A 576,716-nucleotide genomic window follows, 5' to 3' on the forward strand; every position below is an offset into this window, starting at 1 on the left:
AAAAAATTTCTGGCATTAGTTCAATAATTATATATGTCTCTACTGTATTTTCATATTAATAGCAATTTCTTTTGAACAGATTTCTCATTTGGGAGTTATTCTAATTATCTTCTGTTAAAAAGGAAGTCTTTATGTACTTTTTGAAATAATAATTAATCTTCGTCCATATAATTAACTATAGCTCTCATGTAAAAGAGAGAAATAAATTTACCATTGAAATTTTGCTTACTTTTTCTATAAGAAAAGCCATAAAAATATTTCATTTTTTTCCAAAAAGAGTACAGGTCATTAGAACCACCTACTCATTATGTGATGTAGAACAAAGTGAATACAAAACATAAATTTTGCCTTTTTTTTTTTTTTTTTTTTGGTTTCTATCCTTTGAGAATTTAAACCGTTTTTTGAATCATTGTTCCTGATTCTCATCACTTTAGAAAATGTTTTGGACAAATAATTTTGCCATTTTCATTTATCATTTTTTCCCCTCACTTAGTTGCCCATTGTGGCACTCATTATTTTTTAAACTTTTTTTTTTTTTTTTTTTTTAATTTTTAAACTTGGAGATAATTAGAGAGGCACATGTAGTTGCAAGAAATGACACAACCAAATCTTGTGCACATTTTACACAATTTCTCAAGGATAACATCTTGGGGTCTGTAGTACCATCTCACCTAGAATTTTGAGAGGGATAAAGGCAAAATCCAGAACATCTGTATCCTCAGGAGGTCCCTCATGGGGCCCTTTTACAGCCACACCCAATTTCCTCTTACCCACAACTTCTCCCTCCCTTTAACTCCTGGCCATGGTCTTCCATCTTCCTAATTTTAGCATTTGGAAAATTTTCTATAAATGGAATAATATCATTTTTAACTTTTTGGAATTTGCTATTCCCACTCGGTATAAGTCCAGGTTGTTGTATGCATCAGTGGTTTGTACCTTTCTCTTGCTAAGTCATATTTCATGGTAAACTGTAACACAATTCATGTAATTATTCACTTGTTGAAGGATATCTGGGTTGTTCCCAGTGTTTGGCTCTTTTCACTAAAGTCCACAATAAAGTTCCACTCCATTTCCATTCTTTTTCTGATAGTTTTTATCATGAATGAGAGTGAGTTTTGTAAACATCAATCGATCATGTGACTTGTTTTGACATTTTGTATTATATTGATTAAGCTTCAAATAATGAAACAATTTTTCATTCCTGAAATAAATACCACTGGTTGTGGTGTATGATGCTTTCTATTTACTGCTGAGTCCTATTTGCTTGTATTTTGGTAAGAACTTTTGCATCTATATTTGGATGGGTATGGCCTCTAGTATTAATCATTTTAGTTCTGTCTCAAGACAAAATTAATAAGTTTCTCTAACGATTACTCTGATTTCATTTCTAAGATTGATAATTTATGTCTTCTCTCTTTTTTGTCAGTTTCACTAGAGGTTTGTTTACTTTATGGATCTTTTGAAAAACTAGCTTTTTGTTTCACTGATTTTTCTCTATTGTCTTCTGTCTTCACTGCCATTGATTTCTGTCCTTTATTTCCTTTCTTCTCCCAGATTTGGGTTTATTTTATTCTTTCTCTAGTTTTTTGGTGTGGAAGCTTCTACTATTGATTTGAGACTTTTACTCATTTCTAATGAATGCATTTAATGGTATAATTTGTCTTCTCAGCACTATTTTAGCTGTGTCCTGAAAATTCACTCAGTTCAATGCATTTTAGAAAATTTTTCTTGAGACTTCCTCTTTGAACCACATATTATGCGTAAGTGCCTAGTATCATCTTCCAAATATTTGAATTTATCTTAATTTTTTTTAAAGATTTTATTTATTTATTCATGAGAATACACACAGAGAGAGAGAGAGAGAGAGAGAGAGAGGTAGAGACACAGGCAGAGGGAGAAGCAGGCTCCATGCAGGGAGCCTGATATGGGACTCGATCCCAGGTGTCCAGGATCATGCCCTGAGCTGTAGGCAACGCTAAACCGCTGAGCCACCGGGGCTGCCCAATTTATCTTAATTTTTGCATAGACTTTTGTTTTCTTTTTTCTATTTATTTATTTATTTATTCATTTATTTATGATAGTCACAGAGAGAGAGAGAGAGAGAGAGAGAGAGAGAGAGGCAGAGACACAGGCAGAGGGAGAAGCAGGCTCCATGCACCGGGAGGCCAATGTGGGATTCGATCCCGAGTCTCCAGGATCGCGCCCTGGGCCAAAGGCAGGCGCAAAACTGCTGCGCCACCCAGGGATCCCTGCATAGACTTTTGTATGATACTATTGCAACAAAGAAACTGTGTGATTTCAAAATACACTGCGTCACCTCAAGTCTTTTAAAACTTTCAAGGTTTGTTTCATGTTGCAAGATAGGGCTTGCCCTAGGATATGTCTCATGGGCACTTGAAAAAGGTGTGTATTCTGGTGTCCTTGGGTGGAGCGTTCTATAAATATCAATTACATCCCGCTGGTTGGTGGTGTTACTGAGGTTTTCCTATATCTTATGATATTCTGATCCATTTTTTCTATCATTTGTTGATAGTCAAGGTTGATAGTCATGGTTGAAAGCCTTGAGGATATTAAATCAGCATATTCACTGGTCTTACATTTCATCAACGTCACTTTGAATAAAGTTTAGAAAGCTTACTTCCTTTTTATGTCCCTTTACCCTACTCCATTTGTGATACAGTTTCCTGAGCTATTACCACTACTGAAATTTAAAACCAAAGGATGGTGCTATAATTTCTGCGTCCACCATCCAATATCAATTAGACAACTCAAGACAGAGAGCAAAATTTATTATATTTACCTATATTTTTGATTCTTGTGTTCTTTCTCCCTCCTGGTAGTCAGGATTCCTTCTTATATCACTCCTGTTTTGAGAAATTCTTTTAGCCCTTCTTTTAGGTAGGTCTGCTGATGACAAATTCTTTTGGTTTTCTTTCTACCTAACAATGTCTTAGTTTCCCCTTCATTCTTGAAGGATATTCTTACTGGATATAGGATCCTGTATTTACACGTGTTTTCTTTCAACACTTGAAAAACACTTCCTTTTGGACTCCATGGTTTTGGATAAGAAACTCCCTGTCATTTAAGTTAGATTTCCCCTATAGAGTGTTTCTCTCTTCCTGCTATTAAGATACATTCTTTGTCTTTAGTTTTGGAAGTTTGATTTGGTTGTATTTTGGTGTGGGTTTCTAAGCATTTATACTCAATGAGATTTGTTTATTTTCTTGAATCTCCTAGTTAATGTGTTTTGCCAGAGTTGATAGGTTTTCAGCCATTATTTCTTCAAGCGCTTTTTCAGTCTCACCCTTTTACATCTCCTTGTAGAACTCCAATGACAGGGATATTAGATTTCTGTTACACTCACACAGGTCCCTGAAGCTTTATTCATTTTGTTTTCATAGTCTGTTTTCTCTCTGTTGTTAAAACTGGATAATTTCTAATGGTCTTTTTTTTTTTAAATTCACTGATTCCTATGCTCCCCGTAATCTACTGCTGAATCCATCCATTGAATTTTTTTATGTCTTATTTTTCAGTTCTGAAAGTCCTCTGATTCTTCTGTATATCTTGTGTTTCTATGCTGAAACTCTATTTTTTCATTTGTTTCAAGTGTGTTAACAAATGCTCATTGAAGCATTTTATGATGGATGCTTTAAAATATTTGTCATATTTCTAACATCTCTGTCTTTTTGCTGTTGACATCTTTTAATTGTCTTTTTGTTTTTCATTCAGTCTGATCTTCTTGGTTCCTGGTATACTGAATGATTTTTTATTAAAACTTGGACATTTTTCATATTATGTCATGGAGTTCTGAATTTTATTTAAGCTTTTTTTTAGCTGGCTACTTCTGACTCTGTTCCAACAAGAATCAGAGTGTGGTCTCATTACTCTCAGGTAGGAGTAGAAGCCCAACTTACTCCATTGATCTTTGGAGAAGGGGGGTGCTCTTCTTTACTGATGGGTGAGGATGGGAACTTTCACTCCCCAGCAAGTATTTACAGATTTGCCACTGGCTGAGAAGAGTAGGTATGATGTGTTGCTGTTCCTCATATCACTTCCACTGATGCCACAGAAGACAATGGTAAAAGTCCTGACTTCATACTATTCTCACTGGATATGGGGACCCCCCCCCCCCATAATATTCCAGTGGGAAAGGGAAAAGTTGCCTTATAACTTCTGGGTGAAAGTGAGAGTGCAGGCACCTGTTCTCTGCCATGGTTTCTGCTGATACTGGCAGTAAATGGGGAGGGGTTTGTTATCATCTAATCAATTGGTGCTCAGTTTCCTACTCAGGGTACATGGTTCCCTACAAGCCTTTTCTGACACCACCCCTTGGTGGTTTGGGTGCCTCATTAGAGTCTGGTGAGTGTTGATATCTAGGCTGCTCATACAGCCTTTAGGTATGAGCCACTGGTGTGAGTGGGATTGTGGCTACATTTTTTTTGTTCCTATAATGTTTGGTGGGAGTACAGCCATTATCCAAAAATTTCTATCTCTTTATGCTGTTCCTTCCATGGTCTTTTGGTTAGAGAAATCAGTCTTTTGTTCCTTTTTAAAGTGCCTACTTCTTTTGAAATTTCCAGTTTGCTAGCTCCTCCAGCTCCAATGCTGATATAAGAGGCACAAAGAAATTCAGGAAACCCACCACTGTGTCTCAAGTTTCCAAGGTTCCTAGCTGATATATATATTTTTTTCCAGCCTTTTTGTTCTATGTAGTGGTATAAATAGAAAAAAGTGCATCTATTCCTTGTTCCCAGATTTAGAAATCCCTCATAATATTTTAAGATAGACGAGATATATTCCACTCTCAATATTTGCTAACTTAATAAAAAATAAAACTTAAAATGTCTGTCTGAGGCATACATATGGGTGTGTTTGCTCTCATTTCATATTTAAGCCTATGGACATATCATTAGCAAGTTAATATCAGAGCTAGAAGAAGGTGCTGAGTATCTTCTCTCCTTGGGTTGTGTCTTATAGCAACAGCTTATAAAATGTTAATTCTTTAAAAAAGCATGTATAAAAATATAAGCTCTATTAGGTCAGATACCTAAATTGTCTGTCTGCTTCTAAATATCTACTATCAAAAACAGTTCCGGAAACATGTTAGAAATTCAACAAATAGTTGTCGAATGAGTGAAGAAAGTGTGCTAGGTACTGCATTAAGCATTTTATATGTATTATCTCATTTATTGATTGACTGATTTTTAAAGATTTTATTTATTTGAGAGAGAGAGCACGAGCGCTTGGGGAAGGAAAGGGGCAGAGGGAGAGGGAGAAGCATACTCCTGGCTGAGGGGGCCTGACTCAGGGCTCGATTCCAGGACCCTGAGGTCATGACCTGAGCTGAAGGCAGGTGCTTAAGCAACTGAGCCGCCCAGGTACCCCATGTTATCTCATTTAACCCCCCTAAAGTGGTATCAGATGTCTCCATTTTAAAATTCAGGAAACAAAGGTTTAGATAGGTACAAATAACTTGAACCAAGTCACAACCATAAGTAGTGGAACAAGGTTCAAATCTTTGTCTACTACAAAATCTGTGCTCCTTCTATTAGTCCCAAACCGCTTCTCACAGAGAGAAAGAGATGAAAGAAAGGTCCTTGATTTTGTACAATGTTCCCCTTTAAAATTTCCCTGCTCCTCATATCTGGGAGAGATTGGCCTACCACCAAATCACAGGAGCAGACACCATGGAAAGATCTCGGCTATTTTCAGAAAACAAAGATAACAAACAAAACCCTAATAAACAAACAATATCCCAGAAACAGGTTGAGGCAAAGTAACTACTGCAGCAGGTACAGTGGAAAGGCTGCAAGAAGACAAGGAGAGATCAAGAAAGGAAACATAGGGCATGGATAATTTACTATCTGCGTCACAAAGTAAGGGTCAGGGCCCCTGAGCCTGAGGAACTCACATGGTTTTATGACTTACCTAGGGTCTCTATGGAATGGTCATCATTAAGTCACTTATCCTAGAAACAATTTTTCAGGGTTTAATGTTCTCTTAATTGTATTCAACTCTGTCATCCCCTCCCCTCTTTTTATGACAGCTACGCGGATCAGTGAGATGTCACTAATATGGTCTTGCATGGATGTGTGCATGATGAAGGTGGGAACCAGAGAGCTAAGTGAAGTTTATCTAGGTCACCTGTCATTTCTTACGTCCAAAACCTCACCAAAGTGTCCAGCCGCCCATGTAGCAGCTGGATCTGACTCCAGAGTCAATCAGTGTTTGGCGTCAACTAATGCAATTCTTTAAGTGCAGCTTACGTGAGTTCATATTGTTCCACTAGTGACAGACAAAAACATATTTTCTGCCAATGGTAAAACATTTGAGGTGACCTGGGTCACAGATAAAAGATACTTTCCTGTTCAGTGGTTACATTCTCAAGATAGCATTAATCTCGCAAACAAAATCACTAATTGGATTAATCATTTATTCTGGAAGAGGCAGCAAAATTTAGGGCATCCCACTAAAACATTAGATCTAAAAGATGAATGTTTGCAATATGTGCTTTAAGAAGTTGTCCTTTATGATTTATTTGCCTTCCAGTGCTTATGAATAACGCAGGACAAATTGTTTTCCATGTGATTTAAAAATCATTGGTATGCAAATAGGCTATGATCTGAATTTAGCCAAGCAAAATGAGGTTATGCTCATTAATCAAAGTAGATTGTTTAAATTTGGCAAAGAGATTGAAACTGGAGTTAGTCTTGACACTGTGAGGATTTTTAGTGCCATATTTCGTATTTATCCTTTCCCTTAATTATAGGCAATGCAAACAATTATGCCTTTATATTTCCTTGGCCCGATTATACTCAAAGACCTAATTTCCCACCATTCTCACCCTCATTTTTCGGCTTTAGTCACCCCGTCTCCTTATTGTTGGCAAATACACCATGCATACTTTCACCCCTGTGCCTTTGCACTGCTGTTCTTTCTGATGGTATATTTTCTCCCAGATACTCATAGGGTCAGCTCCCTTCAGGTCTCTGCTCAAATGTCCACAGATGAGCCAAGACTTTCCTGAGCACCATTTATAAAATAATGAGCCCCACTTTCACTGCCTGATCTCCGTAACCTCTCTTACATTGCTCTATCTTGTTCTACGGACTTTGTGACACGCTCTGTATTCATTGGCATATTTATTTATACTCCCTTCCCATGTGCTACTTACCTATTGCCTAGCATATTACTCCAAAATGACGTCTTAAGAAAACAATAAGCATCATTGTTTTGTTCCTGAATCTGAAGGTTGACTGGGGTTACTGCTGAGTTTTCTGTCAGAATCTGACACGGGTACATGGTGGCTGGGGCTCAGAGTCATGCATGCCCTGCACCTGAAGACTGAAACACCCTGGGGCTGGAGCAAGCCGTGTCCAGCCACCCCCTGTGACCGTGTGTGCTCTCCCCTGCAGGACGGTGTTAGCACGGCCAAGGGGCCTACGTGGAGGCTCAGGACTCCAAAGCAAGTGAGGAGAGAAGTTACTTTGCCTCTTACAATTTTGTCTTCAACGTCACACAGTGTGTAAGTCCTGCAGATTTGTATTCACAAATCCCTGGCCAGTTTCCAATGGAAGGGAAATCCATGCAGCTCCTGATGCAGGTGTGGCAAGGATCGGTGAGAGAAGCAGGAATCAGAAATACTGCTATAGTCAATTCTGGAGAAGATAAGCAACCAACCGTGTCCCTTTAGAAAGTAATATTTACATGGTAGGTCCCTGCTATATCCACAGTCATTATTTTCTGAATGACTAAAGAAATAAAGGAATGAAAGGAAAACCTAAATAACATGGGCAAAAATCCATTGTACGTGACCATTGTATCCAGTGTTTAATAACAACTAGAGGATGTTGTTATTGCTATGTAAAAGTCCATTATTATGTGCTTAAAAGGTGCTGGAATTTTTTTAAATTCCTTTTAAGTAGAATTCTCTATTAAACATATTTTTTTTTCTGTATTATCACAACATAGATTAATCAAATTCAGGATGAGCCAGACATTTCTAGTTGGAAGTGGATATTTCCACTTCAACTTGATTTTATGAATGATTTTAGGACTTGAATAGACTGCACAGAGAATATGCCACAACTTTTTGTAGCCAGTTACTTTAATTTGTTACTCCTTCTTATAGAAGGCCCAAGAACATTTCATAATCGCATACTAGGAGATAAGATCCATTATATGAGAATCTCAGCTGTTATGCCTCAGAATTATGTATTTAAGTGTTTAGTACAACCCAAAGCACATAAAAAGTGAATAGGTGAAAATTATTACCAAGTTTACAGGTATAAATTGAAGAAATTTTAAAAGTCTTGAATTTCAAAATGAATCATTACGTTAATAAATAAATTCATTATATACTATCTCAGTTTGCAGTAGTCTTATTACAGATAATCTGCTATTTGAGAAAAAAAAATTCAGGTACAGGCTATTCTTTTCAGAATGTATTGCTATAATCCTTTGTGTTTTTTAAATTTTATTTTGTATTTTGCTCCACAATATTATCTCTATCTTGTAATTGCTTAATTAAATTCTTTTTAAAATGCTTTTTAATATAGAATGCATTTTCTTTTGAAGTACTTACTGTTTCTTATTATTGATATGTTTTAATCAAGTTGGTTTCTTTCAGTCAATAAGTCAGTAAGTGGTATAATCCATCTGAGGTGTAAATGTGATCACTAATCAGGATCTGGATGTGTAATGCATTCCTCGGTCTGATTGTGTTTAGTGTATGAGAACATCTGGTGAATTAAGAACCTGTCAAATGAGATTTACTGGTACACGTACCTGCCTTTTACATAGACAAGAGATTTTGATTTCTCTGACACTCCCTTCAAATACCAAAGACTAAACTTGGAAGAGATGATTATGCAAACAAAGAAGTGTCACCCATGAAGTACTCTAACATAGGTGTTATATCATACTGTACTTTACCTGTACTTTTATATCATACTGTACTTTACCTTTTAAGGAAGAGTCCATTAATTGGCCTAAGAAAATTGAGGGGGAAAATTGCCAAAAAGATCAGAAAATGGGAAACATGCACTTTTGCTTCCAGCACTTTTTTTTTTATTGGTGTTCAATTTACCAAAATACAGAATAACCCCCAGTGCCCGTCACCCAATCACTCCCACCCCCCGCCCACCTCCCCTTCTACCACCACTAGTTCGTTTCCCAGAGTTAGCAGTCTTTACGTTCTGTCTCCCTTTCTGATATTTCCCACACATTTCTTCTCCCTTCCCTTATATTCCCTTTCACTATTATTTATATTCCCCAAATGAATGAGAACATATAATGTTTGTCCTTCTCCGACTGACTTACTTCACTCAGCATAATATCCTCCAGTTCCATCCACATTGAAGCAAATGGTGGGTATTTGTCATTTCTAATAGCTGAGTAATATTCCATTGTATACATAAACCACATCTTCTTTATCCATTCATCTTTCGTTGGACACCGAGGCTCCTTCCACAGTTTGGCTATTGTGGACATTGCTGCTATAAACATTGGGGTGCAGGTGTCCCGGCATTTCATTGCATCTCTATCTTTGGGGTAAATCCTCAACAGTGCAATTGCTGGGTCATAGGGCAGGTCTATTTTTAACTCTTTGAGGAACCTCCACACAGTTTTCCAGAGTGGCTGCACCAGTTCACATTCCCACCAACAGTGCAAGAGGGTTCCCTTTTCTCCGCATCCTCTCCAACATTTGTGGTTTCCTGCCTTGTTAATTTGACCCATTCTCACTGGTGTGAGGTGGGATCTCATTGTGGTTTTGATTTGTATTTCCCTGATGGCAAGTGATGCAGAGCATTTTCTCATATGCATGTTGGCCATGTCTATGTCTTCCTCTGTGAGATTTCTGTTCATGTCTTTTGCCCATTTCATGATTGGATTGTTTGTTTCTTTGGTGTTGAGTTTAATAAGTTCTTTATAGATCTTGGAAACTAGCCCTTTATCTGATATATCATTTGCAAATATCTTCTCCCATTCTGTAGGTTGTCTTTTAGTTTTGTTGACTTTATCCTTTGCTGTGCAAAAGCTTCTTATCTTGATGAAGTCCCAATAGTTCATTTTTGCTTTTGTTTCTTTTGCCTTCGTGGATGTATCTTGCAAGAAGTTACTGTGGCCGAGTTCAAAAAGGGTGTTGCCTGTGTTCTTCTCTAGGATTTTGTTGGAATCTTGTCTCACATTTAGATCTTTCATCCATTTTGAGTTTATCTTTGTGTCTGGTGAAAGAGAGTGGTCTAGTTTCATTCTTCTGCATGTGGATGTCCAATTTTCCCAGCACCATTTATTGAAGAGACTGTCTTTCTTCCAATGGATAGTCTTTCCTCCTTTATCGAATATCAGCACTTTTTTTTAAATAAAAAATTGAGTATAATCAGAACAATCTACAGAAAAGCATGGTAACTGACAAATGAAAATAGTAACTTCAGTTTATTGAAAATGAAAGAGATACAGGATATTTTGTGGGAACTTTAGTCCCCTTTTCAAAAATTCTGATTTTTTTTCTTATACTTACTTTTAAATTTATTTTTTAAATATGACATACCTAAATGTGTGTAGCCTGTGAGCACATATATACATGTGTGTCTAACTGTAGCATACAGGGAATATAAAGTCATAAAAAAAAAGGTACATGAAGAATAAAGAATTTACTCTTGGTTATATGAAATTAACTGGCTATGTGGTCGTAGGTGAGTCCTCTGAACTTTTGAGATTGATTTTAGGAGAGAGTATTACCTGTGATGATTTCCTCATAAGGTAAATTAGTTTCAAATTTAAAAAAGAAGGAAAGGAATCCTTTCAGAAGCACAAGAAATCAATTAACTACCCGTTTCAAAATAGAGTAGAATAACATCTTAAAAAGGTTTAGGTTACAAATTCCCATAGAGCCAAAATTGCTCTTGAAAATGGCTCTAGTTAATTTTGGCTTGTTCATGGTCAACATTTTAGTTCTGGAAAAATAATTTGAAAAGTTAAAAGCTACAGATTTAAATACAGAGATGTTTCTCTCTTTCCAATCTCTCTTTTTCATCCCTTTCCCTATTTTCCCCTTCTTCTCTCCATCTCTCTGTCCCTGTTTACAATTATTTTTACAGAGCTGTTACTACATCCGTGTGAACTAAATGGATGTGTGCTAAGACTCTATTCCCTCACAAATAAACATAACAGCGTCATTACACCGGACAGAACATGATTTCAACTGATGATGATGTAGGTGGTTGGGTCTGCCTGCTGCAGTGCATGAGAGTTCATCACTAGGAGAATCAATTTCCCAGTACTTGGTGCTGTTTAAATTGGGGGGGGGGATATCCCCATATTTCATGCTTTTCTGTTATATGAATTTTGGCCAAAGAGAGTCTGAACATATTGTACAGACATTACTTATGCCTGATTGATTTTCAACATATCTGTCTTTGTTTTAAAAACTATTTTGTCTAACTTGCTCCCCCTACCCCTTCATCTTGTTATTTCTTTTAACAACTGGCAGCTCAATTTTCTCATGGCCCCTGTTAGTAGTTTCAGCAAACAGTGCAATCAATTAAAATGTCTTTGGCAAGCCAACTAAGGTTAAAATCCTTTTACGGCTAATGGCTTATTTAAGAACCTTTCCTTGACACTTAAGGTATATAATTCAACATAATGTACAAAGTTCAATAATGAGATTAGCTGGTTATCCTGCACAATCGGATAACAACTTGATTGTTGGGTTTAAGTATAATTGGCATGTGATGAACTTGACTACAAGAAAGATATGAGCAACCAAAAGCTTGTCAGGATGTAAATGAGGGCGTCTGTTAGGGGAAATTATAACTAAAATATTTATGGTGATTTATGGATTACAAATATGTTCTATATCATTAATTCCTATTATAGAACTGCCTAATAAGGTATTATTTGTGCCATTTATAGATGAGGAAAGTGGGATTCAGGAAAGCTAATTATTGAGCCCAAGGTCATACTTTAAAGTGCCAAAACTAGAGCATCAAGTAATTCTTCTAGTGGGAAGCCTGTATACTGATGATTTCTTAGGAAATATATTGAATATGTATACAATATAGATCAAATAAAATATGGAATATATAGTGCATAAAAAATACTAAGCATATACATACAGAGAGAGAAAATGAGAGAGAGAGGCAGAGAAAAAGCAATATTCTGTACTATGGTGGTAAAATTCAAGTGTGTTAGGTTCATATGGCCAGTGACAAAATCCTAGTTCCATTATTTCCTACTTATATAAACTACCATGAGCCTGAGTTACTCCAGATTAAACAGGAAGAGTAGGAATTATTATTGTGATAATTGAGAGACATTTAGAGAAAAGCATTTAACATTGTGTTTGGCGCATAGTAAACAATAAATAGTAACAGTGACAGAAAGGAGAAGGAGGAGAAAATATCAGAATTTAGCCTCTGTTGAAAAGTTTGAAAATTAGTATTTTGTCAGATCGATACTTCTGATACAGTGTCTAGAAAATAAAAGAATATCTACAAATAACATGTTTTGAAAGATATCAGAAGGTGTGATATCAACAAGGATGAGAGGAGTGAAAAATACACAGAGGGAAAGTCCTTCCCGAATGATCTGACAGTCATTGCTATCCCCTAGGATTATGCTACACCACAGAAAATTGGGTTAACCTAGGGACATGGACCCTCCTGAGATTAAAAAAAAAAAAGAATCTAAGGGAGCTTTTGACAGTTCCAAATGCTGGTGTCCTGGAGCAGAATCTAACAGAACTCAAGCCCATGGCCATCTTTCCTGATACAACATTATTGAGAGTTGTTTCTACATGGGAGGGTAAGGGTGTTGTGGTGGTGATGGTGGTGGTTAGAAGTTTGGTTTGTGAGCTTCTAAAACCCTGAATGAACCCTTCTGCCATCTCTGAACACTTGGGAAACAAATTGCACTAGAGTCAGGGAACTTCCCTCAACTACATGGACAGTCTCCAGGTCAAGGCATTTACCAGATATTGAAGTTACAGGGTCAAGAAGCAAAGATACTAAAACAAAACAGAACAGAACACCCTCCAATAAACAACCTATCCGTCAGTCAAATGCCTAGGAGGGCTGTGTACGCACAAGGGGGAGGCACCAGAATCAATGAGGGCTTACTATGTTGCAGTCCATACTTTGATTGGCTTGAGGTGATCAGTTGATCACCTAATCTGCTGAACAGAAGAAAAATGGAATTGTTTCTAGTGGGAGAAGTAGGGGAATAACATCCATAATCTCTAGAATTTTTTTAGACATTATGTGACTTAGAATAAAAAAAAAAATCAAAAGACATGAAAAAAGAAGAAATATGCCAGACAAGGGAAAAAAATGATAAAAAAGAAACTCAAATAATCTGATATTGAAATTAGCTGTTAAAGACTTTAATATAACTATTAAACATAGATTTTAAAAATACAAGAAAAAAGATAAAACAAATAAATAATGGACAATTTCTAAAACATTACAGTGTACATAGTTAAAATGGTATTGTAGAGATTTTTTTAAAATATATAATATTTGAAATTAGAAATTCATTGTTTGGATTTAACAGCAGAATGGACATGGAAAAAATAAGATTAATAAACTTGAATATAGAGCAATAGAAAATATTCAAACTCAAGCAAAAATAGAAAAAAAAAGGAAAATGAACAAAGGTAATTATTAGAGTTCCAGGTACTCTAATCATAAGTCAAATAATAAGGCATATGTGTAATTGGAGCCCCAGTTGGAGAAAGCAGAGAGATAACCAGATAAATGCAAAATTGCAAGATATAATATTTGTGATTATTTTAAAAAGTTAATGAAAGATAACCCCAGCAATCAAGAAATTTATTGAACTTCTGTACAATAAAGTACAGAAAACTGTACATTATAGATGCAGACACACACCATAGATAATTTGCTCAAATCAGAGAGAAAAAAAATAGACAAATTAGATGTTGAAAGTAGCATATTATATTCCTCAAAGGAGTAATAAAAACATTGATTATTGTCTTTTAAATGGAAACCACGAAATTCAGAAGGATACAGAATAGCATTTTCAATGTTCTGTGGGGAAAAATCTTGCCAAACTAGAATTCAAAATTGAGAGACACAAGGGGTGCTGGGGTGGCTCAGTTGTCTGGATGACTGACTCTTGATCTCAGCTCAGGTCTCGATCTCGGGGTCAGGCCCTGCTTTGGGCTCCATGCTGGGTATGGAGCTTACTTAAAAAAAAAAAATTGAGAGACATAAAAAATGATACCAAATGGAAGCATGAAACTGTAAAAAGTGAAAACTGCAGGAAATGATAAGCATATACAAAAATTTTTTAAATAAATTAACCTGCAATAATAATAATAATGCTGTCTTCTAATATTTATAACATAGTTACAGCTAAAATACATAATACCAATAACAAAGCAATCAGAAGAAGCTTAAACTTCTTAGTTCAAAAAAGAAATACTTTAACATATATGGTAAGAAGTGAAGAATGCATAACGTAACCCCAATATTGACACTAAAAAAATAATATAAAAAAGGTTTACCTAAAAAGCTAAAGAGGACATAAAGAAGGTAGGGAAAAAGGAATAAGGGATCAAAGAATGGATGAGACAAATGACAGAAGTGTAAACAAATTTAAATATATCTGTAATTACATTAAATGAATATGAGTTGAACCCTCCATTCAAAAGACGGAGATTGGGATCCCTGGGTGGTGCAGCGGTTTAGCACCTGCCTTTGGCCCAGGGCGTGATCCTGGAGACCTGGGATCGAATCCCACGTCGGGCTCCCGGTGCATGGAGCCTGCTTCTCCCTCTGCCTGTGTCTCTGCCTCTCTCCCTCTCACTGTGTGCCAATCATAAATAAATAAAAATTAAAAAAAAAAGACGGAGATTATCCGTCCAGATTAAAAAAAGAGAAGATAGGAATATTTTCTGTTCAAATTGGATATACTTTATATAAAAGGAAATAAGTAGAATGAATTAGAGCAGTAATCAAAAGAGAGAAGTTATATCTATATCTATATTAATATTAGGCAAATTAGATTTTAAGGCTAGATGTTTTATGAGAGATATAGAGAAATATTTCATAATTACAACAGATCAGTCCAAATGAAGGACACAACAGTTCAAAGTGTGAGCACCTAAAGAAAAAACTGATTGAACTCAAAAAAACATTCACATTTATAAATCTCGTTGAAAGCACTAATACATGTCTTTCAATATCTGTGCAAGAAACAAACAAAACAAGTCAGAATATTTGAGTTTTTAAAGTCATTGTATACAAATCATGATTTAATATATCCACTACAAGTTAATCAAACCTGAATGTCCTTTACCTAAGTATCAAAGTATCAAATATTTAGAAATAAAATTAAATAAACAAAAGTGCAAGACTTTTACAATGAAAGTTATGAAACATCAAGAAATGTTAAGACAATTAAATGTGCAAATATACTGTATTTATGAATTAGAAGACTCCATCTTTTAAAGGTGTCAATTTTCTCCGACATGATTTATACATTCAAATATAATGCCTTTCATAATTCAGTAGCTTCTGTTTTGTAAGCTTTGATTTGGTGTGAAACTTGATAAACTGTCTTAAAAGTTTAAATGAACATTAACTGTGAATATCTAATTCAATACCATATAAAACAATATAGGAGAATATCTTCTCCACTTTGAGGTAGGCAGGCGTGTGAAACTAGCCATGAAAATGTGCTCACTGCAGAAACCGGAGAAATGTATTAGATTACATTAAAATTTTGTTTCTTAGAAAACACCATTAAAATAGTGAATAACGAAGTCAGAGAATGGAAATAACATAATTATATAATTTAGTATTTATATGCATATATAAATATCTAAGGCATATGCTTTATGCATATTTTAGTAGATACAATTTATATAGAGTGAATAAATATTTTAGAGCATATGCTGTATATATTTAATACATACATTTTAGTATTTATAAACATAATATATAATTAAATTATATATAGAATTCTCACTTTATATGAATAATTTCCAGCAACAAGTGCATATACAATTTAACATTGAATGACAAAAATAAAGAATCTGATAGAAAAATAAATTACAGATACTTTAGAAAGAAAAATATTTACATAGGCAAAATATTTGACAAAGCACTTGGCATTATTAATCATCAGAGAAATAAAAATTAAAACTTCAATGAGATTCCACCACAACTCCCATAATGGTTAAATTTAAAAATACAGGTTCTGGGACGCCTGGGTGGCTCAGTGCTTGAGCGTCTGCCTTGGGCTCAGGTCATGATCCTGGGGTCCTGGGATCCTAGCATCAAGTCCTGCATCCTGCTTCTCCCTCTGCCTATGTCTCTGCCTCTCTCTGTGTGTTTCTCATGAGTAAATAAAGAAAATCTAAAAAAAAAAAAAAAAAAGTGCAGATACTAATATTGTCTTTTTTAAGTGAGCCAGTTGGAACTCTTAACACGACCACTTTGTATTTCTCTTGGTTGGATACTAAATGTTACAGCATTCCTGTCCTGTGTCCCAGCAGTTTCAGGTTTAGGCCTATATCCAGTGGGAACACATGCAGATGCTCATTAAAAACAACGTATAAGAGTGCTCACATCATTTTTTTGTTATAGCTCCAAACTGAAAGCAATTGAAATATGCATTAAGTAGACAAAGGGTAGGGGCACCTGAGTGGCTCAGGTGGTGGGCATCTGCCTGCCTCTGGGGTCATGAATCCAAGGTCCTGGCGTTGAGACCCATATCGGGCTCCTCGCTGGACAGGGAACCTACTTCTCCCTCTCCCTTGCTTTCTCTGTCAAATAAATAAATAAAATCTTAAAAAAAAAAAAAAAAGGTTAGAAAGGGTAAATAAGTTATGCTATATCCACAGAAAGCAATGCTACCTAGTAATGGGATTGAGCAACTGCGCCTGTGATGCCCATGGATCTCATAAGCCTAAGGTCAAGCCAGACCTGAAAGGGTAGATGCTCTATGATCTCATTTAAAGAAAGTTCAAAAACAAGCCAAACTCATTGTGTTGTGAGTCATAACAGTTTTAGCCCTTCCATAAGGAAAGTAGTGATGAAACGGATGAGGTGACTCTGCGATGCTGTTCAAGATTTGATTTCTTGAAACTACTACTAGTATTTTTGTGTGTTCAACAAAGATGTGAAAATTTATCAAGTTATATATACTTGTCATTTGTCTGTTTTTCTCTGTAGTTTGCAAATGATGGGATAAATTTTGGAATAAAGTAAAGAAAGGGAGGCATAGGCAGATGTGAAGAATATTTAGGGGCAAATATACTAGGCTTTATCACTGTCAGCAAGTGGATGAGTTTGAAAGCAGTATTCTCGGTATATCCCATGTGTCCTGACACCCATTGAGCCAGTGAATCTCACTGAGTTATAGGGCATAGGAAAGAAAATAGATTATGATGGACTCTGGAAAAATTGGCCATTGCCTTCAAGTCTTCTAGAAGGAAATGTCAGGTTTTACTGGGTATAATGGTATTTGGGTATGCTATGTATGAAAGAAGTTATTGTAGGTGATCAAAATAAATGAAAGATTATCTACTAGTGGGGGTTTTCTGCATAATACGGGAAGAAATCTTATTGGAAGATAGCATAAAAATTATGGTTTCTCTGTTTACAAACTAAGTTTGATAAAGCCATATGACATGTCTATTTTAATTTTAGTTTTATTCAACATGTCTATTTTTAGATAAGTAACCTCTCTATGTAGAATGGGTGGGTCTGTTCAGACTGTGTGTATGATCCTTTCTAACTTTGAAGCTTATAATTCTCACACATTTCAGCCTGTCTTACTACTAACAGTCCAGCCATAGCCAATTCCTTCATTAATTCAGCAAGCCATACCTCCCAACAGATTTTCACATTCCTGTATGATTTGGCATTTTGTCCTCCTCCAAAAATGCTAATTTAAAATAATTTTCCTTCTAACAAAACCTTAATTGATATCAATGTTATTTGTTTTCCTCGAATACGTACGCATCTATTTCCATTCCATGAACCAACAAACTGTTGCTTTAAAGGTCTGCTCTATCTACCAGAAAATTCCCATTTATGTAGTTCTGAAAGGGCAAGTGATTGAGAGGAAATTAATTTTTTCTTAGCTGCAGGCATTTTCCAGTAGCATAATGGCCATTAGTATTCCTATTGGCAAATATTTCATTATATTCTGATGGTGTTAAAAACCATTTTGCCTGAGGTAAAAAAAGAAAAATCCTTAAATAAAATCTAGAATTTCTATTATGCTTTACATTTCATAATGTGTTGTCATGTATTTTGTTATGTCATTCTCATAGGGATGCTATGCCATAGGGACAGACTATATGAAGAATACTTGTGCCCTAGGCCAGTGACTAACTAATAATTTGATCTTCTTCCTTACTCATATTCTTTATATTTCAAATTAAATTTTAATTATGCAAGTAATGCATGAATATCTCCATCATAAAACATTAAAATATTATTAATAAGACTAAAATTTCTTTTGATAATTAACATTAATTTTGCCCTTTTAATGAGAAATGGGCATATTTATGAGTTCAATGTACGCTTTTAGGCTTTTCAGAGCAAATAGGTAAACATTTGTATCCATAAAATATATATTTGGGGCTGTGTTTCTCTATATATGCATATACACACAGTATCTACAGGTACTTTTTAGCAATTTCTTTTGCTTTTTGTTAGGCAGTGTTTAGTAATTTGTTTTTCTTCCAGAATAGTACTTACTTTCAACTGCATTATTCATTTTTAGTATTGTATAATATTGTATAGTATGGACATGTAAAAGTTTATCTAGTTATTCTTTAAATGCATGTATATATTTAGGTTGTCCTAATTTCTGCTACTGAAATCAATGAGTATTCTTTATATATTTCCCTTGGTGCAGGTATAAGTGTTTCTCTTGGTAGGTCTTGAGAACTTAATGATTTGTATAAAAATTTAGTTTTTATACACATCTCATATATTTTTTTCCCTTTTTTTTGCAAGGTTGTCTCTGCAAATAGCATATTGTGATTACTTTTCAGCTTCTTCTTGATTCTGTCTTTTCATAGAGAAATTTCAAGTAAACTTTTATTTACTTTAATTAGAGTTATTGACTTGTGTGAACCTATAGTTTCTCTATTATTTTTTTTCCTGTTATATCTCAAGTTCCCTATCCTTCTTACTCTTTGTTATTGTGATACATGTTTTTTTGTTTGTTTCATTTATCTTATCCTATGCTGTAAAGTTATGCCTCTACTTCTATACTAATTGTTTCTCTCATACTTTTATTATCCCTATTTAGAGCTGCTTTTGTAATAAATTATAAAGTTATCACTGTTAACTTTGTGAATTCACAGCATTTTCTATTCCCCAAAATTATTTTCTAGCAAACTTTTATTTTGTGTATAAAAGATGAGCACCAAAGAGACTTCTAATGACAACTTACACTGACTGTATAACTGAAAAAGCACAGAATGAGAAACACATTTTTGGATCTCTCTCACACACATACACACACTCAATCTTGATTTCTTAGAAAACAGAGCCAGAGGCAAAAATTAACAAGTTAGTATTACACTGGGGATGTAATCTCCAGCAAGCATGAGTAAAAGATAAAGAAAAGTGAAGTGAGGAAGGTAGAAGAACAAACACAAGATGGTGCATTTCACAGCAAGCCATAGCTTTGCCTTAAAATACATTTTGTTGCTCAGTTACATGGGACAAATCCAAGAAGGCCAAATGGAAACCCTTGTGTCTGGAAACAGTCAACCAGGGGAGGAGAGGGAGCAATCTATTCACTGAATCTTTCCTGCTTTCCTTATGTCCTTGGTCAAAATCTTCTCTTTAGGGCATTAGTGCCCCATATGCCTGTTTGATTTCACCTGGCCAATTCTCTAAGAAATCACCAGGGAAATCCAACTTCCTTGGGCATAATCCAGACACTGTGCAAGCATAGAGATCACTTCTTGTCAGTTGGCACCAAACAAAGGGTCCTTCAGTCTGTGGTGTTGATAACAGTGGTGGGTCTCAGAGCTTTACAGCTCTGGGAATAGCATGGACCTTCTGCTAGAGCTACTCTGGCCAAGAAGCAAGGCAAATGGCCAATGTCCTGGGGAGACATGGTTGAATATATCTAGAATAGCAGATAAACTAGATTCAACATACATTCACAAAATATTCAAAACCAGAATAAGGGGAAAATACTAACAAGAATAGTGAAAAATGGATTTAACATATATACTCTTTAATATATGAGTGCAGAATGAAGAAACAGAGTTGAAAACTTGGTAGTTATTGCCAGCAATCACTAGAGTTTTGTATTTCACTTTAACAGTGACTATCTTTTAAAATTTATTGAAGCAATACAAAATTTAAGAACCAAAATGGAAAGAATAAATGAATGGATGAAGATATTATATATATCCTATGATTGTTAACTACCAACAGAAAATGAAATCACCGGCAACAAAAGTAGATTTCTAGAAGTAATCAGTGGGGGAAAGGTGTTTGGAATGTTCTGAAAAAAAAAAAAAAAAAAGAAAATGAAAAACAAATTGTTTAGATGGTTATCTATCATGGCCAAAAAGAGAGCAGAAGAATCTTGAGTAGGTATGCCCTGAATGAATGTCAATTGCCCTCACAAATGGAGTTAGTTATTACATAGAACAGTAAATTAATATAAGGTAAAGTTCTGAAAGGGAAAATCTATAATATCCACACAAATAGTGAAAAGAACTAGGGAAGTTTCCTATTCCTTCTGCTTTTTTTGCAAATAAAAGACTTAAATAAGTGTTTTCCTGTACAATGTTGAGAAAGAGAAGGAAGGAAAATCTACTTTAAACTGTTGGAACATAATTGTAAGAGAGTTTCACCCTGAAAACTCATACGAAAGGATATTTCAGACAATACTTTTTAATTAATAAACTATATTTTTAGAGCAGGGTTATGACAATACTGAGTGAAAAACACAGTATCCATACACCTCATGTTCCCTTATGTGCCCGATGTGGGGACATGGTTTTCAGTTTATATGGGTAATTACCAAGAAGTATGATTGTTGAATCCTATGGTAAGGGTAGGTTTAATTTTGAAAGAAATTGCCAAACTATTATCCAAAATGTCTGACCTGTTTTTGCATTTCCACATCCTCATCAGCATTTGGTGTTGTCTGTGTTCTTGATTTTGGCCATTCTGATAGGTGTGTCATGATATCTATTGTTTTAATTTACATTTCCCTAGTGGTATATGATATGGAGCATCTTTTCATATGTGTATTTGCTATCTGTGTATCTTAGTTGTGTGTCCACTTGTCATGAACTTATTTTTTTAATTGGGTTGTTTGTTATCTTATTGTTGAGTTTTAGGAGTTCTTTAAATATTTTGGAAAACAGTCCTTCGTCAGAGGTGTCTTTGCAAATATTTAAGTCTGTGGCTTGTCTCCTCACACTTATGACATTGTCTTTTGTAGAGCAAAAGTCTTTAATTTTAATAAAGTCCTGCTAAACAATACTTTTAGCAAAACATTTTAGAAGACTTGTCACCAAAATAACAAAAACTTACCGTATTGCAATAAAACAGAAGCAGTGTTTGACTATAAGAAGAAAGAACAGGGCAGCCCCGGTGGCTCAGCAGTTTAGCGCTGCCTAGGGCCCAGGGTGTGATCCTGGAGACCCGGGATCAAGTCCCATGTCGGGCTCCCTGCATGGAGCCTGCTCCTCCCTCTGCCTGTGTCTCTGCCTCTCTCTCTCTCTGTGTGTGTCTCATGAGTAAATAAATAAAATCTTAAAAAAAAAAAAAAAAAAAGAAGAAGAAAGAACAGCTTAAAAAATAAATACAAAAGGGGTGCTCAGTCCATTAGGCATCAGACTCTTGATTTCAGCTCAGGTCGTGATCTCAGGACCCTGAGATCCAGTCCCATGTCAAGCTTTGCACTCAGCAGGAAGTAGCTTCAGATTCTTTCCGTTTGCTCCTCCTGTGCTCAAACATGCATGCACGTATATGTGCTCTCTCTCAAATAAATGAACACAATCTTTAAAAAAAAATTTTTAAGTCAACCAATAAAAAATAAAATAAAATAAAATAAAATAAAATAAAATAAAATAAAATAAAATAAAATAAATAAAATAAAATAAAATAAAATAAAATAAAATAAAATAAAATAAAAATATAAGTGGTTGAGTGCAATGAGTCAATTAATTACCAGTACTCCCGTTCCAGGCAGAAAATACAAAACTAGGTTAGTCTTAGACTTCTATACTTCTCTGAATCATTCAATGTTAGAAAACACGATTTTGAAAGTGAAAAGACATAATATTACCCATTTTAGTTTGACTCCTTGTCACAACTGAATACCTTAATTTATTTCAATTATGGAAGTACATGCAAAAGACCAATTCCCTAAATTGAGACTTCAGTTTTTCTCACGATGGAAATTAGTTTTACCATTTTTATTTAGTATGTTCATTGTCAGATTACAGGTATTTGCTTTTCACATAGAATAAACCGCTCATGAAGTGAGAGTGAACTACAAAGGCTCACAGCTCAAACACAAGCATTTTAGGAACTGTTTTGTATTTAAACTTTTGACTAAGAATAATGTGATTCACTTGCTTGTTGTGCTGTTCTGGGAAGTTCACTTTCCATTATAAACCAAAAGACATCAAAACAGTTTTGTCAACAAACTTCTGGATTGCATAACTCCCCCCAACCCCCCAACTCCAACTTCAACTGCACTTTGGCTTAAGGCTACTTTAAAAAGAGAACAGTAAACCATTGGAAAGGGAGGAGGAAATCTCCAAACATTGGTTTTAATTTCTTACAAAAAATATGTTGTTGATTAAAGAATTCAATTCACTCTGATGAGAACGTGATCTGTACCAGAACCAACCTCCCCGTCTTTTTTCTACTATGTCAAAAGTCCAAAGTAGGCCATAAGCTAAAGATAGTTAAGTAGAACTTTGGGACTGTTCAAGCACATGCATTTTATTTGCAAGTTAAGTTAGCACAGGTCAACAAAGCTGATAGGCACCTTCGCATGGCGGCAAGAGAGATAAAGCTCTGTACCAATGTCAGTTGTGTTTATTACAGCCATTCACTAGAGAATAACTCATAAAATAGCATCTGAATATTTTGAATGAAGCTAACAAGCAAAAATTTAGACTTTGTTGTTATATATTCACCCACTTTGTACGATTACAGAGCAAGCAAAGGAGACATCATTCATGCATACTGTGGAAGCTATGAAAGCTTGTATGTGCATTTCCCTATGAGGAGACACATACATTTTCCATAAACATTCATCAACCTAACATTTTACCAACTTAACTATAGTAGAGTATGATTCATATTTCTTCTGTATCCCATTAGAATGAGATTGTAAGGCCAGTTTTCCTTTTAGTAATATTTTTTTCTCTCAAATGTATTTGTATTGTCTTTGGGGATTTATGGGACAAAGGAAAAATCACATGTTCATCCTGATTTTCTAACTCATTAGATGCTTACTTTATAATATAGTCTTTTATTTGGGGAGTAAACTATAAAACAGCCAGCCAATTAGATTTGCATACTAGGGAGTCAAGGAGAGTGGCAAATATGACAAGTAGCCTAGAAATTCATGGCATAGAATTGTGTGACTAGAATCAAACTGTGTATACATTTGCTTTCCAAGCCAGAAATTCAACTTTATGCCAGATGAGGATAATTCTTTATATCCCTAAAGTCCTGCACTATGAGTATGAGTGTAGAGAAATGGACCTAGTCTCTTGCATTAAGCTATCAGAAAAGATCAATCTGGGAAGGGTTTTAGGGCCAGCATGGAATTCTCTGTTAACCCAGATGTTTTTTTTAGCCCAGATTTTTAAAAATCAGGTAAAAACTCCTCAAACTGCAGATTGCATGTAGAAACTATTAAGGACAGGTTCCTTTTTATTCTTTAGCGGGTTTCTCTGTAAAAGAAGGGAAGAACTGATCTTGTTATTCAATAGAATAGTGATTCTCATGATATATGATGCTTTTCATTATCACCATTCCCCTGAGGCTAAATCTGCATAGGTTCATTAACTAAAAAGTCTTTGCTTAATATTCTTTATTCTACATCTCACAGTACAATTATTATTTCCCGTATCGAAATGTATTTGAAAGTCACAGTTAGGGATCCCTGGGTGGCGCAGCGGGTTAGCGCCTGCTTTTGGCCCAGGGCATAATCCTGGAGACCCGGGATCGAATCCCACGTCGGGCTCCCGGTGCATGGAGCCTGCTTCTCCCTCTGCCTGTGTCTCTGCTTCTCTCTCTCTCTCTCTCTCTCTTTCTCTCTCTCTTTCTATCATAAATAATAAATAAATTAAAAAAAAAAAAGAAAGTCACAGTTATCCGTGAAATGTTCGACAGTTCTGGTACAAAATTGAAAGTAGAGTATAGGATAGCCCCAGATTGTTAGAATCAATAGTAAAATGGGTTAGATTTTATAGTTCCCTTGAGAGTTTCTCAATTCTTGCACTCTTTTGACAGCTGAAGGGGCTGCAACTAGTTTTATTGTGTTAGTTAGTTTATGAGAGAGGGGCTACATGGTAGCACAGAGAGAGATAGGCCCCCCACCACTTGCCCAGCCTAACCACATAACCATGTTTGCCCAAGGCATTGCAAGCAGAAGAGCTCTGGCAATGATGGGGTCACTGTACGGCCACCCTGTCAAGACATGTCTTTGTCTTCCCTGCCAAACAGATAAGCAAATCCTAGGATTTTCCTATATAGAAATTTGGGAGCCACCGCTGGAAGGGAGCCTAAGGCTTTTTTATTATAATCATTTAGGAATGGTTAGTACATAGTTTATTAGATTTTCTTTTGAAAACCAATTCTGCACATTGTAGTATGAAACTTGTAAATAGCTTTATTAAAAAATAACTAAATTTTCAAATTTTAATTGTATCACCTATAGTTTTAAAATATTTTTTTCTTTCTGATACCAACTTGTCATTTTGTGATTCTTGTGAAACAGACACCCACCTATAGCAAATATATTCAGAGTTTTATCACAGACTTTTGTGAAAAAAGTTGATTCAAGGTAAAAAAAAAAGGAGCAAAGCAATACTAATACAATACTAATTTACATTGCATATTCATTCCTTTGACCCAAAGTCTGTGTTCTATAAAGTCTACTTTTAATTAAATATTGAGCAATGGGCCATGATAACTTGCAAAACTGTTTTAGAAAGAGACATAGAGAGGGATCAGATAGGCTAATTCTGTTAGAATTCTTATAAATGAAGTCAGATCATGATGTTGATATTCTTTCCATTTTATATAATTTTTTAAAAAATTATCAAGTATTTTATATTTATAATTTTGTTTTCAAAGCAAAAATTTACATAATTTTTATTTAAAACTGTTCCCTATATTGATGTGTATAAGCTTTATTTAGAAAGTACTTTACTATTATCATTATTATTATTTATTGAAGACTGATGAACATACAGGGTTATGTTACAGAAAGTACTTTTGATAACAGAATGTGTCAAAGAATTTTATTTGCCTATAGTAAATTTTCAGACTGTGAATCTCGGAAAAATACCAGTAAACTCTTGATATTTTCAAACTGAACCAGAGATAGCTTGTCAACTATACACTTACCAACATATTCTGTGAGTATAAACACAGTTGATATTTAAACCAGAAGAAGGTGGACATTTTTTTTTAAGATTCTGTTTATTTATTTGAAAAAGAGAGACAGAGATAGCAACAGAGATAGTAAGAGAGAGCATGAGCATGGAGGAGACGGAGAGAGTACTGAGCCACACATGGGTCGGGGGAAATGAGGTTGGATTCCAGGACCCTGGAATCATGACCTGAGCTGAAGGCAATTGCTTAACTGATTGAGCCACTCAGGCGCCCGAGGGTGGTCATTTTTTAATTTAGTTAGAAGCAAGTCTCTTCATGGTGACTGGAGACACTGGCGAAAGTTCCTCTTCCACCACCCCTCCAAAAAAGGGAAAAATTTGATGATAACCTCTTGCATAATGACCACTAAAAGAAAATGCTTATTGGTATATGCCATAATAATTTTGATTATAGAACTTACCCAGAGAGAGGTTCTATCTAAGGTTACCAACTTTCTATATTATGATAATGATACTATCAAGAATAATGATATAAATAACAGTCATTATTTCTTGAGTTCTTACAATGTGCTAAGTATTATATTAAGTGATTAATGTGCATCGTCTCAACCAATACTGAGAATAACCCCATAAAGTAAGTACTGCTAGCATTTCTGCACCACTGAGGGGAAACAAGACCTTCGAAGTTAAACATTTTATCTTGACCACCCTGATAGAATGTCTTGTGGCCAGAACTTAAATCCAAATGGCTCTGTCTCAAGATGTGCTTGCTCTTTACCACCATCATTTTTTTCTTTTCTGCAAAGATAATTTTATACTTCCCAAAGTGAAGATTAGCCAAATCTAAAGATAGTTTTGATAGATTAACATTCTAATATGCATCTTTATCTCTACTAATGTTCTTTCCCACAGAAATTTTATGAGTAACTGTAATTTGGCTGAGTTGAAGATGACATTTAGTTTCCTGGGTCTTAGACACCATCACCCCCTGGAGTCTCTAACCAGGCACATCTGATTTTATATATTTAGTAAATATTGAAAGAATTTTGTATTTATTGTGGAATGTTGGTCCTAACCCAGAGACATAAAAATGGAAACCTCAACTTGGAATTTTATAAAATCCTGTGAGAATGAACTTGAGTTTATTCACAATTAAGGTTTGGGCATACTCAAACTCTCCTGATGGACTAAAAACCCTTATATGGGGTCAGAGAATAGAAAAGAAAATTGGGGTCTTGAAACAAGCCAAAAACAAACTTGCTAGAGAGAGTGAAACTGAACAGCAAGGTTCATATTTGAAGGGATTCATGCAATCAGGTGAACTAGGAGGCTGTGCATCACACTCCATTGGAATCATCTAAGGAAATTTTTAAAAATATAGGTTATTGGGTTTCACTGCCAGTTACTCTAAGTTAGTAAACAAGAAGAGAAATAGAAAATCTGGGGATCTCTGGGGAGCTCAGCGGTTTAGCACCTGTCATTGGCTCAGGGTGTGATCCTGAAGTCCCAGGATCAAGTCCCGCATTGGGCTCCCTGCATGGAGCCTGCTTCTCCCTCTGCCTGTGTCTCTGCTACCGCCCCCCGTGTCTCTCATGAATAAATAAATAAATATAATCTTAAAATAATAGAAAATCTGTATCTTTTAAACATCTCATGAAGTCATTCTGATTCACAACCAAGGTTAAGAACTGCTGGCATAAAGAAGTAGGTTCATAAAGTGTGCAAGAGCTCTGCTATGATAAATCCCTCTGAAAGAGCTTGTCTCAGGAGGCATAAGAAGTTTCTCTGTTGACCTGAGCAAAGAAAGAGGACCTAGATGAACAGTCTAGAAGAGGTCTGCAGCTCCAGAGAGGCAGCGGATGGGCCCAAAGACTTGGTAGCAGTGAGGGCAGAAAACCAACAGTATCTATGGCTCAGAAAAACAGTGAAAGCAATGCTAGAAAGCGGTCTCTATTAAGGAGGCAAGGGACTCTTACCATCTTGTTTATTAATTATGCCTAGTATCTAGATTCATATTTTACTCATAGGAGAGGCTCAATCAGTAAATGTGACATAAAGGAGTAAGTAACACTAGGGCCAAAGACTTAAAATGTTACAAGCATCACAGAATACCAAGTGATAACCAAAGAACCCGTATTTTATTTACTCATACATGTCTCTCCAGATACCTAGATGATTGATGAAGGAGATACCAAGAACAAAAAAGGACTTTTTTTTGTTTGTTAATCATGCAAGTGAAACACAATGCATTTAACATATCATATATTTATATTCACAGATGTGACAAGGGGACAGTTAGAGTTCAAATAGAACTTTTTGATATGTATTCCTTCCTTTCTTTGAGATCTGGTCTAAACCACCTGGCAGATGGGAACTCTAGGCAATTGTAGCTAATGGCTAGACTGTCTTCACCTACTTGGGTTAATTCAGCTTAAACCTGAGATTATTAAAATTCAAATGTTTCTGAAATATGGTCTCAATCGACTGGTTCCTTAGAGAAATAATATACTTGCCAGTGTAATCACAGAGTCCCAAAGTCCTGGTAGGAACTTAATACTACCTATTACGACAAGGATGGAGCAGCTGCTCTGTCTCCATTCATCTTTAGCAACCCAAGCTAAAGGGAAATAAAATATAAGCTCCAATCTAAGTTACACTTTCATATCTTATATACGTATTATGCTCAATACATATATTGAGTATAATCTAAAACTTGAGGCAAAATATCAAGGGCATTCTTACTTCTACCCTGAGGAAAATCACATCAATTCATTTATTTCAAACCAAGTAAGATCTGGTTATTGTTTCCCCACTAACCTGTAGGCAAAGTTTCTCAAGAGAAGTTTGCAAATTCTTCATTTTGGTACTGAACTTTCTGCTTCTTTTAAACATATGCCTTAATTAGTCAAGGACATTAAAAAGTTTCTCTAATCACCAGGGCATATAGAAAGTAAATTGTTTATTAATTAATGCAAATATGTAGACCTCATAGTTTTTTTTTTTATTTATTCCCTTCACTTTTAGTTTGTATTGTTAGATGTGACTGCTTTTACAATATCTTGCTATAATTAACCAGATGGTACACTGTCCAAAAGTAACATTTCCAGTCTACAAGGTAATTCTAGGACAGTATTTGCTATTTTTTTTGTTTGTTTGTTTGTTTGAATTTTATTTATTTATTGAAGAGAGCATCAGCAGGGGAGGTGGGTGCAGAGGGAGAAGCAGCTTCCCCTGGAACAGGAAGCCTGATGAGCAACTCAACTTGATCCCAGGACCCATTTTAAAATTAAAAATGAAACAAAACATTTGAGCAAGATGATATATTTGGATCTGTGATTGACAGCTTTTCTGATATGAGTAGAAATTATTTGGCTTCAAATGTAAAAACAAATACCAAATACAAATTTCTTCTAATTTAAAAATACTTGCGCATATCATATCATTGTTCTTCTCATCTTTCAGATATTCCCCATACTGTGCAAGATATTTTTACCCAGTGAAACTCAGTCATCCCAGGCAGAAACTCTGTGAGGCTAGTCCCATTTTTTCAACATGGTATTTATTACACAGGTACAGAAATTTTTGGCTCTATCTAATTAGGTTTAACTGTCATATTGCAGAAAGTGAGACAAATGCTGGACTCAGGTATTCAAAGTATAAAATCATTGTCAGGCACTTAAGCTCACCTAAAAGAAAATTTTTTATTTGATTTTAAGTTAATGTAATGATTATTCTGACAAAAATAATTTAGTCCAAAAGATGATGATCTCTTTTTGATTTGGATGATGTTCTTCATTTGTTTTAATGTCTAGGAGCCATCTTTCAGATTTAAAAGTTTTGAGTGCAACACTTGTCTTATAAAGCCAAATGTTAGGAATAATTAACAGGATTTGGCATGAAAATAAATGGTTCTAAATATAAAATCATACTTTCAAAATGTTATAACAATCTAGAGAAAAGAGGTTTTTTTTTTTTTATGACAGAAGGAGAGAGAGAGAGGCAGAGACACAGGCAGAGAGAGAAGCAGGCTCCATGCACCGAGAGCCCGACGCAGGATTCGATCCTGGGTTCCCAGGATCGCACCCTGGGCCAAAGGCAGGCGCCAAACTGCTGCGCCACCCAGGGATCCCGAGAAAAGAGGTTTTATTTATTTTTTTAATAAATCATGTGAGATTGTCTTCTTACATGGAAAAAAAGTGAAATTAGATCTCTCGCTCATACTAGTCATAAAACTGCAAAAATAAATTCTGGATTGATTAAAGCCTTCAATGTAAGCCAAAAGTATTAGAATGAAATATTTAATATCTTTATGGATACTTTAAAATGCTACTAAAATACTATTAGTCCAGCAGGTCCATAAGCCTCTCTGTGTGGTATGATATGATTAATTCTGGTTAAGTTTAGTAAAATCTTTAACAACATTGCAGTCTTAAAAATTTAATTTAGAAAAAAAAATATTTAATTTAGAGAGACTCATAAAGTTAGGGAGAGGGTTGAGTGCTGAGCAAGATGCAGTCATCTTTTAAATTACCTGTTACTACCAAAGGAGTGCATTATCAGGTGCAAACAAGGAAAATGAGGCAAAAAAAGATACACCTCAAACTGATTCTTTCCTCATTGTCATGTTCCAAACTGACAGAAATAATTACAAACAGCTGTTAACCAGCAAGTCAATAGGATATTCTATTAAGTTATTTTGAGGGTATCTGTTTTGTGATAATGTAAGATATTAAACTGATATAACCTCAACTAGTGAATTTCAAGGTAGAAATCACGGTTTGGCAATCTGAAAGCAAAGTGTTCAAAGGCTAGATGCTGGAAACAAAGCCAGTGTGGACATGGATTCCCATGTGGTGTTACTTGACAGGTCCTACAGAGTTCTCCTGGCTCAATGTCTATTCCCCGTTGACATGTCTGTCAGTTGAGAGAAAATGTTATTGGTATGAAACTTGGAGCTGTGGGGGAAGAGGCAAAGAAATTTAGAGACAATAGCAGTGAGTGGCTGAAAATGTGTTAAAACAGGTGCTGAATCCATAATTTGTTTTTTTTTTTTTCACACTTTGTGTAAAGTCACCTAGGAAAAGAAGAGAAAACAATATACTGAAAAGAAAGTAAATCAACAATATCGATTATCTAAGTTACGGAGAATTCTAGGAACTTGGTGACCTATGGGAATTTTCCTTTATTTTACTCCCAAATACAATGAGTTTTCCTTTCCAGACAAGTGAGATGAGGATTTTTCTCCCTCCAGGATGGGAGCTCCTCCATGGGAAGGCCAGGGATCTCTGCAGAGACCTAGATATGACTGGAGGCAAGGTCACCATCAGAGTTGTGTAAGTGAGCTGGGTTTCTTTTTTCTTTTTTTTTTAAAGGATTTTATTTATTTATTAATGAGAGAGAGAGAGAGAGAGAGAGGCAGAGACACAGGCAGAGGGAGAAGCAGGCTCCATGCAGGGAGCCCGATGTGGAACTCGATCCCGGGTCTCCAGGATCACGCCCTAGGCTGAAGGCAGCGCTAAACCGCTGAGCCACCTGGGCTGCCCTGAGCTGGGTTTCTTCAGCCCATAAGTGGCCACACAGGAGCTAAAGGGGGGAAGTAAATTGTCCCTTACCCTAAAACTGGGCAAGTATAAGCAATAAGGTCAAGGCCCTGCATTAGTGGTGTGGTAACCTGCCACATACATCCACCACTTATAACATGGCAGATGCTCATTGGAATGCCAACAGCTAGCTTTAGTGACATGACAAGGATAATTGACATCCCCTTTGAAGGATTCAGACCCCAAAGAAAAACACTGAGTCAAAACAAACAAAATATATATTTAGCAAATAGAGATGGGAGTAGGGGTGACAGATAACAATCTGAATAAGAAAAATATATATGAGTTCTTAGGAAATTGAGAAGGTGAAGTCCAAAGACGACTTCAAAGATAAATAAATAAACCACTTTCCTAAAAATAACCCAGTAACTCTATTGAGGGGAAGAATAGTAAATATTCAAACCCAAATTAGTGGTTGGAAAATGAAATGCAAATAATAGCTCAGATCCAAGAGCAAAATTACAAAATCATGGGGAGATGACCAGAGGTTGGAGAACATAGTCAAGTGAAATTGTAGAAGCTTTATGAAGTGAAATACAAACTGATAATGGAAAGATAAGAATTTAGCAATTAGAAGACAATTTTCCTGAATTGAAGAACTAAATAAAGACATAGCAGAGAAAAAGCTCAGTGAATTCAACGATCACACTGAGGAGAAAAAGCACACAAAACCAAGCATTTCCTGGTAAAACCTCTGAACTCTAAGAATCAAGAAAAAATAAATCTCATAAATTCAACTGAAAGAACAAGATGCCTTCAAAGAAAAAAATTATGTTACCATCAGACTTACCTGCAACCTTGACACTAGAAAAAAGTAAAATGGCATCTATATGGTGCTGAGCTGAAAATACACCTGCACAAAAGCATTGCACTTTGCTAAATTATCATTTGGCAAATTTATTTAATGATAATCAGAAATCCAGAGAGTTTATTACCCATGGTGATCTTCTGAGGAAAAGAGTCAAGAAAAGTCTGTGTCATTCAGAGTTCTTATTATCAATAATAGGATATATTCTGAATTCATAAGCAGAAAAATAATTTGTTAAAGGGTTTTAGATGGTTCACAGAATTTCTGGGAAGTCCAGATTGTCAGGATTACTCTAGAAAAAGATAAGAGGATAAGTCCCATTCACCATCCTGTAAATTGTGTCTAGAAATGCATAGAAACACCTGCATGAAAATATAGTAGCTAGTGAGAAAGGCCACCTCTGAGAAGGAAAGAGAATGGGAATAAAATGTAAATGGTTATATTTCACCCTATAAACTTAGAATATTGGAATATTTTATAATCAAAATATTTTCAAATATTGTATTATATCAATGTAGGATAGAGGAGAAAATTCTCCTCTAAATTTTCAAAAAGAGAAAGTAAAAGATAAAAACCACTGGAAAGTTAGACACTCACTTTGCCTTTTGATATTCACAGCTTTTAGTTCAGTTAGAGCGTGGAATTCTCAGCAAGGCGTTCAACTTAGCCTAATAAAGCAAGATGCTATTGGTAGATTTGATCAGTGAATTAAAACATTGTGTATACTTGAAAGATAAGAAATTAAATGTGATGTGGGCCTAACTTGACTCTTTTTTTACTCACTCAGATCTAAATAAACAATTACATTTTTGTAATGGAAAGTACATGCACTAGTATGCCAAGGTCATCACAACTTAATTGCCTCAGATTTCCATCAATGATTTATCAAATATAAATATCCTTCAGGAATAAATATATAAAAGCCATAGCTTTGTGTGTAAACTACATTTTGTGATTTGTATAGAAAATATATCACCAGCCACCTTGTGAAATGTGTGTACCTGTGAAGGCAAGAACCAAAATGCATTACTTATTATGCAGAACTGATAGAGATAATAAAAAGTAGCAGAAATGTAAATGCATTATATTTTAGAATTAATTCAATGATTTGTCAGTACTTAGTTTTGCTAATCTTTCAATGAAAGTGTTCTTAAAAGTGCAATGTGATTTTTTTAGTGAATGTTTAAAAAGACTTTAAAATTCCACAAAATGATAATATCAGCTTTCTTTATTGGTGGACAGAGTAGATCACCTTAGAGGAGAACTTGCTTATTCAGGAAACAGTGGTTGCAATGACCCCACATATTTACATATGTAAATATAAACCAAATAAGAAGCCATTGTATCTGGAAAGTTCTGAAAGAGGGCCTGAAATCTGTCCCAGAGCTGCCTGGAGTGCAGAGCTGATCTGTAGGTAGAAAATGGACATATTTGAATCGGAACAAAAACATCTTCTGAAAGGAAAGAGATTGGGACCATAACCATTTTTTTTTTTTTTTTGGAGGTTTAATATTATTAACATCTCTCTGTTAGAATGCCATTGACCTAATTGATGTTGACTAGAAAGAATTTTTTTAAAAATTCACCAGGAGAAAGAGAATCCTTTTGTTGCTAACTCAGGCTCACCATCAGGGCTGACATTTTAAATGAAAGGTCCAGTTCTAGAACATATCTGGCTAGAGCTGGCAGTGTTTTTGGAATTAATGTCAGTGGTATAGGAGTGTGAGTTGTGCCTGTGAGAACGGACTGAAAAAGCTCTTACATGGAAATCCAATACCAACACTGGTGGAGGGAACTGGTTCACCAAAGATGGGGCCCTTGCTATGAAAAAGTATTTATTATAATAGGTGGGAGTAGCGTCCAACCACAACATCATATATGATAAGGCCAAAAGCAAAAGTGCCAGTGGCTGGTCAGCTTGGGCTGCCATAACAAACACCATAGGCAGGGTGGCTTAAACCATAGAAATTTATTTTCTCACAGTTCCAGTGGCTGGAAGTCTGAGGTCAAGGTGACAGTACAACTGGGTTTTGGTGAGAGCCCTTTTCCTGGCTTGTAGTTGGCCACCTTCCTGCAGATGGCCTCTTCCTTTCTGTGTCCTCATGTGGCAGAGAAAGAAAGACTACAAGCTCTCTGGTACATAAGGGCACTAATTCCATCATGAAGCCCTACCCTCATCTAAACTTAATTATCCCCCAAAGGCTCCCTCTCCAAATACCATCATATTGGGAGTTAGTGCCTCAACATAAATAAATTTTGGGAGAGACTCAGTTCAGTCTGTAACAACTAGGACCTTAGCAAATTTTTGCTTATTTTTCCATCTGTATTTTGCAATAAGAAAGGCCTCAATATTGAATAAATCCCTGGTTTTAATGGAATGATGGAGGTTTTAGTCTTCTGACTGATCGGAAGAATGGGTTTTCAAGAAATTAATTAAAATTAAAAGAAGTGTAAACAACCCTTTGACAATTCCCAGAATGGCTGTATGAGAAGTTCCCTGGACCCGTCTCCCAGCAGAACAACAATAAATGGACATGAATTAGAAAACAACAACCAGCTAAAATTTTGGAATTTTTCCCATGAGCAAAAAAAAAATGCATAAAGACATTTTATTCAGGACGCCTGGATGGCTCTGGGGTTGAGTGGCTGCCTTTGGCTCAGGTTGTGTTCCCAAGGTCGGAACAAATGAAATTTCTATTGTGTTTAATCAGTGAGATTTTGTAAATTGTTATTACAACATACCTCATCCTAACCTGACTGCCACAGACACTGTTAAATGAATTATAAATATAAGAAAATCAGATTTTAAAATTTAGATGTAGTTTATTAGAATCAGTTTGAGCATGTTTGAGTGATTATATATTTCAAAATGAATAAAGGACATTTTATTTACTTTTTAAGTGTTTTTTATTACATTCTTCATTTTTTCTCATACAAAAATTGACAAAAGAGATGGAAGTCCTCTTTTAAGCAGTGTCATCAGTATCTCTGTGGCTCCCACATCAAAGACAGAGATGGAAGACGTACACTGTTCCATAGATGCTTTAGCCTGACAAACAGAAATTTTGCTAATGAAGGTAAATTTGTCAGTAAATGTATGAGTAATTTGTGGCACACTTATACTGGGAAAGACTTGAAAAGAGTACAATAAAAAGTTGCAGTTTAGATGTAGGAAAACCACAGGCCTTCATTTGTACCTCTAATAACGAAGGTGCAAAGAGGTGAGACAGTTACCTTAAACTAGGCAGAAAACTGCCCCGAAAGTGTTGCCAAAATGGTGCTGTTAAAATTAATCACCGGATGAAGCCAGGCCGCAGCAACATGACAGGGAAAGAACCGAGGTAATAACCACACCAGAAGCCCTCTCTTCTCTTCTTTAAATGTACCACCATGGTCATCTGTTGACAGAATTTGAATAGAAGTCCAAGGTCAAGGGAGATCTTTGTGGTGGTCTATGTGGGTCATCCTCTCAGGGTGCAGAGTGGGGCACAGAAGGGTAAGCATGGATCTGCAGAAATGCAGGGAAAAACTAAAGCTCTTGTGACTAACATTTCACTGTCACAGGGGTTGTAGGACACAGCAAGTACATGTTGACTCTTCTGGTCACACTCAATCTTTAACTTGAATCAGAATCAGCTAGAGGACTATAACCAGGTGAGTGGGCTTCCGTCCAGGGTTCTTATTTGCAGTGGGGCCCAAGAATGTGCATTTCTATGCAATTGGAGCCACGCTTGGAGAACCACTGAGTTTTTGAATCCTTACTCTGCTTTTCAGTAGCTTGGAACCATGACTAATCCCCCAGTTTCTCTGATGTTCAAAAATTTACCTACTCATATATTAAAACTCATTAAATATTAAATAATTTATCAATTTGTTGAGGAGAATGTTTGTGTTTGTCCAGAATGACTTTGTACACATTACTGTGAAATTGCATGAGAAAATCCCTAGTACATTGTTTGGTACTTGATAAATATGAATATACAGTACTTTTTCTTTTTCTTTTAAGATTTTATTTATTTATTCATGAGACACACTGAGAGAGGCAGAGACACAGGCAAAGGGAGAAGTGGGCTCCCTGTGGGGAGCCCGATCACGATTCGGTCCCAGGACCCTGGAATCATGACCTAAGCCAAAGTCAGATGCTCAGCCAAGGAGCCATCCAGGTGCCCCTTCAGTACTTGCTTTCATGCTAATATGTTTTAAGTAAACAAATTAATCAAACCAGAAATAATTTAAAGCCAGTGGAAATATATAGAAAGCTATAATATGTAACATTCTAAAGTAATGATAAAGATATCATTTTATTTATTAGTCTTGATTAAATTATTTGTGTATATAAGTCTTATCAAAGGCAGCAAATCTATACATGATAGCTATATGATATTTTGTGCCTATTGAGTCTGTATGAATATGCTGCCATCATATTTTCATTATTTCTTAATGAATGACTCGTGCTTTACTTGAAGGCAAATGGTAAATGAAATTAATAGATGTTTGCTACCACGATACATGCAGGAGCCTTTGAGACCAAATGTATGACATGCCCCTTATTCATCCAGTAACAGAGGAAAATCTGGAATGGGTAATGCTGTTTTAACCCAAAGTAGGTCCAGCTTCTCTCTGTCTTCATGTTTGCTGTTCTTCTCAAGTCCTGAGGTCACTTTCTGCAGCAGGTAACATGGGCCCATTCACCCATCACTCCCCTCCACAGGCTCTAGTGTATGTGCCCCAGCCAGGGAAATACCTGGAAACCAGAGGACTTGTTTTATTTTTTAAAATTTTGTTTTAAAGATTTTATTTATTTGACAAACAGAGAGAGAGAGAATGTGGCAGACAGGCAGAGGGAGAGGGAGAAGTAGGCTCCCAGCTGATTAGGGAGCCCGATGTGAGGGCTCGATTCCAGGACCTTGGGGTCATGACCTGACCTGAAGGCAGGTGTTTGACCAACAGAGACACCCAGGTGCCCCCAAGAGCTTGTTTTTTGTTTTGTTTTGCTTTGTTTTTAAAGATTATTTATTTATTTATTCAGATAGAGAGAGAGAGATTGAGAGAGAGAGGCAGAGACTCAGGCAGAGGGAGAAGCAGGCTCCAGGGAGCCCAACGTGGGACTTGATCCTGGGTCTCCAGGATCACACTGAGGGCCGCAGGTGGCCCCAAACTGCTGCCCCCCAAGAGCTTGTTTTAAAATGAATTAAACATATTCTGTCTCACAGATGATTACAAGCCCTAGGGCTCAGAATTTTAAGTTGGAAGAGATGAACTTATGATATATTTACTTACAAACTTAAGATTATTCTCAGATGATAAGGCCTCAAGTAAGGACTGCCACGTAAGAGATATACATTTTTATTATATGATTTGATTATACTGTTTATAATTATTTCATAATTTTCTATTACTATTATTTGCTTAAATATTAGAACATTTAAATTAGCACAGCAGCTATTTCTGGCTTCCCACCTTTATTTCTTTCTGCCTTTAAAAATCTCTGCATACAAGTCCCAAATACTGCGGGACTCTGGCTGTCTTTTTTTTTTTTTTTTTTTGCCAAACACATATCCAGTTCCTAAAATGATAGTTCTCAACACTGGATACTGAATGGAATTTGCTGGATGTCACTTGGCTGCTATTTATAATCACTTGCTTTCTAAGCTGATATTTTGATATAATGGGTCCAGGTTGGGGCCTAGTCCTCAGTGGTTGAACATTCTTGGCTGCTTTGAGGTACAGTCATGATTGAGAATGAGTTACCTAGGCTAATGCCCAATACAAAGTATATGTTCAATAAGTATTTATAAATAAATGAAGAAAATACATAAATACTGAATATGTATTAAATGTCAGCTCTAGGATAGCTTCAGTGAAACATTAGTATGAAAGTCCCTGCCTTTAAGGCACCCTTGGTGATGTAGAGCATTTGCACTGCAAAATCATAATCAGTCTCCCGCGCAATGTGGCATAGACTCGGTAGTAATCATAATCATCCCGTTCACCAACACGCCTTCTCCTCCCCCTGTGCTCTCCAAGCTGAAGACAGCCGCACCACATGCTCTCTCATCCTTTCCAGAATCTGTTGGATCATCCTAAATACCACTCTTCCTTCATTCTCATATCAAATTGATCCCCAGGTCTTATGTTTTTGGCTTCCCTTGTAATGTTAGAGGGTCTTTGTTTTTCTTTCCCTTTCTTCACACCACCATTGCTGTAGGTGTACTCTGATTTGAATCAGCATGGGTCTCCCAGCTTCCAGTATGGAACCCCTGTAAACCATTCTCAAATTGCTCTAAAGCACAAAACTGGACATATCAGTCAAAGGACTGGCTTGAAATCCCTCAACACCTCCTCATTTTGTTCAGAATAAAATCTATATCCTTACATTTTATAGGACCCAAGAGTATGGGCTGCCCCTAACTCCACAATCTAATTCTAATTAGTTATGTCTTGTGCCTTGAATCTATCACTCTCTCTCTCCCTCTCTCTGGATTAGGTTTTATTATTTCCTTTGCTTATAAAGCTTATCTTCTCTTCTATCTCAACCTCATTTTGCTAATTGTTCTTCCTCCTTCAGTACTTATCTGAGACTCCACATCTTCTGAGAGTCCTTCACTGATCACCAAAGAATATTTGTTTAAAAACATTTGAATACATAACACAAATGATCCTTATATTTAAATATCTCCTATCTTCCTGGAGCACAATTTTACGTAGGAGCAAGACTAGGAGAACATCTCTAGTTTGATTATGCACTTGTACTCAAAATGAGAGTGAGAGGTATTTTTAAATCTTGTTTAAGGGTTCCAGTGAAATAGGGACCTTCTGAGGTTACTTGAGATCTCTGGAGTACATTTCTGAACCTCTGCACTTAAATAATGGCTTCATGGCCTCTGATACACTTATAAGCCCACATTTCTAGGTCCCATAGTCCCCCTGAATTCTGGCAACACAGGGTACACATGTTACCCTGTCCATTTCCTAGATCTTACAGCAATGGGTTTTCATAAGATCTTAACCACTATCATTTGATTCTGTTCACAAGGTGTATTTTTGCACTTTCTCCACAGTGTTAAAGACATCAGTAGAAAGGACTGCTTTCCTGATAAAGATGTACATCAATGAAACAATAATCACATGTAGTCAGACAGCAAGGAAATAGAAATCAGTATTTATCAGTATCGACCATGTAACAGCATTATGCTGTCTGCTTTGCAGATTTTATCTTTTCTCGAATTCTTTAAGATATATGAACTTTTCTCCATCTTATACATGATGACATAGTTAAGAGCTGAAGAAACCTTGGGATTCAAACTCAGACATGTCAACTTTAGAGCCTATGCTTTGACCATTAAGCGTTCTGCTTCATAAGACAATTTTAATGCATAAGAAATCTTGCTGCTTCTTTCTGTCTATCATATAAGATACATAAGAAGCTTACCGATTTTAAGCTTTTGAACATTAAGGAGTTGGATTTAAAAAGGACCACCGGTGGGAAATCTAGTGATACTGAGGCAAATAGAAATTAGATACACATTAATATTTCCATATTATGAACAAAGCTAAATCTTATAATTTTTAACTTCTCTGTTCTTACGAACAGAGATGAACAGGAAGCTGAAGGCTCAAGCGAACATTTTGGTTACAAGCTTACATCCTTTGAGGTCAATAACACTGTAATTAATCTAACTTGGGCTTCCTCTATAGACCTTCTTTTATCATAAATAAAGATAATTCAACGTTCGTAATAAAGATTAATAGTATCAGCTAATCTGCAGGAAAAGAACAAGTTTAAATCTAGTTGGTTGCCTGGAAAAATTTTAAATTTTAAGTTATGTCCATAAATGTATTTCAATAGGACAGCATTATGAGTTGAATTGTGCCCCCCACAATAAGATATGCTGAAGTCCTAGCCCCCAGTACCACAGAATGTAACATTATTTGTAAATAGGGTTGTGATTATAATCAGCTATAAATAGTTAAGATGAGATCATGAACCAGGGTGGGCCCCTAGTCACATATAACTGGTATCCTCATTAGGAGATTGGCATGTGAAGACAGACACGCAGGAGGAATGCCATGTGAAGATGGAGGCAGAGATTGGATGATGAATCTATAGACTAAGGAATTTCCAGGATTGATGGTTCTCAGTGGAGGACAGAGGCAGGGACAGGTTTGTTTTCAGAGTCTTCAGAAGGAACCAACCATGCTGACACATTGATTTTGGACTTCTAGCCTCCAGAACCATGAGAGAATAAATTTTCACTGTTTCAAGCCATTCAGGTAGTGGTGCCTTGTTAGGGTAGCCCTAGGAAAGTATTACAAGGAGCTTTTCTGCATTGGATTAATGTTTCTTTAAAATTTTACAAATAATACAAATATGCTCCAAGTAGTTGCTAGAATTTGCATAATCCTCAGGTATGTACTCTTGGCCAGGACTGAACCTCTCTAGGGTTATCAAAGTATAATCATTAGCTAATATACATGGCTATTCAGTAGCTGAAATATAATACTCACCAGTAAAGAAAATGTGCTATTTTAGTTTTTTTTCAAGTACTTTCCCTAATTTAAATCATGACTATAACACCATTCTACCAAAATTAGTTTAGTTCCATTTTACCAAGGTAAAAACAGAAGCATCAGTGAGCTTTTTAATATTACAAAACCAGTAATTGAAGTGTTTGATTTAAATTCCATCTTCTTTCCACAATGTATTTGTTAGCATCACCTTGCTCACTAAACTTGAAACAGAATGTCTCATAATAAGTGTAACTTCATTCATTACTACAGACTGAGGAAATAGCATATTATAAAGTACTTCAATAGAACATCTCTTCTCAACCATGAAAAGAAAAAACAAATTAAAATAATGGACTGTAAGACTTATGAAATTATATTGAGGTTGGACACTTGTTTGTTTATAATATATACTTTAAAAATATATCTTCATTTGAAATTTTGAACCAGTTGAATAAATAAAAACAAAAAGGCAGCATACAGATTGAGAGAAAATATTTTCAACATATATATTATGAGGTTAATATCCAAAATATATAAGGAACTTATATAATTCCACATCAAAAAACAAAGAACCATACTAAATAGTGGACCAAGGACCTAAATAGACATTTTTCAAAAGAAGACACTCAAGTGGTGAACAAGTATATAAATAGATACTCAATATCCCAAATTATGGAAATACTCATCAAAGCCACAGTGAAATATCACATCGTGCCTGCTAGAATGGCAATTATCAAGAAAAAAAAAGTTAGGTATGGAGAAAAGAGAACACTTGTATAACGGTTGGTGGGAATGTAAATTTTAACAGTCATTATGGAAATAGTATGGAGGTTTCTCAAGAAAACTAAAAATAAAATTACCATATGATTCAGCAATCCCTCTTCTGGTATATACCAAAGGAAGTGAAATCAGTACCTCAGAGAGATAATCTGTGCTCTCAAGTTCGTTGCAGCATTATTCGCAATAGTCAAGATAAGGAAACAACTAAGTATTTGTCAACAAATAAATGGATAAAATGCTATATGTACATCAATAATATTATAGTATTTAATAATCAACAATATTATACATATATTATGTTATGTATATAATATTATTGAGCCTAAAAAAGGAGATCTTGTCATTTGCAGCAACATGAATAGAACCTGGAAGACATTATGATAAGTGAAATAAGCCAGACCAGAAAGAGAAAAAGAAAAACAAGCACACGATCTCACTTACATGTGGAATCTAAAAAAGTTGAATGCGTAGGATCAGAGGGTAGAGCAGTGCTTGCCAGGAATGGGGAAGTGGAAGAAATGGGGTTATGGTGGTCAAAGGTACAGAGTTGCAGTTATGGAGGGTAAATAAGTCCAGGGAGCTAATTTACAGCAGGATGGCTATAGTTAATAACACCGTATTGCAATTTGCTGAGAGAGTAGATTTCTGGCGCTCCTATTACACACATAAAAGTGGTAACTGTGCAAGGGGAATATATGTTAATTAGCTTAACCGTGGTAGTCGTTTCACTACATGTATGTCTATACCACACATCATGTTGTGCACCCTAAATGCATTTAATTTGTATTTAGAAAATAAAATGAAAAGGATGCAAATCAACTCCTAAAAGTCCAGAATCAAACTATTACTATAAAAGAATTAAACTGAAGGGGATATCAATATTTGGGGTTTCTAAAATAAATCTTTAACGTTATATCTGAACATTGAAGGGGACATCCTCTCCACGTCTGTGCTCTCCGATGCAGACTGCATGCTCTCACACCCTCTGTGATGCACAAGACACACTTGCTCCCAATCGCCCTTGCTTGCCTTCCACATCTAACTGGATTAGCTCCACCTTCTTGCCAACAACCTCAGTCCACTTGACCTATCATCTTACTGTCCCGTTCCCTTGTGACTGTACCCAAGTTATTTGTCATTGCTGGGGTAAATCATAAACCTTTACAGTTCTGGGGTATAAAACAATGGCCTATAGGTATGGTAGGGTCAGATTCCAGCTCTGCCACTTAGTAGCTTATAACATTGGCCAATTTACTTAATTTCTTTATTCTCAAATTCTTCATCCATGAAATGAGGACAATAATACTAAAGCCGCAGTGACAATTAGATGAATTAATATTGTAAAATGCCTCAAACAGTGCCTGGTTCATATGAATGCTTTACGAGCATGATCTATTAGTGTTATTATTGGTGTAATAAGACCGTATGGTTTTAATAGTCAACTCTATTTTCAATACAAACTGTCAATCCTATTGTGATTCACATGGCAGCCCTCTCTCTCTATTCTTAGAGAGGTTAACAAAATCTTTGACCTCATCATTTTCCTTTTGCCCTACTCTTTAACACATGGTCTTGCCTCCTACTATTATAATTGATCTGAAAGGCTCTCTCTCAAATTATGCCACCAAATTTACAAATGGACCTGTGTTTCCATCTATTTTTTATATATTCCTTCTCTTGTAATACCAAAAGTGCCCAGTATATTATTTGAAGTTTATTGTTTAAAATTTTCCACCTGTGCTCTGGATTCTATCCTCGTCTCCTTAGAGGCTTTTCTCTATGAATCAATTTTCTCTCTGTCTCTTCTTTATATCTCCAATGTCTCCTACACTAGTGACTCTTGCCCATCAGTATTTAAACATATTCAAGATCCCTGTAAGTTACATGAAAAGTGAAAGCAAAATCAAACAAAAGGAATTAAAAACAATTAACAATCTCCTCATTACCATTTTCTCCAACAATCACACTTTTTTTCTTTCCATCACAGGAAATTTCTTGAAAAAGTCATCTATGCTTCCTCTTATGGTTCCTGACTTCCAAACTGATCTGAGTATCAAATGAAATAACATGTATAAAGTCTCATACAAATTCCTGAAATATATTAGGTTTTTAATAAAAGTTAAGTATTATTGCTATTATGCCCTAAATGGTGATTGAGCTTATTTTAATATATTTGTTTGAGAGAGAGAGAGAGAGCATGAGTTGGGGGGGGGGAGCAGAAGGAGAGGGGGAAGCAGATGCCACCCCTTGAGCAGGAGCCTAACATGGGGCTCCATCCCAGGACCCTGGGATCAGGACTTGAGCTGAAGGCAGATGCTTAGCTGACAGCCACCCCTGAGCCCTGATGATCTTTCTATTTCACTAAGAAAATACAAGCAACCTGGAAAGAAATTTCATCAGCTCCCATAACCACATCTACCCTTGTTATTGTCCATGTCTTCTATTCTAGCAAATGAACTGTGTGTTTTAGGCAAGCGCAACCTCTTAATCTGTGCTCTGAATTTTATCTGTCACTTATTTCAAGACATTGCCCCATCATTTCTTCCTTTTCTTTCCTCCACTATTCATTATTTTTTCTTTTTTAAAATTTTTATCTACATACAAAAATGCCAAATTCCTTCCTACTCCCACCATATTGCCAGCCTTCCTTCTACAGCAACACTGTTAAAATGAGCATTCTCCAACTTGATTCTTCTCAGTCAACCTTGAATCCATCCTTATCATATTTACACTCACAATCACTCCTAAATTACAGAGGTCTCCCCCCTTAACTAGATTTCACTTTTGACATTTCAATTACCTGTAGTCAGTGGTGATCCAGAAGCAAATGATCCTCCTTCTGTGCTCTGAATTTTATCTGTCTGACTTAGTAGTAGAACATCAGTGGAAGCCTTAACACCATGTTGCAATGTGTATGTTGTTCACCTCATTTCACTTCATCACTCAGGCACTTTTTTACCTCCTATCATCACAAGAAGGTGAATATAGTTTGATATGACATTTTGAGAGAGAGAAAAAAGAGACTACATTTACATAACTTTGGAGCATATTGTTATAACTATTCTATTTTATTACTAGTTATGGTGGTTAATCTCTTATTGTGCCTAATTCATGAATTAAATTTTATGTCAGGTATGCATGTATAGGTAAAAATAGAATATATATGGGGTTCTGTGCTATCTGTGGTTTCAGGCACTTATTGAGGGTCTTGGAACCTATCCCCCATGGATGAGGGAGGACTGCTATCCTTTTGTTGAATCATATTAGTGCTATGTTCTAAAGCTAATGGCCAACCCTCCTTCTTCATCTTGACTTCTCAGAAGCATTTTTTCCGAATTAATCACTTTCTTCCCAAGTGTTTTCTTTTATTGGCTTATGAGATAGTAGTCTCCTGGTGTTTCTGCAGAATCCTCCCTATCCTTCTCAGTGTCATTTGTTGACTTTTCTCATTTCTCTTATCTCTAAACTTAAGAGTACTCTAAGTTCAGTCCTTGTGTGGACATCTCGTCTTTTATATCTACAGTCACTTTGCGGATAATCTCATCTGGGTGTGGTACTTTAAGCCCCAACTCTATGGTGACAGTGCCCATGTTTGTACCTTAATTTATATCTTCAGCCCAGACTTCTTCAAATGCTAGATGTTTTTTTCTGGGATACTAATAGGTACTTTGCACTTTGTACATCCAAGTCTGAGCTCTGTTACTACCCTTCAAACTCAGATACAGGTTTTTAAATTCCAGCTAGGGGCAACTCTATTCTCTAGTTCCTCAGTCAGAAATACAAGAGTCATTTGTGAGTCATCTCTTTTTCATATTATGTTTTCCTATAAATATGGCTGTTTAAATCTTTAAAACATCAAAATTTGACGATTTTTCAACTGTCTCCAATTGCTACCATCACAACAAAAGCCACTGTTATTTCTTGCAAGCATGGAAGGCCAAAGCAGAGTTGTTTAATGAATAGTGCAGAGGGTTTGGTTGAGGGACCAAAGAGCCTGAGAGTAGGGTCCTTCCCTGACTGAAGGGACTGTGCTTCCCTAGAAGCCCAGGTCTCACCTCCCCACTGCCCCCACCCCCAAAACCAGCTCCTCTGGTGGTAAGGAGCTGGTGTTCTCAGAGAAGCCTTGGCACATATGCTCCTAAACTCAGACTGATGTTTCTACCATGACTATCCACTCTATACAAAATTGTTCTAATGTTTGAAATCTAAATAAATGGGATAGCAGAGGACAGAGCATGGAGAACATGCAGGCAATTGGTGACTTAACAAGAGTAGTTTAAATGGTAAAAATCTGATTGGAGAAGGATTAAAAAGAACGAAGGATTTCATTTTCCTGTAGGTTTGAAACTTCTTCACTGAAACCTGTTTCTTACTCACACTGGGTATGTCTGTCCTCAATCACCTACCTACCTGCCTGGCTATTCTATATTACCAAAACTATATCCTAATTTCCCTGCCTCCCAAATACCCTCTCCCTCAAACCAGCCTCAACCTATTACAGAGATTAAAACCTAAAGTTCCTAAAATGATCCACAAGGCTTTTTAGGGTTAAGGTTAGGTTAGGGTTAGGGTTAAGCTCTTAGATATGGCCCTTTTCACCTCATTTCCGACTGCTCTCCCCCTGGCTCACTCCACTCCAACTCCATTGGCCTCCCTTTGTTCACAGAGCCAGTCTAATACACTTCTGCTTCAGGGTTTTTGCCCTTGAGGTTTTCTCTACCTGGGATGCTCAGCGCCCTGAAATCCCAATGGGCTATTCCTTCATGTCCTTAGTTGCCATGCCATCTTCTTAGTGAGTGCCCAACCCAGAACCTATCTAAACTGCAATTTTTCTATCGGTGATGTGTTCTACCTAGGGTCCTTCCCATATTATTTTCTTCTTAGAAAGAATAATTAATAAGATTTTATATTATCTTTATCAGGTTATTTGCTTCTCCTACTGTAATGTAACTGTGAAATAGGGATTTTGGTTTGTTTTATTCACCAATGTACTTATAGACATAGGTGTCAATAAATATTGGTTGAGTGTATGAACATCCTTATGAAGACTGAAGCCAAATTATAGTGAGTTGAAGAATATTAGAAGATTTCAACAGAGCTGAGAAACTTGGACTCTCTCAGTTTCCCCTGAACACCCTGTAGAAGCAAAATCAGATTTTCTCCCAGTCTGAGGAAACCAGATACTAATTTTTAAAAACTCTTAATTATTTATCCTTGGAGGTATCTCCTCCAATCCATTTTGGGGAAGCTTTTCACTGTATTTTTAAAAAGGGGAGGATGGAATACAAAGTTGTTTTAGGTGAAATGTATTGCTATGTGTGGAATTACTTGGAATTTAGGATTTAAAATGTTAGTTCCAGCCCCTAGGATGAACCTCAATGGTTTGATTTGTTGGATAAGGAAATCCTGTACTCAACAATGGCCTAGAGTCAAGTTAAGGTGCCAGAACTTTCCTGACAAACTATATAGAGAAAGCAGTCCAAAGGGTTAGGAAATGGGAATATTGGAGCAAATGTATTATATTTATCTTGATCACTCTTCCCTAACAATATGAACTTTTTTTTTTTTTTTTTTTTTTTTTTACAATATGAACTTTTTTTTTTTTTTTTACAATATGAACTTTTTACTAACTATCCTGGTGGAGAGGAATTAGCAAGCTCCTCCATGCTTTAATTAGATAAGTGTATGCCAGAGGACAAGCCGTGAGCCCTGAGAAGTTTCAGAGGCTCCCACATTAGTGATTTCCTCTAGTGTTGGTGGAATGTTGGGGTGATTCTTCTAAAGTGAAAGATAACTTAGTATATTTTATATTGCTGTTGAGGAAGAAAGAAGCCAAATTCAGTGCTTTGTGGTTTTGCTAAATTTTGTATTGTCTGCTCTGTCTCATTTACCAGTAAATCCATTATGCTGTCAGTGCTGAGTGGAACCCAGAGCAAGAGAAGACTCTTAGCATACCCAGTCTGAAATGTAAGCCGCTCTGCCACCTGTACCTAATGACGTGGCATAATTAATAAAGAACAATAACAACAATAAAAAATCATGAAGGAAATCTGTGTGGCAGATACAGATGCTAAATGCAGCCTCTGGCAAGCCCCAACTTTGGAATAAGCTTAGAACCCATACCTCCTCCTTCAATCATATACTGAGCCTAGCATACCCATAAAACTATGATGATAGTAGATTAACCAAAGCATCTCACTGCGAAATGAATGGAAATGGCACATGAGAGACCAAACTATCAATGGTCTAGATTGCGCAAGTAATTAGCACAAGCAGATGGCTCAAATTAGCAAATACCTACTCTTACAGCTTCACCACTTCTTCCTCGATTCATACATAGGAACTCAAGGGAAGTTCCTTAGAACCAGTTAACTGAAAGGGAAAAAAAGAATAGGCCTGCTTTACAGATGAGTGTGCACGGTAGCAGGTACCACTAGGAAGTACACAGTTGCTACATTACAGCCCAACTTGGGGCTATAGAAGACAATAGTAAGGAGAAATCTTTTCTTAATCAAATGTCAAGCAGTATATCTAGTTATTAACACATAAATAAATATTTGTTTATTTAAAGAAAAATTGGGTGTGGTATGGATCTATAGTAATTCTTGGATAGTGGCTAGATCTTGTCTTGCTTGTAACAAAAAAATAAAATTGGAATACTTATGACGAGGAGGATCAGGAAAGATATGAATGGGCATCACAGAATGAGCAAAGAGGGAAAGAAATCACGTACCATGTAAGTACCTTCTAGAAGCACCTACTTCAGAGACTCCATAATCGGGTAGACAAAATGGGCCATACTGTTGATGTCGATCAGACTCCTTGTCCAAATAGTCCACTGTCTCCTCAATGGGCCACGTACAAAGAAGAGACACGGGCTAGACCTTGGCTCAAAACACATAGGCTTTCCCTCATTAAGGCTGGTCTGGCTGCCACCTGCCCAACCTTCCAATAGGTGTTACAGTTAGATTAGTTTTTACCCCTTCTCTTGGATGGAAGGCAGTCATTCATCTTCGTGAGAATATATGTACATATTCCAAGTATGAACCTGCCTTCCTGTCCGGAACACTTGTGCCAGAACATCCATTAGTGGATTTTACATAATGCTTTATTTATGGCCTTGTTATCACACACATCATTGGCTGCAAACAAAGAACTCATTTTAAAGTGAAAGAAACATAACAGTGGGCTCATGTGCGAGGGATTCATTGGCTTACTATGAACTTATGAGAAAAAAGAATTTGATAAAAAAGAAAAAAAGAATTTGATAGAATAGTGTGATGGCCTATGGAAGATTCAGTTACTCCCCATAGTTATAACGCTGTCCAATGTATGGTTCCAGTTTCTTCAGTTAGAATGTACATGTCTGGGAACCAAGCTCAACAGAGGCCCCTTTCACTGATATAGTTAATAATCCATCTCTTGAACATTTGCTGCTCACCTCTCCAGCCTGGCTTTGGTAGGTTTGCAGATACCAGAGGCCAAAGGAAGTGTGCCTATACCAAGGAACACGATCATGGTTCTGTTAATTAGGTAACTGAGGCTACACCAGGCCTTTTGAGACACCTGTGATGCTGAAACAGATGTAAAGAATAAGATCAGTCCACTGGCCAAAGTGCTTATCCCTAATTATGAAGGGAAAATTGGTCTTCTACTCTACCACAGGGGCAAAGGGGACTCGTCCAGAGAAGTCACTGAAGTATCTCTTATTAATCCCTTATCTGGTTACAATCATCAGTGAGAAACTGCATCAGCCCAATGGCAGATCCGGCGAGGGCTTGGGTACTATAATAATACATATTGGGATCATTCTGCCAAGTAGTGATGCTGTCAGAAGGCAGGAAGAGACGGTCTCAGAGAGTAAAAATATAGAACAATTGGTGTAAGAAGAAAGGTTTAATTATCTGTGTTAAGCTTAATGACCAGGTACACAGTTGGGCACTGATGGCTCTAACTTAACCATCCTCTGCTACCTTTTCTGAAAAGTAAAGGTGATGGTTAATGTTATAATAGTGTTTGAGATTATCTGTGGGAAACAGGCCCGCTGTATCATAAATAGATCTAAGAAAAGAGGCTGTTAATATATGATCCTGACAAACGCATCCCATGGGGTGACAAAGGGAAGTTTCTGCCTATAGAAGAACAGTAAGTCCTGAACGCAGGATGGAACCAGCCGGAACACCAGAGTAGACTGTTCATCATACTTGAAACTTCCTCGTACACCCTGTATGGGAGGGATGTTTGTTAGAAGTTATTTTCAGCCTGCCTCTTTGTACTACCAGACTTACCTAATGTAGAGGTCTGTCCTTCCAACATGTAGGATTAAGCAATGCACCTAATAAAAGCAGCAGCCTTTATGAGCTCAGGATCTTTGTGGCTTCGCGTTGGTCCCCTGATCCCCATGCCATTTTGTGTCTCTCTCGTCTTTTATTCAGTTCCTGAACCTTCCAAGCTGGACTTAGGAGCAACATTATCCTTTAATGAGAGAATGTCTCTCTGGTCTGAGAAATTTTTCCTTCTAGTAAATACCTGGAATGAATAAAAATTGGCAAGAGGAGTAGAATATACTTTAGAGTCTACATTTTCTCTCCTCCACTTTCAGGTCTACTCTCCACACTCTGCTACCTACATATAGTGTTAGATGCTAGCTCTTATAGGTCAACCATTCCTTGTTAACTTCTGGCTTTTACTTGGATTTGGCCAATGCAACTACCAATAGGCAATATTGGAAGTTGGTGGAAAAAGAAGTTGGGCTGCATTTCCAATAAATCCAAATGATTGATTGTTTCTACAAGTAGAGCTCCTATTGAGTAACCCTAGGCCTGACTGAGATCTCATTTTTTTTCTTTTTGCTTTTTTATAATGTGGATAATAAAGATTACCACAGTTACAAGTCCAGAGTGCCTCAATATCCTTCCCCCCCCCTTTATACTGGCATATGTTTAAGAAGCTTAATCATCAGATTAACTTCAAAATCCTACACAAATAGGTCTTCTGTTTCCAGTAGACTGTGACTAACATACCTAGTTGCCTCAGAGAAGGAAGAACAGATTTCTTCTGCTTGCAAAGGATTTCAGGGAAATTTGGGGCTTAATGGTTCTAAGGCTTGCTTGGGTGCCTACACTCAGATATGCTCACCCAGTACTGCAGTCTTACTCCTTCTCCAACAATACCCTTACTTCTATGTAACACATATAACAATTATGTGTTCACCTTAGATTTCAGCCCTGATTAACAGCAATGTCTTCCCTGAAGCTTGAAGTGGACTTTCTTAAATCTAGATTGGAAGCTTTCTTTTTGCTCCCTGTATTTTGAATGGAGACATCAAAGATCTGACTTGTTTTGCCTATAAGCTTTCTCATGTCAGCAGAAGTGGTGATTCTACCTTGCATCATTATTTCTATGGTGAATGGTCGAGCGGAGTTACACCTCCTATTTTAAAGTCTTGCTTCTGACTGGCATTCCAAGTAACCACAGGCATAATCATAATACTCCTGCAAATCACTGATTAACAATATCCCATTTAAACAGGTGCATCATTAATCTCAGAAGTTCAACTTGAGGATTTTTGTCTTGGGTCTACCTCTGGTCCCAAGAACTATATTGGTTAATTCAAACCAGTTATAAAAGTGCTACTGTGAATATTTAAACAAATATAATCAATTCAAGGAATCTGTTACATAGACAATAAAAAAAGAGAACCCAAGATGAGCAACAACAGGAATCTTTTACCATGGCTTGGAGAGACCAGCAAAGGACGTATTGTTTCCAGAGCCAAAGAATCTAGATCCTCACTAGAACATGGAACCAATGAGGCCAGTCTAGTAGAAGGAGCTGTGTCAGAGATGCCTCTGGGCCCTGCTAGTCCTTCTCTTTGGCCAAATTAAGCCTATATGAGGCCATTGGTAAGACTAACATCACACAGATTTCAAGAAAATGTAGCCTGGATGGGTCAGTGTTTTTTGATACTCAGCCAAGCGGGGGAAAGAGGGAATGTATCTGAGGTCCAATGAGCCAAGGGGTAGCAGAATGTTCATAGACTGAATTCAGGTGCTCTTGAGACTTAAGGGCTCACTTCCTAAAATTTGTCAGTCTACTATGGAACCAGGTCTTAGCCTGAATATTTGACTTGCTTTTTCTTTCTTGATGTAATTTAACTTTTATTCAGCATGGGTTTGTAGAAAGCAAAGGTAGCAACCCCAACCAACTCATGTAAATATAATATTTATTACTTTTAAAATGAAAGAAAAACCATTAAAACAGGAAAATAGGCATCACTCAACCAAAGAAATAATTTCTACCATTTCTAGAGTGTACACTAAGGCCCTCCATAAGGATTTCCACTTCCATTAGTTTAGTCCTTGAGAGTCTAAATTCCAACCTAAAAATTCCAGTCAAAAGAGAGAGTTTAGAGCTCATTCTCTCTTGGGTAGATGATACGTGGTCATAAATGACTCTATTGGTCATTTTTTAGGTATATAAAACCAGACACCTAACACTCAATACAGCCATAACTCAGTCCAAACATGCGATGTTCTTTCAATCAATTTCTAACAAACAATAGATTACTTAATAGCCCTTAGATAAAAGTCACAGAGTTGCTGTCATTGTGGTCTTGGTTTGTGGGGTCAAGCAAGCATCATCAGAAACAGAGAATGAGATTACACTTGTCATCAGAAGAGCAGGACAATTGTGTTTTATCCGTTGTTAAAACAACTTCCCATTATCTTTTTTGACTAATAATCAAGGTCTCCTTTTCTTTTCTTTTCTTTTTTTCTTTTCTTTTGTTTTCTTTTCTTTTCTTTTTAAAAAGATTTTATTAATTTTACATGAGAGACACAGAGACACAGGCAGAGGGAGAAGCAGGTTCACTGTTGGGAGCATGATGCAGGACTCGATCCGGAATCCCAGGATCATGACCTCTCCTGAAGGCAGACGCTCAACCACTGAGCCACTCAGGTGTCCCAAGGTCTTTTTTCTGGTAAATAAGACATCTTTATGTCAGAACTCTGAATGTGACCTTGTTACCTATGAATCAAAATGTTAGATGTTAAAGATGGTGTATGTTTTTTTTTTTAAATTGATAGACTGCTGTATGAGGCAATGGTAAGAGTGAAATTTGAGCAGCCTTGGAGGCATCCTGCTGATGGTTATCTTAAGCTGCAAGATTTAATTTATTTTATATGAATGCAAATGACATATGCCTTCCCTCTTCAAGAAAAAAAGCCCCTATATTGTAACTGGTGAATACTCACAAATGTAATCCATAACTGTCTTGAGATAGATCCCAGTGCTATGAGGGGACTCTTCATTCTGGAGCCATGGGCTGGATTTCTCCTGCACTGTCTTCAATGAGAATGTACTGCTCATTCTTTTCTCATAATATTCTTTTCTAGCCAGAAGTCAGTTTCTGTTATCGTTTTCTTCTTTTATCTCTGTAATTTCAATTCTACTCTTAGTCAAATATATCTTCTATTGCTTATACATGTTGCTTATAATACACATTTGTGTTACGTATAATTACTTGCAATTACTTAATTACTATGACTATTGCTTATATATTAAGAACTATAACATTCTTATGTAGACTCTTCATATTTATAGCTTTTGTTTTTTATATGTGTATCTACATTTATCAACTTTTAAACTTAAAATTAAAGTGTTCCTTCTTTCTGCTTCCTTCTTTTTTCCACAGCTCCTTGCTCACACCTTTAACTCTAAATAACCTCACATTCTGTTTACATATCTATTTTCCCACCATTCTTAGTGGGTGAAGATAAGAATTTCTTATTGGTGTTTTGGTTGAGAGTGCCTCCCAGAGCCCACACAGAGAAGAACTCAACAATTATTCAATTCGATGGATGAATGACTGTAAGAATAAATGTAGTGCTTGTGTGTATGGCAGCATTTTGCTGCTAGACAGAAAATGCCAACTTCTATATCCAATCCATATTAAGATCCATTTTAAGCAATTAGTGTGCAGGTGGACTAATTTTCAACTAAAGATAGGATGGCAATTGTCTTATAATAAACTAGAAAACTCCCCTCTTAAGTTTATGTAAGTCCACCTTGCATGTATTTTGAGATTCACATAAATAGAGAACAAATGTATTTTGTGACCATTATTTCATCAATGAGTAACTGTGCTCAAAACAGTAGATGCTTTGTAAATGTTTGTGGGATTATTTAATATATAAACAAATATCTTTAAGAAATAATGGCCCATACTTTTTGTACAGATGACAAAAACAGAGTAAATAGAGCAACAGATAATAGTAGGCAAAAAAAACTCTAAAATATATTTAAATTTTTTTTCTCAAAGATTATAATAATAAGGATAATAGTTAATTCTTTTAAGCATTTTTGTGGGCCAGAGACAATGATAAAAACTTTATATGGATTGTATATTTAGCCCCTCAAAAAGCATTTAGGATAAAGAATCTCCATTTTAAGTTAATATGAAACACAGAGACTGAATAAATTTCCCAAAATCTTATATCTTATAGCTAGCCTTGTCTTTCAGTATTTAAATCTATGTAATTTAACTGACCATATACTTTTTTAATTAAAGATTTATTTATTTAGGGGGGAGGGCAGGGCAGATGCAAGGGAGAGAGAGATTCCCCATACAGAGCCCAACCTGGAGCTCCATCCCAGGACCCCAAGATCATGACCCAAGCCAAAATCAAGAGGTGCTCAACCAACTGAGCCACCCAGACCCCCTTCCACTGACCATAATCTTTCACCATGATGCTGTGTTAACTCTCCAACCACAACATGAACTTAATATTTTGAATGTATGCTAATGTACTACACGCAAAACACAGATCTGTGTACTTGTGTTAACAAGGTGAGCCAAGTTGAAGATGTTCTTTCCTTTTCTTTGCCATACGTCTATCATGCCCTGAAATAAATTCGGCTATTCCACTATTCCGGAATACATTCTGCATGAAAGCAGTGTGCGCCTCCAGCAGACCTGCTGCTGGAAAGTATGTAACACATGTAACAGATTTAGCCAAACCTGGGACACAAAATGGATCCTCTCTTCAAAACTTGTCCATCATTTTAAAGATTTGTTTATTTTTTTTCCCAAGGAAAACTACTAGATTGTTTTGTGGCTTTTATTTTCCATAAAGAATCGCAGTTTCATTTCAGCTCACAGTTATGCTACATAATTTAAAATTATTAAAAATCATTAATACATGTAATAAATACAGATTTTAAGGGGATTTGACTGTGATACACTAGTAAGTCGACAAGTAGCACTTAATATATATAGAGAGATATAGAGATAGAGACACAGGCAGAGGGAGAAGCAGGCTCCATGCAGAGAGCCTGATGTGGGACTCCATCCCAGGACCCCGGGGTCATGCCCTGAGTCAAAGGCAGATGCTCAACCACCGAGCCCCCAGGTACCCCAAGTTACATTATTTTTTAAATAATATGTAGCTATAGTGATAGCTTCAATCTATAACGGATCATAGTTTGAATGTGCCTCAATGAGAATAATAAATTTGTCAATTGTCCATGTTTTATTTAATGCTACTTATTCTTTCATTTTTGGATGTGAAATTATATATTTGATTCTCTTTTCTTCTATTTTTTTACTGTAGAAGACTATAGGATTTCAGAAATGCATAATGAGCAGATTTTAGCTTGAGCTTGTTTGTCTATTTAGGAAATACACATCTTCTTTTAATTTACAGGAAGAGGGCAGATCCGGTGGCTCAGCGGTTTAGCGCCGCCTTTGGCCCAGGGCCTGATCCTGGAGACCCGGGATCGAGTCCCACGTCAGGCTCCCAGTGTGGGGCCCACTTCTCCCTCTGCTTGTGTCTCTGCCTCTCTCTCTCTCTCTCTCTCTCTCTCTCTTTGTGTCTCATGAATAAATAAATAAAATCTTTTAAAAAAATTAATTACAGGAAGAAACCATGCTTCCTCTTAACTCAGGAACATATTACAGAGCCAGGTATTCTGGGGAAGGGATAAAATTTAAGTATATTTCTTAAAAAGCACTAAAATCATGGCAGAGGAAGGTAAGTGTCCACATTCTTAGCAAATTGCTTGTAAATCCAAAAGTTATATACTGTGTTTCGAAATATCCTGTTACAGACTCACCACATTTACTGCAGCATTTATATAAGGAGCTCCTCCCACGATTCACTTGCTCACTGATGAGGGGAGTTGTGTTGTCTCAACTGGGACTATAATTGGCACTTACTCTTCTCTCAGCCTTTCAGAATATTAGCATTTCTTTTCAGGAAGTTCTTAAACTCAGGGGAACTAAATGAGGGCAGGAGGATCTTTCAAGTCAGTGAGATCACCCATCAAGTACAAACCCATTCACATTCTCAACATTTATTTGAATAGAAACAAGAAGCTCCTGCACTACAGAATTGTAGAAATTTTAATAATTTCTTTGCATATTTGTTTCTTGTTTCACATATAGTTATGAGTCAATTTGCAACATTTTTCTAAGAAATTCTTTCTGCCTAGAAATCCATCTGACTGTAACAATGAATAATAGTTTTCTTATCCATACATAAACTATATTTATAAATCATTTTAATGATATAATAACAAAAATTGCATTTTAACTGGAATTTCTTAGATATTCATTCTTTCTTTCCTTCTTTCTTTCTTTCTTTCTTTCTTTCTTTCTTTCTTTCTTTCTTCCTTCCTTTTTTTTTTTTTTTAAATTTTTATTTATTTATGATAGTCACAGAGAGAGAGAGAGAGAGAGGCAGAGGGAGAAGCAGGCTCCATGCACCGGGAGCCCGACGTGGGATTCAATCCCGGGTCTCCAGGATCGCGCCCTGGGCCAAAGGCAGGCGCTAAACCGCTGTGCCACCCAGCGTTCCCCTCTTCCTTCCTTCTTTCCTTCCTTCCTTCCTTCCTTCCTTCCTTCCTTCCTTCCTTCCTTCCTTTCTTTCTTTTTTAAAGATTTCTTATTTTATTTATTTGAGGTAAAGTGAGAGAGACAGAACATGAGTGGGGGCAGAGGAAGAGGGAGAACAGATTCCCTGCCAAGCAGGGAGCCTGACATGGGGCTCAATCCCAGGACCCTGGAACCATGATCTGAGTAGAAGGCAGATGCTCCATTTACTGAGCCACCCAAGTGCCCCAATTTGTGATTTTTTATTGATAATTTTTTCTCAAAATAAACTCTAACAATGGATAATAATAACAAAACTGTTTATTGAACATTTAGGTGCCAGACACTACGCTAAACACTTTATACATATTACCTCTCAGTTCTGATATTTATTTCATATGGTAGTATAATTATTCTCATTATACTAATAAAGAAATTGAAACTCAAAAAGCTGAACAATATTTTCAATAACTTATTTCCAAAAAGGTATTGGGTAGAGTTTAAATCTGGGTCACTTTGGCTCAAATATCTAATGTTCCAGCCTGCATCCTGTTTTATAAATGAGAATGTATTTCTCCAAGGTTAGTGTTGGTCAAATGAAATGAAATATATTCTGAAAAGTAATTTTTGAATTTTTAAAAATATATCTGGTACAGAGGATTTTTAGAGTGGTGAAAATATTCTGTATGTTATATAATGATGGTTATATGTCATCGGGCATCCATCCAAACCTATAGAGTATATAACACCAAGAGTAAACCCCAAGGATAAACTATGTATTTGGGGTGATTATGATGTTCACATGTGCTAAAAATGTATCATTCTGGTGAGTGATGTTGATAATGGGGATGCTATGTATGTGTAAGGGCAGGGAGCATATGGGACACCACTTTCTCCATTTTAAACGTTGTGAATCTACAACTACCCTTAAAAAACAAAAACAAAAACAAAATTCTCTCTCACTCTCCCTTCCTCAGCTCAGTGTGTGTACGTGTGTGTGTACTTCACTAAATACCCATATAGTTGTTTTGAGTATTCCATTTTAATCCACTGATTACATAAGGTCAGCATTACATCCCATCTTTCACTCTTGATTTTACTGATTTAGGTCTTCTCTCTTTTTTATTTTTCATCAATTAAGTTTTAACAAGAAGCAACTTTTGGCTCATTGATTTCCTTTTTTCCCCCTCTTTTTTATTTCATTAATTTCTGCTCTAAAATTTATTATTTTCTTCCTTCTTGTTTGGGGTTTAGTTTGGTCTTCATTTTCTAGTTTCTTAAGGTAGAAGTTTACATTACTTATTTAAAATCTTTTTTTTTGTTTTTTTTTCTTGTTTTGTTGTTGATCCTTAATTTAACTCTGTTGTGATCAGAAAACAAACTTTGTATGCTTTTAATTCTTTTCACTTTATTGAGAATTGTTCTATAGCCTAGCATATGTTTTATCCCAAAGAATATCCATGTAAACTTGAAAAGAATGAATACTTTCTGAAAGCATTGAAGATTAGACTAAGGAAGTTGGAGGTAAATTACAGAAAGTCTTTGCTGTTTATTTAATTTTTTGAGAAGGTGCATTGGGCAGTGATGTTTTTGAATTGTATTTTAGGATAATAATTAGTGGAATAAAGTGATGAAGGAGGTTAAGGGTCATATATGTAATTGTTGGAAGAAACCATCATTGTCAGAGTTTATCTATTTTCAATCCAACATAAGTGCCATCTCTTGAAGAATACATTGCATGGAGAAGCTAGAACATGCATATACCAGAATCCTCTTTTATATATACAGTTCCCAATTTTGGTAATGAGAGGACCCTGCACATGATTTGAACAGCAGAAGAAAGGGGAAAGCTATTTTCCTCAAGATAGAATTGCAGCCAGAAGAATGTGAAGATGTGAAGTTCATAGCAGGCCACTAAGAAGCTCATAGTAACCACTCACTTCTCTGCTGCAGAATGAGACGGTACAAACTATTTTAGAGATTTGTGAGAATGCGGCAGCTCTCTTCCAAGCTTTTGAGAATCATTTTTGTGCTTCAGGCTAGGAAAGTCAATATTTTCTTCCCTAACCTTCAGTGGCAGCAACCTTACTTCTGGCTTTGGTTCCTTGCATCTTCATTCCACAAACATTTCCCAATAATCATGTAAGCCCCTAGTAATGCATTAAAACTTATACCTTTATATTGGGTTGCTTTTCTTTTTCCTGACTTAACGCTGACTGATGCAGTTTCCGTGCTATAAGTCTAAAGTAATAGAATCTATAAGATGGGACTCTGAAACTAGTTTTGTAATTCTATTGGATTTTAATTTAGTAATAGCTTCATTGTCAATGAAAAATGGAAATTGAAACACTAATAGTCCTTAGAACACAGTTGTGAAACAATGAATTAAATCATCACAGATAATCAAATACCTAAATAAGACAAACATTAGGAGACTATAGCAATACAGTATAATGGAGGGGAAAAAATACAAGATCTGTGAAATGGCCTGGCATCTTTTAAATGTACTGGAAAACTTGAAGATAGAAAATAGACTCATTGCTTTTAATTTCCAATTCAAGGCCAAGGCTCTGAAATAATTTATTTATTATAGTCTCAGGGCCAACATTTGTGAATACAAATCTCAAAGTCTGACCTTCTTGTGGATAGCTAAATTATTTTAAGAGCAAATCAGCCTATAGTCTTGTCAGTTCTTTACTGTTAAAAATTAGGGCATTGATTAGGAATAAGTAGAATCTTGAGACTAGGAAAGGAATTTTTGGATATATGTTGATGAATCTGAATACCTTCCATGTTGTCATGGGTTAGTGTGTCTGGCTCAAATTTATGCAGTACCTAAGAATGTGATTCTCTTTGGCAATAGGTTTATTGAAAGTATAATTCATTAAGATAAGTTCACTACGATGGCCCATATTCAATATGACTGGTGTGTACATTAAAAACAGGACATTTAAAAAAATATAAAAAAATAAATAAAAAATAAATAAAAAAAAAAAAACCCAGGACATTTACACATAAACACGACTTGGACATACAGAGAATGACATGTGAGCATGAGTGGAAATCAGAATGAGACATCTACAGTCCAATAAATGTCAAAGATGTTCAGGAAACCCCCAGAAATTAAGACAGGCATGGGACAGATTTACCCTTATAGCCTTTGGAAGGAACCAACCCCGCTGACACCTTGATGTGGAATTTCTAGCCTCCAAAACTGTAAGGCAATAAACTTATGTTTTTTACTCACTCAGTTTATAGTAATTGGTTATGGTAACCCTCACAAACTAATGCCAATACTATCCCCCAGTAAGCCTACTTTCGTTGAACTAGTAGCCTTGTTCTCCGATTGAGGATTTTAGCTTTCTCTTTATAGAACTGAAGGAAGTACCTTCATCATTAAAAAAAAAAAAATCGTTTTTAGGCCAAGAATTACAATGAAAGATACCACCATTGAAATTAGTATCCTGAATCCAATGGGGATAGTAGAAGCTCAGAGAAAGAAAGGACAATTCAGTAGTTCCCCATCAGACACAGGATGGGCATTGTTACTATAATGAGTAGCAAGAATAAAATAATAATGAAAATGGTTTTCCTCATAGAAACATTTGTGGTACTTTATTGATTATTATGACCAGTACTGATGTATGTGCATCTATTACATTTTTGCCTTAATTCTTCAACAGTGATCCTAACAGTCAATTGTAAAGGTAACCCTCTCAACAACACTTCAAACATTACATTTGGATGTTCAACATTTTCGTGTTTTCTTTGTCTAGAAGGAGAAACGGCCAGAGATGCAGATCTATGTTATTTCATGGAAACAGGCTAACAGTTTGGCTGAATGGTTAAGAGATTTGAAAGAAAAAAACACTGCTTGATAAGAAGTTCCAGGAAAGAAGTGTTTGGATGGAACTTTCATAAGAGCATAAATTGGATATTCACCAACTAGCTGCACATGAGTCTGACTAATCAGGTGGATAAGAGCATCTATATTATGTATGTGAGTCTGCCAGTTTCCCAGCCACCCCGGGCTTTGCTCAGATGGGAATGTTTTCATCAGTGGAAATAACAGAGGTACAATAGAGTAGGAAGATCAGATGGTCATCCATCTTTAGTCACATTCATCATTCTCATCATGGACAAAAATCAATAGTCAAAGAAAAGGCTTACTCTCCTGGCTAGGATAACTGACCACACAGGGGTGCAAATATATAATGAGGGTCTATATAGAGGTTCTCATGTCCTGTAGTAAAAGTTAAAGCAAAGTATGGCAACTGAATCCAGGTTGGACCATTAATAACACATCCTTCATGAACAAAGGCTCGGATCACCCCGCCAGGTGAAAGCACCCTGATACACTAAGATGCTAGCTGAGAGCAAAGTGAACATGAATTGTTAGTGGAAGAAAGAAATTAAATATCATCCGTGACCATGTATCTACTTACATACATGTGCTTGTTTAGTTGTTTAGTACATATGCTACATTTACTTGTTTGGGATATGTAATGTTATGCACATAAACTATTTTGGAGTTTATCTTCATCTCCGTCAATCCTTATGCTTAATATAAATGCATGAGTATTATTTAGCCCTCTATTTCAATGTTTTATTTATGGATAACTAGATCTTCACAGAGCCATATCTGGATAGTTTTGTGACTGATCAGAACCCCATGCTGAGATCTATGAGGTGGGTGTATCAGACTTTCTGTCTCTCCTTTCAAGGAGAGAGCAAGCATCTCTTCAGTCATGTGGGAAAGCCTGAAGCTTATTCAAAAGTAAAAGGTGGAAAAACAATGTTCACTGAAGACAAATTGTCAAATTACCAACTTTCAACTTGACGTCATCATTGTTCCCTTCCAGGTCTCTACTGTATCGTTGGGAAAATCATTGCCCAGACGTTTTCCTTGTTGGATTAAAGGCTAGTTCGCTAATGAGAGGGACCTAATCCAAGATATGAAAGGCCAAAAGCAGGAGAAATCAAAGGTATCCAAATGCATGGGGGATGTGAAATCCTCACTGGCTTCCCACTGCCCACTGAGCACCCTGAGTTTGGCTGCTGTCGACCATGATGAAAGGCGCACACCTCATGGAGTTTCTTGAAAATCAGAGAAGCTTTCTGGCAAGCCTTTGAGACCAGCATAGTTTGATGCTCTAAACTGAACTTTTCAACATACACTTTCTGAACATTTAGTAGCAGCTTATCTGATCTTTAATGTGCATTTCACTGACTTCCACTCTACCAGTTTTTACAGCAATGATCTAAATCCATGTTGAACAACTTATATTTCAATTGCATAGAGTGGCTTCTCTTTTCCTGGCCGTGTTCTGAATGATACAGTGATTATGGTCTGACTCAGAGAAATAGGTATGAAAAAATATGGATTTTCATTTTATGTAAACTATATAGTCTGTTTTATTATTGGCTTAGGAGATCGACAGTATCTGATGAATTACAAATTCATCATACTTCCTTATGTTGTCCACTTGAGAAGCATACTTACAATGTTTGAGCAACATTCATAGGATTTATGAAAAAAATCCCTGAGGTTTCCCAAGAAGAGAATGCTGTGACCCACATAATTGTTGTTGGAGAACCTACTTATATGTATAAATCTCAAGTCTTTCATTCTGTGCAGCAGATTAGCAAGATCAATGTCAGATCTTCTTTTTCTTTTTAAAATTGGCACTATAACATTTTCCCAAAAATGTTATTAACATTGTATTTTATTGTAATAACCTAACTTTTTTTGCACAGCCTCTCATCAACTATTGTAGACCTAAACTTAGGAAATTTGGGCAGAAAAATGGGTTCGATTTTTAGCACATTCAGGGCATGAGCAATGTGAAGTAGGAAAATATCTACATTTTCTCAATTGCCATCACTGTTGCTTGCTATTAAATATTTTATTAAATGTATTATTATATAATTGTTAATATTACTGTAAGCTAATAATTTTAAGTTTGTTTAGAGCCAATATGTATTTTGAAATCAGATCCCAGCTTTCAAAGTTAATCATAACTTAAGTTGCTGAGGTACAACAAAAAAAATATTCAGAATAAATATAAAAGAAGGGAATAAAGACCTCAGGATGAAATAAGCATTTACACCAATATACTGCAAGTAGATTGCTTGGAGGACTGCTTGAGCAAACTCATTTACAATATGATTTAGAAAATTGAGTCATAAAATGAGATAGGACAACAAAAATTGCAAAATATGGGAGAATGTAGACAGCAGGAAAAAAAGCTTAAATTTGAAATTTTCTCAGTATTGGTTTTAAAAGTCTATTTTGTTCCCAAAAATATTTTATCTTAATGTTAATATGATTTTTGTTGGTTTTTGTCAGCATGTTATAGGTTATAGACAGAATCTAGTCCAGGGGATGTGGCCGTTACTTTAAATATCATAAGTCATAAGAAAGAAATTTAATGTACTAAACCTGATTATATAAATTGGTAGGTCAGTAACAAATTGGGGAGGAAAATGGTAAATTATAGTAACAATAATTTCAACAGTTTATTAGAAACCCTCCAAAGAACAATAAATATCAAAGACATGGTCTTATTAATGACTATGACACAATAATCTAATTTAAAATAATTGAATTATTAGGGTCAATTGAAGCCTGTGTGATAAACTACACTTCATACATCAAAGTCCATTAGTAACTAAGTCAGTCATAACGCCTTCAAACAAATGATTCACATCAAAGAATTTGACTGGAAATCAAAGATATAAGATGCAGTAAAGCTTAGCAATGATTCAAAATTTCTAATGTAATCAGAAACTAACTCTTTCTAATGTAATCAGAAACTAACTCTTTCATCTTATTTTTAAGATTTATTTATTTATTTATTTATTTATTTATTTATGAGAAATACAGAGAGAGAGGCAGAGACACACGCAGAGGGAGAAGCAGGCTCCCTGCAAGGAGCTGATGTGGGACTCATCCGGGGTCTCCAGGATCACACCCTAGGCTGCAGGTGGCGCTAAACCGCTGCGCAACCGGGGCTGCCCCTAACTCTTAATACATAATTGCTGCTACTAAATATAAGCTGCTTAGAGGGAAATGAGTAATAAATAATATATATTTATAGATCTCTAGCTATCTGTCTCTTCTGGGTGTTGTTTGGGATGCTAATCACTATCATGTTTTAAAACAAATATAAATAAACCTTGAAGAGCCAAGTTCTGGAGATGGAGGGTGGCGATGATTGTGTAGAGGCCGAGAAAATTAAGGCCATTTCACTTTAAGTTCAGCGTTAGCACAATTTAGCCATCCCAGGCCCCTTGGAATAAGAGCTGAGATTTACATTACTTCAGTTACGGGAAGAAAACAGCTTACAGCTTCACGCCCTAGAAAGCCCCATATTAGAATAAGAACAGAGCCCAAGCCAAGGGCAGGAAGCCCCTATTAGAATGAGAACAGAGCCCAAGCCAGTGGCAGGAAGCCCCTATTAGAATGAGAACAGAGCTCAATGCCCTTGAAGGCCCCAAATCAAAATGTAAACAGAACTTGAGGAATTGCTCCAGCCCTTCAGGAGGTCCCCGAGACCAGCCCTTAAAACTAAGTTGAAACCCACCTCGGGGTCCACGTCCCTGCTCCAGCTTGTAAATCAACCCTCCTGTGGGTTTGCATCGGTGTCGGCTCCTTGGTGGTTTCTTGGATACATAATCTTGGGCACAACAGATTGCTCAGAATGTCAATGTACTTAATGCCACCGAGCTAAACAAACATTTTTGAAACAGTAAATTTTACGTTAGATATAATTTATCACAATTTTAAATAATACATTGCCCCTACTTTCAAAAAGTGTGTAATCTGTTCTGGAAACCTGGCGAGGAGAGAGCAATAAAGGACTATGATGTTAGTCACAATATAAAACAGCACCTGACATAAGGTCAAAACCTGGTATAGAATTCAGTTTTGCCTGCCCGATTACACCTGTGCCCCATTCTTAATCTTGGCCCAGCGGGGTGGATCAGGGGCATCTGGAACCTCCAGTTAGTTTGCGTCCAGTGTTGTGAAACGGCGTGCTTGGTGTGTGCGGTTCCTTCGGTTGTGTTATCATGGCATGAAAAGTTCGGGAGGCATTGTGGCTAGGTTCTCTGAGTTTAGAGAAACCACATAAATAAGACATTTGAAAAAGTTCATAAATTATGAGTGTAGTCTTCACAGATGTTGTCATTGTACAAATTGCTGGAGAAAACAAAGGAGAAAGTATGAGGCATGTGCAGGAAGTCATGAGTAACTCAGCTTGGTTTACTCTAAGGAAACAGTGAAAGACTTGGAAAATGGGTTGAGGAAAGCTCTGGGAATGACAGGTGGGAGAGTAGATAAAACGGAGGTATTGCACGTTTAGTCTCGGTTTTTGAGCTTTATTTCCTTCATAAATAATCAGATAATACATAAAATCATATTTAGCAATTGATGATAAATCTCTTAGGTACTAACAGGGATAAAAAGTATTGTGATATTTAAATGAATGTAAGCAAAGAATGTAAGCAAAATAGAGGAATGATTTTTTTAAATGTATATGTGTTGAGCTTCAACATGTATAAATCTTTGACAGTTGAAGAAAAATATTTGGTCTCTGAGACCAAAATAATGAAAGAATACTGTGTATATTTGAGCAATTACTTCGAATTGTAACCCCGTTCTCTGTAATAATGTCTATTTCTATAATACAGTTGCAAATAATGGAGAGGAGAGAATCTTAAAGAAGACATCTGACACAGTATGTGCTTTCCATTCAATAAACAGTTTTCATCATTTCTTCTGTAATTGTCTCACTTTGCTGGAATATCAACCTAATGAAATGGATGGTGACTAAGAGGAGACCATTTCTTTGCTAACCTGACCCAGTGTTTAATCACAATTTTTTGCGATATATTGCGATTTAAAAAATCTCTACCATCTTCTGAGACCACCCTGACTTGATAATTGGAGGTCCATGTACCTTATTATCGTACGTCATTCAAGTGTCATGATTGGAGTAGTCTGTGAATTATATGAAAAATGTTAAGTCTCAAGACATCGTGTATGATTTATGGTGATTGTTTTCTTCTCAATTTAACTAGATTCTCTAGGGAGCTGAAAAAGTATCAGTCATCAAATTACCTCAGGCCTCTGAAACAGAAGCAGGAGAATTGTGAGTCCCCTGTAACTGGCAAAGGCCACTTCCTCCCTAGTGAAGATATTTCAAAACTGGTCCTGGCAAAGTAAATATTTGTGAATGTCCTTGAATTTTGTAGGGTTCACCTACTTCAGTCTTGAATAATAAAAATAATGTAGGAGGCTTAGGCAAGTGGATTCACAATGAAATTATCTCTATCACGGTTACTATCAAGTTTATTTTCTCTAAAAATAGTGTCGATAATTTGAAAACCTATTCATACCTGCTAAAGTTTTTTTTTTCTTTTTTTCTTTGTTAGCTCTCAATAATCTCTCCTTTGTCCTAGAAATATCCTGATCTTAAGTAGAAACCAATTTAGTCATAATTAATTGAGAGTTCACTGTACAATAATATAAGGCACTATAAGACATTTAAGAGGTAACACTGTCCCTGATGTTTTGAAATGAATAGTTTGAAAACAGTAAATACCTCTCTCTATATAAATATATATATAGATATATATATCTATATATCTATATATATATTTTGGAAAATGACACAAACATTTTAAGATACAAGTAGGTTTATTTTCCATGATTTTTGGGTAATTGTTTTTACAATGACACTAACTGACCTTGGAACATTACTATACTTACTTAGTCATTGCTAAATTTCTATATTAAATCTGACATATTTGCTAGGCTTTCCCACATGACATTATTTCTACCTTCCATATAGGATTTTCATGTTGCATAATTATCTATTAATAAATGTCTATATAAAATGAGTTCCTTGAAGCAGGCACTTCCTCTGCCTTTTTCAATTTTCAATCTGTAAGAAATAATACAATATTCTTTTTCTGTTAAAAATTAATTGGATATTAAATGAGTAAGTGAATGAATGAGTGAAGCAAAACATTTTAGGATACCAATTCAGGTCAAGCATACTTATGGAAATTTGGATTTTGAAAGTACCTTAAATATACACTAAATCAAATACAAAATTACTATTTTTCAAGAAAGTATTGTGTGCTTGGGAAATCCAAGGGATAGTAATAAGTCACTAAGAACAATAGTGGTCTTCAGTAATATGGCCGGGAATAAAAAGTAATCATAAAAATCAATAGTTTTCAATTTATAAGCAACGATTAAAATCCCTTTTACATTAGTAACAGAAATGATAATACTAAATAGTAAATGTATCAAAAATTGTTTAACAGCTGGTTGATGGAAATAAATAAGTATACTATGAAAAGATCTGATATAACATTTTAATAATTTCCCAAGCATAGAATATTCTTGAATAGGATGCTTCAATATTCAAGACATGCTGGATCTCCTTGCATTAATGATGGCAATCATGAACACTCATACCAAAATATATTTTGTCTCTTATTTTCTTCTGAGCATGTAATAAAATTGATTTTCTACTTACTTGAAGTTAAACTTGGCCATGTGACTTGCTTTGGCCAATACAAAATGAGAAGTCATTTGTGTCACTTTCAAGAAGGAGCTTTAAGTGCCAGGTGATAATATTCTTTTTAGATTAGATTTTATTTATTTATTCTTGAGATAGAGAGAGAGAAAGAGAGAAAGGGAGAGTGCATGGCAGAGACACAGGCTCCATGCAGGGAGCCCGACGTGGGACTCGATCCTGGGGCTCCAGGATGGCGCCCTGGACTGAAGACGGAGCTAAACCCCTGAGCTACCCGGACTGCCCGGCAGTTGATAATTTAACATGTTTCTATTACTGCATTTTTCTACAGGATTTAGGGTAACAAATTTTGAGATAAAGCTTCTGTTAACCTGGGTTGCTGAGTAGCCATTATGAGAACTACCTGCTGCCCCTGCTGAATTATTATGAATGAATGGTAGGCCCAAGAAATACAATTTTTTGTGTGTTTTTTCTTTGTGTTTGTGAAATGTAGTGACTACCTCAGAAATTTGGAAATATACTAAACTATGGAATATTAATCTACAACAGAGATCAGCAAACTTTTTCTGTATAGGTCCAGATATTAAATACTTCTGGTATTATGCAATCATAGCTGTAAAACGTCTGAAAAATAAAAGTAATTGGACAAAACTAGCTCAAATCATTATTAGATATATTTGAAATGCCATGATAGGTATTGATCCATGAATGGATAGTCCAACATATATACAAAAATATATCATATAAAAAAAGAATATATCATATAATAAAGGTGTCACTACATATCAATGAAGATGGATTGATCGATATTTTAATTTTAACACGTTAATATTTAACGATATTTTAATCGATAGTCCAACATACATAAAAAAATATATCATATAAAAAAAGAATATATCATATAATAAAGGTGTCACTACATATCAATGAAGAGAAGATGGATTAATCGATATTTTAACACCTGAGCAGCCTTCTAAGTAATATTTAGATCTATATCTGACTCCTTATAACAAACAATTTTTATGGACTAATGTTTAAGTCTTCTGAAAAATGAACCCTAACGCACTCAAAGAAAACACAGGAGAGTGTTTTATACAATTGGGATGTAGAGGTAGAATCGTTTAATATGCTGCCAAGTCCAAATTAAGTTAATATTAAGTTAATAACAAAAGTATAAATAAATAACATAAAAGACCAGGAAGTTTTGGAAACATTTTTGTAACAATTATCATAGTCCAATTCTTATTTACTTAACACATTAACTTTTCCTACAAACTGATATGAAAAAGATCAACAACTTATTAACTAAACGGTATAGGTCATGAAAACAAGGTACTGGAAAAAAATATAAATGCATTTTTTAAATGTAAAGAGGTGCCCAATGTCATTTGTGTTAAGACAAATGAAAAGGAAGTACATTTTGTGAAAGTTTAAATTGTACACGTTTTTGTGTGGGACAATGTAAATATCTGTGTGGAAATAAATAAATAAATAAATAAATAAATAAATAAATAAATAAATAAATATCTGTGTGGGACAATTCCCTATCATAATTTAAAATGCAAATTCTTTTGAACTTGGAAATTTCATGTTTAAGAATTTATCCTACATATATTCTAATGTATTTAGATATAATCAATAGATATTTTCAAATTCATCTCAGAACAAGAATGAAAACACCCATATGATTACTAGTCTAACATTATTCTACATATATTAAAAGAAGCTCTATGTAGCTAAAATGAGAAGTAAGATAGTGTCTCAAGCACCAATATGGAATTATCTGTTAGGGGAAAGGGAATTTTAGAAAAGTCCATGGAGCATACTGCCAATTAGTAAAATGCTTGCACACAGAATATCCCTAGAGCAATATACAAGAGACTGGTAACGGAAGTAATCAGGGAATGGGCCTATGACCTAGGGAGGGGTAGAGGGAGGGTAGAGATATAGCTTATACATCTTTTTTCTTTTTATAGGATTTTATTTATTTATTCATGAGAGACACAGAGAGAGAGGCAGAGACACAGGCAGAGGGAGAAGCAGGCTCCCCACAGGGAGCCCGATGTGGGACTCAATTCCTGGACCTGAGCTGAAGACAGACACTCAACCACTGAGCCACCCAGGTGGCCCTATAGCTTATACATTTTTGTAACCAGTAAGATTTGTTATTATAGTCATGCTTTATCTACTGGGAGTGAATTATCTTAACTGCTATTACAAACTTTCATATTATGAAGACTTTTTCTACAACATGCTATAATTGTCTACCCAATTGTGTTAAATACTTCCAGTGATAAGAATTAACTAATGATGTTTTAGATATCTCCAAATTTAATAACTCAAATGATGTTTTGTTTTGAAACAAATATGCATTCCTGTATCTACTAATTCTTGATCCTTGTTCTCCTTCTTGAAACTACGTGAATCCAGTTTAACCTCTCTCCTTTGGATGTTTGCAAAATGCCTTTCTCTGTTCCTAAGTCTATACTTCTTAGGTATATGATCTCAGTCCCTCAAGGCATTGTTGATATGATATGATTTTTAGTTCTTACATCATTTTCACTACCACTAATTTAGTTCTTATTTACTAGTATTCTCTTAAAAATCTGTCAAAATTATTTGACTAATTAAGAGCACAGAGGTTCAAACATTTCTGCTCCCTTGATAGTGACACAACATTTTGATTACTGTCATTTAATATTAAGTATTTTTGTCACAATATTCTATTAGCTTATATTTATTTTTTGATGAGTTATAATTGATTGTGTGTGTGTGTGTGTGTGTGTGTGTGTTTGGTAGTGTGACCATCTATGATGCTGTCTTAGCTCTTCTTACCAAAGTAGACAAAGATTTCTTCATCTCTACTCTACCCTAGAGGGAGATTTCTGGTTTATGAAAACTTCCTTCCAAGAACCTGGATCAGTCTTTAAGTCTGTTTTACTACTAGTCCTCCTCCTCCTACTACTACTAATTTTCTTCAAAAGATTAGCTCCAGAATTCTCGTCATCAAAGAGCCTAGAGACAACCATATAAATGGAATCAATACATAGATGGTCTCAGATTCCTGGCAAGGGTCATAAATAAAGTTTCTATGTGATTTTGGTACATTTAATAGAAGGGGCAGGATAAAACAGAACTATTCTATTTCCTAAATATGCATGCTAAATGTTGACCTTGAACTTAACATTAAAATTTACAAGTGGTCTGTCCCAGAATTCTGTCCTTGTCTGATAGAAATGGCAATAATGAGTGAGTTTATTATATTTTATAGAGTATATGGTACCTGTTATTGCCATTTAAAAAAAAAATTAAGACTTTATTTATTTGAGAGGAGGGGGAGAGGGAGAGAACACAAGCAGGGAGAGGCAGAGGGAGAAGGAGAAGCAGGCTCCTCATCGAGCAGGGAACCCGACATGGGGCTCTGTCCTGGGACTCCAGGATCACAACCTGGGCTGAAGGCAGACACTTGGCTGACTGACCCACCCAGGCCCCTGTTATTGCCATCTAAAACACTCTAATAATAGGTGAAGCCACGCATTTAGAAATTTAACACATTTTCAGTTATTTGTTTTGATGCCTTACTCTGTATGACTGATCATTAACAACGGATTTCCTGCAATTAACTAGCCCCTTTGCTGTTGGTTCTGTTTCAACAGGCATTAGGTCATATCAAATATTCAAAATAGTTGGGTTAAGCATCTCATACCCATTTCAAAATATTATCTACAACTGTTTAACATAGAAAGTAAACAAATAACAACATGTCTTGATTTTCATTTCAGTTATAGCTTTCTATTTCTTATCAGACATTAAAAATTGCTAAGAGATATTCAGCATTCGTATTTTCCAATGTCCTCCAGACAGGCCTTTATCATTTCTCTAACTAAATGCTAACTATCTTGACGGGAGCCACTAAATCCTTGCTCCACTGAAACAAAAACAACACTGCAGAGCTTGATGTAACATGCCTCTCCTGCTGAGTCCCCATCGGTCCAGGTGTTAAAAATTGGACACTTTTTTTTTCTACCCTTGATATATGAAAACAAAACCAGAAGGAAGCTTGTCGAGGAAACTGTGTTTTAAACAGTAGTAGCTCAATCTGTTGATTTACAGGCTACTGATTTACAAGCTGTGAATGAATTGAAGCCTTCAGCAACAGGAAGCTGTGCCATTGGGAAACCCTAGAGCTCCAGGGGGAGCCAGGGTCCTGCTTGACCGCTAAGAGGAAAACTCACTCCAGGAGCCCCCTGTAATCAGAGTCGTTAACCAGAAGGAAATGTCTTCAGTGCTCTTACATGGCTTTTAATCAGACACACTGACAGAGAGCCTTTGATCAACACATTTGCACCATGAGGTTAACTAAGGGTTCAGTGTGTCCGCATAGATTTCACAGTCAGCTCCAAACGTCCACAACCAACAGAGACACCATTCAAACCTGATCCTCTTGCTGGCCTCCTCTCTGTCCTCTCAACCTCCGGGGTCTGTTGTGGGGATTAATGAACTACATTTTTTGAGCATCTTGCCATCTCTGAACTAGAACTGAGAGGCAAGCGTGAGGCGTCGTTGCAGAGGCCTGCTTGTTCCTCCTTTGATATCTGCACACGTCTTAATTGAAACCTTAAACAGTGGCACCAGCCTGCTGCCCTTTAAGAACACAGAAGTGGAGAGAAAGGAACCTCAGGGAGGAATTATCTCACAGACAGAGATCACTGGTGGGTGAAATGGCCCCGGCTGAGTTATTTTTCATTTGCCAGCTTGGTTGGTATCCAGAATCCGTGACTTGAAATGAAACTACCCTGTAGTCACAGAGCAGAGAAACAAAGTTGGTGCACAAGTGCCAGAGGAAACGGCTCACACGGTGCCTCCCAAGGATGCTGAGGAGACAATTACATATTTTTCTATCACTTTAATTCCCCGTGGAAGGGTCCATGTGTTAGCAGGCAAGATGGATGAACTCTGTCTCACTGTAGGGAAAAAGAAATTGCTGGTTCTGCATTGATCCTGACGTTGGGAGGTGTGGATAAGCTGAAACTATCTTTGAGTATTGATTAAAGCAACACATTACAGCATGGAAGTTAAATTCTGCACTTTTACATATTCATTACCGATCAAGTATAAGCATAAACAGTCACGAAATTGTGCGAAACTACAGTTGTGGTTAGGTTTAAAATACTCAGAAATAACATGAGTAAAAAACAAAACAAAACAAAAACCCTAAGAGCTTCCTTTCATTTAGCTGTTGACATAGGATTGACCATACGGATCCAAGTGCTACCAAGAAAAACAAAGGCAATTGTTAGAAAGACATAGGTGTTCTTTTATCTTAAGTATTCACATCTACAATTTTAAGACGTAAATATAAATCTCAAAATACAACTAAGTTTACGGTGCTTAAATCACTTGGTTTTTATTTTTAAACACCCAGGAAATTGAAGAATCACCTTTCATGCTCTACTTACTGACCTGTAAAAGAGAATATGGAAAAAATCATTGAGGCAAAATAAGAGATAAGTGGCTATAGTTATTTTTTGATATATTACCTTGAAACTTACAAAGTTATTAGAGTTTACTGAAAAATATTTTCCTTGCCTTCTTTCAAATTAGCTAATATTTTTTCCAATTTGGAGAAGCAATTAATATCTTTAGCTCCCAGACATCAACGTTTACCTCAAATGGAGTCAAATTCACTTAGTGTTTGTGAATCTATATGTTGTAATTTTTACAAGTTAAATATAATTTAAAGCAAGTAAACGTTAAAGCTTTTCTCTGTAGAAATCACTTATTATTTATTTATCTATTTATCTATTTATTTTGCTTAGGTCTAATTTCAGGAGGAGTCAATTTAGAAATCATGATAAAACATAACATTTTTCTAATTTATCAACTGCGATGCTTTAACGCATTTTAGCAAAGTTCTAACAGCACTAACATAATGGCAAATAAGTTAGGAATTGGTTTAAGACTTTGAATTGCACCAAGAGATCACTGGGTGTCCTTTGAATAAAATAATGAGAATTGCATAACTGATATTCTGGAATTATTTGAATCTATAGAGGTGTCTACCTGTGATACATAGAGGTTAACTTGAAAAAAACCAAAGTAATGCAACTGTTTCCTGGAATTATGTTACATAGCCACGTAAATGATTTTTGCTCATGGCAATGCAAATGGATTTGTGCAAAAAGGTCTAGAGTTCTTATTTGAATTGATTTTAACAGCTTGCTATTTCCTTCATTAATTAGTGGATTAAATAAAATCTTTGAAGACTCTTCATTTCATATTAGTATGATAGTCACAATTTACCCGGTCTGAATATTATACTTAAACAGGCATGAGGCAGAAAAAGGAGCTCTTTTAATTAAAATAAAAGCTAGCTTATTTTAATTTTCCATTATAATAACATTATTACAAAAATTAATGTGAGATCTGATGGTTAAAAATATCTTCTTAAAGTGTGTAAAATTCTAGAATATCTATTGAGGAGGAATGTTTTTATTTTGCTCATTGGAGTTTCTCGAGAACCTATAACAGTGTTGTGTGCATTCAGTATACGTTGTTCCACATGGAGCAAAATATAACGAATGGAAACAGAGAATATAACAAAATCTAACAGGAAGGACTATGTGTAAATACCAAAGGAAAGGCAGAAATCTTATTCCTCCTTCTCCACATAAAAATTGACTCTAAGTAATGCCAAATTCCATATCACAGTATATCCCCCAAAGGGTGGGAATAGAACTGTTAAAATTATAATCTAACATCGCAAGGGACATTTTTCTATTTGTTTTTGTTTTCTTTCCTCTAAGTTTTAAGAAACCAACATGAAAAACTGGCTAATTTGAAAATACAAATATATTGGGGTCTGTCCCAAGGACTGGAAGCAATGGTTGTGAAGCATTTCTCAATATTAAGCTTAGGTGTTTATTCTAAACATAAAAATTTAACAAAATAAAACATTCTCTGTAATTAATCTTTTGCAATAGAATTATATCATTTTTCCCTTTCACACAACCTGTGAAAAATAAATGAGAGTGAGGGATTCCATTTTGCAAACTTTAAGTCAATTCTTCACTAGTTTAAGAAATTTTATGATATGCCTTGTGCAATTTTTTGTGTCTCTTCTATTTGGGTTTTATGAAATTCTTGGAATTATAGGCTTAAAGTCTTTTCAAATGTGGACATTTTTCAGTCATTTTTTTCCAAATATTTCTCCTCATAGGATTTTTAAATTGAATTTGTCCCCATAGCTCATTGATATGATTTACATTATTTTTCAATGTTTTATTTTTATGTTTTATTAAGTAGATTTTATTATTAAGTCTTCAAGTTCACTAACTTTTTTTCTGTAGCAGTTTATCTGCTCTGGATATCCTTCAGTGTATTTTTCATCTGAGACTTTATTTTTTTTTTATCTCTAGCAAGTTCATGAGGCTCTTTTTAAATATTAACATGATTAGGTTTTTAATTTCTTAAACATATACTTTATCATAGCAATTTTAATGCCTGTCTGATCTAGCATCTCCATCATTCTAAGTTCAGTTCTACTGGTTGAATTAATTTTGTTGTATGAGTTGTATCCTTCTGACTTCTTTACATGACTAGTAATTTTTTATTGGATTCCAGATACTGTAAAATTTCATTTGTACATACTAAATTTAGGGGGGGTATCCCTTTAAATATTTTTAATCTTTCTTTTAAGACATAGTTGATTTATGTGGCTACAATTTGATTCTTCTGAAGCTGGTTCTGTAAGCTCAAGGCAGAATCAGTATAGTCCTTAGTCTAGGCTACTTTGGCCCCAATACAGAGGCAATGAATTTCTGAGTACTTTACCTGATGGCCCTTCTAACCCTTGAATATATGATCTATTTCCAGCCCTCCATGACCTCAGTAGTTATTCTGTCTCCTTTCTGCAGGCTCATGTAGGTTTTTCACATGGTGGTCAGTACTCCCCTGATGATTCAAGGAGAATCGGTTCCACATCTCCAGAGTACTCTAATTCTTTTTCTTTTCTTTTTTTTTTTTAATTATTGATGCTCCATCTCCTTAAATGTTCAACTCTATCTCTGCTAGTTGGGCAATTGTAGGGTGTATTTTTCTTCCTCCCAGATGAATTCCCTGTGCTGCCTAATATCTAATATCTGAAAACCATTGCTTCATTTATGTTGTTCAGGGTCTTAATTGCGTAAGGCTGGAGAATAAGTGTGATTCCTCTTACTCCATCATGGCTGGAACCATAAATCTGTTCTGTGGTTCAATTAAACTGAGTCTTCCCTAGTTTGGGGACTATTTTTTAATATCTTGAACTTTCCATGACTGCCATTGTCTAATATCTGGACTGGATACTAAAAACAATATTTGATGCCAGGCAAGAATGAAGAGCTACGCAGGTAACCACCAAGGACCTGAAGCGGACCTTAACATATGTATAACCCCATGTCATGAAGTGTAAGTCATTTGGTCTCTTTAAAAAGAAAGCATAGTAATCCCCGGGGTATGTACATTGGAAAGAGCCTGTAAATAAAATTTCACTCCTACAGTGCAGCGATGGTTAGAAGCTGGGATCTTACTTTTAGGAAGGAGGTCTGATTTTCATTGTCTATTGAGAAAGAGTGGAAAACGTTGGATAATCTTCAAAATATTAAAGTATTCAGAGTAAAGACGTCTAACATTATGCTAGCAATAATGAATGACTATATAGTCCTTTTGAGGACACACATTAAGTAAATGGCAGATTTGAACTCTAGTGCATAAAGAAAATGTCTTTTCTCTTTTAAATCTCACATTTGTCTATTGTATACAATAAAAAGGAAGGAAGGAAGGGAGGAAGGGAGGGAGGGAGGGAGGGAGGGAGGGAGGGAGGGAGGGAGGAAGGAAGGAAGGAGAAAGGAAGGAAAGAAAGAAGGAAGGAAGGAAGAAAGAGTAAACGAAGAAAATGAGAAAGAGAAAAAAGAGGAAATAAAAGAAAGCAATACAAAACAAAACAATGCACCCTGATTTTTCCATTGAGTAAGAGTAGTAAGAGGCCAGCAAGGAACTGGGTTTTAGAAGAGTGGTAGGGAGAATGTGGTAGGTGAAAGGGAGGAATTTGTGTTTGTTTTTCCTTTCCTATTTTAAAGGCGTTTAGGAAAAGTATAATAGGTAACATAGTTTGCAGTATCTTAAGTGCTGATGAAATAGGCCACAATGAACATTTGCACAGGTTGTTCAGTGCACACTTTTAGTTGTGCCTTCTCATTATAGCTTATAACCTCAACCAGCAGTAGTGATATCACTTCAGGGAGCTTGTTAGAAATATGGAATTGCAGGTCCCACTCCAGACCTACCAACTCAGAATCTGCATTTTAACAAGATACCAGGTTGATTTGTATGCTTGTGACATTTGAAAAGTGTGCACGTGTGTAATGGCTTGGAGTTGGGAGGTACATGCTTGCCTAACAGTAGGGATCTGTCTGTGGGAACCCAGGCTGTTAAAAGGTCTCCTCCTGATGAGCAAGATGACTTGCAGAACTTGGTTGAGGCCTCTGGATCACTAGCCATAGGTTTGTTTTTTTTAATAGAATGCACAGAAACCCTAAAGAATGTACTCTCCTCCCTTGTTTCTTTCCCTCTCTTTTTCGAAATACTGCTATATTGGGGGGGGGAGGGGAGAACAAACCATAGTTCTCTCTCTCCTTTGCCATTCACACAGAACATTTCACTTCTAAGACTTTGGGTCACAAAACCTGTGGGTTTTTTTCCCACACCAAGCAATTCTTCACCATGCCAGCTTAGTGTTGCACAATTTAACTCAATTGTGACACTATCTGGAGAAAGCATCAGTCCTACAGGTTAAAGTCTCAGTTTCACAGGACCCCCTTCAGATGCTAATCATGAGTAACAGGTCCCCAGGTTACCCACAACTTCTGTCTGACTGGCTACCAGTCAGAGGTTCCCACAATCCCCGCCACTGGTTTAATTTATTAGAGTAGCTCACAGAACTCAGGAAAACACTTATTTACATTTACCAATTTATTAAGGAATATGGTAAAAGATAGAGATGAACAGCCAGATGAAGAGATACACAGATCTGGGAGGGTCCTGAGAGCAGACACTTCTGTCCCCATGGAGCTGGGTTATGTCTCCCGATCTCCTTCCTGATACAGGAGTGTGTTTGCCCACCTGAAGGCTCCCCGAACCTATACTATTGGGATTTTTGTAGAGGCTTTATCACGTAGGTATGATAGCACACTAACTTCATCCTCAGCCTTTCTTTCTTCTCAAGGAAAGGGGACTGGGACTGGGCATTCCAAGCTTGGTCTTTGCCATGACGGGTCATCGAGGAGCCATCAAGAGTCATCTCATTAGAGCAACCTAAGAAATTACAAGAGCTTCAGGATTCCTGTGCCAGGGACCAGGGGCGAGATCCACGTATACACTTCCCGCTGTCCTGCGCCTCTCCTCTGGCTTCCACCGGCCAGCCTGAGCTTCAAGGTGAAGGAGAAACTGCTGCAACTCCCTCACGCCAGTCAGAGGGTATCATGTGCAGTGTCTCCTCCCTCTACTATCTGTGCCCCGTAGGCCTCAATGTGAAGCAGCGGCTTAGCTTAGCTTCCAAAGGGGCGTTCACTGACGTGCCCGGATAATCCTCAGGAAGGTAGCGTGCTATCAAAGGAATACGCAATTTGTGTCGCATAGACATATGCTATTCATGTCTTTTCTCTTTTAAATCTCACGTTCTGAAATAATTATATTGCGGGCAGTTGGCCAATTTCAGTAGAGATAAAACTAGATTGGATATATTAGCTGCTGGCTACGTAAGAGCGGGAGCCTGCCCGCCTAACCTGTTGTCCGCTGCTGTCTGGTGCTCCCAGCGCTTCCTGGGCAAGCGACGGGCCCGCACTGCTGTCAGGCTGCCAGGTTGCTAAGTGGTCACTTAGGTCAGCAAGCCAAACTGCAGACAATAACCAAGACTTTATTCATTTCTGAGACAGTGTAAGTAACAGGCAAATCTAGGCACCAGCTCTGCAATGCCTTCCCCCCCACAGAACAGCCCCGGACGTGGGTCAAGTACATCAGCACAAGCAGGGGCGTCTTTTCACTGACATCAACAAAGGGCTCCTGTCACGTGTGGCCCCGCAAGGCTGGGGGGTGGCGGGGAGAGGAGGAAGTGCCAGGGGCAGAGGGGAGTCCTGGGGAGAGAAAGGTGCGGTCGGCGGCGGCCAATAACGAGGCCTCCAGGGGGAGGAGGAGGAAGGCGAGCCCCTGCTGCAGCCCCCGTGGAACCGCACCCCGGCCACGCCCTGAGCCCGGGGTCGGGGGGCAGCTCCCCAGCCCGAAGCCCCCCAGGCACACCTTGTCATGGCCTCCAGCCACACACAGAACATACTGGCGCCCTCTGGCCCGGGCCCGACGCCCCGCCCACAGCCTGAGAAGCCAAAGCCAAGATGCTCACTTGGAGCGGAGTTTTACTGCTTATATTTGGAAATACTCAAAACTGGTTAGAATTCTCACGAGATGGTAGCTAAGAACTCATATGCTCCGTATGAATACCAAACAAATTACAATTTTTAAAAACAGAATCAAATGAGTTTGAAACAATGGTCATGACCCTCTCAGTAATCTGATGAAAAAAATGAAGGTAGAATTTCAAGGATCAACACTGGTTTGTAAGTATCATTATACTGGGATAAGAATAAGCCTTTAAGTTTTTATTAGAATGCTGTAAAACCCTGGAACATACAGCATAGTCAGTAAATAGCTGACCACATTAATTTTTCTGCAGTATTTAGATGGCTACCGAGAAGGGTATGAATGGACTCTTAGGAGCTACATTTCAAATCTTATGTTGAAATAGGGAAACTCTTCTGGAGAGTAAAGACATGAGAGCATTTTTCTCCAGGTTCCCAGATCACCAGAATATCTGTAGGTCTGGGAAATGGGCTACAAAATTGGGAAAAACCATAGAAGGTTCTCAACCGATGATTAAGAGGATAATTTATAAGAAATTGCAAATGTTTTCCAGAAAGATATGTCTACACTACGGGGGAAAATACAATTTGGTTATTAGTTAGTGAAAATTTTTGAAGCTTAACATAGTAACAGCTGTCAAAGATGTGCCAATAGCTGACCAAATCTATTAAAGTTCATTCATGTTCTCATAGTGCAATATAGCTCAGTGCAGTTTCCACATTTCCAAAAAGACAGAGCTAATAATGTCTGTCTGTTATTGTGTTATTGTGTAATCTAATTGACAGTTGTTACGATAGTTAGGACTAGAGGCTTTGCTCCAGGTACTTAACAGATAAGAAATTAGATCCCAGAATGTGGATCAAGCATGTTTTTGAAGAGCATAATGTAGTTGTTACTCCTCACATTGAAACTGATGTAAGAAGTAAATGAAATTTGTATAAGAAAAATAAAGTAGCTTAAAGTAAAAAATTCATGCCAATTGCACGCCTTTTTCATTCCAGGAAGAGGAAAGCACCTAAGATGGTAAGTCTTCAGAAAGGAATCTCTTCATGGACACACTTCTAATTTCTAACATGAGTCTTTTCTGTTTGTATTTATGCCATGAGAACATTTCTCCAAGTCTAAGACACTTGGCCTCAAGAAACACCCAGAAAGTTCTCAGCAGAACAATTAGAACTGGTTGCTAATTCAAGCCCCTGGGAATAGTCCAGGGGGAGCAAATTAAGAAGTTCAAGGCCAGGGAAGCTTAGGCTCTCTAAATCATGTCTCTCCTGCGATATATACACTAGGGTGAGTTTTACCTTGTCTCTATTTACTTTCTTTCTACTGGTTGGAAACATTTCCCGAAACAAAACAGTTTAGATCCATAATAAAAATGAAATGTTTGTTTCTAACTGCCTGAATAGATGGCACAGTTGGTGGTGCTGCATACTCTTTCACAGTACTTAACTGACCCAGGCAATCATAACAAGATAGCTATGGATTTCTCTAAGGGCCAATATTCTGGTTACATCAAGAGGAGCTTTGAGATGACTGTAGCTGGTAATGAGAAATTAGAATATTGATGAAGACTTTTCTAGTTTTAAGTTGCAGGGAAAAGGAGAAGGGGGTTATTTATATTTTTTATCCCAAATATAAATGATAAGTATCCATCTTATGCTCAAAGAAAAAATGTATGTATTACCTAAATAGTGGTGAGTAATCTAAATGTGTCAGACTCTGGGCTAGGAAATGTAGAAGAAACAGAAATTGACTTTTCCTTCCTGAACTTTCTATTTAATAAGGGAAATAAGACACATATATAAATATAGCAAAGATGATAACAGATGGCAGTATTGCAAACAGAAAATTGTTAAAGTTGAATTCCAACAGAGGAATCAATAAAATCTAAATACTAATAAAATGTATTTTGTGGATGGAAAAAGAGGCAACCTAGGATGCCTGGGTGGCTCAGTGGTTGAGTGGCTGCTTTGGGCTCAGGTTGTGATCCTGGGGTCCTGGGATCAAGTCCCACATTTGTCTTCCTGCAGGGAGCCTCCTTCTCCCTTTGCTTGGGCTTCCGCCTCTCTCTGTGTGTCTCATGAATAAATAAATAAAATCTTTAAAAAAAAAAGAAAAAGACAATCCAATTTCATGCATAATTGAGAGAATTGTAAATAAAGATTTTATGTGTATGGTGTAGTGTATAGGACTTTTGAGGCTTTAATATGGTAATATATGTGGTAAATTTACAAAAAGTATATGCAGTTCAATTTTGGATATCTTGAATTTGCTCTCCTATACAGACTCTGAGGGAATATGTCCAGAACACATATGAAAATATGAGACTATGACTCACTGGGATTTGAACTGCATACACAGATTTGTTGTTCAACCACAAAGAGGTGTTAGTTGACACCATGACTTTGGAAAGGAGAAGATGTACGAGCCAGGTAAGATACTGAGAGATCAACACTATCTGAAGAGTCCGGAAAGAAATGTAAATCTGAGAAGTCAGATATGTAGAGAGAACTAGTGAAGGACTAACCTTGTGAAACCAAAGAGAATAAATCTGTAATGGAGTGGCATCCACATTTGGATGACACAAAAATCAAGGGAAGTAAGGACTTGGAGAAGGCTAGTGAATTTAGAGATTGGGCAACACCGATTTAAAGTTCTGGCAAACTGTTACAGACAACACACAGGGGATACATTAAATAATGACTATGAAAAAATGAAAACTAAACAAGCTTTTTCTCAAATTATGAATAGCTAAAGAAGGACTAGCTATTTGATGCCACCTTGAAGATAACAAACAAGACATATGCAAAATAGGTTTATTTGTGCAAAGATTAACTTATCTATAAAGAAGAAAGGTTTAATGGAGAGGAGATAAAAACCAAGACCAATAATTCTGTATGAAGGATGAGCCTGAAGGAGTGGTTGATGGTAAAAGAAAAAAAAAAAGGAACTGGTTTCCTATGAAGAGGGTATTGTAGCCTTCTCTCTCTCTCTCCTTTTTTTTTTTTTTTTTAACTTTTTGATTTTTTTCCACAGGGGGAGGAAACTTGATAGAACATATCTTACCAGACAGTTTCTCTTCTTTTCAGTGGTCTGCTCTCCTGTCACTGGCATCTGGTTTTATAGGTCTTGTAGCATTTGTGCTTACCTTTGAAGCATTGGGTATGCTTTTATCATATCTACAGAAGTAATTTCCTTTAAAATACTACAAAATCATTCTGAGCACTTTGATTTGGCTGATTGTGGCACTCCTTTCTTTAAGAGGTAATTCAATTCTGGAATTCGGTCTTCTGGAAATATAGTTCCACTTGTATTTACTTTATGATGAAGATATTAATTCAGACAGCATGCCATTTACCTTGAGCAAATAACATCCCTTCACAATGGAATTTTCCCTCACATTTATTAAAAGTGGATAATTACCTCGTCTTCATTCCATTTTCAAATTTATATATTGAAAAATAATAAAAAGAGAGGAATGCATGGAATGACAAATGATATAGATTAATAAGAAATCAGTAAGAACCAAACCTTATGTATTTTTAAATCGACCTTTATTTTACTTTGAATAAAAAATGTTTTCTTAAAGTAGATGTACAGAATATAACATCAAATATCATGCTCATGACCACTAGTCTGTAATTATCTCAAATTGATCACACACACATAAACACACACACACAAGGCCATAGGAATTTTTAAAATTTAATATGTCTGCTATTATTGTGAAGCTATCTTGAAGCCATATTTGCTGGTCCAGTCCTAAAATCCACGTCCCAACAATTGGGTTAGGTTTCAGAATATGTTCTCCTAAGTCAATTACAGGAAGTTATTGCTCTGTCTTTAATCAGAGTTGTTGGTCTAATAGTCCTAGCGTGGACTTTGTTCTAGATATTTCATTTCCAACAAGAAATGGGCTCCTGGGTGGCTCAATCAGTTCAGTGCCTGCCTTTGGCTCAGGTTCTGACCTTGGAGTCCTGGGATCGAGCCCCTACATCAGGCCCTTTGCTCAGCAAGGAGTCTGTTTCTCCCTCTCCCTCTGTCCCTCCTCCACTCATGATCTCTTGTGTTCTGTCTTAATCTCTCTGTCTCTCAAGTAAATAAATAAAATTAAGAATGGGACCATAGCTTACTCTTGTTCCCTGATGCATTAGAAGACAATGTAACTTACTTTACCATTGTTTGCCTACTCGCTGAAAAATTTCACTCTGGTCTATGGTACCATTTATCTGACTAAACTTAAAGTTGAAAAGTGCCATCCCCTACAATGCTCTCCTGTTACTTATGCTAATAAAAATATGCTTCCAGTTTGATTCATCTCGTAGCATTTATCCAGCTTTAACTGCATGAGCAGGAATATTCTCTCTAGCATTCCCCAACTGCCAGTAAATCTGTAATGCCCCCCACCCTCAGAAAAGGCCTACAGTTCAAATTTTAATACTTAAAAAAAAATCCATGTAATTTGTTTTGTTTTTTTCATTTTAATTAGTTTCAGAGGTAGAATTCAGTGATTCATTAGTTGTACGTAACACCCAGTGCTCATTACACCAAGTGCCTTCCTTCATGCTTGTCACCCAGTTATCCCCATCTCCCACCTACCTCCTCTCCACCAACCCTCAGTTTGTTTCCTTGAGTTCAGCATCTCTTATGGTTTGATTCCCTCTCAATTTGCATCTTATTTTATTTTTCCTTCCCCTCCCCTACGTTCATCCCTTTGTTTCTTAAATTCCACACATGAGTGAGAGCAAATGGTACTTGTCTTTCTTTCTCTTACTGACTTGTTTCATTTAGCATAACACTGTCTAGTTCTATCCATGTCATTGCAAATGGCAAGATTTCATTCTTTTTGATGGCTGAGTAATATTCCATTATTTTCTTTATCCATCATCTGTTGATGGACATCTGGGCTCTTTCCGCAGTTTGGCTATTGTGGACATTGCTGCTATAAACATTGGTGTTCAGGTGTCCCAGCATTTCACTGCATCTGTATCTTTGGGGTAAATCCCCAGCAGTGCAATTGCTGGGTCTTACCGTAGCTCTAGTTTTAACTCTGTGAGGAACCTCCACCCAGTTTTCCAGAGTAGCTGCACCAGTTCACATTCCCACCAACACTGCAGAGGGTTCCCCTTTCTCCACATCCTCTCCAACATCTGTTGTTTCCTGTCTTGTTAATTTTCACCATTCTCACTGGTGTGAGGTGGGATCTCATTGTGGTTTTGATTTGTATTTCCCTGATGGCAAGAGATGCGGAGCATTTTCTCATGTGCTTGTTGACCATGTCTATGTCTTTGGTGAGATTTCTGTTCATGTCTTTTGCCCATTTCATGATTGGATTGTTTGTTTCTTTGCTGTTGAGTTTAATAAATTCTTTAAAGATCTTGGATACTAGCCCTTTATCTGATAGGTCATTGGCAAATACCTTCTCTCATTCTCTAGGTTGTCTTTTAGTTTTGTTGACTGTTTCTTTTGCTGTGAAGAAGCTTTTTATCTGATGAAGTCCCCATAGTTCATTTTTGCTTCTTTCCCTTGCCTTTGGAGACATGTCTAGCAAGAAATTGCTGTGGCTGAGATCAAAGAGAGTACTGCCTGTGTTCTCCTCCGGGATTTTGATGGATTCCTGTCTCACATTTAGGTCTTTCATCCACTCTGAGTTTATTTTTGTGTGTGGTGTAAGAAAGTGGTCCAGTTTCATTCTTCTGTATGTGGCTGTGCAATTTTCCCAGCACCATTTGTTGAAGATACTGTCTTTTAACAGAATAGAGAACCGAGAGTAGACCCACAACTCTATGGCCAACTAATCTTTGACAAAGCAGAAAGACTATCCAATGGAAAAAAAAAATCCATGTAATTTGAAAGTAGAAAAAACTAATGGTTTATGATTAAGGAAATATTTTAAGCTAATTTTTATAACACACTTCTTCAGAATTACTGATACAACACCCAACTTTGCTGAAGGCACTGTAGTACTGAGATTGCTTTGTATATAGATTAGGTAGTGCAGGGTTAGAAGGGGGGCAGAGAGTGGGGAGGAGATGCTTCAGAGCAGCATCCCAAGAAATCAAAGATCCTAATTTAGAAAGAAGGAGAAAATCACCTCCAAAACCACTAAACCAGAAACACACACACATGCGCGCACGCACGCACACACACACACGAACCATGCTTTACATGAAGAAAATTATATGAACAGAGTTAATAAGCAAACATTGACTAATACATACTTGACCCAAGACCCTAAACGCATGAACTGTAGACTGCTGCTATTTAAAAATTCAGATTTCTTAGCAGACAGATCAGGGATTTGTATTTTTACAAGATCTCCATGTGATTATCTGTGCATGATTATTCTGTACACCAAAGTTAGAAGACCAAATGTTAGAGAATGGAAAAGAAATAAAAATTAATGTAGTGATAAAGATGATAAAATAGCTTTATCTTTATGATACATTAATATCAAAAAAAGTATCAGTGAAATGATAAATAAGACCAACATTCCAAGGTTCTAGCTTTTTACAAGTAAGCAAGGTCATCATGGTAAAAATGGTGAGCTAAGAAATGGAATACTTAAATGTGTCTATTTTCAAATAAAAGGGTTACAATATATCAAATTTGACTACTGAAATGTCAAAAATAAAGCAGATTTATGATTATTGAGGAAGGTCTAAATATATACATATAGATACATAGGAAGGTAAGTTGACAGGTAAAGAGAGAAAGAGAGGAAAGGATATGGTCTCGTTTTTCCCAAATACAACAACAAAGGGGTAAAGCACACAATTGCACAGGAAAAGAAAAGGGACTGATTAATGAAAACCAATTAGGTTTAAGAAGTTTCTATTTTTTAAGAAGTTTCCTATGTTTTAGAAACACCAGAACTCTTCTGGTGAAGATCAAATGTCCGTTCCTCATAAAAAAGACCAATCTTTTCCTGTGTACTAACCTCATTGTCTGACAGATGTCAGATATTATAACATCGTTGTCATTGTGCATGTTTACATATAACTCAAGAACCAAAACATAAATAAACAAGTGCGACCACTGTGTGAGCCCCAGTACAAGAGTGATTCTGGCTTCAGCTTAGAGATTGGAAACAGATGTAAACATTAGTAATTATGCATGTTTTGGGCTTCCCTTCAAGCACAGAAACAGTTGCTTTAGAAATTGTGGGTGGAGCTGGCTCAACACAAACATTATTTGTCTTTCTGAAGTGGAGAATGAGAGATTAGAGTAAACGCAAGCACATTAATCATGAAATGAAGGTTTTTAGGAAGGGTACTTATTTGTGAACTTCTGGTGTCATCCCAAAATGAGAGTTTTAAAACTTGTTCAAGTTATTTTCCTATGTTTATAAATGAATATATCATAAGGTATATGCTATGGTATAACATCTGGATAATATAAGGTATCATATCTGAACGTGTAACATGTATAATAGATGCCGGATCATTATGGAGGGCCTTTGCTCTTTCCCACTGCCACATCTTGGCCATTCCAGGAAAATGGTATTTGGGCTTCATTTTCTGACATACAGATATGGCATTGGAAAAACAGTACCAGGTTACCCCCCCAGTAACGGTCGTTAACATGCATGCTAAAGTCAACATCCGTTTTCCGTTTTCTTGTTTGGAATTGGACTGCAATCTTTAGGTGATCATGCTACTCCTGGCCAGCTAACCACATTTCCCAGCCTCTCTTGTAGCTAAATATGATGAGGTTCTGGACAATTTCATGTAAGTGAACATAGATCTGATGCCCAGGAGGTCTCCTTAAATGAACGTCCTCCTTTCTTCACCCATGTGTAAATGAAGTCCCTTCAAGAACAGAAGTCACATGTGAAGATGGTGGTGGACATAGGTCATAGGTGGGAACCAGCGACTTAAAACACTGAGTGAGACCAGCGAAGATGCCACAGCAGCTTTGATGGCCTACCATCAGAATTCTATCATGTGATAGACAAATGAGCTTCTATCTTATTTCAACTGCTATTTAACGTTTGTTTATTTGTTTATTCTCAACCGAACAAAATTCTATACACAATACAGTTTCTTTTTTTTTTTTAATTTTTTTAATTTTTATTTATTTATGATAGTCACAGAGAGAGAGAGAGGCAGAGACACAGGCAGAGGGAGAAGCAGGCTCCATGCACCGGGAGCCTGACGTGGGATTCGATCCCGGGTCTCCAGGATCGCGCCCTGGGCCAAAGGCAGGCGCTAAACCACTGCGCCACCCAGGGATCCCCACAATACAGTTTCAATTCAACCAGCCTGTATGGTATGTTTACTGTGGGCCAGGGGCTGTTCTCCTACTTGAGGCTGCAATGGTGAATGAGAATGGACATGTTTAGCCAACAGTCTGGTGCAGGGGTCAGCCAACTACAATCCCTGGGGCAAATCTCCCCACTCACTGATTTGGTAAACAAGATGTCATTGAAACCATGATTTTTATCATCTATTGCTGCTTTTCCACAGCAATTATGGACGTGAGTAACTATGACAGAGACCTCACGACCCACCACGCCTGCAATACTTACTATCTGGTGCTTTACAGAAAGAGTTCAACAAACCTGGTCTGGTAGGAGACAGACAAGCAAATAGACACTTACAACGTGTAGTATATTTTATGAGAAGGCCCTAGATGCTAGATAAAGGGCTCTGAATAACCTGGACTGGAGAGACCAGGAATACTTCCCAGAGATGGTGAAGTTGAGAATTAGCAGGGTTAGTAGGAGTGAGGTTGAACTTAGCAGGGTAAGTAGGGGTGAACCAGATGAGTGACTCAGTGAGAGCATTCTAAGTTGAGGAAACTATACAAGCTCAAAACCCAAAAGTGACAAGTGCTGTCAAATGGAATGAATATTGAAAAGTTCTCCCATACAAAATGGAAGAATAAAGCCAAACTTAGAAGTGCTTACAGAGGAAGCCACGAAGGATCCAGGATTCATCTCAGTAGAGCTTAGAAAAATTATAGTCATGATTTACTTGTCAGTGTGAATTTTACCAGGTATTTGCATCTTAAACTTTATTGTCTCTGATTTTAATTTAAAACAGAGGCATAATTTATTTTGGGAATGCAGTTAAATTAGATGCAAAGTGTATGAGAGAGTGTCAAGGAGAGAGAGCAGGTGCAGAACTTGCCCTTGAACCAACCTTGCCTAAGAGGCCAAAATTAAGCATGAATAACAAGCACTTGGGTTCCTTGCTGAATTACAGACCCCGAGATCCCCAACCTAGAGACTATGATTCAACGATCTGGGATTGGGTTCAGAAATTGGGATTTTAAACAAGTAAAAAAGGAATTCAATTAAACTGATCCAGAAGTGATTCTGCAAAATGCTGCTTTAGGGCAGACCCATACCTCAGAACCTTCTGGAACATTTGAAAAACTTAGAATCTTGAGTGAAATCCTGATCCGTGAATATAAACCTGAGAGTGCTGCACTTGAATCTATGCTTTAATAAGCTTTCCAGTTGATTCTGTTGTGTAATACAGTTTCTAAAGACATTTCTATACTTCTGGGTCTGTTGCACAAATTCATAAGCATTTCTGACAGTCACTGCACAGGGAAGAGAAGCAAGGAGCAGTGTCTCCAAGCCAGTACAGCAATGATGTGGACACGTACCAGCTGCCAACTCATGTCTCTTGACTGTTTTCTGTTCTTTCCCACCGTATGTGTCTTGGATCTCCCATCCTATTCCCGAGCCATTCCCGCCGTCCCAGCTCCACATAAAGAGGAAAATAGTCAATATGAGGCTGTGAACAGTCAGTTTTATTCAAGAACTGCTTTCTTTGCTCTAAGTTCTCGAGTCACTGTCCTTCCATTCCCAAATGTTGACTAATATGCTTTGATAACATCCCAGGTGCCTCTGGAACATTGCTTCTTAAAAAGCACCTTCGCATGCATTATCCCATTTGATCCTGAAAGACTTCGCAAAAGGCTCTTGCACTAGAGGTATGGGGTAGAGCATTCGCTTTCCAAATGAGGAAGGGAGTAGGAAACACTGGCATGCCTATAGCTGGTCAGAAGAGAAGCCCAGGTTCAAACCAAAATATTCTACAGCTTGAATATTTATGCATATTTAAGATAGTAGAAGAATGACCTGTTAAGAAATGACGCAGAGTAGATGTAAAACGCACACGCACACACACACACACACACACACGTGTACACAGTCACACAAGGTTACAACAGCTATTTTGAGAAGAGGTTCTTTCTTATTTATTCCCAATCCTGCAGTCTCCCTAGCTATCAGTGAAGAATAGATGAGGTTCTGGAAAATCTCAGTTAACTCTCTCCGCTACTGGGATCTGCTCTAAATTATGTCCTCAAACCTAACAGCGAGCGGCCTGTCCTCTGTCACATAACATCGGACACGGTGTGGGGTCTCTATACCCCCATCAGTCTTGTCTTCTGATTGTCCCGATGAGTAAGGCAAGTTCTTCTCATGTATAGCTCATTTTTCAGTTGAGAAAAGAGAAACTGTTCTAGATATTTCAAGCAGAGAAAAGAGCACATAAAGAGAACTGGATTTAAAACTCTCATAAAGATACTGGAAGGGCTGGGGGAACACATGTGAAAGATGAGATTTAACGTAAGCAAATCAAACTCCTGACCTTCTGGACGTCCACAGGTGCCAACATGCAGGAGCTGACGCTGGGTGCTACTGCTGCTCCACCTGCTGGACCAGGGCCATTTACCCACTGGAGGCACCTCCACGAGCTGGGGTCGGGAGGGAGCCGACCGCCACTGTGGGGACCACCGATGGGCCTATAGAACCAGAAACAAGCTACTTTCCATCCTCCTCTTCCTTCTGATCTCGAGCCAGAGATCAGGTTCTTGGCAGAACCTAAATGGAAACCAGCTGACAGGGACTTGGGGAAAGCAATTTTCCGGTTCTAGCTTCATGTGATAAAAAGATGAGCACAGAAGGACAGTTAAGAAGGTTAGTGCCAACAGAAAATGGATGGCAAAAAAAAAAAAAAAAAAAAAAGAAAATGGATGGCAGTACCTGGTCCATCAAGAAGATTAAAATACCTTATATCTCATCTATTGAAAAGAATAAAGATGTAAAATAATAGCATTTGTAGCAAATAGGAATGTATTTAGTTAAAAAGCTGTATTGTAAGTCTTGTGAAGAATAGCTGAATTCTCTACATTATTACATGCTCCATTAAAATATGGTCAAAGAATTCCATGAGCACAATGACCTAAAACATTTTTAAAAGTCATAAAAATCAATGTTAATTTTTTAAAACTTGCTTTTGTTTACATAAAAAATTTTAAAAAGAATAAAAATATATTGTGCACTACATGTATAGATGTGTATATAAAATATGAATATAGACTTATTATTATAACTAAATTCAAACATCTTCCTGGATGTATATCTGAATATCGTATCTTACATGTTATATGTGTTTATATATAATACATATGTACATCTCCAGAAAGAGGTTTGAATTTAGTAATAATTTGGAATTTCAGTTGCGGGTGAAATTTTATTGGCCCAAAGACAAGAAATATTTTTAGAACAGAACAGTACAGGATTCTGGGTATCCATTTCATGCACTGATTTGCACAGTCTACAAAATTTGAAACTGCTTAAAATCAAACCTATATGAACACGAAGGAGACATTTTACAGTCTTGATGTGAAATGAGAATCTCCTTCAAGTATCATGTACAGCTCTTTCTCTCCAGTTACATTTACCTAAGAGATTTTCAGTTGTAGTCACTAGGTAGCTCAGCTTTGCACTTTAGCAATGACTTTGCACTCTTTTCCTTGGACTCTGTTTGGTCACAAGAATAGACTCGATCAGAAGGTAATTTTGGAGTCATCATCCTACACAGTTCCCATCACATCTTAAATTGTCACCTGGCTCTTTTCAGACATTTTTGAAAATAGCTATGATGAGGAAAATAGAAGTGCAGCCTAGCAAACATTATGTTATGTCTCAATTAAATTTGGCTAATAGTGCTCCCTTTTTTTTTACATGAGGTAATGCTGTGAAAATATGTCCTAAGAAAACTTTTTTCCTGGTAGACAATATGGTTATACACTCGAATAAATAGAAACAGGAAGATGCTTAAGAAACACATGTTTAGCCAATTTCCCCTTCTAGGCTTTGATAAAATCAGCAAGGCGAAATAACAAGTTAAAATATACTGGAGATCTCCAATTCTCATGATAATGTAGATGACATTTATTATGCATTTGTTTCAGACCAAAATGATGCTTCACCAAATATTTTGGCCCCTTCAAAAGACTAATCATGGAGGGTTCAGAGGGTATGTGGGAACTTCCTGTACTTTCTGCTCAATTTTTCTGTAAACTGAAAATATATGGTAAACTTTGGGTGTGAACAAAAGGAAGAAAAGACACATGTGTGACTGGTGATGGAACATGCCAGACATCTGTGATTTTTGAATATGAACGTTATCAGAATCACCTGGAGGACATGTGCAATAGATTACTGCATTCAGCCTCCAGAGTTTCTGGGCACTATTTTATAAATTATGGAGGTATAATAAGTTTTGAATCATTTGATAATTGTTAATGCTTTACTTAATTTTTAAATATCGTTTGAAGTACTATAGGGAAGGTGACATAAAGCCATTATTTTATAAACATATTTAGGAGGAACTGTTTGTAGTTAATTCTAAATATATAGGAAATGTTATTTCTTTTGGGATTTTGTATTTGTTAGTTAAGACAGTAGTATTAAAATGTTAGGGCAGGGATGTCTGGGTGGCTCAGTCAGTTAAGTGTCTGCCTTTGGGGCAGCCCCGGTGGCTCAGCGGTTTAGCGCCTGCCTTCAGCCAAGGGCATGATCCTGGAGACCCGGGATCGAGTCCCATGTCAGGCTCCCTGCATGGAGCCTGCTTCTGTCTCTGCCTCTCTCTCTCTCTCTCTCTCTCTCTGTGTGTGTGTCTGTCATGAATAAATAAATAAAATCTTAAAAAAAAAAAAAAAGTGTCTGCCTTTGGCTCAGGTTGTGATTCCAGGGTCCTGGGATAGAGCCCCTATTTTTCCCTCTCCTACTCCCTTTGCTTATGCTCTCTCTCTCTCTCCAATAAATAAATAAAATCTTTAAAAATTTTTTTAAAATAAAATGTTTCAAGAAAATATCCTCATAGTTCTTGGTAAGTTAATTATTATACAAAGTATAATAGAAGTGATAGCTCCATGAGCAAACACACAAATGTTTAGTCATCTGAAACATTCTAAATTTTCCCCAGTATTTTGGAAAACATTCACACTTCTTTTTTTTTTTTTAATTTTTATTTATTTATGATAGTCACAGAGAGAGAGAGAGAGAGGCAGAGACATAGGCAGAGGGAGAGGCAGGCTCCACGCACCAGGAGCCCGATGTGGGATTCAATCCCGGGTCTCCAGGATCGCGCCCTGGGCCAAGGGCAGGCGCTAAACCGCTGCACCACCCAGGGATCCCAACATTCACACTTCTATTGCTGTTCTGACTTAATGAGTCAACCCAACAGAAGAAGACAATTAAGGTACAAATTTCAGCTCCATGAAATAGAGATATAGGCTGATAAAAACCTCTGTCACTGTCATCTACATAGAACTACCCAATTCCACCAATCCTCTTAATCCAGTTTCTCACATGCACAAGAATGGATGATTCCTTGAATTATGTTACTTATGAAACTTTGTCCTGTCCCCTTATTGCCCATGGCAACCGATACTTCCAGCTTTGTTCTTTTTGCCTAAGCTTATCTATTTGGGGTCTTTTGTGATTTGAGTTGAATTCTAGGATTTTTTTTTTTCTTTGGAAAATGTAATTGGGTGTTTGATAGAAATTGCATTGAATCTACACATTCCCGTGGGTAACATTTATTATTTTCCATTTTCCACGAATCAATGAGAAGTGGATAATGTGGTCCAGATCCATTAGATTTTCCTTGGGATCCCTCACTTGTCTGTGTTCAGCTGGTTGGTTCCTGTTGAGGAACTGTGTTGTCCTTCCTGTGGTCTCTGATCTTCCAAATGGTCATCCTGGATGTGTTGTTCATGATGGTACAGATTTCCATGAAACAATGGAAGTGCTTAAGTCTCCTCGAGCTCTGAGAATGGATGTGTCGTATGAATACTTCCATCATAGTCTATTGGCCAAAGCGAGTCAGGGATCAGGGAAATAGAGTCCACTTCTTGACTGGAAAACTTGTAATGTTACAATGCAAAAGGTATGCATAGAGACAGAAGAGATGAATTCAGCCATTTTTTGTGTGTGTGTGGTCAATTTACCACAGTATTTTTCTCCAAATACAGGCAAAAATCACAAACATAAGTTCAGAATAAATCATCAAGTGAATTGTGAAGTAGATGAGACATATCTGAATTTCAAAATGACATTAAACCAGATAATTTCTGTAATACATGTGGAAAAGATGGTGGCACGCAGCTCTGGGTTGAGGCAGCAGTTAGATCGATTTGTAATAAGATAAATGGCCATCTCCAAACATATTTATTTATAGAAAAGTGTCAAAGAGACATGTTCAGTGACAGAACATAAGGCTTTCTTCCCAGTCAGGTTCTATGTAACACTTACCACCATTTATAAATGACTTGTATAAAAACATGATCCTCCAAATAGAAAATGACATGAATCTGGAAGGAAGAGATAGTATTCTGGATGACAGTATTAGCGCCCAAAAAGACCTTGACAGGATGAAATGGGGATCAAATTAAATGTGGCAAGTTTTAACATAGATAAATTTAAGGCATAGCCATAAAGTTGAAATCTCAAAATGTCCAATTATACACTGGTTTAGCTGGATAAGCATCTTAAGGGCTTTAGTGAACAGCTGCCCTAATAATAATCAACAGTGTATGCAATTTACATAAAACATCTGTGAATATAGGTCACATTAGTATATGAACTATGTATATTCTAGAATAAAGTAATACTCTTCTCCTCCAAACCTCAAGACTTACTTTGACTTCACTCTACAATTATGCTGTTGAATATAATAGTGATAATTATTTTTAGCACTAATTTTGATTCTGAGTTTCAGTTAATTCTCAGTGCCATTTGAAAATCAACTCCTCTGGGCATCTAAATTCTCATCAATTAGTAAAAGAGCCCTAAAAATGGTAATATTCTGAGTCAAATAGCAGATATTGTAAGTATCACAGCTTCTGATTATAAAGTAATAAAATTAGAAATTAATAGCAGAGTTTATTCATATTTTAGAAACCAAAATAAGAAAAACATATCTAGGTTTTGTACTATTAATAGAGAGATTAAATGTTAAAAGATTCAATGACTCACTAACTTTAATCGCAATTATATATTACATAAAAAATGATGACATAGGGCCAAGTGTAGACTCAGAGGAAAATATACAGAAAGGTATTATTTTAAATTTAAAAGGAAAGGGTAGACTTCTGCCTTCAGCTTAAGATGTGGAAAGCCGAAATAGGGATCCCTAGGTGGCGCAGCGGTTTGGCGCCTGCCTTCGGCCTAGGGCGCGATCCTGGAGACCCGGGATCGAATCCCACATCGGGCTCCCAGTGCATGGAGCCTGCTTCTCCCTCTGCCTGTGTCTCTGCCTCTCTCTCTCTCTCTGTGACTATCATAAATAAATAAAAATTAAAAAAAAAAAAAGAAAGAAAGCCGAAATAATGTAAATCCTACCCTGAGAAAAAGGAAAATTCATTATACTTTAGAAAATCATTACTTTTCCTGAATCCAGTGGATCAGTGAAATCTTAGGGCAGCCACTTTACAGACTTCTGAACACTGGAATATCAATAGGGTCATTGAGAAATTATCCTCAACCCTTGAGTGAAAAAGCTTTGAACCCCTAAAACCCAGGGAACACAGGGCATGCCTAACATTGAGGCTGGAGGACAACTAAAAAAACCCCGACCCTCAGTAGAATGTAGCAAACACCAAGTATCATGCAACAGCAATTTATTGCTTAATGAAAGACAAGAACATAGGTGAATCTTTGACGGGGCACACTCATAAAGGGAAAATCTAAAGATGCCAGTGAAGGAAACTTTGAGGAAAACATTCTGGCCAGGCTCACAAGTATGAGAAATTCTAAAGGATTCTGGAGCCAGTGGTAACCATGACAACACTAAAACTCAAACCCAGCTCAACTCTGAATCAGATTGACCCAACCCTAAAACTGACAGCCAAGACAAAGTCTGGTGTAGGATTTACCATAGTAATTGCTCTATATGCCCTTAAAAACAATGTCTATGCTAGGTATGAAACATTCACTATGGCAAGTCATATTCCAGGCTTAAAAAAACTAAACTTCAACAATTAAAACAACTGAAATCAAACAAAGTTGACTAAAGTAGAGTTTGATTAGACATCCATAATCAGGATATCTGAAACATCCTCAAATATTTGTAAATAAAACAGCACACTTCTCTATATTCCATGGGTTACTAAGGGAGTAAAAAGAGAAAATTGAAAATGTTTTGTATGGATTGACAATAAAACACTACATATCAAAATTGTGATGCCCTAATAAATAAATAGTTAAAGGAAAATTTATGGAAAAGACACAAATATTAGAAAATAAGAATTATCTTAAGTCAATGATCTATAAATTCATTTTAAGAAACAAATATAACAAGAATAAATTAACCCAAAGTAAGGAGAAGAAATGAGATAAATATAAGAGCAGAGATAAATTAATTTTAAATAAGCAGTAAAATATGAATGTAACCAAAAGATTGTTCTTTGAAAGGAGCAATAAAATTGACAAATATTTAGCCTGACTATCCAAGAAAAAAAGGAGAGAAGAAGCAAATTACCAACAACAATAATGAAAAAAGGGATAATATTAAAATCCAAGAATGATGAAGAAACAACCTAAATGACCCTGCTTGTAAATTTATCTTTAGTTTAAAAATCTTTTCACATGTTTAGGTTCTGGTTTGGTGTAAGAAGTTTAGAAGTCACCATGACATCCTAACAAGTAGTAAAAGCTAAATAGAGGAAAAATGAACAACTATTCTTGGATCCATAAGCTAGGAAATAAGGAACAAGAAATATAGAGAAAGGGAAAATATATAATTATTTAATGCATTATTTTATAAAGAGGAAAATCTAAAGATAACAATTATAGGAAAATAAAAAATAAATTTGAAATATATAGAAAATTTATAGACAGAATATAATTTGAGAGAAAGATTAGTATATAGACTAAAATATATTTATTTTTAAAACTAGACAAACCATAGGCAAATCAAAAAATGAAAGCAAACAAATTCATTTTGGAAAAGGTGATATGAAAAAAGAAACAAACATACTCAATTATAATTAAATTAAACAGAAGATAGCAATGAAATTAATGATTTATTTGTCAAGTAAAACTTTCAAAATTAGATGAGCAAAAATTTAAAAGAGATAAATTAGATAAATTATTATATAGATAAATTAGATAAATTGTCATGAAAAATCGGAGATCTACTAAATATCTCTTGATCTCAGGTAGTTTTATTAGCAATTGATCCCAAGCTTCCAAATGAGAGAAAAATAGTTCTCTAATATTCACGGTTCTTCAACACAGAAAGTGGAAAGAGTAAACTAAAAGAATAAATCCAAAGCCTAGCTCTTTTTCTAAAAGTCTAAAATCTAAACATTTTAAAATTTAAGCCAGAATTAAAAGAGTAAGTAAATACAAATAAGTAATTGGAAACCACCTACTCTGGAGTCCTTTTTATCTTCCCAAACTCTTATTTTGTGTTCATTCTAATTCTTCAGAAACATGTTCCACACACACACACACAGGGTCAGAGCACATCCCCAGGACCAACCCATCATTAGTCCCGTCGGCTGGACACAGTGACAGGTGGAATTTAAGCAAGAACTGTAGGGACCTTCCCTGTTACATGGAGGCTGTGGGTGGACAGGCCTTCTCTCTCTGGGGTTGCTTGCTTGCCTGGGAGGATGTGAGGCTCATCACCTCCATGGCCATCGCGGAGGCTTCCTGACTCCAAGGTGTTGAAGGAGACCAGTGCGCACAGAGCCCAGCAGTAGAAGGAGACAGAGCTGCTGAGCCTCCCCAACCAGCCTCAGGCTGCTCTAGCCAACGTAGGTGTTCTTACCGGTTCTTGCTTTTGCTTATATTAGTTTAAAATTTCCTCCTACGCTTTTTCAGTTGGAAGGGGGCCACTCCGACCTACATATCAACAATAAGGAAATACTTCTTAAACTCTGAATGTAACTTTACACTTAGATTAAAATTCACATTGAATATACGTTTCCATTTGCATTACGTAAAACATTGAAATAGGAATAGAGTTTGCAGACTCAAGGGATGTTTTCTGTATTTCTCAACTTTTCTATTGTTTTAAATTTGAATGTCTTTTTTTAAATATTAAAAGATAGGAAAACATAAAATCATGCACAGAATGCTATCTTTCATAACTGCTGGAAGTACATAATTTAATTTTTAAATCTATCAACATCTGCAAGAAATCAGACTGCACTTTATAATTTGATTTTAATTTTTAATTTCATCTTTTTTTTTTTCCAAAGGCTAGTCAGGGCAATAGTGAGAAGAGGTGAAAGAACAAAAAGTTTGATCTATAACTGACTGTGAAAAATCAATTGTAATAACTCACTATGTCTCAACCAGTTCAAACTATACTATGTCTTATTTTGTGTGTATGTGTGAATTATCTTTCGATTACAACTATTTTTTTTAATCATTATACTAACTTATTTCCTAATGTACTCTGGGCTTTAGTATGACAACTTAAAGGGTTATGGTCTCAACTCTTCTAATATTAATTATTGCTGTATTTGTTTTCATCTCATTTACTCTGTTTTCAGGAATAGGGCTGCTAATTTTATATGATCTAGCATGATTTTTGGATTTTTCCTAAAAGTTATCATCTAGTGCATTACTCAATGGCCCATTGTGTGGGTAAAAATACCCAAAAATTTTAGGTAGTTTTTTCTTAATTTAAGTTTTTTTGTTGAAGTACATTTTGACATTAGCATCTTATCAATGAAATATCCTTCCTTTTTTTTTTTTTATTGGTGTTCAATTTACCAACATACAGAATAACCCCCAGTGCCCGTCACCCAATCACTCCCACCCCCCGCCCTCCTCCCCTTCTACCACCCCTAGTTCGTTTCCCAGAGTTAGCAGTCTTTACGTTATGTCTCCCTTTCTGATATTCCCACACATTTCTTCTCCCTTCCCTTATATTCCCTTTCACTATTATTTATATTCCCCACATGAATGAGAACATATAATGTTTGTCCTTCTCCGACTGACTTACTTCACTCAGCTATCCTTCCTAACATTAGAAATTTACTGTCACTCTAAATCCTCTCTACCTTTAATCTATTACCAGGCAGGGAAGCCATGCTTTTGCTTTTTTTCTGTCTTGATTTTATTTAATTTTAAACATCTTTAAAGTGCACAAATATGAAATCATAAGTCTTTTCTCACTGTGGATATTATTTAATTTGTAAATTCTTTAGTCATCATTTTAGTTTACTCAGTGCTTTAGTTATTTTCAAAAATTTCCATAACAAAAGATTCAAAAATGTAATATTGATAAACAAATTGCGCCCAGTAGAGAGTCACACAAAACAGAGATGAACTAAAAATTACCAATTTCATCATCAAGAAATGATTGCTTTTCAGGTATTTGCAAATCTCGTCTATCTGTATATGCATTGTAATAGACATATAAAGTTAACAAATGTATATGCTTTCTTTTTTTAAAGATTTCTTTATTTTGAGAGAGAGAGAGAGTGAGAGCAGGTCCGGGGCGGGCCAGAGGGAGAGAATCTTCCAGCAGCTCCTGCGAGCACAGAGCCAGCTCCCACACATGAGACCATGACCTGAGCCTCACTGACTGAGCCACCCGGTGCCGCAATTTACCTGGGTTCTTTAGTCATTCGTATACGCTTCAAATCCATCTTCACTTCCATGCGGTTCTATAATCATAAATAAGATATGTAGAAACAACTGTTTTGCATCGTGTCTTAACTTCAGGGTAAACAATATGCAATGCAAGCCAGTTTATTCAAATAGAGAAAAGCTTCTGTTTAATGCACTTTTCATTCATAACTGATGACATTAGAGGCTGAGTTTGCTCTGGGGACATTTGACGAAGAGCAAGCTTACGCTGCGTATTATGTCTGGCAAACCCGAGTAACGTCTTCCCTGTGGATTCAGCACCTTTATTGGCCTGCAATTATTTCAGAAAAACAGAGGTGTTTGGTCCAATCCCCATGAGGAATTTTATAGATTTGGCTTTTTTTCTAAAGCCTTCCAATCTAAGGGCACCGACAGTTGGTCCCCCCGCGGTGCCACCCTGAGACACAGCCGCTCCCAGCCCCCGGCCCTGAGGGTTCTGGGCTGTGCTCTTCTGTCCCTGCCCTTCTCACAGGACGTTGCCATAAACTCACAGTTGGCAGCTGCGTACGGGCGGTGGCTCTGCCCCATGCGTGCCCCCACATAGCCACAGCCGGCCTCGGTGTCCTGTGGCCTGCGGCTGACCAGCAGCACAGCGGCTTGACAGCGGTGTGCGTGGGGCCCCGGCTCCTGGAAAATGGGAGGACGGGGAGCTGAGTCTGGGCTGCCTGCTGGGTGATTTGACACCAGCTGGCTTTTCTTAATAATGGGAAATGTAAACCACAAATTGGAGGCAGCGAACATAGTGATCAAAAATGTGATTTTTATAAAAAGCACTATTGTCATTATCTCACGGTTTGGCTTCTTCAGGAGGACCACACAAGTTTCACAGAAAGACCATTGTGAGAATCAATAGCCAATTGTGTGCGGCGCAGCACAGATATCATGCAAGGTTTTGGATCAGACCATTTTTCTCTTTTTTTCCAAGTTGAAGAAGTGTGCTAACTCAGTGTGATTCGGCTTGCTCCGCTCCTCTCACATCTTCCAAGGGCCTTGAAGGGCTCTAAGGTCATAGTAAAATGGGAAGGATAACATTTCTGCTATCTAACACAAGTGGGGATTTCTGCAAGAAATTATAAGGATGAAAAAATGTCTAATGAATTTTAAACACGTACATAGGCATTACGTAGTGATCGTGAGTCAAAACCCCACCTTACTGGGTATTTTGTTACTGTGTTTCTTGATTCTGTATTATTTTAATCATTTATCCCTCCTGTGCCCAAATATACAGCCATAAAATTGTGTCTATTTTTGTGGGCTTTTAGTGTTTTCCAAGAAAATTAATGATATTAGGAATTGAAGGCACTATTCGAATATTTTCCTTTCTTTTAAGATTGATTGATTGATTGATTGATTGATTGATTCAACAGAGAGAGAGAGAGAAAGTGGGGAAGTGGAAGAGAGAGAGGGAGAAACAGACTCCTGCCTGAGCAGGGTGCCCAGTGAAGGGGTTATCCCAGGACCCTGAGATCACGACCTGAGCTGAAGTCAAGAGTCAGACACTTAACCAACTGAGGCACCCAGGAGCCCCTGGAATATTTTGTACACCTATGGAAACGTGTCTTCATTGGTACTAGTTATTAGTTAGAATTGTGCCTTTAACATTGTGGAAACTGTCAGCAAAATATTTCATTTCTCAAGGATATCGATAGTCAATATTGGGTTGTCGCTTCAATAAGTATATTCTTACCAAAATCGTAGGATGAATCTTTGTGTCTGTAAATCTTGCCTTATTTTTATATTAGTGTTTAATCAGGAACTTTATGATATAATGTTTATGTTTAGCTTAACAAAAACCTAAATCTATTCTGAGCATCTTGCTGAGTTGGTCCTATGTCTACATGGAGTGATATTATAGATGGGGGAGGGTCCTATAATCAGAAACCTTCTTCCTGGGATCCCTGGGTGGCGCAGCGGTCTGGTGCCTGCCTTTGGCCCAGGGTGCGATCCTGGAGACCCGGGATCGAATCCCACATCAGGCTCCCGGTGCATGGAGCCTGCTTTTCCCTCTGCCTGTGTCTCTGCCTCTCTCTCTCTCTCTGTGACTATCATGAATAAATAAATAAAATCTTTAAAAAAAAAAAAAAAAAAAAAAAAAGAAACCTTCTTCCTCTATAACTACATTCTTTGGAAATTATTAGTTTAGGTTAAGTGCCCTCTAGAAGAAGGAGCGCTGTGAGTCATTACTAATCTTTCCAGTTTATTCTGAGAGTGGATTTTGATGGGGGTAAAAATGGAGAATATACAAATCCTGCCTCACTCCCCACTACTCCCCACCTCATTGCTGGGGCAGGTAAGTGGACCATAGTATGCCCAAGTTTAAGGAAATAGACTAAGTTAGAATCCTTCGGCAGTTATTGATAGATGTCATGATGCTTTATAATGGAGTATGAACTAGAGAGGGAGAAACCGAACAGGAAATCAAGGATGTCAAAATCTGTCGTATAATAACTGTTTTTTCAGTTTCAACTAGTTTGTCTTTCACCACAGGCAGCTTTAAATAATAACCTTGCTGATTTCCAAGGAACAAAATTAACAAACAGAAGATAATGTCAGCCTGATAAAAATATTCCCACATAACAATTGTGTCCTTCAGTTCGAGTTTTCTTTTTGCTGTTAACTCCAGTCAAATACAGCCAGACTTACTGTTCTTACTAAATATTTCCTTTTTTGAAATAGCTTTAGAATCCAATGTTTTCTCCAGATTACTTAGTGAAGATAAAGTGCAGATTTGTTGGTCTTATTTAAAGTGAAATTTAATGTTATATGAACGTATTTTCACCATGTCAAATCAACTCAGTCTGTAAGAGCAAACTCTGACAACTGAAAAGGTTTTTCTGAATCTTGTTTACACTCACAATTGAGTGATAAAACTATCAGATTAGAAAAGGAAAAAAAAAATGTTTGCAAACAATTCCAAGCTAGAAAGGGAAATAGATTTTTTATTTAATTGTAGTATCGTGAACTCCATAATGGAAGAAGACACGCTAAAAAAAGCTCTTAAATCCAATTAAGATAATTAAATGTTCACACAATTTTATTAACCATTAGCTTAAAAAAAAAAAAAATGACTGCCTAACCAAAGTTAGGAAACTAGGAGAGTAGGCTTCAAATATTCTCTCTTAAGATGCCCGAAAGTCACTCCTGTGTAGTATGTAATCAAACACATTGTGTCTTGTTCCTTCATTATAATTGTTTCAGAAATGTTTAAAGTCTGCTTATTACATGATTTAACATAGCATGACCTTCCTTGACCACCCAATGCTCCATGTTCTCACCTTGCTATTACTCCTTTCACACGTACCATTAGCTTCCTTATATTGCTAATTATAATCTAGAGGATTCATATCTTAACTATTGAATTGTACTGAGAGTCTTTCAAGGCCAAGAGAACTGCAGTGTCCTCTCGCTCCACAACACATGGTGTGTTTTCCCCTCCGTGATTGATATTGAAAAACACTTATTATTGGAAATACTAGAAGAGACAGTAACAAAGTTGAGAGTTTAAGGAGGTTTGTTTGCAGAGCAAATCATCATTAATGGGTCTGTTTAAAAACTGGATTCAACCTTGATGGAAAAATATCTGGAACCAAACACAGAACACCATCACCAGTTTGCTTCCTATGAGTTGTGAGCAATTTATTTCTTCCAAAGACTTATATTTTCATGATGATAAAAAATAATTACACCTATTTTAGTTAAATATTAGTATAATAACTACACTCTGCAATAAACTGGAAGAGGATGTACTCTAAGAACTTTATAGAGCACAGTTGATATCATAGGCCAAACCATAAAAGAAGAAATCAAGTAGAGATGAGAGGCTGTATAATGGGGCCAGTTGTATGTACAAATAATTCAGCCTGTAAACAAAATCTGTCTCTGCAGAAATATCTGCAAATCAAGGAAATGACTTCTCTCTGAACCAAGAAAGGATACTTCCTTCAGAAAAGGAATCATCCTGGCAAATATATGATCAACAAGAAATGTATCCTGTGTTAGTGTGGTTGTGGTAGAGAAAAAAAAATGCAGCAGCATGTGGCAGACAAAGCATCGAGGAAGAAGTGTGAAGTTAAGCATCTTTGACAATTATTGGGCCAGTTCTCCCATTAAAAGAGTTAAAAATCAAAAAATTTTTTTTATTTGGCAAACTGCTGCTAAATGTCTACAAGTTTTGGGAAGCCTTGGAATTATAAGAAAATCAACGGTGAATTCAAATCAAATGTGCACCACAGAACTCTAATCAAAGAGGTGTTCGGTCGGAGAGGTCTTTCTGTCCAGTTAATCCAGGAAAGCGTATGATGTATTCCTGTCTTGGAAAGGAGAGTACATTGGCATGTGAATGAATATCTGTGAATCAAAGCTGGAAAACACAAATCCAAGTATTCATACGTATACAACTCTGGCTAATTTTATTTAACTCCAAATGAAACCTTTCTGTGATCTGACGTCAGAACTGGTATTCCACTAGCAAGCTGTGGAAGAGTAGTACGTTGGTTTGTTTTTTTCTGGAACAGGTGAAAAACGTCCTGAGTGATTGTAGTGGTGTTTGATGGTGACCCAAGATTGCCGAGTGCGTCTCTATTGTCGTGACATGTGTTTGATTTCAAAACATCTTTCTCTAGACCTGGGATGATCTTTCCAAATCTAATGCCATGGTAATGTAAACTAAGATTTATGCTTAATAGATTGAACAGAAAGCTTTATAAACGCAATTAGTGTCTTTAAAAACTATTTTATGGAGCACCTGAGTGGTGCAGTCCCTTAAGAGCCCGACTGGACTCTTGGTTTCAGCTTAGGTTGTGACCTCAGGATCCTGATCTCCAGGTCGGGGGATGGAGCCCCAGGCTCTGTGCTCCAAGTCGAGGCTGCTTAAGTTTCTCTCTCCCTCTGCCCCTCCTCCTTTCTTTCTCTCTCTTTGTCTCTCAAAAATAAATAAGTGACTTTTTCAGAAAAAGGGCACCTAAGTGGCTCAGTTGGTTAAGCGATTGAGTCCCAGGTTTTGGGATTCAGTCCCTCACTGGGCTTCCTGTTCAGTGGGGAGCCTGCTTCTTCCTCTGCCCTCCCTCCCATGAGTACTCTCTCTCTCTCTCTCTCTCAAAAAAAAAAAAGTCTTTAAAAAATATATCTTACATGGGAATCTATATTCAAAAGAATACCACAATCCCAAGCATCACTTGCCACAGGATGGGAATAGTTATGATAAGAAGTACCCTGTTTTGAAGGGATTGCTGCATGCCAGGCAGCAAGAATTTCCTCTTAACAACTGAGAATCCATTTTTTTTTTTATGTTAGTGGCAAAATTACTACATATTTGAGTCTGCACATGTCGGACTCCAAAAGATATGTAAATTTTAAGCTTATTACCCTGGAAGGAAAATAATAATCTCTAGGACACAAACCTTTTACATGTTAATGTAAAAAGTGTCATGAAATGGTGCACTAGGATTTCCATGAGCAGAGGAGAGGAAAGAGGTAATCTTGGAGAGTTGTGCCAGGTAATGCTCAGAATATGATTGCCACAAATTAGCTAATAAAAAATCTGAACTTTTAAAGAAATCTGTGAATAGCTGTAAGATAGGCTTTCTCTCCTTTCACTCATCAAAGAAACAGAGCTTAAATTTGTACCATGGAGTCACCAGAACATCTTCCCAGCAGTTTTTAGATGTTCATTACCCCTCCTCCCTGCTGTTCCTGCAGCCTGGACTTAAGGACGGGAGAGTAAAACGGAGCCCCTCTCTAGGGGCTCAGCGTGGCCCAGGTGGCGCCACACTTCTGAGTCTGCTCCGTGCCCACTGGGAGTGAGGAGTGGCAGGTGGGGAGGTGACCGGGTGGCCGGTAGACCAGCGATGAGCTGTGGGGCCCAGGGGTAAAATATATGTGAATAAATGTGAAATATCTGGAAGTTAGCTTATCTAGAAATCCGTGACTTCTAAAATGTTTGTGTTTCCTTAGTAAGATATAACAGGTGATTTCTCCTGATCTTTTATCTCCACATGAAGTCAAAGATCATCCTAAAGACTGTTGCGATTGCCCCATCCAGGCAAAAAGATCATCAACAGATAAGAGATGATTCATCAAAGATAGATAATTATCCCCAAATACTCAAAAAAGTGAATTTATTATGCCTACCTGAAATTAGAGGCACTCATACAGCTTGGGAGAGTTTATTTTACAAGAAGGTAATAAATGGACATCTTTTTTTTTTTTTTTTGCATTTTTTTAGGAAATTAAATTTTTTATTTTGGTAGAGAAGTACTCATCCTCACTTTCGAGGTCATCTAGGTGATAATAAATATTCAAAGAAGTCTATTTGCTTTGACCAGAAGTCTTCCTTAGCGTCTTTTGAACTGTAAATGTCGAGGGTCTGCTGGTTTCCCACTTGCTGGCCCTTCCTCTAGATAGGACCTGACAATCTCAGAGCCATTTGCTTGCTGTGGAGACAGGTTCTGAATCTGGCCTGACTTGCCAGGCAGGAGGAGGTGAGGGTGACGGACACCAGTCTGCGAGGAGCAGCCGTGTGAGTGACCAGCCTTGCTGGGGGGCCGGCCCCCAGGGAACGCACAGCACTCACCCCGCCCCGACCTTCACCTGCACCCCAGCAGACATCTAGGTGCACAGGTGTGAGTCCCGGTCCCGCAGCAGGACAACCGCACATGCCTGCCTCTATCCAATACTGACCCATCAAAACCAACTCACCACACGTTTTGTCGTCAACTCAAAACTTCTGAAATACTTTTACCAAGAGTCTATTTTACTTTCAGCAATAGCACACACGTTCTACTTGAAATAACAAGCATAATGAGAGCAAAGAGTGTGTCAAACTACATGAGAGAACAAGAGAGGCCTTACAGTGGCTTGTGGGCCGCAAGATATAAAGGGAAATTGTGGAGACATATGTGAGGGAAACAGACGACAGGTTCAAAGGAAATAGATGACCGACCACCTAGCAATTGTTTGAGGCGTTGCACTTACTCAGAATTTGCCTAGTGTGAGAGGACAGACAGGTGGACATCGTTCTGCAGCAGCCAAACCCGTTCATCTTTAAGGCAAGGGTATGATTGTATCCCAGCCAGAAAAAGCCTCGGGTGTGCACCTTCGCACTTCCCGTGTGCCCAGCATGTTTGACGCAGGAGCGAGGCTGGGGACCAGGCCCCCGGGAGGCGGGTTCCAGGTCCCGACCGAGTGTGGCCACAGCAGCGAATGGGCCGCGAGCCTCGGCCCCCAGGCTGGCTAGGGGCTGGCTGGGGGCTGGCTGCGGGCCGCTGGGGGCTGGTTGCAGGCTGGCTGCAGGCTGGCTGCAGGCTGGCTGCGGGATGGCTGGGCCCCCAGCGAGGCGCTATCTGAGCTCTGCAGACACAAGATACCACTTACTGGTTCTGTGAAGATTCACTGAGTGTCTGCGATGCACCGGTTGCTACTTCCTGCCATGGGAAACGAGTCATAAACACAGGACGGGGGGGGGGGGGGGGGCCGCCAGTGTTAAAGGGAGAATTCAAGGTCACCTTAGTTGCAATCTGGGATGGGTGTCTCCATTCTCCATTCCTTCCGAAGGCAGCTTTTTTTTTTTTTTTAATTTTTATTTATTTATGATAGTCACAGAGAGAGAGAGAGAGAGGCAGAGACACAGGCAGAGGGAGAAGCAGGCTCCATGCACCGGGAGCCCGATGTGGGATTTGATCCTGGGTCTCCAGGATCGCGCCCTAGGCCAAAGGCAGGCGCCAAACCGCTGCGCCACCCAGGGATCAGATAAGTAAGGATCCCACTTTGTGCTTCTCTCACCTGGCTGCACACTTGCTTCTGCTCATTTTCTTTGTAAATGCAACGTTCCCAGACCATGGGAGGGGGAATGGAGAGGAACAAACAAGAAGACCTAGAAATTTGGTTTCCTGTTTCACATTAATTAACCTTCTGACCTTAAGTAAATTAGTTAATTTTTTTCTGAGCCTACGTCTCCTGGAATAATTCATAGAATTTTACACAAGAGATAAAATGAAGCCCCATTTCTGGGATTCAGTACTGTAAATTGAATAAAGACAGAACAGTCACAGACTGTTCTGTGAGTTTCCGCCTGAACCTTATCATCCAGGGGAAAATGTTCCAGTTACAGTTTAGGCACAGCAATCTCCACCGCGTGTGTATTAGCTCTTTGCCCCACACTTGTCTTTTCATTTCTTATTTCTTCAGATCTACTTTTCTAAGTAGGGGATATATATTCAATGTAAAGGAAAATGAAAACTAAAAAATATTTTTTTTCGTGGAAAAAAAATCATACTGAAAATACATATGTAGGTATAGGTATAGTGATGTAAAATACCTATGGGGCCTTGTGGTTTACAGTCCTGTTGTAAAATCTCCCTTTTATGTTGTCTCAAAGGAGCCAACTCAAGAATGCAGACGTAGGGATCCTGTGGTGAAATGCAATCGAATCATGGCTAATGGGGAAATGAACAATCTGTCTTTTGAAGAACGGCGAGAAAACTTGAGATTTTCTCCATCTTCATAAAATGGTTTTATTTATAATCCTCCTTTTTAACATACATACATGCACGCACACACATCTCCTCCTTCTACCTGAGTCAGTTTGCAGAAAGAGTTGAGCTGAGTATTCTGATGTGTAATCCTTGCACATGGGAGTGGTCATCTCAGCCAAAAAAGAAAAAGAAAAAAAGAAAAAGAGAGAAGATGAATCTATTCCACCCGAAGAAAAGTTCAAGAGTTCCTGTTGTTTAACAAATAATCAAATGAAGCTATAACGAGTATCGCTGCTTTCTATAGCTTTAAACTGAATGGAGGCATGCCCTTCCCCCCAAAGAATTGTTAGCTGTTTGCAATACATCTCCTGGTTAACACTTTACACCTTAATATCTAAACCATTATTTTCTTCCTGGCTCAGCAGGAAATTCTGTCTGTCATTAAATCAGTGACCCCTCATGTTTATGACCCGCAATAACTGCAGGAGCCTGACTTAGGTGTGGGGTAAAACCTGTCTAATTAGCATCAGTCTACACATTAGCATATGTTGATAATGGCCTTTCATGGGTTATATCGTTTTGGCATCAGCGATGGATAACAGAACCTAGAGTAGTTCTTCTTTATTATTTTATCTTCTTGCTATAACTTCCTAAGCATTTTTTGTCTTGTCTTTTTCCCCCCCTTTTTTACAATGTATTTCCAGAATTACTCTCAGTATCGTGAACTTTAGGTGCCTCGTTCTTGCTTTCTGAAGAGGGACCACGGGCAGTACTAAGCTTAAATGTGTTAACATCTTTAGATCATCAAACCTCTTGCCTCTCTACGCTACAATTCTATCTGTTGCTTTAGATCTGCTTCAACATCCATAATTCATTGCTCAAGATACAGGAAACTGACTGAGGGCTGTATGAAATCCAACTATTGTAGATAGAAGGAAAACAGGTAAAGGAGAAAAGAAAAGAACAATAGGAAAGATTGTAAAAGAAATGAACTATTCCTATCAAAATGATCTAGCAGTTATTTAAACAAGGTCAATTCATCTTAAAATCTACAAGGATATTTCCTGGATTCAAATTTCTAAGAAATTCTATTCTTCTATTTTGAGGTCAAAAATTAAATACTGGGCTTCTATTACTACAGTAAGTGATAAGTGCTGGTAATGTTCCTTTTGTGCAATTGAAAGTAGCTTCCACTTTTTTTTCTTCAATACCAAGCTGTATAAATATTTTTCAGCAGCCATCTTATATGATGTTAAAATAATATAGGATGCAGGTGACCTTATTTGTAATCTCTTAAAAACATAATTTTGAACTAATATATAAATAAAACATTTGTACTTAATTGTTCATTGCATGAGCAGTTTTGAGTGGATGGCATAAATTGACTTGAAAAATAATGAGTGGTGTGGGAAGTCTATTATATTCAGAATTCTATCTTACATATTTTTGATTCTGTGTTCCACAATAATTTTCATCATAATTTAATGTATTTTAGGTTTTAACTCATTTGCAGCATTTATTTTATTTCCCTTTCTATTTACATGGTCTTTAATATATATGACTTTTTTTTCACTTTGCATCAAGTTTGGTCTAGAATCTAAAATAGAGTCAATAAAATTGTTCAGTATGTAATTGATTTGCTTTGTGGCCTTGATTTCGCTATTGTGCGATCTACCATAAAATAATACATTTGGGCACCTCTTTCCTTCTTTATTATCATTCCTTTGAAACTTCTGGCTGGAGAAGAAAAAAGCTAATAGTGTTTAAGAAGACTATATTTTTCCCCCTAATTTTCCTAAAGGATAATAGGTGACAGTGTTGAAATGCATAATGTAACACATGATTTGAAAGTCTATTTTTAAATAATCGCCCACCAACAGTGCAAGAGTGTTCCCCTTTCTCCACATCCTCTACAACATTTGTTGTTTCCTGTCTTGTTAATTTTCACCATTTTCACTGGTGTGAGGTGGGATCTCATGGTGGTTTTGATTTGTATTTCCCTGATGGCCAGTGATGCGGAGCATTTTTCTCATGTGTCTGTTGGCCATCTGGATGTCTTCTGTGGAGAAATGTCTGTTGATGTCTTCTGCCCATTTCTTGACTGGATTATTTATTTTTTTTTGGGTGTTGAGTTTGATTAAGTTCTTTATAGATCTTGGATACTAGCCCTTTATCTGATATGCCATTTGCAAATATCTTCTCCCATTCCATAGGTTGCCTTTTAGTTTTTTCCACTTTCCTTTGCTGTGCAGAAGCTTTTTATCTTGATGAAGTCCCAGTAGTTCATTTTTGCTTTTCTTCCCTTGCCTTTGGAGATGTATCGAGCAAGAAATTGCTGTGGCTGAAATCAAAGGGGTTGCTGTTGTATTCTCCTCTGGGATTTTGGTGGATTTCTGCTTGCATTTAGATTTGTCATCCATTTTGAGTTTATCTTTGTGTATGGTGTAAGAGAATGGTCTAGCTTCATCCTTCCTCATGTGGCCATCCAGTTTTCCCAACACCATTTGTTGAAGAGACTATCTTTTTTCCCATCGGATCTTCTTTCCTGCTTTGTCGAAGATGAGTTGACCAGTAAGTTGAGGGTCCATTTCTGCGTTGAGCTTCTCTTCTACCATACAACTGGCAAACACCCCACTCTTATGCCTCCATGTAATAATGACATGGCTTAATTCAGTGTTGTACTTTTTGACCTCTCCCAAGTGCCTTAGTTGAAATTAACCAGTGTAAATCTCACAGCTCTTATTTGTGATCATTCCTACTAATTTTTTCCAAGCCGTGTGACACTTTGAACATCTTCTGCTTAAAACTATGATTTCACAGTCATCAGAGGGTTCTATTTCTTTTCCTTAGTCTCTATGTACTGCTTCTGTTTCCTAAGTTACTCTTCAGTGATTGTTTGAAATGTGCCACATGATTCATATTTTTTATCTCTCTGCTCTTCATTTATTTTCTTGCTTGGACATTTCATATCTTCTAATGACTTTAGTCATAAATTCCAGTAAAATGATTTCTAAGTTTACCGAAACTGGTTCAACCCTATAAAAATGTTTTCAATGGAATGTGTGATCACTGTCTCAAACTCATGTTGATCGAATACATCAAGATTTTCCTAGACCTGGTTCTCCTCCAAACAGCTTCATTTTCTTTTAGACTAGCCAACATTTTCCAAGTTTTCACACTCACATTCTTGTAATCCTTCCTGACACTTTTTCGAATCTACTTAATTATTGCATTCAGTAAATTCTTCCACTTCATGTCACCTTCATTTTTCCTCTTCTTTCCATTCCCACTGTTATTAACACCTTCCAGTCCAAGCTATCCTTGTTATATGGCTAATTTAATATTCTCCTTAGCTATCTTCTTGCCCCCTTGAATAGTTGCCCCTAGATACTATTGCTTTCCAAAGTATTAGTTTGCTTCAATCACTTTTTGCAAAAAATTTGTCAAAAGTTTCACCATTCCTATTATGTAAAATAAGATTGAATTTATTCAAATTTGTGAATTTGTTTCTTTTATCTTTATTTTATTAAAGTTATGTGCAGCCATATTCAAGAAAATTGTTCTAATCCTATTTATTTTTTTAATCTAAAAATGTATTGTCTCAAAATTTTATATTTTTCTACTTACAAAAAAGATCTATGATTTACTCATTTGTATCTGACCATGCTATTTGCATAACTGTATCTATATTCATATCTGAAGCCTTTGCCACAAGAGTAACGTGTATAATTCCTTTTCATGTCTTTTCATACACTAGTCTTAAAGGGCAATTTAAATTCCTTTTTACCTTCTTTAAAATCCAGCAGAAATGAGTCTTCACTCATCTTAATTCTCTGGCTTTAAAATAGAGAAATTCAATTTGTCACTTACCACTAATTAATATCATTCTTTTTCTCCTCCTTCTTCCCCTCCCCTTTCTCCTTCCCCTCTTCCCTCTTCCCTCCTCCACCCATCCTTTTTCTTCTTTTTCTTCTTCCCCTTCCCCTTCTTCTTATTCTTCTAGTTCTTCTTCCTCTTCTTCTCCTCCTCCTCCTCCTTCTTCTCCCTCTTCTCCTCCTCCTTCACCTTGTCTCCTCTTCTTCTACCACCCTCTCCTCCTCTTTCTTCTTCTTCTCCTGTTCTCTTTCTCTTCTTCTTCCTCCTTCTCCTTCTTCTTATCCTCTTGTTTTTATTTCTTCTCTTTCATCTTCCTCCTCCATTGAGGAAGCATTGAGTTTCCAAGTGAAGCTTAAGCACCTTGGAGGCAGAAAAACAGTTATATATTCCTTGTCACAACAATTTCTTAAAATATTCTCTATTGTTAATGAAGAAAACAATAAATGAAGAGAGAAAAAATAGAGAAAAGAGGATACTATCCTCAATTTATTCAATAAATATTTTAATGAATTCTTCTTTAAAGGCCCTAAACTAGATCAAAGTAAAACTCAGAAAGCTGGTAATATACGTATATTTCACTTTTAATCTTTGTTAAGTTTATTAATATTTGCTTCTTGCATTTCATTTTTTAAACCTTTACATAGACCTTATATTGAACGTATCTGATCTGGGTCTTGGAAGCAAGATTTTAAACAGTTTTTTTTTTGTTTGTTTTTTTTAATTCTAAAATTTAGAATCAATGTTTTTAAGCAGTTTTGGGGCATGTTCCTTTTTTTCTTTAGTTTGACTACAGTTAGGTATGAGCTATAAATAATTTGTATACAACATCCTGGGATCTAGCCTTGCATTGGGCTCTCTGCTGAGGAGGGAGTCTGCTGACCCCTCTACTGCTTGTTCCTCCTCACCACTGTGTGCTCTCTTTCTCTCTTGCTTGTTCTTGCTCTGCTGTCTCTCTCAAATAAGCAAATAAAAGCTTTAAAAATAAATAAATAAAATACAAATCAATGGGAAGTTTATCACCACGATGCAGATAAAATGTATAAATGTAATCTATAATGAAAATGAGTCCAATTTTTGTCAGTGACCTTTGTTTGCATTTATACTGATTTCCATCACAATTTTATTTTATTTTTTTTTCATCACAATTTTAAAGAAAACGTCTTTCAGATTATTTTTTATCCAGTCATAATTATAACAAACCAAAATTTTGAAACTTAGTTTTAAATCATTTAAGTATGTTTAATGAGTTGTTACAATCAATATTTCAAAGCATATATTTGTGATAAATTAAAGCTTGAAGTTTTACTTGTACTCTATTATAATTATTAGCTGAAATTCTATGTAAAGTCTCTTTCAAATAAAGCAAGCAAACAAACAAGCAAACAGTAATCCATATTTTATGAGGATTTTACTTGAACTTCAGGGTAATTAAGAATAAATTGCAATATAAGCTCTTTTTAACAAACTGGACCTAACAGTAATTCTCTCTTCTGACTGTCACTTTATGTTTAAATTGTGTTTAAAGCACATCATGGTGTTCTGAATCTATGCATTAGATCAAAGCTAAGCTCTTTCAAAATAAATCAGCTAATTTCAACATCAAATGTGTTTCTAGGATGAAAGTAAAACTTCCAGTTTTAAGCTATCAAGGAACACTTAAGTACTATGTTTCTAATCAGCATAATATCATAGAATTCTAGATATGAGTGAACCTTGGAGATATCTATTTCAACCCCCCTCACTTTACATAGAAGCAATATTCACAGAGATTAAAATGCAGCTTGCCCAAAGTCTCACAACATTTATGATAAAGAGTCTGATAATCAGGTGTTTGGGCTCCTAGTTTAATTCTCTTTCCCTTATAATCTTTTTTTGGAGTGGACAGCAAGAATCTCTTCTATATCCCACTGGGATAAAATGGAAGCCTCTTTGAGAGTTCCTTGCATGGTAGTCGAACTGAGGACAGATATAGTAGTTAAAATAAGCCACTATTTAATAAAAGATAATAAAAGATCTTGAATAAACATTTTACTAAGTTTGTGAATTTTATCAGGAGGTAAGTATTAAATGAATGTTCTTGTGTTTCCTTTTCCAGAAGAGAAGAAAGTGATTTGACAGTATAGTTAGTAATTCCCTACTGTGAGCCTTATTTCTGTTTATCTTCTCTTTTAAAGAATGTACTTTATATAAACTAGCTATCTAATTCATATATCTTAAGTATAAGTGATCTTGTCAGTGCAATGGAAACTAAGCACATACAGGAATGAAATTTATCTCAGAATTTAACAAAAAGCGTAGAAGAGAAAGGATAAGTTGCTAAGTTAGTCATCTCTTTTTTCATGTCCTGTGTGATAATGCTAGAACAGTGGAAAGGGATCTCTAAGGGAAATGATATTAAACTCAAAATTAATGACTCAACATTAACCCGTAAATGCAGATAAGTATTTTTAAAAGTTTTCAATCAGCAATAATCGTGTCTCAGATAAACCTCGTTGGCTATCATGCTGTCACTGTGCAAAGCTGATACATACATTTAAAAAGCATAATGTAGATCTCTTAGTTTAATATTATGGCATTTTTCTAAGACCCTAATATAGGTGAGTGGAGATTACAAAAATTAGGATTATGACAAGATGTTGATCAATACTCGTAGGAGAAGACTACATGAATAAAATTTGCATTTTTGTACCTCCAGTAGGTTGGTTGACAATGCCATTTTGTTGCCCTACAAGATTACAGACCAAACCAGTAATAGTCAGCTGCTTTGAGGAGATTGGGAGTGATGATGAAAGCAGATATCAACTTTACACGGACAGTTTTAAATTTTGTATTAGAAAGAGTGTATTCATTATTAGACTTTTAATTGAAAAAAAGCTTTAAACTAAGATTCTAAAGTGACAAACATGATTTAGCTTGGGTAGCTGAAAGTAAATAAGACATCAAAATAATGTGCAAAGTTATCAATATTTACAGAGGTATGGATAAATGATTCCCTATCATCACTCAGATTACATCTCTAGGAGTTATTACAATCAACATGGCAGACTGGACAGCAGTCTTTAAAGATGATCGTGTACTTGAGCATGGTTGCAGGGTAAAATAAATTGCTTATGGAAGCTGGAATCCTCTTCTTTGGAAGTCCTTAAAAATATTCTCATAAGTTTGAGGCCCATAAAAACAAGTATGAGGACTATGTGATTATGTAATAGTATACACTATAAATTCATGGTCATTTCTAACAATTTCCTTTACAGTATTTCATATTTAAAAATCAACTGGCAAACACCTCCTGAGCCAGCATGAAGATCCTGTCATACAGCCTCCCCAAGCAATTTTATGAGACCCCTCTTCTGAGGTTGGTAGGGATGAACCAGATGTCCAACTCCAGCTCCTTTCGATCAGGGAGCATGTGCTTGAGGCCTAAGGAGAATTAAAGTTAAATTCATTGGTTATCACCTATGCGACATGAGTTGTATGACCATTTTATGTTTTCCAAGATAACTTGATCATTGTTTTTCTTGCCTAATTCTTCTCTTATATTCTTCAAAACTCAACATAAATCCCTTAATATATTAAAATATAATAAAATGCATGTTTATTCACAAAGAACATAGAGCTGCAGTACAAAATGGCAACACAATAATTAATCCAACTTTCAATGAAGAAACAGGAAAAATAAACTTTATGCTAATACTGTTTTTAAATTGAAGATTAAAAGTCCATCCAAATTGGTCATCCTTTCCCAAATGAGATTTTGATCAAGCCCAGTGATATTTCCCTTTCTACTTGAGTGCAGCTGTAAACAGGTCTCCAAATCCAGGGAAAAGCCTGACTCCACAAACCCACCCACACAGTTTTGTAAACATTCAGGATTCTACATGTGGTATCACTCAGTTATTAAATGGAAGTCTGTTCTTTCATTGTATCCCTGTCATTGTGCAGATTTCTCCAGTTCAGTGTAATGCATCATCTTGGATTAGACGAGCAACAAACTCTTCTGTTTTCAACTGCAAAAATATAACGGATGAAAGAATTTACCAAAATAAGAATTTGGGGGCTTGAGAACCCTCTTTCAGAACATCTTCTGGGACACATCAACCAACAGCAGCATGTAGCACAGCTTTTGGTAGGCATCCATATTTCCATTTCAGAGGCAGCCTCGTCCTAGGAACAGCTGCAGGGTAGAAGGAAGAAACACACACAGAAACCAACATTTACCTAATTTTACGTAGTCCATGCTAGGAGAAAAATACGTTCTGTTGGTGTGTGTCTACAAACTCTAAGGAATGACTGCGCCTCTTTTAAGCGATAAAAACTTGTGAGGCTATGAAAGCATACTTCTAGACTCGGAGCATTTTGATCAAATATCATTTCAACCTCAGACACACGCCGACGTTATGCGTTGCCCTCGGTACGCCCTCTTCATTTTATGTCTTGGCAAAACAAAGCTCCGCTACCGAGGACTTATTTCTCAGGCCTCCGAGGTAATTCTCTAGGTAATCGAGATGTCACTTGAGTTTTCAGCGCTCAGATCTGACATGTGAAACTCCCCAGACACAAGGTCTGCACAGTTTTATCAAGTGCTTCTCGGATCTGAGGTTCTAGCACCAGAAACCCAAGAAATATTTATTTCTGGTAGGAATGAGTGAAGGTGGTGGCCTAGAAGGTGCTTTAAGAATGTTGTACCCGATGCTATTTTCAGTCTTTCAGGCCTGAGAGATGTTCTTTCTTTCACCCGTGCATTATATTTGATAGACTTTAAAGATTCTCAAAAGGTTGATTTTGTTTTGAAACGAAGTGATAAATATCTCATCCTGCAGTTTTGCTCAAAGATGACTGGAATCAGTTACGTCTCCCGAGGTGAGGTAACAGCGGTGGGGGAAGCACCCGATACCCACGCGCGGCTTCCAGTCTGTCCTTCCACGAGCTCTGATCGGACTGACTGGCGTCTGGCGTGGCGCTGCTTGAAAATCAAGTTTCGGCCCCGCCCGCAGGCCCCGCTCCCCGGCAGAACCGTCCATCGAGGCGCCGCTCGCGCGGCCCAGGGAGTCCGCGAACGGACGCTGGCGGCGGCCCCGAGGCCCCGAGGGCGGCGCCCAGGAAAGCGGCGGCCGTCACACGCGGCGCGAGGCCGAAGGATTTTTGAGAGATTCTACACGTGGAACCAAATCCGCCATTAGATGCTTTCTCTCTTCCTGTCACGAGGACAGATTTTCCTCGGTCCTGAGTCACATTCTCCGGAGCTCGCAGCAGGCGGGCCGCGGCCCGAGGGCGCCGCACAGCGCGCAGAGCAGACGGCGGCCGCCGTGGGCGGGGCGGGGCGGGGCGGGGCGGGCGCGGCGAGGGGCGGGGCGGGGCGCGGCGAGGGGCGGGGCGGGCGAGGGGAGGGGCGGGGCGCGGGGAGGGGTGGCGCGGGGCGCGGGGAGGGGTGGCGCGGGGCGCGGCGAGGGGTGGCGCGGGGCGCGGCGAGGGGCGGGGCGCGGCGAGGGGCGGGGCGCGGCGGGCGCGGCGAGGGGCGCGGCGGGCGCGGCGAGGGGCGGGGCGGGCGCGGCGAGGGGTGCCCCGGCCTGCTAGCGCGCGCTCCACGTGGCCCCGGCCCCAGCGCCCCACCGCGCCTCGCCGCCCCGGGACGCTGTGACCAGATGACACGTGTTTCAATGTTATAGGGCCACAGTCACCTGTCGCTTAGAGAGGCAGCTCCCGCGCCGCCTGCGCTCACTGCCGAGCCCTGGGGTCAGGCGCCCCCCGGGCGTCGGTCCCGGTCGCCGCCTCCCTCGCATCCCCGCGGGGCCCGCGCTCCTCCCGCCCCACGGCGCCCCGCGGCCTGGGCCAGGTCCCCACCGCCACCCACGGTTGGGCGCCCAAGGTCGGCGCGGCCTGCTGGGGACCGAGCCCTCCGCGCCCGTTGGACCCACTAGGGACCGTGCAGGTTGGGGGGCGAGTGTCCCTGCCACGGGGGTCGGAGGGGCGGAAGGGGACAGAGGGGGTTGGAGGAGGTCAGAGGGGGTCGGAGGGAGGTCGGAGGAGGTCAGAGGGGGTCGGAGGGAGGTCGGAGGGAGGTCGGGGGGGGCGAGAGGGGGCCAGAGGTCACACTGCGCCGGGCTGGGTGCTGCGTGTCCCCGAGCCTTTGAGCAGGTTCCGCTGGGCCGCCCTGGCCCGACCGCCTCGGGGCGGTATTTCGGAATACGGTGACTCGCTCCGAGGAAAACTGAGTACCCCTCTACCCGAAGAGAGTTATTTTCAATTATTTTGAATAATTTTATATTTCCATCAGCTGAGACCTTACGTTTGTTCCAGGTTGTTGGCAGGGTGGCTCCATACCTGGGAAGCCAGGAGGAAGCTATGAAGCGTCTCTTGAGAGCAACCAAGTCTGAGATCATCCACGTTCTTCCAGAGGAGGCCCTGTGGGAACACCTGAAGACCATAAATGGGCACATTTAACACTAGGTCGATTTAGAGATGGTGAAATAAAAAATGTGTTGTATGCCAGCTGAGTCCTGGAAATGTATGTATTTAATTCTATCCTCAAGGATTAAGCTACTTCTAAGAAATCTGAATCTCCTTTATACTTGGATATGATTAAAGGAAAAATAGGCAAAAACCTGCCGATTGAATAGCTCTCTGGAAGAGGCACACACGGCACCCCAGAAAGACAGCCGTCTGCACACAGCGCTAATACATAAGAGGCCTAGTGATAATCAGGGCACCTTCTATATTTTGCTACAAAATCTCCCGACGTAAAAAGTCGCACAAAACAAATCTAAAAAACCATGTCAGCCTTTGACCATCATGTCAGCACAAAACGTTGTGATTCAGTACAACACGGAACAGCATTTTCTAGCATATGTTCTGCAAAACAGATACCTAGTTAAAAGCTTTCTGTGGTCAAATAAATTTGAATGATGTAGAACAAGCACAGTTAAACAGATGTTTTGGCGCTGCACTCTCTAGAGGCTTTAACAAAGAAAAGCATAGAGGTTCACCAATAACAGGCATAGAGCGTATAACATTTTCCAAACTTAGTCACAATACCACTACTGCTTTTTCCAAAGCAGACCACTTTGTGTAAACCTGCTTCTTTCCCCCGCCCCAATTCAGGAGCCCTCTGTTTTCATTTAAATACACATAATTTGTAGGAATACATTTTAGCAATGCACATTCATTGTGATCTTTGGAAACAAATCAACTGCAACAAAAATTGGTGCAGTAACTACTATTTTTTGCAGCAGAAAAGCAAAATCACAAAATGGCATGTAAAATTTACCAGCAGCGCAGATACATGATGCTAAGAGTTCAATTTTTCTTTTCAAGTAGAAATTTCCTAATAACCTTGATTTCATTTCTAAGGCACTTAGTTCACAAAAATGTCTAGATATCACACAAAGATACTAGATGAAGCATAATCTGTACAACTCTTATCACAAACAATTGTCAAGATCAGTTCTGTTTTTAATTATACAGTAAATTGTGCCACGTATTTGACCATCCTTAAGGCTATCACAGCTTTGCAGAAGTTTGTATTCCCAGGGAATAGAAATAGTGGGCACAAAGAACTTTAAAGATTTATGTATAATTTGAAATTTATTGTTCCATCAATTACATTTCTAAACTCCCCTTAGTTTGTTCATGCCAAACAAAAGCAGTCAACAATCCCTCTTGATGCTTTGCAACAAAAAATATTTATAAACACACACATGATCTGTTATGATGTCAATTTTGGTGATTGTTAATTCTAGACAGTAATGTTCCTCTTTGGGAGGACAAGGAAGCCAAATAAAAAATGTTTTGTTTTGAAGCCAGTGAATATAATTTAAAATGGGCACTTCTCAGATTCCATAACTGTCTTGCAGTTGAAGAAACAATGGCAGAGGACAGTGATTCTATGGGTAGTAGCTTTGGAAATCTTTCTCAGTATTTTATAAAATGCTTAAGATACTAAAAGACAGCCAAACATTTTTCCAGAAGAATTCGGAAAATGGACAAAGGTCAGACAGGGATTCAGGAACTAAAAAGACCTTATAAAAATCCAAAATTATGAGCAGCTGGTTCTATCCAACTCCTGTGAAGTGGAGTGCTCTGGTTCAAGAGTTTCCTTGTCATGCAATCAAAGGACGGAAACATTAAGATTGCAGATGGGAAGTGGTGACACACTGTAATTTCATACAGATCATGATGGTTTGGTGACATAAGAATTACTAGACCATGAGGCCGAGGGTCCATGAAATGGATTAAAGCTTTATTGCTCTTTGGAGTTCTGACAATGACAAATGCTCTCTCTGATGTTGGGATTATCTTGTCTAAACTTTTGTTTCCTTAGTTTCAAGTTTCACTTTTTCCTTAACCATCTTTTAAGATCACAAATAACTTCCGTTTTTTCATTGTTATTGGAAGGCGTTTAGAAACGCCCCCCTTGTTTTATGCTTTCTTCTCTGGCATCACATCTGTGCATATGGTCTATTTTCAATTTCCAATATCCTGATAAGTGTTTTGGATGATAGAATTAATGATACGGTCACGTGACTCAATTGCAAATTCCTATTAACAAACAAAGGAAAAGAATGAAGACAATAAGACACTTTTACAAGAACACCCAGATGCAAAATTTATGAATATTATTTATTAATACATTTATCCAACTGCTGGCATCAATTAATGATGCAGATGTTTGGCAGCAAACTTTTGAATAACAAATCAAACACATCATATATGTCTTTTCCACCATCACACACACACACACACACACACACACAGTTTCACAAGTGAGGTTTCTGATTTAAGTTAGAAATAAAGACTTTAAGTAAATTCTGAAAAGCATTTTGCAAAGACATTCATTTTTCTTGACTAAAATGGAAAAGATAATTGATAGAAAAAAATACTTTTTTTTTTTTTTTTTTTTTGACTCCAAACCTGATGGCACTTTTCTCTCTTCTTACCATTCTGCCTTTGTCATTATCATGCATTGTGAAAACACTGCTTCTGGTGAAGTTAAGTGGGTGAAATCTTTAATATGAAAGGAGTTGTATAGTACACCAGTTCAGCAAAATTTGATGGCATTAACATTCAGTGTTTCTCTAGTACCTGATAAAAAGTGTGTGAAAGTCTTGCAGATGGAAACACATTAGGGTTTTACATGTTGCTAAAAATTTCCAGTAAACCAGATTGGAAACTTTGTTCTAAAAGCATTACTTCCCAACAGACTTTCAGGCTGTATTTGAATATATTATAATTGCAGTTACTTTTTAAAATATTTAAATAATTGGGTAGTGGATGGGGTCGTCTAGTTAAGCTAACTTTCCTATTAGTTTTTCTGTCTTACAAAAAAGAAAAACAGCAAGAACATGTTCCACGTGCCCAATAGAAGTTACATCAATTGGCATAGCAAAGTGATATATACTTCATTTTAGGGAAGGCAGAGAAATCGGTCAGCAAAAACGGTTAGATGTGTTGTAGATTTGAAAACTTTTAAAGTAGAAATTTCTTGCAATTTAAGAGGGAAGACTTTTAAGAACAGATGAAAACTTCATGGAAGTTTATTCCATTTCTTATTCTTTAATTCCAGGCCACTAGCATTGTTTTTGGTACATGGGTATTTAATGACTGTTGTCATCATTGACCGGCTAAGTACAAATAATTGAAACTATATTGTGTGCTGAGCATTGCTTTAAATCTTTTTTTATTTATTTAAATTCCAGTTCACTATCATACAGTTAATATTAGTTTCAAGTGTACAATATAGCCATTCAACACTTTTATAGAACACCCAGTCCTCATCACAAGTGCCCTCCTTAATCCCCTTCACCTGTCTCACCCATCCCTCCACCCCTGCCCCTCTGGCAACCGTCAGTTTGTTCTCTGTAGTTAAGAACGTGTTTCTTGGTTTACCTCTCTTTTTTACCTTTGCTTGATTGTTTTGTTTCTTAAGTTCCACATAAGGTATTTGTCTTTCTCTGATTGCCTTACTTTGCTTAGCGAAAAACTCTCTAGTTCTGTCCATGTCCTTGCAAATACCAAGATTTCATTCTTGCAGATGGCTTCATACTATTCCATTGTGTGTGTGTACACCACATCTTCTTTATCCATTCATCAGTCCTTGGACACTTGGGCTGCTTCTATAGTATGGCTATTGTACATAATGCTGCTGTAAGCATTGGGGTGGATGTATCCCTTTGAATTAATACTTTTGTATTCTTTGAGTAAATAGCTAGCAGTGTAATTGCTAGATCACAGGGTAGCTCTATTTTTAACTTTTTGAGGACCTTCCACGGTGGCTGCCCCAGTTTGCATTCCCAGCAACAGTGTAAGATGGTTCCCCTTTGTCCTCAGCCTCACCAACACCTGTTGTTTCTTGTGTTGTTGATTTTAGCCATCCTGACAGGTGTGGGGTGATATCTCATTGTGTCTTTGATTTGTGCTTCCCTGATGATCAGTGATGTTGAAAGGTAACCATTAAACAGCAACAGTAAGGATATCCATCATACCAATGAGTTTATAGTATTAAAGTACTTCAATTTTTGGAGAACGAAGGCTCAGCGGTTGAGCATCTGCCTTTGGCTCAGGGCATGACCCCGGAGTCCTGGGATCAAGCCCCGCATCGGGCTCCCCACAGGGAGCGTGGTTCTCCCTCTGCCTGTGTCTCTGCCTCTCTCTCTGTGTCTCTCATCAATAAATAAATAAAATCTTACATAAATAAAAATAAATAAATAAATAAATAAATAAATAAATAAATAAATAAATAAATAAAATTAGAATTAGATAGGTATACTTTTAAATCTCAGTTGTCACTGGCTGTGCCCCTAGGCAAATGTCTGATCTTTCATAAGGTTCCCACATCTATAAAATGGAGGAAATAATATCTACATCATAATTATGGTAAAAGATTAAATGAAATATTTTCTGTGGAGTGCTGCTCCACACAAGGGAGTCAATAAAACATTAGTATGTCTTCCCTGTATCAGAAAACTTAAAACCAAAATATATAAAAGTTTCATTCTTTAAAATTTGAGAACTTCAAAATTGGCAATCACATTGCATGGCATTGTTTCTGCATAGTGTACTATGAGGAAAGCAGGACATCCAGGGTTTTAAAAAGAAAGTCAAAATTTCCCTCACACCTACACTTCTACATATGTCTTCTCTAAAGATTGCTGATGGCTTTCTTGAGCAAGCTCACAGGGTTAGGGTTGATACCCGGCAACTTTTTAATCAAAGACAACTTCTACATTTCCAAATGCCACCTGAAATATAGTTTTCATAGTAAAAAGGAAGCCAAGACTCATGAAAAATAATTTTGACAACACTATATACGTTATAGATTACATTAGATACTACTAAATTTTTATGACATTTCTAGAAAAGGAAAATATATAGAGACAGAAAATCGATCACTGCTTGCCTGGGCTGAGATTGGGAGTATGGAACTGCAAAAAGGTGTGAAGGAAATTTCTGGGGAGTTCTAAAATTGGATAGTGGTGATGGTAGCACAATTGAAAAATTTTACTAAAAATTAGTAGGCCATTTACTTAAATAAATGAATTTCATGGTATGTAAATTATATCTCAATAATATTACATAAAAAACAAGTTATTATATGGCATTATATTTGCATTATGAGAATATCAATTTCTTTACACCATGGATTGGCACAGAAATGTAGCATTTTCTGCACACACCCTATTTAAGGAATTATACCCTTGAGAGTATACCCATTGGGTGGCTCAGTGGGTTAAGTGTCTGCCTTTGGTTCAGGTCATGGTCCTGGGGTCCTGATCCAGCCCTGCTGCCTCAGGCTCCCCACTCAGCAGGAGTCTGCTTGTCTCTTTGTCCCCCTCTCCCCCTGCTCATACTCTCTCTCTCTCAAATAAATAAATAAAATCTCAAAAAAAAAAAAAAAAGGAATCACAACCTTGACAAAATGTATCATTATTGTCATTATAGCTTCCTCTCAAATTCTGTAATAACAAGTAGACTCCTTCCCCAGAGTAGAGACTACATCTTGCTTATCTTCGTATCACACACAGTTTTGGGTGCATCCATTAATATTCAATGATATTTCTGTTCATCAAATATTATGCATTATAAAGAGTGACTATAAACACTAAGACATTAAATAAATAGAAGTATTTCTATTTCACTAGAAATATGCTTCAATATGCTTTCACTGAGACTGATTAAATATATTTATCTGTATAATTTTAAATTATTTGTAAACATAGTTGAACACTGCATTTAGCAATAAATATGATCAGTGATAATTTACCCATGAGAGGTAAAAAAACAAACAAACAAACAAAAAAACTGAGACTAAAAATCTACAATGTAATTTATATTACCTTAGATTTTTTTCATTGTTTGGGAATTTTTGATAAAGTTTATTTTTGCATCAAGCAAGAAAGTGGGTGTTTTACAAATTACAAAGTAAAACTTAGCAGCAATATAAAAATGTAATTGTTTTTATAATTTTGCATATTTTATACCTGTTTGTAGCGTTTATGAGAGCTTTGATGCTATATCACTGCACTTCCTATTTATATCTTCCTATCTTACTCATTTAAAAGAGATTAAAATTTCTTTTTTTTTTAAGATTTTATTTATTTATTCACGAGAAACACACAGAGAGAGAGAGAGAGAGGCAGAGACACAGGCAGAGGGAGAAGCAGGCTCCATGCAGGGAGCCTGACACGGGACTCGATCCCGGGTCTCCAGGATCACGCCCTGAGCTGAAGGCAGGCACTAAACCACTGAGTCACCCAGGGATCCCCAAAATAGAGATTAAAATTTCATTTTGGTTAAATATCATTTATGCTTATGACTAAATTCTGATGAACATCTCTAAAGTAGGAAGAATTAGTGGAATTTCAGTTTCGAACTATCTATTGACATTTTGTGTTGTTAACTTATGAGGTTCATGGACATTTCAGATAGAGTCATTAAGAATATGTCTCAGAAAAAATCTAAGAGCATGTAATCTGAATCGTATTACTTATAATAAAATATATTGAAAAATAACACGCATAGTTTGGGGCATTGAAGTTACACCCCAAACAAGCAATTGAATGGAGAAACAAATTTCATTTAGAAACTGTAGACAATCTTTATAGTATTGAAAACCTGCAACTTGGAATATTACAGGTCCTGCCTTGCACAAGGTGGACCCTCAGAAAGTATTAAAAGAATTAAGGAAGAAAGGGAAGGAAAGGAGAAGAAAATCAAGAAAGAAGAAAGGAGAGAAAGATAAAACATAGACTCTTATGTGTTTTTTTAGGAATGAAAACAGTGGAATCCCCAGTAAAGCTGTATATGGCCAATTCATGATAAAAAAACATGCTGTTAGCTGTATCATTAAATGATGCAAAGATCCCCTGAAGGCAAATGAGGGGCTCAGACAGATGTCCTCAATCATGAGAGTTCATACAAAAACATGCTCCATATGGTTTAGAACACAAGATGTATGGCTCAAGTGGCCCAAGAACAAGAATACACAGCAAGCGGGGGAGAAGAGGAAACAGTACAAGATCGGCACCATGTTAATAATGGTGTTGATAGTATAATAGCTAATGAGAGCATACCAATTAAGAATGGCTCATCTGCATGTACATGACTGAGCTTTTTATTTTTAAGGCACGTTTTATAGTTCAGTTGATGCATATACATAAAACTAAAGTGAAGAGGAGACTTTATCAAACCAAATATTTTGATGTATATGCTCATATCCTTACCAAGGATAGAAAACATTGTTAAAACATTGTTAAACATTGTTTTAGAACTAAAAGAAGAAATTGCATCCAGATCTCTAGGAAATTGTCCATCTCCTGCAAATGTCTAAGTATCAGGTCAATGTGCTTTAGCTCTGTTACAAGATCAACTCCAGAGATCTGCATCTAGCATTTTAATCTAATGTTTCCTGAAATAAGCAGTTACTGTAAGGAAAACCAATAAAAGTGCCTCTTGCCCACAATTTAATAAGGAGATTTCCACCATGGGTAAACAAATACAATCACAAAGCTCCGCAAGACTAAAACCACTCACAAGAGCCATATTTTCTTCTTTAACAACCACATTGAATCAAATAGCTGGCCAACTTTTTTCCACGCATTTACTGTGTAGGATCAAATAGTTCTTTTAATCAAAATACAAATTTGCTGAATGAATCAGATCTTCTAAGAGCCTTGCATTTTTCTCTTAATTGTTAAAAGACTTTGGAAACATTTTCAATCATTTCAGACTAAATCTAATAATTTACGTGTCCTACATAGTAAAAAACTATGCTCACAGAATAGCCATTTACCACACTTAATATCTACTCATTTGAAACAACATTTCCAGAACTCTAAATGTATGTAGTCCACTGAAAACTAGGAAATAATGGCTTATAATTTGAAGCCAAGAAACGGAAATTAAGTTTTTATTATTTGAGACTGAAAAATAGCATCCATAGAAAGTCAAAATATTCCGTTTCACTAAAGCAAGCCTTGTACCTTATATAAATTTTATTATTACATACCTCAAATGTCAAAGACAATAGTCATTTTTTCAACAATGGGAAGTAGGAGAAAGCTTGTTCTATATTTTGAAAACAAGTATTGATCAATTGTAATGTAAAAAAATTATTATCTGGAGTAGGTCAAATGGCTCCCAAAGGGTTTCCCAAAATTTACCTTTTAAGCACACTTCCTTTAAAGCTCAATTCTGATGAACATAAATCCTAAAACCAGGCGTTTTGCTGTACCAAGATAAGTAAGTAGGGAAGAAGAACTTACCCACTTGAGTAGGTAAACTAATGTTTTATGTATGATTTTCCATTTTATCCTTCCAACTCTATTAGCTTAATATAATTATTTTAATAGACATGGTGAAAAACTGATAAAAACAGCTATGGGTCTTGACATCAGGTCTGTTTAACCCTAAACCTAAACCCTGACTTCTTTCCACGATAGTTATTTTTTAACAAGCATAACAGGAAGTACTCACAGTGACATAATATCTGGTGATATTCATGTTTATTCACTTATCCATGCAAAATGATCACTTTCAAAAAGCCCTTTAGTGTTCAAAACACCTGGGACATACAAATAAAAATTATTATAGTCAATCCTCCAGAAACATACACTCTTAACGGCAAAGGGTGGTTCAGAATTAAGAAAACTAAGAAAAGTGCAGCTCACTCAGTAAATGTGGGTTTACTGACTACTGCGTGGATGGTGGGAAGAGCAATTTATCACGGCTCTTGAACTGTTGGAGTCAGAAAGGACTACAACTCCTTCAAGCTTCAACATGAACTTCAGCGTCACCTTCACTACATTCTTCACCTCTCTATTTCACCAACATACCCAAGGCCCAGATGAATGCCTGACACAGAGTGGGTCTCTCCAAAGAAGTAAACAAAAACAAAAAAAAGCCACCTTATTTGTTTCTATTGCATAAATGCATGGACTTTTGGCTTGCCTTAGTACTATTAGCCAACTCCAGCTACTTTGATGCTTTTGTTTCCATTGAGCTATCCAGTGATCTTAAGCCACATAAACAAACCGTAAGTGTGAGTTTATAAATTCAGTCATGTTTTTACAAACTTTAACACCATTGATGCTTCTATCAACATGTAAAAGTATGAAAAATACAAACATTAACTGAAGATGCCATTTTTGGAAAAAAGAATGAACAGTTAGAATTTCTCCCACATGACAAATAACCCAGAATATTACAACCAACCAAGAGGATCCTGTGCTATTTTCAATTAACTCCTTAAACTCTGGACAGACCAGTTCAAAAAGCTCTGTTCAGTAGGATAGGTAATAAGTCACCTTTATTCTTAATTCCTGTTGAAAAATATGTCCATTTAAAAATTATTATATATGCATTTTTTCTCACCTAAAATCAATATATGTAGCAAAGCTACAAGGCTTTATTTTTCTATATATAGCACTGCAGGTTTTAAATATGATGTGATTTTTTTCATTTTTGTTATTGAAGAAAATTTGACATGTTATATTAGTTTCAAGAGTACAGCATTGTGATTCAACAACTTAATATATTATGCAATGCTCACCACAATAAGTGTAATTACCATCTGTCATCCTACAAAGTTATTAAAAAATTATTGACTATATTCCTGTGCTGTACTTTTTATCCCCATGACTTACTTATTTTATAATTTGAAGTCTATTCCTCTTAATCCCCTTCACCTATGTCATTTATCTCATTCCTCCTCACTAGCAACCACTAATTTGTTCTCTGCATTTAGAAGTCTGTTTTTCTTTTTTGTTTGTTCATTTGTTTTGTTTTTTAGGTTCTACATATGCATGAAGTCCTAGGGTGTTTGTCTTTCTCTGTCTGACTTATTTCACTTAGCATTATACCCTGTCAGTCCATCCATGTTGTCATAAATGTAAGACCTCATTCTTTATTATGGTTAAGCAATATTCCATTATGTCTACATACTATATCTTCTTTATCCATTTATCTATTGATGGACATTTGAGCTGTTTCCATATCTTGGGTGTTGTAAATAATGATGTAATGAGCATTGGAGTATATATGTCTTTTCATATTAGTCCTTTCATTTTCTTTGGAAAAATACTCACTATTGGAATTATTGGATCCTATGATATTTCTATTTTTAATTTTTTTAGAAAGCTCCATACTGTTTTCCACAGTGGTTGCACCAATTTACATTCCCACCAACAGTGCATGAGACTTTTTCTTCTTCACATTCTCACCAACGTGTTATTTCTTGTCTTTTTAATACTAGGCCTTCTGAATGGTGTGAGGTGATGTCTCATTGTGGTTTGATTTGCACTGATGATTAGTGACGTTGAACATCTTTCCAAGTGTCTGTTAGCCATTTATGTCTTCCTTAGAAAAATGTCTATTCAGCCCACTGCAGTTTTAATCAGATTATTGGAGTTTTTTGGTAATGAGTTGTATGAGTTATTAAATAATTTGGATATTAACCCCTTATTATATATATCATTTACATAATTTATATCATTATATCATTTATATTATCATTATATCATTTATTATATATGATAATTTGTAAATGATATATCTATTAAGTGGTTAATATATCTAATAAGGGGTTATTATATATAATATATATCTATATATCTTTTGTAAATGATATATCTATAGAGGCAGTTGTATGATATCAAAAAATATCATACAAATGCCTCTTTCATTCAGTAGGTTTCCTTTCTATTTTGTTAATGTTTTCCTTCACTGTGAAAAAGCTTTCTATCTGGATGTAGTCCTAATAGTTTATTTTTGCCTTTGTGTCTCCTTCCTGAAGAAATATCAAATATAATAAATTTTTTTTCTCAGTGTTAGTTACATTGAGGATTAGATCTTCCTATTCTAACATCAGGAAGATCTGTAGAAAATATCTAGACCAATTCTCACTTAGTACAGGTAAAAAACAGAAGAAATAGGCAAATTCATAATTATAGTTGGGGACTTCAAAACCTCACTCTTGACAATATAGAAGTGATAGGAAAAAAGTGAGCAACAATATAGAATAATTAAAACACCATTAAAAAACAAGATCTACTGATGTCGATAAAAACACTCCACCAAATGACAGCATAAAATGTGTTGTATTCAAGTGCCAAGGGAATATTCACCATGATAGACCATACCTTTGGTCATAAAACAAACCTGAAAAAATTGAAAGGAATGGAAAACATATCATGTATGTTCTTTTTTTTTTTAAGATTTTATTTATTTATTCATGAGAAACACAGAGAGAGAGAGACAGAGACATAGGCAGAGGGAGAAGCAGACTCCCTGAGGGGAGCCCAATGTGGGACTGGATCCGGGGACTCCAGGATCATGCCCTGGGCCAAAAGCGGCACTAAACCACTGAGCCACCCAGGCGTCCCTATGTATGTTCTTTTATCCTTTTGAATATTAATTTGACATTTGAATATTAAACAACATACTTTTAAGTGATCCATGGTTAAAGAGGAAGTCTAAGAGGAAATAAAATATTCATAGAACTAAATGAAAATTAAAACAAGATATTAGTATTAATGAAATGTGCTTAAGTGATAAGAGAGAAACATAATACTGTATTCTTATTTTATTTTTTATTTTTTATTTATTTATTTTTTTAAGAATAGCATTTATTTATTTTTTTTTAATTTTTATTTATTTATGATAGTCACAGAGAGAGAGAGAGAGAGAGGCAGAGACATAGGCAGAGGGAGAAGCAGGCTCCATGCACCGGGAGCCCGATGTGGGATTTGATCCCGGGTCTCCAGGATCGCGCCCTGGGCCAAAGGCAGGCGCCAAACCGCTGCGCCACCCAGGGATCCCCACTGTATTCTTATTTTAAAAGAGAAGAATGACTTCAAATCAATAATCTATCAAGAAACTAGAAAAAGAAGAACAGCAATAACTAAACCGTAATTGAGTGGAAGAAAAGAAATAATAGTTAAGAAAAAATACTAACAAATATAACCAGTACAACAATAAAGAAAAGCAATGAAACAAAAAAGAAGGTTCTCTAGAAAAATCAAAAACAAAATGAAATAAACTACATAGTAGTCCCACAGCAATTACATAAATTGTATTAATAATTTAAAATCTCCTGAGAAATAGATCTCCAGGCCTAGATAATTTCACTGGTGTCTTCTATAATCATGTAAAGAAAAAAATTTATACAATCTCTTCTAGAAAATAAAAGAGGAGATAATCTCAACATTTTTTAATGAAGCCAGATACCAAAAGACAAACAAGTAAAGAAAAAGCAAAGAAATAAGAGAATAAAAACTACATCTACATATCTCCCATGAACTTAGAAGCAAAATTCTTTTTTAAAAAATGTATTTATGTATTTATGTATTAATTAATTAATTAATTAATTTATTTATTTATTTGAGAGAGAGAGAGTGAATGAGAAAGAGGGAGCACACAAACTGGGGAGATGCAGATGAAGAGGGAAAAGCAGACTCTCTGCTGAGCAGGGAGCTAGATGTGGGGCTCAATCCCAGGACCCTGGGATCATGACCTGAGCAGAAGGCAGATGCTTCACCAACTGTGTCCCCCGGGCAGACCAGATGCAAAATTTTTAATGATTAGTAAGTTGCATCTAGCAATGCACTAATTTTTCATACATCATCGACATCTATCTATCATCTATCATCTGTCTATCTATCTATCTATCTATCTATCTATCTATCTATCTATGTACAGATCTCTAGAATCAGAAATACAAAACAAATTGAGTATTAGGGGATCTTCAGCCCAAGATAAATAGTAATATTGGCAAATTGAGCATTGCCTGAAGGAGGAACACTGCCTGAAGGGGAGAATCCAAATTAATTTTGACAAGTCTTTTTCATTTTTGTGCTGCTGAGTTGCTGATATGAAATATATATTTATTGTATGAAGTGTACCTATGGCAGTTAAATTCAGATAGTGTTATCTATAACAATTTGTATTGGCTTCCTCCCAAGGCTTTTGATTTGCCCTGTATGAGAATAAATGAAAACCATATGAAAGTCAATAAGTCCTTGATAGTACATGACATCCTGTGTTCTCTCATCCTTGATTTTAGCAAACATTCCAAGGTTTTGGCTTCCATCATTGAGGGTGATAGGCTTCAAAAATGTAAGGGCTTTTTCTTGGCTTCAGATAAGAATCCCAAACTTAACACACTTCCATAAATCATTGGTGTGGAAATCTGTCAGAAAATAGCACAACAGTACTACTTTTTCCTTGTGGTATTTGGTGTTTCCAAATTAGATTATTTGTTGAATGTTCAAGGGAGTAGCTTTGCTTGAAGGGTTCACCATATGTCAGACGAATCTCATGCTCTTGAAATGGAGTTCACAAAAATGAAATCAAGGGTTACTGTCTGTTCCTTCCTCTGCCATGGTGGGAAGAATCAAAGGATTCTGCAAAAATGTAGCTCCACTAGCAGAGTCACTGAGTAACATCGTGTATGTTGGAAAGCGACAAAATGGAGACTACCCAAGATCCTAAATCAGAATGCATTTTATAGTCGTTTTTCAGATTTCATTCTCGTTAGTAATATAATTCTGACAGGCAATCGAGCCCACACTCCAGAGCATGAGTCCTGGAGTTGATTTTGACTTCAGTTCTTCCCCTTACTAGCTATATGACGTGATGTGATTATTAACCACTTTAAGCCTCAAACTATAAAGTGGATAATAACATACTCATTTCATAAGTCTGTTGGGAAAATGAAATAAATATAGTAAGTGTTTGGCACATAGTAAGTGCCCAATTGATACTAGTTATTATCATTTGGAACCGGTAAATATAGTACATATGCACATATGCATATATATACACACACACACACACATAATAGAAATTATCCAGCAGTTTCTAGATTTTTATTTGTTGTTACTATTACTGTTGTCTTTTTTACCATTTCATTTTCTTTTTTCTTCTTTTATACTTCCAATTTAACTGGAAAATTATCTTTCTTCAAAGAAGGAAGATGATAGCCCACCTAGTGGGAAAACATGACTTAATGACGACTATTCTCCACCAGCTTGTAACTGGGTTTTCCCAAAGAATTTCAGGGTGAGGACTTCTGTAAACCTCCACAATCTTTATTTTATGGTGTATTTAATTCTACCACTTATTTTCCCAAATTGTGTCTAGATCCCCTGGGTCCACAGAATATATATCCCAGATGCCCCGTAAGAAGGGTGGTTTTTAGTAGGCATGTTGACGTTATTTGTACATAGTAAGAGAGTAGAGAGAATCAGAAAAGCTTTGGCATTTACCTTGTTAAATTTTTATAGCTAAGCTCTGGTTCAAGGGTCTACTTAAACAACTTAACTGCACTAAGAAAAATGAGAGCATTGAGACCAGTGAAAGGAGTTCACAAAATTCTATGAAAATGAACCAGTTTTAGCAGAAAACAGTATGTTCAATGATCCAAGATACACAACTAGAACATTAACTAGTTTTATTGACCTGAAGGAAATTTACACTTTTTTCTATAAGGACAAAATTTTTTAAAAAATCAGGGACACTGTCCTTTATTGTATTATCAAAAATTGTCTTAATACATTAAGCCAACTGAGATAATTCTGAGTGCTTTTTGCATACCAGGCATTGCAATGGGCGAGGGGGCACAGTGGTTTGCAGTTCTTGGTAGGTGCCCTCAGCTGCAAGTAGAGACGGGACCTAAGGAAGAGGCAATTTTGATATAAGTTGATGTGCTCTGCAGGATCCATCACGGGGTTCCTCAGCTACACACACACAAAAGGAAACTCAGCACAGTGCTGGGACATAAGGAGAGGAGTAAATAAATGGTCGGTGCATGATTCTAAACAGAGGAACAGAAGTTCAAAAGTTCTGATGTGTAAAAAAAGAAACCAGTGTGGCCTATTCAGAGAACAAGGAGTGTTTCAGGGCAGTTGTGTGTAGGGGCAAGAGGTAGTGGACACACACGAGACTACGGCAAGAAGAAGGCTTTTCTTCAAGTCCAATCTCACTCCCGTACCAGTTTAGGTAGGATTCTATTTTGCAGAAATGGTCATTTCTGGCGGCTGTGAGCTTAGGTCAACCGTTGGCTGTGTCTTCATTATTAGGTGGGTTACCATATGCAAAGTATATAAATGTTTCTCACGAAAACCCAGAATAGGAATTCTTTTAGGGGCTCCTAGATGGCTCAGTTGGTTAAGTACCAGACTCTTCATTTCAGCTTGGGTCGTGATTCCAGGGTCCTGGGATCCAGCGCCTCGGACTCCTCACTCAGTGGGGAGTCTGCTTGAGATTCTCTCCTTCTCCCTCCCCCCATCTCTCTCTTTTTCTCTCTCTCTCAAATAAAGAAGTAAATCTTTAAAAAAAATCAAATCTTTTTTAAAAACCAGAATTCTTTTAAGAGGTCAGGAATTCACATTAGTTGCCTTATCCCTGAGAAATTGCTTTTGGAGGAAGGAAGGGGAAGGAGGGCTTTTAGGGGTCACCCCCTTTTCCACCTGCTTCACTTATTGACAGCCACTGCCAGGCCCCTGAAGCATTTGCATGTGCAAGAGGATCTACGTAATTAAAGTTGCTCTAATGTCTAAGTCTGGCACTGGGCTTCAGACTCACCTCTTCAATACTCAACTCATTAAGGTTTTGCTAACATGGTAAATTTAGCAGACTCATAATGTCTAACTAACTTTTCCTCATTCCCCACCTCTAATGGTGCTACCCTTACCACGGTCAGTGAGGACCTGCATTCTATATGGTTCACTGTGACTCCTACCTTTTGAAAGACTGTTATATCAAATCGGTAAGTTCTGCTGATTATTTCTTTGTGTCTTTGTATGCATTTCACTATTGACATTCCACGTCGCCATTCTAGAGTAAGAGCATAGCTTCCTGCCTATGGCACCCAAATAGCTTTCTCGCCTCATAGAGTCTGCTGCAGCCCCACCCCAAACCATTTTTGCAAATTGCCACTGTCACTCTCCCCAGAGCATTTTTTGGATTGCAGCAGCAATGATATTGCAGAAATAACACAAAACAAGAAGGTTCAGCTTGAAACATCTGTTTGTTTCCTTATTAGAATTACTTTGGGAAGGTGACTTGGACCTTCTGAGCCTTGATTCTCTCAGATATTAAAAGGGAGTAATCTGTGCTCACAGGTTTGTTGAAAAGATTGAATGAGTTAGCTTGTAAATAAATGGCAATAACAAAAAAACCTGTTTCCTAATAGCGCTTCATAGGTGTTCACTGAATGAATACGTATATTCTTCTTCACCTCTTCCCCTTTATTGAGCTAACCTGCTGCTTACAAGTTATTCTCTACTCCAATCAATGGGATCAAATGCTCATTTTCCCTCAAGGTAATCTTAAATCGGACCTGTTTTGTAACCTCTCCCCATCAGCTTTACCTCTACGGAATTCTTGGTCACTTATCTTGCCTTTAGTGTTAGTCTTTTTTGGTTTTCACATATAATCATGTTCTTTATATAGCTTGCAAATGACTATGGACCTACTTTATAAAAACTATCAGGTGTTTCTTACGTAACATTTGCAGGTGTGGTTGTTTGTTTGCTTTTCATTTTCATTTTATTGGCCTGCCCAAATACTTTCCTTCTTTTTCCATGAATGACATTCTGATTTTCTTTTGGACAGAAGCCACTCTGACACCTCTAATCCTGTAGATCACGGATCCCACCTGACCCCACGGACTGTCTCCAAGGCAATGCACAGGACCATCTCAGTAATTCACTCTTTTGCCCAAAATGATTCATATAGGGCTTGTGAGCCAAGCAAAGCATAAGGGGGCAATCAGCCCACAAGAATGACAATGTAGATTTAAATTAACTAGAGCAATATTTTAAAAGACATAGTTTGCAAACTAACCCAGTTGGGAGAAAAATAGGGTCAAGTGAGGAAGACAAAGAATAAAGACTTAGTCCTAGGTCCTACTGTCCATGATCTCTCAGCTAGGAAATTCATCTCCAGGCTTTTCAGCCACATGGGCTCAAAATCCTCTTTTTCCTTATGCCAATTAATTTTTTGTCATTTACAATCAAAAGAAAGTTGCCTAATACAGTTATGCTTTTTAACTATGAAGATAATATTTAACGCTTATTTTTCTAGCTTGCTGATGATGAGATTTAGACAAAAAGTGGATTATATAGCGTGAATACTCCTCACTAATGGAGAAAAAAGAAACAGGAGCACATTCTTTGTGGCTTATATAAATTTCATTATTTTGCTATTTAAATAAGCACATATCTTAAAATAGTTAAAAATGCTTCAAAGACCACTTCTGTATTCCAATCTGTAAAAAATATTTTCATTATGTTTATTATAAAAATATAAATGTTTCCACTACAAATCATTTTACATTAGTAAGAGGCCATCTACATTGTATGACATAAACTAAATGAGTAATTTTTGAAAATACAAGTTTAAAGTAAATATATATTGCCAATCATATCACATTTATACATGGCTTAATTGATATTTAGCACAGCATAAACTGGGTGAATTACCAGAAATAAATAATATATGTTAATCAAATTTAAGATACAAAACAGATAATATGGTACATAACATTGTGAAGGAGTGTGGTTTCATGTTTATTGAAAGTCAATGCAGGTCCTGTACAAAGAGATGGCCATCAGCACTCTAGTACCTCTACTCTACAGTTAAGAATCGTACACTGTTATGTTTACATATGTACAGGGTAAAAAGCGTGTAAAGTAAATTTATAAGATGTCAGATAAAAAAATAGGGGAAAAATGAGGAGCAATATACTGTGTATACAACCTCTACTTTCAAATTCAAATGGAAACCACAGCCAAAAGTAGTGAAATAGATTCCACGATTCTCGACTTCTATTAATTCATGAAATGCACAGATTTTGAGTATGCTTAGAATAGTACCTAAGATAGTAAATGCTAGTATGGGGAAAAAAAAAATGAGATTGAAGCCAGATTTAGGTCTCAAACATTCCACACACAAACAAAATGATTTTTTTAAATGTCTTTTTAGATGCTTCTAGCAGGCTTACGTGAAATTTGTAGTTCATTTCATAATTGCATATATCTTTTTAAAAAGTTCATGCTCTTACAGATCCAATACAGAATTGGTTTGACTATAAGGAATATTGCAGACATCTAAGAAATAATCTCATACATGAAGGAACACAACCTAAGCCTTATTACACTAAATTTACAACGGATTAGCACTTGTGAATTTTGATCTGTGACTGTGAGCCGTACAGGGTTCCATTTTGCATGAGAACATGAGGGCTGCAGCTTTGATGTATTCATTCAATTCTCATGACCTATGCATTTCTCATGTCTTATTCCCATAACATGATCATATCAGTGTTAGAAAGAATACAGATAGAGCTAAAATGCTGCTTCACAATATATTCGTGGCCAGATCTCCACGAGATACATCTTTTCCAATATTACTGGGTGCACTTGTATTTGGCCCTTAATGGAATAGCACATCTCATTTCCTGCAATGAGAGATCTCTCCACTGCCTCCAGGTTTTCAGTCATCTGCTGTTAACCAGCTATTTTGAAAACCAGATGCTCAACAAATGCAGAGGAGTTCAAGGCTTCTAAGTCATAAACCAAAATTACAACAGGTGCATGTCAGTGGAAGACTCTTAAAGATAATAATACCTGCTATTGATGATCACAATGTCTAATTAAATGAACTAATCCCCAGTGATGCAAATGCATAGTTTAGTTTTCATTATTCCTTATAAACAGCTCAACAAGTTTAAGCAAAGATATTAAGTGACATTTCAAAGTCAGTCAGCAAGTGATTATTTGACTCATGCGTTGGCCTCTAGACTTTGTCACCAATTAATGCAGCAATCTAAATAGGATTCCAATTCTTTCCAGTGTGGCTATTCTGTACTCAGGAGCTATAACATAACTCCTTTACTGATGGAGGGAGGGGATGGTCTAAGCACCAGAGCAGGGCAGGTATGTCACTGAGAATCCATTACATACAAGCCAGTATATTACACTGAATTAGGAGCATATAGCTTACAATAAATGCAGAGATAAAAATGGATGGGATAATTCAAACTGAGATGTGGGTGGTGGATGAATAGGGAAGGGGTTTGGTTTCTTTCTTTTTTGATATAGATACAGGTACATAGAAGCGGATGGTTCAGAAAATCTAGAAAGAAACCCATCATCCCCCCATCTAGTTTACCATGTTTCTTACTGCTGACAATCTGAGAAAACATTTGGCACTTGGCTGTAACAAATCCAAATTAAATCATCAAGGCATAAATAGAAAGCAATAAAAACAATTCAAAAGAAAATAAATATGTACTTTTCTTCAAAATTAAGACACATTTTTACATGATAATACTTAAGGAGGCTAACAGTTAAAAATATGTAGTACTTAAAACAACTACACACTTCATTTCTATATGAGTTTAGCAGATGAAAGAGAAAAATACAATGACAAAGGTAGTATATATGGCCAGATAGTTTGAGGTATAAATTCCTCTATTTTGTTTGCTTTTAAAGAAACAAAATACCTGGTACAGATTTCTTCTGTGTATAAAAATATTACAAGTCTTTTCTTTTGTGGCTATTAGTAAACAGAGCCACCATGTTCATTTTGTTATTACGCTTGTTCTGCTTCTATGATAGTCAGTTTATGATCAATGGCTCTATGCTAGTTCTTCATCATTCCACGCTGAAGAATTTTAATTTAACATTTAACCCAACAACTAATATAAAAAAGCAGTTACAAAACAAAATACATCCCTCCTCCCATCCACTAAATGATAGGGGAAAATAAAGAGTCTTTCAATTCCATTTTAAGGCATTTGTATTCATATCTGAGTGTCTTATTGGGCTTGGAATTGCCACCAGCATCTCCAGCACTATCATCTGTCTGTAGAATGATGCTACATCTTCCACAGTCACCACTTCCTTCCAGAAATAACACTTTACACTGGAACTGGACCATTTTTTGATTGTGTTTCTAGAACTTTGATGCTACTGATGATTTTCTTCTGTGGACCAACCACGGTGACACCGACCTTTTTCATGTCACTGTAAAGAAAAAAAGAAGAAGAAGAAGAAGAAGAAGAAAAGAAGAAGAAGAAGAAACTGTCTGGTGAGAATCCTGGTTTCCTGAACAATATTATAAGCAGAAGGTTTTCAATCAGCAAAGCTTGCACAATCACATATTCCAGCTCTTTGAACCTAATTTTCTGATTTTTGCATCATCCATGCACTATATCCTGACCATTCCACCTCTATCCTTATGAAAGAACAGATGGTCTAGTAGGTTGACCAGTGTCCCCTCAAAATTTCTGTCCAACTGGAACATCAATGTGACCTTGGTTGGAAATTGAGTCTTTGCAGATATTATCGAGATAAGGGTCGAGATGAGATCATACTAGATTAGGGTGGGTTCTAAATCCAATGAGACTATCTTTAGACACAAAATGACACAGACGAGAAGGCCATGTAAAGATAGAGGCAGAGACTGGGGTTATGCTGCTGCCAGCCAAGAAATGCTAGGATGGACCAGAAGCCAGGAGAGCCAAAGAAGAGTTCCTCTGCCCCAGAGATGTTGGAGCAACTATGGCCCTGCCAATGCCTTTATTTCCAAAGTCTGGCATCCAGAAATGTGAAAAAATAAATTTCTGTGGTTTAAGACAATAAGTTTGTGGTAACTTGTTATGGCAGCCCTAGGATACTAATACAAATGATCAGAAATTCTTCACAGGGCATTATCCTATTGCCTTGTCCCTGGGCCAGCTTGGGGACCATTTTCACTGCAAGAATATGTTGCAAGTGACACTGTATCAGTTTCCACAATCAGGTCTCAAGAAACTACAATATTCCATTCATCTCTTGAGACGCCATCAGTGGGCCCTGAGCCGCCTATAAGTCTGGCTACCTTGATATGACCCTGAAGAGCCACGTATAAGCATTTAGTCTACACTGTCAGTGATGCAGCACCTGCACCAGGGCAGACATAATGAGGTCATCTCCAGCCCTCTGGACTAGACCAGATTCATGTTAGATGAATACATCAGTCAATACCAACATTAGGGCAGAAGAATCACCCATCTGAGCTCTGCCCAAACTTATAACCCATGACATGGTCATACACAATAAAACTATGCTTTTGAGGTAGTTTGTTACACAGTTCTAGACCACTGGAACAATTTCCTTAAAGTATGAATTCCTTTCTAAGTAGAAGCAATGACTAGGATCTATTTCCATTTGTCAAAAATATTTAAAATAGTTTAAACTTAGAAACCAGAAATTAAAAATAAAGATTTTAAAAACAAAAGGAATTTCATTCAGGGGCAGGAGGAGACTTAGCTAAGCATGTGCAAATAATTAATTAAATAGCTTAGTTCAAGTGATTTGTGAATATTCGTCTTTTAGGTCTTGACTCAAACATAGTCATCTCAGAAGACCTTCCCTGACCTTCTTATTTAATACTGTAAAACCTCTTGCACTCATACCTGCATTTCCCATTTTCTTTTGTTTCATTTTCTTCCAAAGCCTTTATCACCATGCAGCATATTGCCTTTCTTTTTGATTTATTTTCTTTATTCTCTAGCCTATCCCACAAGAAGGTGAATTCCATCCATGTGAACAGATTCTTGTTGGTTTTGTATTCTGCTTATCAACCGCACCCTGGACAACGGCTATCATGTAGTAGGGGCTCAATATATACTTAATAAAGAATGAACCAATAGTCTAAAATATGTTTATTTGGGGAAACTGACAGAGGAGTAAAGTATCACTTAGCCAGGAGTGCCAGACTAATTGAGAAACTGTATGCATGCATGTACACGTATGTGTGAGCACACACAGGGATACATGGAAGGGGTTCCTTCGTATTGATCACCAAGGAAAGAATGAACGGTTAGGAGCTCAATTACCCGGAAACCCGGAAGTGAGTTCCGAAGCAACAAAACTGTGCAAGCAGACACTGGGTAACCATTTTAGAAGCAATCTATATGATATTTATACATCTCCTACATAAAATTAACCAAGACTTAGTTGTATTCCTATCACCTAGGCTGGGAATGAAATCCTGATGACCGGCTGGCACTGATAAATTCTCAATGTACAACCTGTATCTGCCCAAGTTCTCTCTGATTTTACTCTGGTAGCCTTGCCTCACCAGGAAGGCTAGTGGGCAGATATGGTGACAGCAGGCTTGCCGTTCTGTGTGACTTGTGGATAATGAAACTCACTCAGAGTAACATAGGTTATTTACATACGTTGATCCCTACTTCTGAGAGTGTGTGTCGTATGGGATTTTGCTTCTTCATATACCATGGATCTACTGTTAAAATGAACAAATATTTCCCCACTTATCTCTAAACTAGAGGAATTTAGAGCTAGAAAATGGAGCAGATATAAATATATTTGTACAAATCAATAAATCCTCAGTCTTTTTTTTTTATTTCTTCTCTCATCTTTATTCCAATTCTATGCTATACTTTTCATGATTTGCCAATTTCTTCTGTCTTCCTTTTCTCCTTCTTAGAAAACTTAAAAAAACAAAATGACAATCTTGGAAAGCAGGGGGAAAAATCTTCTAAGTTAATAAAATAAATTTCCAAGCTCTTTGAGAAATTTAAGCATAGTGAGAGTAATACATGCGATGATGTTTGGCCTAATCCTCTCAATGGAACTGAAATACCCACACCCCACTGACTAGAAAAAAGTAGGATGAGAGTTCACAGATGGGTTTGGGACAACTCTGAAGGACCAGCCCAGCTCCAGGACTTGTTCTGACAGGAAGGACCAAGTCTTCTCCTTCTGCCTAATACCCCACCTCTGCCTCTGTCACCACTTTTCCTCCCCATCACTTTTTTTTTTTTTAAAGATGTATATCCTAAACGCACTCCTCAAGAAATCTTGTGCATAAAACTGTTAAAGATTCTGTGCCTGGAACCCAACATAAGCAAACAGATACCTAATTTTGTATATATTTAATGCAAAGGATTATATGAGATAAGATAAAGTAATTATCTCATTAGGTTATTCCTTAGCTTAGAATTTTATGCTCCCTCTATCCTCCCTACCCCTGCCAAAACGTCTCTTACCCACCAGGCTGCCAAGTCCAAGATAGTTGTAAACATCAGCTCCTGTAGTCTAAATAACATTTCCACATGCTTATCTCATTTTGACTATCCGATTCAGAAGAGCAGTGGAAAAGTTCAAGCCTAAAGAGCAGCTCAAGATTAAGACCAGAGGTTAATAAGCTATCTGGCTGGCCCTTCAAAGGCAAAGGACAGGTGATGACACTGTGAGAATGGCATCCAAGGGTGCAGGATAATGACCTGGAGCAATTAATCCACCCAAGATTCATTCCACATGCTCAATTCTCTTTCCAGTTTCTTTTTTTTTCTTTCTTTTTTTTTCTTTTTATTTATGATAGGCACACAGTGAGAGAGAGAGAGAGAGAGAGAGAGAGGCAGAGACACAGGCAGAGGGAGAAGCAGGCTCCATGCACCGGGAGCCCGACGTGGGATTCCATCCCAGATCTCCAGGATCGCGCCCTGGGCCGAAGGCAGGCGCTAAACCGCTGCGCCACCCGGGGATCCCTCTCCAGTTTCTATAAGTACTCTTGCCCTTTCTCGTTCTCTCTTCCCTTTTCACATTAACCTCTCTAAATCCATCGTAGGCTATGAATAATATTTTGAAACATACGCTTTTTGGACTGATCAAAACCACACATTTTCAGGATTTCATTTGAAAATTACATAATGCTATTGGTTTGTGTGTAAATGAAGTCCCTACACTAACATTTTGAAATAGACATTTCCTTAGATATGAAGCTCTACTGATCTTTTCCTGTAACTTGAAAGTCTGGGTAGCAGAAAAAAAAAAAAGAAATTCAATATCTTTTTTTAGGTTTTCTGTCTTATTTCAATAAAAACTCTATAGAGTTATTTGGTCAAGAGAATCATTTCTGAATTGAATCTGGATGGCACAAGAAAATGGAATCGAAAGGAATCAAGTTTAAACAAAAAAGCCCAAGACTGCAAAAGATGGGGCGAAATAATCAAGGTAAATGTTTTATAGCTTTTAAGATAAAAAGGTTGCCTCATTAGATTTCTTCTCTCATCACATATTTTTTATAAATTCTCATTTCTGTTATATAAATCAGGAGCATGATGTACACCATATTGCAGATACCCACGAAACAAACTATTTTTTTTTCAAGGAGATTTAGATCGATAGATAATTAACATCTACATTGTCCCTGAGTTGAGGAGAAAGAACATTGTGGGGACTGAAATACAGAGACATGCAACCATCTGGTTTAGTGCGAAGGACAAATCTGAAAGAGCTGAGTCTCCCAGGAAAAGTCAGCTTTCAACTTTACTGTACATTCACAGGTTGTTTAAATAATAATAATTGAGTGAAAATATTTTCACCAACCAAAAAGAGCTCACCATCCAACAATGTGCTCTTGAGGCGATCACACCCCTGACTTGGAAGTAAAACAAATGCCGCCACTTCATCATTTTAAGCAAATAACTTTCTTACCACATTCACAGCTTCTAACATCTGACTACATTTAAACTGAGCTAGCATTTAATCATATTAACAGTGTTCTGCTAATCCCCTTCAGTATGGGTTTTTCATTATCTAAAAGCTCTGAGTGTTGATATTTGATTGAGAATAAACATTTGTATACCTTTGCCTTTGAAAACCTGGCAATGCTGCAGAACGTTGAACTTTGTGTTTACTCTTTGCTATGCTTCTGTGCTCTGAAGTAGGTGTCTTGTATAGCATAACCCTAATTGTTTACATTACTAAAATAAGAATTTATAAAAATATTTAAATACATTAGTATAGCCTGAGACTGTGTTGGATCAAAATAACTACCACAGAAACTCAAATAGTATTATTGACTGGGTCAGAAATCTATTCAAGAAACATTACATTACACCTCATACAGAAATTGCCTACACGTGTCAAATAGACTGGAGGGGGTTTATTTTCTAAGAATAAATTCTTCTCTTCAATAGGAACATACCCTTCCCTAAAGATCTTTTTGTGAATTTTTGTGTTTCTGATTGGAATGCTATATCATCAGTGATAAACTTTACCTATTTTCTTAGGCACTTGTATGTCTACTAATTATACGGTACACTCCTTTTTGACATCTAATCTGTTGCTCTCCACAGTGACTTGGAGAGCAACAGATTGGTTTAAATGACTGCGGGGGTGACAGAGAAAGTCTTTATAAATATTCAACATTTAAATATTAAGATATTGGATGGGAAGGATAAAACTTTAAGAAACTTGAGGGCACTACAGGGTTTATTTAATGAAACAAACAAACAAAAAATGAAACAAAGGTCAAGGTAGAAGGCTCTGACACGAAGTGACCGTAGACTCCAAACAGACCCTGCAAGCTACAAAACTGTCGATAACTTTAGTGTAGATGCCTGGCACAAAACCTCTTTCCTTGGAACAGTCCTCTAGCTTCCCCTCAGAAATGGGTCCCTACAGCCACATTCATCTATTTCATCCCACCTCTTTCGAATAGAAATGAGATCAGGGCACATGGTATATGATTTTGGAGGAGCCAAACTACAAGTAGGACTAGCCCATCAGAACTTCTCTTCTGGGAACTTAGGAAAAAGAGAATTGGACCCTGGTCAGTTGAGTGACACACCAAGGTTATACGACCTGGGTCTAAGGAAACAGTTTATAGCCACATGCATGGAAATGCAAACAAAACAAAACAAAACAAAAGTCACTGGACCAAAAAAAAAAAAAAAAAAAAAAAAAAAAAAAAAAGAAAAGAAAAGAAAGGAAAAGAAAAGAAAAAGAAAATGTAGTTGTATTAGGAAGTAAAGTAAATTGGGTTTCATTCACAGAGAGATGGAGAATATGGCTTCCAGCTCTTCATTTTCTTCATTTTCCAGTTCCAAATAACCATACCCTGTGAATGAGTATGAATTTTATTGATTATATACTAGATTCTCTTGATTCCTTATAAATGTCCTTTTCCTTTAGCCCATGTGTTCTATCAAAGGATGCCTTTTAAAAAAAATCCCTAAGAAATACAGCATGTTATACTGAATTATTATTGACTTTAACACATAAAACCATAAATTAACACTAATTAATGCATACTGAATATGCATATCCTGTCATTCCAATCTGACTATAGTAAGTAAGCCTTTTAAGGAAAACAATAACATTGTGTATCTTAAACATATTTATAACTTCATTTTCTAACATGATATCCCTTCACAGGGTAGACAATAGTAGATGACGACGTATTATTATTTACTAGATGTGAAAACTACTTCTAGACCTTAGAGTGTTTCCCTATATACCAGCTTATCCACTTGGCTCCTAATTTTCCACTTCCATAGAGGTTAGGCTTTGTTATAAATAAGAGAAAATCACAAATGCAAGAATGCTTCATCATCATGCTGTATTTACTTGTGTCTTAAATTAAGAACTAGGGTCACTGGGGCTGGGAATGGGTATGTGCCTGTTGGCCAAACTGGAAAAGGTCATCGTTCAATGACTACACCTATTGCGAGAGTGCGGGGAGGGAGGAAGACACATCAACACGCATGAATCTAGAAGGCGTCGTTGACAGACCCAGAGCCCAGCGTGGTGGTTACAGAAAGCAGTAAGACCCTCCGAGGTTCAGCTAACATTTGTGACTTATTTATCCAAAACACATATGTCCACTAGAAGTTTTAGAATCGCACAGTCTTAAAAGAAACCTTTCTCTTACTCTGTGGAAATCTTGGCTATGGTGTCACAAGAACTGTACTCCACGCCAGTGAAGATTTCCTTGCACTGTGCTGTCCGGACACCATTGAGCCAGTCACCCGTTGTGCGGAAGGTAGTGATGTCGACGCTGCTTTGGTCCAGAAGAAGGTTCGATGGCCTGTGGGAAAAGAAAACACCAAAGGGAGAGAGATCAAGACTCAGCAGAGTTGCTGTGTGTCAAAATTTGACACCAGTATCAGCAGAAACTTCCAGACTTCATGCGGTGTTCCTGTTTCTCTGTGGAATTTATCTGCCATGGAGGCTTTGTCTGAGCAAGCTGGCAGCTGGCAAGACTGCCATGGGATCATCTTGTCTCAGTGCTTCCCTTCTCCACTCATGACTGCTTTGTAAAGCAATGGAACTTTGCCAGTGGAATGCATAAACATATCCATACCTACTTCTATAATTTAATTTTTGCTTTAAAAAATATTTTATTTATTTATTCACAAGTGACACAGAGAGAGAGAGGCAGATACACAGGCAGAGGGAGAAGCAGGTTACATGCAGGGAGCCTGATGTGGGACTCGATCCTAGGACCCCAGGGTCACACCCTGGGCTGAACGCAAACACTCAACTACTGAGCCACCCAAGAGTCCCAATAATTTAATTTCTTTATTAGCAAAGATAGTGGTAATTCAGGATACAGTTAGGGCAGATGTGACACATGGAATACTCTGCTGCCTGGAAGTTCATTTGTAGACATTGCACAGGTTGCTGTTTAAGAAACACTTGAACAACCTAGATTATATGTAAAGCAGGACATAAAGTCAGCACAGATGTAAATAATGTCACATATGTCGTTCAGAATAAAGATCACCAAAGGAATAGAAAAAAATTGGTAACAAAAAATGAGTCTCACATATATGACAACACCAAATGGAGCTCAAGATAGAGAACGATGAAAGAGAGAGAGAGATATAAGTAGATAATAGACATTGTGACTGTGGTTTGATTTGCACAATACAATCATTATTAAGGGAAATTTCTAGAATTGTTTTATATAACTGCAGGTCTGACCATTGATCTATGACCAACCACAAGATCTGGTGAGTCAAAGGAACAGCAGAGACATAAAAGAAGCAGAGAAGACCATGTTTTCATCCTGGGAGAGCCAGAAGCAGCAGCAGATTGGTAAAATGACCTTCAGGTATTTTTTTCCAGCTCTGTGTGACGTGCATAATTGTCCTCTGACTCATAAGACTGGGACCAGTGCAGTTACCAGATAGAAAATTGTCCTCTTCATTTTCTTCTGTTAAGGAAAGGAGCTGGAGCCGAAGTAGTTATGAAGGCCTCTGTATTGAGATGGGTATTAACAACAATGGTAATGATGATGACATGGAATGTTTATGAGCATTCTACTGTCCTGGGCTCCATACTAAGCATTTTACACCCACACGAACGGTGTTGATTCTGCAACAGGTAATGATACTATGTACCTGTAATAGATGTAGAAACTGAAGCTAAGAGAGACTAAGCCACAGATCTGAGTTTCCTCAGGCAAAAGAGCCAGAGCTGGGATCTAGACACAAGTTATTTTATCCCAAAGCCCACACTCTTGGCCACTGTGCTCTACCACTTGGGTACAACTTTGTTCACATTGCTTTCCCCATGTTTTCTCTAAAGTTATTTTTGGTTCCATGAGGTAGCCTCTTTGATTTTTATATTCCATGAAGTGCAGTGACCTAGTGCACAGGTACTGGGACCAGGAGGCTTGGGTTGAATCCTGGGTATAGCACATACTATCTATGTCACCCTCAGTGATTTCCCCCTTTTTTTTTTTTTAAGACTTATTTATTTAGAGAGACAGAGAGAGTACATGTGTGCACAAGCAGGGGAGGGGCAGGGGGCAAGGGAGAGAGGGAATTTCAAGCAGACTCATGTCCAGTGGGAGTCTGAGAGCCCAACACAGAGATCAATCTCATGACTAAGCCGAAATCAAGAGTCTGTTGCCTAACTGACTGAGCCACCCAGGCACCCCCAGTGATTTTTATTTTGTCTGTTTCCTCATCTGTAAAACGGGAATGATGGTCCCAATAGAGTTCACACAACTGAAGATTAAATGAGGTTTAAAAGAGGTCACATATGCACGTGACACTCAGAGATGTGTGGACACGCAGTATGCTATCAGCTAGCTATTTGTTAGTCTGACATTAGGTAACATATCGAGTCAAGCGGTTGAAGTTTTTAAAACCTCAAAAAGAAAGTAACAATAAATCTCAGTGTATAAAAAAATGTTAGGAATGTGGTGATGCTGTTAATTATCTTATTGAGCAACTAGAAAACTAGAAGTTTGGTCATATATGATCTTATGAGCCTAATAGGGAAACAAACTCATAAAGTAGATATAATTGGGGCCCCATTAGAATAGCCAAAAAGTTTTACAAGTTCACAATGACTCTATAACAAATGCTTGCAAGTGGATATGCTATTCTGACTTCTGTAGTTTGTTTTCATTACTGCAGGAAAGTATATTATTAACATTAAGACTGTGTATGTCATAACCTAATCTTTAACTTGTAGTTGAGAAAGTACATTGAGATTTTTACCTTTTGAGAGTGGTCATTAAGAATCTTTGATGTTTTGTGATACTGCAGTTAATCAGCACTGAGCTGTTAAAACTTTTTAAAATTATTATTTAAAAAATCCCCAATGTTAGGATTTGTTAACTAAATTTCATATTTTATTATATATTAAAAATTAATACTTTGCCTAAATGAAATCTATTTTTTGAAGTGCTTAAATTCAACATTTAGGATTGTCAGAAGACATCAAAATAAATGAAGGATATGCTAACATGCATTTATCCTTATTGTAGAAACAAATTCAGCTCTCTAAAGTACACATTCAATAATATTTTTAGAAATAGCATGAAATAACAACAAAAGGAACTGCATGGTGTTTTATCTATGAATATGAACCATTGATCATCATCTAGGAAATGTGGTAAAGTTCATCTTCTCAGGAGAAAAATCTTTCTGTGAAGCAAATCTACAAATATGCCAACTCCACTCACATTTAAAAGGAATTTTTAATTGGGAGATTTCTATTACTATTGATAATATTTCTCCAACTCACTCCCTGATACATAGGACACATGTATGAAGTGTAAGGCTAATTTTCTTAAATGTGAACAATTTTGTCATGTCCCAGCCCTGCATGCTGCTGTTGTAGACACAGGAGAGAATTTAAATTGACTACCCATCTGGATTTTGATGGGGATACATTACATTTATTTGATAAAATGGAAATGTTAAGGAAAATTTAATACTGAGTTGAAGAAAAAATTGGCAACATGACAGTTTGGTTCTGTCTATATTTTTATCCTCTTTGGAAAAAATAGATCAAGAGCTGGTTCCCTCCCTCTCATTCATAATCATTTGTCAAGAGGAGGACAGCTGAAAATGGATAATTTTTCAACCTTCTTTCCATTAGACTAAACTACTTCAATTTTCTCTACCTCAATTATTTGACTTATAAGTTAAAAATTAAAATTATAGAGTTTATAATTTACATTTTATATTATGATTTAGTTTTAACTAATGCTCAGAAGTTATCTTAAAAAAAGGAAAAAGGAAACAAAAATTAGGTATTATTTTAAAAATCATTGAATTTTCTTTCCTTCAAGGAATACCTAGAAAACTACAAAGTAGAAATATAACATTGTATAAATCATTCTCTTCTGGAGCATAAGTGTAATTTTCTATGACTCTTCAAATTACTCATCTGCAAAAAGGTTTATTTTCATAATTGAAATTTTCTTGGTTTAGTTTTTTTGTTCTCCCAGAAATTTGAGGACTTACAGATACAGATATACGAGCCAGATTCCAAAATTTACACGATATTCATGGGTTGTTTTAGCATGGCCCTCATGGGTGAAATAGCTTTTATCAGTAGCCAGCATTCCATAGACCATTGGACCCTTCAGATCGGTAACTGAATTAGTAAACATGATTGATTGGCATCCCATTAAATCAGGTGTAAGAAAATTTTATAAGAAAAATTAAATCGTACTAGAAGACTATGAAGTATGAACCATCAACCGGCATATGTGACACGCAGGGTGTGCACAGACACACACCCCACCGCCTGGATGTCTACAGTAGCTGAGCATAGTATCTAACGTCGACTCTTGTCGACTCTTGGTCCTATGAACAGCAATTCTCCTTTATTTATGGGTTTGTGGGTATGAAGAATCAAACCCCAGGACATTTATTCAGAATATTTATGAACTGTGCCTAATAGCAAAATGCAGAACTTTTTCTTCTGAGTTCAAACTGGCTTGTATTTTTAAACTCAACACTATAGCCAGACTCAACAAGAGTTTAGAGAAAATTAGTATAAACAAACTGAGATAGAACAGGACGTGCAGATTAGGGATTAGAGTGACCCCAACTGAGTTTTTCTGTTTATTACTTGGATCAAAGTACAAGGAAGACAAAGAATGGCCTAATTTTCATGCCAGTGACCTCAGGATAACCAGCCCTGCAAAGTATCATTTTTCCACTTCCAAGACTTCTCTGGGGAATTCAAATAAAAATTGGTTCCTTTCCTCCTCGGAGAGGACATCTGGAGAGTTTATCAATGGATAGGAATTTGTCTCTCACTGTGAAGAGCCTGTGATGTCTCTTCACGCGCACCGAGGGAATGCAGGCTTTGCGCAGCTGCAGGCCTTGACTGTTTTTTTTAGACCCAGCCCCAGACTTGGGTCTGAAGGGGAAATTTATAGGTGGGGTGATGTGCACCGTGAGCTCACACTTTTACTAGACAAATTAGATAGGTTTCAATCCATGCAGCTGTAAACGATGTCCTGCCGAGTTCCACCTGAACTTTTACAGCTTTTCATAAATCAGTACCTACTGGCCACAGAGCGCGGTCATTAAAAAGAAATCATGGAAATTGCATGTTTGCTCAGGGGAAGCAAAAAAATAACTTTCCTCCCCCTTCTCCCTCCCTCCCTGTATTTAGGTTTGTGAATTATTCTTGTATGGATTTTCAGACTGCTGCATTAAAGAGGTAGGCACATACTTTCTTCTCATCAACTCCTATTTTACCTGCACATGGCTTCACACCAATTAGCACCTGATATTGGGGACCCAACGTCAATAAACAACTGCCAGTCCCAAGCGTGTCTTCTTGGGAGGATGCTATTTCAATATTGCATCAAAATTCTGAATCACTAGGGTTGAACATTAAGTTACCCTTTTATGACATAAAAAGACTCCTTTCAGTACGCAAAAGGCTTTCATTTTCACGAATAATACACATTGCCTGAGTAAGTAAGTAGGTCCCAACTGAGTTTAGAAGCAAATATCAGGAACATTAGGGATGTACCCTCTACCACTATCATTATCTGTTCTGAATAGTGTCAGGGAATATATTTACTCAAGAATAGTTTCTTAAAGGCAGAATATTAACTGTATATTATTGTCTGAAACTAGTAACCTAATTTTTCAATGTCTTTTAGGATTTACTGTTAATTTTTTTTATTTGAAGTAGTATCTTCTCACTATATTTCAATGGGGAGATTTTTGTATTCACCAATTTTTTAAATGTGGATTTATCACAATCTTGATCTTTTTATCATTAACATTAAAAATTCCAGGTAAGATTAAGCAAATTTAATTTGTCATCAGTAACTAAAAATAATTTTGAGTATACAGAGTTCCCAGCAGGAGAGTAGTTGGTACATGACACATTAGGGAGAAGTAAAGTCGTCATGTTTATTTTAGTTATCTCTAGGCCTTACGGATAAGAATCTTAGCAGTTATAGCTATTACCTCTGCTTTAATTCTTCCCAGTGGCAAAATTACCTACTTTGACTTTTAAGATTAAAAAAAAAAATCGTCTGGGTGTCTGGCATACTTGCCTCCCTCTAAAAGGTTCTGCATCCTATTTAATCAGTGAGGAAAATCAGCCTGTCAGTTTCAGAATTGGGGTCAAAGTCACATTGACAAACATTTTGTTGTTGTTGTTAGACTTCTCATAAAGGATGCAGTATTTGCCAAAAAGTTATTCTCAAAAAGAATTATATTATGTTTTCTTAGAAATCAGAAGCATTTTATTTACACTTTGTTTACTTATTACACTTAATTTAGTGCCATTAACAGGGAACAATCACTAGCATTGCCTATGTCTGCTCCTGTTTATCTTGCAAGTTAATAAAAATTAAATCCCTTCAAAATTAGTGATCAATGAAATGGAACAATATATTTTAAATTATTTCAATAAATTAACTAAGTATGATTGGATCTGCAGAACCTCATTCTAAATTACAATTAAAGGGGTGCCCGGGTGGCTCAGTCACTTAAGCATCTAGCTCTTGATTTCGGCTCAGGTCAGGGTCACGAGAGATTAAATAACCGTGTTTGGACTCCATGCTCGGGAGGAGGGAGAGAGGCTGCCTGAGATTTTCTCCCTCGCCCTCTGCCACTGCTCCTCACTCACAAGTTTTCTCTAAAACAAATAATTAATCTTTAAAAAAAACAAAAAAAAAAACAAATTACAATCCAATATATTGTTTAAGACCTTAAGCTGTGAATTTGGGTGCTTCACTTTAGAACCTCATTCTAAACACATGAATGTAATATTTAATACTTTATGCCAAAAATTTGTATCCCATAAATTACAATATTATTGAAGAATCCTACTGCCTGGAGTATGAAAATTATGTAAATTTAAAGAAAAAATAAATGCTTTATTTAATTTTACATAAATATCCAAAAATTAAAAAGGGCATGTTACTGCTGAATAGAAATGAATGAATTTATTTCTCATTTTTCTCTATTGTTCATCTTCTTTATTTTTAATTTAGCTACATTCATAAAAATAACTTAATTTATTTAAATCCAGGAGCTATATTTTATATGTAATATAAAGCTAACTGAATATGTATATACTACGAAAAATATGTATCATAAATTAATTTAAATAATACAAAATTAATCCTTCAAAATAGTCTCTTTTAAAAAATGAATTAAAAAAATAAAAATAAAAATAAAAAATAAAAAATGAATTTTTAAATTTTTGGGGGGCTGGAGAGGGAGGAGGGGAGAGAGAATTCCAAGCAGGATGTGCCACCCAGGCTAAAAATGAAAAAAAAAATTTTTTAAAGATTTTATTTATCATCTATTCATGAGAGACACAGAGAGAGAGAGAGAGAGGCAGAGACACAGGCAGAGGGAGAAGCAGGCTCCATGCAGGGAGCCCAACGCAGGACTTGATCCTGGAACTCCAGGATCACACCCTGGGCTAGCTAAAGGCAGACACACAACCGCTGAGCCACCCGGGCATCCCTGAATTTTGTTTTTTACTTTTATCGGTATAACCAAATTATGTGTTAGGAAGTAATAGAAAATTTATCATTATAAGACCACTTTCTATTTGTTTTTATGGAAGTATTTTCTATCAAGAACTTCTTTAAGGGATGCCTGGGTGGCTCGGCAGTTGAGCATGGCCCCCGGGGTCCTGGGTTCAAGTCCTGCATGGGCTCCCCGCAGGGAGCCTGCCTCTCCCTCTGCCTGTGTCTCTGCCTCTCTGTGCGTCTCTCATGAATAAATAAATATCTAAAACCCCAGGGTCGTTGTCCTTGCTTAGAGAAATGGCTCTTTCCCCTTGGGGCCCGCACCCCCTTCAGCAGCTCCTCATAAGAGCTCCCTGCTTCGGGCCCTGGAGAAGCCCGGGAGCGCGGCCCGCGGAGGCGGAGGCGGAGGGCGCAGTGCTTCTGGCCCCTGCCGCCGGGGGCGCTCCGGAGCCCCCTCCCCACCCCGGGCCCGTCCCGGCCTCTGGCGGGGCGCAAGGGCCGACGCGCTGGGGCCCCGAGGCCGGGCTGCGGGTGGCGGGAGAAGCTCCGGGGGAAGGATGCACGGCCTGTCCCCGGGAGCCCCGGCCTCTGCTCACAGGCCACCTGCCCTGGTCCGGGGGGCAGGGGGCGGGGGGGGGGGCTGCCGCGGGAATCAGGATTCCAGAAAACCAGCAGCCTCCCTGCGAGACCGCGCTGCGCCCTCGGCCTGCTGCTGCCCCCGCCGGCGCTCGCGCTCCCTCTCTCCCGCTCTCTCCCGCTCTCTCCCGCTCTCTCTCGATCTTGCTCGCTCTGATGTGCCCCGTGTCTCACCCCCCCCAACCGTCGGGCCGCGCCCCGAGAGCTCGTCTCTGGCCCGAATTCCCTCCTCCTCTCTCCGGCTGGAGGAGGTCCTGCGGGGACCAGCGAAGGCACCCCAGCTCCTCCCTAGGACCGTCTCCCCCTGCAGCGTCCTCAGGCCTGGGCGCCGGGGAACTAGCCAAGACCCCAGGGGGCCCGACCCCGCGGGGCCCTAAGGACCTTCCAAGGTTCCTCTTTTCCTCGTGGACAGAGTCCAGATTTCTAGGGACGCCGTTAGGTCACCCATCATCCATTCAATCTATCCGGTTCCCTCCTCACACTCGCCTGTTTTGCTCTTATCCTATATTCCAGCAGAATTGTACGATGCAATACATTTTGGAAATATCCTAAGTTTTCGTGCGTCTTGCTCCTCTGCACCACGTTTCCCTCGCCGGGTGCAGCCTTATCTGCCACGGCAATGTCATCCCCGTGCAGCTAATCACCATGCGGCCTAGCGTGGTGCCTGGCGCCAGGTGGCTGCTACCTACGCACCCGGGCTTCATGGTGACCTTCGGCTAAACTTCCAATGCAGCAGGTCTCCTCCAATTACTCTGCTTTTAGGAAAATAAATCAATTATCAGAAGACAACATGAAATTTAATGTAACTCCGCCATCTTCTCACCACCTCCCGTGACATCTGCGTGGGTTTTGGGCTGGCCCACCCTGACCAGGTGCGTAGAGACCGTCCCACCTCCAGTGGTGATGCCACCAGGCCACGCTTTTTTTTTGAAAAATGTAAATAAAGTTTATTTTATGCTGCAGAGAAAGATGCAATCGATTTGGAGAAGAATGAGATCCAGCCAAGTGTCAGCTGGAGATGCAGAAGGATGGGCGCTTGGCAGAGGTGGAAACTGGGAGCAAGGGCAGTGCGTGTCCAGAGCTCTGACACCAAAATTTCAGAAGTTGCTGTGTTGGCTTTTTCCCTTGATGATTTTGTTCCAGAATTTACCAGCGTGAAATCTTCTAAACACGTTAGTGTGGGCCCCATAAGACGTCAAAGTATTGTGCAGCCATCAGTAGAGAAAGGGAAAACACCACTTCCCCAGTTTGGCTAACTGTAGGAAACGAGAGAAGAGCTTCTTTAATTCTTGCCTCCTCCATTTGTAGATTTGTGGTCCTGGGCCAGTGGCGGCGTTGGCATCACCTGGGAGCTGGGCAGAAACACAGAAGCCTCGCAAGCCCCAGCCGCCCCGAGAGATGCCTGTCAGGGATCATGGATCGGGACTCCAATGAAGGTGGAGAAGTGCGGTGATGCACGGTGGAAGGTGTCCGTGGCCCCGTGTGGGATAGATCCCGCCCTAGAGCCAACTGGACTCGCCTGGACTCTGAGAACACCATCCCCCTGGGAATGACACGATAATGTGACTCTTGCTAACGGGCGTCGCAGGCGAGATTCAGCACGCTGACCTGGTGGCTCCTTTGGAACCTTGGATCATGGGGGCCACTCACAAGCTCCGGCCGGGTGGGTCTGTGAGCTGCTTAGGGGGGACGTTTCTGGAGTTGAGCTGACAGGAAGAGAAATGTGAAATTTTGCACAGGGGAAAATTTTAAGCTTTTAGTATCACGGCTGATGTCTGCGAAATCTATGTAATGAATAGAAAAAAAAAACTAGAATGTTTTTTAAATTGTGTATCTATTGAAGTGGACATGTATTATTTTGGAAAACATACGTGCTTGTGCTTCACAGACATGGGCTCACGTACCAGCTGGGCGGTGGCCACCCAAGGCCGGGTGGTGTCGCGCTGGCACCGGGCGAACAGGATGCTGTGCACCCTCAATGACGTGCGGGGCCCAGCTACCACAAGGTGCTGGAGGAGAGGGAGGGGGCACGCCCCGGGATCCGACCAGGGGACCAGCCCGGGCGCCTGTGCTTGCCTCTGAGTGCTCCAGGGCCGCGAGTCCGGGGGCATCGCCCGATCGCCCCAAGGTGCCCTCCGCTCGCCCCTCGCCCCCCAGCAGGCGCGTTACTCGAATCCTGTCACTTCCCTGCTTTCAGCGCCTTAATGGGGCCTCATGCATATCAAAAAAAAAAAAAAAAAAAAAAGAAAAAGAAAAAGCCCCAAGTCTTTACAGGGCCAGCGGGAGGGGGCGGGCAGAGAGGGGCCAGGAGACGGAGGGGGAAGGGGGCAGGAGAGGGAGGGAGGGGGAGGGAGGCAGGAGAGGGAGGGAGAAGGAGGGGGGTAGGAGAGGGAGGGCGCAGGAGAGGGAGGGAGGAGGAGGGGGGCAGGAGAGGGAGGGAGGGAGGGGGAAGGGGACAGGAGAGGGAGGGAGGAGGAGGGGGCAGGAGAGGGAAGGAGGGGGAGGGGGGCAGGAGAGGGAGGGGGCAGGAGAGGGAAGGAGGGGGAGGGGGGCAGGAGAGGGAGGGGGCAGGAGAGGGAGGGGGACAGGAGAGGGAGGGCGGGGAGGGGGCGGGGGGGGGGTGGTCTTCTCGCCCGCGGAGGGCACGGCCCCTCGTCCTCTCCTATCAGTAGGAGCCAAGGCAGGATGGGTGGGTGCAGGCTATGGGCACCCCTGGAACCCCATGTGCAGGCCAGTGCCTCGATGGCGTGCGTGGCCGGGGCACCACTGGGAAAGTAGGCGGGAAGGGGACGAGCTCCGTGGGTCATGACGATGGACGAAGCCGTCGTCGTTCAAGCGGGAAAGCACATCTACTAAAGGGGAAGGAATATATTTTCTTGGGCAACTTGAGCTGGTCGCTAATGAATCCGTATTTGACGCAATCCACCCCGCTGCGTGTTTTAATGGCAGTAAGTAAACACGTCAACACAATTCCCAAGACTTTCATGCTTAAGTGAATTAAGATCTACAGCACCTCTTGGAAAAAAATATTTCCCTAAAATTACAAGTTTTGTGACAAAATATACAGAATTTATTCAAGTATCAAAAATATATGGACTCCTGGATGGCCCAGCGGTTGAGCGCCTGCCTTGGGCCCAGGGCGTGACCCCGGGGTCCCGGGATCGAGCCCTGTGTCGGGCTCCCCGCAGGGGGCCTGCTTCTCCCTCTGCCTGGGCTCTGCTTCTGTGTCTCTCATGAATAAATAAAATCTTAAGAAAATACACGGTGCAAAGCCTGGGTCATGTGTCCCAGGCCAAGTGCTCCTCTTGGCCCCTGCTAGCGCCCCCTGCTAGCTCCCGGGGGCATCAGGCCCCCCTCGCGGTGACCAGCCGTGGGCTCAGCCCACACTTGCTCAGTTCCGGTGGGAGGACCTGCACCCCTGGGGCGCAGTGCTCCAGGAGCCCTGTCAGTTGTGAAGCTTTATTCCAAATAACAAATGAATTGGGAATTCACCTGAATTCACCACCGCTCCAGGACATTTCTTTTTTGTTTTTCCCCTTAAATTTTTTTCTGTTTAAATAGTAGGGAGTGAAAGGAAGCTCCGTGTCCAGGGCTCCTCCTCCTCCTCGAAGCCGCAAACACCACCCTGAATGTAGACCCTCAGTCACCCTGGGAGTTAACAATATCTGCAAATCACAACTAAACCACATAAGGATTTCTCTTGAAAGGCTTTGTTTTTGTGTTTGTGTTTGTGTGTGTGTGTGTGTGTGTGTGTGTGTTTTAAGGAAGAAAAGAAAGACAGTTTTCTCCAGTTGTCAGGAATAGAAGTTCCATAGAATGCAGTTAGGGAAGTGGGAGGAAAAAAAAGTAAATCAGCACACGGGGCATAGAAAATACATGGGTTTCAGAGTGAGTGCAGAATGCGGAATCTAAGTGTCACCTGGCGGCCGCGCTGGTGATGATCTTCAGGCTGCCTGGGTTCCGGATGAGCTTGTCCAGAATGCTGACAATCTGCTCAAACTTGGGTCTGTTGTTTCTGTCCTTCTGCCAGCAGTCCAGCATCAGCTGGTAGAGCGCAGCCGGGCAGTCCATGGGCGGGGGCAGCCGATAGCCTTCATCCACAGCTTTGATGACCTGTGCGAGAAGCAGTATCCCGGAGCTTAGGGACCGAGGCTCCCGTTATTGTCCACGGGAAGGACGATACTTAAACTGTGAATATTGGAAAGTTAAGTGGAAAAATCTCATTTTCAGTTACTTAAAAGGATGACGGCTTATCAGGTAAGTGAGATTGTTCATGCCGCCCAGAAATGTTGTGCAAAGAAGGTCGAGAGAGAGAGGGGAAGTGGATTTAGGAAAGAAGCATTGGTAAAGCTCCTTTTCACCTAAGAATCAGAGGACACAGTCTACCATATAGAAAATGCAGTGAGTTACAAAGAAATGATTATTTGGTAATACAGATTTGTGTGGAATACTGTTCATATATGAGTGAATGCAGAAAAAGTTAGTCTGTGGATTTTAGCTCTCTTTCATTCCGAGGGCACCTTCCAAACCATAGGAACTTCCTTGGGTAAGAATCCTACGTGCTGAACCGGGAAGTGACTATTAGTTCACGTGTACTTTTCAATCATATAAAACAGTGATTTTCAAGCTTACTGTGCAGCCAAATAACCTGCAGGACGTAATATAGAGATCGCTCTCCTCTGATCGCCTAAGCCTGGAGGGAGGCCTGAGATTTTGTATTACTGCTAACTCCCAGGCTCTGCTGAAGCTACTGGTCCAGAGACCACACTTTGAGATCCTCCGATACAGAGAAAATTTGGAACACAGAGACGTGGAGATGTGAGTCTGATTTTCCCAGCACTGTTATAAATATAGCTTGACTGGACAAGCACAGAAAGGTTTTAGATGCCGGTGCAGTAAGTGCAGCTTTACATGTAATGAGCAGCAAACGACTGAGAGCATCTCAGCGTTCCACCTTGCGGGTCTCTGGGACCATGCTCAAGGCCTCTGGCTGAGCACACATGGAAGTCTCCCGAGTGCTGGTCCCATGTCAATAGTATCCTTTTGCTGAGCATTTGTAAAACATGACTCATAAAAACAAAAATCCTTTTCAGAAATCATATCACACTTACAATAGAAAATTAGAATTATTTTTCCATCCAGACACTTCACTTCGTGTGACTAAATTCTCGTACAAGTTTAATACATTAAGACAAACAACATACTAGAGACTGGTTGCTCTGTCTGACTTTGGGAAATACTACGTTTCAGTAAACAAAACGTCAGCCTCGATGCACGCATAGAAATCCACAAAGGGTGGCAGGCATGTGGCTTATTAATGTCACACAGAGACAACTTTGCCGTCAAAATACTTCAAACAGTCTCCCATATCTATGGGCTATCTTTTCAGTCACGTATTTCACTACATTCTTGCTACAAACATCTTCATTTTCTCTCATTTCCAAACCCCTGCTTAAGGGAAACACGTAAAGCCGTAAGAGCAACTCAGTTAATATCCTTGTAAGACTTGGCAACTGTTGCATTTCTTCTAAGTATTCTATTTCAGTGTCACAAACCGGGAGCCACCTGGTTTCATTATGCTCCACTTCCTTGCACAGCTTGATCTCTTAATCTGAACCCATAATTCACGGACGACAAATACTTACATCCTGATTGGACATCTCCCAGTACGGCCTCTCTCCATAGGACATCACCTCCCAGAGAACAATCCCGTAGCTCCACACGTCGCTGGCTGACGTGAACTTGCGGTAAGCAATAGCTTCTGGGGATGTCCACCGGATTGGGATCTTCCCTCCCTTTAAACATAAAATCACGTACACATATGATCAATGCACGGAACACATACATGGTCGTACGGAATCTTCGCTGCATGTGTCAGGCTACTTCTCTTCTGAAATGGGATATGGGTTTAGGCTGAAATGCCTTGATTATTTTATTTAATACCAACCACAGTAAGCGGCATAGCATGCACTGAGGGTTTGCTTCCAATCAATCTGATGAAGGGACAACATTTTACAATTGTTTAGACACTGCTGGTTTATATCAACTACGTCATGTTAATTACTCATCTACCAAAGTAGATGTGCTACAGGGTGTAGTGGGATTGAACGAGGTATCCTGAGTCAACATTTATCCATCTGACATAGATTTATGCTTGGCCAAGCCATGTTAGTTCAAAAGGCCAGTTAATATTTGTAAAGAGCTTATACCAAAAAAAAAAAAAAAAAAAAAAAAAAAAACCCCAAAACCAAAAACCAAACCCTTATAGCAGTCCTTGACACCTAAGTTCTCATTGGTGTTTGTTAGCTAAGTAAATTCAAAGGTCATACCCCTAAAAAGCTCTGCTCAATACATAGTCAATCACGTAGGTTGGCATACCAGGGCTTCACCGCATCACTAACCCCTGAAGTCCCTTCCATGCTACTAGGCACCATGCGGCCTCAACAGGTCCATTAACTACATTCCCAGGACTTACAGTCTGGAGGAGAATATTGCTTCTCTGAGTTATGAGAGATATAAAGGTAGAGCTCCCAGGGAACTTGCTCTCGGTTTAATAAATACATTTAATAAAAGTGTGTCGAGTAGCAACCATATGGGAAGTATTAGGCTAGTCACTCCCGGGACACAAACATAAATAACACGCAAGCCCGCGTGGTGGCAAAATCTCCGGCAAACGGGGATGGCATTAGCTGTTCTGAATCATGGAAGGCCAGAGAAGCGCCTGGTCCTTAGCTGCCCACACCTGGCCCGGTGGGCGAGTCAGGTGGGGCGTCACACGTTCAGCTGCGGTACCGCCGGGTCCTCGCTCCTCGCGCCCCCTTCCCTCCACCTGCGGGGGGCAGGCTCGGGGTCACCGCTCCGCGCATCCCCATCCCCTCCACCTGCAGGGGCGCAGGCTCGGGGTCACCGCTCCGCGCACCCCCATCCCCTCCACCTGCAGGGGCGCAGGCTCGGGGTCACCGCTCCGCGCACCCCCATCCCCTCCACCTGCGGGGGGCAGGCTCGGGGTTACCGCTCCCCGCGCCCCCATCCCCTCCACCTGCGGGGGGCAGGCTCGGGGTCACCGCTCCGCGCACCCCCATCCCCTCCACCTGCGGGGCGCAGGCTCGGGGTGCAGCACGGGCCGGGGCGCTCTCCCGGGAGGCCGCGGGGTGGCCTGCGGGATCGGCTTTGGGAGGCCCACTTCCTGCAGCTCGGCCGCTGTGTGCACAGGTGGGCCGTGGGCCCGAGGCAGCTGGGGGATGACGGGCATTGTCCCTGCGCGGCGCCGGCTTGGAGGCCCGGCCACACCCCCCTGACCCGGGGCCGGGGGGGGGGGGGGGGGGGAGGCGGCTAGTGCACCCCACGGTAAGCGGACGCTTTTGAAGAAGTTTCCAAGATCTCTACGCAGAGAGAATGTCGGAGAAGGTACTGGAAAGGGACGGGGAGGGATCCCTGGGTGGCTCAGCGGTTTAGCGCCGCCTTCGGCCCAGGGGCGTGACCCCGGGTCCCGGGATCGAGTCCCACGTCGGGCTCCCTGCGTGGAGCCTGCTTCTCCCTCTGCCTGTGGCTCTGCCTCTCTCTCTCTCTCTGGGTGTCTCTCATGAATAAATAAACAAAATCTTTAAAAAGAAAGAAAGGAAAGAAAGAAAGGAAAGAAAGAAAGAAAGAAAGAAAGAAAGAAAGAAAGAAAGAAAGAAGAAAGAAAGAAAGAAAGAAAGAAAGAAAGAAAGAAGAAAGAAAGAGAGAAAGAAAGAAGAAAGAGAAAGAAAGAGAAAGAGAAAGAAAGAAAGAAAGAAAAAAGAAAGAAAGAAGAAGAAAGAAAGAAAGAAAGAAAGAAAGAAAGAAAGAAAGAAAGAAAGAAAGAAAGAAAGAAAGAAAGAGATAGAAAAGGACGGGGAGGTGGAGCGGGGATTTAACCATCGGTAAACTGAGGCAGCTTCAGCCTGCGGAGGACGGGGTCCCCGTAATGGGCGGCACCTCGGTGCGTCCCGGGACGCTGTCCTTCCAGCGAGCCGCCGGCGCGGCAGGTGGGCTCACCCCAGGTTTGCAGGGCCCCCGGCCTGCTGACCGCCCCCGACAGGCCACTAGCTCTCGGGCCGACGCCGCGGGCCAGCAGGCTGGCTCCGGAGGTCAGTACAATTTTTAAACAAAAACATGAATTTCGCGTGGCTAAGACTCGCGCTGACTGAAAATCCTTGGTAGGTTAACCTGCGAGGTGAGCCTGTCTCTAGGAGTTCACGCCACAGACGCCTCCGGCCGCTGTCCTTGCAGCCAGGGAAGGACGTAAAACATAAAACAGAATCCGAACATCAACAATAAACAGACCGTGTTTAAAATTTAGAGCACTGGGGAAAGACTTACAGTTTTGAGCGTAGGATCAAGAGCAAATGAGAGTGAAGTTTTAACAGGAGTAAAAGTCATACACTCACGGGTTCCCTGTACCGGGGGTAGCGCTACTGACATTTTAGATCAGATTAATGATTTGATGTGGGGACTGTCCCGTGTGCTGTAAGCCGGTTAGTAGCACCCCTGGCCTTCACGGGCTCGGGAACACTGGCGTCCCGGCACTTGTGACACAGCCCAAAATGTCTCCAGACAATGCAAATACCTCGTAGGAGCAAAACTGTCCCCACCTGAGAACTACTGCTTGAGATGGTGCGTGACAAGCTTTACCTCGCAAGGGAAAGTAATTCGGATGAGGTCCAGGATTTCCCTGGGATTTTAGGTAGAATGAATGGAATTAACTTTCTCTCTCCCTCTTTTTTTTTTTTTTCCTTACCATTCACACCCTTTCCATGGATGTTTTTATTTCTGTTCTAGTCAAGTGAGGGCCAAGTTCATCATGGCCAATTTGGGTAACTGAGTTTTGGTAAATGTAACAGTATCCCTTTGAGGTGTTTCTATTTTCAGTTTTTTTTAATGTTTTTATGTTTTTTGTTATTTTCTCCTTTCTTTTTAGCTTTCTTCTACCCCCCCTTTTGTTTTAAAAAAAAGAGGATGATTTCCTGTTGCAAATGAAAATAATAATAATGTCTTCATCAAACAGAGGTATCTATGACCAAAGAGTTTAGTAAGAAACGTGTTTTTCCTTCAAAAACAAACATTACCTATGGTTTCAGAAACATAAATGTCATTGACATAGGGAGACACTGGATACAAGTCCTTAAGGGCTCAGTTCAGTTCTGAAGTACAGGTGAAAGAAGAATCCATACATTTTGATAGAATCCTACTTCACAGTAAGGGTGTCTGTCTTCAAGCTAAGCATCTGTAGATCGGATACTATCAAAATAAAATAAAATGAGTCTATAAATGTCTGAGTCACTAAATTTCCTACAAATCATCCATCATAGAATTTATTTATACTTTTACTGCTGATTGATCACAAAAATTCCCCCTTTTCCCCCCTACTCACTACCCTAATAAAATCTGAGCTGGTAGTGTGTGACTTTTTTCTTTTTTCAGGTCCAGAAATTACTTTCTCAGATATGTATGTGGGAGGCATTCTGAAATTTTAGATGCTTTTCAAATAATTGCCAGACACATCCTTCAGTGAGCAACCCAAAGACTTGGTTTTGATGAGACAATAACGAGTCATCATTTGGCACCCTTGGTTCCCGCGGCGGTATGACTACTCAAGTACACCTGTTCTAAATGAGCTAAACTTTTTTTTTTTTTTTAAGATTTTATTTATTTATTCATGATAGTCACACAGAGAGAGAGAGAGAGGCAGAGACATAGGCAGAGGGAGAAGCAGGCTCCATGCAGGGAGCCCAATGTGGGATTCGATCCCGGGTCTCCAGGATCGCGCCCTGGGCCAAAGGCAGGCGCCAAACCGTTGCGCCACCCAGGGATCCCTAAATGAGCTAAACTTTGAAATCCGTTGACGATCTAAGATGTGCTTGGAAAAATGCTAGTGGGCACTGAGGGTCCTCGAAAGCATAGCCAGTTACTATAAAGATGATTTATGAAGATGTATTAGTCACAACACACAAAAGCATTGTAAAGTGAACACATTTACCTACGCTGCTCTCTGTATCCACATGCAAGCTCTCCAGATATTTACGTATTTGAGAAATGTCCCCAGTTGCGTGAAGCGAGCTCAGAATGGAATTAGTCTAAAATCTCAATTGTAGAGGGACATCCAGGACAGAACCAACCGTTCATGCGTCTTTCCCTACCTAAGATGCCAAGCCTTGGCCCTGCTGCCCTCTGCGCTGCGTAGCCCAGTGATTGGGCCTGGGAGGACTTTATCGTCACTCGCTCCATCTCCTTCTGAAGTGTAGCAGAAAGCGAGAGTCTTGGTTTCTGGTTCAATTCTAGCAGAATGTTTAATTTTGCCAAGTTCCTTGACTTCTCCGTGTGCAGCTAGCTCGTCCTTCGTAAACTGGGGATTTTTTTTTTTAAGATTTTTTATTTATTTATTCATGGCAGAGGGGCGGGGGAGAGAGAGACAGGCAGAGGGAGAGGGAGAGAAGCAGGCTCCATGCAGGGAGCCTGACGTGGGACTTGATCCCAGGTCTCCAGGATCACACCCCAGGCTGAAGGTGGAGCCAAACCGCTAAGCCACCGGGGCTGCCCTAAACTGGGGATCTTGGGGAGTATCTTGAACAGCTGTGCTAATCCATGAGCCTGAGCTCCCTCAACTCTCAAATGTCTGCCTTAAACCTACAGGCATAGCAAGGATGCAGGCATTCATAATATTGATTATTTTGGAAAAGATAATCCTAAATTTGGATCTACTGATCTATTGGTTGTCATACCTGGATTTACTCCTATAGAATTCTTACAGAAAATTTAAAAGAGAAGAATAAAACGACACATGCAAAGATACTAAGGATTCTCCGGGCAGAGACATTACATAATGGCTATCCTCAAATCCAGGATTAGGTGAAGTAGTCCAAGACCTTGTTCACTTTGTCCGGAAATAGCGTTGGAGTAAACCTAGTCTTAAAAGATCCTGCAATTCAGTTCTCTAAGCTTAATGAATTTAGACAGTTCAAACGAGACATTTGGCTAAAAGCCTGAATTTTTCAGGCCCTCAACTACAGCCAGCTCTTTCACCATGGGCTACAGGGCTTCAGGTCTTGATTTCTAAAGAAAAAGGAGTATAATTGCCAAACTCTCTGGACATGAATGCATAATATCTCATATCTGCCCCAATTTTTTCTCTAATTATATATACAAATCTCTCCCCATCGATTTAGTAAATGCTGTGCTGATCCATGGTTCACACTGTCTGCCGGCAAGCCCTGTCAGATCTCGCTCTCAGAGGGACAAAGGAGGCTAGAGAGTTTATCTTAGTAAAATCCTGAGTAATTGAGTGTTTAACCTGGAGGCAAAATCTGGCTTCTCAACAGTGGAACTACAGAGATGAATCATTCCACTCATTCGACTTAGCCTCTATCTGACGTCAGGGACCAACCTTCATTCACAATGAGGTGAGGGGCAACCCGGGAAGCCCCTGGGGAAGCATCTGTTCTTCTCCCCACTCGCCCAGATCTAAAAGCCATTGAGAGGATCACCCTGGCAGGTGCTGCCTGCCTCAAGATACCAGGACAGATGATCTCCTAGGTAGCAAGAGCCTAAACTTTCGAGGCGTTTCGACATTATGTGAAATGTGTAAGAATTTCTTAAAATACAGCAAAATCTTCAGCTTGCATTCTAAGTTTCTCTATGGCTATCCAGGCAATGCAAATAAATGGCTTTTCGGTTACTTTCTGCTAGGGTCAAATTAGGTCATCTGACGTATAATGTCTATCTTCAAAAAAAACAGTGTGAAACATTTACAGCTAAGGCTAAAGATATTTCAGAGTTCAGTGAGGTTTAAAATGTTAAATTTTTCTGTTTTATATATACCCAACCCTCATTTTTTTAGACGATTAAAGAAATTCATTTGAAAGTGTGTGTTTTTAGCACTTGAATAGTTTTCCAAAGAAGCAACATCATAAGTAAATATGTCAGAAAGATCTATTTGGTGTAGTGAGAATACTGGATAACTGTGATCACAATATTAGAAGTGGAAATATCTAGTAAGTAACCAAAAAAGTACAAAACGCGAGTGAGCTTGATTTGTTTAGTACTGGTGATTGTAAAATAAGGAAAGATGAAATGATATGTTGAGAATGTCAAAAATCTAAAAAGATAATATTGAGTACATGTCACGGCAATGGTTCCCTTATAGGTTCATGTTTTGTAACAGCTTGAATTCTGGGGCAATTCCAGAGCAGGAGTCAGCAAACAAAAGAGGGAAGAAGTCATGGCAGCACATTTGAATCATGACGTGCAGAATCATGGTTGAAGAGGGTGATGGGACAAAAGTGAGTCACAGCATTAGCCATCGCAGACATCTGTCCATTTAGGATGTCAAGACTGCTGCACTTGCCAAGGAACCTGGGACTGGACAATGGCTTCAAGCAATGCTTCGGGCAATGTGTGATCATGTATTTGAAAATGTGGGAATAAAAAAAAAAAAAAGAAAGAAAATGTGGGATATCCACAGCGAACTGGAACTAATACCAGCAAGTGATTTTTACTACACTCCAGGCTCACCAACACAGGAGACTAGACCCGTCGCTATGAGCCTGGTGTCTAGTCGGAGTTAGATCATGAATCTGACTTCCTAATGTGCCTTCTTGCAAGGTAAGCCTGTTGGAATCAGAACGATGATTACAATTAATTTGTTAAATTGAAAAAAGAGTTAAAGCAAAATAAATCTTGTTTGGTTAACCATGATATTTATGTATTCCTTCACTGTCCCAACTCGTGGTTCTAATGACATTTATTTTATCAGGGAACTCCCTTAATCTTCCTAAACTAAAATAACACCCTCCTCCACGCCCCACATTTTCCGTCCTACTTCCCTGCCTTGCTACCTCTTCCTTGTCTATTTATTACCTGAATCCCTGATAAATCCTATTTATCACCCTAGAATGTGATCTCACCAGCTCAGTGCTTTGTTTTATTTACTGCTGGGTCCTTTGGCCCAGGGCCGTGCCTGCTATACCACAGGCACTCAATAGTGAATGAATGAATGATGCGCTTTAGAGATAACTGTTCCTGCTGGAGACTCTACGTCATATTTCACACACCAGCTCCATGCTACTATGTTCTACTCCAGAATTATGCTGTGGTTTTTTCCCACATATATCTGGATAGATTATTTTCACATGTTCAAATGTTTGTGGTCTCTCTCCCTCTCTCTTAATTGGGTGACTAGAAAGTATTGGCTCTTCATTAAGTTTTAATGAAACAGGTATTTTCTGATTTTGAATATATGTGAAGCTACATAAGATTTATCCATCCTGATCCTAGAAGAGAAGGGAATAAATTCATGATTGACATTGTTTGGGTTCAAAGCTTAAAATACATCACTATATGAAGGCCATTGATTAGATGTTTATGTGTTACTTTTCTCATTTCTGTATAAGTGACACATGATACATATTACTTACCAAAATAATATAATTTTCTTTTTATAGCACACCAGTTCCTGGTATTCATAGTTTATAGTCCTGGGCTACAGCAGAATAAAGGCTCATGTTTTCTATTGTTTATTTGTTTATATCCTTAGAATGGAATTATCCTGACCAGGAGCATTTAACTACTTAGCTTTTTTTTTTTTTTTTACTACTTAGCTTTTAGCCACTTGTATGAGCCACTTTTTTTTGTTTGTTTGTTATCTTGCAAATTAAAATAGGTAAAAACAGAAACAAAAATAAACTGTAGTAGAATATTTCTGGCATTAGGTTGGCACATTTTAAAGAAAAAATCAAATAAATTATTATGTAAGATAAGATTTCTTTCTCCTTCACTTAACACACAAGGCCTGTGATAACTGTTTATTTGCTTTTATCTTCTAAAAATTAAATAGATGTTAATGGGCTATAGGGCATGTAATGGAAGGGAGAAATTTCTTATCCAGTATAAAAATCCAGGTGTTAATGACTCAGTCTGCATCTTTAGGACAGAAATAAAAAGAAAAGAAAATTGAAAAATGAAGAGTATAACCAAAAACAAATCATCTGGCTTTCTCAAATTGCCCAATTGGGTTTATGTGGTAATTATATCCCTAAAATGAATTTGGGAGCTTGAGAATTGGGTTGACTTTGTATAATACAGCATATAAATTAGATAAAAGCCTATATCTTCTCTAACTTGATCCTGTTAAATAGTAAATTGAGCACCACCACGGTGGAATTCGGACCCCATTTATTTGAACATATGAATAAAAGAATGTTCAGATGCACAGATGCATGCATGCACATAAAAAACGCTAACCTAACCATTTGAAATGAAATTTCATAAGAAAAAGACTAAAAATTAATTTAGTGATAAACAATTTTCACCAATAATTCCATGGTTCTGTTAAAATGAAATAAATTGGTAATTCAGTGCAAAAAAAAAAAAAAAAAAGGCAACGTGCTGTAACTGTGCTCTGAATTCCTATGATGGGAAATCAAAGAGAGGCAGTTCACTTCTGTGTTTGTTTTTCTCAACAACAAAAAGTTTCTGCAGGTCGAAGGCCGCAGGGCTAAATGCTCCCCCCAATAAAACCGGCGCCTTCCGACGAAGGCAACTTCTGGATGCGGCTGCTCTCGCGCTTTCCAGGCCTTTCCTCAAGCCCTGCTGCACCGTGCGATACGGACGAAAATGTTATTTGGTTTTCAGGGCGCCCAGAAGGGCGGTTGTCGCGGGGTCCCCGGCCTGGGTGCCCCCTCCGAGGCTGCGGCCGCCCTCGGGCCGCCCTCCCGCTCCGGCTCCCGCTCCCGCTCCCGCTCCCGACGCCCCCGCGGCCGCGTCAGAGGCCACCGGCGGGGGCGGGGCGCAGGGGAGCGAGGGCTGAGCGGCGCGGACAGGGGCCCACGTCCCAGAGGGTCCCTCACCAAGGCAAGACGCGCAGAGTGTGCCTAGGGCCGCGGCGGCAAACCTCGGGCTCCGCTCGCGTCGCAGGCGGTGGGCGCAGAGGGCGCGGGCACGGGTTCCCGCTCCCGTCCTTGCCGGCGGCCGCCCCGAGGCTCCCGGACGGCCGCGGAGACGCCTGCGGGCCCCGCCGAGCGCCCCGCCCGTCCCCGCGCCCGGCCTGAGGGCCGCGGCCTGCCCCGGGACGCCGCCTGCTGCCCTGGGACGCGGCCTGATGCCCCGGGTCGTGGCCTGCTGTCCCGGGTCGTGGCCTGCTGTCCTGGGACGCCGCCTGCTGCCCCGGGTCGTGGCCTGCTGTCCTGGGACGTGGCCTGCTGTCCTGGGACGCCGCCTGCTGCCCCGGGTCGTGGCCTGCTGTCCTGGGACGCGGCCTGCTGTCCTGGGACGCGGCCTGCTGCCCTGGGTTGTGGCCTGCTGTCCTGGGACGCCGCCTGCTGCCCCGGGTCGTGGCCTGCTGTCCTGGGACGTGGCCTGCTGTCCTGGGACGCCGCCTGCTGCCCCGGGTCGTGGCCTGCTGTCCTGGGACGCCGCCTGCTGCCCCGGGACGCCGCCTGCTGCCTTGGGTCGCCGCTTGCTCCGGGAGGCCGCCTGCTGCCCTGGGACACCACCTGCTGTCTCGGGTGCCAAGCACTAAGATTGGAGTCCCACTGACTCGCTGTGAGCCTGTCATGGTAACTAAAGGAACGTGACTAACTTTTTAAAGCAGATTCACCAGAATGTGTTTGTTTATCCAAAAAGAAAGCTGTGGCACAAGATCGTAAATAGTGAACTTGTTTTTCTGAAGTAATCGTAATTCCTAGGAGGCTTAATCAATAAGCTGAAAAATACTGGTTTTGGTTTAAAAAAAAAAAAAAAACAAACTACCAAATTTTATTATATAACAAAGGACTGCTTTTCTTATTTATTAACCGTCAGCTTATTGAGACCTGAGATTTGATCTCAGGCATGTATGTTTCCCAAAATACTATATGCTTAAATAATTTCGAACAATGATACCCTTCACATTCTAGTTTTAAAGATGATTTCAAAAGAGGAATTCCCCAAACATTTTGTGCAGTAGCAATGTTCCTATAATAAGTACGAAACCCAAGAATTAGTATGGAAACACTCATTTAACTGTTTCAGTGTTGTTGTTGTTGTTGTTGTTGTTTTTTAAAGTAGCAGTCCTATTACTTTAAACCATACCTCATAGTTTAGGGTAAATTATGAAATTGTTGTACCAAAAAGGATTATTACAGGAGATTAAAGATTTCTAATTATTCTAGAAATGCAGGTGCAAATAACAGCTTCTCAGAAAGATGTTGGGATCCCCACAGATATTTTGAGAAGTTCTGAGAAAATAGAAGGATGAACATCGAATAATTCTAAACAGCTATTTATTGGCAGTTAATGAGCCATTTGGTTGGTATAGTTTTTAAGATTCTTCCAAAAGTAAAAAAAAAATGCAAAGAGCCTGTCACACTTTTATCTCACAAATGAGAATGAGTAACTTTGACACAGCAACATCTTTTTCTATCTACTTGGGTCGAAAAATGGTCTTTGTAACCCTTGGGTCCTTGCAAAGTAACAATTAGTACAAATGAAGCTCTGAAAGTTTTTTTTTTTTTTAATTAATAATAACCTTTTAGAAACATGAAAAAAACAGCAGAAGTTGACATTGAAAAACTGCCCATCCTCTTGGCAGGTGTTTGGGGCAATAACCTTCTTTATATGTTACTGCTAGAAGTGAAATTCTAAGAAAACAACCAGCCGATCCATATATGAAAATCACACACATATCTGCACACAGTTTGACTCAGCCATTTTAATCCTAGAAAATTATCCTGAGCAAATAACCATGGCAAGACATTAACCGTTTGTTAGGATTACATCAGAGTATTATCAAGAATATCAAATCTTTGGAATTCACCTAACTAATAGTGTATTGGATAAATAAGGTATGTCTATGAATAAAGTGGAGTACTATAGGTTACTTAATGATACTGTAAAAAATTAATCATCTAGAAAATTCTGCATTTTATATTTTAGGTTAAAATATGCAGATTACAAAACATTGAATTTGTATATGAAGAAAATACTGGATTGATAAGTGAATATCATTTTATATATCAATACATATAATATGATCCCATTTTGTAATCATATATTTAACTGGTAACTGTTTACATATGATAATGTATAGAAAAATATTTTGAATGGAAAAGAATGTTACAATTGGTTACCTTTGATAGTTTGATTAGTAATGATCTTTATATCTTTATTTTCTAAAATTGTCTGCCATGAAAAAAGAATTCTATAAAGAAATGCCTTTTTGAAGGAATTTGCCAATAAATATATGAAGAGCTAATCAAAAGCATTTTGAACGAAATTAATACAAATCAAAACAATTAGGTACAATTTCTTAAAACTAATAAATACAAAATGATAATGTCTACTTTTATCAGGATATAGTTAAGCACACTTTTAAAATAGGCACAGAAAATTCACTTTTAGGATTATATCATAGGGAAATTATCAGAGTCATGCAAATATGAATGCAGGTGGATCATTTGCACATTTGTATAAAATATTCCACCTGACAACATATAGCATTCCTTCATGACAAAAGCCCTCTGCATAAAATAGAACACATTTCAACATTATAAAAGCCTCATATGAAAAACTCGCAATCAACATCATACGTAATGGTGAAAAACTGAGAGCTTTCATCCTAAGGTCAGGAGCTAGTGGAAAGGGTGTCATTCTCACCACTTTTAGTTAAACATAATATCTGTAGCCATTAGACAACATAAAGAAATACAAGGCATCCAAATAAGGAAGTAAACTCTCACTATTTGCAGATGAGTCTATGTAGAGAAAACCTGAAAGACTCCACCAAAAAACTACTAGACCTGAGAGATGAATTCAGTAATGTCACAGGACGCAAAATCAATCTACAGAAGAAATCTGTTGCATTTCTACAAACCAGTAAGGAAGCAGAAGAAAGAGAAAGTAAGAAAACAATCCCATTTACCATTGCACCAAAGCCAATAAAATACCTAGGAATAAACTTAACCAGAGAGGTGAAAGACCTGTACTCTGAAAACTATAACGTGCTGATAAAAGAAACGCAAGACAATGCAAAGATATGGAAAGATATTCCATGCTCGTGGGTCAGGGGAACAAATGTGGTTAAAATGTTCATACTACCCGAAGCAATCTACACATTCAGTGCAACCTCTATCAAAATACCAACATCATTTGGTATTTCTAGTTCACAAAACTAGAACAAACGATCCTAAAATTTGTATGAAACCACAAAAGACCCTGAATAGCTAAAGCAATCTTGAAAAAACAAAACAAAACAAAAAACACAAAAAAAGCCCCCACAAAAAAACAAGGCTTCATAATTCTAGATGTCAAGTTATATTACAAAGCAATAATAATTAAAACGTCATGGTACTGGGATAGAAATAGACATACAGACCAAGGAACAGAACAGAAAACTCAGAAATAAACTCACAGTCATATGATCAATTAATCTTTGACAAAGGAGGAATGAATGCATAATAGGAAAATGGGTCTCTTCAACAAATGGTGTCGGGAAAACGAGAGTCATATGCAAAAGAATGATACTGAACAACTTTCTTTCACCATACACACACACAAAACCCTCAAAATGTATTAAAGACCTAAATATAAAACCTGGAATCATAAAAATCCTTGAAGGGAGCACAGTCAGTAATCTCTCTCAAATCAGCCTTAGTGACTTTTTTTTTCCTCAATACGTTTCCTGAGACAAGAGAAATAAAAGTAAAAATAAACTGTTGGGACCACATTGAAATAAAACGTTTCTGCAGTGAAGGACACCATCAAGAAAACTAAAAGGCAACCTACTGAACAGAAGATATTTGCATGTGACATATCCCATAAGGGGTAGTGTTCAAAATATATAATACAACTTAACACAAAATAACAAGTAAGCTAATTAAAAAAGGAAGAAGAGGGGGATCCCTGGGTGGCGCAGTGGTTTGGTACCTGCCTTTGGCCCAGGGCGCGATCCTGGAGACCCGGTATCAAATCCCTCATCAGGCTCCCGGTGCGTGGAGCCTGCTTCTCTCTGCCTATGTCTCTGCCTCTCTCTCTCTCTGTGACTATCATAAATAAATAAAATTAAAAAAAAAAAAAAAAAAAAAGGAAACCAGGTTGGATTCCTTAAAAAAATAAAATAAAATAAAAATTAAAAAAAAATTAAAAAAATAAAAAATAAATAAAAAAGGAAGAAGAAATGAACAGACAGGTCTCCAAAGAAGACATCCAGATACCAACAGACACATGAAAGGATGCTCAGCATCCCTCAGCATCAGGGAAACGCACATCATCACTGCAATGAGGGGGCACCTGGGGGGCTCAGTGGTTGAGCCTCTGCCTTCAGCTCCGGTTGGGACCCTGAGGTCCTGCAGTCAGGCTGCACCGGGCTCTCTGGTCAGCAGGCAGTCAGCTTCCCCCTCTCTCCCCCAACTTGTGCTCTCCCCCTCCCCCCCCCAACAAAAGGAAAAAAGAAAAAAAAAACACAATGAGATACCACTCTACACGAGTCAGAATGGCTAAAATCAACAAGACAGATGTTGGTAAGGATGTGGGGAAGGGGAACCCTCTGCACTGTTGGTGGGAATGCAAAGTGGTGCAGCCACTCTGGAAAATAGTGTGGAGGTTCCTCAAAAAGTTAAAAATAGAGCTGCTCCACGACCCAGTAATCTTACTGCTCAACAATTTACCTGAAAAATACAAAATAGCAACTAAAAGGGATCCATACACCTCTATGTTTATTGCAGCATCATCTATAGTAGTCAAACTGCAGAAGCAGCCCAAGTGTCCACTGATAGATCAATGGAGCTAGGCAAAGTCATACACACACACACGCACACACGCACATGCATACACACATGCGCACATACATGCACATGCACAGACACGCACACACACGCATACACTGGAATATTATTCAGCCATAAAATTAATGAAATCTTGCTATTTGCAAAAACAGGGATAGAATCAGAGGGCACAATGTCACACAAAATAAATCATTCAGAGAAAGACAAGTACCATATGATCTCACTCCTATGTGGAATTTAAGAATCAAAACAAACAAGCAAAGGAAAAAAGAGGGAGAGGAGACAAACCGAGAACCAGACTCTTAACTATAGAGAACACACTGATGGTCACCAGAGGGAGGGGTGTGTGGGGGGGATTGAAGAGTATACTTACTTTGATGGAAAACATAGACTGACAAAAATTAGAGAAAAGTTAGATATAATAATAATTTTCCCATAATTAGGGGCTGAGTTTTAAAAGATGGTACATCCAGATAATAGAATGCAAAAAATGCTAAAAATGAAAACTTGAAGAGTATTTATTGACAGTGAAATACATTCAACAGCTGTATTGCTAAGGGAAAACCAGGCTATACGGTGACATTAGGAATAATCCTCTTCTAGTCATGTGCTCACCAAAGGTGTGTATGATAGGTACGTGGAAAAAATCTGGAAGAACTGAGTGGCAAAGTCATGAATGCTCTCTGTGGGTGGCAAAGTGATGGATGACTTTTCTCCTTTTATTGCTTTGTTTTGGAATTTTTATAACGTGAGCATGTGTTACCTAGGTAAACATGAATCTTAAAATGATTTAAAATTATATGTAGTTGGACAGAGGTATCCAATCTGCTTACTAAAGGTGGCTCAACCATGATGCAAAAATGGGTAAATATGAATACCCCAGACTCCAGATATGCGGCAACCATGCTGCCTTTGTGAGGGAAACAATAAACCGATGTATGATGTTTAATTTTTTTTTTTTAGGATTTTATTTATTTATTCCTGAGAGACAGAGAGAGGCAGAGACACAGGCAGAGGGAGAAGCAGGCTCCCTGCCGGGAGCCCGATGCGGGACTCCATCCTGGCCCAGATCCTGGGATCCCGCCCTGGGCCGAAGGCAGGTGGACACCACCGAGCCCCGGGGGGCCCGACGTTTCAGAACCACAAGCATTACCCGCCTTGTAAGCAGCGACCATCTATTTTGCCCAGAAGTCAGGGCATTGCGTGGGTAAAGGACAAGTGTCCTTCAGGGGAAGCTGGAACCGACACACCTGACTGCTACTTATTTGCAGGTCACAAACCACAAGGTAGACAATAAAGACAGAAAGGGAAAAAAGAAACCACAGAAAAACAATGTCACTCACCCTTGTGGTGTAAGCAGCTTCTGGATCGTCCTCCAGAACACGCGAAAGTCCAAAATCAGAGACCTTACACACCAGGTTACTGTTGATCAGAATGTTCCGGGCGGCGAGGTCGCGGTGGACATAGCCCATGTCCGAGAGGTACTTCATGCCGGAGGCTATTCCGCGGAGCATCCCCACTAGCTGGATGCCCGTGAACTGGGCGTCGTGTTTCTGAGAAACATTCCACACACACAGTTAAGACACGTTGCTGCTCTTCCTGAGACGCGTCTTGGTTCCAGTCTCACCCTGAATTGTAAAAGCCCTGCGAGCCCTTGGCTTCTGGGCCCTCCCGCCGTCGGGGCGTGTGAGCAGGTGCCGGGGCTGCACCGGGCACCCCGAACCCTGAGAACCAGACCTCCCGTGGGCTTTCTGTGACGTGCAAGCCCCTCGGAGATTTTAAATTCAAGAACAACAAAATGAAATGAATCCTGTGGCTATTTTAGTTTTACATATTGATTTGATCAAATGTCCGTTCTTCCTTCTGGTTTTCCAGATTATTCCTGGCTTCAAATAAAGTGGATAGTGAACGTGTAATTTACCGTCCTAAATAAACAGTTTGGAATTAGTCAAGAATATTTACTGAATATTTTTTTCTCCTCAATCTTGAATTATACATCGTAAAATGGAAAACAATAAAACACAAAGTCAGAGTCTGGTATTTAGAAAAGTTTCCAATTCACTTGGATCAAAGTAGAAATACATGATTTATATGATACATAGGTAAAGAGACACACACACATGTATACATATACATATGTGCATAAATGCCTGTACAGATAAATAGATATGAAATTCCGTGTTCAGTTATAGATACACAATGACAACTTAAAAGTATTTATTATAATGGTTTCAATTATGTAATTTGAAAAATATTTGTTTTTGAAATGTTCGGGAAAATGATTGCTGATAAAATTTGTATTTGCCTCATGAATATTAAAATAAAGAATATGACTTCTCATTTATAGAAAATTTAGAATTTTCCTCCATAATAATGAATTATTCTATCTTTCCTATCTATCTATCTATCTATCTATCTATCTATCTATCTATCCATCTATCTACAGTGCTGAATGCGCATTGAGGACAGAGTATATGGGGTTTTCTTGGCCCTTACAGTGACTGGTGATTGGCAATGTCTTGTTCTCCATAAAACTTTTGCATTTCTTTGAACAAATATTTACTGAAATATTTTTAAAAATTAAAATAAATAAAATTTTAAAGTTTAAATAATTAAAAAATATATATGGATGCATATGTATCAGGAAAATGGTATCTCTAAATTGAAAATACTTTGGAATTACAATGCTTGCTTATTTTCTGAGACAAAAGCTTTATGTGGTAGACGGTCTTCTAACAGCAGTCTGAAGGTATTTTAAATGAAGGAAAGAGGATATTCATCTTACATCATTGTTTTTTATGTCTTACTTTAAGAGTCTTTTTAAAATTTTTATCTTAACCAGTGTGGGTCCTGGCAGTACAAAGGGTAGAAGAAAGATTGCACAAATTTGTTTTAAATATATGAACCATTAATTTTGGATCCTGCAAGATAAAGATGAATTTGGTCTCTTTGTATTTAGTCCTCCAAAATTTCCGTTTTGCTTTAACTTTTGTTATCTGATTGTTGGCAAAATATCAGAGGTTGCCTCTGACATTTTCAGTAGTTCATTCCATATTTATGCATATGTTTATATAGATAGAAGGATAAAATATAAAAAATAGATAAGGATAAGAGATACATGAATATATATAAAATCTTCTACTTACACGTAAGAAACTGTCCAGGGAACCATTCTCCATGTATTCTGTGACAATCATCACTGGTTTACCTGGATATACGGTAAATTGTAAATTAAACATGTCTAATCATGTTTAGAGTTCAACAAATATCATGTGATGAATACATCTAGTACACCTTGATACCCCTCATGGATTGTAAAATGTAAAAGCTTCCCCTGTCTTCCCAATTTTGCAAAGTCACAAAAAAATTTTTCCCAATAAAAAAATTAAACCAAAAGAAAAAGAAAAAGAAGACTGGGTTTCAGAACAGGGATGATAACCTACAGCATCCAAATTGGCTTATTTGGCATGGCTTTCTGTGAACATAAAATACGCCCCCTTTCTGCCCTTTAATAATTGCATGTCAGCTGCTCTACAAAATTAAGTATTTCTGCTTTCCAGCCCAGGTCAGAGCCAGGGTCTCCACAATCACCGACACGTTCCACAGGTATTGACAGTAGTAGTTGGGCAAGTAAAGCAAAGTCCCCATCTTCATGGATCCTATATGTAAATTTCATAAAACAACACCAATCATTGTAACTTTTAAAAAATCTGTACTCAACACATTAAAATAATATATAAAATCCATGTTAAAAGGAAAATAAAGTTAAAATTGCTGCTGGCAATTTTACAAACTTACAATAACCATTGTAGAAATATGTGGCCTTAAATACCATTATTAAACCTGTTAATGAACATTTAACTTTATTTATATAGTTAAATATATGTGCAAGATGCTGGTTTAATTATTTTATATGTGATATCTTATTAATTATTATCATTTCCATTTTGCACACGAGAAAACTGAGATATGTAGAGGGTGATCAATGTACTCAATGTCATACAACTAATAAATAATAAAGCCAAAAGCAACAAACTGCACCCATTATGCTGTTAATTTTGGAAATTTATACTGAAGGAAACATTTAAAATACGAACAGCATGAAATACAGGAGTGTTAAGTAATCTGATATACAGATTTATGAATAGAATAAATGTTCAGGCAACGATTGGGTGTCAATTCTATGGATTATTCTGAATTAAATTGACAGCTCTGAAGTCCGTAACATTTTAGATAATTGTTATAGTGTAATGTCGTGAACAAGGCTGAAAATATAACTCTATATACATTACAAAACACGTAGGAAAATAAGTAATGCAAAATGAACATTTCAAAAGGAAAAAGGAATATGGAAAATGGATATTTTTGATATACAGGAAACACTAGTAGATATTTTTGCATAATTAGACTCATGTAACATCACATATTCATATGTGTGTATATTACATACATACCTCACACCACTTCATCTTCGCGTTATCTCGTGCTTTAGTAATATACATTATTCTCATTTTTTTCGTGTCCCCAAGTGGAAGCATTGTGAATTTAAGGAAGCTGCTGGGTCACACAGTTAGCTAATTTTCCAGCAGATCCCAGACGTGCCGTCTCTGATGTCAAAACCTACTGTATTGGGCAGCCCGCGGGTCGGGGCGGGGGAGCTCAGCAGCTTAGCGCAGCCTTCGGCCCAGGGCATAACCTTGGAGGCCAGGTATCGAGTCCCGGAGTGGAGCCTGCTCCTGCCTCTGCCTGTGTCTCTGCCTCTCTCTCTCTCTCTCTCTCTCTGTCTGTCTCTCATGAATAAATAAATAAAATCTTTTTTTAAAAAAGAAACCTATGCTATTACTACACGGTAATTCTCTTCCCATATTTTCGCTATGATCTTGTTTAAAACTTAATTTCATCATGTCACAAAAAGAAGGAACAGCGCTTGTCCTCCACGTCTGGGGCACCTGAATCAGCTCTTGAAAAAGCGCCACTGAAAGACCTGGGCAGGTGGCTTTTCACAAACACTGATGCGCCCCTGACCCGTGTGCACACTTAGGTCTTCCTCACAGGCTCCTTCCCTATCATGAAAGTTAGTCTGCCTCTGATGATAGAAAACAGCTTTCTTTGCTTCCTTTTCCTTTCATAGGTTAAAACTCTCATTCACACTACTTATGAATAATGTTGCTTGGTACTATGAAGGTTATACTTACTGTATTCAGTACTTCGATGTATACTAGGTTATAGGTTTAAAAGGTAAGAAAAATGATTTAAATTCTATGATTTTCAGACAAATTTTATACACGTGACAACCAACTGATACACCAATCTATTTTCTGTGAAGGTACTGATTTAATTACATATATTCAGTAACATGTCATACATATCTAATAAATCTGATAATATAAATCTGTAAAGTCATTTAGCCAAAAGTTTCAGCCTCTAGAACTTGCTTTTCTAAAATTCAAATTAAGCTCTGATTTGATACTATTCAGGAAGAAAGGGAAGATTTGACTTTTCTTTGGAAACTTCTCTCTCTCCTGAACTGATCACCCCGATGCTAAAGAGTAGTCCCAGAGACTGATACAAAATTAAAAGCATGGATAAGTGAACAAAGGAATGAATGAATGAAATCTTTCACATGCATGTTCTCTGTAAATCACTATAATTGTCTTTGTTCTTGCCTCAATACCATTCTATGGAGAATAACGTGCTCACAAAGTTCAGTGCATACGTTAAGCGTAGTCACAGGTATTTTGTCTCCTACAGCAAACTCCCAGTGACAGTCACCATGTTTTTGTGCTCCCCAGACTGTTGCTTATCACTTGTTTCCTCCTGGCTCCCAGCCTCATGCCTATTCCATTTCTGGTTAGCATGTCTGGTGGATTGTTTGGCAGGGGAAATAAAAGTAGCTGAAAAATCAAGCCAGTCAATTAAGCCAAAGCCCCATGACCATTCAGAAATCAGATCGGGCTGCATTTAGCTCTAAGATTTAGGTATTTGTAAACACATCAGTTATGATGGGCAAGTCTGAAAATATGCTTTACATTAAGTTCAAAGATTCAGCAAACCCAAATGTACAAAGAATAAACAGAATCAAAAATATTCCACCTTGGAAAGCCTTGATTTCTAAGTTCTATTTTTTTTTTTTTTTTTTTTTTTTTTTTTAGTGTCTAAGCTTATTTTTAGCCTTAGTTTCCTTGTGCTTTTGATTTTAATGAATAGGGTTAAAGGAAAAGAAACTCTCTGCAATAGTGGTGGGAGCTCATCCTAACACATATTAAAGATTGCCGGAAATTATTTATAAAATATTAGCTCACCTGCACATGGATGCCATGTGTTTCTATCCAGGTTCATGCTCTTTCACATGTATTTTGATTTAGAAGTGACATTCTCGTCTTTTTCAAGAACCCTATCATTTGCTGCCCTCGGAGATCCTAAAATACATCTGAGCATCTGCACGAAACTCAATAAAATTGTTGCTGGATGACGGCTGAAAGGAAACACTATCAAAAATGCGCAAAACAAAATGTGCAGCAGAATTTTACTTTTTTCCTACATTGATTTGTAAATATAAACAAAATTATGATATTTCATGATTATAGGGTTAAGGGAAGTGAATCAGTCTGTTACAATCAGTTCATTTCCCCAATTACCTCCAGTGGTTCAGATATATTATTAATCATTGAACCACTGTTTGATGACAGAAGAAATGTGATTCAGAATATCCAAGAATCCCAGGTTCAACATGGTATATTTCACCACAACCTTTCTAATCACATTTTTATAAAAAGAAGAGCCGAAAAATGTAATAAATATTTAGCCATGCGTAGGGATTTTTATTGTAATTATAAAATAGATGTTGGCTTTAGATTAAAATATTTGCATTCAAACATAGTATTTATCAATGATTAAACTATTAAACTTTATTGGGGTGCCTGGTTGGCTCAGATGGAGCAGTAGACTCTTCATCGTGGGGTCATAGGTTTAAGCCCCATGTTGGACATAGAGATTACTTTAAAAAAATAAAATTAAAAAAGTTATTGAGGGGAGCCTGGGTGGCTCAGTTGGTTAAATGACTGACTGTTGATTTTGGCTCAGGTCATGATCTCAGGGTTCTGGGATCGAGCCCTGTGTAGGCTCCACACTCAGGGTGGAGTTCACCTGTGATCCTCACCCTCTTCCCCTGCCCCTTCCGCTGCTCATGCCCATGCTCGCTCCCTCATTCTCTGTCTCTCAACAGCTCTTACATCCACAAGTCTATGGATTAATGAGGGCAGGGGCCAGCTCCATGCTGTACCTAGTTCTAAAACCAGTGGAGTGCCGGTTAAAATGGATCGTGTCTATAGTCTCAGGATGGCCAAGGATCATCTCTCTCTTCAAAGTCAGGCTGAGAAACACTTTCTCCACGTTTTCCTAACCAACCATCCTCCATCGATCTGAATACACTGAATGCTTCACATTCAGCTGACGTAACATTTCTAAAATTTATTTGTGCTTAATCTGAAACAAGATTTAATACTTTTGAAGATGGGAACAGATGAAGAGGACACATAGGCTATACAGGCAACAACAGGCCATGCACTTAAAGCTGGTACATCACTGTATATCCACTACACCTCAACGAAGAAAGAAGACAGGGATGATATTTCTACTTTCCCTTGTTCTATTCAAAGCTGATTTGTATAATAAGTCCAATAACAATCAATAAATATGAAATCTGAATGTGTTCAATTGATTTTACAAGGACTACTTAGTTTTTTTTTTTCCTTTTCAAGCTTTCTATTTTCTTTGTCTAATTGTAAAAATGAGGGGGATCCCTGGTAAAAACGAAGACCTTAGGTACAAGAATGAATTAAAGTGATAATAGCAGAAAAAAAAAGTGATAATAGCAGGATTCTCATTTCTACCCTAAGACAAATGCTTTTCATGTTTTACTTCTGAATATGATGTTGTAGGTTTTTTGTTCTGCTTTGTGGTTTTTACGTATATTTATCAGACATGCATATTTTCTATGTAGGATGTGCTAAGGAAGACTTTTAAGTTAAAGTGTTTATTTTCTATATCTTTAGAGACTGACCTTTTCTTTGCTATTAATGTTATGAATTTCTAAAATGACTAGATAAAAAAAAATAAAATAAAATAAAATGACTAGATAGTAAACCAACTTGCATTCTTGGAATAAACTAAACTTGAACGTGATCTAGTATCTTTTTTGATAAAATTGTTAACTATGGCTTTTTATGCCAGTGTTACTCAAGTTTTTTCATGCCTTTACAGTTATTTTCCCCTCTGAAAACATTCTTGTATAATTTTCAAGATATCATCATCCTCATGAGTTAGGGACATTTCTTTTTCTTACTTTTTGCAAGGATTTGTGTATGATTAGAATTAGACAGTTATTAAGTAAGTGTATAATTATGGTTCTCTTTTAGGAAAGTTTTTGTATATTTAAACTAGTGCTCTTTCAAAGTTGGTCTTTGGACACATGTAAGTCCTTTTCTAACAAATGTTAAGTTGCATTTAACCATTCAAAAATATCACAAACCCATCATCCTATCTAAATGGGGAAAATACATAACATATTTTCTTGTAATTCAAATGTGGCCAATTTAACCAAAAAACATGGATGGACAATATTGAAAAAAATAAGGAAAGACTTACTTTGAAAGACTTTCCTAATTTTATTGCTGTGGACACTTTGATAGAAATGTTCTAACCTCCTTTCTCAAATTAGTTATGAATGCATGAGAACTTGTGTCATGAGAGTTTACTCTAACAAACTATTTCTATATATTATCAATAAAATAAACATAACATATATATTGTCTATTTTGAATATTGCAGGGAGTTAGTACCCTTGAGACAAGTGCAGATGAAAACTTTCAGAGAGAAGCAAATAGGACATAGCAAGAATTTGGCATTGTCACTGCATAATGATATCTTATTTCAGCAATATTTTTATCATATGTCCAGGAGATGGAAAGGTGTAAATAAATGACTAAGCTTTTGGTGTAAAGTGGATGCTCACACCAGTATAGAAATGCTTTAATTATGAGTGATTGTCCTAATATTCTGCTTACTATATTCCTTAATGATGTAAAGTTACAGTGACGCATTATTATTTATTATTATTTTTAAATTTCAGAAAATAATCCCTCCCTAAATACCAACAAACACATCAATTTTATCTAATATAATTCCTTCTGTGTCACTAAGTAAAAAGTGGCCAATGGGGGTCTTCTTGGATTATGAACATCACTTGACTAATGATGTGATGGCAGAAATATCAAACATTTGCTAAAAACAAGTTCCATCTTTTTGAACTTCAGCTAAAATTGATAACACATGTTAGTACCAAGTTCTGAGCAGAGACGGTGCCCCCAGCTTTCTGCTACTTTGAAGATCAGAGACTCTCTCACCTTCTCTTGTTTAAGACCATCAAGCTCAAAACGTATCATTAAAATTGTTTAGGGTTCAACTCAAATAAATGGAAATATAATAATTGAATAAAGGGCTTTCTCTAAATGACTTGAAAATAATACCTTATAACAGATGTAGTGTTTCAAGCGTATAATTAATAGCAATATTAAAAAGAATTACCATGGAGCAAAAAAAAAGTATAGCTTTCAAGAATGTTTTTCTATACAGCAAAGATTAACTGATAGATTCTCAAATCTACCAGAAGTGGTAACTTAGATTTTCATAGCTCGATTCCACTTAAAACTGTATTCCTAGATAATTTTATTTGATTTTGAAAGTATCCAGAAATAGTGACATATAACTGCTATTCTGAATTACAAGGGAAAAAACCAAATCTCTATGAGTGGCCTGATTTGCCAGAGTCCCACAACCAGTTGGGTTGAGTAAACACTTGAACTCTGACCCTCTGATTCTTAATCCAGATAGTGATATAATCAGTTTTCTTCTTTAAACACAAACATGTTTATTATGTTTTAAGCCCTGTATCACTCTTGGGGGGTGTGTTTCTGAACCTTGCAGTCATATATTCTCAGGAAACAAAGAAGATAATAGGAGTGGATGAATCACTTCTCATGACAAAATTGCCTTAACATATTTATATGTTAACTGCAATGTATTAACTTTATTTTAGGGCATTTCTGTTTCCTCTCAGATGTTATAGGGTACCAGATAGAGCTTTTATATATGCCACGAAAGGAGTTCAAAATCTAATTTAGGTCTGCGACTCTATTATGTGTGCACTATATGAGATGACTGGGATCTATATCGTCGGATTTGGCAGCCTTTTACATGCTTATTTGACCGGGGAGATTCATCAAATTTAGAACTTTCACCCTGAGACTAAGGCAGTTGTAACCCATATTAGAATGTTACAAAATCAGACTCGAATAAGGCATTTAATGGATAATACCTATGATTTTTAAAAGTCTTTTTTTTCCTTAACGCATTTTTTTCTGCATTTTGTTCTTGGGGATTGTTTTACAGATTTCTTTGCCAGCTGACGATAGCTCATACTTGATGATTTCATTTTTATACTGAAGGAAAACTTGCCATAATAATTATGGCTTAATGTTGCACATCATTCAGTGAATATTGAATTGATAGGTAACAGTCAGCAAAATGTAACAGGTCATTTTCAATAATTCATTAACACTGGAAACCTCCCCCCCCGCCCAAATCAATTTACATTCGGTAAAATAGAAGAACCTATCAATAAACTTAAATTTAAATCTGATGTCTATTTTGAGCTTCACTTTTATCTCCTCTTCTAGGAGGTGTAGGTGTTGGAGAAGTTAGGTGATAATTCTTGCCCATGCTAAAATGTCATGGTTTTCTCCGTCATTCCCTAACTGCTGCAAGCAGTCACGCAATTGCCCTTCCTTGCAGCATGCGTTCAATTTGATGAACCAAGATTGAAGAAAGACCTCTAGGTAGAAGATATTGCTTTTTTTTTTCATTCAAAGTATCAATATTTTTATTTCTTAACGTTGCTAAATTAAGAACCTAGTACGATCCAGGTTCTATTCTCAGTCACTGATTAAAAATAACATGGATTTTTGCCTTTTATGAGAGTTCACATTTTTTTAGGTATTAAGGGTTATTAATTATTACTAGAAAATTTTTGAAGCTTGAGGGATTCCTTCCTATGATCAAGTTATTAGGGGAAACTTAAAAAAAATCAAGATCAGAAAAAAAAATCAAGATCAAATAAGTAGAATACAAAATGAAAATTAGAAACTCATTTTTATCCACTGTTAGGGCCAGGGGAAGACCAACCTTCTGACGCTATCTCCAGCACTTTCTAATCAGACCAGCCACTTGCTCTGTATAGTTATTGTTTGTTCAAATATAAAATGGAATTATCATATCTGATTCACAGGGTAGTGATAATAATGAAATGACATCCATGGTGCAATGTGTGGCATACAATGGTCAACCCATAAAGAAAGCCTTACCCAAAAAAACAAAAAAACAAAAAACAAAAAACAAAACAAAACAAAACTTTATGTAAGTTGAGTTAAAAGAAAAACAGCTCTACAAGTACAAATGAGTTTTCTCCCCAAGAAGTGCTCAAGATCTGAAGGACCCCCTCTTGGTAAGGATGATTTAAAGGAGAATAAATGACGAATTGATTATTAAAACCCCAGTGAGACACAGTTCTGTAATTCCACGGGCATTAGCTAGTATGGTCTTAACAAAGGATTTGAACATTTTCCCAATCCTTACTAACAGTGTTTTTATTAATAATCTAAAAAACAGTAAAAAAAAATGTTCTTCGTCAGAAAAGATTTCAGGGCTACTACTAATATAACCTCATTTTTAGGAGTATAAAGGGAAAAATGCTTCTTACAATATTTAATACGGGCTCATAGTTTATGGTTTAGTTCTACATTACTCAGTTCTTAATCTTATTTATTATATAAGAAAACTCCAAAGCAAATCAAAGTACATTTCAATTTTACCATGCTCTTGTGAGAAAGGAACTGCCTTTTTAGTCACACTAAGATGAGAATAGGTATTAGTGCCATTTGGAAAGTGCTCCATGTAATGTTAAAGAAAAATATCATTGTGAAAAATATAATGTGTAATGTCTGTGGGTAACCATAGAATATGTAAATGTGGTGCCAATGAATTATCCCCTTAAGGATGCCAAATTTCCTGCCATATGTTGTCTTTTGCTCTAAGTAGTTTGTTGCCAATTTAGCTTATTCTTCATCCTGTGCTCCAAAATCTCAAGGAAAAAAAAAAAAATCCTAGAGCATTCTCAAGAGGTTTTCATCGGTAACAAAGCCAAAAATCACATATCTGCCTCACAGGATTCCTTCTGAGTCTGGCTGGAGAAATGATCATGGAAATAAGTCCAGATCTCTATCTCGGGCTATGAGGCAGCGTTTCCCCAGACTGGTCAGAGCTCCGTCTGGGACCCTAGATTAGAATTATTTGAAATCCACAGAGTACCAGGAAGAGGCCATGGGTCTAATGTGATCCCAATCTTTACAGCTCAGGAGCATTCTCCAAACTCACATAATTGTCCTGAAGTCAGGGAGGTAAAGATTTGGGAGTTTAACTGAAGCTGTTGACCAATAACAGAAAAGGCAGCTCCCTGGGAGTTCCCAGCAATTCCTGTCAAAATCGAGTCATTGTTGTTCCTCATCCTTCTGCACCACAGAGACGTCTTTATGATTCACTTCTGAATCATCTTTTCATCAGTGGACCTTAATACCACCCCATTTTTTAGCTCCTAAATTTTCCCAATTTTTGAAGATCTAGAATAGCACTGTCCACATATGACCAGTTAGATATCTTTGCTCTCTTACTGAAGAGAGACACGTTGGCCTCAAATGAGTTTTTCTGTTAGGACTGACAGACAGCTATTAAAAAAATAATAATAATCAAAATCCTTTAACAATTGAGTGTGGTTTTAAAGACTCTCTGCTCGACATGGCAAAAGTTTGTCTTTCGACTTGACTTACTCTTAGTAACCACTCCCTCCAGTCGGATGATGTTGGGATGGTCAAATTGTCCCATGATACTTGCTTCTCCTAGGAAGTCTCTCCTCTGCTTTTCTGTGTAGCCCACTTTTAGGGTTTTTATGGCCACCGAAATCTCTTTTTTTGAAGGAAGTTTCAAGCGGCCACTGCACACTTCTCCAAATTCGCCTATCAGAAGAACAAAACAACGACAAAAGGTAAGGACTTATGTCATTAAAAACAACAACAACAACAAAAAACTGTCAGTGGAGAGCAACTGTTTCCTCTCAATGATCCCATTCAAAATATTTACACCTTTGATCTGCAAGGTGTACGCTGTAGGCCTCCAACTTATCTCACAAGATGATGATCAGAGACTCCCTGAGAAACTCCAGGACATCTACACCCCACTGGAAAATGGATCCAGTGAGTAGCCTCGTGCATTTTGAAGTACTACACTGTGAATAATAGAACATGAAAGAACAATGGGAACGTTGAAAGCTACAGCTAATAGGGTTTTACCTCCTTGTTCTCATAGCAACTACTTCCTCAGGGTAATCAATAGACCAGCACAGATATATTATGGGTTGAGCAATGCATTAAATTTCACATGTTTCTAGCCATTCTGTTATTATTAAGAGGGCCAATTTAGCTGTATACTCAGACTCTGAGAATGAGAACAGAAGCATCTGCTACCAATTCATTTTATTGGAGTATTGGCATGTTGCATTACTGACATACTAGCTATAAAGTTCTCTGAGCTTCTGGAAGGAAGAAGAATGTACTAGTATCAAAAAAAGCACATCTTTTCTACAGAATCACTATAAATATTTTCTTAGATTCAATGTCTTCAATAAAAAAATGCATGATTAATCCACAATTAACTGAATATGGAGTGTTGTTCACTTTTAAATAGTCTAATCCAACTAATATAAACTTTCTAGAACTAGTTTGAGCACCAACTTCACATATATTGTTAATTGAGGAGATATACCCATAACTCTTTCATCATATTTTGAGTTTTCTGAGAGCAGAGACCTTTATATTCACTTCTCTAACCCACTGTTGCCACGGTAATTGTCACAAAGTAGTGCCACCCATAGATTGTTCCTTGTTCATAGAGGAAATCCTAGAATCATGTGGATTATTCTGTCTGATTTGTACAACACCTTAAATGTGTTTTTTTAATATCAAATGAGAAGTTTTTCTAAAAAAAAAAAAAAAAAGCATTAATTACACGGTTGTCAGGCCATCTGTGGGATGGAAGAGCATTCTTGGTCCAACCTTCTCACTGCGAGTTTTTGTGTAAGCTCCACGCCCCATGGATCAGCCAGAGACAAGTTGTCAAGAAGTAAGATGCTTCTTCTCTGTATTTTGTTCAAGTGTTTCAGCCCAGAAATGCAGCAGGTTATTGGTTTACCAGCTGCTTTCCTACAAATGACTCGCTTCCCTTCACGAAGCTGTATGCTCCCCCAGGCTTGACCCTTTCTCCGGAATTCAGTTCTGTCACTGTTTCTAAAACGATGATTTATGCTATAGCTTGTCAAAGTCATTTAAGGTCCAAAAGCAGTTATTTATACACTTTTTAATAAATACTCATCAATTGGCAACAGTATGACAGACACGTTGAAAAATACGGAGTTACGCTAAAGAAGGCAGATCTCATTTCTTCCCTTTGAGGGAGTGTAGAGAAGATAGTGACATTTGGGCTAGACTGTTCTTTTGGATTATGGGGAGAATCAGGTACAGAATTTGAGAACATTCATTGACTTTTGACGTCCAAGGGAGAATATGGCATTATACAGTGTGTGTATCAGGGAGAGGAATAATGATTCAAAGTAAATAACTGTTAGAATTTGTAAGCAAGAATAAGGGTTCTGGGGTGCCTGGGTGGTCAGCCAATTAATTGTCTGCTCTAGGCTCAGGTCATGGTCTCGGGAGTCTTGGGATGGAGCCAACGTCAGGCTCCCGGCCCCACGGGGAGTCTGCTTCTCCTTTTCCCTCTATTCACCCACCTTTGTGCATTCTCTCTCTCTCAGATACATAAATAAAGCCTTAAAAAAAGAGTAAGTGTCCCTTTCTCTAAACTGGGTTCTTGGAACGTTGCCAGAGAGCCCTCGTTCATGTTGTGTCAACATTAAGTTTGAGCAAAACCATAAGGAATCATCCATAATAAACTTTTACTTTCTGAAAGAAAGTTCTGCCATTATCATGAGTCAATATGTTGTGATGGGTCTTGTTTTGAATTCTGATGTCATCATCACTCATTGTAGGTGACAAATCACTTGTCAGCAGACTTGTCAGCACAGCAGACAGCACAGCACTGTGGGACAGAGCATGGACTCTAGGGTCCAACTGCCTCTGTCACCTATTAGTGTATGATGTTGAGCAAGCATTTTAACCTCCCTGTGCCTTTGTCTCCTTCTCTATAACATGGGAATACCAATTGTGTCCAACTCATAAGGCCTTCGTGCAATTAAAGGAATTAATGTATGGACGGACACATAGTGCGTGTCTTCTATGTGTCCATTACTATTTTCCTCTCTGAGTTCAGACCCACCTTAGGAAAGATAAATTATCTATCTACCTCTGATGAGTTAGGTCAAGTTGAAGAATAAATATAAAAATGCTTTATAAAATGTCCAACTCCGTATTGATGTAACAAGAGGTGGTTGTGGTGATGATGGTGAGAACAAGGTTCATGCCATGTTGGGTAGGTATTTGTAAAGGAGAGTGCTTCCCCCTCACTCGGGATGTCAGGGAAAGGGTTCACATTTCAAGTGGGTCAATTAGGGTTCCTTTCTTTCTTCTCAATGGGATATCTGACATACGGAAATGTCTATCTACCTCCAAAATTCAGAAAATGGTGTTCTCACAATGCTAATTCTTAAAAACCCCAAAATTTTGAAATGCGATTATTCCATCAGATAAATACTAGAAATGATCACCAATATATTATGCTGAACATAGAAATGTCAGATATTAATTCACTTCTCTTTATAATAATTTAAAACAAATGGGTTAGAAAAATTAACAAAGATTGGGCAAATGCAACGGTCGACCTTTCCACCTACTCAAATTTTGCATGGTCTTATTCAATTAACTTTGAATGCATAAAAAAGAAAACTTAGTTCCTGTCATTCTTGTCATTTCTAAGTAAAAGCACAACTTCAAGAAGATCATTTGGAAGGCACTGCTTGATTTTTTAAATCCAATTAGTGCAGCAGTTTTTATTTGTCCTCTGAAATAAAGTATGTGTTGTGTGGATGGGCACACTGGATTCTGATTAAAGATGCATGATGCAAAATTGCTCAAAATAAAATTTCTTACCCTTATGTCACTTAAAATAGGGAAAAAATCTATTTGTGTTTAAGTAGAATGGCACTCTGTCTTAGTTTCAAATTCTAATTTCCTACTGTTTTAATAAGAGAAGCATAATAAAAGTGCATATGGGACAATGCTGGTGTGTCAGCTAAGCATTGTTCATGAACTATCTCAATTAATCCTCACAAAAATGTGAGAGGAAGGCACTACTGTAGCTCTTAGTGTCTAGTGCAGACTTTGAAATTGGAAAGTCTGAGATTCAAATTTTGATTTCCCTATTAATAACTATGTGACTATAGGTCACTCACATTTTTAGCTCTTGTTTCCTTATCCAGTGAAACGGAGATAATGCCAATCCAAAAGGCTAATGAAATTAAATAGCATTCAAGTGAATGCCTAGCATAGACTAGGGAGTTAAACAAATATATTCAAATATATTCTACCTTCAGAAAATGTCTGTATTTAATCTTTGAAATAATGGTTAGATGGAAGAATAAAAATGAGAACTGTAGTTATTATTAATTCCACTGTTAAAAATTTTACTACTTTGAGAAAGCCAATTCATGGCTCAGTTTTAATTCTGTTATTTGAAATATGGGTATAAGTCTTCTGATTAGTCAAAGTATAAATGAGAGTTTCCCTTAAAACTTATTTCTTTGTATAAGATCTCTGATGGAAAATTAAGAGAATTAGCTCACATATATAGAGTCTTTCTGCATATTTAATTGACTTGTAAAGTCCGTTCATTGACCGTCTTTGACTCAGCCTTTTAACAATGGAAGGTAGTTGCTATCAATTTAGCATAATTATTAAGTTTTTATGGACAGCGTCACTTTTAGAAATTTAAAAGGAGATTGGAAATGAGTAAGTGTATAAATGAAAGGCTGGCTGGGGATAGATTGTTTTTGAAGTTGTGGAAATGGTACTTTTATACTATACTCTCTATCATCCTATTGTACAATTTCATCCACTTTTGTAGATATTTTACATTCTGCAAAACAACATGCTAAGAAAACTTGAGAGCTCTCAAAATCTTGACCTCTTATTCTATCTTGGTGATGACAAACCCCTGCAAGGGGAATCAAGATAGACTAGAGTTGGGTGTGGACAGTCTTATATTGAAATCTTCTAGGAGTGGTGTAATCGGCCTCGAAGATACTCTTGTTTGCAAACAAAGCCACACAGATTTATTGCTCTGAATGTGGCAAATGAGGATATTGGCTACAAAACCCTGAAAATGGGCACAGGTCTAATTTTTTGCAAATATGTTTGAAGGGAGAAATGGAAAAAAGATGATCCGTTGTGATCTTTCTTGAGGATCGGGGATTATTATTAAATGAGTCAGTGCAAGTAGCCTTTCCTTTTGTCTCATTTATCAAATGCCATTTTCAATGAATGTGTTTTGTCTCACACTACTGGGTACCAGATATCTGGTATAATCAATAACATCTATATATTTAAGCTTTTACTAATGCAGAGGGCCCCCAAGTTCAAGGTCCTGAGGTGTCTGCCCAGCCTTGTGGACACTAGCTGAGCTTCTTGTCCTCACATCAACTGAGGGTGCAAAGTCTCTGTGCTACATATGCTCCCCAGATTTCCATGCTGGAGAACAGTGCACTCCTGTGGGACAGCAATGCCAGGACCACAAAATCCTCTGCACCACAGGGCCACTGACAAAGCTCTACACAAAGAACTATACAACTGAGAGACAGTGATCAATGCATATTTGTTTCAACTGGATTGACAAAGGTACGCCATGAATGTGTATATTCTTAAGTCTTAGATTGTGGAAAAAGAAGCACATGGTCTACTTTCCTTTTGTGAATTACTGGTTCCATGTTTTAATATCACCTGCACATGTGAGTTTTAGGCAGATAAACTATCAATAAAGTTAGAGGAGCAGATTTCATGCATTATCAGTTTATTTAGCTGATACGGAATTACTCAGGTTGTCCTACTTGAGTGGCAAGTATGGCTAGAATTCTAAATACTGCCTTGAGGTGCAAAGAAAAAAAATCATAAAGAAAAAAAATCATAAAGAAACAAAATCATACGATATTTGTGTAAAGATGTATCAGTCATAGATACACAGTACTTGCAGAAAATATGATCTGATCTGTTATGTGTAATTCAGTGAGCCAATTTCTTGATCTTTCTACTTCCTACATCAACATAACTACTTTGCATTTGTTTTGGAAACAATACTGACCAATGAGATGATGGAATAAAAAACTATTGTACAATATTGTTTATTTTTACTTCGGAGGACTTAGTTTTTATTTGATCTCAAGCTACCTGTCTGTAGGTGCCATATGTTTATGTGCATATGTAACAATACTGTTACTTTATGAGTATGGTTTTTATTGGAAATACACAAGTTCTATTCTATGAGAACAAGCTTCCACACAAATGCATTAAGACTGTATGAGCCTACAGGCAGATATTAAGGTGGTGCACTGCACGCTGCTTAAACTATCCACTCAAAAACAGTTCTGAATGGATTTGTGTAAAATGTGTCATTTATGATTTTGTGTTCTCTCTTTAATTCCAAAGAAGTTTCTAAAATTATTATTATTATTATTATTATTATTTTACCCAAACCAAAATCTTCATGTAGTGAGCTTATTTAAAGTAGGACCCTGTTTTATCCTGTTATCCCTGCACAGCCACACAGGCTTGGTGACATGGGACTCGGGTAGCCAGCGGAGGATTGAGCTTTTGTGGCTGCTGGCTCTGAAATCCAATAAATAAAAACGCCGGCCATGGTCTGTGAGTCTGTAAGTCTGGCACCTTCGAAATCATTACATTCCATTAAATACTCCCTCGTTTATTTATTGCCTGCCTTTGATCATGAAAAAAAAAAAGTCCCTTTTCATAGCAATACAGCTGAGGCCTGAGAACTTGAGGGACCCGGGCAGCATTCCTCTCCGTAGTGGTGATTTGTCATCACCATGCATGTTGGGGGTGGGATTGGGTCGTGGTTATTACCTGCTCCAACAACTTTGTCGATGGATATGTTGGTGGCATCCAGTTCCTTAGCAAACTCATGAACTGCTTGAGTAGGGTCTTCGTACGTGTGGGGGTCAACGTAGGTCCTGAGACCTGGAAGTTTCACTGTGTGCAGGAAGGAAGGAGAGAAAGCAGGCGTTAATGGAGCTAGATGTAGGAAACCTTAACTGAGGCAGTTGTTTAATCACATTATTAGTGGGGTGGGGGGGAATCCCCATTATGAAAAAGTACATTGATCTGTCGTTTATTGTCAGGTGTCACAGCAGTCGGTAGACACAGAATTTGGACTAAGTATCAAACGACATTTCCCATAATGAGACAAAAGAGGAACCACTGTGAGTTTTCTCCGCAGAAACATTAGACAGAAAATGTACTTTCGAAAAAGGGATCTCATGGGGAGGGTGGTTGGGAATTGAGTAGGCCCAGTGGTCACCCAGTCCCCCAAGACGCACTAGCACAGGAAGCAAATGTTCACGATGACGCCACATCTGACCATGAGTCAAAGCTTGTGAGACGATTTCATAGGGCAGAAGGGCAGCTGGGACACAGAGCTAAGTTACCTGAAGGCCACGCAACAGCACGTCTTTGTCGGATACCATTCTGCGTTTAGTGACATTCACAACCAGCGTCCCCGCCTGCAGTCACAGACCTCCTTAACCCCGTGAGGAGTAGTCTATACACTGCATCCCATGCCTGTACCAGGGCAGCGTCACCTCGCTGAGACCTTGCTGGACCGCATTTCAACACAGTTAAAGGCAGTATAGATTCTTGGGGAGTTTGGTGATGGTGCTAAGGAACTAAATTCTAAACATGAATTATATTTACAACTTATCAAATATAAACCTCTCTCATAATATGTGTATTTATTCAATTATTCTGAAGATGAAAGAGCATGGATAGAAGATCCTGGAGAATCGTTTTGGATTGGACATAGTTCTAATGAGGTTCCTATCATTTGGAAAAAAAAATAAATCATATTGGAAATGATTTGGAATGTTCAATAACTAATTTTCTCTAAAGTAAAACCATTGTCTTAAAGTAAGCTCTAGGCCCAATGTGGGGCTTGGACTCAGGAACCTGAGATCAAGAGTCAGTGCTCGACCGACAGAGTCAGCCAGGTGCCCCTAAACTAGATTTTATCAAAAAGGGAGACTGGGATCTATCAAAGTACATACACATGCTCTGACGGTAAGGATTTTATGTGCGTACTAATACAGTGGGTTTTTACTTTTGATTTTGGACACATCGGTAAAAATATATTGGTAACACTGTTCCAGCAAGGGGCAGGATGCCTGATGGTGATATATGGCTTCATTTATCCCACTATGTTTTCAAAGATATTTTGATCCCAAAGAAATGAATAAAATCAGATGTTATCTTTTTCCAATATGATTTTATAATGAAAGAATCTTAATGACAAATTGCAAGTGAACATTGTGTGATGACTGGAGACTTCTTGGAGTCCATTTTGCTCTTTGCTTGAGGTGGGCATGGAGATGGTGATGGCAATTACTCTGGGGAGCCGGCCACACGGCACACGCTGGGCCAATGGGTCCCACACGGCAGAGTGCGGACTGGGCCATTACGAGTCCGCTGACCTACAGGCCGTCTTCATGAAGGCCACGGCTATGCCACATCATAGTTTCTGTTCCTGTAGCGTATCCACGAAGGGTTTGAGTAAAGAAATAGGAGCCTATGGCACCCCGGGGGCTCCATCACTTAAGCGTCAGCCTCTGGTGGCTCTCGCTCTCTCTCTCTCTCTATCATGATCTTTCTGTCAAATAAATACAATCTTTAAAAAGAAAGAAATAAGGATCCCTGGGTGGCACAGCGGTTTGGCGCCTGCCTTTGGCCCAGGGCGTGATCCTGGAGACCCGGGATCGAGTCCCACATCGGGCTCCCGGTGCATGGAGCCTGCTTCTCCCTCTGCCTGTGTCTCTGCCTCTCTCTCTCTCTCTGTGACTATCATAAAATAAATAAAAATAAAAAAAAAAGAAAGAATCCTAAGAAAAGCAATGGATCATAAAAATAAACGGTGGTTAGGAAGCAAAAAAATTCAGTGTTCCCAGGCTGTGTGTAGAGAGGATTCCAAGACTGTAGCTTAGGAATGGGACGGGGGGAACCAACGGAGGAGAGAGGCCGATGCTCCTCCGACGCGGGCCTGCGTGGACACGGGCACAGCAATCCCCCGGGGCCAAGTGCAGGGAACTGGGGAGACGCTCTCCAGGGAGTCACGCCCGCAGAAGTGGGGAAACGGCGTGGGCTCTGCCCCTGCTCTGAGCAAACATGGACGGGGCGGCTTTGGAAGGTGAGAGCTGTGCTCCAGAAGCTTTCCAACTCTGGGCAGCTCCGCAGAGAGAAGGCTCTGGAAAACCTGCGGTGTGCCCGCCCGACACCGGCCAGCATCAGGATTTTCGCTGGAGGCCGTCTGGTCACCGTCACCCGCGTGCCCGAGGTCTCGGGAGGCTGAGACCCGCCGTCCCCTCGGGGCTGCCGCTGGGGGCTCCAGCTCCGCTCACCGTGGGACGCCCGGCGGCCGGGCTGCTTCGGGGGCCGCGACGCCCTGGAGCCGCGGCAGGTGGCACAGCCCTCCCGGCCGCGCTGCTCCCAGCTCCCGGGGCCCACCTGCAGGGCCCCCGATCGCCCCCAGGAGACCGCAAGGTGAGGAACTAGGAGCGTGCGGAGCTTTACTATTCCTTTGCAAGGAAAAAGAAACTTTTTAAAGATACGATAAAAATTAACTTTTCCCCAAAAAGGATATTTTTTTCTTGTAAACAATGACAAATGCCTTTATCTTGCCCAACGTAAGGAAATCAACTTGGAAGCATTTTACCAGCATCAGGATTCGCAAAGACCAGCATAAAATGGGCTGTGAGGAGCAAAGTCTGAGACATTTTAAACAAGCACAGGCTTTCAGCAGCCCTGGGAGTGGCTTTAGAGCCACCCTGTACCTGTCAGCCCCGGGGCGGAGATGCCTCGCTAGATAATCTGAAAATTCCATAGTCATCCCCAAATGAGATCAATCACATTGCTCGCCTTAAGTAAAACCACATAAATTGTTTTCCTATGCACACAAAACTTGGCGAACAATGCAATTAGAAACACACACCCCCCCTTCCCCCCCAGTAAGATCGCCTGTTCACTGTGGGCGCCTCGGCTGCTGACTTTTAACTGCTGACCCCAGAGGCTGCAGGAGTCAGGTGATGCAGGATACCAGGCACATAATCCCTTCACACCAATAATTAAGGGCAAGGTACAGAGTCACTGGGCTGTGTCAAGAAAACCAGATAATAAACACATGCACACGTGTTAAGCTGCACTACTTTACAGCTCGTTCTGTGCAAACACAATAATTTACATTTCCATTTTACCAGCATGAGTTGCCCTAAGGACAGCAAAAAATAAAAAGGCCTCGCCAGAGAGGGCAAGGGGACAGGATCTCAGGAGGTGAAACACATTTCTTTCCTTTTGAAGCAATGTTATAGGATTTGTAACGAGGCTGGAGGGAATCGTTCATAGCTAGAGCTTTTTAAAGTAATACCAGCTAAATGGTCTGAAATAAAACAGCTGCAGCATTAAGACGCAGAAAGTTTACAACATGCACAGAAGTTCCTTTATACCCCTATAGCTCGGATAAAATGCATTTCTTTTTTGTCTGTCTAGTCATAAAGATATTGTGCATTTGAAGAAAATTAAAGTTTCAACCAACTCCACCAGGAAAACCAACGGCTGAAACCAGACCGGAGCGACCCAGGCATCCTGCTCACGACTGGGACACAGACATTTACCAGTGTTGCAAATTCAGGAGATTCACAATTCTGACGTTAAAAAAAAAATCAGTACAGTCTCGCTGTGTGGGCGATATTTACACTGACTGTCCAACCCCAGTGAAGAACCGTTTAATCCACAGGAAGGTTGCCGCTCTAATTGGTTCCTTCATTCTTTTAAGATGCTGGAGTTGGTGACCTAAGTCATCTGAAATGATGGGGGCGTCGCTCTTACGAGCATAGCACTTGTGCTTTTGTGAATTATTCCACAACCACGGCGATGCGATGCATGAACCAGACCACACCGTCAGTGAACGCCGCCCCGTCTCCCTCGCACGTCAATTCACATTTGCAAGATGCTCTTTTTCTCCTTTTTTTGCAAGCTACCGTGTCCCCCTGCCTGTTAGCCGCAGGTAGTCCGCTTTTACCTGCGTTATAACTAGAGCTATAGTTGTATCGAGTCATTTATATGAGGTATCACGCGGAATTGAGCATATTTTCACAAGGCGGCAGTGAATGCCGAGGACAGCGATGCTTACGTGAGTTATACTGAGATTATTCAAGAGCAGATGAGTATAGTCTGTCCTAATTTCCATGGGAACACGCTGTTCCCTTTGGGTCCACTCATCAGTAACAGGCCACAGTAAACTGAACCATAGTTTGGAAAATCAAAGCACCTGGGATGATTTGTTTTGCGCGAAGGGGGAAAAAGGAGTTTTCTTATTAAACACTTCATTTTCTTAAGAAAAAGTAGTTCTTTTAGAAAATATTAAAAAGAGACCAAATGGATTGGTATTAAAATCTGAGGGAGGGCAGCCCGGGGGGCTCAGCAGTTTAGCGCTGCCTTCAGCCCAGGGTGTGATCTGGGGTCCCGGGATCGAGTCCCACCTCGGGATCCCTGCGCGGAGCCTGCTTCTCCCTCTTTGTGTGTCTCTTGTGAATAAATAAATAAAAAATCTTAATGAGGGAAGAGCGCTGGCCTTCCTGCCAGGGGGATGTGGTGGGACTCCAAGATACAGTTTGGTTGACAACACGGAGTAAAAGGTATTTCCCATAAACAGAGGCTGCTTACGTGTATTTGGGGGCTGGGAAGGGGAGAGGCTCCTACTTGGGCTTCGGCAAAGGACGAGAGCAGGGACGGCAAGGCCAAGGCCAAGGCCGGGGGGCGCAGCGCGGGCTGCGCGGGCGGCTGCGGGGCCCGGGGGGGGGGGGCTCGCTGCGCTCCCCCCTGCCGCCGCGCCGGGCAAGGCTTCCCGTGGAGCCTCGGGTTCCCTCTGCATTTAAAATGAACTGAATTTGCTCAATTCGTTCATGAACTGGCTTTTGCGGTTTCCATGCCGGGACTTACGCTGTCCGTTGCCGAAGTGCAGCCGCTTCTCGTCCGCCCCGGGCTTCGACTTGTTGTAGCCGCAGAACCTGCAGGCGAGTCGAGGAGACAAGGCGGGGGAGCGTGTAGGGCGCGGGCCGCGGGCACAGCCGGGACCCCTTTGCCTCAATCAAACGCGCGGGTGGAAGCCTGAGGGCTCCGTGTTCCCCAGGTCCCTTACGGAAGGGCCCTCCCCCTGGGGCTCCGCACGGCCGCCCAACCCGGGGCAGGGGAGGGGGCGGGCGCAGGGCGCAGGGCGCAGGGCGCAGGGCGCAGGGCGCAGGCTGGGCTTCCACGGTGGCCCGGGCCGGGGGTGGGGGGGGGGCGGGTACAGGTGTGAGGAGTGGGGTGGGGTGTCGGGGGAGGCAGAAGCCGAGCTACGGGGAGAGAGGGGCGGGGGGGGGGGGGGCGACGGGGATCCAAGCCGCTGCACCCCGCGCGGTGACTGGGCGGCCACCCAAGGGAGCAGCAAAGAGCCGCGGACCTACCTGCCGATCAGGACGTAGGTGACCACGGTGAGGAGGATGACGGCCACGGCCGCCGAGATGGCGATCATCACCACGTGGCTGTTCTCCCCAGAGATGGAGAAGGCTGCGGGTGGAGGGAGACAAGGAAAGGCGAGGCGTGAGCGCAGCGCAGCCGACGTGTGCCTCGAGCCCCCCCCGCAGGCCCTCACCCCCCGCGGCTTCCTGCCTCGGGCAGTGTAAACGGAACTCCTCCCTGTGTGCTAGGGGGGTTAGACGTTTCCTATAAACGAGCTCGAAACTTGGCACCAAGAAGGTAAAGTACTCTGTTCCACGGCAGCGGTCACAGGTGAGACAGCCTGCTCTGGTTTTCTCTAGCCTCCGCGCACACTCATTGGGTGGGTGGCCCAGGCGCTACCAGAGAACCCGGAGAACGGGTAAGATTTCCTGGAATTCAGGATAAAGGCTTCCTTTTTTTTTTTTTTTTTTTTAATTTATTTTTTATTGGTGTTCAATTTACTAACATACAGAATAACACCCAGTGCCCGTCACCCATTCACTCCCACCCCCCGCCCTCCTCCCCTTCCACCACCCCTAGTTCGTTTCCCAGAGTTAGCAGTCTTTACGTTCTGTCTCCCTTTCTGATATTTCCCACACATTTCTTCCCCCTTCCCTTATATTCCCTTTCACTATTATTTATATTCCCCAAATGAATGAGAACATATAATGTTTGTCCTTCTCCGACTGACTTACTTCACTCAGCATAATACCCTCCAGTTCCATCCACGTTGAAGCAAATGGTGGGTATTTGTCATTTCTAATAGCTGAGTAATATTCCATTGTATACATAGACCACATCTTCTTTATCCATTCATCTTTCGATGGACACCGAGGCTCCTTCCACAGTTTGGCTATCGTGGCCATTGCTGCTATAAACATCGGGGTGCAGGTGTCCCGGCGTTTCATTGCATCTGTATCTTTGGGGTAAATCCCCAACAGTGCAATTGCTGGGTCGTAGGGCAGGTCTATTTTTAACTGTTTGAGGAACCTCCACACAGTTTTCCAGAGTGGCTGCACCAGTTCACATTCCCACCAACAGTGTAAGAGGGTTCCCTTTTCTCCGCATCCTCTCCAACATTTGTGGTTTCCTGCCTTGTTAATTTTCCCCATTCTCATTGGTGTGAGGTGGTATCTCATTATAGTTTTGATTTGTATTTCCCTGATGGCAAGTGATGCAGAACATTTTCTCATATGCATGTTGGCCATGTCTATGTCTTCCTCTGTGAGATTTCTGTTCATGTCTTTTGCCCATTTCATGATTGGATTGTTTGTTTCTTTGGTGTTGAGTTTAATAAGTTCTTTATAGATCTTGGAAACTAGTCCTTTATCTGATATGTCATTTGCAAATATCTTCTCCCATTCTGTAGGTTGTCTTTGAGTTTTGTTGACTGTATCCTTTGCTGTGCAAAAGCTTCTTATCTTGATGAAGTCCCAATAGTTCATTTTTGCTTTTGTTTCTTTTGCCTTCGTGGATGTATCTTGCAAGAAGTTACTATGGCCGAGTTCAAAAAGGGTGTTGCCTGTGTTCTTCTCTAGGATTTTGATGGAATCTTGTCTCACATTTAGATCTTTCATCCATTTTGAGTTTATCTTTGTGTATGGTGCAAGAGAGTGGTCTAGTTTCATTCTTCTGCATGTGGATGTCCAATTTTCCCAGCACCATTTATTGAAGAGACTGTCTTTCTTCCAATGGATAGTCTTTCCTCCTAGGATAAAGGCTTCCAATGAAGCTTGTTCCACCTTCAAGATCAGAGTTATGGGGCAGCCGGGGTGGCCCAGCGGTTTAGTGCCACCTTCGGCCCAGGGCCTGATCCTGGAGACTCAGGTTCGAGTCCCACGGCCCGCTCCCTGCATGGAGCCTGCTTCTCTCTCTGCCTGTGTCTCTGCCTCTCTCTCTCTCTGTGTCTCATGAATAAAATAAAATCTTAAAAAAAAAAGATCAAAGTTATGCAGGTTCTCTATGACACATGCCACATACAAACTGTTCACCTAGTCCAGGTGTTGGCACAATGGCCCAGGAGGCAAACCTGGCCACCACCACCAGGTTTTGTAAAGCCCAGGAGCTTAGGATGATTTTGCATTTTTTAAAGGGTTGTAAAAAAGTCAAATTAAGATTTTTTGACATGTAAAAATCATAGAAAATTCAAGTTTTGGTGCCTATTGGTAAAATTGCATCAGACCGTGGCCGCATACACTTGTGTGCTGGCTTCGGCGGCCTTCTTGCTACCACGGCCAAGCTGAGTGGGGACGACAGGACTGTACCCCGGGGCCTAGGACACTCCTCTCTGGGCCTTCACAGATTATGTTGGCTGACCCCGGATCTGGACCCGTGGTCCTCTAACTCTGGGGATCACTCAACCACTCGGGAATCTCTTGGAAAAGTGGCTTCTGATCCAGTTGCTGTGGAGTGGGGACAGAGCCTGTGCCTTTCTGTGAGCTCCCGGTGACGCTGGTGACTCTAGCGCATGTGTTGAGCAGCACGGATGGAGTCCAGGACTCTGAAGGCCCCTTGTCATCTCCCTCTCTGATCCTCCGCTCTTGAGCGAATTGCTGGCCTCTCTATGCATCTTTGTCCTCACTCTCTGGTTGCCACCAGAAGCTCCTCACTGGCCTCCATCTGCGTGGTGACGGCCTTGTTCCCCTGACCTCCACCAGCTCGCTCTCAGCCAGGAGATGCTTGCAGGGCTCTCCCGTCACATTTAAGATCACATTTAAGACAGATCCCCTCGCAGAGCAGGTGAGGCCAGGGTAAGGCCAGGTGAGGCCAGGTGAGGCCAGGGTTAGGCCAGGTGAGGCCAGGTGAGGCCAGGTAGGGCCGGGTCCGTGCCTGCAGCCCCCAGCTGCTCACAGGCTCCCGGCTACGGTCACCCCCCGACTTCTATATCGAGTGGGCTCCCAGCACCACGCCTGTCACAGGCCCGTGTTTTAACATGCTCTGCGCGAGCACTTCACACACATCTAACAGACGCATGAGGGACGTAGCAGAAGAGCTTAGAAGGGCGACTTTGATGGTTTGGATCATGTCCTCGTCAGGAGCCAGTATCAGGGTGCAGGGTGGTCACAGGGTCACTTCGGAGGCTCGTCACCGTCGGGCGCCGCACGTTTGCTCGGGAGGCGGGAGGCGGTGGGAGGGCCTCCCCCGGCCGAACCCCGAGGCCGTGCCGCGTCCTACAAACCATTCGGAGGAGGTTTTCCCGAAAGCGAACTTCTTTCTCTCTTTCTTTTTAAAAAAGATTTTCTTGATTTATCGGAGAGGAGCGAACGCGAGACAGATGGCAGGGGAGAGGGGAAGCAGGCTCACCCCGGGCAGGGAGCCGGAGGCGGGAGGCGACCCCGGACCCCGGGTGACCCCGAGTGACCCCGGGCTGAAGGCACCCGCCACCCGATGGGGCCCCGCGGCGCCCGCTGCCCGGGTTCTGGCCCCTTCGCCCCCGCGAAGCGCGCTGGCCCGGAGCTTGTTCCTGCGGAGCTCGAGGCCTGCGCCTGCACCTGCGGTGTGACGGGACACCGCTGTTTTGAGGAATAAAGGGGCTGATACGGTTAAAACACTTAAAATAGTGCCACGCACACAGTAAGCGCTTAACGAACAGCATGTATTCTTATTATTCCACTTCCCGGTGAAACACGGGCAGAAAGTGCTGCGGACTCAGGTCCTGCTCCCTGAGGGCCTCCCGTGCCCGTGTGCCCCAGCGTGCCCCAGGGTCACAGTCCCTACTGGAGACATCGCGGTGACCCTGGGAAGCCCTTTTACTCCTATAAACTCTACAACCTCAGCTTCTCATTTATTTACTTATTTATTCATTTATTTATTTGTTTTACTCTGCCATCAGAGCCCTGGGTCAGGTCAGTAACTCCAGAACATGGAGATTCTAGGCTCCTTGACTCCACCTCGTAGCTATGCAACCTAAGGAAAAAACATATAAACTCAGGGTCCTAGTCCACAGATAAAGGAAAAGATAGTACCTGACTGGCCATGGAACAGGACAGATCAAATGCTGAGGATGTATTATGGCATCAATACAGGGTTCTAGAATCAGACCCATCACATACCAATGCTGTGATTCTGGGAAGCTTATGTAAACCTCCCTATTCCTCAGTTTCCTCACTGGTATAAGGAAAAACGATAATCACTGTAAAAAATAAGATATTTTTAACCAAGTTCAAAAAATATTATCTAAATTCCAGATAAAAACATACTTTGTTCTACTGAGAACTATATGTGTTATGAATAAGAACTTTTCATATAACTTAAAATGAAAACTAGAAAAAAAAACTTAAAAAATAAGTACAATAAATAGCAAACTGTTAAGGAAACACAAGCACGAGTCTTTTACATATATATATTTAAAATATCAATACATAACAAGACTCTTAAGTTCCTAGAATTTTTATGAAGATATCTTTTAGATTAAAAAAAATAGAAAGTTAGGGGCACCTGGGTGGCTCAGTCAGGTAAGCATCTGCCTTGGGCCCCAGTCATGACCCTAGGGTCTTGGGTTCAAGCCCATGTGGGGGCTCCCTCTCCCTCTCCCTCTGCCCCCTTCCCCACTCATCCTCTTCCTCACTTGCTCTCTCAAGTAAATAAATAAATAAATAAAAATAAATAAATAAATAAATAAATAAAATCTAACCACTCAACTCGAAGATTCTTATAATTGAGAAAGAGGATGTCAAGAAGTCATCTTTTCCTCATCCTCTGTATCCATCAGTGGAAGTATTGCAAATATAAAATGTACTTGGCAAAACCCCAAGACCCTGCAGTTTTCAAAGGCAGTATTTCTTAACCCTAAGACACGGAAGCCTCAGTAGGGGTTCATGCAGCATGCTGCTGCAGCAGCGTGTATACTAAATCGGGAACCACATTCATACATTGGAGTTTGTTGTTCCCTTTGCAAACGTACATATCAGATATAGCCGAGTACTGATTAAGAACATGCATGGTGTTCCACGCACACATCAACATAATTGGTGTTTACCTAATGGTGATCTGACTCCTGCTCCCCAATGTGCCTACTTTCTACCACAGGATATGATGAACATGTTTTTCTCTTCATAGGATTTGTGATCTTTCTTGGGAAAGCACATACAGATTTCATCATTGATGCCTTAAATACCACTTAAAAGTCCGGAAAAAAAACTCAATTCGTAATCATTTCAGAACAAGAAACTTTTCTGCAGGGCACCTGACTGGCTCAGCCGGTGGAGCATGTGACTCTTGGTCTCCGGGTTGTGGGTTCGAGTCTCATGCTAGGTGTAGAGATCATTTAAACATAAAATCTCAAAGAAGAAAAAAAAAAAAGGAAAGAAACTTGTTTTGCAGTACTTAAATGTTACAAAAAGATTCAAAATTACGAATGTTAAATTGTAATTAAACTTTGTTATTATGTCATCTAAAATGTTAGATTTGGTTTTAAAACTCCTTCAAATGCTGGGCACCTTGGTGGCTCCGGGGCTTGCCCCCCAGGGTCCCGGGGTCAAGCCCCACATCCGGCTCCCTGCTCAGCGGGGCATCTGCTTCTCCTTCTGCTCTTCCCTCCTGCTCATGACCTCCCTCTCTCTCAAATAAATAAATAAAATTTTACACAACACAAAACAATGACAAAAATGAATCTTCTTCACATGTGTCACGATGTCTTCTAACATTTCCTTTGTAATGCTCTCAGGGAGTGGTTTCTCCTCGGAGTCGCAGAGCGGGGCCTGCGCTGGAGGGAGAGGCCTGCCCGAAGCCCGCGTGGGCGCCTGGCCATGGACGGGAGCGCCGTGCAGGCCGCCAGGGGCCTGGGGGCCGCAGCTGCAGGTTAGCAGCCGGGAGGTGGAACAGACTCCCCCGGGGCGCCCGGTGGTGGATATGCACCCACGTCACAGGGGGACCGGGTCTTGGAGCGGAGATCTGTGCCCTCCAGGGTCGCAGCTCCCTCTCCGGTTAACACTGTCATGTTTCCACCGTGAGCCGCTGCTTTCCGAGCACACTAGCTTCTAGCTTCTCAGTACCCGCAGAAGGTACCGCTCCTTATGGTGGCATTTCTGATCACCTGACAACCTGGGCTATAAAACACCTACTTGATGGGGTAACTATTATAATGACTTGAACGGCTTTCATAATTTCTGTTAGTCCTTAACATTTCTATTAGGTGTGGATTGTGGGCACAATCAAAATATCACTGTACCAAAGCCAATGTGATTTTAGGACATGAACAAAGCACTTGGATAGGGAACATACTTGTCAGGGGCCATGGCAAAGTAGAACCGTCCAAAGGGATCCCTGGGTTTCCTTTCTGGACAGCGCTGGCCCTTGTCAGACCCTCCCCGATAATCTGTTTCTAAAGGGTGTTCATCTCTGACTGCCTCTCTAGACTACCATACGATGGTGAATTTAAGTGACTTGTAGAATTTCTCCCATTATGATTAAAATAAAACATTCCCTAGAGACATAACTGGTTTATATGCAGCAGAAAACATGACTCCAGTCACATTTATTGTCCTATAGGACACTAACAAGTTTGGGACACATTGATGAATTAAAGTATGCCTGATTGCCTAAATACATAGACACACAGATATGTATTTATATGTGTATATGTATTGTTTCTTCAAATTTTCCTTTAAACCAATTTAATCTAAATAAATAAATAAATAAATCAGTTTAACCTTTTATAAGATATAATAGACAGATAATATATATAATTATAAATAATAGTCTCCTCATTATCCTCATTAATTAATAAACTAAATAAAATCTTGAACATGCGTTCAGTCCGTATCAGAGCCTCGGCCATAATATCACCTTTTTGAAAGTTACATTTTAGCAAGGGTTTTTCTAATATGAAGCAAATGCATTCGAAGAAAAGAGAAACGTTTTGTTAAAGTGTTTGCCAGTTTTAGACCAACTTTTGCCAAATTTGGTGTCAGACGCACGAGACCATCCAAACTGCTTGTGAATGTGAATGCGGTGATAAATCTGGTCTGGGAAAATCCCTCAGCTCCAAGGAATACAAGACTGAATGTGCTGAGGATTAAAACAGTATTAAAATCCTTGGGCAGCCCCAGTGGCCCCGCCTGCGGCCCAGGGCGTGATCCTGGGGTCCCAGGATCCAGTCCCACGTTGGGCTCTCTGCATGGAGCCTGCTTCTCCCTCTGCCTGTGTCTCTGCCTCTCTCTTTCTGTGTCTCTATGAATAAATAAATAAAATCTTAAAAAAAAAATCCTCGAGGACCAGCAAGCTTCGGTTTTGTAGGCTGCTGAATCATGCGATGAACCTAGAACATCTGGATTAGTAGGTACCGGGAGTGGATTACCATATTGCCTAGAGGTCCTTAAGGCAATTTATGGCCAGCAGAGGACCGGTAGCCTTCCAGGGGCTAGAACATGCTTGATTTGTAAAAGAACAACAACAACAACCCACAGATGCACAGATGCACACCCAGGCACATCCACATCTACACCCCAGGCCACACAACCGTCAGACATTTCAAGCAGTGTACTTTCCAGGTGTATCTAGATGCATTTGACCAAGTTAAGATTTAGAGAATGAACCATCGGCCCGCTGCCCCAGCCCACCCCTACGCGCCACGCCGAGAGCTTACGTACAGTCTGGGCTCGTTTCAAACTCGAACTTGCGGCTGTTGCTCCCATAGCCCGCGGCGGTTCGGGCGCGGATTTGGAAAACATAAGCGGTGTCAGGCTTGAGGCTACTGATGGTGACGTTCGTGCCTCTTGCCCTCAGAATGGTGTAACTCGTCTCTTGCTCCTGCTTTGAGGTTAAAAAAAAAAAATCATGTTAAAATCAAGTCTTCATGATGCTGTCCGACGATACAAGGCGATCCACTCAAAACCAGTTCTTTCAGACGTTAGCCCAGAGCGTAGGGCCGCGAAAGACTCGACCCACAATCACTTCACTCTCCGGGTGCAACTGGGGCATCTTGAGGCTGAAGATACTCCCAGAATTCCCCAACGGGGGTGGAATGCCTGGTGTCCCGCACATAGAGCAGGAAAAGTCAGTTTTCATTTTTCCCATTTTTTCCCACTTAGTGAATATATATGCAAGTGGAAACACGTTTCCCTCAGAGCCGGGTCTGAATGAAAGCTTCGACCTAACTTCAAAAATACACTCACAAGGAGGAAAACACCTCTTTGCATTGAACTTAATAGGAATGCCCTACTGAGTCTGAGGAAAATATTTTTATATGATGATAAAACGTTAAACTTAAAAAACGGTCCAGGTTTTATATATACATACATATATGTAGCTCTACATGCATGACTTTAGTTATATGTGCCCTGTAGTAAGTCACTGCGGTTTAGTAGAGACAAATATCTTCAGATCAAAGTCTAGAGGAATTTCCCCAAAGGATCTCCTCCCGGAGACTCATGTTGTATATTAGGAGATTCACAGCGCACATTAACAGGGAAAGCTGTTTGGGTCAAACCTTGTGTAGAAAAATTGGATTTACATGGAATTGTGTTTTTCCCCTAAGGCACATTAATACGTGTTGAGCATTTTATGGGTAACCTGGTTTTGAGCACTGGCGGGATGTCCCTGCACCTGGGGTGGGGCCCAGAGTGGGTATCCTTAACCAAAAAGACGCAGGATATTACCGAAGAAATGAACGTTGCAGACATTTTGCAGTTAAACAATAGCATCTGAGTTGGTATGTTTAAAAAATGAAGAGGACCAAATATACTTATTTTACAGAAATAATTATTTCATTTGTTAAAAAAGTTGTTGTGCCTATACCCCAAAACTCAACTCTGCTCACCATCATCAGTGAATTACTGTCAAAAAAGCAAGAATGTAAGTTCTAGTGAAACATTCAAAATATTTTCAAGCATTATATGTATTTGGGAATAATTCTTAAATTCATGCATGTGCGATGTAAATATAAATATGCAATATTTATAATATTGCATGTATGCTAGTAGGCAATTTTAAAATTCTTAGGGAATAACGAGTAGATTCCGCTGTTTTTTTCCGGTACTGTTTAATATTGTTTTAATACAAGGATCTGCATTGTGCTTTGTCTGTAGAATGTCAAGGAAGTTCAGAATTTTTGTTTATGTCCGTAAAAAATGCAAACACAGATTGAGCCGTATTTCTGAATTGGCCCCGTAGCTCTAAAGGTTGGGTGCTTCCCAGGTCTGCTATCCAGTCTGAACTGAGGTGTATCATTACCTTTCTTTTTATGTTGTTGCACCGTCTATAAAACACGATTCCTATAGATGTCCGACCTATCTTGTCATACTTTTAAAAATAGAAGATCGTGATCGGGTGAGTATTTCACAGTGCAGCAGCGGAGCACCAGGAGCTAGGATATTAGTTACCCACTATGACTTCAGCACAATGCAGTTGATTAGGCCTCTCTTTGCTTTTAATGAAAGGGACATTCCTTTGAACATCTAGGACAAAAAGACGACATCATGCTTGTGAAATGCGTTAACCTCAGTGAAGAGAACTGCTACACAATGCAAATGAATGTGTATGCATTACACTTGTTTTTCTACAACGGATCATACGACTAATTCTCACATCCCTAATGATCCATTTTTGTGTAGAGCAAGGCAGGTTATACAGAGAAATCCACAAAAAGATAAGTCATGGGGGCTGGGATTCAAACTCGAGACCTGTTTATTAGCAGTGAGGCTCTGAGAAATTCAGATGATGCCACTGACCCTGTTTTCTTATTTGTGAATGAACCTATTTACCTATTTCATAGGATTATCAGACTTCTCAAAATTAAATATGTATGCAGAAGTGCTCTATAAAATGCTATATAAATGAACAATTTGTTTTTAATTCACTTGAAAACACTTTGTGGACTGCATTCAAATAGTTTGTGTTCACATGAGTCACTAATAAAACCTCCCAGCTCTGATACGGTTTGAATACGTATTGGTTCCAAATCTCACCGTAATTTATAACCAGGGAACGGCAAGTGCACTTTAGAGGTGCTGAAACAGTATAGTAAAAATTCCACTTATAAGTAATTATGCATCTATTTTTATGATTGTATCACCAAACCACAATTTTTAGGACGTGGAGCAAACTCACGCACCCCCTCGCACCTGCTAAATTACCTTGTACAGAATCAAGAAAGCTTTTCATTGTCAGACCAATTTTTGGTCTTGTTACACAGTTCAATGTTCCCATCTCTGCTGAAAGAGATTCCCAGGAATGTGAAGGTCAGGAAACGGTGCTTCGGGCCACAGAGAGCTCATCAATAGGCTAAGAGATCACTGTGAAGTAATTGGTACAACGGGGGTCTTGGTGCAGAAGGACATTGATGTCACTTCTAACGCCACACCAGATGGCTTAGGTTTGGTACTGACATGGTTGCCGTGACTTGTCGCTAGAGAAGGGGAAACTTAACACGGTGACTTCCAGTCCCCCCTCCATGGATCAACCAAAGGTGCCCCACGACCAGAGTCCCTAGCAGGGCCCCACCACTTCCTAGCAATGCCACTGGTGTCTTAGCAAGTGCACAGCTCCTAAGAAGGTGACTCCTTGCCCTACACTCCTGACCCTTTCCCATGGTTGCCCCACCTTTTCATAGTACTTGACCTCGTAGTCCAATATGATCCCATTGGGGTGTTCGGGCTCCTGCCAGGATAAAGAGATGCTGTTCCTGGACGTGCGATCCTTCTTAATTGTCACGACGGGCGACGGAGCTGTAGAGACAGAATGGGAGGGGGTGGTGGGAGGACACGAATGACTCCAATCAGAAAGGGCAGTAACGAGGGGCTGCAGAGAAGGCAACCAGAGAACGCTGGCTACGATGCCTCGTCCTTGCCGAGAAAGCGCTCTCCCCATCTCCGAGGAGCTGGAGTCTGGACGCCGCCCGCCTCGGCGCCCGCCAAGGTAACCAGGGGACACCTGCAGCGCCGGGGCGACTGAGCAGATGTTTCCAATCTGCTACCATGATGTCAGCAACGAAATATACGTGATATATTAAAAAAAAAGAACAAAACATCAGGGCTACCTATTTGCTATAATGTTGCAAAGTGATTAATGCCAGATTCTTCAGCTCATTGATAACATTTTCATATGGGACTGACTGTGGGAGGGCTGGAATCCATTAGGCACAGGAGTCCCTGGTATCCGTAGGTGATAATAATACTGGGTGTATTGCCAAATAGGCAGGGTTTAGAGCATACCACGGTAGGTCCTGACTTGCCACAAAGATCTTTGATGAATAAAAATATATATCCGAAAACAATGTCTTGCTATTACATTTATTATTATTATTTTAATATTTAATTAGAAGTACTGGGGAACTGACCGTTCTTTGTCAACGAATCTCTATGTTCTCAGGTGTCTGACTGGGTGTTGACCCACATGTGTTGTGTTTTGCTACGTATCATCAAACGGTTAGAATATAAATAAATGACATGTTTGGATCAGAGATTACAGGGTTAGCCTCATTTCTAATTGAAGATTAAATCTATTTTAAGGGATACCCTACTTCAAATCCTTCCATTAAAAAGGAAAATACCTAGGACCCCCCAGCGCACGTCTGGCTGCAGATCTGAGCCTTGGAACGCTGGCCAGCGGAAACGCCTCACTGTGGCCCAACGGATCCTGCCTTCATGGAACGAGCAAAGTACACAGTAAACACCAAACAAACAAAAATCAAGAATTCACAGGTACGTTAACTGCTGAATTGTTTTCTTTGCTAAGAGACCTATTTCCTTATAGATTTTTCTTAAATGAAGAACTATTAGAACCCCGTGTATCCATGTTCCTTTAACAGCAGGTGTTGGAAATTTGTATTTGTGGATTCGATGTTTCCACGATTGTCACATGCTGATGTTTGCATCTAACCTCCCAAACTGTTCCTGTCTACAAATGCCTTTCATTTTTATTCCTCACTTAAAAAACCGAGCTTCTGTTAAGCTTGCCAGGTGACACTTTAAAAGAAAGTGTAAGTCTAAATGAGGAATCCCTCTCAGTAAGTTTCCCATCCTCCTATTCCTATTATTTGTGGAATTTTGTGTGCACTTTTGTAACCAAAGCATCATTAATTTTATGACCTGGGAATGATGGTTTAATCTCTTTCCAAGGAAAAATGTAGGTGCTGCTTTCCTGACGGAGAAATGAATACATTTTCTTATTCATAATTTTCTCCCATTAGCAATTACTATCATTTCATGTAACTTAACATCATTGGCCTTTCATACTTAATTTTCATCTATTCATTATTATTATTTTATTTCCTGGACTGGCTTCACCACACCCTTGCCTCCCAACCTCCAACCTGTAGTGGTTTGCTGCTCTGAAATTTATTCTAAGCAAAGGGCAACTTATTTTGGTTATAATTAGTTAACATTTAATAAATGTTTTCAATGTTTCCAAATGTATCACTTAGTCATAAATAAAGGAAATGTGTTAATTTTTGGAGAATTATTTTCTTTTAACCTAATCCAACTATTTAAAAAACATTCATTATCCAACTGCTAATAGAAAAATTATAGCCATAACATCCTCGGAAACAAATTTTGCTTCTTGTAAAAACAATGGAGAAATCCCACTAATTTTCCTGCTGAAGTAAGCCCATTAATAGGCTAAATTTTTAAACAGCATTTCAAAGATGCTTGATGTTGGAACACCTCCCTAATAAACCCACGGAGACCCTACATTCATTCCATATCACCATGAAACTGGTTTATTTTCCCTACCAGTGAAAATACATTTTCAAAGTTTTTAAAATTATCATGTCTGGTATCTCTCCTTAAAAACAAAACAAAAACAAAAACATGAGAGAAACCAATTCATTTCAAAGAACAATTGTGATGGAGACTGTGTTAACTTTTTAATGAGAGCTTCTCAGGCTGTTTGGGATCTGCCCAAATTTTACTACTTGTGCCCTGAGCAGAACTTTACAACGGCTGAAATCCTTCAAAGGTCTTGGAGCAAGCTGCGGAGCCCTGTTTGACTGTAATAAATGGTCTTTTGTAATTCCACACTTACTTAAGTAGAGGCAATTGCTCGAAGCTTGTGCCATCTCAGAGTTAAATGAACCTTTTCTGATTGCTGCTTTTAGGCCCCTGTCAAGTCATTTGTTCTGCTCTTTTAATACAGGCCTCTCGCCTTGGCTGCGTTTCAGCAGTTTCAACTCCGTGCACCAGCTGGAGTCCCGTTATATTTATAGGTAATGCTCATCAATATTTTAATATTAATAAATAATTAACAAAAATTGTTTTTCTCTCTCCTGATAAATAATTTTAAGACGTAATAAAAAAAAACACATCCTGCAGAAAGAGATGAATTCCGTGGCTAATCCCTGTATCAATGCTTTCTTAGAAGGTTTTCTACAACACTCAACTCATGTCCTCAAGTATAATTTACCCACACTTCCTCACATGCTCATAGAATTTGTAATATTAATGAGAAACTGTGATACGGATCACATTTTTTCAAGTTAGTTCCCAGGTATTAAAGAGTAGTTTGCTCAAAGTATTGACTTCCAAAACCCATAGAAATCCATTATCATTCTTTTGTGTAGGAGATCATGGTATTGTGATATATATTGTGAAATAGATTTATTTTTGTCTCCATTTCTGTGTTTTATTAACTTTGTGATTTGAAAGAATCGTGGGTCATGGTTACATGGAATGAAAACAAAACAAAACAAAACACCAAGATCTGTCCCAAGACAAGAGAAGCGCCCAGCACTGGGGTAGGAAGTTCCATAGGCAGAGGAGACTCGGGTCTTTTCCAGCAAACTGCAGGTGTTTGAGATGAAACAGCCATTACTGGGGAACACCCCAACAGCTCCGGAGTGACAGTTGCAATCCAGTTTCAATCCTTAGATTCCTTAAATGACACATTACTGAGATGACTCTCTCTTATCAAGAGGAAGAAATCGGTGATAAAGTAGGCTACTGTGAAAGTGGCCAGGCCCGAATTCGCGCAGGTTGGTAAATGTGGAGGCCCGCAGGGAGAAAATACTGACATAGATCCCAGTTACTTATTTATAGAGGAAAGATTTTCTCTCACTGTCAGTGTAACCTGAGCCATTGACGGCATCTAATGAACTAATAATAGTAAAAAAAAATTACAATGAAGAAGCAAAACATATCGGGCTAAGAGGTTTCCACGTACAGACACTGGGTTTGAAACGGGGCTGTACGGCTTGCAAGTTGTATTCGAGTTACACTGGGTAGACTTACACGCCAAATCCACCGACAGGCACGGAAGAGATTGATTATTCCAACTACGGTGTTTTTAAGCTACATTTATTATGGTTCTGCAGCTAAAATATGACCCATCCTTAGAATCAGGAAGTCAAAACTTCAAAATTCAACTCCTAAAGGATCCGGGTTTGGTTTGTTTGTTTTTATTGGGACTTTCCTCTTTCTGGGTTTGGGAATTTCTAATGAACCTCTGAGGTATCTGTGGTTTAGAGATCGGACAAGTTAAAGTAATAACAAAAAAGCCTCAGTATTTCTTTTCTAAGTGAGCCAAAGCTTTTAAAAATTATCTCCATGGGAAAATATCACGAAGTAAATGGTTGAAAGATTTTTACTTTGAATCAGACATGCTTTTAAAAATACTACTCTCTTATATTTTTGTACCACTCGGTACAATGCCCACTTAAGAACATTTCCTTCTTGGGGTTTTTTCTTTCTTTTTTTTTTCCGGAAGTGAACCCTTCTATTAAATCCAGAAACACTCTTGGGTTTGAATTAGCATAATCATTCATAGCTTCAAGTTCTCCATCTCACCAGCCCTACCCGGACTTCCTCCACCTGTTATTCTCTGGAATTTCCTGTTGGAGTCTCAGGACTCGATATCTTTACAGCCCAACCAGTTTGGATTTCAGAGGTAAACTTCTTTATATTTTCTCCCTCACCATGAACCCCACACGGCAACAGTTTCAACATCTGAAAGCTGACAAATTTTCTTTATTCGGTTCTAGTTTTCCAGCCCTGCTTCAGTTCAAACTCTTGCCAATTTTCCCCTAGATTCTATATTTTCCATCCTGATTGTTCCAGAAATTCAACTTTCTACACACTTTGATGACTTATTATTTTATAAAGTAAATGGAACATTAGCACTCCTCTCCTTCAAAATTTCATAATCTCAATCAAGTTTTTTCTAAACTCATTAACTAAATAATAAGATCCAAAAGAAAGGTCTAGGAATTTAAATTCAATTTGCCAACATATAGTTTTGAATTTAAATTTAAAAAATGTAAAACAAAAAAGAAAGCTCTAGGAATTTACATTTTTAAGAAGTTTGTATCAGAAGAGTCTGAAGATCACAAATTTGGGGAATGTCCTGGACTACAATAAGATACATAAATTGAAATTCATGACATAAATATTTAAGATTCCTCATAAGACCGCAACACACATACCAGCTTTATGATTTATTGCTCTCCTTTCAAACTGAAAACCTAAAGGTAATTCCTTTGGTCATCTGTCCACAGGGTGCTGCTACACTTGCTACCTGGAACATTCAATCTCTTCCTTTTTTTGTCTGAAAAATCTTTTGCATTTGTTATCCTTAGAAATCATGGCTGGGACACCCAGGTGGCTCAGTGGTTGAGCATCCACCTTCTGCTCAGGTTGTGACCCCGGGGTCCTGGGATCGAGTCCCACATTGGGTTCCCTGTAGGGAGCTTGCTTCTCCCTCTGCCTATGTCTCTGCCTCTCTCTCTGTGTCGCCCATCAATAAATAAATACAATCTTAAAAAAAAAAAAAAAGAAGAAAGAAACCCATTGCTAATTCAATTCCCCCGAAAGCCCTTCCTGAGTCCCTTAGACAAGAGTTACTCCGCTTCTTCTTGTGCCCGGACACACAGAATCCTGTCCATTCTCTTACTCCTCAGCCCGCAGCATTGTGCTGTGGTTGCATCAGTTGCTTACCAGGCTGTCTCCACTGCGTTATAACCCCTCCTGGTCTTCAGTGCCCAACCTGACATCATGAAAACCTTGCATAAAACTAGCTGTGCAGTTTGGTTAGCTCTGCAGGAAAGCATACAATATATTTTGTGGTTATTTCCTTTGAAAGATAAGTTCTGTTTAGCTCTTGATGTTAAAATAATAGAATTCAAACCAAAGTGAAAACTATAATGTGTTTAGCAGAGATACCATTATGTATAAAATTATGTCATTAATTTCCTACAGTAAAGAGAAAAGGAATTTTCTCAATGGAACCAACGGTGCCAGAAGAAAAACACTTTAAGGCTGTACATTGAAAGTAAATTCACTAGTGATAGAAGAAGGGCTCATTTCATAGGTGTTTATTGCATGGGTCCTTTAAGAAGAGGTCCCATTTTTCACTTTTTAAAATTGCTTTTCACATTCCTTATTTTTAAAATTAAGTTTTCCTTTAAATATCATTCAATAGCCACACAGAATCAATGTGGTCTTCAAAAAAAATTTTTTTTTAAACTAGTCTTTTCCTCCTGTTTCTCTTGTATTTTCCTATGATTACCATAGTCACAACACTTGTGCTCACCAAACGCAGGGCTTTTCCGCACCGGCCAATTCTAGGACACCAGCGGGGTCTCCTGCGACACTATGTCCCGGGGAGGGGGGGCGTCAGGCCCCAGGGGGAGCGCCCGGCCCAGGAGGCCCCGCTTACAGAGCACGGCGGCAGGTGGCAGGACCCCCGCGGCGGGGCCCCCCAGGGATTCGCAGCACTTCCTCCCGCACCGGATCCCCTAGGAGGGCTCGCAGCTCTCGGGGAAGGACTTGAGTTCACGGATTTGTCACAGACGGTGACGGGGACGGGGACGCGGACGCCCCGCGACCAAGGGACGCCCGGAGCGAGGGGCGGGAGGGTGCCGGGCACAGGAGCCCCCCGCTGTGGAGGCTGCGGGGGCTGCGGGGCTCTGCAGGGCGTCTCCGTCCTGCTGCACGGGTGGGCTCCAGGAACCGGGTCTCCCCGCGCCCCTCCCCGGGGTCCTCCTCCCCGCGCCTCTCCCTGGGGTCTCCTCCCCGCACCCCTCCCTGGGGTCTCCTCCCCGCACCACTCCCGCGGGGGTCTCCTCCCCGCACCCCTCCCTGGGGTCTCCCCGCACCCCTCCCTGGGGTCTCCTCCCCGCACCACTCCCGCGGGGGTCTCCTCCCCGCACCCCTCCTTGGGGTCTCCCTGCACCCCTCCCTGGGGTCTCCCCGCACCCCTCCCTGGGGTCTCCCCGCACCACTCCCGCGGGGGTCTCCTCCCCGCACCCCTCCCTGGGGTCTCCCCGCACCACTCCCGCGGGGGTCTCCTCCCCGCACCCCACCCTGGGGTCTCCCCGCACCACTCCCTGGGGTCTCCCCGCACCACTCCCGCGGGGGTCTCCTCCCCGCACTCCTCCCTGGGGTCTCCCTGCACCCCTCCCTGGGTCTCCCCGCACCCCTCCCTGGGGTCTCCCCGCACCACTCCCGCGGGGGTCTCCTCCCCGCACCCCTCCCTGGGGTCTCCCCGCACCCCTCCCTGGGGTCTCCCCGCACCCCTCCCTGGGGTCTTCCCGCACCCCTCCCTGGGGTCTCCTCCCCGCACCCCTCCCTGGGGTCTCCTTGCACCCCTCCCTGGGGTCTCCCTGCACCCCTCCCTGGGGTCTCCCCGCACCACTCCCGCGGGGGTCTCCTCCCCGCACCCCTCCCTGGGGTCTCCCCGCACCATTCCCGCGGGGGTCTCCTCCCCGCACCCCTCCCTGGGGTCTCCCCGCACCACTCCCGCGGGGGTCTCCTCCCCGCACCCCTCCCTAGGGTCTCCTCCCCGCACCCCTCCCTGGGGTCTCCCTGCACCCCTCCCTGGGGTCTCCCCGCACCCCTCCCTGGGGTCTCCCCGCACCACTCCCGCGGGGGTCTCCTCCCCGCACCCCTCCCTGGGGTCTCCCCGCACCATTCCCGCGGGGGTCTCCTCCCCGCACCCCTCCCTGGGGTCTCCCCGCACCATTCCCGCGGGGGTCTCCTCCCCGCACCCCTCCCTGGGGTCTCCCCCCCGCACCCCTCCCTGGGGTCTCCTCCCCGCAACCCTCCCTGGGGTCTCCCCGCACCGCTCCCTGGGGTCTCCTCCCCGCACCCCTCCCTGGGGTCTCCCTGCACCCCTCCCTGGGGTCTCCCCGCACCCCTCCCTGGGGTCTCCCCGCACCACTCCCGCGGGGGTCTCCTCCCCGCACCCCTCCCTGGGGTCTCCCCGCACCATTCCCGCGGGGGTCTCCTCCCCGCACCCCTCCCTGGGGTCTCCCCCCCGCACCCCTCCCTGGGGTCTCCTCCCCGCAACCCTCCCTGGGGTCTCCCCGCACCCCTCCCTGGGGTCTCCTCCCCTTACCCCTCCCTGGGGTCTCCCTGCACCCCTCCCTGGGGTCTCCCCGCACCCCTCCCTGGGGTCTCCCCGCACCACTCCCGCGGGGGTCTCCTCCCCGCACCCCTCCCTGGGGTCTCCCCGCACCATTCCCGCGGGGGTCTCCTCCCCGCACCCCTCCCTGGGGTCTCCTCTCCGCACCTCTCCCTGGGTCTCCCCGCACCCCTCCCGTGGGGGTCTCCTCCTCGCGCCCCTCCCTGGGGTCTCCCCGCACCCGTCCCCCGGGGTTGTCCCCCCCGCACCCCTCCCTGGGGTCTCCCCGCACCCCTGCCCCGGGGGCTCACGGAGCTGGCCGGTCGGGGCGCCGTCAGGGCCGCCGGAGCCTCAGCCCTTGTCCCCTGTGCAGACCCCGGGCGCGGCCCCAAGAGGCCCAGGCCGGCATCGCCGCGGGTCCCGGCTGCGCAGAGACGCCCCAGGGTCCCCTCGGGGCCACGACGTCCCCTCGGAGGCCAGGAAGCCCCGCGCCGCGGGAGCGGGGGGGGGGGGGGGCGTCAGGTGACCCCGTGACTGGGCGCGGCCCGCCCGAGGCCCCCCGCGGGCCTGCACGGAGGTGTGGACGGGAGACACGCGGCCCTTCGGCATCTGCCGCGCGCTTGGAGCCCCGCCCGAGGCCCGCCGCCCTTGGTCTGAGGCCCGCCGCCCGCGGTCGCTGCGGTCGGGCGGGGCAGGTCAAGGCCTGGTGGGTGGAGCCCGCGGCGGCCGCTCAGCCCAGGCCTCTCCCAGCGCCCGCCCCTCTCCGGCTGCCTCTCCCCCTCCAGGAGCTGGAGTCTCCAGAAAAATAAAAGAGGTAATCATTTAGGTAGGAAATACTCCGAAGTAGAACACAGAACGGTTTTTTTCTCGACTATTTGTCTTTGAAGAATGTAGCCGACTAGCACATTTGTCCTAAGATACTGAGACTCCTAAAGAGGCGACATACATCTGCTCCATCATTACCTTTTAGGAAAAAGAAGTATGTTCCTTGGATTTGCCGCGACGTTCTACAATCTTCTTTTAAGGTCGTCTGGTGGCCCTGAGTCCTTTCAAAGTCTATGCAGTTTCAGAGTCTCATGAGCTCTACCCGAAGACATCACGGGTTGGTGTGCAAGGCAATGGTAGAGAGTTGGTTCTTCATCTAAATCTCTCTGTGTGTGTGTGTCTGTATGTATGGCTTTTAATCTAATGTTGTTTCTTATACAGATGATCGGATGCTTCTGGAGGGTCTGGTTGTCCTTTACTCTTTGCTAGACAACTGAAATTCCACTACATCTGGGGCATTCCTCTGTTTCCTCCTCACTTACACAGGAAACATAAAGTACCTCAAACTCCCTCGACATTTAGCTATGCACACATCATTTTAAAATATGCACCATTCAGAAAAATAAAAAATAAGATATGCAATGTTCTTTATTTCTGAAAATATATGCTTTAGACTTCTATCTGCCTAAGCCTACCCTCAAAAAAATGCATTCCAGAGATAATATAAACAGTCTACAGGGAAAGGATAGAATCTCCCCTTCCAGACAGCCAACAGTTGTTTGAGAAATTCCTCACGTCACGAAGTTTCTTAATATCTTAAAATTTCCAGAATATACAGCTTGACTTTGTGAGTATTAATGTCTAAATCCTGAATTTTTTAGAAGTCATCTTAGGTATGTTTTCCTAGTTATATATTTAGAAGATTTGCCCCAGTGGGATTTTCATATCTCAGGTCCTGAACGAATGTAGGATTACCTTCAATAACATCTCCTACTTTTTGTCTTAGTTGAGTGGTTTCCACAAAATAAAGACAATAGAGTAGAAGCTTCAAAATTAAAGTTAGCAATCAAAATAAACAACTAAATGTGAAATCTTGGGCACAATCAGTTGCTATTTTATCCAACTTTTTAGTATAGACCAGGCTATTTTAGCACAGATGGTTCCAAAGATTGAGAGACAATTGTTGAATGTAGCTAATGGAAACATGGTGGTGGGAAAGGATTGTGGTGGGAAATGAAGCCCAGATGAAAGAGCAAATCTTAGGTTGTAACTAAGCTAACCACACTGTGAGTGTTTGTTTGCTTGTTTGTTTGTTTGTTTGTTTGTTTGTTTGTTTTAAAGGGCTGCTGAAGTAATAGGTCTCTTCAGGCTCAGGGTCGCTCGGACAGAGCTGCTGCATTCCAGCACGGGAGAGAGGGAACCGACCTTGGACCTTGGTAGCATTCTCTCGTGGAGCTTGTGACAAGGGGCTGCTGCTTTCTAATTGACTGTGGGAGTGGAGACGTACGATTTAAATAGTTCCTAGTGCAGAAGAGGCCTGACATTATTCAGCTTCCACTTTACAGACAAAGATAAGAAATCTAGTCAAAAAGATTATCTCGTTGGGTTGTTTGATTCATGTGCTCAATCGAAATGGGAAGGAAAAGAAAAATTTACATTATAGGATGTTATGTTACATTTGGAAACAAGGCATACTGGTCTTAAGTAAAACTTCTTTAGGCAAACTAACTAGATGGATGGCAAGAGGCCACTGATAGAAATACTCAATGTTTTGAGTGGGAAAGGTATCTTTTTCAAAAGTCATTCTGTTTTACACTTATAATGCACTACATATGCACTACATATAACTATTATAGTGCACTACAATGTACTACATATAACTATTATTTCTATTTAAAAAGAAGCAAAAAGTTTTTTTACTCAAATATCATATCACTTTATTGACTATCTTTTTTGTAATTTTCTGTATTCTTGATGCTCTGGTACCTGAAGCCTTGCTGACTGGAGACAGACTGCCTCTCCCAAGACTAGCCAATTCTTAGAAATAGCGAAGACTAACCAAGGAGGGTGCAAACTAATCAATCTAGAGCCTTATCTATCTGCATTTATATTCCAGGAGACACTTTTTCTCTGCCCGAATCATCTCAGGGCTAGATACAAGGCAGCAAGCAAGCCCCAGTGCTTCAAAGTTCATCCTAGGTCTACTTATCTTGCCTTGCCCAAAGAAACCATGATAAAGGCTCTTGCCCATTCTATCCACTTGCTCCTTCTGCCTTCTGACTGATGCTGTGCCCCTCCCCCCCATACTGTGGTACTCTCTCCCCTTCCTCTTGGGAAACGTGACAAACCATCTTTTTCATAACAATCATCACCTGGTGATGATGGACCAATCTGTTGGTCTCATCACAGTTGAAGAATAATAAAAACTACATCTTTAAAACAATTACAAGAGTGTAATATTGACTAGAATTCATTGCATACAATATACCTCTTCTCAACAGTACTATGAGCTATCTAAGAAAATATCTGGCATGCACAGTCTTGCTATGATTTTTTGTCTCACTCCCATCAAATCCAGAGACTTCCATGATGTGCCATTTTTGATGCTTAACCAACACGAAGGGTTAAAAATAGCCTACAGCAACTTTAATAATCCATGATTTTAACCTCTTAAGCTATTTAAGGAATAGCTACTTCTTTTATAAGGTTGTTGTCTGTTGGGCTCCTGTGTCTCTGCTCATCAGTTCCATGATTTTTTTTTTATATTTTATTTATTTATTCATGAGAAACACAGAGAGAAAGAGAGGCAGAGACACAGGCAGAGGGAGAAGCAGGCTCCATGCAGGGAGCCCGAGGTGGGACTTGATCCTGAGTCTCCAGGATCATGCCCCGGGCTGAAGGCAGGTGCTAAACTGCTGAGCCACCCAGGCTGCCCCAGTACCATGATTTTAGCCAGATTACATCATTAGTTAGAAACCTCACACTAAATTGTAAGCTAACACTTTTATCTGGACCTTGTTGGCACTCTTGGGGCCTCAAGGTGAACCATTTTGTTCTGTCCTCACCAGATCCTTTCATTTTTTTAAGAAAAGAAAAGACAATGGAGACAATGATGCCATAGTTGTGTCAGTGCAGATTTCTTCAAGGCATTGTATATAAACCCTGTTGTTCAGGATCAACTAGGGTCTGTGTCAGAAGTAATAAGTAGCTAACTTTAATTGGGGCATCCAGATTGGAAGTGTGCGCACATACACTCTCTGGCATTCATGCATGTGTATGAATTCGAGTGTGGTCCTATAATAACTTCACTTTCACTTATATACTTTTCTTGGGTGGGTGAGAAATTGATTTACTCCTGAAGGAATGACAACTGTCCTTATAAGTATCACATGCATGAGTGAGCAACCATTACTTTTACTGCTGTATGAATCATGAATTTTTATAGTGCATTATCCCTCCATAAATGTACACCATTGAAGTATATGTTACATCTAAATATTATCGATTCTGTGTGCAGAAGCAGAAAAAACGTTGAGAAATGGTGCTTAGCATATGGCTTATGTAGACCTGGCCCATATGGCTTGTTCAGGGCTAGCAATCTACCCTACGTGGGGCAGAGACCAACTGTAGCAGGAAAGTCCTCTCTAGGAGTCATGGAGTGGAGTTCATCTCTTCCTTTAGGGGGTAAAAGCCCAAACCTCCTATACCAGGAAATCTGCAAAAGCTGGTCAAACACTGGAAATTGGATTTTCAAAATTAGCTCAGACTTATCCAATTTACTCACATATAGAAATACTCAGTGGCTTGAAAAGAAAGGGGGGAGGGGCAAGAGAGTATTCCAGAAAAGAAGATTTTTGATAGGTCGCTATATAGAATTCAGACTATTTGATTACCATGAAATCAACTTCCCGAACAGCCCCACTTCCATATTATCTTGATGCCAGGAACTTGTTTATGACACAGTTATGCTCTTAAAGAGCACCGTGGTCTTTATTTGTTAATTTGAAAGAAATCACCTGGAAAAAGTTTTTTTGAAGATTTATCTGCTAATTTATTAAAGAGAAAGAGTATGTGAGAGAGAGAGAGAGAGCAGCAGGAGAAGGAGAGAAGCAGGTTCCCCACTGAGCGAGGACCCCCACCCAGTGCCAGATCCCAGGACCCTGAGATCATGCATGATCTGAGTTGAAATCAACAGTCAGATGCTCAACAAATGGAGCCACCCACGTGCCCGTCACTTGAGAATTTTCAAGTAAAATGGGAAAAAGTTAAATGCATTTGACAACTGCATGATTCCTCATACGTGCTCTACATCCCCTGAAATTATGCATCACAACCCCATTATCTGATTTCGATTAAAATTTAAGAAATTCAATAATAAAAAAAAAAGAGGTTGTGTTTATTAATTTTGTGTAGTTCAGCTGCCTGAAGGATGTAGGTGGGAAGTATGCTAATTTGGGTGTGTTTGCATATTTATACAAACAAAGTGCACACCAGCAGAGACAGAGTTTCTCAAAGGAATCATGCCTGCAAAATTTCTATTTTGGCTGTAAAATTTGCATTGTTCATGCTTGCATTTAGTAATACTTCTCAAACTTTTTTTGTCCTAAACCAATTCCCTTTCTCTAGTCCATATCACTTGATTAAGAAATGAAAACATCTAATTGCAATAAATAACATTTTATTCCCCACAGAGATGCTAAAAAATATAAGCAGAAACAAAAGGGAAATTGCAGAGGCAGACTACCTGCTGCTTAATTTCCATGATGCCTGTGGTTTGACCTCTTTAGTTCCAGGCACAAGATTAATTTATCTAAAGAAGTTTTGTCAAATGCCTTTTGAGCTAGCATGAGTTTTGGAAGAATCTGAGTTCTCAGGTCCATCCAAATAAGGAAAATACATCAATACATATTTTTGCCATTATGTAAACTCTTCATAATTGACCTTAGAATTTTAAGGACTGGAGCAAATTAATTTTCACATGCCACATAAAAATTTTAGCACATTAGAAAAAAATAGCCTTAAGTTGTTCCATTTTTGGATTGCATAAGTAAAGCTAAAAAGAAAATTATGTGGATACAAATATAGTAATACTTGTTTCTTTTAGGAATTTGGCTTTCCCTTTAATGTGTGTATTTAGTTTCCTGCATTTCGAATTCCCAACAGCTAGCAGACAATTCTCCTTAGTTTACACAGACCGAGAGTTCTCAGACAGAGCTGGGTAAACTGCAGGAAGGGAGACAGTACATTTTACCTAAGGTGTGGAAAAATCCTAACATTCAGTCCCAAGTTTGTGAACTAAACTCAAGTCACTTTGTGCTGAGTTTTATTTATGAAAAATTAAATTCAATATGAAGACTGTTAAATTAGAATTTACATTTAAAACCAGAACTTAAAAGGCAGTACAGGCTCATCGTTACTTATTAGAGGGCTAAAGATATCCTCACGTATCCCACCAGTCGAATCAGTCAGAAGAGTTACTAAAAATTTTGAATTATACACTTGAAAATGGCAAATTTCATGAGATGTAAAACACCCCAAAAAGTCATATACTTATGCATGTTTTTATAAAGGAATAATCTGAAATAAAAAAAATAATATACATGGTTTACCGGTACTGAGAGGTGGTTACATTAGTTATATGGCTTTGAATAATTTTGAACATTTTTCTGCTGTGTTCCTAATATTTTTTCTCTAATTTTCAGGCTTGTTTGTGGGGAAAAAAAAAAACCATATCTGGGTGAAACTATTTTATAGGTATTATTACTTGTTACTGACCTGCTCTGTCAGATTTCTTCCGGAATTGAAAAACAATAAGCCAGGAATCATTATTATTCACATTGCAGTCTGTGGTTTAGCCACAGAAACATGCTTTTCAAGTTAAATTTCCTTCAAAATGCACCTAGCTAGAAAAAAAAAAATAAGGGAAAAATGCTAGAGGCAAAGTAAACTTGAGGTTTGAGAGGACTGGCAGTCCATTCTCCAAATGCAACTGGGTTTTTCTACTGCATTACATTAGAGGGGGCCCACAGTTGGTTTTCAAATATGCATTTATGGATCTATGCATATATCTTGTTTTTCTGGATGGTTGATGTGTGGTATTTTTATTTTTTGTTGGCCTTACAAATTAACTGACTGTCAAATGGATTTGGGGCTATAATGATTTGGTTTAATACTCTGAAAGGGGGGGGGTCCTGAAACAGGAATCCTATAAAACCAGACATTGAGGGGCACCTGGGTGGCTCAGCGGTCGAGAGTCTGCCTTCGGGCTCAGGATGTGATCCCGGGGTCCTGGGATCCAGTCCACATTGGGCTCCCTACAGGGAGCCTGCTTCTCCCTTTGCCTGTGTCTGCCTCTCTGTCTCTCATGAATAAATAAATAAAATCTTAAAAAAAAAAAAAAAGACCAGACATTGGGTTCTAAACAATGTATTCAATTTGCAAATGAGTGCATGTGGAATGAATATTCCATTAATACATAATGTTCAATATAAAGCATCTAATGCATAGGCAGTTACACAAAATCAATATAATGTCTGTGCTCTTTTCATTCATAAATTCCAAAAGAATGCATACAGACACATTGGGAAGTTCTTTTGGTAATTCACCATGAGCGTCTATTGAAATTGTGGATCATGATGTCAGACCAGAAAAAAATCAATCCAAATAAAACAAGTTTTGAACAACAACAACAAACCTATGTCTTTGTTCTAAAACCCCTATCGATTAAACCTGTTATAAGGGAAAGGACTAAAAAAACTACAGACGCAAAAGGAAAATTTTGAGAAAAAAATTTCCAACACATTCCATGAAAAGTCAGCAGGGTTTTCCAGGAAACAATCAAGCGATTGTAGGAAGAAAACACGCAACCAAAGATTGTATTCAGTTAACATCTATAATTTAACAAAATAACATATGCTCAAAGTCACTTTTTGAAGACAAATTAAAAGGTCCTTATGGACTATAAATTGCTAACTACTGATGTTCTTCTAAGGAAACGACGAATGATATTGATGACTAACTATCCCAAGAGGGCCTGCTGAAAAACTGGAGTCTGAATATTTAGTGCTGACTTTGCTGGTAACTTCGAAATCTTAAATCAACACATGTTTAATCCAAAGTGGAAGATAAGCAATTTAGAGGAAACTCAATATTTTTAAGAATAAATATAAATTCAATAAAAAATTATGAGCACAAATATTTTATGAAATCTGAACATGAATAGAGCTATATGGATCATCAGAGATCCAATACCAATGAAAAAGTTCTATATCCATAGTATTTTCAAAAAGAACACTGATGGAATGTGTAACCTGAATGTAATGATCTTAAAAATCCTACACAGGAAGATATATTTATACATATATGTCACCTAATATTTTAAAATATATATTTATTATAATAAAGATGTATGTACCATTGACATATGTATCTTATCTGCAGCTTGGCCTTCCAGGGTTTCGGCTACCTGTGGCCACCCATAGCCCAGTAGCAGGGGCTCCTCCTTCCAACTTAGCATGAGAATGGTGACCTGATGCTACTGCCCAGGCCTACGTCATTCACCCCATTTCATCTCTTGAGGAAGCAGGCATCTGATGCAGGCACATCATCAGCATAAGGAGGGTGTGCAAGTACAGGTGGAACTTTGAGGGGAAGACAGAGACAGGGAAAGAGCACATTCCCATCACCATTATCAGGCTATAATCACTCTGCTTTATTCTTAGTTACTGTTACTCTCTACCTGTGCCTGATTTATAAATTAGACCTCAGCACAGGTGTGGATGCATAGGAAAAACGTAGTGTATATAGGGCTTGGTATCATCTATGGTTTCAGGCCCTCATGGGGATCTTGGAATGTGTTCCCCTCAGGGCTGTCCTGCACACGCTCACACACACACATACACACACACACATCTCCTATTCAAACCTCAATTACTGATCATTTTATGTATATATAACAGATATTTTATATTTTATACATCATATATATTTTATATATATTTTATATTATATATTTTGTATATCTATTTTATTTTACATATTTTATATTTATATATAAATATGATCTTCTATATATCACACATTCTTTTATTTAATTCTAACAGCTATCTTACACAAAAAATGAGATTTATTTTTTCCAATTCCACAAAAAGGAAACCCAGAATTAAAACATTAAGGAACTCAGCTAAAACAACAGTTGGCAAATAGTGATGCTCCCATTCACTTTCACATCCTTCTCTCATTTGAATCCCTTCGTTCACACCTGCCAGTACCCTTTGCAAATCATGAGAGAATTTGTTTCTATTTTACAGAAGAGAGAAAAAAGTGAATTTTCTAAGAAAAAAAAAGTTTATGAGTAGAATTCACCCCCCTGCCCTTCCTTCCTACTTTTCCCCTGGAATAAGACTAAAGACTATTGAGGTGGTTCTCCGGAGAGACGCTCGAGGCCTGACCCGCGTGTCATCTCGGGGAGCCACCACCCGACTAGCCACCCTCTCCTTATTATGTCCTCAGGCCCTTTCTGAATCTCTAGTGTCATGACTAGACATGCGGCTTCCTTTCGCATACCTGCGGTTAATGCCTTGGCACTGAGTGGCACAGTCCTCCTTGTGCTACTGTGTGTGTGTGTGTGTGTGTGTGTGTGTGTGTGTGTGTGAGATCCCAGCGAGGATCTCTTCACGAATTACTGATGCCCCTGTTCCCCCAAACGCGCATGCAACCTACTACCTCGGTTCAGCACCCGCTGGCCCGGGCCCGCCGCTGGTCGCCGGATTCCCGTGGGCGTCCCACCCGTGTCCCCGCGGTGCCCCCGGGCGCCCCCAGAGGCTTCTCAGCCGCACCCGGCCCGGGGCGGCCTTCCTCTGAGCAGCGGGGTCGCGGCTGGAGGTCCGAAGAACAGGTGTCCCTTGCCTTACTTTCACCCTGGGACCAGCGCTCAGGTGCCCCCGACGACGGGGGGCGGTGATGTGGGAGCCCCCGAGGCTCTCTGCCTTCGGGGGGTAGCCCGGGAGCCAGCGTTCTCCCCAGCGCCCCCCCCCCCCGCCCCCCACCGCGTTGAGCAGCACAACCGGCTTCGGGATTCTCGCAGGGCAACTTGACCAATGCCCCCCCTCCCCGGGTCGTCTCGCGCGTCCCTGTGTCGCTTCCACACTCCCCTACCTGTGTCACCTGGCGTAATCTCCCCAGAAACCAACTTGCATTCAAATCCTCATCTCAGCATCTACCTCTGGGAGAATATGAACCAAGTCACCTTGCGTCAACAACGGTTCCCCCCCGATAATGACGACAGCCAAGTCTGTCCTGAGCTCTGTTGAGATTTCTGGGATTAAAAAAAAAAAAAAAAAGATTTTATGTATTTATTCATGAGAGACACAGAGAGAGAGAGAGAGGCAGAGACCCAGACAGAGGGAGAAGCAGGCTCCCTGCAGGGAGCCCGACAGGGGACTTGATCCCTGGTCTCTGGGATCACGCCCAAAGGCAGGCACTAAACCACTGAGCCACCCAAGGGTCCCCAGGTTGCTGAGATATTTAAGCAACTTAGATCTGCTCTGGTTAACAGCCGACTGTGTCCTTAGGACGTTTTCGCCTGCGCGGGCTCTGCACCCAGGAAACCAAAGGCAGGCACCTCAGCGAGTCACGGTGACCAGAGCTCGGTGCACACGCAGCCCCACCCCAGCACCCTCACGCTCTCAAACTCACGCTCGACAGTCGTAGATCGTCACAGAGATAACTTTGGAAGCTATTTGAGTAACAGGACTATGGCTGCTGTCGTGGGGCGAGCCCCCGTGGTCCGTGCGGCAGCTGGGTGGCACCACCGACTCAGTGAGGCCTCCGTTTCTCCGTCTCTGAGCAGCAGCGGCTCCTGAACCACAGTCCGTGTTTAGAGATTTCTGTCCGCCCCTGTGCGCTGCAGGCCACGCGGGTCGCAGCTCGCCCTCCTGTTCTCTGGTGACCCTGCGGGCCCAGCTCAGAGCTCCCTGTCACTTCTGGCCCCTGGTACCAGTGTTCGGCGGTGAGATGGCAGTTTGGGGAGCTGGAGAGGTAAAGGCCGGCACCTTCCTGCTCGCGCTCCCGGGCGCGGCGCTGCCAGGTCACGGAAGGGCAGGCTCGCAGCCGCACCGCGGGCCTCGCAGTCTTGGCCGGCGTCTGCTTCCAGGTGCGGGCCAGCTTCCTGCAGCTGCTGGCCCCCGACGGCTCCCGAGGCCCCCGGACTGCGGCCGCCCATTCTGAGCCACTTAAAAAATCCTTAAGACACATCTTGAAATTTTCTTTTCCGTGTGGTAGACTCGGTACATTTTTTGTGCTGATTTGTGAACTTGGTTGCCAATTCCCAAGCAATCAAAAAAAAAAAAAAATCGGTATATATTTTACCTTTCAGTTTGGGGACTCACTTCTAACAGATCCCCCTGTTGTCTTAACCCCCGATGGCTACTATGTCTTGTACTGTACACGGTGTCTGTATCATAGTAATTGGGCCAAGTGGCTCGTTCTTAGAGTTGGTGTCTCGTGTGGAGGGCGAATGAAGCCGTGTGACGCCACCTTTGCCATCCTACAGGTCTCAAAGCTTTACAGAATGCGACTTCAGTCTATGTTGGGGTGACACGTCACAGAAGCCTACAGAGGAGCCTGGGCAGGACTGAAAGCTACTATCGCTCTCTGAATAAACCCTGTCAATCCACACGGTGGGTGAGAACTGGAGTCCAGCAGACACCAGAGAGAGGCAAATAGGCAGGTGCCCTCAGGGAGAGACTCCTCCACAGCCACGTGATGATGTCGGGCATCCCGCTGTCTGGGAGACTTCACCACGGACACACCTGTCACGTAGGAAGTGGAATGAGTGGGCTTACCCAGAAATCTTCGGCTTCCTACTTCCTCAGTTCCCACACAGCTACCTCACCACAATTACTCCCAAAATATTGTTTTATGGGGCAAGGTAGACCAGAAAAAGATGTGAGATACATATGACCTTATGCAGGTAGCCTACTATGTAAAACAAGGAAAATATTATATACTTATATTAAGTTTCCATCTTACCTAAGGATCAGGTTTTTAAAAAATGGTTTTGAAGAAATTACAAATGAACAATATAATATCCTTAAAAGGAAATATGAAAGGAGATGAAAAAAGAATAATTTATCCCTTAGAAGGTTCAGATTTACATACCCCTTACATTTATAAATCTTTATTCTTGCAAAGATTTGAAAATAATTTGAAAATATTGATTTCACAAATAAATATGTGGAGCGCCTGGGTGGCTCCGTCAGCTGAGTGTCTGACTCTTGATTTCGGCTCAGGGCATGAACGCAGGGTCGTGAGACGGAGCCCACACCCAGCCTAGAGCCTGCTTATGATTCTCTCTGTGCCCCTCTCCCTCTGTTCCTCCCCCATCCCTCTTTAAAAAAATTTTTTTTAAAAAGAATAAGTATGAATACAGCATGAATTCTATTATTGCCAGAGACTTAATCAAACTAGAAAATCATAAAAAGAAAAACGAAACAAAACAAAACAGAAACAGGCTCATAAAAACTGAGCAATACTGGTGGTGGCCCGAGAGAAGGGGAGTGAGCAGATGGGTGAAGTAGGTGAAGAAGGTCAAGAGGTAGAAATGTCCCGTCATAGTTGACCAGCCTCGGACTGTGGGAACGCAGCCTGAGGGATAGCGTCAATGATATGGATGTGATGATAAGGCCTTTACCTGGCGACGGATGGTGACTGGACTCATCACGCTGAGTGCCCCAGAAAGCACATGGATGCCAGTCACTATGCTGTGACCTGACCTCATATAATATTGTGTGTTGACTGTTTTTCAAGGGAAAAAAAAGTTGAAACTGTTTTTACGGAGTAAAAAGATTAGAAAAGCGAAGTGATAAAATGTCTGGGAAGACCACATATTATCTTAACCCGGATGCATTTGTTCGGTCAAATGACTTGTTCCGTGCAGCAGTTCTGTGCAGATCCATCCTTGGTTCTTGCTGCGGTTTACACGGATTTTCTGCACGCTGCCTTTTAAAATGTATTGCCAGCGCAAACTGAGATACTGTGTGTGTGGAGTCAGACGCGAAGTTATTCTATTTGTTCTATTTATGACTTAAGGTAACTGCCTCATTCATCAGCAATACGCTGACCGCAGTCTTCAGGCGACGGGGACTAGGCCGTTCACATGAATGACTATGAAGTGAGTAGCTTGTGCCAAAGGATGATTCATTTGATATAAAACACATTTGTAGAATGGATTTTTGGAACTGTGCACACTTGCTAATTTTCTCTTTTGTGTGATTTCCTTTCCCTTTTGTAGGCTGGCGATCAAAACCCACATTTCAGCGGAGCCAAGTGAGAGGCGGCGGTTGAGAGCATTCCCAGGAGCGGCACGTATGTCAATGAATCGCCTTTTTCGCGATTAGAAAAAATAAAAAGTCTGTGCTGGCATTAACAGAAGCTGCTGTGTGGTTTTGGGTCTTTTAGAAGAAAGAAAGAAAGGAAAGAAAGGAAGAAAGGAAGAAAGAAAGAAAGAAAAAAGAAAGAAAGAAAGAAAGAAAGAAAGAAAGAAAGAAAGAAAGAAAGAAAGAAAGAAAAGAGAGAAAGAAAGAAAAGAGAAAGAAAGAGAGAAAGAGAAAGAGAGAAAGAGAAAGAGAGAAAGAGAAAGGAAAGAAGAAAGGAAAGAAAGAAAGAGAGAAAGAGAGAAAGAAAGAAAGGGAAAGGGAAAAGGAAAGGGAAAGGGAAAGGGAAAGGGAAAGGGAAAGGGAAAGGGTGAGGAGTCAGGGACTACAGAAACCTGACCTCCGGGAAGCACAAGGGTGACGAGAGATGATCGATAAGCTCCATCATGCTAGACAGCCACCGGGCCAGCGAGGACTCCACAGGGTTTAGGTCACAACTCGTGAAGGTGCGAGGGGTCCTAGGGTCTCCTGGTGGCACGCCCTGCTTCCTCATCGGGGAGTCCCCAGGGGCTGACCCATACCCAGGTCTTCACATGGATCCTCCTTTCATTCCAAGGTGGCCAAATGCCAATCCCAACCCGGTTGGAATGTCTCAGCCTGGATTGATTTGTAGCTACGAAGCAATCTGCAGTGCCAGTTCTCGTCCCTCCTTCTCTTACATTTTTGGAAGTGAACAACGCTTTCAGACAATTTCCTAAGCTAAAAGTGAATCACAGAGAATTGCCCCGTAGAAACAACGGGCCCGGTCCTTAAGTCCACCCCAGACATACTCTAGTAAATCGTTGAATCTTGATTGTTCACAAACTATGCCTAGCGGATCAAAGTTGACCAGGAAACAAAAAATTTCCCTGAAAGAAATTATTTCCAGTTTTGAAATTCATGACTTGTTTTTCTTGTCTTCCCCCCCCCTTTCATATTACTCTGCTTTATATAATATATAGAGGAACATATACGAGAGCAAACTCCCCATCAACAGGCTTCCCCTAATAATTTCAAACATGTTAGACCAGACGGCCGCAGCTTCCTAACCCAGAGAAGACACTGACCTACAGTTAGTATTTGGGAAACTCCACGTGTTCCCTGAGAGGGAATATGAACATATCAGACATTCTTCCTCTTACATATTTTCCTAGGTCTTTAGCGTACATGGTGGACCTAGCATAAAAAAGGGTCCTGGGGCACCCGGGCGGCTCAGGTGTTGGATGTCTGCCTTCAGCTCGGGTCATGATCTCCAGGGCCTGGCATCAGGCCTTGCATCCGGCACCCGGGAGTCTCTCTCTCCCCATCCCCACTGTGCCCATTTGTTCTCTCTCTCTCTCTCAAGTGAATAAATAAAATCTTTTTAAAAAAAGGGCTCCTGAATAATGGATACAAGACAAAGAAAGATAGCCAAGAGCATGTTCATGGAGTAGAGAAGTGAATCTTCCAAGGAAATTTAAGACATGAGAACAGATAAAAGACAGTTTTGTTTACATGTGTTCACACCTAAAATGTTAGGATAATTGTGCTCTTCGGTGTGAATCAAAATTTTTCAAAATCAACAAAAAAATCACTGAAGTCAATATATATGTGTGTGTATGAACAACACACATGAAGATTTTGCAAAAATGGATCATAACTATGCAAAAATTAATTTACAGAGAACATGACTCCTTTGAAATATTTTCATGTAGCTTAAGAGCGGACATAACACGGGTTCCATGAGGACTTCCCCAATTCCCTGGTAGTTCCTTTATTTTCATAGTGTGGACCCCTAGTGAGCTGCCCGCGGGAGAGGGCGCCTCACAGTTTGCCTCACAGCTCAGTGATTTCTGCATCCTTGCCCCATTCAGTTCCATCCCGTGGCGTTCACACAATGCCCGTGTCAGGCCAAGTGACTCTGTGGATTCCCCCACGGCTTCGTCCTCTTCTCCGGGCGCGGGTGAAGCCTGTTCCTACTCCCGCCTCCGACTCGGATCCACGGTCCTTCGCGTCCTCCCTGAAGTCCCCAGCAGCCGTGCCCCTGGCAGCCGTGCTGTGGGTGGCGGCATGCTTCGACGGGAGGCAGGGCCGTGGGTAAGGATGCGGGGTGCTGTCACGCTCAGCCAGGCCACCAACCCTTGGTTTCGGCTCAGGGCGTGACCTTGGGGTGTGACATGGAATCTCGAGCGGAACCCTGAGCAGAGCCCTGGGTCAGGCTCTGCGCTCAGCGCGGAGTCGGTTTAAGTTTCTCCAGCTCCCTCTCTGTCTGTCAAATAAATAAATGTTTGGGGGGTTGGGGAAACGGATTCAGGTAGTGCTGTCAGATTACCTGAATTCAGATCCTGATCCAGCATCATCTGTGTGACTGTAGGCGAGTTACTTCCTGTGTTTGCCTCAGTTTCTTCCGTTGAAATCCTGGGCACACGGTAATTGGCCTTGCAGGGGGTGGTCTCCCTGCCCCGTGGAGCCCGCGAGGAGACTGCAGCGCAGGAGCAGACTCGGGCCAGGCCCCCTGTAAGGGTCCCAATGAGGGGGCACGACAACAGCACAGCTGGAGACCCCCGGGGCCCCCAGAAGGTCGCCGCAGGACTAGGGCAGCGCGGGGGCTGCTGGCCCCAGGGCCCCAGGGCCCCGGGCCCCCACGTCCATTGGGGGGACACGGAACGTCTGTGGAATGTCAGCGTGGAGGAGATGCGTCAATCACAGACCGAGAGACAAAGTGGCTACAAGCCGCAGCCCCCGAGGCTTACACTCCTTGCGGAGGACCCGAGGTGGACAGGAAGTGAGGGGGCCCCCAAACACCCTGCAGGCCGGGCTCCCTGCCCATGCCTCCAGGGGCCGGGATCCTATTTGGGGCCTTTTTTTTTTTTTTCAATAAACTGCCCTCTTGCCTTCCCTTGCCGCTTCTGCTCTGTGACTCCCCGCTACACAGCCCCACGGGGTCCTCCCCGACAGCCACCCTTTGTCCTGCTTATTTATACGGCCACCGGGAAGAAGTAGCGGCCCTCGGCCGTATTCTCAGCTGCATGGCCTCCACGGCTTGCACGGCCTCCACGGCCTGCACGCCCTGCACCGCCTGCACAGCCTCCACGGCCTCCACGGCCTGCACGTTCTCCATGGCCTCCATGGCCTGCATGGCCTGAGCACGCCGCCGTCCTCTGCCCTGCTCTGAATCCATGCTGTTTCCTACGTGTTTCTATCATTTTCATATACGAGCGAGCTGCGACTTCCCCGTGTTCTTTGTACATCCTGATTTTCATCTCTGAGAGGTTGTCTCCCTAGTTCCTCCCACTTGCTTCAGACGCTGCTGTTGTCCACCTGGGTTATTGGTAGGTGTCCACTCTAGTCAGACCCCTCAGTCCAGGTCACATCATGCCATTCTGCTGCAGAAAAACCCCATCCCTTTTTGGGCATCCTGTCCCAAATCTGTAGCACACACAAGCACCGCTAGGTATAAAATTAAAAAAAAAAAATTCCTATGCATGCTTGACTTAAGGAAGTTGCGTGGGCTCCATAGGGTGCTGGGTCTCCCACACCAATGACAGCTGGAAGGTAGACGTGCTACGCAAGATACTGGGTCACTTCCACCCTCATCCTTTTCTGTCCAACATTACTGTTGTTGCTCAATGGGCTCCGGAACCAGAAGGGCTCGATAGTTGGAAATCGCCCCCTAAACTGAAGAGCGCAAATTCTTGGTGGTTTCTTTTCAGAAGACATCGTCCAGAACTGAGCAGTAAAGGACGGTGCCACCGCGAGGCGACGGTGTGCGCCCAGGGCTGGCAGGACCCTGGTGGGCGCAGGCGGTCACTAGGCGGGGCCCGGCAGGCACTGCAGAGGTCAGGGCGTAAGGAAAGCCAGCATAGCCTGGGTCTGCTGCTGCGCCTCCGGCCCCTTCACCTCACTTTCGTTCTCTGTCCTCCACTAAATCTGTTTGCAAATATTGGTGTTAGTGTATGTCTACTTCAGTCTAACTGAACACTCTGGGGCGTGCACACTTCACTGCCTTACCGGTACGTCCTCCAGGCAGTGCTCCCTCCCCCATACGTCCTCCAGGCAGTGCTTATTTTCCATTGCCACCTCACAACCCACCTCTTCAATAAAATCATTCTCAATTTCCAAACTGGAAATAATCATCCCTTTTCTTTATTCTGATACATTTTGATTTGCAAAAACTATATTTAGGTGATTAGATGTCGAAGTTAATGATAAATTCCTTGCGGGGGGGTGGGGCTGGCATGTGCTCATTATCCTTACATCCCCCACTGTACACAGCACCAGGTTGGTCGCATAGCAGTGTTCAATAAATATCTTGAAATTAAACTGAATAGCAAAACATTTCATTGTTACAACAGTGCAATCACTTTACAAAACAAATTTTAGAAAAAAACTTTAAAAGCCGCACCGACTGTTCAAAATGCAGAACAATAACTAACCACTAGTTGATGCATCCTTTGGGTAAAGTCTGTATCTTACAGACCTTCACATTACTTTGTAATAACTTTGGAAGAAAATCAAATACAAATGGATGTTAGAATCCTTTAGAGATCAATGGATTCAGAAAATATTGATAAAATGAAGATAATCTTTAACATTTGCATGAAGTTTAGAAAAATAAGTGTTGTCTTTTGAAGCCAACATAATATTAATACACATGAATCTAGTTTTTAATGGAGGTTTTTCCATCTTCTATTTCTACAAATTCAATATGCATGGCTTAGGCCAGGCAGTTAATCTCAGCTCAAACTGAGCAGAGGCATCAAAGGTGAGCGGGCGGTAGATTTTGCGCCCATCCGAAACTTTGCAGGTGGGAAAAACTCTCCTGAGAACTTCTGAGTGCTTGCTGATGAGATTTGGATATAGAGTGTTTTGAATATACATTGTTAAGGAGCCCTACTTTTATTTTCAGAGACGTTAAATCTGTAGGATCGACTTGGCGTAGGTATGTGTTGGTGCGCTGAAAGCTTCTGAGTGACTTCCTAAAGCAATTCCATGTCTAAAAATCACTGAGCTGAGGGTTCTCACAGGGAGCACCCTCAGGGATGATCAACAAGCTCTCGAAATAGTGCCCTTGGCAGTCAGAATGCCTTCCTAAATTTAGGGATGTCCCCCTTAAAAATAGAAGGGAGGATGGAGTGTGGTAGAGGCTTCCTCATCAAACCTGAAAGGTGTCTAGAATTCTGCCTAAAAGAGGTGTGTGTGAAGGTGACCTCCAAAAGTACGTTGTTGGCATCAAAATATTTATCAGTAAGAAACACTAACACGTGCCTTTTCGCCAATTCCATCGCTATTGGTAAGTGGTCACCTGAAGGGGGCCTGGAAACTCCTGTATTTGGGGTAGGCCTGGGTGAGGATATTCCGTGAAGCAGGAGGCGTCCAGGCCAAAGGAAGCCTAAGAAAAGAATCTCAAAGAATGAGCAAGACTCAGGGAGGGCGAATATCTGGATGGTCAGCGGGTGAAATCCAGAGATTACTGCTGTGTGTGGAACAACTTATCCTGGCCCAGGTGTCCGGAGCAACACCGGTCCGGAGGTCAGCCCGGAAGGTGGGGCTCAGATGAGGCGAACGCTGAAGTCCGCAGGCTTTGGCGGCAGCAGGCGGCTCACGCCACGCCGCGGCCCTGGGAGAACACGAAGCCCTTCCCGGGGACGCGGAACTGGGCGGCCGGAGCCCGGCCTGCAGGGGCTGGGCCCGCGTTCGCGCCTCCAGACCCATCGCTCCCGGCTCTCTCCACGTATACACTCGCACAGTGTACAATGCAAACAATGCTTTCCAAGAATACTGACAAAACCAAAAGCTATGCAAAAAAAAAAAAAAAAAAAAAAAAAAGTCAAGAAAGGAAAGACAAGACAGGCACGCAGCCTCGTTCCACACAGATCCATAGAACTGTCGTCTCGGGGCCACAACCAGGGATGTCAGCGAGGTCACGGCTCGGGCTTGTGTGAATCATCTTGCGGAACCCGTAGGGGCAAAGGGCGGCGGCGGCTGACTCGTGGCTTGGGTCCGCACCTGTAACCCCGGTCGGCATCGGCACGAACGCTGCCCCGTAACTGAGCAAGACTCGTCCGTCATTCGCGGGCGGGCGGTGCGGGGGGGCCCCCGGGCTGTCCCAGAGGCTCGGGGGCACCTGGCGCGCCCCGCCCCCCGAGCGCCCCCGCCGGCTCGTCCCGCTGCGGCCCGAGCCTCAGAGCAGGTCCGCGTGCCGGTGCGCGCTCAGCGGGCGGCGGCGGGTGCGGGCGGCGGGTGCGGGCGGCGGCGGGTGCAGGCGCAGGGGCACCCACCCCGCAGGCCCGCCGCCCGCCAGCCCGGCGAGCGGGGCCACGGGGCAGGACGAGCGGGGTGCTCCCGGCACGGCGGTCGCGCAGGACGGACGACAGTGCCCGAGGCCCCCCCCCCATCCCCCGGCGCCTGCACTCACGGAGCCCCGGGCCGGGTCCACCCCCGGAGGCCTTCCCGGGCTCGGGCTCGGGCGGCAGGTGGTCGTCCTAGGATGGACTGCGTCACCCCCCGTTGGAAGGAGTAGCGGAGGGACAGCGATCAAGTCAGGATCGCAAGCGACTGTCGTGCGGTCCCCAGGGCTGGCTTTGTGGAATTCAGGTCATCATCACGTCTGTGGGCCCAGGGAGTAGCCCGGACCCGGCGGAGAGGAGAGCGGGGCTGGGCCTCAGAAAATGCTCATTGCAGCTCTAGGGATCTGTAAAGGGGGAATTTCATTAAGGAAAAGCAACATTTTCGCGTCCCCTAGACTAAACTGTGAAACATTTTTGAAAAGCAGGGAAAATCCTTATTTATGGCAGGAATGTTTGATAGTCAAAAGATAAATGCCACTCGGAATGCAAGCGTGTTCTAGGTCCCTAAAAGGTAATGGGACGCAGCTGTAACAACAGCCACTGAACCAGGGGCCTCTCTATATCATGTCATTAGTTGACTTGTTATAAGCCGATCTTATGGCCCTTTTTATAAGGGCCACTGGGGTAAAAAATAAATATATCATGTACTGAACATCTGTGGTTCTGTCACAAAGCCCCACTCGTATCAACTTTCAAGCTTATATCTTGGGCTACACATGACACCCTTTTAAAAATGGGTCTCAACAAAATGTCTAGGTTAGGGACTCCTAGGTCTTTATTTCCAAAAGTCAAAGGGTCCGAGAAAGGCTGAGCTATCTATACCTTGGGTAAAATGGATGCTTCTTTTTTTCTTACTATTTCAGTGTATTCTTTTAGGTTCAAAACCATATGTGCACTCTAGGTAAGCTTCAGATGAGTATTTTACATGTGAGGTGTTAAGTGAGGAAAGAAACGTCAGGTGTTCAACCTATCGACTCAGTAAGTCATCAAAATCATGAGTCAGCATTTAAGAACATACAATTATTAGCGGCAAGTCCTGCTTGAGACTTTTTTTTTTTTTTTTTTAGATAAACCTACCTGGTCATTTGAAAGGCTCCTTCATCTTTTCATGATCAAATAATAAAAAATCTTGCCTGTCTCTCTTAAAAGGAAAAGGGAAGTAAATAAAATATTTGAGGTAATTAGGAAATTATACTAGTTATAAAATATCTCAGAAAAAAATGCAAACACCATTAATCTATTAATTGAAGCCATGAATGATATTAAACTCTAGTATAGTTACGAGAGGCTTATCTCTGTAGAGAAGGTTTAGGTGGAAGGAAGACATCCAGTCAGTTTATGATGAAACCAGGGTGGTAGCAATGAACATAGTAAGGAGTGGACAGATTCTCAACATACATTGAAGGCTTTTTGTTTTGTATTGTTTTGTTTTTGTTTTTTTAAATGCTGATGGATCAGAGGTAAGATGTAAGAGGGAGAAGGGAGTCAAGGATAACTCCAGCAGCTTTGATCTAAATAACCTGGAAGGATGGAGTTGGCGACTGGCGGCGAGGCTGTTGGTATCAGTGAGAAGCAGATTGATACTCACCAAGTGTTCCAGCTTCACCCTGAGTGGTTCATGAAAGGATCTCAGGAGTATAATGTGGACAGACATTTACGGAATTAGTCACAATTTTTTGGCAAATGGCAGTTTTTTGTTTTTTTGTTTTTAATTTACAGAAGGGATGTTCTCTTTCAAATAAAGTCAGGACACAAAAACCGATGCTTGATTTATGTGCATTGATTTCTAGTGTCCTGGTGATACATGGTTGAACTAAATCCCCATAAGCAGTAGGTTGTTTACTGACAACTGGGAAAACCACTGTATTGGAAAGACCCGAGTTCAAGTCTCCTTCCGCCATCTAAGCTAGATAAATGGTGTTACTTAACTAAAGTCTTGAAACAGTTTTGTCTTCTCACAATGAGAGTAATGATGCTCAAATTCTAGAGTAGTTTTAAGCCTTCAATGATACCTAAAAATACTCAGCAGACTGGCAAACTGCTGGCACTCCACACTTGGTTGCTCCTTTACCTAACACATACTCCGATGTTTGTGTCCATTCAACGGTTCCTGTAGACCACGACAACTGTAAGGTACACGTAAATATACGTCCACCAGTCCAAGAAGAAATAATAAAATATTAAATAAGAAACTACTGATAAAGAAGTGATTTTTATCTGAATATATATAATTTTTAAAACTTCACCTAGTATTCTAAAAATTATAGCAAATGGTAATATAAATACCAGTATTACGTGTGTAAACCACATAGATTTTAGAATCCTTTCAAGTAAAAAAAAAAAAAAAAAAAAGAATCCTTTCAAGTACTTCCCGAGAAGATAAACTCATCTCCCAATGAAGTGTATATGCAGCTCAACTTGGATAAAGAATGATGGATTATTCCTTTATATCTAATTTCTTTGAGAGATTTCTCTTTTTGAAACTCAATTCGATAGTTTTTTACTTGTAATAGAGACAGTGGGCAATATCTTTTAACTTTCACAAATAGGTGATAATTATAAACGTGGATATCCTATGTTTAAATATTAAAAGACATAGTAGTAAAACCTGGCATAACATGTCATCAGTGCTAAATTATGGTTGTGTATCTAGAAAAATTTTAATTCATGCTTACAATGATTATTATGAACATTTCTAAAATTCTGACATTTGCTTAATTTGCTGAGATAGTTTCTTCCGTGATAGTTACTGTCATTGATTTCAGAGCCTTCTAGTTTCATATACTTTACATGGTAACTATCTATAAATTTGTAAATTTAAATAAATGGAATTGGATTTGTTCCAATAAAAAGCTTGATTGATCAGCAGAAGAGTGAATGGACAGATTGATGAATAAAACGAGACCCATGTGGAGAATTTCACTAGACGGATCTAAATATTTGGTCTCATCCCACTATTATAATTTTATATATTTTGACTAAGTGCTTTATGCGATGGAGATACATGCAGCTGAGAGACCATTAAATTTCATAGGGAACTATAATTTGTACATAATTTTCCTTTTTCCTCTTTGGTATAGTATTCTGTTTCTTAGAATTACATCACAAAACACATCATTAAAAAGGTAGTTTTTAAGTATCTCCATTAGTAATCATAATTTTAAAAAAGAAGAAGCTAGCATATATAATCTGGCATTATCTGTGAGTTCTAGATACATATTTCATTTGGGGAGCTTCACAGAGCTGCTGATGCTTGTTGAAGTTTCCTGGCAGCTGGCTTTGCTTGCCTTTTCTTGGCCAAACCAATCAATTTCACGCTGGTTTCTTAAAATCTTTAAGATCTCCTACTAAACTGAGAGCTCCTTGAAAATAGTAGCCACATCTTAATCATCACTTTACCCACAGTGCATCCAGCACAGTACCTGGCTCATACTAAGTACTCAGTCATCACTTAGGTAACAGAAAAAAGCAACTAATTAAGTACGTTACTTACTGGCAAAGAAAACCAGGACTTATGTAAAAGTTACTTTGATCTTTAAGAGCGAGTGTGTTGCACATGCTCTAAAAGTTCATTAAAGATACTAACTACCAAGTGTCTGTCACTTGCGAGAGGCCAGCACTACACACGGCATTACAGGCATGGGGTCCCGTCTTGACTACGCCTCGATGTAGAGGTAGTTCTTATTTAACAGATAAGATAGTTAAGACTAAAACTATCCAAGTTCAAGCAATTTAGTAGAAAAGAGACTTTTTTGTCTCAGATCCATTAGACTTTACAAACTTTTTTCATGTTTTTTTTTTAAGATTTTATTTATTTATTTATGAAAGACAGAGAGAGAGAGAGAGAGAGAGAGAGAGAGAGGGAGAAGCAGGCTCCATGCAGGGAGCCCGACGCGGGACTTGATGCCGAGACCCCGAGGTCACGCCCTGGGCTGAAGGCGGCGCTAAAACTCTGAGCCACCAGGGCTGCCCGACTTTACAAACTTTTGATAATTTAACTCTTTCTGAGCTGTCTATTCTCGACCTGTGTATATATACACACATAAATAGTAAGTGGTAAAACCTTGTTCCTTATCTAGCTGCTTCATATTAGAACTTCAACAGGGACATTTATCTTCTGTCTGCAATAACAAGAATTCATGAAAATAGCTTAGAATGAGAGCATATTTCAAGGAAGACTGATGGGGTTTATTTCTTCAACTATTCAGAAATAAAAATTTTGAACCAGACTAAGTTTTTCTCCCATATCAGTTCAAATCAACAAATAACTATGTTATGTTCTAAAATTTAGTTCTTTACTGGGAGTTAATGTTATATTAGGCGATGTATTTCAGATATCAACTATAAAAAACCTTTTTGTTTTTTTTTAAGATTCTATTTATTTATTCATGAGAGACAGAGAGAGAGAGAGAGAAAGGGAGAGGGAGAAGCAGAGACAGAGGCAGAGGGAGAAGCAGGCTCCATACAGGGAGCCCAACGTGGGACTCGATCCTGGGTCTCCAGGATCAGGTCCTGGGCTGAGGGCGGCGCTAAACCGCTGAGCCACCTGGGCTGCCCTGAAAAACCTTTTTGAAAGCATTTTAATATAGAAAGAAAATAAGCCTTAATGAAATAGAAATAGAAATAGAGGCTCCTTTTCCTTGGCATGTTGGAAATCTGCATAACTGTAATATGTGTTCCTCAGACGATATATACAAAATCAACCTCCATAGATGGAAAAAGACGGACAAACTGCTCAAAATCTATATTCAAATGGCAAGATGAAACAAACACAAGTACATGAGAAGAAATATTTTTCTTTAATATCTGTAGTGAGCATGATTTTTTGGCATTTAAAATTAATAGACTTACTGAAATGTACTTTAAAAACAACTAATATTCTAATGATTAAAAGTAAAAGATGACTTTTTTTCCTTTTAGGGGTTTGCTCTTATTTATTTTCAGCAAAGCAGATTAATAAGTGATAGGCATGGAGAAGCTACAAAGTCTCAGGAAATCATAGGACTTCTCAGGGTCAAAGCTCCTGTTGTAGATTTTGTTTTCCTTACTAGCTGATATTGAGGAACCAAGGAGAACTGCCTTCAAGTTTTATTCTTGAAAGACAGTTCCTCAAACCTCCCTATGGCCTTTTTTTTCTTTTTTTTGACTATAGTTGACACAGGATGTCTACATGGGTTTCAGGTACACAACGCAGTAGTGATTCGACTTCTCTATACGTTATGCGGTGCTCACCACAAGCACAGCTAGCTACATCTGTCACCATACATTGCTATTATAATATCATGGACTGTATTCCTTATGCTGTGCCTTTTATCCCTATGACTTATTTATTCCATAACTGCAAAGCCTGAATCTCCCACTCCCCTTTACCCACTCTGCTTAGCCTCCCTGTCACTTGCCTCTGGCAACCATAGTTCGTTCTCTGTATTTATATCTCTAAATATGCTTTTTGTGTATTTGTTTATTCATTTGCTTTTTAGATTCCATATACCAGTGGGATCATAGTATTTGTCCTTCTCAGTCTTACTTAGGGTAATGTTAAGTAATTGCAGTCTTTGTTTCACATCACAACATTGTTTTTGGTTAAAAGTTTACTATTTTAACTCTATATGGAATGATTGCTAAAATATTCTTTTGTCAGAGAAAGGACTCAAATAAAATCACAAACGAGAGAGGAGAAATAACAACCAACACCACAGGAATACAAACAATTAAAGGAATATATATTATGAAAAACTAGATGCCAACAAATTGGACAACCTAGAAGAAATGGATAAGTTCATAGAAACACACAATCTACCAAAACTGAAACAGGAAGAAACAGAAAATTCAAACAGATTGATTACCAGCAAAGAAATGGACTTAGTAATAAAAACATTGCCAACAAACAGAAGTATAGGGCTTGCTGGCTTCACAGGCAAATTCTACTAAACATTTAAAGACGAGTTGATACCTATTATCAAAGTATTCCAAAAAATAGAAAAGGGGGAAAAAAATTTCTAAATTCATCTATAAGTTCAGCATTACCCTGATACCAAAACCAGATAAAGACATCACAAACAAAGAGAACTGCAGGCCAATATTTCTGATGAACATAGATGCAAAAATCCTCAACAAAATACTAGCAAACCAAATCCAACAATACCTAATTGTTAATAATAATATAATGCATCACAATCAAATGGGATTTATTCCTGGGTTGCAGTGCAGCAATCAATCAACATGATTCATCACATCAATAAGGAAAAGGATGAGAACCATACAATCATCTCAATAGATGGAAGAAAAATACATTTGACAAAGAACAACATCCATTTTTGACAAAAACCCTCAACAAAATAGGTTTAGTGGGAATATACCTCAATATAATATAGGCCATATATGAAAAATCCACAGCTAACATCATCCTTAATGTGGAAAGACTGAGAGCTTTTCCCCAAAGGACAGGAAAAAGACAAGGATGTCCACTCTGACTTTTATTCAACATATACTTGAAGTCCTGACTACAGCAATCAGACAACAAAAAGAAATAAAAGACATCCAGATTTCTAAGGAAGAAATAAAACTCACTATTTGCAGATGATATGACACTACATCTAGAAAACCCAAAAGAGTCCATAAAAAAACTGCTAAAACTAAGAAACAAATTCAGTAAATTTGCAGGATACAAAGTGAATGTACAAAAATCTGTTGCATTTCTCTACACCAGCAATGAAGCAGCAGAAAGAGAAATCAAGGAACTGATCCTGTTTACAACTGCACCAAAAATAATAAGATACCTAGGAATAAACTTAACCAAGGGGTGAAAGACTTTTACTGTGAGAACTATAAAACACTGATGAAAGAAATTCAAGACGATGCAAAGAAATGGAAAAACATTCCATGCTCGTGAATTGGAGGAACAAATATTGTTAACTTGTCTATCCTATCCAAAGTAATCTACACAGTTAATATGATCTCTATCAAAATATCCACAGCATTTATCAGAAGCTAGAATGAACAATCCTAAAATTCGTATGGAACCACAAAAGACTCGAAATAGCTGAAGCAATCTTGAAAAAGAAGAGTAAAGCTGCAGGCATCACAATTCCTGACTTCAAGTTCTACTACCGAGCTATGGTGATCAAAACAGTATGGCACTGGCACAAAATAGACACAAAGATCAATAGGACAGAATAAAAAACCCAGAAGTGGACCCACAATTCTATGGTCAATTAGCCTTTGACAAAGCAGGAAAGAATATTCAATGGGAAAAAGACAGTCTCTTCAACAAATGGTGTTGGGAAAACTGGGCAGCCACATGCCGAATAGAATCTGAACCACTTTCTTACACCAGACACAGAAATAAATTCAAAGTGGATTAAAGACCTAAATATGAGACAGGAAACCATCAAAATCCTAGAAGAGAACATAGGCAGTAACCTCTCTGACAGCAGCCATAGCAACGTTTTTTCTAGATATGTCTCCTAAGGCAAGAGAAATAAAAGCAAAAATAAACTATTGGGACCGTATCAAAACAGAAAGCTTCTGCACAATGAAGGAAACAATCAACAAAACTAAGAGGCAGCCTACTGAATGGGAGCAGGTATTTGCCAATGATCTGGTAAAGGGTCTGGTAAAGGGTTAGTATCCAAAATATGTAAAGAACTTAAAAAACTTAACAACCAAAAACCAAATAATCCAATTAAAAATGGCCAGAAGACATGAACAGACACTTTTCCAAAGAAGACAAACAAATGGCCAACAGACACATGGAAAAATGCTCATCATCACTTATCATCAGGGAAATACAAATCACAACTACAGTGAGATATCACCTCACACCTGACATAATGGCTAAAATCAACAATACAAGAAACAACAGGTATTAGAGAGGACGTTCAGAAGAAGGAGCCCTCTTGAACTGTTGGTGGGAATGCAAACTGGTGCAGCCACTATGAAAAAGATTATGTGAGTTCCTAAAGAAGTTAAGGTCTGGCAATTTTACTACTGGCTATTTACCCAAAGACTAGAAAACACCAGTTCAAAGGAATACGTGCACCATGTTTACAGCAGCATTATCCACAGTAACCAAACTGTGGGAGCAGCCCACGTGCCCATCAACCAATGACGGGACAAATAAGAAGGGACAAATAATGGACAAACATTAGCCATAAAAAAGAATGACATCCTTCCATTTGCGAAGACATGGATGGAGTTAGACAGTATTACGTTAAGTGAAATAAATCAGGGAAAGACACCATAATTTCACTCCCAAGTGGTATTTAAAAACCAAATGAGCAGAAGAAAAAAAGAGAAAGGAAAAAAATAAAGAAATAGACTCTCAAATGTAAAGAACAAACTGATGGTCACCAGAGGGGTGGTGGGAGAGGGGACAGGAGAAATAGGTGATGGGGACTAACGGGTGCACTTGTTGCACTGAGCACTGAGCGATGGTAGGAGGTGCTGAATCACTCTATTCTACACCCGAAACTCATGTAATACTGGATGTTAACCAGCTGTGATTAAGATAAAAACTTAAAAAGTATATACATTCTTTGGTCACTCATTTCTTCCTATATCTCCATCCATTTCGTTTCTTTAATCATTATGGACATCCTTTGCCTGATTATCATTTTATTATTCTTACCTATCCCTTTATTTTATTTATTTATTTATTTTTAAGTAGGCTCCACACCCAGCATGGAGCCCAAGACCAAGGCCTGACCTGATACCAACAGTCGGACACCTAACTGACTGAGCCCTGCCCCCCGTGCCCCACCTATCCTTTTATTTTATGGATGTTTCTGTTCTAGCTCAAGTACCAACACAGTAGACCAATATATCCAACCGCCATAGTCACATTTATGTCAGATCTTCCTGTTGGTGCCTCAAAGCCAGCATACACACAGATGTGCGTGTGTCTCACAGGAGGAGCAAGAATGGCTACGTGTACTGAGACTTGTTACATTCAACATATATGAATCTTGGTTTAGAAAAAATGGGGGCCTCAGCCATTCACATTAGGTAGAATATTTCAGAGGTCGATGTCACCCTTTAACATTTATTCAAATATATTTTTTTCATTTTTAAAAATATTTCCCTAGACAAAGCAAGATCAGTATGATTACACGGGAGACGGGGCACGGTGACTTATTTATGCACTTCTGTGGTTACACCGTATGCTGTACCTTTTTTTACTTACTCCTCACAACAATGTGTGTGTAGTATTGTAGTATTGCATCTATTTCAAAAAGGATGCAAGGACTACAGGTGAGTCAAATAACTGCCTTAATTTAGTTTTTAAATGGAATTGGGAATAAATTCCTCAAAAACATTAAAAAAAAAAGTGGCAACACCTAGATTTACAATTGGACTTTGACACTGTCCTACACCACTTTTGCCTTTCAAGTACTATTTTTTTTTCTGATATTTGTTTCAGTTATAAGTAAACACTGGGTTATTTTTCCATGAGTACATGATACACTCTGTATTAATTTAATTCCTTATTAAACTTAGAAATTACTTAGTCTAAGTGTTTAGTTCTTAAAAAAAGACAAAACAATTGCTATGAGGAGTGACCTTGTATTCAGAGGCTCAAGCCAAAGATTGGGAGCGCAGAGGACCTTTTTGGACACATATTCCAGAACTCTTCCTCCTGTGACCTTTATGCCCATCCTTTAAAGTTGGTTATTGAACAAAATTGTGACCAAGGATTTCCTTTCTTTTGATTTGTTATCATTATTTTTTTCCTAGTGAAACAAAAATAAAAGCCAGTAACAGGTTATTTCTGGATCATAATAAATTATCAAGATAAAGGCTTCTTTTTTGTTTTTCTTTTTTAAAAAAATTTATTTATGATAGTCACAGAGAGAGAGAGAGAGAGGCAGAGACACAGGCAGAGGGAGAAGCAGGCTCCATGCACCGGGAGCCCGATGTGGGACTCGATCCCGGGTCCCCAGGATCGCGCCCTGGGCCAAAGGCAGGCGCCAAACCGCTGCGCACCCAGGGATCCCTAGGATTTTTTTTTTGAAAGGACGCGCCGCTCATTCAAGATGTATTCACGGTGTCTACTTCTGATTCTCCTAAGGGCCGCCGTTGCTTCACCCCGCGAGGTAGCAGGCCGCACGACCATTGGCCACAAGGCTTCTGAGATCCCTTACTGGACATAATAAGCTGATAGGCACACTTAAAGGTACACTTAAGGATTGATTAATATTAGTAACGAAGCTCTGATTTGTAGTCCCAGCATTACTAAAGATAAGTTAAATAAAAAAGAGAAACAAATTATAATTGGATTTCTAGGTCAATGCCTTCACATGATTGTGATTTTTGACCAGATGAAAAGAAGATTTGTGTCTTTGATCATCAGATTAAGTGGATGATAGAAGCCATTCCGTGTAAAGTGGAGGGCGGGCATGTTTTCATTATATTGGATGATCTCTAAGATGTTATCCTCCTTTGCATAAATTAGTGGTCCTTCAATAGGACGTCCAAATAAGGCTACATTGAGTTTTTTTTCTTTTCAATAATACTATTTTGTTGTTATTTTTTTTAATGGCGTGGCAGCCATGAAATTTGCAGAGTGATATCCAGCACCTAGAGAGTCCTACAAATCAGTGTTGGATTCCCCTGCCTTCATATTTCTTATCTGAGTTAATTCATAGAAAAAATATTAATTTATTCATTATTATAAATACGAGCTATTTTATAAATAGGAACTTAAACAGAATATCACTAAGACTTTAGTGGTACATTTGACAAAATTGACAAGTATCTGACATAATAGCAGGGAACAATGTGAATGTCCTGATTCCGAGAAATGTACTCAGGTTCTAAGAAATCACAGTGTTTTTAGGAAATTTTCACTGAGAAGCTAACAGCAAAGGGGCACATCATGTGCAATTTACTCTCAAGAGGTTCAGAAATGAATATCTATATAGAGAAGGAGAAGGGGGGAGAGAATGATAAAGCCGTTGTGGTAAAATGTTAACTTCCAAGGGATCTGGACAAGGGTTTAAGCACAAAAAGTGTGCTCTACACACTACTTTGTCACATCTGTAGTACTTTCACACATCTTATGATAGAAATTGTACACACACTCAGAGCTCTACTAGGGTAAATTGAAAGACGAGGGAAAATTCCATTCTCTCTATGTAAGCATCGGGGTCAGGATCATGTTCATAAAGAAAAAATAAGTTTACACAGAACTAGAGAAAAATATTAATGTGCATGCCTGGAGCAAAGAAAAAAATAAATTAATATTGGAGAAATAATGAAAAGGGAAATACTAGAGCAACAGCAGGTCCCAGAGAGTGGAGGAACAACTAACGTAAATTGAGAGAAACATGATGGCATTCACCCAAGTGTCAAGTTAAGGTTAGTTGATCCAGTGATTCTAGGACGGATGGCACTTGAGGGTCAACGATCTGGCAATCCCGAATCCAAGGAGAAAAAGGCCCAAATCCCTAAAACTTATTTTTTGAGGGTAAAGTTTATAGCTTGAAAGTTTTAAAATGCCATGTGAGAGTTGAAAACAATAATTGCAGATAACGTAAATTCTCATATAAGCCCAATGATGGTATTTATTTCGTTCTTTCATTATAATTAAGTCAGTCAAATTCTAAGAATTTTAATTATTGACTTTAATCCCTGCTCTTTTCAATATTGCTACTTAAAACACAAATTGAATGAAGTTACCCTCCCACTCAAAGTGTTTTTATCTTCATCCAAAACCCTATCATGTGACCTTCAGGTTGGTTGGCCGTCCTTGACTATCCAAACTGATTTCTTGTGACCCTTTTTCAAGTTCACTTTCCTCCTCCCAGCCTAGCCTTGCTGTCATTCAGGGAACTCAACTCCAGTACTGTGATATGACTTATATACTTGTTTCCCTTATATCTGATTTATTTCTATTTTTTCAAAGTACATTTAAGTCTTCCTCAAGGGCTTCCCTAAAATTTTTACCAAACATAATTACATAGTGTCTTATACACATCTGTTCCATATATATTGTTTTTGATTCTATACTTGGCTGGAGCACATATGACATGAGGTGAAAGAGGCATTCAATGTACTTGTTGACCCATTAGCCCTTTTTACACCTATCTAAGTTGCTAAGCAGTAAAATGGTTTTATTTAAATGAATACATTTTAGTTCCTACTCTTTTTTATCTTGGAATCTCAACATAACTAAAAGATGACTGTTGCAGATCATCACATCATTCATTCATAAATGCTCTAACCAGGAATTTTGGAAAGGAACACTCCAAACAGAGGAAAAAGTATGAGGATCCCACAACTGAAAGGAAAAATCAGTAGCATGTGACAACTTCTTAAATGTAGAAGGTGAACCAAAGATGCTTCCAAGTGTTAGATTAGAATCTGGTGAACTGGGGAATGGTGGTTACCTCGGCAGATAGGAAGAAAGTAAGGAGAGGAAGTTGTTTGAGGGGGATTATATTTTAATTTTTGAATGGTAGAAATGTCCATCATTCATTCATTCAACATTTGAGTGATTTTAAGGTGCTAGGAGGCAGTGTTTCCAAGTCTGACAAAAACAAATGTGAACATCAGAGAGGGTCCACCGCCCTATGAAATTTATATTCTTCCTAACAATTTAACATAAACATACAAATAGGAAATTATTACTGGTTTCTAGGAAGGGACTTGCTGTTGTGTGAAGGTAGAAATCAAGCCCTAGTATGAATGAGGGAACAAAAGAAGTAAGGATCACTCTACAAAACAAAACAAAACAAAACAAAACAAAACAAAACAAAACAAAACAAAACAAAACACCAAACTAACCTTAGACTGAACATTCAGAGAGAAACAGGATGAAACCTTGCAGACTGACACCCTGGTGTGTGTGTCTTACTGCTCCTCCCGTTATCTCATTCCTCTGAACCTCCGCTAAGATGGAGGGGAAACCTCTACAACTGCACAAAAAACAAAGAGCCAGGAGGCCGCATGTTGGGGATGTGGAAGGGGTTTGTTTGGGCACATTCTGCACAGGCTGTGGAATCTGCAGGGACCACGGGAGGAGCGGAGGCCTAGGGAGCCGGGCTGGCAGTGCGCGAGGAAGGCCAGCAGTTACTTTTTCCTCCTGCCCATTGTGGTCTCGCTTCGTGAGGACAGCGTAGGAGGGAAACACACCCGGGTGTCTTCCAACGTCAACACTCCCCTCACAGCACCCTTCCCCTCGGGTTACCAGCATGGGAAGACTTCCCTAGGCCCTGAGCTGGGTGTCCTATGCCTGGATTCAGTTCCTCTCCTTCTACCTGGAATCAGCTTCCGGTCCTCCAGGCTGGGGCTCCGTCCCCTTGCCCTCCTCTCAGTCGCTGAGCCTGAGTCCAGGTCAATCTGGAGCCTGGCTCTGATGCCACCAGCTGTGGGTCACAGTCCCACCACCTCCTCCCTGGGCTCCATCAGTTCGCTGGGGCAGCTCTTGGGTGCAGGAAGCACTGGGCCTACGGGGTTAGCAGCCCACCACACACAGATCCAACTGGGGGCAGGTGCAGGGGAGGACCACCGAGCTTCCATCCTCTGTCCTGATGGGTTGCCCACCAGCACCAACCAGACACACTCTGAATCCTATCTTTTCACCCTTTAAGGAGGCTCATTACGTAGGCAACAGTGATTTTGTCCTTGGCCTCTGGTGATTGAATTGTGTTTCCAGCCCGTCTCCACCTTCTGATCCCTGGTCTGGTTTATCTGGCCATCCTCCCCACCTCGTCCTTACGGGATTTCCAAAAGCCAATCTGTTAACATAAATTCAGGCCCCGTGGGAGGGGGTTATGACCAACAACATACACCTTAAGTACTCTGATCGCTTGGGAAATTCTAGGGGCTTTAAGGAGCCTTGTGCCCTGACCTGGGACCAACAACAAATACATCATTTCTTTTTGTAAATCATAGTATCCCAGAGGGAGGATCACCTGTGGAGAATGAGGGCACAAAGGACGAGATTGGGTCTGCAGAAGAGTAGGGATGGTAAGGGAGGTGTAGTGAGACCACCCCTGAGAAACCCCGGGGCAGATGACTGAGAGGGAGCACCAAGTACTAGAGGTGCACAGGTTAGAGCGAATGCTCCAGCAAGTCCCTCTCCTCTCCACGGCTCAGCATTTACTTCTGTAGCTCGTGGCATGGATCACAGGACGACAGAAACAGTATGAGGACAGAAGCAGGGAATGGAGGTGGGGCTGGGATGGAAATGGGAGGTGGGGCTCTTGGTGGGATGCTGGAAAAGCCTGTGGGGCTTAGTGTCTCCAGCTGTGAAACGGGGGTGAGGTGGACATCAGAGTGCAAGCCCCACAGCCTGTCCTGGTGCTTCTGCCGCAGTCTGGCATGGTAGTGCTATGGGATGGAGGGACGGGGCACATCTGTGATGGGGGCTGAGAACCAGCAGCCGGGTATCCCAGCAAATATCTCAGCAGGTGTCCCAGCAGGTATCCCAGCAGATGTCCCAGCAGGTGTCCTACCAGGTATCCCATCAGGTGTCCCAGCAGGTGTCCCACCAGGTATCCCAGCAGATGTCCTAGCAAGTATCCCAGCAGGTGTCCCAGCAGGTGTCCTAGCAGGTGTCCCAGCAGGTTCCCACCCAGTATCCGAGCAGGTGTCCTAGCAGGTTCCCACCCAGTATCCCAGCAGGTGTCCCACCAGGTATCCCACATGGTATCCCAGCAGGTGTCCCAGCAGGGGACAGTGATCTTCCGGACTGAAAGGCAAACCCGCACCCTCGAGGAAGCAACCACGGACTGGCGTTGGCACCAAGCTGTGCCTTCCCAGGCCCGCGACTCCACGACGCCGGCTCTCCGCGCAGACGGGGCTTGGACCCACGGGCACGCCGCGTGGAAGGGCTGAACCCCGCCCGCGTTCACAGCCCCCCCCCCGGGGGGAGTCCTGAGGACAGTCAGCGGCCTCCTGGCTACGGTCAGGCACACGTGCGCCCCCGCCCCTGCCCCGCGGAGCCCGTTCTCCAGGCCGCCGGCCACTATCCTGCACAGGAGCGAAAACGCAGCCAGACAAGGCAGGGCTCCCTGGCCCCGCCGCCTGGCCCTGATCCTGCTCATGCTCCAACTGTGGGGTTTGGAGCCCCAACAAGGGTCTCCCCCACCCCAGGCACAGAGCAGGATTCAGACACCCCAAAGTGAATACATCAAATGCCTAGTGCTGCATCGTGTGGACACAACTGTGATTCCCTAAAAAACAAACCAACCAACAAAACCCCAAACAATAGTGTAGTTAGAGGGAGTAGCTGCTGTGGTCCCTGCTGTGTGTGTCTCCCCTGTGACTTGTGACTGTGAGGCCAAAGCTCCAACCCCATTTACTTCCCGGTGTCTTGGCTGCTGGCGGTCGCCCTGACCCAGGGATCTGGAACTGTCAGCTTCCCGATGGATGCACGTCGAGAGCCAGGGGCCAATGATAAGACAGGAAGGAAGGAGCTCCTGCTTGTTTTATACGTTTCTGTTTGACTTAAGAGATAATTATAACGCAGATGGATGCTCCTATTTTAGACAAGGTAGTAAATCAGTGTGAAATATAGGATTCGGGAAAGCCATTTGCCACATAATTACGATTTCTTAAAACCCCTGGTTCACTGAATACGAGAAGCTGTAATCAGGGAATATTTAGCAACAGCATCACTCATCTTTTTTGCTCTTGGAAGGCCGCTGAGCAAATCTAAGTCACCAGTGTTTTAAATACTATTAGTCACAAAGTTTAACTACCATTAGCTGAAGTGAAGCAAGAACATCTGTTGGCAGTATGGGATGTAGCTTCGAGGTGGGGGGGTCACAGAGTCAGGACGCAAGAGTTGAATCATGGTTCAGCTTCCTTCAAAGTCCCGTGTCTCCCGCAAGGAAAGTGCATTTGTCACCCAATGCCAGGGTGTAAAGGTGTGAGAGCTGCATCGACAGAGGAGGAAACCAGGAACAGCACAGGGATTCGGAATCAGAAAGTGAGACGATCGATCGCCCGGGGACCCACAGGGGTAGTTAGAAGGGCTCTGAACTAGTGTAGACGCCGCTCCAGCGGCCAGCAGAGTCCCACGGGTGCAGGTTCCCCGGGTACCAGCTGGGCGACGTCTCTTGGCACCTGCCGGCCAGGTGAACCCGAGGTGGCGTCTTTCGGCGAGTTCCCGGGCTGCCGCTCTGGCCTTTGTCAGCTAGAGACACCCGAGTTGGCTCCCCGCCCTTTCTACACCCTCCGAGACCTTGCCACCGGCCGGGGCGGAGGGCAGTCCCAGCAGGCAGCCCCAGGGTGAACCCTGTGCCTGCAGCCGGAGCCTCCTCAGGGCACAGCCTGGGTCCCCCCTGCCCCCCGTTTGGGCTCCACCATTTATCTGTGTGTAGATGATGGGCCCTGACCGCTGGCTGGCGGCGGAGGCTCCCCGATGTCGCACCTTGGAGCAACGAGTCTGCAAGGATCGCAGCCCCGCCGCCGCCGGGCCTGCCGACCACCGGGCCACGGGCCTCTTCATCGCCGGTGTCACCTGCGCGGCTCTTGTCCGCTACACCCCTCCCCGTGTTGGACACAATCGCAACTACAATCTCAGAAACAATTTTGGACTCTGCCCCATTTGCGAAACAAAATAAAACAAAAGCAATAGTAAAGAGGTCATAAGGGTTCCCAGAGAACGGGAAAGCAGGGAAGGTGTAAGGTGACCGGGGGAAGAGATCCGCCAGCCGTCCAGAAGACACCCGGCGGAGGCCAGATAAAGAAAACTGAGGCCCGCCTGTCCTCTCATTTTTCCAGTCCATGTTCCAGGGCCTTGGCTTAGCACCTGCCGACGGACTAGTTTGTTTTAATTGGAAAAAAAAAAAAATCTGTCAGTGCAAAATGCAAAAGTGACTTACATTTGTGATAGTTTTACATCAGCGGTTCTCCACCAAGACCTCCTGTCACTACGCTTCTCTGGAAGTTCGATACTTTGAATATTTAAGTACAAGTCATTCCTATCAAATAAAATGTGTTCATTTTTTTATTTTTAATTAATCAGAGAATTATCTCTGAGCTGTGATACTCAGGGCTTCCGAGGAGCATACAATAATTGAATAAAGATATAAAAATAAGGTATAAAGAGATTTCTAATTTTAAGTATCCTGCATAACCTTTTACAAGCTCTTTAAAAATATCCCAACGTCCCAAGGAGCCCCGACAAGTACCATCTCCGGTGCGCCAATTACTTAAAGATCCCAAATTGAAAAGCAGTGGATTAAACTAGTTCAAACTGATCTAATACGTATATTATGCCTGCCCGGAGAAGTGCGTGCCGTTATTCAAGGTAGCCTCGCTGCCGAAATGGGTCAGAAAAGAAGATGCTGGGGCCCTTGCCAGCAATTTTTCCCACCCTTCTTTCCACTCCGCGAGTCGGCAGTGCTCCCGGCTCGAGCCGGCGCGGGCGGGCGCCAGGTGGACTCACCGGCCTGGTTGGTGGTGATGCTGACAGCGGCGAACTGCCGCGGAGGTGAGCTCAGCTCTGACACCCCGTTGGTGGCGTCGATCTCAAAGGTGTAGTTAGTGTGAGCCAGGAGGTCCGTCACCGTCACCGTGGTGTTGGCCAGTCCGAACTGTCGGGGCAGGAAGCGGACATTTGGGCTGCACGGCTCACACTGCTGTACGTTCCACCCACATTTCCTACATATGACATTGAAGGTGACATCCTTCCGGCCTCCCGTGTCCAGGGGCCAGCTCCAGTCCAGGATGACTGAGGTCTCGTTGATGTTGGAGATGACATTCCTTGGTGCAGAGGGAGGTCCTGCAAAGCAGTTCAACAAGGACTGATGAGCCTCACTGCTGCTTTCCACTCCCAGGGCCGTAGATAACCTACAGGGGCACCGAGGGAGCTAAATAGCCATCTTGCCTCTATTACCCACTGCACTCGTCCTTGGGGGGTCCACGAGCTTATAGACGCAAGGGTTCAAGAGCGCGGGCCTCCCTGGGCCACGAAGGGGGGAGTTCTGGCTCGAGGCTGGAGGCGCGCTCCCCAAGGCCAGCAAGGGAATTCACTACTAAATTCAATGCCCTTGCGGAAAGTTATGAAAACTTTCCTATTAGTTTTATAAATCTCAGTCCTTTTTCCCTATGACCTATGACCAGCACGTAACAAGAGGGAATAGAAATGTAAAAGCGCAGATCCCACAGCTGTCGCCTCCCTATCCCGTCAAATGTAACACAAGACGGAAACCAAGATAAAGAAAATTCTCTTTCTTTCTGGGGGTCCTGCCGCAGGAAGTGCTCTAAAAACTCATTCGTGTTGCGTGATGAATGTCGCATGTGTGGTGAGCCAAGCGTGGGGAGTGAAGCAAGGGAAGCTTTCAGTTTGCATGTGGATAACGGAAAGAAATGGGCCAAATGCTTTAAAAAAATAAAAATAAAGAGGCACAATAACAAGAAGAAAACAACAACAACAAAATAAACCAAACATGGAAGCATGGTTTGCAGCAGAACTACTCACGGGTACAAGCCATGGATGGAGGGTCTTTGTCTGCTCGGAAGTAATTATTCTCACACCTGCAGTTCACGGAACCATCTTCGTGGGTGGAACTGTGCGGTGGGCACTTGGCACACTTCATGTTACCGTCCGAGGCCTTGTAGAAACCTGGTCGGCAAGCTACAAACAAAATGACTTGTTTTAAAAGCCTGTGGTCATTTTGAAAATGTATTTTTGAAAATATGTAAAGCAGATTTCAGAATGTTAGGGAATGCATGCACTAGGAATAAAAATTCGTTTTTTTTTTTTCCCTCCCAGGATTTACAGAAGCCCATCCTGTGGCCCAGTGTCGTTTCTCCACATATACATCTGAATTTGCACCAACTCGTAAGGGGAAAAAACCTCCGAAGATTTAGATTATTTTGGCACTAGAGTGTGATGAAATTTCCAGCTCGTGTTTTCACAGCTTTCCTTGGCATTGAGCTCTTTGTGGAGAAAACACAGCAAAGCCATGTCACCATGTAGCCGTTCCCTTCTAGAACATGATGCCATGTGCACACTCTGAACTGCAGTGAGCACTGCATTCCACACGCCACTGCTTTTCACTGGTTTCTGTGTACCGCTCTCGCAAGCGTAAGCAGCCGAAGGAACAGATCATGGCTTCGTTATTCTATGATTCTTTTTTTAAAAAAGATTTTATTTATTTGAGTGAGAGAGAGAGAGAGAACAAGCAGGAGGGAGGGACAGAGGCGTAGGGAGAGGCAGGCTCCCCTCTAGCAGAGGCCTGATGGACACGGGGCTCGGCCCCAGGACCACGACCTGAGCCCAAAGCGCTTAACCGACTGAGCCACTATGTTAAGAATCTTGATGCATGGTTCTCGGGAGCTATGTCTTTTTTTTCCTTCTGCCTCGACAGTGTTGCACCTTAACTTCTATGGCAATGGCTTGAATGGAAGATTAATGTATTTCCTTGTCTGTATCTCAAATACATGGGAGGTATAATTTTTATCTAAATTGATCTACCTGTGAATTATTACTAGATTACAAGGTTTTTTTTTAAGATTTTTTTATTTTAGGGATGCCTGGTGGCTCAGCGGTTGAGCATCTGCCTTCAGTTCAGGTCCTGGGATCCGGCCCCACCTCTGGCTCCCTGCTCAGGGGGGAACCTGCTTCTCCGTCTGCCTCTCCGCTGCTCCTCTCCCAACTCACGTTTTTTTTCCTCTCTCTCTCTCTGAAATAAATAAATAAAATCTTAAAAAAAGATGTATTTATTTTAGAGAAAGACCCTGAGATCATGACCTGCGTTAAAATCAAGAGTTGGCTGCTTAACCCACTGGGCCACTCAGGTGCCCCTCAATCAAAACTTTTTAAGTAAGTGTGTCTTCTTTTTTTCTGGACTTCTCAGAATGACATTTCTTAAAGCCCAATGAACTGGTCATGAACTATCGATTTCAGCCGCCCATTTACTGTTCTTTATGTATTTATTTATTGCTCTTACAGAAATATGCCTCCACTCTATTATTTTTGTTTAATCTTATATAAGATTCAAAATACTGTAATGTTTCCTGGGATTCAATTCCAGAATTACATTGACAACGGAAATCACAGTGAAAATCCTACCAAGAAGTCTCCTGAAATTGTTTTGAGGATTTTGAAGGTCCCAATTTTTAAAGTTTCCCCCAGATTATCTTTGGAAGTCAGTGATTTCTTAAATCTCCACTACTTAATATCAATGCTACATTGAGATTTGATGGCATAAAGCTCTGACATGTAAAATATTCCCTATACATTTTATCATTGAATCCCAGAATTCTCCTGTATCAACTTCATAGTGGGAATAACAGGTTATCTGCACACAAGTAAAGCCTCTATGGACAAACCTTAACTTTTATAATCATTAAAAGCATTTTGAAAGATAACACATTACATCCAGAATATCTTCCCACTGGACGTTTCTTGAGAAACACACTGCCGAGAGAGATACGCCGTCAGGATGCACAGTTACACTAACTAAAAATGATAGCGATCGTTAACCTAATCTTGCTATTTTCTAGTTTTATTAAGAATGGCTGCACTAGGGTTATCTTACATTACATTGAACAGCTTTTGGTGCCACATGGACGGCCGCTCAGATAAATTCTATCACCCCAACCAAACACGAATTAGGTGTTGAACACTGTTCTTGAGCACTGGTTAGAAACTTCCACTCATATCTCATGTCATATCGCCTGGGGGGGAATGATATAAAGTACAAACAAACCATGCACTTAACTTCTGGTTTCAATTTAGCTCATCGAGCACTTTTAAATTTGCAAGAGGGCAAAGCCGAGTCTTTAAAAGATTGGGTTGCAGTGCTTCATTTTGTGTCTTTGGTTGCTTATAAGTTTATCTGTATGATTTTATTTGAGGTTTTTACTGCTTTTACAACATTTAGCATAAAGGCATTCACTAAACACTCAATCACTTTTTGTTAATATTACGAATGGCTATACTCGGGCATTTAAGGAAAATACAAGGCAGTCACATAATCACTTCTTAGCTACAGCACAGGACTTGTAATAATAACAGGAAAGTAGCTATAGTTTGTAAACCGAAAAGTTAAAAATGTGATTCATACTAGTAACTAGACTTTCTCTAAATACGATTCAATAATCTTAGATAAAAGGAAAAGGTACATAGACACATATATATTCAGTCTAATAAACGCTTGTCCATCATTTACTGGTGTTCAAGGCCTCTGTTAGCCTTGAAGATACAGACGTCCCTGATTCTGTCCATTCAAAAGGGCCTTTGCGATGGAAAGCAGGCACCAGGCATTTCACTCAGGCCACGTGGAGCAAGCATTCCATTCTGACTGAGCCCTTGGAAGGAACCACAGGGAGGGAATCCCATGTGAGCAAGATTGGAAAATATAGTAAAAGTTGGCCTGTAAATAGCAAAATTAAATACACAAATAGATGAAGGGAAAGACAAGCTGTTAAGCTGAGGAACACGGTGGGTGCCATGGGTCGCATGCTGAACACCTGCTTTCTGCTTGCTCATAGAAGGTGACCTTGCTCAGAATCGCAGTGGGCCAAGTCCTCCCTCACACAGACGTGGTCGTTATGGGTGGCCGGTGAGCACCGAAAGAGGAGCGGAGAGATACAGACCGAAATCTGATGAAAGTCTTGGAAATACCTTTTTTTTTTTTCTCCCTAAGAAGATGGTCCAAGTGTAATGGAAGCTGCTTTAGCTGCATTAGTCCCATTGATTCTCAGTGTAATGGTTTATGTGCAACAAAGGCCAAGAAAAATAATTGTGGAACCTGAACCTGCTGATTCAGCTAGCACCTGTCTCTCAAGATTTCTTATAAGGGTGGAAAAATAACACCCTATCTGTTTAAGTCGCCACAGGCAAGCTTCTTATCCCTGCAGCATAAAGTATTTCTGAAGGATGGAGGGCACATGGAGAACGCAGTTGAAGGGTACAGCCGCGATAGCCCCTGCTTTGCATCCTCTGGCCCCTGTGGCTAGCTGCTGGGCTTTACCCATCCAATGTGCTGGTATTCATCAGATTTCAAGCATGTGCAGAGTACAATAATAGACCCTAAATAGTAATAGTGTAGACATCCTTACTCTTTCTGAAAGACTTTCGTATGTACCATCTCAATGGAATCTCACAGCAGTTGTATTGAAATTATTGGGGCAGATACTAATCTATTCACTTTACAGAACGGACAATTGAAGCACAAACAGAAGAAAAATAGTGTGTCCAAGATAACAAAGAATTCAATGGTATGATCTGAAAAAGAGATTTTTCTGCTGTAACTGGAAGCAAAGTATTCTCTAAAACCATGGAATCTTTTCCTACTAATTCTAAGCTGCCCTTATGATGTTGAAGAATAGTCATTGAAAACTGATTTAATTAAACAGATGCAAGTCTTTTGCCATCTACTCCTAGTAAGAAACTATTTCAGAAAGGGCAATGTTTTCTCATCATCCCCCATTTGATGCCTAATATTTTTATGGGGAGATGAGCAAAAGTGTTTCTTCTTTCAGTTGTCAAATTCAGGAATAGCACAACCCACACTATATGTGGGAGTCACACAAGTAAATTTTTCCATTCTTGCTAAAAGTATGATCTTTAAATCTTCTACTGAGACTGCCCAACAAATTTGAGACTATGACTCAATAATTTATATTCATTAATAAAATTATACTGGCAGGAAACTCTTTAAATGTATAAGTCAAAATTCTTTGTATAGCATACTTACTTCTGAATTTTTCTCATCAACAATCTCCCTTGTAGTCAATTTGTGCTTAAATACTTATCTATTATACCATCTTCATCTTTAAAAAATTCCCCTGGAAGAATTAGGAATTTTACCTCTAAGGGGCATTAATACTCGTGTTTTAGTATCTTTTTTACAGTAATAAAAGCAACAATTGTTATTTGAAAGAACCTCCTTTCTCCTTGAATGGAAAACTAGTGATAAAACAATCAGTACATTTCCTTCATTTAAGTATTATTTCAGAGACTGAGAAGGTTCCGCAAAAAAAAAAAAAAAAAAAAAAAAGGTAAAGGAGTAGAAAGTAATGTTTTCTTCCATTACTCAGGGGAAATTTTAGTCAACTTATTATAGAATATCAAAGAAAAAAGAATAGACAAAAGCATACTAAGTCAGATTTATCCAAGTTTATGTTATAAAATTTAAAAAAACCCACAATCTGTAGATAGTTAAGGCCTTCCCTGGTGCAGGCCAGCTCTTAAAGCAATATTCATGTAAGGTGGATAAACACATATTCAAAACCTCAGCGGTTTGGTGCTGCCTTCAGCCCGGGGTGTGATCCTGGGGACCTGGGATCGAGTCCCACGTTGGGCTCCCTGCATGGAGCCTGCTTCTCCCTCTGCCTGTGGCTCTGCCTCTCTCTCTGTGTGTCTCTCATGAATAAATAAATAAAATCTTTAAAACAATAAAAAAATAAAAACAAAACCTCCACCAAAAATGACGAATTCTGATTTACAAATTTCAGGTAACCTAGCGTATATGTTCTTATCAGCCAAACAACTGGTAAAATCATTTCGCAGATTTCAGTCCCGGGGTAGTGAAACCAAAGAGCAGCTAAACTGTTTCATGTCACTTGGGTGGAGGTAAATTACCACCCTACTTTTTGTAGAAATGTTTTATTCCCCTGTGTTAGTGAAAATTTTTGAAGTAGTTAAATGGGGCAGAAGCTCTCATCTTTGATTCTGTGTTGATAAATCAGAGTAAGATGATCCATGCGTCTAAATTAATAACCATTCAAAACCAGCCAGAGGTATCAATTCCTCAAACCCTACTAGATAGCAGCCCGGATTTCTTAAGTAATGCGACTTATTCATACGATGTTTGGATTTTGTTTATGCATTTTCCCCAGACAAATATGTATTAATCTCCCAAAGGACCTAGACATTTTATTGTGTCCAGTCTTACAGGGATAAAAGCTACAATCCTAGCTTTAAAAAGATCAAATCCATATGGCACGGTTATTTTAGAGATGGACCTCCTTGCTTGAAAATGTGAGTGCTATGGTAACTTTCAATATGATATTTTAATGTTATCTTCACCAAGAAATTCCTTAATTTCTTTTCTTTTAATCCCAAGACTTCAAGTTGTTTTCAGCATCCTATAGGAAGAGCACTGGACTAGGAAGGAAGAAATGCAGGTTATGATCTAGTCTTTTCTGCTAATTAGGTATTATCTCAAAGTCATTGACAAAGAGTATTCAAGTTTTAATGAGGTGACTTCTTCTTCTATAAATAAGTCTGAAGTTCCATTTGCAGTAATTACCATGTGTTCCCAGGTTAGACCCTGAACAATATAGAGACAAGAGTTACTTCCAATTCATCTCCTACTCCAAGTGTCCAGTACATTGTCCAGCACCCGGCAGCTGATGAGATATGCATTTTTGAAGTGATTGAGCACCTGCAAACCAATTGTACTCTCTACTCTTCTATTTTTTCATTTGTCAAGTGATGGGCATTGACTAACTTATCTCTATAAACTCTTCAGGTTGACACTTTATTTTTTATTTTTTTTAAAGATTATTTATTTATTTATTTATTTATTTATTTATTTATTCATGATAGGCAGAGAGAGAGAGAGGCAGAGACACAGGAGGAAGGAGAAGCAGGCTCCATGTAGGGAGCCTGACGCAGGACTCGATCCTGGGGTCTCCAGGATTGCGCCCCGGGCCAAAGGCAGGTGTTAAACCGCTGAGCCACCTGGGGGATCCCCCAGGTTGACACTTTAAAAGATCAATATTTTTTGTACCAAAACTTGTAAAATTCCTAGAACTTTCTAAGTAGGAAAAAAAAAAAGGCAGATCGACGTATCTTCACTTCCATCACAGCTTTAAGGATAAAAATTAACTACTGAGGGTACCTGGATGGCTCAGTGGTTGAGTGTCTGCCTTTGGCTCAGGTTGTGATCCCTGGGGTCCTGGGATCAAGTCCAGCATCGGGCTCCCCGCAGGGAGCCTGCCTCTCCCTCTGCCTATGCCTCTGCCTCTCTCCCTCTGTGACTCTCATGAATAAATAAATAAAATCTTTTTAAAAAGTAAAATAAAGTAAGCCACTGAAATTATAAAATCACACAGGGCAACAAGACAAAGAAAATAGTTCTCTTCTGACTTCAAAGAAATATCCTTGAAAAAGAAATAACAGATTTTTATACTCTTTTCAGTGTTTTTCTGTATCAAAGCAATAGGTATTCAGAGGGCATGCTGATTTTGTGACTGGATGGGTTGAAAAATAAATTGACCACTAAATTAATAATTCCCTATTTCATACTTAACCAATGGCACAATAAAACTATATTTGATTTTATGTACATTTTAGATAGAGTAGGATGTTAAAGATTTTGAGAATCTTATGGGAATGAATAAAAATAAAATTATTGATATTATGCTCTTTAATTTTGTAAGATGTAAGATGATGTGTTTTTTTGTTTTGTTTTTTTTTGTTTAGATTTTATTTATTTATTCATGACAGACACAGAGAGAGAGAGAGAGGCAGAGACACAGGCAGAGGGAGAAGCAGACTCCATGCAGGGAGCCCATCATGGGACTCGATCTCGGGTCTCCAGGATCACACCCTGGGCTGAAGGCGGTGCTAAACCACTGAGCCACCCGGGTTGCCCTGATGTGGGTTTTTTAATGACAAAAATGAGCACAAGATTGAAAAAACAATTTAAAAGAGAATACATTTGTCTTCTGTTACTCTGCAGTGAGGTTGTCTTTTCCTTGATAATCTAGATTTTAGTTCCTCTAGTTTACATGCTGAATTCATGAGAATATGCTTGCTCATTTATTGAATACATCCCCAAACTTATTGAAAAGTCCCAAGATAGGCCACAGTGGAGCCAAAATGATAACACCCTTGCAAAATGTTAATTAGCTATTGAGAAACACTACAAATATGAATAATAGGAAGCCAAAATAATACCAATTTGTAGTGAATGAATTAAAAATATTCTGGGAGTCTGCTGATTCCATATCTATGAAGAGGTAACAATAAAACAGGAACTAGTGACTACAGGTCAATAGGTGGGTAAAAAAACAATAAAACAGGAACTAGTGACTACAGGTCAATAGGTGGGTAAAAAACCAAACTATCAGCTTTGGAAAATAACAAGGAAAAAGTATGAAATATCATCATGAGCACTATGTATACAATGAATAATTATAAAAAAGCTTCAAGAAAGAACCTTGGCCTTATTCCCAAAGCACATAGCATACTTTCTTCTCAGTCATAATTAATGGGTTTGAGCTCCGCTGATAGAGAGAATGGGTAAAGTTACCATAGTGAAAGGAAAACAAATGCACTTAGTAAACCAGGGTGGCTACTGTTGAAAGAAAGTAGACAGCCTTTCAATTGCAAAGTGAATTTTGTCTCCAGTTGACTAATGTGGTTGACTTTTAAGAGAAAACATGGTCCTAATTAAGGGTTAAAAGGCTCATTTCAATTTGAATTAACTTTAAATTAAAAAATAAAGCTGTTGGTAAATAGGTCCCTTTTAGTATTCAGACTTGAGCTCCACGTACACAGGGCTATATTATCAATTCCCAGCCATAAACACAAACTAATGACCAGAACCAGCACTGACTAAACAGATGATTTCCTGGCCTTGCAATTCCAGGCCTGACAGGGTCTATTTGCCGGTACAAGGTCAAAGCAACTGTTTATTCCCAAAATGAGCTGCAGTCCACAGTCCTACAGGAACTCTATTCTTTGCCATTTGAATAGAGGTACAAGGCTTTGAGGCAAGACCGAGGCATTTCAATACACTGGAAGTGGCTACGTTTAGTCATTAAAGCCTGCCTGCCATGTGCAGCATTTATAAAGTGATCAAGTGTTTCCTTCTTCTGTTCCTTCCACTGTTCGATAAAAAAAGGCAGACGGCAAAATGCCACCACACCATAAAACACAACAGGATCAGGCAATCTAGTGTGGCTCAAAGATGGCTTAGTAACAAGACTTCATTGTGCTTGTTGTGGTTTGATCAGGTTCAGCAGGACAGGTGCCAGTGACACTGCGGTACGTCCAATGCACGTTTGCCACAAAGGGAATGCGGAACAGCCCCCGATGCTAAGGACCTTGTGTCCGGCCAGCTTTTCAGTTGTCTTCCACTTTCAGGGAAGAACCGTGAGTCCTAAGAGTAGCACTGCTTGAGCTTCTCTGTCCGTAATTATCCATGCCCAGAGGAGACCCATGAACCAGGTCTACGAACCCACAGGACTGTGTACATAATGACACGTAAACACTAAAGGAGGGGAAAAGGAGAGAGAAGAGGGAATATGAAACAGAAAATCCTTTTTATGGGGTTCTGTGACGGTGACTGTAAAATGTGCAGCACCTAAATCCATAGTCATGGCACACTGAGAGACAGCCTGGAAAAGACTTTCAGAACAGGTCCAAAAGTTTTCTTTAGATCAGACTAGCACTGGAAATGTCTAAGAAAATTATTCCTAGGAAGGGATTTTCTGGAGAAGGTAAATCACTTCTATATTTAAGAAGTCCTATAGATTAGCATTCTCCAGGCTGCCCTGGAACCTAGCCAGAGCACGGAAGTCAGCAGCCCAATGCTTCTTTTCATGAACTAATTTTAGAATAGAATTTCCATAACATGTTTGTTATCACCCAGAGTAGGAGCCCGAGACACACATCATGAAGACTTAGATGAAAAAAAGAAGAAGAAGAAGAAGAAGAAGAAGAAGAAGAAGAAGAAGAAGACTTAGATGTGATTTCCAAAGGATCTATTGCATGTGAATGCATGAAGCACAAATATGTAATACGGACAGATTAGAAAGAACACTGTCTCATCTCAGAAAAGTGGTTGAACTAAGCCATGGTCATACATTTTCACAAACAAATTATATTATATTCATACATTTATCCGATGGAGCTGATGTCTTGCACAGAAAGGCGCTCATGACACTCTTCTGGGAAAAGCAGGATAAAACAATAAATACGGAATGCTGTTTTTATTGTTTATCTACACTTACGTATCATCCTTATGTGTGTCTAAGGACAAACAAAAACTAAGGGGGTTTTTGGAAGGGAAAAGACTGCAGCAGGCACACACAGCAAGGCCACCTCGCCTGCGTCCATGGGCATCGTGTGTGAGCTGCACGCTGGCAGAGACTCACATGGGGAGCAGCCCCGGGCCTCCCACTCCCACCGCGGTTCTCACCACTTCCTTTCCTGCTCTACTGCTCTAGGTCTGGCCCTTTTCCTCTTTTCTCTTCTTTAAAGAATGCAGCACGGGGGCCGGTTATCGTCAGCTGTGAGCCTGGACAGCTCCACGAACGAGACTCTCACCCTTGGTTTTTGTTTTAAAGGACTTTATTTATTTATTTATTTATTTATTTATTTATTTATTTATTCCTGAGAGACACGGAGAGAGAGGCCGAGACCCAGGCAGGGGGAGACGCAGGCTCCTGCGGGGCCCAACGCGGGACTCGATCCCGGAACCCAGGGTCACGCCCTGGGCAGAAGGCAGGGGCTCAACCGCTGAGCCGCCACCGGATCCTGTCTCTCACCCTTTGGATCTCGAGTAAATATGCCTCCCCGGGGAGCATTCACACAGCAAATTGCACAGTTTTTCAAATTCAGGATTTAATGGAAAGCCTATACAAGGTAAAAAATTCAGAGGAAGAACAAAAAAAGAATTCTGCGCGTGCTGCAAGACAGCGCGAAGGCAGGCGCGATCCTGGTTCTAGGGCTAGTTGTCCGCGCGCCCGAAGAGAAGACCACCACCGAGACCTGGGAGAAACGGTGACATCATTATATTTTATCAGAAGTCCTTTAGGTTTGCTTTACTTTCCCGGTAAGTTTATTTTAAAATAATGTCTTTTTTTTTTTATTTTTAGTTTTATTATTATTTTTTTTATCCGGAGCAAAGACCTCTCCAACTTTCAAACTTGCACCTTAATTCATCGTATTATCCTATCAGTTTCTCAGTCCATTTCTACCTTGTGAAAAGTATTAAAATGATGTTTGATAATATTGTGGTCAAACATAATGGGGTTGGGATCCCTGGCTGGCGCAGCGGTTTGGCGCCTGCCTTTGGCCCAGGGCGTGATCCTGGAGACCCGGGATCGAATCCCACATCAGGCTCGCGGTGCAGGGAGCCTGCTTCTCCCTCTGCCTGTGTCTCTGCCTCTCTCTCTCTCTCTCTCTCTCTGTGACTATCATAAATAAATAAAAATTAAAAAAAAACATAATGGGGTTAACATAAACCTATGATGTGTCATTTTTATGTTGAGTATTCACTTGATTAGGACAGCATATAACCAACTAGACGTGAGCAACTTAAAAGCACCCAATATGTGCTTTGAACGCCTTCACAGCTAACACTTGTAAGGTAACAGAAAAAAAAAGTGAATTAGTTTAATTCTAGGGTCTCTTTCTTCATGTATTTTTATGTTTATGGTAAATACTTGCCCTGAGATTAAAAAAAGGGGGGGGATTTCTACTCAACATATTCTGAGATTTTATTCCCTAAATGGGTAAACGTGAACTTCACAAAGAAAACATAATAAACAAATAGAGGCCCATAAGTAGATGCCCACGGGGTCCACAAAACTATTAGTCAAACAAGCAGTTCATCAAAATTTCCACCAATCATCTATTTTGAAACTGTTAGGGAGGACAGGTATCTATGACCGTCTAAGAACCTGAAGAACACAGGTGTCCCCTCCACGTAAGGAGACGAACGCCATTCCTGAGGGTCCCCAAGCAGCGCTCCTGCTACCTGCCCTACCCGACAGGCTTCCCGGGGGCAGACCCAGGAATGCCCCGCTCTCCTGGGGGGGGTCCCTCACCTGGGGGGTTGGAAGATGCTCTCCTGGGGGTCTCTCTTCTGGGGGGGGGGATGCTCTCCTGGGGGGGTCGTTCTCCTGGGGGGGGCACTCTCCTGGGGGGCGCTCTCCTGGGGGAGGCACTCTCCTGGGGGGATGCTCTTCTGGGGGTGTCGTTCTCCTGGAGGGCGCTCTCCTGGGGGTCGCTCGCGGCCTGGCCGCGCGGAGGCCATCGGCTGCTCTGTCCACCTGGGGCGGTAACCAGAGGGGCCTCCAGGCGTGGGCGCGTCCGGGCCGCCCCGTCTGGCTGTGCGCCCGCCCCTGGTCCTGTGCGGCTGGAGGTGAGCAGGACGCAGAGGCCGCACGTCAAGGCCGAGGCCGCGCAGGTGCCTGGGCTGCGAGAGGCCGCCCTCGCCTGGTGGCCGCGGCCCTGCAGAGCGGTCTCCTTCAGCGGCACGTCCGCGCACGTGTCAGCCGGTGGCCGTGGCGGAGGAAAGTTCTCGTGACTGGGGACAGCCTGCGCCCCGGGCGCTCCTCGCGGCCTGCGCGGTGGCGCTTGGCGGTCGCCCCCTGCTCTGTGCTCTCCGGGGCCACCAGGAGCTTGTGGCGGGGGCGGAGCGCAGGCTCGGGGTGTTTCCCACCCAACCCCGCGGCCAATGCGACCCCACTTTATGGCTCTAGCCTCTGGACGGGAGAGGCTGCGGGCAGCCGGGGAGAGCAGACCGTTCAACTCTGTCGCACAACTGATAGGCCTTTTTCACTACAGCGCGCCCTTGTACTCGGGTTCTTCAAGGTGCCGGCTGGAGACTAACTGCTCAGGGTGCCCGGGAGTGGCAAAGCAGGGCTTTCCCAAGGAGTGGGGTGGATTTGATGCACGTGGGAACCATGCCTCGCACAGCCTTCCGCGCGGCCTCCGGGCGTACCTGCCACTCCCACTGTGCAAGAGGCCCACCCGAGCAGCAGCAGATCCAGAACCAGGAAAGTTGCTATTGATTAGGACTGGAAAACAGATCTAAAACGCCTGCACATGACCTGTAGCAGCTGGACCCATACCCCTTCCCTCCGGGGAAACCTTGGTTTCACAGTACTCTCCGATTATTTGATGACCGGTAGCAGGGAGCTAGGCCTCAAGCACACCATCCCGTTTTGTGACTAAAGAGACATCAGTACTACCTGACACAGCCCAGGAGCCCGGCCCAGCGGCCACTCTGACCACCGTCACATTGCACACTCCACATGCTTACAGGCCATAGAAATTCCCCACCACCTGAAGTCCTTCCTTCCAACTGTCCTCAGCTCAGTTGGTAAGTGATGCATCTTACAAAGCGACACAGTTACCAACCAGGCTGACATGTGGCCTGAATGCTGAAGAGATAATCCTGCTTTCACAAAACATGTGTATCAGTAACATTCTGCTCCCTAAAGCTCAGCTCCCATTGTATTGCTGTGCTGTGACAGAGGAGGCAAGAAGCGCCCCCTGGACTTGCCCCCTTATTCCGTGGTGCCTACTAGGATGCCTGACTCACAGAAGGCGACGGATACGCCTTGCGAGAAGAATGCAAGCTTTCATCCCTCCAGAGCAGCGCCCTATTGTGTAACACATCCCACGCACAATTACTAGGTTCAACCGCTCATAAACATCTCAGAGTAAATTTCCCTATAGAGTCAGTCTCATGCTATGAATAAATTATAAAACTTCATGCTGAAAAAAAATGGAAGAAGATGGACATTTTTTTCTGAAAAAAAATATGTATTCCATTAGGAGGTAAGTGCAGAAATACATAATGTAATATGTATAAGATACACACAGTATGTAATTATACATACAACTAATAGTGATCATAAATTGTACCTAAAAGCTAGAAATAAAGTTTCTTGTAAACATTTCTTTTGAGGGCAGCCTGGGTGGCTCAGCGGTTAAGCATCTGCCTTTGGCTCAGGTCATGATCCTGGGGTCCCAGGATTGAGTCCCACATTAGGCTCCCCGCAGGGAGCCTGCTTTTCTCTCTGCCTGTGTCTCTGCCTCTATCTGTGTCTCTCATGAATAAATAAATAAAAATCTTAAAAAAGTAAATACATAAACATTTCTTTTGAAAAAAATCCTTGCCTTATGTCTAAACAAATATCCCCAGGATAAAAGAATACATAAGGCGTATATCCTAAAGCAACCTTGTCTCCTGAATAAAGCTATAAAGTTAGTTGAGAACAAAAAGGGGTAGTGGATTTCCAACTGAGTGGTAATAATTACGGTATGTGTGCCACCGAGTCCTAAAGCTGAGCACTATCAATTTCCGTGGTGCATACAAAGGACTACAAGATTCACGTGATGTGATGTGTCAGACAGGAGCAAACAGTGGACAGCAGCTCATTCTGGGGTGAGAGTTCCTCGAGGCAAGAGTTTGGAGAGCTTTGAAGGTGAAAGAAAAGAAAAGAAAAGAAAAGAAAAGAAAAGAAAAGAAAAGAAAAGAAAAGAAAAGAAAAGAAAAGAAAGAAAGAAAGAAAGAAAGAAAGAAAGAAAGAAAGAAAGAAAAGGTGGAACAGGGAGCCTCCCCCCGTGGAAGGGCCCCGCGCAGGAGGCGGGCCGCGAGATGATTCCCGCTCCCGTGGGACACACGCCCTGACCGGAGGGAAGAACGGAGGAGACGGGGACCCCTGGGGCAACGCGGGTTAGAGACGTCGCGCCGCGGAGGGAGGAACAGCTGCGAGCGCGGGAAGGCGTGTCCTCGCCTGAGATCAGCCTCCAAGGGACACTGACAGGTCTGGCGATAGAAGGGACGCAGAGCGCAAAGTGGGAGCAACCCTACGACGGGACGCCCAAGCTTCTGGATCGAGTTGTTGGGAGCCGGTCCTGTTCTCTGAGCTCGGGAAGGGGCCTAGGCCGCAGCCCCCGGAACGCGCCGTCTGGTCTGTAAAAGTAAGGGCGCAGCGCCTGAGTCCAGGTAGGCCGCCCTGCGGTGGCAAGGAGGCGACTGCTGCGCTAAGCTGGGTGGCAGTCGTCATAGCTGCACCGCAAAGAAACCGGTTCCACCATTCGCATGTTAAGGAAAATGCCAACTTCAGTCTCCTCCGTCCAACAGGCTTTCGTTTACGGACAACAGATGAACTTGGTTCTCAAAAACCTGGGTTTCCAGAGAAGCCGACACGATCAAGCGATCTCTAGGAGGTTTTTTTTTTTTTTTTTATGTAAAAAGATTACAATAAGGTATTGACAGAGAAAGCCTGCGGGTCACAGACACATTTAGAAAAACAGCGTCTTGGAGCACCCGGGTGGCTCCGTTGGTTACGCGTCTGCCTTCGGTTCAGGTCGTGACCCAGAGCCGGGATCGAGCCCCACGTGGGACCCGGCTCCGCGGGGCCTGCTTCTCCCTCTGCCCCTGCCCCCTCTCATGCTCTCTGTCTCTCTCAAATAAATACAATCTTAAAAAAGAAAACAGTGTCTTTACTGAGTTGGGTGATTCTTCTTAGAACGGAATATTGATTTTGGTTTGTTTAGGAACCAGATACTTGGATTTTAAAACAGAAAACCGGGATCCCTGGGTGGCGCAGCGGTTTAGCGCCTGCCTTTGGCCCGGGGCGCGATCCTGGAGACCCGGAATCGAATCCCACGTCGGGCTCCCGGTGCATGGAGCCTGCTTCTCTCTCTGCCTGTGTCTCTGCCCCTCTCTCTCTCTCTCTCTGTGACTATCATAAATAAGTAAAAAATTAAAAAAAAGAAAAAAATTAAAAACAGAAAAACTTAGTCCCATGGACTCCAACATCCGCCGGATTTTGCTAATACACACGACTTATCCCAAAGCAAGAAGAGGAGAAAATTTATGAGCACATCAACGAAAATATACCATGACTATTGAACCAACAATTTAAAATGCAACCTGAAAGTTGGAAAATCAATAGGAGATATTATTTTGATGTGCCTATTATAATTGTGGGGAATGCAGTTTCTGACGGCTCCTTTCAAATCTTGACTCCACCCTTTACTGCCTACACAGCGGAACAGGTTAGAGTCCTTTCATATTGGCCCCTCTGTATCTGTAAAATGGGAACCGTAAGAGAGTCCTACCAAGATTTATAGGAATTAGACAAGAGCACAGAAAGTTTCAAATACACATTAGCAAATATTAATATATATTTGAATATAAGCAACTAAATATAACGTGCACCAACATTTTAAAAATCTATGGCATGGATCAATAAATTTCTCAGTGTACTTGAACAATGTAAACCACATTTGTCTTTTCTTGATTTTCTACTTATGAGATGTGTTAAGCATTTGTTTCTCCTTAAGATATGATTGCAAAAAAAAAAAAGATATGATTGCAATATCCGTCTCCATTAAAATTATATATTTTTCAGAGTATTCATGAATATATACCACAAAAGAGCACCCTTTAGTCCAAGAATGTTACTGACAGATGTTGGGCCAGTCCCTCACTGCATCCAATATTTCCAACCACCTCTTCATGACCCTAGAGATTTCCGCAGCTATCTTTTGTCTACACAGCTTCCTACTTAACGTACACAAACCAAAGCAATGCTTTGCCCTTGGTTCTTTGTTGACAGGCCAGTCCATCGCCCTACATGCTACAAACTCCTTTATCCTCCTTTGAAGTCCTCATATTTACTGGTGGAAGGACCAACACCGAACCGGCCCCTCAGAGGTAATTAAAATGATCACCTCCAAGTCGTAGCTCAAAGCCTCTTAGCTTCTGTATTCAGATTCACGCTTCCCACTCCGGACATGGGCAGTTTTTTATTTATATTTTCTTGGCTGCCATATGCACGAACCAACACTTACACACTTGGCTGACTTCCCTCCACATCTTGTCTTCACTTCTTGAAGGATCTTTCTCTTCCTGGGCTTCAAAATAAATCTGACTTTGAAATTCTTTAGTTTTCCTGAGGCTTATTTCTCCCTAAGTACGGACTGTTGCTAAGGTGATACCGATCTTTTTACCTTTCAGCCCCTTGTCCAAATCTGTATGATGTTGGCACTGACCAATGTCTCCCCTGCCTGATAGCTTTTCTGACAGTTAATGAGAAGTAAAAGGCTGGAGCTATTAGTCCAAATCCTAGGGGATAAGTGTCCAGATTACAGAAACCACATTCACATATGGCAATAATTGGCAGCTCTTTTAGGTGATCACAGCCTTATTTCCAAAGAGCCAATGGATACTTGAATAATTCCTTGGTGCCAAATAGGAAACTGTCCCGAGTAAGATAAGTATATACTGATTTTTTCCTGGTACAGTTATTGCTTTTTTTCAATGGACTTTTCCACTAAAAGCTTAAATAGTTTACGCCAAAATTTATATGATTCTACCAAAATTCCAGACTTAACTCTTGGCAATTGAAACCTGAGAAATAGGATACTTCAGTCTCACACTGTGTAAGGTATTATAGACTTACATCAACAGAAGCCAATATGTTTATACATCCAAATACCACAGCAGCATTAGGAGTAGCAGCAGCTCAGCTTTGTAAATAATATTCCTTCAAGAATCTGAATACCATTTATAGAATGCTATTTTAACTAATCTTCCTCCCTCTTTTGATTTTCGGAGGTCGCACAACATGAAACATTTATTATGTTTCATCTATGTAAAAACATTTATTAATTTAATACTTAAAGATTGAATTGTATGTGCAGTAAATCATGTATCCTTCCAAGTCCGCTCCTTTGCCCAGGCTGGTTTTCAAGGCTCTATTGTACTCATTTCTGTGTCTCTCTAACCTTTCTGGTTAATCACACTTGGTAATAAATGAACGACCCCCAGACTCACAAGCCTTCAAGACGTGAGTTGAACACTGCAGGAAGGAAGGAAGAGGAGATGTTTAAAGGAACTGCTGGATTAATACAGTGATTTCAGAACGTTTCTTAGAGCAGAACGCGTTTCACTTAATATTTAGATTTTTGACTTACTATTATTTCAGTTTGAAGTGTGACTGCAGGCTCCATCTTCAACTCTATCTTTGGGTGAAGGAGGAAGAGCAACCCCAAGGCTGAAGGGCAGGAGACCTGTGCTGGGTCCCGAGAGCACCTGCCTCGCGGAGCCCTATCGAGGTCACGGCCACTGGCGCAGAGCCCAGCCTCAGGGGTGGCAGGGAAGAGGCGACGCCCCTTCCTCCTTCAGCTCACCTGTCGCTGCCGCTGGGCTCGCAGCATAGGACTCCGAGCTACTAACACATCTCTCCTGAGCCGGGACAACCGGGCTGCATGTACTGCTGATAATATTCGACTCTCCAGACATGTTCCCACACTGAGCTCTGGGCACAGTCTAAGATGACAAGCCAGTGCTACAAACTCTCTCGTGGAGGAACAGAAGAAAAAAAAAAAAACACTTCTCCTTGAATTTATATTATCCATTGTTTTTTCCTCTATCGATGGCGATAGGAACAGGATTGATTTTTAAATAGCTGGTAGGATGTTGATTCCATTTTAGGAATTCCTTTTTAATTTTACGCATTAAATTTATGGAGAATTTTGTGGTGTCTGTTCATATAGATAGGTTGTTACTTACTCCTCCTATGAATAAAATATTTTATTTTTAGTCAGTAGTAACACGTCTGCACGTAAAATCCATTAATGATTTTTCACGAGTTATAAAAGACTTCCAGATACTTCTTGTGATGTTGTATCTCTATAATCATTGCTAGTGACCTAAAACTAATTTTTGTTAATTAGGATCTTAAACAAGCATATAATTAAGTTTAAACAAGGATTAAAAACCTTTGCCATGTAGCTCCATGGTTTAAAAACAATCACAGATAGTTTTATATAAAATCCCATATCCTAGACTAAATAGACCTCCTCATGTATTTAGCATTAGTCTCCCAGGATTAGAAGATGATACAAGATGGCTCAATGATTACATTGGAAAATATGTTTCCCCTAAAGCTAAGATGATCCCTGTAGTCACCTTTAGTTTAGTTTTTTTTTTTTTTTATTTCAAGTTACTCTTTCATTTGCTGAATTTCTATTCCTCTGTGTCAACTATAACTTGAAAATTAAACACCTATGGGACACTAGGGAATAGCATGAGATGAACACTATTCTGACCACAGCTGGAGGCCAGAAATGCTGCTGTACCAGATGAAGCAAAAGACTGGGGGGTCTGGGGAGCGGGACAGCAGGGAGTTGGCACTTGCATCTGGTTTCCTCCACTATTTTCTATTTGAATTCTAGGTAATGCACGAATGCCTATCATTCTTCTAAATATAAAACACTGTGTATAATCATACAAATGAAACAATGAGCTACCCTTCTTAGAATTACACAATTTTTTTTCGATGTTAGAAATTTCTAGTACTCAGAATTCTGAATACTTGGAACATAGCCATTGCTTAAATACATACTTTTTTTTTTTTTTTACAATAACAGAAAAATATCTTCTTTATTATATGTGTGTATAATGCACACCATTACTCTGGAGATAAACTTAAGAGTATTTTACATTCATTTCTACACATATTTATAAGAAGCAGATTAAGAGTGATTTGTATACCACGAGCTTCTACTGAAAACCTACTAACCTTTGTAGGGAATTTACGTGTTTGCTTAGCATTAAAGAGAGAGAAGCTATTTCACAACTTAATGGCATCAGTTTGTGCGATCTGAGGCCCCCATTTCCACAAAGGATCAGCCTGTGTCCTGACAGGATGAGTTTGGGGCAAGGCCTCTCCTCAAGAAGGTGTCTGATGGCGGCATCACTCTTCTAGTTTTAGTTTTCTCACGATCCTGATCCGTATCATCACTGTTTGGTTCTTCTGTCTGTAATTTGAACATCTGCGTATACTTTGATCTTAGCATGTTATAGTCTCAGGATCTCTCTGTGGGTATCTCAGCCCTATTTCACTGAAAATTCATTGAGAAAAGGGATTTTGTCCTAAATATCTTTGTTTATTAGATATCCTAACATTGCTTGATACGAAATGGGTAATGTTTACTGGAACAAATTAACATGAACTCACACATACATGTACATACATGTAGGGTATGTGTGTCCATGTGTGCATTCTGGGCGGTGAGCATGCCATGTCCCAGCGGGAGCCCCCCTCCTGATCTCTCTCCAGCCCCTACTCCCAGCCTCAGTCTCTAACCAAAGTTCTTAGATTCTAAAGGAAAATATAATTGAGAAAAAAGAGAAATTACACTTATGAACAGAAATTTAGAAAAATGTTTACATTTTGTTTTTTTGTTGTTTGCTTTTGTTTTTTTAAATTATTCTTAATTTTATATTTAATTTAATTTTATTTTAATTCCAGTTAATCAACATACAGTGTTATATTAGTTTCAAGTGTACAATATTGATTGAACATAAACTCAGTGCTCATCACAAGTGCCCTCCTAAATCCCCATCATCTATTTCCTTCATCCTCCCACCCTCCTCCTCTCTGGTAATCATCGGGTTGTTCTCTATAGTTAAGAGTCTGTTTCTTGGTTTGTCTCTCTCTCTTATTTTTGCCTTTGCTCATTTGGCTAACAGCCTACGTTTTGGAACCTGGAAAGTGTAAATGATACTGGGAAGGAGTTATGGGAAGTGGAGAGTGGAATATATGCATACTGAGGTCAATAATTTTAACAAAAGCCTGGGCAAGAGTAAAATATTCTGAGTGAAATATGAAAAGGGTAAGAACTGGGGAAGTATGATTTGAGCTATCAGACTTTTGGCCTAGAGAACATTGACCCGTCATTCCTTTAGGGGTGTGTGTGTGTGTGTGTGTGTGTGTGTAATTCTGACTCCACAAAACTGTTTAAATGTAATCCACAAAATTTAAGCATCTGTGTAAGGTGTTGCACATGTTCAGATATGTGTGCTGTAAGAAAATTCTTTACTATAGCAATTCTTGTGTTTCATAACTGTCTCATCCTCTAGTAGTGTCATTTTCGTATCTTTACACATTGTAGTAGATGCACCTTGGCGTCTCCAAAGCTACAAGTTCTATGATTAGGTTCTGGATTAATGTAAGCTCTTGATTGGGGAGATGCAGTGCAATTAACCATAAGTCCCATATCCCTTCTGTATCAAGCTAGCCTGTCGTCTGGTCATTTATGTGCAAAGTCAGATACTTTATCTGATCATTTTGTGCAAAGGAACAGGGGCCTGCATACATGGAGGGATTTCCAGGAGAAGTCAAATTACTTAACTTAAATGTCTGAAATGGAAAGGGAAAGGATTTGAAAAGAAGCCAAGATAACCAAGTTAAACACACTATTGTCATATCCCAGCCCTCCCCTGCGACAAAAACATCCAATCAAAGGACGTGGAGACTGCTTAGAAAAGAAACGTCCTTAATAGATGTTAATAATGTACAAAATCAGACCTTAACATCTCATTCCAAGAAGAGAACACTTAAGTTTCCATTTCACTCCAGAAAGCATGATTTCCGTTCATCAACGGTATAGCTTTCTAATACATCTCCTCGAGTTATTACGTACGGTGTTTTATAACCACGCCTGATTGTAAAATATGATGTTACAAAAAATCAATAATAAAATATTCATACGATTCAAGATTTTCCCAAATTGGATCTGACTGGGTCATGGGAGTATGCTGATGCCTGGAATGCAAGTAATACACTATATTATTGATGCCTGTCAAATACCGGAAATTGTTACAAATTAATTCATCCCTAACCTAATTAACCCCGTGTGCAATATTATATGCATTCCAGAAGAGTACTGTTTTGCTCTGGCCATAAAACCAGGAAGGACAATATTTCAACCTATAAAATCGCCTTTTAAGCCACTTAGAAACCTCAAAGAATATTGCTTATGTAGAAGTGATGCAAAAGAATGCATTACCTCATCTGTTTGAATTATTTTTGGTCTGATACAAAATGTTCGCTCTGACTTTTTTTTGACTGTAAAAATAATCTAGGAAAATGTCTGGTCTGTCTGGCACACTGAGTAGATAGGATACATTCTTATTAGTAGTTCGCATTATTAGAAATAAAAGCTGTGTACCTTTTGGAGGGGAAATGGGGAAGCCTTAACATTTTCTGCATATTGTAATGCAGAAATCATTTTCTTTCCAGGCTATCCCATAGTCCTGACTTTACATGGCATATATATCAAGACATCTTTTATCACTGTATACAGTCAGGACTGGTCCTTTTGGAATTAGTGGGTAGGTTGTTGATTTTTTTTTTTTTATGGAATTTTGCAATTTCTCTCTAACTCTCTCTTTAAACCTATCCTTCCTCATTCCTGTTTGTCAACAATGCCCTGCTCCTTGGTGATGCAGAGCCTGATCCAAACATACTTATATTTGAAATTTTCCTATGCTCCAAATCTGTCTTGGATCTACAGCACATAAATATTTATCAGTTCTTTTTTTCCTTTTCTGCTAGTTGAAAATGCTGGTGTGCTACACTTCCTAGTTTTTTTAACTGATTATTAAGCAGTTAAAAAATAATAAAAAGGCAACTCCAAAGAGAAAAATCTCACTGTGGAGCTGTTCTGAACTATTTCAGGCTGACTTTCTGGGACCATCATTTTATATCACATTGCAACATTTTCGTCTAATTATGGCCAAACATTCTTATTTTTAAAGTAATTTTTCAAATTTTAGAATAATTTGGAATTTGGGTAATATATTTCAAAAAGGGAGAGAAGGGGGACTTGAAGGGCAGTAGAAAGGGTGTGCAGATGATAACGTTGGATCTTGGGGAGGATCAGGGTCCTGTCCTCGGTCGGCCAACCTCTTTAACCTTCATTTCCACAGGTGCATAGTGAACACAGAAATGCCCGCCTCACAGGGTGGGCACGAGCACGGAAGCGATCATCCACCAGCAAGGTCTTAGTAAGAAGGACTTTTTATTATTATTTTACAGTTAACAACCGGTACTTGTGTGCAACGTTAGGATTTTTCAATTCTTAGCATCTCAGTCTGGGCATTGCTTTGACACACGTCACTATCTAGTGTGTTAAAAAATCCGTGGATTTGATTTATTTGCTGTAAAAGTGCACTAGGTACTCTTAAGGAGAAAGCTGTCGCACATTTTTAAAGAGAATCTTTGTGCCTTAAAAATCTAAAACAAGGACACCTGGGTGGCTCAGCTGTTGAGCACCTGCCTTCGGCTCAGGTTGTGACCCCAGGGTCCCGGGATCGAGGCCCGCATGGGGCTCCCCGCAGGGGGCCTGCTTCCCCCTCGGCCTGGGTCTCTGCCTGTCTCTGCGTCTCTCAGGAATAAATAAATCAATCTTTAAAAAAATCTAAGATAGAGGGGGGAAAAGCACTTTGTGGTTAACCTCCACATGAAGATATACACCTACCTATATATCTGCATCTCCACACCTGTATCTGTGTCGAGAGAGAGGGGGAGAGAAACACCTCTGTATTGCGCTGCATGTTGTCAAAACGCATTAGTGAAATATCATATCTGGTAGCCGCTAACGGGAAAAGATACCCACTGATCAGAGTGTCACGATGCTGCGGCCTGTTGTCCGTGACACCACCGAAGAGGATCAAAGCATCTTTCACGGTGATAAAGTTGGCAATATGGACGGGAAACTATGCCAGAGAGACTGATTAAGTGTTAACATTCCCACCTGGTGCCATGAAAACAGGACACAGCGTCCGAAACTCAGGATGCTTTTCTCCCTGTATTTATGCTGTGCCAGCGGCGCTACTTGAAAGAGTTAATCCTGACGAACACTGTCTTCTTCGTGGTATCTCCCCACGTAAGGAGAAGGTTAAAAGAGGGCTCCTCTTTCAGTGTGAATCCTTTCAAGGAATACTTTTCATGTTTATATGACATATCAGAAAGGTCGTTCAGCGGGCACAAAGGCGTGCTCCGCTCCCTGCCCTGCTTCCCTATCCGGGTTGACAGATACCCCACGCAAGCCACCTCCTGACTGCCAAGCCCCTCAGTGGGCAGGTTTGTCTTGCGATAATGGTTTCAAGAGAATTCAGGGCACCTGTATCCAGAGTTACTCTCAAGGAATAATGTCAACTAGAATATGAAGTTCTGAAATGAGGATAAATCTGTATCTGAAACCATGCTTCGTCTATCATGATTGAATTTGCTGGCATCTGGCATCTTCTCGTCATTGTCTTCTCTCCATGAAACTACCTGTGAGGCAAATCCAGGGTAAGCCCTGAAGGGAAGAAACTTTGCCTGAATTGCTAAAGCTTAGATGGTTAAGAAGATAATAGTGCTTTCTTTTTCTTTTTCTTTTTTTTAGGAAACTCTCTTCACAGGCTTCAAGCATCCTAAATCAAAAGACAGCAATCTTCACTCAACCTTAGGGAAGCGTCTCCTAAAACAAGATTAAATGTCATTGCTAAAACAGATCAATGGTAACACATTTGTGTGAGTCACTATTATTCACAAGACAAAGAAGCTTTTATTAATTCCTGAAGGCGCGCCCAATTGTTCTGCCCACTGAGTTATGAACTAGACAAATGTCTCATCACATAATACGACTGACACACTCAAAGCATGCTCCCTGACACTGTCCTTCCCAGTCCGGTTTTTGTTGGCATATGCTCCTGTGATAAGACTACACTTTAACAAACATAAAATAAGTTTTGCACGCACATTCACAAGTTTCACACACACACGATATTTTTTCCCCAAATATATACATCAGGGAGTCATTTGCTAGATGTACCCAAATGATGTAATGATGTAACAGGTATTTCTATTACTAATTTGTAGATTTTAGGCAGGCTTTATGGTCCATTTGAAGGCACTGTGTTTACATTCTGAGGCTGCCATCGAGGTGCCAGATAGCTGAATGCATCTTATATTACCGATGAGGTCATCACGGAGTAGCATGCTGAGAACAGCAGGACCATCACCAGGCTCTGGAAATGAGGCACACTCATGAAAATGTGTGTCTTCATTTGTATCCTTTCATAATTTATTTCCAAGAGCTTTCACTCTACAATGAGTGTGCTTTGGATCTTTGATAAGCACATTATGAGCTGTTTTGCATGACATCACACTGATGTACACTATATTAAAGCTCTCCCATTGTCTGAACAAAGTATCTTATTCATCCCCATGTGATCCTCATGACCCATTAGTTTATATAAAAATTTAGTCATATGCTTTATGTGTCACAAAGCAAAACAAAACAAGAAATATTGATTAGAAACTACCCTAAAAATTAGAAAAGAAACATTTTATGGAGGGTTAAAAAACTGACTTGCCCATGTGCTGATAATTTCAGGGTGAAGGAAGTGGCTAACTTTGACAAAATTTGAAATTTGACTACATAATCTGTGGCAGAAAAACTGACCTCTTAGAACATATTTAACTCATGTGTAATATTCTGTAACGGTAGATGCCTCAAACAATCCAATGGAGAAAGATAGGTTGAAGTGCTCAGTGAAATGAAAAGCAATATGAAATGCTAAGCCTTACAATGTGTGTTTGCTCTCTGTGTACAACACAATATCGAATCCATATTATAATTACCTCAATTCCAAGGAACACCATAGAACCAAAAAAATTTGGAATTCTTGCAATTGTTGGCTTTATAAAAATTGTATGTTTCCCATGATAAGAGAATATATTATTTTATTTTACTGATGACAGCTCTAAATAAAAATATGTATGTAGAAGCTAGAATGACAAAGATAACAGAGTGCAAGTCTATTGATTTTTGCTTTTTTCCTTTGTGTTACTATTCATTAATATATTACTTCTTTTCTTAAATTATTTGAAAGCCCCACAAGTGGTTAAACATTAGACTTTATATTTGTTTGTAAGACATATAAATATATATGATAATAATAGCAGGGAGAGGAGAAAGCTACCCCTATAAAAATTTCTGACATTTTGGGGATCCCTGGGTGGCTCAGTGGTTTAGCACCTGCCTTTGGCCCAGGGCGTGATGCTGGAGTCCTGGGATCGAGTCCCGCATCGGGCTCCCTGCACGGGGCCTGCTTCTCCCTCTGCCTTGTCTCTGCCTCTCTCTCTCTCTCTCTCTCTCTCTGTGTCTCTTATGAATAAATAAATAAGATCTTTAATAAAAAAATAAATAAATAAGTAAATAAATAAATAAATAAAATCTAAAAAAAAAAAAATTCTGACATTTTACCAGAAACAATTTACTGTCAACTTGAAGTAGATTTTGATAAGTTAGAGATGTACACTGAAATCACTACAGAAACCGCCAAAAAAGTAACACAAGGAAGCATTATTTAAAAGTGAATAGAAGAATCAAAAGAATACATGAATTAGTTGTTGCATTAAAATAATGGTGTAACAGAATAAGAAAAGATTAAGGGAGAAACAGAAGGAGAAAGAAGGATTCAGAGGAATAGGAAACAAACAGCAAATGGCACACCCAAGCCAAATATATTAACTTTTACATTACACGTGAAAGAATTAAATACTCCTAACATATGGCAGAGTCAGTCAAATTGGATCAAGAAAGCCAGATTCACTTATTTACTATCTATGAAAAAAAACACTTTAAATTCAAAAGCAAAAAAAGTTAGAAGTGAAAAGATGTAAGAAGACGCACCATGAATGTAGTAGCATAAGAGATTTGGAGTAGCTATCTGAGCATCAGACCAAATAACTATTAGGGAAATAAATGTGATTAGACACAGGAGAGACATAAAACATCCACACAGTGGAAAGAAATACACTTATAAACGTCTCTGAACCTCAAAAATAACAAAGAAACGCAAAACAAATACTGATAAAATTTAAAAAAGAAAGGCAGATTTTGAAACACTTAAACTGCCTTTATTTACAGACTACACAATTGCCTGTATAGAAAATGCTAAGGACTCTATGAAAACAAATGACTGTGTAACTGTGAATGAACATTCACATTGTAGGTTGTCTCTAAAAAATACCCTCTCCAATCTCTTAGAAGTTTTCTTAGAATTTGTGAGACTTATTAATAAATAGAAAAGATAAGCATTATTATAAGCCCTGAGCACCTTAAGTCCTTCAGCAGAGTTAACATTACACGTTTTTTTTTTTTCCAGAGTTGCAATTTTGATACTTTAAGGCCATATGGTATATTTGTTTATCGCAGCTCCAATGAGAATTAAAGAAATTCAGACAATAAAGTTTAATACCCAAATATGATTATTAAGCCTGGTAAAACACAGAGATCATTGAACCAGACATTTTAACTGAACATGAGTTTGATAAAACCATACAAATCTTCCAAGTGATCATAAATCACTTCTCATTACAGGTATTTCAAGCAATTCAAAAGCCACACACACACACACACACACACACACAAGCCACACAAATTACACTTTTAAGATTATAGTTGTTTAATGTTTATCAAATTAAATTTCTACAACTAGCAAGATAACCTATGAGTTACTAGCACTCAGTCTGCGTCCTAGGGAATATTTACTTGGGGATCCCAACTGCACCGAAAGCCAAATGGTGGCCAGCATTTCCTGTGTGTGAACTTTTTTCACTTACACCTTTGCTCAAGTCATCTGTTTTTTTCGAGGACTACCATTGTGTGGCCAACGGTGGATTGGTCCCCCGAGTGTGCAATCAGAGAATCTTCCTAGACACACTGGCCACACCATCTTGACCAGCAGGCACACTACTCAGGTCTCCAACGTGGCGCTCTTGATTCTTTGACCCACCGTGTTTCTTGAAGAGAGGGTTTAAGCGAGGACCCGCTCTGGCACAGCTTGTGAATTACCTCCAAACCGACGGAGGTGGAGACGGTGCCCACCTTCAGTCAGCCCTGTAACGGCTCCTCACACCGCAACAGGCCCGCTTCCCTTCTGTACGAACTGGATGGTGCCCTCCCCCGGCCTTCAGTGTGACCCCAGTCTTCTTCATGTCCGTGACCTGGGAGGGCAGCGGAGGACACCATAGAAGATGCTGACACCACATTACATGGTGATTTTATTGTTACAATGGGTCACAAATATATGTGAACAAAAGGCCTGAAACAAGTAAACCAAAAACGTTTGTGGAGGAACGGGCTGACCACAGGAAGCGAGCGCCCAGGGCTGGGAAAAGCCACACAGATTCCATACCTCCATTCTCCAACTTTAACTGTTATTTAATTTAGTTTAAGGGTTTTCTTGTCATTTTTGGCACCTCCCTTTTCCTCTCTTCAACAAATTATGCCTGAGTCGTACCATCCTCAAAAGCCCTCTTCAATATCCAAATTCTCCGTTGGACAAATCCCAGAATATTTTTACACATTACATAGAAAATATCCTAAGTTGCACTGCCAGCTACGAACTGTTGGAAATACAAGTGTCTGTGCCAAAGAAGGATAAACTGAGGTCAAAGAGCCTTTGGAAGTACTAATAAAATAGATAATAAACAATTCCAGAGCTGGCATTTACCGAAGAAAGATAATCCATATTCACTAACTCAGAATAATAAGCATGAATTTTAAGAGGCAGTTCATGGCTTGGACCACGACTCTCCTAAATCCATTGGGTCCTTTGGCTAGTACTAAAGAGAATGTTGAACTTGTGCACATCTGAAAATTCTGAAAATGCCTTGACTCAATTATGATTATAATATGTTTCTTTCCACCCTCAGTGAACGATACACATGGAAACAAAAAGCGGAATTTCAAAATCTGTTTCCGTTACTCAAATCCCAGTATCACCTTTTGTTCCATTTTGGACACCAACGTTTGTATGGTTTCACTTAGATTGTTGGTCGACACAGCAAATGTCAAAAGCAAGAACAAAGAAATGGTAATATTCACCAAAAAGTCCATTTCTCCAAAATGTCAGCACTCCTTTGTCAAGGTTAATAGTTAGGGGAACAAAGGAAAATGTGTTGAAGTTCCTTTTATTTTTTTTCTCTTTGCAATCCAGAATCTGAAATGCATCTTCTTCGTTTTTCTCTTTCATTCTTTTTTTTCTACATGGGGAAGATCATTATGTAATATCTATCATATATTTTTTCATTTGAAAAAAAGAGAAACTATTAAATAATGGAAGTGATCATTCATAGAATACTTACTATTTGCCAGGTATCTTCCTGCTTCTTATTTAATTTTCACTATAATCTTTTTTAAAAAAAATTTATTTATTTATTCATGAGACACAGGCAGAGGGAAAAGCAGGCTCCATGCAGGGAGCCTGACATGGGACTCCATCCTGGGTCTCCAGGATCACGCCCTGGGCTGAAGGCGGTGCCAGATCACTGAGCCACCGGGGCTGCCCCACTATAATCCTTTGTATCAGGACCATTAGGAGCTCCATGATACAGAGAAGACCAAGCACCAGACAAGTAAAGTAACTAGCTAGGAAGTAGAGAGGAACGCAAGCATTTTGGTTTCAGAGACTGTGCTCCTAATCTCTATGCTTATAAAATAAAATAAGCCAACACATTATAGGCTGATGGCTCCAAAAGACTAAAATTTGCTTTTTTACTATTGTTGATACTTAATATCTTTGTCAATACATCAGCAGTCCAACTAAGTTATCTAGGTCTTATATCCAAACAGCTCACAACACATAACAGTGATGCATTACTGGGAGATTTATTTTATTTATTGACTTCCAAGAGTTCATTACTAATTAATAGATGCTTTACTTAGTAGAATGTGTTCCAGCCTTTTGGAGAAATGAATAAGTAAGGTTTTGGAGATAGGAGTAAGACCCAGAATATAAAAAACAGGGTAAAAAAAATAGAGTTCATATCAAGAAATGGAGGAATTAAAATAATTTAAGCTAAGCTTCATCTCCTCAGAGTGCTTTTAAGTTAAACTATTTACCATTAAGAATTCACAGCTTAGAAATACCAATATTAACCCTAAGAGTGTTTAGGGAAGCATTTCATAATGTTCTGGAAGCAGCCCAACATTATTCTGTGCATTTGTAAGGATAACTGTGATCATCTCTTCAATTTCTGCTTTTTCTTTTAAAGCTATTACATTCTCTATTTTCCTATCCCTCAAAATTAGTACTCTCGTGATCTAATATGCGTTTCTACTTATTTGTCTTTTACTTTTATATATCTACTTTATCTATAAAGAACCCTGGTTTGAAGGCTCTATGGGTTGTATAGATACCAGCTCATTAAAAACTCTACTGTGCAACCGTCTGTGGACATCTTAGAGACTGTGCCCTTCTCATTCAGAACAGAGAGCTTACGGCTTGTGAAGAGCACCCTGTGGGTTTTCTGTCAGAGACGCGGCTTACTAGAAGAATCTCAGTTCTGAACTAACGAGTCCGATTTCTTCTGAGCTTGAATATACAAGATGTGTGACTTAGAGTGACAAAACCCTACAGGACAGGAGAGTCACATTATGAAATCAAGTATTTGTGTGTGCGGAGACATTTTATCGTGTAGAAAGAAGAAAGAAAGGATGGATCCAAAGCTCTGTCAAGGCCACTAAGCCTGTATTCACTTACTTAATAAAAACAATTAAAAATTTGACTTAAATGACTATTGACACAGAAAACATAGGTTTGGGGATAAAACCAAAAATATTCCTAGTTGAAGGCTATCAGATAAATGAATTAAATAACAGTCACAGTTAAGACTAAGCTGCCTGTTTAGAAATGCTCCAAATATGCCCAGGAGGCTAATAAGGTTCAGAAAGACAGGGGGCTCTGTGTGTGCACGCGTGGACATGTGCAAAGCAGGAGACTGAAGGTGTATGGCAATAATCACCAAAAAACCTCATGACTTTGAGAGTCTACAACTAACAATTACTACTTGTCTCTCTCATACAGCCTCCACCTGCACACAATTCTCACCACCTCTCCCATGTTAAATATTATCAATTACGAGGCCTCATACTCATTAGCCTCTCTCCTGATGGTCATAGATTATCTCAAGACACTGCTTTCCTAAACAAACCAAACAAACTAATATGGTCTCATAATCAATCCCCTTCTCGATGCGAAAGTGCTGATGTAACTATTACTTTTTCATCTCCAAAACAATTAGGGAAAGGGTTTCCTCTCTTCTTTCTACTTTCTTATGTCCATTAATTCCCCAACTTTTGCCAATTTAATGGTGACCTTTGGGCTAAAAGTCAAGACTAATATTTTTCTTGATTTTCTTGGTTAAGCGATATTTGGTACTTTCACTCCACCCTCATTTAAAAAGCTTTCATAATGTTGAGACATCTTTTTTACTTTCTTCTCAAAAATTCTAAGAGATTTTACCATCTTTTTACTACCTAACTTCTGGGATGTTTCTATGAATTTTCCTCTGTTTGCCTCCTAAATGTAGTGATTAGAGACTAGCAATCATTCATATGAAAAAGCAGTAAAAACAATTGAATACAAGGACGCCTGGGTGGCTCAGCGGTTGAGTGCTTGCCTTTGGCTCAGGGCATGATCCCGGGGTCTTGGGATTGACTCCTGCATCGGGCTCCCTGCAGGGAGCCTGCTTCTCCTCCCTCTTCCTATGTCTCTGCCTCTTTCTCTGTATGTCTCTCATGAATAAATAAATAAAATCTTTAAAAAATAAAAATAAAAAAATTGAATATCTTCTTGAATCCATTGCCTTTGCCATCCAAACCATTTTACATGTGCATTCACTAGTAACCTTCTCAAGTAATCATTATCATCAACACAGAATTACTGAGTTGCATTCAAATTGTTATTCCTAGCTCCTTTTGCACAAACCTCTTCACCACTCCACACATCTCAATACATCAGTCTCACCACCTGCAACCAGCTATAGCCCAGGTGATGGTTCATAATGCCTGCTGAGTTGAAGGTCATTTCTCAGCTCAAAATCTGTAGTTGAGAATCACTGGCAAAATTCATTCCCTTAGCTACAGTCCACAGATAATTTGCTTCCTTTTAACTTATTCCCACTTGTTTTTCACTCCTTCAGTTAAGGCTGTTAGTATAACCTTTTGCTTCAACATTCTCAGTTGCTCCCTGTACCAGGGCTCCTCATTTTGTTCATGGCACGTCCACTCCCCGTACTTTAAGTCATAGCCAGCTTCATCTATTAACCGTCTGCTTACCTCTCAGCTTTGATGATTCTAGTTCACAATGATGCCCTTTCTCAGACTTCTTTTGTTCTATCTATCATCTATCTATCTAGTCTATGTGTGTGTGTATATATATAATGTGTGCATATATATAAATTATATATAATGTTATATTTACAAACTATTCGAACCATGCAGTTGTTATCTAATGCTTTTCACATGTAGGTCTTTATTGCTGTGCAGTTCCATCTTTGATAAAAGTGATTTAACAGTTATTGTCCATCACAACTTTCAGCTAAATTTTTTTTTCAGCTAAATTTTATTCATCCTTTGTGGTTGAACTCATCATAATGAAGAAAATTTGGAGAGTAGATTAAATAAAGTTAAAACAAACAATTAACATAAGATGATCCCTAATTCGACACGTATTAGTATAGTTACCATTTTAGTAAATGCAGAGATGCTCTATTTAGAACAAAAATGTTATATGGTTAATCTGATTTTTTTTCCTATATTTTTTCCTATACTCTTAACTGGTGTAATAATGCTACCAACTGAATAACTCAATAACTAAATCATAATAATAAATGAATAACTGCATATTTAGATTTCTCTCTGTTTTTCTAGTGTTTTATTTGGTGGTTTTGTTTTCTTTGGTCATCATTAAGTTTAGTAACTCAATCCTTTGAGTGAAGATTCTTCACTTGAAAATCCCAAGGCTACCCCAAAATGGTCAGGGATTCTGGCTACCAAGAATTCCCTCTTTCCCTTCTGGGAGCATTCAAGACACTTTTAGGATTTTTTTGGTTTCCATGATTCTGTTAGAAGATGAGGAGGAGGATGAAGAGGAGGAAGAGGAGGATTTTAGTGTAGTTATATTATTTATTTTGGGGGATTGTATTTATTTGAGAGTGAGAGAAGAGAAAAGAAGTGGGAGGAGCAGAGGGAGAGGAACAAGCAGACTGTTGAGTGAAAGTCCAACGTGGACTCAATCCCATAACCCTGAGATCATGACCCTGAGATCATGACCTGAGTTGAAATCAAGAGTCAGTTGCTTAACCGACTGAGCCCCCAGGGGCTCCTCATGTAGCTAGGTTTAAACAATCTTAGGTACAATACAGAGAAGAGACTGTGAAAATCTATGCACCAGTAAAATTGAAATTCATCAAGCTTCCTCACACCTTGGAAAATGTAGTCACTTACACCAATACACATACATTAATATAAAATTTAATGACAAATTACTGTTCCTTTGAATTTGAAGTTACAAATATAGGTCTAATATTTTGAAATGTGAGAGAAACAAACAATGATTTAATATGAGATTTCTTCAATTTTGTGGCTTTTTTCTTCATTCCTAACCAAAGGAGTCCTGAAAGGTACTTCATCTAGAAAGGATTATGTCAAATTCAAAAGGACCAATTTCACAGTTGGCAAGTATCACCTGACAAGTAGTGGAAGACACAAATCCCTACTCTCAGCTTTCAGCCTTGCCAAACCACAGCATAGTCAGGACCAAACAGACCCAAACCCACAGGGCTTTTCTGAGGATTACTCACAATTTGCTATGAATGAACGGCTAGACTGAGCTTAGGTAAACTGACCTGCAAAAGCCATGAGTCTGATGGTCTATCAGACCTGAGCTTTATGACATTAATTTTCCTGCCATTATACAGCCCATATCTTTGTTTCCCAAAGGTCTCACCCAAAACTCAACTATAATTTATCATGTAGAACTTTATATGGTCACTAAGTACTTTCTAGAATACTTCATTAAGATGGCTGAAATAGAAAAATTAAATTTTCTGAAGGCAGTGCTAACACGAGTTCTATTGTAACCACAAATATTCGCAATGCTATCTAACAACTTCCACTTTTGCTTTCATGATAATTTCAATAGAGTTAATCGTTGTGAGGTAGCTTAAATTCTCAGCCTAGAGTTTAATGGGTAGGATAAAACCAAAATAATAGAGTAATTAAGAAAAATAGGTTTGAATACTCCAGTTAGAATTTTAGCTTCACCATTTACAAGCACTATAGCCTTAAACAGATCACTGAACCCCTTCGTGCTTCAGGTTTTCACCTGTGTAATGGGGATCAAAACAGTAACTCTCTCATCCTATGATTGCTGAGATTACTTACTACTAAACGTAGAATCCTTAGAACATCACCTAAAACAGAGTAGGCACAAAAAGAACACGATGATGATGATGATGATGATGATGATGGCGGCAAGGACAAGGACTCTTCTATAGCTATCTCTACCAAGGTGTACCAACTGGTTCTATCAATGATAACTATACAAATAGCAGTCTTATATTTTTGCATCCTCATTTTTCCTTTTAGGAAATACATCTTTCCATGAAAATCACTTTTGTTCTACATAATACTTGATTTGGTATTTTATCACTAATTGGTTGAAATAATAAAAATAAAAACCAGCTGCTGCCACAAGACTTCATTCTCTGCATTGTAAAAGAGAGTGAAGGAATCTGATAGGACACACATTGTGAAGAGAAGGATGCAAACCCAGGAATGCAGTGGCCTGAAAGTGGGAGCAGCCAAGGCATTGATACGGTCAGCGTGGAAAATGGTGTCAACACTAGGTCTGAAAAGATACATTACAGTTTTCCACCTAACAATCAAGAACCCCAAATATATAGTAGAATGAGTGAAGTTTAAAGGTAAACAAGATATTAAAGACTAAGTTTGAGAGTGTGAAGTGGCCCATTCATTACCCATACAATGAGAAAGTAGTAACATGAAGAATTTTTCCCTATAGTTTTCTAAATATCAATCTGAGATTCTTTCCTTTGCTTTACATGATGGGTTCAAAAAGGAACTGCTGGTAGTTCCAAACTTTAAATGTATTTACAAATGTTCACAGAATAAAGTTATATGTCAATTCTGTCCTCTATTAACAGATGGTATAATTTGTTATGTGGAGTAATACTTTCCTTAGCCCTTAGTTTTTCTTTTCTTAAAGATTTTATTTTTTATTCTGAGAGAGAACAAGAGCAGGAGGAGGGCCAGACAGAGAAGCAGACTCCCCGCTGGGTGCAGAGCCCAACACAGGGCTCCATCCCAGGGCCCTGAGATCATGACTTGAGCTGAAGTCAGACACTTTACCAACTGAGCCACCTAGACACCCCTACTTTTTCCTTTCAATGATAGCAATTTTCATGTGCTGTGCTAAACAGCTAATCATGTTGAACGTATAAAATCAGAGAGGGCTAAAACAGATTTTCAAAATGGGAAGATAACAGCAAAAAAAGAAAAAAGGTAACAAAACAAGAAGGTGCGAAGAAATGGGAAATGTTGGGGGTATTAATGGGATAATTCTTTAACTAAAAAGGATTCCAGATGCAAGAGAGAAGCATGTTCTATATAAAAACTGCTAAGAAATGCAGTTTTAAATAGAAATAAACTTTTATAAGATAATTCTCTTTTTTTTAAGATTTTATTTATTTATTCATGAAAGACACAGAGAGAGAGAGGCAGAGACACAGGCACAGGGAGAAACAAGCTCCATGCAGGGAGCCGGACTTGGAACTCAATCCCAGTCTCCAGTATCACGTCGTGGACCAAAGGTGGCGCTAAACCACTGAGCCACCCGAGCTGCCCTATAATGTAATTCTTAAAATGAATAATCTTTTAATCATGTGACCAGAGAAGGCAACATCAAAGTAAGGTGCTTGTTCACCTAAGGACACTTTTGGAAACACTTTCATTTATAAATTCATCAAATATTTATTGAGTGGTAACTATGTTCCATGAGCTTTTCAACATGCTTAAGATTCATCAGTAAACAAAACCAATAACCCTGCCTTCTTGGAGTTCCCATTGTCATGTGCCCTGAACAGCAGGGAAGGAGAAGGGAGAGAGGGAAAAGAAAAAGACAATAAATTACAAATATAATAAATACATATATTATATTTCTGTTAGATACAATAGTAATTAAAACACAAAAATTAAAAAAATAAACTGTGAGGTTAAAAAATAGAGTGTGAGGGGAATATTTTAAATAGAGCAGTCACTTTGTCATGGATTGGAGTCAACACTTACTGGATGTAAAGGCATGTGTCACGTAGATACCTGAAGAGACTACTCCTGGACTAATAGACAAGACAAAGTCCCTAGGGTGAGGACACAGTTTGGGAACTCTAGAATGTCCAGGGCATCTACAGTGGTGGAACCAACGGGGCGGGCGGGGATAGTAGTAAAAGAGGAGTCTCCAGAGTCAAATTCTGTGTAGGACTCAAAATCAGTATGAGGACTTTGACGTCTACCCTGAGTCAGTGGGGGCGGCATGGAGGGTACAGGGCACGGGAGAAAACGAGCGGGCTCATTTGGGAAAATGTCATGGAGTCTGTGTTGAGAACGGACGGTAGAAGGGTAGGAGGCCAACATCGAAGATCGTCATCCAGCTCTCACTAGACAAGTAGCAGGCGGGGGGGCTGTGGCTACAAGACGATGTCTGATACGGTGCTGGAGATGAAAATGTTATCCGAAGCCACAGCTTGTTCTAGAGATCCAAGGACCTTTACATTTACATCCACGTGAGCAGCAAAGCCAGGCCTGGGGTACCGGGAACTAAAGGTTCTCGGAGTTGTGTGCTTCAACAGACTGTCAGTGTGGAAGAAAAACCTAAAGATGTTCAAGGGCTGAAGATCAGCACAGGAAGAAAACCAGGTCCGGATCAGCCCTGACTTGGTGAAACATCAAGAGACGGCAATGTCAAAGTCCCCTTGGTGACTGGACATAAAAGCACAGGGCACACAAAGGGCTACCTGGACTATTTGAGCAGCCAAAGTTTTCTGTACTAAGCTTTTGGTTTTTCTTCCTGGTATAGCAAGTCCATTTTTTCATACCATGAAGAATAGTTGCTTGATTTTTAGCTTCTCAAATACATCATTGAGACTAAAAAACCAACATGAGATGGTTATTTGTTTAAAATGTTCCCAGATAACTAAAGGATCTCTCCAGGATCCACTTAAATGTGGACTAACGTGTCTACGTGTCTTCTGTGCATTTTTCCATAGAGAACTGATAATTATAGACACGTGTATAGGACTAATAAGGATGCATGACAACCACTTCCCCTGGAGTAAGCTTCCCCTCCCCTCTCTGCTGCCCTCCCCTGCTTTCCTCCTTTCACCTTTCCTTCCGCCTTCCTTCCCCTCTCTTGTGCTCTTCCTTCCCTTTTTCCAAGATATCCACGTTTACATTTTTAGCCTCATCTTTTTGAATTCAGGAGAAAACGATTTTCAGAACTGGTACTGGGAAGCAGCTTTTGAAGGTAACGGTGACTGGAAGACAGGAAAGAACATTTATAGCGGTTGGAGGCAGAGAAGGGATGCGGTGTGCAGAGGGCAAGCACCGCCAATCAAAATTATTTTAAAAGTCGAGAAATACAGTTTGAACAAAGGAAGGAGAAAAGAATAAAGACCAAGTGCTGTTTTACACAGTCCTGTCATAAACATGGTCACTGGGCCAAACGATAACTTGCTGTCTTGAAGGTCTCACGCCGGTTAGAGCAAGGGCGATCCCGGGGCAACAGCAGGGAGCTAGGCCTCGGGAGGGGATCGGCAGGTGCGCGACCACCGTGACCCGAACTTCGGGCAGCCTAAGGGCCTTCTGAAGATTTTTAGGTATCTTCAAACGTGAGGGGAGGAGAGATGAGAAAATAGGCAGCCACGAGCCACACGTGGAACCAGGGCCCTGTGGCGCCCTGGGCTCGCCCGGTCTTTCGCGCTTAGGCCCCACTGCGGCCCTGCATCGTCCCACCTCCTCAGTCCCTTATTCCCAACTTGCACCGAGTTAGCACAGAGTCAGACTCCTCAAAGGGATTTGAAATAAAAGGTTTCTGTACCTTCCACAAAGCATGCTAATTAAGATCCCTTTTGATCCACCACAGCAGCTAGAGGAGCGTTTAAGGAGAGGCTGTTGTAGGGCAGGAACAGGGTGATGGCTAAGCGGCCAAGGACTGGAAGCGGGGAATGGTGTCATCGTGCAGAAGTGTTTATTCTCTACTAAACAATAACATTATGCTGCAATATGAATATGATCGACTTTCGAAGACGCACTAAATAGATCGCTCTTCTACCTACAGAAGACACGACTCTGGGGCTTTTATAGATCGGAAAATAAAGCGAAAAAGCTGATGGGATGCCATCCCCTCACACGAAAATTGGAATGATTATCTTATTTATTTATTTAATTGTCCAGACAAGATTCTTTCATTATTGTAAGTAATGAAAGGTTTTCCAAAGTGGTGAGGTAGTCAGTTTATTTTTCTTTACTTCCTTGAATACATCCAAGATGTTAAAAAGATCGACGTTCACAAATTAGCCACACTCCATTTGTTTCAGTGGCTGACGTCCCCAGTAATGTTCCCTAAGCGTCGCACCTTTACTCAGACAGAGCTTATCGACACCAGTATCATATCCTCAATTAACATTCCAGGGTCTGTTCTGTTGTGTTGAGCTTCTTATAAAATTAAAAAAAAAAAAAAAAAAAGAATACATCTCCATTCATGGAAATTTGTGGAGAAGATTATTATTTCAACTCTAAATAAGTATCCTTTGGTATTTTATACTTAACTCTCAATTTACACAATTTATATTTACTGTAATACATTGGGATTCAGATGACCAGAATTGTTCTTCGAATATAGTTGCTGAATCCGTAACAAATGCTCACAAGCATGGGGAGATGGAAAAATTTAAATACATAAATCAAGGTATCATGTGACTTAGTTTAATTAATATGAAACCCTATTTTATTTTATTACTGAAAGTGACATTTATCAATCCCTTGTGCATGTTAATGTGCTAGTCTCTGTTCAAAGTAAGCTCAGAAAAATTTATTTAAGACTGAATATATGGGGATCCCTGGGTGGCGCAGCGGTTTGGCGCCTGCCTTTGGCCCAGGGCGCGATCCTGGAGACCCGGGATCGAATCCCACGTCGGGCTCCCGGTGCATGGAGCCTGCTTCTCCCTCTGCCTGTGTCTCTGCCTCTCTCTCTCTCTGTGACTATCATGAATAAATAAAAAAAAAAAAAAAAAAAAAAAAAAAAAAGACTGAATATATGTTTTATTACTAAAAGTGACATTATCAACTGTTTCTGTCAAAATATCCACAATATATCATTCCAAATATTGTGGCAGCTTAAAAGTGGAAAATGGGGAAGGCTCCACACTGATCCCACAATGCAGCCAAGACTCAAAACGTTTTGAGAACTCTTTTTTGACATCGCCACGAGAGACATTTTACCAGCCACACAAGAAAATATTCTTCAGTGCTTTAAATGCATGACTCCTTTTCTTTTCTTCTCTTCTTTTTATCCCTAAGTGGCCTTTCTTATTCGGTAATTCATTTTATCAGCAACCGGGTATGACTCTGGATAATTCCTAACAACTATGAAAATTCAACTTAGGAAGTTCAATTCTCCTTATGGGAAAAAAATAAAAATGTGTGTCTATTGCTTTTTTTTTTTTTTTTCTATTGCATTTATTTAAAGAATGGCTCATAGGTTCTGAAGGAATGATTTGGTACCTTCATGGAAATGCCAGACAGGTTACTGTATAAACGGGTCTCACAAACAATGTAACTTAGAAGTGAAGGAGACACTCAGAAGTCTCCGAAACGTAGGTATGGCACTCTGGTAAGGAGACAGAGGCTGTACATTTTGAGAGGTTTCATTTTTAAGAAATTGGCTGCACCACACAGGATTTCCTTTATTAAAATAAATGGCAGACACTATATTGACTCAGTATATCTTAGTGGAGAGCAGTGTGACATTGTGGTTGGAACCTGAACTCTGAAGTCAGACAGTGAAGGTTGAAATCTGGCTCCAGAGCTTATTACCTGAGTGACACTGGACAAATTTCAGACAACGAAGATAATTGTTTAAGTATTAAATGAGATCATCTAAATAAAACTGTTTAGCATGATGTCTGGAAACATAGTATGTATTGAGTAATTCAGTCCTCCCACTTTCTCTCTGCTTCTGAGCTTAAGCCTGTGCGTAGTTTGTCAGTCCATCCAACTTTACATGTATTGATGATGCTAAATGGGTTTCAAGGGTAGTTTATATTGATGTTAACTTTATTGCTTTTATTATAGAAAAAGAAATGAGTTGGAGTAAATGCTACCTTTCTGATATATATATATATATAAAAATATATATATATTCCAATGGGGAAGACAAGACATTTTGGTCTTCAGACTTTAATCGTTCCTTGTCAATTAGCAGATTTACTGAGTAGCTGCATAATAAACAAAATGAAGTAATCACAATTACCCAAGACATAAATCTATTGTGGTTCAAGTCCTGGTAAGTACTAGCACTAACGTTTTAAATTCTTTCTTCATTTGGCATCGGGGTAAACATAATGTGACAACAAAAATAAAAGTCTTATGTCCAAGAGAAAAATTGACATAATAGATACAGAAACAGGCAGGTACACGGTAATACTATTTCAGACTGTAGGTAGGCAAAACTATGAGAGTAGCTGCTACTGAGTGCTATCAAAATTGTTATTTAAGGCTAGATATAAAAATCAATTATATTTTCCTGTTTTATCGATAGTGGTAGACAAACTCCTGTCCAACATGTTTTCTTTAAAACTCTGCCTCTATCATTTTAATGGTAATTAATTATGATAAGAAACTGGGCTCTGGAGCTGGATAGTTTGAGATTCAAATCCTGACCCCACCACTTCTTGCTGTCACCTTGAGCAGAAGACTCAGATCAATACCCTCATTTGTAAATTGCAGATGATCATAAAAGCTTATAATGGTGGCGTGATGCTTGAATGAGATAGTCCATGTACAGATTTTTGCACAGTGCCTGCACATATTACACAGTTAATAAATATTTCTATTTATTATTATGGTATTATGTTATCACTACTTTTCTTCCATTCATCTTAAATTTAAATTTCCAGACTAAGATCTCCTGATGTTCCATTTTCTGTTGATAGTTTCATTATGCTCTTTTCTCCACATGTCAGTCATGCTAGAAATTTCCTTTTTTCTTTTCTGCATACAATCATCAATCACCAACTACTGCCAATTTAGGCCATGTAATCCTTTTGTCTTTTCTTTCATTCACATAACCAACATATTAATTCAGTTTAGATAAGTATAATAATTTTCTTACTATTCTCCCTAATATTTGTTTCCTTGTCACTTCATCCTGATTATTATTGTCAAAAATTGGCTATATCATCATCCTGTTACTTGTTCCACAATTTGAATGGTTACTGCTGCCTTTATGTAGAATGATTAACTTCAAGTCTCTAAAATCTCAAATTTACATACTTCTTCAAACATATTGTCATCTTTTATTACCCTCTTACTTAAAATTATCTCTTCTTTGATCATTTTTCTCTGCATACTTCTCATATGTAGTATTTATCTACATGGAAAGGCTTTCTCCAAATGAATATACTAGCCTTAGAAAATTTGCCAACATTATAGCTTGTCTACATAGGAGTCTCTAAATATCTAACCTTTAGTAAATTCTTATAAGGCTGAGCTCTTGTGTTTGTAAGCCAGTTAGTGGTTAATTATACATTGTTTTTATCTGTTCTATATATTTGATTGACTTATATCCCACACTTTTTCCTCATTTTAAGAATCTGCAGCACACATTACTTTATAGGATCTTATGCCTTTCTCAGCACCTCTGATACATAATCTTAAAATACAAGCAAATATTTAATTAATTTAATTAATACCTAACAAATCTCAATCTTTGACTCCTGAGCAAGATAGAATAACAGCAACTAGATTTACCATATCATAAGAGGAAAATAAAGACAAGAAACTTGAGTATCAGGCAACAAAAACAGTGATTCTTAAGAAAAGGGAAATGGCTAAGATGAGCTCTGCAATGTAACATCTTTCTGCCATTAGATTTTCCAGGCAGCAAAATGAGGGGGAGGAACTAGGACAGAGCTCAGGAAACTCCTTGATTTCAGGAAGTGAGGTTGAAATTTCAGGGAAACCAAATTCACTAGAGTTCTCAGGAAAGACTACCAGAGAGGAGAGAACTGCATTGAGAGAGACAATGGTCATCTGTGGAAGATCTTCCTTCAGCTTCCAGCAGAGTACTACTCATTAGCCCATGTGTGAGAAAACCTCTTGAAACCAGGGAAAGAACTACCCCAAGTATCATGTTCGGTTCTCATAGAAGGCTGGGAAAAATGCTTGCTCCCACCAGCCAAATAGGAAAACCTTAAGACTCATGGAACATTAGAAACATGGAAGTGTCTTACTTAAGAGTGAGGAATACACAACCCTTGTTTTAACATTGCTGTGATTCCACATTAAAGATCTGAAAAGCCAAATTCACAAGAATCGAACTGCTTCCCAATAATGTAACTGTGTTCCATTAAAAAAAGCTCAAGAATATTTATAGAAATACAAAAATATCTAGCAATCAAGAAGGTGAAAGTCACAATGATTGGCTTAAAAAAATTACAAGGCATGTAGAAAAATACAACTCATAATAAAGAGGAAAATCAATCAAGATCAACCCAGAATTGTTATAGATGTTAAATTTAGTAAGCAGTGATATTAGAAGTGTTATTAAACTATATTCCAAATGTTCAAAAAGTTAAATACAAAATGGAAGATATAAAAAGGATACAAATAAACTTCTAAACATAAAAATTTCACAACATTTGATGGAGTGCCTGGCTGGCTCAGTCGATAAAGCATGAGACGCTTGATCTCAGGATCATGAGTTCAAACACCATATTGGGTGTAGAGATTATTTTTTAAAAATTACAGTGTCTGATATTAAAAATACACTGAATTAGACGGGTGCAGATCAAATGCTACAATGAAAAAGATTCATGAGCTTTAAGACATAGAAACTATCTAAAATGTAGAATACAGAGAAAAACAAAAAACGAAGAGCATTAATGAACTCCAGAACTACTTCAATTTGCCTAAAATATGTGCAACTGGAGTTCCCAGTGAGTGGTGGGAATATTGGAAAAAATAAAAACTGAAAGTTTTCCAAATTTGATGATAATAAAAACCCACATATCTAAAATCAATAAATCCCACTCATAAGAAAAAGAAAACTCCACGAAGGCACATTATAAACTATTCAAACCAGTACTGGAGCCAACTGAAAAGCAAGCACAGAAAAGTGACACTTCACATAAAAAGAAATAAAGATTACAACAGATTTCTCATCTTGGAACAGTAAGAATGGAACAGCATCTCTAAAGTTCTAAAATAAAAAAATTGTCAACCTAGAAGTCTATTCCCATCAAAGTATCTTTCAAAAAAGAGAGTAAACTTTCTCAGACAACCAAAGTTGAGAGATAGATGCCCAGCAGACTTACACTACAAGAAATGTTTACAGAAGTCTTTAGGAAGTAAGAAAATTATACTAGATAGAAATAGAGATTGACATAAAGAACTAAAAACAACAGCTTTAGTAACTACACTGGTAACTATATAAGAGTGATAACTTTTAATTTATTAAACTATAATTGAATTTTTAAACTAAAATATTAACAATGTATTATTAGATTTACAGCACATGTGTAAAGGTAAACTAAAATGTTTGAAAGCAACAACTTAAAATTGAGGGGTGGAGAAAGTACAGTTCTCTCAACAAGTAGTGTTGAAGCAATTGTTTCAGAATCATTTGCAAAAGATGAACTTAGTCCAAAATTTGCATCACATTCAAAAATCAATTCACATGAATCACAGACTTACTGAAAACCAAAACCGAACCCAAAAACTATCTAGAAGAAAACATAAAATTATTGTGACCTGTGTCAGGACAATAGTTGGCCCACAGGTCAAATTAAACCTCCCACCTAGGTTTCTATGATATATGAGCTAAAAATACGTTTTTTACATATTTAAATTATTGAAGGATTTTTAAGAAGAAGAACATTACTTCATAATACATAAAATGTGAAATTCAAATTTTAGGAAATAATTACTAGAACACAACAGATTCATTCATTTATACTGTTTTTGTGGCAGCTTTTATACTACAAGCACAAAAATGGTTAGTGAAGCAGAGGTTATATGGATAAAAAGCCTAAATAGTTGACATCTGGCCCTTTAAGAAAAATAATTGCCAACCCCTATGATAGGCAAAGATTTCTTAGATATGACAGCAGAAGCACAGCCAATAAAAGAATAAATTGATAAACTGGACTCTGTCAAAATTTAAAATTCACCTCTTCAAAAGACTATAAAGAAAATGAAAAGCATTAACATAAACTGGGAGAAAATAGTTGTAAGTCAAAAATATCTGATGAAAGAATTGTGTTGAGTGTATAAAGAACTCTCAAACTCCATGGTTTAACCCCAACCATTCAAAAAAAGGACAAAATATTTAACCATACATTTCACAAAAGATGATACATAGATTGGAAATAAGCATGTGAAAAGATGCTCAACATTATTACCTTTACGGAAACGCAAATCAAAAGTACAATAAAATACCAAATATGCACCTGTGAGAATGGCAAAAATTTCTCCAAAAGTATTGCCCCTACCAAAGGTTCACAAGGATATAAACTGGAATTCTCATGTAGTGCTAGCAGGAATATAGTAGGTTTTAGACATTTTGGAAAACATGTTGCCACCTTCTTCAAAGCTTAAATGCCATGTGAGAAACCCAGTTTCTGGTGTTTATTCAAAAGAAACTAAACATGAGCCAGGCAGCAAAATGAATACAAAGAAGTCGTATGCACAAATGTGTACTCAATTCAAAGATTTTTGAAATTTGGAATAAATTTCAGCAATGTGTGTGTGTGGGGGGGGGGTGTAAGGGGAGAAAGCAAGATTTTAAAAATTAAACTAAGTGTAGAAACTTTGTGTTTTCTTTGTTTGTTGTATCAGGGTTTTTTTCTTTTAAGGTTTAGTCAAAATACAGGGCAGTATTGGTGTATGGAGTAGAATTCGGTGATTTATCACACAGGTACAACAGCCGGTACTCATCACAACACCCTCTTCAATACCCATCCTCCAAGTAGCCCATCTCCCATCTAGCTCCCTCCGCCACCCCTCAGTTTGTTCTCATCATTTAGAGTCTCTTATGACTTATTTCCCTCTCTTTTCCCCTTTCCCCCATGTTTATCCATTTTCTTTCTTAAATTCAACATGTAAGTGAGATCATATGATATGTGTCTTTCTCTGATTGACTCATTTCACTCAAGAGAGTACACTCTAACTCCATCCTCATTATTGTCAATGGCAAGATTTCATTTTTTTTTGATGTCTGTTATATATATGACATATATATATATATATATATATATATATATATATATATATAGGCTATTGTTGATAATGCAGCTATAAACATTGGGGTGCATGCATCCCTTCAAACCTATATTTTGTATCCTTTCGTAAATACTTAGTATTTGCTGGATCAGAGGGTAGCTCTATTTTTTTACTTTTTGAGGACCCTCCATCCCGTTCTCCAGAGTAGCTACGTGAGTTTGTATTCCCAACAACAATGTAGAGGGTTCCCCTTTCTCCACATCCTCACCAACATCTGTTGTTTCCTCTGTTGTTAATTTTAGCTATTCTTACTGGTGTGAGGTGATATCTCATCGTGGTTTTAATTTTTATTTCTCTGATGATCAGTGACGTTCAGTATCTTTTCATGTGTTGGCCATCTGGATGTCTTCTTTGGAAAAGTGTCTGTTCATGTCTTCTGCCCACTTCTTAACTGGGTTGTATTTTGGTTGTTAAGTTTGATAAGTTCTTTATAGATTCTGGATACAAACCCTTTATCAGATATGTCACTTTCAAATATCTTGTCTCATTCCATAGGCAGCCTTTTAGTTTTGCTGGTTATTTCTTTCACTGTGCAGATGCTTTTTGCTTTGATGAAGTCCCAATAGTTCAGTTTTGCTTTTGTTTTCTTTGCCTCCAGCAACGTGTCTAGTAAAAGTTGCTATGGCTGAGGTCAAAGTGACTGCTGCTTGTGTTCCCTTCTAGGATTTTGATGGTTTCCTGTCTCACATTTAGGTCTTTCAACCATATTGAGTTTATTTTTGTGTAAGGTATAAGAGAGTGGTCTAGTTCCATTCTTCTGCATGTGGCTGTCTAGTTTCCCCAACACCATTTGTTGAAGAGACTCTGTTTTTTCTATTGAATCTTTCCTGCCTTGTTGAAGATTATTCAACTGTATATTTGCAGATTCATTTATCAGTTCTCTGCTCTGTTCCATTGATCTGTGTGTCTGTTTTTGTGCCAGTACTATGTTATCTTAAAGACTACAGCTTTGTAATATAGCTTGAAACCCACAATCGTGATGCCTCCAGGTGTGTTTTGTTTTGTTTTTCAGAATTTATTTGGCTATTCGGGGTCTTTAGTGGTTCCATACAAATTTTCAGGATTATTTCTTCTAGCTCTGTGAAAAATGCTGGTAGTGTTTTGATAGAACTTGCATAAATGTCTAGATTGCTTCGGGTAGTATAGACATATTAACAATGCTTGTTCTTCCACTCCATGTGCATGGAATGCTTTTGCATTTCTTCATGTCCTATTCAATTTGTTTCATAAGTGTTCTATAGTTTTCAGAGTACAGATCTTCTACTTCTTTGGTTAGGTTTATTCCTAGGTATCTTATTGTTTTCCTAGGTGCAAGGTGTGTTTTCTAAGTTCCACATAAAAGCTAAAGTAAATTACTTCTTACAAGCGTCTTCCTTGACCTCTTCTACTTTTCCAATGAAATATTCCTTTATTTATTATTAAAGGGATTTATGGAGATAATTGTAGTACCTTTGTAGCACATTTTTTTTAGAATTATAGAAATAATTAGACTTACTAGTCCATTGAGTCCAAAATCTTATTGGCACCACAACATGATAGGTTGTCAACTAAATATTAATTTGATTGCCAGATAATTTACATGCATCTCTGTTCCCCAGGCATCGGTAGTACCATGCTTTCAGATTAATCCTGCTATAAAAAGTAGACTGAGGATCATACATTATCACAAGTTCATTGAAGAAGCAGATATTTTAATTTATCCTGGCCAGCTGGCACATGTCCCATAAACCAGGCCAAACTTTTAGCCTCACAGGGTGGAAAGTTCTGATTTTTTAAGTGACAGAGTCGTAAAATGGAGCAAATGATCCTTACACGTAATCTCATGCAACATCACACTTGAAGGTCCTCAGCGATTTAGTAATAATTCTTCAGTCTTAAGCACCTGCAATTGACTATAAGTTATCTTGTATCTGTCTTCTTCTGATTTTATTACTCAAGAATCTTGTAAATAACTTTTCATCTCTTCTTATCTTTTTATTATTACAGAAGACTGGTCTAAATCAGGTGTTAATTTATAAAACTGATGCAATCATGCACACACTCTCTCAAATATGATTTTTAGAAAATATTTCTAAATAAAAAAACTGAACCTTTGTTTTGCAGACTTCTTTTCCTCTGTAATACAAACTATGAAGTTAACTACATGTAGTTGAATTGTGCACCATCTATAATTATTTCTTAGATATATAGTCTTACTTATAAAACTGTAAACAAAGTACACAAAGAAGGGAAGGCAGTCTAGGCCAGCTCTCACATTACGTAAGTGATGGTCCTTGGGATGGGAGAGGTTCAGTGACTTGCTCATGGCCACAGCTTGAGGAAATGCTTAAATTGGACTTGTATCCATCTTCACTCGCTAATTAATTAGGCAGTTCTAGTGATGAGCCATGTATTATGATAACTATAAATCTTGGATAGAGAAAAAGGCACAAAGCCAACGATCTGAGCGATCTGAGTAAGGACGCTCTGATAGGGAAGAAATCTAGGCACACATCACTCATGTGAATTGATTCTTGATATCTATAGTTCTTCCCTCAAATCTGCCATTAAAGATACATCACAAACAAAATACTTATAACATTACATCAACAATATACGATTGTGAGTTTAATTTATTTCAGTTACAAAATACACCCCATAACTCTTTTTTAAAAGAAGAATAGAGGTTGCCTGCAAATCCTTTTTATCAAGGAATGACCATTCCAGCTTTTATTTTACTTATTTATACATCTAGCAGTAACAGTGAAAATAAATTCTTCGTGCAATGCTAAAGTTTAAAATGGACAGGTAGGTGTCATTTTTATTTACAGATATACCTTCAATCTCCTTTGCAATAAGGTACAGCTTTATTGTTGACCAAACACATGGTTGCACTTTGCTTTCAAGTGTACCAAAAAAGAAAAAGACAAAGAGGAATTAGTAAGAAATTTTAATTAACACTGTCACAGTTTCTTTTTCATAACTTACCATTATACTTTTTGAGCATATTTTTGAAGAGTTGTATCCATTCTTTCTAAACCACGCATGATGCATATGTGAAAACATATTTTCCTCTATCTACTACTCTGATGAGACCACACTTCTTTCTTTTAAGATTTTTTTTATTTATTTGAGAGAGATAAAGAGCGCAAGTGGGGGGGGGGTGGCAGATGAAGAGGAAGAAATAGCCTTCCCGCTGAGCAGGAGCCAGACGTGGGCTCCATCCCAGGACCCCAGGGTTATGACCTGAGTTGAAGGCAGCCGGTTAACCAACGGAGCCAGCCAGGTGCCCTGAGACCATGCTTTCCACACTATTTTTATTTGTTGATCCAGCAGAGAGAAGAAATAAAGAATATATCAGAGTGAGTTTGGCAGAAATCATCAGAAGATTGTTGGAAATAGTGATACTATTCACCAAAATAATACCCATACCTTTATAAAGGCTATAGAGGAAGATGTAAGTTTTGCTTATAACACTTGTAATAAGACTTCCGAGACAAGGGCCTAGTTAGAAGGAGGTGATCAACAGAAATGAACATTTCGGATAGCAACAGAGCTGTCTAACCAGGAGCTAACAGTAGCCTCACAGTTTGTATTTTTTAATTTATATTTGATAAAAACACAGGAGGGATCTCAGAGGATGAATCTTAAACTGTAGGACAAGAAACATGATCCGTTACATTAGGTGCCTCTGGACTGAGCTTTCTTTGATGGTGATAACCCAGAAAGTTCAAGTTTACCTATAATGGCTCCATGCCTCAGAAAGACCACCCACTACCATCCAATCCATAAAACGATTCACGCCTATTAATCAAACTGTGTTTCTCTAAGTCCCAAGTCTCTATATATGTCATTCTCCACTTGCATGAGTACATGTGCAAAATCTCCCATTCAGAAAATTAGATAAAATCATAATTTCTAATATAAGGCTCTATAGATAAAACGTTGTATGTACATACACTGCCTGTAAATCTACATATATTCTTTTTTAAAAAATATTTTATTTATTTATGAGAGAGAGAGAGAGAGAGAGGCAGAGACACAGGCAGAGGGAGAAGCAGGCTCCATGCAGGGAGCCTGACGTGGGACTCGATCCTGGGTCTCCAGGATCACGCCCTGGGCCAAGGGCAGGTGCTAAACCCCTGAGCCACCCAGGGATCCCCATGTAAATCTACATATATTCTATAGGTACTACCCATCTAGATATACTTACATTTATATACCCTATAAGTCTCAGAAAAATTCAACAAATTAAAAATTGGTTCAAGGCTCAACTTGCCTGGCACAATCTGTCTGCTCCAGGATCCCATTATAAAGGATGGATTACTCTAATATATAACATATAATTTCTTTCCTTTTTCATAGAACACTCTCAGGAGTAGGTTCTGAAATCATTGATTTTTAGTACCAACTTTAATACCAAATTTAGCCATCTACAAGGGAACTTGATTAGTATTCCCAGTTATCAGTAGGAATAAAGAATAAAAGGCAGAGCCAAGCATCAGCTTCCTTCTACCAACCCACATCCCATGCTAAAGAAACTGAGATACAGGAAAGTTAAGGTCTATCTATCCCAATGATCCCCGATGATGGGTGGACAGCATGCACTAGCTCTGTGACAAGGAGCATGTCAACTCACCTTTCCATTTCAGTTCCTTGGCTTGTAAAACAGATGTAATAGTAATAGTTACCTCATAAGGTTGTTCTGGTGACTACAGAGATTAATATATGCAAACACATTGTCCTTCACAATGTACGTGCTATATTAATATTCTGTTACTATAACAGTTATATCATAATTAATATGTCCACTAGTAAAACGTTGCTATCAACATAAGGTGAACATATTTTCAGGATGCTTTACTAAGACCAAAGAACATTTAACAGAAGTGTTCTCCTCAATCTCGGGTTAAATTAAAATGCTTTCTATTTTGAAGTGTAAACTTTCTCTTGAGAACTTTCTAAGCCATGATGTCTCATCTTTCTACAACACTGAAGAAAGGCAGTATGATTATGCAACAATTACGATCCTTTTGAGTTTAATATGCCTAGCAATGTTCAAGGTTTACATATGAAGGATTTATTATCAAACTCATTTTAGGGATCTTTGGTTGGATTTGTCACCTAAGAACATCGCTAGGTCACAGTAACCATTTGCCATTAGCATAGAAGGATTGATTCAAGTCTCCTTCCCTGGTGATTCTAAAACCACCCACAATAATAGAACACTGAAGTCCAAGACACTTTTCACCACGTGATAGTTGCTGTGCTTGTCCACACACGGGCACTTTAGAATAGATATGCCATATGCTCTGCATCCACTCAAGGATTTGAGATAAAGTCCATGAAAGTGGCTATAAATGTCAACATTATACAGCATCATAGTCCTATATTTGTGTCAGGAAGGCGTATTACCAGTTTAAGGCTGTAATCATTCATGTCCTACCAAGTAATGGTATGACACATCCATTTAGAAAGATGCTCTGTGCTCAGAGAGTATTGTACTAAAAAGACAAATGTATATACACCCCAGCTTGAATATACAACATTGACTATGTATGTGAGAAATTGCTTTTTATCATGGTGACTATTATAGATAAATGTCGAACAATTTTTTATTGGCATTCTCTTGTAGCTCTTGCTAAGTCATCTTTTGTTAGGAAGCATGCACATCTCAGGCTACGAATTAACTTTTTTTTTCCCAAAAAAATAAATTCTGGTGTGTTTTCTTATTAGACAGTCATCTCTGTGGAACTGGAATAGTAATCTGAGTTATATTACCATATTTATACATATTTCTAGTTGTCAGGGGAAAAAAGGAAGATAAAACATTGTGTATATATTCTGATATCTTTAAGAAAAATTTGAGGTCAATGTCCCACCTTGGAAGAATCTTGGTGTGGAGAAGAAATGAGAGAGGTAGGATTAAACATAACTGACCCAATCTGGGTCAGCATCAACCTGTGTAATATGGGCGATTTTCTGTTTTTCTATATGTAGGTAAGGGTGTTGACCTCAATGATCTTTATGAAAATGTTTTACTTCTAAAAAACATTTAATGCTGAACTAAAAGTTTGTTTGACCTTCTTTTATTCCTTTCTTTTGTCCTTTGGGTTTTGTTTTGTTTTGGATTTGTTTAATAAAATTGCCTATCTGTACAATATATATTCCCAGAATGTTATAGTTATTCCAGGTGGTGATGGTTCTCTCTTCTACTTAGCTGACATCACATCGTTGAGGAACCCGGTCAGCCCACAGGCAGGAACAAACCTAGCAAATATCTCTGCAGATCTCACCATTATTGCTCCCTTCTCTTGTGAAGCATCATTAGCACAATAAAAGGACACATTTACCATTGGGGCCTGATCCCTTGGTTTAGAATCTCAATTTTCTTACCATGCTTTCTAGAAGCTTTGGCGAGCCATTTCACATCACTGGGCCTCAGTTTTCCCATCTGTCAAGTAAGGATAATGATAGTGCTTTCCCTCTAGGGCTGTTCTGTACTTTACATGGAAAGACAGGGAACTGTGCTTGATGCTCAACAACTGTTAGCTACTGTTTTTCTGTTCTTAATTTTCTGCAGCTATAAATTTTAATTTTCTGTTAAAAAGCAAGGATAAATTAAAAAAAATCTTTCTCTCGACAAATAAATGTTTTCAGAGGGCTCCTTGTGAGTCAGGTTTGGTCAAGTAGCTCATCTTCCTGTGCATACCATGCTTACAATCCAGCCGGCACAGAAAGATGACATCAAGTAAAATGAAACATGGATAGGAGATTTCCAGGTACAGGCAAGAGTCACAACGAAAATAACTCAAGGACACACAGGAGACATGAAGAGGGCTCGGAGAATGAGTGGGGAAGGAAGAAGAAGAGCTTTTACTTGTTCATGTGCGTGATCTGCTGGAGGGCCCAGGCCCCGAGACCCCCTGCCCGCCTGCCTCCCAAACACAGTGCATCCGCCTGTCCCCGCGCACTGACACCTCCCGGGACTCAGAGCCACATCTTGCGGACCCCCGGCTCCTTTGCTGCCTTCTCACATCCGCCCTCAACCCAGAGCAGGGCCACCACTGGACCTGCTCTCCCCACCACACGGCGGCCTCCGGGCTCTGAGGCCCTGAGGCCAGCAGCTCCCCACATTTCTACTTACAGTTAATTAATTTAAACTGATTCCAAATATCAGACAAAGCTCTCCTTACCTTTAATGTGCTGTGAAATGCATATTTACATAAAAAGGCCCTGATATGTTAGGATTGGTTATCCATTTTTCTACCTGAAAATTAGCACAGATGTTTCCTGCAAAGTAGAAATATAACTGGGTCCCGACCCAGTGTTATTACTGGTAGTGCACGAAGGTGAGTGAAAGCATAGAGCATGTGGGGAGCCTTTTGTTACTCCCTCATTCTCAGGTATTTCATCTCCCTAACCAGCCCCCACTGAAGAAATTTCAGTGACAATGCAATATAATATTTTCCCTCTGCCTTAGGAAGCTGCCTATAGGGAATTTTATGAAGATTCACGCAAACAGGGGCTTGAACTTTCAGAAAACCTAGTGCTATTCACCAGTTCAAACAATTTTTTGCCTTGCTATTGATTTTACTTTCCTAAAATAAATTATTTCTATTACCCGTAATGACTAGTTAAATCTTGTTCATGCCCTGTTACTTCATCTGAAAGCAAGCTCCATATACTGCATTCCAAACATAGTCATTTGTGTTGATTGGATCTACAATGATTCTTTTGCAAGGCTAACCCTATACCACGTACAGAAACAGTCAACTGCTAAACCAACATTATATGAACATTAATACAACTTAAATTCCAAGAAATAAAGGTAAAAACTTTCAATGGCTTCTAGTATTTATGTATCAGTTAACATGACAAAAAGAATCAACAAGGTTTACACTGCTATATTTAAAAAGTCATGAAGCACTTCAGCTTGGGTCTAGAGAGTTGTTTATTTCTGTATAGAGAAAAGACAATATATTGGCTGCTCATGGTGGGTATTATAATAATAATAGTTCCTTGTTCAGTTTTATTCACTTGTTAGCTTAAATCACAGTATTAGCACTTATAATGGGTTATGGGTCTTTTAAAAATACCAATACAGTAAATAAAAATATGGGAGAGAGAGCATGGTGTGCATCAAATAAAATTATGTTCTTCCATTAGAGGTAATGATCTATTAACTCCCAAGAGTATGGAAAAATCGGCCAGCATCATTTTCTCATTGCATAGGAAGGGAGCGGGGTTTAGGAAAGATAAAAAACGCAGGAAAAGAAATTCTTAATGGAAGGTACACAGTAGATGACCTATGCATGTTACAAATCTACCACCAAGAAAAGGTGCTTATGACTTACAATTAATCAACAAGGATAATGGATATCTTCTATATTAGAAGATAAATATCAATGTTCAATGCTATTTCCTCAACTCTTAAGGGTCTGGCATAGAGTAAGTGTTCATAGGAAAACAGCTTAGTGAACTCTGAGAATAGATTATCATAGCAATCATCACAAATCTGATGAAATAATTTTTGGATTATATGTATGTTTGCTCAAAGATTGAAAATGCCAGAGAAGACAATGGAGTGTCTATATTTACTCACCACTGTATGTTGCCCTAGATGTGTGTCTAGTCCACAGTAGACGTTCAGTAAAACTGTGCTGAGTGAAAGACTGTGAGTGGACCTCCACGTGTATGTGAACACCACAGCAGATATTTAGTAAATAGCAATAAAATACACACAAGTCTACACAAATCTAAACACAAGTACTATGACTATGACGGGATTAGGATGTTCCCACTTCTGGGAAAATAATTCAAAATCCACCCTTTTCATAGTTAGACAGCAATGCTGAAGATGGTATTGCTAGTATGTTTTATATACTACATATGATCGTGTCATGCTTATTACCTGTGATATGTCCTTTATACGTATTTTATAGCTGCACATAGTGGTGGGACATGCACAAATACGATGTAGATGCCTTCATGCACCAAAGCTGTGTCTTTTTTTTTTTTTAATTTTTATTTATTTATGATAGTCACACACACACACACAGAGAGAGAGAGAGAGAGAGAGAGAGAGAGAGGCAGAGACATAGGCAGAGGGAGAAGCAGGCTCCATGCTCCGGGAGCCCGACGTGGAATTCGATCCCGGGTCTCCAGGATCACACCCTGGGCCAAAGGCAGGCGCTAAACCGCTGCGCCACCCAGGAATCTCCAAAGCTGTGTCTTATAACCTTACTGATGTATTGCTTAATTCCACTGGAACCCAGTTACACCCTGCTCAAGGCTCTGAAACACAATCATCCCCTCCAGAAGAGTTCACTCGGTACTGAGAGACGAGGATTTTGACCTCTCTACTCAGTGCTTTGACTTGTGTACACTGCACAGCAGGGGAAACGTGGTGACAGTGCACCTCTTTCCCAATACCAATCCCATTTTTCATCCCAGACCTCTAGAGCCATGTTATTGATGAGTATTAACTCCGAGATGCTGTCTTTGTACCAGAATCACACAACTGTAGAAAGACTCTCTATAAACACTTATTCCTTAAGTTCTGTTTAAAGGTCCATCTAGGGGTTCCTGGGTGGCTCAGTTGGTTAAGCATCAACTCTTGATGTCAGCTCAGGTCATAACCTCAGGGTTGTGAGGTCAAGCCCCGCACTGGGCTCAGTGCTGGACCTAGATCCTGCTTAAGTAAGATTCTTTCTTTCCCTCTTCCTCCCGTCTCTAAAAACAAAACAAAACAAAACAAAAAGCCATCTAAGCTTCCTATCTAAAGTATCAGTATTTTCTATAAAACTGTATTTAAAAATCATTGTGAAATATGACCATTGCTAAATAAATCCACTTACGTTTTCAAGAAGCAAATGTCATTACATCAATTCTGTATCTAGCTGTGTTGAGGTAATGTTTTATTCTGTGCTTCCCATCACAGACACACAGGCACACGCACACACACACACACACACAGGCACACACACACACGGGGCCACATAACAAAGAATGTTGAAACACTGTAATGATCTTATTTATTTTTTCCTGAGTTTGTAATATGAGTTTATGGAATGAATAGAGAATGATAAAAAATGTTGATATTATGGTTAAATGATTTTTTTAAAAAGATCATTTCATGTTATTAAAATAAATACCTTTTTTGTGTCACATTTAGTCTAATGTGGTTTTCCCCAATGCAGTATATAATAAAATTGAGTGCTCAGATACTATTTATTGTCATTTTTCTTTTCTTTAGTGACCACTAGCTACTTAGCAAAGAGGACTGTGACCAATAATCAACGAGAAGACAAATTAGTAGTCAAATGTATAACATAGTTGCTCAACCCTAATGTTAGAATCATACTCAAAAGGATTATAAGATACTCTATTCTGAGAGATGGTCAATTAAGGAAAACTCAGTTGCTTAAAAGAAAGGGAAAAGAAAAGGAAAGGAAAGGAAAAAGGTAAATTAGCCAAAGTCTTATGTTAAAAATCAGCTTATACCCTAGTTCACTTCATTGAATTTTAAACACATTAATCTCTGAAATTTTAGTAGCATTTATTTTGAATATTTATTAAATACACATCTAAGCCAATAACCAAAAGGTAACCGTACATCAAAAAAAAAAAAAAGAAAAATAGAAAAATTAATTAGCTATGAACAGCATGAGGTAAATGAATATAACCTATTCAATAACTAAATATTTATGTATAGAACAAGGGGTGGTTACTGACATTTTCTCTAGATCTTTCTAGAAGGCTAAACAATGTGTACATTGCATTAATAAGAAAAGACTCTTTCTTTAAAACTCCTATATTTCTCCCTACTTAAGTGAGGTTTTGTGAGTGTGCGCACATACTAATAAAAAAAAAGAGGAAAAAAAACTCTAAGAAAACAGTGTCGTTTCTTTGACATAGCTATTTATTTGCAAAAACAATTTTAGATTTAAAATAAAAGACTACTCTCAGAATTTAAATAATACATAGTCTGCTATTTAAGAGCCTAGAAAAAAACCCACCATATACACATTTGGTTCAAATTTTCCACAGTTTAAGCTACCACCATGCAAGTCAAATGCATGTTTAGGAATCCTCAAGGACGCAGTTGTAAACACACTTACACATGAGCTCAGTCACACCCCTCCCCTGCACAGACACTCAGAGGAATGAAACCTATCCTCTCTTTGAAGTTCATTTGCTTTCATTTTGGAGCATTTCTTCTGGGCAATTCAGGCAAATCTCCGGGGCAATGGGCCTAGTCATCAGGAATTCCCTACCGGAGAAATTGATAATTTATACGTACAGATCTCTGATACGATCTACGGAACTCCGAAAAACAGAGCAATCCCTTCCAGTCTGCTCCCCATTCGCGAACCTGGGGCCGCGGGTCCTGCAGGAAGGGCGGGAGGAGTCACGGCAACAGGGCTGCGCCCACGGGGCCAGGAGCTCTCGCGGGAGGACGCCCGGCCCCTGGGACGCGCGCCTGCTGGGTGTGCCCCGGCCTTCCCCGCGCCTCGGGCCGAACGCTGACCGGTCGGGCCGAAGCAGACGCCGGGAGCCGGAGCCGAGCGAGGGCCGCGCTGCAAACGCTTTCACTTCATGGCCTTGGTCGGCTCGGCACGTTGGCAGGGCTCGTCCGCCGGGTTCCCGCCCGGGAGCGCCGGCCTGGGGGCTGCACGCACCTACAGGCCGCACCCGCCGCGGGCCCTCGCCGGCCGCCACCGAGCTCAGCAAATGACGTCCCAGTGCGCCCGGCATCAAGGACAAACCTTTTGAAATGAAGCGCGAAGCAGGACGTGCACTAACGTCCCAGCCGGTGGGCTAACCCCCCCCCCCCCCCCGCACAGGGGGCGGCGAGACCGCTGGGGAGTCTGCGTGTGCGGAAAGGCGCCTCGTAAAAAAGAGAGTGTGAACCCATCATAAACCTCGTAAAAGCACAGACCTTTGTCAGAAAAAATACAGCAAACCTGTCTGAGCCGAACCTCACGAAGGCTCCGGGAGGGCGGCTGCAGCGGCGCCGCGGCTGTGGGGAGGCGGAAGCGCCACGCGCCGGCCCGGCGGGGTCTGAGGAGCAGCTCGGAGCGCGGGAGCCTGCGAAGGGCCGGGAGGCCAGGCCGCGCCCGCCCCTGGGCTGACGCGCGCGGATCTTCCCAAGTGGGGGAAGGAGGAGTCCCCGAAAGGTACAGCTTCAGGGAAAACCGGGAGAGAAAGCGGCCAACGGGGGGGGGGGGGGTCGCGTCGTGAGCCGGGCGCGGAGGTCGCTTCCCCGCGAGGCGCAGCTCCGAGCCCCAGCGAAGGTCCCCAGGCAGCGCCCCCGGCCCCGCGACCCCCGCGACCCCCGCGACCCCCGCGACCCCGGGCCCCGGCCCCGGCCGCCTGCTGGGCGCACAGGGCGACGGCACCACGGCCTCCTCCCAGGCCCGAGGGAGCCCCGCGTTCCCCGCAGCCCTCGGCGCCGCCCGCCGCCGCGCTTCCTCCCTGACCCCGACCCCGACCCCGACCCCGGCCCCGGCCCCGGCCCCAGGGATGAAGAGCCCGGGGCCCCTCCCCACGGGGCTGCAGTCCTCACTGCAACACGGCGGGGGGTGGGGGGGGGGGCGGCTGAACCGCGGGAAGCCCTGCCTGCGGCTCCAGCTGCGAGGAGCCCCGAGGCCGCAGGGCTGACCGGCGTCCGGCACCGGCCCCCAGCACCGCGCCCCCTCGGCGTCCCCGGGACGCACGGGCCGGGCCTCCGGGCCTCCGGGCCTCCTGGCCTCCTGGCCTCCTGGCCTCCTGACCTGCGGGCCTCCGGGCCTCCTGACCTGCGGGCCTGCGGGCCTCCTGACCTGCGGGCCTCCGGGCCTCCTGGCCTGCGGGCCTCCGGGCCTCCTGACCTGCGGGCCTCCGGGCCTCCTGACCTGCGCGCCTCCGGGCCCCATGCCTCCAGCCCCCGGGCCCCCGGGCGTCCGAGCCTGCGGCGGGGAACGCGCACCCTCCCCCCCGTGGACGGCGCCCACTCGTGTGGGGCAGAGGCACCGTCCCCTGTCCGTGGGACGCCTTGTCTCAGACACGCAGCTTCTCCAGCGGTGGGAAGCTCGGGTGGACACGTACACAAAAGCAGCTATGCTGGCAAAGCACATGGACCTCAGGGTCCAGAGGACTTACTTTTCTTTTGAACTTCAATTTCAATGAAACTAAACAAGGTGGAGCTAGCTGTTCCATCTTGAACGAGTCACACCCATTCTAAGCTTTAGTTTTACCGTTAAGTAAAATTCTTAAAGTATTAACGTCTACTGAACTGAATGTTAGGAGAATCAGAAAAAAATATACACGGGAAGTGCCTGACGTGCATATCAGACTACAAAATGGGAGCGTGACATCTGGTTGATACACGTGTACGGGAGAGTTGGCCCCCCTTTCACCTGACCGGTAGGTATTCTCGGGAGGAGGAGCTCGGTGGTGATTAGGTCGTGCTTCCCGTTCTTGAATTTCTCCCTTGACTCCCTGGTTACTAGCCTAAATCATTGTTCAGTCTTCAAAAGTGCAAAACACTGTAGCAAAGAGGTAAAAGGCAGGTATTCGATTCACTATATCAAAGTGACTCCCGAAGATACCAATCTTCATCTCTAGCCAAGTTGTTTTAGTCATGACACAAGTGATCTCTCTTTCAGACGTGTTTTTCTGTTCTCTATTGATTCACTGAAATCTATGGCCTTCAGATTAAGCTATCATTCCTTACTCATTAGAAAATATTAGAATTTAACATAGACCATGAGACAAAAGCCTGATGATTTTACCGCAATGATGTGCCCTAACCTTCCTCCTCTCTAAATACTGAGTATCTGCCATATTTATAGAACACTAAAGAAGGCTAAAGTAAAAAAATACACCAACACTATAGTGACCAAGATGGAATGATTTAGTTTCTTAGATTTTAAAACACATCAAAGAGGCCAGAAAACCAACTATTGTGAGGCTTGGACAAAATGGGAAAGTGGCAGATAAATAGGAAACAACAAATGAAGTTGATCGTCATTATTGGTGACTTCTGCATATGTGGATTCGCCTCACTAAAGTTTATCTGTCACTACAAAGTCAATACCCAAGGCTCGCTCTTGGTCACTGGAAGGTTTGTACAGAGTGGCAGAAAATTTTTGGCTGGACGTGCACATTTCAAAAACAAGGAGAAATCCTGCCAGGTGGGTGGCTCAGTGGTAGAGGATCTGCCTTGGGCTCAGGGCATGACCCGGGGTCCTGGGATGAGTCCTGCACTGGGCTCCCCGCAGGGAGCCTGTTTCTCCCTCTGCCTCAATCCCAGGACCCCAGGATCACGCCCTGAGCCCAAGGCAGACGCTCAACCGCTGAGCCATCCAGGCATTCCTAGCCTGTTCATTTTTAAATTAAAACACAGATAGGTTTTTTTGTTTGTTTGCTTGTTTTTAATCAGAAAGAAAGAGGAAAAGAGAAAAATGGTTAACAAGGGAAATTTTCTAGGGAATGTTTGAAAGCTGACCTTGCATCTATTCGTTATAACCACGAGGCGCAGACAAGATTGGATAAAGCAAGATCCTTAAGTAGAACTCTTGTTGAGCTCAACTTAAAGGAGGACACACATTTAAAATGGTTATGCTGGACTGAATGCATACGCAAGCCACAACATCCCACACACTCCTGCGTCCCTACAGACGTGAGACAGACGTGAGGGTCAGGCCGGCTGTAGATCAGGAGAAAGGGTGCACATGGCTGACACTTAGTCATGAAGAACAGGTGGGCCAGCAGCTGGCCACAGACGGACAGGCACCAACTAGAAGACAGTGGACAGAAGGCCTGTCAAAGGAGGGTGAAGGATTTCAGAGTCTAAGGTCAATGGGAAACAAAAAGCCCAGGCTTCTCCAAGTCAGATAATAACTGGCAAGGATGATGATTAATAATAGTACCAGGAAGAGCAACAACAATAATAACAATATGCGATCTCAGTTACTAAGCATTGGCTGTGGGTCGCCGTGAAGAATGATTCAACATATATTAACGGATCCTCGTATAATACTTAATTCCCATCCTGTGGATAATACAACTGAATTTTGGATTTCTTATTCACAGAAGATCCACTAGCTGTCTGAGGTCTGCCTTACATACACTCTTAGTACTCCCGACACCCCGTCAAAGAGGGATTGTCACCACTTACATTCTAAAGATAACTCAGGCACTCAAAGACCAGTGACTTGAAGGCACACACCTCGTAACTGGAAATCTTGTCATTCAAAACCAGGCGGTTCTACGCCAATGGTTCTCACACGACATCAGTGGTTCTCACATGACGCAGGCATCATGATCACCTGGCAAATCCGCATTGATGAGCCCCCATACAGAGTTTCCGACTCAGTCTGCACTGGGACCAGACAGCTTACATTTCTTTTTTAAGCTAAAAAGAAGTATTTGAAGTATAGTTCACATACAGTACCGTATTTATGTGTATGACCTACTCCCCGGTGATGCTGCTGGTCTGAGGTCCACACTCTGAGAACTACTTTTCTAAACTCCTTGGATGTGGGAAGGTCATTTAAATTCTCTGTACCTCATTCTCTATAAAATATGTAAAAGTCAATCTTCCTCATAGGATGGTTTTGAAGATTAAATAAGGTACCATGTGAAACTGTACCTGAAAGTGCAGAGTACATAAAAAAAGAAAGTCCTAAGTACATAAAAAAAAGATCTTATTATTGGACAGAAGAGTTCCAAAAGTAACACTTGAATTAGATTGTGATGTTTTAAGGAGTTGGAAAGCAAAAACAGTCATGTCATAAAACTATATTTCTGCAATTCTAAGTAATAGTCACAGATTTATCCTGTGTCCTTGTATCAGATACAAAACCTTGTTTTGACCTCAAGGGTTTTTTTCTTTTTTTTTTTTTTCTTCCTGACTTGTAAATAACAAAAATCATATCATTTACCACAATACAGGAAGGTTGAGAAGAATAACTTGTACAATTATTTTATAGCACTTTGTGAAAATAATGGAGTATATAAAAGCTAATAATAAATTTCACCTTCCTCAAAGAACATTGTAAATTTTCAATCTTAGCTGATTTACTGCTATAGCTAAAGTGCTAAAGTTATAGACAAGATTTTTTTCCTGAAAAATCATCACCATTAGGCTCTCTCTTTTAATGTGTCATCAATATAACTTATAATTATCTAATTGTCCAGTATCCTGACAATATATTCAGTTTCCTCACTTTCAAGTACATTGATTCTGTAATAAAAACTTCAGTCGCTTATAAAGAATAAAAACAGTCATTTTTTAACATAGCCCACGCATGTTAAAAAATCAGAAAAGGGAAAAAATCCAGTTTGGAGCTTTTAGAAAGTTGAAGTATCCCTTTACACTTTGAGAACACAGTGAACTGAAAGATGAGTGATCCTTTCTTATTATTTCTTCCTACGCAATGAAGATTAGCCACATGAACAGACATATCTTTCAGCAGCAATAGCATTAGGAGACATGTGTTTTCAGAAAGAGAAAGTTAATCTACGGAGGGCAGTTTGAAACTGGGGTGGCCTCACAGACTAGGTGTCAGAAGTTGTGAATTTTAATCCCTCCCAAACACCACCCAGTGCCACTGACTTGTGTGGCCTGGGGCAAGTGACTTGCTGCTTTTGGCATTTAAATGCATCCTTAGGAAAAATGGATAACGTTCCATTAACCTACCACAAATAATTGACCACGTGACTCTTCTGAAGGACTTCAGGAGCCCATCCTAGCTATCAGGGCCTTCACCTATCTTCTCCACTATCGCAAACATTTGGCAGAAACTTTGTAGAAAGCCAATGTGAAACGAGACTGGTAACAAAAAGAGCCTCCAACCAGTTAAAATTACAAACAAAACATACTTGTAGCCTAATGGAATCACGCCCTTTTAAAACAAAATCCTATCATTTACTGTTGTGCTTTCCTCAAACAAACCCAGGATCATCTCAGAAACTGTTAGCATTATGGCGTAACATTTTAAGTCTTTGCTTGATTCCCGTTTATTCTCAACATTTAATTTTTTTTTTTTTTTTTGCAGTTTTCAAAAAAAAAAATTTAAAAGTCAGTCCAAGTTTAAGGAGAAATAAAGCAATGATTGATGCTATGCGGTGTGACTATACCGGGACAGCCTTCATAAAGTTATTTTTAAAACTTAACTGACTAAAAAGCAATATCTCCTTATGAAGTCTTTCCTTTTAAACCACCTTCTTCCAGCATGAAGGACTTTTAATGATCACGGAGAAACATCCTTTCTTTGGGATCCTGCTTCCAGGCTACCAGCGAGAACAGCAGGGCTGTGACTTGTGTCAGTCAGTGGTGCCCAAGCCTTTCTTTCCAAACGAGAATAGGATTCCAGACTGAATAAATCAAGTTTTTCCCTCTCTGCCTGAGTAACATCTGAATTAGCCACAGTGTAAAATAACCAAGGATAATTAATTATATGCTTTAAGTCAACCCTCATTCGCTTCCAATTCCAGTACACAGACATCTTTTTTTAAGGTCGTTACAAAGGAAATTACAATGATGCTCATCGTCTTCTACTTCTTGAAGGCTTTGCCATTACCTGCTATAACTTTTATAAAATAATCTTTGGTAAGAAAAGCTAACTTCACCCACTATCCTGCTGAGTTACCACTCACCTTCTGTTACGTGTTTTATTTCTATTTCGTTTCTACCCGTGCCTTAGAAAGAGAGATTTCTCTTCATCCAGTTTTCTTATACTCTGCAAGTTTCCTTACATTCTCTGAGAAAAAGATACCCCCAGGCAGAAGATGAGAAGAAATGGTAGAAGACATTAGACAATTTTTTTTTAATGCAGTCCTATGTTAAATCTTTTTTAAAGGCCACTGGCTTCCAAAGGTTTCAGCCCTTTCAGAGTTGGATAACTGAATCTCTGTTTCTGAAGAAAAATGTGTTAGGACATATTAAAGGAAGTTTTGAGAATATTATTTCATATTTGGTAAATGACCATGGTATTTTTTCACTGCTAAATTTTCCAGTCTATTCCTGTTTTTGAGATAATTTATTTTTAATGAGGTATCGTTTAATAAAACCAATTTGCTATAATCATAACAGTAGTATAATAATCATGTTGATCAGGAGAAAACACAAAAATATAAAGAAATCTAAAGTGTAAAAAAAAAATCTAATTACTCATGATGATTAAATATGCTAAGGGCTTAAGTAACTGAGTATCCTCAGTTTTGGAAGAAAATTAAGAGGTGTTTTAGAAACATTTACATGTAAAAACTGAGACCCTTTTGTCAAAATCTATAGAAGTCACTGAAGTTCATTGATTTATGTGTTGTGCTACCATTGAATTTAAATTCTCAATTGAATATTGACATAACTAAAATAATGAGACAGAATTTTTTTGTTTATAAAGATTTTTTTTTTAATTTATTCATGAGAGACATAGAGAGGCAGAGACACAGGCAGAGGAAGAAGCAGGCTCCCTGTGGGCAGCCCAATGTTGGACTTCATCCCAGGACCCTGGGGTCACGACTGAGCCTAAGGCAGAGCTACAACTGCTGAGCCAGCCACCCAGGCGTCCTGATGAGACAGACCTTTTAAAACTCATACTAGGGATCCCTAGGTGGCGCAGCGGTTTAGCGCCTGCCTTTGGCCCGGAGCGCGATCCTGGAGACCAGGGATCCAATCCCAGGTCGGGCATCCCGGTGCATGGAGCCTGCTTCTCCCTCTGCCTCTCTCTCTGACTATCATAAATAAATAAAAATTAAAAAAAAAACCTCATACTAATATGAAGACGTTCAGATTAAGCTAGATGGGAACTAAACTGGTTTCAATAAAATGATGGACATGAAAGCTACGATTCGGGATAGCTCAGGAGCCAGTTAACCTGGGTTCAAATCCCATCTGCTTCCCTTAGTAATTGTGATCTAGGGCCAGTGATATAAACTCTAGGTCTAGTTTCCTTCTCTCTAAAGCTGAATTAATAATAAAACCTATTTCATAGGTTTTTAAATATTAAATGAGTCCACACTATGTTGTTTTCACTGTGGTTAAATGACCTTCGGAGTGCCAAACCTAGGAATTTAAATGAGGTTAGGTACCTACTGCTAGTGTCCATCAGACTTGAGAATCTTGACTCACAAGTTCCCAAACAACTTCCAGCTCCAATCCTGAAAACCTCCTTAAAAAAAAGAAACAGAATTTGCCGAGTATATATTCTCACTGTCATTTCTTCCTACTTTCACATTCAACTGAGGCAGAGGAACTTTCACAGAAGGGGGGGAGGGGGCTTGCAAGAAATAGGTCGCCCAGTTGTCCAAGCAGTCCTCACTCTTAAGACCTGACTTTCAGAGTGTGCTAGGTTTCATAAAGATTGAGAGGTAAAACACTGCTTAGTCCCTGACCTCTGCTGTTTCTACGTTCTTCCCTAAAATAATAATTTCAGCAAATAACGGGATGTATCCAGAAACCAGATGCTATTTCTTAAAAAGAGAGGGCATCATTTTATCTACTCAACCCTAACTGAGAACAGAAATTAATTAAATAATAAAAGCCATTGCATATTTTACTTTCTACATTTCCTAAAAAGCATTTCATGAAGTATTGGTGCACCAGGATGTTTACAAAGATTATTAAAATATGTATTTAGAGGGGCATTTTCTTCCCCCCAAAAACTATTTTCTGTAGAACTATTCAGAGCTGCTACCTCAGTGTTGCGCTTAATGAAGTGAATGTGTGAGGGAGAACACTGAATACAGTATTTCCTGAAATTATTTGGCCTGGGATTCCCCATTTTTTCCTCCTGTAGCTCTAAAGGATTAATGTTCTTCATGATATCAGTTTCGGGAAATTTAGCTTTAGATAAAGGGTTACTTAAAAACAGAGAACTTTATTGCATTTTTCATTTATTACAGTTACAATTTTGGAGATGCACTTATACTAAGAAAATTATAACACTAACAAAGGTTAAAGTAGACTAAAGAAGAGTTTCTAATAACGCTGAAAAGAAGTTTTAAACTGTAATCAATTTCCAAAAGTTATTTTAATAATTCAGAAGTCCTCAGTTCCATTCAAATCTTGAAGTTACCAAAAGCTTAAGAGTCAACTTCCATTCCATCTGTATTCTTAGGACTCTTTGGAACTTTAACATGGAATCAGGCATTTGATTCAAGACATTATCTTAACTCCCAAAGTGGAAAAGCCATGTTGTTTTCTTTGAAGACAGAATTCCATTTCTACTTTTATTCATTAATTCAGTAGTATCTCTCGAGATCTTAACATACCCTGCATGGATATATGCTTTGGGGATGTAACAGTAAATAAGATACATAGTGATGCTGTCTGCTCTTATGGTCTTCATCCAACTTGGAGACACAAACATTAACAAATTTATTTCAGAAATTACTTAACTCTAGTAAATACTGGGAAGCTAAGGTGCATGTGATGGTGAACTTATGTGTTCACTTGACCAGAACAAGGGATGCCAGACATCTGGTAAAACCCTGTTTCTGGATGAGTTTGTGGAGATGTTTCCAGAAGAAATGAGCCTTGAATCCACGGATTGAAAAAGGCAAAAAGTCCTTCCCAATGTGGGTGTGCATCATCTAATCCACTGAGGGCCCCTTAGAACCAAAACATGGAGGGAGGAAGGTTGAATTCTCCCTCTGTTCCTGACTGCTCACCTGAGACATGGATTTTCTCTTGTCCTGGGGCTAGAACTTACACAAATTGGCAAGTCTGGTTCTTAGGCCTCTGGACTCAGACTGGAATTTAAGCTACCAGCTTCCCTAGGTCTCCAGTTTATAAATTGCAGATTGTGGGACTTTTCCATCTCCATTATCATTATATATAATCTTTTGTATATATACACAAACAACAGTAGACTAGAAGAACATTTAAGAATGAATATTTGTCAATGAATATACGTCTCCTATTGGTTCTGTTTCTCTAGAGAACCCTCACTAATACAATGCAGATGAATGTTAGTGTGGGAGTCTGTAACCAAGGGACCTCATCTACTTAAGAAATTTAAGTAATAGGTAAACCAAGACTAAAACATAAGCAGGATTTCATTGAGAAGGGGTAGGGTTGATGTGGGAGTTGATGAGGAAGGGAACACAGAGCAGGGCTGACATCTGTAGGCCTTTCGAGTCCTGCATGAAGCCACAGAGGAATATTTTCGGACCTTGAACCCTAATGGAATTTGCCCTGCTGGGACGAAGACTTGCTTGGAACAAATGACTCCCTTATTCCTTACATTTTCTCCCTGTGAGAATGGGGGTGTCTATCCTATGCTGGTCTCACCATTGTATTCTAAAAATAGATGACTTATTTTCTAGATTCACAGGTACACAGAAGAATAACATTTTGCTCCTAGATAGAGTCTCATTCATACTTTATTTAAAGGATGAAACTACAAATTTTTTTAGTCTATGATACTTAGATGAGAATTTAATTTAGAGGCGATGCTAGAATGGATTAGGATTTTTGAGAATGTTGGAATGGGGTAAATGTATTTTGCACACGAGATGAATATGAATTTGGGGGCCATCAGGCAGACTATTGAGTCCTCCCAAATCAACAGAATCCCCTCAAAGTTACTATATACTGGAACTTCAGAATGTAACCTTCTTTGGAAACAAGGCCTATGCAGACGAAATTAGTTAAAATGGAAAGGATGGGCCTGACATCTAATGAGTGGTGTCCTTGGAGCCTGCTCAAGAGAAGACACACACAAAAAGGGAGGAAGGCCACGTGAAGACAGAGGCAGGAATTGTGATACAGCTACCAGCTAAGGAATGCCAAAAACTGCCAACAAATGCCAGAGGCCAGGAAAGGGCAATGAAAGATTCTTCCCTAGAAGCTTTAGAGGGACCAGGACCCTGCCAACACCTTGATTTCACCCTTAGTCTCAGGAACTGAGAGAGAATATTTTCTGTTGTTTGAAGCCACCCAATTTGTGGTTGCCTGTCCCGGCAGCTCTGGGAATTAATTCAGTTTCTCACCAGAGTCAATAGCCTGAGATATTTTTTGTTTGCATCACTATACGAATATATATATATCACAGAGGTTTGTGAAGAGTACAGTTGAATTTCCTAGTTAGGTAGGCTAGGTAAATATATATAAATATAAATATGGCAGTATCTTCTGAGGCTAGTTATAATGACTTGGGTTCTTTCCAGTGGAAAACCAAAATCTCAACTTTATAATATTGCATGTTTTATGTTTTACCTTTGGATATAGGTATTCAATAAGGTAAACGAATACTACCAATAGGTATATTAAGGACAACACTATGATATTATATTATCTATTATTATAGAGTTGAATTCCCTAGGTAGGAAATTTCTAAAATAATAAATATGGTTTTCTATATAGATGTCTCTATTAGTGTGTTTGAAAGTTAGAGGTCGCATAACTCTAAATAGCTGCTTAAAAACGTAAAATGGCTGAAAATGATTTTCGAGGAACAATGTGAATCTGATATGCCAGTGTTATGGATAAATCAATATCTGATGCTTGTAGTTAATTTTTATTTAAATAATTACTTCCTGGGTATGTACATTTATTAAAATATCAAGTGGAAATCAGTGTTATCAAACATGTATTTATTTTAAAATATTTATTTTGGGAGCACCTGGAGGGCTCAGCTGGTTAAGTGGCCGACTCCTGGTTTCAGCTCAGGTCGCGATCTCAGGGTGAGATGGAGCCCAGCGTCCAGCTCTGCGCTCAACAGTCTTGAGACTCTTTCTTCTTTCCACTCTGCCCCACCCCACTTCTCCAAAATAAATAAATAAAATCTTTAAGAATATATTTATTTTGACCACCTGCCATATATAAACCTTGTGCCAAGTGCATGCAGGTTAGTGGGAAAGAAACGATCCACACAGTTTAAAAATTCATATAAAATAGTAAGTTCTATGTAGGGTGTGGTCACGGAGAAGAACAATACGTATATGTTCAATCGAGCGATCAGGGCGCGGCCCCCTGAGCGAGTGGCTTTTACCTGGAGGCTGAAGTAGTAGAAGGAGCAGAACATAGAAGAGGGGCAGGAGGCCCGCGATGTTGGGAAACGCTGACGTGTGACATCCCTGCGCAGCACATCACGTTTCCAAACTGGCGAGGGGAAGGGCCGAGCAAATGCTAAACTAACATAACGAAATCAGGTAAGCCTGAAATCAGGAAGTGTAAGGCCATCTTTGAGAGATTTTGACAGCGGAGCGTGCGCCCGGGCCTTGAGGATGGAGTCTGAGAACCACCAGCACCGACAGCCTCCCGGGCCATCACCCGCGCCGGCCTCGTGGACGCTGACGGCGGCGGAGGGAGCAGCGCCCAGCCGGCGGCCGCCTCGTGGACTGGAGCTGCGGCGAGGACGGGCGGGGGCGCCCGGGCTGGGTGCTGGAGCCCCGCCTGTGGTCCAGGGCGCCACCCGGGCCCGGGATCCGGCCCGCGTCTCCCTCCGCCTGTGCCTGCCTCTCGCTGCGTGTCTGGGGAAGAAATAAAGTCAAGAGAGAAGAAAAGAGAAGAGAAAGGAGAAGAGAGAAGAGAAGAGAAGAGAGAGAAGAGAAGAGAAGAGAAGAGAAGAGAGAAAAGAAAAGAAAAGAAAAGAAAGAAAAAGAAAGAAAAAAGGAAAGAAAGAAGAAGGAAAAAAGAAAGAGAAAGAAAAATAAAGAAAGAGAAAGAAAGAAAGAAAGAAAAAGAAAGAAAGAAAGAGAAAGAAAGAAGAAAGAAAAAAGAAAGAAAGAAAGACAGGCGTAGGGAACGCATGCGCCGAGCGGGCAGCACAGCCTCCCAGAGGCCGCCCGCGCCCCGCGCCCACGGGAGACCGGGCAGGGCCGCCGCGGCCTGCTGGGCACCCCGCCCTCGGGGGTTCTCACCGCGAGCAGGGCAGAGCCGAGCAGGAAGTGGGTCGGTTCCGTCTACAGCACCGGAGCCGTGAGCCGGAGCACACGCTGCCTCGGCCCGTCGGAGCTGCGGTCCACGCGGGCCCGGAGCGCTCGGGAGCCGTGTCTCCCTGAAGCCCGGCGTGGTCCCGGCCCCGCAGCCCCGTAGGCCGCCCTCCCTGGGGGCGGGCGCCACATCCCCATCAAGCGCCAGCCGCGCAAAAGAGGAGTCAGAACGCGCTTGGGGCCCAAACCACGGGAGCAGGGCCTCAGGCCACAGCCTCCAGCGGCGACAGCACCCGTCTGAAGCCGACCGTGCGACCCACCGTGCGACCGACCTTGCGACCGACCATGCCACAGACCGTGCGACTGGCCGTTCCACTGACCGTGCGACCGACTGTGTCACCGACCGTGCCACCGACCGTGCGACCGACTGTGTCACCGACCGTGCGACCGACTGTGTCACCGACCGTGCCACCGACCGTGCGACCGACCGTGTCACCGACCGTGCCACCGACTGTGTCACCGACCGTGCGACCGACTGTACCACCGACCGTGGGACCGACTGTGTCACTGACCGTACCACCGACCGTGCCACCGAGGGCCGAGCACCGCCCGGGCCCCCAGACATCGTTGGGCCCACCCCGATCGCCTGGAGGAGGGGAGCCCAGCTCCCACCACCACCCAGCACCACTGCTCCCCTGCAAATGGATCAAAACTCTTAATTTCAAGGCACAGTTTCTATTAAATGCGTATCCCTTTCCCCTCATCATGAAGTCGAAGAAAAGTAAGTTGAACCATTAAGTCTGGGACCTTCCATCCTTGAAATCCAAGATTTGGTAGGTAATTCACCACTTAAGTAAGAGTATGTGCTTTGGGGATCCCTGGGTGGCACAGCGGTTTGGCGCCTGCCTTTGGCCCAGGGGCGATCCTGGAGACCCGGGATCGAATCCCACATCGGGCTCCTGGTGCATGGAGCCTGCTTCTCCCTCTGCCTGTGTCTCTGCCTCTCTCTCTCTCTCTCTCTGTGTGTGACTATCATAAATAAAATTAAAAAAAAAAAATAAAATAAAATATTAAAAAAAAGAATATGTGCTATGCCCCAATCATTCTTCTAGCCACTTAGTATCATCCGAAAACGAAGTAAATATCTGATGCAACTCTTCCTTCTAGTCAGAGAGACAATCAGCATAATCGTTAAGAAGATCACTAGGTTGATAGTGATAACCACACTGGAAAAAAAAAAAAAAAAACAACAATGTAAGTCAAATAAAGTGAGAGGATTGGAAGTTCTTTGGAGCATTTGCAGTAGTCTTGTTAAAGGCCACTATACCTGATATTTATTCAACAATTCCAGGCTAGTGACAAGATAGTGATGACTCTCCCCTTTCCTGTCATCCTCTTCCTACCACCTGCCATGTTTAGGTAACAGAATAATCCACTTCAACTCCAGTTACTGAGTTTCCCTATAGGAAAACTTTAATTTTAGTTCAGAACTGAGATCTCTCATCAGTTCTGCTTGGCTTTGGAGTCTCCAGCTATTGTGGCCATTGCAAGTGAGGGACATTGATAACAGGGGTATTCACACTTGGAAAGATGGTTTAAGAATAAGTCCTTGGGGACCCCTGGGTGGCTCAGGGGTTTAGCACCGCCTTTGGCCCAGGGCATGATCCTGGGGTCCCGGGATCGAGTCCCACATCGGGCTCCCTGATGGAGCCTGCTTCTCCCTCTGCTTATGACTCTGCCTCTCTCCGTCTGTCTCTCATGAGTAAATCAATAAAATCTTTAAAAAAAAAAAAAACCCAGGGGATCCCTGGGTGGCTCAGCGGTTTAGCGCCTGCCTTTGGCCCAGGGTGCGATACTGGAGTCCCGGGATCGAGTCCTGCGTCAGGCTCCCGGCATGGAGCCTGCTTCTCCCTCCTCCTGTGTCTCTGCCCCTCTCTCTCTCTCTCTCTATCATAAATAAATAAATAAATATTTAAATAAATAAATAAATAAATAAATAAACAAACCCAAATATTATTACCCAAAGAATATTATGTGCTGTCAATACATCAGTCCTTAAGAAAGTCTTGCTTTACCAAGATAGAGCTGATACTCTTTGAATAGGAAATTTTAAACTGAGCAAAAAATTTCAGGATTCACTCTACACACAATTGTAAGTATATTACCCATTATGTAGCCTCTCTTATTATTTGGGGTGAATGTAACATCAAACAAGGAAATATTATTAATCACAAAACTAAATACATAAAAATTATTTTCCATTTGATAACTGCAGAGAAGAATGATTTCAGGCATATATTATCTGCTGACAATGACTTTTTAACATGGAAAACAAATTCCAAGGTATGTTTCCAAAGCTTTTAAATAAGAGCTTATAGAAATTTACCTTGTTATTAAGCACAGGGTCTGAATGTGAATCAAAAAGGATATTTCAGAGTGGAGGAAAGTGAATTCAACAGACTAAAAGAAAAGTGGAAATACTGTTCATCATTTTCCTGTATTGTTTTCTATGAAATCGTAAGGATCAATCTTCAAATCAAATGGCTATATTTGATATTATTTATGAGGGCTCTAATTAAGAAGGCTGAACATTCTTTTGCTCTCTGATTTTTTTCCCACTAAAATGTATAGTATATTTAGAATATGGAAAGGAAGTAGGTATGCGCATGAGTAATGTAAGAGCATGAGTTCCCCATATCATGGCCTTTTGCTATGTTAAAAGAACGAAACAAAACATATAAAAAAAACTCATCCTATTTTTTCTATTTCAAAATTTACCACAAACTATGATTTCAAATCAGATTTTCTTAATACTGAGTTTATCTTTAGCCGTAAGCTTCTCATTAAGTGACAAAATTTGATGTTTATGCAAATATGAAATGAAGCTGGAGTTTTAGAATATTTACAGACTTAGGCATCTCTCTAGATCATTCCTATTTATTTAGAATGGTATCTTAAAGTTTGTGTTTTTGCAAGGAATTGACAATTGATCTCAATCCCCTTTGAGAGTATAGCCTTCTAATAAACATGTGCATGCACTTTAAAGTTCAAACCATAATACTTGTCTACATAGAAACTAAGAGAACAGAGGAGTGTTTTAATGATTAAAGGCTGGCCTAAGCCAGGCATAGTTTTGAGAGAAAGTGTAACTTTGAGGTAGGGAGGAGGGCATGGTGTGGGTGTGAATTTTATATATCTTTCAATTTTGTAAATCCACTCTTTTCAAAGAAAACCCCAAGAGTTCCTCAAATATAAGTGTATTGTATCTGTCTCCATCATGTACTTGAGGGATTTTGTCCCTAGAGTGGGGTATAGTTTAGCCATTGGAAAAAGAAAAAAGGGATAAAATACTATAGCATATAATTTATAGTTATTAACAGGGAAAACTTTGGTTTTTTTAATGTAAACCTATAACTCCTGCTGGGATCAGAAGTATCATTTGCAGAACTCTTTTAACCAGTGTTTCACCTCTCCACTTGTCAATGCATAAATCTTTTTCTATTGCCTGGAATAACTAAATGACATCTGGCAATGGTGAAACGACGAAGTCGGGGGTAGGGAGAAGGAAAGTCAGTTTAAAGCAAATGATTTAGAAGAACTAAATTCTATCAACGTCTTCCCTAAACTACATTGATGTTTTATGCTATTACCTTAAAGGAAAAGATATATATAGATAGATATAGATATAGATATATATTTATATATTACATATAATATAAATCAGTATATATTCTACAAACTATATTGTACTTGCTGTTGACATCTATCAAGGTAAAGGCATTACAAACTTGAACAATATCTGTAAAATATGAATAGACAAAAAGTTCAATGTTCCTAGTTCTCAGGGACTTTGAAAAAGTATGTATTTTCTTTTTAATGCTGAAGGATCAACTGGCAAATGGGATATGAATTTTTTTAACCAAATGTATTTTGCATCTGTATTTCAGTTGAGGATTTTCTTTTTTGATACGAATATAGCAAAAATATAAAGTGTTCTCTCTTGTTCTGGAATTTAGTCTAGCATAATATATGTTTAAATATGGCCCAAACCAGCCCTGGAATTCAACATTTCTAAAAGAATTCAACGAAACATTAATTATCATTGTTCTTGGCAAGCATATGTGGAAATTTGGAAATGGTGTACAGTATGAGAAATATATGGAATCACATTTACTTTGCAAATATTTCATATTTCTTTTTAAAGAACTGCTCCTCTAACTATGACATGTTTTTGCTCTATAATATATTATTCCCAAATAGAAGATCTATAGAAACTAAGACTCAAAGTATAATCCATGATTTTCTTTCGCATAAGCTGTATATCCCATAATTATTTTTACCTGTATCCATATGCTTCATTTCAAAAGACTAAACAAAATGCTCTCCATAACAAAGAACATATATAACATATTTAAATGGAGATATCCTACGCTACTTGGAATGATACAATGACCTAATATATTTTTCTATTAAACAGAATATATGGCTAACATGTTAATTATTTGAATTATTTCACCCAGATACAACAATATCATGGAGTAAAGAAAGCATGTCAATTGACTTACTCTATGGAAGACAAATTGACAAAAAAATTAAATTGTTATTAAAATAAAAATGGTATTTGAGTATTGTGAATTATATTTGATTGTTTAACATATTTATCTTTATAATTATGGGAGAGTTGAGAGAGCATGAGCTCAGTAATCAGATTGATTTGTGTTTGAATCAGAGTTGTACCCTTTGCTGATTATATTACCTTAGAGAAATTATTTAATGTCTCTGAATTATGATTCTAACCCTATTAATTAGATTTATATCACCTACCTTCAGGGCTGAGATATTATGAAAAACATATCTAACACATAATCTGCCTTATAAATTTCAGTCAACTCTCGTATGTCATTTTTAATGTTTACATATGATAAATTAATTTAGCCTAGAATTGTTACTGTGATTGAAACATTTATCACTTTCTATAGGTTATTATATTAGGCTCCCTCTTTAAAGAAATAACTATAATCTATTTGAAACATTTTTTTTAAAAATCCTGAAAAGAAGCATGTTTCCACAGGTTCTGATTCAAGAGGATTTGTTTGTTTTGATCTTTTCTTGTTTTTCCTGTTAGCAAAAAAGAAAAAAAAAAAAACAAAAAAACAAGAAACAGGAAGCCCAAACGCTTGACAAGAGTGTGGCAAGAGAAATTCTGTATGGTCCAATAGTCTGACAGTAAATTTTATTTTAAAACTAAGAAAGTTGATTGATTTTTCTCAAAACCAAACTTTTAGACACTAAACTTCTGAAGACTTTCAAATTTTCAAGACCAAAATCATTAAACATTATTCTTTATGTCTAACTGCTTAGTGTTAAGGCTGACCTTTTTGCGTCATGATCCCAAACAACTAAGTCTACACCTAATGTTTCTACCAATTCCATGAAAGATTGATTCTAACACTTGCTAACTGCAGCCTCGTGAGAAGGTCTGTAGAACTTACTTAGATGAACACAACCAATCTTGGTTGTTAAATTTGCAGTCTCACAGAAAAGTATCACTAAGCATTCCTTGGGAGAAATTTTACTGCCTTAGGGAATCAGTTGGGGCTTCATACAGAACACTGAGGGAAATGGTAGTATTTTTACATCTAGAAGCCATCCCGAGAAAGAGGGTAAGAGAAGAGCGCCTGAGGAACAGGCAATGATGAGACAGTTTGGGACCTTCTGTACACTATGACGTACTTAGTGTGTCCAGTTGGTGGAACTCACTGGAAACTCTAGTTTGGTGTAAGCATTGGGTCAGTACAGGTCATCAGTGGCAGCAGTAAGAACTAGGTCATTGAGACTAGGTTCTCGAAAGCGTAGCAGAGGAATCTGGAATGCCGTAGAAGAGTGTGAGGACTTAAGGAAGTAATATAACTAGACTAACAAATTAGGGAAATTAATTTTGCAGTTCTTCATAGGGTAGAAAAAAGTAGGGAGACGTGAGAGACAAACAAAAAACACCAAAAACAAAACCCAAACTAAACCAAAACAACAATTAGTGATACTTTGGTAATACATGTGGGAATTACTGAAGTCCTAAAACAATGTAGAAAGTATGCAAATTAATCAATAAATAGTAAGAGAAGAATTAACTGAGTGAATGTGTGAGGGTTGTTACATCCATAAAGCTTCTCTGGTTCTAGACAAGGAACAAAGGAGCTTTTGCTAATGCAGGAAAGTGGCTCAGGGGAGCTGATTTTGTAGGCAGGATGCTGATTTTGGTTTTGAATAAAATCAACTTTCTCAGTTTCAAGATATTCAGAAATTGACCACATTCAGAAATATAGTAATAGAAATATAGGACTTCAACTAAAAGGACATTAAACATTGGAAATTATGGGTAATACTGGGCAGCCAAGAATGGACTATAATGGACAAGATTGGTTGCTAGACCACAGTTCTCCTCACCTTATTCTCTAGCACAGCCGTCAGCATCCATGACCCACCTCCTCTCCTGGCAGCCGCGACCCTCAGAGCAAGCTGAGGGCACCACAGCTTGAGCCATGGAGGGCGATTGTGTCAGGACAGTGAATGAGCATGTGACTTCATTCTAATATCTAAGACCTGATATGAAGCCTGCTGAGAGAAATTGGAAAAAAAAATATCCCCTCTTGTAAGAGAAAACCTAGGAATACATTCTCTTTTCTGGATACAATGGAATGGCCACCACCAACTTATGACCAGCCTCCAGTGATGTAACTGCAGGGATTACGGCAGAACAGAGAAAGAATCTGGGTTCATTAGGATTTTTTGATTTCAGATAACAATATATCCTGAAACACATCATATCTCTGCACCTCCTGCCATGTAAAGTTAGATACATTTTCCTGATTTTTTTTTTCCTGCTTGTTCGACCAGGGGTATCTATTATTATACCCAAAAGCAATTCCCACTGCTAACAACATTTAAAAGATTTCTATGTCAAAGGGCCAAAGGGAAATAAAAATGGGAACAGAATACTGGCAGTGGAAGTTCATGTTTTAAATTGGGAAAAATAGCCATGTAGATCCGTATTGTGGAGATTAGAAAGGACCAGGGGTGATAAATCACAGAGCTGTAGAAAGGCAGACTTTCTAGAATGAGTCTGGTGAGCAACAGAGCACTTGCTTCAGAGAGATCAGGGAAGATGAGAATTGAGAAAGAAGGTCATTAATTTGGAACCTGGAAGTCTCACGTTGTGAACTCTAAGCACATCATTTCCACGTGGTACCACACGCAAAAAAAAAAAAAAAAAAAAAAAAGGCAGGGATTGTATGATGAAAGAAGGACAGACAACATATGCTACAATTCATTAAGGAAATGATTAGACTTCCATATTAGTTTAGATTAAGGAAAGGAAATAAATTGGGAAACTTGAGAAGATATATTGAGAAAGTATTTGTGTTTGTGTTTTGTTTTAATTGGGAAGACATCATTATGTCCAAGTAAAAAAAGGTAAATTAAAGCCAGGTACCGTGAACAATAGGCAGTGGACACAAGAGGCTTGAGCACGACTTCAAGCATCTGTTCCCCAAGGCTCTGCATGTTACCATTGTCTTTGCTTTCAGTCTCCGTGGACAACCTCATCCACCCTCTTGGTCTTTAGCTGTACCTATTATTGACAAATTTCACAAATCAATATGTCAATCATGTCTTTAGCAATGAAATTTAAACTCAAATTTTAAGTTTGCTTACTAGTTATACTTAGATGTCCATCCCACAAGGATTTTGAGGACAAAGTGCCCCAAACTGAACTCATCATTTTTTTTCACAGTCCTGTGTTTTCCCCACCCTTCTTATTTCTTATCGGAAAACAGGGTCACCCAGATTTCTCTCTCCCTTAGGTAACCTACTTCCATGGATTTCAGATCCTATGTACTTTTGGGGTCTGTTCATTTCTTCAGTTTGATAAAACTGGTTCAGGAAAAGGCCATCACTACTTCTTGAAGTGACAATGATAACAGCCTCCATCTTTCTATGTCTAATTGCCAAGATCTATCTATGTCAATGGTTTGTTTCAAGACATTCGAAGCTAACCCTTCGCACACATACCAAAAACACCTCCCCAGATGCACATTTACAAAAAGTTGCTAGGATGGTATAGGAGATGCTATATTACTTGTCCTCTGACTGTTTCTCAGGTAATACTTCCCATCCCTGCCACCACCCTTGTGTTTCAGTAACACCAAAATATTTGTCATCCTGCTTACATCTTACTTATTTCTTACCTTCCAAATTCTGTCATGATATTTTGTCTTATTTCAGGTTCCTTTATCCATTTCCCCTTTTATGTGCCTAATTATCTCCCAATAATTCTTCAAGATCCACCTTAAGTTTATTTGCTCTTTAAAATCATCTTCTATCCCCACAACTTGGGCTGAGTCTTCTCCAGTCTTAAAGGTTGATATCCATTAGTCTCTCTTGCTTGCCTTGAAATCATTTCCTTGACTGGACTTCTTCCTATTGTTTATCTCTTAAACAGGGAACTGTTGGGAAAAATAACTGGGACTTACATTTGCAATTATCCTCCATATCTAGAAAAGTACTGGTGCAGAGTAGATGTTCAATGAATTGTTGTTGGTGCTGAATATTTTTATTAAGAGACTAAGTCAACAAATACCTTATATACTTCTCTCTCTCTCTCCCTCCCGCCCACCCCCTCCCCCCCCAACTCAGATATATAAAGCATCAGTAAGAAGTCCTCGGACAAGAACTTCAATTTGACATCATCAAGCAAGAAAATCCACTTTTCCAGAGAACATTAAACTGACATTACTTTCTGATGATTTCAGAGGTAGTAAGGGGCAAAATGAATAAATCATTAAAATGTTCATTGTGAATTTTGAAAAAGTCCAGAATGCTTCTTATTACAACCCATATTTAACTTTCTTAGATGCTATTCAAATTCCTGTCAAAGAAAAGTGATTGAAAGTATGTCCACTGTATCATGGAACATGCAGGGTGACAATTGTCATGCAGTATATTCACACATAAAATAATTGAGCTGCCATAGCCCATGGAAATGATGGCAACTTCATTGTGTCCCTAGCAAGCTCTTTGACACAACCTAGCGGGAGAGTCAAAGAATCAGGCCAGCAGGGGGCCACATCTATTCAATAGCGGGTTGGGGTATGGACAGCTATGTCCTATATCACATTAAAGGGATGTCGGAGCCATCAAAATGCTACTCCATCTTCCAAAAATATAAAGGGTTTCATACAAAATTTCAACTTCATATCTTTATTCTCTTTCTAAAAATTAAAGCATATAATTAGTTCATAATAGGAGCTAAATGAGTTGCAAAAGTTTATGATTTACTGAGAGAATTTCTTTAAGCTTCTGAGTATCTAAAACACTTTTTATCCCATTATAAAATACAGATTGGAAGTTTATGTTTTGCGTTGATGTTTTTTATTGGGGCTTTTGGCTCAGTTGATGTTTCTCAGCCATGTTAAAATCTTCAGAACAACATGGTCTAAAATGCAGAAGATTGCATGACTTTAACAATTCCACATCCTGTGTGAATGTTATGTCCCTGACTTAAAGGGTTTCCTTTAAAGAGTCAGTTTTTCTATGGTTTAAATTGAGCATACCAGTCTCACAGCATCAGAGAACAGTAAAGGGGAGCTGGGATTCGAGCCTACTCTTTCAGTAAAGGGCTTTTTCCAGTATCCAACTGTGGGTCTAATTTATTCTCCTGAGATTCCCCATTCTAGTATTTCTAAATGATCTTGTATATGGCAGGGTTTTAAGTAACCCGATTATGCTCTTACTTTTACATCATAGGCAAAGAATTAGAAAAGCTGTCCTTGTACAATTTGACCCACTTCCCTAAAGACTTTTTAACCTGAAGCAAAATCCATTTAACCGGCCAAGGCTAGCACTCTGATAACAGTAGCTGCCAGCTGGGCGGACAGTTCCATGATGCACACAGGCATCCACGTGGACTCCAGACGATCCTGGGACATGATATTTAATTCACACTTCAGAAAAGGTGTTATAGATTAGTCGTCCACTGCAGTAGGATTTTGCACAATTATGAGAGTCAACTAGATTTGTAGATTTGTTCTGTCTCACCGGAACCACCCACATAAAGAACTTTATAATTCTTCTATCCCTTTCCATTTCATTATTTTTCAAGGTAAAATAACCTCTTGGCTATGTATAAATATTACTCTTTAATATTTATAAAATCAATCATCTTATTTACAAGACACAGAAAGCCATTTTATAAGGTTTGATGATATAATAGATATGAAAATAGCATAATGTTGTAATATTATTAACTATGAAATGCTTTAGAAGATAAATAAAACACCCTTTTCGACTGTCTTTCCTTCAAATATCATTCAGTTAATCATGGATTAACTGAATACTCTGGATACTCTAGAATGCATTAATATAATAGCTTTAAATTTATCTCCAGGATAAGGACATAAAGGATGTGTGAATTTTTAATGAAACTTCAAGTTTTGTTTTTTTTTTTAAGACCAAGTATGTACTAATTATTACTAGGTTTGGCATGATCTGTGCTATTTATCTTTTAAAAACAGTGAAATGAAGGTGAATTAAAACCATGATGGACATTGATATTCTGTTTTTTTTTTTTAATGTTTCTTCATGACTATCCAACCATGTTTACCCTTTCTGCATTTCTCTTTAATAATTCAGACCAACCTGAATGACAGCAAGTCATAGGAGTGTAACAGTTCATCTAGGGGGTTAACTGCAATTGAACTTTGCCCAAAACAATCGGTTCAACTGCATTTTCATAAGAACAAGTGTTACTTAATTTCCAAGAACGAATGCTTAGCCCAGTAGCAAGAGCTTGGAAAAATTAAGAAGCCAATACTTCCAACAGGATCATTCAGCTGTGCACTGTGTAGTCAGTGAGATGTTCTTGTGACATGATAGCCACTCATGAAGTCACATAGCAACATCACCGTTACTGATATTGGCACCGTGGTGAGTAAAGTCAACATAAGAAATTAAGATAATCTGAAACACCTTTCTATGTTCTATTCTACTTCTTTTCTAATCTTAGCATTTGTGGAAACACTTATACAAACTTTACAACCACTAAATTAGTACTTTTGTAAATAGAACAAAAATATATATATATATATATATTTGTTTCAAGACTCAAAGAATAAAGTATTTTTTAAACTTCTCATCTTCCTTTTACTGAAAAGAACCATTTAAATGTATTGAGTGTATAAAAATCGATGATCCGTGTGATTAACTTAGACCATTTTGAAAATCACAGTATTTAAACTTATAATATGAGCATACATTCCAGTTTGTCTGATTAAAGTATGAGCACACAAGCAAAGTAAACATAGAATATAATAAAGTTATTTCTTCCAGCTTTCCTTGAAATGGACATTCCAGAAAAGCCAGTGTGGCTGACTTAGAAATCATCCTAATAATTTTAGTTAAAAACTCTCGTCATGGGCAAATTTCTCCCAATATTTATTTTCAGCATTATTGTGTGTCAATAATGTAACAAAGTTACATAATGTTACAAATACATAGCATTTTTTTTTTATGTTACAATAATGTAACATAAAGGAAATACTAAACTATTTTACTGCAATGCACAATTAAAATGTTTCTCACATTGAACTTTATAACAATTCTTAAGTTACTTTATTTAAAACATTAATATTAATATGTGATCCTAACAAAATTATTATTTTTTAAGCAGGAATAGTCTATGGGTTTTAGCCTGTAGCAGGAATGGCTGTCTCAGTAGAATTATAGTTCTTGACGTGAAACTGCTTTAAAAATCATCAGCTCGTATTGCAGCATTGGTAGCAATTAGGTAAATACATTTCTCTTTAGACTTTGCACTGGATTCCCATCCCTGCCAACTGTGCATTTCCTTTCATATATATCCTCATCAATTGGAAAGCACCTTAAAAGAATCAACCTAGGTTTGAAATCATCTTTTATCGCACTAAAGGACAACTTAATCTTGTTTTCTGAAGCAGCAAAGTATAATTTTATTTACCGCCCCATCAATAAGATCCTGAAACTTGAGATTTATAATATCTGTTGGATATCCGGATAAACAGATATTATAAATATCTGTTTATCTCAGGGAGAGAAAAAAGAACTATTCAATAATTATGGGAAATATTTAGTTTTTGTTCTTGAGATACATATTTCTCTTATACTTTCATTAAAAAAACTCAAAGTGAATTATATCATCATATTTTTATTTACTTGTATTCCAAGAAATAATGAACTACTTAGATTAGAAACAAAGAATATGAACTACATTCTATTAAAACAATGTAGAGGGTGTTTAAAAAAAAAAAAGCAAGTGACTGATAAGCCACTTAGGTTTCTTCTTTTTTAAAATGAAGAAACTGATAATTCTTGGCAAAGAGGGTTGTTATGAGGATTAAATGTATAAATACATAAAAAAGTGGTGAAACTATCCCTGGCACAAAGTAAGGACACAATAAATACTAAGTGTTAGTAGTCCTGGGAGTTTAACTAGTTGGTAGTAGTAATTGTAGTAGAGCTTTCATTGTTAATGCAATGAAAATAGTAACAGGATTGCTAAAATACATGCAAATCACCACCATGGTTGTATATTTTAGCTGAATGCACTGAGTTAGTGGCAAATGGCAATCAATTTTCAATTACCAAACATTTAGCTACAGGAGGTCAATAGTGACTGGCTGATTCACTGATTAGTATGCGGTATGAAAATTCCCACCAGAAACATGGAGGTAATTGGGTTTGAGTGAAATAGTTGATCGCCTTTTCCTGATTCTCCCTGAGGGAAAACAAGAAGAAATCAAGTAAGACAAACATTAAAAAATCAGGTTCTTATCCAATGACTATTTTTGTTTGTTTGCTTTTGTCTTTTAATGTTCAGAATAGATACTGGACCATTTCAAATTAATAAAATGGTGATACTGTATTCCTATACTGTAGGAAGCTATAAGGTGTATAATGTATTTGTCAAGAAAATAAAGGTTTTTTTTTTTTTAAAGGAAGAAATACGTCTTTTGTAGAAGAAACAAAAGTTTTGGTTTGATTCTGTTTGCTGTCCATGTGCTTAGTTTTCAAGAACCACTGTGTTGCTTTAATCATTTCTTTAGCATTTCACTTTTAAAGTTCTGCTCTCAAAACTTGCTCTATAGTGATTATTGAAACTGTCTCAAATCAGCTTGTCAACCTTTATAATATTAATTAGTGCTGCTCTGTGTTATTTTTATTGGCAACCAATTGTCATTAATTACTATTACTTTACTGTTATTTTTCTACCATTTATCAGACATGTAATTATGTAATTATCCATTTATTATACCATTTATCAGACACATAATTAAACAGATGAGATGTGAATAGTTTTATTTATTTCCTTATTCTATTCTGAGTTTAAATGAAAATATCTCATAGATAACCATGGTCTATTCATATAATTGGAAAAAACAATATGTGATACATTTATTCTGTAGTAGATATAAAAACATTCTGTCCTAGGGACTTTAGTTAGATAGTCACATAAGACAGAGAACCTTTTTTTATTAATGTGTTGCAAAATGTCACTTATTCAATGGTGCATTCCCCTCCTTAGAAGGATACAAATATATCCTATATCCTATAACCATATTTCCAACATGTGTGAATATTTATATAATAATATGTGCACTGCAAAATACTAGTAGTTATTTTTTTCCCCTTCTAGAATTCTTAATTGTATTAATATGCATCCTCCCAGTAAAATGGTCACTGAAGTACGAATTATCATTACTGGAAGCCTTAGAGAAATCTCAGGAAGTTGTTTCCCGCAAAAAAAAAAAAAAAAAAAAAAAAAAAGAAAAGAAAAAGAAAAAGAAAAAAAGAAAATGACATCCTGAGATCGTATCACTGCCTCTACACAGAGATTCTCTAGAAATGCCATACAAATATATTATTTCAATCATTGACCTGCTTTCATCCCAGAAGTAGAATCTTGGGAAGTGCAGCCCCTGCTCTGGCCCCACTGGGGTTAGATGCCAAACTCTTGACCCTTCCTCTTGAATGTGCTTGGTTGTCAGTCCTGCCTGCGCAGCTGTTGGTATTCCAGAGGATCAGATGGCCAGAAAGGGACTGGAATGGGCCTATTAGCATCTCAATACGGCCACTCCAGTCCCCTTTATTACCAATTCACTCAAATTAATTAATTTTTAATTTTGCACTACCTCAACGAGTATAAATCAAGGCAGGCAGGGAGACAGAAAAGCACACTTGAAACATGAAACTGTCTGTGGTGTGAGTCACAGAGGCTCAACCTCTGCAATCTGTCACTGTGGAGATCAGGAAAAAAGGAAAATTATCCTGTGCAGAGATTATTGAAAAATATTTTTTGATGAATTATGCTCCTTTCTAAAGGTCACAAAAGAGAGGAGTAGTGGTGATAAATGTCTGTTATGTGCTTTAGATCCTTAAACCCAGGTTCTGGATTCAGAAAGACTAGCTGATTAAAAACAATGCTCCTGTGATTTCCCATTTATTTTATTTGAACCTAACATTTTATTGTCATATTAACCTGTATTCTGTACAAATAATGACTTTGAGTCTTAAAACTGACACCATCTGTAACTATATAATACTCCTAAAATGTAAGAATTACTATTACTATTATTATTATTATTTTGTTGGCTTGGCTTTAATTTCCTTAAAGCAGCATCCTCTAAAAGAGTGCAGTGGTTTGGACTGAATAATAATCTAAATTATAAACTGGTATTTTGAAATGCAGAAAGCAATGAAATCATTGGCAAAATATCCCTCTGTGCTCCTTTATCCTCAATTTACTTGAATTGGTCTCAGGAATAAAACTCATAGTAAGAAAGCATTTACTTTGAACAGTACAATCCTCTTTGAGTGAGGACTGATTGCTTTTGATATTCCATAGTGCAACATACACGGTTATAGATATATCATAGGGAGCTTTCTTTTTGACTTTGAGCTACAGAGTAGAAAGACCAAAGATTAAAGGTGTTCAATCATTCCACCATACTGTGTAACTTCTTACATCATATTCTTGAGCGAGGAAATGTGGCCAAATTTAAGATGTATTTATACCATGCTGGGTAGGATTTTTTTTTTTAACCTAATATAAACCTAGCTGTTTGAGACAGAATACAATTGGTTTCTGTTTCTGAGAATAATAAAGGGTAGATTCATGGCTACCAAATAACTCCTTAGAAAGTTTTCTTTCCCTCTCAGATATAATCAAGTCCACAGTGTGGTTTATTACAAACATTTATGAAGTCATTTAATTTTAAATATTTGCAACTTGCAAAATATTTGCCAAGTATTTTACAAGTACTTGGCATTTAAAGTTGTGGAAATGAAGTAAGTAATTTGTTGAGGTTAACAATGCAGTAAAGGAAGAAAGATCAACTCACACTTTAGGCCACAATTTCACAAATTTTCCTGGGCAACACTGCTTTCCCAAACCTATACTGGTTGCAGATAACTTGCCATAAATGACAACTATCCACATTTAAACAAACCGTAAAATGAAATACTTCCTTAAACGGAGGGTTGTTAAGTTCAAGTACAGATTTCTTACATTAGAATTGTGGTTAAAGAAGAATGTTTCATAATTATGAGACTGGCTTAACTGTGGTTCTGATGGAGAGCAGAAGATATCAAATATAAAATTAAGATCTTTAAAAAATGCAACTATGAATTAAAAACTGAGTTCACATGCCTCAGCAAGATTTCATACCACTAGCATAATGAAAAATTTTCTCCTTTTCCAATTCTCTCCTGTTTTTATTGAGATTGTTATCCAAATTCTGTGTGTTGGTTCTTTGGCAGAGAATGTTGTACCAACTGCCAAATTAAATAGAAACTGGCCCCATATTTTGATCAGGCTACCCCATGTTGTGTAGTTATCTCCCTTTAAAAAATACTTTTCTTTTTGGTACGTAAGAAAACACTCAATATACTAATGAATAGTAAATGCCAGTTATTTAAAGAATATACTGAATATTGTCATTGCTCTTCCCTCAGGTATCTCAGAAAAACCCTGCTCTGATTGCTTGATGTTAGTATGCTGAGAGACATTTGTTCTTTTCTTCTAATGAACAGTTTTAAGTTCAAAAAGTAACTCCTCTTTATTCTAAAATACTTTTACAAACTACAACTTGATCACGATTTAATACAACAGGTCAAAGGTATTCATTAACCACCCACCAACAAATAGCTTTTCATACAAATTCATTGTAATCATAGGCAGAAAAGCTTAGGGAAAAAATGTCATCGAAAAATAAGATTTTATGACAGTTATGGATATTATCTTATTTCTTTTTATTATAACTGAGTTCATAGAACTAAATCAACAATCCTTGGTTTACAAAATCTTTTTAAAATTGGCTCATGTACAGTCATCATTTACATATTTATGTATCTGTTTCCTTATTTGTTAATTCATGTGTCCATGCACTCCTTAATTTATTCAATTTTTTTATTATACTACTGTAAAAAGTATAGATCAATCATCTAGAATAGGAACTTGATGATAATTACAAACATCTAACCATATTATTTCCCCATTTCATTCCTCTCGCCCTTCACTTCGTGTAATTGACACTCTGAACTATATTTTCACCATAATATTGATTCCTCATATATATATGAGATATATATACATATCTTGATTCCATAAATATTTGTGGCACTTTAAATAATTTAGTTCACTTTAACTTTATAAAAAAGGGGTATCATGATGGAAACAACTTTAAGGACTTACCTGTCATTTAATATTATATTGCTAAGATTCATACACAATTTTGTATCATTATTTTTCCTTAATCCAAATTAAGGATTGAGGTATGATATTTCATTGTGGTACTGTACTATAGTTCATTCACCCACTCTCTTTTTAATGATATTTAGATTATTTCTAGCCCTTATTTGGCTTGAACAGTGCTTCATGAAAATATATCTTGCTGATCATAAAGAAGAGGTTTTTGGGGTATACATCTAGAAAAATGGTTTAGTTTATTTCTTGTGATAACATTAAACTATTTCCAAAAATGATTAAAACGTCTAAATTCCCATGTTATATTAAATTTAGACTATATATACACACACACACGTTGGGCCAGCTGGATGACCCAGTCGGTTATGCATATGATTCTTGATCTCAGCTCAGGCCTTGATTTCAGGGTCATGAATTCAACCCCTGTGTTGGGCTCCACATTGGGCATGGAGCATACTTGGGGCGGGGGGGGATGAATATATATATATATATATATATATATATATAATATGTTTCCCAAGTAGGCTCCATACCTATAGATGTATATATAAGTATATATTTTTTTGTCTTAAAGAGTTAAAAATGATCATTTCTTGTCCTCTTGGATTCCTCTCATCATTAATGATACTGAACATTTCTTCCAATGCTTATTGAACATGTATGCTTACTTTTGGGGGAAATTTATGACTTTCACTCACTTTTTTCAACACATATTCATTATTAATATACAGAAATTCTTCATTTATTAGTAATGCATATATTTTTCAGTTGTATGCATTGAGAATAATCCCTCTGAATTTGAAATTTGTTTTACTCTCTTAAAATGTATTTTGAAAAGCTGCATTTCTTAATTTTAAAATAAATAAAAATTCAGTGTCAAGGATTTAGGAAGTTTTCAAAAACAAAAATTGATAGATTATGAAAATATATTCAAGAAGTTTTAATAAATGTACAGATATACCATGTTCATGAAGAAGAATAATATATTGAAAATATATTAATTTTCCCAAAATTTATCTACAGTTTTAGAAATTCCAATAAAAACCTCAACAAGGGGCAGCCCAGGTGGCTCAGTGGTTTAGCACCGCCTTCAGCCCCAGGTGTGATTCTGGAGACCTGGGATGGAGTCCCACATCGGGTTCCCTGCATGGGGCCTGCTTCTCCCTCTCCCTGTGTCTCTGCCTCTCTCTGTCTCTGTGTCTCTCATGAATAAATAAATAAAATCTTTAAGAAAAAAAAAAAAAAACCTCAAGAATTTTCATAGCATTTAATAACCCGATTTTCAAATGTGTATGAAAGAAACTGTCAGTAATATGAAGGGCAAGAATGAGAAATTTACCTTTTCAGGTATCAGGACTTAACATAAAGCTATAGTAATTAAGAAACTGAAATACTGACACAGGGTGGATATATTTATCTAAAATATATTTAATTTGAGGATTAAATCTCCATATTGCCACTAAAAGTCATTTTGTTCTGTCCCTTAGAGTGTCAAAAGGTCGTTCAAAAAAAGATTGCACTTTTCACGAACATTTTTCCATTCTACAAAGCCATCAGCGAGTGTCAGGAAAGCATTTATCTTGCAAACAACCCAGCCAAAACCCACTCAAACACTGCAGCTTGCTGAAAAGCCTCACTGTCTTCTAACTCAAGCATACCACTGAAATTCATCTCTAGAAGTAATTAATAGTCTCCACTGCCAACGAAGAAAGCAGCAAGTTTTATTGGTCCATATCATACCCAAACAACAAAATTACCTTACTTAGTTACAAAATTGACAGAAAATAAACGATGAACTGTAAATGAAATCCAGTCACACAGACTGAATTTTGGTACATTACTGTGTAGTTTAATAGTTACTTTTTTTCTACATGTTTTGTAGAGCTTTAAAGATTTTAGATCAAAAAAAAAAAAAAAACGAAAACAGCTGTCACATGGAAAATTAATAACATCAAAATTTAATGTAAGCTCCAGTATAAATCAAATTCTCTTTTCTATTGATATTAAAATTTTATAGAATACCTCATTAGTGTTATTTTTATTCTGTTTTTTATTTCAGTCTATATAGCATCATCATTGTATAAAATTATATTTGAATTGATCTTTCACTTCATATCAATTTTAAGTTGGAGTTTTTTCTTTTATGGCATAATTTATTAAATTCCTAGCCTATATTCTTTGCCTTTTATTTATCTAAGAAGTGAAACTTCTAAAAAAAAAAAAAAAGTGAAACTTCTAAAACTACAATTCTGGAGCATACCACTCAGAGTTGTGCCGTCTTATCAGAGGCTCCCTTTCACTACCTCCCAACCAGACCCCACTTCAACTGAGGGCCCCTGGTTGTCATACTTTGCCTGTACAAGAGGGAAGAGGATAGAGAAACCTCTGTCACGTTAACGATGGCAACAGTATCTTACATAATTTATAAGCATTTTGTGTAGACCTTGGTCTTCTGACAAGACCAACTGTTAACTGCGGGAGCTAGGAAAGAAATAGATCTGTCTCACTAAAAAGAAAATAAAGTGAAGTGAACGTTCCTCTAGTTGCCCATGTTTAAAAATGGTAAATCATCATTATAGAGAAGTACAAAAAATGTCACATACCCCAGAGTTTCTCCCTAAGAGAATATATGAAAAAAAAAAAAAAAAAAAAAAAAGGCTTCACTAATAAAGTCTTAAAGCTTAACAAGACCCGGAAATCGTGACCCAAATTTCCTTTTTTTTTTTTTCTTTGATTTATTTATTTATTTATTTATTTATTTATTTATTTATTTATGATAATCACAGAGAGAGAGAGAGAGGCAGAGACCCAGGCAGAGGGAGAAGCAGGCTCCATGCACCGGGAGCCCGACGTGGGATTCGATCCCGGGTCTCCAGGATCGCGCCCCGGGCCAAAGGCAGGCGCCAAACCGCTGCGCACCCAGGGATCCCGTGACCCAAATTTCCACGCGTCTGTCCTGAGTCCGCCGGCCCGCGCGTGGTTGACGACAGGGGGCGGCGGGGAGGCCGGGGCGGGGCGCGGGAGGGCGCGCGGGGTCGCGGGGAGGCCGGGCGGGCCGCGGGGGCAGCGGCGCCCTCGGGTAGGCTTTGAGGTTGTGCAGGGCCGGGTAGCAAAGGCGAGGCCGCCGCGGGCTGGGGCCTGCCCTCGGGAGGTCGGGAGGGCAGAGCAGCCCCCCGTGAGGCCGGAACGGGGGAGACGATGGGGGCCTCGGGGCCTGCACCCTCTGCCTACCGCGCGAGCAACAAATGCGGCCAGGAAAGGAGGCCCTCCACTCCCAGATTCTCCTATTTCCTGTTTTCTAAGTAGTTCATGTTCCTGTGCGATAGAGTTAAGTGGACAAAATGTGACAGATTTCCAGAAGAACTTTTGCTTTTTTTCTGCTTTTACATCCTCATCTCTTTAAGGCATCCTCATCACTGCCTTTATGTTTGGTGACTAATTAGACGTGGAATATCTGTGGTCTTTGATATCGGCATAAATACTATCTTTTACTAAACTTGAAACTTGACCATCTTTAAATATAAAATGGGGATTCGTTTGCGCACAGCCTGAAGAGGCCAAGTTTCCGTTCACATCCTGAAATCTGGTACAGGGGAAAAAGGGAACTGACAGCTGTGATTCAACAACACGGAAAGTTCATTCCGTCTACTATTTGTCTACATTTAATACTAAAAATGACCTGAATGAATGATGGGCAAACAGCTGAGTCTCTTCTAGCTTGGAGTATAGGGTTAAAAAAAAAATCACACTTATTTTTAGTCTGCGTTTAGAACTAATTATGGATCACTTCAATTTCTTCTTGGCTATTTGAATATTCTCAAGTTTAAAGAGACCATTTTGCGTAACACATGGTAACATTGATTGTCTTTCATTATGTAATCTGGCATAAAATTGGGAAATGGCTTCTGCGACTAAACTAAATTACTAAAAATGTTATCTTTCCTCACTAGTACTTAAATTTTCCCATTAACTTAAATTTTAAATACACCTCCCCCAAAAAACTGCATTCCTATTTTTTTTTATTGCCAAGTATGCCATTCTGCCCTTTAAAATTACCTGAAGTCTCAGATACCTTTCTGCTTCCAACATAAGTTTTTATTTCAACCCACTCAGCAGTCTGGTCTGCGGCACCCAAGCTGGCCCACATGCCCAGACACACGTGTCAAAACACCACTGACCAGGTGGGCCTCCTGACTGTCCCAGCAGCAAAGCCTTCTCAGACCAGCCTGGCCAGAAATGGATATTCCTGCCTACCACCAACTCATGCTTTCTATTTTTGAAATATAGATACTTGAATTAGACTTCATTAAGGAAGTAGTTTTATAAGCAGAAGTAGACCCTCGACACTCTAGTCTGTAAAGTCTCACTCTACCGTGGGCCATGGACCAGCACTGCCCACACCATCGGAGAGCTGGTTAGGAATGGGGTGGCTCAGCCGGCCCAGCAGCTGACTCTCGATTTCGGCTCAGGTCATGATCTCAGGATCCTGGGATCCAGCCCTGTGTAGGCTCCGTGCTCCGTGGGGGCATCTGCTGGAGATTCTCTCCTTCTCCCTCTCTCCCTCCCTCTGCCTCTCCCCCTGCTTGTTGTCTCTCTCTTTTTCAATCTCTCAAATAAATATATATATATCTTTTTTAAAAAATGCAGAATTTCAGCTTCACCCCAGACCTACAGACTCAAAGTCTGCATTTTAAACAATATCTACAGGTAACCTAGATGTAAATTAACATCTGATAAATCCTATTCTGTACTGGCAAAAATATAAGCAAACAACACCACCAACACACAAACAACTAGTAGCTAGAAATGAGGGAGGAAGGGAAAGGAAGGAAAAAAGTAAATGTCAAACCGAGTGCATTCTTTCTAAGTTATGTGTTTAATAGTTTTACCTATAGTTTTACCTAAAATGGAGGTTGTGTTCTTTTAGGTGCATGTATACTGAGAGAGGTATTCATACAATATAGGAAGCATTTCAAAATAGGATGATATGCTCCAAATGTTGTAGTTAGTGAAGAGTTTGTTCTGATAGAAGTTGTTAGTATTTTGTGCCATAAATAATTTACTAATGTCCCATAATGAAAAAAATGGCAGGTCTATTTTTTTGTCCAATAAAATGGCACTAAAATTTAAGTTACTCTTTTTTAAATTTATTTTTATTTATTTATTCATGAGAGACAGAGAGAGAGAGAGAGAGAGGCAGAGACCCAGGCAGAGGCAGAAGCAGGTTTCATGCGGGAAGCCCGATGTGGGACTCGATCCCAGGACCCCAGGATCACAACCTGAGCCAAAGGCAGACACTCAACTGCTGAGCCACCCAGACGCCTTAAAATAGTGATTCTTTAAGGGATCCCTGTGTCAATGAACTTATCCTATTCATCTAAGTGCAAGTCATTAATAAGCAACTTCCTAAGATTGGTCTAGAGCACTGTCTGCCCACATTAATCCTGGAAGAGCATATTGGGGGGGGCTCCTGAGAGCAGATACATAGGAAAGTAAGACCTTGCCCTGACTCAAGGGACTCACAAAAGACACGCTTACAAAAATAGTTACAGTGTACTTGTGAGAAGGACCCCTGGAGCACAGAGGAGGGTGTATTTCACTCTGCCTAGGGAGTTCAGGGGTTAGGAAAAAAGTTAAGGAAGAGAATGAAGAATCTGCTAGAAAGACCTTGCAGGAGTTTCCAAGGCGGACCGAGGGATTCTGGTGTTGGGTATAGTCGATTTAAAGGGTCCATTTAATTTTTTTAAAAAGTGAGACAAGAAATCCTGTGGCCAGCACACCAAAGGCTGGGTGACTTTGATCATCACCTCTCTTTTCCATGGGTGTCATCTGCCTACCGTTGGCACAAAGGCAAAGTCTAATTAGACATGGGTTCCTAGCCTCAAAGGGCACGTGATGAATCACTAACCTCAACCTCTGAAATATGTTAATGAATTGAATTTAAATTAAAAACAAATAAATAAATTCGCAATTCCAGTGGAGCTTGAAAGAACTTTGCATGAAGTCGCAAGAAGAGGGAAAAAAAAGATGAATCTTTGCCTGACCTTGGAGAACGAGGAGCAACCCAGAAGGAAGTGAGCTTAGAGGTGAAAACAGACTTTTGAGGACAACTCTTAGTTTTAAAAAAGAGAAAGAGAGCAAGAGCGAGTGCAAGAGCTGGCAAGAGAGCTATGTTTGGGGCAGGTCCTAATTAAAACACCAGGAAGAAGTAGCCACTTACTGCTTAATGTCATCAGGAGGAGGTGGTCTGAAGCCTCCAGATCCAGAAAGCGCCAATTCTGCAATAAGTTTTGCATTCAGACAAAAGTATATTTACCTACAGGTAAATTGCCTTTAAAATAAGCACAGATGTGACAAATATGTGTCCCATATTTAAAAATTTTGTCTCATGATATTTCCCTTTCTTCCTTGAGTTTGCTTGTAATTCTCAGATGTCATATTCCAAAATATTTTTCCAAATAGCACCATGGTTTATTTTTCTTAATTTTTTCTCCTTGAACAACAACAACAACAAAAAGACATATGTTCATTCTCTTAGGTAAATTCAGTGATTCGAAATATGGGGGAGATGTGTATCAAATAAGATGTTTTTGAGCGTTTTTGAGTGCTACGTTAATAGCTTTTGTTTAATGAATTGCTTTTATTTAGAATCAGTGTAATACGGTAGAAAGAATATCACAGAAGCATAGATACTTGGCCATGGAGAAAGCCGGCAATATGAGGGCCACTGTGCTTGGTGCTTTAAAACAAAGACCAGAGCCTGGAACATAAAGCCTTTTTAGGAACAAATTTGGATTCAGTTGTGTGTATATGGGGGTGGGGGTGTATGTGTGTGTTTGTTAGGGCGGTGGGGCCCCCCAGGGGGATTGAGTCATATTGTAAAATCTGAAGGAAGATAAAGCCAGATAAAAAGACACTGGATTTACCTAAAATAGGTCTTTATCAACTAACCTCCTGAGATGATCAAAATCATCCAGCACGATGATTAAATTTCTTGTTATCTTCATACTACTTTTCTCCTTCATTCTAAAAAATCTTCAACAGCTAACTCCACACACAATATTTGAAGAAAGACAAAAATCTTTGGCCTAAGCCATCCAGCCCCAACATAACAACCATATATACCGACAACATTCCAATAAAAACTATAAAATTCAGGCAAACTGAGATGTTCTATGGTTCAGGGATAGAAGTGATGTTTCTAGGTGAAGACTTTTCCTAGCTTCAAAATTTTACACTGACTTAAGAGGCCATTTTTACTCAGTAGAATTTTAGCTTCAATGTTACATCCTTCATGGAACCTCTCTCTTCTTTATTGAGCCTTCTAGCGGGATGCTGCTGCTGACTGGAGGAGGGACCTTGGTAATATGTTTAATGGCTCTGGATTTCCATCTCTTCGTTACTAATATAAAGTGGTTGGCCTAGGGATCCCTGGGTGGCGCAGTGGTTTAGCGCCTGCCTTTGGCCCGGGGCGCGATCCTGGAGACCCGGGATCGAATCCCACATCGGGCTCCCGGGCATGGAGCCTGCTTCTCCCTCTGCCTGTGTCTCTGTCTCTCTCTCTCTCTGTGTGACTATCATAAATAAATAAAAATTTAAAAAAAAAAAAAAAAAAAAAAAAAAAAAAAAGTGGTTGGCCTAGATGAATTTCTAACTTTTATTACTCACATGCACCGTAAAATAATCTTTTAAAACCTACATATGTACTGACTCATATATTTTAAGTTGGCATTTAAAATGTTTTCTCATGAGTGTAAATAATTGGGAATGATGTAATTTCCACCATATTGTAAATATTGACGTTTAAAAATAAAGCTGTTACACCACTCTTCTGAATGCACCCAGTGCAATCTAAATACCATAGTGATTTGATACTCACTATCATGTAAAAATAAACAACTGACAATTTATTAGCTCTTCCTTCATTTTGAATGACAACAACTAATTGAAAGACACTTAACCTGAAACAGAATTTGATACAGACCCATTTTCACATCCTCAACGCCAAGTTTTTAATTCCTATTTAACACTTAGGTCCAAAGGGCAATGCACCTTAATACGATTTCAGAACCAGCATGAGGGGAATGCTTATTCTTCAGAAAAGACTGAAATAAGCAATCATGGAAAGGTAAGTGGGAAAGAGAACTAGCTTGAGAATTTGGGCTTAAACACAAATTCTCACACAAGTTAACATACTACATATGGAAATCGAGTAATTGAGTGTGTGAAGCTTAATTTCCTTAAAACCATAAATGTACATGGAACCCTTGGATATCCTCAAGGAGTCTGCACTTTACATGTAGCTTAGTTTGGAAACTGCTGTACATCCTCTTTGTGTATGTCTATAGATTACTCAGGTGTTACATCCTACACAGTACTTTGCATAATGCCTTGAGTTTAGTAGTCAACCAATATGTACATATAAAATTTGTAATTTCTATAACCAAATGTAGGCTATATAATAGTGTATCTAATTGTGCATACACAAAATTTGTATTTAAATGAACATAGCATTGTATTGTGCTTTTCAATATCCATTCCTAAACATGTTGAATTGTCTGACAAGAGCACTATAGTACAATGAGCTGGTGGATATGCTGTATTTATTAACACCAGGAAATTAATCTACTGTAACTATGTTGGCAGGCTTTCCCATTCACATTTTCTATAATTTCTTTTCCAAAGACCGCTAGATCTCAGTCATGTTTTCATTTTCAATATTTTGCTTTCTAGATTTTTGTGTACCACTTAACCACACGTTGCCAACAACACTAACCCAGTCCATGAATATCCACTAATAGGTGAAGCTGTTTTCAGCATAAACTTTTTCTTAAGTGAATCTAAGCAGGCATTTTATCTAGGGACCACATGTCTAACAAAGCAGCCATTTCTAACTAAGGATACCAAAGTCAAAGTTACAGCAAATTTATTTTGCAATGTTATCACACATGCCAAACATAATATTGAACTACCAACAAAATGACTGCATGCACAATACACTATAATTAACCTTGTAAATTCACCGTACTTACAGTCTTAACATGTATGTACTTTGGTGAAAGGAACCACAGTGCTGAAAGCAAATGTGAAATTTGCTAAATAAATTTTTGGAAGCTTAAGTCATTTGACCTTTCCAGTTTAAACAACCTAATAATACAGGAGTTAGTCATTCTTGGATATGGGACATTACAAATAAATTTCCCAAAATAATAGTCATCATGTTCTGGGATATCCTTGCTCTCTATGAATTATTACAATAAATTTCCCTGAAGAGTTTAAATGAATAAAATAATAATTCTCGGCCTCCTGAAATCACAGGTAAGTCTATGAATCAATCACCCCTCTAGTATATGAGAACACACAAATAGGGCTTATAAGTTGTTCCTGGGAGGGTACAGGGCACCTGAGGAATTTTAGTCCAAGTTCCAGGATTTAAATTTATATCATGACTTATAAGATGTTTTCCTTAGCGTACTGAATACTGACTTAAATATTCAATCTTCAGTGATATATAAGTTCCTCACTTCAATGTAATATTTACTCAAGAAGCATAAATTATGATTGATAAATGAGATAAATGAGAAATTAGACCTAGGAGTGATCCCTTGGGCTTCTATCTTCAATACCTAACTGAGACTACCTCCAACCAAGTCTAAGGTAAATTTCTAGAATTTCCAAGAGAGACTATTACTTATTTCACAAAGTCAATTTGAAACAATTCACTTAGAAAATGATTTAGCACTTAGTAGCCACACCACAATTAGGATCTCAATGTCAGAACTTCTGTCTCTATTAAAAAAAAAAAAAAGGTAGAATTGAAAACATTAGAAATAATACTGTAAAAGTACTACATATATAAATACATATACTATTTATAACAGATACCACTTATATATTTGACTGAGGACTTACATATAAAAATACAGTGACTGATTATCAGGTCTTCATTTAATTCTCTCTTTTGAACATTTTTAACCAAACTTGTTTGATATATGTGTAGTCTCTTCCTTACTCCCTCTCTGTCTCTGCCTTATAATTGTGCTCTGCTTTCCTACTGTTAAAAAAAAGAGACAACAGACCCAAAATGGAGTCACTCATGCTAAACCCCATGTCAGCAAACAAAGATTTAATATCTAATCTGTTTCAAATTTCAAATGTCTCCCAAGAATGTAATCTTAAACTGGTAAATCTGGAATTTTCTGGTCAGCACTAATGAGGTAATCTGCCCACAGATCCCTTCTGTCCCCCAAAGGAAGATGAACAATAGATTCCTTCCCTTGTCTCACCCCTTTTTTGCCTATAAAAGCCTTTCATTTTGCACAGCTTTTGGGAGCTCCTTTCTACTTGCTGAGTGGGATGCTGCCCAACTCATGAATCACTGAATAAAGCCAGTTTGACCTTCAAATTTTACTCAGGTGATTTTTTTTTTTAAGACTACCTATACGTACACACATTATCATACTTACTCCTACATCTCCCTCTCTGACCTACAATCTTACACAATGGAAGGCATCTGAGGGATTAAGTGTGATTAAAGCCTCAATAACCGTGCTTGAGCTTCAAACTTCACAATATTTGCAAAGTAGCTAATTATTTGGCCCTGAAAAAAGAACTGGTTTTCTACATGATAGAGGAAAAAAATACAATCATGGTAAGATAATTCAGACGTATAAAGAATTCAGAGTGGTATGACATGCCTTGTTTTAAAAGAAACAACCCTGAACCATGTTAGACAGACCATCAAAACCAATTACTGAAACAAGTAAAGCTATTTGATCCTAGAAAACTATCCAATCATGGATTGGTCTAAGTTCTAAATATATAAGAACTGAAGATCTCTCACTTTTGAGCACAGAAATATCATACACAACAAACCATGTACTGTTTAGTTAAATTTTATTTCATTTATTTTGGCCTTTTATTTAATATAAATGAATATTAAATATATTTATATATTTCAGTTTCACCTGAAACTAAGGCTTTATTCTTGTTATAAAAGCTACTACTTATTAAGTACTTACTCTGTGTCAGACTCTGTGTTGACTACTTTACAAACATTACCTCCCTTGAACTTCCTAACAGCACTACAAAGGAGATGCTCTTGTTATCTCTTGTTATCTCCAATTTATACCTGAGGTGAGGGACCCAGATTGGTTAAGTCTTTTGCCCACGGTCACACAGTAAATATGAGGTAGGGCCAAGATAATATCCAGAACTTCTGATTTATACCATTTATAACAATTAAAGCAATGATGTTCCTAATCCTCGTCTTCTGTGAAGGAGACATTGTAAAATGTGCAACTGATTAATTCATTATGATAGCGGAGAGAATAGAATTTAAATATTTATTGATACCTTATGGCCACAACCATGAATATTTCTACTTGTTTTATGGACTTTACAATCCTGAGATCCACTCAGGGTTCACTAAGCCGTGGAAGGCATCGGCCCCGCTGTGGCCTTGCTGTGGCCCCAGGCGGGTCTACTTCATCACCCTTGTATGTTCTCATAGCCCTTCTGCTTCTTGTCCTCTTCCCAGGCTGCCAGTTGTGATATTTATTGTATTTATGCTACTTTCCCCTTTTTCCACAGATTTTTAACTCCTATCAGCTTTGAAACTGACTCAGCGAGTTATAACTGTGTCTAAAGGAAGGTAGACTCTGACTGGGGCCTCAGGGTTGTCATAAGAAGAGTTCTCTACACAAACATCACTACACAAATGTGTGAAAAACCTCCAAGAAACACGTGCCATCCTACTTAACAATTAGTGTGTTTTCTGTATAATATTTTTTTTTAAGATTTTATTTATTGATTGATGAGAGACACACAGAGAGAGAGAGAAGCAGAGACACAGGCGGAGGGAGAAGCAGGCTCCATGCAGGGAGTCTGACGTGGGACTCGAACCCGGGACCCCAGGATCACACCCTGGGCTGAAGGTGGAGCTAAACCACTGGGCCACTGGGGCTGCCTTCTGTATAATTATTTGGGGAAAAAATGTATCTTAGAAAATATATTAGGCTATTATGATCTAATTTTAAGAACTGTCACCAGTTTAAAGACTCTGATAACCCTTAAATAGAAAGAAATGTAGAAATATGTGAGTGAGTGAGATGCATAAAACCTCACAGTTGGTAGAATGGCCTACTTTCAAACCCAGTGTACTTCCAGAAAACTGTTTTGAACATACCAAACACTTTCAGGGGAAGTATAGAGGTTCTCAGATTTACAGGATATATTCCCTACGTTTCTCAGACACAGAATCTACTAAATTATAAGGGCATTTTTTTTCATATCATTACAATCATCTGAGCAGCAACCCATAATCATGTCCCATAACTGAGCAGCAAATGAATAACAGTAAATACAATGCAATCACTATGTTATAACCCTTCAAATCTTTAATCTTAAGATAGATATTCCAGGATGGATCGTTTCAGCTGTAAATAACCATTTCCAAATGCCTTTTCATCCTCTAGTTGTATTTTTGGAAAGGAATCCATTGCCTTATTTATTTATTTTATTTTATTTTGCTTTAACTTGGGAAGGTAATCTCATAATTCACAGAAGCTTTTTTATTGGGCATGGGAAATTCAATAACGATTTTCATTCTCTATTTTTTTTTTTTTTTTAGATATTTTAAAGAGTATGTAGACCATCTGGACTTTGTAAGGGTGGCTGCATCTTTAATATAAACTAATGGCTATTTCAAGCACACTTTCTTCTTCAGAAATTAAGGCAGTTACTTTCCTGTCACTTCCTCTTTGTAGCCTTTCTTCTAAAAAAAGATACAAAGGAGGTTAAAAAATCTTTAAAGATGAACTAGTATGAAGCAAACTATGTGTTAACCAAAACAGCAGAATTTATTGTATCGTTTTATTGTTATTAACTATTTTAACTCCTCTGCCCTGAATGTTTCAATACTTTGTCAAAGATTTAAATTATGTCTCTATAAAGCTTAATTGTGGAAGATGATTTGTGTAGGAAGGAGTGATGCAGGATCTACAATCACAGAAGGTCAGGGTGTAGCAAACACCCAGGTGTGTGTGTGCCTATACCCCCCATGTATGCCTCATTCAAGAAAGTTACCCACATCTCACTGTTGCTCCATTTTCCCTATTATATATGGATATAGTGCACATGTGAATAAAGAAGAAAAATATTAGGTAAAGAAGCCATCAATATTCACACCCAAAAATGTGGTTATTGTGTACAGATTTTGAACTAGGCTCCGAAAGGATTTGTAAAAGAGAAGAAAGCACAGCTGCTACTCTTAGGAAGTTTATCATCTATAACAACAACAAAGTTTGCCTTTTATTTGCTTAAAAAAATAGTACTCATATTTTAGGATCCAGTTTACCAACGTTTCATTGCTATATTTTATGGTTCTCTCCTAACTCGACTCTTAAAAAATATTCTGAGTCAAGACATGCAAAAGCATATATATATATATATATATATATATATATATATATATATATAACTCAGGCAGCCCCACTGACTTATGCTAAAGAGTCTTACTGGATCTTTTGCAGTGAATTTAGATATATGTCAAGTCAAAACACATGTGATTGCACAGCCATGCTGAGTAGATCTCAGGTTTATTCCTAGACAGAGAGGTACAGAAACCATCCTGTATCAATACAGCCGACAATTCCTCCGTGGAGCTGACCCTTGTCTAGAGTTTACAGCATGAGCTTGGCTACTAGCCAATGTGAACAATGTTTAAATTTTTTTATGGCAGCTCAATGAGCTTTCAAACATTCATCTGCTTTACTTACTGTGCTTAATAAAAAGGCAAGTCAATGTATTTTCTCATTCCCTTTTCATCACTAATAAGAGCAACCATCAACCTTACAAAGGATAGGATCTGCGTTCACTTCCAGCTCCGTGTCCCCAGTAGCTCGGCACTGAAGCGCTCACAGAACACTGTCATCCCACCCACCGTCACTACGCAGATGTGGGTGGAAGGCCGCACATACTTTGTCCCTAGAACACGTCAACTACGTGTGGATAAAGCCCTTGGGAATTACTTCTGTACTTGGACATCAACATTTTAAAGGTGTTTTACTGTATTAATGAAACAGTTGCTTTATACAAGCCTTTATCTTCTGGAAAGCTCAAAAGATTGCAGAATTTTTTGTTTCTTTTTAAGATTTATTCATTTATTTGAGAGAGCACATGAGAGAAAGAGCATGAGGGGGAGAAAGGGCAGAGGGAGAGACTCTTCAAGCAGATTCACTGCTGAGCCTGGAGCCTGGTGTAGGGCTGGATCCCATGATCCAGGTTATCATGACTCAAGCCAAAACCAAGAGTCACATACTTGACTGACTAAGCCAGCCAGGTGTCCCACAAAATTTTCTTTTAGGTTTATTTATTTGATTCATGAGAGACACACAGAAAGAGGCAGAGACACAGGCAGAGGGAGAAGCAGGCTCCATGCGGGGAGCCTCACGTGGGACTCGATCCCCGGACCCCGGGGGTCATGACCTGAGCCAAAGGCAGATGCTCAACCACTAAGCCACCCGGGACCTCCACAAAGTTTCTGATAGCAACACAAAACTTTGTAATCTATGACAATAATGACATTGTCAAAGAAGGAGTTTCCTATGTGATCTTCCTATAACACAACCTGATGACTAATTTAGGAAGCATGTACATTTTTTAGGTTCATATTTATGAACCTAAAAGACTGTGATGATTTATTATCTGAAATTTTAAAGGTACGCATAGTCTATTAACTTATTTTGTGTGTTGCCTCGTTGTAAAAGCAACACAAAGAAACACAAGAATGTACGCGGCCGTCCAACCCCTTCTGAAGTTCGCTTTGATACTCTATTCCGTACTTCACTCATCTTAGCTTCTTTTAGAAAGAAGGTGCTTAAGTGCATTGATAAGTACACGCGCTATAATAACTAAATATATGTATGCTGGACGCACAGTGCTAACGTGTGTGCTTACGGGTGTGTACAAGCACCACGCACCCACCCGTGAACCTGTCCACGCCTGTACGTGCAGGGCGGACGTGCCTCCGGGCACAGGGCCTTGCTCGGCGGCCACACGCTGGGCCTCCTCCGGGCCACCTCCTCCGAGGCTGCGGGGCGGGGCCGTCAGAGCGAGGCGAGGCTCCACCCAAGCGCCCGCCGTGGCCGCATTACCGTCCTGCGCCTTCCCCGGAGCGGGAGGGAAGGGGTGCGGCCGAGGGAGGCCTGGCCCCCGCGGGCACCCCCTGCCAGCCCTCTGCGTGCGGCCCGGGAGGCCCCCGCTCAGGCCCCGGGAGCCCCCCCACCCCCCACCGGGCCCTGAGAGGCCCCGCCCACGGCCCCGGGAGGCCCCGCCCCGGCCCCGGGAGGCCCTGCTCAGGACCCGGGAGGCCCCGCCCCAGCCCCGGGAGGCCCCGCCCACGGCCCCGGGAGGCCCCGCCCCAGCCCCGGGAGGCCCCGCCCACGGCCCCGGGAGGCCCCGCCCCAGCCCCGGGAGGCCCCGCCCCAGCCCCGAGAGGCCCCGCCCACGGCCCCGGGAGGCCCGCCTCGGTCGCGGAGCCAGGCAGGCCGCGGCTGCTTGGCGTCCCCGCCAGACCCAGACAAGGCCGTCACGGGTCGGGTCGTCGGAGCCCCGGGGGCCCACCCAGGCGGCTGCCCGCGCCCTGGCCCAGGACCCCCGCCCCTGCACACGCGCGGCCCCCCCGCCGTGACCCCGTGCACTGCCCCGGGCCGCCCTCCCGCCCCTCGCTGCCGGCGATGCCCTCCTCCCTCCGTCACGGAAGTGCTCCCCACACCCGCGTTCGTTCTCCCCCGGGAAGAATCTTGCTTTTGTTTTTCTTTGCCTGCGGGTCACTTTCCAGCTACTGGGGTCCAGCGGACTCCCCAGGCCTCTAAAAGGCCTGTTTCTAAGTGAAGTCCAGGTAAATCCCAAAGCGTAAGCCCTGAGGTACTGTCATGAGACCCTTCAGCCTGGGTCCCAGGTGAGGCCCTGCTAATACGGGATTTGGCCGTTTGGCCCTGATTTAAAATTCCGTAAAAGGAGGGGTTACCGTCGGCCACGGTTCTCCGTCTTGACATGGTTTGCGGGGCGATGTGTTGTTACAGGGCTGCCCCGTGCACGTCTGAGGTCGAGCAACATCTCTGGCCCCTGCAGGCGAGCTGCCAGGGCAAGCCCGTCCCCAGGCTGTGACAACGGAAAGTCCCCCCGAGGCATCGCCACGCGGCCCGTGGAGGCAAGCTCGCCGGCCTGAGCGCTCAGCCTACGCTTTAACACCCCATCGGTGGTACAATGAAAGAATCTGCATTAGCATTTGATTCCATGACATTTCCACTAAAATCTAGTTTCCTTGAGGGCAGGGCCACTTTCTGTTGCGTTCAGTGCCGTATTTCCATGGTATAGTGGGTATTCATTCAATTCCATTGGATGAAAATGAATAAGTGATGGGATATTTGACTCCACAGAGATTGAGCCCTCTCCATTTACTCCCTTTTAGCAACACATTCTGGTGAGTCTCTAAGCCATATTCATCTCTTATGCTTACTCCTCGTTTTCCCCTTATGCGCTTACAGATATTGTGCTTGTTTCCTTTTAGCATAAGTTCAGTTCAGCTACTCTTTGGGATCCAAGGTGGTGGGGAGCAAGAACTGTATTGTCCTTCCCCCCAGCTCAGCACATTAATCAATTCTGGATGCTGTAAGGCCTTTACACACGTTGACTGATAGACCGGAATATTCCATCTTCAATATAGCAGCATGACATAGAGAGCAAGTGGATCCAAATCTCTGAAATACAAATTTTCCTCTCTAATAACTACCAGAGAAGCAAAAATGTTCCTTTCCAACCATTTATATTTACAGCTTCATTTCTGAGTCTCACAAAACTTTACATGTTCTTTATGCATTAATTCAAGAATGGCATTCTTTCATCCCATAGCATATGCTTCCCCCCCCCTTTTTTTTTTTAAAGATTTTATTTATTTATTCATGAGAGATACAGAGGGGGGTGGGGTGGGCAAAGGGAGAAGCAGACTCGATCCCGAGTCTCCAGGATCACATCCTGGGCTGAAGGCGGCACCAAACCACTGAGCCACCCGGGCTGCCCTGCTTTCCCTTTTGCTGAAAGTGAGTCTTCCTGTAAAAAGGCAGCAGCCATTCTCAATCACAGCATCCATGCTAACCTTCTGTGACCTTGTAACTGACCACTGAACACAGATTTTGGGGATATTGTACATGGAGGGTCTTTCATTTATTTAGAAGTTACTCTCACTTATTTTTATTTTATTTTTTTTTACAATGCAAAAGGTCTGTGACTGTTCATATGATGGTTATGAGTTTCATGATCTCAACTCACCCTTGGAATCTCTGGGTCTCCTCTCACAAAACATATCTGTGATTAGAAGTCCAAAACTGTGATTGTTTCTAAAGGGCAATCAGCAGCAACCTGTCTCAGAGGACTACTGGAAAGTGGTAAATAGCAACACAACTAAAGTTCATGATACATTATTTTTCTATGTGACATCATGGATTCTGTTCCTAAAAGAGACATCCCTAAGTGATCGCAGTTATCTGCCAACAGGATGTTTTGTCCACATCATGGAAGACAAGAAGAGCATCTATGCAGTGTCTCTAGTCATGATTTCTTCCAAACGGCTCTCACGCTAGGAGCACTTTCATCAAGTATCACCAAAACTTATACCCCTCTCTGCAATTGCTTTCTATTAAAGTCTAGCGTCAGCTGTCAGAGTGGTAACGTAAACCCTTAACAGCTCTCATAAGTTCTACTCTGAAACGAATAAGGGATTGTCAAAACTCCAAACACAGACAGAAATGGGGGCAGAAATCACAGGAAAGAAGGTGGAAAGTGCACAATGGATCTGTACTTGCAAAGCAATCTTTGTGAAACTACTACCAACGCCTCTCACAGAATCTAAGTATCTCAAGAGGGAGAAAAAGGTCTACTTCCTAGTTTATTTTGCATAAGGTTTGATTTCCCTAAAAACAATAAAACAAACTGGAAAAGTTGATGAAATATCAATAATCTCTTTTTAGAATGATAACATGCATTCTGACCAAATTTATACTGCATTCTTTAAATTTTAAAATACAGAAGCTTTAATAATATCTGAAGAGCTGGAAAGAAAAAGCATGTTGAAAAATTAAAGATGAATACTTTTTACAAAAGCTGTCGATGATGTATCAGCTTTAAAATACTTGTTTTACATGATGACATAATCCTTGTTTTACAAATCAGAACAAGGAAGACTATATGTATAGACCCCAGAGGAATCTAGAGTAAAGGAATGAAATTTCAAGAGTTCCTTCAGAGCCCAGCTACTTGACTGTAAATTACCAGGCCAGATCTGCGAGCTATCAGAAAAGGTGATATTTATTAGGATGCCAAATAACCATATTTTATATATAGTCAAAATAACTAATATTCCACCTCTCACACAGAAGTGGGCTTAAATGTGTCTTTTCCCTGGAAAATTCTAATCACTTTTTAGGTGGGTTTGCATTTCATAAATACTGAGTGAGTGGTATATAAAACCGTGTCCTAATCTTTTTCTGAAAATGAGACTAAGATGTGATGACAAAAACAACTTCTTTCAAGTAAAATTACACCTATTTTACTTTCTGCAACTGAAATTATTTTTTTCCTCCTGTCTTAGATTCCCATACTGAATATTGTATTGGAAAGCTCAATCCGCATTTTTCTACACACAGGCCCTCAAACAATTTCAATGAGAAAATTATTTGTGTTTCCCAAAGACTTTATATTTAGCATACAGGTATTGCTTAAATCATTATTTCCACCTTTGAAACACGAGACCAGACAAAGTATCTGAAGGTTCACAGATTTTATCATAGTAAAAGAAAAAGATGGTTTCCTAAAAGCAAATACCCTACAACTATTTGACAAGGGATGATGGTGAACTGCGTTAGAATCTTGGGAAAATATCTTAAAACTGACCTATGAAATGGCCCTCCAGGTCAAGACAAAGACTGGAAAATGATATTTAAAGAAGAGACGTCTTATTATTTTTTCCTCTCTAAACAATGGAATTGTCAAGATTATGTAGCTAAAGTTAACCTGTATAAGGTAACATAACCCATGTTTTACTAACACACTGTAATTTTCATTTAGTTGTAATCCTGTGTTAGAATGTTAGCGACATCTATAAAACTGCCTGTGATCCTTAAGGTCTTTTATGGTGGTTCATTGCTGATGCTCTAACTTGTACTTATTAATTATGAGGCACTCCAATAGTTAGACATGATTCCGTTCTACTCCTTAAGTTTAATGACAGTCATATCTCTCGTAAATATGTTTGCAATTAAATTGTCTCAAAATAATCTGATTTGTAGTTTGTACAGAACAAAGAACTCACATTTCTTTTTAGTTTCTTAAATATGCAAATCCATGGTTCAAATTTATATTGTCTGCTTTCATACAGATGCAGAAATGAACTACAATACTTAAGTAACTCACAAGCCAAATACACTCCCTTATTTTTCCTCTCTTTTTTATATTTTAAGAGTTTTTACTTAATTACTGTTTAGATGGTACGCTGACATAATTTGATTGAAAGTTTCCAGTAATATCATGCAGTGATTCATGCAAACACAGTTGGCATTTACTTCATACCATTTATACTGTTTTCCTCACTGCTATTTTTTTTTTACTCTTTAGATGATTCTTAAGTGTGCATAATAAATACATAAAATAAATCAAACCAATATAGTTCTACAAAGAGATAAATGATTTGACAAATATTTTTACTTACTTGATTACTTTCTTTTTGACTCACATGATTCTTTCTAGGCAAGAACAGTATTTATTGTCATAATTTCCCCCCCAGTACCTAAGCTGGTCTTTTATACAATGAATGTTAGGACATAACACAGTGAAAAACTTCTGATTTTAACATTTTTGAAATGTAGAATTTTTATTTTATTTTTCTACTGTTGTTATTTGCTTGTTCCTAAACTATATTTTTTCTTAAATCAGTTAAAACCTGAAGGCCTTTCTAGATCTATAATAATAAAAATGCTCATCTCTAAATTTAAGGCTGCTTTTGAATAATCAGCAGGAAAAAAACAACATGCCAGAAGGAATAAGAGACTGAGTCAAATATCAGATAGGAAAAGTCAAGAGTGCATGATGTGATGTTTAGAAGAAGCCTAGAACGTAACAAGAAGAGAGTAGAGGAGATATCACCTGTGACTGAATAGACTAGAAGCTTGGTGAAAATAAAAATGAAGTTTCCTCAGGAAAGGAAAATCCTACTTGAAGGAAGGTGACCAACCAATGAATAAATAATGAATACATAGATACTTACATTCATTAAAGACATTTTTTTCTCCCTCAAGGTATCTCTAAGGCTTAAGGTTTAAGGTAAGAGAGAGGCTGTTGAATAAATGAGTTCATCACATCTGTTTTGACACAGATGAAACAAGAGAGCAAGGATTACTCACTCCCAGGATGCCGATGACTAAAAATAATGATGATGTTCAAACACCTTTTACCCTCTGCTAGATACTCTACAACATGCCAAGTATACTCATTGACAATTCTAAAGGATAAAGATTGGGACGCCCGGGTGGCTCAGTGGTTGAGCATCTGCCTTTGGCTCAGGTCATAATCCCAGGGTCCCGGGATGGAGGCCCACATAGAGCTCCCTGCAGGGAGCCTGCTTCTCTCTCTGCCTGTGCCTCTGCCTCTCTCTGTGTGTGTCTCTCATGAATAAATAAATAAAATCTTTAAAAAAGAGTAAATATTATCATATTATCACACTCCCCCGTATGGATGAAGAAATAGGTTCAAACTATTTAGCCACACAGTCGATAAGCAGCATTTCTGGGGCAGTGACATTTGTCAGTGACAAGAGCCTCTTGCTAAATAAAACAGTTTAATGTAAACTGAAGTTTGAAAGCAAACATGAGTGGAGGGGCACTTTCTGCATCAAGCTAATGGTACGGTAACTTCTTCTATAAACTGGTGAGAAGACACAGAAACTCGATGAAAGATTTACATTAGTAATTATCAGTGGCAAATTTTTTATTAAAACAAATTCATTGGTTTGAAAAGTCATGGGTGCGCAAGTGCTAAAGGCAAAGTGGGAATGGAGGGCTATCATTTTAAACTCAGGGAAAACAGATAAATTTTTCATAATTCGAGGTAAGAAACCCAATAATTACAGACTCATCCTTTAATTACTGTGTAAAACAAAAATGATTCCAGCAACTTCATAAATAGAACTTTGCTTTATTATCGGTAGGACAGTCAATTGATTTTTTGCAAGTCAGAAAAACAATATTCATCATAAATTCATAAAAGAGAAAAGGTATTAGTATCTGGTATCTCTCAGGTACCAGATACTAATTAATGAATAGATGAGATAAAGTGATAGTTTAAAGTTTATTAGTCTCTCTCACGTTTTCACTAATTAACATCTGGATAGTTAGGTGGATCTAACAACTGTGTGACCTAACAGTCAGATGTGCTCATTTCAAATTCGATGAAATGAACATTGTCATGTGTCTGAAAGACGTTGCAGATTCAACGATAAATAGCATAAGGCATAGTCTCTCTAGAACTTACTCTGTAAGAATGCTTAGTTGGAATAGTTCCTTCTGTGAGGATCTATTCGGTAAGTATCCGAGAACTTAATTATACTCTGTTAGTTCTAGGTATGATGTTCCTAAAAAAGAACAAGACGTGGCCTCCTCCCTCAAGGAACTTCCAGTCTGAAACTGGAAAGAAATGCTTCTTGTTCTTTTCTTTTCTTTTTTTTAACTAGGCTCCTGGCCCAGCATGGAGCCCTCAAACTCACGACCCAAAGATCGAGACCTGAGCTGAGATCGAGATCCAGGTGCTTAACTGACTGAGCCAAGGGCCTCTGAGAGAAATGCCTCTGAACTCTCTAAAAATCATGAACTCCTCACAGTTCCAGAAGGTGCAAATAGAGTCAGTAGCAGGTGCTAAGAAACTTCAAATGAGATTTTCAATTTTCTCTACCTCCTCTGACCGAGTAAGCAAAATCCCCAAATCATTTTGTTATTGAAACCTTGACAACTTTTTAAGGGTTTCTGAATTGACCAAGAAAGCAATGGAGAATAACTGATATCCTGAGTCCTACGTGAAACAAACATAACCACGGATAATCATCAGGAAGTCTAGCTGTCTTCATACATCACATCAAACACACTTTTCTATTAAGCTGCTAATGTACAAAAACAAGGAATAAACTTTGCATTCCACCATGAATGCACAGAGATAAAACACAGAGCAACAGATTCCTCAGTGACATTAATAAGGTATTTGGTACATTAAGTCTAAACAAAGTTTGTAGGAGCAGGAATATTTATAGTAACCTCCTGGTATCTGCCTCAAATGTAATTAATTGACTATATAAAAATCCATTAGCATTCTCATATTTTCTGTCCTAACTAAATCAAAGCAGATAGCACAATTCATTAGCCAGGATTAAAAAAATAATAATGTTTCACAAGGTTCTCTTGGCATTAATGAAAGATTTCTTCACATCTCCAATCTTAAAAGGTTAAAAGAATTATGCTGGGATGAAGACATACAAATGATTTCCCTGGTGAAATAAATCAAGTATATTTTGATTGTTAATGATTGAAAGCAAACAGAAGATGATTTAGGTTTATAATTTTAATTTTTAATGTTATTGTTTTAAAAGAGGTTTATTAACATCCTAAAGAAACAACTCAACCTGTAATTTGATGACATCCAGTCAGCTCCCCCAGACACTGGAAACATGGTCCAAATGCTTAAGCTACACACAGTAAGTTAAAAGAGATACCATGATTTCCTCCTCTATCATTAAAGTGGTAGAAAACTTATTTAAACTAAAGCCCTATTTTAAAATTATATATTACAGGAACTACCAGAAAAATAAGTCTCATGTATGATTTCTTACTTTTCTTTTTTTTTTTAATTTTTATTTATTTATGATAGTCAGAGAGAGAGAGAGAGGCAGAGACACAGGCAGAGGGAGAAGCAGGCTCCATGCACCGGGAGCTCGATGTGGGATTCGATCCCAGGTCTCCAGGATCGCGCCCTGGTCCAAAGGCAGGCGCCAAACCGCTGCGCCACCCAGGGATCCCTGATTTCTTACTTTTCTTATTAATCGTTACATTGCTCTTTATCTCTTGAAGCATGTGTAGTGATTTACTGTCCCAATAACCCATGGGTGGTGAAATAAATAGTTCAGAATATTTCATTAGTAAAATCAGAAAAGGACCCGCTTATGGGATTGACCTTCTCTAGAAAGCCTCCCTGTGGAACAAGCTCAGAACACAAAGCTCTAATGGGCCTTCTGTGCATTTTTAGATGCTGAGATAATGATTCAATAAACAAATTATAAACTTTATTTTCTGCAAGGAGTAAGCTATGTAAGGTAGTTAGCCTCTTTTCCTTACAACGAAAGTTTTAACACTGCCAGTGATGGTCTAAATCTCTCAATGCAAAAGGCTTCTCACCATTAATAAACGATTTCCATTTCGTAAATGGAAATTCAAAAGTATTCCATTTTGAGATACTCAAAATTAATCTGTCCTTCTCCTACATTGCCAAAGTCCCTGGTACACCTGGTACAAGGTTGACTGGTCTGCCCTGCATTAAAATTATTCATTTGTGTATTTGTCTCTCATAGTAGATGATGAACTCCTGTGAGGTAGAAACAATCCATCCTCTGTGCCTAGCACATTATTACTCTGTACTAATAAATGGTCAAAGCATCTATTTAAATTTTTTTTGTATAGCTAAGATGCTTGATGATCTATATATCCAGATTTTATTAGATGTCACCCCGGCTAAGCTTAGTCTCCCCAAAATATTACACTTTGGCTAGCAACTCTTCTTTCTAAAAATTCTAGAAGCAGAAAGATGTGGAAAATAAGCTGAATTACATTAAACCTTATATTAACAGATTCTTGGTTACTTTGTGCCAAATCCCTGTGGTCCTACTCCTCCTTCAAGTTAACAGTACTCTTGACTCCAGTGGAATGTGTATCCTCATGGGGTTTCTTGGTCTCTGTCACCACTGGACTAAATCATAGGGAAGCAAAGTGGATTGAGGTTAAGGCTGCAGCCTTGGGAAGCAGGCTGCCTGGTTCCAGATCTGCAATCCAACACTTACTCATTAAAGAAACTGAGGCAAGATATTTAACCTGCGAAAGCTTTGTTCTCCGTTTTTTTAAATGTAGATAATAATAATAGGTACCTATAGGTCATGTAGAGGGGATAAATAAGGTCATAGACGTGGCTTAGCAAATAAGCACACTGGCATCTAGTAAGTAATGAAAGTTAAAAAAAATCTCTGTGTTATGATACAATGCTTAGAGTGGAATAGGAACTCAGTAAATATTCTTTCAAATAAAGTGAATGAGGCTTATCTTCTTTTGTATTAGGAACCTGAAAGCCTAAGGTTACTGATCATTGTGTTATAAAATTATCCCGAGATGTGTATTCCAAGTAGTTGGTATGTCAAGGTACTGACCCATCCTTTTTTAAAAAAGGATGACACAATATTTTTGGAAAAAAAGTAAAAAAACAAAACTGATCTCACATGAAGTTTGTTTAGCTATCTTTCCATTGGCTTCTTTTTTGAGGGTTACCATCCATCTCTGTCCTGAACAGCAGCACTGCTGCTAAAATGCTCACCTGTTAAAGTCCTGGCACGCTATTCAGGCCAGCCTATAAGCTTACTGAAAAGCCAACTGAACAATTAAAACCTAGAAAAGAAAGCTAAAGGGCACCTGGGTGGCTCAGTCAGTTAAGCATCTGCCTTTGGCTCAGGCCATGATCCCTGGGTCCTGGGATGGAGCCTCAGCTCACATGGGGCTCTGCTCAGTGGGGAGCCTGCTTCTCCCTCTCCCTCTGCTGCCCCCCTGCCTGTGCTCTCTGTCTCTCTCTCTCTCTTTCTTTGTGTTAAATAAATAAATAAAATCATTTAAAAAGGGGGGGGGAGGACCATAACCACCGCAAGAAATACCAGCACCACTACTGACAACAGCAGCAAAATTACAGCCAATAACCAGATGCAGAATGAATTGGTTGAGTATCGGATTTTTAAGACACACACAGTAATGTCCAAACTAATATAGTCAAACAAATATCTGTTAAATATGTAAATCAGAACAAAGTAGAAAACCTCGACACATTGTCTAATAACCTGAATACACAGAGACTTTGTGATTGTGAGAAGAAAGGAAGCCAAAATTCACTTGGAAACATCAGCAAATATCAAGATACAACTTCAAGAACATGTTCCACCTTTAAATTACATCAGTAAAGAAATTCCCCCCCCCTTAAATTACAATCACATCCCATTTCATGCACCATCTCTGATTCTACTATGATTGTTTTTATTGATTTATCTTCAAGACCTTTGTCTTAAAATAATTTGCTATTTATACATGTGTATCTCATTCTGACTAGTATTTCTAAATGCTGGGAGAGGAGGTCTGATGATGTAGCATCACTGTATCAAAGAGGCGCTGTTGGCATCCTTCAATCCTTCAACATGATAAACAAGATTCAGGGACATGAAGCCTTCACATATATCCTCATCTGTAAGGGCATGTAGGTGGCTGAGTCGGCTGAGCGTCCTCCTCGAGATTTTGGCTCAAGGCACAGTCCCAGGGTCCCAGGATCCAGCCCATGGGGAGCTCCATGCTGATTCACCCTCTCCCTCTCCATCTGCCCCTTGCCCACCTTGTGTGTGCTCTTGCACAAGGTAAGTACACACAGTTAATTAAAAAGATAAATAAAAATAAATCCTTGTCTCTAGGAGTGATCTTGGAATATGATGGGATAACACAGTAGTTACTTTAAAGAGCGGTTCAGTAAATTAAAATGAAGTTCAAAACAAAGCCACTCTGGGTCAGCGTCTGCCTTCGGCTAGGGTCATGACCCTGGGGTCCTGGATCGAGCCCCACAGCGGGCTCCCTGCTCTGTGGGCCTGCTGCTACCCTGCTTGTGCTCTCTGCCTCTCAAATAAATAAATGAAATCTTAAAAAATAAAAAAAAAGCAAAGTAATTTTGAATTCGTTGTGAACTTCCTGAATTCATCTTCACGCGACTCTTTTCTTCTTCTACTAGTTTGTCTCCAAGACATCATGTAACATAAGTTTGCATGCTCTATTTCTACTAATGATACTTTTGTGAGATTCTATTTACCTCACTGATACTTATTTTTCTATTTCTTACAACTCTCAATAAGATTTTTAAACATATGAAAATTATTTAAAATCTACAATCTAATGATTAGGTTTCTTGCTCACTGTCATAGTTTATGAGATAGTTCTGCATACATTGATATATATAATTGAGAAGGAGGCATACCGATTCCTCTCCTGGTGTGGATATCAGGGACCGGTTCCACAGAGACCAAATTAGAGAGAATGGACAATTTTGAAATTCCTCCTGAGTTAGGCCTGTATTGTTTTATTTAAAATAATTTTCACAAATATCACATATCATAAAGAGTACCATAGAGACAAAATGTGATTCGAAGTGGATCATAAAGGCCATTGAGATTTCTCTCCACGCATGTATATAAGGGGGTAGTATCTACTATGCTGCTTCAATTTTAGAACTTTCAAAACCGTATTTAGTAATGATATTTCTGATGGTGCTCGCCAAGGATCCAAGTAACATGGAGAAGCACGAGACCAGAGTGTAGACTTCGCTCACATTAAGTTTTTTCTATAGACCATGTCTCTAGTCAAAAGCAAAATGCTATGTTCCATTCACATTGTTAGAGAAGTTAATTTATGTCTAAAGGATATTCATTTCTTCTGCATGGTTTGAGATTTACTGAATGGGTACAAAGAGAATACCAAGTTCAATTTCTTTGTCCTAGTGTAACAGCAAACAAAGGTATTAAAATAGAATAGATTCCAAGAACTACATAGTTAAATTCTCCTATGTATTTATACATTAAAAACTTTTTTTAAGATGTTATTTATTTATTCAGAGAGACACAGAAAGAGAGGCAGAGATACAGGCAGAGGGAGAAGCAGGTTCCCTGCGGGGAGCCCGATGTGGGACTGGATCCCAGGACCCCAGGATCACGCCCTGAGCTGAAGGCAGACACTCTACCACTGATCACCCAGGCGTCCCCTATGTTTAAAATTTTTAGTGATTTCAGTGTGTTCTTAAATACAAACCTTGCCTAACGTAAAGTTAACAAATTTGGGATTAAGTGGAAGTTTTCATCCAATATTTCATATTTTATATGAAAAAAGGTTATTTTTTTATTAATTTTACTTCAAGTGCAAAGAGAGTTTTAATAAAAATCAACTTGATGACATATTCTTTGCTACTATATTAAGGATCAAATATGCATCCCAACCGAAGGTGTAGTACAGACATCCTCCTGGGCAGCCTACAGGGCCAAACCATGAAACAAAATATTTTTTTTAATTACCACTCTATACATCAAATGCTAAGGTATCAACCCTGATTTTGAAATGAAATAATCTATATTAAAGCACTAGTGCATTGTACATAAACACATATTTGATGCACAGATGTCACTGAAGACTATTTTATAACACAAGGTACATACCACTGTGAGATAGAAAAACACATAGTCGATGTAGTATCTAATTCTGTTAGAATCAGATTACCTGAGTGCCAACGATGTTTCTTCCCTCCACATAAAAGACACAGATTTTTTTTTTTTTTACTTTCAGTTGATCTACAGTCATACCACCAGAGTCATTAAATAGCAGACAAAACTTAAAAATAGCATATGTAACACCTCTAGCGGGATACAGGCCAGCACCATGCAGTCAAACACGTTATTATCTCTACAACAAACTAGGGATCAACACATCGAGTGAGATAAATTTGGTCTATAAATAGACTGTTCTGCTCGAGGCCCGTTTTGCTGCCAAGTGAGTTCAGGCTGGGTTCATTTCTTTCAGTTACGCAACGATAATAACCTCACCAGGGAGCAACGCCACCCGAAGGGAAACAGAGAAGACTCTTACCTTGGCACACGAAACCTCTCTCTTCATAGCCAGCATTGCATGAGCACTTGCCAATGGGTACGAGCCATTCGCCTTCCGTACTGCAGTACATCCTGGGAGGATCTTCCTCCTTAGAATTGTTAACACAAGACCCTCTGACCTCCACCAGGGACTGGGAATCCATGGGTACTGTGTCTGGAAACATAGCCAGATTCTTCACGGTAAACGGGCACTTTTTGAAGTACACTCTCACAGACACCAAGGCAACACAAGCACCAACATCTTGGAATGCCAAATAAAATCCCTTTTTGTTGACGGGACCTACTTCTCTAACCTCAGTGTTGAGTTTAAGAATACGGTCGCCGAGATCCATTTGGGTGAAACTTTCATCAGCTGCGATGGTGTCAATCTTTGTAAACTGGTGTTCTCGAAATTTGACCCCATGATCATCATCAGACTCCATGTAGTACAGGTTGAAAGTCTCCTTGCAAGTTCCCAGAACCAACGGGATGCTATTGCAATCCCGCAGAGTGAATTTGAGCTCCACGTAGATCTTCTGAGCTGAGTTTCTGGGGACCCAGTTTGTCCTCAGCCAATTATTTTGACTGTGATCCATGACATTGCACACCTGGTAAGTCCTGATGGGTGTGTAATGCTCATCCACACCACTGATCTCTTCCCACTGGAGAATCAAAGGAGAAGAAAATGAGAGGCAGAATTAATGAATGAAGCATAATGAATAATAATGAACACAAGAGGACGGTGTTAATGCAATCACAAGATATGCAAAATTATTAAAGAGAAACTCCAGCATTGCTCATTAAAAATCATGAGATGGAACAACTCTGTAACATTCTCATATGTAGGCTTACTATTTGCAAAGTTCTTTGAGTTCATCAAAACTAAGCAACTTCTAATTTTGATTAATACATTCGAATTGTATTGTGGTTTGTGGGATATTCAGGGAAAAAGTTGCTTAGCAATTGATTATATGTAGACAAATACTCCAGCATCACAACCTCAAATCAGTTATCTCAAATAACACTATAAAATAGTTTTGTTATACATTCGGTTTTGTGTATTGTTATTTTAAGAAGAGAATGAAAAATACTGCTGCCTAAAATGAATTTTTATTCATGTTTTCCAAATTCAGTTCAGAATTTAGTAAAATCAATGTGTGGCAAAACAAGGTGAATCTAAATGATATCAATACCACATACCTCCTTGCATGACATTTTTTAACATAGTCATTACAAGGAACACATGTTGGTGAACTAAGAAAAAAATCTGAAGTAAAAATACAAACATGCTTCTCCCTGCCAACAAAATAAAAACTTAATAGACATACACAGAAAACAAGATGCAAATGTAGTGAACATTTCAATTCTTATTACCTTTTACTCATATTGAATTTTACACAAATAAGAAATAAGTGGCTATTAGGGTTTTTGTTCTTAAAGCAGTTAAGGTTATCCTAACATTTTTTTCATTGCAAAAACACTTAAAAAGTTTCAAGACTTTTTAGGACAGTGAAGCACTGCTTTCTGTGATCCTTAGAATAGGTCCCAGGAAGCTTTTAAGCTGCATCCCACTGTTTGTGGTACTTATGATTTTGCAACTATTTGCATCTGTTTCTAACTATTATACCTGTGTATAATAGTTTTTCTTGTTTTTTGGTTTTGTTTTGTTTTGTTTGCCATGCCAAATTTGTCTTGGGCTGCCAGGAAAATATGTCTTTTGTCCTGTCGTGCTTGAATTCAAAGCCTTCTTCTATGGCTGCCCATCGTCTATACAAATAACTTCAAACTCTTTAGTTCAGTATTGGCATTCTTCCAAAAGCTGATTCCAAAATACATTTACGTTTTTCTAAAAGTTTGAATTGAGATTAGTGAATTACATGTTTCACATACTACGTCCTTGTCAGTGTCAACGTTTTTACTCTTGTCAAAAGCCGTGTTAGATCTTCTTTTGTTTATGGTACGACCCCAACTTGACCGTGCTCTTTTCTCCCTGAAGCCTTCCATACCCCTGCCGTTCTTAAGAAACATTTCATACTATATGACCTTTATTTTTTTTCAAGTTTTTATTTAAAATTTAGTTGGTTAGCATACAGTGCAATATTGGTTTCAGGAGTAGAATTCAGTGATTCATCCCTTACCTACAACACCCAGTGCTCATCACAAGGGCCTTCCTTGACACCCATCACCATCTAGCCCATCCCCCCACCTCCCCTCCAGCAGCCCTCAGTTTGTTCTCTATCCTCAAGTCTCTTATCATTTGTTTCCCTCTCTCTTTTTCCCCCCTCCGATATGTACTATCCAACCTTTGCTAGATTCTTTATGCATTTATAAATTTAATCTGTGATACCCACTAAGATTAGTTTAATTTTGTTTCATATGCATTTGCTACCTTTTGGGACCTCTTCATATCCTCCATAATATGCAACATACAATTTTATCTTTTGAGAGATGTAGAAAAATTATTTTTTCTCATCACATACGTAGGAATCATTCAAGGGAGTACAAATATAAAGTTCATATTACAGAATATATTTTAATTTTGTAATTAAATATGTAAATGAAATCTTTGTGAAACTCATTAGAAATGGATCCCAAATTCTTTTCTCCATTAAGGGAGTTAGTTATTTTCATCAAGAATGGCAACTTTTCAATACTTACCTAAATCAATGGTATTTAAAATAGATGAACTTTTTCTATTTATATATTTTAAAAACACATAGGAATTCCAATCCAGAACTTCCTGTCATAACACTAGATAAAATATTAATTTATTGAATTAATGGTAATCACAAGCAAGAAATATAGCATTTATTTGGCCTTTTATTTTATTAGAAAAAATAAATTATTTACATTAGGATGTTTAAATTATCAAATCAACTTCTAGACACCCCCCAATGCAATAAACACAATTTAAAAGTTTCTTATTCTCCCTTGCTCTTCTACAAACCTAAAAACAAAACAAAAGCAACTAGTAAAAAATCACTACTTATGGTAATAACTTTGGTCAATCAGGGTCTAGAATACGAGAGGCACTCATTTTCTGGAAGCAAAATTGGTTTGACTTCTTTGTCATACCAATAGTCCAACAAAAGAACAAATTTAGACTATTTTAGAAAATCCTAGATCTGATATACAAATATATTTATATCTTGATATAAGAAAACCAAATGCCCATCCTGAACTTTTAATAATCTTTAATACACCATTTTCAAACACCTACTTTATGAATGTATTTATACAGGGAGTTCTCAAGAAAAAAAGTCTCCATAAGATTCTCAGTTCTGATAATCTTACATTGAGTTGCCTGTAATAGTAAAGTCACAGTCAAAGCAAAATTTATATATATGTTTAATATCAGAAAAATATAAAAAGAATGAACAAAGTTGGAACTCCTAAAAACTCTGATATAAAAAAGTCAGTACTATGTAGAATCTTGTCTATTATTATCACATTGCTTCTATAATGACATTGTAGAAAACTATGACAAAACGAGCAAAACTCCAGAGAATAAGTGGTGTATGTGGACATTTTACAGAAAATTAGGCCACAGATATCATTATTTAGAAATAAATCAATTGACTTAAAATGTGTTAACACAGGGTTTATTTTTTTTATTAGAATAGATATGAGTTTGCACTTCAGCTGATGAATCGGTTGCAAATTTATCCTGCTATGAAGATTATTTTACTAGGCATCAAAATAGAGGTGATGACCATACAGAGATTTTCATAATTTGATATACAATATGATTTTAATTATGGAGATCTCACTGCAGTTTAACATTTTTCCTCTCAATGTTAATTTGGCAAGCTATTACAAGTCCCTGAATGGAGAGGTATGAATTGCAGGAAGACAATGCAAACAGCACCAGCATGCTTTGCACATAAAAGGTTGCAAAGAGCAATTATCACTTAATTAATTTGTAATGAAGACCAAATTGTATGTAAGTGATGGTGGCTTGCCTTATCAGTCCACTTGCAAAAGCAGCAAGTCCCGAACCCTAGCATTTGCTGAGGACTAAAGACAGTAGAAATCCTGAGCACTGGGTGTTATACCGTATGTTGGCAAATCAAAGTCCAATAAAAAAAATACATTAAAATTTTTTTTAAAAGAAATAAAATCCTAAATGAGCATTTTCTCAACAGCAGCAGCAACCACAAATTATTAAAGCTGTGCCCGTGATGTTTACACATTACAGACTTGAAGTACGCCCATGCTTATCCTTTCTTCCTACTCCCAAGAACTAATGTGTGATGTTCATAAATTATCAGGAATACTACATTGCCATAGTAATTGTCCAGAGGAAAACTTAGAAGAAGAAAATGGGTGACATAGAATCAGGTGGTACAAAGAAAAAAGAAAGTATATTTCCCTTCACCTTCCTAATTAAAAAAAAAAAAATCCCTACAAGGGGTATTCAGCAGTAACAGTGTCTTCAGCAAAAGGGGACACAGAACTAGAAAGAACTCAAATTTTTTCTAAAGGTTAAATTCTCCAAATTCAACAATTCTGATGTTTAGCCTAGTTCCCAGATTCTTACTCTGAGCTTTTACTATTAGACCACAAAGGCCAGAGTTGAGTTCCTTGGTTGTTTTTTATTTCTTTTTTCAATCATAATTATTTCAACCATAAGAAAATCATGTATCCAGACTTCCTCTCCCTAAAAAGGTCGTTCTGAAATCTATTCCAAAAAGCATAGACATGGTGAACCTCCCTACTATCAAAACGCAGTGTAGGAAACAAGGGAGACAACTAATATTTTTCCGGATAGAACAGTTCCTTGTCGCTGAGTGAAGCATGTATTCTGGAAGGAAAACGCCTATTTTTAATCATTAATCAGCATTTAACCTAGTAACTATCATTCTGATAAACCTCAATTATAGTAATTAAGGATTTACACTCTATATCACTTACTGTCTTGGATACATCTTTAGTAACTTACTCTAGGGAATGAGGAAGGAAAGAAAATATGTACATTTCATTTAAGGAAGGAGAACCTATAATGTGTTTGGTGCAGAGGCTCACAGAATTTGGGAAATACTTAAAAAGAAAGAAAACTTCTCATGATTTACCTAAGATTTAATGCCAATCTCTTAGAAATCTGCAGATGACAAAAAGAAAATGATCACCAATATTCTTATGTCTACAATATTACGTTTGCATTTCAATGGCTATTAAGAAACACATAATTCTGCACTTCACAAAATGCTAAGGATGACTAATCTTATGCTCAACAATTGTATGTGATATTAAGTGGATTCATGTCATTCTTTCTTCACTCATGTTTCTTACTCCCACGTTTATTCCCCTTTGTACCCACGCAAAGCCATTTCAAAATGCAGTGCTCATCCTTGAGATATGTGAACATTTACTCTGCGTCAGCATCTTCACTCCACAGTAGGAATGTCACTGTTGAGTGTCAGGTACAGTGATAGCTACAAAACTTGCTATATTCCCATTTATTTTTAAATAGCTCTTTAGCCCATTCGGGTCTGAAAAGCACACACAGAGACACACAGGTACACACACCGAGATATATTTCTAATAGTATATTTTTTATTTTATTATTATTTTTTAAAAATATTTTACTTCTCTATTCCTGGGAGACACAGAGAGAGGTGCAGAGACAGAGGCAGAGGGAGAAAGGAGCCTGATGTGGGACTCGATCCCAGGACCCCGAGGTCACGACCTGAGCCCAAGGCAGACGCTCAACCATTGAGCCCCCTGGGCGTCCCTCTAATAGTATATTTTTTAGATTTCTCTTGCTGTTGATGTTGGATTTTAGTCACATCAGAGAATTACACATGTAACCTGAGATTGAGGAGGATGAGAGGGATTTGATGGTGGAGAGACAGCCTCAGGCCACAAGCTGTGGGTTAGAGCCTGAGAAGAGAAAGGCTCCAAAGGGGCCCGGGGCTGGCAATCTCGGTAACAGTGCCTACTGGCCGCTCCCCCACCACCTGCAACCCCTAAGCGTCCACAGAAGGTGGATCAAGTCAAATTAGAGTTGCCTCAGTTAATATGGGGGAGACAACGTCCTGTTCTGGCTAAAGTTTACTGAAAAGAGCTGAAACACCAGGAAAGGAGTGGAGCCCAGGGATCCTGGCTAAGGAAGGCCCCGGAGAGGCCGCAGAGAGGGAGCTGGGGACTGGAGGGCAGGGGGGGCGGGGGAGGGTGAGGCAGGGCCCTGGGGGGCCGCAGGAGGCCGGGGTCACGGCTAAGGAAGGAAGGCCCAGGAGAGGCCCCAGAGAGGGAGCCGGAGAGGGGGTGAGGGGGCTCCCCCGGGTGTGCGGAGGCCCCGCAAGCGGCGGCGGCTCCCGGGTCCCGGGGGCTCCCCCTGGGCCGGCTCCCCGCACTGCAGGGGCCCGGGGTCGCGCTGGCCGCCGCCGGGCCGGGAGGAGCGCGGGGCCCCGGGGGCTGGCCGGGGAGCTCAGGCCTCGCACTTGCGGACCGTCGTGCCCTATTTGTGGCCCCGGGACCCTAACTCTAGTCCGGGGGTCTGGGCGGCAGCAGTGGCCAGGGAGCGCCTCACAATCGCCGATTCAGGCGTCTGTTCAGGCGTCTGTGCAGCGGAGCGCTGTTCCCGGGCGCGGCCCCGACCCCCTCCCCGGGGGTCCCCGCCCCGGGGGTCCCCGCCCCTGCCCCCCGACCCTGCCAGCCCTTCCCCAGCCGAGGCCCTTGGCTCCGCCGTCGGCTCCTCCCCATCGAGGCGCCTCCGCAGGCTGCCCTGAGCGGCCGCACCTTCCCCGGCCCACAGGCGTCCGGAAGATACCGACCGCACACCCCAGGGGACGGCCACCTGGCCGCCTGGCCACCTGCCGCCTGGCCAAATGCTGCCTGGCCACCTGCCGCCTGGCCCCCTGGCCGCCTGGCCACCTGCCGCCTGACCACCTGCCACCTGATCACCTGCCGCCTGGCCAAATGCTGCCTGGTCACCTGCCGCCTGGCCCCCTGGCCGCCTGGCCACCTGCGCGCCTGGCCACCTGCCGCCTGACCACCTGCCGCCTGGCCACCTGGCCGCCTGACCACCTGCCGCCTGGCCACCTGCCACCTGGTCACCTGCCGCCTGACCACCTATCGCCTGGCCACCTGGCCGCCTGACCACCTGCCACCTGATCACCTGCCGCCTGGCCAAATGCTGCCTGGTCACCTGCCGCCTGGCCCCCTGGCCGCCTGACCACCTGCCACCTGGTCACCTGCCGCCTGACCACCTATCGCCTGGCCACCTGGCCGCCTGACCACCTGCCGCCCGGCCACCTGCCGCCTGGCCCCCTGCCGCCTGGCCACCTGCCACCTGGTCACCTGCCGCCTGACCACCTGCCGCCTGGCCCCCTGCCGCCTGGCCACCTGGCCACCTGGTCGCCTGACCACCTGCCGCCTGGCCGCCTGGTCACCTGCCACCTGACCACCTGCTGCCTGGCCACCTGGCTGCCTGGCCCCCTGGTCACCTGACCGCCTGCCGCCTGCGCGCTCGCCTCTGCTGTGCGGGGCAGGCGATTCCGGGGGCCTGCGGGACTGGGGGCGTCCAGGATGCCTCTCCGCACCTCCACCAAACTCTACCTGCGTTTCCCAAGTATTTCTATGTGAAGTTGGGTCGGAGACTAGATGGTAAAATGGGACTTTTGTTCCTGAGAAACGGATGCTGGCGGGAGAGGCCAGGGCCGAGGGGCTCGCTCGGGAGGCGGTTGTGCCGGGGGTGGGGGGGCAGGAGGCGGGAAAGCCTGGGCCCGAAGCGGGGCGCCCGGGTGGCCTGGGCGCCTGCGGAGAGCGCGGGGAAGGGGCGAGGGCCGTGGCGCAGGAAGTGGCTGCGGGGGCCACAGGCCGGGCAGCCGGCTCCCCGAGGGCCAGAAGAGGGCCTGGGAGAGAGGCCGCGAGCCCGGGGGACGCTGAGCACCGGGGCCCTGCCCGAGGACGGACGTCGAGCATTTCCCAGAAGATCCTAGACCGGCTGCGTCCTCCGATGCATGGAGGCAGGACGCACCAGGTGGGGAGCAGCACAGCTCGTTATACCAGAACTTTCAGACGACCCAAACTATTTCAGAAAGATTTCTGTTTTTACTGAAATGCTGCTAGAATTGTCAGAAAAAATAATCACAGTCCATACACATAAATAAATGCATTTTGTTTAAATTTTGTCATGAAACACTGTCCTCATCAGACTGTACACATCCCTTTCAAGAACATATAATTTATATGTACTGAATAACCTCCTGTGCCAAGCTCTACATGGATAACTCACGGGACAGAGACGGGGTACCTGTACCTAAGATACAGTGTCCTTATATCATATGTGTTGTTCTATCAACTGTCATTTTATAAAGACACAGTCACCTGTGGGGCACCCCGGGGCCTCGGTCAGTTAGGTGTCTGCCTTGGGCTAAGGTCATGATCCCGGGGTCCTGGGATCGAGTCCTGGGATCGAGCCCTGAGTTTGGCTCCTTGATCAGAGGGGAGTCTGCTTCTCCCTCTCTCTCTGTTCTTTCCCCCAGCTTATGCTCTTGCTCTCTCTCTCTGTCAAATGAATAAATAAAATCTTAAAAAAAAAAAGACATAGTCACTTATTTCTTTATTCATTATTCTTTCTCCTCTATACAGTCTCTGGTTTGGCTCATCTTTGCCACTCAAACATCCACCTTGTGCCTAAAATCAAGCAGCCACTTTACTAAATTTACTAAAATTAAATACCATGCAATGTGCCTAATATTAAATTTATATAACTAACAAAGCACAGAAGTAGGCTTCTGGGTACATCTTGCTTTGATTTTTAAAAATCAATATTTTGTATAGTTATGTCTCAAAGGGTGGCCCTACTGAGTAAACATAAAATCCATTCCATGTTTATGAGCATTTTTGCAGTTTTCTCTTAAAAAGAAGCAGGAAGTAAAATTCTAGAAACTATGCCTCAGTAAAGTTCTGATAAGGATTTTTGGAATAGATGGTGACAAAATTTGGAAGATGAAAGAGAATTTTAAGGTCTGGGAGATGGGGGAGTGGCAATGGAAAAACTTTCAAAAATGAACCAAAATGCTTAGAGGTCTACCAAAAAAAGTGAAAGGAATTGACTTGCAACAGATATGATGCACTAAAATATAAAATATACCATGGGGAAATTTATATAAATTAGCCATTGTCAAAAGTTTTCAATTAAGCCTGCTACTTGAATTTATTTTTCCTGCAAGGGGACACACGTCAATATCAAAAGAAATACAAGAAAAGTGTCATTTGCATTATAGGGTTTTGATTTTAATGATGAAATATTTCTATTTATAATATAAGAGAGACATAATAGGAAATATGCTATTCTTAGGACTATGAAGCATGAAGTATACCATTACCTAAAAATTACCTCAACGAAGAGGCCAACACAGTTAAAGAATCATTTAATAAACCATGTATCTATTCCTTAAAATTTGGAAAGGTTGTTTATATTTATCAGAGGTTTTCTCATTCTGTGTTCCTATTCACATAGATTCAAATAACTTTACGGAATAAATTTCCCTTGAATACTAGGGAATAGGACATTGAAACTATCATGTTTCCAATTCTCGGGAAAATGTTCAATGTGAAATTGTTCAATAAAAAGGTAATTTTAGAATTCAATATAACTGCTTGGAAATAATGGGGGGAAATTCCATGCACATTGGCTTAACTTGTCTAGACTGAAAACTGTGCTAAGACGGACATTTACAGAATTATTACAAATGACCAACTACTTAGAAATTAATGCATAGCAGTGACAGCAGTACATTTCATATCAGTTGTGAGATTCATGTAATTTCCTGCTATGATAATGGGTCACAGCCACAGTAATTCATAGCAATTTACAATATACCTGTGGAGCACTCACAGTGACGGAAATGAAATTAGCTCATGTCACTGTGGCACATATGCTAAGTTTTATAGATCTTCAGATAACTAAGTTTATTTTTAACACAGTAAGTGTAATTCTTGAGAGCAATTCCCTAAAATGTAAGCTGCTTTACAGCGACGATGTGAAAGCTGCAGACTCCTGCAGGACTTGCCACAGGGGTGGCAACCCTGTTTCCCAGGGACGGTTTAAGCCTTTCTCCATTGAGTATCCTGGGGAGCCCAGATTCAAAGATTGTCCCTTTGGACAAAGGGACCCTGGATTTGAAATCCAGCTCTGCTACTTAATAGGAGGTTCAACAGACCATGATGTAATTTACACATCTCTAAGATGGGAAAAAATAACAGTAAACTCTAGAGATGTAAACAACAGTAGATTATCTATTTAAAATGGGTGTGTGCAGCATCCAGGAAGCTAAAGTTAACAAAAAATGTCATCAGGATACACAGATTTTTTTTCCTTATAAAAAATATAAATATTTTTGGGGCACCTGGGTGGCTCAGTGGTTGAGCATCTGCCTTTGGCTCAGGGCAAACCCCGGGGTCTCGGGATCGACTCCCTGCAGGGAGCCTGCTTCTCCCTCTGCCTGTGTCTCTGCCTCTTTCTGTGTTTTTCTCATGAATAAATAAATAAAATCTTAAAAAAAAAAAAGTTTTTTTTTTAATTCAAGCTTTCCTTGTTTCCTTTTTTTTTTGTACTAGTCTAGTGTTTCTTCAAATTTATTTAAGATAATCACAGTTGTGACAAGTATAGTTTGTATTACTGTTCTGAAATTCAATAAATATAATAAATGACAAAAGTAAACTGAGTATTGGGCTATTTCATATTTTTATAATAAATGCGTCCGCTGTCTTTTATCTAAATTTTCTATTCTATGTAGAGTAAAAGCTTTTGCCCAGCTCAGAGCCTGATGCAGGGCTCAATCTCACAACCCTGAGATCATGACCTGAGCTGAAACCAAGAGTTGGATGCTTAACCAACTGAGCTACTACTGGGTGCCCTATTCATGTCCTATAATTTAATAAAATAAAAATATATATAATTATTATGCTTTTATTCCATACTGGTCAGTGTGTTGTGTCCATTATCTTATGTCTACATGGAGATAATAATAGGATCATTCAGTTGCTTGACTGATGATAGTGATAGTTAATAAGTGCTTCCATAGCTCTTCCTTGCTAACTAAGCAAAACAAATGTTTATCAAGCACTTACATACAACAAAATTGTTTTCTGGTACTACCATTATGATAGAGATGCAAAAGTCATGGTTTCCTGCTCTTGAAAATCTTACATTATAAAAACAGATATATGGGTCTATAAATCTATTATTAGACAGCTATTCATTTATTTGACAGAAATCCACTATAGTCCAGGTCTTCTTCTACGCCCTGGGGATCTCCTCTTCAGGAAAAAAAATAGAAAAGAAGAAGAAAGCCACAGTGGTTTCATAAAGCTTATGTTCTACTGAAGGCAAACAAGAAAACAAAGAGTAAGTACACACACGGTAGGTGTGGTGGTGATAATCATTACAAAGAAAAACAAAGATAAAAATAGGTCAAGAGGAGAGAGTGTGTCGATTAAAATGATACTTTAGATAGGGTGAGAATAAGGTCTCATTTCTGCAGCCACCTGAATGAAGTGTGAGGCCAGGCCAAGAGGATATCTGCTGATAAAGCATCCCAGGCTGAGAAAACCAACATCCATCTACTATGAGACTGAAGATGGTGTTAAAATCTAGGCAGAGCACGGAAGCCCCCTGTGGCTGAAATGGAGTGATCCAGGCATGAAAGGGTGAAATATTAGATCAGAGAGGTAGTTGGATACAAGAGCATTTAGGACCTCACTGACCATGTGAAGGACTTCGGATTGTATTCTCAAACAAAATAAGAATTCAGTAAAGGGTCTGGCCAGAAGAATGACATGACCTGACTCGTGTATTTAAAAAGGTTAAAGGCTGCTGTGTAGGAAATGAACTGTACGGAGAAAAGCTCTAAGAAATGAGATCATCAGGAGGTTATTATAATAGCTCAGGTGACAGAGGACAGGATGTTACTAGTAGAGGATAGATCAAATTATGGAAATATTTTGGTAGTAGAGCCAAAAGACTTGATGATAGATTGGCTGTGGGACATTAGAGGAGGGTGGAGAATGTGATCTATCCATCAAAGAATGGCAACAACCAATGTGAGGCCAAAGAAAAAGAACAGCAGCCGGTGGTGGAATTTAGGTAAGAAACTTAAAGACGAATGAAATTCTGACCAGTAGGGGATCCCTGTGTGGCTTGGCGGTTTGGCGCCTGCCTTTGGCCCAGGGCGCGATCCTGGAGTCCCGGGATCGAGTTCCGCGTTGGGCTCCCTGCATGGAGCCTGCTTCTCCCTCTGCCTGTGTCTCTGCCTCTCTCTCTCTGTGTCTATCATAAATAAATAAATAAATCTTAAAAAAAAAAAAAAGAAATTCTGACCAGTAAAAATAGGTGATGATGGAGAAAGAGGAAATCAAAACAAAACAAAACACCACATTCCAGGCATAGGAAGCAACATGGAAAAATGAATAAAAATACAAAAATACCAACTGAGTTTGGTTATCATGAAGCTGCTGAAGTGAGAGATGAAGCTTCCTTGATTAACTCAGCATGTGTTTACTAAACACTCGCTATACACCAGAGATCCTATTAGGTGCTGGAATTATAGCAGCAAGCAAAAGTAGTCTGAAGTCCCTCTCCTCAGGGAGCTTACCTTCTAGTGAAAAGACAGGCTAAAAAACAAAAGCAAACAAGATAAACAAAATGTATGTTTTCTTATACAGTGGTTATGTTTTAAGAAGTCATAAAGGAGACAAGAAGAGAGGAGGGAGAGGAGGGGACAATTTTAAAACCAATGGCCCAGAAGAACCTCACCGGAAAGGAGATATTTAAATAAAGATCAGAATGGATGGCTCATGGCAGAGGAAACTGTCACTGAGAAGGTGATATTTGCATAAAGAAGTGTGGATGCATCAGGAAAGGGCCATTTACAGCCAAGGAAAGAGAAGTAGAAGGGCCTGAGGAGTGTATCTGGAGTAAAAGACCATAAGGAGTAAGGTTCACGTGGTGTGTCCTAGGAAGCGGAACAAAAAGAGTCCAGCAGGAGCAGAGTGGGGAAGTCGGTGGAGTTAAGGTTCAATCCTGGGATCTGAGCAGAGGACCAACAAGACTCGCACTGCAGAGCCTCCATCTGGCAGTTTTACAAGGAACAGGAGAAAATTGGAGGAGGAGGAGATGACCACGTGAATGGTCTGGAAAGTAACCGAGGTTTGTCTCATCATCCAAGAGATTCAAACAGAGATCAGATTTAGGGACATCGCTTTGAGAAGAGCATTGAGGATGTTTTGGAAGGGGACTGGAGGGAGAAGAATTTGAGAGTAATTGTGGTTAGTTAAGGGTGAGTGAGGCGAGTTTGGCCACTTTGCTCATTATTGATGCCCAGCACCTAACATACATCCACATTATCCATTAATTGAATGAATGAAGGAATGGGTTAATTTTTGAAAGAGAATAATGTTTCAGAAGTAGGACTACAACTTGGTAATTGGTGGATATTGAGATCATTAAAAACCTGAAAATGACTCTGAGGTTTTAAAGCTAATAATATTTGATAATCATACTGACCATTTTACAAGGGTTTCTCAGAAATGCATCATTTTATCCTTCCAAAGCTCTAAACGGCAGGTGCTCTTACCAATTAATTTTACAGATGAGACAAAGGAAGGCTTAGTAAGAGATTCAGCCACTTGTCCCAAATTGGACAGCTGGTAAATGGTGGAGTCTGGACTCAAACTCAGAACTCTTTCATCACAAAGCCTTTCCTATTTTCTCCTCATTTGTGTTGTTGACTTGGAAATAGTGACATTAGGAGAGAGAGGCAGCAATATAGGTAGGGGATGTTACAGGAAGAGGAGGAGCACGTTTGTTTAATGTAAGCCGAGTCTGAGATGTCAGTGCAAAACACAAAAACTTTTGTTTTAAAAGTTAGAAAGGTCATCTAGAAGTCAGGGGGAAAAGGGGGATAAGAGTAAAAATTCAGATTTTAAAGTTGCATAATTAAAGCTTTGGAAATGGTTACGATGATTAAAAAAGAAAAAAAGGAATTTTAGAGACTGTTTTTGAAATGCTTATGTTTAGAGGTTAGAAAGACAAAGATGAGCTGATGAAAGAAATGGAATGTTTATAAAAATTGCTCTTTCAAAGCATCTATATTTGAAATCATCTTCACATAAAAAAAAAGAGGTTTTCAAGTTAAGTATAGCAAATGCTATTGGAAACGGAGCATCTATAGAGGTAGGATAAGAATAGGGAGAAAACAAGTCCAAGCAGACAGGAGAGAATTTCAAGATTTTCTTTTTAATTTAATATGAAGAACAGAGTAAAAAGCATATGCCTTGAGAATAAACTAGTAAAAAAAGAGGCGGGGGGGCGGGGAGGATACAGCTGACTTGCTGACTTATAAAAATTTTTTTTTGTTTTTTAGGTAGCAAAGGTTTTCCCAAAACTTCATGGAACTAAGGAAAGTATAGAAGAGAAGACATTGAGGCAGTAATTGTAATTAAAAAAAAAATTTTTTTTTATTTTGAACAGATAAGATTCGTGGATTCCATGGATACAGAGCCTGGAATAATCCATTTTACCACAGAAAGAGACCCTGAGATGTTCTTTACAAGTAAAGAAATTGACAGAGGAGATACAAATGTCCAACGTCACAATGCTAACAAGGGTCAAACCTAGATTAACCAAGATCCAGGGCTCACGCTCAGTCCAATATACTCTACTTTCTCTGCAAGACAGAAAGGGCTGATTTTCATGTCAGTTTTTGGTAGAACACTGACCCACTAGTGACCCACAGAAATTTCAGCTGGAAATTCCCCTTGGTCACAGGCAAAGATGAATGGGTTTGAAACACATGTCAGAAGATGGTACTGCTATTTTTTAGATGTAATCTGTTGCTTTATTTGATGGTGTGTTTTAACATATTTTGAAATATAAGTATTTTTTAAGAAAAGCTACATTCTGAAAGAATATTTGAGAATAGACCTAACTCTAATTTCAACCCTGACTTGAAGACAACTGTGAAAAAAATAAATGTGATAGATAGATATTGCACTTTGAAAACTACTACATGATTAAATATGTTCTACAACCTACAATGGATGTTTCATAGCCCAAAGTGAATGTGATTAGAAGTAAAATCAATGAAATAAGGTGAAATGCTAAAAAACCATGTGCTCAGAATTAGAAATAAGTGTATGTTCATATAATTTTAGGAATGAGTGAAAATTTAAACATTTTAAGCATAGATAAATGGTCCAGTATTATTTACCTAATATTTAGAAAGCAAGTAAACATACTAGGAGAAACTTATAAAACTAAATGGCATGTATTCAGAATATTATTTTCTGTACTAAAATGTTTCAAAGAAAAAGAAATTGATTTTAATAAAAATGATTGAGAAAAATTTTCTTATGACAAATTAAATTATACAAAATAGGTTTATCTAATTGGAACAATTATTCCCATAGTAATGCCAAGGCCATTATAAACTGGGGGAAATAATGAATAATTATCATCAGAGCAATTTTGAACTTTAAAAAAACCAGAATTCAAAAATCATAGCTAACTATATAAGTTACAGAGTTCTTGTTTTCTTTGTTCATAGTTTGACCATTTTCTTGCATGTGGTATCTCAAACGTTCCTATATTTTGTCAATGGCCCACATAAAGAGAAGGTATTCAGCAGAATATACGATTTTGTGGTTTCAAATATTATGTTAATATAAACTACAATTTTATGCCATTCTACCTCTATTTCTGACCCAAACTAATTTTGGTTCAATTTTCTGCAAAATATTTCAGAAAATATCCCAAGATAAATCTAAAGTTTCAATATAAATGATAGATGCATCAAAATATGCTTATTTAAAAATACTTCTCTAGGGATGCCTGGGTGGTTCAGCTGTTGAGCATCTGCCTTTGGCTCAGGGCATGATCCCAGAGTTCTGAGATCAAGTCCCACATCGGGCTCCCTGCAGGGAACCTGCTTCTCCCTCTGCCTGTGTCTCTGCCTCTCTCTGTGTGTCTCTCATGAATGAATAAATAACATCTTTAAAAATAAATGAACAAATAAATAAAAATAAAAATACTTTTCTAAATTCTATGTCTAACTTTATAACTGATGATCAGTTCTGATCTCCTGATCAAATGAGGCTAAAGCTGGTATATTTTAAAACAGTTGCTTGTGCTGGATGGGCAGCAGGATGGTTCCCAATGTTATTTTCCTAATATTACCTGCTTCCAGAAGTCTTCAGCATCCGAACTGTTTGGCACCTAAAAGGATGACATGTACCAGTTTGTTTGCATTGTGATCCTCTTCAAAATATAGAACCCATGTCAATGGGTAATGAATTAGGGTATGAATTAGGGTAATGAATTCTGGGCAATGGATTAGGATTACAGTACTACACTGAGGAAAACTAACATTAACTCTAGAGTTTATAGATTTTTATAAGCCCCCCTGAAAGGAACTGCTCTGGTGAGATTTCTTAGTCATTTTTATACTCTGGTTATTGGAGAGCTAATTCTTAAGTCCCACAACCATTTAGCCCATTACAAATACCATTTAGTATTTATTTTACTAGGTTTTACATATATGGTATATATAATATCTAATATATGCTATTTTATAATATATAGTGTTTGTTTTACACATAATGTATTCTACCCTTAGTCATTGTCACAGTTTACTGCTTTAAAATATTAGCCTTGTTATTTTGAAGACGATTAACTCTTTCTCCCTATAAATCTGGATCCAAGAGGGCTGAGAGTACAACATTTTTATTTGATTTTTTTATTTTTTAAGATTTTATTTACGTCTTCATAGAGACACGGAGAGAGAGAGAGGCAGAGACACAGGTAGAGGGAGAAGCAGGCTCCATGCAGAGAGCCTGACGTGGGACTCGATCCAGGGTCTCCAGGATCACACCCTGGGCTGCAGGCGGCGCTAAACCGCTGCACCACTGGGGCTGCCCAATACCAACAGTCATCTAATACTGCCATATGTGTCGAATGGAAGCTAATGAAAACCATACTGTGGTTTCTAGAACACATGACTAAGATTCACCTCTTGGACTGTGGTGTTCTTTCACCAAGCTTGACTGGTCCCCAACATCATCATACGCTGAATGTTTTTTATTAAGCAGACATTTTCCTGAGTTCTTGATATGTATAATCTAATATAATACTCATAACTAATCTAAAGAATAAAAGACTATTGATATCTTCTTCCCATCAATGAAGACACCCAACTTCCAAAAGATGACACAAGACCTTGTTGACACACCCTAGGGATGGATAGGAGATTTGAGCTCAGGCACTCTCACCCATAGGTCTCACTCTTAGTCATACTTCCCTGTTTTCTTCTGGTTTTTATTATAACTATTTGGGGGGAGTGAAGTTCCAAAAGACACTTCTGTGCCACTCTTCCGCATAAGTAGGAATCAAAATTCCTGTTTTCCCTGCTTTGCTGCTTCCCAGTGTCTACTCAGTGAGCTACTTTTCCATCTTTAAGTCACATTGTCAGTGAAGATTTTTGTTTCCCTCTCCCTGAGCTGAATCACTTGTTCCTCAGCTATGTGCCTGCATCACTTCCTAAACAGGCCTACTCTTACATATATCACCTCCTACTGCATTGATTTGCTTCAAAGTCTTTCTCCAAAGAGATTGCATTCTCCCTGGAAGCAAATTTATGTGATCTTTAAGAGTACAAATTCTCTGTGTAGCTGCAGAATCCAGAGGAGTGCTTAAAAATGCATGTATTTGCAGGGGCAGATCAGATGAAAGGATACAGCTAGCTAGGCACAACTGGGACTCAGGAACCATGGTAAGCTAGAAAGTACATTGGTGGTCTGAAGAAATCCCTCTTTAATTTTTCATAAACCCTCCTGTCTTCTAATCTATGGTATCTAGCAGGGTTCATCTAATAAATATTTGCTCAACTAGTGAAAGATGAACATTATATTTTAGTTGTTCCAATAAAAGAAAAATGAAATGGGTAAGCATTTAATCATGTGTCATTGGCTAAATTGTGCCTCCCTGCCACCCCCGCCCTGGCAAATCCATAGTGTTGAAGTTCTAATACCCAGTATTAGATGCAACCATATTTGGAGATAGGTTCTATAAAGAGATGATAACCTTGAGATCATTAGGGCAGGCCCTAATCCAATATGTCTTCATAGGAAAAGGAAATTCAGACACAGACACATAGAGAGGTAAAACTGTGGGAAGACAGAACAAGAAAACATCTATCTATAAACCAAGGAGAGTGGCCTGGTCCAGATCCTTCCCTCATCTCCCTTGAAAGAACCAACCTTGCCAATGTCTTAATCTTGGACTTCTAGCCAGTAAGAAGATAAATTTCTATTGTTTACACAATACAGTTGGTGGTATTTTGCTATGGAAGCCCTAGCAACGAATACACCATGTAATAACATTTAGGCAAAATTGAAAAGTATAATACTTCAAGTAAAGGTTGTTTTTGGCGCCCAGTTAATTGGTTGATTTATCATATTGTTCTCTAAAACTTCTGGTTCAAATGTTTTCATAGATGTGCCTGACAAACAGAGAGTTTTAAGAAGAGTTAGGAAAAGAATTAAAAATTTTTTTGTTATAATAAGGCCAGTCCAAAAAAAATAAATATTTTTCTTTATCAGCTTCTCCTAGCAAGAGTTAACAAATAATGTAAGTTCAGGTAAAAGTGATCTGATTTCTATGAGATATATAAAATATAAAAACAGAAGCAGATAAACCCTTTAGTGTAAGGAGTCATGGTGTCAGGAAATAGTTAAGTAGTAAAATCTTGAACTGCTACAGATGGAGGATGTTTAATACTGCTGCACAGGAAGTGTCTTAGAGTCCAAGTTTCTGCACAATGAGAGACCTGTTTTCATCTAAGACCTAATGTTGAAATTATGCTTCCAAATAAAAGTAGCTGAATTTAAAATTTATTTTCTATTATTATATTTTGGTAGACAATAACAAGGCTACTGCACAAGGGGAGGCATATATAAATAATAAATTACAGAGCATACTAGGCAAAAATTAATGCTTTCTTACTAATTTCATTGTTAAAAAGAGTACTTAAAGTGATTTTTTAAAATAGAGTAGCCAATATAAAAAAATACTGCAAATGAAAGAAGGATTCTCAAAAAAAAAAAAAAATAGCAAGGGTTGACTTTTGGAATAAAAGCAACTGAGTCAGGGCAAGTTGATATGACTCCATGAACAACTCATGGTAACATCATCAGGATCATTGGGAAACCATGACTTTTCAAGAAGGGTGACTCAGAACAGAGCTAAGTCTTTCAGCATAGTTTTCAATACTACATTTGGAATAAAAGATTGGACATTATACCAATGCAATGAAAGTCTGGACGTTAATTAAGTCTGGACCAGAATCATGCTTCGTATCAGATAAACCCTATGGTATATTTCCTACTTCATAATATATGGTCAGTCCTTGTGTAGCTCTATCCATAAGTGAGAAATACTCGAATTTATTCCCTTCAGATAGTTTCAACATATTTTAAACAGACTGGAATCCATTAAACTCCTACACTCTAGGCAGCACCAAATGAAGAAAGAGTTTCTAGAAGGGAAAGATAAATTAGTGACAGGCTTTATCAAAAGCTCTTAGTAGCTGAGAAAGATAAGAGTTGAGGACTGAGCCACTGCATTTGACCACATGGATGTTGTTGGTGTGCCTGGTATAGAATGAGACTTTAACTGGCGTATGCCTATCTAGATGTGCTTCATCTATTTGTTTCTTCAATGACATTTTATTGAAGAAATATTATGTATTGGCACTAAAGAGGTGAGTAAAAAATAATGAATCCATTTATTTTCATCATACAAATCATTAAGTCAAAAAATTAATGGAAATAAAAGGCCTGTATTAAAATTCTATATTTCTTCAGATTGCTTGTTCCTATTTAGGATATACTAATTACATTATTTAAAATTTAAAACTGTCAAACAATTGAGGGACTAAGAAGTTTTCTGTGTATGTGTTAGTTAATATATAACAGGTTTATTTTCCAACAAGTCAAGAGAGTTGCTATATTGCATTCCTCAACCCAATTCTTTAAGTTATGCCACAGAGCTATGTCACGGTCAATTATCTCAGATAAGTGCCTACAGTGACAAGACAGCTGCTTAATTTAGGTTTCTCATACACAGGCAGATGCACACACACAACAGACCTCAATAAATAATTTCTATGATATTAACCAATTCTAGAGATACACAGTCAAGCAAAACAAGGGGACAGTTCTTAGAATTATACTGATATTACAAGTCCAAATTCATAATTCCATTTAAGTTAATTAACATTTACTTCCTATTTACTTTATTATATTATACATTTACCTTTTTAAAACACTAATTTGATTTAGTAACATGGTAAAGGGCTTTTAAAAAGTAATTCAACAAAGGCAAGTTATGCATAGGAAAATAAAATTTAGTCTGTAGTTTCCCCAAAGAGTGCATTCACCATATGAAGTGAGAATCTGAACCGCACACTGTTGTTAAGTTCAATACACTTTTATGAATTATATAAATATGAATAAAGATTTTTAATTTTAATTTTATTAAGAAGAGGAAAAATAAGCAAAGCAGCAATGATTTTATATGGCATAACTCAGAGCTCTACAAAATGGACACATAAAAAATTAAAGATTGAATGCATAGCTCAGTTAACAAAAAATTCAATAAATTCAACAAGCAGGTGCATAACGTATCATTTCCTCGGCTTAACAAGTCTTTGAAATGTTATCTTTCTACACAATGGAATTTTCTATGGAATTCCCATCCACAACATGTTTTTCTATTGTCATTTACCTAAACACTGAACATACTGTGCAATCAGTACTGCTGGGCTGAATGAAACTGTAAAAAGCACCAGCTGGCTATATTCAGAATGGCACTTGTCCAGGTCTCAAATGTCTTATTTATATACAGTGGAGTTCTGCTGGCTGTTTAAAATTTAGGGCTAATAAATGTAATCAGCAGTACTACACAAGCACAACCAACAAAATATCAGAAAATACTTCTCAAAGTGAAGCTTTACTTGTTCTCCTCTCACATAATTCAATCTGTGACAGTGGAAAATAAGTCCAAGCAATTTTTCGTTTGAAATAATAAAAAAAAAATTAAAGAAAAAAATGTAAACGAAGCTGTAGGTGAGTTGTAAGCTTACCATCTGGTCTGCATTTTATTAAACCCGGGGCATATATTGATAGGTAAAGCTTATACCATTATTCGGATGAACAGAGGTATTTAGGCAGGTCCCCAGGCCTCTCAGACAAGGTAAAAGTTATTAAGTCCTTGAGGAAGCCACAATCTAGTGTCAAAATAAATTACTATCACATGAACATTGAGGTTTTACCAAGAAAGGTCTATATAAAAAGTATGATGGAGCCTCTAACTGTGCTGATCAAAAATATAACATTGTGATTTAGATTTTCATTTCTAGAAACTAACAGTAAATATGCATTTCCTGGGAAAGAAAAAAAAGAAAAGAAGAAAAGAAAAGAAAAGAAAAGAAAAGAAAAGAAAAGAAAAGAAAAGAAAAGAAAAGAAAAGAAAAAAGAAAAGAAAGAAAAGAAAAGAAGAGAAAAGAAAATTTTCCTGAAACAAAATAGATGACATTTTTCTATACTTTAAGTTTGATTGACAAGAAGGTGAGGGGTACCTGGGCAGCCCAGCTGGTCAAGCATCCGCACCTTGGTGTTGGCTCAGGGCACCTTGGTGTTGGCTCAGGCCATGATCTCAGGGTCCTGACGGAGCCCTCCTGGGGCTCGGTGCTCAGGACAGAGTCTGCCTGAGATTCCCTCTCCCTCTCCCTGCCCCTCCTATTGTGCTCTCTCCCCCTCCCTCTCTCTCTCTGAAGTACATAGATAAATCTCTAAACTTGATTGACAAGAAGGTGACCTTCCTCTCAAAATACTAAGACAATATATTTCATTATATTATATATATATTATATTATATATTATATTATATATAATATATATATTATATTATATATTATATTCATTATTTCATTTATTTTAGCTTAGAAATGGCTGCACCCTGAAGGTGATATTATATGAACCCTAAGCCTCCATTAGTATAATGGGGTGACTATGTGAACCCAGAATGCTCTAATAGCATCAGGAGTGGGAGGGCAAGGCTGTGTGGAGATTGTGAACACCCACATGAAGTGGAAAACAAAGGAGTATAACTGGATACCAAAGCATTCTTCAAATCGTACGCACACCACATGTAGCCCTGAAGAAGACATAAGTGACATAGTTCTTTAGCTAATAGTGAAATATAAGGAGGTAGAGACGATGAGGAACTAAATCGTTAAGAGACTCAAATACTAATTCTGTTTCTAGCAATTTCTGTGTAACATTTGGTAATTAATAACTACTTCGAAATCTCTATATCCTCATCTACTAAATGTATATCAAACATCAGCCCCCTTCTGCATAGTCACTCAAATGTCTGCTTCACCTTGGGAACAACAAGGCCACCAAAATCTATGAAGATGTTTGACATAATTTAAAATATATATAAAAATAAGCACAAAGAAGTTTTTGTCAGGGGAAATGCTAAAATTTTGCTGAACTTTCTCATACTGACACTGTTTTTACTTTATCATATATGCAAACAGATGTTTCAGGCGTTGGGTCCTTAATCATCCCCTGATTATAACTACACGTACACAGACATGCCCTGTCTTCACAGACAATCATAAAGCACAGAACTAATATCAAAAGAATAATCTAGAAATAGGGAAAAACAGGCAATAAAGTTGGGTATTCTATTTTAGACACGCACAAGTCAAGAACGTGCTTTCCAAACCGGAGATCCCAAACTCCCGGATAGTAGCAAACACAAGATTTGGATGGGTTTAGATTATTTAATCCTACAGTAGTACTTCCTCAGTTGACCTCCGACTATCACTGCTACTTAAGTGCCTTCTGTCTTCCATCCTGATTCCCCCCATCACCTGCTACAAACCACCCAGACTTATGAGAAAAGCAGGGGGGATATGTCAGGACTATTCATTTTTTGAGTTTTGTTCCATTTTATTTGAGTAATCACAAGGGATACCAGGAATTCTGACATGAAAAAATTGGAGTGCCATGAGCACAGTCTCTTTTCGTTGATTTTTTAAAGAGCTTTTCAGCATGTGTTTATATTTTGGATTATACTCCTGAAAAATATAAGAGTTTGGCTGTTCCAGGGCTTGTTTTGTTTTTTTTTTTTTTGTAAAGTCTTGCACTGACTACTACTTTGTAATTTCTGCATATGATTATTGAAAGTAGGATCACTTATGGCATATCTAAACTAAATTCAAAACAACCGGAATGTAATTAGATTAATGCCAACATAAACCACCAACCCAATGAATGGAGGTCTTTTAAGCACAAATAGTGCAATGGTTTTGATACCACATGATCCTTGTGGCCTGGAACCTACTAGGATACCATTGCTGTGCAGGGGCCTGCATGTGGATGAAGTCATTCAAACAGATCAACCAGGCAACGAACTGCTTTTACGTGGTTGTCCCCACATTTCCTTCTTGAATGAATGAATGAATGAATGATCCCTTAGGGGAATTGTTTACTTTAAGTTTTCAACTATCTGAAATAAAGTTGATCATTCTCTGTCAGTGATCTCTGTAACTACTTAGTCTTTGAAACATTTGAAGAATACCAACAGCCTGAAAATTCCAAATATTGCTCTGAATCAAGCAACTATTTTAAAACTAAAAGATCAAATCTTTTAAAAAGCAGCAAGAAAGGCAGCCCAGGTGGCTCAGTGGCTTAGCGCCACCTTCAGTCCCGGGTGTGGTCCTGGAGACCCGGGATCGAGTCCCACGTCAGGCTCCCTGCATGGAATGGAGCCTGCTTCTCCCTCTGCCTGTGTCTGTGCCTCTCTCTCTCTCTGTGTCTCTCATGAATAAATAAATAGAATTTTTTTAAAAAGCAGCAAGAAAAACTACACGTGAAAGTATTTATAAAAATTATACCCTTAAAACATCTTTATGGTCATAGGATATTTCATGATTTCCATCTCAATAATTCTATTTGATCCATAGAATCACCAGACTTTTTACAATCATGATTATGCCCGAGCCTCCAGGTTTGCAAAGGGATTTCAGATAGGATGCCAATGTAAAAATCTATAGCTACTTCCTAATTCCTGAAAAAATGGCATCTACTTAGTGACTTCAAAAAAATGTGTAGAGAGATGTATAATTCAAAATTTCTTCTTAAGAAAAGGTCAAATTTTATAGGTCCCACCCAAAGATACAAGTCAGGATTGTCTTACCTCCAACTGTTACATCAAATTACCATAGATAACGTGGCTTAAACAACAAATATTCCTTTCTTGCAGTTGTAAAATCTGGGCAGTCTAACCTTATGGCACCTGTAGGTCCAGAGCCTGGTGAGAGCCCACTCTCTGACTTGCAGATGGCCATCTTCACACAGTATCCTCACATGACAGGCCGTAAAAAGGGACCACCTCCCATGTACCTTCTTATAAGGGCACGAATCCTGTCCAAGAGAACTCCATCATCATGACCTAGTTACCCTCTCCAAAAGTCCACCTCCAAATACCATCACATACTCACATGTTCCATCACATGGGACTTTAGGCTTCAACATATACATTTCCAGGGGACAGAGACATTCAGCGCACAGCAAGGATGATCCAAAATGAGGTAAATCCACCAAGTGCTCAGTAAGGTATGTGCAACAGGAAGAGTGTGTCAGAAATTCAGTTCGTGTTTATATGGTCCTCTTTTTAATTACATTTGATTTTAATTTTATGTACAATATATTCAGAGATATGTGTCCATATATTGATATGTGATATATATTGATATGTGTCCATATATTGATAGGTACTTACCTAACACACAATAGGAGCACACAATAGGAGCTCAATAGTTATTTTAATTATAAGAGTATTTTGTCAAAAAATTTTGATGGTTTCAAATTATATTGGAATCTAACTTCAAAAATTACCTCCCTGAAGCTTCAAATTAAAATCACATTTGCAATCAGTTTTCTTTCCAGGTTCAGAAATGTCTGACATTCTAACAAATTTGAGTGCTTGCTTTATATATATTCCAATCCAAAGACCAAGCTATTTATCACCGATAATTTTCATTCAAAACATTTTAAATCAAAATAACATACCATGTGATTCTGGAAATCATAACATATGGAGTTTTATATATCACAAAAAGATGGTTTTGATCTTTCTACGTTTCCTCATAAAAAATGAGTAGGGAACATCTTACTTCCTTGACATTGTTACAGAAGTAGAAAAATATGCAAACTTTGTGTTGGTTATATCTCAATTCTTATGTATTATTTCCAGGTAGAACAGAAGATTACACACACATGCACACACAGTTAATGCCAATGATTTTTTGAAAACTCCTTAAGCCATACTTTTTCTATTCAAATTTTGCATATGCATTGACTTTTCCTTTTATTATTAAACAGACTCCACCTTACTCCTCTTTATGTCATAATATAAAATGTATCTTTTGAAATTACTGAATTGAGTAGAAATCCATGTGGACCAACTGGAGAGTCAACTGGACATCTATTCAAACTATAAATTTCCTTTACCAAACTATCAATGCATTCCTACCTCTTATTTTTAAAGAACATCCTGATATATTTAAACTCTCCATGAGGAATAACCGTATTTTCTGTACTGCACAGACAACACCACTAGCAATTATACATTCCTGGACTGATCTTTTGCAGATGTCAAAGAAATTTGATGAAAGGATGGAGGCAAGGTTGGGATAGTAAAGTGCCACCACTGAGCATGATATGCCCTTGCTATAGGACATAAAGGATGGTATGACACCCATATTTATTTTTCACTGAGAAGAGGGCAGAGGTGGAAGGTGGGAAGGAGCTGATTAAAATCATGAAGAAGAGCGGAGGAAGGAGGAGGAGAAGAGAAAAGAAATTTGTGATAGTATGGCCAGTAAATAGAGAAAAATCATAGTGAAATAAAGCTAACATAAATAAGAATGGAAATAATAATTGTCATTTGTCACATGGTCTGTAAGTGCCTACGGCTGGCTGAATAGATTTTATGCAGTATTTGATTAGTCTAAATGACAATTCTTGAAAAAGATACCAGTATTTTCCAGAGAAGAATAATGTGAAGAACTGGAAACCAGGTCTTACTTGGAGACATTCACCCTGACATGGTTTTGGGGCAAGTGCTCTGCAGAGGGGCACAGGACCACACTCGTAGGGGCCTGCTTTTGCTTAATGCTCTGCTGTCACCATCATCAAATTGTTCATAATTTTCGAACAAGGAATTATTATTATGCTTTCTGGCCCTCAAATTCTGTAACTAGTACCACCAATACTTTATAATATGGGAGGACATGTAAGGGCATGCTTATCACTGGGAGCCTGAAAAACTTAGAAACTTAAACAGGTTAAAACACCAGAGTATTAAATGCTTCAACATTTCTCTTCACTACCATTTTCATAAGATTGTATTTTAATGTTTTTCAATTTATTTAGCTGCACCCTTTTCTGAGCTGATTACCAAAGATATTTATTTGAATGTCTAGCTGTCTCCTCAAAAATGTCCATCAGTGAACAAGGCTGAACCGTATGACACAGTCCATAACTGCTACCTTTTGTGGTAAGAAAAATATTCTTCAGTAGATATCAGAAGAGTCAGATAGTATGGCTGTATTCATTATTTTTCCATAAATCTTTCTATGTTTTCTCAGCTAGATTGTAAATTCCTTAGGAATTCTTCTGTGTTCTTCAGAATTCCTATTACAACTTGAGAACAAGGCAGACATCCAATAAATACACGTGAATTCACTGCAAAACTAAAAAAGAATGAACCGTCATATAAAGAGAAACAAGTAGAATAAGGGAATAGTTTAAATAATAAAATTAGGAGATCATTCTAAGGGGGTCGGATATACATTGTTTGATTGTAAGAGCACTAGTGTTTAGATAAAAAGAAGCATTTTCAAAATCATGAAAGCCAATTTTAATTACTATATGTTAAAAAGTATGGAAAATGTTCTGCTTAAAATGATTAACTATTCATTTGATTTGTCCACATTTTGGTCAAAAGGCTGTGATAAAACCTCTTTCTCTTTTTTTTTTTTCATTTTTAACTCTTTTGGAAATTATTTTAGCTCCTTCTCTATAAGTGAAGTCTTCACAAATTACAGAAACTGAACTTGCTGGAGTGTTTCCATATGCATTTCACTTACCAAAAATGTTTTTCTTTCATGTAAAGTCCAGGTTTACCACCACAGAGTTTCATGGAAATAAGTTTTTTTTTTCCTTAAAAAATAATGACAGAGAAAAATAAATGACAAAGCTAGAGTTAAGGAATCTTGGAAACCGTCCAATTGTTTTATCAGCTGCACCGCAAGGCAAGCAAACCTTAACCTCGTTTGGCCTTATAAAGCTACTAAACTGCTGCTTTTCATACTCTGCATTTTGCATATATGAGCAGACTCTGCTCCTCAGTTTCATATGCTGATTACTGTAAAATAAGCATAATGTCAAAACAACATTTGACCCAAAGCATCATAAAGTTGTGGCTTTCTAACCAGTGCTCCTGTCGCATGCGGGTCGGTAGATACACACACTATAAATTTAAGGGTATGGTCTCATCTTTCTCTTTGGGGAATTGAGCATAGAGTCTTGAAAATCAAGAGAAACTAATTCCTGATTCAGTTTATAGCAGAGTGGAAAACTTACAGAAGAAAGAAACACCAGGTTTGGAATTGAATAAATGCCAATGTCTAAACATTTCGCATTCAAACCTGGTCTATCTAAGATACTTTGGATACATGGAAGGAGAGGGAGGGAAGGCCTTCATAGAGATCATTTTGGGAACATACAGCTGTTCTGACATCTTATAGTTGGTGTACTATGCATCTATGAATTTTTAGGGAAGAAAATATTCACTGTGTTCTAGAAAAACATCGAAACAAAAGGACAGATTTTCCAAACATTCTCAACTACACATCACGTTGTTTTACTTTTACTCCTCTATTCTTTGATACCAAGAATACATAGGAATAAATAAACCCCACTTGAGCCACATTTCTGCATATTCAGACATTTAAATTATTTAGCCTCTAACTCTCAGGGTATTAAAAAAACTCTACTCTCAGTAAGACACTGATTTCATGCTGTGACAAGCTCAAAAATGAAAACAACTACACAGATGAGAGGGTTTTTCACTAAACCGCAGCACTAAGCACAAATGAAATCCTGCTGGGAACATGTATCTACAAGTGTGAGTGTGTTTGACTTGGTAACACACGTTTGTGACTCTATGTGTTAATAGGAAAAAGTACAAAAAAAAAAAAAGGAGCTAGACAAGGATTTCATTGTCCATGTTTCTTGAAGATCTTTTTTTTTTTTTTTTTTTTTTGGTAGTTGGTTTAAAAATATTGGCAACATTTAAACATAACACTTATTGGCTCAAAGGCTGTCTTCACTACAGTTAACCATACAGTTCCCTTCACTGCCCCATCAGTGACCTCAGCCCAAACAAAAAAGATGAGAGAAGACTTGAACTTTATACTTTTACATTCCCCTTGGACCAGTCTGGACCAAAGATCATAAAGAGGCTCAATACGGATCACATGCTTTCTTTCTTCTTAGATGATGCAGTGTGCATTCTATTGTGGAAGAAATAAAGTCAGATGATGACTCCTTAAAGTTCTCCTCCTTTTTCTCTAATTGGACTTATTTAAAACTTCTTTGATAACCCCTATCTACACCCTGCACCTATTTGATAATTGAGGAAAGGATCAGAGATAGAGATCTTTATTATACTGGGAGAAATGCTAGAAAGAAACCTAGTCATTAGTCTTCCAAATCATTTCCATTTACGATATCACTTCACATTTCTTTTTATTTAGATCTCTGGAAAACATGAAAATGCATGTGAAGTAATTCAATATTGAAAGAGACCAAAACCATGTTTCTAAAATGGCTGGTTAGGGGATGAAGAAATTATTTTCTTCAAGTTAAAAAAAAAAAAAAAGGAGAATACAAGTTAGTTTTATAATAAAATATAAGTGATATATTTTGAATTCCTTGCTTTTACAAAAAGATCACACTGTAATAATACATTAACCTATAGTTTTTATACCATGACTAATTTCTTTTAGTATTTTACTATGACATGATAAATTATGGCCAAAAAATAAACTTAGGCCTTAAACATACAGAAATTGTTTGCTTCAAGATTCAGATGCTAATAAATAGCAATTGATATAAAACATATCTCTAATTTTTCTTTACTTATCCTAAAAATCTGATATGAAATTGCTACTTATCCCAGCAAATAGAAGTTATTCAAAATGTTTTTTTAAATGTGGGTCCTTTAAAATATGTCTTGAAAATATTAATATTTTAAATATTCAATTACATCATTCAGAAATAATCAACAATGGCTACACCTCAAAATCCCTAAAATATACATTTTAATGCACCTAAAATAACAAATGCAAGGTCTGTCCTAATCCACAAACTTCATAGGTAATGTACCATCTACAGTTTTAAATAATGGATTCAAAAGGGCCATATTCCCCGTGGCCTAAAAGTTTAGAAGAAAAATTTCTTTCAAGACAGTTGGTGCATCTTTACAACAATGTCTGACTCAACAGACAGATTTCATTTCTAATTCCTAAACCAACTACAATGTATGTAAAATTATAAGGTCTTTAATAAAATTCCTTTATACATCAGTCTCATCTTTCTGCAGATGAAAAGGAACATCCAGATAGAAATCATACATATTTATAGGTTGTAATAAATAACTTATAAAAGGAACTGAAATGTTCATAGGTATAAAAGGCTGCATGCGGGATGCCTGGGAGGTTCAGTGGTTGAGCGTCTGTCTTCAGTTCAGGGTGTGACCCCGGGGTCCTGGGATCGAGTCCCACATCGGGCTCCCCGCAGGGAACCTGCCTCTTCTTCTGCCTGTGTCTGACTCTTTCTGTGTGTCTCTCATGAATAAATAAAATCTTATAAATAAAAATGGCTACATGTGCCTCTTGATTGTATGATTTCAAAATATTATTTGCTCTTAATTAACAGTAATTTATGGATCATAATTCTAGAGGAACTGTACCTTCAGGTGGTTTAATTGAATAATTATTCTCAATATTTCAATACTATCCATATACAAGATGAAGTTTCAATATTGGTAAAATATTGGTTTTGATCTTTTGGTGAAATCCAAAACAGAAATCTATTTCAGTAAATACATAACAATATAGTAGTCCACCTCTTGGGATATTTTCCTCCAACACTTTGGTTCCTTTCAGGAGGTATTGTTTTTGTTATCTTTAGACATTATCACATTATCTTTAGACATTTTTGTTTTGTGCCCCAAGGTACTTTGGGAAATTCTGGGTAGAATAAATTAATCAATCAGTAACATTTCCTTGAAAAGCACACTATCTAAATAGGACAGAAGTAAAACGAATAAGGGAAAGGGAAGCAAGAAAGAGGAAATACAGTAGGACAACAGCAAACAGTGAATACAAATATAAAACACATAGGATATTGTCGACAAGACCACAGTTTAAATTACCCAGGGCAAGATGTACAGAGTGCTATGATAAAACAGTGCATTTAAGTTGCAATCACTAATTTGAATTACCTAACTTCGATATCTGCTTTATATATTTTTTTTCTGGCATTTTCAGTGGCTTTTCAAACCCCTTAGTAACAAACTAAATCTTACACCTAATTGACAACTTCAAAAAAATGTTAACAAAAATGAAATCTTAAGGAGAAATGGAGAAAGGAAGCCCTTCACATCTGCAGTGTGCTGTCAACCCGGGTCAGTCTTGAAAGCTGTTGACTGAAATCCCACCAATGGGAGAGAGAACATCAAACCACCAGAAAAGAGAAGACAGACATATGAGAGGGAAAAAATATATATATATATATTTTTTCTTTTTATTGTTAGTGTTCCAAATGTAGACAGGCAACCCGAGGCATCAGACCTGCAGTCGCTGCTGGAAGCCCCCAGAGACGTCAGCACTTGGTTGTCAGTGCACACCAAGGCATGCACAGCACCCAGACAGGTGTCTTTGCAGACCTCTTCACTGAGCTGCTGCCAAGTAGCTGACTAGCATTCTGCATGTGCTTAGAGGTGAAAATGCTTGTTAAGATCCTAAATCAGATATAAGAATAAAAACTACTTTAATGAACAATATTTAGCAAAGTTCCAAATGAGAAGAGATGAATGGAACACACACACACACACACACACACACACACACGAGCCCTTTAATACTACGGCAAATTTGGAAAAGCATTTTGGCTTTGCAAATTAGTTATTCATCAATATCTAAAAAATACTGTGTGTGTACGTGTGACATGTCTTATATCTGCGCTTTGCATGTATGTGTTGTTGCATGAGTGTCTGAAACACTAAAAACAAAATCTGTATGTTTTATTTTATTTTATTTATTTAATTTTACTTTATTTCACATAAGGGCAGACTGCCACATGCAGCACTTCATTTGGATGTGTCTGGAGTCTTAGAAGCTTGACTACCCTGTGTTCTCCTGCAAATGGCCCTTGAGAGTTTGGAGGGTGTAGCAGGGGAGTGCAGCTAGTCTTTGACCAAAGAATGGTCCTCTTCTCCCCTGGAAGGTCCTCTTTCACAGAGCATGCAGCTTCTGCAGGGAGGCACTCGGGTGGTGAGGGAGGAAGGGACACAAGCCTGGCCAGCCAAATCAGCCAGTTCAACTCTGGCGATCAACGAGGCCACAAGATATCCCCAACCAGCTCACCCTCATAACCTGTCTTCATTTTAGTTAACATAAGAAAATTGAAATTGTATATTTTGAAAGTCATTTTTGGATTTTAATTATTCTCCTCACTGCATTTTCCTATAGATGCATTCAAGATAGATTCCAAATAATTAATACAACAAATTCAGACAGTGACAAATAAAATATTTGCTTATGTACATACGGTTAAGTACATTTATAACACTCTTTGTTGTAAGCAATTTTAAGTGCTTTACAAAGTACTGTCACACGCAACTCTGTGAGACTTGTGTTAGTCCCCTCATTCTACAGGTGAGTCTACTGAGAGAAGGATTAAATGACTAGGACAAGAATAAAGATCCAGTGGCAGTAAGATATCTCCAAGTCAAGTGTTCAAATTTGGACACCCATAATCTTTGTGCTGTGCTGTGTGCTTTGTGTTTGCTGATATCAGCAAATTGAAATGTATTGAGATCTGCCTCACCCACATGTAAATGGAATGGAAAACGCTAGAAGAAGATTCTGGTTCTGAATTAGAATATGGAAAGTAGCCCTCAATACTAATATGCGGAACTTGTATCTAAAAAAAAAGAAGTTGCATTCAAATAGCATCCCCTAGAGACAAGGGGTGGCCATGCAAAACAACTGAAGAAAACCAACAAAAACACATTAAACCAATGAGAAGGAGAGATTAAGTCCCAGGAAACAGAACTATCTTGCCCTCTACCTCCTCCCTCATCTCCTCCTCTGCCCTCCTCCCTTCTTTCATCCTTTCTCCTCCTCCTCCAGTATGCCTTTTTTAACACTAGGAGGGTCAGAACATAAGAGAACCAGAATAAAATCAGAATCACAGGCATGGCTCAGAAACCAAAAGGAAATTTTTAGATAGCAGCCTTGCTGTTAGCGAAAATATTTTAACTAACGTATAGAAATAAAATATTTAAGATGGAATAATGTTGTGAACTAATATGTAGGAATAATGATCTTAAAAGACTATTAGAAGGAAACAAAATTTTGCTAATGCATTCAAAAATCTTAAAAACAACATTTTAGCATAGCTTAAAATAAACCTCCACATACTAAAATATATATATTTATCCATTCTTGTGTTTTAGCATTTAAAAATGATGTGGTTTAATAAATGATCAGTAACTGTATTGCACCTGTAAATCACAACTTTAAATGAATAGTTTAAAGTTGTCTAGAGCTTGTACTTGGAACGGATCTTGCAATCTGAGCATGGCTGGTATAAAATATATCATAAAATATTGACACTTTTCCAACTTAAAAGGGTGCCAAATTTTCCTGGAGCAAATTGTACTTGTAAACACCAATCATTTTTACAACACTTTAAATTATCAAGGGCTGGCACTCGTGACCCAATTTGTTTAAGCGTTATTTTGGATCACATCGAATAAAAAGGGCATATTTTCAAAGACAACATTCTGCTGCCAAATACAACCTACTCATGTTTATTTCTTCAGGTGAAAGTTTCAGGGTCAAATTTTAAAAAGGCTATCACCTTTTTTTTCCCTTACGAAACCCTTACAAAATCTATTGTCATCATATTTTCAAAGCTTGGTTTAATCAAAAAAGAATTATACAGGATGAGAGAATGCTACTATTATGTGTCTCTAATTAAACGGGGACACAACTAGCATCACAAAATGCCGTCATGTTTTTTTTTTCCTTTGCAAATGTTATTGTTGTCAGATTTAAAAGCTTGATGTGATTTTTTTTAATGTAGGACCAGAAACTTATAATTATTAACACTGGATTAAATTGGCTTGTGTAAGTACTTTCCAAATTTCCTACCTTTATGAAGTATCGTCATCTCTACAAATATCGTACTGTGATATTTGTTTCATGATTTTACATGGTACTTGAGAAAGAAAAAAGGAAAAAGACTTTCCATCAAGATAGGTACTTCTAAGACTGTTGTCTCTAGCTTATAACAAAAAAAAATAAGGGTAATGATGAATTTTGATTTACATTCAAGACAGGAATTCCTAGAGGAATTCTTCTAGAATACAGAGTAAATATACTCTCTCCAAATCAGTTGCTCTATAACTTCACTTCCTGAAGGGTTATGCAAATTATGTAAGTCCACAGTTCAGAAATGGATTAAAAAATCCAAACAGGCCAAATCCATCCACAGATAGTAAGTTCAATGTGTGAAGCTGCAAATAATCTATAGTCATACTTCACATGATACAGCACTTAGTTATGAAGTGTAAAGTAGCAACGGCTATGCATAAAAAAATCTCATCATTGTTTGTCAGTGAATATTTATATCCATATCTATATCTTTCCATGTGTATATAAAACATTTTTACAGATTTTGAATGCTGTGTTTTTTTTAACAATTTTAAAAACATTTATAATAGCTTGCTTGCTTTTTTTTTTAAGACATTTTTTAACATGAAAATCACTCAAAACCTTCAATGAATTTATAATCCCCAAATCAGGTCACTTTGGCCATTAAAATAATCTAAAGTGCCTTGAAATATTGTTTTATAGTATTTTCTTTAGTTTCCAGTACAGAAAAGGAAGCAAGACAATTTTATACCTATCGCAGCCCATAATCATATAATAATTGATGTCCTATTTTTATTGACAATATGGACTGGATCACCTTTCTGAGTGAACTATTAATGGTCCCTTATTTTCATTTTATCATTATTTTTCATATAAAATCAGTTCAGTGATAGGGAATTTTTTTTCCTCTTACAGTTGTTTTTTTTTTTTTTTTTTTCTCTTCGGAGCAATAGTGCATACATATTATTCTAATAGCTTCCAAAGGACATACTTGAGTGACCAATGGAAAGGTTAAGTTAGACCTAGAGAAAGCATTGCAACTAATTAATATGTCAGAGGAGTATAGCCTTAGCCAAAGGAGTTAATGAAGCTTGCTAAGGACACATGTGGGCCTTTTGTAATGCAGGCCTGACTGTACAGCCTAGTTAGGTTAAATTGTCTGTCAGTTACTGGCCAGTTGGCCACCACCTGGCTGCCTAGGCCAGTCTCTCCCGATCCCCAGCAGCCCTCTTCCCAGCTCTCAATGGCAAGCTGCTGCCACTAAACATCTAGAAGCCTCTGACAAGGTTTGGGCACACAATGGGCTCCTGACAAGTGAATGAAGGGCCAGGGTGACACTCTGAATGGGGAAGATTTTCCCCATTTAGACTCATAATGTTCACAACAACACCCATAAAAAAAAAAAAATCCCATCCTTGGTGTCAGGGCCATTAACATTTATAACAATATGCTAATAACCTTCTAGATTACTTTCAGTTTCCAAGGACATTTAAATACATGAATTGATGGCTTCAAAACGTAAAGGGAGTAGTGGGGGGAGAAGAAGGGGCAGTTGGCGAGGGAGGAGGAAGAAACAAAAAGCAAATGGGAGAAATTGCAATCTATCTCACAGAAAAGTACTTTAAAATGCCTTCCACCCAAACAGAGGGCTTCTGTCTATGGAGAGATTATAGTTCAGGCTCGTACAATGCCCCAGGGAAATGCAATCAATGACATGCATGTCTCCATGAGCCTGGCGTTTAAACACCACTTGTGATCAGAAGGTAACTCTTGATTCAAACTATTTTTAAGTTAAGCCATAGATCTTCAGTTTTGTGGTTGTGTGTCAGCCTTCGTTCAAGGGCCATCTTCGGGAGCATTTCCAGAATGCTCCAGGTAGAGCCTTGAACATCTGCCCAAACAACAGATTTTTTTTTTTTTTAAGTACTGTGAAATATCATATCACAGGAAAAAATAATGACATTTTGGAAACAGGCCCTGCCTGAGGTTGGACCCTGAAACGATTAAGACATTAGCAGACAATCCTGAATAAATTATAAAGGATGTTCTCTTCCCCATTATTTTATGATTTGCTGTTTTCTTAGCATAAAACAGGCATGATGACGTGGAGTTTGTAACATCATATCCCATCATATTCACTCAACAGAAGCCTCAAAATTATGTATCAATTTATGTTATCATAAAAAAACCCACCTATCATATACACCACCTGCTGTACTGCATGTCAGAATTCATTGCTTCTGCCTTAAAGAAAGACAGCAATACTTTCTTTAGTGCTGATCAGTGATATTCAATCAATTTGAAAAACTGCGGTTCCCCTAGATTTCAATATTGGGCTGTTGCCATGAAATTGAATCTGCCTGGCTTCCAACAAGAAAAGGCATTTGAAAAACATGATGTGCTTATTTTAAATCGTGTCACAAGGGACTTAACAAAGTAGAGAAGCCCCTCACATAACGTTTCACTTTAACTTAGTGGGTAAAATGCTTCTTTTTTTTTATATAGTTTTTGAAACAACTCTTGCACATTTGAAGCACCAAAATCTGCATGTAACACAGAGGCTAATTTATACTGATCTGCAAATACATGCCCACGAGGTGATGCTAAACAGATCCCCTTTTTGTAGGATTAAATCTTTTACAAGTAGTCCTTCCCTATCCAGCTGAGCAAAAGTATCATAATGTGATTCTTGAAACATAGTTCTAAAAAGTAAACATTTGCTTTCCATGCTGCAAACATCTTTTATTTTTGATGACCCCTTTAGACAAGGAAACTACTGAAATTAACCCCAGGTAATATTAACAAAAATAACAATAGCAGTGTGCATTCACATATTATTTTGTAATATTCAGATTTAGGATTCAGCATTTCTACTTGAACTTGGGATCCCACTGTCTACCCTCTTGTTCCGTCTTCGGGAGAGAGAATTGTCACAGGAGACACAGACAAAAACTATAGAAGACACTAGATCAGAGGCCATTGGCTCATTGGCCAACTTCATCCCCAAAGTGTGTGTAGTTAAAGGATCAATGGTATCTTCTGCTGTTCCATCTCTATCAGGACAGAAAACTAAAGTAGGAGGGGGTCCTTGGGGGCTTGGATCAGTGAAATCCATATAAGAAACTACTTATGAGGAAAAGTGAATAGAATAAGCCAAGTATCCCCATGTTTAGACTTAAGTAATTCAGGGCAGCCCAGGTAGCTCAGCGGTTTAGTGCCACCTGTAGCCCAGGGCCTGATCCTGGAGACCCAGGATCAAGTTCCACGTTGGGGTCCCTGCATGGAGCCTGCTTCTCCCTCTGCCTGTGTCTCTGCCTCTCTCTCTCTCTCTCTGTGTCTCTCATGAATAAATAAATAAAATCTTAAGAAAAAAAAGACTTAAGTAATTCTACTTCTGTGATTAAATCTTCCTTTTACGAGGAGTACTTTTTTAAATGATATTAATATTGATTTAAATGTTAATATTGTTAATGTTGATATTAGAACTTATCAACTTCTAGATCACCTACTTGGCTCTCCCAACACCACCATCAACCTTACCGGATACCCTAATAAACAAAATTTTTCAGCAAAAGTAGACTCAATACTACAATTTCTGTCAGAAAATGTGACTCGAAAACCAAAGTTAAGGTTATAAAGGGGCACTTACATCCCAGTAAAATTGAAATTGAGTTACATTTGGGTTTTAAAACAAAGAGTAAAGTGGCAAGATGAATAATCTGAAAGAAATCTTTTTATGACCTTGTGATCCTGCAAAAACAGATTTTTCAAGTTCAGGGACACAGAATTCTGAAATCCATGATATCTGATAATATACAGGAAAAACTGTATGGTCACACATGTGCTTTTCTTCTCTTCATTTGGGGTATGAGTTACATAAAAGAATTGCTTTACATAAACAATCAACAAGTGAATCGATATAACTTATGTGCGGATTATTTGAGGCTGTAGTTTATTCTACATATAAAAGGCAAGAGCATTTAAATAATTTCATCATAATTTCTGTCATGGTTAAAAGTAATAAAGAACAATGCAACTGAATCAGATATAGCACTGAGGAAGCATGGCTGAGATAAAATGAAAATGAATATACGACATCTGTAAGAAAAAAATTATGTTGCAAACTTGGATATCTTAAAAAACTACTTTAAAGTAGAGAAAAAAACATATACAATGAGAGTGATAAAATTCAACTAGTGCATTTTTCAAAGGTTGTCTGGAAATTTCATCTTTTTATACTTTTAAACTACTTTATGTTTTTAGATAAAGTTTTTAGAAAAAGAAATTTTGCATTCAGATGACTTAAATGGGCTGAGGCTTTTTCACTAAAACAAAGATTGTCTGGCTATTTGTCCAAACCTCCAGCCAAAAGATAATTGTTGTCTCCAGACAGAGACAATTGTTGGTGTTTATTCTACTGAAAAATGTGAATATATTGTGTTTCTGAGTATTTGCTTAATTAAAAAAAAAAAAAAAGCTTTATGGGCAATGAATTAAAAAGATAAATCCATGAAACTCCTTTTCTTTAAACTTTCTGCTAGTTTTATCTTCTAATGGTGCAGCAGAATTCCTCAACATTTTTATTTCAACACGTTTATACATTATAATCATTGAAATATATCACAATGTTTGAAAATTATTTTATATATTATTATATGTACAGATAAGGTTCCTTTACTCAGCCATAGGAATTTAACATGTAGCTAAATATCCATTTTACTCTTACTTTCTAAAACAGATGTGTAGGAAGAACTTACCAAGTATTCTTACGCGTTAATGAAAAATCTCTGCACTTCAAAAAGCATTGCATTTAGTTCATTATCAGTACACTTTTTTTTCCTTAACTACAGCTTTGGCCTCATATAGTAAACTCTGAAAAAGTTTCCATGAGATTAAAACTGAAAAGAGGTTTCTTAATTACTGTAAAATTACGTCTAGTTTATATTTCCCATAGTTCTAATTCTCAATATTAAGCATGCAAAAATTAGCTAAAAATAAATTAGGAACATAGAGGTTCTATAGCTACATTCTTTTTAATTTTGTTTTTTGTTTTTAATCATGCTCTCTTTAACCGTGTAGGTCTTTACAGTATGGCTTAAGGAACAACCTATGAAAATCACACATGTGCACACGGGCATGCGCACATACACAGACGCACAGCGAGCTTTCCACTCTGAGAGGTCCAATAACAAAATACCACAGTTGCCAAAGTTATCTGCTTCCTATCAAGACCCATGTTTGGCACAAGAAGTATTCAATTCATTCATCATTGTCAGTGCACTAGTACACTAATTATTTCAAATTGTTTCCTCAGCCAGAGGTCTAGGACAAATCAGGCAAGCCAAAAATAGCAGTTATGAATAATTATGCATAATTTACCTCAAGGCCTGGGCCAGTCTATCATTAAAACTTTTACTTGCCACACTGTGATCTCTGCTAATTGCAAACTTTAAAATGAGTTCAAGGTTGTCTTTTTATCCAGTGCCAACCTCAAACCCTCTTCCTAGTCACTCTCTGGTATTTTGAACACTTCAAATAAAGTGTCGTCAGAATTTAGTAAAAAGAATATATATATCAAAGGAAGGATGTAAATTGGTGGAGAAGGTATCGTTCCCACCTTTTGCAGTTGCTCAAATATGTCCCTGAACAGTACAAAGACGAGGGGTTAGAGGTCAAACTACAGTAACGACCCAGGGGTGGGAATTCTATCCTGTTTGAAAGAGAAGAAAGGGCTTTAGCAACAACGTGCAAACGTTTCTCTTCAGCAGCCCCTGGGTCCTCAGACCATCACTAAACTTTCTTAAGGAAGGGACTCTTGACATTCAGCTGTGCCCTGGAAAGTTCTCGGTGTACTCGGGCTTCCATCTTCACTAAAACAAAATGTGAGACACCCGCATCTTTCCACACTGATACCAGGACTTCTCACAGGTACCTGCAACCATGCGGTGCACGTAACACGCGCGTAACACGCCTGGAGACGCTGCATTTCTTTTTTTGCATACACGCACACACATCTCTATTTTTTAAATTCAATTTGCCATCATATAGTATAACCCCCAGTGCTCGTGCCCTCAAGTGCCCCTCTCAGTGCCTGTCACCCGGTCACCCCAACCCCCCCCCCCGCCCGCCCACCTCCCCTTCCACTTCCCCTTGTTCGTTTCCCAGAGTTAGGAGTCTCTCATGGTTTGTCTCCCTCTCTAATTTTTCCCACTCAGTTCCCCTCCTTTCCCCTATAATCCCTTTCACTATTTCTTATATTCCCTGTATGAGATCATATGATGATTGTCTTTCTCTGACTGACTTCGCTCACCATCATACCCTCCAGGTCCATCTGCGTCAAAGCACATGGTGGTGTCTGTCGTTTCTAGTGGCTGAGGAATGTCCCATTGTATACAGAGACCACAGCTTCTCTATCCATCATGTCGATGGACACCGAGGCTCCTCCCACAGTGTGGCTATTGTGGACACTGCTGCTGTGAACATCGGGGTGCAGGTGTCCCGGCATTTCACTGCATCTGTATCTTTGGGTAAATCCCCAGCAGTGCAATTGCTGGGTCATACGGTTGCTCTAGTTGTAACTCTTGGAGGAACCTCCACACAGTTTTCCAGAGTGGCTGCACCAGTTCACATTCCCACCAACAGTGCAAGAGGGTTCCCTTTTCTCCGCATCCTCTCCAACATTTGTGGTTTCCTGCCTTGTTAATGTTCCCCATGCTCACTGGTGTGAGGCGGTATCTCCTTGTGGTTTGGATTTGTATTTCCCTGATGGCCAGGGATGTGGAGCATTTTCTCATGTGCTTGCTGCCATGTCTATGTCTTCTGTGGAGAAATGTCTGTTCATGTCTCTTGCCCACTTCATGATTGGATTGTTTGTTTCTTGGGTGCTGAGTTTGCATTTCCAACTATTCCGTGGCATGACTTCTCCCACTCGGGGGTGTGTTCCAGACACACCTCATTACTCTTCCTCATTTCTCCCATCTCCCCACTCAGGTGATATTTTGTACTTAAACTTTACCTGCCTCCTGAAAGAAAACAGTAATTAGAGAAAAAACAGGTGTCCCTGGGGGGCTCAGTGGTTGAGCGTCTGCCTTCGGCTCAGGGCGTGACTACAGGGTCCTGGGATCCAGTCCTGCATCTGGCTCCCTGCATGAGCCTGTTTCTCCCTCACCTGTGTCTCTGCCTGTGTGTCTCTCATGAAAAAACAAAAATCTTTTTTTTTTTTTTTAATTTTATTTATTTATGATAGTCACACAGAGAGAGAGAGAGGCAGAGACACAGGCAGAGGGAGAAGCAGGCTCCATGCACCGGGAGCCCGACGTGGGATTCGATCCCGGGTCTCCAGGATCGCGCCCTGGGCCAAAGGCAGGCGCCAAACCGCTGCGCCACCCAGGGATCCCGAAAAAATAAAAATCTTAAAAAAAAAAAAAAAAAAGAAAAGAAAAAATCGATGTGTATTTTAAATGTGCTGTCCTTCACTTTTCCAATTTTACTTTGATTTTAATGTTTTTTTCTTCAGACCCTTGGTTTTAGGCCATAAAGACATGTATCACTAAGCTGTCAACCTCCTGAATTCTTTTCTTTGTGTGAAATAAAGGATGCTCCATTTCACCTCAGACGCATTTTGAGAGAAATGGGCCAATTTGCAGGAATGTTTTTCCTGGCTATGACCTGTCAGATAAACGCCTACTCCACCCCCGTTTTAAGAACACAGTATCCTTTCTAGGTCCGCTGCTTGCGTTTCTGCGCTGTTTGTTCACTGATGCTCTCGGAAGTCAGCCCCGCAAGACGCCCCTTCGACGTGGCCGGCTGGAGTCACGCCAGCGTGAGGGCTGCTGGGGCCTCCTGAGGCCTCCGTCCAAAATAAGTCGAGGGCCCGAGGTTCCCGCTAAAATGATGCTTTGGAAAACGGGTTGTTAAGTAGATGGTTCCAAGGAACAGAAAGAAAAGGAGAGCAAAATCTGAGGCAACTGTGAATTGGGGAAGAGAAGGAAAAGCCTGGGGATGGAAGCTCACACACGGGTCTTGAGCGCTCCACAGAATTCCGCCATGTTTACTGTTGGCGTTGGCGCTCTCTGGGTGCGGCTGCGGAGACGGCGCCAGAGCCAAGTCAGAAAGCGGCCGTCTGGGCGCCCCGGGGCCGCGAGCTCGTCAGCTCCGACGCCTCGGGCGGCCTCAGGCGGCTTCCGGCGGCCTCAGGCGGCTTCCGGCGCAGCGGGGGGGGGGGGGGGGGGGAGGGCGGGGGCAGGCGCTGCGGGGGCGGCGCGCTCCGTCCTTCCTCGGGAACCTGACGTGCGGCGAGGAGCCGGCTAACGAGAACCTCCCCAACCCCGAAGGGCGGAAGCGCGCAGCACGAGGGAGAAGCCGGGGAAAGAGGCGGCGAGCATGGGCGGCCGGGCCGGGCGAAGGGCGGGGCGCAGGGGGCGCGGGGGCCCGAGGCCTGGAGTCAGCCCGACCGCCGAGGTCCCGCGCCGCACCTGCTCGCTGCTCCGCGGCCTCCCAAGTTAGCAGCTGCCCCGGCGCCGGCACCCAAGGCCGCAGGGGGCGCGCGAGGGCGCCGGGCAGGCGCGGGGGGGGGGCGGGGGCGGCGGGGGCGACGGCGGGCCCTGGGGACCCCGCCCGGCGGGTGGGAGCCGCATGCTCGCGTCGCACCGCACTCCCCGAGGCTCGTTTCCATGAAGATGTGCCCCCCAGGCCTCCCGTGCTGGCGGCTCGTGCGCCCCCCAAGGCCCCCCCCCGTGCTGCCGGCACGCGACACCCCGCAAGGCCCCCCCCGTGCTGCCGGCACGCGACCCCCCACAAGGCCCCCCCCGTGCTGCCGGCTCGTGCCCCCCACAAGGCCCCCCCCCGTGCTGCCGGCACGCGACCCCCCACAAGGCCCCCCCCGTGCTGCCGGCTCGTGCCCCCCACAAGGCCCCCCCCGTGCTGCCGGCTCGTGCCCCCCACAAGGCCCCCCCCGTGCTGCCGGCACGCGACCCCCCACAAGGCCCCCCCCGTGCTGCCGGCTCGTGCCCCCCACAAGGCCCCCCCCCGTGCTGCCGGCACGCGACCCCCCACAAGGCCCCCCCGTGCTGCCGGCTCGTGCCCCCCACAAGGCCCCCCCCGTGCTGCCGGCTCGTGTCCCCACAAGGCCCCCCCGTGCTGCCGGCTCGTGCCCCCCACAAGGCCCCCCCGTGCTGCCGGCTCGTGCCCCCCACAAGGCCCCCCCGTGCTGCCGGCTCGTGCCCCCCACAAGGCCCCCCCGTGCTGCCGGCTCGTGCCCCCCACAAGGCCCCCCCGTGCTGCCGGCTCGTGCCCCCCACAAGGCCCCCCCCGTGCTGCCGGCTCGTGCCCCCCACAAGGCCCCCCCGTGCTGCCGGCTCGTGCCCCCCACAAGGCCCCCCCGTGCTGCCGGCTCGTGCCCCCCACAAGGCCCCCCCCGTGCTGCCGGCTCGTGCCCCCCACAAGGCCCCGCCGTGCTGCCGGCTCGTGCCCCCCACAAGGCCCCCCCCGTGCTGCCGGCTCGTGCCCCCCACAAGGCCCCGCCGTGCTGCCGGCTCGTGCCCCCCACAAGGCCCCCCCCGTGCTGCCGGCTCGTGCCCCCCACAAAGCCCCGCCCCGTGCTGCCGGCACGCGACCCCCCGCAAGGCCCCCCCCCGTGCTGCCGGCTCGTGCCCCCCACAAAGCCCCCCCCCCGTGCTGCCGGCACGCGACCCCCCGCAAGGCCCCCCCGTGCTGCTGGCACGCGACCCCCCACAAGGCCCCCCCCGTGCTGCCGGCTCGTGCCCCCCCCAAGGCCTCCGGAGCTGCGAGCACGCGGGCCGCGCACCAGGACGGGTGAGTCGGTCCTGCAGAGCGGCGCCAGCTCGGGCGTGGCTGCACCGCGGAAGGGAGGCTCCCGGCGTTCCTGGGCAGGGAGGCCCGGGGGGACCCGCGGTCCCAGGGCGCTGTCGGGTTGAGTCTCCCGCGTGAGCCTGTTTCCTGTTTGTGACGCGTCCCCGACCAGGAACAGCGGCGCCAGGAAGCCCGCGCGGCCCCGCCGCCCTGGAAGCCCGGTTTCTAAACTAGGACAGTCGAGGGCCCCGGCCAGCAGCGTGGCGCTCCAAGCCACTTGCAGTAGCGTCACCGATGCTTTGGAGTAAGTGTACGGGTTAGATTTCCTGTCAAGCCCCTCGTTAGTATCCGCTTCCTCCTCCTGCTGAGCAGGTTCCCGCCCCTGGGCTACACCGCGTGCCTGCCGCTGGGGGCGTTGGGGCCCTTGCCGCCTGGCGTAATGGGACGCTCTGGGACACCAGCGGGAGGAAGAGCATACACTCTCTCGTCTGGAGAACATGCCCATTGCCTACTTAATTTTTTTTTCCCCATGAAAGGAAAGGATTACAAGACCTCTATGATTTTGTGTTAGGATGTGTTGGGTAGCTCAGCAGAAACTAATGGAGATTCACACCCAAGACAAAATATGGGTAGAAGTAGATCCAACGGGCAGAAGAAGCTATGGACGTCCAGACTCAGCAGAGGCCGGGTGTAGGAAGGAGCTCTGGAAAATGCCTCCCAACAAAGCTTTCTGAGTTGATTCAAGCAATGACAACACTACACAACAGTTCCTCGACTATTTTGAGGGGGCAGGCACTGGATTTTGTTTCAGTTGTCTGGCAGGTCCATGTATCTCTAGATAGTCATTCTTCTGTGCTCTGAAATACCACCTCTGTCTGAACAACTCAGTATTATTACTAGATTAATTCTAGTTATTCCTATTCCCTTGAAACTAGTTGATACCATTTTTGATCCTGGTTTCATGCTTTTACCTACTCTCCATCCAAAACGGGGCACAGCCATTCAAATCCTGACGGTCCCCTTCTGTAATCTGCCCCAAGAACCCACCAGACTCTCATACTGGCCTTAAATAGGGTCCTTTATTTTAGAATGTTTTGTGTGTGTCTCTCTGTCCTCTGCAGTCCATCAATCTTGGAAGAATTCTTGTCTTCTCCATTGATTCTGATTTGTCCAAGAGTGTTGTGTTTTTCTGCACCGCTCAGTTGTAGCAGGGACAAGCAGGCCCATGCTAGAAACCAAGAAACCTGAGGTCTCCAACTCTTGGGAATGGCGTTCACGTACCTACAACTACTATCTGCTTAGGGTATTTAGAGGGTCCCATCCCTATTTCTCCATAGAAGTATACAAGAGAGAGTAAAGACCTTCACAGAAATTCTACATTTCATTTCTACGCCACAAAAACATAACACATACCTGGCATTTAGAATAGAATAGAATAGAATAGAATAGAATAGAATAGAATAGAATAGAAAAAAGTTTAGCTAAGTCAGAAGTCATATAAATGATATGTTTTGAGAAAGCTCACTTATTCTATCCCTTCATCTCCCCCCCCAAATAAAAATGTTATACTCTAAATAAAAAGTTAATCAAGTTATTACTATTGGCTTTTAAAGATGCAAGTCATCACTGCTGAGAGCCCACTAGGCACTGAGCTACACTCTATGTATGAAACATATCATTTAATTTGTACAGTAGTCTCGTGAAATAAGCATCACCCCCTCACATCACAGTCCGAGAAACCGAAGCTTACGGGGAATAAAAGGCAGAGGCAGGAGCCCAGCTCACGTCCGCCCTTTCCAGCTATAACCACTCTAATTGGGTTCACTCATTGTTCTTGTGGTAAATTAAACATCCCTGGGAAACCTAAGCTTAAATCATTTATACCTTAGTGTGAACGACCTTTGTTGAGTGATCGTGCTGATACGTGGGCTGACACTGCAGCGTGTCACCCAGACACCTCTTCATCGAAGGATGTGGTGTCCAGTCTGCTGGGTGTGCCACCAGCAGGCCACCTACAGCCCTCAACCCCTTCAGAGGGGGCCTCTGTGCGGAGAGTGGCCATGCCGGAGCTCAGACCCTTCCCTGGAGGTGCACCAGTAACTGATCACATGGGGATGAGAAGGCCTGGACATCTCAGCCCAATTCAAGATGATTCTAAAGATCATTCCGGGTCCTGCACTCCCAGGGGGAGGCCCATGAACCCGCGGGTGTGTATCTCAGCTCCACCTGCCTGCTGCCCACTCTGGCTTCGTCTTCTTCTGTGAGTAGATCTCCAGGCACCGCTTAAGTATCTGGCACACTGAACTCCTCACAGTCTGCATGCAGGGAAAGTCAACTCCCAATGACGGGGACAGAGGGAGAGGAATAAGGAGAATAATACTGAAGAAAGCAACACTGTACAAAATGGGCAGAAACCAAACCACACACGCACGCACGTGCGCAAAACCACCCCCTCCAGGTCACTGTGTTTGGGCCTGCATAAAATCAACATTACCACTCCCAGTAGCTAAAAATAGGTTATCTATACATTATTTATTAATTCGGTGGTGTATTTTTCTGATCTAATATCCTGTATATGGCATGTTCATTTATTTACTCCTGATTTTCCCATTTCTGTAATGCATGACTCCTAGTACACCACATTTCCTAGTACACCTAGAACAGTCTGGCTAGGTGCCCATTGTCCCCCATTTGAATTATGAGAAGTGCCCTCTTGGATTTCCCAAGCATCCATATAGGGATGATAATTATGTGTTCATCCAACTAATTCTCAAAACTTGTGTAAATCTATTTGTTGTGATTTTAAGTGAATTATGTCACTGAATAAGGAAGGTCATTGAGCATTATAGGTTTAAAAATTTTTTTTCATTATAATAAATTGAAGATTTACCAAAGCTCCATAAGCTTGAGATTGGTTTTTATTGGCAAGGGACGAAGGAAGCCAATGCCTTCATGGATTGCTAGCCAGAGAATAAACTGGTACAACCTCTACCAAGGGCAATTTGACAATATCTATAAAAATTTTAAATGCACAAAGAGTTTGGCTGAGCAATTCTCTATTCTAGGCATTTAACAAATATATATATAAAATATTTTATATATATATATATATATAGTCAATTGTGAGATGATATCCGTACCAGGTTACTCACTGCAGCCACTGTTTGTGTTAGAGGGAAAAAAAGTAAGTCACTGCCCATTAGTAAGGAAGTAATTAAATAAATCATGGTACATGCATACTATGTAACCCCCTGCAAGTATGAAGGTAAATAAAGTGATGTTCTTGATGTGAAAGACCTCCCAAACACGCTGTGAAGTGTTGAGAAAAATAAGACCCATAACACTAGGATCCAACATTGTCATTTACCTAAAAGGGGGTTTTATATTTGAATTTACACCATTACACAATTCTTACGTGTAAATACACAACTAAGAACATGAATGACCTCTAGAGTGGAGAAAAGGTCACCTACTGGCAGAGTTGAGTGTGTTACCTGTTCAAAACATTCCTTTTCACCCTGTTTCTTTTTCCTTTTTTTTTTTTTTTTTTTTTCACTCTCAGTTTCTTACCTATCATGGTTTTTCCTCCAAAGCACAGTCCAAGGAGATCAAACTGATTTCTAGGGTGCTGCTAAGGGGGCATTTGCCTTTTCTAATTGTCTCACTAGTGTTCAGTGAAGTTTTCCAGAAGCTCTGTGATGTGTGATGACATCATTGCTCTAATGTTAACATCTAGCAAGCTTATTGTTATATTTTAGGCGAATTAGTAACTTAATTAAATTTCTCAGTTTAATCCCTATCACACTAAATTTTGTGGACATCACCCATATAAACAAAACTTCGATAATTTTTAAGGGTATAAAAGTGTCCCGAGACCAAAAGGTGGGAGAACTACTATGATATACGAAGTTAAGAAAGAAAAATTTTTGCCATGTAAAAACATTTGAGGGTGTGTGATGGAAGCAGCTGGTAGAGCGAGGAGAGCACAGAAAATAAAACCTCTTTGCTGATGGATTTGTTAGGAAGAACCTGTAAAACACTTGCCAAGAAGATACACCAAGTGTGGAACAACACTGAGGGAAACTTTATGCCACAATATCAATTAGGGATGGGAATAAATAGGATATGAGTTTGGCTGTACAACATGATCATGGCTATGTTGAAAGGAGTGTACAGAAAAAAGAAAAAAACAAACTATATCCAAATCCCAAAGTTGGTTTTCTCTGAGTATTGGTTCCACCAGTTATGAACACTTATTTACAATTAGTTACCTATAAATATTGGTTCATTTTTTTCAGATTGAAAATGGTTCATAGGGCCTTCCCATTTAGTCTTATTTTACTCTCCTCACAAACTAGCAGAGAAATAACTTGAATATGACCATCATTTTATGTGAGAAACTGATACAAACAAGATGCTCTATACTGTATTTCTAATCTTCCTATGCCACGTATCAAACGTTAACATAAAAAACCCAAAAAACATTAACATATACAATTGACTTATTTATCATTTATATTGTCCATTTTCTCTTGAAGGAATGCATCAGACATTAAGATTGCTCCATAATATTATCGACTTCTATCATATTATATATCATGCTCATTTGCTGTATGTGCAACTGTCTTCATCTGATATGACGAAAGAAAACAGACATTTTTTAATTCAAATTTTTGGAGTATATATGATTTTAGGATAAAGTTCTTAAGGTGTTACTGCAATTGCAATATTTATTTACATACACCCAAATCTAGTATAACCTTTCTATTTTTGGAGAAACTCACCCCAGAAAAGAAAGGAAAGAAAGCAAGAAAGGGTGGGAGAAGGAGGGAGGAAGGAGGAGAGAAACAGAGAGACAAAGACAGAGAGGGAAGATCAGAAAGAAAAATATCCCAGACCTATATAAAGCCTAGTAAGCATTTGGTTTCTTACAAAATTACGGTTACACCCCAACACCAAGTCTCACAAATCACAAATCACTGTGTGAAGCTAATGTTTCACTACACTGACACTTAGGTATACTCTCAGATAACAATTAAGACTGCAAAAATAATAAAAGAAATAGTATTAGCGTCGTAAAGATATTTATCCTCCCTGGATTCCCAGGAGCTGAGTTGCTTTCCTACATTTCAATACATGACCGTCAAATGCTCCCCACCTATCTCCTGTAGCTCCAATTGGCAGTTGGTGCTGCACTCATCCGATATTCCCGGCGAGGCCTATGAAACAAGGGTAAGAGATGGACGGTGGACGATTTATCCTTGTGGCAGTGGCCTCCGAGATATCACCTGGGTCCTCTGGCAGTGTTATCAGCGGGTACCAGCCAGGGCCCACATACAGGAGGAAACTACAGGAACCTCACCCCTGGATTTTGCTGCTGTTGGCCGCGGTCCTCACCATACCCTCTGCAACTTGGATCCTCTTGCTTTTGACCTGGGTTGTCAGCTCTTACCAATTGTCTTTTCATTAAGTTTCTTTTCTGGCTAAATCTGCCTGAATGGGCTTCTGAAGCTTGTAACTAAGAACTCCGATTCATAAAATGAGTATCTATTTTATATAAAGATTCTAGCTTGGTATAAAATGATCAGGACTATAGAAATGACATTAAAAGTAAACCCTAGTATACCAAAATGCCTAGCAGATGTTTGATAAATATTGACTTAATGAATCAGTGAGATCTCATTAGAAACATTTGATCAATACACCAGCCATTAGTACAAAATGAACTAATAAGAAGTCATTGAATAAATAATGCATATACTTTTAAAAAATACGGGCAAAGTTACGTATAATACATTGTCCTTGCTCTATAATAATGTATTATTTAAGCAAATAACTAGAAAAAAAGATAGCCATTTCCTTTCTTCTCTCTGCATTATATGTTTATGAGATTTTTTTTTATTTATGTAAGGAAATTAAGGACAAGCACATTTATGCTTTTCCTGTGCAATGGCCTATGAAATTTTCATTCTTTTCAGATAGAACTGATTTTACATTTGAAAAATAGCTTGATCCAGTCCCCAACCAATAAATTGCATATTTTCAACCTCTTTTTAATAGATAGTAAAAATTAAAACCCTACCAACGTATAATTGCACCCTAATTGAGAACTAAGAGACAAGGTCTTATGATTAGAAAGCAGATACCCTTTGCCATGAGCATTAAAGGTAATGCTCACTGGAGTGATAAAACCTATAGTGACATAACCATTTTTTTGGAAAAATTGTTTAGAATTTTCTGGAGTCAAGCTGCTTAGGTTTAAATCCTGGCTCCACCATTTATTAGCTGTATAACCTTGAATGATTTACCTATCTTCATTGTACTTTAGTTTTCTCATCTATAAAATGATAACAGAATGCAGCTACCATGTGAATTAAAAATAATATTAAAAAATAAAAATTAGTATTAAAAATAAATATTAAAAAATCAATATTATAAAGCATTGGTATATACTGAACCATAGTGCAGTTCACCACCATTAGGCTTTTATATTACTTTCTTGGGCTTTTCTCTGCCATCCCCAGTTAAACTTTCAACCCTACCCATAGACTCTCCCTATTTCCCTGTCCTGCCTTAATTTTTATATTTTTATCTTTTTCCATAGTATATGTCACCATCTAAATGCCACATATATTATTAAGTTTGTTTTTTGTCTATCTTCCCTACTTTCCAGGACCAAGTCTTCTCTCTGTTTACCATTGTCTCCACAGATCTATAGAAACAACTTCCTGGAATTAGTCATCTGTAGGATAATTGTGAAATTAATATATGCACATCATCAGTCTCCAGAGGGCTTCATCTCTGTTTTTGGGTCCCTATGGCCTGGTCTTTATCCCCCCCAGCATTAGCCTTTTACAACATCCATCTGCCTGAAGCAGTATGGTTATTCAGATAACCACATATTCCAGAACCCAAAGGAAATCAGGAAAAGCACCTAAAAGAAATGTGATATTCTATGCAACTTGTTCCTCTTCCTTTTCCATCAACTTTGCAAGAGATCTGGTTTTGTGAGAGAACACCCTAAGAATGTGCTACAGGTGTTATGGTAACAGCTGAAGTATGAGAAAGTGCATGTGTTAATAAAGGTCAAATAGAACTTTTTTTAATTCAGTAAACTTAGAAGATTATTTGAAAGCTGCATTAAGGAATAACTGGAAATTGTTTTTAATGAAACTATCTTCTTTAGTTTTAATTTTTCTAAAGCAAAATTTGAGAATAAGCGATTCGATCAGAAAAGGTTGGAATTCAGTTGGCCAAGACTAGGACACTGGATCACAGTACCTTCGTTCATGTCCTGGCTTCTATCCCAGTAGAAACCTTCACTTCATCACATTTTCAATCTTATATATCTGTAAACCAGAACTGTCCATGAAAGTTTACTCTGCTCCTTCAGCGTTTGCACTCTACACATTAGGAGTCAGACACCTTGTTTCAGCCACATTATCTGGCTTCATTTGTGCACTGATGCTGTGTCAATTTTGAAACCTGTCCAGGCAAAAAGAGGTGTCCTGTTTTCTGTCCTAGGCCATCTGGCTGCCCTTAGTTACAACTTTTCAGGGAAAAAAAAAATGTGTGTGGTGGACATAAGTGAATATGAAGAGAAAAAAGAATGTGACGTTACGGAAAGTAATCAGAAAAATGTATATATTTAGCACTGTCATAGTCTACTTAATTTTTTGATAAAATTTTGCTGCCCTGTTTTTTAGCTTTTAGAATGCTAGTTTGTTTTTGATAATTTGCTAACTAAGTTCATTCTTATTTTTGCCTAAGCAAGAAAAAATTTCATTAAGAATAATGGAAGAAAATAGCACATGCTAGAAAAGCAGGCCTTGAAGTTTACCTCACAGTGGAATAAAAAACAAAAACAGTAGATGGGGGATCCCTGGGTGGCGCAGCGGTTTGGCGCCTGCCTTTGGCCCAGGGCGCGATCCTGGAGACCCGGGATCGAATCCCACATCGGGCTCCCGGTGCATGGAGCCTGCTTCTCCCTCTGCCTGTGTCTCTGCCTCTCTCTCTTTCTCTCTGTGTGACTATCATAAATAAATAAAAATTTAAAAAAAAAAAAAAACAAAAACAAAAACAGTAGATGATCTTTTCTGCCAGTGTCCTAGCCATCTGAGGCTGGCACTTTGGCCTAATTTTGCCAGGAGCACACCAAGTCACCCCTCCACACACGCACACAGAGAATAAGAGGAAAATCACTAACTACATCCCAAACAATTTGCTTAAAAAATAAACTTCATTTATTGAAAATCAGCTAAAAATAAGAGTACTTGACCCTTATTTTGTAACATGTTTTCAACTTTTTTTTTTTTCATTTTCATCTACTTTCTTCTTGTTTAGTACAAGGAAGTCCTTGATTTCTAACATCTAAATAAACCTGATGTGAGGAACACCCAGATACAAAGAAGTGCTTTTATAAGAAACAAAAGTCACATGAAAGCAGTTAAGGAAGTTTGGACACAATTTTTCAACCCCCAAAAGTCTACTAGTCTTGTCCTTGTCCTAATTTCCAAGTCATTAGTCTTGTCCTGATATTTGTTACTCATGTTTTTGTTTGTTCGTTCATAAAATACTCTGGGATTCACATATAAACCGTATCTTCTTTCCAACAGCTTCTAGTCCATATATCCGTCCAAGTGACCAAGTTGACTCGTTTAACAATCACTACACTGTTCATCCCATAAAGATTGTTATTTTTTTTCCTTTAGATACTTACAATCTGTTTCTTGTAAAGTTGAAAGGAGGTTGTTTTCTCATGTTGAAAGAACTGACAGCTGTAATTACTCCTACCACTGCAGCAAGACTTGGTTCCCAACATTTAACTACATACTGTAGAAAGCATGAATCTGCTCAATGTTTTCAAAGATGAGAGAGGGTAACCTCAGAAAAGAAAAATCACTAGTGCCGTATTTCCACTCTCTCAAGAAAATGCAAGCCTCAACTACAGGTCTATGAGATTTTTTTAAAATTAGACGTGTTAAAATATCATTGTAAAATTGGGCCTGTTTTGCTGTATTTTTTTTTTTCTTTTACAGATTGTATCTGTGAAGTCTAGTATTATGAAAAAGTATTGATCCTTTTTCCTTTTTGAGCCTTCTAGTAACAGTGCAAAATCCACTCTTAAATAAATCAAAATAGACTAACAGAGGTGAGCTAATCTTAGATCTCATTTAAAATTTTTGTTTGCCCTCTCATCTGTTGTAGCATCCTTCTGGTTGTAGCATGCTCAAAATTAATGCATTGTAGGAAAGATTAAATGAAGTCATATACCTAATATATGCTGTCTGTGCCCTACACACAGACAGTGATAAGCACTCACTAAACGTGAGCTGATAATCTTGCTCACATAACCTGAAAAGACTAATTTATAGGTTTCCTAAACCTTAAGAAATTTACTTTAAATGACATGGAGTGGGTGAAGCCACAGTTACAATTTAATAAAGAGTTTCTAAAGTATTAAAGTTGAAGAATATATAAGATAATTACTGAAATTTTAGAATACTGCTCATTACTTACCAATTTTATATGTATCTCTGTGCCTATGAGCTCCAAAACTTCTCCAGCCTGAGAATCCTGCCATATATTCACTTTTCATATTTAATGCACCATATTATCAGACACATTCACAGTAAGTGCTTAATAGATGCTGCTTTGAACAGACTTGGAGTTAAGAATCAGACTAAAGAATTCTTTAATGAAATTTTATCTTTAGAAAACAAAAATCTTCCAAGCCTTTTTACACAATTATCTCTCTATTGATTAATTCCCTCTTTGTACATTCTATGGATGAAAGAACGAAAATGTAATAATTAAAATTATACATAGCTTTCTGGGTAAGACTATTACTAAAATTCAGATAAGACTGTTATCTATGAAAAGTTTTAGGTAAAGCCTGGTCTTTTTAGTTCAATAGAGAGAAGCTGAAAGTATAATAAAATTATTCTGTAGTTATCTAGAATTTAAAGCTTGTATATCGACTTTTGTCAATGGATTGTGGATAAGCAAATTTATCACATTTTACAATTATAATTGTTTTACATTAATAATAACTTTTTAAATGCTCTTAGGCACTTTAGTGTGGCTTAAAGAAGTTGGCCTACTGAGTGTGTCACTTATCTTTGGATGAAATATATAGAACTGCCTAATGTCTCAAATAAATATTGATTTATTTTAAAACTCTATTCTTTTTAAACCATAGTCTGTTTGATTCTGAAAACTTTGTATTCCAGTCTTCAGTTGTTTGACCAGTCAACCAATTACCGATAGTTGTTTACTTAAAGGCCATCAAATGATTGACATTTTCTATAGGATTTATAAAGTCAACCCTAGCTTGATTAAAGAACTGAGAGCACTTTTCTTTATAGCCATGCATTATACACAGCAATTTCAGAAACTAGAGCCCAAACCTGTATTTTCAAAATTAATAAAAGATTATGATTTTCTGTACCAAATAACACATCTTTGTTAGCATCATATAAGCACACAGGGGCCATTGATACTAAAAACATTTTCTAAATAATTCATAGGGGAAGATACTGTTTTCTACATTTATTAATTTATTGAAGCATTCAACAAATATTTGTTGAGTGCCCACCTTATGCCAGGTCTTGTCCAACTGCTGAGAATAACCTGAAAAACAAAAGGTCCCCAAAATGTCTGCCCTGCCTTTCAAAAGGAAGGAGATATAATATAATAATAATAATAATAATAACAACTTATAGAGAGTTAGAACGTGATAAGTGTTACAGAGATGATAGAAAGTACAAAATGTCTTGTGGGATTTGGGGGGAGGGAAGAAATGCAATTTATAATATAAATTATATTACAGAGTAGTCAAGGCAGTCTTACTGAGCTGTTGGCATTTGAAGGGAGAAGAAATAGAGAATATGGGAGGGGGAGCCTCAGTGGATGTGTAGAGAGTAGAATAAATGCTGACACTCAGAGATGAAAGCAGACCTGACTCGTTGAAGGTCACCACAGGGCCAGTCAGGATGGAGCGGCAGGAAGAAGGGGAGAAGATAAGGTCATTGATAACACTGGAGGGAAGTCATCTGGGCCTTGCAGACAATTCTGGGGGCTTCAACTTTCTGAGTGGGTTGGTAAACCACTGCAGGGGTAACCAGTAACATTTTAACAGGATCACTCTATGTCGAAAATTGACCGAAAACTGTAATGGGACGAAGGTACAAACAGGAAGGCCAACTTTTACAATAATCCAAGGAAAAAACGCTGGTGGTGTCCTGGCTGGGGTGGCAGCAGCAAAGGTGGTTTAATATATGAATGATATATTATATCCCTTGATATAATTTGAAGGGAGAACCAAGAAAAATTTGCCATCATTGCAAGTGAAATGTGAAAAAAAGAAAGTCAGAGTGGACTCCAGTGTTTGGCTTGATCCCCTGGAAGGAGAAAGTGGCCATGAACTGACATGAGGAGGAGATCATAGGAGAAGCAAGGTTTGTGGGTCTGACAGGGAGAGAAAGAGAGAGTGAGCTTTTCATCAGTTTGAGATGAAGATGTTAAGGAGAAAGTCCAATACATGAGTTGTCTTCATCTCCAGACTTCTCAAAAACGGTAACAGCAAAGTCAGTGGAGTCACTGATGAGAAAAAAAGGAAAAAGGCAAGAGAACAGGTATGTCACGAGCCCCGTGAAGTGAATCTGTGACAGTGGCGTCTTCCCGCAGACTCACTGACCACACAGCGCAGGCCAAGCTGTGCCCCAGCCGCCCTCCACAGTGCGGTGCCCCCCGCCTTGCTGAGTCCCATGTGCTTTCGTCTCACCACCTGCACTTAGTTTTCTCCACTCAGCTATTGTAATTATAAATATACGCATAATATCTATTAAAAAACAGACAGTAAGATAATTAGATAATTTTACAGATAAATACTAACAACTCTGAGAGGCTTGTTCTAAATGTGCCCAGCAAATTGGTATCAAAAGTGTTGGGATTTACTTCCTAGCTCATAATGAAGCTTTTCAAACTGCTGTCAACATATATAGGCTTACGCTCCCTCTTTCATTTGAAATACATGAATAATCGCTTTGTGATTTTCCACGTCCACATTTGTATTACAGGTATTCCTACAATCATAAAAACAGTTTTAATTCTGTACTTACTACATTGCATTTTGATTCTGCAAAAAGTTCTGACCAGATAGGAAATGTGAGCATGCTCTTTTAGAAAATTTAAGTTTCTGAGGTTGAAGCGAGAAACGGAAAAAATAATGCTGTGAACCCAGTATTTTTTTTTATATATGTAACAGTATGTATTCCATTAGTCCTCCCTAAAATGTTTAACAGTATGAACACTTTAGGTCCTGAGAATTATTCATAAAAACAGATGAGTAAAATCACCTAGACATCTTGAACGGTCCTGACCCTAAGTTAAAACTTCCATATGTGAAAGGAGGTTGGGGGTGGAGGGGAAAGATCTGCGCAGTTTCTGAGAGCCTTTAATCATAATAAGAAACAGCACGAGGAGGCTGTTTCAGGTTTACTAGACATAGACAACTAGAGTATTTTGTTAATTCTAATGTATAGGTGACCTAGTTACGTTGTCTTGCCTCTGATTATTCCTGATTTGGATATAGGATTTGGAATTGTAATCAGATAAACAAAGAACACATGAATACAAATCAATGCAGACACCATAATGATGATGGCTACTTCTGTGATCCAGAGAAAAATGAATTAAAATACACGAGACTCTATGTGAAGCAATACAAACAAATCCACTTTATAATCTTAAAGTGGGGTAGAAGTCTTTATCAAATGAAAAATTCCATTCAAACAACATTTCATTTTTAATATTTTTAACATGGGATAGCTTTGGTTTTATAAACAAAATGATAACTTAAAGCTTCTTACTATTTTTTAAGAGTAAATGAGGACACACCACCGCAAACAGAGTATGTAAGACTGTTCCTCCCACCCTCAGGCTTCAGGATATATCAGACTATAAAATGGATTTGCAGATTTTATGAATATTTAATTTCTATATTTTCTTTGACTTCTCTTATTTCTAATATCATTGTTTCTATACGAAATGCAGAATGAGTGTACTTTATACATCCTCATACTAGACTTACTTGACTAAAATAAAATGAAATTCTTACATTAGTTAAGGATCATATTCTCCTGGTAGTGATAGAACTCGGGATGTCTTCAATAACATACAAGGTCTAATTTTTTCACGTGGGGGGTTTGGAAGTAGGCAGCTTAAACCCACTGTGGCCCCTCCCTGAACCGTCCAGCTCCCCCCAGCTTGGCCTACATTGCCCCCAGCATGTGGCTGTCCCTCGGATATCATCAGATGCATGGTCGCCATCCAAGTGCCTGTATCACTGGGTCAACACTGTGTCGTACGGACACCCTTTGAATTGATAGAAGCTGGGAAATGTATTTCTTCACAGGACACAGTGTCAGTCTGAATAAAGTATGGATTCTCGTCATTATCAGAGAGGACTGAAGAGATTTCAGAGTAGACGACTGGACACAAGATTGTTTTCAGGGGTAGACGATCTGCCAAGATGACTCGAGCTACCTCTCTGCTGCTTTTACCAATCATCAACTGTCCCATTCTTCTTATAATACTTAATTTGGGGATGCCTGGGTGGCTCCGTGGTTGAACATCTGCCTTTGGCCCAGGTCGTGACCCCGGGGTCCCGGGATCGAGTCCCACATTGGCCTCCCTGCAGGGAGCCTGCTTCTCCCTCTGCCTGTGTCTCTGCCACTCTCTGTGTGTCTCTCATGAATAAATAAAAAGCATCTCTAAAAAATACTTAATATCGTCAGAATATTTCCTTCATTAACAAAGTTAAGGCACTGAGCATATCTTCTGCCATGGGGTTTACTCCTTAGTATAACACAGGAGACGGTGGTGGAACTAGTTCAAATGTATAAACAGCAACTCTCAAGCTAAAAATGTCAATCTCATGAGTGTCCACCCGGTATGTACACATTAATCTGTCTCTCTGATGTTCTCTATAAGGTAAGTAATTAATTATTAAAAAAATCCTAATGCATAATAAAGCTGATGTCTAGTAAACATTTCAGTCACACAGAATGTCAATCTGTTATCAATATTGTGAAGCTCACTTAAAGGTGTGTATTTGGATTCAGGGAAGTTACATCAATTTTTATGATGACCATTGGTCATAAAGTACAGGAGGCCACCTGCTATCCACACTACGAGGTTTCCAAAATGAGCTACACAGGCCCCCGCTATGGATATTTGTTTTAGTCTTTTTAAAATTCTTCTTTTATCGGTGTTTAATGTACATTATTATCTATCTCTACATATAAAATATAAACAAGTGACATATATACTTGAAACACGTGTCAAATTTTACTGTCAAAATTTCATGAAGACCAGTGATGACTTCACATCTTGTTCAAGAGTCAAGGCATTCGTTCATCTGATCAAAGATACTGCATGGAAGTTTGGTTGCTGCTACTTTGACTTTCACGTCTGTAGTATATGTTGCATAATTAGACATAATTTGAGATTGTGTGTGCTTAACAAGTCATGAGACATTCGTGTGCCACCAAGATCCTCTAGAATCACATCCCTTTCTATCCCAACTGTGCCACTGAGCACAGAGGCAGAGACACAAGGAAGGGGGTGTACGGCACCCGAGCCTTTGAAATATCTACACCTATGGTAGGCTGTAGTCAAACCCAAGACCAAGTGGTACTTGTGCATAAGAATAAATTCCATTACAAATTTTATTCCTTAAGGGCAGCCGGGTGGCCCAGTGGTTTAGTGCCACCTTCAGCCCAGGGTGTGATCCTGAAGACCTGGGATCGAGTCCCACGTCAGGCTCCCTGCCTGCTTCTCCCTCTGCCTGTGTCTCTACCTCTCGCTCTCCCCTCTCTGTGTTTCTCATGAATAAATAAACAAATTTTACTCCTTTATCATACGGGCTGAGAGGACAGAGAAATCCACGTAAAATCTCCTATTAATTCAATACCCTTCCTTTTTCTATCACATATTGACATACAAGTGAACTCTTTTGCCTTTGAAATGTATTAAGTTATTTATTTCCTTTTAATTTTAAAAATAGTTAATATCATTACTTATTACTTGTCACAAAGTTCTGCCTTTAACAGCATGGATTACATCATAAGCCTACATTATTATTTTATATTTTGGTACTACGGCATGCTGAATGGCAAACTTCTCGATTATTGAATGAACCATCTGTTAAAGACTTATCAATAGTTTTAGAAAGTATCTCTTCGTTTTTAGAGCAGCTCAAGGGTTGCAGAATATTGATCAGATAGTACAGGTTTCCCATAAAGCTTCCTTTATCATATCTGCATCATTGTCTGCTGTGTTACAGTAGTGTGATGCACTTGTTAAAACTGAATGAAGTGTATTAACTTGCGTCTTACAACTTCTCAAGTTTTATAAAGATAAGGATCTACAACTTTGATATTTTTGGTAGCATTTCTATGGTGCCTTTTTTATTCTTCCTATGCATTTCGTGTGGGTACTTATAGAAGTACACACTAACCAACTGAGGTTCACGGCCAGCGTCTGATGGCTGACGCAGCATTTCTATACGACCAGTGTGATGGTTTTCTGTTTTCAGGAAAAGAAATCCAGAAGATGACTGATATGTTAGAATAGTGATTGTTTCATCTTCAAGTTAGTATTTTAAAAAAAATGTGTTGCACTGCCTCAGTAAGTATTTGTGGTAAATATTTATAGAATAAATGAATAATTTTCAAAGGCAAAACCTCATACAAGTTTTAATTCTGTCTGTAAAATCATGTTGGACACACCTGGTTTCAAGGAAGAAACCAATACTCCGCAAAGTCTATCAAATTATAGAAATCCCACGATGGTTTGGATATGGTATTCTCTATTTCGATAGATTCCAAGGGTCCGATGGCCCCTGCTGCAATTCCTCCATCCCTTTCAAAGGACCACGATCCCAAGATCGTTATGTGCTGCCTTCAAATTTCGCATTAGGTCATCCCAGCTCCTAGGGACTCGTACTTCCACGTCCCAATATTAATGAGCGTCTTCACAATTATGTCGTAATATATTGTGACTTTAATTAAACTCTATTTTCTATTTGCAAATACCTAATTTAGGTAGTTTCTGTGAAAAACAGAAATTTCTTCCTTTCTGGACAAAAGAGCAAGTGACAGGAGTTGAGAATAACTCAGATGCATCTGCTAATCATTTCTGTAAGTGAAGACAGAACTTCCAGAGATGGGTAGGTTGAAAAAGTTAGATTGGATTAAGTGAGTCCTCAATAATGTTCAAACAGAGTCATTGTGTTTCTCTGTCCTAAAAGTGGCACATTTTTTTAAAAACACATGTCATTCTAATATAAAAGGCACTAGTTTTTTCTGACCATTTTTCTACTTTTAAATAAAGAAACCCAGAGAAAACTAGATTTCAATTCAATTTGGGCTTCTTTCCATGAAAGATGGAAACTTTCTGTGTAACTTCTAATACTGTCATATCATCTTAATTCATTTATATTTTTTTTCGTGCGCTCTTAAGTAAAATTTACTTAACACTTCCTGTCTTCTTTACTCATCAATAAAACTTTTAAATGGAGTAAAAAAGGGGAGAGAGAAAGGGAAGGAGAGGGTCTTTCTTGTAAAATAATAAATCCACAGCTACTAATCCTCACTATCTTTTTTTAGATGCTGTGAAAACAAAAACACCTGAATATATTTATACTTTATTGTGATCTTTTGATCGACTATATTATAGGATCATGTTTTCATTTTAAAATATTTTAGCTTTCTAATAATTAATAAACACACGTGCACATGCGCATGTGCATGTGGCATTAGATGATACTTGCATAATATCCTCAAGACACCAGATCATTTATTCTCTCCCCAAAGTATCAGTGCACTTCAGGGACACAACTTATCATTTCTCCCAAATGGCTTCTTCCTTTTCATATTCATTGTACTATCTTGCCTCATGCTCCATACCTTCTTTTTCTTTAACTTTTAAATATAAAACATAAAGACTTTTCTATTTTGGTCCTCCCCCTCACCTTTTTTTGTTTTCCCAACTACCGCATGGTACTGTCAAATGAGCGGATGGAGTTTATCTAAACTTATTCTTCGTTAATATGTGAGTCATTTCACTCTATTAGTAGTCATCATCTCTATCTCATACCAGCATCCTTCCTGGCCCCGTGTTATACTTCTTGGGAAAAGACCCTCATGGTTGAGAATCAATCATAAAGTCAGGTTCAGTATAAATAAGTATTTGATTTTCAGAATTAGCATCTGTTTCATTTTTAACACTGTATCTCTTTTATTATCCTGATGTTAATTTTTCTTCCTTCATTCAATGACTTTTTAATTGTATTTATATATTATTTAAGCCAAAGTTCTTTTTACACACAGGTGTCTTCTTCAGTTACAACGGCTGGCCCATAGAGACAGTGACGGTGGAGAAAAAGAAATGGATTCTACACATATTTAAGCAAGAATCCTCAGGAAATAGTGAACAATTGAATATGAAAAACAGAAACAACAAATCAGAATTGATTCAAAGAACTTTATATCATGTGATTAAGTAGATATGTAATACATTATTTGAGATACATAATATGGAAGGAAGAGTAGACTTTTAAAATGTGAGGTATTTAAAACAGTTTATTCAATGAAGAGGATGCAAAATATTGAATATTATACTTTTGGAAAAACTTATGAAGAAAAAGTCACAAGATCTTCCAAGCTTTTATATAATAAAGATCATTCTACATTATTTTAAGTGATTTGGGTAAGAATTGGTTTAGATCACAGAATATATCCACCTGAAAACTATGTCCACATAAGAGAATGGTTTTTTTAAGAATGTCTATATAATGGGCATTTTTGTTATTAAAATAAAACAAAGCTTTTTATAGGTTTACCTGAAGAATCTATTTAAGAAAACGATGTTTTACGTGTCTCTGTGTATTTCTGTGTCTACCTACATCTGCATGTACACAATCAACTAAAATAAAGTATTTCTAACACATTCAATTTAAAGACAGTGAAGCAAATTCATTTAGAGCAAAAATTTGAGAACAGTGATTTTAGGCACGAATTATCAATTTTCAAATCCTTTCTTTATCCCCCCTTCTCTCTCTTTCTCAAATACATCATCAGAAAAAAAAATGTTCTTTATAAAAATCTTTTTTTCTTCAGTGAAGGAAAAGAAACTTGTCTATAAGAAGGTAGATTTAATTTTATGTTTATTTTATGAAATGCTCTACCAAATCCTGTGGCATTATTAAATACTTGCTATCGATAGTATAAAAATTATATGGTTGTTATTCTCTAACTTATTTTAAATTCCACAACAAAATCAGCCACCCAACCACTGTATTTCAATGCTAGACTGTGCCTGTTCTTACTTTTTCCCTTACCTTTCATTAAATACTCATTGCCTAATAACTAGCTTTGGAAATAGAAAAGTATAAATAATGACAATTCAACATCACTACAGACACAGAGAGTTTGAAAGAGGAACTAACAATATTTGAGACTCTAAACAAAAATAATTGAATCGTAAAAGTCACAAAAAATGTAGAAAAAATAATTATCTTAAAAGTGATAATATGCAAAGAAATGAATGTCTTGATAAGTCCACACATTTCCTAAGCAAATTGCATTCAAGGTTATCATAACCTTAGACCAAGCATTATGAAAGAAAACCAGATTCAAAAAAGCAGCAGTCCTTAATAAGCACACAATGGAAACACACTATGGACAAAGACTCGTTTGGTAAGCTCGGAATGCAAAGGACATACGTAGAAGTAGAAGTATATGTAGATAGTCAAAGAAAACACAGAACAGCTTCACACACAGAGGAACCTTAGTCCATATGGCTGAGTGAGTAAAACCAGTCTGAGGAAGACAGATACAACACGGTTCCAGCAACATGACTTTCTGGAAAAGCCGAAACTACAGAGACAGTAAAAAGACGGGTGTTGTTCCAAAAAGGGTAAAGAGATGAACCGGAGGAGCACAAGAGGTTTTCAGGACAGTGAAACTGTTCAGTGTGACACTGACATGGTGGATGCACACTTTACCCATTTGGCAAAATCTAGGGAACCGCTCAGTGCAGAGTCGAATGTAATGTAACCTCATCTTGAGTTAAAATAATGAATCGATATCAGTTCATCATTTTGAACCAACATACTCCAGCAATGTAAGATGTTTGTTAAAGGGGAAGCTGGGTAGGGGGAGAGTATACGTGAACCCTGTATAGAGTAGATGCATGCTCTGTACCCTTGGGTCAACTTTTACATGAATCCAAAACTATTCTAAGAAAGAAAGTCCATTAATTTGAAGTAAACTGATGACAATTGAACTCATATGTGGTCAAATGTATTACTGAATAGAAATTGATGGGGGAAAAATTCCTTCTTCCTGGAACACAAGCACATTAGTGGGAAAACCAGTGAAATCTGAATAAAGACGGTAGTTTGACTAATAGTTATATATCAGTGTGAATGTCTTAGTTTTGACAAATAGACCATGGTTATGTAAGATCTCAGCACTAGGGAAAACGAGATAGACTATATGGGAACTACCTGTATTCTCTTTGCCACTTTTCTATAAATCTAAAATTATTCCTCAAAATAAAGTTTTAAACCCAGCATCAAACATGATAATGAAATAAATAATCAACAGCCAGAACTAAATGTCCAACTACTACAGGCCACATTCATCTTTGGCTCTGAAAGCTGGATGTACAAAGAGAGACAAATACACAACTGTATCAGAAAGTCCTTCTCTCTTTTGACTCTTAAAATGTCTACAGGAAGAGGTGTTTATACATATTCAATGACTGATTCTCAACTGCCTAGAATCAGTTGAAAACAAATCTTCTGAAACCACTTAGTAGTGCAGCTTATGTTATATTACTTAAAACGACCACTTTTTATTTAATTTTGGTCTTCCTCACAGAGAGGTTGCATTATATACTCCAAAAGAAAGACAAAAAGTATTACTAGAAAAAGCAGAGGATCTGATCTCATTACAGACAAAATTCTTCTCTTCTAAATTATATAGATATCCTATGGAATCCAGTATTCAAATATTTTGCTAAATATGAAGTTTGGCACCTTTTGTGAGCGAAGCTTATCATTTTTCAAATTCATTATATTTTATGAAATACTATCTAAATAACATTTAGAAATTCTTTAATATTAAGACATCTACTAATTCGCTTAAAGGTCAAAGGGATTTCCCCATCCTATCGTTAAACATGTTACACATGGTTCACTGTTCAATCAATTACATTTTTGAATATGATCTTTACTTAGCACTGTGCTAGGTCTATGCTCTTTTTAAAAAAGGGATAAAATGAACCTCTGCTGGGTGAAGTTACTGAAATATTTGATGGATCAGTGGTTTGAATCAGTATACTAAATCCCAATTGATTATAAGAATAAAAATACAGTTATGTAAAATTTAAAGAAACCATTATCTCTTATATTTAAAAAAGAAATCCTTCTTTGGTACATATTGGTCATGGTATTTCATGAGAGATGTACTTCCCAGTCTTCCAGTTGACAATTCAGACCTATGTATGTTTGCTGAATATGTCCTCCAAAGAATGTATAAAATTAACATTAACTTCATTAAAATTTTGAATTAAAATTTGATAATTTAAAATATAAAAACATTCATTTATTTTGTTCTAATTTTTTTGGATAAAATGAATAAAAACACCCCTGAGATTTAAAACAAAACAAAAAAACAAAACAAAACAAAACAAAACAAACAAAAAAACCCAGGCCCAAAGCCACAAGAATTAGTTCATTTTTTATAAGTGTCTTGAGATATTTCATGTTCTTTTTGTTTATACTCATTTCCTATGGACCGATTCCCTGTTTCTATAACAGGTGAAGTAATCATTCCTCTTCTGTTTATTGCTGTAGATACCTACCTATGTCTCTGTGGAGAATCATAAATTCTACAAATGTTACATCTAATCAAATGTTAAAGGAAATGTTTTCCAAAGGGAAATTGAATACTAAAAGAAAAGCTATCTGGTGAACACTTTCTAAGCTCATCAACTGTTTAAAATTCTATTTAAGGGACGCCTGGCTGGCTCCTTGGTTATGTGTTTGCCTTTGCCTCAGGGTGTGATGCCGGAGGCCCAGGATCGAGTCCCACATCGGGTTTCCTGTGTGGAGCCTGCTTCTTTCTCTGCCTGCCTTTCTCTGTCTCTGCCTCTCTGTGTCTCTCATAAATAAATAAATAAAATCTTTAAAAAATAATAATAAAATAGAATTGTATTTATAATTTCATCTTTTATGTTCTAATTATCTATTCTTTGTCTATCGCATGAGTCCACTTTACAACATTTCTTCAGAAATTACTTGTTCTATATTGTAAATACTATACTATGTGAAATTAATACTGGGGTAAAATCTTAACTTCTTGCTTCTAAATACCTCCTACTGCCAAAATAGCCATATTGGATCTGCCAAAACTTTAAAAGTGCATTATATGACCTTCTGCAACTGCCTATGGTCATCTATTTGAAAATTTAGTCTTCGTAGCTTCTATATTTCTCTGTAATTCAGGAAATATTGGGGCAATGGTAAAGAATGTCAAATGTTGGAATAGCACATAAGATACCAACTGGGTATGTTATGGTATGTGCTATAATGTATGGCCAGATATATATATATATATATGTATATATATATGTGTCAATAACAAAGTGCTTTAAAAATTATTCTCAATCTTTATTGACCGTCTACACCGTGAAAATGGATCACATATCTCCTTTTAAATTCATTTAATCTCTACCATTTACACTTCATAAAATCAAACAGTTCAAATTTATTTTCGGTAAATCCCTTAATATTGATGTAGGACACTGATTCCTAAAGTGTGGAACTTGGACCAGCACTGTGAGCAATGCAATCTGTCACTATAGGGCTAGTGTCCCACGGTTTGTCCAGGGGCATTTGAAAAGTCCAAGAAATGTTCATCTAGGAAAAACTAAAATACATGAAAGTCATCATTAATCACCCATAATATCAGAAATTATCTTTGAATCCTCCAAGTCTTTTCTGCGTCTCCAGTTGGCATCATTTCTTACAGAACAGATACTGTAGATAACCTAGAATCCATGACCTCCCTCTGTGCTTTGCCAGATGTCTCTGATGACCTTAGAAGCTAACTCTTCTTTGCACCTCCACTCTAACTTCTCAACTCCTACACTGCCTAACAATTTTCTATTAAGAGAATTCAAACTCCTTGGCATGCTGTATGAGGCTCTTCATAATCCAGTTGAAATTTCTTTTCTCTTCCTTCGCAAATTATCACTTTACTCTTTCTGTACCTTACTTTCAGATGACATGGATGCATGTTTTTGCTTGGAACACAACACTGTTCTACACTGTGCTTTGTGTGTGGATCGCCCAGTCACATTCACCTTGTGCATTCCTACCCATCCTTAAAGCTTAATAACCTCTTAAAATAATTTTCCCTGACTCACGTCAAGCAGAGCTGATGACACATTCAATATGATATTGTACCTACTATGTATCTCAATTGATGATTTTTATTGTATTGTAGTTGCTGGTTCATGGGCCGATGTCTTCCACCATGAAGCTTCACCCAGAAATATATTCCTCGCCCCTCTTGAAAGCAGCAGGATAGAGCAGGGGTGATGTATGCAGTGTAAGGAGTCTGACTGACTGATTTTCATTCCTGACACAATTATTGGGTGTATATCTTGTTTGAGTTATTTAAATGTTTTGGTCTTACTTTCTTCTTCTATGAAATGAGAGCCAATTTTATACAATTGTAAGAATTAAATGAGTTGTTATGGAAAGCAGGGGAATCGAATATAGCATGTTGCAGAAATATTACCTTTTGGCAATGTCTGCATTCCCACTCCATGTGATAGTGCCTTGCACACAATAGGAGCTCAAGTGGTTATCAAACAACATGATGAATGGATGTCAATATACTAACGATTTTACAAATCCCTTTTATACTACATCGACGATTGAGAATTCAAATGCTTTCCTTTCTAAAAGAATGCTTGGGGCACCTAGAGAGCTCAGTCACTAAAGCATCTGACTCTTAGATTCAGGTCAGGTCATGATCTCATGGGTCATGAGATGGAGCCCTGACAGGGACGCTGTGCTCACTGGGGAGTCTGCTTGGAGATTCTCTCCCTCTGCCCCTCCCTCCTTGCTCACTCACTCTCTCTCTCAAATAAATCTTTAAAAAATACAAATTAAAATAAAATGAAATGAAATGAAATGAAATAAAATAAAATAAAATAAAATAAAATAAAATAAAATAAAATAAAAAATGCTATCACCCTTAGTCTTCCCCCAAAATGTTTATCACTACTGGGATTTTCTTTGAATTAGGATTATTTATTTCAGAAAAGAAAAGTAATTATTCTAGAAGAGATGATCACTACAGTAAATTTCACCACAAAATATTTCTTGGATTATAAAATTCCTATTTTTATATCTTAGTGTTCAAAATGTGTTGAAGAACTGACTTGTTAATCTAATTTTTACTCATCAAATTATTCATAAAATTACATGTGAGCACCATACATTTCTGTAAGAAAGAGCCAACAAAAAATTTATATTTTAGCAGTGCAGAATGCAAAAAAAAATATATATATAGCTAGCACTTTAGAAACATTTTAAATCTGAAAGAGGATTTACTGGCTAGAAGATAAAGCATCTACCCTTGTTTTAAGACTAATCACATTAAAATGATATAGTAATTTTTAAAAGTCTCTCAAAACATCCACTGGTTCTTACAAAAACCGAAATTATATGAGATTTGCTTTGGTTAGAAGCTAACATTTAAAAATACCCTTTCAATACAAGTAAATTCAGATTTATATTTGACTCTAAACTAAAATCAATTAGAGTTGTCAGAGAATGAGTTAAGAATCCTTGGTCATCAGTGACAGCTCAGTCCCTGGATCATAAATACAGCTGTGATGCAGGTAGGGGAGGAATGTGTACACAAGAATGCAGAGCTAATCATAATCCTATACAACTCAACCTTTCCCTTGTGCTTATGAAAGATCAGCATTTTTCAGCTGCTAGAAAAGAAGCTTGCATTGACTGATGCATCCCAAGATGCGTCATCATGTAGGGCACTATAAGGCAGGATCCTCGGACAAGATAGTTCTGAAATCTGGTGGTGTGTAATCTGCTAAGTATTAAACCATGTAATCTCAAAACCCTCTTTGGTACCGTCAGACCAAGACAGACAGGAATAATGAGAAGAGCACGAACTCAGACCCAGAGAGCAAGGATATGACGACCTTGGTCAAGTCACTAACATGCCCACAAGTTCAGCTGCTAGTCAGCATTAATTAGGGAATTATACCAGATGACTTCTTTTATTTTTTTAAGATTTTATTCATTTATTCTTGAGAGACATATAGAGAGGCAGAGACAAGGCGGAAGGGGAAGCAGGCTCCCCAACCCTGAGCAGGGAGCCCAATGTGGGGGACTCGATCCCAGGACTCCGGGGTCACACCCTGCACCTAAGGCAGATGTTCAACCGCTGAGCCACCCAGGCATCCCTGTACCAGATAACTTCCAAAGTCACACTAATATCTCTAAAATTGATTATCCTTTCAAATATATTCTACTGCTCCAAATAATATAAAATTTTGCTACCCTTAATAAAAAGTACAGCAGCTTGGGGTACCTGGGTGGCCCTGCCAGTTAAGCATAATAACTTGTAACCCCAGGTAGTAATCCCAGGGTCCTGGGATCAAGCCCTGAAAGAGGGCTCCATGCTCAACGTGGACACTTGAGATGCTCTCTCTCTCTAAAATAAGTAGATCTTTAAAAAAAAAAAAAAGTGAAGCAGCTCTGTCAATGAACATTTTCACAAAATTCTAGAGTTCTTTTTTGTGGCTTATGATTACATGGCTACTTACTGCCTTTCCAACACTCATGAGAATGGGGAAACTGAAGTCAAAATTTTATCATTAATTCTACATTAAAAATGACCTCCCATCACATATATTTGGATACAGATAAACAAATTTCTGTTTGCAGTTTACAAGACTGATTCATATCACTCAGAAGCTTTAATCCCCAGTAGGTCTTGGTCAGGATCTAGGATTTCTCATTTCTAACTACTTTTACATTTTTAAACTAAAGATTTATTTTTTATTTTTAAAGATTTTATTTATTTATTCATGAGAGACACACACAGAGAGAGAGAGAGAGAGAGGTAAAGACACAGGCAGAGGGAGAAGCAGGCTCCATGCAGGAAGCCCAATATGGGACTTGACCTGGGTCTCCAGGATCACACCCTAGGCGGAAGGCAGCGCTAAACCGCTGAGCCACCCAGGGATCCCTAAACTAAAGATTTTTAATCTATTTGATATATTTATAATATATATAACACAGATATCTAAAAATGTATCTAGATGCATTTTTATAATATAGTACAATATATTATATATTTATTCATACATATTACTTATTTATATATAAAACTGTATCTAGATATATTATATATACATATATATCTAAAAATGTATCTACAAATTATATAAATGCATTATATGTATACCTACATACTTCAAACTGCATTGTTAACAGAATGAACAAAAATAACTTGTAAATGTAGACCATTCAGAAAACTCTGTTGTCTTCTGAGACATATGTTTCTTTTCATGTCTAATGGAAAGGGGATGAATGATTTAAGCAAAGCCCAAGAAACTGGTATATGGTTTTTATTCATTAAAGGGAGCATTATTAGCAGAAAAATAAATAATGGTAATCAATGGGCTGTCAAGTTTGCAGAAATACTTAAGTGGTTTGCATGGTAAATAGTGTAATTTTTAAATGTTAGCATGTCAATGGCTATCATTTGGAACATGGGACTCATTTAAAAAGTGTTTCACGCTTTATTTTTTTTCCCAGAGCAAATTTAATTTCTTTTTTTTAATCTTTCAAAAAAAATTAGCCAGCAGATAATACCAAACCTAAAGATCAAAACCATTGATTCATGATATTTTAAAAAAAGAAAGAAAAATAAATAAGACTACTTTGGGCAAATTATTATTCTTTATAAATTTCTAACAAAATTATTGACTTTTACTTAATAGAATAACAGAATTGAAACTCTTTTTGACTGAGGTACATATGTTGTTTTATATCTTATATTCAAATGAAAACTTGGAAGCTTGAAAACACAGTGTTTATTTTAAGTATACTCTAAAATAGTAAACTAACTAGATATTTCTTAGCAATAAAAACATTGGTGTTCAGTCTGCTATATACTATTTGGCACATGTTTCGACACATTTAATGTATAATGAATTGAGTGAACATAGAAACATGAATGAATATAGAAATATATAACATTAGCAATGGAAAAAATGGATTCTATTTTCTTAAAGCACTGATAAAAATTCTGTTAGAATGAATAAAAAGCAACTTTTTAGTTTTTATACATTAAATGCTGCTAGAATAAATTCTACGTTTGCTGATTTCTACCACTTACCCACATTTCCCCTTCTATTTTGGTACATTTTGTTTCAAGGAAAAGTGAGAAAGAAAAAAACCTGTAAAACTTGGCCATGTTTTTCTAATTTGACCAGACATCTTTCCTTGAAAGGTCAGCACAATAGGTGAAAGTGACATAGTTAAAATATGTAGCATTGTTCATTCTAGGCAGAAAAATTTCAAATGACCCAGAATCACATAGCACATGTGTCAAAAATTTGATTTTCCTGGATCGACTACTCAGCATATGAAGCAGAATTTAGACTGTAATTCATAAAGGCAGGATCCCAGGTGGTTATTGTTGACATTCGGTTGTCAAAATACCCTTCCCGCCTTTCAGATACCATTCACAGAGTGAGAGCTAGAATTCCAGTAGGTAAGACTTAGAATCCAGACTTCAAAAACAGCAGCAGTCCCAACACTAAAGGCAAATCCCGTAAACTAGAGAATAAGAAAGTAATGACTTGCTTTAGAGAGAACTTTTATTATTCCCACTCCACGCTAGGATCCGTTCAATTCTAAACATTTCTACTTTTAGTTAAATGGAATTTATTTGCAGGATTCTAGCTTTTTACCTTGAAACAACAATCAAAATAAATTTCGATACAGAAATTCAGCTAGTTCTTTTTTTTTTTTTAAGATTTTATTTATTTATTTGAGAGAGTATAAGCAAGGAGGGTGTGGAGAGGGACCAACAGACTCCACGCTAAGGGCAGAGGCCCGCGGCGGGCCCCGACTCGGGACCCGGGACCACGACCTGAGCCTAATCAAGAGGCAGACACTTCACCGACTGAGCGCCCAGGTGCCATGAGCTAGTTTTCTTTTCAGTTAACTTCCAATTCATGGGCTGACAGTATTTTCTAAATGTATTTGCCTAACTAGCCTTGCTAATACAAAAACCAGCATAATATATGCAATAAACACAGGTATCTATGTATTCTATACTTACAGTATGTACGGTGTGTGTATATATCATAACTTCACTTACATTTTTGCCATTAAGAAGCGACTGGAAGCATTAATCGACACCATTTGAAGTAACAGATTGGAAATAACCAAATTTTTTTTCAACAAATACATAATCAATCTAGTTATCCTTCCTTGTTTCGGAAAGCTTTTATTTTTCCTTTATTCAGACAATTTTAAGTCATGGACAAGGAACCCAGGGACTTACAATGTGGAGCATAAAAGAGGGAGTTTCATGATGGAAACTGGCTTCATGGAGTTTTAGCTTCCTGGCTGAAGGAAGCAACAGTGAAATAATTGCATTAATGTAGAAATACAAGCTGTGGGGGTACAACAAAGAACAAGGAGGAGGAGGTTAAAAGTGTTAAATACTAGTCTGGGGGTGGTGGTGGCTGGGTACAGAAGAGGGTGGCGGAAGAGAGGCATGGGACAGTGAGAAGGGCTCCCCTGAAGGAGAAATGGTAAAATTTTGAGGAAATTCTAATCACTTAAAATTTTTTTAAAAGATCTTATTTATTTATTAATAAGCGACACACAGAGAGAGGCAGAGACACAGGCAGATCGAGTCCCCAAGTGGGACTCGATCCTGGGACCCCGAGATCACACCCTGAGCCAAAGGCAGATGCTCAACTGATGAGCCACCCAGGTGTCCCTAATCACTAAAAGTTTAAAATAAATTGGGGCACCTGGGTGGCTCAGTCGGTTAAGTGGCTTTAGCTCTGGTCATGATCTCAGGGTCCCAGGATCAAACCCCGAGCCCGGTGGGGTTACCTGCTCTGGGGGAGCCTGCTTCTCCCTCTCTCTCTACCTGCTGTTGTGCCTGTTTTTGCACACATGCCCGCCCGTTCTCTCTCTCTGACAAAATGTAATTTTAACAAAGTTTGAAATAAATTACAGTGGGCACGCAACTTTTGACTCATTCATCCACATTTTTACCTTTTCGATTCGAAATATAATGCCAAAGCTGTATCCACACTTTAGTCTGCACAGGTTAAATGGCACAACAATCATGTGATGTCAAAGGCCATGTTTGGGCTCTTAACTGAGAAGCAATGCCAGGCAATACTCTCATTGTTCCTTCTCCTAAATCGAATCCAAAATTTCACATATAGTCTGATATTTAAGATTCGAAGGGAAAATCCTCAAATTTATTTAAGAATAAGAAGTGGCATTTGTATAGCTCTTTCACATGCATTATCACATGTATTTTTTCATGAAGGATACATAGAAATATCTTATTTGCCCAAATATAATTCACTCCAAAGTGCTGTGACATAGAAATCATCATTATTCTGTTCTTAAAGGTGTGGAGAAATGTCCGAAGGCCCCTGGACCTAGAGCAGATCACAGAGCAGCAGGTGGCAAAGCCAGATTCCAAGGCAGGGTGTGGTTCGAGACCCCTGCCTATCGCCTAGCCTATTCGCTACTCTGCAGAGTACCTTTGACATCCCATGAAAGCACCAAAAAAAGATGCCCTGGCAAAATACAAATAACACAATACAATTAAAATAAACGCAAGTATGCATTGCCGTAGCCTCTATTTAGGAATTAAGATATTTGATCAGGAAATTAAGCATTCTATTCTATCAGAATGCCTTTAATTGAAAAGTATGAGAAATACTGGGAAGGCTGGTGGAGACTAGGAGACCTTTCAGGTGACTCGGAGGCCCGGCCGCCGGGCTCAGCTGGTTTCCCCTTGGCTGCTCCGAGGGGATGAGGGGAGGGCAGCTGCCCGGGGCAGGGACGCTGGGCCTTCCGGGGCAACCGGGCACCAAGGCCTTACTTAGCCTCTCCTCGAGGCTTTGTAATACGAGCAAAAATTCCCCAGAAGTCCGTGGAATTCTGCTCCAGCCTCACCGCCCTGACTTCCTCTTGCCTAACCCCAATCACGGGCAAGATGACTGAGCTCGTGAGGAGCTCTCCCATGAGCCAGCCCGGCCCAGGACACGGCAGGGGCCTGGCCCAGCGCCACCGCTCTCTCCCCGGGACAGGCCTGCGCCCGGGCCCTGGGGGGGCAACCAACAGGGCCTCTTTGCTAAAAGAGCATTTGGTTTTCATTTTGTTTGTTTTTGTTTGTTACCAGAAGTAAGGCACCAATATACAGCTAAGGAAATCCTTAAGGAAAAAAAATTCTAAAGAAGTTGAAAAAAGAGCAAGGTAGAAAATTTAAAAAGCTCCACAATTGTTAATTTCGAGACTTCTATCACCTGCTAATATACACGAATCACCCATTTCAGGCTGTGCTTTGTCTACACTTCCCCAACCCACTCCTCACACTCTTCTCCTTATCTGAGTTTCTGTAACTAAGTCAATTGAGGCTCATAATTCCTTTGTACTATTTGGTCAGCATACCAATACTATCCTAATTATACAGCCCTATCTCCCTCTGATCCCTCTTTTGTGATGATATGGATACTAAGCTTATGTGGTAGGTGGGAATTATTAATCAATCCATCAACCAACCAATCAATGCATTAAGTCATATTTAAGCAAAAGACTTTTTCAAAATTGCAATAAAAAATATAAATGGGCTTTTACAGGTGTTGATTGTCCTCTAAATAAAAAAAAATAGTTAAATTACTGATTATTTACTAAAATTTCTGAATATAATTATGCCCAGAATTCAATTATAATTCAGAATTCATGAGGATGGAGAATGTCACTGCCATGTCTGCCTTACTAAAGTGAACAAACTTAGTGTCAAAAATTACCCCATCAAATAAAACTCTTATTAAAACACAAATTGTGTTCATAACCCCCTGATAATTTCAGTCAAAAACTTTGAGTATTATTTTCAAGAATTTCATTTATAGGGGCTCCTGGGCAGCTTAGTGGGCTAAGCATCTGACTCTAGTTTTCAGCTCAGGTCATGATCTGATGGGTTGTGAGACCGAGCCCTGACAGGGGCTCTACACACAGCCAGGAGTCTGCTTGAGAGTCTCTCCCTCTGCCCCTCCCCCATCTCTCATACTTGTCCTTCCTCTCTCTCTCTCTCTTTCAAATAAATAAATGCATCTCTTTTAAAATTTAGAGAAAAACCAAAGCCTCATTAAATTTCCTCCCAGATACTCATTTGGAGTAATTTTCCCAGGCCTAATGGTATAGTACCATACTTTCCTACCAGGTTTCCTCTAAGACTTGAAGCACCATTTAAAAATAGAGAAATACTCCTCCCAAGAAAATTACATAGGTTAACTATAAGGTTTTATGCATGAATACATCTCTGGCGGAAAGGGGGAACAAAAATAGGAAAGAACATACATGAAGCAATGAGTCACTCTGGGACCTTTCCCCCCAAATATATTAATTTTATATAGCTCTGGCATATAATCATTTAAAAAAAAGAATTCATATTGCAAAAGATTTGGGATTTGTATGGGAATAAGGTTGAGGCTTAGAGAAGTTGCCAACAGTCTTCTAGCCTCTTTCCAGTGACCACCGTTCCTGAGGGAGTGCCATTACTCATCCCCCAAGCAAAGGTTTCACAGCCTGGGCACTGTCATTTTGGACCAGATAATTCTTCTTTGTGGGAGGCTGCCCTGTTCATTCAAGATGTTTAGCAGCACCCTGACCTTGTATGCCTTACCAGTCATGACAACCAACAATATGCCTGACATTTTCAAATATTTCCATGGGGCAAAATCAAAATCACCTTCCTACCTAACCCACCACCCTCATTACACTGAAAATCATTGCCCTAAATCAAAAGAGTAGGATTTTCCCTGCTATTTCCAACAACAACATGCATGAACCTTAATGGCATTATGCTACATGAAATAAGCCAGAGAAAGATAAATATCGTATGATATAACTATTTTGTGGAATAAACAAAAAAAAAACTAGTCAAACCCACAGAAACAGCATTTTCGGGGGCTGGAAGGTAGGAGAAATAGGAAGAAAGGAAGAAGTAGGTAAAAGACTATAAACTTTCACTATAAGATGAGTAAGCTCTGGGGATCTAATGTAAAACCCAGTGAATATAGTTAATAACACAGTGCTGGGTAATGGAAATATCCTAAGAGAGTAGAATTTAAATATCTTCTCTCTCACAAACACATACACAAAGCAGGATTCTCAGTCATCCAATATGTTATAACACTGTTACTACAATTTTTCCCCACAGTTTACATTTATATTTTAGTTAACTTACAAACAGATGCACTTCTTTAATTAGGATTAATCAATTAAAACACTAACAAGTCAATATTATTTCCAGTTATTATGTGGCATTTTTTAATGGAATATCACAATATTTTTAACTGTTTCCTTTAAAAGGGAAACTATGGGATCCCTGGGTGGTGCAGCGGTTTAGTGCCTGCCTTTGGCCCAGGGCGCGATCCTGGAGACCCCGGATCGAATCCCGCATTGGGTTCCCGGTGCATGGAGCCTGCTTCTCCCTCTGCCTATGTCTCTGCCTCTCTCTCTCTCTCAATCTCTCTCTCTCTCTGTGCTTATCGTAAATAATAATAATAATAAAAAATTTAAAAGGGAAACTATTTCCTTAAAAATAAAACAATCACAAAATTAATCCATTTTTTTTGTCATACTGAAAATGGCAACGGTTAGGCAATAAAAATAATTAATTAAATCTAAAAGCATCAACAACCGTAAAAGCAAGGATATTAAATCCCAAACCTTAATTGACTGCACAGTGCTTTTACTCAAGAATTTCATCAGTTTCTGAGGAAGAAATGGATATTAATCTAACATTTTCCAAACTAGTGCTTCTTATTTCCTCAGACATTATGGTTAACACAATATAGGGATACGATTTAAAGCAAAAACACACCACATAGCGCCACAGGACAATAATTTGCCTCTCTACCCTGGTCTCTCTCTCTCTCTCTCTCTCTCTCTCTTTGTGCTCTGAGATCTTGGGGTATTATAAATATCAAGACCTCCTGGGGAGATTTTTGTTTTCTCCCTGTAAGTTTTACTGATAACTCAGAAAACTTGGTCAGCTGTGTTAAGCTATTTATGCCTCAGAAAGAGGAGAGACAGGGCTACAAGGAGATGCACCAGGATAGCAAAGAAGAGGAAGCCAAGCTCCTGAGGCTGGCTCTCTGAGGCAACAAAAAGCCAAAGGAGAAACTGAAAACTGTTTGCTGGTAAAACCGTAAGAACTTGTAGACAAAATGAGGCAGGAAATTGGCCAAGAGATGGAAAAAGTCAAGAGGTGGATTGTCCTCAGTGGTGTCTCTTAAATGTAATGTGCTCAGGAATCACCTGGGGGCCATGGTAAGATGCAGATTCTGATACAGAAAGGCTGGGGCAGGTCCTGAGAGTCTGCATATCCAAGGATCTCTGGGGAACTAATATTGCAGGTTGGTGCAGGTACCACACCTCATATAGTAGAGTTCTGGAACATTCCTCCTCATCCCCAACTTGTGTCGGGATGCAGAAGTGTCAACTTTGTTCCACCACAAAATCTACAAGACTAACATGGTAGGATGAATTCATTTATGCAGTGTTCTCCCCAGATTCCTTAATATATAGAAATATGTTTTCTTTACACCTTCTTCAAAGGAAATCATGAAATAGACTGCTGCTTTGAAAGACAAGCTAATTTCTTGTTGATTTTTTTCAAAGCATTTACTAGTATCTATTCGTAAAATGTCACTGTGGTTTTTGCTTTTCATATATCCTGAGGCAGCCAGTTTCTATAGTAGATGATCTGACGGCGTAATGAAAAACTCTAATTTCTAAAATCAGAATTAAAATTAGTCTTGACTTTAGGATGATTAGTTTTAAATGAGTTTTCCAGCTCAATCTGGAGTTTTGATTCACTCTTTATGACTACCCAGGATGTGCTTTTATCCTAATCACTTGATTCCTTTTACACCTATGGGAAAACCAAACCCTGGCTTACTTCATACTCTCCTCTCCAAAGCAACTAACCAAGTCCTGATTATGTGATAGGTTTTGGCATTGTGTCAATGTCAAGGTGTACCAGGAAGAGAAACAGATTTAAGGATGACAGATAGATGAAGTATCCCTGATGTAAAACATCCGCCGGTGAAGAAGAAGCTGGTAGTACCGTAAAAATCAGTATGTTTAGGCACAAAAATCTAAAGACTGAATACCAAAATGAAGTGGAAGTAACTATAACCTCTTTGAAAAGAGGATGAGAATATGAGAAAAAGAATACACAAATTTGTTCCTATCCTAAGTGTTTCAAAGTGTCATTTTGCATTTTCCACGGGCTATACTTGGAAACAAGGGATATTTAGGCACTTATTACACAGTTTTGTAAGAACAAGAATTTTCCAAATGAGTAGAATTTTTCAGAAAAAAAAAAAGAAAGAAAAGAAACTTTATCATGCGAAGTCTTATCAGAAACATTAGGGTCACAAAAATACTGCACACTTTAACAATCTGTGTCTGACTTGGTAAAGTATGAAAGATATAAAAAGACTTTAAAATTTAAAGGTAGTCAAATTTTTTTAAAATAAAATTCCCTAGTCTTAAGCTGATCTAGCCATGCTGCAGACATTTTAAGTGAAGAAATTAAGGCATTGGGAACAAATTAAGAAATAAAGACAGAGAAATCAACAGTTTATACAGTTGCCAAATACACCCTACTTGGAATGACCATCAAGGCTGCCTTTGAGACCACAACCCTGCAGGTCCCCAAACACACACTTTCAATGTTACTTGAATTTGAATGTTACTTTGAATTCTTTCCAATGCATCTCTTTTGATCACATCACCAAAAAAAGGTTAGATGACCATCTACATGATGCCAGTAATAATTAAAAGGCTTAATTAGTGCCATCAAGCAACTGATAAATTCAAAAGAAAAATTAGAACTTCAAAATTTTCAATAGTTCCATTGAACACAAATATCTGGCTCTTAATCCATGTCCAGGATGTACTGATCAACATAACATATCACCAAGAGTACAAGTGTTCATTTTAGAGAACAGACCAGTAATTCCTTCTGTTCCCTACAAGACAATGGACAGAATCACATTTCCCTTCAATAGTTTGCCAAACTCACCCCGTGTGACGGGTAAGAGATCCAGCCCAGCTCCCCTTGAATTGTTTTTGAATCCAGCAGATTGACTAAAAAAAAAAACACAAATGCACAAATGCAGTTAAGAGAAATAAATCATTTCTATTTGCCTCTGTCAAGTTAACATTGTCTGTTGTTAATGCAACAATATCATCATGTTCAAAACACAGGACTCTTTATTATCATGATAGGAGCATGAGAGTAAAAGGAGGAAATGGTGAAGGGAAAGCAATCCTGGGGAAAGTTAAGGAATCAAAGTTTCTCTGGCTTCCTTAACTGTGCTTGTTTATAATGATAGATCAATATTCAAAACACTGAGAATAATTTTTGACAAAATGATTATAAGCTTAAAGAAGAAATAGTAAAAAGGCAAACAAGAAATATTAATGCTAACGTGATATCAAAATAACTTCAAAGATCATTAAATTTGCAAATTTACATATGGTTTCACTATGAAAGGGCTTCTTAAATATGCTTCCATAGCGAACCATTATTTCTGTTTGTGTCTGTCAGGACATCTTTATATTGTCTGTATCCAGCATGACTATTTTTTAATACCACATAAACTGTCTACTTATGTGTAACTAACAATTTCAGGAGAAACCAAAACAAAACCCTGTTTTACAAAAATCTCTGGAATAAGCTTTAGTTATTTAAAGAGAGTGTTGTTACCCAAAAGCTTTAATGATTTTACTCAGAACTTTGCACTACTTATTAAAAAGTCTGCTGAATATTAGATATAACATGCATGTGGTTGCATTTTGAATATATTATTAAAAAAAAGACAAATCACTTTTTTTAACACAGAGGGTATTCATTTGTAATGGATTAGAAATTAAAATATAAAAATATTCTTCAAGCTTAATTAATAATAAAAGGCTCACTTTGATTGTTGATCCATTAAACAGTGGAAACTATGGTTTTTCCTCATCCTTCATCTAAATCGGAAAGCAATCCCACAACTGACTAGTGGAGGAAGTGTCCACGAAATAGCCATGTATTATTAACACAAACCAGAGCAGGTGAGTCAATAAATACAATCAGAAATCATTGCCAGTCTCCATATATACAAAAATCAAAATACAATGTTAATACATGCACTGCATAAACAGGCCCATGTGGTGTTGATAAAGTATTCCTGAGACATAAAAAAGTACCACCTTATAATCACCCTAAAACAAGAAGCATAAATTTAATAAAGTGTTAAGTAAAAGAAATAATATATTTGACAGTTGTTAGAATTTTCGAGCACTGCTTTTTAAAGGAAGATATTTGGTGATCTAGATGAGTATGTAAAAATCCTCCTGATTGGGATGCCTGGGTGCCTCAGTGGTTGGGCATCTGCCTTTGGCTCAGGGCGTGATCCTGGGGTCCTGAGATTAAGTCCCACATCGGGCTCCCTGCATGGAGCCTGCTTCTCCTTCTGCCTGTGTCTCTTGCCTCTCTCTCTGTGTATCTCATGAATAAATAAATAAAATCTTTAAAAAAAAAATCCTCCTGATTATTAAGTTAGAAGTCATAAAATTTTCAAAGTTAGAATGTCTAAGTTTTGCTAATAAAAGAAAAGCACATAAACTTAATTACACTGGAATTCCTTAATGATTGAAGATTTTTTTCCTCACAATAAATTAATCCCAATGAGAAGTAATTATATTTAGATAAGAGAAGAAGACAGTTGCTGCATGGATTACACAGTGCAATTTCCATAATGGTATTATTTCCCAGGATATCAGTTTGGAAATGAACAGTATGCTTAATTGTATTGAAATTATCTGTCAAAAGTGATTTTTTAAAGCCCTCTATCAATTAATCAATGTTACAGATAATATTTCAGATTAATCAATCTTAGAGAATTTTTGGAAACATGAGAATACATCTTCACCTTCAGATGAAGGTATCTTACACATATTCATTCTGATAGATATGGTCCATTGATGAAGCCTAGTTGGATGGCTCTATCCGTCATGAGTTGATTTCTCTGAGTTTTACATAGGATTTGCAGGAATTTACAAAGCCAGTATTCATAAATCATTACATCATAGTCACAATGCCTTTAGGTTCTAAATGGTTCGATGCATTTGTGTATGTGTGATAACTGAATACGATGACCATGTGTCACTCAACATGCTAAGACAAATGGCTGATTTAATTTCAATACTAGTAACCAGAGGAAAAAACTGTTTGAGACAAAGAAGATATGAATATTGTCTCCATTTACTAAATGACTCATTGGGATGTAGGATGTTAACTACTAAATACCCTTAAGTTTTTTCTGATGATAATGAGGGGAAAAAGGACTGGACTAATCACTAATCAGCATTTGGTGTCTACTCAAAGGAAAAGAGCTAAGCCAAAGAGAATCATATCACACTGTCGATTAACATAAGCGTAATAGATTAATTAAATTCCATTTACTCAGCAATGGAATTTTTAGTGCACTCCATTTAGCATGAATGAGGAAAACACAATAGCGTCTTTACTCATGATTCTGATCCTGCTGTCTGTTGAACATAACTACATCTGCCCTGGTTACCTCCCAATATTGCGGCGGTGATCAAATAATATAAGCGCATTTAAAGCCACCGTGAGTTTATAACACGCTATACAGATTCAGTGTTCTTGTACGATCAATACCTTAACTAACAACCACACCATTCGGGTTTCTGAATTATATTTAAAATCTCCCAAAAAATAAAAAATAAAAAAATAAAAAAAATAAAATCTCCCATGGATATAGAACCTAACAGAATAGGATAGCAACATCTAAACACTTTTTTAAAAGCATTAATTTTGAGTTTATATGGTGCCTTTTCTTTATAACACAGAATCTAAGAATACGAGCCACTTTAGAGTGAATGATTGCTAAACCAGGACTTCCCAGGATATAACCTCAAGTCTCCTGTGATCGGTTGTGCAGCAGTCTGAGTGTAGAATAATGGAAATAAGCAAAAGAGAAAGCTCATGGAATTTGAAAGTCAACGTGTTGCGAGTGATTTCTCTAGACACATCGACAAAATCCAACATTGCAATATAACATATTGAATCTGACACCGAATCACTCAAGAACTGGGGTTAGTAACGCTTTTCTCTCCTAAAATAGAGGCCGACCTGATTACTATCGTGGTCCTTCAGTGACGCCACTACACAAACGTCAGGGCACATCTTTTGCTTTTTAAAGTTTCAATAGATCGAGTTAATATTGTATTTCATAGACTAAAACTTATATGATTTTTTTAGATTATTAATGAAGTCAACTATAACTTGTATGCAGATGCATCTTCCCATAAACTCTGTTAAGTTTTACAGGCATTTCGTCTCACGGAAATATTAGTCTACGATAATTTCTCCATCCCTTTAGCCCTAAAATCATTATGTAAAAGTCAAAGAAATAATTCTCTATGGGATCCCCGGTGGCTCAGCAGTTTACCGCCTGCCTTTGGCCCAGGGTGTGATCCTGGAGTCCCGGGATCAAGTCCCACGTCGGGCTCCTGGCATGGAGCCTGCTTCTCCCTCTGCCTGTGTCTCTGCCTCTCTCTCTCTACGTCTATCATGAATAAATAAATAAAATCTTTAAAAAATAATAATAATTCTCCAGTGGTGGTGGTTCTGTGAAAAAAAAAAATTTCTCTTGAAACATGGCATTTTAATAGCTTATTTCTGTGATATACACAGATTTCTGGATAAGAGGGCATGCTACCAACTTACTCTTTCTTATTCGCTTTTCCTCCTGAGCAATGATCTTGAATTCACGCCTATACAGGTCCTAATCATAGGAGGAACCGTAATTAGCCGCCCCTCTCCATCTTTGCCGAGAGCAGGGGCATCTCCTTGGCCTCCAACACCTAGCCTCACAGGGAGATGTCTGTGTTTCAGTGACTAGAGGTGTTCAAGGAAATAACAGGAACACAGGCCAAAATTCTGCTTGAAACCCGGGCACTTCAGTAAATGGAAACCCTGTGTTATTTCTGCTGTGTTAAAGCTTCCTCTTTTTTTCTCCTTCTTAATCTGAGAAACATAAAGGTCATCTAATATCATCCTATTACAGAGAAAACCGCTCTCACACCATCACGGGGAGTGCGTTCTCACAACAAAACAAGCCTTTCCATGAATGAGCGCACGGCCCACCTCAGCGTCCCGAGGCCTAGGAGAGCGCGTCTCTGTTTCTGTGGATTGTCAACTGATACTACGAACCATTCGGACAAGCGAAATGTGTTCCCCAAAATGTAAAAGTTTCTCAGAGTAGAACATGAATGATCATATTAACATTGTCGTTTTTCAACATATTTTGCTTTTTCAAAGCGTTCTGGGAAGAACAGCCCTTGTTCATTTCTAAGTCAGGAAGGCTTTTCTGACAGATTAAAAAGTGAAAAATGAAAAGATGTTAACATGATTATAAAAATAATCACTAAGGCAAACAGGTACGCTAGCCTCAGTATACACATTTTGCCTTCGCACCATAAATCGAGGCTGCCTTGGAATGGATTTTTTTTTTATCATAAAATCTTAATTATCAGCCTTCAACTACTAAATGAAAGCTATCTGTTCATACAGCGATTGAATGATGGCTATGAAGCTGAAACAGAAGAAGCACAGTTGGCTCAGTAGAACATTCTACCACAGCATTTCTTTGAGAAATAAAGTATTCCTGGAAGCCCTTGGTTAAATTTGGTTCAAAATTTTAATACCGAGAATAAAAAGCATCGATATAGAATTTAATTTCGATTTAAAGACTTTCTCTGGACATCTTTATGCCACAAACCGTGTTTTGTGTTTTTTTGTTTATTTTTTGTTTTTGCTTTTGTTTTAATTTCAGAAGATACCCATGGCAGAACAAATTGATTTAAATTTCTGGGAAAGTAAGATCAAGGTATAGCTTTGGCTCTATCATATTCTGGAGGACAACTTCATCTGGACTTTATGTCACACACCATGACCGATGTCTACAGACAAACACATACGCACATACAAACTCCTCAAGACATAAATATGGGTCTCAGTAAAGGTCCACGAAGGATCCAATGAGGGGCCACATGCTTGTCAGTTTAATTCAAAACTTTCCACCTTAGAAGTATGGTGTCAAGGAAAACAAATCAAAGTATTAGTGCTGGTGATAGAAAACTTTTAACGCGTCACTGCAGGAGAAAGTAGAATTCAGAAAAACCTCAATGTGATTTTTCTCGGTAGTGTGGTCAATATGAGTAGCATAGAAAAGCTGCTGTTTGGGGATGGTTCTTTTTTGATATACGATCGTGTCTGTTTCTCATATATTCTTATGCATGTGAGTATGCACCTACTCACAATTTACATTGGACATAGATCTGTGCTTACTAAGAAGAGCTATTTCTGAATGTTGAGTACTTTTTTTTCTATAAAGATTGTATTTATTTATTCATGAGAAACACACACACACACACAGAGAGAGAGAGAGACAGAGAGAGAGAGGCAGAGACATAGGCAGAGGGAAAGCAAACTCCATGCAGGGAGCCTGATGCAGAACTTAATCCCAGGACTCCAGGATCACACCCTGGGCCAAAGGCAGACGCTCAACCACTGAACCACCCAGAGATCTCCTGTTCAGTACTTTCAAAGGTGCTTTGTGCTTATATATGCTTACTTATGCATCCATTCCAATTATTTTTAAAGTTTTCTAGATATAGGCAGGAAAATAATTGGGATTATAATCATGCTACCACATGACATTAGACAAATCATTTAATCTTCTCTCCCTTGTTTTTAACTTATTAACTTTTATATTTAAAAAAAATCTCTATATCCCAGGTGCTCTTTTCTGGGAAGTTAATTGCACCCTCCTCTGAAGAGTCATATTGCATTTTTCTTAATTTTTATATCTACGTGAAAACACAAAATCTTTATATATTCATTTTGTGGTCACCTGTTCTACCTAAGTTGTCTTCAAGGGCAGAAAGTATAGCCTTCCCTAAGGCTTCTTTTCCAAAGTCCAATATGTAACTAATATTCCGGTGTGCACTGTTTGATAAATAAATAAATACAAAAATGGGCTTATTCAACATGCAAATGTTTAAGGAAATCTGTTCATTCAGATGAAATCATACAATTATGACTAAAAATCATTTTTCAAAAAACAAAGACTATCAAAGCATTAAAATTTCAGATCAGAAATGTTAAGAATACCACAATAAAATCTGATTTTATCTTTTTTGAATTATCTAATGTAAATGAGTATTAACTTACCTATGGTAAGCCAGATCATAAAAGTAAACCAAGGGAAAAATACTACTCCCTTTTACGCTGCTTCTTTAAAAACATTTTCAATATTTAGGAATAGCTATATTTGACGGAGTTTATATACCTAATAAGAGAACAACAACCTGATTTAATTTCTATTTATAGTTTCTATGATTATACCAGTTATTTACATTCAGTTAAAATGCAAAACCAACCCTAAATAGTTCTGACATATGAAAGGGAAAAAAAAAATCACAATTTGTACATAACTCTGCTTTATCCCATCTTTGAATATTATAGGTAGATTAAGGGATCCAGGTGGGGAAAATTTGTAAAATTAGATACTGACAAATAACTTAAAAATGGTTATTTTTATTTTTCCTCATCACCAATTTGTAATCCCAGGAAACAGAGTTGAATAACATGTTGATTCTAAAAGGCATACAGTCATTCATAAGATTGTGCCCACGGTGTGGGGATAGTTCTGTTCTGTACAACAATACTATTGGTGACACAGACACACACATATAGACACACGGTGCTGCTGCAAACTGGCTTCCCAGCGTAACTTCTCCTTAGTGTGAAGACTACCATTACACGCAATAAATAAATGTATCTTTCCAAAACCTACAGATGTGTATTAATTGCTAAATTAGATTTGAAAATCAGGAAATCAATACATGTTAAGTACTAACAAGAGCTGTTCTCTGTTGCCTTTAGTCGCCCTGAGGTAGATAGAGAACCTCTAAAAAAGATTCATACTGATTGGAAGCCAACCAACTTGATCATTGACAAAAAGTTAATTTTAAAGCCTTATATTTTCATCAAGGGAGGGAAGGGAAGGGAGGTAAAGGGCAGGTATTACTCTTTACTGGGCCTGTAGAATCTGTTCATCTATCTTTATTATTTGGAAGAAGATAAACTAGCCTCACCTTAATGAACATACAGGAAATTCAAGATGAAACCATTTGAATATTGATATTGATTAATGAGCAATGAAATTAACTCGCTTATCTTTTCTTTGCTCCTGTACCTTTTGAGACCATTCTATGTACTTAGTCAAGTTTTTTTTTTTTTTTTTAAGATTCGTTTATTTATTCATGAGAGACAGAGGCAGAGACAGAGGCAGAGGGAGAAGCAGGCTCCCTGTGGGGGAGCCCAATGTGGGGTTCCATCTCAGGACCCCGGGGTCATGACCTGAGCCAAAGGCAGATGCCCAACCCCTGAGCCCCCCAAGTGCACCATTAGTCAAGATTTTTGTTTTAAAACAAGAGGCAAGTAGTTTGGAGACTTTAAAGTTAAGTTTACATTTTCCTGAATGAGAGAGTTCCGCAAACTCAAAGATAAATTTAAAAAAAATTAAAAATAGCAAAGATAGTTGTTGACTCTCATTATCCAGAAGCAAGAAAAGAAAGATTTGTTCCTAAGCCCTTACTTTTGCTTCTGGCAAAATGTGCCAATAGATTGAGCGGCTGAATCATTGTTGGAAACATAAGGGATCACACATTAGTTTTTTGTTTTTTGGGTTTTTGGTTTTTGTTTGTTTGTTTGTTTTTTGGTTTTTGGTTTTTTTGGTACATTACAGTGAAGAAAGGAAGATACTAAAAGCAGCTTCCTGACTTGGAAGACTAATGTCATCAATATGCTGTTTTTGCTCTTTACCAGGTTAACAGAATTTATTGCAGCAATTAATGCAAAACATATGCGCTGAAGTACCCACATGAAAAATATAATTGCCCCCAACTTAATTTGCTACCTTTCAAAACCCTGTTTTAGCTACCTTTTCTCAATGCCTCCACTTAAATAGAGTACAAGTGTTTTTATGAAAGAGCAGATAAATCATTGTAATTTATTTTCTCATCTTAAGTAATTTATAAATTATCTTTCAAATAGGGAAAAGTTTCCACAGGGAATAAAAGGTAGACTTTTTAGGTCACGTTCTGTTTTCCCCGGTGCTGATTTATGTAACAATTCCAATAGTTAATTCCCACTCTGTTTTTATTACATAAAACTTCAAATAGTTATATTTGCATTATACTGACAATTGCATCACAATCTGTGTATGGGATTCCTGACCAAAAAAAAAAAAAATCTTCTTTCCAGCTCGAGGCAGGGACTGTGTGAGTGTCAGGGAGTAAAGACAGAGGTAAGACTGTGTGAAGAACAGGACGCACAGACATTTTCTCCTATTCCTCTGTCCACAACAAATTTTCTTTGAATTATTTTCTTGGTGCGTCCCCCACCCATGCAGATAATCATCAAACCTTAGAGGAGTGTATGAACCTGCACAGTTTCTAAGTACTTGCAAGCACGGTTTTTCTTCCCATTACTCTGGGTATTTCTAGGTTATTCTTGTAAAGTCACAGGACAAATTAGCCAGTCAGTAGGGTCAAGGTCCAAAAACCAGTGCTTTCCGTCACTCATGGGCACCGGTGATCCTGAGCAAACACGAGGTTGGAATCAAGACAAAGAGGAGAGGACCTGGCTCGGTTGCTGCTCGGTTGCTGCTTCACTGTGATTGGTTTCCTCGGCTTCTCTCCCGTGACCGCGGAGGGGCCGTCGTACCCGCCGTGGGCTGCAGGCAGGACGGGCCCCGCGCCCAGCGAGGCACGCGGCGGGGGCTCTGCAGCAGGGCCCAGCCTCCGAATCCCCTGGATCCAGCAATCCGCCTTCGCGAGAAGTCCTCAAGGTCCACCTGCACAAGCACGGAAGCGTGGGCATCGGCCCCAGCCGCCCCACCTGGATGGCAGCGCCCCGGAACCCTCGGGGCCCCCCGGGCGGCGGCGGCGAAGCGCAGGAGCCCGGGCCTGCGGCTCCCGAGGGGGCTCCCGGGCGGCCTCAGACAAAGCGGGGCGTGGGGGCGCCTCTCTTTATTTTAAGCGACTGAAGAACCAAAGAAAAGGCGGTCGGGAAGAGCCACCAACAGCCACGGGGGCGCGAGCGGCGGCGGCAGGGCGGGCGGGCGGGCGGCGCACCTGGCGGGGTCCCCGCAGAGCAGCTGGCGGCGCCGGCCCCCGACACCGCGGGGGCTCCGGAGGCGGCAGGACGGGCCCGCGGCACCTGCCGGGCCTGGCTCCGAGGTGCCGCGCGCAAGGCCGGGCTGAGGGCGGTGGGGGTGCGGGCGCCCCAACATCCCGGGCCCAGCCCCTGCCGGAGTCAGGGCCCACCTGGCCGACCGAGGGCTCCGGACCCAGCTCGCGGTGCGGAGGACCCAGGTGTGGAGGCGGACCAGGTGGGCAGGCGGACCCAGGTGGGGAGGAGGGGCCAGGCGGGGAGGCGGATCAGGTGGGGAGGCGGGGCCAGGTGAGCAGGAGGATCAGGTGGGGAGGTGGGCCCAGGTGGGGAGGCGGGGCCAGGCGGGGAGGCGGGCCTAGGTGAGCAGGAGGATCAGGCGGGGAGGCGGGGCCAGGCGGGGAGGCGGGCCCAGGTGAGCAGGAGGATCAGGCGGGGAGGCGGGCCCAGGCGGGGAGGCGGGCCCAGGTGAGCAGGAGGATCAGGCGGGAAGGCGGGCCCAGGCGGGGAGGCGGGCCCAGGTGAGCAGGAGGATCAGGCGGGAAGGCGGGCCCAGGCGGGGAGGCGGGCCCAGGTGAGCAGGAGGATCAGGCGGGGAGGCGGGCCCAGGCGGGGAGGCGGGCCCAGGTGAGCAGGAGGATCAGGCGGGGAGGCGGGCCGAGGCGGGGAGGCGGGCCAGGTGAGCAGGAGGATCAGGCGGGGAGGCGGGCCCAGGTGAGCAGGAGGATCAGGCGGGGAGGCGGGCCCAGGCGGGGAAGCGGGCCCAGGTGAGCAGGAGGATCAGGCGGGGAGGCGGGCCGAGGCGGGGAGGCGGGCCAGGTGGGCAGGCGGTCTCCGCCCCTCGGCGCCCGCGGCTCGGCGGCAGCAGGCAGAGGGCGCACGTTGCCCGCGCCCGGGGTCCAGCCGGCGCCGGATTGGGAGCCGCCCCGCGCCGCTCGCGGCGCCCTCCGCCGGCTGACAGCGCCCGGCCCGCCCCGCCCTCCCGGCGGGGGCGGCGGCGGCGGCGGGGGCTCGGCTGCGGGAGGCCGGGGGCGCCGGGCCGCTGGCAGGAGCGGCGGCCGCGTCCCGGAGGGCTGGGGCCGGGCGCGCAGACCGGAGAGGAGCCTCCCCCGCCGCCTTTCCGCCGGAGCCGGAGCCGGAGCCGGAGCCGGAGCCGGTGCGGCCCGCGAGGCCGCGGGCGGTGCAGGTGCGGGGGCGCTGCCAGGGCGCCCCGAGTCCTGAGGGCACGTCCGGGCGTCCCCGGGACCGCGGGCAGGCGGGGGTCGCGAGGGAAGGGGCCGCGCCGCCCCGGCCCGCGTGGGATCTCGCGCGGCGACGGGCGGGGCCGGGACCCGGAGGGAGGGGCCTGCGGGCGGGCGGTCCCCGCGGCCGCGCTCCCCGCCGTCCCCGCGAAAACTGTCTCTTCTGCAGAAGAACCGGGGTTTGCGCGCCTAGGGAGGGCGCGACCACGCAGACCTCCCCCTTTTTCTTCAGGGGCAGCTTTTTAGGGTTTTAGTAAAAACGGATTAGCCAGATGTTTGAGGTGATAAATATTTTCTCCTTAAGCAAAATATTTAGTGTCAACATTGGTTTTAGAACCTTTGCACATCTCCCTCCATCTCTCTAATGAACTTTTTATTTTCTTTCCACTTTCAAAGGCTTTTTTTTTTTCCTTTGTAAACGACCACCCTTTTTTATTTCAAAGAAAGCTGATAGGAGGCAAACTGAAATCTGACTTTCCTACTTTTCCAGGAGAAAACTTCCTGCCAGTTTTCAAGAACTACCTGATACCAGGCAGCTTGTAACAGACCCAGAGGGCAAAATGAAGGGGGGCTTATGCTCCCACGCCCTGATTCCCACCGGGAGTGTCTTCCCACACTCCCAGCTTGATTTGTGGCTTGAAAACCCTTTGCATTTTATAAAAGTTACTACGTTGCTTCTATTTCTTAAGTCATTAGGAAAGAATTGTCTAAGGCTTCCGATTTTCGAAAAGCAAATTTCAAGTCCTACTTTTCGGAATACCTGGATGAATGACATAATGAGTGTTTCACACCACCAGTCATCCCTTTATTTGAACAATCTGTGGAAAGCTACTTGTCCACTTTGTAAAAGCCCTGCAGTGACCCTCCCTGCTGATAAAATCCAGATCTCTGAAAACAGAACACAAGGGGGGGGAGGGGACACCTGCATCTGTTTTTCTACATCTTTTATCAAACAGGAATTAGAAGAACAAGGTTTATTAAATGTTTTAAAGAAAAAGTGTGTATATTAGAAAATAAAGTTGAGGATCTTGACAGAAAATGATTTGTAAATCTAGTGTTCTTCCAAGAGATACATATTTTCCTTACATCTAGTATTTATGCCAAACAAAATCATGGGGAATGACTAATAAAATCAAAGGTAACCCACATCATAGAATTCTTAGTAAGTAAATGTCTGTAAAAACTTATCGAGTTTTGATGATTTGTGGAAAGCTTTATTAATATTTTCTTGAAGATTTTATGACTTGGAAAATGTAACGCTCAAGAACAGTTCTTGTTCTTTCCATTTGTGTTGAAGTTAGTAAATCAAATATACTGTGGAAATATGTTTTGCCTTTAAAAATCCTTTGCAGATGTAACTGATTATTTGATATTTAAAAATTGCATATATTTTATTTCAGGAAAATTCCAAAGCTTCAGAAACAATTCTAACATTTAGGGTACTTTATAAAGAAAGTTACTGTGAGAAGCTATTAGAAGTGGGGTATTAAAGAAAACACACCAAAATTTGAATATTGACATGTGGATAGTATAAAAATGCAATAAAGAATTTTACTAAATTTTTTCTTTAAAGATATTAAGTTTCTTAAGAGTGAAGGTGAAACTACTAAATTGTTTGAAGGAGCAAGGCACAAACTATAATTATATTCAATTTAAAAACTTCACATGAAACTTCCTAACAATGTTAAAAAAAATGCCTTCAGGTTTTGATTGTGTACAATATTTTGTTAAAATTTTTTACATTAATTTTCAGTGCCTTTCATTTTTGCTCCCAATTTCTACATTTCATGGAAAAGACAACTTTATGTAAAAACAACCATGATGTAACACGTGGCAATGGTGTATTATTGTATGTGGTTTCCCTTTTATAGTTCCAGTTGTTTCTGAGTTATAAATATATCCAATTGACCTTAAATCTTAAAATAAGCAGAAAAGTGGTATCAACTAGAGTACCAATAATAAAAAAGTATAAAATTGAAAATTAGATACCTGGTTTGTGTTTATAAATCTATTGTTATTGCCATTGCCAGAATATTTATTATTTAAAAGAATTTTTAATTGCTCACTTATGACAAGGACTAGAATGGTGTAATATATGAAACATAAGAGTGAGGAGAATGGATATTTTTCCCAATTGAATTATTATCAATAATTCAATAATAATAATCTGTTGGGAAGATACAGATTCAAAATGAATTAATTTCAGGATAGATTTTGAGAGGTTACAAGAAGTTTCTTTCCGGCACAATCAAAATATTATCGTAGCAATTCAGGTTGTCAGTAAAAGCTTAAACAAATTTGCTGATAATCCTGTTAATGACCTAGGTCAAGTGTTAACTGTTGTGGGTTATAAAATAGTGAAATTAAGGTTTCTCCTACCTTCAGGCAAATAGCATAGTTATAACTATTGGGGGGTGGGGGTGCTATTAGGGAAGCTATTAAATTACAAAAATGTATAATGCATTCAATTATTTAGTCTAGCGTGATGAAATGCTATTAAGAGCAAATGTAAACCCTCTTCAAAAAAAACCTATAAAGATATGACAGCTTAGTCTCTATAAATATTTCAATCACAATGTATTATTAGTTGAGGATAAGTGTTTATATATGAAAAGTGATGCCAATTTATAATAATTTTTAAAAAGAGGAATAATCCATTGTTTAAATGTTTGTCTCCAACATTGGCTTAAATGTCAAAGGGAAGCATACAGTGTTCATTTGCAAATTTTACCTTTAAGGTTCAAACAATCACATAGTCGCCTTTAGTACTTAGGAGATTTATGTTCAGTAAAATATACTTCATACATGCAGTGTCCCAGCCACTCCAATAAAAAGTCTCCCAAAATAAGTAGTATATAAATAAGCAGATTTAATTTTATTTACTTTTATTTTGAAAACTCTGATTTCCAATCTAAAGAGCTCTATGGGTAATTGTTAATCTGATTCACAAATGCTTTTGGATAGAAAAATGATTTAGTGTTTATGTACTGAGAATAAGCAGTTCATTCTGCCTCAGACTCTTTCAAACGTAGGAAAGTATTTAAAGAGAGTACTTTATCCATTGCTAAAAAGATTGATATGTTACTCAAGTTCCTACCTCTTTACAAAGTTCTTTTCATTTACCATTATTATCATCCATTTGGGATCGGAATAGGGAGCAAATAAACGAACTTTTTAAGGAACACATAGTGTAGCGATCCTACTTTGCCATGAGTAGTTCATTTCCCACTAGAAGTCTTGTATTGGTATATCATGTAAACAGAGACCTGATAAGATTTTTAACAAAGTTCTATGCAGCTTTAATAAAGTTTCTGTTTAAGTATATAGGCCAATTGTTAGTTTAAGTGATCCCAGAAACTACGAATAATCTATTATCATTGAGGAGGCCAGTGATTGTCACCTGGAATCATTTTCTTGAAAGCATAATAAAAAGTTATTTGTAACTGGGTCAATAAGAGGAAAATTCAGATTGAACTTTTTCTAAGTTTGTTTTTAACTTTTCAATCATAGGCCCATGGGCATTTTAATACTAATTTTTGGTTATCAAATCTCAAATTTTAAAAAATCACACTAGGGAAAACAACTCAATGGCTTCATTTTGTTCCCTTTTAATTCCATCATGCCTAACTTCATAACAGATTATGAAATAGGTTCTAATAATTTTTACTAAATTTTCCACAGTGTTGAAACAAAATTTTAGCCTCGTATTTTAAATGCAACTTAGAATTTTATATCTCAGTTCTCAAAATCTATATCAGAAAGCTATATTAACCAGATTCATTTTATCAATATTACTTCCACCCAATATATGAATTTTCAGAAGCATTTTACTTTCTATTCAAGTGACGTTGTTAGAATTGCATGAAAAACTTGGCACAATTCCTGGATTTTTCACTTTTCATGTTGTTCAATTACTAAGATTTAAGCTATTGCATTAATATTTAAAATTTCACTCAAATATTACTCAAGTTAAGTCATTCATTTTAAATTTTGTTTTAAAACTTCCTTTCAAGACCTCAGGAGGGAAAGGAGACACTACCCATAGGACATGATCTGGAAAGAATAATCCCATGAACAATGGATAAACGTTTATCCAAACAAATTAAATGTAATTTTGCCAGTTTTCTGTAAATATTTCCCTTTTTATATACAACCCTGCCCACCTAAATAATATATACATTATATACTGAAACATACAGTCTGGCTTAAAAGCAATTTACATTTGATTACTCCTGTTTCATTAAATTAATATTCAGTAATTTTATGTGAGCATAAATAAGTTTAAAGGGTCTTCTCTTTCTCTTGCAGTATACTGAAAGGTTATGTTTTCCACAAAAATATTGACTCTCAGCTCTATCCCTGTGCATTATTAATTCAGTAAAACCCATTATCCAAAGAGTTTATAAATATTCCATCTGGAGAAATAAAATTTATCATGGCGATACAGGAATAATATTACTTTACTTCTAGTTATCGTCAATTCTTAAATATCTTTAAAAATAAGATTAAATAAATAATAATTTCAGTTTACTGATATGTTACTCATTATACAAATGATTACTCTTGCCTCTCATTCAATGAAAAATGATTGACCATTACTTTCAAATAAAGATGTTATTTTGATTTTTAAAAAAATAAAAGTCACTTAGAGGTGATTAGATGATTTTCTTGATCCTTATATTTTAGAATTTTTCACTTTCCCAGTTGAAAAAAGAGAAACAGAAAAATTTGATGAAATCTGCCAAACTGATAAAGGCAGTCACTAAGGAAAGAACAAAATTAAACTAGTCTATTAGCAATGAAAGTAGGTCACCAAATATGAGAGGCAGTTTTTAGATCTAATTAAGAAGTTTCTAAATATTTTGAGTATTTACGTGTCTTTAAAATAATCCATATCATATACATTGGCTTGCCAATGTACTTTTAGTGACAAAATATATGGTGACGCATTTTGACATCGTTGTTCAGTATTGCTAAATCGCAAAATAAATTGCTCAATGTCATTGTTACCAGTCCAAAATGATTAAGAAGAAATCAACGCTGTAAGTGTTGCTTTAAAGCAATCAATTATTTAGGGAACTTTGTCTTAAGAGTCAGTCATTGTATTCACAAATCATTAGGAATAGGTGACAAAAGGTATACATGAAAAAGGCAATGTATCCATCAAATGCCCAATCTTATAGGAAACATTGGTGTCGTCAAGATCACATTTGCACTTTAATCCATTGAAAAGGGATGAATGTCCATCAGGAGGAAAATAAATAACCCAACATCAGGAAATGCCATTTGCTACATTTGGACATTCTTTCTTAATTTGCTATTCAGTTATTTACCGTACCTACCCAGGAGCTTGTCACTTTTCATCATATACGGTCCCTTATTCGTATGTAAGCCCTTAAACAAAGAGAATCCAACCTAAGCTTATTGCAATTCCCGCAAATATTACTTATGTTAATGTGGCATATGCTGCTCATTAGAACCTGTACCACAGGGCAGGCCATCGCCTGGCGGGATACACAGCACTTGGTGCTGCAGATGCCACAGAAACACACCCCCCGCGTCCACAAACTCGGAGGTACCCCTCGTCCCTTGCTCAACGCCCGGTCCCAAGGAGGAACAACCTGTCATCACCTGTACCCAAGGATCTGGCGAGGAGGGTCCAATTCTCCCTTGAACTTCTCAGAGTACTACGCGGTCATGAGGAGGAATAAAATACTGCCACGGCTATTTGGCACATTCACGTCTTGGGTCGTAAAACTGGAGGATTTTCCTTTCTTTCGGCTTAAAATTGGCAAACAAGGTAATTGCTTGAATTGGTATCAGATTAAAACCACATTTTCGGTTCGGGCCATCCAAAATCCGCTGTCAAAGCTCGGGAGGCGGCGACCCCAAGAGCACGTTCCCGGTCCCCCCGCGGAGGACCTGTCCGGGAAGGTGCGGAGGGCGCGGCCCGGGAAGGTGCGGAGGATCCGGCCCGGGAAGGTGCGGACGACCCCGCCCGGGAAGGTGCAGCGGGCGCGGCCCGGGAAGGTGCGGACGACCCGGCCCGGGAAGGTGCGGACGACCCCGCCCGGGAAGGTGCAGCGGCGCACCTGCTTACCTTCGTTGGGGGGCGGCAGGGTCAGCGCGGCGCGGCAGCCGAGGACGGCGCAGCCGAGCAGGAGGAGGACGCAGGGGTGACAGCCCATGTTGCCGGCGCACCGGGCAGCGAGAGGCGCATATCTGCGCGGAGCGCGGCTGCGAGGGGGGCGCTCCGACCGCCGCCCGAGCTACCATGCTCCGCTCGCGGCCGCCGGCGGGTCCCCCTCGGAGGCGGGAGGAGCCTGGCGGCGGTCCCCGCGCGGCCGGGCTGCCGGGTCCTAGCGCCGCCGGGGCGGGGGGCGGGGGGCGGGGCGGGGGGCGAGGGGGCGGGGGGCGGGGGCGGGGGATCCACAAGTGGCGGCGGCGCCGGGCGGCGCGGGAGGACGGGAGCGCGCGCGAGCCCCGGGGAGCAGCTCGGCGTGGCTCGCCGCCCGCGGGAACCAGCAGCCCTGGGGGCGCGGCCGCGAGAGGCCGGGACGCGGTGCGGAGCCGGGGCCCCTCGTTCAGGCGGACTCGGAGCCGCTCGCGCGGCGGGACGGACCCCGGGCGCTTGTCCCGCGCCGCGTCCCGCCGGACGCTCAGGCGCCGCGGTGAGGCCTGGGGCGCGCGGCTCCCTCCCTCTCCGGGCCTCGGAGCACAGGCGGCCCGGGGACCCCGGGCACGGGGGCAGGGCTGCACGGTGGGTCCCCGCCGGGAGCGGGGCGAGCCCCGGGTCCGGGAGGGCCCCGGGTACAGGGGCGGGTAAGGAGTCAAGCCCAGGTTCCCGCTCCCAGGCATCGCCCCCGCCCCCATGCGAGCGGCCGGGTTCCGGGACACAGGACACGGGGTCGCAGCGGCAGCCGCAGCCGCTCCCAGCCCCTGCCAGTCTGACGGTGGTTGGACGCGGATCGGATCGTCCCCGGCACCCGGGTCCAAGGGCGAAGCCACGCGCCCGCGCTCTCACCGCCCCGCGGCTGGAAGTGAGCTCTCTTAGTTCGGGTGCCCTTGGTGGACAGGACAATCGCAGTCGGTTTCAGCTGCGTAATTTTGTGATTTATATTTTGAGAACTATCTTCAGGTATCTTTAGCACACGCACACACACGCACACAGAGACGCCGGAAAATGATCACTCAGGTACCCCCATCCCCCCCCCCCACCCCCCGCCCCGGCCTGCCTCTGGCCTTCCCTAGTCTCCGCAGAAAACACAGGCTTGCCTTCCTGGCACCGCCGAAGGGAGGGAGGGTGGACGACTTTTTTTAAGATCAGCGATCAGTTTTAAGGCCCTGAATGGTGGAATCTGAGTAAGGGTTTGCAAAGGCCTTGTAATGGCATATGCATGTCACGAACACCACGCTCTGAATGAGGGGACAGGACTTTCACAGGAATTGAAGTTAGGGGTTCCGGGAGCAGCTTGCTTTGGGTTGGGAGGTGGGGAGAGGCCAGAGGAGGAGGCCCACGCCCTCTGGGCCCTCCTCCGCGTCCCAGACTCCTTCCCACATGATGTCACCGGAGGCTGCACGACCCTCTTGGAGTCCCAAGTCCTCCAGAGTTGAAAATAATGACAGATACGGAACATGGGACTCAGATAACGGTGACTCTGGCATTTTTTTTTCTTAAGTTGCAACACAACTTTAGCTTTTCCACAAGGCACACTTCCATCGTTCCAGGGTTAGATAACATTTTTCTGGAACTCAAAAGAAAACAAAGTCGTATGCGGAATGACAACTTATAAACATTTCAGGAAAATATGCCAATGTGCTGATGCCCACATACGTGGCCTCCCCTCACGCTCCTCCTGTCTTCACAGCTAACCACTGTCACTGGGGAAAGATCCATGTTGGGAGGAAGCTACGATAGTGTGGAGACGGGAGAAGGCAATTCTTGGCCTGGGGAGAGAATGGAAACCATCTGAGATCCCTCAGCTACGGACCCTCTAGGTCAGGAGGCGTCCAACAGTAAGGAGAGTTTCCGCGAGCTGAGCACCGCTCTGGACGGAGCTAAACCACAGTGGTGGGGTTCGGGGGGCCCCGGCTTGGCCACAGTAGGAATAAAGGACACAGGTGAGAACAGCTGTTTCAAGGAAGCCCCCGTGAAGAAAGTCAGGTTTGGGTGACAGCGGGGGGAGGAGGAGGCGCTCCCTGGCAGAAGGCCGCAGGCAGGCCCACTAATCCGCCTGAGGGCAAGACTGAGCGGCTGACACAGAGCAGGGTCTGCTGCTGCGCCAAGGCCAGGACGCAAGGGGCTGAGGTCGGCCCGAGGGTAGGATGCTCTTCCACCGGCAGGTTGGAAACTGCAGAAACTTCTGTGCCACATGCCCCTGATCGGACAATATATTCCAGACAAAGCAGAGACACCAGAAGCATTTCAACAGGTAATAATAACTCAATCCTGTCCAGGTTTTAGGAGGAAATTTCACTGACAGCATAGAGCAGAGCGTCTCTGCCTGTGGTATATGGACCCCATCCTGCTGAAGTATCTGAAGTGCTTAATGTAAAGTGCCTATCCTGGGGCGCCTGGGGGGCTCCATTGGTTAAGCGTCTGCCTTCGGCTCAGGTCATGATCCTGGGGTCCTGGGATCGAGGCCCAGGCCGGCGCCCTACTCAGCGGGGAGCCTGCTTCTCCTTCTCCTCCCTATGTTCTCTCTCTGTCTCCCTCTCTCTAGAATAAACACATAAATATTTTAAGAAAAATAAAATAAAAATTAAAAGATAATTTTGACATATTTACATGGGGTGAGTAAAATGGAAGCAAAACCACGCATTAGGTTCCCTTTGCAAGAGGATGGCTCATATCGTGTGGAGATAAGAGTGAATGGGGCTCCTGAGTCACAGTAACCTAGGTGGCTGCCCTTGCTGTTTTACTCTTAGTAAAATTCTAATAACAGAGCCTCCGTGATAGGGACACTGTGAGGATTAGATAAGATCTGGGCTGGTACAGATAGAGTCTGAGCCTGGGGCTTCACACATCAAAGCATTCTGTACATTTTTCATCTTGATGTAGAAGAGAGATCTAGAAGGTATGAGGCTGAGCAGAGACAGCAGAACAACCAGTCACACAAATATAAGTGGGAGAAATGGGCAAAACATCATAAGACATCGATTCCAAAGAATGCGATGGAGGGAAGTGTCTAGGGAGATTTTCAGTCTCTGGCTGGAGTGAGGACATAACAAGGAATGCAAACGTGAGAATGGGCATGAGATACAATAATTCCTACTTCAGGTGTATCTACATGAAGTGGCCCAAGGGAAAGCCAAGGACAGATGAACTACTAGGAGATGAAAACCTGCACTGGAGTTCTTCTTTTGCAAATAATTTCCTTTGCAAATAATTAATATTTTAAAAAATTAAGTAAGCTTCATCCACATAAGCAAAGTGCTGGCAGAAAGATGAATTGACCAAGGATGAAACCCTAGCATATACCGGTACTTAAAGGACAGGGAGAAATAGAGAAGAACAAAGAACTAGAAGAGAGTAACACATTATTAAGACTTTTTAACGGTTTCACAAGGAATTCATGGTCATCACTGCAGGCCAGAAAAATACTCAATAAAATATTGACTGAAGAGTGATAGTTGGATTTGACAGCTGAAGGTTTTGATGACTTGGCGGGTGGCAGTTCCGGGTGGAGGAGGGGGTAACTGGCTGCATGTAAGCATGAGCTAAGAGAGAAAAATGGAAAGTGAAGACGTAGAAATAGTAAATGTACCCCTCTTTCAGGAAGGTGAGCTTAGAGGAGAAGTCACGGCTAGAAAAGGAAAAAGCAAGAGGTGATGAGAGTTCTAAAAAATAGGAGAGGCTTGCAAGATAGGAATCTTGTGCTGGGCTGGCCTGTGATGCAAATAATTGACAAGGAATTCAGTACATCAAATTTGGGGGTAGGGAGAAAAGGTGGGGAAATACTGGCTTCCGTGAAGGACATGGCAAGACACAAGTGTAGACGTCCAAGCCAGGAGTTAGAAAACAAGCCCAGAAAAGGAGGGCAGGTTAGACACTGCAATTTCAACAGTCCTTAGTGAATTGGTAGTAGCTCAATCCACTGGAATGGTGAAGTCTTCCAGCAAGGTCATAAACAGCAGGGGGGGGGGGACCAATTCTGTTAAATAAAATATTGAAAAGGCAGGCAGAAGATGTATAATTATCTGAATTAACTGAGTAGGAGGACATGTTATAAAAGAAAGGTAAAGAGAGAATGAGGTGGAGATGGCAAGAGAGACGAAAATCTCAGAGTCAGCAACAAGGTTTTTCCAGGGACTAGAAAGACCAAAGGACTGGGAATCCCCCTCCTACTAAAAACAAACAAACAAACAAACAAACAAACAAACAAAAAAACAAATCGTATTTAGAGTTGCAAAATTCTTTAAAGCTTATCATTTTACAGGTAGAAAACGACTAAAACATTAGTGACTTCATTCTGTTTACAGGGTCAAAGGCAACAATGGGGGGAGTTATCTGACAGCTCCTGCCAGTATGGCAAAGAAGACATTAGAAAAAATACTTACGAGGAACTTTATAGGAAATCTTCCATGACCTAAGCGTTCGAGGGTGATTAGAATAGAAAAACCCAAAGGCTTCTTGAAGGGTTCTGATTTTTCGGACAGTTACTAAATTTTGGACTTGAAAACAGTCACAGTAGGTTGCATAAATTAATGTGCTGTACTTTAACAGATATCCACTCAATTAACATATCTCAAATTTAAACATGCAAGTTTAAGCAATCAATATAAAAATTGGCATGCCTGAATTAATTGAAAAATTCTGATTGTGAATTAGAAAGATTTCGTTCAATTATTATAAAGTCAAAAGCAAAGCTAAAAAAGAAAGATCAGAAATGTGATTCGCTTGTTAGGATCGACCAATGGTATTTAAAACATAGTCTTATATTGACTTTTATAACTACAGAAATGTCTGAAACATTTCTCCATTTCAAAAAACAGACTTTACTACTACCATTACTTACTTCTCAGTCTCCCATTTCTCATGCCAAAAGACAGTCAACACAAGCAGAATTTTAAGTTCATCTTAAAATCTAAAGGAAACATCTGGAACCTCTGAGCAAGAGTAAGTATGTGGATCTTGAGGTGGTGGGGGAGGGAGGGAGCATTTGGCTGAAATACAACCAATTTCACAGTCCTTTTAAGTCCATTTTCAAAATAAAATAAAAAATAAAAAAGTAGGGGGACGCCCGGGTGGCTCAGTGGTTGAGCATTTGCCTTCAGCTCAGGGTGTGATCCCAGGGGTTCTGGGATCGAGTCAATGTTGGGCTCCCTGCAGGGAGCCTGCTTCTCCCTCTGCTTCTGTCTCTGTCTCTGTCTTTCTTTCTCTCTGTGTGTGTGTATCTCTCATGAATAAATAAAATAAATAAAATGAAATGAAAACTAAGTCCATTTTCGAGAAATAATCATGTGTTTACCCACGTATACCTTCGGGTACATATGCGCACTCACGGTCATGTGCCCCCGCGGAGGCAGCACTGCAGTGCCACCCTATCCAGTAATGTCCTCAGGAGCGGGTTGCACCGACCTTTAACGTGCAGCAGACTGGGGAGCTTGTAAAACTGCAGACTCGGATTTTGAGATTCGAGCTCAGGGCCTGAGATTCTGCATTCCCCCAAGTTCCTGCACTGCACCTTCTGTGGGTCTGACAGCACTTTGGACCACAGAGCCCTAGAATACATCAATCTTGTCTGGAACATTAGTATGAATATATATATATATTTATATATACAAGCTTAAGCATATTACGAAGTCAGATGGTAGAAATATAAGAAATACACGGCCCAGCAGATTCACCTTTATGTTTCAGTAAATTTCCAGATAACCCTAATGCTCCCACAAACTAGTGAGATAACATGATCGTACCTGCATCACTCCCTGAGTGAAAGTAAGTAGTCCAGACTAATTCACCATCACTGTGGACTCTTATTCTACTTTTATCTAAATCACTCCTGCAAGCTTTTTATAATAGACGGTTCTGTACTGTTAATTGAACTGTTTCAAGGGTATGGACTCTCCGCCCAGGATTTTAAGTTCTTAATGACAAAGTAAATACTAAACGTTATCTAGAGGAGAGAAGACAGTGGTCAACACAAGGATGTATAATGAGCTCTTTCACCTTATTTCAGATATGTTGAATATGTGATCATTACAGTTTGATAATTTTTTAAGGTATTGAAGCCAAAGTTCAAGTATCCAAGGGGATTTGCAATGCTTAACAAGCATAAGAGAATCATTGCAAAAATAAACCTGTGACTTAATACAAAATTAGTGTTTACATGTTATTAGGACAAGTATCTAAAGATGAAAAAGTAATGTCCCTCATTTCTTTTTTTTTTTTTTTTTAATTTTTTTTTTATTTATTTATGATAGTTACAGAGAGAGAGAGAGAGAGAGGCAGAGACACAGGCAGAGGGAGAAGCAGGCTTCATGCACCGGGAGCCCGATGTGGGATTCGATCCCGGGTCTCCAGGATCGCGCCCTGGGCCAAAGGCAGGCGCCAAACCGCTGCGCCATCCAGGGATCCCTGTCCCTCATTTCTAATGGATTAGTTTTAATTATAAAGTAGCATTTTAATTTTCTTGATATACTGATAGGTAGCTCAGTAAAACAAGTAATAGGAATATCACTTATCAATGGAAGGGAGTTTTTAAATGATGTATATATAATTATAGCTCAGGTGAAAACATAGGTGCAACCAGAGTATTTTTTTAACAGAAAGCAAAAAATGATAAAGGATTATTAAATACTCCGTAGAAGTATTTTGAGAACGCATGGCTTCAATTTTGTTTCTCAAGGATCTTGTAAGCCTGAATATAAAATAGAAGTACTCAATACAGAAAATTAACTGATTATGTGCTTGTCTAACCATTGTCGTCAATTCAGCTGGGAACCAGAAAAATAATCCATATTAAGTCATAGGGATCTTATATTCAACATTTGTGATTTTCCACGGATGCTCTGGTTTCCACAAGTGCCCACATAACCTCACCTGCTTTTCCAATTTGTCTCCTAAACTGTGCTATGGGTCAGTGAGCCCTATCAGGTCACGTCAATACAGTGGTTAACAAATGATAAATAATTTAAAATGTGGCAGGCAATCCACATCTTAATGTCAATCATCTTTACCCCTGCAATATTTCCCAAATTAAAACGGAAGCTACTTCCATTTTAAACTCTAGGTTTTTATACGTCCAAATATATTTCCTTAAGTAAAAATGACATATTTTACATATTTATTTGAAGCTCAAAAGGTAACTGAATTTTAAAAATAAATCAAGGTAAAAGGGAATGCTCCTAAAATATTTAAATACAGTTACACATATACTAATGACATCATTTTTCTTCTAGAAAAATAGGATACCCTCCTCCAGCTCCTAATTATGGCAATGAAAGGATTCAAAATATGCGTGTCCTATTCGTGTATTCACTTAGCAATTTCTATTATTTAGTTAGTTTGGACTCGAATATTCAACCGTTATTTTTTGAAACCTTTGGACAAGTAAAGAACCAATTAGAAGAGTGGACCTTTTTTTAACTCATTTTAGAGGAAGCCAGTCTGTTGGAGCTGGGTCACCTTGAAACACGTGAAGAAGTGATGTCATATCCAGCACTCACTTCACTCGATTTCATGAAAGACTTGGTGCAAAGTCTCCAGCTTAGGAAGGTGCTATGGGCCGTGCACTCCACCAGAGGGCTCTGCAGAAGCAGTGGCTACTGCAGCTGAAGATTCAGGTGTGAAGATCAGCTCTTTGACAAAAAAGCACAGAGGTCTTCCCCGGAATTGGCATCACTTTATTTTTAGGTTTTGTTTGATTGGCTTCCTGATTAGTAGTAATTAAGAAGGGTTATGGAGGCCTATGTGTGAGTTTTATCTGATCATATAGCCACCTTTGACTCACCGTATCTGGACTCTGTGATGAATTCATCTTAACCCCAAAGAATCCAGAAAACAAAGCATCACATTTGATTTCTGGTCCAAAGAAGGCTACTTATGTCTACACTACAAGGTGTTGAGATGACTGACACTATTTCTTCTTTATCATCCTCTCTTCTACACAGTTTCCTCATTAAACTTCCCCATTGAAATGGATAATGAGAATGCATGAAGGTAAGATTTACAGTATATTTGAGATTCTTTCTCCAAAATATGAGAGTGTAAAATTTACTGAACAAGTTAAAGGAATATGATGAAAGTGATGGTGATTCGGGATCTCCAGGATGGTGATGCAGGATCTCCAAAATGGGTAGTCACGTGCATGGTGTGTCTGGTGTGCGTGGTGGACAGAAGACAGGCTCACCAGTAGTATTTATGGTAAAGGTATTGCAGAGAGCAACAACTATAGCAAATACTGAATAGCTCGGTTTTAACACTCCAAATTTAAAAGTTTACATCTTCAAAAAGGGATCAAAATAAAAATGTATAGACCAAATGCCCTAATATCCTTCTTGAGCAACAACATACCTGATGTTCCCATGGAATGTCTCCAGCTCTCATTAGTAAAAGTGACACCCCATCATGCTATTTCAAGAGAGACATGGTACACTCTTTGAACAAGTACAGAAAACTCTTGTAGGGATGAGCCTTTCCATTGGAGGAGAACATGCCTAACTAAGAAATATGGATTTCTTTTCTATCTTTACTGTAAAAAACTTGAATTATGTATTTTTAATAAACTTCAGAGTGGAATTTTGAATGACTCACAATATTTAACAATGTCTTCGTTTCACAATCTTCTTAGAATTATATTTGATGGGTTGATGGAGACCTGTCATTGATGGAAGGACAAGCCAAACCTAACCAATACCACACTATATTAAGACAAGCCTGATGAAGTCCAGGATACTGCATTGTTGGGAATATAAAGGTGTCTACGAGTGCGGATGATCTATAGACCACCTGTCACCAGAATTTGAGCCTGCCAAAAGATGAGTTCATCCAAAACACTATGTAATTAGCAAATAAAATATAAATCCCAGGAGAGCAAAGATCTTGGTCTCCTTTGTTCACTGCTGTCTTCCCAGCATCTAGAATAGTACTTGGCTCATTATAGGTCCACAATCAATATTTGTTAAATGAATGAAAACATAATTCACATTCATGATAATATATCATGAATTAAGGGGTTTTTTTATTCTGCTTTGTCCCTTTTTCAGATTCATTTTATGTCAGACCTCAACACTCTACCTCGTAGCTTCATTCTTTAGTTTTCCTTTTCAAATAGTTTAGCATAGCCCAGAATGCAGACAGAGGAGTTACTCACATGTAACTCCAGTAGCACGGTGAATTAGTAAGATATATTCCATTATATTTAAATAAATTAACGCATTTGCCTTTATGATGGAAACTTAAACAGCAACCCTATACCTGCATCCCTTTAAAAGATAGATAACTAGGTTGACTAGACAATGTTAAGGGCTATTTAATTGAACTATTGACCCTAGAGAGAGATATCTGGAAATTATTCTTTTTTTTTTTATTTTTGGAAATTATTCTTGAGGCAACCAATAACCAAACAGCAAAACCCTTTTTCTGTATATCAGTTGAATTTATTTATTTAACAATCTTTGTTAACTTATTTATTTTCATTTGTAATAAGTTAACTTTCTACAGAGGAATTTAAAGAAGACAAAACTACAATTTAACAAAACAGTGCAGATACTTCGATCTATAAAATTGTAGAATGATAGAGAAATAATTCTCTTTATTTTTAAAATTTAAAATACTCAAAATGCAATCAATATTTTATTTTGCAGTTTACCCCCAAAAGTAAGGAGAAGGACATTTTTATAGCTTTAAACTCTCAACAAGGCAAATCACACAGTCAGAGATCTCTAGGCCTCGTGCATGCATAAATAATATGAAAGTAAGTATTAGGTATGAATATTTGAAATGACTGCTGGAGAAATCAATTGCCATATATAGGCAAATTTCAATTTTTAGAATTCCCCAAAAATGTCATTTAATGTCCATAAAGTTTAATTTATATTTTTAATTAATTGTACCAAAGAATAAGTGATCTTCATTTTAGAGCCATCAATATTTAGCAAAGTAGCAATACATTTTTTTTTATTTGCTAAATAACTCAGTGTGGAATAGAATAAATGTAGCATCTGATTTTAAAAGACACACTGGTAAGCAGGTGTGAGATTTAGAGTTCTTATTTGTTGTCAGGAGAAGCATATTACAGAAGAAGATAATGCCACTCGAGTTCCTCTATGTTCTACATGTCATAAGCCAGCTCACATCTCATATATAGTCTTTTATTTGATTAATTTTCTTCATCAACATATAATTACCTGAATATCCTTATGTAGCCACTTGCATTTTTTAAATCTTTAGACGATAAGGAAAGAACCTAGAGAAAAATTTTAATGCTCTAATCATATTTTTGTATATTTAGTTATCTCCTCATTTTTATTTGTATATTTAGTTATTCAAGAATTTAAGAAAAAAAAGAATTTAAGAATAAGCAGCATTACCTTTGGGTGAAGAACATCTTCCTAGTAGGGCTAAAAACAGAACACAGTTGCCAAGAGAGGTAATTATAGAGAGGTTTCCCAACTCGGAAAAAATGAGTCTTTATTCCCTTGGATGCTTCTTTGTTTTATGGAGCATTGAAGTCCTAGAATTGAGGCAGTGAATAATGTGTGGGTAAGACTTCCTACACTGAGAAATTCTCCAAAGCAATCTTAGGCCATGGAAATCTTGCAATGTATTTCAGCAGGTTATATTGCAATAGAATAAATAGAAAAATTATGAAGGAAAAAGAAAAAGGCAGTTGTAAACCAGGTATAGAAAATTCATAATATCCCCTACATCATGTTAACATACAGAATAGGACATATTTTTGCTTAATAACAAACTCTCTAGAAAGACGTAAGTTCTTGAAGATATAGGGTAAACATGATTTTAAGTAACAGAAACAATAATTCAATCTACTTGATTAAGACACACTTTCTACCACTTCATGCTGTGTGCAGGGCCCTTTACAGATATTTAGAAATTCCTCCGTGATTGGGGTGCCTGGGGGCTCCGTTGGTATGTGCCTGCCTCCCACTTAGGTCATGATCCCAGGGTCCTGGGATGCGGCCCCATTAGGTTCCCTGCTCAGTGGGGAGTCGGCCTGTCCCTCTCTCTCTCTTGCTCCTCCCAACCCCCTCCAGCACGGGTTCCTACCTGATGGGCTCTCTCCCTCTCTTAAATAAATAAATAAAATCTTAAAACGAAAAAAATTCCTCCATGATTTCATTTTAGGGCCTTTCCAAGATGTCTTCTTCCAAAGGACAGACTTTTCATTGGTACTTGCTTGCCCATCACCTGGCAAATTAGCTATAGCACACTTAGGGAGGAAGCTGTTAACCTTGTAGAAGTTTGTCCTGATGCTGGCGAGTGAATGGCTTCCAGGGGGAAGGCCAGGCTGGGTAAGGAAGCAGTGACAGGCGGAAACTGGAGCAAAAAGGGAAGGTGGCAGGGGATGTTCAAGCTCAGGACAGCAGAAGGCATGAACTCTAAAGCTAATTCAGTAACAGGCCGCAGTCAGAGGTCAATAAGATGCAGTTAATTTGTGATTCATATAGAATCATTTTCTTTTACAGATCTTATTTATTTATTCATGAGAGACACAGAGAGGCAGAGACACAGGCAGAGGGAGAAGCAGGCTCCCTGCGGGGAGCCCAATGTAGGACTTGATCCCGGGACCCCGGGGTCATGACCTGAGCCGAAGGCAGACGCTCAACCACTGAGCCACTCAGGGATCCCTAGAGTCATTTTTTCTAAAGTTTAATGATCCTGTATTTTTCTTCTATGCAAATAAAAAAGGCAAGTGAAGTAAACTGAAAGTAAAAAGCAATAAAATATTACAAACTTAAAAGAATAGAAGCACAGGTACATCCCTTTTGCTGGTGATCACCTGTCTTAGCGGCTTTAACTTAAGCCATTTTCCTAAAAACAATTTGATTAAGAAGAACTACATTTTCCTTCAAAAGTTTTACAATTCCAGATATTAAGTATTTTAAAATTAAAATTTAAAAAATACAAACTGAAGATAGATATTAAGAGGATGTGCTGATTAAATAGGTATTTTTTTGCTATTTGCAATTTTATTACCAATTTATCTTTCTTATTGAGCTTTTTAAAACAGCTAAATTGGATCAAAGATATATACTATGAAATACAGTAGTTTAGAAAGTTGATAGAGAGTATATCTATAGTTTGGGGAAGAGAGCCGCATGTCACATACACTCCTCCAAAGATATCTCTACCAGAAAATAGAAAGTCAGGATTTTCTTAAGCAGAAAAGTTCCCAGGAAAACTGTATAACTGAAATATTCCAGTTACATATATATATATATATATATATATATATATATATATATATATATATACATACACACACACACACACATATATGGTACGTGGTCCTGGATATTTAATTCCATGATACATGTTCTAACATTTTGTTGTTATTGTTGTTGTTGCCTATGGGTCCTTTCATGGAAATTGGTAAGTGGAATACTTCAGATATATTTATACATAATACATGTATTTATCTACAAAAATATATATAGCAGCGATAACCACCAGCTAAAATGATCTGTCTCTACCAATAGCAACATTTAATTTCAGACTCTTGGCCATAGTCAAAAACTCACTGCCATGTCATGAACAGAGTTCATCAGCTATAACTTGTCTGCAATTTCCCCGCTTGCATCTAAAATATAAAATATTGTGAAAACATTGACACTTTATTTAGTGGGAGAAAGAGAGAATTCTTGTCATGAATCAGGACCTACAAGTTCACCCTGACCAGGGTAAACAGGTTAATTTTGTGCAGTGACATGAACTCCAAGGAGATTTAAGATCAACATGTTTGTCTAAGGGAATCATGACAACCACTCCGATGTGCTGATTACCATGTGGACACAAGACTGTTTTACTTAAAGCACATGTGAACACACACGAAAACTCTGTAGGTTATTTTTTCAATAGTGAATATCAAGGAGAAATAATTATTTTTGTCCTATAATGGCTGTGATACTACTAGAAAGAAAAGATTGAGAAATCTACAGGCTAACATTAAAAAGGATTTTTCCCCTCTTACATTTGGTAGGCTCAATTTATTCGAATATATTATTGTGGTTGTGGGAGTCAGGTTACATACCTTAGATATATGATTTTATAGTAATACAGTCATTTAATTTGAATGAGAACTTTGGAAACAAGATTTCTTTTTGAATGTAAATATAAACTCCCAGTAATAACATAGAGTAATTTGATTTGTTGTCTTTAATTCAGGAATTAATAGGTGGATAATGGTCAGAATATTTATATTCTCCCAAACTTTTTGAGTGAAGAAAAACACAAAGGTTTACTCAAAATTAATACAGTAATGTTCCAGAGATGAATAAAACCTATGATTTGGGGGCACCCAGGTGGCTCTGTGGTTTAGTGTGCTTTAGCTCAGGTCATGACCCCGGGGTCCTGGGATGGAGTCCCGCATCAGGCTCCCTGCATGGAGCCTGCTTCTCGCTCTGCCTGTATCTCTGCCTCTCTGTGTGTCTCTCATAAATAAATAAATAAAATATTTAAAACAAAAACAAAATTTAAAAAATCCTATGATTTAATAGAAAGAGTCAAGTTCTGAGAAGTATTTGTCTCATTTCTACCCAAACTTGATCTGTAATCCTAAAACAAGAGTCTCTGTTTACTGTCTTAATCGGCAAAATAAGTGGGATTTTTTCGCCTGTGATTTCTAAGGTCCTCTCTAGCTTTAACACTACAAAGTGAATCCAAGCAAAATGACCTTTTAGTGTCCTACACCATTTTCCTTAATTTATTTCCACCAGACATTATCCTAGTGGTTGCCCTACCTGGTGTGCTGGAACAGTAGTTGCAATAGGAAGATATTTGCCTGCCTTGCCAGAGTGCATTCATATCATTGTGTATTTTGTCATTTTTTTCTTTATAACTGCAGCTTCAAACACTCTTAGGTTGACAAGTGATGCCTGGGTTACCAGTTGTCTTCTCCTCCTCGCCTGATTCCCAAGATGCAAAGCAGGTGGCTCATTACATGGGTCTTTTCAGAAAAAAATACAACAATGCTAAGTAACATTGAAAGGGGCGTAGGCATCCCTGGGTCCTCGCCCACCTTACTCCCTGTCTCCTACCAACATGCCTCGAAGCTTGTGTTTGAACAAAGGGATATTTCTCTTATATATAGAATGTTTGGAATTTACAAAATGTAGGGAAAAAAACCTAAAAGACACCTTAACATACATTCTTCCAGTTTTGTTTGTTCTTTTGTTATATATACATTTACCTGGTTCAGATCTTCTAGACAAACCAAAATCCATCAAGCTGTTCATTTTATGGCATTTTTAAATGTGAACATATCATACTTTGATGATTTACTTTTTTCCCAATTTTAAATCATTTTTATTATGTGCATATTTCATTATGTATAATTTTCATGCATGTATGTTTTCATTACATAAACTTACTTGAATTTTACCCAGTGTGTGTATCTGTGAAACACCCCCAAGGGTGTGCTGTACAATATTTCCATCACCCTCAAATGTATTTTCCTGCCTGTTCACATCCCATGCTGACTTTGATGCTCGGCTGTAGACAACCATTGATCTAGTTTGAGTTACAACCCATTGGTTTGCATTTTCCAAAATTCTAATTGACTAGAGGCTTACTGTATGCATTACTTTGTGTCCTATTTTCTTTAAGTCGAGAAATCAGCTTCAGATCATCGATGTGGCATGTACATCAGCGGTCTGTTTGCTTTTGTCACTGAGAATTATTCCATTACATGGATATGGCTTTTTCTAACCCGTGTACCCTGAATAGACATTTGGCTTCTTACCAGTTTTTAGCTATTGTGAATAAAGTTGCTATAGAAATTCATGAAGTAACTTTCTAATTTCTCAAGAACTGTGTATGTGGGCCCCAGTTGTTCAAGACTCTTGTCCATACTTGGTATTTGAATTCAGCGCTTCTAATGGTGAGCGGTGGTTGCTCACTGTGGTTTTGGTTGCCATTTCCCTTACTGATGAACGCAGCTTCTTGATGTTCTGCACCTTTTCTTGTGATTGTTGACCATTTTTTATATCTTCTTTTGTCCACGTCCACTCAAATCCTCCACCCATTTTTTTAAAAGATTTTTTATTTATTTATTCATGATAGACAGAGAGAGAGAGAGAGAGAGAGAGAGAGAGAGGCAGAGACACAGGCAGAGGGAGAAGCAGACTCCTGCGGGGAGCCGGATGCAGGACTCGATCCGGGGTCTCCAGGGTCACGCCCTGGGCCAAAGGCAGGCACCAAACCACTGAGCCACCCAGGGATCCCCTTCCACCCATTTTTAATTGGTTGTATGCATATTATTGAGTTATGAAGATTAGTTGCATTTTATGAATAGAAATTCTTTGTAAGATAAATGTATCATGAATATTTTCTCCTTTGTTTGGTTCCCCATTTTGTTGTCTTAATATTGTATTTTGAAATATAAAAGTTTTTAATCTTGACAAAGTCCAAAATATGATCTTTTTTTTCCATTATGTATTGTTTTTGTCCTACCTAAGCATGTGTTGTCCACTTCAAAGTGCCTAATGTACTTCTGGGATTTTTTTTCTAGATGTTTTGTAATTCCAGCTTTTCTATTTAAGTATTTGACTGATTGAGAACTAATTTTTGAGTGTGGTATGAGGTACAGTTAAATACTCCCTTCTCTCCTATGTGAATAGCCAGTTGTTCTAGTGCTATTTGTTCAGAAGACTTTCTTTTATCATCAAATTATTTTGATGTGTTTGTCGAAAACAATATAGCTTGTACGTGTAGATCAATTTCTGGATTCTCTATTCTATTTCACTGATCTATAGACCTCTCATTTCACCAATACTACATTGTCTTGATTACCAAGACTCTTTTACTTAAAGCACATGTGAACACACACAAAAACTCTGTAGCTTATTTATTCAATAGTGAATATCAAGGATTTAGATAAAGTCTTAAGATTAGATTGTCCTATAATTTAGTTCTCCCTTCTAAACATTACTTTGGCTCTTCTAGGTCATTTGCATTTATATATACTGTATATATACAGTTTTGCATTATTTTTATCATTTCTGCAAAAATACTGTGCTAAGACTATGACTGAGATTGCAATTAAGGAAGAAGTGCTATCTTGAAAACACTGAGTCTTCCAACATATGAACTTTATATACTCATATTTCTCTTACCAGTGTTGTTAACTTTGAGTGTAGATGTCTTACACTTCTTTTGTTAAACTTTTTCCTGTGTTTTAGGTATTTTTGAGCTACTGCAGATTCCATTTTCCAATTTTGCAACCTTGATGAATTCACTTATCAGTGTTACTGGTGCTGTATGTTCCTTAAGATTTTCTATGAAATAACCTTGCTGTGTCTAAACAGAGACAGTTTACTCCTTCCTTTTTGATCTTTTTGTATTTATTTTTATTATGTTATTGCAACGACTGAGGCCTTCAGTATGCTGTTGAATCTTCCTGACCTTGTAGAGGAAGCATTTAGTATATCATTCTGTTGGTCAGAATTCTCCAGAGCAACAGAAAAGTCCCCCCCCCCCCCCCTCAGCAAGAGTTGTTACCATTTGACTACATGCCTTTCTGAGAAATGCCTAATGGCTTTTATTGGATTTAGAAATCTCAGAAAGTTTCTCCTAATGATGCTTACACTATATGAATGGCAATATATCTCTATCACTTTGTTACATCCATTTCTAAGATTCTATAACTAGTTAGAATTATAGAATCACAAAATATTTAATAGATGTAAAAAGGCATAGATAATTTAATATAAACTTGCCCTTTGCTTTTCTAACTACGATAAAATTCTGTTCTTGCTAAACATATTATTATGCTTAATTAATACACTGGCTCAGTAGGCTTACACTATGCTTGCCCATGGTCACTCAAAAGTAAATTATAGAGTAAGGGTAGGCAGAGAGGACATTACAATTCAAAGCAATGGTATATTTTAATCAACTTTCATGTAAATGATAAACAAACACATGTAGCCAGAAAGTATATAAATTCCTTTGCATTTGCCTACTTCCAGTCCTTGTTAAAGTAAAATACACATGAATGACAGTAACTATAATTATTTTTAGACTGTCATTTATTCACTATGTTGAGGTTGAAAGGAGTTTAAGCATTTTGTTTCAAATTTGTCCAAATAAAACATATTTGTTTCTCAAATATTAATTTCTAAAAGGATAATAGCAAACATTTTTGAGAGAATATTACCCATATACACCTATGGGTGTACGTTCAAAGACATACATGTATATGTAGTAAAGATTTCAAGTAAAGTTTTCACAAATATCCCCCTAAAACTAAACTCTGCCAAATAAATAAATTTCTCAGGTGAATACCCTGCCATTTGCAGAAACATATAGACTGAAGCTATGATGATAAATTTAAACATATAAAGCAAGTTCCCAGTTAGAGATACTTTAATTTTCATTCTCCTTGTCCAAACCAGAAAACAGATGTGAAATCACCAATGGTTGTGTCCCACTCTTCAAAAAAGTGATTGTACAGGTGAGGCCCTGAGGTCCCTAAGGATTGTTCCACTGTCCCAAGAAAAGTATCTACAGTAAGAGTGATGTCTCCTAACAACCTCAAAGAATCTGATCTTACTATATAACAGGAGAGGGCTTTTTATTTGCAATCCATCAGTGTGTTTGTGAACAAAGTGAAGAAAGTGTGAACTTAACCCCATCTGTGACTTAACCCCTGGGGTCCAAAGTAAATCTTTTTGCATCTTGAATCTAGAAATCTCTTAAAAGGATTGCATCAGTTTCTGCCCTGTCTTTTAATCAAGAATTTTATATGAATTTTCTCTTAAAAATCTTATTTTGAGGGGCGCCTGGTGGCTCAGTCAGTTGAACATCTGCCTTCGGCTAGGTCACAATCCTAGGGTTCTGGGATCGAGCCCTACAATGGGCTCTCTGCTCAGTGAGGAGTCTGCTTCTCCCTCTCCCCCTGCCCCTCCCCTGGCTTGTGAGCTCTCACACTCTCTCTCGCTCTCCCCTCTCAAATAAATAAATAACATCTTTTTAAAAACCCTAATTTTGGGGATCCCTGGGTGGCTCAGTGGTTTAGCATCTGCCTTCAGCCCAGGGTGTGATCCTGCAGTCCCGGGATCAAGTCCCACATCAGTCTCCCTGCATGGAGCTTGCTTCTCCCTCTGCCTGTGTCTCTGCCTCTCTCTCTCTCTCTCTCTCTCTCTGTCTCTCATGAATAAACAAATGAAATATTAAAAAAACCCTAATTTGAGATTCTGACACTCATTTTTTAAAATACTTTATTGAGACACATAATTCCCATAATTTTAGTATACCCATAAAATTGTGCAACCCTTACCACATCTAAATTTGGCACATTTTGATCACCACAAAAGAAAACCTCATACCTATTAGCAATCAATACTTAATTAATTCTACTTCTCCCTCCCCTACCCCCACCTCCCCGCTCTCAACTCTAGACAACCACTTAGGTACTCCTGCCTCAATAGATGAGCCTATTCTGGAGATTGTCTAAAATAAAATTATACAAAGATGGTCTTTGATGAGTGGTTTCTTTGACTTAGCGTGATAATTTCCATCTATATTGTAGCATGCGTTAATACTTAATTCATAAATGATATTTTTTCCTTTTTATTCATAAATGATATTCCATTGTAAGGATATATCACATTTTATTTATCCATTCTTCTGTTGATAAACATTGAGGTTATTTCCACTTTTTAGCTATTTTGAACAATGCTGCTAGAAACATGCAAAAGTTTTTGGTGGACCTTTGTTCTTGTTTTGCTTGGACACATTCCTAGAAGTGAAATTGCTGAGTCATATAGCAACTCTGCGCTTAACTTTTTGAGGAACTGAAAACTGTTTTCCAAAAAAGGCTACAGCTTTTTACATCTTCCTCCGCAATTAAGAAGTCCAGTTTTTCCACATCCTCCTTAGGACTTGTTATTATCTGTCTTTTTAATTATAGCCATCCCAGTGGGTGTGAAGTGGTATCTCACTGTAGTTTTAATTTGCATTTACCTAATGGTTTATGATGTTGAACATCATTTTATGTGCTCATTAGCTTTTTGTATATCTTTGAAGAAACATCTACTCAAATCTCTTGACAATATTTTGAATTATTTTCCTTTTTATGGTTAAATTGTAACTTTTCTTTACATATTTAGAATACCAGTCCCTTATCAAATATATATATATATATATTTTTTAATTTTTATTTATTTATTCATCATAGTCACAGACTGAGAGAGAGAGGCAGAGACACAGGCAGAGGGAGAAGCAGGCTCCATGCAGGGAGCCTGACATGGGATTCGATCCCAGGTCTCCAGGATCGTGCCCTGGGCCAAAGGCAGGCACCAAACCGCTGTGCCACCCAGGGATCCCCCTTATCAAATATATTAATATTTTCTTCTAATCTGTAAGATTTTTATTTAATGTTATAAAAATGGTGTTACATATGTGTTTGACATTACATCATATGTCTAAGAAGTCCTAGAAATTATTGCCTAATTCAAGGACATAAAGTTTACACTTGTGTTTTAATGTAATCCTTTGTGTTTTATTGTAATCCTATGGTTTTTAACTCTTGCATTTAGATCTGTGATTATTTCTAATTATTTGTGTGTGTGTTTGGGGTAAGAAAAAGATCTAACTTCATTTTTTTTTTTTTTTTTTTTGCATCTGGACATTCAGTTGTCCTAACATCATTTGTTGAAAAGACTGCTTTCAGTCTTTTGACTGAAATGTATTGTCCCCAATGTATTGCCTTACACTCTTTTTAGTATCATCTTGATTCTTCTTTTTAAAAATCATTTGATACCGGTCCAGGGGTTGGCTACCATGACATCCCCTCTATTACCTTTCTTTCCCTTAGCTCAAAGCCAAAAATAACTTATTCTCTTACAGAAAAGCAGGCCTTTAAGGTTGTAAAAGAAACAGCGTCTGCCATCTTTAACTATTTCTGTAAATAAAAATGATTTCCTTCGAAGGTAAACAAACAAGTAAAGAGGCTGTAAGTCCAACCCAAGTTTTTTACAAAGCTGAAAATGGTCAGCAGATTTGCAATCTTAATTTACTTTTAAGCTGTACACTGTGATTTCTCACTTTAGATTGCATTCTTCTTGAAACACTACTCAAGCTACTTTCTACTTCCCCTCACCCTTGCTATGCCTGAGATTTCTGCAGAAATCAGGTTGCTCAGCTCTGAGATGACAGCAGTGGATGCATCCGTATTGTGGAGTCACCAACTTGTTCCTTATTAAATGACTGAAATATTTTGTGCCTATGGGATGGATGGAGAGATAGTTTCCCTAGAAGAAAATTACAGGATTTAGAAACCTTTGTAAACTACATGTGTCTTTAGCTAGAAGGTAAGTGATCCACATGAAAGGATCAGATTTCTTACATTTTTTTTGTTTTTGTTTTTGTTTTTGTTTTGCCTTCTCCCTACGATGCTCTAAGAAGAGCTTTTTAAGTTTCAGTAAGAAACACAAACAAATGAAACTAAATTCTACCTGTATGCTAGCACTGTGCTGTGATTTGGCGACAGAAGTGATAAGAACAGCTGCTCAGTCTTCCTGTCCTTTCTTACTCATATCTGAAACAAAGTCCATTTTATTTTAAATAGATCTTCATCATAGAAATACAGTTGCCATGTTAGTTGAAATGGTCTGTCCCTAAAAGCCTGCCATTTATCACCTCAGGAATGTTAGAAGATTTACAGTAAAGTCAGCCTTTTAAGTATGAAAGATGTGTGATATCGATTGTGGTGGGCACGGCAAAAAGTCTGCATTTTAAGCAACTTTGTCTGCCTTGAACATCAGCAGATACCATTGATGAATTCCAAATAGAAACATTTGGGATTCTACTTGAGATTTATCCTCCTTTATGCTTTTTTCTCAACCAACATTATCCATTCACTCAGGAGCACTTATGTTCCTGGAACAAGAACAACAAAAAGAAATGGCTATTGAAACGCAACAGGGCAGGATATTTCTATCCAGGGAAAAGAAATCTTTCACATAAATGTATTTCATTTATAAGGTATATTCTGAAAGACTTATAATGTCTGCTTTAATACTATCGGGGAATTTTCAAAGTAACTCCCAGTGTCCAAATATTGGTCTTGATGACAATATTATTCACTATTTGTAACAAAATTTATAATAATATAGTTCCCCAGGACGATTATAAAAAGTCTGATCTAAATACATAATTTACTACTATTTCTAACTCAGTGTATACAGGAACACATATGGCACCACAGTTATTTGTTTTTGCTTTACTAAGTTTAACATGCATGATACAAAACAGGATACAAATTCATGACAATTTACAACTATGAATACTTGGTTAACATAACATAATAACCCCAAATGCAGCTTCTTTGGCACTATCAGCATTAATATACGAATATGAAATTATGTATTAGTGTCCCATGTTCTCCTTGATATACTGGTTTAAAAACAAACTCTAATAGCAGTTATGATGATAATTGTTCACAGAAACAATGATAATGCGTTTAAAATTTTAAAACTCATGCTCTTAAATAAGCAATTTATGTAGAAAGCATTCTGTAATAATATTATAACAAAAAGAAAGAAAACAAAGAAATTCCAAGTAGGACAATGGTTGAATAAATGCCATGTGCTAGAATATTACGCAGCTGTAAAAAACTACTCTTTCCAAGAGTGTTTAATTATCTGACAAAATGCTAATGATAGAAAGTATGACAAAATAATCAGGCAGTGGAACTGCATACATAATTAGATGGAACTTTGAAAAACTGGACATATAAACAGAGCAGTAGTTTAAAAATAAAACACCAATAAAAAATTGTCCAGCAATAACACTGGGCAGTAAAATCAGGGAGAATTTTTATGTCCTTTGTAATATGTTCTCCCTTTTCTTTAATGTGCATGTACTGCTTTGTAGACAGAGAAAGAAAAAAAAATTGTTGTCACTTGCTTTCTAATGTCAGAATTGTTAAAAAAAAAAAAAGAAGAACGACAATATCTAGTAAAGCAGCTGATCATCAGAGGGGGATAAATATTCCGTGGTCTCTTCTGTTAACACTTAAACAACAGCTTTCATTCTTAACAGATGATGATGGTTTCTGCCAGGAATCAACTGGAAAATTCAGTTTCAAGATAGAAAGATACTAAATTCTTGCAAGTTGACTAGATAATTCTAAGAAAACCAAAGGCCAGTTAATTTGATCTTGTATACTGAAGACACACACACATTTACATATATACATGCATATATTTACATATATGCACATAGTCACATGTGTACATATCCAAAATATATACATATATAGTTACATATATGCACATACATACATATACACATACAGGATATATGTATGTATATATATCAGGGTATATATATATATATATATCACATGCATACATTTATTTTGGTGAGTAAAATATACTGACATCACATATTAGCCTATCTTAAAAAATAATAGACTATATTTGAGAACTTAGTGGAGTAAAATTTTATCTTAAACAATGCAAATGGCTTGTTCTGGAAGGATGATCAATCACACTGAAAACAATTTGCAAGGCAAGTATGATGAAGAGAAAAGAATTGTGCCCTGGACTGACCTCCAGAAAATCTACACGTCTTCTATTTTTCACTCCAAGCAGCACGGCCAATGTGCCTTTCTTCCAGCTCTTGTCAAGCCTCTCCCTTCCCTCTAGCCTAAGAATTCTTGAATTCTTCTTCACCATTGAAGAACCAATGATTCCAATTGTCTTTTTCAAATTTTATTTTCATTACTATCTATGCTTTCCATTCTCTTAAGTTTCAGATGGAGGAATCCTCATTTTCCTTTCTGGGGTTTATGCCTGACCTGTTGCCTTGCTATAATCCCCTTCTGCATCCCCCCTTACGGTATATTGCCCCAGGGCCCATTTACACTATCTCCTTCCAAGGTATCATTAGTTTATTCCTCCATATTGACACAAATAGTCCTCCACACAAATACTGTCAAGATCACCTTTATTTACCCCAATTCCTCTTTCTACGTAGAGGCCCACACATGCACTTCACCAACATTCATTGAACATCTAGTATCCGCAGACACTATTCTCCATATAAGAATACAGCATTGAACAAAACGGAGGAAATTCCTGCTGTACTATAGCTCATATTTGGGGGGAAGGAGGATAAAAAATACATTTTTAATATGTCAGGTTGTAGTAAGTACTCAAAAGAAAGAGCAGGCTGGGATAGCAAGTCACGGGAGAAAGAGTAGGCTCTTTGAAATCAGGTGGCCATGGAAAGTCTACTTGTGAAGGTGACGTTTATGTGAAAGATCATGGGAAGAGTGGAGAAGATGAGTTCAAAAAATTAGCAGAAGGCCGACTGAGGCAGAGGCACACAGGCTATCATAAGAACTTCTTATTACATTGGGAGTTAGATGGAAATACCTGGAGGGCTTAGAGCAATGGAGAAATGTGTTAATGTCTCTTTCTGCCAAACGTCTTTGATTTATAATCTGCTTTCGTCATCATCCCCAATTTAGTCATCTCGTGTTTTCATTGCAAGTGGCTTCTGCTCTCACTATTCACCTAAGCCCACACTAAGAAATGGCCAATAATTTTCTAAATGCCTCTTCATAAACTTAGCTTGTACGTGACATGACTGCAGCTTTTGACCTAATTTTCATCCATTTTGTTAACATATACAATCTCTCTTGGCTTGCCTTTTGTTTTTTTTTTTAATTTTTTTCTTCATTCCTGTTTTTTTTTTTTTTTTTTTTTTTGGTGGTCTCTTTATGCTAGGACTGCTAGATAATTTCCAAACAACTCCATGTGCAATTCCCACAAGTACTTCTAATTCATATTTTGCAAGGCAATTCCACTTCTTCATTACAACTTCCTTACAACTTCATTCCGACTTTCAAGTGACCTCAATTATTGGTACCACCAGTTACCTCTTCGTCTCTACTAAGACTGCTGCTGCCATATCCAACTGGTTTCCTTCTTCTCAATAATTACACTCTACTGCTCACATTCCTATGAGTTCTATAGCTATACTGACTTTTTAATTTTTAAAAAATATTTATCCTTTCCATTTCTAATGTGTCTTCTTATCCTTTTGGAGAAAATTCATGTCTGTATTCCTGCATCCAGAAACTTCTTGTTTCCCTCAAGAAGAAAGAAAAAAATCACATTCATACATCCATCTCTTCAAAATATAAACGTGATCATCCACATCCCTGATATAAATTCAGTTAGTTCCACATTTCCCCAATGAATAAAACCAGGCTTCCTTAGCATGGTATCCATAGTTCTCAACACGGTCCAGCTCCACCTTCTGACATGGGATAAACTATGGTCATGAAGCACTTTCACACTGCTCTTTGTTCTTCACATCCCCTTACTGGAGTGAGTATGCATTCCCCATTTCCTCCACCTTTTTCTAACGCATGGTAGTCATCTGTTATAATTTACTTGGGCTTCATTTGTGTAGACCTTTTTTTCTCAGTTTTTCAGTTAGAATTTATCAGTGCATTTTCTGTGCCTCAAGATTATTTTATTTATTAAAGAATCCTACCAATTTTTATCTTCCAAGCACATGGCAGGATTGAAATTTACCCAACCTCTTGATGATAGTCAAAGCTATGTGATGTGATGTACTTTAACTCATATATGTAAATACAGAGATGTACTTCCAGGAAGTAACTTAAAAGCTGGTCCATAATTCCTTAGCTTCTCTTTGTCCTCCTTGGTGACCTGTCACATTCCAGTTTGTAGATCCTTCATCCACCTGGCTTCTATAATGAACATTATATCATGAGCAGGAAATAAACTTTTTATTTTAAGCAACTGAGATATTGGTCTTTTTGGTTAATACAGAATAACTAAGCTTATAAAAAATAATGCAGCTATTTATTATACCTCTTTTAAGTATCTACTATGTGCCACTTACTCTGCTGTTTCTGCAATGCTCCTGTAATATTTTATTGTTGTTGTTGGAACAAGAAGGAATTTCAGAAGCTCAGTATTTTACAGACTCAGATGAGGCTTCACTCCTTTGGAGACAGAATGTAAGCAAAAAGTTAAATTTCCTGATTTCTTGCTCTGTGTCCATTCTTCACCAATATATATCATAAGTAACAAAATATAAACTCGAAATACTTGTAAAAATAGCTTATAAAGTATTTCCATTGTTACTGTAGCAGTGGAAAGATCTGTGATATAGGCAGCTGAGAACAAGAGAAACGTCCTCTCTGGATGGCACTGGTCTAGCCCCAGAGCATCCTAAGATTTCCTCAGCAGTGAGCAGAGAGAGGTGAGGGTGAAGGTTACAAACAATGGGACATATTGCTGTTTTGAAAAGCTGTTATTTGCTTCATGGTGATAAATATAGGAAGATAATTAAGTGTAAAGAATTCCTCAATGAACAAATATTTAGAAGCGTTTACCCTGTGCACTCTTCCAGGTGCTGCAAAATGATGATCAAGAGATTAGATTTCAACTCTTCTAGAACTCAAATTCTAGTGGGAGAAAAAGACATCGCAAAGAAATAAATACAACCAACTCAGTATTGTCCTACAGCATTAGAAGTGCCATGAAGACAAGGTGGTATTGTGAAAGCGAGTGGCTCATGGACTGTTTGATTGGGTGAATCTGCCTTAGGAAGTTAAAAATAACCTAAGACCTAAAGGGCTAGGAGGATGCAAATACCTGGAGACCTGGGGGAAGAGTCTCCCAGGTGTAGGTATAGGTATGCTGCAAATATCATAGGAAGAGAACAAACTCAGACTATGACAAGCTGGCCAGAGCCAACGTGGCTGAAACAAACTGGACCCGTGGGAGGGTTGCAAGAGGTAAGATCAGGGTGGTAGACAAGATTGTGACCTCACAAGGATTTATGCTTGAGGCTATAGGCTTACGATACAGGTTTGTAGTTTATTCTGGGTAGACATAACATCATATAAGGGTTTTACTAATGGATAAACATGATCTGCTTGGAGTTTTTTTTTTAACAGCTATACCAAGACATAGTTTAGATATCGTATATTTCCCCCATTTAAAATATACACCTCCAGATGGATTTCCAGGGGAATGCTACCAGACATTTAAAGAAGAGTTAAAAACTATTCTTAAGCTGTTCCAAAAAACAGAAGTGGAAGGTAAATTTCCAAACTCATTCTATGAAGCCACCATTGCCTTGATTCCAAAACCACAGACTCTACTAGAAAGAATTACAGACCAATATCCCTGATGAACATGGATGAAAAAATTCTCAATAAAATTCCAGCAAAATAAATCCAACAGTACATTAAAAGAATTATTCACCACGATCAAGTGGTATTTATTCCTGGGCCGCAGGGGTGGTTCGATATTCTCAAATCAATCAACATGATACACCGCACTCATAAAAGAAAGGATCAGAACCATATGATCCTCTCAGTAAATGCAGGAAAAGCATTTAACAAAATACAGCGTCCCTTCTTGATAAAAGCCCTCAACAAAGTAGAGATAGAGGGAACACATTTCGACATCATAAAGGCCGTATGGGAAAGACCCACCGCTAATAACATCCTCTCTCGGGAAAAACTGAGAGCCTTTCCCCTAAGGTCAGGAGCACGACAAGGATGTCCACTCCCATTACTACTCACTTGGCTCGGCTGGAAGTCCTAGCCTCAGCGGTCAATGAAAGAAATAAAAGGCATCCAAACTGGTAAGGAAGAGGTCAAAGTTTCACCATTTGCAGACATGAGACTCTATGTAGAAAACCCAAAAGAACTCTACTAAAAAGGGTCGGAGGGAGGTGTCAAGGCCCCGCGGTGGGGTGGGGGGGCGGTGTCCAGCCGCGGCTGGGAGCGAGGCCTGGCAGAGCTGGGCGGGAGGACCGGGCGGGAGGACCGAGCGGGAGGACCGAGTGGGAGGATGAGGTGGGAGGACCGGACGGGAGGACAGGGCGGGAGGACGAGGCTGGAGGATCGGGACGGGAGGACGGCGTGGGAGGACTGGGAGGGAGGACCGGGAGGGAGGACCGGGAGGGAGGACTGGGAGGGAGGACGCAGCAGGAGGACGAGGCGGGAGGATGAGGCGGGAGGACGGGGCGGGAGGACCGGGCGGGAGGACGGGGCGGGAGGACGGAGTGGGAGGACCGAGCGGGAGGACCGGGTGAGAGGATCGGGATGGGAGGACGTGGCGGGAGGACGAGGTGGGAGGACCGGACGGGAGGACAGGGCGGGAGGACGAGGCTGGAGGATCGGGACGGGAGGACGGCGTGGGAGGACTGGGAGGGAGGACCGGGAGGGAGGACCGGGAGGGAGGACTGGGAGGGAGGACGCAGCAGGAGGACGGGGAGGGAGGATGAGGCGGGAGGACGGGGCGGGAGGACGGGGCGGGAGGATGAGGCGGGAGGACGGGGCGGGAGGACGGAGTGGGAGGATGGAGCGGGAGGACCGGGCGGGAGGACCGGGCGGGAGGACCGGGGGGGAGGACTGAGAGGGAGGACGGTGCAGGAGGATCGGGCGGGAGGACGGAGCGGGGTGGCCGCGGCGGGAGGACGGGGCGGGAGGACCGGGCGGGAGGACGGAGCGGGGCGGCCGCAGCTTCGAGGCGGGTGCGCAGGGCAGCAACCCCTTTGTAAGAATTCAGCCGTGTTGTATCTCAGGGAGATTTTCGTTTACTTACGAGGCTATCGGAAGGTGAAACTCGGCTTTGTGAGGCTCTGCAGGCGCCGTCAGCAGGGAGGGAGGCCTGCAGTGTCCACGGGAGGCCGCAGTCTGTCGGGCGGCGCCGCGGGAACCCCAGGAGCACGGGACCTACAGGTGTTCACTTGAGAGGTGACCTGCACCCGTGTATCGCCTGCTGGCACTGCCGCCTTCTTCCTTATCCAGAGAAGTAATATCATCTGTACCTTTTTTCCCTGATCAAAACATACCCTTGGCTCATGATGCGGTGCAATCAGAGCTGTTGGTACAAGAAAAACCTAATTATATCAGGTTTTCCTAAGAATATTTTGCTCAAATCGTAGTTTACCTATAGGTTGTATTGAAAGTGTATTCTCAAAAAAATAAACAAATAAATAAGTGTATGTTTATTTTCAAATCTCATGGTTTTCCACAGCGTATTTTCATACTTGAAACATTATTTTCTGTATAACCAGGAGGGCTGCATGGATTCTAAGAGCCATTTGAAACAAAGTACAATCTGGCTTAAGATACTATTCGCAGAGAAATTCCTACTGTAAAACCCATATTGAAAAGCAAAAAGTTAAAATGGATTTTTCCCATGGCAAGTAGGTGCAAGAGGCCTCTTAAGTGTTTAGGGTTTGAATAAAATAACAGTATTCCATCAACAAGTTTCTTTTGTTAACAAGTTGTCTAACTTAAGAGTTTTCACTGAATTGAAATAAATTAGTGCATCATAGACTTACTAATTTAGTACCTCTCTATACGTACTATGGCTAATCATGTGTTTCAACAATTTTTAGTCATTTTCTTTACTTATTCAAATATCAATTTAAATAGTATTTACTATACCGATCATAGTAGCTTTTTTCTGTATACCTGGCTGCTCAGTAAACTACAATCATAGTGAAAATAAAAAAAGCAAAACAAGAAATTTATTGCATACTAAGTTCAAATAACCCCATGTGCACAGAACATCTTATCCTCAATATGTCTGTATTATAGTGTTGAGACAGTTTGTGGATGCACCTAAAAATTCCTAAAATTCTTCATGCCATTGTACCTCAAAATTCAAATCGATTCTAATAGAAGGGGTGTTTGAATAAAAAGTAAGTTTATTTAGAGTGTTCATTTGTACCGCCATATTCTGAGAGAGAAGTACTAATGTTGAAAAGATATAAGTCGTGTGTCTATAGTTTAGTATTTTTCTCTATTGTTAATCAAAAGAAAAACAGGAGAAAGTGATAAATATTAGCATATACATATTCTAAAAAGGCACATGTTTTATAGATGAATTCAAGTCTCTTAACTGTGAATAACTGGCCTAAGACCAGAAAAGGCTTAATTTCAATCACTATCAACTTACTTAAGGCCAAAAAAAAAAAAAAAAAAAAAAAGTATTATTAATGTATTTTAGTTAATCAGAGTGGGATTCCTTTCACAAAGTGAACTTTATGGAAACAACAAGTCACTATTAGGGGGAAAAGTTAATGTTTTAACAAAACTATTCTAATTTTTATAATCATAGACTTTTTAAAAAGTTTTGTCAAATTCTACAGCTTATATTTTAAATACATTTTAAAAAAATTATTACTCAGGTAACACATGCTTCTGTTCAAAAAGGGATAAACAGTTGAGAAGATGTGCTTTTCCCCAAAAGAAGAGTTCGACTTGCAGAAGATTTGTGAGAATAATATGGAAAGTAATTGGTCTTGGATTAATTCCAAATGGTACAACATAGAACAGATTGACTTCTTCATTCATTATGGAAAACATCAAACCTCTTTTAGGCTAAATATAGATGGTATAGAACGTATGTACATATCATATGGTACACTTAGATTTTTGCAGAGTGGTATTTTATTATTTTGTGTCTGGAGATTAAAAAAAACACCAACCTGGGAAACAAACTGTTTCTCTTTATTTTTCACAAACTTCTGTGAAGTCCATATCTTTAATTCCTTACTCACACATCGTTGGAACAGTTGACCCCCGAGTATGGTAGATTAATGGCACAGCACCAAGCGGGCATCAAACAAATGTGGCACTTCTGAAGCTGCGGCACCAAACTGCAAATTGGAAGTACACCCCTGGTTGTACTGTCAACAAAGGAGGCCCTCGATGTGTGATTCCACTCATCATTCCTCTTAAGCCGTTATCAGACAGCTGAGATCAGACAACAATAAAAAAACATGTGCTTGATTGTTAGCATGTCAGACGTACATTATTAAAAACAGTAGGGACGAGGGGAGAGACGAGAGGAAAGGCATTGGCTTCTTTGTTCCTTGCGTGAGGGCTTGTTTGAGAAGAAAAGAAATCTAAGAGGCCCTGTCACGTAACTCCCTATCATGAAGGCCTTGCTTTTCCCTCTGTTCATTTGATAATGACATTTATGGTCTATTTTTTCTTTTTTTTTAACTTCATAATGAAAATGATTAAGAGCTTGTTTTAATTGCATGCCCATTCTTATCAATCCCAATTGAAAACTCATTTTTATCTGATTGAATCTCTCATCTTGAAAGATCTGTATGTAAATTACTGGGTTTGGATAAGAACTTTTCCAATCCCTAACCCCCCAAGTGTAGTAAAGGAGAAGAGTCAGGGATTGTCATTCAGATCTTGCAACTAAAAGTCAGCAATGATCATTTTATTTTCGTATATCATATTATACATGGTTTAACTAAAGTAAGGGCTTAAAGTGTAGAAGAAATAAACGAGAATGGATCAATATTTTATAGTTTCCTTTGAGACATTTCCTGAAGAGAATTTGGAATTTTTCCCCTAAAAAATTGCCACCATAGCATCAAATATATCCACAGGATAGCCACAAAATAGAATTTATAAGTTTATAAAACATAAATGAAATTTATTAAAAAGAACTTTCTTTCCAGACTCTCCGTAACTGCAGGAACAAATTAAAATTATATATATTGTAATATGGAAATCTGCTTTTTTTCCCCATTTCTCCAAATTTATTATTTTGGGCAATACTTTTCTTAAGTATTCTTAATCCTTTTTTGAAGTACATTATTTTTCACAATGACAATGTATATCTATTCAATAATGTATATAAATAGTTATTTTTAAAATTATAGTACTACTTGTCTTATCTCTTGTTGAGAAGGAAACTCATAGTTTCATTTTCTTTTATTATGAATTATCATACTACTCTACCAATGTCATCAAAAAAGTGCTCTGTGGAAACCACAGATTGTTATCTTTAACTTATCTCTTTTGATCTACTTTCCCAAATAATGAATAATTGAGGCTTAAATATTGTATTTGTATTAAAATCCATTAAGTTGTTATATTTCAGAGTTCTTATAACTTCATTGAAATATAATTTCTTTACATTATAAAAGTTTAAAACATTCTGTGTCATATTCAAAGAGATTCACAGACTAACAAGAATAAAATTATAAATTCTTGTCATGATATTACTTAATTATAAAGGGAACTATAACTTCATTAAAATATTTCTAACCAAGTTTCAAAAGTAACGAACAACTGAAAACTCTGTTTTTGCTAGCTACAATCTCAAATATTTATCTGAAAAGCCTAAATTCAGAATAGATGGAATTAAAGTTTTGATAAATCCTAAATATTTATTTGCAGATTTCAAAGTCATTATAGTAATAAAATTTCCTTTCTGGAATCTAAAAATTACCATGTGTATTGTGCCCATAATCACTTAAATACCATAATATCAACTGTATTCCAGTGTGCATTGGGAACAGATACAAATGTGTGCAATATTTATATTTAAATGTGGAAATATTTGCTTATGTATTTGTGGAGGGATAAGGGACAAATGTAAATATTTCCACATCTTTTCAGCATTTATTGTAAGGACATCCCGAAATACTTAGAACATATTATTTACTTTTTGAGTAGTAAGATTTATGTATATATTGTTGATTTGGAAATCTTTCAGCGTGAAAACAATTTATAGTTGTTGAAAGGACATTAACCGTTTTCAATTACTCAGTAACATTTTTACCAATCACAATAATTATAAATATTGTTTTTCATCTAGAAATATTATCTGTTGAAGGATTTATTTCTTTTTTTTTAAAGACTTTATGTATTTATTCATGAGACACACAGAGAAAGAGGCAGAGACACAGGCAGAGGCAGAGGGAGAAACAGGCTCCCTGTGGGGAGCCCAATGTGGGACTCGATCCCAGGACTTTGGGGTCACGCCCTGAGCTGAAGGCAGATGCTTAAGCACTGAGCCACTCAGGCATCCCTGAAGGATATGTTTCTGAACATATTTCATCTGTCTGTCCTTTAATAATTTTTATGTAACAAAATCATTTCTATGTATAAATGTAGACTGTTTGCAAATATCTCAGAAATATAAAATGTACTTGGTAAAATGTACTTGGACAAAGTACATTGTCTCACTTTTAAAAGTGCTTTCTGATAATGAAGAAATTATAGGCTAACTTTTGAAAGGTAGAGAAATAAATAGCACTTGCTTTCCTGATTTAAGATTATTGATAGGTTGACGTGGGTCACACATCCTTGCCTTGTTACTGTACTTTGAAAACTCTTTGAGAATCAGCACTGAGCAGTGCATTCAGCTGCAAGGAACTAAAATTGTGCATAAAGTGTCTTAGATCATAAGACATTTATCATTTTCCTAACCAGAAATCTAGAAATAAACAGTCTAAGGGTTACTTCAAAACCTTTATATTGTCATCAAAACTCTTTCTTCATACGGTGATTTGCAGAATTTTTTTCTTTATACAATTTTGCTTCAACACTAGGTATCATATCCATGTTTAAGGCAAAAAGAATGAGAAAGAGGCAATGCTGACTTTTGAGAAATTTTCAGCATGATTTTCTTGTATCTCAGTGTTCAGGAATGTGTCACATGGACACTCCTGACTCCAGGGAAGCCTGGAAAAGTAAACATCTGACAAAAAAGAAACACACATGGTTGGATATGTTGTTTCTCCAAACAGAAGTACGACTCAGTTTATTAAAAAAAAATACATAGAGGGAAAAGACTATTCATACCAAACATTATTTTTATTTAATTTTTAAATGTCTTTTATTTGATTAGACTGAGAAGCTGGAAAGAAGGTGTTTAGATTTTTTTTTAAGTGATCTTTTTACCCTATCAAGAGTAATCTTCTCTACCATCTTTGCTGACAGAGAAATATGGATTATTGATGAGTTCTTTGGGATAAAATTAAATTTTAAAGATATAAGTTGTAAGATATATCAATGGAAAGTTAATCATTATCTTTTAAATACAATATAGGTTTTATTTCTGAAAGCAAAAAGTTATTTCTTTCTTTTAAAGATTTATTTTATTTATTTACTTGAGAGAGAGAAAGAGAGGGTTGGGGTGGGGGGAGAGGCAACAGGAGAGGGAGAAGGACAATCTCAATCAGACTTCCGCTGAGCTCAGAGACAGTTGGGGGCTCGATCTCAGGACTCTAAGATCACGACCTGAGCCAACACTAATAGCCAGATGCTTAACCATGCAGGTGACCCACAAAAAGTTATTTCTAACACCTACCTAATATCCAAAATGCCTTTAAGACACCATAAGTTTTTGACACCATCCTTTCTTTGTAATTTACATTGTGTTGCACCTCTACAGGACATAGCAAGTAAAGGGTGGGCTGGGGGCTGGCATTCCTTAAATCAATCAAGCTCAGGGGTTTTTGTTTCTTGAAACAAACAATTTATTATATTATATTTATATTATAATTAAAGTTCATTTTAAATTAATAAACTAACTTTTAGTATTTCTCCTTCTATTGATTTTTTTTCCTTCAGGGAACTAATCTCAATAAGGTTTCTATTTAAGATCTCAGAAAATTGTAGCATAAACTTTTCCAAATGCGGCTTTTTTAACCCAGGCAGGAAGGATTACTTCTAAAACATTCTTTGCGTGTCCCACCCTTTTTAACTTCCACTATCCTGAGAAAGAAAATAATTGGTAATGAATGAGATGAAGAGTAAAAGAGAAGAGGATCATGGGAAACAAATCTATGTTTAATTCAGGGAGAGCTCCCTAATGACATCTCCCTAATAACTGAAAAAAAGAAAATATTCAATTGAATTTTTGATTTAAGGATTGATAGGTATAGGATGCATTCTAAGAGGCCACTTGCACTACTTTTTTCTCTATTCAAGGAGTTCCAATTGGAAAATCTTACTGTAATACAGTTACAAGGCTCCTTTAAATCATAAACACAGACACATACATGACAACAACGAAATTACAATGGTTGTCGGCCTTCAGTCTCAGGAATTTATTTTTGATTTCAAAGTAAATAATTCATCTCCATCTATTTCCTCTCATTCTGTCCTCAACGGAGATGAGGAACACCTGGACAAGTGCTCTATGTAATTACCCTTGATATTGCTGAAAGAGTTGTAGTACCTTTTATTCAAGTCGTCCAAAAGCAAAATTAACTTTTTTCTATTACCATTCTGCATACATCCTATTTCCTAAGCCTTTGCTATTTATTTTCAACTTTGGAGCTATCCCAACTCCATCCTATTGAGTAATGACTCTCAGAACCCAAGAGAATAAGCCAAGAGAATACCCAGAGGAAAATAAAATCCCATCAAAAGTTTCTGAGCCTTTTAAAATTTAGAAAGAGAAAAGGAAGTTCTTGACATATATAAGACAATTGAAAACATTAATCAGAACCATTCTTTTCCTCTCCTCCCTTATATTGATAATTTTAAAGGAAAATATGCTTTCACATGCTTCCTTTGAATTCTCCACCCTCCAAAGTATCAACAGCATGTTTAAAACAAAACAAAATGCAAAACCTAAGTAGATTAGTTTATTATCTTGTGGTATGTGTGCTCTGTCTCCCTCATACACACAGACACACACACACAATTTCTGTCCCTCCTCCTCCCTTCTTATACACAAGTTTCCAAATACTCAGAACTCTTCCCAAGTCAAGGGTACCCTCTTCCAAGATCTTGGGCTTGCTTTATTTGATATATTTTACCTTGTTCTTTATCATAACAATATTTAGTGTACTTTTTCTTCTCCTTTTTGTTTCTCTACTAGATTTCTATTCTGATATTCCTTAGGTTGTTGCAGGAAATATATTCTAGTTTTAGGTAAAAGCCAAAAAAATTACTATTGCTTATTATATTTCTGGTTTCTTGAGATATGGGGAAAAAATTCAATCAGTACAAAAAGAGTAAATTGGTATAGAAAAGCTGCATACTTAAAATGGCAGCTGAGCAGAGTCTATGTGTGTTCATCTTATTTCCTGCCACAACTAGCTTTTTATAATATATTTTACAGAAATACCTAAATCATGATTTTACATAGAAAATTATTTGCGAGCCTTAAAAATGTGATTATTTCCAGAATTGTCCATTACCCTTAGAGTATTTTTTTTCCTCAAAGTATATTATAAAGGTCAACTGAATTAAAATGTTGAGGTAGGTAGGTACTATTTAACATGCAGATTCTGGGACACATGCCAGATTCACTCAGTCAGAATATTTGTGCCAGGGCCCAGGGACGCCAATGTTCCAAGATCAACAGTTGGCTTTAAACTCACGTTAATATGAAAACCACTGATGTAGAAGCCATAGAACCCAAGAAAAAATACTCCCTGTAGTTCTCATTCTAACTCCAGACCCAGTGCCAAAATGTTTAAAGCAGATGCAATCAGTTTAAAATGAACATCAAGGGCAAATTTAAATAAAAAATAAAAATTGATGTAAATCATAAAAGATGAGCCTTTCCCCTCCTTTAGCTGGTTGGGAAGTCATCAGTGACTTTTCGTTTAGCACAGGTGGGGGATGTGATCTCTCTTTATCCCAAAGACAGTTCTTTGAGTCCATATTGTGTTACCACTTGTCACACGGCAAAATGGTGCCCTTAAGACGTTGAACTGAGGAGGGGAAGGCCCCAGCGTGTTACCTTCCGGGGGGGCCTGATGGAACTGAGGATGTTCGAATCCTAAATTCTCACAGTCTTCATCCTGCAACTCATACAAAGTTGTCACTTTGCTGCCAATGTCTGGCACCTGCAAAGATGATCCAGGAACGTCCGTGGACTTTTTTCACCATGTTGCAGTCGCTTGACCCCTCACCCCCTCACACCGAAGTGCCCCAGTGATGACACGGCCTTGTGTTTGGATCATGCTCGACCTCATTTTCCAAAATGCTATCATGTTCCTTGATCACTTTGAGATCCAGAGAAATATTATGAGGAAGGTTGGATACATTTTTAGGTCCACAGTTAATCGAGGGACAGATTGGAGCTCAAGAAGGTAAATAACCCATCAAAGTGTTTGGTGTATTTCAGACTCCAGATTAGCCCTCAGAGCTTTCGATTTAACCGGGATGCGTCCTCTCCACTCTATAAGGTAACGTACTGTAAAGGAACATGGTATTTGCCTACAGCTTATATATCTTTAAACAAAATAGACATAATTTTATTCCTTTAGTTCCTCTCCTTCACTAAAATATGAGCACTGACATAGCAGGTTTTGCCTCTGTTTTATTTCTTTAAATTTATTAGCTAAATCAGTGAATGGCAAATAGTGGGTGCTAAATAAATAAAGTTTGAATATAAATGCCCACCCTAAATAATTGTCTTTAATTTGTCTGACTCAAAGGAACTTTGACTTTTTTTTCCCCCTAAAACAGACCTAGATTAATTTGAGACGGCTGGAGTATCTTCCTAATGGAAGTTCATAAAATACTATTTATTTATGGGTTTCTGTTCAATTGTTTCATTGTTGTTTTTCTGCTCAGGTTCAACATTAATTGTCAATGGAAAATGAACCAGATGACCTTCTAGGTGTGATGCAAGCTCTAACAAATGAAATCTTCATGACTTAAAGATTAACTGATGTCAAAATTTAGATATAAAAGTTGAACTGCAATTATTTCCAACAGAATCTGCAAACCCCACAGTTAGAAGCTAGAGAAGAAATGTGTGGGGGCAAAACATCTAATGAGGTCTGTAAGGTTGATATGCAAGAGAAATGTTTTAGTTTATTGGAAGATGTCTTATTTTTCTCATGCCAAAGTAAAGCCCAGTGATCTCTAATGACTCTCCATGTTTTGCTGTTATTGTTGTTGTTTTTGGTCTCTTGCATTTCATACTGTGTTTGCAAACAATTACATCAGCCCGTGGGGAAATAGTTTAGAGACCTAACAGCCTTCTCTGAGCCAAAGCCATTTGTGCACAGAACAAATAAACAACAATCAAATGAATATCAACATGTAGGAATATAGCATAGATGGAAGATAAATCTAAAACCACTAGTGCAAACTGCCAGTCCAGTCAATACATATGGCAAACATATACATCAAGTGTACTGTCTGTCATGCACATGCATTGCTTTTGCAGTTTCTATTTCCCCTTTTATTATGGAAAGTATATATTATTGTGACTAAACACTTCTACTTGGGGAATACAATGGTTTCCAGGTCAATGAAAATGTGAATTTGAATTATTAATCCACCAATTAAGGGTGGAGTAATTTAACCCTGCTTTGACCTTTATCCCTTCAGGTGAATTGATATATTAGAACTGTATATTTTGAGGGAAAAATACTATGGTAAAAAGTACATCTGTATAATACTGTGCTCAATCTAACAATAGTATTCTTAATGTGTTAATTTGAAACAGTGTGTAAGGATGTGGGTACATTGTGTTCTTGTATGTGTGGTGTGATCTTTCAAAAAATGGGATGCTTGGGTGGCTCAATGGGGCGGCTGGGTGGTTCAGTGGTTGAGCATCTGCCTTCAGCTCAGGTCGTGACTCTGGAGTCCTGGGATGGAGTCCCACGTCGGGCTCCCCACAGGGAGCCTGCTTCTTCCTCTTCCTGTGTCTCTGCCTCTCTCTGTGTCTCTCATGAATAAATAAATAAAATCTTTTAATTTTTTTTTAAAGAAATGGCTTGCCTTTTCTACCTAAGCATTAGGCTCCCTTTATATTACATGAACATAAACTTCAAGCGTAAATACATTGAGGAACAGTGTCATTAAAGCCAGAAAGAAAGTTTCTAAAGATTCACTTATAGATTCTCATTTGTAAATTCTAATAGGACACTTTTCTTAATAGGATTTTCAGAAAATGACAAGGGCTGAGAATTTCCTATGCTTTCTTGACCCTATGTTTCAGTAAGAGCTGAATGTGTGCGTGTGTATGCATGTGTGTGTGTGGTGTGTGAAAAGTCTTCTGCTTACCCCAAGTGTGTAAAGACCTAGAGCTGTGAAACATGATCTTTCAACCACCATGCATGTCTTTGGATAAAGGAGGAACTGGTATACCTACAGGAACCAGGCATTTTTCATAAATATATGAGTTAAGATAGCACAGCAGGTGCATTAGGCTTTGCGCTAATCTATCTGTATGTGTCTATACAGCACTATACCTAGTCTATATCTATGTCTAGACCCACATCTTCTTTTTTTTTTTTAAGATGATATTTATTTGAGACAAAGAGAGAGAGACAGCAGAGCAGAGAGGAGGGGTAGAGGGGGAAACAGACTTCTTGAGGAGCAGGGAACTGAACGTGGGGCTCGATCCCAGGACCCAGAGATCATGACCTGAGCCGAAGGCAGACACTTTACTGACTGAACCACCCAGGAGACCCCTTTCTTTTTTTTCAGACCCACATCTATATCTATATTTATATGTAGACCTATAGAAACATCTCTAGGTCTACATGCACCTATCTATCCTCTATCTCTACCGTCTATCCACCCATCATCAGGCCTCTTCAGCCTGAGGATCACACAGAAGCCACTCAAGCCACAGTCACAAAGCTACTTTGCTGCAGAGTTGATAGCCACCCCCCCCCCAAAAAAAAACCCAAAGGTACTTTTTCCAGTGTGTCACAAGTGTACCAAAAAGATACAAATCAGGCTTTTAAAACGCTTGAAATAGACTCAGTTTCCTTGTATTTAAGAGCACTGAAACAAAACTTACGCTGGCTGATTTTTATTGTTGTTAATTCTGTACTGAATGACCAGATAATTGAGGCACAATTTATTTAATATGAGTAACAGTGTGACAATCTCCATTACACAATATTTACACAATATTGTGAATTAAGGAATTTTGCTGACAACGTGGAGAGCAAACAGTAGTATAAACAATACTTGGTTGAACAACATCAAGATAATCAATCATTTTAACTGAGTTTTCTGTTAAATGGCTGTTTTTTCTCCACAGTATAGCCCTTGAAACGAGGAACTAGAGGCCATGTGCTACAGGGTGGAGGTGGTTTTAGGGATCTATGGATCTTTCCTAAGGAGGAGCCAACTCCTATTAAGTCATGAGGCCCAGCCAGCGGTTGACGGAGGCACAGGAGCACATATATTTTAGGTAGTAAAATTTGACATATTAAAGAGGGAAAGATGCTTTTACAGAAATCCTTAAAATAACATGGAAGAAATAAGTATTGAGGACAAAGAGAGTGTTGATGGAGTATTTTGACTGAAGTTCTTTCAGAGTATAAGAGAAGGTTTCTTTATTGTAGCCAAAAGAAGAGACGACCGCGATGCGTCTATGACCGAGCAGTAAATTCGGATGGAGAGGTCCTCATTGGTTGAGCTGGCTGTGTGTGTGCCACTGAAGCACTTCGTGAATTATCTTCTGATTTCCCTCAATAGGATCGTAAGCCGAAGTTTTCAAATGAACACCAGGAAATTGGTTTGAAGAAAAACTGAGACACGATGTTATTATTTTTGAAGGTTTTTTTTCTTCCATCGGTTTTTTTTTTCTTTGAATATTTTTCCTATAGGGTCTGAAATGCCTTGACAGTTGTAAAAACAGTTGATTATTGACCCCATGTCTTATACTGTTGTTTATACAACAGAATAGTTAGCATTCAGAGTAAGTTTGTTCTGATAATCTCTCAACCGAGTTCCTAAGACAAACCGAGTTCCTCAGCCCCTGGGAACTCGCAGCAGCGTCATACAGATAGAGGAGGGGCCCGTCCATGCCCGGGGACGTGCTCCCGCACACCAGGCCCTGACGTGCCATCAGACGGTACCTTGGATGCTTTCACGTGTATTTTAAACTTCTTGGCCTTTCAGGAAGATAAAATTACAGAATTTGGGGATCTCAAGTACATTAATGTTCCATTCCACTGTCCCCAGCATTTTCACAATTTATTTACTTTTTTCTTTCAATAGTCTAATCCTCACAGCTAGAAATGATCCATGGCTTATTCATTTATATGATAAAGCCGTATACTCCCCCACCCAAAATTATTCATTGTTATTGGTAGAATGTAGAGTAATGTACTTTAAACACTATAAAGTGCTATATAAATAAAGATGTGGTGAATTCCAGGGGAACGAAAGAGGAAAGTGGAAATAAATTCCAGAGCGAATTCATAAAGATGATATATGATTTGAATTAATACCTTTTATAAAGAATTTAAATACATGTGTGTTTTTAAATCCTGTACATCTATATTCAGACAATATATTCTCTCTCTTCTGAGCCACTGATTTTTCAATAAAAAGGCATTTCCCCTCAGGGGACAACAGAGAAATTTTATCCTCTGAATAAAACTATTAGGAATTAATATAATACAGAGGGGAAGACCAGCTACTTGTGGAAACTTTCCAGACATTAGCCTAGAATTTAGAGTGATTGATAGATATTTCTGCAGAAGCCACATATGAAACCTTAGGATATACAAGCATCTAAGGTGAGATCATTCCATCATCTCTAATGTGAGGGCACTGGATTAGAGGGTGACCCCCCAGAATTGTATCCTCACACTGACACCAAGTGCAAAGAGAGAGGAACACAGGCGGGGCTTAGCAATGGAATGCAGGAGGCAGAGGCCCATCTGAGGCAAGCGCTAAGGGCAGCGTGTGCAGTGTGTGCGCTGCAGTGTGTGCAGTGTGTGTTGCAGTGTGCACAGTGTTGTGTGCATGCTGCAGTGTGCGTGCTGCAGTGTGTGCAGTGTGCATGCTGCAGTGTGCAGTGTTGTGTGCTGCAGTGTGCAATATTGTGTGCTGCATTGTGCGCAGCGTTGTGTGCTGCAGTGTGTGCAGTGTGCACCCAGCTTGCAGGTGTGAGAGGTGAAGAGCATGTGCTCCAGGCTGAAGGCAACCGGGTGAGGGCAACAGGCCGCGTGAAATGAGACGGGTGAGCCACGGCCAAGTGGGCCCCAGAGAGGAAGCAGCAGGACCACGCTGGCTGCACAGCACGTTGTGTAATCGTTGGCACGCGCATTGTTTGTGACCCGTGTGAGAGTGCGCCCACGTGGGGAAGCCCTGGACTTACCCAACAGGCAGATTTTGTGGCTTCTGGGTTGGGGTTTGGCTGAGACAAGTGTTACAGGCGCCTGTGGTACAGGGTTACACAGACTCACCCTTTTGCGTTTCCAGTTATAGCAGAGCACCCCAGAATAACACGAGTGCTGAGCCGTGGCTCTATGGTTGATGTTTCTTTGCTACTAAATCCTGTGACTATTTTTCCTCCCATTTAAACTTTTGTAAGCTACTTAATAGTGTTCTGCAACCACGCCAACTCTTTTGACCCACCGTGGCATGTGGGAATAATTTATACAAAGATAACGCATCATTTCTTGCTAATAAATGTGTGAGGACTTTCTTAAAAAATAAACCACAGATCTATCTCTGAAGACGTCTTTGAAAATTTGTTGACGCTCTAGGAAGCCGCCGTCAGATTTTGATGCAGTGAGCAGACTTCAGTTTCGATAAGGACATTACAACTCGTAAACATTATGACTAGCTCCCATTTGCGAGACTCTTTATAAATACTCTAATAGTGGCCAAATAAGCCCAACGGATTGATTTTATACGTACTGTTGTACTAAATACTGCCGCCTTCCATCCATCTATGATAATATTGTAAACCTGAGATTTATAACCATTTGTGTTAAGTGATAACGTGTGGCAGGATGCCCCCCACCCACCCCATGTACTTAACATTAATTATTTCATTCAATTATGAGAATATTTTGCACCGCGACTGTAACATTATTATTCCAATTTTGCAGAAACGGCAACTGAGTTTTTAAGATGTTATGTAGCTTGCCCAAGGCCACAATGCTAAGGAGCTTCACCTGTGGGATTGAAGACTTTAGAATTTGAAGTCAGACCCTGATACTTTGTCTTCTGTAAATGCCATTCCCCTAGATTCTCATATTCACCGAGCTCTACTACTGAATTACTTTAAAAAAAAATTAAAAGCAGTACTTTCTTGTTTGACTGTAATGATGGGTATGGTATCTCAACAGAGGCCTTTCCACGCTGCCGACAGTAGAACCCTCTGGATAGCAGAGGGGAAGCGCTGCTAATTTCAATGAAGCTGACCTGAGGCTGTGACCCTGCTACCTGAGGTCAGTATCTGAGCAGCCTCCAGTGGGAAGAATAACAGGTGGGAACCCTGGGGGGCCAGCTTATATTATTGGAGCAGAATATCATAGAAGAGCAGCTAACCTCTGCTAAATACACATTAAATAACTTTGAGCCCCTCATAATGAGCCCCACTGGGTTGCTCACCTCGCTCAGTCACTTCTCCCCTCCTGCCTCTGCTCCACAGCACCCTGCGGACCGTCACGGAGCTTCCACATCTTCATGCCTCTCATCTGTAGTGTCCCCTCTGTCTGTGAGCCTTCTTCTCTTCCGTTGTAAGTCTCATCATTTGTTATGATAGCTCAAATGGCATTTTCTCGTAAGAATTGAGAGACCTCCCTGAATCATGATGCCATTATCCTTTATTCATACTTCTTTTCTTGGGCTTTCCACCTTGCACTCTCTCCTATTGACCACTAGTGCCTTCAAGTAGGGGAAAGTATTATGGTATCTAGTGCTTGATGTTCCAGTGTGAGCTAGGCTAGTATATAATGGCAGGCCCTGTGTGAGAAGTGGAAAGACCTTTTGAGCCTCATCTCAGTTTCCTGGAGAATGGGTACATGAGATGTAAGAGAATATAAACCAGGACACTGTGGGGAGAGGTGATTTGTCATGGGCTCTGTGTCCTGCGGGTCCCTGCTGGGTGTACCAAGAATGTAAGACTATGCTGTCTCTTGCTTGGGCCAATTTTCAGGATGTCATTTGCAGCGAAGGATGAAGAGTGAAAGCAGGTATGCTTGCCCCTCATGATAAGATAATCAAGTCTCCAAGTTTAGTATCCTCAGTCATGGCACAAATCTATTGTGTATCCGGTATTCATACGGGTCCTCTGCACCCCCTTTCTGGAGCCTGGAGGGAGGGATGGCAAGGAGAGCTGACACATGGAGCTCATGTGGGCTGCTGTGCTGTGAGTAATGAAGTTCTTTGGCTGTGACCTAGGAGTCCCATGTCTTGTGCCAATAACCATGAAACAGAAATAGCCTAACTTATTAGATCACAAGCAACTAAAATCCAATAATTTTCACAGCTCTTGATAGATTTCAGTGAATGTATATAACTTGATTCTTTCCTAATTCCTCAACAAAATAAACCTAAGTTATCTTATTTGGCTTCCCCCACAAGCAGGCCTTAAATCAAGGATGTGAGCGCCAGTAGCTTATTTGCGATTAGCAGAAAACACTGTTAAGTGAATAAAGAAATGAGACAAAAAAAAAAAAAAAGAACAATCAACAAAGGGTAGTTACATAAAGCCAGTGGTCACTGTGGGTGATGGTGCTTAAACCCACTGGAAAAACACTGGAAGTCAGTGTAAAGCACATGCTTCAGCGTTTTCCCATCTAAGAGAGAGGGTGATGGGATATTTATATACCAATTCCCATCAGTCACCAGTTGGAAACTACTCTTAACGGGTGTTAAGTACTTGGCATTTCCAGGATGTCAGGCGTGTGGGGGGAATGGTCTCTGGATTTGGAGAACGGCATCAGGCATTGAAAAATACAGATACTGGAGTTGGCATCAACTTGTGTCCACTGAAATTATGAGGCTAAAGGGATGTGGCTGGGCAGCAAAATATCAAATAAGTGCTAAAAATGGCCCTCCTGGAATGAAGAAATCACAAGTTAGAGGAGCTCATGGTCATGAGTTTTTAGCCATCGGTGCCAACAGATAAAAGAACAGGGCATGGAAGCACAGGTTCTGTCTACTAACAGCATATTCTGCTTTGTTTCATATGCGTATTCTGAATTTCTTTATTTTTCTGACTGCCATGTTATCCTTACATAATATCCTAGTATTGAGGTCTTCTGTGTCATTGTGACCCACCACAACCTGCCCAATACATGTTTGTTGAAAGAAAAAATTGAGTGATAAAAGTGTACATGGTGAGCATCCTGAAAATGCATAGCCAAAAAGATCATTGGTTGACAAAGACTAAGTAGAAAGTTTCAAATATACTTTTTTATGGTATAAAGGTACATCATGGAGAGAACAACCTTGCATAATCCAATTTAATATGTGATTAAATTGGTTGGTTTGGCTCATACCTTTCCCTAACACGAAGAATACTGGCCAGCTGAAATGGATGCTGGGAAACTCCTGGGGCATCACGTTATCCCCAAGGAGGACAACTCACTTGTGAATAATCAGGAATTGGCTATGCAGGAAAACCTTACCATTGCCAGGCTTTCCATTCAGAAATAAACAGAAGTTACTGAATGTCTAAGGAACAGCGGTGGAACTAGCATGAAGAATACCTACCATATGCTGAGAAACAGGCCATACAATTCACGTGAATTCGCATTGACCTCTTCCCCCCAGCGGTTCTTAGAGGTTTCTGTTTTCCATGGTGGAGAAAACTGGGAAGTCTAAGTATACGTTTCCAGAAGCTCAGACTAAAGTTCAGGTTCGTCTGAGTAAAGTGCATGCAATTTCTACACCACCCTTGACTCTCTGTGAATCCCTAGGTCATGCTGGGTCCAAATCAAACCTTTTTGATTCCAAATCAAACATTCCAAATCAAATATTTTCTTCTAACATACATAACACACACACACACACACACACAAGTAATAAAATATAAGAGCCCATTTTGGTGATGTTTGACTGCGGACAACTTTCAAGTCCCAGCAGTTCCCTTTCCCCTGCGCACATATAGGCAAGCTGTCAGAAAGTCGAGGTGCTCCCTCCTTTGGTACGCATGGAAAGTTCAGACCTTCCAAGTCCCAGCCTTTATGGAGAAACTCCCTTACTGGCTCCGCTCCTAACTCCCCGTAAACATCTCAAAGCTAGTCTCCCCACCCCACTCTCCTGGCACATGTTTGGACCTGTTAGGCCCAATCCTGCTCTCCCTAGAAAGTCCTATTGTATAGTAACGCATTGTTAGTCTTGACATCTGAACCAAATATTGGGTAGAGGGCCCATTTCTTTATTATGAATGTTGACAACTCTTGGCACAGGGAAGAGAGAGATTGGATAATGGCCACCATCACCAGGGAGCTTCCTTTGCTTACATTGGCCCAATAATACATCGTGCTTGCTGGCCATCTTGTGTTTTGAACTGTGCTGCTTTTGTGCTGCAACTGCTAAGTCCTACCTGATGCAACCAATCTGAGTTTCAAGTTTCAATTATTAGCATTGAAAGATAGAAGTATGTGACGGGGGCTCTCTTTATATAATAATTAAAGAAAGAGAGCTGATTGGCTTTGGTGTCTCTGTAGTACAGGCCCTGAAATAACTTTTAGCATCTGCTGAAATGCACCCCTTGGCAAACTTTCGTGACCATAATCAATACCGGAGCTCAAATTACAGTTCGACCTGGAATCCTACTACATTTAGTCGTGGTGTTCCCCATAACCTTAGAGATTTTCCTGAATATAAAACAGAGGACAAAAAGACATGTCTTAACCATGGGACTATTGCCTTGCCAACATTCCCCAGAGCCATAGCGACCATTGTCCTAAAATATCCCATAGTGGGCAGAGGGGATCTTAGTCAACGAATAAAAAAATGAAATTAATTAATTTTTCGACATTTATAAATGGCTTGACAAAATGGGAGTCCATGGTCCTTTTCTTCCCTAGTTAAAACAGTTAATACAGACCAATGTAAGTTAAAACAGGGCCTTCACAGATTGAAACCCATTATGGAAGACCTAATGAGGCAAAGGATGATTACTCCCACTGCTTCTCTATTTAACAGCCCAATTTGATCTATTCTTAAACTTGGAAAGAATGGATGGTGCCTTTTGGTGCATTCCCCCAACTTAATGCCCTGGTCCCATTCATTAAGGCTCATACCCAATATTATTAAAATATTATTCAAATTACTGTCTCCATCCAATTAGCAACTGGTAATAGATTTGGCTAATATTTTCTGATCTGTTTCTATTTCAACAGCCTCTCCAGCTGCAGTTGGTTTTCGCCTCTGAAGAGACCAATACACCATTATCTGGCTGCACAAGGAGTGCTGCAGCAGTCCCACCGTCACACGTGACCCCTGCAGGCAAGTTCTTACTTACATTTGACGCTCTCTGGCAGCACAGGTATGATATTGTTTGGATGACATCACTTTCCAAGGAGGCCTGCTTGACATTTTCACTCAGGCCATACAAATGCTTAACAAAAGAGCTCACAAAAAAAGACTGAGCTGTTGTACCACAAATAGTACATGGCTGCACAATTTCAGTTAAATTCCTGAAAATGATTAGGTAAACTGAGGCCACTCTGGCATTGTCAAGAAACAACTGTTGATTTGCTCATCACCCATAATTTAAACAAGCCAAACATCTTTTAGGCCTTTTTGAATTCTGAAGGCAACATTTTCTTAAATTAGAAATTTACCTTAATAAGCCCTTTATATTGTTACTTGAAAATCAACCCACTTTGAATGGGGCATCCAGGATGGCCATATGTTTCCCATGGACTTCTAGTAAAAGAGAACATACCCCTTGACTCCATACCATTAGAGTGGCTACTGCTGGTTGCATACTGGGCTCTCCCAGAAACACAGGTCCTCACAGGCCCTAGGCCCACAGCTCTCCATATCCACTGTTCTTGTCTTGGGTCATAGAAGCAGAACTCCACAAGTTCAGCACAACCAGGGAGTCTTCCTTCTAGAGAATAGAGTCAAAGGTGGGTGCTAGCATATCTCATCAACAGGATGGGTGCTGCGTCCATCCTCTAATGTATTGCCAAGTGTCACAGTTCTAGAGGAGGACACCTCTGTCCTGAATGCTCTGGCCACTTGGGTGATCCCTTGTGTACATCTGTGTGAACAGAAAAGGAAATTCATGGTTTTGGACAGCAATAGCACATACAATGGAGCTCACTGAGAGGTTGTGCCTCACTATTCCTTTCCTGGAATGTCCCTGATCAAGGATAGGATCCCCAAAGATCAGCATGACTGGTTGTACACTAGGCAGCCATCTTAACATTGGATACCTTGGCCAACAATTGGCCCCATCTGCCATTTACAAACTCTTGGTCATTGCCAATGGTTTGACCATCTGCCCTGGCAAAGGCAATAACAACAATTGTTTACCCAAGGTTAATCTGTTTTAACATGAGAATCTGGTGATCTCTTGCTTCATGGATATGCAAAAATTAAGTCAGGATCACACCGTTCCTGCATATATTAAAGACACAATAAAAGGCACCACCAAAATACTCCTTACCCCTGTCTGAGTTCCAGACTCTATTACTGATAGTGACCAAAGCACTTATTTCACTTCCAAAGCTGCATAATCCTGGACTCTTGAGCAACACATTCAATGGAACATTCATTTTCCTTACCAGCCTCAGGCTGTGGAGCCTCAGGACTCATAGAGGATGGTGATGGCCTATTTAAATAAGTTCAAACTCAGTTCACTGAAATATTGCACACTTCAGCCATCAGTCAAATATCAGAGGTGAATTGTAATAGAGTCAGATTCAATTTTCAGTGTTTGTTTGACAGCTGACAAATTTCAATCCCCACCACTCTTTTTCTCCCTCTGCTTTATATCTGGGCAAGCTAGTGGGAATTCCAAACCACACAAGCCACATCCTGTGTGAAAGAATACTCACCCTCCTATCTACCAGAAAAACCCTACAGACAATCTTTGTTCTCTGCTTTTTCAAGGTATTCTTGGACCTGCTTTGGGAGCACATTCTAGTTTATCCCAAGAAAGCCTCATTATGTAAGTAATAAACCATTTCATACTCTCCTGGTGTATCTATGGCATCATCAATCTTGATATCTAAACTAGATTTTGAGTTTGGGAGTATTAATTTCACCTCTGTCAGGTGACCACCCAAAAGCATTTCAGTTATTTTGGTACAGGACACCTGCATAATAATGACTCTTGGCATTATGATATAGTTCAGTTGCGTTACCATTACCTAAGAACCTTAAATCTTTTCTGAAAATGTACCTTTTCTTTTCCCTTTTTTAAAGATTCTATCTATTTATTTGAGAGAGAGAGAGAGACAGCATAAGCTAGGAAAGGGACAGAGGGAGAAGCAGACTCTCCACTGAGCAGAGAGCCAGATGCGGGCCTCCATCCCAGGATCCTGAGATCATGACCTGAACTGAAAGCAGACTCTTAACCAATTGAGCCATCCAGGTGCCCCTGAAAGTGTACCTTTTCATATAAGGTATATAAAATACAAAATTCTAACAAAAACTTTTCTTACAAATAAAATATGGTCTTTATGATATGTCTGGCTAAGCCTTACCAAAGAAGAAGAAAAGGTTTTCCTTTTTCTTCACTTCCTGTATGTATTATACAAAATTTAAGTCCCCAAACATTTACAAATGCCCATCTAAGTCAAAACAGCAATGTTCTAACTGGTTCTGCATTCAGTTAAAAAAAAAAAAATCTTCAGTGGTTTATGTGCCAAGGCGAAATTGCCATTCCATGCTGTATTTAGTATGTATTTCATGGAAATTTTTTTCCAGGATTTATACTTCCTGAATATTTACATTTAACTAATTTGAATATACTTTAGAAAAGTTATCCAGTATTCAAAAAAATTAAATTTGTTCTTCACTTATTTTTATAAACCTTTGTTAATTTTGTTGAGGAATAAATCCTACTCAGTTGTCTTTGTGAACAGTGACACTTGTGAGAGTGTTGAGAGAGGAACATTTTGACGAAGGCATGTCTGATGGTGAGATACCTATAAGGATGAAATTCGTTGTGAGTGTTAAAGAGTCACTAGAATTCAGGAGCTATGTTTATGCATAGTACCCTAAGTCAAGGAGCCTTAGTTTAGAAAAAAAATACAAATTGCAAGGGGTTAGGGTTGTCTTTCAGAAAAGAGTTTCAATCATTAAAAAGAAACTTGAGGTAGAAAAGAAATTAAAGTGGTAGAAAGAGCAGCAGGATTAGTAGGTGAGATCATCAAATACAAAAAGAACTGGGTTCATATGTCCAGGAAAACTGTTACAGGGAACCAGCCCTGCATCAAGCAAGTATCTGCTGAAGTTTCTCTTTCCTACAGGGCCTCGCTGGTGTCACACCCATGCTGGTGACACATGAAGATGTGTTGTTGGCCATTGAAGACAGGCAGAGTGAGCAGCAACTCTTCAAAATAAATCCATCTCCTTTGTTTCCTGAGACTGACTTTTGAGTTTAGATTCCCTTTGGTTTTGGGTAAAATCAGTTCATACTGTAGCAGAGTCTGCTTTAGTAAAAATCATCATTGATTTTCTCTTTCTACATCTCCCAACTTTCCTCAACAGTTGGGCATTTTGTATGAACCTCAATTTCAAAAACACACACCTACACACACACACACACACACACACACACTCAGACATGCTCCATGGGAATAATTTCCATAAATGTCTATTGCTCCCATTGAGTTATAGCCTTTGTGAAGTTAGGAACTAGATTATATTCATCTCTGGATTCTTTACTTCTGGCATATAATTTGATATATGAGAGCCTCAGTGTGGTGCTGCCTTATTCAAAAGGCAAACAGACTTATCTGAGACTATTGAACAGCTGTTACTAAGACCTCACTCATAGCCCATGACAGAGCTCTCGCCTCTGTTGGCGGCACTATCTCACTGTAACTGGATGCTCGGAGCTTTTTGTCACATTTTCTTACATATGATTTTATGTCATAATTAATCGCTGAATGGTGAGCTCCTGTTATTCTGGACAACATTACACAAGGTCATGCTTGCATCTCATACAATGTATTGTGCAGAGATTCGTTCAATAAATGTTTCACTTAATATTTCTTTGGCATATATTTTTAATACTATGAATTTACTGGTAACTATGTGAGATAAAATTACTAAACACTGTTCACTTAGGGAATGCAATGTTCTCTTGTACATAGTAGACATTCAGCAAGTATTTTTTGAATGAAAGGATAAATAGATTTGTGGGTCTAGCAGAGTGTCGGAATATTTATGGTTTAAAGTAGAGCAAGTTGACCATGAAAGCAGAAGCTAATTATGCGGCTCACCCCTTGCAATCTTTCTCCTCGTATAGTCAGGAAGGGTCAATTCCCTGATGTTAAACTTTTCTTGTCAAGAGCTACCCACTAGCTTCTCAGGATCCGGAGGAAATATGTAAAGCTGGCTCAGCGATTGCCGTAGAGACCTTTTCCCCTGCTTACTTGGAAGCAGACAGAAAGTGTCTCCTGTTCTGTGCATGACCCTGATCTGAGAAGAATCCTCAGGTTTTTTTTTTAATCTGTTCAACTTCCTTTGAGAGGTAATGCAGCTCTAATAGAGCCTGTACCGTGCCCTGCAATGGTGCGCTGGCTCCTCATTCTAAACTACCTCTCATAATTTTGGCATTTCTGGATGTCTGTGAAACTGGAAATTTAAGGAAACGTGAGCCATAATGAACCCTGTGTAACGCACTTGGATAAGGCCCAATGGCACCTAGAGGCTCTTCTCCTGGCCTAGAGTCTCTAGGCTGATGGGCTACTAATGTATTTCCAACTTCTCATAAACTCTGATATGCATCTTACCATTAACCCAAGGCCTGCCTTTGAAATGTGCCTGGTTCTTAGAGGCAGGTTAAGGCCTTGCTCGCATAGTACTGACACGGCACAGGCTCAGCATGGCAGAGCCTAGGTCCTTTCCGCCTAGACCACTCTGTTTCCTGATGGAGATTGAAAATCTCTCTCATTATAGATTTGAAGATAAAGATTTACTGAGTGCAATATATAAACCAAGGGACAGACAGATGGGGACTCCTATTGCATTGGGTGGCCAGAGATCTTTTTTTTTTAAATTTTTTAATAGGAATGTTTGTCAACACAACCTTCAGTTTAAGCATATAAAGAAGCCGTTCTGGACATATGGAACAGCAAAGAAGATGATAGAAAAGGAAATATAAACTGAGATGGTTTCCAGAAATGTGTGAACAGCCAAGAAAGGACAGAACCACAGCAGCAGGAAAACCCTAATGTAATAGTTAAAACCCAATGTAAACCACAATAAATACGCTGCCCTCCAGATTTCAGTTGGGCAACAGGCCCTTTGATACTTAGATAAAATTAGCTCAGCCTTTATCCCACGTCCCGTGGGAGTCCTGTCCGCGTATATCCCTGGATTAAAATTCCCGAGGCCACTTCTGACAGGCGTTTTCTCTTCTGCGAACCTCAGCTTCTCCCACGAGGCTTGGTTTTTGAGGCGCTGTCGGCCGAAGCCTCGGAGGACGCACGCGGGTCTGCGAGCGGCGCCTGGAAGCTGCTGGGCGCGGGGGTGCGGGGTGCAGGCCGCTGCCCCCCCTGCCCCCCCGCCCCCCGGGTCCGGCCCTCTGGGAGCTCACAAATCCTCCCCAGGGACCCGAGGGCCGGCACAGGGATGGGGAGAGGCTTGAAAAGACGACAGCTCTGCATCACAGGCTCCCTTCGAAGAGGAGGCCCCCCCAGACCCCCGGGGCGGCGGGGAGCAGGGCGGCGGGGCTCGGGGCCAGGGCCCAGCTTGTCCCGCGCAGGCCTGGGCCGGCGGTTGGGAGTTCAGGCCCCGCGGGGCCCCACGTGGAGGTGCGGCGCCCCAGACAAGCCACGGCCAGGCGTGGGGCCTCCCGAGCAGAGGGCGCGGCCCCGGCAACGCGGGACTTCAGCACGGTGACCTCAGTTTTGGATTTCCGGCTTCCAGAATTGTGAGGCGATCCGTTCCTGTCGCGTTATGCCACCAAGTAGGAGGTAATTTGCTGCAGCTGCCACAGGGGACTAGTGCTCACCCTTCCCCTCCTCCGCACACCTGTGTTCCCTGCTCTTTCCCCCCACCGTCCGGGGCTCCTTCTGCAGGGCGGTCGGCTGCCCCCGGGGAGCCCTGGGTCCCAGGATCCCCACCCTGGGGGGCGGATCCCCACCTTGGGTCCGGGATCCCCACCCTGGGTCCCAGGATACCCCCCTTGGGTCCACCCCGGCTGCATGGGATCAGGGGTTAGGCGGGTCGGTCCGGCTGGGCCGCATAAGACTGTGGCCAGCGCTTGCACTCACCGCTTTGGGAAGCGTGGGCCCCGCCGGCGCAGCAGGGCTCTCCTGCCTACGCAGCCCCACCTCCGTGGGCCGGGGCAGGGGCCGTGCAAGGGGCCTGAGGAAGCGGAGGCTTTCCTTGTAGTCACAGCAACGCAGGGACTGGGAAGCAGGGCCATGATTCCCCACCCCCCACCCCGCCACGGAAATAAACCTTGGAAAATGCTTTGAAGGGTCGGACCAAACAAGTACCCACGAGACACTGAAAGACAAAGTCGGAGGCAGAGGAGACACACACTCGTGAGCTTTGATGGGGACGTGAGGCTGATGCTACAGCGCCACGATCCCTCCACCGGAGGAGAGACGAGTCGCCAGCTGGCCTGACTCGGTACCCTAGCGCCAGGCCAGGCATGATGTTGGCGGATTGGTTGAATTATTTGTATATTTTGGGGACATTTAGCATATTGTGGAGGTTCTCAGAAGCAGCAGAGACACCTGTGAAACATTGAGACATCGCCTAGACCCCAGTCGGACTCTGTCGGAGACAACTGACCATTGGTATTTACAAGAAACTAAATTGGAGAAACGCTAATCTTCAGAAGGCCACGAAAATATCCCTGTTTTGTTCCATATCTCAGCTTAAGACGCCTGATGTCTACCCCAGCTAGACCTAGGGGAAGTGGATCGCTGTTTCTCTCCGCAGGGAACAAATAGCACTTACGATAGGTATCTCTGGTTTAATTGGCCTGGATTCCTATCCATGTGGCAGAAAAAAGAAGTTGGAGATTATTTTTTAAGCCATGGTGAGAGACAAGGCAACATCATTTGTGTAGAGCTGAACTGCCTAAATTTAAGCGGCAAAGTGTACCAGTAGGATCAGATCTAAAAAAAACTGGAAAGATATAGATCCCAAAAAGCTTTTGCTCTTGATTTTTTTCTTTTTTTCCCTTCCTTTCAAAAGCTTCAGACCAAGGAACAGGGCCTTGAGTTCTCGGGATGAATCTGAGACTCCTGGGCTGTAGGACGGCCGGTCACCTCCAAGGTAACTAGGCCTGGGAGCCCACAGGGGCAAAGAAGCAGGTTGTCACCTCTGAGTGGGTGGGTTGTTTTACAGACTAAACTGCATAACATAACCCAGTTTTTCTGACCTCAGAAAAAAATAGGTTGTCTCATTCAGTATAATTCTTTTTCTCTGATTCAAGTAAGTTTAAAAGGACAAATTGTTGGTTAATATCCTTTTCCTGAATAGGGTATTTGCTTTAAGGATGATCAACATTAAGTGTTGGTAGAAACAAAAGCACTCAGGGTTTATTTTCGGGCTCATCATATTAAAACAGATTTGTTTTTATTTTTAAGAGAGGAACTTTTATGTGGCATATGTACTCAGAATTTTAATGTCTACTAATTTTCACAGTTATCTGAAACCCATGCACAAGGCAGTAACATGTATTAACTGGTAAACGGCACTTCTGTAACTTGTGGATGTTTTGCAAACTGCTCTGTTTGCAGAAGGATGGGCTTTCGGGTCCCCAGGAATTCATCATCCAAATGATCTTTCTCGTCATGGCTTCTGAGGAATGAAACTCATCTTAAATTGAGGGGATTCATCACAAGGTAAACAGACTGTCCCCCTTGGGTGGGGAGACGTCAATGACCTCGGAAGCCTGAGTCTCCTTCCCTCAGGGACCCGGGCTTCGCTCCAGCAGGTGTCGCCACAGCAGATGGTGGGCCGGGCACCAAGGTGCCTTGCTGGCGGCCTGTCGGGGAGGCTCCAGGAAGTCAGGGTCCGCCGCCGGGAGAGGACGCGCAGGCAGCCGGCCTGCAGGACGCTCTGCGGCCGTGGCTCCTGCGCCCTGGGCCGCGGTGTGAAGACCGCGTCCCGCCTCTGGTCCGGGTGAGTCCACGAAGCCGGCAGACCCCGCGGCCCTGGGAGGGAGCGCTCGGAGAAGGGCCCCGCCTGACACGGGGACGGGAACTCGAGGCCTGGTGGAGGCCGTGTGGACGCTTCCAGCGCAGGAACATCAGCCGACGGCCTGCAGTCACCGCTCAGCAGGAGGAGAGCGCAGAAACTTTGTTTTCTTCTTCCACCTTAAAAATCATAGTAAAGAACTTTTAAAAATAATTTACTGGGGTCAAAATAAAAAGATAAGGAAAAATTAAAAATCATAAAGATTCCAAGTTGATACTTCAGTTTCTCCTGAGAATAAATTAATATGAATCTGTAGAGAAATAATAATATAACTAATTGGTTTAAAAGCATCAGACTCCTTCTTTTACACAATGTATGCTCAATGCTAGAAAATAAAAGCAAACAGCCTTGGATTTTATTAGTAATTATTCTGATGACATTTATTTAGTGAAGGGTCCCCTGGCATTTATGTGCATATCTTGTAGCCATTTCTTGCTTGGTTATACCTTGGATTCTAACAGTATCTACTGATTAAAATAGTGTGTATGGTACTGGATTTTTCGCCATCATAGTAGTAACACCAAACTAACCACGCATGGCCGAGATAATTATTCAGAGTATTTGGTATGCCAAGTCTCCCTTTAAAAAATTAAAGTCGTTTTTAGTTTGACAATGTATTCAGTTAACACTTTTTTTTTCCTTTAAATGAATTCAGTGCCTCATAAAAGTGCAGGATTGACAGACTTTTGGAGAGAAGGCTTTTGTTTATCCCTCAAATGAGGACAGAATGGGCAGCAGCAGGGGAAGCTTCCACTTTTAGGCAGGTGGAACTCTCAAAAAAGAAAATTCACACTCCTGTCAATACCATTTAAAGTTCTCACTTACACCAGTTTCACATGAGATAAAGCATTTTGTGGTTGTGACTCACATATCACTCCCCTTCCCGCGCTTGACTGAAGTTTTCCAGCCAATTTTGGAATTAATATAAATCTGCCCATGTCACTGGCTCAGGGTAAGCACCTGCAACACTAATACCACCGTTTCTAAACTCCAAGAACTCATTTTTTTTTTTTTTAATCTGTGGAATTCATCCTTAGTCTCACTGGAAATGGATTAAAATAAACTGGATCTAGGAGGGTCAATAGGAATCTGGCTTGTTTCATTTATTATGTGTGGACATAACAAATATTTGTTTAATTCAATGAAAATATTTAGCCTTCAACTTAAAGACTTTTTTCCGTTGAAATTCCCCTGTTCGAGGTAGGGAACACTTCCTTCTAACTTTAGCTTTGGCCTCACTAGGGCAAAAAAATCCCTGAGATTCTGATGTTGAGATTTTTTTTTTTAATTAAAATACTAACTAATACTAAATGTTTTGTCATAGCATCTGCTTATAAATTATTATCGGTAAAATTTCTGGAGTGTATTAATCAAATGATTAACTTTGGCAACTGATTTTTGGGTTTTTCAGATGCTTAAGCTCTGAATATATGCCATGTAAGTTTTCAGAGGGATAAATATTTTTTCAATTATAAAAATGTAAGAATGCAAGCTCTGGTGAAAATACATACAGAAAACAGTTTTGATAATAGCTGTTTATATTAAAACCTGTTAGTAAAATAGTATAAAAGTCTGACAAAGTCCTACAGACTTTTAGTAAATTATTAATTTCTGCAGACAATAGGCAGCATGTTAAGTGTAGATAAGTATAGGTAATGTATATTCATTTTCCAGAAAGAATATATCATAAGGCTCTTTCCATTCTTAATATGAATGGTATGATCTTTTCTAGGCTTTGCAGAAGAAATATTAATTTGAGCAATTGACACTAAATAGACTACAGGTGTATCTTGGAGTTATAATGGGTTCAGTTCCAGACTGCCACAATGAAATAAATACGGCAATAAAATGAGTCAAATACATATTCTGGTTTCCCAGCACATGTAGAAATTATGTATACACCATGCTATCACCTAATAAGTGTGCAATAACATCGTGTACAAAAAATGATGTATGTAACAACTAAAAAATACTTTATTTCTAAAAATTGCTATCATCTGAGCTTTCAGCAAGTTGTAATCTATGCTGGTGGAGAGTCTTGCCTCAATGCTGCTGGCTGCTGACTGATGGGTGGTGGTTGCTGCAGGTGGAGGTCGTCCTGGCAATTTCTTAAAATAAGAAATTATCCATATCAATTGACTTTTTCTTTACCCATGATTTGTCTGCAGCATATGATGCTGTTAAATAGCATTTTATCTGTAGTAGAACTTCTTTCAAAATTGACATCAGTCTTCTCAAAGCCTGCCACTGCTTTGTCAACAGAATCTATGTAATGGTGAAAATCCTCTGTGGTCATTTCAAAAATCTTCACTAGGGGTGGACACCATCTCAGGAAACCACTTTCTTTGCTCATCCGCAAGAAGCAACTCCTCACTCCTTAAGGTTTTATCATGAGATCACAGCAATTTAGTCACTTCCTCGGCTTCTACTTCTCATTCTGGTTCTCTTGCTGTTTCCATCACATCTGCAGTTATCTTCTCTGCTGAAGTCTTGAACCCCTCAACGTCATCCATGAAAGTTGGAATCAACTTATCTCAAACTTCTGTTCATGTTGACATTTTGACCTTTTCCCATGAATCATGCATGTTCACAATGGCATCTAGAATGGTGAATTCTTCCCAGGTTTTCAAAATGCTTTGCCCAGATCCACCAGAGGAATAACTATCTGTGGCAGCTATAGGCTCACACAATGTATTTCTTAAATAATAAGACCTGAAAGTTGAAATTACTCTTTGATCCATGGACTGCAGGATATATGTCATGTTGGCAAGCAGGAAAAAGACATTCATCTCATTGCACATCTCCATCTGATCTCTTGCGTGACCAGGTCTATTGTTAATGAACAGCAATAATATTTGGAAAGGAAACTTTTTTTTTCTGAGCAGCAGATCTCTTTAAATATTTAGTCAACCGAGTTGTAGGCAGAGGTGCTGTCATCCAGGCTCTATTATTTTATTTACAGAGCCCAGGCAAAGTAGGTTTAGTATAATTTTGGGACGCCCTACAACTTTTGGAATGCTGAACGAGCATTGGCTTCAATTAAAAGTCACCAGCTGCATCAGCCCCTAGCGAGAAAGTCAGCCTGTCTTCTGAGGCTTGAAGCCAGGCATTGACTTCTCTCTAACTATGAAGCGCTAGATGCTGTCTTCTTCCAAGGGAAGGCAGTTTCCCCTACATGGACGATCTGTTGTTTAGTGTCACTACCTTCATTAATTATCTTAACTAGACCTTCCGGACAACCTGCTGCAGCTTCTACGTCAGCATTGGCTACTTCACCTTGTACTTTTTTATGTTATGGAGATGCCTTCTCTCCTTAAATCTCATGAACCAGCCCCTGCCAGCTTTATTTTTTTATTTTTTATTTTTCCAATATTAACTTTTAATATGCCAGCTTCTGTTTCATCCCTCCCATCTGGGGCCACAGCTAGCTTCATAAAAATATTTCAATACAGTACTTGTTAATCATTTGCTCTTATCCACTTCTGGAAACAATATATATAAGGGAGGTTTTTTGTTTGTTTGTTTGTTTTTTAACATCCTGAAAGCCTGGAAAGAAAGGTAATTTTCCAAATGACATATTTTGAGCTTCAGCAATTTATGAGATGTGTTTTAAATGTTTAAAGAAGAAACCATACCTATTCTACTAAAGCCCTGCTGGCTTTAAACTTTTCTTCTGTAGTGTCCTTGCCTCTCCCAGACTTCACAGAATTAAGGACAGGGCCTTGCTCTGAATCAGCTTCCGCTTGAGGGAATGCTGTGGCTAGTTTGATCTTCAATCCAGACCACTGAAATTTTCTCCATCTCAGCAATAATGCTGTTACACTTCCTTATCATTTGCGTGTGTTCCCTGGAGTAGCATTTTTAATTTCCTTCAAAACTTTTTCTTTTGAACTCACAACTTGACTAAATGTTGGCACAAATGGCCTAGCTTTTGGCCCATTTCAGCTTTCAACATGCTTTCTTCAGTAAGCTTAATCATTTCTGGCTTTCAATTTGAAAGTGAGGGATGGGAGATTCTTCCTTTAACTTCAACACTCAGAGGTTATTGTAGGGTCGTTAATTCACCTAACTTTAGTATTGTTGTGGCCCAAGAAATAGGGAGTCCTGGGGAGAGGGAAAGAGATGAGGGAGCAGCGCATCACAGAGCAGTCCGAGCACACACAACGCCTTTTGGTTAACTTTGCAGTCTTTTGTGGACACAGTTCACGGTGACCTGAAACAACTCCAATGGTAACACCAGAGATCACTGATCACAGATTCCATAACAGGCATAATAGTAATAGGAAAGTAGGAAGTATGGCTATATTTACCAGAATGTGACACAGAGACACAAAATGAGCAAATGCTATTGAAAGAAAATGGCACCAAAGACTTGCTTGATGCAGGGTTATTACACACCTTCAATTTGTAAAAAATATGATATCCGCAAGGCACAATAGAGCAAAGTGCAATGACATAATAAATGCCTGTACTCTTCAGGATTTGAGAGTAATCAGCCATAACATCCAATATCATATAGGTCATAGATATTGATTTGGATGGCCTAATTTATTATTTATTGAACCATTCTTTCTTCCATCATTGATATGTATTGTCTACCTAAGTAGTATAGACTTAAAGGTAAATGAGGCCCTTTTCCTAACTCTAAGCATAATAAGCATGTACACCAAGTTGGTAATAAAAGACAGTAATTAAATGAAGAACTCTGGGCTTAAACATTGCCCTGTGATTCTATATACATAAAAATATAAAAAGCATTACTTTGGATTATTTAAGTGGCCCATCAGGACCATGATTATTTTTAATAATGGTACCAAGATACATTTTATAAAAAGAAAAGTTATTTTGTGGCTGTCATTTTTAATTTCCAATCAATTAAGCGCCACCAGTCATTCTACCTGTGCTTGAGGAATTCTTCCTTAAGGAGACCTTACTTATCTCCCATTTGAGATGCTGAGAATGACTTGCTGTTCACTCTCCACTCCTCACTTGTAGCTAAAGCATTGGCAGACTTTCTCACTTAGGTTTTTGCCAAGCATGTGAAGCTGCCACAACTTTTGAAGTTAGTGAGATATAGAAGCAGGAACCAGAGTGAGCTTTTTCTGGTGAGCCCAGTGTCAGGAGTGGCAGCTATGGCAAGTTTTCAGAATCAGCAGCATCAGGGTTATAATATCGTTATTCGGTGTCCAGAAGGCGTGGAAATAGTGGTCCACACTGTGGTCTGCCTAGAGACAGCAGCCTGGAGAAATGTGTTTTCAACTTGAATCAATGTAAAGGGCTGCCCTTTTGTAACTAGCACTTCTTTCTGGAAAAAGAAAAACAAAAGAAAGCAGGGATCCTGGGTGGCTCAGTCGGTTAAGCACCCAACTCTTGATTTCATCTCAGGTCTTGATCTCAGGGTCTTGACATCAAGTCCCACATCAGGCTCTGTGCTGGGTGAAGAGCCTGCTTGGGATTCTCTCTCTCCCTCCTCCCACCCCCAACCCCAGGCTTGCACTCTAGCTCCCTTTCTCTTAAGAAGAGAAGAAAGAAAAGAAAAGACAGGAAGAGAACTTTTTACTATGTGAGAAATTCTCTGTCACAAAACGGAATCATTAACAGAGTGAAAGACTGATCTATCAAAGGGGAAAAATATATGTAAATCGTATATCTAATAAGGGATTACTATCCAGAATATATAAGAAACTCCTATACCCAACAACAATGAAACAAATACCCCAAATATTTAAATAGGAAAATAACTTGAATAGACAGTTCTCTGAAGAAGACATACCATTGGCCAATAAGCACATGAAGAGATGCTCACCATCATTAATCAGTAGGGAAATGCATTCAAAACTCTAGTGAGATACCACCTCACACTCACGAGGATGGCCACTATCAAAAGAATATAAAACAAGTCCTCACTAAGACGTGGAGAAATTGGAATCCTTGGGCACTGTGATGGGAATGTAAAGTGGTATAGTTGCTATGGAAAACAGTATGCAAGTTTTTAAAAAAATATTAAAAATAGGATTACCATATGATCCAGCCATCCCCCTTCAGGATATATATCCAACATAATTCAAAGAAAGATCTTGAAGAGACGTACTTGTATACCCATGTTCATCATAGCATTTTTCGTAATAGTCAAGGGGTGGAGGTAACCCAATACCCGTCAGTGATGAATGGACAAACAAAATGTGATACATACTTACAACAGATATTATTCAGCTTTTCAAATAAAAGGAGATCCTGTGTTACAGTGTGGATGAACCTCAAGGACAGCACGCAAAGTGATACAAGCCAGTCACATGAGGACACAGACTGTATGAGTCTATACACATAAAGTATCTAACATAGTCAATATCATAGAAACACGATGTAGAAAAGTGATTGCCAAGGGCTGGGTGGGGAGGGGGAGTTTGTATTTAATAAATATAGAGTTTCAATTCTGCAGGATGGAAAAAATTCTAAAGATCTGTTATACAACAATGTCAACATATGTAGGGTTACTGAATTGTCCACCTAAAAGTGCTTAAAAATGGTTGATTTAATGTTAGGTGTTCGTAATCACAATTACAATTACATTTTAAATTGAAATATTCTTTAGGGCAGCCCAGGTGGCTCAGCAGTTTAGCGCCACCTTCAGCCCAAGGCGTGATCCTGGAGACCAGGGATGGAGTCCCACATTGGGCTCCCCTGCAGGGAGCCTGCTTCTCCCTCTGCCTGTGTCTCTGCCTCTCTCTCTGTGTCTCTCATGAATAAATAAATAAAATCTTAAAACAAATATTCTTTAAAAAGTTTTTCAGTCATTTTTGTGTCCCAGGGTTCATCCTCAAATCCACATCTTATTTAGTTTACCTGGTCAACTCTGATTATGACTAGTTTTCTGCCCCTGAAACTTTTCTCTCCTCCTAGATGTGGCCACTTCACAAACACTATCATGCTTGTTCTTCTCTAGATCTTGAAAAACAAATCTCAGGAAAAATTCTATAAAAATTCCCACTACTTAATTACTCTCAAATATTAAAATTCTTAGAAGTCTGCTCTCTGAATTTTGTCTGCTGTTAGGCTCCTGGACATGGCTCTACTTATGTAAAATGCATGTTATCTCCTTCTACATTTCAGTAGAAATGTCTGGATGCTGTCCGAATTTTCCCCACCTAAATTTCTGCTAAGTTTAGCTACATTTCCTGTGTACAGTTTTCAACAGCTTTATTGAAATATAATTCACAACTCATTCGATCTGCTAAAAATTACATAATCTAATGGGTTTTAACGTAGTCACAGACATGTGACACCATCATGTCACCATCATCACAATTTAATTTTGAATATTGTCATCATCCTGAAAAGAAATGTGGGACAATGTATGAGGGTCCTAATTTCTCCATTTCCTTGCCAACACTCGTGATTTGTAGGTTTTCTTTGGAGAAATGTTAATTCAGATTCTATGCCCATTTTTAAATTTGTCTTTTTAAGTTCTAAGAGTTCTTTATATATGCTGCACACAAAGCCCCCCTTACCAGATTTATGGTTTGCAAATATATTTCCCATTCTGTGAGTTTGCAGGAAAAAAAAGGTTTTAATTTTGATGAAGTCCAAATTATCTATTTATTTTTTTTCCTTGTGTTTTGTTAGCTTGTCAAGGCATCTTTCCCTAATCTGAAGTAAAGAAAACTTACTCTATGTTTTGTTCTAAGACTTATAATTCTAGACCATATATTTGGTCTTGAATTAATTCTTCATTATGGTGTAAGGAAGGAATTGAGCTTCATGCTTTTGCATGTGGACATCCAGCATTCACTGCACCATTACTTGAAAAGATTACCCTCTCCCCATTGAATTTTCTTAGCAAATGTGACAAAAATCAAATAACCATAAATATAAATGGTTATTTTAGAATTCCCAATACTATTCTAATTATTTTGGGTCTATCTTAGGCCAGTATCAATCTGTTTGATCCAGTAGCTTTGTAATAAGTTTAGAATCAGAAAATGCAAGTCCCCCAACTTTGTCTTTCTTTAAGATTATGTTGACTATTTTGGGTATCTCAATTTTCCATATGTATTTTAGGATGAGCTTGTCAATTTAAAAAAATGTAGTTGGAGGGGCACCTGGGTGGCTCAGTCAGTGAAGAGAACAGCTCTTGGTTTCGACTCAGGTTGTGATCTCAGGATCATGATATCAAGCCCCATATTGGGCTCCATGCTGAGTCTGTTTTGGCTTCTCTCTCCCTCTCCCTCTGCTCCTCCCACTTCTCTCTCTCTCTCTCTCAAATAAATAAATAAATAGGGATCCCTGGGTGGCGCAGCGGTTTAGCGCCTGCCTTTGGCCCAGGGCGCAATCCTGGAGACCCGGGATCGAATCCCACATCGGGCTCCCGGTGCATGGAGCCTGCTTCTCCCTCTGCCTATGTCTCTGCCTCTCTCTCTCTCTCTGTGTGACTACCATAAATAAAAAAAAAAAATTTAAAAAAAAAATTAAAATAAATAAATAAATAAATAAATAACTTTAAAAAATGTAGTTGGAATTTTGATAGGCTTGCATGAAATCCAGATCAATTGGAAGTACTGAAATTTTAATTCTAATATATGTTCCAAGCTATGAATGTGGAATGTCCATCTATTTATTAGGTCTTCTTTAGGTCTTTATTAGGTCTTTATTATTTATTAGGTCTTTTTTTTTTTTGAGTATTAGGTCTTCTTTAAGTCTCTCAAAATGATTTGTATTATTCAGACTGCAAGTATTACACTTATTTTGTTATATTAATTCCATTTTATTTTATTATTTTTAAAAATTATGTAAGTTGAATTGTTTTTTAAATTTTATTTGATGATTGTTCATTTAGTGTATAGAAATGCAACTGACTTTTAAATATTGATATTGAAAACTGCAACCTTGCCAAAGTAGTTTATTAGTTGTCATAGATTTTTAATAGATTCCTTCAGATTTTCTATATACAAGATCATACCATATTAAAAAAGAGAGATTTTAAAATTTCCTTTTTCCAAGCTTCTTCTTTCCTCTATGTACTTCTTTCTTCTTTCTTCTATGTTTCTATTGCTTGATTGTTCTTTCTAGAATCAAGTAAAATATTGGAAAGCACTGCTGAGAACGGACTTATTGTCTTCTTCCTGGTCTTAGAGGGAAATCTTTCAAACTTTTACCACCAAGTATGATGTTATCTGTGTGTTTTTCACACATTCTCTTTATTAAGTTGAGTAATTTCCCTTTTATTTCTAGTTTTTCAAGTGATTTTTATCATCAAAGAGTGCTGGATTTTAAAAATAATTTGTGTCTCTTGTTACTATTGTGGGGCTTTTTATCCTTTAGTCTATTAATGGTAATCCCATTAATTGACTATTGTATGGTTTCAACCTTGCATTTCTGGGGTAAATTCCACTTGGCCATGGGATGTATAATTTATAGATAATCTCTTTTATATGTTGGTAGATATGGGCTATTGGTGTTTTGTTGAGGATTTTTGCATCTTTGGTCATGAGAGATACTGATCTGTAGTTTTCCATTTTCTTTTTTGTGATGTTTTTGTTTGGCATTGGTCTCAGGGTGATACTGACCTCATAGCATGAATTGAGAAAGAAGAAAACAGTAATATGCAATTATGTTGTATTTTATGATTGCCTACATAATTATCTTTACCAGCATTCCCAAGTGTATGTTTCAAATTACTACTGATGGTACTTGATTTTAGCCTGGAATAATTCATTGGTATTTCTTGTGTGGCATGTTTACTTGCAAGAAATTTTTATTTTTAAAAAATCTGGATGGGTGCCTGGATAGTGCAGTGGATTAAGCATCTGACTCTTGGTTTTGGCTGTGGCTGTGATCTGAGAGTCCTGAGATGGAGCCCTCCATCAGGCTCCGTGTCAGTGTGGAGTCTGCTTAGGACTCTCTCTCTCTCCCTCTGCCTGCCCCTTGAACACATGCTCTCTCTCTCTTTTTCTCTCTCAAATAATAAATCTTTTTGAAAAATCTGGAAATGTTGTGTTTTCACCTTAATTTTTAAGTGACTTTTTGGGGAAAGTTTTCTGATTATAAGATTTTAGTTTGAGAGTTTTATTTTTTCTTTCAGCACCTCAAATACGTCATACCACTGTCTCCTGACATCCATTGTTTCTGATGATAAGTCATATTTATTCTTATTGGCATTCCCTTTTTGACAAGTTAGTTCTATTTGCTGCTAACAGAATTTTTGTCTTTGTCCTTGACTTTGAACATTTTGATCATGATGTACCCACTGTTGATCTGTTCACATTTATCCTACTAGATTTCATTGAACTTCTTGGATGTGTAGAAAAATGTATTTGATGAAGTTTGGGAAGTTTTTAGCCATTATTTTTTACACTACTTTTTTCTTTTTCATTTTCTCTTCTCCTTTAATGTACCTCCATTATGCAGATAGTACTTCATTTAAAATGGTAGCCTACATTTCTCTGAAGCTATACTTATTTTTTCTAATTCTCTTTTCTCTCTGTTCTTCACATTACATACTATTTCTCAATCCTACTTCAACACTACTAATTTTTCTTTCTGCCAGCTCAAATCTACCGCTGATCTTCTTGAGCAAGTTCTTCATCTTGGTTACCACACTCTTGGACTCCAGAATTTTCATTTGATTCCTTTTAAAAAATAATTTCTGTCTGTTTACTGATAGTCACTATTTGATGAGATATTATTATCATAACTTCTTTAATTCATTAATCATGGTCATTTTTATTTCTTTGAAGATACTACTAGGAGCTGCTTTGAAGTCTTTGCCTTTTACGTACATCATTTGTGCTCTCTCAAAAGCAATCTCTATTGCCTGTTTTTTTCTAATAGATCACACTTTTCTGTTTCTTTGCATGACTCAGTTTCTGTGTCAAATTATTTTAGATAATATATTGTAGCACTTCTAGCTCCTGACACCTCATTCCCCAGTCCTATCGTTTCCTTGTTTGTTTATTTGTTTAATGACTTGGTTGGACTAGTTCAGTAAAGTCTATTTCTGTCTCAATGTGCAGCTTCTGATATTGCTTTTGGAGTGTAGGGCCTTGAGTGTCCCTCTAACCTATACAGAAGTAACAGTGATTTTAGTTTGGGCTCTTTGTCTCTTTACCTGATCTCTCTGCTAAGCTCTGGGTGGTCTGTCTTTAGTGGTATCCTATTTAGCTACCCTCCTCTAATTACTAGCTGATTAATATATTGTTTTCAACCACTCTCTGGGCATAGATATTCCCATTGTCTTATCCAAATAAAGTGTGGCTGCCCCACTCAAACTTCTTTCAGGGGTACACTCAAACTTCTCTCAGGTCAGTCTTTGAAACTTGCTTTACCCCCAGGATGGCTCCTCTTATTCAATTATTTCCATGGCTCTTCTGTTAAACTTCTATCTGGCCTTCTTGTGGCTATCATGAAGCCTGCTACTGTCATAGAAATCTCTTATTTGCTCTGCACCAAGATATCCACCGATTTTAACTCTGTCCATGGGTATGAATGTCCCTCCCTGTGTTTCAGATAAAATCAATCCCTTTATGGAGAACCATTGCACCTTGTATTCTTGTAGACTGTATCTCTGCCTGCACAGAAGCTCTGTGTCACTGCTCCAGAGCTGGAGGCAAGGACAGTGGCCTGCTTCTCTGGGACTGAAGCTCTATTTTAGGACTGGGCACTGCAGTTATGGTGGTGTATGATACTGTTGTCTTCTTGTGTGCTTCTATTGGCCTATAACTTCCACCCTGTAAGCAAACCAGGGGAAAGGGAAAATGGGCCCCCATCTTCTCAGCCAGACACTTCTGAGTTAGTGTTTCCATAACACAAGCAGAGACTAGATGAAGGAAACTCCAAATCTCTTAGCTATGTTTGCCTGGAATACAGCTTTTGCAACATGAGCTGGAGGAAGAGGATAAGTAATGTTCACAGTGTGTTCTTCTCAAGGAGAACTTATCACCTTAGACTGGGGTCTGGCAGGAGAGTGAATTCCATCTTCTTGGTGGTACCAGCCCAGAGTAGAGCTTTCACTACTCTGAGCTAAGAGAGGAGAAGGACCTGGGTTTAGATGCAGTAGTACAGACTAAGATTGCACAGAATTTTTAAAAAAGATTTTATTTATTTGAGGCAGAGAGTGCACAAGGTAGGAAGGGGCAAAGGAAGTGAGACAATCTCAAGGAGATTCTACACTGAGCACAGAGCCCAACACAGGGCTCTATCTCATGACCCTGAGATCATGACCTGAGCTGAAACCAAGCATCAGAAGCTTAACTGACTGAGCCACCCAGGGGCCCCAAGATGGCACAGATTTTTTTTGAATAAATATTTCTCCATTTGCTGTTTATAAATTCCTGGAGAACCATTCCCAGAAATTTAAAGTTTTTTTTTAATTACTTTCATGAGTTATGGTTGTTTTGCTGGAAAGAAGTTTCAAGGAGATCCTCACAGCACCATTTCACAAGTGTTTCTTGCCTTTTGTACAGTTGTACAGTCTGGTAAGTTTATCTGAAGGTATTTATATGTTTCCCAGTTCCACCACTTGCACGTTTGTTTTTGGAAAGCAGATCCTATGTTGATGAGTTTTTCACACTGTTCTCAATGGTTGTTTGTTAAATAAGTATGCCATACTCTCCATATCCAATAGTCTGGCTAAACTTCCCTCCATTCAATATATGGGGTTTTTTCTCTAACTATCATCTTTTCCTGCCTTATAAACTAGTCTACTTTGTGCATTTATTTCTTGTCTCTTCTAACACATTTCAAAGTACATGTAGCTCAATGAATCAAAGCAACAATTCTTAAAACCACTCTGTCTCTTCAATTAGTTCTGTTGCACTACCTCGTATTCTCTACGAGTTGTTTAATCATGTTGATGTATAGTGATGTGAATTTTCAAATTACAGGCGTACACCACATAATTGTATAAGGACAGGAATGGATTTATTGTATGTTTCCAACAATAGTCCCAATGAAAAATATAGCTATCTTTTATTGAGTACATACTACATGTTAAGCACTCTTTTGTGAATGGAGAAATGCATGTGAAAAATTACTTATTGGAAGCACAGTTTTACAAATAAAAAATAAAAAAAAGGTAAGTAACTTTCCCAATATCATACAGCTGGATTATATATTCTTAAAAAAGAACTATGAAATATTTATTTTATATTAAAGCTCATGAGATTATACTTCACATTTACTTGGGACCAGGTAACAACAACAACAACAAAAATCTGATGCAATATTAAGGGAGGCAACTCAAGCTATTGCCAGTGATCTGATTAAGTGACTTAGCCCAAATGCATAACTTTCCACTAGCTCACAGTAATAAATGCAAAACTGTTTACTTAGAAAAAAATCAAAATTAATAGACAATAGGTCTTTATTCATGGTGTTCTGCATTAAATATGGTAATAAGTAAAGTTACCATTTTTTTCAGTCTTTTTTTTTTTTCCCAAAATCTACCATGCCCATGGTCTCGATTGATATTTTCTCCTTCATTATGTACACAGGGACCATACTACATGGTTTACAGTAAAGAAACATTTTGATCTGAAATGCCAAACCCAACATCATATTTCTTGGTTCTAATATCATTAGACAGTCATATTTTATGGCTGTGACAGCAAGGCTATGACAGATGACACTTTGAGAGTGTTGGAAGAGAAAGCTCATATAGCACTTAATCAAATGGTTGCAATGTCTAAAAGGATTAAAGTCAAGTAGGCTATGACTCATAAAATTATGTTTCCTATTATTATCTTAAAACTGACAATGAAATACTGTCTATCTTAAGTGTGTGTGTGTTTCCTATTCTTTTTTGAAAAATAATTCCACAGGACAAAACCATAGGACATATTTTTCCAAAAAGCTTTACATATTTGAATAAAATAAAAAATATGTACACATATTTACATACCTTTTATGCTTTATGAACATTTGAGATGGTGATGTTGGTAAAATAGATGTCAACACCATTTCCTAACTAATGAGCACTAGTTTGTTGCATGACTTTACAAACAGCATGAACACAAGAATTAAAATAAGAAAAAATTTCATTAGTACTAAGATTCAAAGATATTTATTAGCACACTCTTGAGTGTTGTCTTCTGTAAAGTGGAGATGAGTAGTTATAACTTCTATTCATTGCCTATGGTAAGAAGAGTATTTTCTCTTTGTTGCCATTTAAAAGTATGATGTCTGTTTGCTATGGCTTAGAAAAAGCAAACTTGGTGGGAGGCTTATATGACCATTGAGAAGTCTTTCAGCAAAGGAGCTTAAAGTGATTTTTCTTTCAGAATAAAATCTCCAAAACTCTACATGGCCACCCTATAGTGTTTTCTCTCCAAATGTTTTCTCAAAATATATAGGTTCAGATTTTGCTTCTTGTGATAACCATGAATTTTCCAGTATAAAACTATGGGCATAAAAAAATAAATAAAACTATAGGCATGATCGACCATGGTATCTCCAAAATCTCTCTTTCATTGTCCCTTTGTCTTTTATAATCTTCATAGTCCCTTTGTCTTTTATAATCTTCATAGTCTGTTGTAATGAAGACCTACTTTGGGTTACAGTAATATCACCTCCAGTGAATTTAACTACTCAGCAATTTCATCTGTTAGAAATAAGTTACTGAAACAAAAACTTACTTAAAAAATTTACTTATAAACAGTGAAGATTTATGTCACAAACTTTGCATAATGATTCATGTAACTATTGAGACCCCTCGGGTCTTATGATTTCTCATATGTCCAATGAGATGAAAGAGGCTCCAGGTTAGAGCATTCACGAAGGATGTCTGATTTTCAGGACTTTGTGTAAAAAATGTTGGAATTTGTATAGCCATAACTAAAATTGAATAGTTTTCGACCCTATATATATTGAACAATTTCATAAATTCTCTATTCATAGTGCTTCTGGAGTGTTAATAACTTACTGTATATGTCAAAAAGACAAGGAATCTTTGAGTTGGTCCAAAACTGTGCTTCAAACTCAAATGTTTATAGGTCTCAAATAAATGTAAATGAGTGCCAAAACAGAAGCTTATGTCCAGCTCCTTATCATTCTTGGTTTTCAAAAAGTGAGCAATACCTAGATTATTATATAAATATTTCTGATTTTTAATATGGCCCCCCAAATTTAAAACTCTGTGATTAGAACACACACAAACACATACACACACACATACACACATCATCATCATCATCATCATCCTGCCAAGACCTGTTCACAAGTCCATGGAGCTTCAGTTACTTGATCAATCCTCAGACATTTTAATCTATATACCTGCAAAACTTAATTTTCAAGAGTGAACATCTGGACTTTGACATCTATATTTCATTACATCCCTATTGACTATATTTGATTTAGCTGCCCTAAATCTTGCATTCCTATTCAATGCAAACAATGACAATTATAATGCTTGATTGCAGAGATTGTGAAAACATTTATTTTTGCTAAAGTGGGGATAACTTGGTAAGTGTACAAAACCAAAAGGCTCATATTTTGTATGAAAAACACGACCTTTTCCAGGGCACATTCATATATTTGAGATGCACATTAATCCTTGGCTCTAAGGATCACAAAAAAATATTTAATTTATCTTAGCTGTGATCCTAGCTGTCATTGACTCTCAAAGGCTTTATTCTAGTGTTATTGAAACATGTGAATTGTTCAGCTACTGGGAAAATCCTTATATCTGGACAGAATCTATGCAAGCATACAGCTTGCTAATGCTTTGGGATACCTAGTAGCTGTCTAGAAGAAATTTCATATAAAGCTCTTATATTTTACAAGCCTGTGGCTACTAGCAAGTCTTATGGCATTTTCCATTACTAAGTAGTCTATATATTTATGAAGGTATACATGACTGAAATCCAAAAACTCATAGTAATCCAGAACTAGAAAGAATTTTAAATATTATCTAATGCAATCAAGATGCAAAAGCACTCGTGAAGCACAGTACACCTTGTGTGTATATATATAGGCGGCTTGGTAACTGGCCTCAAAGCAAGGCTCTTATCATAATGTAGTTTGCAGTATATTACCGTGCAGCAGGCATCCCCTTGTAGGAGGGCAATAGCATAAAAATCTAGCTGGGACTTCAAACTTTCCTGGTAATTAGCTCATTAAACTCTCTAATCAAGAAAGAGATGATACTGGGGCGCCTGGGTGAAGCGTCAGTGAAGCGTCTGCCTCGGGCTCAGGTCATGATCTCAGGGTCCTGGGATGGAGCCCGTGTCAGGCTCCCTGCTCAGTGGGGGAGGGGGGCAGAGGGGATGGGGAGAGCTGCTTCTCCCTCTGCCCCTCCCCCTCCCCCTCATGCTATCTTGTTCTCTCAAATAAAATCATTTAAAAAAATCCTATCTGAGGCCCCCAAAAGATGAGCATATTATGATATACTATCAACAAAAGAAACCAAAGCTCCAACCCACATATTTTGATTTTAATAAGCTCTTTCATTATTTAATGTGGCCCACCTATAATATAAAATTTAGAATTATTGATTTTATTTTATTTTATTTATTTATTTTTTATTTATTTATGATAGTCACACAGAGAGAGAGAGAGAGAGAGAGGCAGAGACACAGGCAGAGGGAGAAGCAGGCTCCATGCACCGGGAGCCCGACGTGGGATTCAATCCCGGGTCTCCAGGATTGCGCCCTGGGCCAAAGGCAGGCGCTAAACCGCTGCGCCACCCAGGGATCCCTAGAATTATTGATTTTAGTATAAAGCAAACTAACGGAAGTCAGGGTTTCCATTACTCTCTAGCAGTAACATTTTCATTTCTTTTTAACAGCATGCTAGATATTTGTGTTTTTTTTTTGATATTCTATAAATGTCCATTTCAATGTCTTTATTTTTTAAAATAATTTTATTTCAGCATATAAAGGTTCTAGTACAGAAAATCTGTTAAGCAATGGTAGATGTAGAAACAGGAAAGTTGAGCTTTTGGCTAATGTAATATTGATGTAAAAGTTGTCAACTCACCTATGCAATGGAAGCGCAGGCCACAAAAGCATGAGTCCTTCGGTATGCTTGGTAAGTAAGCACTGGTTTAGAAGGAAAATTTCTCACAAAATCTCACTCTTGAAATAAATTATAAAAAGATATTTAGAATATGACATTCCATTTATGAATTTCCTGTTTACTTAATATAAACTTATTTGGTGAAGATATATTCTCTTAATTAAGGCTTATCCGTATCTGACAGAGTCCATTACAGTCTGTCCAGGAATCGTGAGTTAATTTAAAACAAAAAAAGGAAAATCACACTTTCTTAAGTTTAAAAGGGAGCAGAAGAGCCTATCAAGTAATGAGCATGATATTTAAGTAAACATGAGAAGTTATGGAATGAGGCATAATCTACACTGTCTCCACTCTGAAAAGATGTAATCGTTGCCCTTTCTCCTGACCTTACCACCCGCACAACTGGTTTCCCGACCCTTAATCTTGCTCCCCTCCAGAAATTGTCTTCACTGTGCTTGAAAGAATCTTCTTAAAAGGCAGATCCACAGAAGGTATTACCTCTCCAGTGGTTTGCTATTGGCTGGAGGAAAAATTTCGAGTATATATTGAGGCCATTAAGTACCCCTCGGGGTCTGATGGCTGAGGCCCTCTTGCACACTCTGATTCTAAAATTTCAGACTCTTCATTCTTCATTTCTAGGCTTTGCAGCTCCTGCTCCTTGGAACATCCTGGTCTTTCCTCCTCTTTCCCTTTGTCTTTCATTACTGTCGAAGAGCCCCGGCTGCCTGAGATCTAACCAATCCCCTTAGTCTATGTTACATGAACCTTCCGTATGTTCCCCAGACCCCTTGCGGGGACCGTTCAGGGACCCATTTCTCTTTTTAGGTAGAATCTAACAGCCTCCTAGATATAAAGATTCACATCTTGTAATGGGTGACACGTGACAATCACCCAATAATTAATTTTAGGGTAGAAGCATGAAAAGATGGATATATTAACCCCCAAATCATCCCCCTTAAAAGAATTCACGTGCGAAGCCATGTAGGAATCTTGGTGGTGTTTCCACTGGAGGCCAAGGAAAGCCTGCACCGGCCAGAATGCAAAGGCCCAGGTGACTGAGCAGAACAACTAAGCTCCAAGGTTGCCTCTGCTGACCTGTGACCTCAGCTTCTTACCACAGCTCCCTGCAAGCCGGGACATCCTATCCATGCCTCTTCAGGGCCACTCCTAGCAACCAACCCATCTCACTCTTCAACCAATACTTTGGAAATTTTTTGAGCAACAAAACCAATAAGTTCCACCCTGCCAATGTTTTATCCGATGCAGATTTTATTTTTTAATCCCTGTTCTCTTTTACAACCCACTTGTGTCACTCTCTAACTTGATCATGGGATAGTTAATTACATCTTCCACTCTATTCTTCAGTGACTCAGATTACTCCAGCCTTATTTAAACCAAATTAGATGATGGTCTCAGTAATATCAACCCTGAAGCCAGATGTTGCCTTTCCCTTGCTTTAGATCAAGTAAGTGGCTGCCTGCCTCCCATGTGCAAAAGGAAAAATCTGTGTCAAAACATTCTCCAACAAGAACACTCAAAGCCTGAAAGTTCTCACATTTTTGAGAGCTCCTTATCTTCTAAGGCAGAAAGCCTTCCTTCCTCTCTCTAAAGAGGCAATTTACTAATCTGCAGGTATTCACCAATGCATTAACAGATAAATTCCTTGGAGAAAATAGCGAAAACAAAACACTGAGCAATTTACTACGAAGGAATAGTAGCATTTGAGAAAGAGGAAACAGGATTTTTAATGTCCTAAGGAAAGAGCTAATGGTGATGCATTCCAGTGAGAGCTAGATGCAGTATGCTCACAGGCAAATTGAAAACAAAACTTTCAAAACCAGACTGTGCTCACAATGTTTCCTTATTTCCTCCATTTTTCTTCTTGCAACTTCATGGGTATCTTTCCAAATTCAAATTTCATAAAATGCTTTTGAGGTTATATAAGTAACTCAAATAACCACACTCAGTTGCTATCAACCAGAAAATACTTATGATCCTCCATCAAAGGAAAAGCAAATGCCTCATCAAAAATCGTATCAGAAATACTAATTGCAGCATACCTTGAGGTTCTCTCAATATTTATGTTTTTATATATCTGATTGTGGTCAAGTCTACATGTGCTAGTTATGGTAATGAAAACTTTACAGGAGAAATATCAAAGGAGGAATTTTCTGGGTAACTGACAAGCAGTAAGATCATGTAAGACTCAGTATTATTTACATAAAAGCCTTTCGACATTATATTGATATCAAGGATAAGGGTAGTCATGACTTTATGGCATCTATTTAAATGCATGATTCTACGTTTTATACTTTTATCTGGATTCCTAATTGCTCCAACTGGAACATATTAGTGTGAAACAATAAATGCTGTGATCATAGGGCAGGGGATAATTAGAAATATTTGTATTAATTGATTAGTTGACCTTGTATTGTTTCCTCTTCAAGATTTTTACTCTCATATCTCACTTGGAAAAATAAAAATTTCAAAACCAAACCATATCTACTACGAAGATACAAGGAAACTTCCTTGTTTCTTCCAGTATATTTACAGCCACTTAGTGGCTCTTCAATACATTTTTTAAATCTAGATACATGTTTGACCATTAATTTGAAATTGAATTTTGTGTCAGAAGTTAGGGCAGTTCTACAGCATTTCTAAATAAATCATTTCTAATTAAAAGTGTTTTAAAAAAAACTGTGTTGGGATGCCTGGGTGGCTCAGAGGTTGAGTGTCTGCCTTTGGCTCAGGTTGTGATCCTGGGGTCCTGGGATCAAGTCCCTCTTGGGCTCCCAGCAGGGAGCCTGCCTCTCCATCTTTCTGTGTCTCTGCCTCTCTCTCTGTGTCTCTAATGAATAAATAAATAAAATTTTTTTAAAAAATAAAAAAACTGTGTTACTTATAATTTAAAGAATAAAACATTAAATTATATTTGACTATTGCATATTATATTTTATAGCACTTATTACATTATGCATTATTTCAAAATAACAAATTGTTACTAAATTATTTATTTAAAAAAGTAGATTTTTATGTTTTAGGGTTTTGGGGGAAGGTTTGAAGAAAAATATCTCTAAATTATTGTATCTTGTCACTAATGTTTTGAAGTGAAGCAATGAAAAAACTTCAAAAAATGAATATGGGGGAAACAAGATACCATCTGACATGAATTCTTTTCAGATTTGGAAGGAGAATTTATTTTGGATTTTTGTCGGGATACCAAAAAAAGCAGGCAGATCTCTTCAATCCTACAATTTAGGGAAAATCTTATTGGAATGAGTGCTTTGGTTATGCCGTTCATTCCTTCGGTGTTGGATTCTGAAGCCAGTGGTTTAATTGTGTCGATGACTAACTTCCATTGTGCAAAGAACTTAATTACATACTGTGGTTCAGTTTCTATTTTGCCAGGCAGTCGTTCATCCATAAAAGAATGCTGTAGAAAGTAAGTGGTAAAATGCAAAAGAAATTGAAAGCACATGATTGTAGTCAAGAAGCAAATAAGTAGTTTTCAAAGAAAAGCCAGAACACTTTAACTGGGAACTGGATTGTACTCCTAAAACAAAGAAAAAGTTGGCAGCCAAGAAGAAATACTTTGTGATTTCACTTATTGTTCAACATTATAAAATCATTTGAACCCATTTTTATACTTTTGTTTACTGGTCAATTAGTGAAATTTGTCAAATGAAACAACTATTTTTTAAAGCCATAAAGTTTTTAAGAGAATAATACTTCCCTTTGGAAACTTAGGATAATTCTCTATCTCCTCTCTTGTAAGATAATTATTCCCACTTTAAACTTATAATAGTGGCTCCTTTGGAATTAACAGGACAGCTTTGCAATAACCCTGGGCTATTAAAGCATGCAGGGTTGAAAGATCTGGATAGCTTCTACAGCTTCATATTGCTTTACTGCTACTTTGGGTCTAGCTTAAAAATATCAAGATACAATCTTGAAAATATTATGTGTTTTGTCTGTGACAGTAGTGGCTTCAAATAATTAACTCTGAAATATCTTTATAAGTAAAAATGCTTACTATAAACAGAATATTTTAATCTGAGCATGATGCACTCTTCCTAGTTAAAGTAGACCTCATGAGGGCAGGAGATCCAATGTTCCCTGCAACTGATAATTACTTTATGGTTTTCATTATTTTTTGTTCTAGTAAAGAGGCTACAGTTTAGCATAATTGCGTTTCAGGTGTTTTATTTCAGTACTTGATATTTGCCATTTAAATTTGTGCTAATTATAGTTTAGAGGATTTAAAAAATTGTTTAGTTTATTTTTGTGCAAAGTCTTTTGTCTTCAGTTTAAAATTTAGCAAATAAAGATGCTTAATAATAAACTCCCCAGAACTGTTGCTTAGTCTGAGTGGGGAGAGGACATCATAAAAGGTACAAATTGGCATGACCCTGGAAGTATTCACAAAGCACAGGCAATACAGCATAAAAAGTCAAGGCATTCACTTGGCAGTCAAATAGGCCAGGCTGTGAATTCGGACTCTGCCACGAACTGGCCACATGACCTTGAACAATGCAATGCCTCTACACTTTTATATCCTAAGGTGTGAATTTAGGATTATGAGGATATATTATTGTTCAGGGCTAATGTAGGCATTAGGTGAGATAAGGTGCATAAATGCTTGACACATAGTAGATACTCAGTGTGCCTGGGCTAGGCTAGTTCTAGCGGTGGGCTGAGTGAGAAGGGTTACTTCTGGCGGCTTTTGTGCTGCACTGTGCCGTGACCCTCCTCACAAAGGCTCTTTGGAAGGAAACCCTTGCCAAGGACTCTGGAAACAACACCTCGTATTCAAACAACTTCCAGAATCAAGGAACTTCCTAAACCTGAACTCGTTTCTTCTGTTATTCATGCATTTGAACATTCACCTGTTGAGTACAAAATTCCTGGGAGAGCATAGCCTTGATATGTAATCTCAAGAATCAAGTTTATTATACATTTTCTCCATAATGTTAAGAAAGCTTTCTAAGTGGGATGAACAAAATATTACCTGTTCCTTTTGTTAGATTTTCCCTGGAGGTGAAATGGCAGGGGGGAAAAATATTTACAATCTAGTGAACTAAAGGCAGTGTAGAAGAGGCTAAGCAGGTGTAAATCAGGATATTGGAGTACTGCAACCAAGTATTTGCTGTGAGGTCGTCTCTTTTATCCTAGCATTGACCCAGGATTGAAGTTTACGAGTTAAGAAGAAAGCAGAAAAACTGAAAATGGCATGACAAAGCATTTTGTTGACCATCTAAATAATGGAAATTAAGAAATTAAAACTATTTTGCTTGAAAATGAGAAACGATGTATATGCAGGCTAAAGATCCTAAAATTTATTTATGACTTAATATTTGGTTGAATGGTGCAAAAATAATGAGGTATTTGAATTTGAGTAATTTAGATCATTAGTGAGGAATAATCTACCTAAAAACAAAGAAGATCTATAGTCAAGAAAGTTTCCTAAGGATCATAAAGGAATCATCTGTTTTACAAATCACAGAATATAAAATTTAAGAGTCTGGGGACAGGAACCAGCTAACTAATAGGAATAAACTAAACCTTTGATTTTATCTATGAATTCTTATATGTTTAAGAAATCAACATACCTCTCCATTATACCTAAATTATAATCCAGCCCAGAGGTAAATAGGTGAATTTCATGTAGAAAATATCAAAATTTCATGATAAGCTTATGAGATTTTAAAGAACACATTAAATGTGTTTTTAAATGTGTTTTTAAAAATCATTTAAAAATCTATCTTAGACATACAGCAAGGTAACCTTAGAAAACATTTCATAATATATTGCTGTTAACCTCCAGATGATTTTACTGAAGAATGTGAAACTTGCTTCTAAAATAAAAAAGAATAGAAATGGACAAGGTCTGTTTGCTCTAGTATAGACCTAAATTGCTGTGAAAGACACAGGGCGGAAGGAAACTCTCCAGGGAAAATTCGCTGAAGTCATCGTTGAATCATATAATCAGTATAAGTAGGTCAGACAATACTCAAGATACTTGCCCTCTCGAAAGTCTTACCTAGAAGAATCTTTCTTTCTTCTTTCTTTCTTTCTTTCTTTCTTTCTTTCTTTCTTTCTTTCTTTCTTTCTTTTTCTTTCTTTCTTCTTTCTTTCTTTCTTTCTTTCTTTCTTTCTTCTTTCTTTCTTTCTTCTTTCTTTCTTTTCTTTTTTCTTGGATGATAATTACTTAGAGCTGGGAACATATTCTCACTGATGATAACAATTTGGGGACTGGATGAACAAGTAAATGCAATGGACTTGTTATTGCCCAGATGAAAGGCGTTCAGGTGACATGAGTGTGGCTTGTTTAACTCCCTATGAATAATCCCAGTTGTGATCTTAGCTTCACCATTATAGATTGTGTAGCATTGACAAAAAATGAATATAAAATAAGCTTGATAATAATGAAAAGTTTCAAGTACTTCTGTTCACTTTCCCTTAAAAGCCCTCTGTATGCCCCTATTTAATCAATCTTCAATTGTCAAAAAAACACAAACAAACCACACAACATAATAAGTCATCAGAGGAGTGCTTTAAGTGCTTATAGCATAGGAAAAAGATGTTCTCCCTTTTTCCCCAAGAATGCATTATTAAAAATTCTGTAAGATGTGTTTTAGATGTACACCAATGCAGCCAGACAACCACTGCCACCACAAGGAAGGCAAATGGCCCAAAAGGGACTCAAGCAGAGATCTTTGTACATCCAGCAGGAGGCTACAGACTTTCAACATATTTGTGGCTTCACTGCAGGAAGCAGACTCTTATTTGTTGATGAAGCTATTATGTAGTTATGAAGCACCGCTCTTTCACCAAGGCTAGGCAATATTTTTTTGACTGTTGGTTAAAATAGAACAAATTTAAATTCTTCATCATAAAAAAGAAAACCAAAGAATGAGATCAATCTCCTACCCAGTTATGTAGCAAAAGCTGCCACCTCCAAGATCAGAGGACACAATATGTTTTCATTTACAATTTCCTCATACTTAAAAACTTGGCTGTGAAAAGCCAAGACCCCTTAAACTGATGGAATTTGGCATAGAAACCAGTAAATTGTCTGTATTAAAAAAATACTAATTTAAATACCTCAGTTGCTTCTGTAGAACAGGAATGCTAAAATTCCAAATTTTCTTATAATCAAATTTCCTCTCTTCTAACTTAATTCTAACTTCTAATATAATATGATCATAATGTGGAAGATAAATAGTTTTCAAGTATTTGTACATAATGCCAAATAGACTGGAAAGGATATTTTTATCTTCTTTTTATTTAGTGATTTGATATGTTATATAAAAAGATGATTTTCAAATAAATATAGGCTAGCAGAAATATAAGCTACTCTAATTTATAGGCTATAACTTCATAATATGGTATTTAATTAAAAGATGGACATCCTGATTTTTCACTATAATGTAAATATATACATCTCTATGATCAGTATTGAAAATGTGTGCATATATGTGTGTGTACATTTATAATATTTGAATTATATAAGCTGTATTACAATTTAGATCTGTGTTTAAAGAATGTGATGGATATTTGATTTGCTTACCAATATTTCTCATTTATGACAGAATTCATGGCCTTATGGCCTTAAAATTAGGCATAAATGGGGCTTTGTTTTGCCGATAAATGATAAAAGATTTTATGCACACTTATCTCCTTCCTCTTTCCCTACTGCTCAAATCTAGGAGACCGTGTGTTTACGGTGAAGTAGTTATAGAATGCTAGACTCTCCCCCACTGGTTCACACTAGATGGAGTACGGTTGCCTTGGAGAGTAGTCACCCAGACCCCCAGCACACACTGGGTAACGCAGAAATAGCACTTTGTGGTGTTAAGGATCAAAATCTGTGTATCGTTTATTATGGAAGCATAATCTAAACTCGTATAATCTACAGTAACAGTTTCCAGACATTTGAAACTAGTCTCAGCATCCGTAAAATTTCTGAGTATGCACTTTTAACATGTTTATTTACAAATATTATACTTTATTATTTTATTTATACATCTTGTGAGTTATAAAACATAGTTAAAAAGGACAAGTTAAAAAGTGAAATCGAGTTCTCTAATACATTTCCTACACTCCAAATCTATCCTCTATTTTGTCCTTGATAGCTTGCACCCCACTTTGGTGATCAATGATCCAGAATTTAGTGAGACCAATGAAACTGATATAAAGATAATCAATCATGGGAAAAATTGCTGCCAAATATAAAAAGACACTGTAATTTCAGATTCCATTCATTGTCTCCTTTCTAGAGAACAGCGTGTCTACATTATGACTCAGAATCATTAGTATCTTCTTAGTGTTATATTAAGCCCACTGCTTGATTCCTATATGTTTTCAGATGTGAAAACTTTTGCCTTAACGTGCTGTAATAGGAATTCAGTTTTTTACTCTCTGTAGCAAATACTTGAAGGTGATAATATCAATGCCATTGGGATTTTTGTGTGTTGAATCCCTACACTTGTCAGTAACTGCTAATTTAAAGCTGAAGTTCAAAGACAGTATTCATGTAACCATACTTTCTTGTAGAAACAAAATTAAAACATCATTGAGAGGGAAAGCCAAAAGACATCCCAAATTCAGGCTAGTGGAATCCTTTTATGAAGTGACAGCATAACATAAAGTTCTATGAAACTTGAAGTCTATAAATATTTGTCACATATGAGATATATGTGGAAAAACAAAGAAAGTCGCTATCAGAATACATAGGTTTAAAAAATGATAATTGACCATTTTAAAAAAGACTTAATCACTAACCATTCTTAACTGATCCCATATTTTATCGGATTAAAGAAATGATATCCTCAATATTTTGGCCACCATGTTTTTGTTATCCCACACGGTTGAAATGGATTAAAGGTCTACTCTTTTTTTTTTTTTTTTTTTTTTTTTAGATTTTCTTTATTTATTCATGAGAGACACACAGAGAAAGGCAGAGACACAGGCAGAGGGAGAAGCAGGCCCCCTGCTGGGAGCCTGATGTGGGACTCGATCCCAGGTCTCCAGCATCATGACCTGAGCTGAAGGCAGACGCTTAACCACTGGGCCACCCAGGCATCCCTAAAGGTCTACCCTTTTGTAACATGATTCATCACCAGTCCAATGTTTCAAAGGCTCTTCAAGAAAAAGTCTCTAAATTCAATGCAATTAAATTTTTCATGTCGTATCAGCTGTTCTCTAGACTAAATTCATCACCCACAGGAGTCATGACTTTTGAACACTCAGATCTGATAGAGTAAGCAACTCAAAGTAGACTAATAAACTGCCCCCAAAATCTATGATGATATTAATTAGCCTCTTGTAACTGTGATATTAGGTTCAGGGGGTACCTTTACAGCTGCTGAATCAAATGTTGGCAATAATAGTAAGAAGAAATGCTGCCGCTTTCAGAGTGCAGTATTTCAGTTGGCCAATCAGGCACATTACAGGGAATTACATATTAGTATAAGGAATTATTCCTTCCAACTACAAGATGAGGCTGGTACACACACCCCAACAGCTCCTTGAGTTTGAGTATAAGGATATCCCACTGCTAGCATTCAATGGAGAGGCTTGCTATGAAGTCTGATGACAAAATATACTGAGAAACTGGATGTACATGGATGGCAACATAACTGGATTTTCATCACAAAGATTATTTGCAGCCTTTAAAACTTTGCTGAGGAACTTATCAGTCAAATGGGGATCGATTCTTAATGAACACACTTTGTGTAGGTTGTAATTAGGGGGAGTAAAACCCAAGAAAAGGTTCTAAATAAGGGGTCTTACCCCAGTAAGGGCTTGAGAAAAATGACGATTAAAAAAAAAAAAGATTCAGAAACATTCCATTGTCCTTTCATTTATTCAGCAATCCTTACAAAAATTATTGCTCTCATCTCTAACAGATGAGGAAGACGTGCCAGAGAAAGACCACAGCCTAAGGACGGTTCATTTATCATTCAACTTGCTTCAGCTTGAAACTTGGTGTCATTCACACTATTCTTTGACAATTGCCTCCATCTTCAGCGACTGGGTGTAATGTCTGGCGCAGCACAAGCACACACAAAAATATTTACTGCTTGAATGAAGACTTCCTTAAAAACATATTCTGGTTTGATTTAAATCGAATCTGGGCAGCATTAACTGCTTATTCTTTTATGTATCTGTGGTGATTCATGCTTCTTACTGTTACGGGAGTTACCACAATAACTTTTATTCGTTTATCTTATGTGTCCATCACATGCTGTGATTTCCTTAAGAATAGGGGTCATGACTCAACTGAGCCTTATATTCCCAAACCTTGCACCAGGTCTGGATCACTTAACAATCCACTTAACAAATATTTGTTTAGCTGAAATACGAGAAATCGTGGGAGCTTCCATCCTTCCCCTGGCATAGCTTCAGACTGACCTAGGAGGTGGGAGTGACCCGCCTTAATCAGAGGGAAGAAAGGGTATCAATGAGCACGGCCCCTTGGCAGGGCGGAGTAAGGGGGACCACCTGTGAAAGCCTTCGACCCGTGGCCCGGAAGCAGCGGGGGCCATGGGCAAACCTTGGATTTCAGGTGTGAACAGCATCCAGGGTGCCTCCCACAGGCCCCCGCATCAGGTGCTTCTGAGCAGAGGGCGCACTGCCGTGGACGTCAGCTCGCCGGGGAGCAAGTGTCAGTGGGAGGGCAGGAGCCAACACAGGTCATCCGTGGCTCAAGGTCCTCGTGTCTATGTGTCCGTGCACCCGAGGCCTGACCTTGGGGCGTGTCCCGTGTGACTGAGGCACCTGCCATCAGTGTGCCAGCTCTATTGCAACCGCCCAAGCTAAGGCGATTGCGTGGAAGAAATACTGGGGCCGGGAGACAGCCCCACGGGTACCAGCCCTGCAGCTCCCGGGGTGTGTTGACCCCACGACTGTAGGGGATTGAAGAGGATCCTGAAAGGGAGAGGCCGGAGCCCACGTGGCTCCAAGTGTGTGCAATGCTGCAGCGCAGCCGAGGGAACTTGGAAATGTCAGAGGAGGACCCTCGAGGCATGAGGGCCCCTGGGGGGGTGCCTGCAGCAGGGGCCCCGCGGACGGGTCTGGGGGTGGTGGTCTGGGCCCACAGTTCTTGAGGTGCTTGCTAAATACGTAGAATTCTTAGTCCACCCCAACCATGCTGAATCAGGAACTGTTTGGACGTGTAACCAGTTCCGGGGACCTCAGTGCGCCAGAGGCGCTGGCCCCCTGGCAGGCCCCTGGCCTCCTAGCACTCCGCGGTGGCCAGGCCCACTTACTACTCGGAATCATCTTTGAATACTGCTCGCAGACCGACCAGATCAGATGGACCATGTTTTTCTTTTTCTTTTTCTTTTTTTTTTTTTAAGATGTATTTATTTATTTATTTGAGAGAGAGAGCGCGAGCACACCAGCAGGGAGAGGGGGTGAAGGAGAGGGAGTCGGAGAATCCCACACAGACTCCCTGCTGCGCGCAGGGCCCAACGCGGGGCTCGATGTCACGACCCTGCGATCCTGACCTGAGCCAAAACCCAGAGTTGGAGGCTTAACCGGAGGAGCTACCCAGGCGCCCCAGAAGGGCCGTTTTCTATTCGCCAAACACTCCATACACATTCATATAGTCACACCTTTCAGTCTCTTCCTTCCAGTGGATTATTTATCCCATTGTATATGGTTGCTGTGGTCCTGCTCACGCTTGATGACGCATTCTCTGTAAACGCCTATTCATGTGTGTGTGTGTGTGTGTCTTCCGTATATTGTCTTTTTAATTATTGCTTTTATGTCAATTTTTCTGTTCAGATTTGAATTTTGAATGCAGGGAAGACATGATTTATTTTGTAACTCAATCGTCTTGTCACGTTGTAGGTGCTCAACTAATGGACCTCATATAATCCCAATTATGATGCCAAAGCATCATGTCACAAAGGCTTAGCTGCGCCTTGTCCTTTTGGATCTGGTCTTACAGAAGGAGTTCAGGAACACTTTACCCAAGTCATTTTCTTCTAAAACCAAGCTCATTCCTAGAACAGAGTCTTTAGACAGAGCATCTGCAGGCTAACCATTAAAATTAACATAATGGGTCCAGTTTTAGAGTCAGGGACTATCGACCTCGCAGAGTGATTTAGTTTGAGAAAAGAAAGCAGATCTAGATGTCCCATTAGTGCCACTAAATAAACGGTGTTCTGATGGTAGGGATTGATCTCAGGGAAAGTGGCTGATGTAGAGCCGATCCAAGCCTGGCGTGAGCATCGCTCGGTTCTGAATGCATTTTTTTCAGATGCATTTATCACACCACATAAATAAAGAGCAAAGCATGGAATGGACACTTGAGGTTCCTATTCTCACGAGTTGGGGATAAGAAAAGTGAGCTCATGTGGGAGAAACCTGGAGCAAAAGCACAGATCAAACATCACCCGCTGCAAAGTTGGCCAGAATTTTCTAAGTCCCACAAAAGGAAAGCTGGCTGTTTTGAGTGTCACAGGAAATTATTTTGAAAATCCTCAATCCCTAAAGGTTTGGAAATGTGACCAAAAGCTGCACTAAGAGAGCCCTGGATGCAGCTGCATGCATCTTAGGAGTGGTGACAAAACAGCCGGAGCGGGATGTGGCCTGCAGGTCACGTAGTTTACAGCAGGTGTGACTTGGGTCTGAGGGGTGTGTGGTAACTGGCATGTGTTCTAGTGATTGGAACTGGTTTTTAAATTTTATTTATTTATTTATTTAAACTGTATTTTTAAATTGAAAAAAAAAATCCCTTCAAGACTGCCTCAAGTGTGTCAGATGCAGAATATGAGAGCTCAAGAGAAACAAGATTTCTTTTTCTTTGACCCATGAAAGTTATTAGAGCCCTGGACAAAGTCAAAAGTAAAATGGAATTTTTCTTTTCTTTTCTTTCTTTTCTTTTCTTTTCTTTTCTTTTCTTTTCTTTTCTTTTCTTCTTTTCTTTTCTTTCTTTCTTTCTTTCTTTCTTTTTCTTTCTTTCTTTCTTTCTTTCTTTCTTTCTTTCTTTCTTTCTTTCTTTTTTTGTATTCTGTGCTAGTTTGATAAAAGCTTAGAAAGGAGATTCTGAATTAGAGTCTCACATGTATTTTCGTCTTGAGTTTATTTTCCTGTTCGGTAAAGAATTTCACCCATAGCGTCTGAAAATTGAGCAGCTGCTTTCGGGTGATTGACGGGTGTGTTTTAGGAAAACAACGAAGCGCAGGGGAGCGAGCTCGCTGCGGCGGTTGCGGTTCAGTCACACGCGTGACTGTGCGGCTGCACCTGGCCTCCGCGGCCCCCCGCGCCCGCGCTCACCGCAGGGGGGACCGCGCACGTGGGGGGGAGGCCCTTCTGCGCCTGCGCAGCGCACGGCCGCCGCCTCGCTGTCCACCCAGGACACGCCGTGCGGGCAGGAAGGGCCCCGTGTCGCGAAGCAGGAGCAGCTGGGGATAGTCACCGCCCCCCCCCCCCCCCCCCGCGCGCCCGGAGCCATCCCCTGGCCTAAGGGTCACGGGAGCCCCGCTGTCCCCGCGGCAGGGAGCCCCCGCCTCCCGGGCGCTGTGCAGCCTCTGCCTGGGACCTGGGTACGAGAGAGCCAGCGGGGTCACGCGGTCACGTGCTTTCACTCCGACTGCTGGGGACTAAGCAGAAGGCCGCGCTGGCCCTGCAAGTGACGGGGACAGGCCCGGAGAGGCCCCTCCCCGCGCTGGCCCTGCAAGTGACGGGGACAGGCCCGGAGAGGCCCCCTCCCCGTGCTGGCCCTGCAAGTGACGGGGACAGGCCCGGAGAGGCCCCCTCCCCGCGCTGGCCCTGCAAGTGACGGGGACAGGCCCGGAGAGGCCCCTTCCCCGCGCTGGCCCTGCAAGTGACGGGGACAGGCCCGGAGAGGCCCCCTCCCCGCGCTGGCCCTGCAAGTGACGGGGACAGGCCCGGAGAGGGCCCCTCCCCGCGGTGGCCCTGCAAGTGACGGGGACAGGCCCGGAGAGGCCCCTCCCCGCGGTGGCCCTGCAAGTGACGGGGACAGGCCCGGAGAGGCCCCTCCCCGCGGTGGCCCTGCAAGTGACGGGGACAGGCCCGGAGAGGCCCCTCCCCGCGGTGGCCCTGCAAGTGACGGGGACAGGCCCGGAGAGGCCCCTCCCCGCGGTGGCCCTGCAAGTGACGGGGACAGGCCCGGAGAGGCCCCTCCCCGCGCTGGCCCTGCAAGTGACGGGGACAGGCCCGGAGAGGCCCCCTCCCCGTGCTGGCCCTGCAAGTGACGGGGACAGGCCCGGAGAGGCCCCCTCCCCGCGCTGGCCCTGCAAGTGACGGGGACAGGCCCGGAGAGGCCCCTTCCCCGCGCTGGCCCTGCAAGTGACGGGGACAGGCCCGGAGAGGGCCCCTCCCCGCGGTGGCCCTGCAAGTGACGGGGACAGGCCCGGAGAGGCCCCTCCCCGCGGTGGCCCTGCAAGTGACGGGGACAGGCCCGGAGAGGCCCCTCCCCGCGGTGGCCCTGCAAGTGACGGGGACAGGCCCGGAGAGGCCCCTCCCCGCGGTGGCCCTGCAAGTGACGGGGACAGGCCCGGAGAGGCCCCTCCCCGCGGTGGCCCTGCAAGTGACGGGGACAGGCCCGGAGAGGCCCCTCCCCGCGGTGGCCCTGCAAGTGACGGGGACAGGCCCGGAGAGGCCCCTCCCCGCGGTGGCCCTGCAAGTGACGGGGACAGGCCCGGAGAGGCCCCCTCCCCGCGCTGGCCCTGCAAGTGACGGGGACAGGCCCGGAGAGGCCCCTTCCCCGCGCTGGCCCTGCAAGTGACGGGGACAGGCCCGGAGAGGCCCCCTCCCCGCGCTGGCCCTGCAAGTGACGGGGACAGGCCCGGAGAGGGCCCCTCCCCGCGGTGGCCCTGCAAGTGACGGGGACAGGCCCGGAGAGGCCCCCTCCCCGTGCTGGCCCTGCAAGTGACGGGGACAGGCCCGGAGAGGCCCCTCCCCGCGGTGGCCCTGCAAGTGACGGGGACAGGCCCGGAGAGGCCCCTCCCCGCGGTGGCCCTGCAAGTGATGGGGACAGGCCCGGAGAGGCCCCCTCCCCGTGCTGGCCCTGCAAGTGACGGGGACAGGCCCGGAGAGGCCCCTCCCCGTGGTGGCCCTGCAAGTGACGGGGGACAGGCCCGGAGAGGCCCCTCCCCGCGGTGGCCCTGCAAGTGACAGGGGACAGACCGCACACAGCCAGCGTCTCAGTAACTCACCTTCATGTGAAACATCAAGACACACATCAAAGTGACATGAACGTAAAACCCCGATCACACCTTAGAGCATAATGACTTTAAAAGGATGTTTGTTTTCGTCTCGGGCCCCTTTCCCCCGATTTGGGTCCTTACAAACTACTCCTTGCGGCCGACGAATGGCAGGCGGCTGGCCGGGGCCGCGGGCGCACCCACTCTGCGGCGGGCTCTGGCCCCGGGGCGGCCCTGAAACCAGCCCCGGCCCGGCCGACCTCCGGCACTGCGCGCCCCTCTGCTCACGTCCCCGTGTTCGTGCGAGGGACTCCAGGCCCGCGCAGCCCGCCGTGGCTTCACGTGGCACCCAGGCCCATCCCAACAGGTGTCAAGGTGTCAAGCTCGTTGTGATTTTGCTTGGCCTTTCCCCAAAGATTAGGGCTGCCGGACGCCCTTTCATCTGCTTGTTGATCGCTTGCACATTTTCTTTGCGTGACTGTCTGCTCTTTGCCTCTCTCTTAATCAGGTGTTTGTTCCTTTGTCTTTGAGTTTTAGGAGTTCTTTCTATACTCTAGATATTCATCTGTCATTACATATGTGATTCGCAAATATTTTCTACTATTTTTCAGATTGCTTTTTACTCTTTTGATATTGTCTTTTGATGTATGATTTTTGTCGATGGTTGTGAAATCCAATTAGTCAGTTTTTTTCTTGCGTTGCCTCTATCTTCAGGGCTGTAACGAAGAAATCATTACCAAGTGCGATGTTGTCAAGATTCTACCCTATATTTTCTTATAAGAGTTTTAGGTCTTTGATCCATTTGAAGTTAATTTTTGTACATGGTGTTAAATAAGGGTGTAGTGCCATTCTTTTTTAAAAATATTTTATTTATTTATTCATGAGAGAGAGAGAGAGAGGGAGAGACACAGGCAGAGGGAGAAGCAGGCTCCCTGTGGGGACCCGGGGTCAAGCCCTGGGCTGAAGGCAGACGCTCAATCACTGAGCCACCCAGGTGGCCCTAATGTCATGGTTTTGCAAGTGGAATCCAGTTTTCCTGGCACCGATTGTTGAAAAGACAGCCTTTTCCTCATTGAATGGTCTTAGTGCCCTTATCAAAAATCTTTTAACAATATATGCAAGGTTTAGGTATGGGATTTCTATCCTATCCTATCCTGTCCTATCCTACTCTATTGTTCAATACGTCTGTATTAATTCCAGTTCCACACTGCTTTGATTACTGTAGCTTTGTAGTAAATTCTGGGGTAAGGACATTGGATGCCTCTAGCTCTGTTTTCCTTTTTCTAAATCGTTTCGAGATTTGCTGGGTAATTTTATCATGAAAGAGTTTTGAATTTTTTTAAGCGCTAATAGAGCTGACATGATCAGTAAGGGTCTTCCCCTTCACTGTGTTAATATGGTATCTTACATTTATCAATTTTTATATATTGAACCATCTTTGCATTTCACCTGGATGCAGTATATTATCTTTAAATATGCTGAGGAATTGCATTTGCTAGTGTTCTCTTGAGCATTTTTGTATCAATGTTCCTAAGGAAAATGTTTATAAGTTCCCTATAGTATCTGACTTTAGCATTAAAACAATGCAGGTCTCATAGAACGAGTTAAGATGCATTTCCTACTCTTCAATTTTTTTGAAAAAGTTTAAGAAGAAACTTTTGGTTGTAGTTCTTTTTTAAATGTTTAGTACAACCCACCAGTGAAGCCATCAGGTCCAGGGCTCTATTGTTTGACAGGATATTACTGATGACTGATTCAGTTTCTTTACTAATTATAAGTCTGTTCAGGTTTTCTATTTCTTCATGATTGAGTTCTAATAAGTATTTTGATTTTAGGCATTTATCCATTTCATCCAAGTCATCCAATTTGTTGGTGTAAAACTGTTCATAATATTGTCTTATCTTTTTTATTTATGTAGAATTGGTATTAATACCCCAACTTTCATTTCTTACTTTACAAGTTTGAGTCTTCTTCTTCTTCTTCTTTTTTTTTTTTTTTGATTTTTGTTTAATCAATCTAGCTAAAGTTTGGTCAATTTTTTTTTTTTTTTGATATTTTCAAGAACCAACTTTTGGTTTCATTGATTTTTTTCTGTTGTTTTTGTATTCTCTCTCATATATCTCTGCTGTAGTCTTTATTATTTTCTTCCTTCTCCCAACTTTGGGTTTTTATTTTTTTCTAGATCCATAAGTTTAAAGACAGGTTGTTGATTTTGGTTCTTTTGTTAAGTATTTAAAGCTATAAATTTCCCCTGTAAATTCTCTAAGTTTTAGTATGTTATTCTTTTGTTTTCACTTGTCTCTAAGTATTTGCTGAATTCCCTCATGGTTTCTTATTTGATCCATTCATTGTTTAAGAGTGTTTTCTTTAATTTCCAAAAAAAAAAAAAAAAAAAAAAAAAAAAAAAACCTATGATTTTTCCAGTTTTTTTTTTTTTTTCTATTTTTAATTTTTGGCTTTATTCCCTGTAGTCAGGTAAGATACTTTGTGTGATAATTATCTTTTTACATCTACTGAGACTTAATTTGTAGCCTACTGTAGGATTTATCCTAGAAAATGCCCCCTGTGCATTTGAGAAGAATATAATTCTGCTGTTGTTGGGTAGTGTGTCCTGTACGCATCTGTTAGATCTCCTGGTGTTACTGTGTTATCCAAGTGTAATTACTATCTCCTGTGTGGTGTTCTACCCATTATCGAGAGAGTCAGGTATTGAGATCTCCAGTTATTATTGTAGAGTCTATTTCTTCAAATCTGTCAGTTTTGCTCCATATATTTTGATGGTCTATTAGGTGTATGAGTGTTTATAATTGTTATATTTAAGCTTTTATTAGTATTTATTAATGTCTTTGTCTTTTTCACCTTTACTGACTTAAAGCCTATTTTTGTGTGCTATTAACATAGCTATATCTGCTGTCTATTGATCACTATTTGCATGAGGTATCTTTTTTTCCTTTCTTTCACTTTCAATCTATTTGTGTTTTGGGATCTAACATGCATCTCTTATAAACAGTATATAGATGAGTCATTTTTTATAAATCTTTTCTGCCAATTTTTGTGTTTTGATTGGAGAGTTTAATTTATTTCCCTTTAAAGTAATTACTGACAAAGAAGACTTTACTTTGGTTATTTTGCTATTTGTTCTCCATATATGATACGTTTTCCACTTGAGATTTTTGTTTCTCATTTCCTCCATTACTGTCTTCTGTTGTGTTTAATTTTGTTTTGTTTTGTTTATAATTGCAACAGAAACTGTATGGCCCACATGTCCTATGGCACTTATTATTTAGGCCTTGCAGAAAAGTTTGCCTACCTGTGTTCTAAATACAAACCAGTGTTCTGAGAAAAAATAAATGAGAAGAAGAAGTTCTACCACTGGATTGCATTTAATTTTCTTTTGTAATGAAATATTTTAATTCTCTTCTCATTTCTTTTTTTTAATATCCTATAGTTATTTTCTTTGTGGTTACCATGGAAATTAAATTTAAAATCCTAAGGTTATAACACATTAATTTTAATTTATGCCATCTTGACTTTAATAACAACAAAACCTCTGCTCCTTCATAGCTCCATCCCTACCTTTTCAGTTGTTGGTGTCACAGAATTATATTTTTATGCATTATGTGTCCAAAAATAAGCTAATACAATGTTAATGCATTATGTGTCTTGACTCATGTGTCCTAAACCATGTAAAAGACAAAATGTGGAGTTACCAACCAAAGTTAAAAAACTGATTTTTGTATGCCCAGGTATTTACCTTTCCTGTGTTCTTTATTTCTTCATACAGCTTAAAGTTACTGTCTATAACTCCTTCCTTTCAAATTGCAAGACTCCCTTAGCAGGTCATACAGAGTAGGTCCAGTGGCAAAGAATCCCTCAGCTCTTGTGTATCTGAGAATGTCTTAATTTCTCCCTGGGCTTTGGTGGACAGTTTTGCTAGATGTAGGGTTTTTAATGATAGTTTTTCTTTTTTCTTTTCTAAGACTTTATAATTTCAATTGTTTTATAGTCAAGTTTGCTGAGTCTTTCTTCTATCTCCTCAAATCTGCCTTTGTACCCTTCTAGTGAATCTTTTATTTCAGTTATTATACTTTTAAGCTCCAGAATTTCTCCTCCCGCCCCCCTTTTTTAGGTTTTCTGTATCTTTGTTGGGTCCATTTTATTTAGACATAATTTTCTTGATTTTTTTCCCCATGCCTTTCTTTAGTTCTTTGAGCATCTTCAGGACAGCTGATGTTACAGTCTTTGTCTAGTAGATCTATGTCAGTTCTCTTTAAGGAGCAGCTTCTGTTGCTTTTTCCTTCTTTGAAGTGGCCATACTTTTCCTGTTTCTTTGTATGCCTTGTGCTTTTCTGTTGTTGAAAACCAGACATTTAAATCTAATAATGTGGTAATGATGGAAGTGAAATTCTCCTCCTAATCCAGGTTTTGCTGTTTTTTCTTTGTTTGTTTTGTTTCGTTTATTGCTATAAGCTGTTCTGTGCTGAAAATCAACCTGAAGTGTAAGGTAAAGATCTTTCCAGGTCTTTTCTGGGCCTGTGTTTTTCTCTGAGTAGGTGTGGTGACTTTTAAATTTTCTCCATGTATACACTTGCTTTTGAATATCCTAGTATCTAGTATCAGGCCCCCAAGGTGGCAATAGCAAACAAAATGAAGAGGTGATCAAAGTGCCAGTTCTTTAAATTCCCTAGAAGTTACCTCTGTTGGAGGAGAGGGACTTGCAACAAGATAAGGAGGTACAACAACAATGGCTGCCTGCCTCTGTTTCTGTACCTCTCTCATCAGGAGCAGCAACCAGAACACAGGTCCCTGACATTTGGAGAACAGAGTCCTTGTTGCCCATCCCAGCTCCCATGAGCTGCATGGAAATTGCTGTAGGAACACGTGCATAGAGCTGGGGGTTGTGGGGTAAGGAGCCACTACCTAAATAAGAGCTAAATTGAGCAGAATCAACCACAATTTAACAGCTAAGCCTTCCCTAGTATTTATAAATCTTCAATAGACTCCAGAGTTCCAAAAGAGTTCTATCAGACACACCAGCCCTGTGGAACTGTTGTCTAGGTGGAGAGACTTGATTCCTAGTACTTCTTACTCTGCCATCTTTCCAGAATTCCATTCCTCCGGTACTCTAACTGAAGTTTGGTTTTACTTCCCTAACCCCATAAAACCTGTGAAGATTATTATATAATGAGGCTCTTCCCTTCATCCCTTTTCTGATATCAAAAAAGAAATAATTTAGTAATAGAAGCATCCTCAGCTGTTGTGTCCCACTTACCAGGAAGTGGCAAATTACTTCTCAGTCTACAGACCATGCAGTTTGAGCTCAGTTTTAACTCTGCAAAGACTTCAATGCATACTTGCTTCTTCTAGAAATTGTGTTGAAAAGACTAAGAAAAGTACAACCCAATGCTTCATTATAGCCTCTGTAATGATTTAATAAATAAAAAATGAATCAGAAACATATGCAATGCATTTCATTGAAACTCCCACAGGATTGAAATTTAAGGGAAGAAAGTTTTTGGCAAAGCTCATTTGCATTTTTCTGAATATAATTAATTTAAATTGTGAAAGTTTCAAGGCAAAACACAGTTGGCTTCACACATTCTTAAAAATTACTATGGACATATTTTAAAGAACTTCCTCATAAAGATGTGGCTCAGGTATATCCTTCTCCCTGTCTGGTGTTTACCTCCTTAGAAATCTTTGCTGAAGTCATTACTGCTACTGACTCATCCATCTGATTCTGAAAAGCTTCTCATTTGTGTTCTTTTTTAATGGATACACCCCTGAAGGTAGAAATTATAAGTTCTGCAAAATTTTAAAGTTAAGTGTGTAGTGCCAAGCTCCCAGCATAACTACTTACCATGAATCAATGGTGATGACAAATCACTTTTATTAAATTTATCCTGGGAATCCACTGCTTTAAAATGAAGCAAATAATCCCTTCCAAAATATTTTATAGACTGTGTTCATATACCAAAGGGAAATGGAGATTTGGGAGAATTATCTAGTTGAGTTGGGTTTAAAATTTCCCTTGCTTGAATCATGATGGATAACTGAGCCAAAGTGCACTTCAGACTTCACTTGTTCTAGAAACAGAGTGAGTAAGCCTTTTTTGAGTAGATATTGGCAAATCGTTTTCTGTAGCCCATAGAAGAAAGTGGAAATTTGAAGGAAACTCACTTCCTACTTTCATCTCAGATGAAACCACTTAGATAAATGAAACCTATTCCATTGCCCTGTTCTATGTCTTAAACCACCTGCAGTCTCAGTGTCCTGTTGATGCTAATGCCCCCAGGAGTCACAGGATTTTGTTAACAAAATTTGCATTAGCAATGCAAGTAAAGTAGAAAATGTCCCCAAAGCTGTTTAGAAAATACACTTAAGGATTAAAGAAGAAAAACAGAATGAGTTTCCTAATTTTTTAATGAATATATTTCCCCCAAATATGTTGACAAGTGTGACATTTTTATAATTGATAAGAAATATCTTGTACAAATTTTTGAAAAATCGGGCTTTGTTGATGCTAACATTATGAGAATGCAGGGCCTGGATGAAGAATATTGGAAGAAGACTGAGCCTCAGATCTTAGTGTCTGAGAAGGCAGAAAGCATGAAATAGAGGATGTGCCTCTTAAAGACTTGCAAAGCAGACCAGATCCACAGAAAGACAGGAAAAGGGAATGAAGTCAAGAAGAGAAAACAGGGGAGGATAAAGGTAGCAAGTAGAAGTAAGTAAATCTGTGCACGTAAGGATGTATAAAAAGAAGTTCCAATGATCCTGAGTGTTATCCATCATGTGAAGCAGCCAATTTAGAGGAGTCATCTGCAGCCTTAACCCGAGAGTTGTATTTGGAGTCCTGCCAAGGATAACAGCAAAGGAAGATTGCCCAGCCTGCTGGGGACTACGACAGGCTGAAGCGGGAGAGAGCTACGTTAAATCGGAAGTCTCAACTCTCATGAAAGTACATTCACGAATTAGCGTTTCTGAAAAGTTTGTATTCCATGAATCCCTGAAATTTAGATCGTTGCTCCGTGTCCGATGAATCGTTGGCTGGCTGGAGAATATTCTTTCGGAAGCAGCTTTGGGGAAATGGTTTAGGGAGGCTGAGTCACAGAGAGGATGGAGGGACCAGCTTTGGCCCTGACCTCTGCCCAGGTCGAGAAGCTAGTTGTAACCCAGTTAGTTATGAGGAACGGTAGTAAAACAGCTCTTCTCTAGCTCATCACAACCAGGAAGGTGTAGGGTGCAAACCACAGCCGGAGTGTTTTCTTCTTTTCTTCATTCATTTCCTCATATTCACTTGTTCATTCACTTACTCATCCTGAAAATACGTCTTGAGAATTTACTCTGTGCTCCCCACGTGTTAGGTGCTGACATGGAATGGCAAACGAAAATTGATATATGTTCCCTGACGTCTTGGATATTTAATTTCAAAGAAAGAGAGCGCCAAATAACAAAGGAACGGAGTATTGTTTTCACTGTGGTAAGTGTTTTCTTCGGGTGGGGAGAGAAGTGAGAGGGAGCGGAGCGGGAGAGACTAATAGGAAGGGCCAACTTTGAGCAGCATGGTCATGGGAATGAGATGTTCATTTTGGGATCTCTGAGATTAGCAATTTGGATTGCAAGGAACAATAAAGCTCAGAAACATGTCGGGTCTTATAAATGCACAGTTTGGGTCACAAACAGTGTTATGTCCTCTGTGTTGTATTTTCTTCAAAACTACTTCAGCATAAAGCAGCAGATGTAATCCTAACTCCACTTAAATCTAACTCTTTGCCAACTCCACAGTTTCGACCATGCAGCCGAAAGTGTCAGAAAAAGCACATGCCACTAAAGTGATCACCTTGACATTATGACCAAGAATCGCAAATAGGCTCCTAATGCTGCAAAACAATAAAAGTCCATTTCCCAATCTTCCTATTTTCCCATTAGCTTAGATTTCATATCCCTCTTCTTTCCTCAACCTCTGACGCTTCTTCCTTATCTTCACTCTCCATTGATGACCTCATTTCTTTCATCACTGACAAAACTGAAGGAACCAGAAGAGAACTTCCGTAAGTTCCAAGCACATTTATTCAGCGTCTGTGTCTCCAAGGTACGTTAGAAGTGACTGTTCACGGGTGGAAATGATAGTGTCCAAGACAGGGATTTAGAGGTGTGCCGTGGGCCTTACTCTGCATGAATGGCCTACATTTTTCATGCAAATGTCAAAGTCTAGGTCTCTCACATTCCTCCAAATCGTTTGATTCTTGGCAAATCCTGTCACCTACCCAAACGACAAGGTGGCTGCTCCAGACCCTCAGAACAGAGTCATTCATCTTGGAGCCCTGGAGGGCAGAGAGGGGAGATCTCCCCAGGTGACAAGCGGAGACGGAATCACTCAATGCACCCAAGTGCTGATGGCTTCTGGGCAGCATTGAGTCCAATACTTGTTTCCATTGTGTAATACCACCTGGTGGCCAGATTGTGGAAGAAGAGCCATAACGCCCCAACTTGTTCAGACTTCCAGAGACTATTTGTCCAAAGTCTCAAATAATTGCTGTAATGCCAAATAGGTTGACAATAATTTACAACAAATAGATTTGGACTTTTGTTTTTTGAAAAAAAGTAATAGCTACTCACATAGAGCCGATGCATGGCGAGAAGAGAGGGTCCTACAGAACAAACAGACAGTGGTCCTCCTATTAGGAAGCTGCTGGAGAAAGTGGATCCCAGAACACACAGCGCTCTACCTAACGTCTAGTGCGAAGAGTGAGGAAGGGAGCCCAAAGAGCTGCTACAATGGTATCAAAGGCCAGAGTCAATGTTTTAAAGAAGATGTGTGCAAAGTTTCCTGTGTGTATCAGCGGGCTCACAAAATACTGTGTTCTTCTCGTTTCAAACAAAATTTCTACTGATGCAGCTCATATTATGTTGTCCCATTCTCTGCTCTCTCCTCTCCCCCAACACACACACACACACACACACACACACACACACACATACTTTAAAAGAAGTGGAATTGTACTCTTAGCCTATCGGGGTTTACCTGCTCATACACACAGGTCGTCCTTACCGAGACCGTCTTCGGTGAGGCTGTTACATCTGCCGGAGAGTAGTTCTCAACCAGAGCAAACACGGAAAGGCTGGCTTGTGTCTCTCAGACCACATAGCTGGATATTCACTTATTTTTCTTTCCGTTTAAGCTTTTGATTCTTCAAGCAGTTAGGCCACCATGAGTCCGGAACTCCAGTTCTACAAACACGCCTACCAGCCAGGCCTGAGCTGGCTGACACTTCAGGCTGGACGGGCTCTCTGGGCACCTCCCTGTAGCAAGGGACAGAGTGAGGATGAGACGGCGCACTGGGCAGGTCCAGCGGGGACTGAGGGCTGTTCCCTGGTTGAGGGTTCCTGGCTCAAAGCATCCCTGTGTGAGCAAGTATTGTATCCCTTCAACAACAACAGCACAACAACAACCTTCTATTTCCACAGTATGATCCTTCTGGGCAGTTTGGGCAAATGAAAACTTTTGTACAAGTGTCAATTTAACCTTTGTCCATTATCTTTTCTATGGAAAGCACATTCTATGGAACACGTCCTCCATGTCATCTGTAGGTCAGGTTTTTTCTGTTTGCACAGCTAATCCAGCTGCATTTATCTGGCGGTTCTGGTGTTTGTTTAGTCACGATATGCCAACAAGGAAAACTAAAAACTGGTGGAGAAAACTGCAAAGTGACAGAGAAGAAGAATAGAGGGATTCGTGGACTGACCCCTAATAACCCACGACAGAGAGTTTTCCAGGGACGCCAGGGACTCTTTCTTTCCCAACAGTGACAAACTGAGGAGCTCTGGGCTCGTGGGGGTGACTTACTACTTGCACACTAAGTGCATTGCCTGTCTCTGGTGCAGCTCTCGGCAGAGGTGTCAGGCAGAGAGAATGCTCTGTCTCTTTTGCTCTCTCTCTCGCATTGTGTTTATCTCTATTGTATTCCCACATGTGCTGTTAGTAGAGAAAATATAATTATTTATCACTGTAATTTTGCTTCCAGCAAGTTCTAATTATAGCACTTGAGCAGAGTGAATCCTGACAAGGTTTTGTTGTTGAACAGTACATGGAAGGAGCTGACTTATTCTTATTTCATCAACTATTGTATAAAAGTTCAGAAGAGAGAAGACTGAAACTTCTCCCAGGAAGTAGAAGTTATTAGTTGATGCAAGGTCATAGGAGTCATTTTTCTCATGTTTCTATTGTACACGGCATTACATTGTATGTTGCTTCATTGTAGACTTGGGTATGGTTATGCCTTTGAAATGAATTCATAAATTCTGAACATTATTGTTTGCTTATCCATTGAAATGAAAGGTTAAAACAATTTAGTTTAAAACATATAAATTTTTTTATTTTGTGGATTAAATGCCTTGGAAGGAAAATCAATTTGACATTTTGCTGATGATGTTTAATTGTCCTCTCCTCATTACTATCTTTAATTTATAAAATTGTTGTGTGTGCTACAGTAATCTCTGCTAAAGGCTAGAGATGATAGTGGAACATCCCATATTTCTTGAGATTATTATACCAAATTACTTACAGTATATGAGAGGGGCTGATATGAAAACATCTTAAATACAAAAATAACAAATGAGAAGAGAGTTGAACCTGTATTTGGAATACTGAATGTAAAACCTAATGCAACTGAGCAAACCAAAAATCTCAATGAAAGATAGCCCTTAAATGACAGCTGTTATTTCTGCTGGGTTTCCTGTAAATGTTTATTTGTCTTTTTCTAATTGTTTATTGAATTCTAACTATCAATGTGCTCATAGATAACCTGGTCTGTTTTTGCTTTTTTTTTTTGGCGGGGGGCGGCAAGAAAGAAGTAATGAAGTTATTTTGGATTTCAGTTGAATGCATTTCCTTCCCAGAATAGAGTGGCCAAGTCTGGACTTGACAGAGAGATTATACAGAGTCACAGGGTGAGAGAAATAAGGTTTTAATAAGCAAGAATTTAGCAATGGTCTTTTGATATAGAATTTGCTATAGGCAGCCATCAAGAATTTTAGTTACCTGCTCTCACTAAGGGCTTTTTTCTGGGAACCAAAATTGGCTACCAACTGAAATTTCTGAGAGATTTGTTTTTGATGTAAAGCAGTTGCTTTCTTTGATTATATTTGATTTTATCACAAACTGTTAGATCAAGATGAATCATTCTTCATGTCTCTGTTTTGCTGATATAGGTTAACATTTCCCAACTCTTTGAAATCCAACAATGGACTACCATACCCTATCCTAAATTCTCATTCATTTACATTTTCTTTTATAAAATTACATAAAAATTCAAGATTGCACTTTGTTCAGTTTATTCTGACTTTACTCATGAAACCAGTCCCCCATCATTCATATAGAAATTCTAAGAATATTTGTTGGCTCATCAATGTGCAATATTTTTAAATGTCAGGAATTTATAAGCTAATAAAGAATATGAAAGCATGTAAATATTGAAACAGAATGTTATAATCTCTACAAATCCTTATGTTATTATTTGATGTATTAGCTCTTATTTAATATCAAGTATTTATTACTTTCTATAAAATTATTTAGAGTGTATGAAGAAGATGAAGAAATCAAATTTTATTTGTGATAAAAGGTTGGGAATCTGGGATGTCCTCATGAACAAATGGGAATTTCAATCATGCCTTGACACATGAGTAGCATCTCAAGCGGTTAGGTGGACAAGTATTCCACTCAGAGCAAAAAGTGTGAAAAACAGTGTGACACTAGAAAGATGAAGAGATGTGTAGAAAATGGGAGCAGTGTAGAGCCTTCCATATCTCAGAATAGCCAAAGAGAACTTTGAGAGGTTCCAGATCATGAAGGATGAACTATAAAGTTTGAGATTGATTTAGGAGATCATGGGAGAGAGCTGAATGTGTTTCTGAGAGGAGTGGGGTCACAGTTCTGTGAGCAAGAGTGTGCTATCAGAGCACGTTCCCGAAAGTTTATGAAAAGAACATTGGAGGGCAAGTCATTGCCTTTGAAAACAAAGTGCTCTTCCTCTTTCTCAAAGTGGCCACGTAGTGTATGTATCACCGTTTCTCTAGACACAGTCCTATGAGCCAGGAACACGAAACGGTGTCTGTCACCTACACATATGCTTCTGGTCACCGTGGCCCTGTTGTTGTTGCTCAGAAACCACTCTTCCTCCCACCCCCAGGACCAACCTTTTGTAACTTGTAGCATTTTAGGAGCTGTTGTGTTGGTACTTTGTTGTGTAGAGTGAAGGGATTGTGGTGAATAAATAGAATTAGAATGAAAAAAAAATTCCTCATGTGACATCTATACTTCCAGATTCTTCTTCCTCCTAGTTCTCAATTCATTCCCATTTAAAAATACTCATTTCAAAAGGGCTGTAAGATACATTTCATTATCCTAGATATTCTCTATGTGACAAAGTCAATGGAGACAAACATCCTAATTTAATCTAGTCAGAGAGAAAGGCGCATGGAGAAATAAACTAAAACTAAGACCATATAATTGCCATAAGATGTGTGCACGTGTGAGTGTATATAGTCTTACGTGGAAATTCAGAGCAAAAGGAATCCTTTTTCCGAGGCTCATGAGGGAAATAGTTCTATAAGACATCACATTTGACCTGGATTATGAGCGATGCACAGAATTCCGACAAACAGACGACAAGCAGGGAAAGAGGTTGTTCTGAGGGGAGGTGTTTATTTTATACAGAAAGTTTGGCTTCAACAAAAGAGTGTAGGGAACCCCAAGACATGTTTGGAGAAGGAAATCAGCTGAATTTGGCTGAAAAACAAGGTGTGTGATAGGAATATCTGGAAATAAGGGTTAGGAGTCGAAAGCCACACGCTGAAAGGGAAAGGACATTCAGAGATAGTCCGTGGAAGCTGAGGAGCCTTTAAAGATGTTTGAACAGAGAATTCCAAATTCACTGTTGAACTTTACAATATTAACAACAGCAACGTAAGATGGATTGCAGAGGACTGGCTACAGCCATATTTAGATAAAAAGAGATTTGAGAATCTGAAGTGGTTGGCAATAGGAATACAAAAGAATTTAATGCAAGAGATATAAAACTTCTAACACTATAGTGAGCATTAAATTTTGTCTGTTGTTACATAGGAAATGTTTTTGAGAGCCATCAAAGTACATTTTGCATATTTCAAAAGATCGCTGATGATTAACAGATCCCAAAAGCACATTACTTTTACAAATACTTGTGAACTCATGTACCAGGCATTTTCAATGCCCAGTTTCTTTCTGCTATACCTTGAATGGATATTTGCTTTTTGAGTGAAAAAGAATCCGTATTTATGGGGTACCACTAGACATTTAGCTTTCATATATATTATTTCATTTGATTCTTAAAATTCCTTGGTGAGAAACCTATTAATCTAATTGCTAGATATGAAAACAGAAACTCCGGGAAATAAAATGAACAGCCGATGTTACACAGATATGAAGTGGCCTGGATGGGATTTAAAACCATATAAAATACCTCCACCAAGAGGGTGGTGACAGTCTTACCTGATGCAAGGGAAAAAAAGTATCTCAGTATGCAAATTTTTGGGTTCAGAAAAAATATAGTATAAAATGTGAGGCCTCTTGGAATTGATTTCTGTGTATCTATTATGAATCAAATGGTCAAATGTAAATATTGGAAAGTGAATAAATTCATATTAAGCTTAATATTTCCATCACATAATAAAAATTTGGGGGGTGGTTACAATTCTCTCTCTCTCTCTCTCTCTTTTTTTTTTTTTTTTTTAAATTTTCCGTTTAGCTCAGGTATAACTTTTGCCTCCTCTCTGGGACTGTCCCAGAGTTTTTGAGTGCCTCTTGGTCCTATTCCTGATTAACTGGACAACATTCTTGGCCCCGTTTTGATGTCATGACTGCCACAAACAGCGTGTCCCTCTTGTCAGGACACCACAAAGCACTCCCGTGGCAGCCTACTGAGAATTTCTGTTCTAATTTCAAAACGTTCATGATAAGATGATGGCTCCATCTTCCATGAGAGCCAGCGCAAGGGTTCATCACAATAGCATGACATAAAAGGCTGACAGCCCTTGCACTCTTGCGTGAAGGAAGGGGGACCCTGTGGAGCACAGGGCGGGAGGCACGCCGGGGTCCTGCCGCGGGACCAGGCCTCTCCACCTCAGGGGGAAGGGCTCGGCGTCGCCGCCCTTCGGCTGCCCCTGGAGGGTGACACAAGAGAGGGGGGAGCACAGGGTGCTTCTCTGCGCGTCGCCCATGAGCTCGTCGCCCCGACGGTCAGTAGGGCCAACACCAAGCCGAGGCGCTGGGCGATGCTCACGATTAAACGACGCATCCGCCACCACGCACTGGAGCACGAGGTCGGCTGGGAGCACAGCAGCAGCGGGGCTCGGGCGCTGGGGGCCCCACCTGCCGCTGGGCCCGGCACCCGGAGGGCACCCGGATGGCAGCTGAACAGCACCCGGAAGACACCTGGAGGGCACCTGGATGGCGCCTGGACGGCACCCGCAGGGCACCTGGACGGCACCCGCACGGCACCCTGACAGCACCTGGACGACACCCGCACGGCACCCACACAGCACCCGCAGGGCACCTGGAGGGCACCTGGACGGCACCCGCGCGGCACCCGGACGGCACTTGGACGGCACCCGCAGGACACCTGGACAGCACCTGGACAGCACCTACACGGCACCTGGACGGCACCCGCACCGTACCCACACAGCACCCGCAGGGCACCTGGATGGCACCTGCACGCACCTGCAGGGTACCCGGAGGGCACCTGCATGGCACCTGGACGGCACCCGCAGGGCACCCGGAGGGCAGCCGGAGGGCACCCGGAGGACACCTGGAGGGCACCCGCACGGCACCCGGACGACACCTGGACGACACCCGCACGGCACCCACACAGCACCCGCAGGGCACCTGGAGGGCACCTGGACGGCACCCACACAGCACCTGGATAGCACCCGCAGAGCACCTGGAGCACACCCGCGCGGCACCCGGACGGCACCTGGACAGCACCTGCACGGCACCCACACAGCACCTGGACGGCACCCTCACGGCATCCACACAGCACCCGCAGGGCTCCTGGACGGCACCCGCAGGGCACCCGGACGGCACCTGGACGGCACCCACAGGGCACCCCGACGGCGGGCAGGTGGCCTGCGGGGAGAAAGCGCTGCCTCCGCGGCAAGGGCCAAGGCACCATGCATTCTTGAATAACTGTGAAAAATTGATTTTTATTTTGTAAAGAGAATTGCTTTAGGAACTTGATTGTTACTCAGTCTAACCGCACCTCCCGAGGTCTGAGGATGGTGGGGACTTGGAAGAAGCTAGAATGTGTGTGACTTGCGGAGGGGGGGGGGGGGTGGATTTTTCCTGCAATTCAATAAGCCTACAAGTCAAAGCTAAATTCAAAATTTACCCAGAACCTTTACAAAAAAACAGCTAGTCAAGAGCAGAGGTTGGCGTCATCACAGACTGTAAAACCTTCCTCAGTGTTATTTAAGGAAACTTTGAAGAGCCTTGTGCCAACCGAGAGCTGATGCCAAGACCTACATCAGGAACGTCTGTATCTTGCCGGCATCCCTCTGTGGAAAAGTGGCAGCTCATCCATCTTACCTCCTGTCTCATCCTATGGGGAAAATGTAAGAAAAATGCCTGGGATGACTAGACATAGATTCATTCCTGTGCTCAAAACACGTAACAGCACAGCTATACCAAAGCATAACTGCGGGCCGGCAGGTAAGACTTTATGGATTAATACATAATCCATTTTCTACTCGAAACAGAAAACTTTTCCTCTCAAAGCCATATAATTTGATCCCTTGACAACAAATATGAGGATACATTCCAGACCATATAGCTGGCCACCGATTCACACACAAAACAAAAAGTAACAACAGCACCATCCCAAGACCAGACGGAAAAGAGTCAACTGGCGGTTGCTGGGTCAGCACAGCTTCATCAACACTTTGAATTGCACTGAGCATCATGAGGTACTTATGGTCTGGTTGCTGAATGTCATAAAAACTCCTTCCTGATGCGATGCGGTGACTAATTTTTCTTGTCATCCACATGCTACCCTTCTGAAGACGAGCAGCGAGATGAAGATGAAGCTTTCTCAGAATTATTTGGACTGAAACTGGTAATTTTCCAAATGACACCGAGTTATACTACAAAATTATTCTCTCTTGAGGTAAAGATGCCACAAAATGTACAAATGATAGCTCACTAATGATGTTAATTAGACCGTATTATCAAGCAAGGCCAACATGCCAAACCCAATTAATATATGTACAGTATACTCTACATAGTGATTTTAATTTGTATTTTAACTGTATTGGCTGTTTCTCAAAGCCTACTGCAAATGCTAATTGGTCTAGACTAAATAAGAACTAATTTTGAATGACCTCTATTACAGAGAAAAATAAACCAAATATTTCCTTATGGTCCTGGATAATTGCTATTATTTTTGTGGTAATTGTACTTTTAAGTACTTCAGTGCAAATGAGCAGGTTGACTATAGCCATGTTTTCAAATAACAATTTCCACCCACCGTGGGAGAAATATTTATGAATGGTGTAATGTTACCTATTGCTTCATTGACACAGATTATTTGCTCTGCAATCACTGAAAAAATAAAACAAAAATAAAAACACTGTACAAAATTAAAAGCCAAAATACAAATGGATTTAGCTTTGTGTTTCAGATCAATTGAAAACCTAAACCAGCTCAGTTTGGTTTGAGAAGTTATTTATTGATAAAAGACTTCTAAGAGAAGAGTCAAATGGGAACAGATTTGGATCCATGTGAGAAAATATTTATTTTTATTTTTTTGAGAAAATATTTTAATATTGAAAAAATAAAAATAGAAATAATTTTTAAAAATAGTCATAAAAAATAAGGTTAGGGAGACTTAGTTGGTAGTCTGGCTTACCAAGTTTGTTTATTTTTTTCTTATCATTATGGCTTTATTTTCTCTTTCATTTCCTTCAAAAAATTATCTTCAGTGGAAAAAATGAGGAGGGAGAGGGATACTACTTTTTAGATCTAGTGTGTCAATGAAAGAAAGAGATCCCACGAGTGGTTTACTCTGATGAAGTTAAAGGTTTTAACAGAAGCTTAAATTGAATTGCTATGCTGGGTATGTGAGGATCTAAGTTAATATTCAGACTGGTTAAAACTGGATTTAGTACAGGCAGGTTCTATTAAAAATCTTCTGCTTTATGTTAAGGAAGAATGTTGGCTGCTCACTGGGTATTGCAATATTTATAGTAAGATAGGAGTACGTAACAGTGCCTAATACAATACTTATTATTTAAGGTAAAAATAATGCACAGGTAGCTCTGAATAGTTATAGTCTCATCAAAAGTACTTTCTAAATAATTTTTTGAATATACAAACACGTACAGTCAGTTTTGTCAAATACTTGTGTCATACTTAATATTTACAATTAAGTAGAATGAAATTTGGGGGCAAAAAGCTGATCTCCCCGATGTGACAAAGACACATTAAGGAAATAGGAACAGAATTAAACAGAATTAAAGAGTTAGTAAAGCTAAAAAAAAAAAAAAAAAAAAAAAATGTCTAGGGTAAACTAAAGGCCGTGGAAAAAAAGAAACTAAAATGTGGTATGACTTTAAGAGTAGAGTAAGAAGAGAAAATCCGTTTGACTTTAAAACTAGGAATGTTTCACTGACTCAGTGTCATGGCCTTATCGTCACAGCACATCATCTGACATGACGGTAAACATTTCCATAAACATAGCAGTATTATACATGTGTCTTAGATTACAGCTCTAAGAGTAAACATAAGCATGAAACAAACATGTTGATTTTTGCCTAATAGGTACATATTAATATTCAGATGGATATTTATGTTTCTCTATGTGTATTTATATTAATTCGTATTAATCAACTGAGAAACAGTTATATGCATGTAATTAAAAGTGACGAAAGTAATCAATAGATACACTTTATAAGTTAAATTTATATAATAAAATTGTGGAGTGAGAAGGGCACAGTGGAAACGAGTGAAATCTACTTTTATAACAAATAATCAAATGGTATTGTGTTTCGGAAGTTTTCAAATCTGTATAAAATCTGCAAAAATATATATAAGTTTTTCCCTTCATCTCTATTCTCATTCTCTTTCTTAAAAGTTGTCCCCTTTAAGATGGATTATTTATAATTGAATAAAACTAGCTTAAATTGGATAAAATTCATAAATTTAGTATGAATCTTTGGAAAACTTTTTCTTTTTAAACCTAGACATGCTATGTTAATATACCTTAATGTATTGAGTTATATTATTTGTTTGCTTCATTTTTATTCAACATTATGTTCTTAAAGATACATCTATGCTGCTATGAGTAGATTTGTTAACTGTTTGGAAAGTTGCAGTTGGTTGACATTTATGTCTTAGATAAATAATGAAATTAAACAAATCAATGAAATTCAAAGAGAAATCTTTGCTTTGAGTGTGGTGAAATATATACCTTCAGGTAGTATTGACTTCAGGTATCAACCAACAACTTCCCATTAGCCGAGACTGTTAACTGGACGACATACTTTCTAGAATTTGGAGTATCCATAATACAGTGTCTGCTAAGTAGTGGGCTGGGTCATGTTCCTATTATTTACACAAACCAGATTTTATTTAAATAAAATTAAAAAGATATGTTTACATTCCTTAATTTTTTAAAAAAAGTTGATTTTATCCACTATTTATGCTTGAAAACAGTGACCTAATATCCAGGACTTTGATAAGCTTTAATTATACAAAATAGTTCATGGTTAGAATGTTTGCTATAGCAGGATTTGACTTGTAATAACAACCACACACTTATAAACTTCATGTCATGTATTTTCATGAACTAAATACCCACATTTTAAAGTATCACTATAGATACAGAATGTACTAATAAAATCTGAGTCCCTGGCTTATACTTAAAGATTTCTGTGTCTTTTGTATTGTTTTCAAGGGTACCCATAGGAACATTCCTGGGCGGCGATTCAACCCTACTTAATTCCAAACCAAGAAAGATGACATTTTGGTGGTTATGAGACGATTTATCAGAGTTTCAATGTTTCCTTCTTCACCTCCTCCCTAATTTGGGTGGCAGTGGGGCAGTAAGAATGTTGTCTGGAAATGATGAGCTGATTTAATTTTGGAAGGCTTCTCTTCCCACCCAATCTGTTTGTGTAGGACATGGTACAAAACTTGTTGATGTTAGCTATTCATTCAATGTGGGTTTCAACCATGTTTATCTTCTGAGGACCTCACAGCAACAACTAATGTCTCCTGACCACAAGATTTGATTATTGTAATTCCCAGTGCTTAGATCCTCCCACTCAAACCATTTCCTTCTTTGAAGAATCTTCAAGGTTTATTGCATGCCAATTGCTCAATAATTACCTCTAGGGATTTAGTAAAATGTTTTAAATACTGGAGCTGACTTACATAAAAATGTTGGGCACTTACACTGAGTAATAATGTACTATATAGAATAGACAATTCCTTTGGTAACAATTCCTTATGATTAAAATTATGGATTTGTGGGTGGGAAAGGATGCCAAAAAGTCATTTGGACAAGCACCCTGGCTTCAGCTGAGCCATCCCAGACACATGTGATTAATTGCATCGAAAGATAGCTTTGCTTTTACAACTGGTAAGCCAAAGACTTTAGCATTCTAAGCATCCAAAATTTGAACAAATTTGTTTTTAATTCCCAATTCACTGACTCAAATCCCAGTAGCTTGACTAAAAGATACCTTCACCCTCCAGAATACCCCAAAGGGTTGACTTACATATTTCAACAAATCAATCTACCTGTTAATATCTCAAGCATGATGTACCATGTCTTCCTTGCTAGGTAGTTCCTAATAGCAGATGCCTTTTGACCTTGAAGCTGCCTGAAGGAGCTTCCCTGTTGCTGATGCTTTGTGCCGTGGATGGATTTGCCAGGATCTATAATCAGATACGGTCTACTGATGCATTCAGTTTCCGGTTCCTGAGACGCTAGAGAGAGTAGGGTCGGTTTTCTAAGGGCATTAATGTTAGGCTTTAAAAATCTCTCAAGAAAATCATCTGTATCAATTGACTATTACTAGATACCAAGTTACTCTCAGATTAAATGGCTTAAAACAATAAGCATTCTTAACGCTCGTGAGAGTCTGTGGATCAGCTAAGAAGTTGTTTTGCTCCCATCTGTGCTCACGCATCTCTCATGGTGACATGCAGATGGAGGCGGAGTATGTGGACTTGCTGGCCTGGTCTGGTCTATTGCACATTCCTGGGAGGGCATCTTGGTATAGACTGGATCAGGTTGGCCTTGGCTAGGCTACTGGGCTCTGGGCCACATGGTGTTTCACTATCTCACAGCTAGTCCAGGCTCATCCTCGTGAAGGTAGCAGAGTCTAAAGAAGAAACACAAGGGATAAGGAAGATGCACCATGAGTCCTGCAGCTTCTATTGGCCTAAGCAAGTCACCAGGCCAGCTCAGAGTCAACGCAGGAGGGCACCGTAAGGTAATAAGGCTAACAGCTCAGCTACGAAGGGACCAATAATTGAGGCCAACAACGCCTTCAACTAATGTACCACACCATCACATCAGCTTTACCTGTTACTCCTTAGCACACTAGTTTTCCAGATCCTCTAAAAGAATAATAAAATAACGCTTCAAACATATATTATTGCTATTAAGAATGGTAATATTATCCGCCCCCAATTTCTTTACCCAAGCCCTGAGACTGAAAACAAGTTTGTGATGGAAGTATTTACATTCATCCATAGTACTTGCAAATTCATACAAATAAATTGATTACATCAGATGCTGCAGCAGTGCTTTGAAGTCTTGCCACTACAGGGGAAAGGATGTGAACACTGAAGTTCAATACAACTGTGTTGGAGTCCTGGCGCTAGCGTTCACTAATATATTGCATTTTTATGAATTATTCAACCCTCTCTCCACCTTATTTTTCTCAGTAGCCAAATGAGACTTGCTGCATTAAATTTAAAAGTATAAAAAGGCCATCTATGTGTGTTTTTGGAACAGAATGGGCAATTTCTCCACACTGTTCTGCCTTCCAACTTCTTCAACAGCAGTCAGCATACCTTCTTGATTCAATAGTGTTGATTGTAGAATATATCCTTGTCTAGATCCTCCACTGCCCTACCGATAGGTGCCCTCCACTATATCTCTAACAGGGGCATTGTTAGCATTTTGGGTAAAACGTTTTTTTCTCAGTGCAACATTTCCCTAACATTTGAAGAACATCCAGCAAGGCTGGGTATTCCATCTATTAGTGCCAGCCCTACTCAAAGTATGTATTCCTTCTAAAATACCCCCACATTTCTAAACATCCCTATAGGAGGCTGCTAATAACCCTAGTTGAGAATAATACCCTTTACACTCTAATTTCCATACTATTGATCCACTAAAACTGTTGTATAAAATACCCCAACTTATTGGAGGTGGGTTTTTTTTCTCTACTACAATTCAAATTTCCAGGAGTGATAGATAGAAAAAAAAATGAAGAGGGAACTATTTCTGACAGAATGGGACCTAGGGAGTGCTGCCTTTATGTTCTGGCCAGAGCTACAATTTGAAGCACATTTGATTTCAAAAATGGCCCAGTGTATCTGTTATTGTCCACTGTATCTATCTAGATTAAGGCATGCAAGACCCTGGCAAAAATCCGAACATGCCATTTACACCAAGTATTCTTATATATATTACTTTTGTGCAAAAAAAAATTAATAATCTATCAAATTAGTACCTGGACTAGCATAGACCCAAGATCAATCTACAAAGGTGACAGGTGAAGAGATTTATTTTTTATTTTTATATGTTTTAAAGATTTGATTTATTAATTTGAGAGAGAGAGAGAGAGAGAGAATGAGCAGTGGGGAGGGAGAAGCAGATTCCCTAATGAGCAAGGACTGCCTTACACCACAGAGCTCGATCCCAGGACCCTGAGATCATGACCTGGGCCGAAGGCAGGTATTTAACAATCTGAGTCACCCAGCCGCCCGTGGTGAAGAGGTGATTTAAACCTTCAAACCTGGAGCAGTTTGGGAGGAGGAATTAACTATCACGGGAGACCCTAGAAACAAATGCATTAGGCGTCCAGAGATTGTATCCAGATGGAGCCATGAAAAGATATAAAAAAATCAACACTGATTAAATTAAAATTATGCCTAAGGTAGCACTTTCTATTTTACACCAAATAAATCAATAGCCATTCTAGAAGCCCAGCTGGACGTAAAGGCAATTTCTATACCTTTGATCACCAAAATTGATCATTGGCTATTGTCACTGGTAACTGGGGTAAAGCTTTCCCTCAGTCCTGCTGAAGCCTCTACACTTTTCCCAAGTCTACCCTCTCTTTAGTATAAGATACCCTTCCCAGAAAAAAAAAAAAAAAAAAAGAGTTCTATTTTAACCAACAAAAAAACTAAATGTTTCAAGAACAGAATTGATTGGACAGAACTCAGAAAAAGGCGAAATAGCTTGCATAAATGTAGAGCTTGTCATAATCTAAGGGAAAAGTCCGTTTGCATGGTGACTTTTAATACATAGGAACTGAAAGCTACCATTAGAAATATTTCAAAAGACATAAGATTTTGTAACATAGTTTAACAAAATACATCATTAGTTTATAAAGTATTTAATGAACATATTTTAAAGGCAGCCCCAGTGGTCCAGTGGTTTAGCGCCACCTTCAGCCCAGGGCCTGACCCTGGAGACCTGGGATAGAGTCCCACGTTGGGCCCCATGGGGAGCCTGCTTCTCCCTCTGCCTGGGTCTCCTCCTCTCTCTCTGTGTGTCTCTCATGAATGGATAAATAAAATCTTAAAAAAAAAATATCTCTGTATCTCTCATGAATGGATAAATAAAATCTTTAAAAAAAATCTCTGTATCTCTCATGAATAGATAAATAAAATCTTTTAAAAATATTTTAATATTTTATACTGTGTTTAATGTCTCAAAAACTTTACACCTGCATTACAACTTAACATTAAGAGTTAAATCTGTGATTTGAACACAGAAAGTCTTTGCTCAAATATCACTTGAGATGAACTTTAAATACCTGTTTAGGGATCCCTGGGTGGCGCAGCGGTTTGGCGCCTGCCTTTGGCCCAGGGTGTGATCCTGGAGACCCAGGATCGAATCCCACATCAGGCTCCCGGTGCATGGGGCCTGCTTCTCCCTCTGCCTATGTCTCTGCCTCTCTCTCTCTCTCTGTGACTATCATTAAAAAAAAAAAAAAACTTGTACCCCAGTCGCACTCCCAATCACCATTACTCTACTTCACATTTTTCTTTCTTTCTCTTTCACAGGGTTTATCAATTTCTGAGAGACTATCATTTACTTGTTATATTTATTGCGTAGTTCGTCTCTCTTTATACTGTCTGCACTCAATATGTCTCTTTATTACATATATTGTTGGCTGTTTAAATTCCTTGAGAGCAGTGATCTTTGCTAAATACAGATTTCTACCTATTTCATTCACTGCTGCATCTCTGTCACCTGGAACACCTGCTAAATGCATGAGAGAATGGAGAAAGGGAAATAAAGAAGAAACAACGGTGCCTGGCATCTGTAAAAGCTGAGAAAAGATTTGTTGTTGTTGTTGTTTTTAAATCCATCTTCTTTGTCCTGATTTAAAATAAAAATGAAAAACGAGGAAATTAACATGTCCCTTTAAACACGAAGATTTCAGTGGCTTCCTTTCTCTTTTTTAAATCTCCCTAACTAGAGGCTTCCTATAGCCCCTGGGTCAGTCACTTCTGATTAACCTACACACCGTCAGAATGTAAATGATCTTCACTAGAGGACTGTTTTTCTGGTCTGACTCTTTATGACTCAAGTATACAGGCCTTGTCCCATTGGTGTCCCAAATTCCGCTAACGACCGTCCACCTGCCTTGCGTTGCATTCTCATTAAAAAACAGGATATGAATTCTTGATTACATAACAATTCCGCAGCCAATTCCGCGAAGCTCTCAGCTTCCTGCCCACCTCGCTGCCCTCCTGCCGGCGAACGCACTGTGCCTGGGGCTCGGCCTCTCTCTCTGTGCGTGTCTCAGAAGATGGCATCGTGAGGCCCAGGGTCACCCGTTTGACTCTGGGCTACAAACACCCTCTGCCCTATATTCCTGCCTGGCTATTGACAAGCTTCGAGAAAGAATGAGGTCCCGGACCAGATACTACAGGACTATAAGCAATAAATTCTGTACCATGGGCCGCCCGGGTGGCTCAGCGGTTTAGTGCCGCCTTCTGCCCTGGTCGTGACCTCGTGACCCTGGGTCCCGGGATGGAGTCCCGCGTCGGGCTCCCTGCGTGGAGCCTGCTTCTCCCTCGGCCCGGGGCTCGGCCTCTCTCTCTGTGCGTGTCTCTCATGAATAAATAATAATAAAATAAAATCTTTTTTAAAAAATGCTGTACGACGCTCAACAATACTTTTCAAATAAATGCGGCCAGGCTGTTCAGCGAGGCCACGGTGCCGCCCGTTGAGTAATCATCCTTCCCTATCACTTAATTAAACACAGTGTCGCAGACCGATGACACATTCTCCATTTCAGGGGCTCCCAACTCAGGATAAGCAGTGGTACATACTGGGCTTCACGAAGGAAGCCAGAGTGAAATACCCCTCAACCCATAAACCCAGGAGGTGAGCCTTGGCAGAAAGGGGCTCGCCATAGGTCGAAGGGGCACCTGGCAAAGAGCATACAACAGAACTGCGCAGAGGGAAGAATGAGGAGTGAGCCTCTGGGGATTTTCAGCCTGGGCCCCTTAGAGCCTGCACGACTGGGGCTGAGAAGGGAGGAGGGCGAAGGACGGCATCTGATTTAGAGCGCTCTAAATTCTGCAGCTCCGACTCCTGTGGAAGAGGAGCACCAGCTGAAACCCAAGCAAGGAGATGATATATTGTTTCTACGTTCTGCTGTGCTAGTGAATTCATCCCTGGTCTGAATGGTAAGAGCAAATTCACGGGGAATGAATAATAGTGTGACATAGCTAATTAATGCCAGTTCAATCCGGGCCTCTTAGGCAATCATGCCAAATTGTACAGTGCAATGGGCTGTTCTTTATGTGACAGTGGTGTGCGGGGGATTGATCTGCGAATGGAAAGATGGCATCAAACTACGGAGTCAGAACTAACTGCTCAGCACTATTGTCGTCGCTGAATTACAGCTTTTTGATCTAGCAAAACTGCCACAAGACTTAACATTTCTGAAATACTATCATAAAATGGAATTCTGAAATAACTAGCTCATCAATCACTGACATTCCATGCTGCTTCCCAGAACTTGAAGCACATATGCAAGTGTTTTTGAATCTCCTTTGCAGAAAAAAAAAAAAAATTCGTTTTAAATGCTTCATTTTATACAGTCACACACAGCAGGTCTAAAGGCCAGGTATGAATGTCCTATTTTTTAGGACATTAATATGATAACTGAGTGAGATGATCACGCATAGGAAGGAGACAAATGGGGGCTTTCTTTTAGAAGGGTTGTTCAGGTAACATATAGGCAAGACACCTCAGTCATATATTTATTAACTGTTTCTGAGAAACACATTATTTCTCTATGTTGCCAATTTCAAGCTAAACCTATTTAGTATATGTTTCATGGATTCTTGAGAGGTGTATTCACCACTGGTCGCATGGAGTTTCTTTTAGATCAACCGTATTATGTCATTCAAATCCTTACCTATTTTTGTGTTTGTCCCAAGAACTGGTAGAAACGCATTCTTCTATGTATGTAGAATATATACGTATGTTCTGTATTATATTCTATATACATCCACTCATATATCTGACAAATTTTCTTTTTATTTCCAAAATTAAAAAAAAAACTTGATACTATATATTTTGGGACATATTTGTGACAGTTGTATAAATCTTTTTATTAAAGATACACCTATATATTATACGGAGGGAAGTTCAACAGAAATGCGATAAGGCGATGAAAGCCAGAAATCATGTAATATGTCTCCCGAATCCCAGACAATCTGACTGTATCTTTTTGACTTTTTTACACACTAATGGTGACTTGACTGGGAAGAAACTTAATTCACTCTGCTTTTCCTTAGAAACTTCAGAGATTTGACTCCAATACATGATTGCCTTAAAGAAGTCTGAGGCTCTTTTTTTTTTTTTTTTTTTTTTTAAAAGAGGCATTGGCAGGGTAGTTAGAGTCCCCTCTGCTCCCTGGTCTGGGAGGTTTCACGCGCTAACTTGGTCCAAGGTCTAGTGCATCTTCAGGAGGGCAGCCGCTGTCTCTTCTGTGATTCGTCCTGGGGGCACTCTCAACTGGGGAGCTTGGTGGACCATATGTTGCATGATCTTCTTCTTCACCTCCAGAACAGATCTCAAGACTGTCAGTTTCTGATCCCCGCTTTGCTGTGGGGCTTTGCTGTGGGGTCGGGCCTGTGCCCAGTGCTGGCCGGGCTCCGCGGGCGCCGGGGTAGGGCTTTCCAGCGCTTTCTTTCCCCAGCCACAGGCCGTGTTGGAAGCAGGTTGTTGGAATGTCACCCCGCCCGGGGTCGGTCAGAGGGTTTGGAAATAGAAGCAGCCCTGGCTAGGACCCGGCTCTAACATTAGATACCTGGATGCCCCGGGGCCTTTTAGCCTCTGAACGTTCCAGGAGTATTGCTTACCTAGAAATAAACTCTGGCTTCAGAAAGCTTTGTTTTTCTTTTTTTTTTTAATTTTTATTTATTTATGATAGTCACACACACACACACACACACAGAGAGAGAGAGAGAGAGAGAGAGAGGCAGAGACATAGGCAGAGGGAGAAGCAGGCTCCATGCACCGGGAGCCCGACGTGGGATTCGATCCCGGGTCTCCAGGATCGCGCCCTGGGCCAAAGGCAGGCGCCAAACCGCTGCGCCACCCAGGGATCCCTCAGAAAGCTTTGTTGCCTGAATGTGAGATGTTTCTGTCCCAGCTCACCTATATGAACCCTCCTAAGAAGTCCTCTCTCTCTGGCAGTCCCGGTGGCTCAGCGGTTTAGCGCTGCCTTCAGCCCAGGGCCTGATCCTGGAGACTAGTCCCCGTCGGGCTCCCTGCATGGAGCCTGCTTCTCCCTCTGCCTGTGTCTCCGCCTCTCTCTCTCTCTGTGCCTCATGAATAAATAAATAAAATCTTAAAAAAAAAAAAAGAGCCTCAGACTTCTTTATTTTTTTTTGTCTTCATAGGTGAGTTGTGGGGTTTTTTTGCCCAAATGCCTTTGGCATGACTTGTTTTTAGCCCCATAATTCAATAATTTCAACAGGATATGTTTTGGTTTTGAATGTTCTCTATTAACTTTTCTGGGAACAAAATGAACCTTGTCAATGTGTAAATTTAGCTATTTTCTCATTTCAGGGAAGTATTTATCTTTAATTTTCCCCCTATTCTATTTGTTCTGCTTTCTGCATCAGGGAGGCTCCAATTTTCCATGTTTCTGTTCTCAAAATGTAGCATTTATCCACAACCTTTTCCCTGCTTTGTCTTTCCTTCCTTCACTCTTGTGTAATAATTTCCAGTCAGATACCCTATTGTTAGAAACCCTCCTTCCTGTTTCTAAAGTACCCGTTATTACTGCAACAGTACCGTTCTCCTCACTTTGTTTTCTAACTTGCTACAAGGTCTCCTGCAACCTCACCTGTTTACTGATTATCTCCTCCCGAATCCCTCGTTTTCACAGATCCCATGCTCTACATGACTTCCTTGGTACCTGATGCATTGGTTTTCTATGAGTTTTCCCCCACTTCTGTTCACTCATTGCTGCTGCATTCCTTTCTATGGTTCATTTCTCTGTAGAATAACTATTTGAAACTCATGTGAATTCTCTTTTTGTCTCTCCTCCAAACTGCGGAAGGTCTTATCTAATACTAGTTTTCAGAAATAGAGTGAATAGGCTCTTGCGAGCCCCTACATGGATGGCCAGGTGTGGACAGCTTGGATATTTTTTTCTGCTGTATTTCAGGCACCTACAAGCAGTGGGGTATGAACTTGGAGCTGTCTTTAAGAGACTTCTTTCATGCTTTCTAGGTCTTTTTTTAATCAGGGGACAAACTCCCTGTTCACTCAAACCCAGCCCATAAGGAGGCTTCAGTGCACACACCCAATGTAGGAAGAGCCATACTAGACTGCTACAAGCTTCTGGTTTTAGGCTCTGTGATTTAGCAAGCGCTGGGATCTTTCTTCCTTTTTTGCTCCTCCTTCTCTTCTTATTCTTGTCTCTCCCTTAGTCAACTGAACTTTTCTGCCAAAAAACAAAACAAAACAAAACAAAACAAAACAAAAAATAACCCTTGTTAAAATAACTAAAGACAATGTAGATGATACAAATTTTAACACGTCGCAAAGCAGCCAATTCTTTGAGCTGGAAACTGCTCCTTCTAGAAGTGGTAAATAAAGTTTGTTGGGAATGTTAATTGATCTCCCATTAACCTTGACTGGGTAGTCTCAATGCCAGTGATCCTGGAAATGACCTCAGCAAAGTCAACTCAAGTCTTAGATTTCGTGTTCTTACACATGGCCTACCGACTGAGAAGTCATACCATCCAGGTAAACAACCCACGGCCACCAAGTAACATAGGTGATCCTCCTATTCCAAAGGTACTTCAAATCAGGCCAGATATGTAACCCAACTAATCAGATGTTTTCATTCCTTCTCTTCCTTGTTTCCTACTCTTTATTCTATAAAAGCATCCTGCCTTCTCTCCCTACCTCCCACTGTTAAGTTCTCTTGAAGGTAGGGACTGTTCACTTCATCAAGTGTTAAATAAAGTTCATTGGTATCACTGAAATAGTCTTCTTTTGTCATTCCAAACCCTAGATTATCTCTGAGATCCTTACTACTCTTCCTGCCCAGGAGAGAAAATCAACAATCATAAAAAATAGAGTGAACTTGGGGCGCCTGGGGGGCTCAGTCTGTTGAGCATTGGCCTTCAGCTCAGGTCATAATCTCCAGGTCCTGGGATCGAGTCCTGGGTCAGGCTCTCTGCTCAGTGGGGAGTCTGCTTCTCCCTCTATTCCACACTTGTGTTCTTTCTCTCTCCCTCAAATAAGTAAATATAGTCTTAAAAAAAGAGTGTAAACCTATGTTTATGTCCTAATACTTGGGAATATCAGTGAGATGTTTCATAATCATGTTACTTTTGAGAGGAGGATGTCTGCAGGTGTCAGGTGGGGGTATTTGTAGTATGCGGCATCATGATTAAGAATGATATTTCCACCAGCTCAAATCCTAGATGAATTTCATGCTGTCTATGGGGAAATGGGAAGCTATTTATCCATTTAACTTTACTTTCATGTGGAAAAATCTGAGGAATCCTATACCTTAACTTCTAGGGTTTTTGTTAGGCCAAGTTTTCTGGAAAAACTTATTTTGTTAGGCCCAGGAAGTGACTGGTGTCTGTAAAGCATTTTGGCATAAGCCCTCACAAAAGGTATAATTTTCGTGGTAATGTCTGTTTATATACTTAATAGAGAGCTAGAGAATCATTCTACCAGGTGACATCTTTAAAATACTCTTTATGCATATTCACATGATTGATCATATCGTAAAGACTAAAAATGACATTCCATTTAATTTGGAAAGACATAACACAACATGACATAGTGAAACATTCCAGAGAAGAGTCGTGGAATCTCACTGCACACAATCCGTAGTGATTGGATTTCTTTGGGTTATTGTTTTCTAAGCTGTGAATACCCAGGTGCATCTAATAGGAATGTTCATTTTCTCTGCTTATTATTCAGCACCTGCTAAGTTGTATCTATTTTTTTGAATAGCGTAAAATGAATTAAAATAAACATGAATACAATGTTCTTCTACCTTATAATTCCACATTCAGTGTATTTGAAATGACTACGGATCATTTATGTTTCTTTTGTTTATGGATGATTGTTGTAATGACACCATTGTTTAAGATGTGGTTTTCATAAATTGTTCCTTGGATACATGATCACTATTTTCCAACAGCAGTTTTTCATGGTGATAAAATATAACATACATATTTCCCCTGCCAGAATTGATTTTTACAAATGAGTTTGGTCTAAAGACCCAATCAGCTTTGCGAATATTTCACTTGGTAACTGTTCAATGGACAATCTATTTAGCTGAACTGCCACAATCACGCATGTTAAAAAGACTTCACTTTAGTAAATGAAATGGGGGGAAAATGTTACAATCTTTTAACAAGGGTGCCAATCTTTCTATAATCCTCTTAGGAGACTTGATCTTTCTGGGATAAGTTTAACACCAATCTCATCTGTTAGGGCTCATGGTTGGAATGCCAATTACATGGCAAAAAAATTTAGCATTCTTATTGTACTTTTTAAACATGCTG

The 576,716-nt window shown here is 39.6% G+C and overlaps 3 protein-coding genes, 8 long non-coding RNA genes and 1 other non-coding gene across 19 annotated transcripts; 5 read left to right on the top strand and 7 right to left on the bottom strand.

The window, feature by feature from the left end:
- Positions 1 to 51,584: 51,584 nt before the first annotated feature.
- LOC144305414 (uncharacterized) lies at positions 51,585 to 63,901 on the bottom strand. Its single transcript, XR_013372451.1, has 3 exons — positions 63,767 to 63,901; positions 52,564 to 52,743; positions 51,585 to 52,286 (listed from the first exon to the last, which is right to left on the bottom strand). It is a non-coding gene; the product is annotated as an uncharacterized LOC144305414 (long non-coding RNA).
- Positions 63,902 to 76,726: 12,825 nt separating this feature from the next.
- LOC144305276 (uncharacterized) lies at positions 76,727 to 78,181 on the bottom strand. Its single transcript, XR_013372329.1, has 3 exons — positions 78,068 to 78,181; positions 77,557 to 77,666; positions 76,727 to 77,086 (listed from the first exon to the last, which is right to left on the bottom strand). It is a non-coding gene; the product is annotated as an uncharacterized LOC144305276 (long non-coding RNA).
- Positions 78,182 to 78,184: 3 nt separating this feature from the next.
- On the top strand, positions 78,185 to 153,456 carry LOC144305277 (uncharacterized). 3 transcript variants are annotated; one of them, XR_013372330.1, is made up of 5 exons: positions 78,185 to 78,381; positions 79,291 to 79,474; positions 80,470 to 80,616; positions 144,729 to 145,137; positions 152,963 to 153,456. It is a non-coding gene; the product is annotated as an uncharacterized LOC144305277 (long non-coding RNA). The 3 variants fall into 3 exon arrangements; XR_013372332.1 differs by lacking the exon at positions 79,291 to 79,474 and having other exon boundaries at positions 78,185 to 79,207; positions 152,963 to 153,455; XR_013372331.1 differs by lacking the exon at positions 79,291 to 79,474 and having other exon boundaries at positions 152,963 to 153,455.
- On the bottom strand, positions 95,293 to 98,829 carry LOC144305279 (uncharacterized). Its single transcript, XR_013372334.1, has 3 exons — positions 98,600 to 98,829; positions 98,070 to 98,125; positions 95,293 to 96,347 (listed from the first exon to the last, which is right to left on the bottom strand). It is a non-coding gene; the product is annotated as an uncharacterized LOC144305279 (long non-coding RNA).
- LOC144305639 (U4 spliceosomal RNA) lies at positions 112,841 to 112,977 on the bottom strand. Its single transcript, XR_013372657.1, has one exon. It is a non-coding gene; the product is annotated as a U4 spliceosomal RNA (small nuclear RNA).
- LOC144305278 (uncharacterized) lies at positions 116,045 to 116,944 on the top strand. Its single transcript, XR_013372333.1, has 2 exons — positions 116,045 to 116,392; positions 116,753 to 116,944. It is a non-coding gene; the product is annotated as an uncharacterized LOC144305278 (long non-coding RNA).
- On the bottom strand, positions 131,394 to 460,408 carry EPHA3 (EPH receptor A3). 4 transcript variants are annotated; one of them, XM_077883995.1, is made up of 17 exons: positions 460,205 to 460,408; positions 443,630 to 443,694; positions 365,735 to 366,395; positions 252,569 to 252,724; positions 251,534 to 251,869; positions 206,892 to 207,016; positions 203,942 to 204,104; positions 196,319 to 196,421; positions 195,813 to 195,880; positions 190,677 to 190,802; positions 184,368 to 184,553; positions 174,576 to 174,637; positions 172,773 to 172,982; positions 157,300 to 157,449; positions 155,574 to 155,767; positions 143,681 to 143,836; positions 131,394 to 131,617 (listed from the first exon to the last, which is right to left on the bottom strand). In XM_077883995.1, exons 1-17 carry the CDS (start codon positions 460,290 to 460,292, stop codon positions 131,470 to 131,472), a joined length of 2,997 nt encoding a protein of 998 aa, XP_077740121.1. In that variant the 5' UTR covers positions 460,293 to 460,408; the 3' UTR covers positions 131,394 to 131,469. The 4 variants fall into 4 exon arrangements, with proteins under 4 accessions (XP_077740121.1, XP_077740123.1, XP_077740122.1 ...); XM_077883997.1 differs by lacking the exon at positions 131,394 to 131,617 and adding an exon at positions 134,220 to 136,977 and having other exon boundaries at positions 203,942 to 204,101; XM_077883996.1 differs by lacking the exon at positions 131,394 to 131,617 and adding an exon at positions 134,220 to 136,977.
- On the bottom strand, positions 307,968 to 309,134 carry LOC144305275 (uncharacterized). The gene is made up of 2 exons (XM_077883999.1): positions 308,439 to 309,134; positions 307,968 to 308,336 (listed from the first exon to the last, which is right to left on the bottom strand). The coding sequence occupies exons 1-2, from the start codon at positions 308,819 to 308,821 to the stop codon at positions 308,255 to 308,257; spliced, it is 465 nt and encodes a 154-aa protein (XP_077740125.1). The 5' UTR covers positions 308,822 to 309,134; the 3' UTR covers positions 307,968 to 308,254.
- LOC144305088 (uncharacterized) lies at positions 320,285 to 333,321 on the top strand. Its single transcript, XM_077883767.1, has 3 exons — positions 320,285 to 320,438; positions 320,990 to 321,765; positions 329,624 to 333,321. The coding sequence occupies exons 1-2, from the start codon at positions 320,285 to 320,287 to the stop codon at positions 321,649 to 321,651; spliced, it is 816 nt and encodes a 271-aa protein (XP_077739893.1). The 3' UTR covers positions 321,652 to 321,765; positions 329,624 to 333,321.
- A 23,615-nt stretch (positions 460,409 to 484,023) lies between the features above and the next one.
- LOC144305257 (uncharacterized) lies at positions 484,024 to 485,932 on the bottom strand. The gene is made up of 3 exons (XR_013372319.1): positions 485,676 to 485,932; positions 485,180 to 485,282; positions 484,024 to 485,024 (listed from the first exon to the last, which is right to left on the bottom strand). It is a non-coding gene; the product is annotated as an uncharacterized LOC144305257 (long non-coding RNA).
- An 845-nt stretch (positions 485,933 to 486,777) lies between these two features.
- LOC144305256 (uncharacterized) lies at positions 486,778 to 509,421 on the top strand. 3 transcript variants are annotated; one of them, XR_013372316.1, is made up of 9 exons: positions 486,778 to 486,937; positions 496,665 to 496,871; positions 499,099 to 499,251; positions 499,406 to 499,542; positions 502,151 to 502,252; positions 502,456 to 502,543; positions 506,162 to 506,267; positions 507,885 to 507,942; positions 509,249 to 509,421. It is a non-coding gene; the product is annotated as an uncharacterized LOC144305256 (long non-coding RNA). The 3 variants fall into 3 exon arrangements; XR_013372318.1 differs by lacking the exon at positions 502,456 to 502,543; XR_013372317.1 differs by lacking the exon at positions 499,099 to 499,251.
- A 2,329-nt stretch (positions 509,422 to 511,750) lies between these two features.
- Positions 511,751 to 514,510, top strand: LOC144305580 (uncharacterized). The gene is made up of 3 exons (XR_013372576.1): positions 511,751 to 511,924; positions 512,434 to 513,814; positions 513,907 to 514,510. It is a non-coding gene; the product is annotated as an uncharacterized LOC144305580 (long non-coding RNA).
- The last annotated feature ends 62,206 nt before the right edge of the window (positions 514,511 to 576,716 follow it).

Source organism: Canis aureus, chromosome 35 (genome assembly GCF_053574225.1).
Source record: "Canis aureus isolate CA01 chromosome 35, VMU_Caureus_v.1.0, whole genome shotgun sequence".
Classification (NCBI taxonomy): Eukaryota; Metazoa; Chordata; class Mammalia; order Carnivora; family Canidae; genus Canis; species Canis aureus.

What these genes read in the sequence shown, in the direction of transcription:
- LOC144305088 (XM_077883767.1), top strand. Translation starts at nt 320,285, where the DNA reads ATGGAGTCTGAGAACCACCAGCACCGACAGCCTCCCGGGCCATCACCC. An exon ending in GGCGGGGGCGCCCGGGCTGG is followed by an intron (nt 320,439 to 320,989) that starts GTGCTGGAGCCC and finishes CGTGAGCCGGAG; the next exon opens with CACACGCTGCCTCGGCCCGT.
- EPHA3 (XM_077883995.1), bottom strand. Translation starts at nt 460,292, where the DNA reads ATGGGCTGTCACCCCTGCGTCCTCCTCCTGCTCGGCTGCGCCGTCCTC. An exon ending in CCTGCCGCCCCCCAACGAAG is followed by an intron (nt 443,695 to 460,204) that starts GTAAGCAGGTGC and finishes TTTTTTTTTTAG; the next exon opens with TCAATCTGCTGGATTCAAAA. An exon ending in CATCACCACCAACCAGGCCG is followed by an intron (nt 207,017 to 251,533) that starts GTGAGTCCACCT and finishes CTGTCTCTACAG; the next exon opens with CTCCGTCGCCCGTCGTGACA.
- LOC144305275 (XM_077883999.1), bottom strand. Translation starts at nt 308,821, where the DNA reads ATGCCGGGCGCACTGGGACGTCATTTGCTGAGCTCGGTGGCGGCCGGC. An exon ending in TGCAGGACCCGCGGCCCCAG is followed by an intron (nt 308,337 to 308,438) that starts GTTCGCGAATGG and finishes TTTCTCCGGTAG; the next exon opens with GGAATTCCTGATGACTAGGC.